Source organism: Schistocerca gregaria, chromosome 3 (assembly GCF_023897955.1).
Source record: "Schistocerca gregaria isolate iqSchGreg1 chromosome 3, iqSchGreg1.2, whole genome shotgun sequence".
NCBI classification, from domain to species: domain Eukaryota; kingdom Metazoa; phylum Arthropoda; class Insecta; order Orthoptera; family Acrididae; genus Schistocerca; species Schistocerca gregaria.
The window spans coordinates 171,086,494-171,561,748 of record NC_064922.1 but is presented as its reverse complement, the minus strand read 5'-3'; the positions used below and the strand labels follow the sequence as shown (position 1 = coordinate 171,561,748).

General features: G+C 37.8%; 2 protein-coding genes across 2 annotated transcripts in view; one reads left to right on the top strand and one right to left on the bottom strand.

Moving 5' to 3' along the window:
- LOC126355298 (dynein regulatory complex subunit 3-like) overlaps window positions 1-11,818 on the top strand; it is an 85,439-nt gene extending 73,621 nt beyond the window's left edge. The window contains exons 14-15 of the mRNA XM_050005589.1: window positions 4,082-4,236; window positions 10,742-11,818. Of these exons, the coding sequence (XP_049861546.1) occupies window positions 4,082-4,226 (145 nt within the window). The 3' untranslated portion in view covers window positions 4,227-4,236; window positions 10,742-11,818. The remainder of the gene's footprint in view (window positions 1-4,081; window positions 4,237-10,741) is intronic.
- A 12,340-nt stretch (window positions 11,819-24,158) lies between these two features.
- LOC126356178 (hemocytin) lies at window positions 24,159-462,354 on the bottom strand. The gene is made up of 78 exons (XM_050006942.1): window positions 462,216-462,354; window positions 445,449-445,645; window positions 436,715-436,769; window positions 431,827-431,954; window positions 424,666-424,828; window positions 415,487-415,614; window positions 406,147-406,242; window positions 403,900-404,091; window positions 402,957-403,170; window positions 392,891-393,024; window positions 380,229-380,371; window positions 372,931-373,096; window positions 370,366-370,499; window positions 361,356-361,521; window positions 348,027-348,267; window positions 344,558-344,753; window positions 338,392-338,587; window positions 333,406-333,494; window positions 324,113-324,332; window positions 323,822-323,992; window positions 322,857-323,115; window positions 312,740-312,890; window positions 307,048-307,229; window positions 302,907-303,084; window positions 295,467-295,597; window positions 290,990-291,110; window positions 285,902-286,045; window positions 283,326-283,444; window positions 279,404-279,534; window positions 274,801-274,929; window positions 273,168-273,327; window positions 266,853-267,069; window positions 265,487-265,673; window positions 258,892-259,089; window positions 251,350-251,547; window positions 242,325-242,541; window positions 237,743-237,882; window positions 231,419-231,529; window positions 226,808-226,927; window positions 221,545-221,663; window positions 217,614-217,870; window positions 208,838-208,929; window positions 208,164-208,357; window positions 206,595-206,790; window positions 206,205-206,377; window positions 203,879-204,025; window positions 197,567-197,714; window positions 189,902-190,079; window positions 175,195-175,300; window positions 168,629-168,833; window positions 158,092-158,235; window positions 150,498-150,646; window positions 144,211-144,397; window positions 138,539-138,666; window positions 133,872-133,997; window positions 129,462-129,676; window positions 124,252-124,457; window positions 122,232-122,414; window positions 116,185-116,309; window positions 108,866-108,985; window positions 107,756-107,957; window positions 104,485-104,693; window positions 95,721-95,904; window positions 94,869-94,987; window positions 93,295-93,409; window positions 84,754-84,870; window positions 80,849-80,950; window positions 78,456-78,764; window positions 76,672-76,775; window positions 65,362-65,568; window positions 64,897-65,016; window positions 59,102-59,257; window positions 54,491-54,634; window positions 52,490-52,612; window positions 45,993-46,151; window positions 42,938-43,031; window positions 32,974-33,123; window positions 24,159-24,845 (listed from the first exon to the last, which is right to left on the bottom strand). The coding sequence occupies exons 1-78, from the start codon at window positions 462,299-462,301 to the stop codon at window positions 24,337-24,339; spliced, it is 12,729 nt and encodes a 4,242-aa protein (XP_049862899.1). The 5' UTR covers window positions 462,302-462,354; the 3' UTR covers window positions 24,159-24,336.
- Window positions 462,355-475,255: the final 12,901 nt, after the last annotated feature.

Below are 475,255 nucleotides of genomic sequence, written 5' to 3'. Positions count from 1 at the left end.
TTAATTTAATTTTCTCTGCATTAATCAATTATGAATCATACAAACTGTACAGTTTAAGATATAATCTCAACTTCAACTTACTGTTCTTTGTTTTTTATTGCCTGCGGGGCTGCATTTAAACGCAGATCACCTCAGGCCCTCTTATAATCATAGAAGACATCATATAACTGCTTTTTTCCCTGAGTCATCAGTATTCTCACTCGTCTTATGTCCCCCAGCATGATTCATCTGCTTTGTGATCAGCACCCGTCTCATTACCTTTGCCTTCATCTGGTTTCCTCTCAAACCACATTCTATACTCATTAGGTTTTTCATTACCTCCAACAGATTCAGTAATTCGTCTTCACATTCACTTGGTGGAGCAATGTCATCATTAATATTCTTTCACTCTGAATTTTAATCCCACTTTTGAACCTTTCTTTTATTTCCATCATTGCTTCATTTCTGGTCTTCCAATCTTATTGTTCCCTCTTGGTTCTTGTACATATTATATATTTCCCATCTTTCCCTATAGCTTACTCCTATTTCTCTCAAAATTTAGAACACCTTGCCCCATTTTATATTACTGAATGCTTTTCTATGTCAACATATACTAGGAGTGTGTCTTAATTTTTCTTCAGCATTGCTTCCCATATCAAGGATGATACGAGAACTGCCTCTCTGGTACCTTTACCTTTCCTAAATTCTAACTGATCATCATCTAACTGTGGTGTTGAAAAAAAGTGTTGAATACTTTGAGAGGTGATAGTACTCATTGAAACAAGAAAAATAAGTCCAATAATTGTGGGTCCGAAACGCCTACTTTCCAAGATAAACACATGTTTATTGGAAAAGCTGCATGATGCTTGGTTGTGGACATTAACACAGTCATTGCATGGGTGCTTTGTCAAATGTGTTGGCAGGGTATTATGATGTCTTACTCTCAGTAATCTACCACCATTAGGTGGTCTGCAGTAAGTTGTTTGGTTCGAGTCATATTGTAGGCTACATTAATTTTCATCATGGTTGTGTGCCTAATTGTACAGTACTGTCAACTCTGGATACATATCATGGTGTTTACCTTCTTCCAAATGCAGATTCACTTAAGTGTTTACTGTTATTGCACTGGTGTAGTAGACTTACCATTTGTTAGCAATGGAAGCCTACTACTGAACAAGTGAAGTGGCGGATATGATATTCTGCTATGGTTTAGCAAATGTACATTACCTGCAAGTTCAGGCCCACTATGCTACCTAATATCCACAGTGCAGAGTACCCTCTTATAAGCTGTTTTTCAGACTTTTCCAGAATATGAGGGCACAGGTACCCTTGCACTTCAGAAGACTGATAGTGGAGACCCCACACAGTCTCATGCCTGACATGGAGGGACATGTGCTAAGTTCAGTGGAAGAAACCCCTGGGTCCAATGTGGAACGATTAGCAGCAGCAGAAGAGATGTCTGGCTTTCTTATCTGGGGGGGGGGGGGGGGGGTACTTCATGAACAATTGCTGTATCTATATCATCTACTGTGTGTTCGGACCCTAAGGCCATAGAGGATCATCATGGCAGAAGGTGATTCTGTCAATGGCAGTTGCAAAAGTGTTTCGCAGATCCGCTGGTCACATCCAAGATTTTATCTACCAGTGAGGCAGGTTCACAAGAGATAGTGTTGTGAATTTACATAGCCAGCATGTAGGGGCAGATGTAAATCCCCAAGCAGTTCAGGAAAGAGGAAATCAACACCAATTCTCAATCAACATATCAGCAAATATATTTGGCAATAGATTAATAGGGCCATACTGCTACCACAAAGGTTAACTGGGCCCATTATTTGGACTTCGTCATTATTGTATTACCTACCTTACTGGAGGGTGCGCCATTGCAGCAACAAATTCAACGGTGGTCCATGCATGATGGGGCACCTGCACACTTTTGTCACAATGTGCGAAAACATCTATTGCAGACATTTTGGGGCTGCTGGATTGGTTGATGGTGGGGGGATGGTCCCACACCTTGGCCAACTCATTCCCAAGACATCAATCCCCTAGACATTTGGTTATGGAAACACTTGAAGGAATTAGTCTATGCCACACCCACCAACCAACCAACAGTGAATGCATGCCACCAGGCACAACAACAAGTGTGTGTGTGTGTGTGTGTGTGTGTGTGTGTGTGTGTGTGTGTGTATGTGTGCGTGTGGATTCTGCTCTTGCAGCTATGAGAAAAAATTTGTGCATAACTTTATTTGTGTGTGTGTGTGTGTGTGTGTGTGTGTGTGTATGTGTGCGTGTGGATTCTGCTCTTGCAGCTATGAGAAAAAATTTGTGCATAACTTATTTGTTAAGGAGATCTTTCTGTCTTTATGTATGAGTGTGGTTTCTGCTCTTGCAGTTGTGGGTAACCATTTTTGTATATCTTTATTTTAATAAGAATACATTGTGGGCAACTTAAAAGTTCTTATCCATAACATCTGGCAGACAATTTATTTACCCATGATATCGTAAGAAGATCCATGGTTTAGCACGAAAGTCTGACTTCACTCAGTATTGTAGTCCGATTCACATATAGTGGCAGCTCATGCAGGTTGAGGGGTGGACAGGAACTACAGAGTTGCCAGTCCCAAGCAACAGCTGTGGTACATGAAAGCATGTGCTTTGCACTTGAAGAAAGCATGTACAGCATTCTGCAGATTATGTCTCAAGCTTGCTTATGTAGAGTTTGCTGCTTACCAACACCATCACTGATGACACCTTGCAACAAATAGAGTGAGCATACACCAAATAACTCTCTATGGTCTTGTTTAATGGTTTCATTGGCTAAGAAATTCACAACAGAGTGCTCAGAAAGCTACTGAAAGCTCACTGGCTGGCACAGAATGTGTGACTTAGGTGTGCAGAATGAGCTTAAACTTGATTGTCATCATTAAATAGAAGAGATTAGCCAATAGGATTACTTGAAATTCATTTTAAGACTGATTGTTTGGGAAAATAATGTATATGAATGAATTATAAGTGAGATTTGCTTGGTTATCATGTTCCCTTTTTGTTATCTTGTATTTATGTAATAAGTATGTTTGCTCACACTTACAGTTTCTTTTAAAATTGAAATACTGCCTTTTTTTCTCATGAACATGACTCTCAACCTTTTTTCCTTGTAGGCACTCATAGATATTTTAATAAATCAAATTTAATATCATAATGACTTTGATTCTTTTTATTTTTTGAGTCACATCAGTTCATTAAATCATAAATTGTATATCAAAATAGTGTAGAATTATATAATAAGCCTTAAATGCAACATTATAGAACTTTAGATTAAAAATTGCTGTAAAGTGATATTTTTGTATGCTACTTATCATAAAATTTCTCACAGTAGTGCCTACGTCACTGGTTCACCCCAGGGGTCTGTAGATCATAAATGCAGACCTCATTGGTTGCACATTTTGGTGAAAGATAGTCAGATCTCTGTATGTTTCAGCACTAATCATCATTGTTTTACTTGTAATATCCAGCAAACATGACATTTTGCATGTCAAAAATCTGTCTTTTGTGGGCCACCTAGAGCATTTTTTAAACTGGTGGAGGCATAGTTTAGTTGAGGCCTCTTGTCTTAGGGTTAAGTGTTACTGTGTTCATTTCCAGTACAGCTTTGTGTTTCAAATCTTGAGTTAATTGACAAATTAAAAAGTTCTCTTCAAAAGGATACATTTATTTGCAGTATATGTAAGAATATATGTATGTGCGGATGGATATGTGTGTGTGTGTGTGTGCGAGTGTACACCTGTCTTTTTTTTCCCCTAAGGGAAGTCTTTCTGCTCCCGGGATTGGAATGACTCCTTACCCTCTCCCTTAAAACCCACATCCTTTCATTTTTCCCTCTCCCTCCCTCTTTCCTGACGAAGCAACTGCCAGTTGCGAAAGCTCGTAATTCTGTGTGTGTGTTTGTGTGTTTTGTTCATGTGCCTGTCTGCCGGCGCTTTCCCGCTTGGTAAGTCTTGGAATCTTTGTTTTTAATGTATTTTTCCCATGTGGAAGTTTCTTTCTGTTTTATTTACATCAATATATGTATTTAGTTACAGAAGGGTTCCTACGGTTTTTTCAGGGAGGAAATAAGAAGAAATAGATCAAAAATTAATGAGTTCAACCATTTCTTTGAAATACAGAGACAAGAATTTGAAGAATTAGCTTATCAGGCATTTAAGCAAGAAGAAACTACAGAATCCCATGAAAGTCACTGTCAGGATTAGGAGTTCCTTTGTAAGTATGGTTTTCAGCAATGTTTTTACAGCGCTACAACATATATAATTTTTATTGTAATAGAAGAGTATAAACTTTCTGATTAACTATTGTTCATATAGGGCTACAAAAGGTTTTTAAAATGAAGTTTCACTCTCATTTTATTAACAAATAAAAAAATCATTTTTGTGTTTAACAGTTGTTTATTACTTTAAACAGTGTGCTTCACACAGGCTGTGATGCAGTACATTTCTTTTACAGCACAGATACATTTCAAAAAACAGTGTAGTCAACCACTTTACATGCAAGCTACATATGTAGAATATCTGTTACTGGGTGGCACTTTGTGTAACTGGTGATTATTGAGAATGCATGACATTAATAATACCCAGACCATGATACGCACAAACAGTGATTGCAAAAGAGTAATATGGTTCCTTTTAGTAACTCTCTGTGTCATTTCCAACAATATATATAAAATATATATCTTGCTTTCAGTTTTTGCTGCTATTAACACTTTGATCTCCAGTATTTTGTGTATAACATGTACCCTAATGCCTGGGCATTGCAACTTTTGGCTAGCAGTAACTCTACTGCTATCAGTCCAGCAGAGGACAAGTATGCAGCCTGTTAAAAGGCTGATTTTCACAGCTGTTTTGTTGTACACAGTTGCATCATACCCTTATATAAGTGAATAAAGATTATTATGGTGGCCTAAGAGATCAGCCAGTGAAAAGTGAAATACTGGTACATAAGAGATGAGTAAATTAAGGAATGCAACAGGGAATTAAGGCTGATCCCTTGGAGTATTAATGTATGTTTAGCACACATTTGAATTATAGTGTTGCTTTATTCACAGATTACTTTGCTGTGAATGATGGTCCTCCACATACTTTACACAGTGTTACAGATGGAATCTGAATTAGTTCTAGCAGATCAGTTGCAGACAAATGAACAGTATATTATATCACAAAGTTGCATTACATTCACAGTTCAAATTCTCAAATTGCAAACTGATACACAGAAGGCAAACTTCTGAATAGTAGTTTAGGCTACAGCAATGTTCCTACACATCCCCCAGACCTTTATAGACCACCTTACCTCCATGCCACCAACCAGCAAAAGACCATGATGTCTTCCTAGCATGCTCTGTCATGAGTTGTGTTACATGACACTACTCTAATCAAAATAATATCCATGTACCTAACCATCATTTATTTACAAACATTTTTTTAATAATATTCAAATACTTCAGCTAAATACATTACACAATTATGCACACTATTATTATGATCACATACTATCATATTTTCTTGTCACTGTTTTTATTTTAACAAATTGCACAAACTGGAACAGAATTCACTTGTCAAAACAACTGCTTAATTAAACTTCCTTATAGATTAGAACTGTGTGCTGGACCAAGACTCGAACTCAGGACCTTTGCGTTTCGCAGACAAGTGCTTTACTGAATGAGCCACTCAAGGATGACACAACTAGTCCTCACAGCTGATCAGTGTAGTTTCCCTGTTAACATTAAGGATCTGTTAATTGTTCTTGGTTCTCCTGAGAGGTGTGCAAAGAAGTTTGGTTATCTCCATTGAGCTTTTATGAAAAACTATATTTATGTTAATAAAAAACAATTTTGTTATTTATGTATCACTGATAAAAATAGAGTGAAATTGTGACAGCAATTATATACTGATCTATCTATTGCCTTTTCTCAAAAGTGTTTGAACTGCTCATGAGAAGAAAGCCAAGGGGAAGAATGATTATGATGTTCTTCAGTCCCACAATTCCCATAACTCTAATAGCTACTTGTCTCTGTCCTGCAACAATTTCTACCCACTTACCTACCAATCATCCAGTTATCTTTATGCTCTTCACTGTTTCACACTGGCCCTCTGTCATTAACTTGATTTATAGGTGATAGGAGAGTAAGCGCTATAGCTTCCCCACAATCCTAAATCTTTTATATCACCATGTGCAACATGAAACCCCTCATATTTGCACAAAGGCAATCTCTCTTTGTCCTGTATCTCATCCCTTTCCTTACTGTAACTCCTTGCCATAGGTCTTGCTTTCCATTCTCTCACACTGAATATTGTTGTTGTGGTCTTCAGTCCTGAGACTGGTTTGATGCAGCTCTCCATGATACTCTATACTGTGCAAGCTGCTTCATCTCCTAGTACGTACTGTGGCCTACATCCCTCTGAATCTGCTTAGTGTATTCACCTCTTGGTCTCCCTCTATGATTTTTACCCTCCACACTGCCCTCCAATACTAAACTGGTGCTCCCTTGATGCCTCAGAACATGTCCTACCAACCGATCCCTCCTTACAGTCAAGTTGTGCCACAAACTCATCTTCTCCCCAATTCTATTCAATACCTACTCATTATTTATGTGGTCTACCCATCTAATCTTCAGCATTCTTTTGTAGCACCACATATCAAAAGCATCTATTCTCTTCTTGGCCAAACTATTTATTGTCCATGTTTCACTTCCATACATGGCTACTCTCCATACAAATACTTTCAGAAACGACTTCCTGACACTTAAATCTATACTCTATGTTAACAAATTTCTCTTCTTCAGAAACACTTTCCTTGTCATTGCCAGTCTACGTTTTATATCCTCTCTACTTCGACCATCATCAGTTATTTTGTTCCTCAAATAGCAAAACTCCTTTACTACTTTAAGTGTCTCATTTACTAATCTAATTCCCTCAGCATCACCCGAGTTAACTCGACTACATTCCATTATCCTTGATTTGCTTTTGTTGATGTTCATCTTATATCCTCCTTTCAAGACACTGTCCATTCTGTTCAGCTGCTCTTCCAAGTCCTTTGCTGTCTCCGACAGAATTACAATGTCATCGGTGAACCTTAAAGTTTTTATTTCTTCTCCATGGATTTTAATACCTGCTCCAAATTTTTCTTTTGTTTCCTTTACTGCTTGCTCAATATACAGATTGAATAACATCGGGAAGAGGCTACAACCCTGTCTCACTCCCTTCCCAACCACTACTTCCCTTTCATGTCCCTCGACTCTTATAACTGCCATCTGGTTTCTGTACAAATTGTAAATAGCCTTTTGCTCCCTGTATTTTACCCCTGCCACCTTCGGAATTTGAAAGAGCAGTGAATATTATATTTACTTATTCCACTGCTGCCCTTCCAGACAAGACTTCCAAGTGCCGTATTGAAACGTAGGTAACGAAATGAAAGAAAATTGCTCCAAACTCTTGATAGGAGAGACAAAATGCTTGAAGTTAACTATGAATTATCAGAAGAGATCTGAGTTTCATTGTATCAACAACACTCAAAATAAGTCACAGCATGCAATCTGAATTGAAATGTGTCAGAGAGAAAGGATGAAGAGGATTATCAGCTGCTTTCTTTTAAAGGAACCATCTGGCATTTAGGAGAATCACAGGAAACCTAATCTAGACAGCCAGGCTGAGAATTGAACTTTTGCCCTCCCACATATAAGTCCAGTGTCTTACCCTGCTGCCTTCTCACTCTGCAAAGTATGCAGAAATACAGAGGGAAAAGTGAGGAAAGGATGAAGTAGGGAGGAAGAATTGGATTAGGAGTCATTACTTTCAGGTTCCAACATTTTACTTCCAATCATGGAGAAGTACTGTAAATTGACTATTTAGTCTGGTCTTAAATTATTCTGGATTTATGCTCCCCATTTTGCTTACTAGTACCCTTCACAATTGTCTTCACCTCCCATTCCAAATATGTTCTCTTTTTCTGTCTCTCTGTCAAAGCCTTTTCTAATTCAGTAAATTCCAGGTAGGGGGATGATGAGCTCTGATGCCATGTTCAATCACATGCCAGATGTGTTTGATCAGGTTCAGATCTGGTGAATTGGGGGACGAGCACATCCATTGGATCTGACCACTGTGTTCTTTCAACCACTCCATTACACTCGTGACATGGCACATTATCTTGAAAGATACCACTGCCGTTGGGAAATGTGATCATCATGAAGGGGCATACGTGGTCTGCAACCAGTGTACGATACTCCTTGTCCATCATTGTGCCTTCCACGAGCTCCACTGGACCCATGGATGCCCACGTGAATGTTCCCCAGAGTGCAATGGAGCCACTGCGAGCTTGTCACCATCCCACAATAGAGGTGTCAATGGATTCGTGCCCTCCCATCAGCATGCTGAAGAAGGTGTCAGGATTCATCAGACCATGCAACACTCTGCCACTGTGCAATGTCCAGTACCAATGGTCACATGCCCATTTCAGTCATAGTTGGTAATGTTGTAGTATTACTATTGGCAAATGCATGGGTCATGCGGAGGTCCATCGTTAGGAGTGTTCGATGGAGTTTGTGTTCAGGCACACTTGTACTCCAGCCAGCATTAAAGTCTGTTGTTAGTTCCACCACAGTTTACTGCCTACCTTGTTTCACCAGCTTGCTCAGCCTAAGACATCTAACATCTGTAGTGAGATGTGGCCAGCCAAACCCATGACAACTGGATGTGGTTTTACCATGGCTTCACCATGTGTTGAAGACACTCACCACAGCACCCCTCAAACACCCAACAAGTTCTACAGTTTGTGAAATGCTTGTGCCAAGCCTCCAGGTCATGACAATCTGCCCTTGGTCAAACTCAGATAGATCGTGCGCCTTCCCCATTTTATACACAGACAGCACAATCCCTGTTACTACATGCACTACTTGTGTGTCTGACTAGCAGCTTTTTTTCACCAGATGCTGCTGCTATTGCCTGAATGGGTTTATATCAATAGTAGGTCAGTGGCCATAATGTTTTCATTGATCAGTGTATATATCTGAGGTGTCATAGAGCTCATCCCATCCATCTCTTTTACATGTGCACCAGGTGCAACAGCAGCCAGATAATACTATGTGACAGACAAACTCCAGTTGGCTGCAATGCTCAATTACCTGACATGAAGGAGAGGGGATATCATGTTCTTTCAGAATACAATTAATACCTAAATAACATTGTATTAAAGATACACATTACTTGTGATTGTGCTAGCAGTAAGAATATGAATGAAAACATGAACAATTTTGTGACATTGCAACATATTAAAGTGTCTATGTCTATGTATGCATTTAAAACATGATGTTGTGGGTGGGCGGTGGGGAGGGGGGGGGGGGGGGGGAGAGGGGGGGGGGGGCAAGATCCAGACAGCATGAAATGTGAAGCAGTCATCTCAGTTAAAAGTGTTGGCTCCGGAGCATGCTGTGCCAATGAGCAATTGACTTGGCCTTTGGGTAGACTACAGTCCAGGTTTGACCACTGACATTGATGTGTGATGTGTACTTGGTCAATGGAATAGAACTACTGAGTGGGCACAAGCATCAAGTCATGAAGATAGCACTGGCAGAGAGTCAGAGTAGGAGATTTTGTAATTGTTTAGGAGACAGAATACTGTTGTATTAGAAATGGGAAGGATTTTAGGGAGAACATCTCTCGTTTTAGAGTATAAAAGATAGTCTAAACCCTGGAAGAGTACATGAGGGCATTAGATAATAAATAAGGTGCTCCTGTACAGCTGGTAAGAGCATGGGGTTTAATGATTAGGAGTATTAAAGGATATGATTTGAGAGATCTGCTTGTTGATCTAATATATTATTACTTGCATAACTAGAAAGTGGACTTCCTTTCTCAAATATTGCATTCACTGCTTTTTTGCCTCAGTTTGTAATCAGGCTTTTTGGTGTACCATCTTTTTAAGGAAAAATAGTGTTTTTGTGCATTTGGTCTTCACTGTACTGCATCTTTGAACTTCACAGCATTTTAAAACATAATTTCTAATGCTGAATGAAATGAACTAAAGATCACATCAAAGGTAGTGAATGCTCATGTCTCTTTTAATGTCTACTTGCATAGTCCCACTAACTATAAACACACATCGGACAAACAAAGATAAATGTTTGTATAACTTTTGTTTTGTGTAGTATATAACTCTTCTTCCAGTATTTGGCTGTAATAAATATAATCTACAATTTCAGTTGCCATGCTAAGTGCTACCAGTCAGTATTTTTTCCATTGCTGTTAATCTAAATACTAAGACTGGATAATTCTATATATTATGGCATACTACATTATTATTTGACCATCTTAGCCTGTTTACAGAGCACATTTCCTACTAGTGGTAGTCCAGGCACCATATGTCACTATTAGTGCTCCATCATGGAACAGTGTGTCTTGAAGACTTGTGTATTCTGATGGTGTGCACTGATGATTGCAATTGATTGAAACCATCCATTGGAATGTAATACTGAATTTTATCTGGGGCATAACATATCCAGTATTTACAAGCGATCCTTAGCATGGAGAAAAGGAATACAATTTTTCTTGGATAAGAATTATTTCATCGTCACTCCCCCTGTGTGTGTGTGTGTGGGGGGGGTAAAAAAAAAGTATACAGGAGCAGATGATGATTTCTATTCATACTTATTTAAGATTACAATAAGTCACTGCATACATTAAGTATTTATATAGCACACTTCATAAATTTAAATATTCTTCAGTTCTGAAGAGCCCATCGAGAAGAAGAACATTCGGGTGTGTAACAAGCCAAAGTATATAATAAAAAAGGTCCAGGTAATTGTAAAAACTTAACATGTACACTGTATTTTTTTTTTAAAAAAGATGACTATACTGCTTAATGCTGTTGATGATCATGCTAGCTAAATTTAGTCATGCAAATTAGAAAGAAAGCTACTCCTGTGAAATGGCTACTGCCTCCTCTGTTAGACTAAACAAATGTTTTCATCTTCTATTTGTAGATTATAGCCTACTGGTATTTTTCAAAGAAAATAGTTTCTGGTTACAGTACATTACTATTATACTTCTAATTTAGATTTACAATCCTTGAATCTAGATCTTTAGAGAAATTGTAGAAGTTCCCCGGTTTTGCTCTATGTTAGATAGGATCCTGTTAAATACCTTTCATGAGGGTATGTAACTTACATATATGAATATATTCAGTATATCATGGATTGTATGATGGACAAGTTTGTATCTTGCTAGATGATAATAATAGGCTATAAAATATCTTTTACATCAAGTGCATCATTTATGTAATTGTAAATGTAAGTGTGAATATACACAAAAGATGATATTACTGCATTTTTAATGCTTAAAGATGGATAATAAACAAATAACTAAATAACTTCACTCTGAATGCTAGACTGTGAGGCAAAATTTACATGGAAATTATTTTTGTGTCTTGTATTGTGATTGTTTGGATTACAGTTCAGATGAAACTGATTTTTATTGCCAGCTATAAAAACCATTAAGGAATGAATGTATTGGGAAGTGTGTATAAAAATTCCAAGATCCTTAAAAATTCTTCTACAATATATGTAGCTACTGCTGCTTTACTTTACACAATATTCTCACTGCTCATTTCTGTTGAACAAACATTTATTTACTTTAGGTGCACAGCTCCAAATGACTGCTCCATAAGATGATGGGGAGAGAAACTATGCATAATAAGCCAACACCCTTGTCTTTAAGTCAATGCTACACAAGATTCTTGTAAGGGCAAAATATGCTAAATTTAGCTTCTTGATAAGTTTTCCTATGTGTAACTTGACATCCAAAAGGTCCTCACAGTTGAGTTCTGTTCCTAGCAGATAATTTTTACTTGTTTTAAATTGTATAATATGTGTCTTTGCCAGATTAATACTTAAAGTGGATCATAATGGAATGATAATTACTTTTGTGTCATTATGAATATAATCAATAAAAAATGTCTATTTAAATACAGACAGGTAGTGGTATTTACTGGAATATTACACAAAAATACCACAGATGTAAGAAATCATCAAGAGGTTAAAGGTTCACACTCATATTTTTTTTTCTTTTTACACATTTGTCTGAGAGGTACCTATTGCAGCAGCTACTACAATAATTATTACTTTGGTTCTCTCTTCTTCAATATATAACATTTGCAGATCACTTACAGTAACGTGGCTGGAAAAATACTAACAATGTCCATAAAGTTTACAGGGCTCTAACTAATAAACGTGTACTGTTAGTAGGATGAAAATTGTAAGACAATAGGAGTGCTTCTTGCTGAACATTTTGATATATAATTTATCACATTATTTCCCATATTGACTTAACTAATTTTTTTTTGTGGAGATCAGTAAATTACAAGTTTTATTTGCCAGTCAATACTTGGAATCTATGCATTGACTAACTACTGCAATTAGATGTTTGAAACTTTACATACACATTAATAACATATCCATCTAAAACGTGGACTACTAACATGTTATTCCAGTCACAAGTTTTTATTCTAGAAATGTTTACAGCTGACAGTTAAAATAAAGGTTCCTTTTCTGTAATTAACCAGTATATATTTTTCTCCCTGTTGGTAGTATGTTAGTGTCTGTAGTTTACTTCACTGAAAATAGTATCCTGGATATCCCAAAAAATTTCAACCCTCCAGCTCAAATAGATAGTTTTTTGGATAATATAAATGTGTCAGAAAATTCAATTGTCAGGAAATTCAATTCAAAATTATATTTGAACTACAGAACCCCTTTGTTATTACTAATACAGTCTAGCTGTGTAATTGTCTTGGTTTACATGTTCCTCATCTTCCCTCTTTCTTTCCTTGTCTCTCCTTGTTATTCTTGCCTCTTTAGTTGTCTCAAGGACCCACTTCTCAATTTTGGCCACTCTCACGGAATCAACTGCCACCAATGATTGCCTCATACTGAATGCGGAATATATTCCTAGCAACTGCAGCTCTAGAACTTCACACCAGTACCAAAATGCTTTATTGGAGGAGTAATAACTTTTGAGGATGACAAAATAGCAAAAACTCAAACTACACAAAGCAAAACAACACTCGAAAATCAAAGATATCCTACGAGAGAAACCATAAGACCATAACAAAGTATATCTTCTAATGGGCTTGCCATCTCAAGAATCAGTTGCATTGTATATCTTTCTCGAATTGGCTCTAAAGACAACACATGATGTGTGACAGCAGCAGAAACATAGGTTTCACTGCACACCAATCGGTCTTTTAGTTGATTTTTAAATAACTTCTGATGTCAAATTCAACTGTTTTTAACTACAGTTTTCTTCAGGAAACATTTAGCATTGTTTTAATATGAAAAACAAAAAGTCAATTTTTTGAAGCACATCCACAAGCAAGTAACCTTAAGACAGAAGAAAACAATTATAAGCTATTTCTTTTGAGACGAAGGCAGTTGTACTATTAATGCAGTCTTATTTTCCAATATTAATTAACACATTTGTACCATATCATCAATGATATTTGTTATTGGAATCACAAACAACAATAATATCCTCTATTGTGATTCACTTAATGTCAAATGTAGTACTGTTGGGTGCAGATTAGTTTTTTGAATAATCTGTAACCTTCAGTTTCTTATCCTCCTTTCCCTGTTCCTTGACTGCTGCACATTCAGGTGACCTAGATTTCAGTATGTCTCTTTATGCATGCTCTGGTGGACTCTTCCTAGTTCATGTGCTTCTCTGGATCTATTCTTTCCCTTGTGCATTCCTTGAACTTAAACTTGTTGGTTATTTTCTGGCAAATTTTTTCTGGAATGTGTTACTAACAATACCGTCAGAAATAACCATTTTGTGTGTTGTATCAGCATCTGCTGCACATCGTTGCATTACAGTGTAGATCATCAAACTTATTACTGTTCTACTTTTCCCACTATATAACCATGCATAGATCAAGGCTTGTTTCTTGTGCTTGGAGGACTAAAAGTTACAATGGAGTCTAATAGTACCTGGCATCCCCAAAGATTCAGTATTAGATTTGCTACTCTTCTTGTTGTAAATTACTGACATGTCTTGAGTTCTATGCACTGTAAATGCCACATTTATTGTGATTCGTCAGGCTTTCCCAGCAGATATGTTCAATATATGGCTGTTGGGTGTGCTGTTGGATCATATTTTGTGTACCCGCAACATTTCCTTGGGGCAACGGCTCGACATTCTCAGATGATGGCTGCTGATTACTGCTGGAAAGTAGCTATTTCACTTCAAACATTTATCTCTGGAATTGAAAATGTGGAGTATCAATGGATACAATTCAAGAGGGTTGTATAATATGCATTACAAATGTATGTACTATGCTAGATTGTGGTGGATTGAAAATACCATGGTTCAGTACCTGTGTTAAAAAGAAGCTATAAAAGTAAAAAGAGACATAATGGGGTCCAAAGCTTGTTAACAAACAATATCTGAATGAATCAAGTATGGGCATTAGAAGAACACTATAAGAAACGTTTGATAAGTTTGATAGTAAAATTTTGACTATTGACCTGATAAAAAATCCAAAGGCATTATGATTTTACATAAAATCAATAAATGGTTGTACAGTCACTCAGTGATCACACTGGTGCCTAAATGGAGGATGACACAGAGAAGACCATAACACTGAATTCAGTCTTTTGGAATTGTTCATTGAGGATGTCTGAGCCATGTTCATCTTTTCAGTAACAAGTACAGAGATAATTATTAGAAGTATAAAAAATCTACTAAAATTACCCATCAATGGAAAGGCAACTCAACCTATAGAATAGCCACTTCTCTAGCAGCTTATTACATGCTGCACAAAGAACAAAGTATTTCAAATGATTGGAGAAAGGCTCAAGTCATTCCTGTTTCCAAGAATGGTCACCGGACAGATGCATATAGCTATTGGCATAGATAAGATATGTCAATCCGGTGTAGATTTTTGGACAAAATTGAAACTGAAAATATTCTCTGGAGGTATCAACTTTGATTACACAAACAGTGATCTTATGAAACTCAGATCACACTCTGTCCATGATTTACGAGGGGCAGTGGATACCAGTGCTCATATTGATGCCACGTTTCTTGGCTAATGGAAGTCACTTGTTATAGGTCCATACTGTTCCCTAGGAAGCTACTTATGAGCTTATGCAACATGAGATGCGATGTATAATTGGACAAAGAACAAAAACACATTGGTAGCTCTAAAGGATCATTTGGGGAGATCACAAATCCAGATAATTGTAATGAAATGCAAGAAAGCTTGTAGAGGATTGCTTGTTCAACTCATTCCAAAATATTGCTTGTCTTTGGGGATGCTTACCAGGTAATGTGAACAAAAGGAGATAGAAAAATATCCATAAGCAATAGCAACTGTCATCTCAAGTTTGCTTAGTAAGTATGAAAATGTCACAGAGGTGTTTCATCCACTCAAATGGAAGACTTAGAAAAAGATTCATTGTTAGTCATGGAGAGATCTAAGAAAAGTCAAACACTTCTTTTCACGTATGTCTTGGAAATTAAATATTTTCAGAAAATCAAAAGACATAGATCTAAAGGAAACAAAGTCTTACATGCCAGTATGTTTATCAAACACAGATTATTATGCAGTAGGCTGAAATAATAGAGAAAGTTACAAAAGACCACCAAAAAGGCTGTGAATCAGGCTTTAAAAGTGATTGGCACATCAAAGTAGAAGTACATAATGAAATGATAGACATAGCTGTAACTTTTGATAGGCTTAGAGACACTCTGACAGACACTGGTGAATTAACTCAAACAAGAAGGATGCATTGCATATGTTGAACACTGACAATAGCAATAAGGGAGAACAATGAGGCAGAATTACAAGAAAATTGTCAAGATGTTATGCATTGATTTGCAGCTGGTGTTTGAAGTTGAAGAACAAACTTAAAATAGCTACAAATGAAACCGTATGCATAGTGCTCAAAGAAAGACTGCCACGGACAAGAAATCAAACCATAAGACTAACAATTCAATCAAGAGATGTGTGGCATGCTACTTGGGATTGGATGTTTATGAGAAGGAAACGTTTCATATGCACATTGTTATTATAGGCCAAAAAGCTTTAAATTTGATGAACAAAACTGCAACAAATGGTCAAAATAAGTTCCACTTATCTCTAGACATTGGCAAACTGTATTGTAATGTTATGCTTGCCTCCATAGCATGTTATACAGAAAGTGCGATGGTGTACATGCAAGACTAGCTCAGTGTAAACTAGCTCTACACAGAGTGCATGGTGAAGTACAGCATGGTGGAATAGCTTCACTTGCTGAAATCCCCTCCTTAATTTGTTTTTTTTTTTTCCTATTCCATACGTAATGTGTTTGTGACATGACGATACAGCTCAATTATTGCCCATGCTGTATTTTACTAAACTTCATTATGCAGGGTATAATTTCAGATTGCTGATAGCAATAGGGTAAATTAAATTTATGACAATATTATGAAAAAGATAGGTTGCTACTCAGCATATAGCAGAAATGCTGAGTTGCAGACAGGCGCAATGACAAGACTACTAAACAGCGTGAAGATGTGTATGTCGTCTACTTCAAAAGAAGGCCTTCTGGCCAAAAGCTTACATGTTAAGTAGTCTTTTTGTTGTTGTTGTCTGTGACTTGACATCTCCGCTATATGGTGAGTAGCAATCAGTCCTCTTCATAATATTGTAATTATTCCATCCTGGAGTTTTCTTTGTAAATTAATGATTCACTAAAATAATGTGCTTATCAGAATTTGACCTGATCAATAATTATTTGTTTTAAGATAGACATATGTTGATTGAAAGCCCACATTCTCCACTTTCCAATGACCACATTACTTTTTTCTAGAACTTTATTTAAAAAGTTCTCCTTATTCAAAATTATCCTGTTCCAGAATGTCTGAATCATGAAAAGGTAATCCTTTCAAAATTCTAATATTTGTAGCATCATTTTTTTTATTCCAAAAACATATATCTTTTGTAGAATAATGTGTTAATTTGTGCAATATGCCAATTAGAAAATTTAACTTTCCAGAAAATTCTTTGTGTGCTTTGGAAATCTCAGTGGACATTAAAACTTACACACACTTCATAAAATAGTACCTATCATTTTACCATTTTTTGATTATACAGCTTATAGTTAAAGGCAGCAGAGGATCAAGTAGGTAAAAAGACGAGGGCTAGTAGAAATCTTTGGGTAACAGAAGAAATATTGAATTTAATTGATGAAAGGAGAAAATATAAAAATGCAGTAAATGAAGCAGGCAAAAAGGAATACAGACGTCTCAAAAATGAGATCGAAAGGAAGTGCAAAATGGCTAAGCAGGGATGGCTAGAGGACAAATGTAAGGGTGTAGAGGCTTATCTCACTAGGGGTAAGATAGATACTGCCTACAGGAAAATTAAAGAGACCTTTGGAGATAAGAGAACCACTTGTATGAACATCAAGAGCTCAGATGGAAATCCAGTTCTAAGCAAAGAAGGGAAAGCAGAAAGGTGGAAGGAGTATATAGAGGGTCTATACAAGGGCGATGTACTTGAGGACAATATTATGGAAATGGAAGAGGACGTATGTGAAGATGAAAGGGGAGATACGATACTGCGTGAAGAGTTTGACAGAGCACTGAAAGACCTGACTCGAAACAATGCCCCGGGAGTAGACAACATTCCATTGGAACTACTGACGGCCTTGGGAGAGCCAGTCCTGAAAAAACTCTACCATCTGGTGAGCAAGATGTATGAGACAGGTGAAATACCCTCAGACTTCAAGAAGAATATAATAATTCCAATCCCAAAGAAAGCAGGTGTTGACAGATGTGAAAATTACCGAACTATCAGTTTTATAAGCCATAGCTGCAAAATACTAATGCGAATTCTTTACAGACGAATGGAAAAACTAATAGAAGCCAACCCCGGGGAAGATCAGTTTGGATTCCGTAGAAATGTTGGAACAGGTGAGACAATACTGACCCTACGACTTATCTTAGAAGCTAGATTAAGGAAGGGCAAACCTACGTTCCTAGCATTTGTAGACTTAGAGAAAGCCTTTGACAATGTTGACTGGAATAATCTCTTTCAAATTCTGAAGGTGGCAGGGGTAAAATACAGGGAGCGAAAGGCTATTTACAATTTGTATAGAAACCAGATGGCAGTTATAAGAGTCGAGGGAGATGAAAGGGAAGCAGTGATTGGGAAGGGAGTAAAACAGGGTTGTAGCCTCTTCCTGATGTTATTCAATCTGTACATTGGCCAAGCAGTGAAGGAAACAAAATAAAAGTTCGGAGTAGGTATTAAAATCCACGGAGAAGAAATAAAAATATTGAGGTTCGCCAATGACATTGTAATTCTGTCAGAGACAGCAAAGGAATTGGAAGAGCAGTTGAACAGAATGGATAGTGTCTTGAAAGGAGGATGTAAGATGAACATCAACAAAAGCAAAACGAGGATAATGGAATGTAGTCGAATTAAGTCGGGTGATGTTGAGGGTATTAGATTAAGAAATGAGACACTTAAAGTAGTAAAGGAGTTTTGCTATTTGGGGAGCAAAATAACTGATGATGGTCGAAGTAGAGATGATATAAAATGTAGACTGGCAATGGCAAGGAAAGCGTTTCTGTAGAAGAGAAATTTGTTAACATCGAGTACAGATTTAAGTGTCAGGAAGACATTTCTGAAAGTATTTGTATGGAGTGTAGCCATGTGTGGAAGTGAAACATGGACGATAAATAGTTTGGACAAGAAGAGAATAGAAGCTTTCGAAATGTGGTGCTACTGAAGAATGCTGAAGATTAGATGGGTTGATCACATAACTAATGAGGAAGTATTGAATAGGATTGGGGAGAAGAGGAGTTTGTGGCACAACTTGACTGTAAGAAGGGATCGATCGGTAAGACATGTTCTGAGGCATCAAGGTATCACCAATTTAGTATTGGAGGGCAGCGTGGAGGGTAAAAATCATAGAGGGAGACCAAGAGATGACTACACTACGCAGATTCAGAAGGATGTAGGTTGCAGTGGGTACTGGGAGATGAAGAGGCTTGCACAGGATAGAGTAGCATGGAGAGCTGCATCAAACCAGTCTCAGGACTGAAGACCACAACAACAACAACAGTTAAACCAAGTTGCTTCATTGTTTAAAGTGTTTGTGGAATTTACTGTTTTTTCTCACCAAATAGCGGAGTGCTGAGTCACATATATGCGCAATAAAAAGACTGTCAGAAAGTGAGCTTTCGGGAAACAAGGTCTTTGTCAGAAATAGACTACACACGCACACACCGATAAAGGCCTTGTTGGCCAAAAGCTCATTCTCTGGCACTCTTTTTGTTGTGCCTATCTGTGACTAAGCATCTCCACTATTTGGTGAGTAGCAGCTATCCTTCTCATAATATTGTTACATTCCATCCTGTATTTTCCAGTGTTTGTTGTTATTTTTCTGTTGTTTATGTTAATATGTAAAATGTCATACTTTTGTATTTTAACATTTTGTAATTTATATACTACCTGTGTCTCTAAATAAGTGTTATGCACCAAGTCACAGTCAATCTGTGGCATGCTCTCAATCAGTATGAACTCTAGGTCATAAAGTTTGTTCTCTTAGTTAGTGAACAGCAGGTGGTCACTTGAAATTAATAGTTACTATATTAGTCAATCTGTGTTCAGTATTCATTATGTGAAGGTTCAAGACAGGCATCGCCCATCTTTCAGTAATTAAAGTTATATGTCAGGCAGCTGGGACAACTAATAGTTGAAGAGAGCAGTCACAATATTTCATTGAATTCAGTCACTATACAAGTTCATACAATGAAGTCTTTCATATCATAGTTATGGGTGATTCTTTTGGGCTTCATGGCCATGGTTGAAGAAACCTTTTGGTCCAGAAGTGTACGAGACACCTTTGGAGATGCTCCTGGTGATGCCGAGTCATACTGACTGACTTAACATCGAGACCCAGTGTCGCCAAGAGTACCTTCGAAGGTGTCCAGCACAGCCCTGGATGAAACATTAGGAACTGAAAAGTTTCTTCAACCACAGCCATACAACCCAGAAGACTCATCAGCAGATACGCAAGTTTGTTATTTGCAGTCAGTCAGTAACATAACTACCTCTATCATGCATTTGTTTAGCTTTGAAGGACCTCTTGTTAAATTTTGTTGAGCTACTAAGTTCCTACATGGATTGCCAAACTATATTATGATGTTTGTACAGTTTAATCTTTTAAAAAAATTTTAAAGTGCTTAGTAAACTTAAGAGGGAGTAAGGCTGTGAAGAAAAACTGTGAGATTTGTAAGGCACCAAATAGGTTGGTAACTTTACTAGAGGAATGTACTAGTGAGATTTACAGGTGCATACAGAACAACTTCTACAGGAGGTGTTCTCATGATATTAGGAATATGCCGCATAGACCTACCTAGTAATTATAAGGTAGTCCAATACTGATTATGTAAAGGTGACACAATTACCAAGGAACAGAGCAAACTCCTGGAAAGAAATCACTTTGTGCATAATGTGAGAACAGCAGGAAGACCGGGATGTAGGTACATCAGAAAGCCACATTATTTCCCAGTATAAGAGAAAGACTTCAAATGGAATACATTCTATCTTTGAGGGGTGTTATCCATTTCCTTACCCCATCTATTTCAATGGAATATAGTGTCGACTTAATGGTAACAGTGACAATGGAGAAACTGGAATGCTGGATTATATTGTATGGCACTGTCATAATTTCAGAGATGTTACTGAATATGAAAGAGCTGAATTAGGCTATGGAACTGCACAAATTATAGACAACAAGTCAAAGAGGTATTAGTTAAACAAAACAGATAAACAGATATTCAGGACAGATCTGGGATATATCTTCAAATAAAAGAGTGAGGAAAACACTCTAGTACCACAAATAATTTATTATATAAATAATTTTTATTTGTAAATTGTGTTATTTTATTAATTAATGCATTAGCTGGATATTCTGATTTTTTAAAATAGTTCTCAATTAAATTAAGAAGTATGGGTGGTTATAATAAAAAGTCATGGTATGTTTTAGTTTCTAGGTAGCAGACTCATATTGAAAATAGCAATAAATAAATAAATCTTGTAAGTGCATCTTTAAGGAGGAACAAACTCTTATCTATGCTTCCACACAATGATTTGCTAATAAAATTGTTGTAAGTAAAATGCCTGATTGGATAGAAAATTTTACATATAAACTGAATCTGTTTCTGATGGACTACTTCTACTATACATGCTGAAAAATTTTCATTTAAAAGAACATTATTTTTCATTGGATTTAAGTCACTGTGCTATTTAGTATCTATAAGGAGCCATAATGTAATCATATGTACAAGCAAATAATGTATATACAGCCTGTGCACTTACTCATTTTGCATCAGTTCAACAGAAATAATTCAAATGATCTATAGAGCATGAAATTTGAAATTAAAACCTTAAAATATCTTGCCCAAAATACACACACACACACACACACACACACACACACACACACACACAACATACTGTTGATAGATATAAGACAGAGTACCATCAGATATATGAAATGAACCCAGGACTGCATTGGAATATTGATGAAAATGGATCACTGAGATAATCAAAAGCCAATACATGGAACCAGCTGCTGTTAACTGCAATGCATAAAAACTAAATTTTTTGAGGTTAGTTTAGAAATCTCAGCTGGGCTCCTAACTGCACTAGTCACCTCTGGACAGCAATATTGATTCATTAATGCCTCATTAGAAAACTTTATCTAGGATCTCATCAGTTTTCTTCCTAAAACTGAATGCACTTAACTTCACCTCTAACATTTAATGTTGGTAGGAGTGAATTCATTGTAAGATTTTTTCCCTCAAAATTTTGAAAGTGTTGTTGACAACATCTTTGTTTACTTGCCCTGTAACATGATTAATTAAACAAAACTGTGCCATTAAAACAATCAACTCTCCACAATGTCTCTTGAATGATATTTACAAATAAATTTCTTGTCCAGCATGTAGAACATGATGGTGCAGGTTCCACTGTAAAAATTACCTGGAATCAAATAACACCACAAACTACACTTCTACTTTTGATCACCATGACTTGTTTCAGCAACCAAGCCCATTGTCTACTGGCTGTTGACATAATACATGACTATTAACCCAGATCAAAGGAGATAGGGACACTTTCCCTACTCCTCCACCTGAGTAATTCCTGTCTGGTGCTTCCATATCACGGAGATGCACATTCTACACTTCAATAGGCTGGAGTGTTGGGATGGCTGATTTCAGGCAGGACCAAATCTCATGGGTTACAGCACAGAACCTGTGTGCAAAGCTATGGGTGACGACCTCAATGGCAGTAGCGGCAGTGAAGGATACTTCAGTATAACAGAGCTGGGAGATGAGTTGATCCTTCTAGGGATTAAATAAGAAGGGGACCACTGGCTTGTGGTGGAGTGAGAGGTCCAATGGCTAAGTGAGATAACCACAACATACAAATCTTTGGAAGTCATAGGCCTAGTGAGGCAGCTTCTGACAAATTAAATAGCTCTCAAACCTAAAAGAGGCCTTGGGTGAAAATACTGTATTTCTATAGAAAAAAATGTTTCTAGCACTCCCTCTGGCAATGGTATTAATGATGGTTCAACACCTGACACTACATCACAACCAAAGAGGAGAATACATAAAACTTAATATGTGACCCAAATTAAAATTGCCTTACTTAATATTCTGACACTAACTGGAGATAGAGGGATGTGAAGACTTGACAAAAAAGAGAGAAATCAGCATACTTGGACTTGGTGCAACCAAAAGGAAGATACAAGGATCAAAAGAATTTAGTGTAAACTATGAGTCTAATTGGATTCTTCACATTATACTAAAATTAAATTCTTCTGTGTTTTATGAGTATTTTGGATTAATATATCTTCTCATTAATGTAAGGATGAATTGGCTCTGAAATTTCATTTACTTTTTAGAACACACAGTATGCTTGTGAGAAGTTGTATTAGATACATCTGTCCATTGGTATGCTCATCTCTTTCCTCTTTGACAGGTTAGATAGAGTGGCATGGACTCTACAACACACTGAAAGTGCATAAAATGCATATTTGAACCATCAGCTGTTTTTATTTTACACCCAAACATCTACTGGTTTTGGTCTTGGACCATTTTCACAGATGAAGGGTTAACATGGTTTAAGCCACCATATTGCATTAGTCATTACTTAAAATGTGTAGTGCATGCTATGAATGTAAATATATGACACAGGACTTTAAAAGCAAATATACAAATACTAAATGCACACAGAGCAGTACTCAACATTGAAAGTGTTGGAAAATCATTTTAATTCATGATTGCTCAACTACTACAACTCAGATATTTGTAGGCGCTGTGTCCAAGGCACGCACAACTCACTTGTTTCACTGCATATAAAGGTCTCATGCATGAGATTACCTACACTACTTGCATAAATGATGACCTTTTCGTGAGCACAATGCATTGCCTCATGTAGTTTTCGACATACTTATATCCTGTCATCAGCATATAATGTCAAGTACCAAAACTCATCAATCTATGAAAGCTTTTTCAGAGCTTTGGACTTCTAGTCCAGTTTGGAACTTAAGTTTCTTCCACTGATTTTACGTAATTTTTTACATCCATCCTCCAAAATCCCAGTCCCTGCCAGTCAGTACATGAGATCTATCTGGTATCGATTTAGCATTTGGTTGTTCCTTCATGTGTGCATTTCTCAGTTAAATCACCAACTGTCAACTAGGGCAGTTTTAGAATGGTTAAAATATCTCTGATTCATTTGTTACTCAGGTGGCATCCAGTGACTAGTCCACATTCAAAGTCACTGAGCTCTCCTGAGCTGCTGTTAACTGTTTAACTGCTGAGGACAGAATACTTCCCACCCCCTTTACACTTTCAAGTTAACCTCTTGTGACATATAGTGATCAATTTCACATTACATAGAATTCCCCAGATACTTTTGATCAGGTGTGTATTTGCTGAAAAGTGGAGACGTATCACTCTCTTTCTGCATTATTTTCACACACACACACACACACACACACACACACACACACACACACACACACAAACAATTGTATTGCTGCAAGATGTAAAATGAAGGAAAAAAGTAGTACAATATATTGTAAACTTCTGTATTATTTTTCGTAAATAGATACATTGACAGAATAACAACAGTGAAGGATGAAATTTATTTCAGTCTGGTGTCTCTGGAAATACATATGGTACTGCAATATGAAACTTCTGAAAAAGGAAAGTGTCAAGTATGTTCAGTCAATCAGAAGGCTTTATTTTTTTCTCATGCATCAGCTTCCTTTATAAGAAGTGGTTCATCAAATACATCTGGCAACTCCTTCCTTGTTTTAGTCTTTGTACCCTTAGTGGCATTCTTTGCTGCACGAGATTTTGCTCTGCCTTTTTTCAGATATTCATCAAATGCTCGTTCTTCATCAGCATCAAATTCTTTTACTTCGTTCTTGTTTTCTGTCACAGTTCCTGTGCCTTCTGAATTATTCAATGGACGTGCAATGACCTGTGGAACTGTAGGCAGTGGTTCATTTAGAGAGCCCTCCAATTGTCGTTCAGCATCAAATACATTATGAGGCCCTTTTTTCTGTGACTTGATATCTAGATGTCCATTTCCTGGTCTGTCTAAACCACTGCTGCCACAGGTTGAACAGATGCAGGTTACTGGTACACTAACATTTTTTACATATGTGTGTCCATCTTCACAAGTTAGTCTCACTGACAGCTTCTTGTAACCTGTTGCCTGACAGCATTTACAGATGCTCCTGTAGTCACTGTTATCTGTAAAATAGAACATCATGTAATACTGTTGTAATAGTACACACTGAATTTGAACAATGAGAAATCTTGAAAGATAAACATTTATAAAAATGTAAGTTGTGTGTCAAACAATGGAAACTCCTGGTACGAATATCAACAATGTATGAAAAGACAGGTTGCTACTTACCATAAAGAAGACACGTTTAAGTTGTAGACAGGCACAATTAAAAGACACTTACATAAAGATTTTGAGCACAGCCTATATCAGTAAAAGAGTGACACACACCATTCATACACACAAGCAAGCACACCCCATGCACATATGATTAATGACTCCAGCATCTCGGGCCAGAAGTTGTGTGTCCCCATTCCCAGTTTGTTTATTGACTCCATTTGTATTGCACAATACTTCATGAAAGCTGTATCAAGATTTTCATTGACTAAATACACTGCCGGGAAAAGAATTTGTACACCTGAAAAGATGACATCAATTTTGATCCGATGATGGCATATGCCACCTGGGGGATAGCAGATGTACTGATAATGGTTTCAACCGTGTCTGTCAACAGGTAGCATAGTGGCACAACTACCAGAGTGCCATCTGTTTCTATGCTTTAACAGGGAATGCTCACAGCCAGAAGGCCCAGTGTTGTGCAAACGTGTGAGGCAAGCAGGCAACCATGCCACAGAGATGCACTCATGCTTCCGACAGCGAACTGTGTGAGTGTGAAAGGGCTCAGATTGTGACCTGCTTTTCAGAGAATTACCACACAAGTTGGACATGCTGTGTCAGTTGTGCAACAATGCTGGTATCAGTGGTCACATGAACATCCTCTCACCTGTAGATGAGGCCCCAGATGTCCACACAACACAGACACCCACCAGGATCATTGTATTGTAAGGGCAGCAGAGGCAGATGGTACAGCTACCACAGCAAAGGTAAAAAGGGCCTATGAGTCCAGACATGTCAACGTGAAAGGCTGTGAGCAATTAGTAGCAGTGGCACTACGGGCAGGCACACTTCTATCCTGTCTTCTACTCACACCACAGCACTGATGTAAACGGCTCATCTGGTGCCCTCAGAGGATCACTTGGAAAATGGAATGGCACACCATGATCTTTAGTGATGAAAGCAGATTCTTCCTGCATGCAAGTGATGGTCCTTTGCTCTGTCTCATACAGTGCATTCATCCAAGACACACTGGCCTCATCCCATACTTTGTGGTCTGGAGTGCAATAAGCTATGACCTTTGTTCACTTTGGTGTTCCTGGAGGGGAGGGTAAGCAGCACTAGGTACGTGGAGAATATTGTTACACCCGTCCTTCTGATGTTCTTTCAGTAGGAAGGTGATGTGTTGTTCCAACAGGATAATGCTCATTAACACAGTGCCCATGGAACTCAACATGCTCTGCAAGACATGCAGCAGCTTCCTTGGACTGCTTGATCTCTGGACTTGTCTCCAAACAAGCACACGTGGGACACATTGGGACGAGAAACTACTCGTGCGACTCATCAGTCAACAACCCTTGCAGAACTACATGAACAAGGCAAGCAGGCATGGAATAACATATTCCAGAACCATATTTGCCATCTGTATGATCAACTGGATGCCAGAGTCAGCACCTGCACTGCTGGCCATGGAGGCTATACTATGCACTAACGTGGGTCTTTCAGCGTGGCTTGATACCTGGTACCTCAGAACCACTTGCGCTATTGATCTGTATATGTAATCATTTCATGCACTCCATATGCACTGTTGCACCAAGAAATCTTGAGCGACTTGGAAAGCTCTGAAAGGGTGTACTAATTTTTTTCTGGCAACACGTTAAAAACTTCCTATCTGTTCAACATCTCACAGACAGGAATAAAAAGGAATAATCCTGCTAGAAAAATATTTGCTTGAAGAGGGTAACTATTTGCTCACTTGTCTGTAATGTTAAATTCTGTGCTCCAGTGCTATAAAATTAAGGATGGAAAGAAAATATTGATTACCAATTTGACATATTAATGGACGTCCTAGAGCAACTTTATCAGAACATCCTGGTATGATGCACTGATGGAAATTCCAGTACAGAATTAAATATGTATATGATGACAAATTACTACTCACTAAATATGGGATGTGCTAAGCACCTGACAGGTAGAAAGTGAAAATGAGAAATTAGTTACTTTTCAAAAAGTCGTTTTGTGGAGCTAACACACATACTCCTAAATAATTTTGAGGTTCCTACGTGCCTCAAAAAGGCTATGATTTTCAGAATCCTTAGGTGGTTCCCCTAAAAAGGCCATATTTTAAAGTTTAAGGCCTCAAAAGTTGTATAAAAGCTTTTTTTCAAATTTCATTACTTTTCTCACAATATACTTTTGGAAATAATCATTTGCGTATGAGGGCAACAGCCAGGAAGAAAAGCAAAAGTTTACTGTCCATGTACAATTTGGCTACAGATGGAAGGCAGGTGGATACTGTGTGGGAAAATGGGATATACAGATGGTTGCCGTGAAAGGACCAGTGCTAGCCTAGCAACCAACAGATACCATACAGCAGCTACATACGATATATTGCACTGACAGTTCTAAGAAGGGTTCAGGCATGCATTATATAGGTGGTGAGTGTCAGATGCTGTATCAGACTTTTTTGTAGCAAAACATATGAAATTAAAATAAAGCTGTTGTAATTCAGCAATCCTGAACATCCACTATGTTAGATCACTGAGTTTGGCAAATGGCTACAATAAGGAACAGAGGACACATGACACAAAAGTCAACGAAACATGCCAACATTACGCGAGGAATAAGTGTCCTTCTTTCCATAATAAAACTGTTGAGGGCTTGTCTAATTCAATCATGAATTGCTGGAATGCATGACAGTGCATTCCTTCTGCCCATTTACAGTGGTTTTCTTTGTATTGCTACTGCTGCTAGATGTGGGATAGTAAGGAGGGAATATGTCTTTATTGATTTTCAATAGATTTTCTATGTGATGAGAAGAATAAATGTTGTTCTGAATCATGAATTGCCTTTCCATGCAGTCCTTTCATCAGTAGTAGTGCTTTTTTATGTCTTTAATGTAGATTTTGTTGAGTGCTACAGCCCACTGGGGAAAATTTAAAATTTCCACAGTAGGCAAATGTATTTCTAATCATCTCTGGGGTCAATAGTGAGGAGCGATGGGTAGCTACACAAGACTCAGCCCAGGCATCACTTGCATGGGAGGTTAAAGATGCCATAAGGATAAATGCCTATTCTTTATTGGCAGTAGTTGCCACGTAGTACACTAAAGGCACTAACTATTATATGACAGCTACAGCCAAGAAGGAATGGGTGTTAATGCCCATGGCATCTTCGTTCTCATCTATACATGTGATGTCAGGGGAGAATCTCACATACCCAGGGTTCCTCTATTTACCATCTTTGGTTGACAAAAGATGAATTCAAGAATTAGATATGCCCTCTGTTGAGTTGTTTGTTGAATGTTACCACCATTAAGTCCCCCTTAATGGGTGAAAGTGTTTTTAATCGTCTTTAGTTTAAAAAAGATGAATTCAAGAATTGGATTACACCACCTGATGATAAATTTAAAGTAAACTACACTGTGTGCAACAAAGGTTTTGCACTTGGAAAGATGGGACAACCATCCTTAAAAACTATATATGAGTACCATCATTTTTCCATACCTCTTTACTTTATTATGGTGAATAATGTTTTACAGCAGAATAGGTTTTTGACAAAATAATTAATACAGAACAACCACTCAAATCCAGAACTGTTCAGTGCTTGCCAGTTATGGACTTCAGATAATTACAGATTAGAAAGAGAATTCTGAAATATCACTTCAATTAGAGACTTGTTGCTCATGCCGGTCACCCTATTATAGAAAAAATCTGAGTATTTAAAGAGGTCATTTGTATTCTTTCTGGAAGATGCTGGTATTGTTTCCACAGTTTTCTGACAGAAAGAGCAGATAAAAATATATTTTTCGTTATTTGTCATTGTTCTTATTAATGCAAGAATGTAACCAATGTAGCAAACAATCGATGTGCACCACAGCAAGTGAAATATCTCAAACATTTACATTAAGAGATCTCATAAAAACTGTTTTAACTTTGGTATACAAGCAGTTTTTTCTCAAATCCTATAAACCAAAATGACTTTGTGGCTAGGTGTAAGGTTTATTTGCTCTAAAACTTTATAATGCTGGAGCTGCACCCACATCTATCATCATGAAGATGAATTCTTTTTTCCCAGAGTCTCATTTCTGGGGTGCCATTTGCACTTGAGGTCAGCTTATATTTGAGTAAATGCAGAAGGCTTCTTCCAGTCTGCTTTATAGATTACAATCTTATACTTTTCACGTCCCAGTTTTTAGTGCTTGTTTACGTAATAAATCCATCTTCCATTAGATCATACTTTAACCCTTTGCACTCTGTAAGGCAGACACAGGGCGGCTCTGCGCACTCTTATTTAAATCGCCGCCACCTGGGCGACAGTGCATCATAGAGATTTGCGCGGATCTCTTTGTGGAAACAATGTGGCTGCTGGCCAACAATTGGGGTATACATTGAAACAAAATGTGTGCTTTCATTCATATATTTATGTCAGCTATACAGTACAAAACTTTCCATTGTGTGGTATTTCTTGAAATGCTCTTCAGGGTGGAGAGCTGGGTTTCATGAGCATGTTTCGCAGTAATACACAGTTTCACACCTGCCAACTTTCTTTTTTCTGTCTGAGCACACTGCACAATCCTTATGCTTGTTCCCAGGAAGCTTGTTGATAATGTGCAACTTTCCATTCAAGCATTCCTCATCAGCAGAAGTTGAATGACGTCCTCGTTTCTGTCCTTGAGTTCTCTCTTCGGCAACTAATCCTCTTATAACACTTTTATGGAATGCTTTGTGAGACGGTATTGTCAAGTTGTTTTTCTCACAGTGGTTCTTGCATAGTAAATAGCTGTTTACAAGTCCTACCTCCAACAGGCAGAGGTTCACCACCACTTGAGACTTTTCATTAGAAAACCGTAACTGGAAATAAAATGGTCAGATCGATCAACTTCACCCATCTTTGAAGTATAATCAATAATCACATTTGGTTTTTTTATTTCTTCCCTTTCGTTTCTGTTTTTCCTTTCTATGAGTGACACTGAGTTATTGGCTTTTGTAGAAAGCATGAGAACTGTTTGTTTATCTTGCCATGCCAGAACCATCATTTTGTTGTTGTGGAGGCATTTTATTTCATGCTTCCTTAGATGCAGAGCTCCTTTCTTGACTGCAGCTGGAAGGTTTTTGCGATTGGCCTGAATTGTTTCTGTGAGATGCATGTTCTGTTTCAACAGCTCATCAGCTAATGCAACACTTGTATAAAAACGGTCAGTGTACAAATGATACCCTGATTGCCCTGTAGCATTTCTGACATTAGCTAGCAGCTGAAGAACTATTCTCTCAGAAAAATTCAAGTGTGGACAAATCAATGACTCAGTTGTTACAGTGCCAAAATAGGGTATCAAACTGCAGATATAACCATTTGATGAATCCGAAATTACATAAACTCTGAGTCCCCAATTTGTTGGTTTTTGAGGATTGTACATTTTGAATAATACATGACCCTTGAACGATACTGTAGATTCATCAGCAACTAAAAAATACTTATATGGTTGATAAATTTCGAGAAACGTGTCAGACAAGTAATTCATACGTTTGTCACTTTACTTAGATGTGACTGAACCTGACTGTTGACATGTGTAGCACTCGTCGGATTAGAAACATGAAGTGCCCAGAAAATTTGCATAAATCATCAGCGACTAAAACAGTCTTGAAAGAAGTTGGATGATTGTAACCATTCTCTTGAAAAAAAAAGTCCTGTAAGTTCTTACACTTTTGTAATGCCATATTCAGTAACACACCATGGAAGCATTTCATTTCTTCCATGGTAACATTTCTCCAGTCCCACCATGCAGAATGTTGTGGAAGTGGTCTCACTTTATGTAGTTTTGATGTAGCATACCTATTTGTTTCATCTGCTATTTGTTGAGACAGGTTATCTGTAAAAATTAATTGAAAGAATCCGACGGGCAATGATGGAACAGAACTACTTTTTGTTATAAAACCACAATTTGATTCATCAAAAGGAAAGTCTGTGAAGTCAGTGTCAGTGCCGCTCCACATTCACCACGAATCCTCTGCTGAATCACTAGAAACATGCACATTGTCACTGTTTTCTTCGTCATTGTCACTCAAATTTTTTTGAAATGAATCACTATCATAATCAAAATCATTTTCACTCTCGTTTTCACTTAGAGATTGCTCTAAAAGATCTAAAATCTCTTCCTCAGAAAGGACTGTATGTGAAGAACTAGCCATTTTGAGTGCGTGGACTTGAACTTAATAATTACAATCTATGACTTAACACAGCTGCTACTGTTCGGCACCGAGTTAACACTAGTTCTCCTAGATGGCAGCACACTGCAGCAATAATTCCTAGCAGACTCAAAATACATCTGTGAGCTTTGAAAAGTCATGTTGAATGAGGCTCGACATCGGAGCAAAAAACAAATTTCGCGATGTTGAGTGGCACTCGACATTGGAGTGGAAAGGGTTAAGTCTTTTCTTGTCATAGGCAACTTTTTTCATTATTTCTAATTCTGCATATCACAGGCCAACCCAGGATCTCCTTACTCTGTCTACCATCATTTTATCTCACTTTATGAAAAACCCATTTCCTTTTCAGTTTTGTAACAGCCACAACTGTGCTCAACTTCTCTCTTTTCAGTTATTTATTTCTTTGTCTTTGTGTCACTTCTTGTTGTACATAGCATGCACATTTCCACAGCTTGTTGGGCAACCCTCAGTTTTTGGATTGTTTGCACTTTTAACATTCATGTTTCACTTCTATAAATTAGTACTGGCAGATAGAATAGTTATAGACTTTCAATTGGAGCACACTGTGAATTTGCTTCTGAATACAGCATTCAATTTTCAAAACTAAATCCAAGGCATTTTTAAATACCAGTTTATGTCTTTAAGTTTACTCCTGCTTGTTATTACCACCTTCCCTAGTAGTAAAATTCATTTGTTATTTCTATAACCCAACATTAGCCTTTGTTATAGGCATATTGATCTTACATTTCATTGGTCTTGGTTTAATTAACCTTCAGGTCTACTGTTATACTTGATCTGTTAGTTCCCTCATCATGTACTGAAGTTCTTCTGGGTTCAAAGTAACTAAAAAATGTTATCTGCAAATCAAAGCTGGGGAAAGCTGCTGCCATAGTAATACAAAATGAACATGCAGAATTGTTTAGAGTATGTCTACAGTGGACAAAAGTTCCCCAAAAATAAAACAGTGCTGTAATTATATTTCACAAGAAAGGAGATGAACAAGACATAATAGAGCTATAGAGCTATCAGCCCCCTTCTTACAATGTACAAGATATTCCCTAAAATTATTATTAACTATGTAGGAAAAAAATCATTCAATTTTAATAAGGCACATGAACCTGTTTGAGTGCAATGAAGAATATATACAGAATCCACTATGCTGACTCAGAATAATGCCACATTTACAACTGAAAGAACAACTGTATTTTCAGTAAGCCTACAGAGAAGTTTCAGTTCCTTAAATGGGGATCATAAAGAAGGAATGTGTGCTCAAGAAATGTATGTGACTTATACCACACATTAATTTCCAATATGCATGAATTGTTAAATACATAATTTTTTTCCTCTTATAAATTTTCACTTCCAGTGTTAAACTGTGGCACCTATTGTGAGGTTCAACACAAAATACCTCATAATGTTAACAGTACCTAAAACTTATAGTACACACATTTATGAATATTTCATGGCAATCCATTAGATGTTACTGACTGCATAGCTTTTTTATGGCTATAACAACCACTGAGCTCGCTTCATAGACATTTGTCGTGTTGGTAATCATGGTATGTGTGTGTGTGTGTGTGTGTGTGTGTGTGTGAGTGTGCGCGCGCGTGTGTGTGCTTGTGAAAAACATGAACATAAAACAGACAAAATCTAAGACATGGTGTGTGTGTGCGTGTGCGTGTGTGTGTGTGTGTGTGTGTGTGTGTGTGTGTGTGTGTGTGCGTGCTTGTGAAAAACATGAACATAAAACAGACAAAATCTAAGTTATGTTCACCTCTGTCATAGATCTGATAGGATGGGCAGCTTCCTTTGCATTCAACAAACCCGTAGATCTCTTCAGTATTCACACAACGGCCATGTGCATTGGCTTCTTCAAATAATCCCACAGTCTTTTCTGGACTCCACTCACGTGATGAACATTTATCTGTCAACATACAGAGACAGTTAATATAACTTATCCAAGCAGACAGATGTACAGATATAATATAATGTGCTTACTTTCATAATTTCGAAAGTCACATTAAGGATTTCATTGAATATTTCAATTTTTATAACATTGCTAAACTTGAATAATATTACAATAAAACTGACTGTGTTTACAATATCTCTCAGAATGGGTTTACAAAAATATTTTTACTTCTTTTAGATGACAAGGCAGGAGGATGTATATTAAAATTTGAGAACAATCCCACTTTCTAAATTCTGTACCTTTTGAGCAATAACACACACACAGACTTTGAACAATAATGTACATATGGGAACTGTCATTTTCTGTCATTAATATGTAAGAAACTATTGCAGACACATGCAATGAGTATGCTATCACTTGCTTGCCAGGGCAAGGGAAGGAAAGTAAGTAACAATTTAATAGATCAAACAAATGTTGCAGTTGTTTCAAGAGACTCCAATAAAATAATGTTTCTTTATTTTTAGAACTATCTTCCTTTACATCAGTTTCTCCTTTCACTACATCCATTGTATTAATTCATTATGGTCATGCCACTGGATTCTCTGCATGCAGTTCTCCCCCCCCCCCCCCCCCCCCATCTCATCTCATTCAAGTAAATTTTAATTGTCTTCAGAGTTATCAACAGAACTACTGACTGATCTTTTTGGAAAAAAATACATATGTGTCCCTTTTCCATCAAGACACTATCTCATGATTTAGTGTATTAAACTATTTATTGACCAAGGCAATTATTTCCTTAAGTCCTCTCCCGAAGTAAGGCTTAATCTAACCTTTATTCTCCCTTGACGACACATGGCATAACTACATATCCCGATCCAGTTCTTTATCCTTACACAACTTATTTCTTCACATTATAATAATCATTCTCACTTCTTTTATGGAATCTATTTTCATTATTTATGCCAGTCATACTACCTAATAAGACTTATTTCACTGGAGAAGGAAGCACTTATGAGATACTTAATGAAGTAACTCAGGCGAATGAAACTAGATGTATGAGAGGTGAAATACCCCCAGACTTCAAGAAGAACATAATAATTGCAATTCCAAAGAAAGCAGATGCTGACAGGTGTGAAAATCATGAACTGTCAGTTTAATAAGTCACAGTTGCAAATTACTAACATGAATTACAGAAGAATGGAAAAACTGGTAGAAGCCAACCTCAGGGAAGGCCAGTTTATGTAGAGACAAGTAAGGTAATACTGACCCTATGACTTCTCAAGGAAAACAGGTTAAGGAAAGCCAAACCTATGTTCATAGCATTTGACAATATTGGCTGGAATCCTCTCTTTCAAACTCTAAAGGTGGCAGGGGTAAAATACAGGGAGCAGAAGGCTATTTACAGTTTGTACAGAAACCAGATGCAGTTAGAGGAGTTGAGGGGATTGAAAGGGAAACAATGGTTGAGAAGGGAGTTGGAGAGGGTTGTAGCTTATACCCGATGTTATTAAATTTGTATATAGAGCAAGCAGTAAAGGAAACAAAAGAAAAATTTGGAGTAGGAATTAAAGTCCAAGGAAAAGAAATAAAAACTGTGAGGTTTGCCAATGACATTGAAATTCTGTCACAGACAGAAAAGGACTTAGAAGAAGAGTTGAAGACAATGAACAGTGTCTTGAACAAAGAGATGAACATCAACAAAAGCAAAATTATGATACTGGAATGCAGTCAAATTAAATCAGGTGATGCTGAGGCAATTAGGTTAGGAAATGAGTTTGCTATTTGGATTGGTTGGTTGATTAGGGGGGAGGGGACAAAATAGTGAGGTCATTGGTCCCTTCAGATTAGGGAAGGAAGTCATCCATGCCTTTTCAAAGCAACCATCCTGGCATTTGCCTGAAGCGATTTAGGGAAATCTCAGAAAACCTAAACCAGAAAGGCAGGATGTGGGTTTCAACCGTCATTCTCATGAAAGCAAGTCCAGTGTGCTAACTACTGTGCAACCTCGCTCAGTTTGCTATTTGGGCAGCAAAATAACTGATGATGGTCAAAATAGAGAGGATGTAAAATGTAAACTGGCAATAGTAAGAAAAGTGTTTTTGAAGAAGAGAAATTTTTTAATATTGAGTACAGATTTAAGTGTCAGGAAGTGTGTTTTGAAAGTATTTGCATGGAGTGTAGCCATGTATGGAAATAAAACATGGACAATAAACAGTTAACTCAAGAAAAGAATAGAAGTTTTCGAAATGTGGTTTTACAGAAGAGTGCTGAAGATTAGATGGGTAGATCATGTAACTAGTGAGGGGGTCTGAACAGAACAGGGGAGAAAAGAAATTTGTGGCACAACCTGGCAAGAAGAAGAGACTGTTTGGTAAGACACTTTTTAAGACATCAAGGGATCACAAGTTTACTACTGGAGGGAAGTGTGGGGGGTAAAAATTGTAGAGGGAGACCAAGAGATGAATACAGTAAGCAGATTCAGAAAGATGTAGCTTCCAGTAGTTACTTGGAGATGAAGAGGCTTCTATGGGATGGAGTAGCATGGTGAGCTGCATCAAACCAGTCTATGGAGTGAAGACCACAACAACAATCTGTAAGATTAAGTGATGAGTGCAGATAATAACTACTGCCATAAGAATTCTTGGAAATGACTCGTAATAAATGGGAAAAATTTAAAGGCTTTTTCATATACGCACAGCAGCTGAGGATAGAAAATATGAACGATTTGCCCCGAATAGTAAGTTCATATATTCAGTTGTGAGTGAACATGTGTTACAAAAATGGTCTCTAGATTGAACTGCACTAACCACACAATTCATTTTAAATTCCATGGAAGTCAGTAATGACCAGAAAGTAAGAAATGAACCACACAAATCTCACATTGTCCAATAACAGCAGCATACATGTTGATAATCTGAAATAGTAACTACATGTAGCTGTATCAGAGATAACATCTTTCTCAGCCAGTAAGAAGACAATATGAATGTACACATCTGCTACTTTCTGGCCTTCATAACTTTCAAACTGTTGGGGCTATCAAACAGACAGAATCAACCTAAATCTATGGCCAATGATCTGTAATTTACATAATCAAAATATCCACGGGTGTACTGCCGGTCTATAGTGTCGAACGGGCACAATATTTCGGCGATCAAACATGTCGCCATCATCAGGTGAACTGACGGACTGAGCTCCTGTGAACGTGCCGGCACGGAGATCCGTACGCTATGGCTGCTCAGGGGGAACTGGGTTTGGTCACGGCGGCGGCCGATTTAAATACCCTCCACCTGCGGCGCGCTCCCTCCACCATCCGCGACCCGCGCCACGGTAGCGCGGTGGAACAGATTGCGACGGCGTCTGAGATGACGTCAGTGTGATGTCTCTGTCCGCCGTGGTCGTCACAACTATGCATTTGCTCGATTTACTCTTGATTAACCCAATCGTTGGTTCCCAAGCCTTGCTAAGATTATAGCCACAGTCACGGTTTATGAGGTCATCATTGGTGTGAATTTCAATGGCCTCTCTAACAACGCTGTCCCAGTATCTCGATGTCTGTACCAGAAACCTTGTGTGGTCATACTCCATAGCGTGATTTTCCGATAAACAATGTTCAACGACCGCCGACTTGCTCGGATACATCAGTCGGGTGTGCCTCTGGTGTTCATGGCATCGATCCTCGATGGTACGCATCGTCTGACCAATATACGACTTGCCACATTGACACGGAATCTGGTACACGCCGGCCTTCCTCAAACCGAGGTCATCTTTGGCGCTCCCCACCAGTGCACGAGTTTTATTCGGAGGACAAAACACAGTTCCGACCCGGTGTTTCTTCAGAATGCGGGCGATTTTCCCCGAGACTGCACCTGTGTATGGAATAAATGCAGTGTCTACCTCCTCCCTCGTGACTTCATCCATCTCAACAGGTTGTGCTGCAGTGGTTGGGTGAAGAGCACGTTGGATCTGCCACTCTGAGTACCCATTTTTCCGAAACACAGTTCTCAGATGTTCCAATTCCTGGGGTAGACTCTCTGTGTCAGAGATAGTGCGCGCCCTATGTACTAGAGTTTTAAGTACCCCATTCCTCTGTGAGGGGTGGTGGCAGCTGTCTGCATGCAAATACAGATCAGTGTGTGTTGCCTTTCGATACACCCCATGACCTAGGGTGCCGTCAGCCCTTCTCCTGACCAAGACGTCAAGGAAAGGTAATTTACCCTCCGTTTCAGTCTCCATAGTGAATTTGATGTTGGGGTGTATGGAGTTTAGATGTGTAAGGAAGTCAAGAAGTTTATCCATACCATGTGGCCAGATGACGAACGTGTCGTCCACGTAACGGAAAAAGCAAGTAGGTTTCCATTCGGATGACGACAGGGCTTCCTCTTCAAAGTTCTCCATGTACAAATTCGCTACCACCGGTGAGAGTGGGCTACTCATGGCGACTCCCTCCGTTTGTTCGTAGTATTCTCCATTAAAAAGAAAATACGTGGAAGTCAAGACATGCCTAAAAAGTTCAGTGGTATTCTTGTCAAACCTCTGACCAATCAACTCTAGCGACTCTCGCAGGGGTACCCTCGTAAAGAAGGAAATGACATCAAAACTCACCATGATATCTGACTCATCCAACCTGAAGCTATCAAGGCGTTTAACAAAATCCACGGAATAACGGATGTGATGAGGGCATTTACCCATATAAGGACTTAATATTCTCGTCAGGTATTTGGCCAACAAATATGTAGGTGCCCTGATGTTGCTGACAATGGGGCGTAATGGTACCCCCTCTTTGTGAACCTTCGGGAGTCCATATAGTCTGGGCGGTACCGGACCTTGGGGTAACAATTTCTTAGAGTCACCCTCCGGTAAAACTGTGTCCTTCAGAAGAACCCTCGTCTTGTTCTCCACCTTCTTTGTAGGGTCAACGCTGATCTTCTGGTAGGAATCGTCATTTAGCAGGCTCTGCATCTTATCAGTGTAGTCCTTATGGGAGACAACAACTGTAGCATTGCCTTTGTCAGCCGGTAAGACAACAATTTCAGAGCGTTCCCTCAGATCACGAATGGCCGCCCTCTCTTTACTGCTGATATTTGACTTCATCGGCTTGGATTTCGTCAACGCACGACAAGTTTCACGACGTATTTCCTCGGCTGATTCTGGCGGAAGTCGAGCTGCAACCTGTTCAACAGCACTAACAATTTCTGCGACCGGAGTGAACTTGGGGATGGGAGCGAAGTTGAGACCTTTCTGCAAAACCGAGACCGCATCATCACTCAACACCATGCCACTCAATTTGATGACAGTCTTGCACGGAACCTGCAGAGATGGTTTGTCAAGGAGACGTGAGAACTTAGCTGTTTGACGTCCCTAGCCTTCTTATGGGCGGAATCAGCTGACACCCAGGTGACACCATCAATCCAATCCCAGGAAAAAGAAGTGAACTTAGTAGCCAGTGGATATTTTGATTATCAAATACGACGGGAGAAACTCAAGAATGTAATTTACATATTTGTATCATGCTCAGCAAACAACTGAAAGCTTGACATGATTCCCCTGTCAACAATTGTTTGTGTCTGAAATCAAATAAGCTGCACCAAAGGCAGGAGCCTATGATCTGTCAGCTGCCAAATGTATTCTCTGTGGTGTTAATCATAAGGATAATCATGAAAATGCTGAATTTTGAAACCATATCACATGAATAAGCCACTTGTTGTTTGCCTAACATTCTATGTTACTGTGGTGAAGAGTCTAGTGAACTGTATTGCTTCTTTTCATTTACTTTTCAGATAACTGACCATTCTGATGTATCTACAAAACATGACAATGAGATCCAATGAAATTTCCATCGGCTAGGTAAAAGTGCAAACCCATTATTGGAATCAAATGATAAACAATTTAAACCGAGTTTTACATAAATACTGTGCAAAAATTAGAACTAAAACAGAAAGAGCATCTGCTGAAAAAAAGAAACAAGAGAAACAATTCACTGCTTGCTATTATTAAAATTAAGATATTATGGTAAAGAATACTAGCAAAAGATGATTTTCAGTAAATAATCTTGTCCTGTTTCAGAGAATTTGAAAGATCATACTTTCTGCTACATTTAATTCATCTTTACAACATGAGACCCACCCCATAATGCTAAATGCTGTGTATCTTCAATGTAGGCTTAATATATGACTTTGAAGTGCAATGAATGTTTCAGTAGCTGATTTAGTGGTTTGGCCAATAATTTTTTTTGGATATTACAGCACCAAACCTAATTCTTTTGACACAAGTTTACAGTTGCACAACATAGTGAATTTGTGTACTGGATTAATCATCTGAACTAAGTTCAAAATTGAGCTTCAGTGACGGAAGTTATGTCAACTGGCCATAAAGTATGCTTTGGTGCACTGATAATATAATGAAGGCTTATGTATGGACCACAGCATCTCAGCCCAGAAGTGTTACGTGATGACTTTAGTGCACTGTTCGATATAGTAAAGAATCACATGATACACTGTGAGATTTTTAAAGTACTTTTGTGAAATGTTGCGAAAGTCAGTTGGGGTCATCCATAAATTTACTCACACAGAGAATATATACTGTACATCTTCAGTAAAATAGTGTGAGTATATGTGCTGTACATACTCAGTAACATAGTGTGAGTAAATTAATCGATGGCCCAATGAGGCTTCCACTCAGGTAGACCAGTAATACATAATTATGCCTATTACTAAACCACACTTGCTCTCTCTCTCTCTCTCTCTCTCTCTCTCTCTCTCTCTCTCACACACACACACACACACACACACACACATTGTCATATAATGAGAAGGTGTGCTACTAGATAGGAGATACAGAGGAATGAGTTCCTCCTCGCCCCTCCAGAAGGGGACAAATTAAAGTTTCAAAAAATAAACCACCAAGACTGAATCAAACTTTGTACCATTGACTATGTACATGGCTTCTTATGTGAAACATATATTTTTCAAAAATATTCAGTAGGTCATAAAAAGATGTAGGAATTGTGATCGAATCATTAAGGAGGGAAGTATATATATGCATACTTCCCTCCTTAATGATTCGATCACAATTCCTACTTCTTTTTATGACCTACCATGTCTGCTTGTGTCTGTGTATGTGCGGATGGATATGTGTGTGTGTGCGAATGTACACCTGTCCTTTTTTTTCCCCCTAAGGGAAGTCTTTCCGCTCCCGGGATTGGAATGACTCCTTACCCTCTCCCTTAAAACCCACATCCTTTCGTCTTTCGCTCTCCTTCCTGAAGAAGCAACCATCGGTTGCGAAAGCTAGTAATTCTGTGTGTGTGTTTTGTTCATTGTGCCTGTCTGCGAAAGGCCTTTAAATATGTCTGCTTGTGTCTGTATATGTGTGGATGGATATGTGTGTATGAGCGAGTGTATACCTATCCTTTTTTCCCCCTAAGGTAAGTCTTTCCACTCCCAGGATTGGAATGACTCCTTACCCTCTCCCTTAAAACTCACATCCTTTCATCTTTCCCTCTCCTTCCCTCTTTCCTGACGAAGCAACCACCGGTTGCAAAAGCTCCTATGTGCGGATGGATGTGTGTGTGTGTTTGTGTGTGTGTGTGTGTGTGTGTGTGTGTGTGTGTGTGTGTGTGTGAGTGTACACCTGTCCTTTTTTTCCCCCTAAGGGAAGTCTTTCCGCTCCCGGGATTGGAATGACTCCTTACCCTCTCCCTTAAAACCCAAATCCTTTCGTCTTTCCCTCTCCTTCCTGAAGAAGCAACCATCGGTTGCGAAAGCTAGTAATTCTGTGTGTGTGTTTGCGTGTTTTGTTCATTGTGCCTGTCTGCGAAAGGCCTTTAAATATGTCTGCTTGTGTCTGTATATGTGTGGATGGATATGTGTGTATGTGCGAGTGTATACCTATCCTTTTTTCCCCCTAAGGTAAGTCTTTCCACTCCCAGGATTGGAATGACTCCTTACCCTCTCCCTTAAAACCCACATCCTTTCATCTTTCCTTCTCCTTCCCTCTTTCCTGACGAAGCAACCACCGGTTGCAAAAGCTCGTATGTGCGGATGGATATGTGTGTGTGTGTGTGTGTGTGTGTGTGTGCGAGTGTACACCTGTCCTTTTTTTCCCCCTAAGGGAAGTCTTTCCGCTCCCGGGATTGGAATGACTCCTTACCCTCTCCCTTAAAACCCACATCATTCGTCTTTCCCTCTCCTTCCTGAAGAAGCAACCATCGGTTGCGAAAGCTAGTAATTCTGTGTGTGTGTTTTGTTCATTGTGCCTGTCTGCCGGCGATATATATATATGTGTGTGTGTGTGTCTTTGTATGTCTGTGTGTGTTGTGAGAGGAGGCGTGGGACGGGGGGGGGAGGGGGGGGGGGGGGGGGGGGGGGGAGTTAAGAGAGTGGAAGCTAGACTTGGAAACAATAATCAGCTTCAAATGAATTTAGGGTACAGTAGGTACGCAAATGGACTACCTGCTGTAAATCCAGGCACCCAGAAGGGGAGGAGAAAAAGAAATGAAACTTCATGGTTTAAAGAGTATGTGATGCCATTACAGTCACAATGACGTTCATCAGTGGTAGAGCAGAACCACAATTCATCACGGACCTCAGTGTGACACCAATGCTCATGCTTTCTTGTCATGGCAACACATAACACACACACTCTTTGATGTTGTGGTGTTAACAGCAGATTATGCATGAGACATTAATTCTCCAGTTCGGCTGCTGCTAGTTTCCAACAGATGGTGTGGAATGACACAGAATGTTGCTCGGATTTCATTGCTTGTTCTCAAATGGCAGGTGTAGATGTGAAGATGTGCTTGGTGCACATTGCAGTGATCCTCCCTTGTGTTGGTTAGATGTGGTCGATAGGAGCCTTTACTAGTGTGTCTGACCTAACATTTCCATGCAGTTTAACAGTGGGTGACTATCACATTTGAATGCTCCTCATATCTGGATACTGGAGACACAGAATGATGCTGCCAGGTGCTCACAAAACTGTGTCACATGAATACATGGCACCTCCATGTCCTTCACAGGGATCACTGAACATCTGACCCTTTTTGTGCTCCTTACATACCCTAACAGGCCTGGTAGCAACGCTAATGCACTCTGGTCACAGAGAATTTCTGCTCTAATCATTTTCATGTCCTAATCATTTATGAGATTACACAGACATTGGTAAGTATTCTGGAACACTCAGTCTGAAGATAATAGCAAGCCTGGAGATGCTGTAGAATTTCCAACAGACTCAGTCTTAAATAGAGGTGTGGTCTCATACCTACAGCAAATAGTATGCATGTAATTTGGTAGACCTGTAATGCCAAGCACCACATGAAGAAAATCATTCATTTTGAGTAAGGGGAAAAGACCCGCACTGAACCAAATACTTATGCATTTTAATGACAGTGAACAGGAAAACCGTGAACAAGAGAGTATTTCACAGATAAAATTTTATATGACGAGTGAAATCTGTCTACAAAATTCCTGTAGCAAGCGCTCACAGGACCCAGTAAAGAACACACAGCAGGAGAAAACAGAATTAAACAGACAACAAATAACTGAGAACCTATACGAGCACTCATTCTGGTCTTGAGTGCTGCTGATACAAGCCAATCCAATCAGCAAGGGCAAGTTGGAGATCTTGTTCTCAGTTGTGGTATTTAAAAATATTAACACTGGTTTTTAAAAAACATTGAAATCTAAAATTTCCTATCTCTCATCTACCTGTGTGTGTGTGTGTGTGTGTGTGTGTGTGTGTGTGCGTGCGTTCCACAAATGGATGGACACTGGAACTTTATCATTGAATAGATAATAACCATATTTCAAAAGTATACAATAATATATCTTACAGTCACACTTCTTGCAGCAGCCATCATCAACAAGAAATTCTTCTGGGCAACTCAGATCTGTTGGGCAGTTTGGTCTCGTCACTTCAATCTGGAGCTGCAAAAAGATAGACAAATTAATTTTCAGTTACTGTACAAATGTCATATTCCTCATGATAATTATACACGTATATTTCAAATATCATATGAAGGGAGGTTACAGCTCTCCATTTAGAATAAGGTATTACACTCCAGGAGATGCAAAAACACAAATCTATGACCATAGAAGTGATTACACTTTATTTTGACAGTTTCTCAAACTGATTAATATATTGGTAATATCTTACAATCAGCAGTCATTGTGAAAGTAACTAAATTTGATCTCGTCTGTGTAGCACAAAACATGCTTTTTCTTGTGCAAGTATAAACAAATGTGTGCTTCATAACTATGACATAGGAGCTGAAGTGGTCTGCAAAAGCTACCTACAATAGATACTGCTATTCTCCTGAGCTTCAGTCTGAAGACTGGTTTGATACAGCTCTCCAGACTAGTCTCTTCCTTGCCAACCTCCTCATCTCTGGGTAACTACTGCAGCCTACTTCAGTCTGGACCTGTTTACTGTATTAAAGCATTCGTCTCACTCTACAATTTTTGTCCCTGTCATTTCCCTCCAGTACCAAACTGATAGTTCTTTGGTGCCTCAGGATACATCCTATCAGCTGATCCATTTCTTTAGTCAATCTGAAACCCTAATTCAGTTCAATACTTCCTCATTAGTTGTAATATATAACAATCAAATTTCCAGCATTCTCTGTAGCAGCTTATTTCAAAAGTTTCTGTCCTCTTTTTCCATATAAGGCTACACTCAAGACAAATATCTTCAGAAAAAGTCTTCCTGACATTTAAAATTGTTGAGATTCACATTTTACTATAATGTAATATCTTTAATGTCTATAGATGAACATTTTTTTAAAGTTTAAAGTCAACTGTTAGTAGTTCTGTAATTATGTGTTGCACCTGTATTGTCAGACCATGTCTCAACAGGTTATGGGTCACGGTTAAAAATATTGCACGAAAACAACTGCAAGCTGAAAAGCATGGAAATAAGTTCATCAACACAATGAATATGGTGCTTATTACTGCAGTACATAGAGTGTAACTAGAAATGCTGTCACACAATAAACACAACACATGGAGAATACAAGTTGAAGCACTGCTCATCAAAAAGACATTTAGGGTTATGTATGTGGTGAGGTACTGCAGTCTGCAGTGCCTGGTGAAGATTAAGTGCTCTCTGCTGCAGAATCTGCATACAAAGCGTGGCTAGTGGCAGGCAGTAAAGCAAATACACAGTTGATTTTATCTATCAATCCCACTGAGCTGAAGTAAGTAAGGAAATGCACATCAGATATGGCTTAAACTCAAATGAATCTGTTCATCCAAAGGACCTGCTTACAATGCAACCTAGTGATGATGTGACACAACATGTTACTCAATCTTTGATGCTGTGGGCATGTTACAAGCAATGGATATCAACATAAATGGTGACCAATTGTCAATTAAGCTTCTCTACAGTCTTCCATATAACTATGGGAACTTCAGATGTGCTACTGAAACCCATAAAAACCATGGAGGAACACAACACAAGGATCCAGAAAAACATGATGGTGCAAGTGGCATAATCACTGTTAAATCAAGTACATATTTTGTGAACAAGTCAAAATTGTGTACAAATCAAACAGTGCTGTGAGTGACAAAGACATGTTCAAATCAAAATCAAAACAAAACAAAACAAAAAAGAGAAAGATCAGAGTACAAATGCAACTTCCTTAGCAAGAAGGAACACAAAGTAGATGAGTGCTTTTTCAAGAAGAAACTAAGTGTGCAAGCTGCAAACAATGTCGATGAAGCTCATTGCTGTTTCTTTATGGGTAATGCTGTTCAGAAGTTTTATGTCTCCAACATTTGCTGGTGCATAGACTGTAGCTGCACATTACACATGTGAAACAGTCTAAAAGTGTTCACATGCATGTCAGAAATGCCCGAGATGCTGGAGTAGGTAGTTGTGTGTGTGTGAGGTGTGCTTTCTTGTGTGTGTGAATGATGTGTGTTTGTCTTTTGTGATGAAGGTTGTGGCTGAGAGATTTATGTGAGTGCCTTTTAATTGTGCCTGTGTGCATCGCAATGTATTTCCTTTTACGATAAGTAAAATTTATCTTTTCCTACATTGTAGAAATGCAAGAGAATTTTATGCTTGCAGACAATGATGTTAACACAAGTAACAGCTAAAGGTAACATACATATCCCAACTGCAGCCTGTGGCACCATCTCCATAACACTGAAAAACACTTCGTACATAGAAAATCTCAGAACCTACCTCATTTGAGTGACATAGGTTGTGGTCAACAACCACAGTGTGATACTTCAGAAAACACGTGCAGTTATACAAGATACTAACAGTAAAGTCAAATTAACTGCAAACAGTGTTGGCAACTCAGGTGTTGCTACTCAATATAAAGACGAGGCATTGAGGTGCAGAGAGGAACAATGAAAAGACTGTTACACATTGAGGTTTTGGTGAAAGCCTTCTTCAGAAAGGAAAACACACAGATATTCACACAAGCAAGCACACCTCACAAACACATGACCTCTGTACCTGGCCACTCTGGCCAGGATGTAACAGTGCTGTTTCAAATGGAAGCTGCATGCAAGAGTGGGACAAGGAATCATGTATGTGCAATTGTATCTTGCAATTGTATATAATTATCAGGTGAACCTATGTAATTTATCCCATGCTTATGCAACATTGGTATCTTAATAATCAGGTCATGTGGGAGACGACCCATTCCCGAGATTTATCTTCCATCTCCTGCACATGTTGAGGGATTGGTTTCCCTATGCACATGCAAATATACTACTATTTGACAGACTGAAATTTATTTCTCTTATTACAGCAGTGTAAAACAGTTATTTTTTTTCTTTTTTGCTAAAGACAAATGTAGGTACTATGTTATGTGATTTTGTTGGAAAACTTAAGAGTACACTGTGTAGTTTCAATACAGAATAACAGTTGCTAACCTGTTCACCTATCCTGACACAGCTGAAGGTTGTGCAGCCATCAGGTGACGTCCATTTCTGACCCTCAGGGAACTGATTTCCTTCACTCATGCAGTATTGTTGTTCACAGTGACCACAGCATTGTCCAGACTCAGGAGCAGGTTCCACGTATCGCCACCCCTGTCACAAGATAAGATGTCAATATTTATTTTTGAGAGTTGAATGGGACATGGAAATAGCACATGAATAAATGTAAAAGCACTGAACAAAGTCCTATATAAAACAAGCAATCGGCTTTCATGAGAAGTCCAAGATGTAAATATAAAGTATAACCTACTAATATGGAAACTTCATAATGTACATACACAACAAATGGTAATAATTTAACAAAAAAGGATGAGAATAACTGTGGCAAAAATATATGAGAATTGTTTGTATGAGTCAGTATCATGAGTGACAAGAGATGTGATAGAGCTATAGCACCCCACAAATATGGAGATCATTAGAATATGAATAGTTTTATGTTTGAGATAGAGGAATGAAGCAACTGTTGTCCTGTTTAAGCATACATACATTTGTCAGAAGTGGTTTAAGCCATTTTAAATAAGCATTGCGAGAAATGTAATTGACCCCACTCCAGCTAGATATAACCTAGAGCCTTAAAAATGTGACATTTTATTCCGAACTTCATGGAAGCTCTCCTGCAAGACTTGCAAGACTAGCAGCCCTGGAAGAAAGGATATTTCAGAGACATTCTTAGCCACAGCCAGGGGAACATCTCGAGAATGAAATTTTCAATCTGTAGTGGTGTCTGTGCAGATATAGAACTTCCTGGCAGATTAAAACTGTGTGCTGGACCAAGACTCGGGCTCAGGACCTTTGCCTTTCAAGGTCAAAAGCTCTACTGACTGAGCTACCCTAGCATGACTCTGACCCATCCTCATGGCTTTTCTTGTACCAGCACTTCATCTTATACCTTCCAAACTACACAGAAGCTCTTCTGCGAAACTAGCAAGACTAGTACTCCTGGAATAATAGTGATGTTTTATATGACATAAGTGAAAATAAAACTGGAGGAAAACAGATGTTTGGAAGTAATATGCTTCATAATACAAACCAACAGAGTACAAGCAACAAATAATTATTTATAGCTGCAAAACCAAAAAATACATAAAAAACAGTTTAACTCAAACATTCAAATGTCTCACAATTTACTCTGTAGCACTGGTAACCAGCAAACACAAAATGTTTTGGAAAGTAACAGTACTGGCAATTTCAATTTGAAAAGCTCATAAAACATGCATTGAATTTTTATTGGGAGAGACAGATGTTTGGGTGTTATACACTTCACAAAACAGTTCAAGAGCATAACAATAACTTATCTAAGAACTTTACTGCTGCAAATTCACAAATTGTGGAGAACAGCTTAAATAAAATTTTCAAGTATCCCATATATTTCAAAGCACTCTTCATAACAGTGCATTGTGCCCTCCTGAGGAATTCTCAATGTGCTTATACAAGGACATAACACTATGTAGGTGTTTTGGTGGCCATTTTTTCCTCTGCGAAACAATATGAGTGAAATTAATCCATAAGATATTTAATCAACAAAATTCCATTATAAAGTGGCATTCCTTATTCCCAATTATGATGAAATGGACATACATTGATTTAATGTTTTGTATGTGAGACAGTAATCAGTTTAGAATTTCTTCTATTTGACTTTCACAGGTCCACATTCTATTGACTGAAAAATGGCTTCTGCTTTGTCCTTATTTTGTTCATTTGCATGTTCACAAGAAACATTTGTAATGTGAACTGTAACTAGTCACACAAAGATGGCTGACAATACTAATAAACCATACTTGAATCTGGTACACTGTATGTGATCTCTCAGGTCATCTCAGGTTGACATATTACTGGTGTATTTTTTGGTTCAAAAGCTGAGTTATTGTTTCCATTCTTCTGCATGATATTTTGATAACTGGTCCATATTGTTGACCTGGTGTCACTATTTCTAACTGATTTTTACTCTCAGCATCCACTAGGTCCTTTGATGCTGACCTATCAATAGTGCTAAAAAGGAACAGGCACTCAGGTTGACAAACTGAATGGCTTTTTCAACTCAATCTAATCAATGAATTGTAGACTCCTGTGGAAATGTAGTACCCACTGTATTACATTCTTGTCAAGAAAAAATACAAAGTTTTCTTTCAAATTAGTGACACATCCAACTAACACACTGCCTGTGCATGAAACAAAATATGTGGCCTTCAGCGAAAAGAGTGGTTTGATGCAGCTCTCTATGTTAGTCTATCCTGAGCAGGCCTCTTCATCTCTGAATAAGTACAGTGACCTACATCCATTTGGATTTGGTTACTGCATTTATTCCTAGATTTTGTACCCCACACTTCCATTCATAACTGAGCACGCTATTCCTTGATGCCTTTGAATGTATCCTATCAACCAATCCATTCTTTTAGTCACATTGTGTCATAAATCTCTGCATTCCCCAATGTGATTCAGCAACTCTCATTGGTTATTCAGTCCATCCATCTAATCTTTAGCATCATGCTATAGCACGCTTTTCTTCAGTAGGAGCATATTTCAAAAACTTCTATTTGAGGTGCTTATCTGTACAAATCTATACTCCAGACAAATATGTCCAGAAAAAGACTATCTTACATTTAAATTTATATTAGATGTTAATAAATTTCTTTTTTTTTTCATTAGTGTTTTTCTTGCTATAGCTAGTCTAAATCTTGTATCCTCTTTACTTCAGCTGGCATCAGCTATTTTGCTGTCCAAATAGCAAAACTCATGTGCTACTGTAAGTCTCTAATTTCCTAGCCTAATCTCCTCAGCAACTACATTCAATTAACTTTGCTACACTTTTGCTGATGTTTACTTTACAATCTATATTACAGACACTTCAGCTGCTCTTCCAAGTGATTCACTTTCTCTGACAAAATTCCAACATTATTACCAAAACACAAAGTCTTTATTTCTGCTCCATGAACTTTTAATTCAATTTCCAAATTTCTCCTAGATATTCTTTACTGCTTGCTCAATGTATAGATTGGATAACATTGAGAATATTCTACAATCCTGTCTCACTCCCACCTTAACCAGCTTCCCTCTCATGTCTTTAATCTCTTGTAACTGCAATACAGTTTCTCGTATATACTTTGTAAACAATCCTTCCACTTCCTCTATTTTCCCCTGCTGGCCTCAAAATTTCAGACAGCATATTCCAGTCAAACAGTAAAATTTTTCTTTAAATCTATAAACATAGGTTTGCCTTTCTTCAATAGGGTCAGTATTGTCTTGCTTGTTCCTGCAATTCTCAAACCCCAAACTGATCACCCCCTAGGTCAGCTGCAATCAGTTTTCCCATCCTTCTGTAAATTGGATGGATAAAAAAATCTACTGACCAAACAGTGGCAGAAGAACACACATATAAATGTATTGACATCATCATGCTTTCAGAACCAGTGGCTTCTTCTTCACTCTTCTCCTACAAACAGATTGGCCCAAACTCTTAACATCCCCCAACCTTCACCATTGCCTCTCAGAGCAGTGATAACTCATGATCATAAGAACCAGTCACAACAGTACAGTGTTCTCAACCTCTCATCTAAGGCACTCTTCCCTCCTGAGTTATCTGTATTATTCAATGGTCTCACTGTCAGCCCTAATCCTGCATTCAATCAATGTTAACTGGAAATATCGCTTTTTTAACTCAATCCAAAAACCTTTCCAACAGCAAATCTGATGTCGAATCCTGCCTTGAACAGTTCTGACAATGATCCCAACTTGACTCCCCACCACTATATCAAAATCATCCCCTACAAGCCTTCCAAGAATCCATAACATCGAGTATTGCTTCACAACACTTCCTCAACTTCCTACAACATGACCCTAACCTGTCATCTGCAAAACATGAAGAAGGAACCACTGGCTCCAAAAGACTGCAAAGTTCAGTACCTCTAAATATAAGTTCTCCTGCCACCACTTGGTTAGTAGATTTTTTATCCATCCAGTTACATTACATTTTTGGAACCTGATTATTTTTGTTAATTTACTAAACTGATGGTTTGAGAGTACTCGCAACTGTCAGTACCTACCTTCTTTGGAACCGGTGTTATTAGATTCTTCTTGAAGTCTGAGTGTAATTTGCCAATCTCATATATCTTGTACATCAAATGGAATAGTTTTTTCATAGCTGCCTTCCCCAGGGATTTCAATAATTGTTAGGGAATTTGGTCTGATCCAAGGACCTTGTTTCCACATAGATCTTTCAGTGCCCTGTCAAATTGTTCTGACAGTATCATTCTCATTAACTTCCTGTTCTGTTTCTATAATATTGCCTCCATGCTCATTTCTGTTGTATAGTCTTTTTATAAACGTGTTCCACCTTTCAGCTTTCTCTTCTTTGCTTAGTACTGGCTTCCCATATGAACTCTTGATATTCATACATCTGCTTCTGTTTTCTCCAATGGTTTCTTTAATTTTCCTGTAGCCTACATCTACCATTCCCCTGTTTATATCTACTTTTAGAGCCTTGTCTTTGGGATCCAGCCATTTTGCATTTTATGTCAATCTAATTTTAGATGTCTGTATTCCCTGCAGTTGATGTATTTTTATATTTTCTCCTTTTGTGAATAAAGTTAAATACCTGCTGTGTTATCCATGGATTTCTACTAGGCTTTTTTTTTTTTTACCTACTTTATACTCTGTCGCATTCACTATTTTATCTCTGAAACTTGCCACTTGTCTTCTATTGTACAATATTACAGGCTCCCTCGAATCTCTCACAAATTCTAGTGCTGGCAACTTATGAAGGTACCATCTCATTAATTTCCTACCTGTTTGCAGTTTCTTCAATTTTAATGTATAGTTAATGAACACAACTGCTTCTGGAAATGTCCTACAGTTTAAAATCTGGTTCCAGAATCCGTCTTCCCATTATAAAATCAATTAAAAACCTTCCTGCATCTACAGGTCCCTTCAATGTATGTAAACTTCCTTCATGATTGTTAAACTAAGTGTTAGCAATGATTAGATAATGCTTTGTGCAAAATTCTACCAGGTGGTTTCCTCTTTCATTCCTTTCCCCCTGTTCATATTGTCCTACAATGCTCCCCTCTCTTCCTTTTCCTACTACTGAATTCTAGTTTTCTATCACTATAAAATTTGCATCTCCCTTAAGGATCTGAATAATTTCTTTTATCTCTTCATTTGTTTTTTCAATCTCTTCTTTATTCTTTTTTTCAATCTCTTCACCATCTGAGGAGTTATTGTAATGGGTGTTGGCATTGTGTTATCTTGGCTACAATAATGGATGTACAATGCTGTTCATAGTAGGTTATCCACAATTATTTCTTTAAATCTCAGTTTTTAAATGACTGTATTCCCTTTTGGCTGCCCCATCTGCTGAATTTTTATATTTCTTCTTTTCATCAATTAAGTTCAATGTCTCCTGTTATAGCCACAATGATTTCTACTAGGCCTCATTTTTTTACCCATTTCATCTCTCGGAGATACCAGTTCATCTGCTATTGTAGTGTGACCTCTCAGATTTTCACAGTATGATTGATTAATGATGTGCTCCCTGATGTTCAGCTGAGTTATTGTTTCTGTTTCATGCAAAATATTTTGACAACCGATCCATTCATCTTTTGGAGGCCTCGTTGTAGTTCAGGAAGTAAGTAAGTGCAAATAACAGCACCTGAAGAAGATGATTTAGTCAGCCATTGAAATATTATGCATAAAATGTAAACAACAATTCGGCTGAACGTCTGGAAGCATTATCTAGTATTCATTTCCTGTGGTTCAGTCAAACTTTGACAAATGCTCCCTCTGAAATTCTCAACAATAAGGCACCACAAGTTTGGTAGGTACTATTCTGAAGTCTTTATTGTCTTGGGTCAAAACTTTGCATATTTACAGGCCACAAACTTCTGAATATGGCAGGCCTGCAACAAGCAGTGGACAATGAGAAGTATAAGTAGTCTGTTCTAGGCATTGTAGGAACTCCTTGCCCTGTGTAGGTAGCCACTTGGGACAGCACCAAGTTGTGAATCTTCTTGTGTATTCCTGTTAAAGTGCTTTCCCTGTTCCTAATAAAAAAGGTAAAATTTTGTTGATGCAATTGGATGTTAAATTTTCTGCAGTGAGCAACTCTATCACAGCATGATTTTATTTTGCATCACTGAGTTGTTTTGTAAAACATTGCAATAGGGCCATCTAGGACAAAGCAAATCACCAGTAGTGTTTTACATGTAGGTTTAAAGGACAGCAACAATTTCAAATGACATATTTCAATAAAGTAAAAATAGTAGGCGTATGTTTTTGACTCACTTAACACGAGTGTGTGTGTCCAAATTAATCCAATTTTCCCTTTTACCTTTTTTCTTTTATTACATTTATTACTACATTGTTTTTTTTACCTTTGTTTATGCATTTTAAGCCATATAAGTGACTTTAGATAGTGAATAACAGTGAGTTATACATACCTCAGAGCAGTTCATACATTCCTGCAAATTGACTTTCCGGTAGACTTGGCCAGTCACTTCATTGAAAAAGCAAGTGACACTTTCACACTTGTTGCCAGAAGGAGAAGGGTAGGTTGTGTTAAACTGAAAGAAGATATGGGGGAAAATATAAAATACTGAAAATGTTCATATTCTTATATTACAATTATAAAACATTATCTTACTCTCTAATAATGAAAATGGAATATTGTACTGAGTCGATTAAGTGAACTGTGCACGATAACAAATTTCAGTGTGTAGAACATATTTATTTTTAAGTCAAGTTTGAATTGAGTGACTTGATGATCTACTGTTGCCTTACTTAACTATACAGAAATGTTTACTAGCTGAAATGTATGCAAAGATTCCTTTGATAAATATGGAACAAAGAGAGACAGATGAATGGAAGGACAAGACATTGAAAAATTGCAGTGCCTGATATGAATAATAAAGTGTGAATTTTGATTACTGACTCACTGAAGCACATTGAAAGTGATAATGTTTGAGCAAAGGGAATTTGAAATTATGCCTGTCACATTACAAGCATATACTGTGAATGATGTCTCTATTTTTCCAGAAATACCGTTCATTGCTTTCAACTAGGTACAGTGTATTAACAGATGAATCAAAGGAAGAACATTTTATGTCAAATTAAATAGACTAATCTAAGAAAAATATAGCTGCAGTGGCTACTGCAGTGATCCATCTGACTAACATGTGCCATCTATCTCTTCAGATGAAATCAAAAGAGGAAGACAGTTGCTGAAATGTTTGATATGTATGTTACCAGCACATTTTATACACTTATAATGTTCAGTTGTGGAGAAACATAACTGTAGATTACTGTGTGTTCCATCATAACTCACTATAAGAATCATCTCATAACACTATTTTAACATTAACCACTGTTATGGAATACACTACTGGCAGAATTTATCCTCTGCTATGATACATGTTGCAGCATACCACATGAAAAATGTTGAAAGACTCCTTAATTCAGAAAAAAATTGTGCCTGAGGGCAGAAATTATCATTATTCCACAGAGAATCCACAAATATTTGGTTCCTCTATGTCCATCTTTGACACAAAGATATGAATAAAGAAAAATAAGGAAAGTAGCCATTCACTTGCAGTTCACTGCTGTGAGGTGCTTTCTAGCTACTGCTCTTTTTCTTGTTCAAGAACAAAAAAGATTGTACCACACCCAACCAAGAAAACTAAGAAACACATTCACCACAGCCTTTCCTCAGTTTTGTTTATTTTTTTCCATCCTGGCTTTTATATTGTACATAAAGATTTAAATCACATTGTGTAAGAAACAATACTACCCGCCAGGTTTGCTAATGTGCTGCTTCCTCGATTTGGGTAGGCGCACTGGCCCTGGATCGAATCTGCCCGACGGATTAATGATGAGATCCGGTGTGCCGGCCAGCCTGGATGTGGTTTTTAGGCAGTTTTTCACATCCCTCTAGGTGAATACTGGGCTTGTCGTCATGTCCCGCCTCATTTATATGACTTGCAACTTTTGAAACACATTTGCACTATTTCATGGTTTACACTAGATGCAGACAGCTGGGGTACACTAATTCTGTCCCAGGGGACTAATTCTGTCCCAGAGTATATGGGGTGGCAGGAGGAAGGGCATCTGGCCACCCCTAAAAATTAACCATTCAAATATCCCTACTTAACACTGCCGATCTTGCATACAATGTGGCACAAAGGAAGTAGCACAAGAAGAAGTCTAAGAAACAATACTAAAGCACGAGGCAGACAGGCAAATGTCTTTGCAATTGTTAGAATGTTAGTGAACTGAAGGAAATATCAGTTTACTTGATTTTCAATCTGAGAACAAACAGATGTTTTTAAATCCCTTCTCGACTCCATCAGATGTATTCACAGCAATTACAGAGTTACAAGCTCATAAGAAAATATTTTGCCTACTTATTAAACATTTTCAATGATGGTTTTTTCAAGCACACTCACACTGTATACTTCACCCCCTTCTTGACAGCCAATAGGGATTCGCTGTTTACAACATTGTCCTTCAACATTCTGCACCTCATAAGCAATGTTTGTGTCAGTTGTGTTTTCTTCTGGACAGGCAGTCAGCACTGCGTCTATTTGGAACTGTGGAAGAGAAACAGGTATTAGTGGACTATTAGATTTGCTGGACAATTTGCTGTTGTAATACTGCCCAAATATTATTGCTGACAGCGATATTATGTTTCATGAATTTCATACAACAGAGGAATGAAGCATATGATATTGCAGTGCCAGTGTTAGGCACAGTAGTGAGTACAGCTGTTATGAAATAACATATTTGCATTTGTGAATGTGGGCTAGTATCAGATGAACAATGGAATTATAACAATGAAAATTTGTGCTGGACAGGGAATCAAACTCAGATCTGCCACTTATCATGAGTCTTACCTTTTGGCTATCCAAGCTTGATTTGCAGCCAGAACTAAACTTCCATTTGTCGAATTCGAAATAACATGCGCGTTTCCATGTCTGAAGGAACATTGCATCATTGTTCAGAATATCATGCATGCATGTATATCTGAAGGAACAATGCATCGTAATTCAGAATAACATTGGCACTGCAATGTCGTATTTATCTGCTGACACTGTGCAAGTGACTTTCAAGTAATATGTCTCCCCTCCATGGAATTACATATAATAGATGTATCAGTAAAGGTTGTAGACATATGGAAATTTGAGTCTGGACGTCAGTTGTGATTAGATAGCCAAATGGTAAAGTGACTGCTTGTGATAATTGAGAAGTTCGTCCTACATGTTTCCAGTAATATACCAACAAAAAAAGAAGAAAATAAGAATTACATAAGGCCCAAAAATTCCAGTTTTCTCTCTCTTTTTTTGGGGTATCCTCTAGACTGACAGACTTAAAAATAAATTGTTTATTACTGACATGATACACTCTACTGCTCGTAATGAAAGCAAAAAGAAAAGCACCAGCAAAAATAAAATCAATAATATATGAAAGTTTGTAAATATTAATTTTTCTGCTTATCATTATTCATTTGAATTATTGTGAACACGGCTGGGACAATGAATATGTCTATCATCATAATCACTTATAAAGGGTCAACTGTCCTTCAGTATGAATGGTCATGGCCTCAGGCAACCTGCTCACATAGCAGCAACGCATGCTGTTTACTCTGGCCAGTGTGGGCGTGTGGTTCTAGGTGCTTCAGTCTGGAACCGCATGACCATTACAGTCACAGGTTCGAACCCTGTTTCAGGCATGGATGAGTGTGATGTCCTTAGGTTAGTTAGGTTTAAGTAGTTCTAAGTTCTAGGAGACTGATGACCACAGATGTTAAGTCCCATTGTGCTCAGAGCCATGCTGTTTACCACAAAATGCTTCCCTCTACATCATTTCCTCTTTGGTTGTCCTCTACTATCTCCACACACCAACTCTCACTCTTCATCTTGCTGCCAGTACTATTGACTGCATCTGTGAAGCTGTTGCAGTTAGCATGTTCCTGTTCTTTTCTCCTGGTGCACATTCCCATTCTTCACCATCACCTCTTACCTGTTCTCTTCACCAACCAAGACTGCAATGACTCTCTCTCTCTCTCTCTCTCTCTCTCTCTCTCTCTCTCTCTCTCTCTCTCTCTCTCTCTTCCTCTCTTTCTGTGTGTGTGATATATATATATATATATTAAAAACAAAGATTCCAAGACTTACCAAGCGGGAAAGCGCCGGCAGACAGGCACAATGAACAAAACACACAAAGACACACACAGAATTGCTAGCTTTCACAACCGATGGTTGCTTCTTCAGGAAGGAGAGGGAAAGACGAAAGGATGTGGGTTTTAAGGGAGAGGGTAAGGAGTCATTCCAATCCTGGGAGCGGAAAGACTTCCCTTAGGGGGAAAAAAAGGACAGGTGTACACTCGCACACACACACACACACACACACACACACACACACACACACACACATATCCATCCGCACATACGAGCTTTTGCAACCGGTGGTTGCTTCGTCAGGAAAGAGGGAAGGAGAGGGAAAGATGAAAGGATGTGGGTTTTAAGGGAGAGGGTAAGGAGTCATTCCCATCCTGGGAGTGGAAAGACTTACCTTAGGGGGAAAAAAAGATAGGTATACACTCGCACGCACACACACACACACACACACACACACACACACACACACACACACACACACACGTGTGTGTGTGTGTGTGTGTGTGTGTGTGTGTGTGTGTGTGTGTGTGCGTGCGAGTGTACACCTGTCCTTTTTTTCCCCCTAAGGGAAGTCTTTCCGCTCCCGGGATTGGAATGACTCCTTACCCTCTCCCTTAAAACTCACATCCTTTCGTCTTTCCCTCTCCTTCCTGAAGAAGCAACCATCGGTTGCGAAAGCTAGTAATTCTGTGTGTGTGTTTTGTTCATTGTGCCTGTCTGCCGGCGCTTTCCCGCTTGGTAAGTCTTGGAATCTTTGTTTTTAATATATTGTTTTTAATATATTTTTCCCACGTGGAAGTTTCTTTCTATACACACAGTCTGTGTATGTATGGATGGAAATGCGTGTGTGTGTGTGTGTGTGTGTGTGTGTGTGTGTGTGTGTGTGTGTGTGTGTGTGTGTGTGTGTGTGTGTGTGCGCGCGAGTATATACCTATCCTTTTTTCCCCCTAAGGTAAGTCTTTCCGCTGCGGGGATTGGAATGACTCCTTACCCTCTCCCTTAAAACCCACATCCTTTCATCTTTCCTTTTCATTCCCTCTTGCACACACCCACATATCCATCCGCATATACACAGACACAAGCAGACAACTATATTCTTTGCTTGATGTCACCATGTCACTCATGGTGACGGGCTGCCAGTTCCTGTTCCTCCAAATGTATCACCATCAAGCAGTGACAGTAATGATGATGAATACAGACAGACAAGTGCAATCATCCACCAGTGACTCTAACCCTATATTTACACTGCCATCATCATCTGGAGAACCTCACAAAACTACACAATGTGAACTCAGTGATCCAATTAGGGATTTAGATTTTCCAAAGTGTAAAGACAAAGTCTTGGCCACGTGACTGCAGGCAGCTCTGGAATCTCCACTCCGAGACAGAATGCATGCCTGTGTTTTAGGAGCATCAGAGAAAAAACGTGTCTAATTTCAGTACTGAAGACAACATTACATTCTACAGTGTCGTTGAAGGTTTCTTGGAAGACCTGCACTTTACATACAAGCCAGACAAGTCGACCCTCTTTATACATGGCTCAAAAACAAGCCTGAAGGCAGTTCTGTTGTACAAAAGTAATGAAATACCATCCATCCCTGTTTGCACATGCTGGCTTAGCTAAAGAAAATCATACCATGTTGAAATCAATTAAACAGTGTTAATTACCATAAGCATGAATAGCTGGTATGCGGAGATTTCAGTCACTGCAAAGCTTTTACATTTGCAAGGGGGTTACAATTGCTGCTACCTATGTGAGTGGAGCAGTCACACAAGGAAAAAACACTACATTCAGAGGGAATGACCTCTACAAACAGCTCTGGTGCCTGGGTCAAAAAATGTTGCTGAAGAACCTCTAGTGAATCTGAACAAATTTGTTCTCCCACAGTCGCCCATTAAGCTAGGATTCATGACAACATTTGTTGATACACTGTGCAGCATTTCAGTATCTGTTTAAGAAGTTTCTACAAGTGAACACAGTGAAGCTCAAAAAGTGGTATTCATTGGTCCACAGATATGCCAGCTACTGGGGAACAAACACTTTGAGTCCATTCTAACCCCTGATCTGCTGCATCAGTGGCATTATTATTGTGACATGACAAAGTTGTTCTTGGGAAACAGGAGAGCTGAAAATAACATAGACCTTGTGGATGAACTCATTCATGCTTATGAAGTCACTGGCTGCAACATGGATGGTAACAAGCATTTGCTTTACTCCCACTTCGATGTGTTCCCAGAGGACTTTGGTACTTTCAGTAATAAGCACAGCAAATGGTGCCATCAGGACATTTCTCTCATGGAACAGCAATGCACAGGATGGTGGGTTATTGCTAAGTAGGCTGATTTCTGCTAGGTGCTAGAGAAAAATCCTCAAGAAATCATCCACAACAGGAAGGCACAGAAATGGCACAGTTATACTAGGTAAGTGCAACTAATGTATATGTCCTATTGATTACAGTATCAATATACGCGAAATACAAAGTCCCAGCTAACATGTAACCCAGAGCTAGGAGACAATTTTAATCATGATATCCATGTTCATTGGACCTATGAAGATCATCTTTGGTTTATGCAAAAAAATTCCCTGTTGACCAGTGTTACCTAGGTTTCTTTGTTCAATACACAGTTTAGCATATTTGATACGGATATGTTTTGCCTTTTTTGATACCCCTTGTTTATATTCTAACAGAATGTTCTATCACTGTATTCATTTTCACTTCTCACTCACTCTTTTTTTATTTGGATAAAAATCAATAACATGCATAGTGATATATCAGAGTCCAGATTATGACAACTAACCAATCCATATTTTGGTTTTAAAACTATAGACAGTTAGCCACATATTCGTAGTTTCTCACAGGATCAAGACCAGCTACACACCGTTCCATTGAGCTGGAGACAATAGTACTTTGTGCAGTGATCAGCAGATTCCCAGGTGGCAGCCTCTGGAAACAGCTGCCCATTGAACAGACAGCCACTCTGCTTGCATTCTCCACAGCAACGAGCTGGTGAAACAGGTGGTCGATACTCCCAGCCCTGGAAAGATAATGATAGTAATTATAGACAATAGTGATGACTGAGGTGCACACTGCCTTCATGGTAATCAGGCTCATGTGTTTGGGAGTAAAAAGTATTATGGATCATGGGGGACAGAGATTTCTACTATACAAGATATGATAAACTATTCTGACAATCTTGGGAAGCCACTATGCAGTACTGGTGTACCTACTTCTTTGTCTGGCAACTGTATATTAGTTTTCTTGAGAGTATTTGATCAGTGCTGACATACTTCTAAATAGTTCTAATGTTGTATTACTGATACATAAACAATATCAATAACTATCACCAAACAAATTGGCATCAAGTTCTTTTCCAACTTGGAAGTTAAAATGTCTGAGAATACTTGTAATATGATGTTGTACCCTTTAAAAAGCTGAATGTCTAGTAGGATGACTGGTTTGGCAGTTAACATGGATGGCATACAACTGAATATCATCAAAATCACCAATAAACAACAGTGAAATGCTAGGGTCTGGGTAGTGGATTCTATTACATAAGTGACAGTGCATCCCTACAGAATACCTTATGGCACATAAGTATAGACCAGGTTTTTGGAGCACTAGTGTACAAGGTTCATCTCAGCCTTGTCTTTGTGTCTGAGATGTCATAAAATTACCACCACTGCTGAAGAAATAGACACACATGGCTAGAAAGGCTAGACACTACTGGATAAACATTTACATCATCAATGAAAAAGTGTGCCTCTACAAACATGTTCTCTATTATAATACTACTTTCCTGTGTAATTCTGGTGGAAAAATTACAATAGAATCCAGGTTCTGAGTCAAGCAACATTTCCAAATGGTTTCTTTTATTTGAATTTTATAGAAAATTAATATTAAAATCTTAACAGACTATTATTTACTTTTTTGTCTTTTAAGTTGGCATAAAAATGACTCAAATTTTTCTAACAATATTTGAAACTTTTCCAACCACTTGTTTGAATAGATCTGAAAGCAGCAACAGCTCATAGTTGACAGCTTTGAGGAGCAGCCACCCCAAAAGATATATTTTTCAATCATCTGTCACATAATTTAAATTTACCTCAGCTCAGTACAGCCGACGGAACATTTATTCCGAAAGCTAGGAACGTAAATTTTTGGTTGTTTTTTGTGTATCTATCGGCTGTACTGAGCTGAGGTAAGTACTGGCCACCCCCTCTATCTCTTTGTTAGTATTTGTTTCACATCTTTATATGACATTTTCCCTTAATTATTTACATAATTTAAATTATCAGGAAGCATTTTGAGTATTTTCCACATGGATTTAAATAACAATATAATTTTTTTATTTGTTTGGACTGCTAATTTATGTAATGATATGACCAGTTTTGACTGCATTTTAGAACATTGCTAGCACAACTGAAATCAGTCATGTCATTACGTAAATTTGGAATCTTGACAAATTTGTATGACAGCACGCACTACCAATGTGTTCCAAAGTGCCGCACATAAAAATGGGATTTTTCTGGGGCTCATTCCTCATGTTCCATTGGTGATAGAAAGGTAGGGTTAAGTGTTGGGCTAGGGACCATCTGTATATCCAAGAGAAGGATCATATTATTGCAACTGTCTTACAGTACGGGGTCAATTTTCTAATATTACACACTTACTCAAGCTTAGGTAAGTGGAGCAAATCTGTTGGTTCTTTTTGCATGATATGTGGTCTATGGTGTGCCTTAAGGGGCTTATGGAGGCTTCATTTATTTAAAGAGCAGTTACTGAGAAAACCCGAAAATAGAATTTTTCACCATTTTTTTCACTGTGAGCAGCAGATACCTAAATAATTATCTACAGCAAATTGCTCAAATTTTAACGATATATTCTCTAGGTATTTATCAAGTAGTTCTTCATCTGTTATTGAGAAACACTCCAAAAGCATGGTTTTTGGATACCAAAACTGAGAAATGAATTCCAAGATGGCTATGCACAGAATATGGCAGAAATTTTTGTGATACATTTTTAAGATCCCAATCTCGAATAACCTGAGGTGTAAAATTAGATTTGCATTATTTTGATTTCACTCCAGCAACCTATCAAAATTTTACTGACTCATAAAGTTTTTTTCATGTAAGTGACATGCCCTGCCATAGAAAGGGAAAGAAGGGAACCAGTGGAAAAATGCTCCTGACAGAGCACAAAAAAGATGAATATGCTCCTGGTTAAAAGATTCTTGAGAGAAGAGGGGGTTCCAGCTGTCTTATTCTACCTTCATCAGCTCATTCAAAAATTTTCCCAAAAATTTTGGCATGCGAACATATTCACACTTTTTTATGCCTAGAGAAAAGAAGACAGTGTCATTGGGAAAGAGATGGAAAGTAATAAATATTGGAAGACAGTAGATAGTGGTAATGGTATAGAAAGAGCAAAGGAAACAGTGGCAGTGTGTGTGAGAGAGGGACACAGTGGCAGTGGAACATAGTTGGCACTGAAAGAACAGTGCTAGGAAAAGAGTGAAGGAGGCAGTGCGGCGGGAGAGGAATAAAGAGAAGGAGAAAGTGGAAGTGGGTGAGACCAGTGATAATGAGAGACAGAGTCTATGATAATGACAGTGTGGAAGAGAGAGCTAGCGAAGTAAACAAAGAAAGACAGTGGGAAGGAATGAATGAGATAGCAGCAGTAAGACAGAGCAAAAGGAAGAATGACAGTAAGAAGAGACAGTAGTAGTAGGACAGAACAGCAGAGACTGCAGATCTGAGAAGGAGATGGTGACAGTGAGAGAGATAGTGACAATGAGGTAGGCTGAATGAGTGAGTGAGAATGGGCAAGTGGGAATGGATGCATGTGAGATTTACACAATGGGTATGAGCAAGTGGAGTTAGGGGAGCTTGTGGGAGTGAGAAGTGAATTATATGTTAAAAAGAGCTGGAATATGTTTGCATGCCAAAATTTTTAAAGGTGCTGAGGAAGGTAGAATGAAGCATCTGGTACCCCACTCTAATAGTCAGTGTCTTTTAAACAGGAGCATCTTTGTCTTTTTTTGTGTACTGATTTTGCCAGTTGTTTAAATTTTGCATTGAAAATGAAGATCGCTATTCCACATACTTGAGCATATAAAGTCTTATAAGATTTAGTTAAGACATTCAACTCTTATATACCTGTTAATACTGAGTGATATTTTTCAAACAGGCAGTAGTTAGTGTTAAGGCTGTACCCTGCAGTCAGCTCTGTATAGCAGAGATTTTGCACTGTGACTTCTATGGAGTACAGCTCTTATTGGCTTCTAGAAGGCTCAGCTATCTGAGCGAGCTTAATGGAGCTTCACCAAGCCACACAATTTTCACACCTCCCTGCTTACAGTGAAGGGGGATCAACACTGTGGCTAAACCTTCACTCTCGAGTCTCTCTATCATACTCTGATCTGTCACAAATAAATGTTTCATATTGATTTTTGATAGTGTAACGTTTATTTCTTTGTATTGTAGGCATTGGGATTTCTAGGAATGCCAAGTCCGTAAATGTTTTAAAGGGTGCACTAGAATAGGTAAAAGTGTCACCACTTAGAATGACTTGAATGGTTGATTAGATGAAATGAGGAGTACTATTAATTTTGATTACTAACAAGTTCCTTGCTTGCTAATGGTGATTTGTTTGATAAAATGTGTTAGTTAAGACAATTTTTTTGAGACGTAAGTGAAAGGGACAACAACATTGGTACAAGTCTCCAGCACTCAAAAATTTGACCACACTGGTAACACATTCACAGCCTTGTGCAATATGGAAACTATTAACCACATCTGGTTAAAAGTAAATTAAAATAAAATAAATGTAAATGAAAAATTAGACTGTACAAAGATTACTTAAAGACACTATGAAAAAAAAAGAACATGCTATGGAATAGGAACCCCAGGACAAGAAATTTTTTATTTGCTCTGACATTTAGATGTTTTCTAATTATAAGTAGTGCCTCAGTGTGAAGCATTACACATACCATAAAACAGAAAACTACACTGAAGTTCCAATGGAACTATCATAGGCATGCACATTCAAATACAGAGATATGTAAACAGGCAGAATATGGCATTGCAGTTGTTAGATCTGTTACTGCTTCTACAGTGGCAGGTTATCATGGTTTAGGGGAGTTTGAATGAGGTGTTGTAGTCAGCATACGAGCGATAGGACTCAGCATCCCAGAGGTAGCAATGAAGTGGGGATTTTCCTGTACAACCATTTCACGAGTGTACTGTGATAACAGGGATCTGCTAAAACATCAAATCTCTGCCTTTGCTGTGGCCAGGAAAAGATCCTGCAAGAACAGAACCAATGAAGACTCAAGAGAATCATTCAATGTGACAGAAGTGCAAGCCTTCCACAAACTGCTGCAGATTTCAATGCTGGGCCTTCAACAAGTGTTAGTACGAACTGTTCAACGAAACATCATCGATGTGGGCTTTCAGAGCAGAAAATCCCACTCGTATACCCTTCATGACTGCTTGACACAAAGCTTTACACCTCGGTTGGGCCTGTCAACACTGACATTGGACTGTTGATGACTGGAAACATGTTACTTGGTCGGATGAGTCTCGTTTGAAATTGTATTGACCAGATGGACGGGTACGGGTATGGAGACAACCTCATGAATCCATGGACCCTGCATGGCAGCAGAGGACTGTTCAAGCTGGTGGAGGCTCTGTAATGGTGTGGGACATGTGCAGTTGTAGTCATATGGGACCCCTAATATGTATAGATATGACTCTGTCAGGTCACACATATATAAGCATCCTGTCTGATCATGTCCATTGTGCATTCTGACAAACTTGGGTAATTCCAGCAGGCCAATGCTACATGCCACACGTCCAGAATTGCTACACAGTGGCTTCAGGAGCACTCTTCTGAGTTTAAACTTTTCTGCTGGACACCAGACTGCCCAGACATGAACATTATTGGGCATATCTGGGATGCCTTGCAGTGTGCTGCTCAGAAGGGATCTCCACCCCCTCATACTCTTACGGATTTAGGAACAGCCCTGCAGGAATCATGGTGTCAGTTTCCTCCAGCACTACTTCAGACCTTTGTCAAGTCCATGCCATGTTGTGTTGTGGCACTTCTGTATGCTCATGGGGGCCCTATACATTATTAAAGTTGATCGCCTTTGTAACTAAATGGTTAACGTCACAACCTTCAGTTGGGAAGGACCTGGGTTCAGTTTCAGGTACCTCCACAGATTTTTTTCTGAGGTAGAGAGGTCTGGAATGGGGTCCTCTCAGCTGTGTGAAACCAAATGAGGAGCCGCTTGAATAAAGAAGCAGTGTCTCCACCGGTATTCGTCTACTGGCAACAACAGGTGGAGGGATTGGTGACATGCTGATCACATATCCCACAATCACACATCACTCCTAATACTACCTATGCAACAGCTGGGCAATTGGTACAGCCCTAAGGCCAAATCCATGAGTGATGTTTATGTTTATTATACTTGTTGTAACTACTGTGCCAAACTGAACACTCAGTGTGATGTTCAACTATGCCTATGGACTAACACTTGGTACTTTTTAAATAATGATGTAAGCATTTTAGATTCACTTGATCAACTATATTTTTGTTACATTTAACTTGCAGTTCTCAATTCTGATAGAAGAACATTGTATCTGTGTCCCTTCATCCAAATGTACTGACCTCCTGGCATTGTGTTTGACATTTCTCAACATGTGTCTTCTTTGCTATACCATCCTCTGTTTCCTCACATGATAAGATAACACAAGGATTTCCATCAGGTGAAGGCCACTGTTCTCCAACCTTTGAAAACAGAAAGAAATTGTGAAGTTTTAACAGAAAGCAATTCTATGACATATTATTTGAGATGCAAAGAGCACAGAGGTTTCAACTGATCTGCAGAAGTATCCTCTTTATAACTACAGAGCAGGAAAAAATGCACTTTACTGTGACAGATAATCCAAAGCTGGATTAAAGTCTCCATGAACAATGATTCTACAGTTATGTCTGCATAACATTCTTAAAACTGTTGCTAGCTGTTTTATGAAGCTAAACATGTCTCCTGCTAGTGGTTTTTAAACCATTAGTGCTATTAGCTTGGGCAACAAAACAAAAGATGGGAGGAGTGTATTTTTAAAGGCTACTCACTTGGTAGGTACGTCCTCCCTCTTGACATGCGATCTTTTCATAGAGAGGGCAGCATTCACCATACTTTTTCTTCTCTTCTATTACATAATCTTGATCAGTTACAGGTTCAAGACAAGGACTTATATTGCACTCTGGGTGATATGGGCCTGGTGTGCTTCCTATGCACTCACAATATTTGCAAGGGCCATCCTGCCATCGTTCACCAGGCTGAAAGCAGAAACACATCATGAAATATCCACTGAAACAGTAAAACCAAATAATAATTTAGAAGAAAAACTTTCATCTTTTTCAGAGATAGGCACATGATCAATTTATCCATCAAATATTGGAATTACTTGTGTTTACTTGTTAATACTGATGATTATGAAAAGTGGTGTATGCAAGACATATATGAAAGTAAAAGATGGCGGCTAGTGTAAAAGTCTATCATGCATCTTGGTAAAAAAAAGTGTCAATTTTTCTGGTAAAAAGAAAGTGTCTGTGCAATATAAATATGAAATATCGAAACTGAATGACCGTGTTACTAAATTACAACTTATGATCAGTGAAGTGAAAGTGGATATTAGTAAACTTACATTAGAAAAACTTTAGCTGATGTTGAAACAGGAAATGATGACTGAAAACTCAATTTATTGGGATAAGTTGATAAAAGATATATGCATATGTCGGAAATTTAAAAAAAAGTGTGAAAGCAGCATAAATTTAGTGCACAACAACGGCTGTGATGTGTTATCTACAATAAATTACAAAAACTACATAAGTAAACAAAGTGCTCTGGCATCGTCAAGAAGTAATGTGTTTAGTAACTCCTGTAAAATAAATAACAACAGCTACAAGAAAGTTTTAAGTACTGGAAAGCATGCAGAAACAGGACACAAGATTTTATTTACTGCACTAGTTAACTAAATCAGACACTTCCACCAAGATATTTTGTGACGTCTGTTGTCAAACCAAACGCACAGTTGAAATAAGTTGTTAATAACATTGAAGAATTGGTAATGGATTTCAGTAAATTTGAATGTGTTATTGTCCTGCCTGGTACAAATGATGTAGTTTCAGATATCAAGGATTACCAATGCACTGTGAACATGATACTCACAAAATCTATGAACACTAAAGTGATTCTGTGTACAGTGCCTTACAGATATGATAGGGTGGACTGGAATGACAAAATATACAAAATGGATACATTCTTGATGGAATTTGTTGCCCAGTAAAGTCATGCTGAGGTACTGGATGTAAATCTTTTTTTAAGGAGGACTGATTATAAAAAGCATGGGCTACATTTGGTGCTGAAAGGGAAGGAAAAATTATGCATGAACCTTCATTATTCAGCCATGATTCAGCCCACCACACCGTCACTGATCTCTGTTAACCGCTTGAAACAGGCAGATCGGTCACTCAATGAAACTGTCTGCTTACAATATGGGAAAATAACAGAAGACAAGACCAAAAAATTAACAGCAAATATGCATACCATGGAATGAACAAGTGACAAGGAAGGAACACAGAAGACGGTATCACCACAGTATATGAAAATAACAGAAGTAGAAACCAAAAAGTTAACAGTAAATATGCCTTCAGTGGAATGAACAAATGGCAGGGAACCAGCACAGAAGACATCACCATGTAAAAAGACTGAGAAGGAACCCGCACCAGGGCGGACAGAAGTTAAAAACAACAGGTCACGATGAAGCACCAGGCAGAAGTTAGCATCCAAACAACATATGAAGGATGTTTTATGGCCCAATCCACTGCAGAAGAAAACAACCAAGAAGACGTCCATGGCCCCTAGGAGGTGAAAATCAAATCAGAAACGAAAAGACTAGAGCCTACTCTTAAAAGAAGTAACCAAGCCAGAAACATACCTGTCATAGAACTGAATAAATCCTTAGCCATCCTATATCATAATGTACAAGGCTTAACCAGTAAGCTGTATGAGCTCGAGTTCCTTTTTAATGGTTCATTTAAGGAGATTTCTATCTTGTGTATAACTGAACATTGGCTACAAGAACTACAAAAATGTGCAGTTGGGATCTCAGACTTCCAGTTGGTCAGCAGCTTTTGCACAGAAACATACAGAGGGGGTGTAACATGTATATATGTAAGAACAGGTATTAAATCAAAGGAAATTAGGCTTAAAAGTGTCTACTGTATTGAAAAAGATTTTGAATATTGTTTATGTGAACTAAAAGACAGTAAAATTATAATTACATGTATATATAGATCCCCATCTGGCAATTTTGAATTATTCTCTGCAAATTTGGAAAATCTTCTGAACTATCTAAATAGTCAGTCAAAATACATAATTGTGCTTGGGGATTTCAATATTAATGCTATAGATAAAATATTCATTGACAAATCAAAATGTGGCTTTAATCTGAGGTATTGGATACAGGTTTCTCTGATCATCAAGCAGTTAAATTGACTTTAGAGAAATCTCATGAGAAAAGTGTCAACAGGAGATATATTGAGAAAAGATTAATTAATGATGACAGCATTAGGGTATTTAATCTAATGTTAAAAAAAGTAAACTGGGACCTGGAAAGCTATAGTTCTGTAGATGTAAAATTCAATAAGCTCTTGTCAAATTATAAATACTGCTTTGATAGTTAATTCCCTCTGAAGAGAATGAAAATAAACAAAAAAACAAATTCATGGATAACAAATCAAAGAGTCATCAGAAAGTCTAAGGATGCTATATAAGTGTGCAAAGCAAAATACGATCTTGACACCATATGCCAAGTGTTATAGGAAAAATCACAGGGAAGCTATAATTGCTGCAAAAAGGAAGTACAATGAATCATATATCAGAAAGGGTAACAATAAAATGAAATCTATGATAGAAAGTTATTAATAATCATACAGGCAAACATGAAAGTGGAAGTAATAAAATCACCATAAAACACAAAAATGAAGTTGCTGATGATCCACTTCTAATAGCTAATTATATTTAATGATCATTATATTAATGTAGCCGAAAACATGATCACCACTAAATATAATCCAAAGACAAAGGTAACAACTCCAATAAATGAACGGACAGTGTACCCATATCCTGTAACACCCAAAGAAGTACAAATGGCTATCAGCAAACTAAAGAGTAAAATTACCTGTGAATTTGATGGTCTCCCTGATAAAATTATTAAATATAGTACCAATAATGTTGTCTCTCAACTTGGGACATAATCAATGGCTCCTTTGAAACTGTTGTGTTTCCAAGTAAACTTAAGCAGTCAACAGTAATACCAGTTTATAAAAGTGGTGACAAGTTTGACATTAAAAATTTCAGACCTCTATCATTATTACCTGTATATTTGAAAATAATCAAAAGAATAATGTATGAGAGATTGCTAGACTTCCTAAACAAAAATAAAATTCTTGTAAATGCACAGCATGGTTTCAGGAAAGGCAAATTTACACAAACAGCCCTCTTTAGTGTCCTAAAACTTCAGAATGAGATTTTCATTGTGCGGAAGAGTGCGCTAATGTGAAACTTCCTGTCTGATTAAAACTGTATGCCAGACCCAGACTTGAACTCAGGACCTTTGCCTTTTGCGGGCAAGTGCTCTACCATCTGAACTACCCAAGCACAACTCATGACCTGTCCTCACAGTTTCAACTCTGCCAGTACCTTGTCTCCTACTTTCCAAACTTCATAGAAGCTCTTCTGCGAACCTTGCAGAACTAGCACTCCTGGAAGAAAGGATATTGCAGATACATGGCTTAGCCACAACCTATGAGATGTTTCCAGAATGAGACTTTCACTCTGCGGCAGAGTGTGTGCCGATATGAAACTCCCTGGCAGATTAAAAGTGTGTGTCAGACTCGAACTCAGGACCTTTACCTTTTGTGGGCAAGTGCTCTACCAACTGAGCTACCCAAGCACGAGTCATGACCCTTCCTTACAGCTTCAATTCTGCCAGTAACTCGTCTCCTACTTTCCAGACTTCACAGAAGCTCTTCTGCAAACTTTGCAGAACTAGCACTTCTGAAAGAAAGGATATTGCGGTGACATGGCTTAGCCACAGCCTAGGGGTGTTTCCAGAATGAGATATTCTCTCTGTGGCAGAATATGCACTGATATGAAACTTCCTGGCAGCTTAAAATTGTGTGCCAGACAGAGACTCGAACTCCAGACCTTTGCCTTTTGCGGGCAAGTGCTCTACCATCTGAGCTACCCAAGCACGACTCACAACCCGTCCTCACAGTTTCAACTCTGCCAGTACATTGTCTCCTACCTTCCAAACTCTTCTGTGAACCTAACAGAACTAGCACTCCGGGAAGAAAGGATATTGTGAGACATGGCTTAGCCACAGCCTAGGGGATGTTTCAGATGAGATTTTCACTCTGCAGCAGAGTGTGCACTGATATGAAACTTCCTGGCAGATTGAAACTGTGTGCTGGACTGAGACTCTAACTCGGGATCCTTGCCTTTCACGGGCACTTGGTAGAGCACTTTCCTGCAAAAGGCAAAGGTTCCGAGATCGAGTCTCGGTCTGGCACGCAGTTTTTTTTAACAGCTGATACCATATTATTTGCTGATGATACCAGCTTTATTATAAAAGGGAAGAATGATTATGAGATGCAGAAAAAAATCGACAAAACAGCAGAAGTGGCAGAAAAGTGGTTTAAAGGTAACTGTCTAGTTGTCAATGACAAGAGAAACCATATAAGGAACAAAAATAGGACCAAACTAAAATCCACATTATCAAATAGCCAAATTCAGCAAAAGAATCACATAAAATTTTTAGAATTATGGGTGAATGAGCATCTAAGATGGGAAAAACATGTAGAAACGCTTAACAAAAAAATTAAGCAAGTACTGCTACATATTAAGAGTTCTTAAAGATTGCTGCAATACTGAAACAGTGTTAAGTGCATATAATGCAGATATGCATAGTCTACTGAAGTGTGCTTTTGCAAAGCAGTCTTTTAAACTCCAAAAGAAAACTTTAAGATTAATAAGTGATGTTGCTTACAGAACACCACGTTGAGGTATCTTTAAGGAATTACAAATCATGACTTTACCATTTATACTTAAATTTGAAAGCATATGCTTCATTAAAAACCATCAAGTTTCACATTTGAATAGTGAGATCCACCATTATCAAACAGGGAACAGGGATGACTATCATAGGGATGTGCACAGAAAATCAATATATCAGGACAGTGCTGTTTACAAACCAAAAATTCTGTACAGTGCATTGCCAGATAGCATCAACAAATTCCAAACAGTAATACATTTAAAAAAGAACTAAAAAATCTACTAATAAACAACAGCTTCTACAGCATTAATGAATACCTGGAATTTCACTCAAATCTGTAGATCTACTTCATAACTCTCTAAACAAAAATTCATAATTATCAACCATACCTAGACAAAACCCAACTTCTTTCATCTATGTATGTATGTAAGCAGAATAATGTTTTTGTTGTATGGATGTGTTGATACCAATGATAAGATTTTGTTCATGATGTAAACATGTAATATTTAATACTGTTCTGTACTTTGACAAGCCCAGTATCATGAATTTGATAATATGGGCACTAAATAAATGAATTGACATATACCACAAAAATGACACAAAGTAAAATCATTAAATCAAAAAAAGAAAGGTGGTACACAGAAGCAATTGTGCGAGATAATGTGGAGTATATCAAACCACAGTTGAAAGGATTATGGGTACTATAATTTATTTTCATCAAAAAATATTTTTTGTCAAGTAAATTAGAGGGCACATTCACATGAATATTACTGTACTCTTATGTCAGAATACTAAACATTCCACACATCTTTGCTTTAGATGTAAAGGAGCTGAAAAAAGTATTGGTGTTTTTTGTGTGCAGCAAAAAGAAGAAACCCAAATATTTCTGCAACAAAGAATGTTCAGGCGCATATTTGAAGCACTGTTGCCAGAATAGGTCCATGTGTAAATACACAAACAGAGCCATAAACAAGGAAAATATTATGTCCTTAATGTCAAAAATTAAACCAAAATGTGAAATTACTTTTGGTGTTACCTAATTCATACTTCATGCAAGCAAGAGTGAGAAAACTGACACAAAGAGAGTGGAACTTTAATTTCCTCCATTCATTTACACATTTTGTTCCATAAATCCCCTCATGAAGGGAGGGATGTGGAACGAGTAAAGTTATCCAACACTATGAGGGTTGGGCAGCTAGGATGTTGTTCACCTGGCTGATACTGTGCTTTTTCATAGCTTTTCTGCAATTTGTGTAGCAGCTTCAACTGCATAGAGCTTGGATGTTGTTCACCTGGCTGATAATGTGCTTTTCCATAGCTTTTCTGCATTCTGTGTACCAGGTTCTACTGCATAGAGCTTAAGTCAGTTTATTGTTTGGTTTCTTTTTCTATCAAATACTGCAAAGAAACATGGCTTTACATCAATGACAATTTTTTTAAAATATTGAAATGAATGTGTGTTATTTTCACAACTACAACCAAAAATTTTTTATCTTTCCTAAATGAAGATAGAATTAGAAGATGTTAGTATTACAAATAAAACTGTTTGAAAATGGGGGATTACAAGATATTGGTACGGAAAATAAAACTGTTTGAAAATGCATTTTTTTAGGAAAGCTAATTTGTCATGTTTGCCTTAATATAAAAAAAAATTCACAGCACTTTAGAAAACAAGTTCCCACATCACTTGTGTCAGAATATTATCTGATATCTTTCCCTGATACTTTCACAGATCTTATTTGCTTCATTCAGCACGATTCTTAGATATCCTGTGACACCATTTTGACATTTCCCTAACGAGTATCAATTTAGGAAGATGTCTTTTACTGAGTCTGTTTACAGGTGAATTACTTTGAATGAATGTAACATTGCATCCTGGATTTTCCATTGTTTGGCTTACTTTGAGTGAAAATTGATGTGAGTCCTCGTTTGTTCACCAGTGGTTCTGTCCCAGCAGCCAGAGACAGTGGTTGTGCATGTAAGTTGCATCGGCGTATGTGCACGCACACTTGTGTGTGTGTGTGTGTGTGTGTGTGTGTGTGTGTGTGTGTGTGTGTGTGTGTGTGTTCTCTAATTCAGAAGAAGGCCCTGTAGCTGAAAGCTTATTTGTCTAACAGTCTTTTTGTTGTGCCTGTCTATGACCCACCATGTCCGCTTTATGATGAGTTGCAGTCTACCCTTTTCATAATATTGCCATTGTTTCATGCTGGATTTTCCATTGTCTGAACCTATATTACAGGCGACAGTGAGCCAACTTGCTGACAGTGAAGATCTTGGTTACACTATCAGTAACTTTGAGTATAGCCTGCATTTTTTGCTTTGTTCCAATGCTAACTTTGAGCAGGGATATGGTGCACTTTTTGCAGAGATATGCATGAAAATCTATGTTAAAGGTTGTGATGATACCAAAGTAAACTTAAAATGTGGAAAATGTTGTAACACAACATTGTTAATGATGGGAAAACATTGTATTGAGAGAACAAGGACTTCTGAAGGGACTTACAAAAATGAATTAAAGGAGGAGGAAAACATAAAATACGAGAATGTAAAATCAGGGTTTTACTATGCTTTGAAGGAAGCCACTAGTCCACCCTATTTACACTATTTAGATGCTGCCTTTATTTACACTGCTCCCTATTACAAATGCAACACAAAAAAGGATAGTAAATTTCAAAATTTTACTTATTTTTTGCATACAGTCTAGATAGAAGAATATTTGATTAAATAAATGTATAGAGATGACAAGGTTGTTGGGCACAGCAACATATAAGGTGTTAAGCAAAGCCGTAACAAAGGTCACAGCGCCATTAGACTGTGATGCTCCAGAGACCATCACACTGTCCATGTGGATACTTGTCTTCCTGCACATAAGCCCATTTCCTGTATCAAGCAATGCAACATGGCTGAATGATTCTGCAAATCTGAGTGAACAATATACTGTTTCTCAAGCACAAGTCATGCTGGGCTGCTGTAGTCATGCAACAAACTGAGGATGGCCATCTCGAATCAAGTGATTCTGTAATCATATGGCAGTCGTGGGGATCCCAAGAAATGTAACAGTAATATCATGGCGTGATAAACCTCAGGTTGATTGGCCAGGATACTGCTGCTGCCATTAAATTTCGACATGTGCTGGTACAATTTGTCCTTCTTATGCGAGACATAAAACAATCTTGTTACAAACAGACAACATTCAAATTTAATTTCTGAATGAGAAATCAACTGAGTACAGAATGTAGATGGTGTTATTCCTATTTACTGTGTGTAAGTGCACTGAAATGTTAGATATTTGCTTATCCAACTATGTAGTTCACCTCATGTCAATGTGACAAACAACTCTTATTAGTATTTGCAGTTTTGATGGCCATTAATGTAATACTTCAATCTAAGTATTTATGTAACTTTACATAGAGTATTGTCAGTAGTCTATATGCTGGTAATGTCAAGATCTCCTTAATACACATATCAGAGTTAATGACAATTTACATTTCTGACTCCAAATATTTTTATAAACTATACAAGTGGCTAATAAGCTATTCTTCTACTTGTTTTCAAATATCTGAGAATTTTCAATTTCTTGTCTGATGTCTACTAATAACTGGTTAAAGACATTTGCACCAGAATATAAATCTGCAATCTGAACCCCAGATAGGAACATATCGTCATTTAGGAGTAAAGGAGACCGCTCAATAGAAAGCAGAAGCATTGAGTCATCAACAGGAACAGACAAAAAGACAGAAAACATGCTATGTTTTGCAGTAAATCCTCTCTCACAGAAGAGTACAAACAAACAATCAAACACACACACACACACACACACACACACACACACACACACACACACACACACACAAATGTGCAAAAAAAAAAAAAAAAAAAAAAAAAAAACCACCCACCACTAACACACACACCTGTGCCCCTTCATAGTGCTGGCTGGGTGCACAGGCCTGTGTGTGTGTGTGTGTGTGTGTGTGTGTGTGTGTGTGTGTGTGTGTGTGTGTATCCTCAGCTCCAGAAAGGATTTACTCTGAAAGATAGCAAGTTTTTCATCCTTTTTGTGTGTGCCTGTCAACGACTCAACACTTCCACTTTTCAGTGAGTAATCTCCTTTACTTCTAAAGTATTTACATCTATCTGAACTTCCCCATTAAAAGAGTATACATAATCACAACTAAGTTTAAGAACCCCTAGGTTTTTCTGGAGGCTTCTGCAAAAAGTTTGGTTATTCTTACTGCATTCTTCTGTAAAATAAATACTTTTTTAGCTTAGCTGCTGTGCCTCAGAAGATTATACTATAGGACAGTAATGAATGGACGGAAGCAAATTATGCTCACAGTGCTGCAGGGCTATACAACGATGGAAATTTTTGAGTGGTAAGCAGGCAGGCCTGAGCCTTTTTGTTAATTTCCCCACATACAGTTGCATTTCAGTTTATTATCCATCTGAATGCCTTGTAACTTCATACGTGGAGACTGCCATTTTCCCACTGATCTGTACTTCTAGTAGATGTACTTAATTTGATTTAATGTATGATTTTAGACATGATTATTTCAAAATATTCTTGGGTATTCAGCCAGGCTGAATATGTGAGAATATTTCTTAAAAAATATCATTTATATTTGTTTTGAAATCTGTGATATGAGTCTTTCTATGATTGAGAATTGAGCAGTTTTCTGGGAATTGGTTGTAAGCTGGTATGGCTGTGTTGGGACATTTAATTACTACACTTGTGTCATCAGAAAATATCACAGTCTTGTAGAATGCTACAATGTTCTGGGCTAATCATTTTTATATGCCAAGAACATGAGTGGGCCGAACACTGATTGTCATGGGATGTTAATGTCATCCTATGTTTCCTGCTGTTAAGGTATGACTACTTCTATGTGAGGGAAATGTTTTAATGCCTTATCATTTGAATTTTTTCTGTACAATTTTATGACCTGCACAATCTAGGCCTTGGCAAGGTCACAGAAAATGCTAAAAGGGCAATTTTTTTCAGCTTTACCACAACTGGATTTGTGATGTCATATACTGCTTTCTTAGCAAAAAAAGCTTCACGGGCACATGGACACTGCACTGAGCTGTTGTTAACAGGATTTTGTCAGAAAGGTAATTAAATACTTTTTTACAAGCTACCTTCTCAAAAAAATTTGAGAGCAAAGGTTTGGTTCTACAATTAGATCACATTTGTTTACCTTCACCATTATACATGTGTGGTACTACCATATACTTCAGTGTTTCAGGAAATACACCTGGACTCATTGTCTGGTTAAAAAGGTAATTAAAGGAGGGCACTTTTTCTGTTTAAATACTGTCATAGCCAGTTGCCATTTTTCATTGTTTAATCACTTTTGTGATCTCATTTATTGTGGATGTGGCAAAACTGGTGGCATATGCAGTCCCTGTCTAAACATATTAAGTCCAGGGTGGAATAATAAGAATATGGAATCCATAGGTTGCTCCTCACCACATAGAGAAGGTACTGAGTTGCAGGAAGACAGTAACAGAATTTCTACCATTCTATTTGCTGTGCCTGCCCGCGACTCAACAACTATTCTGTGTGGTGAGAAGCAATCTATTCTGAAACTTCCTGGCAGATTAAAACTGTGTGCCTGATCAAGTTCGAGGCTTGGTCCAGCACAGAGTTTTAATCATCCAGGAAGTTTCATATCAACACACACTCCACTGCAGAGTGAAAATCTCACTCAGCAATCTACCATTTCCATATTTTTGCTATGCCAGTCCTAGTAAGGCTTAGGATTGACTTTTTGTCTCTGTATCTTCAGATACTGGTAACTGTTAAGGCAGAATTCAATGAATTTAGTGGCAAATGACTTGAATTTAACAACAGATACACTGCTGCTGACATTATCCTTACAAAGTTCTTCATTTTTCTCTTAACAACACTCAAAATTATCTTTCCTTTCTTCTTGGAAGTTCAATTTTTTTGTGCATAGTAAATGGTTTTACATTTCTCATGACATGTGGAATATTTAGCAATACTGTGTGTAGCACAACTTTAAGTTTTGATTGGAGCTAATCATCTGTATTAAATAAAGTTCTACTTTGCTGTATGAGGTGCTTTCCCAATACCAGATGCTAGCTACATTTTCTTTCAACTCCACAGTAACTGTCTTTAACTCATGGTAAATAAAACTGATTCATAGTGTCATAAGGATTAAATTTTTCATCTAAACCATACTTCATGATCAGGCCCAGAGGACTGCACAACACTGAATGACCACCACATCATCTTATGCCGTATGATGCCATTTGGGTGCACTATGAAGTTATTTTTCATTTTGATCAACTGAATACTTACCTTTTTGAAGAGTGTCTCCTTTTCTTGCTCATTTCTTGTCCTTTCTCCACCATTGACATCATTAGTTAGAGACAATGTGTATATACAACCATCTTTACGAGGCTCTGAAAATAGAATAACCAGATAGTACTCCGCAGTGTTTTAAACACATGGATACCAAGAAACACTGTTTAACTATTCAGAACTAATTTAACATGGTTAACTGTAGTATATGTGTTATTTTCTAAATTTTCACTTAATCAATCAATCAAGTTGTTGAAGCTTGTACCCCATTTAAGATGTTAAGTCCTGGGTGGAATGCAAGTAACAGAATGAGTCTGGGTGGAATGCAAGTAATAGAATGAGTGAAGATAACAATTGGCACATAGCGAAGCCTTGAACAAAGGACATGCACATAAGGAAGCTGGAAAATAACAGTTCAGCTGACAAATGGATGTATTTTTTCTTAGCATACACAAAGATTCAGATAGATAAGAATTGTGGCAGTGGTGAAAGAGGGCAGGTGAGAGGAGGACACATTAATTCTTTTTTTTTTCATAATATGCTGAAATTTTGGTGTATTGTTTATCAATGAGAGACAGTTTATTGTTGGTACTGTCTCCTTTTTTGAATTCTGAGAATATATCAACAGATTTGGCTGGCAAAAAATCTGAAGCCACTGAGTGAAGAATTGATAGTGAAATACAGACAGATAAAGCATTTATACAAAATTAGCTGTCAGGCCTGCACTTTATTTATCTCCGTAGATTATACATTTTGACAGTTGGCCCTCATCAGATGAAAACACAAGGGAAAAATCCATGTAGTGTATCATATCAAAAACAGTACTTACATGTAATGTGTATAAGTGAATAATATTAGAATAATTGAAAAACTGTCAAGTCTAAAACCTCTGAGTTTTTTAAATTAACAGCCTGTTCTAGCAAGCAGATTTTTCTCAAAGACTTCTGATTATTTATCATGATATGTTTTGCAAAGGAGTTTCCATTTAAATGTTTTCACTTTATGAAAAGTAGAAGGGCAAAAAGGAATGTTAATGCCAAGTTAAAAAAAAAGAAGAGAGAGAGAGAGAGAGAGAGAGAGAGAGAAACACAGTGTGTGTGTGTGTGTGTGTGTTTATGAACAAACATGCATGATGACTTACAGACACGCTGTCATCAGCTTGAATAATGGAAGTAGTCATAGTAAGACATTGGTTTGGAAGGGTAGAAGTGAGTATGGGGAAGCAAAATGTCAAAGGACTTCATGAAACAAATCTGATAAGCTGAAATTTTGGTTAAAAAGTGCCAAATGACATGAGTAAAAAGGTAAGGCAGGCATTGCTAAATAACAATGGTGATAACTTGCAAAATACAGTTTTCTCATTAGCAATGAAAGCAAGAAAATTTGTGCAAAGCTTTACATGAAATTTTTTTATAGTGCATTTTTCACTACAACTGTCTTTTTTTAACGTTATTCCACCAACAGTACTTGATATTTCTACAGGTTCGTTCACCACATTTGATGAAGCTGTAGATATAAAGTATGAATGTATGTTCACCAGAATTAATTTTACTTGCATTTATATCTTTAAAATTGTATCACACTATATTAACGGAAACCTCTTCCTCCTAAATCAGTGTAACTGCAACATTTTTGTTAACAAAGGGTAAGAAATGTCATGTTTATAATTTCCATTCTGGAACTAACATTACTGTTCATTGAGCACAGGGATCGAATTGCAAGTTCTGGTATAGCATAGTTTCAATCTGCATGGGACTATCTGAAACATAACATTTACTTACCACATGCATGACGTGGACAGCATTCACCCATCACAGGTGACAATTCCAGAAATTCATGGTGAAGTGGGCAACTTTGAGGGGCAGGACACAAACTTATGTTGCACACTATTTCTTTCTTTGGACAACAGCCAGTATTATTCCAAATAATCTCAAAGCCAGGTGCCAGTGGAACCTTTGGGCGTGTTCGACGCGTGGGTTGTGCAGCTGGAACGTATGGACCTGGTACTACCTCTAAGTCTACATCAAAAACTTCTTTAAGCTCATCTGTCTCCTCTTCCTCAGGATTTTGTGGTTCACATGGACGGCACACTGAAAAACAGACTCTGCATGTTAAACTTAATTTAACTCTTAGAAGAGCTGAAAACATAACAATGAGCATAGTAAACAATGTCAACATCACATGGGAGACATGATTTGTATGGGAAAACAGCAACCAGTATTAAATATAATTGATCAATGTATTTCTGCTACAGTAAACAGATTTTGCATAGAAGAACAACTTGATTTGCAGTTGCATTTTAGTCTCCCTTGCTTTTATTTTATAATGAAATTTTCAAAATAGACCTCATACATCACTGTCAGTTTACTTTAATCTGACGTTCATATGAGCACTTTTGTGATATTTCTTCGTTGCCTTAATGCTTACTAGATTTACAAATTTCTGATACATAAATGCTGCTAGTTTCTGTGTAATAGATGCTGTTTATTGTTGGGTACTTTGTGCAATACTATATTAATTCATACTTCTCTGACGTATTTCCATTGTTTGTAAATTATGATCCTTTTGTAAATTTATGGATTAGAGACAAAAAGCAGATCAGGGTATATATGTGAACTGTTTATAAGCCATATAACTCCCTCTCACACTTCTTGTTTTCACAGATAAGATTTGCCTCCTTTTTTTCTGAATCTTGTAGTGCCTATCTCTAGATCTTGTCAGCACCATATGCTAGGAAATATTAAATCTACTAGTTAAGAGCAGTATTTGCACTTTGACAGTTGGTGTCACTTGAAAGTTAAATGTTCCAGGGACAACAGCCTTGAAATTTATCAGATGGAACACTGGTTCACTATACAAATACATGGCTGGTCTCACCAATGCAGTGTCTCCACCAAGCCAATATAAAGGCACATTTCCAACATCATAAGTCTTAACTGGCTGATTCTTCTAAAATATGACAAAAGAATGTATCTGTCTCACAATGGTACCCTCCTCTAAAATGGACAAGCTAACTCCTCCACTAAGGAACCGACTTTTTTTAAAATCGTGTCTCACAATGAGACCTGCCTATTCATATTTTCTGACACATTCCAAAGTAACTTATAGTTACCTTACAAGTCTTCTCAGCGTTGTAGTAACAACCTGATACCTTCTCAAAAAATCTTCTTGCTATTTTATTTACACCATTTTAATTGCTTTCACTACTATATCTTTCTGTTCATTCACTTACTAGTCATTTCTCCCAAAAGAACCACTCCATGAAAGGAAGAGCTGTCATAGAAACCACTCATATATATCAAGTAAAATGCAACTGCAGTTCAGCCTTTCATGGTGGAACTATGAGGATCAACAAATGACGTATCTAGAATCTACTACGTTCTGGAACACCACGACCAGTCTGCTTTCCCCACGTGAGTAATTTGCACTACGTCGTCCTCTAGTTTGTCAGAACTTTATTTTTTCTACAGCATGCGTTTGTTTCCTGTCGGTCACACAGCTTCAATTTATATTGTTCATTTGTGTTGGTGACAATCTGCTCTCATGTCTTCCCCTCCTATACCAGTTTTATGCCATCATCTTTCCATTTATTTACATCTTCTTTTATTTTGCCTGAAGTTTGTACTTTTTTGTTCTTTTCCTTGCTTTCATTTCTCCTACAGTATTTGATTTTCCTACTCTCTCCCTCCTCCCTTTTACCCTTTGTTACCACCATGTTTGTCTCATCTACACTACTAATGCAACTCTGTCATTCCCTTGGATCTGTCTTGTCTAAGCACTAAAATTAAAAACCAAAGCTCCAACAGGTAAGGGTAATTGATAAGACTCCACTGACAATACAGGTTGTAACAGATGTTACACATCACATGGACAATTTCAAATACTCAGTTTTTTTCAAACTTCACATTCACACATACATAGTATGTAAAATATTGAAGATTCAGATTAACTGGACAGTGATTACTACAGTGTGTGCTGTCTGCTAAGAGAATTCTGCAAAATGTGTGAAACAGTCCTCTACAAATGGTTCATGATTTCCAAAGTAAATAAAACTCTACATGTGAATGCAAAGGCTTTTTGTGTTTATGGTGTTGTAGCTGAATAAATTTTGTTTGTAGACTTCAAGGTGGTGTAGCTAGAATACTCAAAAGTTTTTTCATACACTTATACTTACCACAAGAATAAGTCTTGCATCCATTTTCATCTGTTATAAAGCTTAATTCCTGATCTTCAGCACAAACTGGTTTTTTAGTTTCATTTATGCAAGGTATCTTTTCTGTAAAAGAAAAGAGTTACATAATTAAAACTAATACATATATTTATTTATAGGTGAGAGATCAGCTTGGATTGAACAGAAAAATGGCTTGAGGCAGGGAAGTGCACTTTCACCATTACTCTCCATTGTAGCGATGGATGATATAATGAGTACAGTAGCACAAGTAATTGGTGAAAGCAAGATGTAAGTTATGGTGTTTGCAGATGATCTGATGATTTGGCGGAATAAGGAGGAGGAAGTACAGGAGTAGTTGGATGTATGGGAATGAACAGTACAAGAATATGGGATGAAATTTAGTATAAGTAAGAGTGAGATGATTATCACAATAAGAAAGAAAGGAATAACAATTGGTGAGGAATGATTGAGGAGAGTGGAGAGTTTCAAGTACTTACACAACCTGATACAGGAAGATGGAAAAAATGGCAGAGAAATAAACGAGCAGGGGAGAAAAGCAGAAGCATTTTGGAAGAGTGTCAGAAGCCTGATATGGAGCAAGGATGTACCCCAAATCAGTAAAAAGATTATATACCGGTCACACTATGTCCCAATCATGACATATGCATCAGAAACTTGGAGTTATGAAAGGAAGAGAGAAAAGCAAAGTACAAGCTAGTGAGATGAAATTGTTGAGAAACAGCATTGGAGTGACAAAGATAGACAGGTTAAAAAATGAGAGGATCAGAGAGTTAATGAAGGTGGAACCATTACAGGAGGAGATAGAGAAATCAAGGCTGAGATGGTACGGACACGTTAAGAGAATGGAGGAGAAGAGGATACCCAGGAGGATACTGGAAGGAAAGAGACCAAGAGGAAATGGCGAGACAGATGGCTGAAAGGAGTAGAGGAATGCATCCAGAAGAAAGGAGAAGACTAAACCAAGGTGAAGACGGAGAGATGGTGGCAAGTCAGAAGAGGATGGAGAGTCCTATGTTCCATACAGACCCAGCCAGAGGCTGGAAACTGTCCAAGATGAGGATGATGACATATATTTACACATTTATTTCAATTAATAAGTATAAAATCTTGAATTAAATCTCAAGAAGTGGTTCATTCATGAAATGTTTCTGAAATAGAAGAGGCAGCAGTAACAGAGAAAGAATAAAATAAGTTAGGAATTTACCAGTAACATATAAAAGTGAGTGTGATCGAGCGTGCGCACCTGCGTTGACTGCTGTGAGCACTTTTTTTTTCAATACATAAGCACAAAAGCTTAAATTAAACCTCAAAAAGTTATAATTTCAAGAAAATATTCAAATATCAAATGTTTCTGAAACAGAAGAGACATCAGGAATAAATATGATGTAAACTCAGGCTCAGACACTGTGGAGAGAGAAAAAGAGAGAGAGAGAGAGAGAGAGAGAGAGAGAGAGAGAGAGAGAGAGAGAATAAGAAGAAAATATCATCTAATTCACATGCTGCAATTAAAAGCTGTCAGGAAACTGACATATGCAGAATAAATGGAATGAGTGTAAACAAATAATGTGTAAGATCAGTGTGAACACACGTTCGTCATTACTGGATGAGATGATCTTCTGTACCTCTTACAGAATTAAATACATCATCAATTGCAGAGGAAGGAGAGTTTAATATTCTGCTACCTTTGATCGGTCAAAGTTGGTATTTTGCAGTGAGATTCATTTCTGTTTCTGAAAAAATGTTATTCATATTTTTAACTGTAGATGAGCATTCAGTGCTGACACTTGTTGTTCAGAATATTGCTACTGGGGCCGTAGACAGATGCCAGTGGCATTCTATGTTAATTTAATGAAGATGGTAAGTACATCATACACATGTGACACTTCTCTTCCTGTCTTATCATATCCATAAATTTTGAGTAGAAATACATTTTCTTTAGCATGGGAACACACACTGTCATGCAGTAAGTCCAGCAGTAATGTGCTGTTGAGCCTTCAGCTGTCAACACTGTTAAGTATATGCAGAGTACCATGGGACTTCATCAGTAGTCCATGGCACAAGTTACAATATGTAGTACCCATGTTAAATAAAGTGTATGGTAAGTACAGGCAACAGTACAGCTGCATCTACACACTTACTCCACAAACCACTGTACTGTGCATGCCAGAGTGTACCACTTTCGACTACTAGTTGTTTCTGTTCCTGTTTCACTTGCATCTTTTCTTTTGTATATTTATCTTGAATTTCAATGCAACTAATGTCAGAGAATTGAGGCTTTCACACTGTAATATCTGCTTTGATGCCCTGAACAGTGTACATGTCTTGAAACTTTTGTTGCAAAAAAGAGCCATGTCCCATAATATATTTATTTATGTAATCTGATCTGATTAAGGCCAATAACCATTCTCTTATATCGGACTAATGTTTCACAAATACAGTACCTTTTTTACACCATAGTTACCTCAGAAATAACAACTTTAATATGACAGTGTGAGTAAGTAGTACTGACTATGAACTAATAAAGTTAATACTGGTAGTACTTGTACAGGCCATCCAGGAAGTAATGATGAATTTGAATTTTGTGCCATTTTGTCATATGACAGCTGGCAGCCATAGTTTTTTCATGTTTGTCATCTGTGATCCTTCCCATTAGTAGCCTAGTAGCTTTGTGTGGTGAGCATATTTGTTTAATGTTTATTTTCGTCATGCAGCAATGTATCCAAGTGATAAAAAGTTATTACAAAAACAGTGAAAGACCCATGGCAACCATTTGTGAATTGCGTGTGACACTCGGATGTAATGCTGCTTCAACTGAATGATCAGTTCAGAAGTTGATTCCGAAGTCTGAGACCACAGGTTCCGTTTCAAATGTTAAGAAAACAGGACGACTGCATTTTGTTTGAACACAAGAAAACATTGCTGTCATGCATAGCAATGTGACTGTAAGCCCCACAAAATCAGTTCACTGACAAGCTCAACAACTCAATTTGTCACCAAGTTCACCACATGAAATCCTTTCAAAAGATCTGAAAATGCAAGTGTACAAGATTCAGTTTACACAAGAAGTGAAGCCCGCAAACGATGGAAAGAGACATCATTTTGCTCAATGGGTCTTGGCTCAAAGAGCGGAGAACAAGAACTTCACAAAAAGAATAATTTTCTCAGATGAGGTGCTCTTCCACATCAGTGGGAGCATCAATAAGTAGAACTGCAGAATCTGGGGCAACAAAAATCCATGAGTAACTGTGGAATATGAGATGCATCCACAAGGCACAACTATGTGGTGTGGGTTCTGGCAGAAGGCCTGACCAGCCTGTACTTTTGAGCTATCATCACTGTCAATGGCTACCATTATCAGAACATGCTTTCTGATTGGTTTTTCCTTTTTATTGATGAAATGACCATTTTTGGTTTCAACAAGATGGTGCAACATGTTACACATCTCGTGAAAACAATTGCTCTGCAGAATGAAAAGTTTCCTCAAAAAATTCTCTCTCTGTGTGACTACCAGAAATGGCCTGCCAGGTCATGTGATCCTACAGTTTGTAATTTTTTTTTTTGTGGGGATTTGTGAAATCAAAGTGTACATGAACAAACCACAAACAATACACCAATTGAAGGGTTATTAATGGCATCCCACCAGATGTTTGTGAATGTGTCATTGAGAATTTCAATGAATGCATTGCTCGTTGCTGCACAGCCATGGGTGATCATATGGAAGGTATAATTTTTAATAAATAAATGGGAGAAGTTATTTAGTGTCTTTGTAAAAAAAATCAATAAATTTTGCATGTTCTGTAGCACTTTAATATTCATACCTACTTCCTGGACACCCTCTACTACTTCTGCTCCTGCCACTAATAGTAATAGTAACAACAATAACTCACCACAATCATATAATTGGCAGCACTCATCTCCACCAGGCACCTGGATGGACTTCGTCCCTACTGGGCATATTTTCTTCTCACCAATGCATTCCCTCTGTTTGCATTCCTTGGTGAAGCCTTTGTCAAGGAACAAAATATAATAATAATGTATAATTTTCTGCCATAAATTCATGAAACTAAGAGACTAACACAAACATGATTAAATATTAATCACATTTCATTAAGTCACCAGTGATAATATGCTAAACACAGATTAATTAGTATGGAGATGCACTGATGATAAATTTTTCACTTCCAGAAAGTTTTTTAAAAAGTAAGCAACATGAAACAGGTAATTTAAACAAACAGAGAAGTAAATGGAAACATGATCAGAATCATATTTCAAAAAAAGATAGTTAACACATTCAATGCTATATTCTATTATGTAAAGAGGTCAAACAGAAAATGATTAAATGTTGATATTTCTAATGCCCAAAGAGTATGGAAAGTACAAAATTGGCTGAGAAAAATCGTATAAGATAGAAATCGTATGCAGGTTTGATGAGTAAATTTATCGCTTGTAAGCACACCACATCCCTACTGGGGCCAAACTATTCTGTATACAGACTCATTTGTTGGGGACTGTGGTGCTGACAGTGTAGATTTTTCACTGAACTTTTTTCTTTTTGGTAGAGCAGCAGAATCACATGAAGCAGCAATAAATACGAAAGGTAAGAATAATGTGGGTAATGAGTACTGCAGGGAGAACATGATTAAATGAAAGGTAATTAATTAATAATATGGATGAAGAGATTATGAAAGGAAGTCATTAAAGCAGAAGCATTTCAGTAACCAAATCGCTAACCATATAGTTAAAACATCTAGATCATCCTGTGGCAAACAACATATTTTCAAAATAAAACAAAAACTTGCCTATCGAAATGGTCAATGTCCAAACGAATCCAATTTCTCTTCACCATTTACATGGACTGAATTAGGTGAGGCCTTTTTCTTTTTTCTTAAAAAAAAAAAAAAAAAGAAAATAAAAAGAAAAAAAACTAAACATGGTAAAGCACCTGGTATGGATAACGTATACCCAGAATTTCAGATAAACATACGTAATGGTGGGAAAAAAATGACTGTTCTGCTTCTTCTCCAACATCCTAGACATTGGATCACTGCCCAACGAGTTAAGAGAACAAAAATAGTGCCAATTTTCAAACCAGGTAAAACAGCTGATGACCCTCAAAGTTTCAGACCAATTTCCCTTTTGAGTTGCACTTATAAAACCTTGGAGAGGCTCATTTATAATAGAATTAGTGCTTTCATTCTGGAACATATCCCAGCTCAGCAAGCAGCTCAGAGAAGTTGATGTGGCCAGGTATTGGCTCTAACAACTTTCAAGGAGGCTGGTACCTAAGAAAAAATGAAGATATCTGTCACATTCGTAGACCATGGTATATGATGCATTCTCGAGAGATGGGATGATGTACAAACTACTAAAAAGAATCCAATGCCAAAAAACTGCAACTCTCATCAACACCATCATAAATAAATAATCGATATTTCCACATTTACTTGGGAGAAAATGTGAGCAAGGAGAGGAAATTAAGTAATGGTCTACCACAGGGCTCCCCCTATTATTCAAGCCATATGTTTCAAATCTCCCCAATAACAGGTCAACAAATTTCTGCTACGCAGACAATATCGCTCCTGCTTGTAGAACCAAACATCTTGTACAAGCAGAGACAGTTCTCACATAAAATCTAGCCATTATGAGCTCCTCTTTCAGAAAGTGGTGACCTAAACCCAGTACAAGTAAAACTGAAGTATGTACATTCCATCTGAACAACAAACAAGCTAACATGGAGCTCAGAAATACTCTTTGCCATAACAAGTGCCCAAAGTCACCCTTGACTGCACCCTTTCATATAAAAACCTTTTGAAAATACCACTGCCAAGATAAAAAATTGTAACAATATTATTTGAAAATTGTGTGGAATGACATGGGGAGCTTCAGCAGATACACTGTGCAGATCATCCATCATGCCAGTATTCCCAGCAGCCAAATATTGTGCCCCGCTGTGGCTAAACAGCTGTCATACCAACCTGATTCATGTCCAGTTGAACCACAGTATGTGGTTAATAACTGGGACAATCCAACCAACATCCACTTATTGACTTCCTCTGCTGAGCATTGTGTATCCACCCACAATCTGTAGAAGCAAGGCCTTGCTTAGGGAATACTGAAAGCTACAAGAGAACCTGGAATTACCCATACAGGAAGACATACCAAGTCTATGATGAAACAGACTCTATTCAAGAAACCCACCATTACAGCAAGCAGAACAGCTAGCTGGTAGTAATATCGAGGTGAGAGACCTATGGGATCATAACTGTCAACTTACTGAAAATCCTGAAGAGCATGAGTGGTTCCAAAAGTATAGCTGTGATACTGCTGGCACAGAACTCGACAGGAAGCTATGGGTCAAACTGAACACAGGGGATGGTTCTTTGTGACTGTGTGGCTCCAAAGCAGACAATGAAGCACATTACAGATGAATACCCCTTGTGTTCCCATCAGGGGAGCTGGAGCGACCTCATGAAAGCTAACAACACAACTCATATATAGATTAGGAATTTAGACATTGACATTTAGTTAGTTTTCTATGTAATTCTGTCTTTCTGTATTCTTGTTATATACATACACTAGTATTTTACACCTGTAGTTTTATACACTGCATGTCAACCATATGAATAAATAAATAATAAACATAAATTGGTATTTAGAGAAGAACTGAAAGGTATTGATGTTGCTCTAGACAACTTTTTGTGCATTTTTAGGAGTGTTGTGAATGAGATCATGACTAAATAATTAGGGTGTCAAAGATCTGCACTTGTAAGGGAAGTGATACAAAGGTGTAGTTTTAAGAGATTTCTAACATGTTTGCTTTAACTACTCCCAATATTTTATTAACAATATTATGAGAAGGAAAGTTGCTACTCACCATATAACAGAGATGCTGAGCTGCCTATCCTTCTCATAATATTGTAACATTCCATCCTGGATTTCCCAATATTTTATTCATAGCCTAATGGATGTCAATTTCTAGCAATGAAAAATTTTGGGTAGAATAACAGCAACATGAAAAGGGTATGTTTACTAGAACACGAAAGGGTAAATTTACTACTCACCACACTGAGTGGCAGGCAGGTACATTGAAAAGAGACTGCTAGATGTTATTCGCTAAGTCCTTACCCTGGTGTACACAAAATAAAACATACACACCTTCACAAATGTGCATCTCAAACACACTCACACCTGACTGTAAATGCTTCTGACTGTGAGATGGGCAAAGATTGCAGTTGGACCTTAGTGCCTGGTGAAGACAGTGCCTATGTGTGTGTAAGTTAAGCATGTCGGGTGAACGTGTTTGTGTTCTGTCTATGTCTGGAGCAGAACTTAGTAAAAAACCTGATAATTTCCAGCATCCTGCTCAGCTCTGGCGCAATGGTGGAACAGTGTAACATAATGTACACTATCAGAGGTGACAGTACGTCGCCATTTATTATGGCATGGGTTACACGTGTCATCCACTTTTCTGCCAATCTTTGACTGAATGGAAGCATGCTAGACAGCAATGGTGCATGGAACATCACTGTGGACATGAATGGAACCAGATACTGTTTTCGAACAAATTCAGGTTGCATTTTGGTTCACCACAGACAGGGGGAGCAGCATCACAGTGACTGCATTCACACAATACAGACAGAACAAACTCAAGATCTTATCATATGGGGTGCTACTGGGTTCAACCAAAAAATCACAGGTGGTTCATGCCCAGTGCACTGTGATCAGTGTGACCTATGTGAATGATATCCTACAAGCTGTAGACATACCCTTTCTGCACAGCACCCAGGCACAATTTTTAAGCAAGACAATGGACAATCACATGTGGCTACATGAACATGTGCCTTCTTGGCATCAGAGGATGTCAGCCTTTTACCCTGGCCCTCCTGATCATCAGAGCTCTCGCCAGTCGGAAATGTGTGCAATATGGTGAAACAAAAGGTGCAATGCTGTGACCCAGTGCCAACCACCATAAATGAACTTTGGAACCATGTGAATGCAGCACAGATGGCTGTACCGCAGGGTGACATTTGCTCCTTATACGTGTCAATGTCACCTTGTATGGAACAAGTTCTCAGAGCCCATGACAGACCCTGCAGCTACTCTGCAACAGTACACATGCTGAATCGAGGTCACTAAAATGCTAATAATTTCTACAGAACATACTAATGCACATATCCTGCGAATACAAATGTTCTATATCTAGTCGATCAAGGTGTTCTGTTTTTTGTGAACATGAATGTATTTTGACATGCTTTACGAAAGTGAACCACAAAATTAGAAATGTTCTACAGTACTGTAGAATATCTACAATTTGTGCTTTTAGTTTATAATTATGATGTTGCTCTGCCAAGAAACAATTGAAGATTCATACTTCCATTTTGGCCTTATGAAGGACAACATTATCTACTCTGAATTTATGACAGAATATGAACATTATAATATCCAGCTTCTGAAAATAAGCTTGATAATATTCACTCAAGCTGAAAATAAATGTAATCAGTGTCACTGTATGACTAATAAAGCTAGTACAATGCTCTTGCAAACTGTTTCAGTACATGATCAGATCATTGTGGGAGATATGAGTATCATGATATTTTCTGTAGCAATCAGGTGGGTTTTCAGAAAGAAAAACACACTGGAAATGTTCTCTTTCATGGGGTGAGCTGCAGACAACTCAGCTTCAACAGAAATGCATACCTTCCTGGACTTAAATAGAGGGTATAAAGCACCTTTCACAATGAAACAAACACAAATGAAGTCACAAACATTGTGCAGCAGATTTGTATTTGGCATAGGAAAGGAAGAATTTAGATGGTTCTATTTGTACGTAAATGTGAAATGCAGATGTAGTGTGCTAACACTGAACTGAGGTGCCAGTTTTCCTTAGCATTTGTCCATTACTTTGCATGGATGCCATTTGACATTTTTGCTGGCTCCTCATTACAACTGAGGAAGACATTTAAAAGCAGAATCCTATTTACCAAAGGCCAACATAAACTGAAGAAAGGCTAACATTTACAATCTGGTTATTAGCAATCAGAAACATTTACATTAATGATTGTTGCACATTTTTGTAATTTCTTATATCAGATAGTTGCTGATGTTTACAGTGACACATGCAAAGCACTCCAAAGGACCTTAGTACAGTACATATAAGAAAGATACATCAATAAAATATGATTAATGAAATGTGAAATATAAATACGACCTGTCACTAGATAAAATTTGCTACATAATTTGTTAGAGGGAAGATAGCATGAACTGTGTAAACTATTTTTATTTAGCATCAAAAGTTTGTAACATAACAGTGATTCATCAGCCATGTAATTACAGATACCATGAATGTAGACAACAACTTCTTTCTCATATTTTTAATCAGGAAAACAGGTACATATTCACACTTTTTTATTTTCAAGGAAATTTACTGTGCTTTTCTTTTTTAATAAAGAGAATTACAAAGCTTGTGCTTGTTCACTCTGTTCTCAATGAATTTATCATCTTGCCCACACCCCCCAGTTGGACTACCAATCACATTTCTTTTCCATTGGTGTTTGTGCTGTGAATTTATTGGATGGCAGAAGCATGTATGACATCTATATTTTCCTATCAGTAACATTACTTTGTCTTTGGACCACTTAATAGGTCAAGTAACTCAAACAACAACATAAAAAGTAGACAGCATAGTAAAAGAAAGCTTTCAGTACTGCTAGTGCCTAAGCAGAGAGAACACAAACTTCCTTTGATGGTTCATTGAGAAACTGACAACCAATGAAACATGAGCAAACAACTGCAAATGTTAACCATGCATGACTGAATGGTGTTCATGCATGTGTGCCTAGCTTTTACACCAGAGAGAATTCTCATTTCCTGTAGCAGTGTAAAGGAGGTTTAATAATGCTGTATAGCAAGTGCTGGCCATGGAAATGAAGAAACAAAATATACCTCATAAAAATCAAATCAAATCAATACTCTTCTGAAGGATACCATTTTTACTTCCTCTTTGCTTGGCTGCTACTTGTCACACACAAAGAAAGCACACTATGACTAAGAACTATGAGTACAGGTTTGTGGTAAGGTTCTGTTTTTGACACCTGTACCATTTAATATTTACACTCTTGGCTTTCATAATACATGGGGTTTTATCAAAAAATAAGAGGAAATTTTTTAGATTTTGTGAGCTTTATACATCTGATTAAAAAAAATTATCTTGCTGGTACATTTGTTCCTGAGGTGCATATGCATTTTCAGTTATTTTGAATGTTTGGTTTATTGTTGGAAGGTCAGAATATTTATACACGTTTTTGAGTGATCGGTGCATTTTTCCTTTTAAAATAGATGGAACAAAGAATCTGCACTAAATTTTGCTTGAAACGTGGAATAAAGTGCAGCACTGTATTCAAAACATTGGCAGCAGGAAGGGCATCTGGCCATCTCTTTCAATTAACCATGCCAAATTATATAGCAACTGAGCAAGTTATAATTGAATACTGTTTGTTAGTGAATGTCACTCTAATTTAGCTGTGGAACTGTAAATTTGCATGAATGAATAGTTGATGAAATAATGCTGACTTTCAGTCTGCAGATTAAAACAAGCTGACACTAAGACATATTATGAAACAGAACAAATTGAAAGATTTACAGTGAGGAGTGGGACAACTGATTGTAATTGTCAACTTCATTTATAATTAATGTAAAAACTTTAATTCAGCTACACTGTAGGCTCTCATGAGTAAATCAAGCAACTGAAATAATAACACTCTTTACAGTTGACAATATTAACTACACTGACCGGAAAGAGAAAGGAAGTGCAAGGTGTAGTGGTAAGCACAGATAGGCATTAATCAAATAATTTCTGTCTACATAATTATTTGAATAAGTACATCATTCAGATAAATTTATTCATAAATAAATTATTTGTAACATAGATAATGAATATTGTAGAATGCCACTTTATTTTGTTTATTTACTTCTTGTACAGTATTCTGTAACTACTGTACATTACCATTGGGCAGTGCAGTTTTTATATGATAAATAACTGTCAGTGGTTTGTACAGAAATGTACATCACTGACTTAAGTTCCAGAATACAAAGCTAAAGGTTTCAGGTTCAATCCCCCATTGGTTCTAGAATTTCTTTTATTATTTGTCATTTCTTTCACATTTAACAGCGAGGAAACTGCCAAGTCAAGTTGCAACGTGTTGAACACTAGGTCCCCTTCTAACTGGCTGTTAGGTTCACAGGTGGGAGGAGGCCAAGGTCACACCACCACTGCACTGCTCTGTTTGAATTACACTTCAGATTGAGCATAGGGAGGAAAAGAGAGGGTTGTTATAAAAACTATTTAACAGGTAATAAAAAGCACATTTGTTTAATGACAAAGAATTAGAGCAATAAATATCACTGGGATTCAAATTCATCCATTACTTGTAAAACGTGTTATTCACAGATGATGACTAAATGTTTTTATTCGTGTAAATGAATAATGGTTTGAATAAATAGTTTTACCTGTTATTCAGGAATAATGAATAATAATTTTTATCTGTATGTGTTTCTCATCATTTGAATAAATTTTCTCAACTCTGATGGTAACAGTTGTGCAATGCCCATATGGACACTGTAAATTTACAGCCTGTGTGCAAGTGGGTGCAAGCATGTGATATCAGCATGACCATGGACAATTGCTCACTCGGTTCTGTCAGGCTCACTCAATTGTCATTAGGCAAGGCAGCATCAGCCATCTTCAGCAAGTTCCGCCATCCTTTGCAAAGATATTCATGCTCTCTGTTCTACACTCCAGCTGCCTTCAGACCACTGTGATGGGCAATGCACTTGTAGGGCTCTAAGTTGGTGTGGAGTGAATTTTTGTGCAGTTTTTAATACTTTACAACAGATAGTATGCACATCATTGACTTATCCTATATCATGATGTGCTTTGCTGTACAAATTGTATGATCTACAGGACCAATAATAAATCAAATCAGATCAAAATCATTGATAACTGGAGTAACTGATATAGATCTGACACATACAGCTTCCTTAACATAATTAAAACATTATTAATGCACTGTTGGTTGAAGCACATGAGCCTTCAACTAGCCTATGATGGTGGTACCTCTACCAATCAACTGATGAAGACAGTTCAAAACAGATTTACCTATTATATTTGTTTCAAAGGTGATCTTTCAGACATAATAAGAAACAGTATCTTGTTTAGTGTGTACTTTTTTTGCAATGGTAAGAATAGAATTAGAATAAATTTAGTCTGCATTTGCAATAAATATGTGTAAAAATTATGTAAATAGTCAGTGTGAAGTCACAGAAGCATGTGAATGATACATCAAATCTATAAACTAGTGAGATATTCCATATTCCAAATTAGTAGTATTTTATCAGTGATACAAGAAATTAATAATATCAAAAGTATTTACCTTTGCAACTGCAAGTGGTGCATGCATCAGGCTTCCATGTATCTCCATCAAAGTGGCCTTCATCATCACATGGAGAACAACGAGCCTCATCAATGCAAGTTCCATTGTGCAAAACCTGTAAAATCATCCAGTGTTACATTATTACATTTTACCTGCTTTTCCTCAGGAATTAAAAATTATTTTTCTGAAATACTGTGTACATGAAATATTGTTTTGTACATGTGTTGGCATCTGATTATTAGTATTTTTCCATTTCTTTCTGCTCCATCTTAATAAGTGTATTTGGATTTTTTTTTTGGTGTATAACACTAACAGGACTTAGTTCCTCAACTTATGCCGAGAGACAGATGATAATAAAACAAAATTACTGGGCACCACATTTAACTATTTCTTCTAAACAGCAGCAGAAAGGCCAGAAACTAAAAACAATCCAGAAAATAAAAATGCACTACAGGCGCTGACAGACATTAGCTTTAAGACAAAATGAATTGGCAGCTTACAAAATTAATTAAGTCATAGAAAACAGTAATCCTCCTTGTCATGAGGGAATGGTCAACAAATACCGATGTTATATGTTGACTTGATAGTCACAATCTCTCCCTGAATTTGCAGTAAGCCAGAAAAAGAAATTCTATCCTTTTGAAATTTTCCATGGTCGAATTACAGACTTTGATCATATAGATAATAAGTAAAATATTGTGGTATTAATAGCGGCACATTAATATGACTGAAATTTCTACATAACACAAACCAAAGGGCCACAAGGACAAATGTCATGTGAATAGTATACATCAAATTTAGAGTGGAGTAAAACTATCTGGGCATTCCTTCAAATTGAAAACTTGATATGTGTCATGTGCATTATATTTACCTGCACACATGGCATGTTAAAGCAATCAAAGGGTTCTTCAAAAACTGCTGTAGCATCTGCTTATGACATGAGTGAGTCTCTGCTGAAGTACTGAACTGTACTGTACCAGGCAATACAAAGAAAAGTGAACTCACAATTGATTCAGAACACATAAAATAGCTTCTAATTTTGCAGACCCTTGCATTAAGCAATCTATAAGTGTTGATAATGACTTACAGGTTACAAATACAAAAATTTTTGGTCACTTATGATGATAATTCATTGATGTGAAATAGGTGACAAATCAAAATGGAATCAGCATACTCATAAGCAGATAAAGCACTGATCAGTTTTAGCAGTTCCCATATCAGCTTAGAAAGTCATCTTTAACCTAGTGCAGATTAATTTTATTGTGGTACAAACTGCACTCTTTGCAGGGTATAATGTATATCTCACCCCCTCTCCCCTCCTCTCAAGAGTGTTTCTTTACTTTTATTATGAAACAGTGTTGCCACTTCTCTCATAGTGTTTGTTTTAATCATCTGTCTCTAAAGTGTAATTGTAAGATTATTATATTTATACCTTCAAGATTTGTCATGTGATTTACAGTTTTTCTACATGTGGCAAACTGACAGAAAAACTGAATACGAGCATCATAGCATAACAAATATCAGGGATTGTGCAGAAGCAATAGTGAAAACAAAGCAAAAATGGAAAGACCTACCTGTCCTTCTGGACAAAAGCATCCTTCTTTGGTACCCAAGGGGCATTCAGTACCATTGTAAGTCTTGTAATTGTCACACGTCTTTACACAACCAGAACCACATGCATGGTAGACCATACCTACAGCCAAAATACTTCAGTTATACACAATTATGTGAATAAATGTTAAATAAATAAACTGTAATATTGTCTCATTATGCCTAATGCTTTCAAAGCAAATTCCCACATTTATTGAGAGTAAAATTAATATACATGGATGGAAAGTCTGTCATCACTGTTATTTACAGAATTCGTTTTCTTTTTTTTTTTGTGTCAAGCTAAGTGTAACATAATCACTGGACATGTTTAGGTATAGTGACAATGGTAATAATTAACTGCACCTGGCAAATAGCCTCCACAAGACTACACCTTGACAATAAAGTATTGAAGCAAAGGAGAAATTCAGTCATCAATAAAATGTAAGCCAATGGATTTGTTTCTTATAGAGAGCCTTCAAATTTCTTTGAGAAAACACACAATACGCATTCGCTTCTTAAATATGCAGTCTACTTCTATTGATACTAAATGGAAGCACAAATAAATGTATACTAAAAACATTCATATTTCCTATAGCTTCTTCACTCCTCAATCCAGTAGTACTGCTTATTACTAGGATAATTTGTCTACTATACTGAGAGTAAAAGTAGGAAGTGAGGAAATAAAGAAAATGAAGCATAACAAACCTTAAGAAGTAGGAGCCTAAGAGATTTTCAAAGAATGTGATTTTGTTTGCAGTAATGTCTAATCCATAAGTATATCAGAGCAGTACCATCTCAATCAAATGCACTCAGCTATATGTAATAGGAGAACATACCAGGTGGACACACAAAAGGACACCGTGATGGTGAACGCCAGTCCACACACAGCCCTTGCTGTGTACATTTCCGGACATATGCTTCCATATCTCTGCAAGCAGCATCCTCCTTCTCTAATGTGTGACAGATATCAAACTGGCAGGCAGTCACAAAATCAGTAGGGGCCCCGAGCAACTGACGGCACTAAGAGACAAAAAATTAATCTATATTTTGTGTATGTCTTTCACACAAATATCGGAAATGACTATGTTAATTGTACAGTCTACTTTTGTATTGCATTGTTACCAATTTCATTAATTATGTCACCAGAATAACTAGACACATCATCACATAATTAAAATTACATATGAATAATGGACAGAAATAATTAGATATGTCAAAAGTCTATTCCAACTTTCTAAATTCACTCCCACTTCTTATTCTATTTAAGCACTTGATATCTGGTTATATAACTTGTGGATTGCACCACTGTGAAACTGCCACAGGCTCTTGGTGGTTTCTTGGAAGAGAACATTACCAATTTCCTCTCCCTCCCTTCCGCAAACCAAGTTTGTTATTTATTTCTTATGATCTCATTGTCAACAAGCCACTAAAGCTGTAATATTCCTTCTTTCCTTCATTTTCTTCATATCTGAATGTGTATGTTAGAGATGTACTACTTGACTACCTCAGGCTGAACCTCCTGAATATTCTCCCTGCACAAGTCCAGCTGCTGTGAAGATTGCTATCATCATATCTGAAATTTCACTTAAGCAGTTCACTTTAGCCTAGAATGGCTGTCTCATAGACTCTTACTTCTAATCTGGGTAATAACACTGTATAACCCAAATAAAATAAACATAAAATGTTACATAACTAAACAATTAATTTAATGACTGTCAGATTACTGCCTACCAAAACATATTCCATGCTGATTGTGTGGCATCACGAAATCTGTCTACTGTCCCTCAGTTATAGTAAATAAATGGGTCTATTTAAAAGCCAAATCTCTCTGTCCTAGTATGCCCTCATTTAATAACAATGGATATCACTTCAATGTGAAAATCAAAGTCTATTACTTAAACTGAAATAACATGGAAATAGTCAACACACAATAAGACGGAAGTTCTTATACAAGTTTCATGTATAAAGGAAATATATCTATCATGGGTGGAGGGAATATATAATCTCAAATGAACACAACTATTATTAAAGGGAAGGTGAGGGTTCAAAGGCTGCCATATCTATGGGCAGGGAGTGGGGTGGGGTGGGGTGGGGAACTGCAGCTGAGATGACAGTGGCAGTGGTGTTGCTAGAAACATACTACTTTCTTCTAACTATTGCTGCCATAGGAAGCACAAAGACAAAATTAGATTAATTAGTGCACACACAGACACACTGAAGCTGCCATTCTTCCTGCAATCTATATGTGAATGGAACATGAAGAAACCCTAACATGTGGTAAAATGGAAAGTATTCACTGCCACATACACACTGCATATCACTGTGAATAATGATGATGAAGATGAGGAAAATGCACAAGAATTCAGACATTCCGATAAATAATTATGAAAAGAGTGACATTCAGGAAATAATGTCAGTTGAGATGTATAAAGCCTTGTGACAGGCTGGTCCAACATTTCCCTATGGGGAACTTGTGCACATGAATGTCTGTCAGTTTACCTGTGCACAAGTGCAGCAAGATAGGCTACTCTGTAGTAACTGCAATGTGTTCCTGCCTTGTTCTGTCATATGTGTGACTCATTTGCTCACCCCTGCCAATGGGTAGTGACTTCTGAAGTAAGAAGAAAAGAAAAATGCAAGTAAATGGTGGTATTTTAGTATAAATGTCTAAAGCTGTAGGAAAAGCAATACAATGTGAACTTGCAATTCAGTTTACTGGATGTTCCTGGAAGCAGATAAATCTCAAAAATTGGAATAATGCTGTAACTATCCTACTTTCTAAGTAAGGGAACTAAGGGGACATACATTACTAGAGAAACACCAGCCTCCAGTCCATAATGTACAAAATATTCACTAACATTATTTCTAATCACCATAAACAAAACACTGGATTTTCATCAGATGTAAAACTGAGAAAAGGGGAATGGTCCACAAAAGCCGGGAACAGAAATGATTGATGGAGGAATGTAGAAAATACATTTGGTCTCCAATATCAAAGAGACAGTCAAGGAGAAGAAGAAGGAATATGTTGGCTTTAGAGAAGAATGGATATGTTTGCTTTAGATGCAGATACATCACAACAGATGATTTGGAACTCACAAACAAAATTTTGCAACAGAGTATTGAGTATGAATCATCATTTTGCCTTGAAATAAAGATTTTGAGAATCTTTATACCAGTTTCAACGAAATCTCTATTATCAGCTTTTAGGAAACAAGCATATGGGATATCAAATGAAATTTGTGATTTCTTTATAGGGAGGGTGCAGTGCATTACCCTGGAAGGAGAATCACTGAAATATGTAAAACTATCACCATATGTTTTGACCCTTGTTGTTCATGTTGTATCTTAATAACCTGATAGACAGAGGCTACTGAGAAGATACCTCTGGTAATTTTTGAGTGAACTCCTGCAGTTGTCAAATACCTTTTTTGGTGTATTAATGCAGTTTTCTTAAGATACACAGTGTATTTTATCTAAATGGTAATCTCAAAGTGAACACAGGATCATATATCGCTACATGGAAAGATAGTGATTCACATCAGAAGAGGGAAAAGAGTATTAAAGAATGTAAATAAAATAAAGTGAGCAATCTGAGGTTTGTGCTGTGTTGCATTATTCTTCCTCCTGTATTTGTTTCTGCTTACACTGGTTGTTCACAGACCTTGATCCATATCATCTTTCATCTGTCTCTCCAATTTGTTTGTGGTCTTCCAATTGGTCTTCTTCCAGACTTCATCCGTCTTAGTAACCTTTCTTTCCCCAGTCTTTTAATGGGACCAAACGATTTCACACCACCACTCTTCATTGTTTCTTTTAGGGGATTGATCTGAAGCATGTTTTTTATTATTTCATTTCTTATCCTGTCCCTTCTCCTTTACCCAGCAACCTTCACAGAAAGCACATCTCTATCGCTTGTACTCTACTCAGATCTTTCTTTGTCCATAACCAGTACACTGATCCACAAGACAAAATTGGCAGATGTGATTTGTATATCATGATCTTTGATTTGGTAGGAATTTTCCAATTCCTAATTATATCTGCCTTTGCAGGTACTATCTGAAGTGACCATTTGACTTACCATCATGTAGTTGTGACCACAAAGATTTACACCAGATTTTGACACCTCAAGACAGTCATAGATTTTACCAAAAATTCTATTCTGTGAAAGATAAAATCAATCAATGCCATTCAGTTTTGAATTATATGAAGACTTTCCCGTGAAAGAGAAGGTAGCCAGAAATGGAAAGTATTCACAAAAAATTCAGTGAGAGTGGCTATCTTCTAAAGGAAATGCATGGTAGAGACAGAGAGAGTGAAGAGTATACACCCAAAAAGGGTAGTGTCATGCAATTTCTAAATTTATTTTGTAGTACAGAGTAAAATTTTTGTGCAGTAACAGGAGCTATAATGCAGATGAATTCAATGTGTGCAAGAAGTGAGTCATGAACAATTCTAGAGTTCCAGAATAGCTCAAGGTCAAACACTGGTATTTCAGAGACATTTTCAACAGGAATCTGTGTAATATAATAGAACACCCTACATCAAACATTTAATTTATGTATGCAACTTGAAAATATGTGTTATAAAGGGAAAAAAGCATGCTTGTAGTGCTGCAAGTCTAGAAATCTCAATTATGCAACAGAAAATGCAAGTTATTTAACATATTTTGTTAAAAAGTCATATTATCTTTTTAATTTTGTATAAAAAATCTCTGATTTCACATTTATGTTAAAAAAGCATATTATACAAACTATAATAGTTTTTTCCATGTATTTCAATTAAATTCAAGGGTTTGGTAAGCTGCAACAATATTTTTAATCACAACAAAGTACATACTAAAGCAGTTGGAGTGTTTCAAATAAGGTGAAACTAAGCATGTATATATAAATACACTGCCTGAAAAAAACTGAAGCACCCAGAAGGGGAAGAGGAAACGAAATGAAACTTCACAGGCTGAGAGGATATGTGATGTTATTTCAGTGATTACAACACTGAGTCAAATATACAAAGAACTTGACAGTAATAGCCCACTCATCAGTATCATATCATCCCTTCTAGCCTGGTCAAGCTCACATCCAATTGGGAAAGGAGTCACAAAGCCATTGTATCCTTTTCTAAGGCAAGTTGGCTCATAGCTGTCGAATAGTCATCGAAACCTAGATAGTGGCACTTAGATGGAGTTGACTCCCGAACTGGTCCCACACATGTTCTATCAGGGCAGATCTTGGAATCTTGCTAGCCATGGGAGTACTTCAAAATCAAGTAGACAGTTCATAGAGACTGTGATTATGTGGATAATCCTTGTCCTGCTGAAAATGGCACCACAATACTATTTGATGGGAGGTAACACATGAGGATGCAATGTGTCCATCACATACCATTGTTTTATCAGAGTACCCTCAATTGCTACGAAGTCATACCAGATGGCTCCCATGATGCTACTGTGCCAGTCCAAAATATGGAAGAAAGGAACTTTCCCACAGGTCATCACCAGACATTGACAATGGTAATTCACAGCAGTACAGAACCACAATTTGACACTGAACACAATGCAGCATCATTCATCAGCAGTCATACTTCCCAGTCGTGGCATCACCCTAAATGCAGCCATTCATGTTATGGTATTTACTGCAGTCTATGCATGGGACAATGGTTCAATAGTCTGGCAGTTGCTAGTCTCCAACAAATGTGGGATACCACAAAGTGTTGCAAGGAGTCCATTACTTATTCACAGATGGCAGTTGAAGATGTGAAGGGATTACAATGCACTCAGTGTGCAAAACTCTGTTCCTATCGTGCAGTGGTCAGATGTGGTCGACTGTAATGATGAGGAGTATGCCTGCCTTCAGGTTCCCCCAATGTCGGGTCACTCCCCCATCCGCGGGCTCCACAAATCTGGATGTTGCATAATTTGACCAACCAACAAAATGAAGACATGCACTGACACCCCTTTCAGACTATCAGTTGTTGTTAGCCCTGTCTCACATAATTACGTGGCATCTCCATGTCCTTCACAGTGATTACTAAGACCTGATGCTGTTTGCATCCCTTATATATTGTATGTGCCTTGGAACAATGCTGAACACAGACAGCACTCACGCACTCTTGTGGGAATTCCAACTAGCGCACAGAATTGCAACTCTAATTGTTTCCACACCTCCTGATGGTGTGTACAAGTATAAAGTTATATTAAAAACAAAGATTCCAAGACTTACCAAGCGGGAAAGCGCCGGAAGACAGGCACATGAACAAAACACACAAACACACACACAGAATTACTAGCTTTTGCAACCGATGGTTGCTTCTTCAGGAAGGAGAGGGAAAGACGAAAGGATGTGGGTTTTAAGGGAGAGGGTAAGGAGTCATTCCAATCCCGGGAGCGGAAAGACTTCCCTTAGGGGAAAGAAAGGACAGGTGTACACTCGCACACACACACATATCCATCCGCACATACACAGACACAAGCAGACATAAATATGTCTGCTTGTGTCTGTGTCTTCCCATGTGGAAGTTTCTTTCTATTTTATTTACAAGTATAAAGTTACTTTGACCATTGATCATGCCTTATGGGGCCGTCATTTTTTATGTAAATGATCATTCAAAATGATCTACACACTTTCAAGTAATTGTAAAACACATTTGTATTAAGGTTAGATATTATACAATAACATGTATGAATTCAAGATTTTTTTTTAATCTCCAACAATATGGCTGCCAGACCAACTGAGGAACCATTTTGCATCATGATGTTCTGCAAAAGCAAGTCCACAACTACAGTGAATCTGAAATTCAGGACCACTTATAACAAGGCTCCATCTGACAGACAAGTCCATTTATGAAAGCATACCTAAGTTCAAGGAAGCAGAATGTCATTGTACAGGCAGATATACTGGGGCAGCTTGTGACTGACATTGATGCAGACACTTTGGGATGCATGTGGGTCAAAATGAGAAATAGACTAGTGGTGTGTTGTTTGACTAACAGTTCACAAACTGAACATCTATGAACATCTCACAAAAAACTTCTTGATGTGCTGTTTCTATATCATTTTGAGTAACCTGTGTACATTGCGAGGAAAAAGTGAAGTGCCCAGAAGACATTGTCAGATGTCTATGCAATTTTGTACACAGGAAACTTAAGTTTTGGAAACCCTATTTATTTTATCAAAATTTTATTATTTAGGCCAGTACAGGGTGCTTAGATGAACAGGAAAAGAAATAAACAGAAGAGCATAAACGGCCTGGGGTGCTTTTGATAAAGTAAATAGTGTTTCTGAAACTAACCTTCTGATGTGTCTGGAATAGAAAGTTAATAATCAGGGTGTGGAACCAGCCTTGACTTATGGCTGTGAGACAAGGAGTTTCAATGCAAAAGCAATGTTGCAGGTTTTTGTGAATGTCTCAATCATCTGAATCAAGAGCCAAAACCAACCATATCAGATACAATTGCCATGATAGCTGAACAGAACTGCAACTAGTTCACAGCATCTAGATTAAGTTTTAATCTCATGAAGATTCACAATTTAAAACAAATAAAATTGAAACTATATGACACTCTACGTGTAAAATTTCTTGGTGTTCAGCTAAATGGCATGCAAAAATGGAACCAATTTACAGGTAAACTACTCAAGAAACCATATTGCATGTAGTATAATCTCTCATTCTGTTAACTTGGAAAAAAAAAGATGTTTTTTTGGTTTGTATACTTTCACTCTTTGTTTTCATTTGGAATGATATTCTGGACCAATGAAGTCAAAGTGAACAACAAGAATACTGCACAAAGTAGGTAACTGAATATCTTTCAGGGGCACCTTCAGATGTCTTATTATTATTATGCTAATTTCCCAATACTTTTACACCTATTTGAAATATATCACTAGCAATAAAAGTTAGTTGCTGAATAGCATTTTATATTCTGGTACAGATGGTTTCAACAAGTTAGGGATTATTTTTAATTCAGAAGCAACTTAGAAACATACCTTATTAATCACTTCTACAAATTAACTAATTGTATAGAATCAAGAATTGAAGAAATACATAATCTGCATGACAAGCAGAAATATTCACTAGGAAAAGCCACCTAATGTTACAGCACAACTGTTGGTGTATGATAAATGTCAAAGTTGTAATGTAGATGTTAAAACTGGTAACAGAAAATAAAAAAAACAGAAATTTAATATGACAGGTGGCACTAACTCTTCATCAGATATGAAGCAAAAAATTCTATAAATTCTAAAGAAAATTGAAATACTACACAACTTAAAACCTAAAACTGGTAAATTACAAGTTGGTTTCAATGGTTTCATTTTGCAATATTTTGTAGTCTCACTAAATAATATATGATTTCTCAAACTTTACTTCTTCTTTCCTCAAAAATGCATCTTAATTTTTAGAAACAACTCTCTTTCTTCTCATAGAATAGATTACTACAAGCAGTATTTTATCTTTTTAAATATAATGTGAAAATTCCTAATGTAGTGATGAACTACAAATTTCCCCTATACAAAAGTCAAAGAAATATACAACTAGCAGTAAAACTATCTTAGATCTGCATCTCCCTCTAGTGAATTTAACTTTGGCACTGGAAGACAGCAATACTCAGACCATGATAATCTGCCCGCCGAAATAAATTGTTCGAGAAGCATTACAGTTTCCACACAAATTAAAGTTGTTTCCCCTTAAGAATTTCTTCTATAGAGGAATTCTTAAATAGAAATAATTGGTGAGTTACAATCACCTAAATGGCTAGTGTATAGCCACATAAATATACAGGGTATGTCAAATGAAAGAGCAACTCAAAGAGTTTTACCAAGAACCTTATAAATGTTCAATGTGACCACAATTTGTCACACGGCACACATTAGGTCTATAGCCGAGTTCTTCTCAAACGTTGATAACTGTGTCTTCAGTGATTGCAGCAACAGCTGCTTCAATCTGGTTTCTTAATTCAAGGAGGTCTGCTGGTAGCGGAGGCACGTACACACAATCCTTGATGAAGCCCCAAAGGAAAAAATTGCATGGCATTAGGTCGGGTGAATGTGGAGGCCATGCAAAGCAACCCCTGTCATTGGGCCCCTGGCGGCCTATCCAGTGCTTGGGTACAGTGAAGTCCAACCAATTGCATACTTCACTATGCCAGTGCTCACATTGAACATTTATAAGGTTCTTGGTAAAACTGTTTGAGTTGTGCTTTCATTTGACATATCATTTATAACTGTAAATTTAATGTAATAAATATTACAAAGCATTAAAACCCCAATATTCATTTATAAACACGCTGTATATTATATCCTAACCACCTCAGTAATCATTTGTACAACTGACACAGTCCACTTCATAAATTTTATAGTGAATATGATCCATGGAACATGGAATTATCGGTATGAATTTTATGATTTAACTGCAATGCATGCTTAACTGAGGAAAGACAGAGACAAATACAACCATTTGCAAAAGGCTCTTATATTTACTTACAATTATAGATGACATATACAGATACGTGAATGTAACATACCGAATATTCCACAATCCTGCATTTCAGAAGTAAACCCAAAAATTCAAGTTCACAAAGCTGCTTTGTAACAAAAATTAATAATACCTGTCCGAAAACTTCAGCAGTAATAAGCTCCATACACGGGTCCTGGTCAGGTGGCAAGCTCTCACAAGGTGGCTTCTTTTCAATTGACTTGCATTCCATTTCATTCTTGACATCTTCTGTCAACCAGCTTTTACCAAATTCATCTATGTCTTCTGTCAATTCACCAGATTTTACTTTAAAGTCATCATGTGGATTTCTATTACAGTCCCCTTCACAATAAAACAAAATGATTTAATTAGTACAGCTGCTAAAGTGATAGAAGACTGGACAAAAGTTAATTTTGCTATAAAATTGATAAATGATGGAGTTATCAGTATTCTAAATGATAATTACAATCAAGTAAGCAATTTTGTGTACATACCATGCCGTCATGTAGAAAAGGCATTTTTTGAACCAGCAAACTTTTCAAGTTTAGAAGTTACAGAAATGAGAGTTACTAACTCAAACTAGTTTCAACACTGAATCCATGAAGACCTACACCAACAATCTCTCCCAAGCTTTCCTCTTCTGCAACTAGGCATGTATTTTCCTTATAGACAAATTTCTACGGTAGTAGTCTCCTATCATGCTTTGACTAAAACAGCATCCACTTCCAAAAAAATCAGTAGTTACCCAGTAACACTGGGCCAGAAATGTCTCAATACATTACTCCATCAAGACTATGTATCTCCCCTTGTCATACCATATGACACTCCCAAATTAAAATCCTTATCCCATGATTCTTACATGTGCAATCATCCCCATTGTGAAATCTGCCCCATACACCCACCAACTGCCCCTACTCCAGCCCTCCCTGTAGAAAATCCTCCAAAATAAAAGACAAAGTAAATTGGGAAACCACACATGTTATTTATCAACTGATACATGCCCAGTGCACAGAATTTTATATAAGAATGACCACCACTATAGGGGGACATCCAGTTACTAGTTCCTGAACATGGTCTCCCTCATAATGCAAGGGACCTGAGTGCCTGTTACACAACACAAGCTAAATGGATCTTCTCACATCCTGAAATCCTCCTTGACTTCATCCCTGTTAGCAGAATCTCCCCCCCCCCCCCCCCCCCACACACACATTTTTTTGCTATTATCATCTTTTTCATTTTTGTCTTGTCAATTGTTTTCTTTATTATCTTTTACTTTTTCATTCTCCTTTTCCTCCCTTCCCTATCCCTGATTGTTTTTCCCTGTCTCCTTCTGCTCCTCGTTGTCAACCAGACAATTCTCTTCTTCCCAATCCATCTTTACTTCTATGTCCTCATCCTCTCTGGTCCTTGACCTCCTACCTTCCCTGGTGCTGACTCTAGGGGGACCCTCTCATTTTGTGGTCAGAGTTGCATACTCTTCCTGTATGACCTTCCCCAGCCAGTTCCCCTTTCCTCCCTAAGGAAGGAACTAATAATTCCAATAACCAGTGCATTTTTGTGCACTTTTATGTGTGTCTACTGGCAGTAGTACATACTGGCAGCAATTGTCTGATAATTTTATAGAATTGAAATTTGCTTAATTCATCTAACTCATGCAAAGAAAAGATATTTATTAACAGATTTCTCCTAAACAGTGTGAGCTGCACTTGGAATGTTTATTTACCAAATTGGTGTTTTGGTGTGTAACCCATCATCAGTGGCATCTGATACAAAGGAACAAACAGCTATATGTGCATCAATATTTACAACACACGAATTGTATGTGTAATAGCAGAAATATAAACCTATTTACATTTCATATCTCTACAGCAGTGACACACGTGTCAGTTAATACAATAGGATATGAAATCCATATTCTTGCTGTGTATGTTCTTGCTGTCAAATCTTAGGCAGTGACAATTTTGATCACATCTGACATTAACTTTCGTAACATGGAACTAACAGGTCAAAGAGTCTGCATTATCTGTTTCTCCATATTTATATACATCTGTGACATGTATTCATATAAATGAAATATAATCTTTGGACAATTGGTATATGAAAATAGAACATCCAAAATGTATAAAATTACAAATTAATCCAATAAATCATGTCAAATTAGTCAATTTTACATGCAGTATAGGAAGACACCAAACTGCACTTAGCCATTTAAAATACTGTTGAAATTTATTACATACAGCTTATCTATTTGTTCATTATGTATGTTGTCCAGTTGTTTCATCATATTAGTGTGCATTTCAAGACAGATTATTAAATATTCTAGAAGAAATTGTAAACATAACTGTGCAGTGCCTCTCCAAAACATCAGTAGAAAGGGGCCTCTTCCAAGGCACTCCCATACTCAGCAACGATTGCCACAAACACAATGCAACACCAGTAATCAGCAGTTAAAACATCCCAGTTGTGGTATCTCTCAAAATACAGTCGTTTGTGTTATGTCAATAGCATCTTTTGTAATGGTTGGTAATTCCCTGGTCCAGATACTATTCGTCATCAAAAAGTGGTGTTAGATAACACAGAATCTTGCCGGGTGTCCCTTAGTTGGCATCAGATGGCAGTTGCAGATGTGAAAGGTTTACCGTGTGTGTGGTACACAGTACAGCAATCCCCCCTTGTGGTGGTCAGAGTATGCTTACCCTCAACTCTCATGCAGTTCAACATTGGGCCACTGTCATGTCTGAATGCCTCACAGATCTGGATACTGCACAAGTCAACCAATCTGCTGAATGGAGAACTCTCAGCGTGGTTCCTTTCAAACTCTGTAAGGTGCCGATAAGGTTAGCTCACACTACTATGCACATCTCACAGTCATCACATAACATCTGATGCTCTTCACATCCCTTGCAACTCAGATAATTTACATACATGCTGATGATGTGAATGTGTATGAAGTTACATTGACATCCAACCATTACAGACATGTCACTCAGACCCCATGATTAGAGGGAACCACCTGTAGTCTGACCGAGCTGCTCTTCCTTTTTAAACTTTCCCAGTCTATCCATCTCTCTTCCCAAAGGAAGGAATTATTATTTGCAAAAGATGGGATACTGTATGTACTTATGTAAGTGTCTATCAGCAGTACTGGTATTTCTCTTGAAGGTAAGGAATGAAAGCAATTCCATCTTTGTATTTGGCATTTTTAATGTATCAATGACCTCTTGCAGTTTTTATAATATTTGTTTATCCATTAAAGTACCTAAACAACACAACTTAAAATTAAATAACAAATGGAAGATGCCTCTTGCCGTGCACACATACTATGAATTAGTATTTGTATTCTGTTAATAAGATAACAGTTAAGTAGTAGGATAAATTAATATTGTTTATAGACTGATCCTTACCACAAAGTCCCTCTACTTTTCCTCCATATGTATGAGAAGGTAAGCGGACATTGAACCCAAAACTTCTATGGAAATAAGATACTTCCAACTGGATGGAAGGAATCAGAAGGGTCAGTTCAGTCTTATCCAGTTCTTCTAGAATAATCCAGTCAAGATGCACAGGGAAATTATTAATCAGTGAGCCATCAATTGTAGTTAAAATCTGTGAAAACACACAAAAATGGTATCTTACTGAAATAAACTCAACAATAGTTAACATTTTATCTACTAACATGAAACCACTTTGTTAAGTAACATGATATAGTAATGCAACTATTTTGTTCAGCTCAAATATTAAGAAAATAAAATAAATTTATCCAGTCAGTCTGGCCATGGAGAAGTGATTATTTGAAACCAAAGATTTCTTAAAATAGCTAATGCCAACTAGAGATTTTTGAAGAAAGGAAAAATGCATTTAAATACATTTCTTTTATGCAGTGTCAAGGTTAAGGAGAGAGGCCACCATAAGTCTGAAGGCACTGATAGGGAAGTGAACATGTTGCATACATATGTCTGGGTATATTCCAGTGGGAGAGAACATGTACTGAAACTACTGACATGTCAATTAAAAGTTGCATCTAATATGAGACTGAAAATAATTTTCAGATTTTGGCACACTCATTTTTTTCCTTTATGTACTCTGAATCATCATGTTGTCTGTTTATGTTTGGTGTTCACTCATTCATACATCATGTTCCACAAATCCCATGCACACACAAAAATGGGTTTATAAGACTGATGAACACACAAAATATACCATTTAATTTAAACAGTGTGTAAAAAGAAACTTTTCTGTGCCTTGAAAATTACCAAGAGAGAAATAGTTATTATGGAAAGGCTTAAATGATGGCAAAGGTAAATAAAAAAGCAAAACTATTTTGTTAACTGAAAATGGTATAAAAAAGCATCTAAATAATTTGTGAGGCAGATGATGAACAAATGAAAGAGAACTAAGACAGTATGCAACTTTTGGTTTAAAGTGCAATGAGAAAGTAGTATTTCTGGTAACAGTTGAGCTAAAATTACAATCTTTAGAAACATAAGATCTTTTGTTGCAATATGGTAAAATACCTCTTCTATGTTATCTTGATTTCTTCTGATATGTACAACATGCTCTTTATATAGCACTTTAACTTCTTCTGTACAGGTTGAGCCTTGTTCATGCATGCATTCCTTATTTGTGACTATGACCTGTAAGCAAAAAACACAAAATGTTTAAATAGTGCTTTCATAGTTCTTCTAGTTTTTTGAGCTGTGTTGATGAGATGGCAACAAGAAGGGAAGTTAAGATTTGACCATCTACATCATAGTTGATAATAACAGAGTACAAGTTCAGAATGGGAAATTATAGGGAAGGTAATCAGCTGTGCCCATTCAAGGGACTTTCCTGGCATTCGCCATACAGGATTTAGGGAGATCATGGAAAACATTAGTTGCAAAGGGTGGGTGGATGTTTGAACAGATATTCTTCCAAATGCATGCCCAATGTCTTACTTCTGCACCATTTCAGTGACAACAAAAGGAAAATTAGGTACAGCTCTGTGTGATATTCAGCTGTTGCTCATTTGATGCAGAGATGATGATAAAGAAATTTATATAAAAATTGTACTAATATTATATTTTGCTACAACCAATTTTAAAAAACTATGTAAAAATCAGTTGTGGTTGGTTCTTACACTACGAAGTCAAGTTGAAGTTGGTTTGTGAAATGACAGTTAGAAGCACACTTTTCTTCTATGAACTGCTATGACAGGATAGCATTTGTCTAATCAATGCAATAAAAAAAACCATGGATCACTTGTAAGTGACCCAGTACAATGAAGGATTAAGTATTAAGGATTAAGTGTGTGTGTGTGTGTGTGTGTGTGTGTGTGTGTGAGAGAGAGAGAGAGAGAGAGAGAGAGAGAGTTAAAGCTGACAAATTTGAAAGGATGTGAAGGTAAGTTTTTGAAACTCATGATTTTGTATTACAGTCTTATAACCTTCACGGCTTATACTATCGAAGCAGTAATTTGAATATTTGGATTCTTATTTCAAATGCACATGTCAGCGTACACTCAATGTATTCTTCGCAAATGTGGTGTACAGTTGGTCATACGCCACTAGCATTGCACACTGATGGGTACTGGAGTTGGAATCCATGGATCAAAGGGCAGTGCTTAATCTGGAGGTTACACAGAAGGGCTATGTTTCATCACGAAGCTGGAAGGAGCTACAATACAGGTGGGCAGTATAGAAGCTGGAAGCAGCTATAATACAGGTGGGCAGTGTACCTCACCTCTAACCACTTCTTTTTCCATTGATGTTGTGTCTTAATGATAATATCACTGTTTGCAGTTAAACTTAATACTGTATATGTATTATGCAAGTATGCTCAGCTGCTGTTGATGGTTACTTCATTTAATCTGAAAAACCATATTTGTGAAATCAAAATAGTGCTCCACCCTATGCACTGGAACATGCACGGGCAGCCAATCTGGTACCACTGGTGGTCCTCCTGAGGCGATCCGCTGTGTGAGAGGAGTTCTGTGATGAAACATAACAAGTTTTAATTGGTGCGAAGCATGTTCAATCAGGCTCATCTCAACTGATATTACACTCAGTTGATTTCTGCCTCTGAAGGAAGGAGTATATTTGTCAAGCACAATGTGCATAAAATTATCCATTTGAAAGATGACTCCACCACCAAAGTACTGGCCATGGGCTGGACAATAGGTTAGAGGATCTTGTTCCAATATTGCACAGCCCTAAAATTACCATCAATAGTGATAGGAGATGTCTGGCATCCAAACATATTACTGGCGAAAAACACGATTGACCCTTCTCCCTGATAAAACAATGGGTGCCTGGCTGTGTTCACTCTTGGACACCATCTGTCAGGACCTAAACAAATCTTGAATTCACTGGTGAGGCAGATCCTTTGTCAACAATCCAAATTTCATTCAAAGTGTTCCCTTGTCCATCTTTTTCATGCTCCACAGTGATGGAAGGTGAAGGAGTGTATCATGCTATTAATAATAGATGTATAAATTCCAATATTATGTTGTGTACCATCTTAGTCACAACATAGCTCTCCCAGCTTTTTGCTAGAATGAAGGAAGCAGTTCTGTTGCATACTTCTCAGGATACTTATGAGCCTTAATGTGTCCTGTACAGTGGTCACCAAATGGTGTTGCCGCCTGAGTGTGACCACTACAACACAGAGTTTTGGTGTTTTGTTTCTAATGATTCTGGTTGAACATTTGAATGATGTTGCTTTCATGTACAACAATTTGGCGGGAAACTTTCTGTGTTGACAACATGCATTGTCTAAGGTTCAAATAATACTTTCAGGTATGTTGATATGCTGAACAGTGTACAAAATCTGTATGTTGTGTGTATGGCTTGAGATGTAATGCACTCCACTGAGAAACATGAAACCTTTGTTCTGAGCAGTTTTGATAAAATGCTCCTTTACCCTGGTTTATAAACGGAATTAAAATAATGTTCCCAGAATGAAATTTTCACTATGCAGTGTAGGTAGAGTGTGCTGTTCTAAAACTCCCTGGGAGGCTAAAACTGTGTGCTGGACCAGGAACCTTGTCTTTCATGGACAATGCTCTTCTACATATGCATCTACTTCTGCCCTCTCCAACTGAGTTATTTAAGTACAACTTGTGACTCATCCTTACAGGTTTACTTCATAATTATCTCTCTCCTGCCTCCCAAACTTCAAAGAACATTTCACATATGCAAATGTATTCTTCATATTTCCATTCTCTGAGAAGTTACAGAACATTTTTATAGGGCATTAAGTTAACAACAATGATATTTACGGAACACGGAATTATATTTGGAATTAATTCTACCACAATCTTTCTCTACCTCTTCAAAAACTTGGTGTTTTGACAGGTGTTTCACAATGCATATATTAATTGATATCCATTGTCTTTAGCAGTATCTAATTTCAACAAATAATGATACTATGTACATTGTATGATGACCACAAATAGTCTCTAAAGATGTCAAGGGCCTTACCATTAGCACAAAAATAAATAAGATAACTGTAAATGTATGTATTCCACATTCCTCCAGAGCAAATCAAATGTCTTGTGGATAATTTGGTACCTTTCTCTTGGGCAGCAAAGCCTTCTATTCCCATGAATAGCATATTCATAGAAACAATTAAAATTAATATATTAGGTACAATATAATTAATATTAACACTGTAATACTGTTATATTAGTTTGTATCAAGTCTTGCTGACCAATTTACTACACACTGGAGAAACTGGAATCACACAAAAACCATATAAAACTGAAGCAGACACATTCTGTACAGAATGTGGTATTTAAATCCAGATCAATTTCAATTTGAATTTCCTACCATATCGTAGTTTGGTCGGAGGTTGCGACTGGCATTCTTGAAAGCCATAGGCATCTAGTAAACAGTCAGAACCTCAAAACGGCCAAGGTGTTATGGCCAAGTGTGGAGCACATCTGAAGAGCTGCAGTTACTGAAAATTTTTGCAGTGTGATTCTTCAAGTACCCGAGATCAACTGTTTATGATTTTGTGGGCAAGTATAATGCTTTGTAGAAGTCTGGGGTTCACAACCTATGTGTTGTGTCCAGTGAGGGGAAGTTTACCTGCAAGTTTAGACAAATATTGTGAAATTGTGGATGGTAACTGTGGCCTCAGGGAGACAATATGTCTTTGAACAGGATGGTGATCCAGCTCACATGAGCCATTTAGTCCAAAACTGGCTCTTGGATAATGCTGACACGTTCTGATCAAAGGAGTTCTATCACCTCAACTACTATGTTTGGAGCAAAGTTGAAAGAGTTATCAATAAGATGAGGCACCCTAATGATGCATCTCTCCGTACTGCTATCCAACATCATTTGTGAATATGACAGTGCAGTTTTCAAGAATGCATGCTATTGCTTCAGGACAAGACTGGAAGCGGTCATTGTGGCTGAAGGGGTCACATCAAGTAACGTTACTCTTGAAAGATATCACTGTTTATATGTAAAAGGATTTTCATTTTCATCATTATTTTGTTTTAATAAATTTGCTTTTAAAAAAGTTTCATTTGTCTAGATTTAAGTGCTTCACCCTGTATACTGCCGGTATTGTGGCTAATGCCCCTGAAGATATTAAAAAGCTTAAGGGGCTTGGTTTTCAGTTCCCTAAGGTGGGGTAACAACAATATTTTATAATCAAATAAAAGGCTTGCAAACTTCACTGAATCTTTCAATTTCATCAGGGTGCATTTTGTTGAAAAGCAAATTGATGAAATCCGCTTTAAGAATGTATGATGACAATGCATACTGATCAACATGGTGTTCTTAACCTTTTGTTTTATGGAACTTGCTGTTGGTAGGTTGGAAAAGTAGCATAATACAGTGACAACATCAATGAAAAAGGAGCATTGCACTTGCCTTCTCACAGTGGGTATAATGCTACTTACGACAACCAAAAACGTAATGACACTAAGAGCAATACAGTAATGGATACTATACTCCATTCCAAAGTGATCTGAGATGACTTCCTCAACAAGATAACTAACGAAAGTCTGAGAGATGAAGGACTGATGAATATGAGTAGAAGAGGTCAGAAGCCCAATTCATGGAACTGTCAAAGGATATTATTCTTCCAAGTAGTACAGTAGGCCTTCTGAAGACTGAAAAAAACTCCAGGGTCACTTGTCTATGAAGGCTTGCTAGGTAGCTAACTCCAGAAGGGTCATTTTATCAATGGTAGAATAATATCTGTTGAACCTAAGCTGAAAGAGACTTTGGAGCTTCTTAGGTTGGGCAACACAAGGCAAAAAGCAGTTCAGTGTCCACTAGAAATTCTATCTCGTGCATATAGTGACACAAATGATACAGTCACATCTTCCTCCCTGGCTTAAGGAGGGGTGCTGATATTACATCACACCAGAATGCAGAGGAGTACCCTGTCTTCCAAGTGTAGTTATTCAGTATGAGAAGTTTCTTTAGCTGTGACTGATAGATGCTGTATCATCATGTAAAAAATTTTATTTGGGCAAGGTGCCATGTCAAATGGCAAATCCAGCTTCCACATTGAGAATAGACAATTGTAAAGATCTCATTGTTTGGCAGTGGTGGCTCTTCACAGAAATATTATGTAACAGTATGTGATTTTTCTCTAGCCAGTTAGGACACTACCTCTGCACATTATGCCAGTAAATGGGCATCCAATAATGGGACACCTCAGTCCTCTTCAAAGAATCCTCCTACTGGTTTCACAGTGTAATAAGAACAATATGAAACAATTAATGGAGTTCAGGAACTTACACCATTATCTCTGTCTCCTCCCAACAATCCGAAAAATTTTTTCCCCAAAGGCTACAAGTTTCTCAGCAGTTGGTTAGCATTTTAATCACAAAGATGTGCACAAACCCTTGATAACAGACCAGCACATATTATTGTGCCAAAGTAAAAGTATTATTCATAGATGGCCTGCAGACTTCCAAATGGATGCAGCAGTGTTTGATGGATTACAGTTGTTGGGACGATCAACTCAATCATGTGTGCTGTCTCAATTTTCAAACCAAGTGGGATGGAGCAGTGGTTATAATATTCAAATAATGTTCAGAAGGACAGCAGTTCAAATCCCCATTTGATCATCTACATCTAGGTTTTCCATTGTTTCCCTGAATTTCTTCAGGCAATTGCCAAGATGTTTCTTTAAAAAGGATGGGAGACAATTGTAAAGTTTTGATTGTTTAGCAGTGGCGATCACTTCACAGAAATATTATGTCACTTGCCTCTCTTGCAAGTTATAGCAATACCATTTTTCATTATGCCATTTATTGGGCACCCAATCCAAACTTTTTTCCATCTCTAATCATTGACACAACAGCAAACTCTAATCTTCCTTCAAAGACAGGTTGCTGGCTGATTGTACACAACCCAATTAGCCTCACTGATAATGCAGTTACATAGCTTCCTTCAAGCAGTTCTCAGACTTTGAGATGTGTATAGAGCAGGAACACTATGGTTTGCAGACCTCACATTTCTTGCAACAAAGCAAGACAAAATATTTAAGAATATCTTGCACTTTAAGTAAAAAAAAAAATGTGTTACAAGACAAAATGACAATATGTACAACATATCAGTGTTAAACAGAGGAATACCTGGAAAATTTGCTTACAAACAGTATTTTCAGATTCAGAGGGGAAAAGAGACGAAATTGCAACTAATTATGTTGATTTAAATAAACAAAATGAAACAGTGTGGTAAAATAAATACACATTCTTTAGCAGTTGCAAAGGTAGATTTAAACTATATTGTGTAGTAATTATCATTGACAATAGTCTCATTCAGAGGCCAAAGGGAAACACTGTTTAATTTCAACCTAGTATGAGATTAGCTGATAGAAAGGAAAGATGTGGTTGTTTTTATTGCCATCTCGGTGAGAGTATAGTCAGGCTTGGTGTTGCTGTGGTAAAGTGCGGGCATGGAGACTGTAAGGTTGCGGGATCAAATCCCAGCTAGACACTGGAATTTTTCAGTCTGCCTTTATGCTAGCTTTCACCTACCAATGAAATAAAGATATACCAGGAACAATGTGTGATTTGGATTCCACATTACACTGTAAGTCCCCATTCCCCTGTAGGATTAAAGGGATACATTAAGGACATGCCAATCACTGAAGTGGCAACAAAACAAGGAATTTAAAATACATGGCTCAACATCCATCTTGAGGGACTCCCAATCAATCATGTGATATGAATATATTTATTTTTTGATGAAACTGATTCACAGAAAGAGGTACTGTATAAAGCTGAAATAAATTGTAAAATGCTAACATACCAACATATCAGATGTAACTTTCAAATCACCATCATGAGCATTATTTTAATTCTTGATCACTATAAAGAACATGCAATTTATATACAAGGACAGAGAGAAGTTGGGAATACCCAACTCTTTCATGAATACCATCTATGTGGTATCAGAATCTCTTCCCCAGTTTTAAACAAGAAACAGTAATAAACATATGGTAATTGATATAACTGAGGTAGCAGTATTTTTCAGACTGAGGCTTTATGTTAATTTTAATATTATGCATTTATTTTGAGTAACCAAAAGCAGTAAATAGTAGTTCTATGTCAGTTAATTATTAATGGGCTCATACCTGCTGTTAACTTTATTTTGTGTACACCTTGACTGAAGGTCCTTCTTTATGATAGGATACATGGACTCAATGGATGAATGAATGAAAGAATTCAAGAATGAATATAAAATTACATATTTCTTGGGCATTTTAAGTGCCTTTTGAAGATGTTAACTTTAACGTATATTTTTAGTGCTACATATAATTATGGCCTCATTTCTTCTAAGAGTCAAAATTATAGTATGAGCAAATGTTAATTTCTTACTTGGAAGTCATGATTTCCAGTTGGATTGACATCTTGGGCAGCAATGTAGCTGCAGTTACCACTGAATGTGTAGTTTTGCTGATCAAATGTTACATATTGTGGATCACCAAATCCCGTACAAACACCTATAATAAGACAGTTGCATAACTAACAGTAATAAGACTATCTGCAGAGTTAAAACTGTTTTAGACATAGAAGAGAGATATAACAATTATAATGGAATATGCAAACTGTAAAAAATAAGTAAATGTTTAAGATTTATTTCTGTTGTCCATTTATAAACACAGCATAATTTTTTTGCTAAAAAACCTTCAGATGAAACATCTCCATCTGTGCTCTGCAAACCACTGTGGATCATTTGGCTTTGTATCATGTATTTGGGTTTCTACCCATTCCACATTATGTATGGAGTAAGGGAAGACTGATGCCTTAAATGCTTCTGTGCATGTTTCAAGTAGTGTAATCCCATCTTCACAATCCACTTGGGAGCAATTTGAAGGAGACAGTACAGAGTGGGTGAGAAGTCCCTTACTCCCGTAAGCCCTGTTTAGTATAAATGTTATTATGCAGGTTGTTGGCTATGTTACTTCCTGTCAATTGTTTGAATCAGTTCTTAGAATTCATGTTTACATGCTTCCACAGTTGCAGTTGCTGTCATTTAATTTGTAACTGTGGCAGACATGAGCGGTTTCTAGTTAGACTATTGAGGTGCGCATAGTGCCAACACACAGTGCAGATAATGAAAAAGATCATGGGAGCATTCCAGGAAAGATTTATTAAGGCTCCACTGTGAAAGGCAACACTTCTGGATTGGGGATATGTGCTTTTACTTTTGGCAGTTTTAAAGAAAAACTGCCGAGTAGAAGGGTGCCACAGTCTCTGCTTCAATTGAACAATCTCCTATGACATTGACACATAAACATGCTTTGGAACTTGGTACACCAAGGATGACAATGTGATTTTGCATGAAAGAAACCCTTAAGGTCAGAACTTTTAGACTGACGTTTGTAAATGAGTTATTCGATACAGACTGGAATGAGTGTTTTTTAGCATGCTGTGCTTTGTTAACTCAATTTCTAAATGCAGTGAGATGTTCTGAGGTTATGTTTTCATATCAATGTGTCATTTATTGCAGCTTGTGTGTTGGAAATATTGTCATAAGAGCCAAAGAGAATCCTCGTTAGACAGTCAAGTTAGAAAGGAACCCGCCTCACATAATGATATGGGCAGCAAAGACACCTCAACATCTGGTTGGACTGTACTTTCTTGAAGGGACTGCCATTGCACAAATTATTTACACATATTGCAAACATAGTTAACACCTCAGCTGCAGGAGAGAGTCTCACAGAACACATGCTTGCAGCGAAATGGGGCATTTCATCACTACTAGGGCGATATGGAGACTTCTCACCCACCCTATAGTACTTTTGTAGATTCCTCATATAATATTTCATTTCAGAACCTCATTAGTTAGGATGGACACTGTTTGAAGGTAGTTGCCAACAGACATTACACATTTGTTACCATGCATGACACACAGCTGTTTAATTGTCTTGTATTGTTTTACCATTTTTGGTTTCACACCATTATATGGAATATGTATACATCAAAACAAAGCAAGAAAAAAGTAGAAATGCATGAAGTACATAAATGGTATAAAACAATACCCACAAAAGATCAAATATTAATCACACATCACATTATGTCATGTCGATATGGCAGTCCATATAATTACCACCCAATCTGAACTGCTGAACATCTACAAAAACAAACAGGTATTGTTGGTACACAAGAGGTGGTGCCTACATTTCATCACTTGATATCTTTTTATGCCAATTAACTCTTCAGGACTTCAGTGAATCGTTTTCAGGGTCTATGTCTGTCCATTACACCCAATATTAAACATTAAAATTTTTTATTTTTATCTTAGTCCCTTGTGTTACACTCTAGAGTTACTATTTATTTATTAAATATATGGCCTCATGATAGTTTTTGTCTGATTCCAGATGCCATTGTAGCAAACATAAACTAAAATGCTATCTTCGTTTCAGTATTCATGGATTTGCTCATTATGAGCTTCAGGTAGTTCCATAATGCACAGTTAGAAAGGATTAACAACTTTTTCATGTCTGAAGTTTATTATGAGATGTACTCTAACTAGAAGAAACACTTTTACCTATTCAATTACAGATTTTGTGGGTCTCATGTTTGTGGCAATTATGAACACTCTTGCCTACTATTGGAAGTTTCAATATTTTGAGGTTTAATTTATACTGTTTGAGTGTAGAGTATATTGAACACTAACAAAATGGAACTGCTTGAAATCAAAAACATACATTTTCAGTTTATATTTACAGAGTCTGAAACCAGAAAGATATTGTATCATTATTGGCACAAGTAATTCATTTTACAGATTGTAATTAATGGAATCTTTTGACAGCATTATTCTATGTAGAAAGTCCTAAACGAATACAGCACCCAGTAGTTTTGAAAGATGTGTTTCTGTTAAAGTACTAGGCTAATGTGTAGCTTTATAACTGTTTTTAATTTCCAGAGTGGTGCAGTCTTGCAACATTGTTAGCCCTATGGTATTGCTAATTTGTTGTTTGAAACATTCCATGAATATTAAAGGATTTTGTGGTAAGATTTGTTGATCAATTGGTTAATAGTTTCAACATGTTTTCTTTAGTTTGATAGAGGAGCACAGGTATTTTCAGAAGCTTGAAGCATTTGTGTTGTCTAATGAGAAAATGAGGTTGGAGAAGCACAGTGGGAAAGGAGATTTGGCCTTTTCAGAAACAACTATTCTCATGTGAGCAATGCGACATCTTCAGGAAGACCACAGTATTTGACAAAGACAATGTGTTTGACAAAGATCACATATTTGACAAAGTCAATCTGAATAATCCAATATGACCTATGACAGTACATCTGAAATTGAGATGGTGTGATTAATTGTGACCAGTTAACTATCTTGCAAAATTTGTTCAGCATCAGATAGCTCTTAAAAATCTATCATTGCTATCAAATATATTTATATTTGACAAAAAATAATGATGGCTTTATGCCAATATCAAAAAAGAAATCATTTAGGTTATAGCTTTTGAACAAAAAAATAGCAAAATATCATTTTCTTTATATTCAAAAATGACAGTTTTATGTTCACATGACAGATCTAACATAACTGTTAACAATGTGATTATTTTTCAAATAGCTCAGTTATTGTTCCTATTTCTGATTTAATTGAAAATTGTAATTCCAGCTTAAGTTATTGACATTGGATTTGTTAGTTATGAACTACAAAAATGACATAAGAAAAGACTGTTGACATGCAAGTTACAGAGTTACTTTGATATGTAAAATCTTTGATTTTGTTTACTAAGGTAGTTGGGGGTCAAAGTATTTCCAGACATGGAATAACAATGTTAAAAAATGAAGACAAATGCCTGAAATGTTTTATTACTGTCTTTAATGTATTACATTAAAATGTCCAATATCCTATAGCATCCATGTAAGAGAATCACACGCCTCAAGGGTGCTGTGCCAACAATAGAAAACTATTACAATGGACAGTGAGAAGAAAGATAAGATAAAATAACTATTTTCACCATTACTACTGCAAATAATGTGCTAACGCTTCTCCCCTCATATTTAGACTTACTGAAGCTGAAGAAAATTGATTCTGATGTAGCTAGCCGAAGTGACTGAGTGGTTGTAGGTGCTACAGTCTGGAACCGCTATGGTCGCAGGTTCGAATCCTGTCTCAGGCATGGATGTGTGTGATGTTCTTAGGTTTAAGTAGTTCTAAGTTCTAGGGGACTGATGTCCTCAGAAGTTAAGTCGCATAGTGCTCAAAGCCATTTTTGATTCTGATGTAAACACTGTAGATGCACAAATGTGAGGTTTCAAAAAAACATTTTTGTTTCTAATAATTATTCAACAGTGACACAGTGAGGTGTGTTAGAAGTTACAACCTGAACAGTTCAGAAAAGCTGGTGCTGGTGGGAAGAATCAGATGGCACAGGCTGTAAAGCAGTCATGGAAGTCAAGAACAGTGTGTCATATGGCAATTGGATGGTTGAGCTGTCTATCAGCCACAGTGTGCTGGTGGCCATTCATATGGACAGACAGCTAGCTTGTGAGTGGTCATGGTTTTGTAGAAGGGCAGCAGCGTTTGCAGCCAAGTTGGTAGACCAAATTACTGCTTTCACAGGTGGCCCTGTCTTTGATGGGACAGGAGATGCCTGTGACAGGAATGCAGTAGGTGGTAGTGAGAGGAGGTATGGAATGGCTGTACCTTTTATCTATGTCTTTATCATCTTCAATCTAGGTGATAAAGGCATTGAGAAAAGGTACTAAGCTTGTTGTCTAATTTAGTACTGTTCTACAATTTTCATATGTCACTAATAGGGAGTATATCTATACCTAATTCAGTTGATGCCAAGATAGTCACATGCACCAAATTTATTTTGAATTAATTTTGAATGGCTGTCAGCGTTCATTAATATCTGTTCTTCCACACATGTGAGGGAATATTATGTGTCTGGGTGTGCACGAGATGACAGTATCTTGGGTCTTGATTTGTCATAGTCTCATTCTCACTGGTGCAGGAATACAGAGTAAAGCTGTGAGCATTAAGTGATGATTGTACAAAAGTATGTAGGCAGTGTAACAATTTCAAATTCATTTCAGATGGCTCTCAATTGTCATTAATGTCTACTCATCGAGACATGCAAATAAAAATGTGCAAGTAATGACATTGAGATTTGCCTTGGGCAATCTCCTTAATTCTCACTTTGTATGTAATTAATGGTTCTCAATCATTTCTTAGTGGGGTTGTTGAAACCATTACTCATGAGCTCTTCAGAGAGTGAAAGATGCTCACTGGGGCAGGAAGTTAGGCAAGACAAGCTGCGTACCTCAGTTTTTTAAATTGCAGCATGGTCCATGACACTCAAAAACTGTCTGAATGATAAGATTCTGCTACATTGACTACCAGCTGGTTAAGTTTTTTTCTCATTAGTATGCAGTTTCAGTTGTGAAGTGATACTATAATCTATACAAATTAAAATATTTGTGGTGAATCTATTACATGACACAATGGTGCAAAGTAGGGACTTGGGTGGACTTAGTGATTAAAGTTATCCATTAAGTGTATCTGGAACAACAGTGATACAGCACACCATGTATGAGTGTACAAACACATTGTGCTAGTGCTTCCTTACGGTCCTAATGTGTTTTACAGTCCTAATTGGTATCTTACACTGCTGTTATTCTAGATACACTTGGTGTCATATCTTTCTTTCATCACACAGCCCAGCTAAGTGTTTCCTTTGTTGGGGGTTGTATTACACAAATACAATGTCTCTGGTGTCACAGCTGAAACTGCATAGTGATGGAAACAAAATAAAAAATATTTTTATCTATACAACTGCGGCCGAAGTGGCAGGACATTTCCAGTTATGTGTGAGAGTTTGAAATGAATAAAAAACTATTTAAAAAGTTTCAGACAACTAGGGCCACACTCTTCATTTGCCTGAAACTGCAGTCATACATGTATGAGTTGTGTTTGCATGCATGCATATATGTGTGTGTGTGTGTGTGTGTGTGTGTGTGTGTGTGTGTGTGTGTGTGTGTGTGTGTGTGTGTGTGTGTATGTGTGTTTGTGTGTGTCATCTAGTTTTGAAGATGGCCTTACTAGCCGAAAGTTTTATTTGTGACAGTCTTTTTGTTATGACTATTTGTGACTCAGCATCTCTGCTATATGGTGACAACTACTTTCCTTTTAATTTGATTTTCCATTGTTTTATTTAAAAAGTTTGATACTTGTATCTCGATACCAATATATTTCAATTAAGGTGTTGTTCCAGAGAATGCCTCAATTGTTATCTGCTTTGTGAAATTTTACTGATTAAACCAAAGAACAATTTATTTGCTAGAGGAGGATTTACTCAAATATACACAAACATTTAAAAATAAAGGATGTGCAAATTTTAAACTTTCAATAAGGGATGACACAAAAAATGAAAGGAGGCAGTATCACTTACAATCTCTACACTCTGTTGGCAGGACACATGTGTCTCCACGACGAACCATGCCATCTGGACAGAAGCAGCCAGAGAAACAAATCTCACTTGTGATGGGGCAAGGCTCTCGAAGTGTATGACATGTAGGTTCACATTCATGGCGATAACACTCCAGATGCTGCAATGGAGGTGTGCACGAGGCGGCTGTGAAGGAAAGATACCTATACATTAAAGCCAATTTCAGGTTCTTAACAAAACTAAAGTATAACACTTACCACTACATAAATTATTTCCACAGGTAGCAATAAAGTCCCTATTTCAGGATGAATGCTGATGATGATGTGTTATGAAGTTAAAGATCGGGAACAATGACGTGTTTTATTCGGGATGATGAATGCATGGTGTCTGTTCTTTCAGACATGTCCAAAAGAACAAAGACCACACATTCCCAAAATCTGATTGGCCTAGCTGGACAATGCATTCACCTTCTTTCATGGAGATGCCCAAATATGTCTGACCTCCTGTGAGAAACTCAGAGAGCGAATATGGAGGAAATGGACAGGGGCTGCAGACAGGTGGCGCTTGATCGGAATGTGGATCAGCTGTGAAGCATGCTGAGATAGTCTGTGCAGTTGTGGTAATGCTGTGTCACAGATGGTGCAGTGGTTAACACACTTGCCTAGTGAGCAGGAGATCCTGGGTTCGAAGCCCAGTCCGGTACATGTTTGCACTCGACGCCACTGATACCTGATGCAGCTGAGAGCAGTGATCCCACCCTTTCCTTTCCTTTCTTCCCCTCTCCATATAATCTGTTACATTAATCCGGCACCTTTCCAAAACAAGTTGCTATCAGTACATCCTCATTTTTTTTTATTTCAACCTTTTGGGATTGACCAGACAAATGTCATTCCACTTGCCTAGAAATGCCTGCTATTGGTGCACTCCATGTAACTTCTATGAACTGTATCGAAAAACTTGGTTCAAATATGTTTTATAATTAATGAGAAAGTTCTGTTCTACAGAAACTGACAAACAGATTGACAGAATTCGGACACTGCTTGCATTCTGTTGGTGGCTTCTCAATAAATGATACTATCTGAAGAAACAAAGTTGCAGAAATACATGAAGCTTTTGACTACATTGTTCCTACTTTCTTTCGAACCTTCAAATTGAGTGTTTGGATTTAGAGTCATTCCCTGGGCATCTGTCTTTCTTCCATTCTCCCTCAAATCCATAAAAGTAAACATCATCCACAGACAACGGCAGGCTGATTGGTACCATCTGACTGCCATGCCATCCTCTGACAATGGCATCATTGGATGCTTTATGGAGGGGCACTGGGTAAACACATAGCCACTGCTGCCACTGTCAATTGTTGTGACCTGGAGCCGCTACTACTCAGGCAAAAAGTTCTTCGACTGCCATAATGTGACTAAGTGCACCCTGTTCCAGTCCTCCTAAGAAGGATAAATCTCTGGCAGTACTGGGAATCAGACCCAGGCCTTCCAGATGGAAGTCAGCTGCACTGACACTCAGCTACAGAGGCTGACAGGTTGATTTCCTGCCTGGCAAAAGATTAATTTCTGTTGCACAAGTTCTTAGTGTCTCTAGAACTGTGACAGTGTTAAGAACTACAGCATTAATTACTGATACAAATTTTCCCAAGAATGACTAAGGGAGGGGCATAATAACAACAACAACAACAACAACAATAATAATAATAATAATAATAAATATTAATGTTACTATTTTACAGGGCTTTGAGGGACATAAAGATACTAATTGTCACTTTGTTTTACTCCAAAGTTGTTCTTTTTTTCCCCCACGTTATACCTGTGTTGCAAACTGAATCTAATCCCAGTCTCTGCTGCAGCAGGAGCTGCAGCATATTGTCATAAAACAGGACACCATGAAAAATGTTAGTGAATTATTCGATAGTGCTAACAAAACAAATATACCATTAACTAAATTCTTGTTTGATGCTTGACAGAACATAATAATAATAATAATAATAATAATAATAATAATATGATTTACTTACGACAATCATTTTGGATTCTCCAACCAGTGAGATCCAAGCTGCTGTTCTGCAAATGGCACTGGCTCACAAATGTCTCCAAAATTTTGCAGTGGCAGCCATTTGGGTCAGAAACTGAGGATTGTAAGCAGGTGCACATGCTTTCCAAGCAGTCAGACACAAAATGATTGAGTTTCTCTACAGATGCACACTGAGATAATGGAGGATCCCTTGAAAAAGAAAGAGAAAAAAAAGCTCTGCATAATGTTAATGATTCAAAAAGACCAAAATGGGGAAATATTTCTTCTGCACATGCAGGATAAATCATTTACTGATGACTTCCCATGTTGCTTTCATTGAAAAATTATCTTTTATTACACAACCAACACAAAAAATGAATGTAAATCACTGCAGAATAATGTGAACAATACATATACACTCTGAACATTTATTATTAGAACCAAGTGCAGCTGATTAACAAGTTTTCTCTTTTGACAGACACCATCAGGCTTGTTTTCCATACTTTCATTGAGACACTGAGTATTGGTATTTTCATTATTTATTAATTTTATTCATCCAATAAAGTACTTTTACATCATTTTTGAATACATTTTCTGAAAAATTTTTAAACGCATTTTTGGAAAACTGTTTTGAGCAGTTAGTTTGGCAGCCCATATGCAATGAAAAAAATCTTAAACCTTGTAGCTACAAATAGGCTGGACTTTATTGACAACGTCAGTGTAGAAACGGGGATTAGAAATCATGATGCAACTATGGTTACAAAAATTAATAAGTCAGTCAAGAAGGCTATGAGAGTGTTTCTGTTAGAAAGATCAGATAAGCAGTTGTTAGCACCTCACTTAGATACTGAACTGACATTGTTTAGTTCTAGTAATGTAGAGGAATTATGGGCAAAGTTTATGTACGCTGTAAATCATAGTATGGAGAGCTAAGTGCATAGTATGTGGATTAAGGATGGAAAAGACTCACCATTGTTTAACAACAAAATTCAGAAAATGCTGAGAAAGCAGAGGCTGTTGCACTCTCAGTTCAAAAGAGAATGCACAAATGATCACAATCAAAGGTTAGTGGAGATTCATGTGCCTGTGATAACATCTATGCATGAAGCATACAATAATTACTGCCATCGTACATTACAGAGAGCCCAAGAAAATTCTGGTCCTATGTAAAACTGCTAAATGGGTCTAAGGCTTCCATCCAGTCCCTTGTTGACCAGTCTGATAGCAAAACAAAAGCCTAAGTTTTAAATTATGCATTCAAGAAAATGTTCACACATGACAATCGTCCAAACATACCATCATTTTTACATCAGACAGTCTCAAATATGGATGGCATATCAATAAGCATCCGCAGTATAAAGGAACAACTGAAAGACCTGAAAGCATATAACTCACCAGGTTCAGATGGAATTCCAGTTTGTTTTACAAAGTATATTCTACGGCATTGGTCTTTTACCTAGCTTGCAGTTATTGCAAATCCCTCACCCATTGCAAAGTCCCAAGTGACTGGAAATAACCACACAAGACTCCTGTATGTAAGTAGGGAAAAAGAATGGAGCTGCAAAATTATTACAGACCAATATCCCTAACTTCAGTTTGGTGAAGAATCGTTGGACATTGTCTCAGTTTGAATATAATAAATTTACTTGAGACTGAGAAGCTTATGTTCCTGAACTGGCATGGTTTTAGAAAGTACCACTTGTGCAAAACTCAGTTTGCTCTTTTCTCAGGTGATATGCTACGAACTATGGATGAAGATTAACAGGATGATTCCAGATTGCAGAAAGCATTTGCTATGGTGCCCCATTGCAGGCAGTTCTGTTAATGAAGGCACAAGCATATGGAATAAATTCACAGATGTGAGTGGCTCAAATACTTCTTAAACAATAGAACGTAGTATGTTGTTCTCAACAGCGAGTGTTCCTCAGAGACGATGTTATCATCAAGAGTGACACAGGGAAATGCGATAGGACTGCTGTTGTTCTCTATATACATAAATAATTTGTAGGACAGGGTGGGCAGCAATTTGCAGTTGTTTGCTGATGATGCTGTGGTGTACAGTAAGGTGTCAAAGCTTAGGACTGCAGGAAAGTACAAGATACTTAGACAAAATTTCCAGTTGATGTGATGAATGACAGCTAGCTGTAAACATGGGAAAATGTAAGCTGATGTAGGTGAGTAGGAAAAACAAACCTGTAATGTTCGGATACAGCATTTGTAGTGTACTGCTTGACACAGTCAAGTCATTTAAATATCTGGCTATAAGATTGCAAAGCAATATGAAATGGAACAACCATATGATGACTGTGGTATGGAAGCAAATAGCCAACTTCAGTTTATTGGGAGAATTTTAGGAAAATGTAGTTCATCTATAAACTGTATATAGGAAACTGGTGGAACTTATTCTTGAGTACTGCTCAAGTGTTTGGGATCTGTAGCAGGTCAGATTAAAGGAAGACATCAAAGCAACTCAGAGGCAGGCTGATAGATTCATTACCAGTAGATCCTAAAAACTGGCTGCTAGATTCATTACCAATAGATCCTAAAAACTTGTGTTATGGAAATGCTTTGGGAACTCAAATGATTATCCCTGGAGGGAAGGTAACATTCTTTTCACGGAATACTTAGAGAACTGGCATTTTAAGCTGACTGCCAAAAAATTCTACTCCCACCAACAAACAACGCACGTAAGGACCACAAAGGTAAGATATAAGAAATTAGAGCACATAAACAGAGTAAATTTTTCATTATGTATCTTCACAACAGAAATAACACTTATCAATTTACCTGAATATGAAATTAAATAAAACAGACACAAATAGTTAAAAAAATTATAATCAGATCACTACTCTTAAGCGAAAGAACTTCTCATTGCACGTCTCATAGTTGAATGAGCCACAATTTTCTTGAAATTAGTTTTTATTACTGGCTACAAAAAATTACTACAGACTAAACAGTCTGGTATGTATAGTGAAAATGTTTAAAACATCTGCAGAAATGCTGGTATGATGTTATTGAGAAAAATCTACCAATTTTTCCATACTTATTTTATCACTAAATATTACAAAGCACAATCAATCTTCTTTTTAAAATTTTGTATTAGTGTTCTTTTGTATAGCAACTATGCTATACACTTCTGTCAATAAAGAAAATCCAATTTAATCTTTTGGTCAGTGTATTGAAGAAGTGACTGCAGTGTATTATAAAGAAAATTTACCTCAATAATATCATTCAATTTCTAAGCATCACAATGTCCACATGTAACTATAAAAATGATAAAACTTGATTCTTATGTTCATACTGGATGCAATGGAACCTGCATTGAGTGGAGGTACTTCTTTTTCCCACATAATATTGTAACTTAATAGTGTAAGCTCGGACAGTGTTCCTCACCATTTCTTGTAATGTGAAGTTTGAGTGGAGACTGGAGTTATAAGCAACTTTTTTATTATTACAAATTATTCTGCTACTGCAGGGCTTCCACTTAGATTAATAAAGGCATGTGGATTACTACCACAAAGACCACCACTGAGAGTTAAAAATTTTATTAAGGGTATATACATCTGGACTTTATTGATGACAACACTTTTATTTTTGAGTTAGTTTTTTCATCAATTTATATTTTGTTTTACATATTAAGAAGCACATTCATCCTTATAATTTCCTTTGCATTAATTTTTAACTGCACAATATAATAGCAACATTTTCACTCCTCATAAACTTAATTTTACTGTGGTACTAGAGCCATGAGTAATTTGATTTCCCATCCTTCCTGCATAAGCTCCTCTGTACATGTAGAAACTGTCTCCCCAACATGTCCTCCATTCTCATAATTCCTCTAACCTAGTAGCCGCTGTCTACCTTCCTCAACTCTCCCTCTCATTTGAGCTTACTCTCTATTCCTTCCCTTTCTCAACATGTATCTCTCCTTTCCCCCTTTTAATTTTTAACTTTTTTTCTCATTATAGTTCATGTTCCATTCACAATCACATTGTAATTCTTACCAAAACTATACTTCATCTTGCCAACCCTCTCTCTCATTGTAGATCATGTTCCATTCACCCCATGTTGTGACTGTTACTATACTTATCCTTCATTTTGCCACATCCTCTAGTAGCCACCTGTTATCCCTTGTCCTTGTGCCTTTTCCTGCTCTCTCCTTGTCATCAATGTATTCACATCTCCCAGCCTCGAAATATAATGTTGTGACTTATTATGTGTGCTTATTCAGCATCTATCATTTAACTAATTGTAAATGATTGCTTTTGCTAATTTGTTGTGTGCAGTTACCATGCTGGAACATCCATTTAGTAATATTTAAAACACAGGTCACTGATAGCGTAAATATTTTGCAAGAGTGGACAAACAAGACCTGAAACTGTTGTCCTCCCCCCTACCCCCCCAAACCCCATGAGAATCAGTGCGGACCTTTGTATTCACTCGTGCAATCATTCTTGTGAGGTAACAGGTGCATTCAGGAGTCTGAAATATAGCAAATTTTTTTCCAAAAATGTTTGAGTGTTGGTCTTCAAATCAGAAAATTATTAGCTTGACATCAGCACTGCCAATACTTGGTGATATTGGAGCCAGTAACAAGTAATTTGTTACACTGAACTGAGTCTGATATTCCCATTTGCACTCAGTTTCAGTCAGTGTAACTTAGCAGTTTTTATGACTATGAATTTGAACTGCAGCCTTGTGTATTAAATTCACAATTCAATGTCTGTAATCCTGTCAACCAGCATCTTCCTGTTAAATGAAGCCACTTTCAAAGTAACTATTCAGATCTTACATTTGCCAGTACCATAAACAAACATCACCATACCAAACTCTAAATGTGCTTTAATGTCAATGTTCTGCATGAGTTAACAGCTTAAAAAGTTAATACATTTACTGAATTGGAGTATTTGCACTCTAATTTTTGATAAGATATGCTCTTTCTAGTATGATTACAAACTTGAAAAATAATGGCATGTTATTTCAAATAATATTATAAATTCATAGTTTTTATTTGGGTCAATTTCTGAGCTGTGAAAGGAAATCTAACTTAACTTTTATTTCTATTCTAATAGCATAGTTCTCCATAGCTGATTTGTTGAAAAGAACTTGTATTTATGCAGCATAATTTTCAGTCACTGAAGTCTATTAACATGAATGGCATACAAAATCAATTAAAATAAAATTGAGAAATAACTAACTGTTGGCTGTTCATACTTGACTTTGTTGCACAGACGGAATGCCACATTCTGAATATCTGCAGGACATGCCAATTGCTTGCAAGCTTCGGGGTTGTCTCCCAACATCCAGCTATCACCAAAACTTTCAAAAGTCAGTGCCTGTGTACCACTGGGAGTACGTTTATCATCTCCTGGGATGCCATTAAAGAAACCACAAAGACCATCTACGGCACCCATTAATTTTCCTGTCACCTGGTTTAAAAATAAATGAAATCAGTATAAATATCTTAATGTTCTATTTTACAGTGACACAACAGTGAAATTTTAGTAATTATAACAGCACTCAGATAAATATTGAGAAAAAACTGGATCCTTCTGCATCTCACTGACATACAGTAGACACTAGTCCTACATCTAACACAAAAAAAGCATATCTCACATACACTGGATGAAAAGTTGAAAAGATTCACTAGTTTTTGGACACTGGGTTAGGGAAAATAAAACATGAGACTTTTAAGGGGCATGCCATCTGGATCAGAGGACACACCGAAAGGGGGAAAAAATCTTTTGTTATTTATTACAGAAGCTATTGGCACATTGAATAGGTGTTCCATATGCCACCACAAAAATCTTTGACTGTATGCCAAATAACACAAAACATCATCTTTCTACCAAAGCAAGACAGTATAAATAGTGTCATGTAAGCCATTTTTCTGTTTGATAATCTGCAAAGGCCTAGCATGTAGCCATTCATTCAGAACTGTCAACTTTGTTCCAAAAATATTCCCTGCCACTTTTTTGATTTGTTCCTATTATTATTTGCTTTTAATTTCATTTTAGCAAGTTCTTCTCTTATCAGATGATTTTCCATTATGGGGTGTGTTCACTACTGAGTTGATGTTGTAAGACATGACCTTAACAGGTGGTATTACAAACCATAGTGTAATATTTGGATGAAGGAGAAGTTGTAAAAGATGTAATGACATAGCAGTTGTTCTGAGGAGTCTCTATGATGCCTTGACAAATTGCTACCTATGAAAATTTCTTTTTGGAGTTGCATGGAAAAAATTCCAATTTATTAAATATTGGATCTAGCCTGTATGTAATGTCATTGCCTATGTAGACTGGTAGGGTACTTCATATTGAGATCATATGATGAAGCTGTTGCTTCCATTTCATAGTACCTCTTCTATCTGGAATCTATGCAAGTGATGACTGTACCAGTGACAAATGCCACCCCAATCCATATTTTGCTACTTTCCTCAGATACCCCTTGTATTTCATTGACCCATTTAAGATATTTGCTCTTACTGGTGGCTATTTTAGTTGTGGTATAAACAGTTGCACACATCACCACTGAGAAGTAGGCAAACCTGAAAATTGAATCAGGTTCTTGTTTCAAGAGTCTGTGGACTCACTGTACAAAACTGGCACGACCTCATCAATAAAACCAACTAATGCATTCAAATAACTTTCCAATACTGAAGTGTATCCACTTTTGATGATATATCAACTGCATTCCTCCACAAAACATAACAAAACACAAATTACTTGATCAGTAAGTAACAAAACATTATTAATCCAGTTTCTGTTCAAAGTATACACTGCATCATATTAAATTGCAACAACTGAAATCAGGATGTAGCTATAATGAAGTGGCATCACCAAACATTTGGACTATTCAATTGCTTACAGATGCAGAGATCTCACTCAGTTGCTTCTTAGGAAGAGTACAGGAATATTAGGATACTTATGAACTTACATAATTATACTATAAGAAGCCACAATAAATACGGGCTATATATACAGAGACAAATTTTTCAGCCTACAGCTTTTGTATCCACACAGAATATTCTACTGAAATATATAATCCAATTTGAGTAGCACAGTCATCAACAAAAATGCTTAATAACTGTAACAAAAAATACTACTCAAAATTGTTAAAAGCAATGAACCCACCACTATGGTTAATAAGTTAAAAAAAATGTGGGAGATGCCAAATGTGTATCCAGTGAGGTAAGGTATTCATTTGTTTCCTATGGAAATGTGAACACAATATGCAGCACAGTGTCACAGTTACCACAATGGCACAAGAAATAGCATTCCATTACTGCTTGTCAACACTCTTTGGGTCACAAGGATAACAAACACATAATATGACCACTTAAGAGATAGCACTTGTCACTTCAAGCTGAGAGTCTTCTTTGTGAATGATGCAGGTAACTTTGAGACTAGGTTTCTGGCTCTCAAAAGCCACAGTAGAGTCTGATCATGGTTTCACAGAGAGATGGTTTAAATGGCATATCGCTTAGATCAAATAATCCTCCAATATAATGCTAAGAGGTTACTTATAGCAAGTCACAAAAGACAACTATTATGAAAACAGGTTATTGCACCTCACCATAGCACAAGGAATATAAAACCTGACAATGGAAAGAATAAGAACAATAGGAAAAGGACAGACAGCTATGCACCATATGGACAAGGCTATAAGTTGCAAACAGTCACAACGAAAAATATTCCTAAACATTTAAGATATCAGGCAAAAGAGACCTACTTCTAAAGTAGAAAACACACACACACACACAAACAAACACAGTCAGGCAAGGGCCTGGGGGAGGGGGGGATAGCTGCTGTGGGAGCATGCAGGGATGTGGCAGGGACAGACAGGATGGGCTGCTAGGTGCTGAGTCTGGAGGCTGTGCTATGTGGGGTAGAGTGGGAGGGAAGGGAGAGGGGAGAAATGCAGAAGGGGAAAAACACTAGAAGGTGGTTGGTAGGATAGGAAGAGTGTCTAATGCTGGAGTGGGAGCAGGGAAGGGTTTAGATGGATAGAGGACAGGGACTAGGAAATGCTGAGGTCAGGAGGGTTACAGGAACAAAGGATATATTGTAGAGCCGATTCCCACCTGTGCAGACCAGAAAACCTGGTGTCACCAGGAAGAATCCAAGGTGGTGCAGGCTGTGAAATAGTCACTGAAGTGAAGCACAGCACATTGAGCAGCTGGCTGTTGGCCACAGTTTGGTGGTGGCCACTCATGAGCAGAAAGACAGCTTGTTAGTTGTCATGCCCACACAGAAAGTGACACAGTGTTTTCAGCATAGTTTGTAGAGCAATGGTTGTTTCCACAAGTAGTCCTGCATTTTTTGGGGTAGGAGATGCCTGTAAATAGGACAGGGGTAGGTGTAGTGGGAAGATGTATGGTGCAGCTCTTGCATTAGGCCTAGTGAGCCTTGAGGCAAGGATTCGGGAGAAAGGGTGGAGCAGGGAAGGACAAGGACATTGCGTAGGTTTGGTGGGTGGTGGAACACCATTGAAGGAGGGGTTACAAGGATAGTCAGAGGATATTTCTCATTTCAAGGCATGGAAATAGATAATCAAAACCCTGGTGGAGAATGTGACTAATTTTTTACAGTCCTTAGTCACAAGAGGAGTGCTCCTTTGTGGCCAGACAGTGGGCATGGTAGAGGTGGTATGCGACTGGAACTCTCTCTACAAAGTATCATTTCCTCCCAACCAACCTGGCCTCAACCTCTGCTAGTCTCTGTCATTCACCTTCCTATCCCCTGTCCTGCTCCCACTCTAGCACTTCTATCTCACCAACACACCTATTAGTCTGTTTCTTCTTGTCTACTTGTCTCATCCCCCGCCCGCAGGACAGCTTCCCATCTTGGTACTTATCACCTCATCCTGTCCCCAGCACATCCCTGCATGGTTCCACAGGGAGCATAGCATCTTTCCTCACCCCCAACCCGCTATCCCTCCCCTTTCATGATTCACATCTCCTCCTTACCCGCATCACCCACACCAGCAGATTGCTGTTCACGGCAGTTGCAGGGGCAGTCAGATCCCAATGACCAGAGGCACTGGCCATGTATGTGTGAGTTGTGCTTGTGAGAATATGTATATGTTTTCTAATTTGGAAAGAGTTTTTTGTCTGAGAGCCTATCTGAATACTTTCTCTATGTGGTGAATAGTAATCTACCCTATTCTTATTGTTGAATATAAAACCTGGTTTGAAGAGCTTCACTAGCTGTGTAAAAATATTCTGACTACCAAATTTACATTATATGAACCAAAGAAGGCCTTTATGAAATGTAATAAAGTTGTGCAAAGCTAATGAATAGGCATAGGTTGTCTGAAGAGGTATTGTATCTAAGTATTAATGTTACACTGAGTTCCTGCATTTTAGTGAGAAAGAAGTATTGGGTAATGCACCACATGTTGCTTGCCACATTATTGTACTGTCTTATTTTATCAATATTTTATTCTGATTTCTTGGTGTGGAACACTTGTTTTTCAACTGTTACTATAAAAAATTATCAACAAAAATGAGTAATTCTGCTCAAGTGCAGTAAGAGTACTTATTTTGTCACCTAATAATGGTGCTAAGCTTGTGCATTTGTTTTATTGGAGCAAACTTTTAAACAATAAGAAACTACATACCCCAATTTTCACTGATGCTTGCTCATCCCATGTAACCCAGAAACCATATCGGTTTGACTGGAAGTACAAACTGTCACCAACACGGTTTACCATAAATTCTTTGTTCTCAGAAGCAATGTTTGAAATCTGAAAAAAGAATATATTTTATAGCTTAAAAATCATGGTTAATTTTGTCTAACTCAAGATAAAACATTAAACGTAGGAAATATTCAGTTTAACAGCAGACAATATTCACAATACCACTGTAAGCTATTATAATAAGACTTATAATCACAAAATGTTGTTACAGTTTATGACATAATTTACACTCATACTACATTCAGTGAAGTAGCAGAATGTCCAGAATGTGGCAAACATGTGTTCTGAATGTAAAAATACATTTTCATACATTTTGCGCACACACACACACACACACACACACACACACACACACACACACACACACACACACACACACACAAACTTGTCTTCCTATGTAACATCACCATGTAGAGTACAGGAAGCCTTAAGCGATTAAGAGGAAAATTAAGACTCAGGCAAAATGTTGTTCATGTATGATCAGGATGTATGCTCTACACAGGTAGTAATCATCAGCAGGATACACATCAACAGGATGCATCAACACATGTGAGAAATTGACTTTATATTACCTGGGCATATGCATGGTGTTTGAACTTGCCTTATACAAATGCTGTCACATAGAAATGTGTATTATAATATATGTGCAACATTTACATGTCAAGTGGGCCACAAAAATCATGTCACTGTGTGTAGTGCTTCACATCACCATGCACTGTGTGTAGTGCTTCACATCACCATGCATATCACACGTGACATCTGTAAAGGGTAGCAGTACTAAACAGAACAGGTTTCCACCAATGGACACAATTCTACCACTGGTTGCTTCATATGCTACCACCATACTGATGGTCGTGTCATGTCTCTTCATGATGCCAGATTTTGAATAGATGACATTATAGTTGTATAACACATGTGTGGGTGCATCCATGATGATCTCAATGAGATGGCACTAATGATCTTGCCACTGAATGTTCTAAATCCATTAAACACACACACACATCTCAATAAGCAATGCAGGCTATCCTGGAGAGATTGGAATGAGACAGATCAGGATTTATTATGAAAGCCACATAAAACTCCAATATCAACTGAGACGTAGCAGAACCTCAAATGCTTTCAACAAACAAATTTGGAAATATGGAAAATTATATGTCATCTTACAGGAGTCCAAGTTCTGGTGTTGCGAGTAAGAAATGAAATTAGTTAAGGTGAAGCAGGTAGCAAGGTCATTGCTACTGCATTGCAGAAAAAGCTGTTTTACTGCATACTGCTTGTTATTGGTGTTATCCATACAAACTCTGTATCCATTCACACTCAACGACTGCTTAAAGATCACCATGTTGAAATGCAAAGCTGAGCATGAATACATGTCAGTTGATATACAATGAAAATCATCTGACAAATAGTTCACCATGTGATGGATTTGGTATCTGCAAAGAGGAAGCTGGCATTATATTGATAGAATGATGTATTGGGCAAATTCAGCAACAGGTGTGTTCACAAGGCTATGAAAAGTAGTTGCTGTTGTGGTCTTCAGCCCAAAGACCGGTCTGAACAGCACTCTATGCTACTCTATCCTATGCAAGCCCCATCATCTCTGAATAACTACTGCAACTGACATTTGTTTGAACCAGTTTACTGTATTCATTTCTTGGTCTCCCTTCACAATTTTTATACTACTCCCATCAACACTTACCTTTAATATTAAAATTTATGATACTGTGAGGTCTCAAAATAGACTTGCTAACACTTAAATTTATATTTGATGTTAACACATTTCTCTCCTTCAGAAAAACTATTCTTGGCATTGCTAGTCTACATTTAATATCCTATCTACTTCAACCATCATCACTTGTTTTAATGCCCAAATAGCAGAACTCATCTACTGCTTTTGGTGTCTCACTTCCTGGCCTGCTTTCCTCAGCATCACCTGATTTAATTAGACTACACTACATCATCTTTGTTTTACTTTTGATGGTGTTCATTTTCTAAACTGCTTTCAAGATTCTGTCCGCACTGTTGAACTCTCTACAAAGTCCTTGCTATCTCTGAAGACTTGCAATGTCATCAGCAAACCTCAAAGTTTTTATTTCTTCTCCCTGATCTTTAATTTCTTTTCCAAATTTTTCTTTGATTTCCTTCACTGCCTGCTCAATATACAGACTGAATAAATACAGGGACCTCGGGGATCTTGTTTCAACTTAGGTCTTTCACTACCCTGTCACTTTTTTCTCACAGGAAAAAGGAAAGTCGTAACTCACCTGAGGCGCAGATAGGCACCACAAAAAGACTATCACAAATAAAGCTTTCAGCCCATAAGGCCTTCATCAAAAATAGATCACACACACACACACACACACACACACACACATTTTCCTTTTCTTAATATTGTTACATTCCATCCTAGATTTTCCATTTTTTGATTTTCTCAAAGTACCATGTCTCCCATCTTATCTCCATTATCTTCTTCCTCGCTTTCTATAATATTGGCTCTAATTTTACTTCCCTTGTTTAGCCCCTCTACATATTCCTTCCACCTTTCAGCTTTCCCTTCTTTGCTTAATATTGGTTTTCTGTCTGATTTCTTGATATTCATACGGATGCTTCTGTTTTCTCCAAAGGCCTCTTTAATTTTCCTACAGGTGGTATCTACCTTTCCCCTTGTTATACATGTTTCTATAACCTTGCATTTGTCCTCTAGCTTTTCCTTCTTAACCATTTTGCATGTTCTGCCAATTTCATTTTCTTAAATGTCTGTACTCCCTTTTGCCAGCTTCATTTGCTGCAATTAAATTCAAAATCTCCTGTGACATCTAAGGATTTCTAAAAGGCTTTATCTTTTTACCTATTTGATCCTCTGATGCCTTCACTACACCATCTCTCAATGCTATCCATTCATCTTTTACTGTATTCCAAGTAAATTATGGTCAGAGTCAACATCTGGTCCTGGAAATGGCTTAGTTTAAAATCTGGTTCCAACGTCTCTGTTTCACCTTTGTATAATCAATCTGTAACTTCTGAGGTTTACCAGGTGTCTTTCACATAAACAAGCTTATTTCATGTTTCTTAAACCAATTGTTAGCAATGATAAAATTTTGGTCTATGTAAAATTGTACCAGCCAGCTTCGTTTTTCATTCCTTTCCCCTGGTCCATAATCTACTACTTCTTTTCCTTAGCCTCCCTTCCCCACTATCAAATTCTAGTCATCAGAATAAATATTTCTCTTCCTTAACAATTTGAAGAATTGCTTTTATTTCCTCATATTTTCTTTGAATTTCTTCATCATCTGCAAGGGTAGTTAGCATATGAGCTTTACTACTGTAATGGGTGTTTGCTTCATGCCTATCATAGCTATGATAACACACTCACCATGCTGTTCATAGTAGTTTACCCACATTCCTATTTTCTTATTTATTATTAAATCTACTCCTGTTTTAGCCCTATTTGATTTTGTATTTATAACCTTGTACTCATTTGACCAGAAGTCCTGTTCATCCTGGCACTATACTTCACTTATTACCACTATATTTAACTTCAACCTATCCATTGATCTCTTTTATATTTTCTATCCTACCTACCCAATTACAAGATCTAATATTTATGTTCCAACATGCAGAATGTCAGTTTTGTTTTTCATAATGAAAGCATGCTCCTGAGTAGTCTTTGTTCGGAAATCTGAAGGGAGCAATTTTACCCAAGAGGATGCCATCACCATTTAACCATATGGGAAAGCTGCATGCCCTTCAGCAAAATAATGGCTGTAATTTTCCCTTGTTTCCTGCCATTTCAGTACCAGGACAGCAAGGCCACGTTGGCTGAAGTTACAAGGCTACGACAGTCAATCATGCAGAGTGTTACCCCTGCAACTACTGAAAAGGCTGCTGCCACTCTTCAGGCACCACATGTTTGTTTGACCTCTCCACAGATACCTTCTATTGTGGTTGCACTTACAGTACAAATATCTGTATAACAAGCCTCCTCACCTTGGCAAGATCCATGACTGAAAATAAGTAAATTGCTTACGTTCCAAGACTGACGGTCTCACTATATTTAAAATGGGAAATCCAACAACAAAATTTAGGCAAAAATAATTGGTCTCACATATAATTTCTATTTTCTTGTGATGTCATATTCACTGCCAATATATTCTGTCCACAATGACCAATACATATTTATCATAACTAGGACATAGGTGAAAATAGTGATAAAAATAAATAGATAATAAGAAAAAGGCTTTATGCATCCTAATGTGACTGAAAATTGGACAGATGACCAGTTATTGATCAGCTACAACTGTAAATAAAAAGCAAAGAAGAGTACAGTAAGGGTAGAGAGAACACACAAAGAGAACATACAAATTATACATATATATCATTCTCAAATATGAAATCGTTAAATAAGGCAAAAGTAGCAGGCATTATGTAATTTCTGAGTTCTTCTCAGTGCAGTTGACTGGTATGTCCTGAGATTTGTAGCTGAGTTAACAATTTATTTTATGTAACATTCTGGAGGCTAAAGTTACAGGTTTCAGTTCTGAAATGTTGGGAGAAACACTAATGAAAACTACAATGAAATTACTTCTTACCTGGTCAGGAGCATAAGTATAATCACTGAATTCAACATTCAAATCAGACCGAAGATTGACATAATCTGCATCATGTTTTATGTGCAGGTATGGAGAGCATTGCATAATTGTTGTGCAGTTCCGATTAACTGAAATACAAAAATTTTATACTATTATGAGAGCCATCCTGTACATTTTTACTAATAGGAGAAGCAGTCATTATAACACTTACCACACACAAGGTATGTATTTACAAAGATATACCAGTACTCTGATAACTTACAAGATAATATAACAGCACAACGCTATTGTAATAACCATAACACAACTAATATCTAAAACCAAGATACACTACTGACTTTCGACAATAACATTTGTTTTAGAGTTCATTGTGAATTGATTTTTGGCTTTCTAGGCCATCCTCGGAGAACCTGAGACTAAACTACCTACTCCACATAACACCAACAAGAGTTTATAGTTGTGCAAGTTTGCACTTTTCTGAAGATATGTAAATTTTTATGACTATATATCTATACAAAAACGTGTGCAAAATGAAATACTCAAAGAATCTACAAACAAATGAAGTCTACAGTTGAAAAAGAGTACATGTTTTTGGAAAAACAATCTTTGCACATCTACAAAGTCATGCTCATGTATGGACTATTTCATTGGTCTTAAGTTATCTGAGAGTAGCCTAAAAGTCAGAAGCTGGTTCACAAAAAACTAAATTATTCTGGAATATCAATAAGTGTATTTTAATTTCCAACATGTCCATGTTCACCTAAGTACCAGTGATATATTCCATAAACACAACCCTAGCTGAACAGGCCTTGAAATGCTCAATGGTGCCGACTGATCAACGCGTCATCCTCAGCCAACAGGCATCACTGGATGCGACATAGAGGGGTATGTGGTCAGCACACCGCTCTCCTCACCACTCCCAGTCTTTGTCACCAGAGGTGCTACTTCTCAATCAAGTAGCTCCTCAGTTGGCCTCATATGGGCTGAGTACATCCCGCTCACCAACAGTGCTTGGCAGACCTGGACGGTCATGCACTCAAGTGCTAGTCCGGCAACACTTAACTTCAATGACCTGATGGGAACCGTGTTACGTTTCATACTAAACTGGACATTGAGAAGATTCACCATATAGAGGAAATGTTGAGTCGCATAGAGGCACAACAAAAAGATTGCTAACATTTAAGCTTTCAGCCAGAGGCCTTCTGCTTGATTAGAAAGCACACACATTAACACAAGCACAGCTCACACACACATGACCACAGTATCTCACTGTTGTTTTTCCATCCTGGATTTTTCACTGTTTAAAATTGGACAAATCTTTATGTTTTCTTTGAACAGTAAGATACAGAGACAAACTTCACTTAAAATTATAAACAATTTCTCAAGAGGATATTATTTTTAATATGTATTTCACACATAGAGGGCTTGTCATTTGATCACAAATACCTTATCAAGATTACTTGAAATAATATTCTACACATGTGTTGGACTGGGATTCAAACTCAGAAGTTCTCCTATCTCTGGCAATCCTGTTACTGATTGAGTACATGCATGCATGACTCATGAGCCACTTACAAAACCTCAGTCTACCAGTATTTCTTTCCTGCTTTCCAAACTTCATTCAACCTCTCACACGTACAGTGGCTGAAATCAGATAAAGACAGAATACCACAAGATTTTTCCTGGTTAAAAATACACTTTTCCTAAGGTGAAAAAATATTTTCCTTGGTGAAAGTACACTTTTTGCTAGATGAAAGTATATTTTTTCTGTATTAAGTGATGATATACTTTCCCTTCTGAGCTGTAGAACGTACAGCCCTTTGCTTGGTGAAGGTTTTATACACTGGCATAGAACTTACCAGCACTTTAGGATATGAAACACATAAAGAAAAAACTTGTTTCTGAATGACCTTTGATGTGCAGCAACTTTTACACTGCATATTTTCATGTTATGAAAGTATAAACACAAATTCCACCAAATACATCACGATAGCTTCCAAAGCACTGAAATTAAGATTGTGATGTGCTTTTGTCAGCCAATCATAGCTCATATCATATGATCTTGCCAGCCAATGACAGCAGGTATTCGGAGCATAGGGCACATGATGTAGCCAGCCAACTGCAACATCATTGTTAAGTTGCACAAAGACACAAATAAGAAAAGTTCATGATTTAAATCCATATACAAACAGAATAGCTACAAGATAAACTAAGCTTTTACATATATTTGCAATCATAAAGTTTTTCCTATGTTTTTCTGAGGGTGTGGCTAGGCAGATCATAAGAGCATAGTTTCAATTGCAGTAGTTGAATATTTCTGATGAGCGCAATTATAAATTTCACTGCTGTGCACCAAGCATTTTGTGGGTTACATAGCTGTTCCATCAAGCACTTATTTTTTCACAGAGAAGCCAATTAGATGTAAAATTACATGTCATTGGAGGATAATTACAATTTTTGCCATCGTTATTGCTTAATTTGTAATCTATGAAAGAACTAAAATAAATATGAAAAACTAACCTTGAAACTTGGTCTTTTTTTAGTTTATGTTACATTTTAAGATATATCAAACACCAATGTGCCAGTAAAAATTTAAGTAATGGCATAAATGGATGATCTTGTAGGCCTGAGATTTTTCTAAGTGGCTGGTCCTTAGTGTTAAACTTTGAATGAGAGTTTAACACTCTGCGATTTCTGAAATTTATGGCCCATTCTCACTTGTAAATTCATCTTGTGTAAAAGCAAATTTACTTTGAAAGTAATGCTTCTCAAACCAACACTCACAATATTTTCCCATGACCTGTTAGAAATGTAAATAGTTGTGACATCATGCTCATCAAAATGAGGCCCACGAGAAAGATGCATCGAAAATAGTTTGTTGTTGTGAAGTACTGCATAATCTTGGGCTCATCTGTTTACATTTGGGTGTTAAAGCAGGTTTCTGCAGTTGTTTCCTGAATGTGAGATGTTTGTCACGTGACATAATTGTCACAGATGTCTGGCAGTTACTGGCAACTGTAAATCAGCAACAAGTTGAGAAGACTAACAGTCTGTGGCTCCTGCTTTGCAAAAAAGTCTGGTATGATATTGGTTGATGAGGGCAGTGGTTCTTTGCAGTTGGTTCATACGGTTGGTTGACAGGAACATAAGTGAATGTCACATTGTTAATCTAATGGTGGACTAGGTTTGGGGGAGTTATGTCTGAGGAGGTGCTAGTTAGGCCTTCAGCATAATGGGCAAGGGACTGCTCAACACTGCAGATGGACAAACTAGATAGTAGAGAGTTTTTGGTGTGTCAGGAATGGCAGTTAGCAAATTAGTGGTAATGTTGATGGTTCGTGGGCTTGACATGAACAGAGGTTCATAGCAATCCATAAGAGAGGTGGAGGTCAGCATTAAGGAAGGACTGGGGAAGACTAAGTGAACTGGATTGGAGAGAATGTGGCTGAAGTTGTGAAGGAATGAGGATAGTGTCCTTTGACCCTGGCTCCAGACCATGAAGATATCACAATGAACCTGAACCAGCCAACGGGTTGTAGTTTTAGGTGGGTAGAGTTCCTCTAGATGGCCCATAAACAGGCTGCCACAGAAGGATGCCATGCAGGTTGCAATGGCCATTCTTTAGGTTTGTTTTGTATATTGCCCTAAAAGGAGAACTGGTTTTGTTTGCGAATGTAGTCCGTCATGTGTATAAGGAATGAGGTGGTGAGTGTGGAATCAGTAGGACATTGGGAGAGGTAGTGTCCAACAGAAGCAAGACCATTGGCATGGGGAATATTAGTGTAGAGAGTTGTGGCATCGATATTGAAAAGTAGGGATATAGGAAGTTATACAGTCATTAGTTGTAGGAAGTGAGTTGTGTCTTTGATAAGGGAAATTAGTCAAAAAGAACCAACATTCTTTTTAACCACCTACAATGGTGTGGCCACATGGTAAAGTTTATGGATTTTGGGAGTTGTGTAGAAGGTGGTTGTGTGGTTAGTAGTTGGGGGGAGGAGAAAGATGGACTGGGCAGACATCCTGGTATGAACCTGAGGATTTGAGTAGGAATTTGAGGTTATATTGAACTTTCATTTTGGAAGTGTTTGTGGATGGAAGAGTCGGTAAGTGGCAGATAGATTATAACAAGTACTAATGTAGTTCACTGTGAGAGTGGTGGAGCTATGTCTGCAGAGAGAGTGATTAAATTGGGATCTGTCTTCAGTTTGTGGATCACTGTTCCTTCCTCCATCAAGAGGTTATTGTTATTGGAGAGGGACCTAGGAGCAGCATGTTATCCAAGTTAGAGGGGAGTTTCCCACATCGAGCAGGTGAATACAGTGATGGTACCCAAGCCTGACCCAGTTACACAATACGAAAACATTTAGAAAATGTTCAGACGCTTTCACATGGATGCACTATATGCATGAGTTTGGTGTACACATATTCCCTCCTGGGAGGGGATTGGTGGTGGTAGTAGGGGGAATGGGCTGGTGACAGGAATGGCATCCAGCTCTGCTACCCCTTAAATTAACCCTGCAAAATCCAACAGTAGACATGCTGAACCTGCATAGATGTAAGTTAAAGACTCCAGAAAAAGAAGAGGCAATAAATTCCTGGAAGGTAACCAGGGGCTGATTAGGTGGGAGTGAAGAAGAGTTAGAACTGGATGGAAGTATCAACCAGAGGAAGCAAGATTTAGAGTTAGATTTTGGTTGGCTTTCGCAGAAGACTTGATGACAAAACAAGTGTTTATGTTGTAGGGATTATAGGAAGTCTTTGACAAATTCAGCATGACTGATCTTGCATGTATGGCTTAAAGTGATGCCACTGGATATGAATGAAATTTTGGGAGGGTTGACTTTTTTTGATTGATAGTTTGTAACAATGTCTTGGGTTGGTCTGGGTTCTTGATTCTGTGGAATATTGGGAGGGATTTTTAGGGGATGTGTTATGTGGTAGACGAAAATGGTTAACAAGGTGTCCTCTGCTTGCTGTGGGGGGTTGATGAGGGAGTTTACTGAAAAAGGGGATGGGCGGGGTTTAGGACATTAAAAGAAGAAAGGAAAAACACAATGTAAACTAAATAAACACAGGAAATAGAAAACAAATATGTTGACAGCTGTGAAGGAACCTATGGAAAACTCGTTGAGGGCTTGGGAAATGAAATTGCAAAAACAAATTATGCAGTGGGCTATAGTATGCTTGTGTGGCAGAGATTTATCTGATCACTGTGATAATTGAAAGCAAAGAAAAAATATTGCCTTGGAGATGATACTGGTCCATAAATGTCGTATGGAAAGATTGTAAACACTAAAGTCTACTATATGGCAAGATGAAAAGATAAGTAAATAACTACATCTCATGTAAAATGACAATGAAATTTAAAGAACTATGATGTTTATGGGTCCCAGAATACATTACACTGAAACACAGGCAGTTATGTCAACTTCTTCAACACATTTGGAATATTCTGTTGGTACTTGAATGCATACAGACATATTCATTTTTAATCAATTACACTCTTATTAATTTACAGACAAGAGCCTTTGAACGAAGTGTGAAGTTGCATTTATTGGATAACTCCATATACTTCAGGATATTCACATACAATAAGAATTTTATGTCAAAGTATTTGACCCTTGATGAGATCATCAATCAGGTCTCAAACTCACACATCAAGTATTACTTACTTGTTACTTCCCAGTTCTCTTCCTCATGTGAATTGTCTCTTGCTAACATATGCACACACCATCTGTACTGGAACCCAACACCATCAAATGTGCTGAAGGAGATACCAGTCAAGTTGCATACTGCATTTGGAGGTTCAGGCGGTTCACAAGTATAATTTGGGCATCCATTTGTGCTTAGCTTTTCCACCTAACAAGAACAAAGTTTTTATGGAAACCCTGAGCAAGGAAAAGCATAGACAGCAAAAAGAAAAATGTGTGAAAGATCTAGAAAGAAAAGACTAAGTATCTAAGAAGCTCATAAAAAAGGGATGTAGGATGATCATATGGTTGTTGGAGTTGTCGGACACAGCTTCCCATTCTTTTTAGCTCTACATAACTATTACAACCTACATCTATTTGAATTTTCTTACTTTTTCCAAGTTTTTTCTCCCTCTATAATTGTTACTCCCACAAATATCTCAATTACCAAATTAGCTATTCACCATTACTTTAGGAAGTTCCCTGTCAATCTAGCCCTTCTTTGATTCATTCTGTGCCATAAATATTTTTTTCCCTAGTTTGATTCAGTATCCCTTCATTAGTTACAGCCCTAATCTACCTGTCTAAATTTCAATATTTTTCTGTAACTCCACATTTCAAAATTTTGTGTATGATCTCCAACAAACACAAGACAAAATACTATTCTTTCTAAAGATGCCTATGTTCTTCCTCAGGGTTCAAGTTATCTCCATACCAAATTTAATCGAAATGTGTTCATTGGTCTAGTCATGAAAATGTAACAGACATAGTTACTTTCATATCTACAATACTAGTGTGGATATTAGCAGATTTATTTTTCTCTGCAAATGTATTCTTGCCATTGTCAAGTCTACATTTTATACTTCTTTACTTCTAATACCATTAGATATTTTGCTGTCAAAATAGCAAAACTCGCCACTGCTTTCGGCAACTCATTTCCTAATCTTATTTTCCCAGCACCATCTACCTTCATTCCACTACTCTCCATTCCTCTTATTTTAATTTTATATATGTTCAATCTTATGACCTCTTTTAAAAACAATGTCCATTTCATTCAGCTGATCTTCCAAGTACTTTGCTGACAGTATTATATTGTCATCAGTGAATTTTAATTCTTCCTGAGCTTTAATTTCTCTTTCAAACTTCTCCTTAGTTTCCTTTACTACTTCTTTTAAGGACAGATTGAATAACATTTTAAATAGGCTACAAACCTGTTACACTTCCTTTCAACAATTGTCTTCCTTTCAGGTCATTCAACTCTCAGAGAGCTGCAGTCTTGTTTCTGTACAAGTTGTAATAATCTTTTGATAACTGTATTTTATCACTCTTAACATCAGGACTTCTGTCAACATTTTAAACATTTTTGAAAAACTTAGAAAGTTTGATTGGAGATTTATGTTTCTTCAACCTATTTTGTAAGGTAAGTTGTAGGGTCAATATTGCCACTTGTGTCCACACATTTCTTCAGACCTAACCTGATCTTATAACAGGTTGGCTTCTATCAGACTTTCCATTTATCTCTACAAACACTGGTGGAAATTTACATCATGAACATCTTTAGTGAACACTATCAAACCAATATTCCAGTATTTTTATGGCTGTGGGATATGTGGATTGAAGTTTCATCCTTATGCCATCATATTTTCAGTACAGAAAAAGGCCAGTCCCACTTACAAAGAATGGAATGAGTAAATGGCGACATATCAATCAAATGATTCTGTAGCAGTCACAACTGTCAGCACCTTACTTCTTTTAGCATAGTGGTTATTAAATTCTGCTTGGAGCTTGAGAGTATTTTGACTCCCTAATATATCCTGCATACCACATGGAACAGTTTTTTATGTCTGATTTTCTCAAGGATCTTAATAACTCTGAGTAAATGTCAGCTACTCTCATGCTTTGTTTTCCCTTAGTACATAAAATTATTTTTTATGTATTCCAACATCTATCTCATTTACATCTACTTGGTCCTCCCTTCCATAAAACTACCTTCAAGTTTCTTTCCTTCTTATAGCTCTTCTATGTATTTGTTTGATCTTTCAGTCTTCTCTTCTTTGATTAGTAATGGTTTGCCATCTGAGATCCTAATGTTCATACAATTGCCCTTCTTTTCCCCACAAATTTACTTGATATTCCAGTATCTATCTTTCTTACAATGATGTATGCTTCTAGAGCTTTGAATTTCTGTCCTAGCAATTCCTGCTTTGCCATTTTATCTTTTCTATCAAACTAAGTTTTTAGATGCTGGAATATTTTTTATGTACTTCATCTGCTGGATGTTTATATTTTATCCTTCCACCTAATACATTTAATATCTCACATATTATTCAAGCACTTTTGCTAGGTATTGGCTTTTAGTATTGTCTCTTTGTCTAGTTTTTCCTCTGTTGCTTTCAGCATTTTATCATTCAAAGCTATCCATGTATATTCTATTGTACTTTTTCATTTTGCTTTAGTTAGCCATTGCCTAATGCTCCCTTTGAAATGCTCAACAAGCTCTGGTTGTATCAACTTATGCAACTCATATCTCATAAATTCCCAAAATTCAACATATAATGGAGATGCTGAGTCACAGATAGGCACAACAAAGTTCCATGAAGTGGTCCCTGCTTCTGCTATATTGAATTTAATGACACATCTTAACGGACCAACAAAACATGAAAAATACCCAGTACACTGCCTGTGGATGAGTAAACACTCCTGCATAACAGTAGCTGTGTGGTTTCAGTTGCCTGAGACTGCAGTCATGTGTGAGTTGCATTTGTGTGTGTGTGTGTGTGTGTGTGTGTGTGTGTGTGTGTGTGTGTGTGTGTGTTTGTTTGTGTGTGAGTGCTTGTGTGCATATGTGTGTCTATTGTTGACGAAGGCCTTAATGCCCAAAAGCTATAACTGTGAAAGTCTTCTGTGCCTATCTGTCACTCAGTGTCCCTGCTATATGGATGGTGATTAACAACTTTTCTTCCCATAATACTGTTACATTCCATCCTGGATTTTCTATTGTTTGAAATATCCAATATTTTTGCATTTCAAAATGTTTCACAGTTTAAAACCTGCCTTTGAAATCTTTGTATCTTGAATGAGATTTTCTCTCTGGAGGGGAGTGTGCGCTGATATGAAACTTCCTGGCAGATTAAAACTGTGTGCCCGATCGAGACTCAAACTCGGGATCTTTGCCTTTCGCAGGCAAGTGCTCTACCATCTGAGCTAAGCCATGTCTACGCAATATCCTTTCTTTCAGGAGTGCTAGTTCTGCAAGGTTCGCAGGAGAGCTTCTGTAAAGTTTGGAAGGTAGGAGACAAGATACTGGCAGAAGTAAAGCTGTGAGTACCGGGCGTGAGTCGTGCTTCGGTAGCTCAGATGGTAGAGCACTTGCCCGCGAAAGGCAAAGGTCCCAAGTTCGAGTCTCGGTTGGGCACACAGTTTTAATCTGCCAGGAAGTTTCTTTGTATCTTACCTTTATAATCGCAATCTACCTGAAACCTTCTAACACCTACTGGTCTGTTTACCATACAACCTTTCTTTCTTGATAATTAAAGTTGTAGTAATGTTAAAATGTTCAGTGTGTGAAATTGTGCCACACAGCCTCCCTTTCATTCTTCTCTTCTTTTTTCCGGAATAAAATTCCAGTCCCTCGCCACAATTAAATTTTCATCTTTATTAATGCACTAAATAACTTAATTTAACTTATAACATTTCACATACATTGAAACAAATGAAAACAAGTTAAATTCATTTGGCAACATATTAAAGGAACTCATCAACAGCATGCATACAAGTGGTGATGGAATGATTCAATCAGGCAGCCTGTGCAAGTATGAGCAAACAGGTCCCTGTTTGAATCCAAAACTACAGAAAAAATATAGTTATTATCACACTGCTAAAAATATTAACTTATCCATCTACAATGGTGCTAGCTGCCTAGATTTTACCCAACCAGGATGGGATTGGGGAGGGAAGGAATATTTCAAATTTAAACTTTACAATGTGTCTGCTGATGCAAATACTGTTGATGATGTTTCCCGCAATGTTCAATGTCGATGGAAAATAAAATGATTTTTAAATTGTGGTTTCATTTGTCTGTTTCCTGAAATGGTCCCTGCTTATGCTATATTGAATTTAATGACACATCGTAACGGAACAAACTATGAAAAATACACAGTACACTGGCTGTGGATGTGTAACACTCCTGTATGAGAGTAGCAGACACGTCATCTGTCATAGATCAGCACACAAGATGGAGTTGGGCAAAGAAGGCCTGGTAAACAAATATTTTTCATCATGGCCAGGTAAGGCTAGAGGTCACTGGAGTTGACTGCAGACACAACTTAGCCTCTCTCCCAAAATGTTGTACTATGGAATACAATGTGTACACCATCTAATTATCAGTGAATGTTTCCAGGGCTGTCACGTACTAGCCTTCTGTATAATTGTTGTTATTTAGTAACACATATTTTATTTATTTGGGCATTTGAAATGCAGGTGGCATAGAGGTATACTGAAAGGGTATACACTAATAGACATTCAGAATGAGAATGGAAGCACCCTTCCACAGACACATTTTGGGCTGTGACATGATTTGTACCCTGTGAAATGCCTGTGAAACAGGCTTGTGCAGAACTGAAACAATACCACTGTACTTGTACACAAGTTGCAGCTCCATAAACTAGGTGCCTATATTATACCATATAAATGCAATTAGGCATAATTGGGCATACTTTGTGGATAGTTGAAGAAAGGTGCCAGAAGCACAGGTGACACACTGAACTTAATCACCCCCAAAATCTACAGTTGCAGAACACTGCAGATTCTGTGAAATATGAAGTGCTAAGACAAACCTCATCATTTTGAGATTGCAACTTAAAGGAGACTGTGGAGATACAAGTTGCTGATGGCCTTGTCAATAGGGAAAGTGGCTTTACTTTTAGTAAAACATAGAACCTAGTGCTCAGCTAACTGAAGGCACAACATTGACGAAGAGTGACATCCACACCTGATGGTGGATACAGATGCTATCAGGGACTGGTGACTGTGGTCTCCCACTGATACTCCAGTTGACACTGTGCGCAGTCGGTCAGGGGGGATCAGGGTGGGGAATGATAAAAGAGTATACAGGAGCCATAACATATCAAATACACTCATCCACAGATGCCAGCAAGATTCACTGTCGAAATATAGTGTTTCATCAATGACTGCGCCCAGGTGGACACTAGGTGACAATACAAACACTAAAATTTATATTGAATGTTATTAAATTTCTGTCTTTTAGATATGCTTTTCTTGCTATTGCTGGTCTGTGTTATTTATGTTCTCTCTACTTCAGCCAACATCAGCTATTTTTCTACCCAAGTAGTAAAAGTCATCTACTGCTATTAGTGTTTATTTTGCAAATTTGATTTCCTAAGTTTGGCCTGAATCTTTGTTTTATTTTTGTTTATATTCATCTGATAACCTCTTTTCAAGACATTATCCATTCCATTTAACTGAATTTGTCATCAATAAACCACAATTTTTTTATTCCATCTTTGTGAACTTTAAATTCCTCTTAATTTTTCCTTAGTCTACTTTAATGCTTGCTCCTTGTACAGACTGAATAACATCATACATAAGCTACACGTAGATGTTAAAGAACGTCATGGATAGGCCACTACACTCTCACTACCTTCTCAAGTACTATTTCCCTTTCATGTCCCTCAACTCTTATTATTGCAGTCTGACTTCTGTACAAGTTTTAGATAAACTTTTACTTCCTGCTAACTTCAGAGTTTCAAAGTCTGCATCTCTGGTAATACTGTAAAATGGTATCTCTGAAACTACAAATGGTATGAACATAGTTTTGCCTTTCTTCAATCTATATTAAAAAATAAATTATGGGGGCAGTATAGGTCCAATACTTTGATTCACCCCTGGATGAAAGAGAAGCACTAAAATAGCTCTACATCATATATTTCTTTCTTATTATTTGATATGGTCAAAATGGTGATATGAGAGGTGTTGTCATGACCATGTCAAACAGTAAGATAAATGTGCCAAGCCAGTCATATGGAGACTATAGAAAAATGATTAAGATTGGAAGATGGCTTGTAGATAAACTGAAACTATAAAACAAATAAAAGTGTATTTGCAATCCTGTCTACCATCGGTTTTTCTGAATCCAGAACTTCTATATATTTGTTTATTTGTGATTTTTAATAATTATTCTAATTATATAAAGATATGGTGACAGAACAATCAACAAACTTCAGTAATATTACAGTGAAAGATGTATATACCTGTTGAAGTGGTGGTGGACATGTTGGGGGTTCTGGACAAGGCCCTGGAGATGGAGACGGAACTGCTGGTGGCACACAAACATAAGTGGGACAGCGCTGAACCACCACCTTTGGAAGTCGTTTATAATTTTTACTATTACTGTATTTTCCTGCAACAAAAATTGATTAGGATTAAAAGAATACATGTTATAGAAGTAAAGTGAATATTAGGAATATCAGTCTTTCGTGTTTTCTTGCTGACAAGGTCATTAGAAATGAAGCACAAGTCCTGATAGTACAAAGATAAGGGAGTAAATTTGTTCTCAGTATTCAGAATAATCAATCAAGGTAAACAACAGAAAACAAATATGGATCGCCAACATGGGATGTGTGTTCTCTTCTGATGGGAATGTAGCAACTTAACCACTTGAAACACCTGTAATGAAAATGGACAATGCCATAAACTGATTTTAGTACACAATCTAAGACATTATTTTAGTATGCAGCCTGAACACCTGTCACATGTACAATGTGCAAAATTCAAAATATCTTTGCTTGTTACTAGCAGGTCATTTATCTTAAACAGACATTTGTATCAATATATAATACTTCTGAGAACTGTTTCTATATTCAAATACTGACTACTCACAAAAATTTTGTATGATATGCCTATTGTTGTTATATGTAATTTTATTCCAAAGTTTCTCTATTTTTGATTACAAAATCTGGTACTGTTGTAAATGAAGTCATATATAAAACTAGTACAAATAGTTGGTACTTGTGTACAAAAATTCATATAGCATAACTACATTATTAATCTGAACTAGTTAATGTAGAACAGAAAATTTTGTTCAAAAACCATGTTAAGTAGAGTCATGCAATGACTCGTTGTCATTCTCTTTGAGGTCTTGCCATATGTAGTTTTGTTAATCAGTACTATGTGTAGAGAGTTTGTTCACAGAAGTATGTGTTTCCTGAAACCATCTATTTAAATTGATACAAGAAAACTTGAGAAACCTGGAAATCGTTTTTTCCACTCTGCTAGGAAGTTTAGCTATACTTGACAACAAAGAACAATGAAGAAGTCATGATGACAAAATATAAGTAAAAAGCAGAAAACTTAAGTTATCTTAAACTGAACATAAAAAAATTACTAGCTACCTTACATCATCTTTCCAAAGCATTAAATATTGATCAGCAATGTACATCTTGAAGTGGCAATGCAAAGGTTTCTGATTTAATTTGAGAATAATAATTTTCATTTACTGAAGGAGCAATCATCAGACACTGCAACACAACATCCAATGGAAATGAAGTGTTTCAGACTATATTTAAAATATTAAGATGTATATCTTGTTAGTTCCAGGACATTTAATAGCTCCACTTGAAGAAACATCAATTCCTCATGATATTTTAAGAACAAGTAAGTAAAAGACAAGTGTAAACATCCCCATCTTACATACATAAAAGTGAGCATAGGATAGCAATTGAGATGCATGTGTGAGTATTTTGGAGGAGGAAAAGGTGGTGCAGACTAGAGAATTTCAAGCCATAGTACACACAAACAGGTATATGAACCCCTTGTGGTCCAAGTTGTGTAACTTTATTTTTTCTTATTTTCTTAGTAGGGTCAGGCTGTTGTTCAGCAAGTGGCAATATTTTCCATCATATTTAGAATCATTCCAAAGAGAAGATATTTACAAGAAAACATGAATATTTGACTATCCCGTAATTTGTACAAGGAACATGTTGAATGTGAAGGAAAAGAGGCAGCTGCAGAGAACAATTATTGTAGAATTAATAAAAACAAGTTTAACTTGAATTTCTACACTCATCACAAAGACACTTTGTGTACAATGTGATACTTTTCCTAATAAACTCACCCGTTCAACAGATAAACAATAAAAGGTAAAGCTTCAACAATACCACAAAAAAGCATCTAGGAAAGGTTGGAAAGGTCAGGAGTCCAAGAAAATGAACACTGAAAAGTCATTTTCTGAAAGTTCTAAATTTCCTTCCTTTCCTAAGTTTCTCTAATTTCCTACATTTCTTTTTATTTAAAGAATTATCAGTCCTTTTCTAGACTGACATGTCGAACAGCTTATTACGAACATAATTATATGGTTCACAATTTGGGTCACAATGAGCTGTCATCATAACTAGGATTCATGTAGTGCTGAGGTAAGTTACTGTACTTATGCACATAATATCCAGTCTGATGTGTAAATGTAGTTTTAACTAACATAGTGAACTCCTGATGAGGTTCATTGCAAGAGGGGAATGGCCACTTCTATAATTTATATTAATGGAGTTTTTTTTTTAGATTTTTACCACATATTCTTAATATGATGTTTTCAGGGATCCATGAATGATTCACTACCAAGGTGACAGGATCATAAAGGACCTAGGAAAAACACACATTGAACAGATAACTTTACACAACACAGACAAATTCAGACTAAGGTGGGCAGCAATCTCCGGTTGTTCGCTGATGCTACATAGAAGGTGTCAAAGTTAAGTGTGATTAATGGCAGCTAGCTCTAAAATCTAAGAAAACTTACATTAATGTGGATGAGTAGGAAAAACAAACCCAAAATGTTCGGATACAGCATTCTTCTTGGCACAATCATGTCGTTTAAATATCTGGGTGTAACACTGAAAAACAATGTGAAATGGGATGGACATTTGATGAGGTAGTGAAGATGAAAGGTTGACTTTGGTTTATTGGGAGTATTCTAGGAATGTGTGGTTCATCTGTAAAGGGGACTGCATACAGGTTGCGAGTGTGACCTATTCTTGAGTACTGCTCAAGTGTTTGGGACCTGTTCCAGCTTGGGTTAAAGGAAGATATCAAAGCAATTCAGAGGTGAGCTGCTAGATTTCTTACTGGTAGTTTCAAACAACATGCAAGTGTTACTGATATGCTTCGGAAACTCAAAAGGGAATCACTGAAGGTTGAAAACTTTATTTTGAAGAATACTATCCAGAAAATTTAGAGAATTGTCAATTTCAGCTGACTGCCGAATTATTGGGGTTGGTTGGGTTGTTTGAGGGACGAGACCAGACAGCGAGGTCATTGGTCTCATCGGATTAGAGAAGGATGAGGAAGGAACCATCCCAGCATTTGCCGGGAGTGATTTAGGGAAATCACAGAAAACCTAAATCAGGATTGCTGGATGTGGGATTGAACCATCGTCCTGCTGAGGGTGAGACCAGTGTGTTAGCCACTGCGCCACCTCGCTCGGTGCCAAATTATTCTACTGCCTCCAACATACATTGTGCACAAGGACCATGAAGATAAGATACGAGAAACTGGGGCTCATATTTAGGCATCCCTCACTCTAATTGTATGTGTAACAGGGAACGAAATGACTCATAGTGGATTGCAGAGTTGCAGAGTATCTATGTAGGTATTGACATAGAAGTCAGGAAATTCAAAGGTTTACAGGATGATAAAACAAATAGAAAAACAAGTAGAGTCAAATGGTCAAATCTGAGAAGAAAAGTTCATTCTGAAAAATTGAAACCATTCTGGAGAAGGATGAATGAAAACACAAATAAATAGTCAACTCGCTGTGGTCCTTAGATGGCCATAAATGCAACTAAAGAGGTTAACAATAAATTAAAAGCATGTTTATACGCATGTGAATGTTTAATGATGAACTATAAGCATCACAGGATAGAGGTATTTGATAAATGGTTTCTTAGAAAAATAATGGCTGCAACACCACTAACAGAAGACGAAATTATCAGACACATAAAGAAATTAAAAAATGACAAAAGCTCTGGGGAGGATAGAATTGTAGCCAAATTTCTCAAAAGTCTAGGGCCTATTTCAAGGAGCTAATAAGAATTATTCAAATTATATGGGTCACCAAAGAAATCCCAGGTGATTGGATGTGTGGCTTAATATGCCCATACATAAAAAAAGGAGACAAACATGGTGTGAATAATTACAGAGGAATTTCTCTACTCTCTGTGTCATATAATATATTATCATCTTGTATTCTTGAAAGAGCACAACAACTGCTAAACCCAAAATCGCAGATTCCAAGCAGGTTTAAGGCCAAACAGATCATGCCCAGAGCAAATCTTAAACCTAAAATTAATCACAAGAATAAGGAAGACGTGAGGCAAGCCTACAGTGTGTCTTTGTCGACTTCAGAAAGACCTATGACTCAATCCACACAACCTCACTATTTAGGATTCTTGAAGAAAAAGGATTGGATAGGAAAATACTAATACTCCAAAACTATTTGAGATAAAAACTGGCGTTAACCAAGGTGATGGGTTATCACCTTTGTTGTTAAATGTAGTTCTATATAGAGTCATGTAAGAAGGGAAAAGAACCTTGAAGAAGAAAACTGCTGGATGCCAATTTCATTAGGGGGGGAACCTACAGTATGAATCCCCTACTTAACCTTTGTGGACGATCTCACTATAATGGCAGATTCTTGTGAGATGGCTACAAAACAGATATAAACTCTAAAAGAACGCACAAAAAAAAGTCAGCCTGTAGATGTCATTTGAAAAAGACAGTGTGTGCAACAACAAATTTAGAAATTTTCAAATTACAAACCAAATATGGAGAAACTAACGCAATGTCACACTTTAAATATGTAGAAGAAATTATCTTTGAAAAATATGAACAACAAGAAACTCTACAAAAAGCTCTTAAAGGTTTAGAATTAGTGCAAAATCTCTATAATAAAAAATGCTTTTCTGCAAATGTCAAAATTAGACATTACAATACAGTAATTAAACCATCAATGATATATTCCAGCGAAACCTTGGCATTAAACAGGTAAACTGATATAGAAAATCTAAAGAAAGAAAAATAATTAGGAAAATTTTGGGACCAATATGGACAGAGAACAGATACAGACTACAGAAAACATCCAAAATTGAAGAATATTGTAACATAGAGACAGACATGAGGAAAAGACACCTCAAATTCTATGGCCACATAATGATGCTTCCTGAACACAGCTAACAAGAAGAATAGTAAAACATATAGATTTCATCACTAATGGAGGAGAATGGATCCAAAATGTTAAAAAAGACTTGGAATTAGCCAAAATCATCAAAAAAGAAATAGACATAAGGAACAATTTTACAAAAAAAGTAGAAAAATTGGAGGTTAAACCGGACACAAAAGCCTAAAGAGGAGGAGAAGATGGAAGAGAAAGAGAGAGGAGGAGATGAACAAGGAGATGGCGAGGAGGAGACTGACAGTGACTGGGAGGGGGAGAAGGAGGTTAGGACGTGTATACAGTTCCCTTACATGTTAGAAATGTGTGCTTTCTATTTTCTTTCTTTTCTGTTTAACTAGACTCAGCCAAGGCAAAGTGCGGAAGTGTGGGCAGGAACAGCTAATAAATAAACAAAAGTTTAGAAGGTTTTCAAGGCAGAAGATATAAGAAATCAGGAACAACATGGACAGAAGAAAAGGAAAGACAATGAGGAGAGAGGATGAAGGAGTATGGAGAAAATAGTAAACAATAAAGAAAGAAGAAGAATTGAAGTCGTTACATGATCTTAGTCGGTCAATACAAAGATAAAAATATAATTAAAACAATGCCATGTCTTCTCCAACTAAGCATTAAATGCAGCAGAGTACAAATGGAGGCCCCATTTGGGGGAGATCGGCTGCTCCATTGCAAGTCCTATGAAATTAAAGTAAGAAGTATAAGTGAATTAAAATTAAATTACATTTTACTCAATTGCATTTTTTCATCCATTAATTTTTAAATATTTCAAGATGTTTTAAAAGTATTTTATTCCTTCAAATGTTTTAATTTCATTGGTCCACAACCTGACAGTTGTTATATTAGGACTCTTCTGCAATTGGATGCAGATTTGACAATTTTATGTTTTAAATGGTTTACTTTTAATTTCACTGGTTCACAGCCTGTTATTTGTTATGTTTGGCTTTTCTGCTATTTTATGCAGATTTTAGCAATCACATTTTAAATTTCTTACCTTATCAATTCACTTGTCCACAACCTGTCATTTGTTATGTTTGGAATTTTATGCTATTAGACGTAGATTTTGGCATTGGGTATGTATTTTGCCTTTTGGCTTGTGCTGTTATTTATGTTAGCATTCTATGTCATGTGTGTATAGCTTGGTTGCACTTATTCTGTTAAAAGTCATTCTGTTTCTTTTTTCTTATTTGCTTGTTAAGATGAACATCTTTCATATTACTCTCAGGTTTAACCTACATTTATTCTGAATTTTTTTGGCATTCGTACATCCTTGTACCTTAGTTCTTCTCCATGTCATGTCATGGTTAAACAGGTGCACTGTATCAGCATTAAATAAGTGTTGGATATGAATATAGGCTTTTTTCTTGCAGACTGTTATATCAGGTTGTATGCTGATTTGCACTTTCTGTAGTGCAAGGTCAAGCTTCAAATTGGGCTAGCAAATGACTTTCACCTAATGTCCTATGGTGTCTTTATTTTTATAGACTGCATGCATTCCCTGTAGTCTTTTTGGTACAAGAGGAATTTGCCCAGGCTGCAACTGAAAGCTGGTGTTTTTTGCATCCCTCAATTGGAATGTTATTTGGTGGTCCATATATTGGTTGGGGAGAGACACATGCAGGAATTACAGAGAAGTGGCACCAAAAATTGTCTTCCCAGAAACACACAGGCATAGATGTGTGCATGTTAAGAATGTTGTGACAATTCTGATTCATTACTTGAATGTTAGTTCCAGTAGTTTGCAGTCTGTGGGTTTGTATTTATCTTTTCTCCACAATGGTACATAACAATGCCAACATGGTTGCGACAGTTATTCTTTCTTCGAGCTGACTTCCTTTCCAAAGAGCTGAATTTTAAAATGCAAGTCCTCGTCACATCAGGAGAAGGAAATTAGTTCATAGCTCAGCAGTAGAATGAAAAACTTGTCACACCCACATATTAGAACTTATTTAACACAATACTGAGACAACTCGATTACGTACGTCTTTCTCACACCACCTCAGAAGACTGACAGACATGGAGATTGGCAAAAAAAGACATGTGAGGTACATACACTAATTGCTATTTTTGCTCTTCAATTTTCTGTCAGCATAGGTATAACCACACATCCCTATGATATTCTTGCCGTACAGAGACTGCACAAATATTTATTTGTATGTAAAGGCCATTTAAAGAATCTACACAATCACATATGATAGACATATGCCTACTAGTTGTCTGGGCATGAGCATGATGCCCTAATACTGCTAGGTAGGCTATTTTTTAATCATTTTGTCATGAATTTGTAATTAATTTATAATTAATCTTTAGTTTTTTTAAATTTCTTAATTGTTTAATGGAGTAGGTTAGAACTGTTGGTTTACTTCAGATTTCTGATACACTTGAGGATTGGGGAACCATTTATAATGACTTCTGTCAAGCAAGACGTTGATGAACAAAGTATTTTATAAGTGTGGTGTATTTGTAATATAAATTACAACCAATACTAAAGATTTTGGAGGAGGGAGCAGTCATGTTTTCTTAAGACACACTTTATTATTATAAACAAGAATTTCAGCTAGACATGATGAACAAGCAGGGAATGTCATTTTGATAAGAAAAATCATGGATAGCTTTGTAAAACTTACCTCGGTTGTAATTTTTAGATGTTCCTTTCTTGTACCAATTATGGGGTGAAGTTTTGCCTTTCTTGTACCAACCAAGGGGTGAGGTTTCTTCTTGAACAAGACTCCAACCATCAGGGCAGTGAGGGGGATCTGGACACGCTGGTTCTGTTTCAGTAACAGAGACATTAATAGGTTTGATAACTAACATGGACATAATTTACCACTAACCACACTGTAGCAAGAACTATTTTGAAAGGAAATAGTAATGCTTTTCTAGACACATCAAATCATTCACTTTCACATCTACATCTATACTCTGCATGCAACTGTGTGGTGCATGGCAGAGGGTACTTCCCCCTCTAGCAGTTATTGGGGTTTCTTCCAGTTCCATTCATGTACAGAGCACAGGAAGAATGATTGTTTGAAGGCCTCTGTGCATGCAGTAATTATTCTATTCTCATGATCCATACATGAGTGATATTCCTAGAGTCATCATTTAAAGCAGCTTGTTGAAATTTGGTTAACAAACTCTCTCAGGACAGTTTATGTCTATCTTCAAGAGTCTTCCAGTTCAATTCCTTCAGTATCTACGTGAAACTCTTGTCATGGATCAAAGAAACCTTTCACCATTTGTGCTGTCCTTGTCTGTATATGTCCAATGTCCCCTTTTAGTTCTATTTGAGCACTATTCCAGAACTGGTGGCATGAGTGGTTGTAAGCAATCTTCTTTGTAGACTGATCGCACTTCCCCAGTATTCTACCAACAAACCAAAGTCCACAAACTGCTTTACCCACAACTGAACCTATGTTGTCATGCCATTTTATATACCTATAAAATGGTCACACTCAGGTACTTGTATGAGTTGGCTGACTCCAACAGTGAGTCATTCATATTGTCATCATAGGATAACATGTTTTTACATTTTGTGAAGTGCACAATTTTACATTTCTGAACATTTAAAGCAAGTTGTCAATCCTTGGACCACTTTGAAATCTTATCAAAATCTGACAGAATATTTATGCAGCTTCTTTCAGACAGTATTTCATCAGAGATAACTGTATCATGTGAGGTTATTATTAATATTGTCTGCGAGGTCATTAATAAACATTAACAGCAAGAGCATTAGCACTCTTCCCTTGGGCACACTTGAAGTTATTTCTACATCCACTGATGACTCTCCCTCCAAGATAACATGTTGCATCCTCCCTACCAAAAAGTCCTCAATCCAGTCACAAATTTCACTTGACACCACCCTGTTAGATCGTACTTTTGACAGTAAGTGTAATTGTAGTACTGAGTCAAATGCTTTTCAGAAATCAAGACCTACTGAATCTACCTGACTGCCTTGATCCAAAGCTTTCAGTATGTCATGTGAGAAAAGTGCGGGTTGGGTGTCACACAATCAATGTTTTTGGAATTCTTGCTGGTTGGCTTTGAGGAGGTCATTTTGTTCAAGATACCTTATGATGTTTGAGCTCAAAATATGTTATAAGATTCTAAAACAAGTTGATGTCAAGAATGTTGGATGGTAATTTTGTGGATCACTTCTACTACCCATCTAGTAGATGGGTCTGATCTGTGCTCTTTTCCAAGAACTGCTGGGCATGAATTTTTGTTTGAGGGATCTACAAAAGATTGTAGTTACAAGAGGGAGTAACTCAGCTACAATTTCAGTATATTTTTTTTATTTTTATTATTTTACATATATAGTTCCATAGGACCAAATTGAGGAGCAAATCTCCGAGGTCATGGAATGTGTCAGTACATGAAATTGCAACATAAAAGTAATAACAGACAAAATAAAAAGTTTGTGGAGAAAAAAAATTCAAGGAACTCCTCAATGTAATAGAAGGAGTGACCCATGAGGAAAGCCTTCAGTTTCAATTTGAAAGTGTGTGGAATACTACTAAGATTTTTGAATTCATATGGAAGCTTATTGAAAATTGATGCAGCAGTATACTGCACACCTTTCTGCACAAGAGTCAAGGAGGTGAAATCCAAATGCAGATTGTACTCTGCCTAGTATTAACTGAGTGAAAGCTGCTAATTCTTGGAAATAACCTGATATTGTTACCGAGAAATGACAGTAAAGAATATATATATTGAGAGGACAATGTCAGAATACCAAGAATAGAGAACAAGGGCCAACAAGATAAGAGATTTGCAAACTTACACCAACTGATGCCCAAACTGCTCATTTCTGAGCAAAAAATACCATTTGAGAATGGGAGGGATTAGTAATTCATTACCATACGCCATAAGTGAATGAAAATAAGTAATATAGACTACTTTTTATGTCAAAGTACCACTTACTTCAGACACTGTTTGAACAGTAAAAATGGCAGCATTAAGTCTTTGAACAAGATCCTGAATGTGGGCTTTCGATGACAGTTTACTGTCAATCTGAACACCTAGAAATTTGAATTGTTCAGTTTCCATTTATATAAATCAAGAATAGGAGTGGCCTCAGCACTGATCCCTGGGGCACTCCACATTTGACTGTACCCCATTCAGACCCCACATCACAGCCATTCTCAGCACTGTCACTAATGACCTTTTGCTGCCTGTTGTTAAAGCAAGAGGTGAACCAATTGTGAGCTACTCCCTGTATTCCATAATGGCCCAACTTCTGGAGCAATATTTTGTGATCAACACAATCAAATGCCTTGTCAAATGCCAAATGTCTGTTTGCATACCACATATTCTTTGCCTTCCCAATAACATTTTTAAGCTCCTTACAATACTGTTTGTAATGCACTACTATAGCTTGATGGTGATACTTCTAACATTTTGATAAAATTCCCACTTTGTTCTACTTGATATCCTTATCCCACTAGTTAGCCACACGGACTGCCTTTTACTGCTAGTACACTGTTTAGAATGTTCTAATGGAAAGTAAATTTCAAAGAGCATGAGAAATGTGTTAAGGAAAGTATTATATTTGCCATGTATGTTACGGCACAATAAACATCCTGCCACTCTTGTTCCTTAAGGAGGTTTAAAAAACACTCTATTGCCATTGGATTAGCTTTTCTACATAGTTTGTAATTATATGTAATACTTGTTTAAGTACAAAAACCTTTTAGTGTTAAGAGTAGTGAAACATGGTCTGAAAGGCCATTGACCCTTTTAGAAAGAAAATGCCCATATAGTAATTAAAAAATATTGTCTATGGCTGTGGCACTGTTCCCCTGCACCCTGGTTTGAAAAAAAAAATACAGTCTGCATAAGATCATATGAGTTTAGGAGATCTTCCAACATCCATTTTATTGCACAATAACAAGAAAAATTAATATTGAAGTCATCATATATAAAGTGCACCAAGAACCCTTCATGGCTTGAGCAGAAATGCTCTGAAGTCAGAGTTATGGAACCTATAAACAACAACAAATAGAAGTTTAGTTTCACTAACTTCAACTGCCCCTGCACAACATTCAAACACCTGTTCATTGCAGTGCCATGATACATCTACGTACTCAAATGGAATATTGTTTTTTGCGTACATAGCCACTCACCCACTCTGCAAAAAACTCCTTGAAAAACAGCCAGCTAATCTGTATCCTCATAAAGGAAGTCTCTGAATTGTCAAATTATTTAAGTAGTGCTCTGATAAACCAGTCTGACTGGGGTTCCATGAGGCCCTACAGCTTTGTTCAGTTTTAATGATTTCAGCTGTTTCTGAACACTACTGACACTAATACTTATTTCATCCATCTTTTCAGTGGTATGTGGATTAAACTGGGGCAATTTTCCTGGGATTTCCTTTGTAAAGGAATATTTGAAAATGGGGTTAAGTATTTTGTTATGCTACCCTCAATTTCAGCTCCTCTCTCATTGACTCTGGACTGGACATTAACTTTGGTGCCTTTACAAATCATCAAAATTTCTTTGTGTTTTGTGAAACATCATTTGAAAATATTCTGCTATGGTAGCCATTGGAGGCATCATGCACTGCTCTCTTGATAGCCAAATGTGTTTCATTCAGCATCTCTCTAGCTGTAGCTCTATGCTTTTTTCCCACCTTTTATGCAGACATCTCTGTTTCTTTAGAAGTTTCTTTGTAGTGACTTTATAACATCGAGCTTCCCTGCAATTATGAACTGTTCTTCTGGGAGCATATCTTTCCAGTGCATGGTTAACTGTCCTTTTAAACTTGAGCCATAGTTTCTCTACATGCACCTGTCCTGTGCTGAAAGTTTTAAGTTCCTCACTGAGATATGACACTACTGATTTTTTATCTAATTTACTGAATGTATTGCTTTCTACTTGTTTTAATTGTCCTTTGTGCTTGGGTAACAACTGTTGCCACAACTGTGACATCATCACTGATATCAGTTTCAATCTGGACTTCCTCAAAGAGGTCAGGTCTATTTGCTGCCATTAAATTCAATATATTTCCAGCAATAGTGTGGTTCCTAACTATCTCTTCTAGATAGTTTTCAGAGAAGGCATTTAGTAATGTTTCACATAATCTCTTATTACACCCACCACTAACAAAACTGTAATTTTTCCAATAAATTGCTGGATGATTAAAGTCTGCACTGATGATTACTATATGATTGGGGAACTTACATACAAGTGATTTGGGGTTTTCTCTAAAGTTTTCTGTTATGTCAGGAGATGAGTCTGGTGGGCGCTAGAAGGATCCAATTATTATTTTATACTCCCCCCTGATAATGAGTCTTGCCAAACAGTCTCACATGCAGTTTCAATTTCTATTTCAGTGGATCTGAGTTTCTTGTCTATTGTGACAAATACACCACCTCTATCTCCCATTTGATTATCCTTTCAATATACACTAAAATTTTCCCCAAAAATCTCACTGCTATCAATTTCAGGCTTCAGCTAGCTTTCTGTACCTAGCTTCATTGCGTTTCAGGAGTGCTTCAAACTCTGGCACTTTGTTGTGAATGCTTTGGTACTTTACCATTAGAATTTTAATACTCTCACCTGTGGGAGGATTCTCTTTTGATGTTACCCTGACACTTCTGGGTTTCCTACATCTCTTGTTATCTGGATTGTGTGGAGAAATGCCTAACCTAAAAAATGCTTGTGTGTACCCCACACACAGTCAGCTACCTGAGCTGTAGCCTCTGTGTGTAGTGCACAACTGACCCATTTCGGGGGACACTACTGTTCTCAAACCTATGGTACAAGACCAGGAAGTCATGGCCTAGATTGTCATGGTACCTTGAAATCTCTAATTTAGTCCTTCCACTCAACTCAAAACCAAATAACCACAATCAGTTTTGGGGATGATGCTGCAAAAATTGTGAACTTCATTGAAATTCCATGTGCAGTGCTGGTGTTCTCAAACTTCTCTGCCATTTACTGGAATGACCCAAGTATGAACTCAGGGCCCAGATGACAGGCATCATTTGTCCCAACATCTTCCACAATGTGCAGTTTACTGCACCCTGTTCCCCCCCAAAAGTTGCTGGGATAGCCTCTTTAGCATGATGAATGAGGCCTCCAAACACCTGATTTTCTTTAATGTTCATGTTGCCATTTCCCTGAGTGGTACCATGATTCACCATACATTTAACTGCCGATGAGTAATTACTCCTACCCTTTAGCATTGCCTCCTCTTGACACCATACAAAACATGTTTCCCCAAAACATGTGAAGTGGGACCCACTGGCTCAGTTTCACTTTCAGTGAAAGACAGCACCTCAAAGTTGGCTAGGCCTTCCTGGTCCCCATCCTCCATGTACAGGACACCTTAAACTGTCATTGAGGAGATAGGATCCAGCAGGAAAGGATAGTACTTGACGTACCTCTGGTACTGGTATCACAGGTACATGACGTGCTTGGATAGCTCAGATGAGAGCACTTCCCCACAAAAAGCAAAGGTCCTGAGTTCGAGTCTCAGTCCAACACACAGTTTTAATCTGCGTGGAAGTTTTGTATCAGCACACAGTCCGCTGCAGAGTGGAAATTTCATTCTGGAGGTATGTGACACTCGTGAGCTCTTCCAGCACACCTAACTGCAGCAACTATCAATCATTTAACTGCAGTCAGGATTATTTCCAGCTACTTATGAATGTCAACCAACTCATCCCATGTTTTAGAAGAGCATTGATAATTTGGCCTGCATTTTGGCTGGTGCAATATATTACAGAACAGTGAGAAAATAACTTTAAATTAAGCCCGCTGGTTATCTTTTAATTTGATGGTCTAAGAAGTTGCTAATTCCTTGTAAGAATTGAAGCAAATACACAAAATGAGATTTCTATTAAGCCAACACAGAAGCCTGTCGTAAAAATTACGCGTTTTTCCTAAAAGTTTTAATGTTAATTATAGCTGTTAGCACACAGAGTTAATTTACAATAAATGCAGATAATATTCAGGGCTACTCCTCTTTATTAGAGAACTAGATGTAACACCATATGTCAGTTAGAATACATGCTACAGTAACTAAATTGCAAATGCTATTTACTACAAATTGCTCATAGACTATGCAAAGGATAATGGCAGCTTCTGAAAATTCCCAAGAACGCATGTTATTTGCACTGATCTGCAATAAAATTCAAGGGTGACACTTGTACCTGTAACTTATAAAAATATAGTTTTGTATGTGTCCAAAAATTATAAAAAATAACCTGTTTCTCACATAATTGTACAATGAAATTAGGGACCCACTGTTTTGAATGAGGATAGGCCTACTGTCCTCAAAAAATTTTAAAAGAGCACAATGAAGTTTAAGCCTATGACTGACAATAGCTGTTTGAGTTTATCACAGTACTTGTCAAATGTTCAAAATTTCACAATATATCACAATACACACAGGTACTGATACACTCAATGAAAGAATATGCAGAAGCAATGCGAACAGTAAAATATGTGAACTAGAACTTCAAATCGGCACACGAATCTTGCACACACAGTCTCACACAACTTGAACTATTGTTTGGATTATTAGTGTCAAAAGAAGATCAGTAACAATTTATGTTCTAAATTGTCTAATGGAAAATGAAAATACTATACAGTAATACCTGCAGCTTGTATCAGTTGTGATATTATATCAACTCAAACCCTTAATCACAACTAACCCTTTCATGCACAATGAGAGGTACACCCATCAGAAAATCTGCATTCACTGGAATACTGTGATTTGGCAAACCTGTTATAGATCTTAAGGTATGTAATATGAGTTCTGGAGCTCAATGATTTATTAATAGTCTTCTGAATGGTACTATGATTGCACTGATGGGTGGCAATACATGTACTTTAATGAATAGAACCTAAGCAGTTTTTGAATGCCATTCATGAGTTTCAGTTGACATAATAGATGACTTGTCTGAAGCAGAAGTGCCAGAACTCATGTCCCCCCCCCCCCCCCCCTGCCCCATCCTCATCCCAAGCCCCCAACCCCACCCTACCCCACCAATAGTGATTGTAGTAAAGCTACATCTGACAGAGTTCCTTCTGGGGAATTTCTTCAGTACCACTGAAGAATTTTTGTTTATTAACATGCAGCTTATAGAACATAAAAATATTACATATTTATCTCTGTTATTAAATTATTCTTTTCTGTAGCTGAATTCATCCGTTAATGGCCAGTGTGCAGCTTTATTTAAGTAAAACTGACTCATTCCACATCACTATATCATACAAGCAACACATGGGACAAATAACTAAATAATTGGACAACTCCTCACAAATGATGATCTATTGACAAGCTACTAACGAAACAAAGAGTTGGGCTGACATTGGTTAGTTTGGATGCGAAAAATAAACAAACAAATAAGTAAATGTACTCATATTGTTCATCATTATTTTTGGCTTTTGTAACCTTTGTTAGACATTTCCGTTGTAGATAGAAAAGCTGCATAAATGTGTCTTGCAAACATCTCATCACTCCTATGACCCAATCTTTATCTTTCCACATTAATAACACTGTGGTTTGGTAGCTAGCATCTTCATTACTAGCTTGACTGTACCATGTTCACTGTCCACCAACACCAAGATATTTAATATACATTTTGATCCATGTAATCAAAACCTTATTAATGTGAAAATAATGAATATAGCTAACATTCAACAAGTTTAAGAATGGGATGTCAGTGCAAGAATGCTGCTTGTCTGTTGTTACAATGGCCAGCCCTATAGCAGGACAGTAGAACGTGTGACATGTATGAGAATTGTTGGACTCAGACTAAAAGTTCAGTGCCTAAAAAACTTCCAATATTATTGGACAGCCTACAGAAGAGATGCACTGGATTGCACCTGAACATGAGAAAAAAATTTAGAGGAACTTGTAGTCAAATTCATCCACCAACTTCACAAGGGGTGAAAAATTATGGAAAGGAGCATGTGAAAAGTAAAGGACTCACACACAAGTGATGGAATGCAGCAATATGTTGCCAGGTCACATGATCTGCCCTTAGACCAAAAGAGTGCAGACCAATCACAGTTGGCAGCAGTTGACTGCTGATCACTCATAATTCCCAAGCAATCTGATGAAATGACATGTATGAACTGGATGTGTGTGGCAGTATGGCTGCCTGGTTTTCACTTGTTTGTCTAATTATTGAGTATAATTGTGTATTTTGTTTCATTTTGATATGCCCAGATGAAGTTAGAACATTACCTTAGAATTCATAGTTATTCTGTGAGCATGGACCACTCTGAAAAGTGAAGTTTAAGGAGGAGCTGCCATTTATATTAACACTTGGGCGACCAACCACAAACATAACTCATGATACAACACTTATGTTCAAAGAATGCACCCAAGTAAATCTTGGGCTGTGAGTTTCACAAAATTTGAACGATTCTGGATCAGAAGGGGAAATATCTGTGTGCAAACAGTCTGTAGGAGATTCATATTCAGATAAGCTGCAGACTACCACAATTTTTCATCATTAGTATTGTTGCTACAGATACTGCTGCTGTAATTACGATTTAGTTCTGTTTTATTTATCTTAATCTCAGCTTTTTTACAGATGAATCTCTTAATGAAGCAGCATCCAAGATCTGTTCAGAAAAATGACATAATTTATTTATAAAAGAAGCAAGAAAAAAACAAGCTAGTATTGACTTGATTGCGACATACCTTTTTGCATCCCAGAATGCTTCAGTCTTTTAATTCCAAGTATAAGTGAAATTGCTCAAGAAATCATCTCACATTATTTTAAGGATAATTATAATTTTTATCATCATTACTGGAAAAAAATTATGCTCTATCAAAGCATTAAAATAATTATGAGAAAGAAAACTTGAACCATGGCCCTTTTTAGCATGGTTTACCATTTCAGATTCATAAACACAAATGTACCGGTAACATATTACATAATGGGATAAATGGCTTGTTTTCTGGACTCAACATTTTACTAAATACCTGAACCTCAAAAAAGAGTAAAAATCTAAAAATATTGAACTATTGCAGATTTATTACTGAGTTGCATTTCGAATGTTGTGCATTAGAAGTAGAAGCTTGTGAAAAGTTCATAGTCACAATATACTGGCGTCATTTGGTAATTCTGTGTTTTTTATGAAGTCTTTAACTTTTAAACAGAATTAGGTAACATTAACTGGATAGTTCACTTAAAATGATCAGGCCATCCTTATTTTACAGCTGCACTGAACTCACTTGTCATTTTACATAATGTAACTCTCTCTATAAAATTTACAACAATGAATTGTGGAAACTGGCAGAGCTACTATTGATAAATTAGATTGAAAATAGATACACAACATAGAATATCAATGAAAATTGTAAAGAATTCTGTAACACAGCCCACAGTTCCCAACAAAAGCATACCATGAAGATTAATAAATTTTAATTACCATTTTTCAAAATGTATTTTTGCAAGCATTAGTCAACAAGCATTAGTCAACATACAGAGATCAACTACCACTACTAATAGACATATTAATTTATTTTCCATAGCAGACAACCACAACACAGTAATAATTGAAATATGAGTTGAAATTGCTTTGTAAACTACTTATGTGAGACGGATTTGAAATAAGCAAGTAACTGTATGTGATATTGACTGCAGTTAGTTGCTGGTATGCGTCCTTAAAAAGTGTGTTCATTATTTTCTTTTGAAAGTAGAAGAATGATCCACTAGGAGTTTGCGGCAATTGTGCAAAGAACAAATTTATAAATATATATCATAGGTACTTGATCACTGGAGAAAACAGATTGCCTGTCATTTCCAAGAAGCCAGTTCATCTATTCTTCACAATAACAGTGTGTCAAGGCATACTGTGTTAAGAAAGAGGGATTTTTGATGGAAAAGACTGCTATAACCTTTTGTCACACCCTACAGCCACAGTGCAGTCTTGTGTGACTTCACATCCAATCTCATTTCAAATGAAACCATTTGGAGTCCATCAAACCCCGTCTTGGGGCAGTTAAAAGGGGTCACTGAACAGTGAGTCTGGTGAAAATTTTAACATTATCATAGAAAGTGATAGAAATATTGAACATAATGTATATACTATTAAGAGTGCTACTGTAAAAACTAGTAAGTGTACCTGAACTTGATTTCATGTGTATCTATAAGATAGAAACCCCAATTTTTAACTAGAATGTCAGGTAACACTCACCTGTGCCAGGTAAGGGAGTAGTTACTGGTGGTTCTGTTTCTTCTTCAAATGTACATGCAACCTCATCATCTGGACAATCTTCCACACCGTCACACCAGACACTCTCATGGACACAAGCACCACTTGTTGGACACAATCGAGTTGCTGGTGGGCAAGGTTCACAACGACATTCACATATTCCCTTAATAAGAACACCTCTCAATCCCTGAAAAAGGAAAAGCAGTGTATGGATGAAAATTGAGGAATAACTGATCAGTTATATTTGCCCTGTACCTCAGAAATTTCTGTGCCGCTGCTTACTTATGTAACTATTAAACAGATAATCTGCAAGTGTAGTATTTAAGCTTGTGATATAAAATATCACATATGCCTGTGTTAAAAACTATTTGTCAGGTTCTTGAGACTGATTCTGCATTGTTTCAAATCCAATGTAAACTAAAACTTACTTACTAAATTACTGTTTCAATAGAGTGATGATTTGTCCAAATAATTTACAAAATGAATAGAAACGTGATTCCCAACTAGAAAATCAGAAATTAATCACATTCTTCTCATCAGTATCAAATGTACTACATTTTTAATAAAATCACTATACCTGGAAAAAAAGAGTTGTTTTTAGAAGGTCAGGTGAAAAAAGATGATGTAGTTTCTCCTACGGTAAGTTTCAATGTCTTCTGATATAAGTCTCATTTTCCTCTCTAGTCTATCAATTATTTTAAATTTTTTTCATTTAATTTTATTTTAAGAATATCTGGCAGTACTGGCTGCGTGCTCCAGGGAGGTTTAAATGTATAGCATGCATGATTACATTAGTGCAGTATTACATAGTGGTGATTCTACAAGATCATCATGACAATGCACATACAGAACTTCCATATACTTCGGCTGTAGGAAACTGACACAATAAAATGCAAGACTCTGACACCAACAGATGCAGCCACATAATATTTCGCTATGACAGCCACATACAATTAATTCACACAGACATAAACTTAACTTCACACCTACAAAAAGTGAGGTACAGTTAAAAACCAAGTTGTTTTGTTCTGAACTCACTGTTCAGAAATATCAGCAACTTCACACATTATGCAATGTTGAAGCCATGCTATGTCTATATCATTTGTTTTCCCTCCACAACTACATTTTTCTTTCTGATTCAAATATTTGTTTACAGCTTGAAATAAGCTGCCCTGTCTCTTAGCTTGTGTTGCTCACTACAAAATATGGGCCCAATTGTAGATACACTAGTATCACACATTTATATTGCCTCTAACTTACTAACCACTATATTTTTAACTGACCTTCCAGTTACAAGCCCACAGCATGATCCAATCCTCTTGGCCATTAATTATTTCTATATCTACATCTATAATCTGAATTCTATTGTGAAGTTCAGAGCAGCAAGTACTTCCCATGGCACCATATCCCTGAGTTTCTTCCTATTCCATTCAAGAATGGAGTACATGAAGAATGATGGTTTAAATGCCATGCACGTTATGTGATAAGTATGATCTTATATTCACAGTCCCTTTGCTTTCTCAGTTTTGGTAATTTCTAGTGTGTTTCAATACCACTGACAGTAACATCATCATCATTTATCTCATTAGTGAAGTGGAAAGTAAATAGAGACACTAGTCCTCGATTTACATTTGTAAAGAGATATTTACAAATAGAGTTAAGAATTTCTGCTTTTGCTTTGCTACCCTCAGTATCAGTGCCTCTGTCATCCACGAGTGTCTAGACACTGACTTTGGTGCCACAGACAACATTTACAGGTGACCAGAATTTCTTTGGGTTTTGTAAGAGGCCTTTCAATAGGATTCTGCTATGGTGATTGTGGAACACCTCAGGTTTGGTCCTTTAGACAGTCAGATGCATTTGATTTAGCATATTTTTATAGCCTTATGCTTTGTTTTACATTTGTTGTGGAGAAATCACGTTCTCTTAGAAGTTTCTTTACAGATATTGTATACCACAGAGGGTCCCTCCTGTTGTGATTTGTTTTAATAGCTACATATGTATCCAGGGCGTTGTCAACTATTCTTCCAAACTTAAGCCGCCATTCATCTAAATACTCCTGCACACAGTGACATGTTTCAACTTCCTCTTTGAGATATGATGCTACTTCTGCTTTGTCTAGTTCACTGCACATGTATGTTTTTCTATTTGTTTTCGCTGCCCTTTGTATTTTAGTAATCATTGTTGCTACAACTGCCTAATGGTCACTGATATTAGTTTCAAAATGAACATAAGTGACCATGTCTATTTATTGCCATTAGATTTAATGTACTTCAAGAATGTGGAGCTGTGCCGGCTGCAGATCAAGCCCGCCAGCAGATTAACAATGAGGGTAAGTGAGGATGCGGTTTTTAGATGGTTTCCTACATCTAGGTGAATTCTGGGCTGGTATCAAAACCACACCTCAGTTACATGTTTCACAAACATTTACTCTTGTTCACTTTCACATGAATAACACTTCAAACAGACAGCTGGGGTGCACATACTTCATCTGGGGGGTGGGGTTGGGGTGGGGAGAGGGTGTAGGGGGGAGCTGAAATAACAATATGGTGACAGGAAGGGCATTCAGCCACCCCTTAAATTAACCATGACAAAACTGTTCGAACTATGCCAACCCTGCACCAATGTGATACAAAAGCAGAAGAAAAAGAAGAAGGTCTAGCTAATTCATTTCCACCACGAGTTGGCTTCTGAACTATTGTAAGCAGAATTGAGGGGAGGCATGTAGTATTGTTTTGCAGGATGCCTCATCACGCCCACCACTTACAAAACTGTAGTTACCCGTATTGGCTGCTGGATGATAATAGTTCCTTTCTGCCCCATATTGAATCCTGTATTCTCAGTGACTACTGAATGCTATCTTCAACATGTTGAATGAGTCTTCCAGGCATACACATTGTTATCTAAGAATATACAGCCTACAGTTGCAGGTTTACTTTATCGCTTACCTAGGTTTCAACATTAGTAATAATGTCTTCTTCAGAACCTGCAAAAAGTTAATATTATAATGTGCTAATAAATTATATTAGATATGGTCATCCTACAGGATGCAATGGGTAGTACTTACATAAAATACTATTTAAATGTTTGCCTAAAACAAGCCAAAGTCAACCTTATAAAACTTGATGCATAACCATAAGGTTTTGTCACTTTTATTAAACAAGCTGTAGCAAATTCACTTTAAGCCCATTGTATGGGCCTCATCACATGACCAGAGACTGCGAACCACGAGGGCTTCATGTGTCTGACTCACGGAGGGCAGTGCGCATGTGCGACACGTATAGAATCAAACTCTTATTACGCACACGTCAGATAACATTTTTGCTATGAATTAATTTTATACTTTACTATTGTAAATTAATTACATTATCCAGCATGACTACATTTTACATTCTACTAGAGAGCCTTATAAACTGACCAACAAATCTCATATGAACATCTGTAGGAAAGGTTCTATTATTACAATAAAGTTAACCTGCAACTGTAGGCTGTATATTCTTATGTAAACAATATCAGTTGCTGCATAAAAATGTTAAAAAATGCAAATTATTGACAGTATTTTCAAACTGCTAAAAATTAAAAGACCCTCCCCTTTTGCACTTGCTTCTCCCTGTCAAGGGGCACAACAGGCTTCCCAACAGGTAATGTGTGCCTCACAGGCTCAGTTGTACTTTAAGTAGACGACATCACACATGAGTTTTTACTGATCCCTGCCTCCTCTGTGCAGAGCCCCTACAACTGCCAATGACACCACCTGCAGTAAAGTGGTCGAGTAGTAATAGGTACTGTACCTCTTGTAGAGGGCATGGCATGGTATCTGCAACAGAAGATAGTACTTGAGGTACCTTAGGTATTTCTGTTACATGTCTTTAAGTTGCCTTCCAAACACACACATTCACAACAGCTTCCAGCTGCTTGACAAGAGTCAGGGCTGTTTCCAGCTGCTTACAAACAACAAGTAACTCCTACTGTGCTACAGAGTGTGTTGTGCCTGATGCAATGTTTACCTGAACAGTAAACAAATTACTTTAAATAAAGTCTGCTGATTCTCTTTTAATTCTTGCATCTGTTATGCCACAAAGATTAACAATTTACATGAGGACTCAAGTGACTGTTACCCCCATAAAGAGATTTCTTGTTAGAAGAAGAGAAAAATGTTGGATAAAATTTTCGAATCCCTGAGGCTAGTTGGAACCTCGAGGCTGGATTTTTTTATATTTAAAAAAATTGATAATATATTCACTAAAAAACCTAAAAACAGCAGAAATTTATGACAATATTATGAGAAGGATAGTTGGTACTCACCATATAGTGGAGATGCTGAGTCGCAGATAGGCACAACAAAAAGATTTTCACACTTAAAAAGCTTTCGCCAATGGCCTTTGTCAACAATAGGCACACATAAACATGCACACACACACACACACAAACTCACACAAATGCAACTCACACACATGACTGCAGTCTCAGGCAACTGATACCACACTGCCTGACAAATGCAAACAATATGTATTATTGTCCGAGAGGGGAATCCAAATATATAACAATGTGTCAATTCTAATATGCACAGGACGTAGTCGACTTCATAAGATCTTTGTTTGCATTGCAAACATACACTTTCAGATATTTCCCACAACAAATGGTCAATAAGCAGAAAAAGATAGAAATTGCACTAATTATGTGATTCTGTGAATATTTGAATATTTACACTGCAGTTAAGGACAAAGATTCCAAATCAGATAGTGCTGCTGAATCTTGTAGAATGTGCAAATATAACTTTTAATCATCGAGTTATTATGAAACACATTATGTATGTCACTTGGACACTTCTGAAAATTCTCAAAAATGTACCTTTCTTTGCTTACATCAACACTGAAATTAGCCAGAATAATGGTCTACATAAGGACAGTATTGTCAAAATTTTGTAAAGCATGAATGTAGACTACATCTGATGATATAGTGGGAAATAAGTTTTCTGCAGTACTAATTGTTTGAAAATACATACTATACAATGACATGTGCAGAAGTTTTGATACATGCAGTGAAATATGATGGGGAAACAACATGAAAAGCACAGTTAAATCGTACAAAAATGTTCGGATCTAGATTTTTGAAGAGAATCTCTCTAATACCCATGAAATCAGTTGTACACAAATCAAATACTGAAATTCAGCTTACACAGGTACGTAAAGGTATGGATTCCCACATCTGGTTTTGTGCGAACTTCGCCACCAGCGTTTCAAAGATGAGCATTTAGTATCAGATTATTCCACTAAAAAAATCAAATATTGTGGAGCACAATGAAGTATGGGGGAAGCTATTATTGGTAAAAGTTACAATTAGCTAATCCAAGAGAACAAGACTACTCTTTCTAATGGATCGACCATCTAGAGAAAGCATTGTTACAATGCTAAGACTAGTACCTCGTGATTTGCTTTTAATTCATTCATATCACAATTTGATATACTCATTATATGAAGTTAAAAGAGGGCTGCAATTTTTATTTTCCTAGAACAGCTCAGTCCAATCTCAGTTATAAAAGTTGCAAGGCTTTTTTTTGGACCATCTATATGTTTCCTTACATTTGATCTGAGAGTCATCATGTCCTCCATGTTAAGCATCACCTACATTACAGCTACAATCATTACAAGAACTGCATGTCTCTTGAGGAAAATTTTCACTGTAAATATAACACAAATCTTTCAATACTTCTGCATCCTGAAATAACCTAGAAGAGCAAGTGTGCAAGTAGGTCACTCCACTCAGAGCATAACGACGCACCTGATGCTAGACAGTGCCACTCAAAAATATGAAAAATCACGTTTTACACATTACAGTTGCTCATAACATGTTTTAGCAATAGTAAATATTACTTAAATTTTGCCGTAAGATACAGTTGACAATCTCAAAACCCCTATCCACAACTTCCAGAAAAATACTGTCATCCTCTCAATGATTTCCAAATCCCTACCCCACTCCCATCCCATAACAATGTCACAGTCCCTCTATTGTTTTTCCGTTTTGCCATATTTCATTCATAGTAGCCTTTTCTAGCCTCTTCCTCTTAACCTGATCCTCCCCTTCCCCATGTATATTTTTTTATCTATACTTCACCTAGCAGTTCCCTACTTCGCAGCCTGACATGGTGACTGTCACCACCCCTCCAACACCCATATGCTCCCCACTTGCATTTCCTATTCACTCCCTTTCCTGCTGGTTCTTCCAAGACCCTTCCAGTTTCATGTTAGACACTCATGAAGACTGCTAATAACTTCAGTCAAGCTGCAGCACCAGGAGAAGTTAATGACCATGTTTATATGAGTTGAGCATGTGTGTTAGTTGTCTTTGAAGGACTTTGTGTTAAAGCTAAGTTATATTTTTATCCTACATGCTTGTCTGTTGTTCAGTGACTCTTCTATATGATGAGTAGTGTTCCATCCAGATACACATATATTATTCTTAATAATTATGTCATTCAACTGGAACTTGCCATCATCAAACAACAACAGCAAGAGAGAATAAGAATATTACAATGAAGGTCACTTTACCTCTGGACATCCACTACAAGTTTTTGTCTTGCACTCGGGAACACCATTCAACTTGCAAACACATGTTTCACATTTCTCGGTGTCATATATTTTACCAGTGGCGTAACTGCAATACAAAATTACTGGTAAACACATTAATCCTAATAAGACAAATCAAAGATATTCATTATTTAGACTACTATGAAATACATTAAAGTCATATAGCGACCAGTATATCTTTTCTCAAAATTTATAGTTACAATAAGTACACTTATGGCTTGTATGTGGCCCAGAAGGACAACTAGAATAGTACTACAAAAAATTAAGTCAAAGAATAACTTTCTTACACACTGAAAGTATACTGTATAGTGGAATCTGAGAAGGGAATGATATATGTGAGGATGGAGGGGGTGGGGAGACAGCATCATTTCAGTCAGTTCAACTGCAGTATTTTTGTTCTGTGTAAGTCTGGTGGTTAGAGACCAAAAGAGTGCTTAGGAATGTGTAGCTCCTTTGAGAAATATGCTATGTTGGTGCATACAGCAGAAATAAAACATAGCTTTCAATAAGATTATATTGACAAAACAAACTTCAATACTATCTTATGATCACATAAACATCTGAAGTCAGTTTCCACTGACCTCAAAAATGAACATATTGATCATTAAAACCGAAAAAAATTAAATTGTCTGGTCACTGAGTAATCTTCCAGCTTGGCAAGATGATGTCAATTTTAGACAAAATGTATGAATAATGTCATTTGAGCTGTTCATGGGATTTGCGGCCACCATAACTACTTAGAATGAATTTTCCTTTTTACCTACAGTGACTAGCTGTGGGGAAGGAAAATAAAGTAAGAATAATGGTTTGATGTGTACCTTCCCCCTAAGAGACAATGATGATAGTCAATAGCTTTCCTGTTTGATGTGTTACTACAGTCTAATAAGAAAATTGACTCGTTACAAAACAATGTTTTCACTTATCATGTTTTCAAATAAAAGGAAAGCATTTATGACACTAATAATGCAAATATTTTGACATTTGTTACTATTTTTTGGACAATTAACTTACAAAGCCAGCTAAGTAATGACACTATGAATCATATTTGCCTAATTATCAGGCTGTACATGATAAAGAAAGGGACTAATTGTGTAAAAAGAGAGCTCAGTATAATTTAAATTTTAATTTAAATACAGTAACAATTCAGGAAAGGCAATGCCAGGCAGATAATAAACGAATTTTATTCATAGAAAGATGGTTTTTATGGAGTATCTGTCTCAGCTGTAAATACATTGAAATATGCAAATAAATTTTTACTCTGCAGCACAGTGTGCACTGGAGTAAGTGATGCTGTGAGAGCAGGCTGTGTATTATACATGTATAGCTGTCAGTAGAGCATTTATCCACAGAAGGCAAAATCTCCTGGTTCATGTCTTGGCCCACTGCAGTTTTGTCTTGCCAAGAACTTTCAGTTCTTACGTTGTTTGGAGACTGTAAGTTGTGTTTTAAAACACTACAGAAGACAATAATTTAATTATTAATAGTTTTTAAATATTTTGGGTGATTTTGCAGTGACTTATTTTACTTGACAGGGGAGCTATGTAGGGAGACAAGTCTCTCATTGTATTTCTGACAAATGCTTCTGCTGCTCATTGATGCTCAGTTTAGTTTAAGACCTTGATTCTGCATGCACCACAATGTCAGATGAAGGTGGTCATTCACACTTGATACAGCAGTAGAAATGTAGTTCATGCTGTGCAGTAAATGTGGACATAATAATATATGTAACATCACACACGTCAGACAAAGGCACATGCTGTGGGAACAACAGTCATGTAAAGTTCCATAGCAGACAAACAAAAGGCCTCTCAGGAGCGAATTCTTTTGTAGCTGCTATTATCTGGCTTTGTCTCTATCAAAGAACTACGACCACCACTGTGGTTTACACTGACTAATTTAGGTTTGAAGTGCTTCAACTTATGAATGTGTTGTTCCCATCATTGCTAAGCTTAAAGGAACTTTACTTACTATCATACACAGAATAGATGTGCACAGTGAATCAGTAGTGATTGGAATTATATCAGTTTCAATCATGAACTATCACATATAAATTTCTATCTGGAACTATGGCTGTTATTAATGTCCGTTAACAACTATTACTATTTGGTGTCCTGGAGCAATGATGAAATTTAAATCTGTTGCTACAGAAGTTTATTGCGTTCAGTAGATGCTGCTGGTTCTAAAGTCAGGATTACAACAGGCTGGTGCTTAGATACACCTGAATGTCATCAACATATAAGTGGTAGCTATAAACATGTAGCACAGATGAAATATCATTTATATATAGTACAAAATGCAATCAGCTTGGGACAGAACCTTGGGTGACTACAGCGAGCGCATGTCCCCATGATGACTTCTCTAACAGAGACAACTCATCGATATGTTGTTTAGAAATACCTCTGAAATTGCAATATATTGAGGAACTAGGCACAGTGGTTATCACACTGGACTCACATTCGGAATAGCAGTTCATATACCCATCTGGCAATCCAGAGGTAGGTTTTTCTTGACTACCCCAAATAGCTTAAGGCAAATGCCGGGTTGGTTCCTTTAAAGTACATAACTGATTCTCTTACCATCCTTCCCTAATCCAAGCTTGTGCTCCATCTCTAATAATCTCACTGTTGACAGGATACGTTAAGCTATAATGTTCATTCATTTTCCTTTGCAGTGCAATACTGCAGTTTGAGGAATTTTGATGTTTCATTTTCACAGATAATATATTGAAATCAGCAGTGTAAGAAACCTTATTGAAACCAAGCACTGTTACAATGCTTGCTTCACCACACTCATTCATGGCATTTTTGATGTTGGCAGTCACTTTAATTAATGAAGTTGGTGTGCTATCATGTTTTTGGAAGCCTCATACATATTTATACAGGATAGTACAAGTTTCAGGGTATCCATCAGTTGTTCATTACCAATAAACTCTTCGGCTTTACCTACTGTGAGTGACATGTAGTTCAGCCTATACTTGCCCAGTGATTATGGGTGATTATTCATTAGTATCGGTTGCATTACAGTTTGCTCCTACTCAATAGGATATGCATCACTAACAACAGAGAGACAGAAGATGTCTGTGAGAACTGAAATTACAATATCAGCAGCACTTTTTATCATATTTATACTCATTCCATCATTACCAACTGCCTCAGAACAGATTTTCATGAGTACTACTGGGTGTGCAGAAACAACTTTTAAGAAAATTGTGCCTCTCAGGAAATTGCTATGTAGTGTGTGAAAATTTATTGTAACTTGAGAGCTGACTGCAGTTCAGAGAAAATCATTTAATTTCTCTATAGCACCCTGTAAAGCAGGATCACATTTTGCCTGTCCTAAATCAGAGATATATTGTTTTTCATGGAGCTACAGTATTTGACTCATTGTGTACAACATAGCATGGTGCTGTGCATATTTTACTTTGTTTGTTCCACAGCTTCCTGTATACTTAATAAAATTCAGATGTTGAATTTCATATGAACCTTCTATGTGCAGAATCTCATTTATTAATTTGGCACAATTCCATAGTCAGCTATGGACCAGTAGCTTTCTTTACTTTAACAGAATGTGGAAGGCCATGTTTTTCATATTTTCATAAAGTGTGGTATGTCTGCTACTGAATTCCTGGACTTTAGTACTTAAGGTCAGATTATAGCTTATATCCTGCCGCTGAATATCAAACCTAGATAGTTCTTTGGTAGGGCATCATGGTTAATATATTTTAAGTTCCTGTAGGGAAATAGGTTAGGTTTTTCTCTGGTTGTCTGTGTGGAGTACATTAAAAATATGGTTTCATGGGTAAACAGGCCTGGATGAGAAGTCCCACTGACACAAATCATTTTATGTGTCCTCTTTACTGCAGCTATATCAATTAGGGTGTAGGTATGTGATCCAGAGGTGTAACATGCACATCATTAGAGTCATCTTATACTCCAAGCAAAATGAGAGTTTTGCTGCACATCTGTATTTTTGTCTCCCATATTGATTACATATTTGAACTGTGACACTAGCAAGGACAAGGCTGATTGGAAGGGTGATACCACAGTGATTCTGGATGGTTTATACATTGCCCTGATTAAAATTTTATGACTACATACATTTATTTTGAGAAACCAGAAGTCTGCTCCTCTTTCACCATTTGCATCTGACATACTTACTATCTTCAGTTTTAAATCACAGCAAACATATTAAACTCCACCACTGCTGCAATGAGGTATGCAATCAACTTTTAGAAGTGTATAATCTGTAAGATGAAACAACTGAAACTCAGGATAGAATATCAACAATGTAAGGAAAATATAGATTGCTACTTACCATAAAGACAACACGTTAAGTTGCAGACAGGCACATTTAAAAGACACTTACACATTAGCTTTCCACAACAGCCTTCATCGGAAAGAGAAAAAGAAAGAGAAACACACACACATTCATTTACACAAGCAAAAACACCTCACTCACACATGATCGTCATCTCCAGCATCTCAAACCAGAATGCAACTGTCATGTGGAATGGAAGCAGCAACCTGGAGGGGGCGGGGAGGCCGAAGGGACAGAAGTGTAAGGGTGAGAGGATAGAAGAGTGCTGTATGACAGAGTGAGCAGGGACTGGACTGCCAACAGGTGCAGTGTTGGTAGCCTGTGGGGCAGGGAGTTTGAGAGGGAAAACAGAGTGAAAAAGGAAAGGAGTGGGTAAAGATAGGCATATGTGTGTGTAGAGGGTGACACACAAAGAGGGTGGGAGACAAGAATAAGGTAAGGGTGATATGACAAAGGGTGTGGGAACTGTTAGGTGGAGGTTGTGGTGATAGTATACTACCACAGGTTGAGGCTGGGATAATTTTGGGAGCAGTTCAGAAAAGCTGGTGGTGGACAATCCAGATTGCTTGAGTACTGAAGCAGCCATTGAAATAAAGCATGTTATGTTCAGCTGCATGTTGTGCCACAGGGTGATCTACTTTGCTCTCGGTCACAGTTTAGCGACACAGCCATGGCCACCCGCATAGTGCCCTCCAATGAAAACCTGTTTATGTGTTATCTAGAGGAGACCATTCTGGCCTCCCAAAATCTTACTCAGGTTCACTGATGACTCAGAGCAGAGACACCTATCTTCATTCCTTCACAACCTCAATACCTTCTCTCCCATCTGCTTCATCTGGTCCTCTTCAACTCAGTAAGCCACCTTCCTGGACACTGACCTCTCTGACAGTTCAATCCGCACCTCTGACCATATTAATCCCACCAACCACTAATAATACCTGCATTATAACGACTGTAATTCCTTCCACCCCAAAAAGTCGCCCCCCCCCCTTAAAACCAGGCCATCTTGGAGCAGTGTATCTGCAGGGACAAGAACACCCCTGCCTAGTATGCTGAAGGTCTCACCAACACCTTCACAGGCAGTAACTATACCCCAGACTTAGTCCACAAACAGATCTCCCATGCCATTTCCCTTCACATCTCCAATCCTCCCACCACCTCAAGAACCAACCATAAAGGAGTGTCAGTTCATCAGCCAGTACCAACCCAAACTGGAACAACTGAACCACATCTTCTGTCAGGGCTTTGATTATCTATTATTGTGCCACGAAATGAGGGACATCTTACCCAAGACCTTTCCTACCCCTTCTAAAATGGTATTTCATTACCTACCAATGCTCCACAAAATCCTAGTCCATCCCTATGCCACTTCCAATCCCAACCTCTTGCCGCAAGGATCATATCCCTGTGAAGACCCAGATGCAAGACCTGCCCAACCCACATTCTCAGCACTTCCTGCTCTGCTCTAGTCTTGTCACAGGCCCATCCTAGCAATCAAAGGTGAGGCCACCTGTGAAAGCAGCCATGCCACATAACAGCTCTGCTGCAATCACTGCACAGATTTTTATATTAGTATGGCTACCAACCAGCTGTCAACCAGGATGAAAGGCAACCTTTAAACTGTGGCTAAGAGCAGAGTAGACTACCCATGGAACTATATGCAGCTGAACATAACATACTTTATTTCAATGGCTGCTTCACTACCTGAGCCATCTGGATTCTCCCCTTCAGCAACAGCTTTTCTGAAGTGTGAAAATGGGAGATAGCCTTACCACACACTCTCTGCTCCTGGAATCATTACAGTCGACATCAACCTGTGGTATATTGTCCACACACCCTCCACCTATCAGTTTCCACCCATCTGTCCTGTCATATCTGCCATATTCTCATCTTCCACCATATTAGTGTACCGCCCCCTGCCAACACACTTGTCATCCTTCCAATGCTCCTTTTCTTTTTCGCTCCATTCCCCCTCCTCCTCCTCCTCCTCTGATCTACTAGAGATGATGGTTATGTGTGAGTGAGGTGTGCTTGTTGTATGAATGAATGTGTGTAAGTTTCTCTTTCTTGTTCTTTATCTGATGAAGGCTGCAGCCAAAAGCTAATGTGTAAGTGTCTTTTAACTGCACCTTAACACATCATCTTTATGGCAAATATCAGTCTACATTTTCCTTACATTGTTAGTCTGTAAGATGAATAGAGTCCAAGGGGAAGTTTAGTTTAGTTTGAACTATGTCTCTGACATTTTGTGATCTTTACAATGCCTTTGACTATGAGGATAAGAAAATTATGATTGGCAAACAAGAGTTTTATGAATTGTGTCTAGTTAAAGACTTGCATGTATGGATGGAATTTTACATTCATGGCAGAAAGTAGAGGTTTACACTGACAGACTGTCACAGGTATAGAAGCGCTGCCAGACTGTCACAGGTATAGAGCTGACCTCACAATGTGAGAATACAAGATGTAGGATCCTACAAGGATCGCTGCTTGGTTAACTCTTGTCCTTAAATTACATAAACAATCTTCCAATGACTTTAATTAAAAAACTGTAATGTCTGATTATGACACAAGCATACTAATCACAGGTGCAAACTCAGATTTACAAAACACAACTCAGGTGGTAGTTTAGTAAGCCCACAAGTGCTTCATAGCCACCAATTTAAGACAAAGACTCATGCTATACAATTTCAAACAAACAAAAACAGCCATCTAGCACCAGAATCGTACATGAATGCTGATGCACTAAATGAAACATCCTCTGTGAAATTCCCTGGTGTCCAGCTGGATAAACAAGTTAAAATAGAGCTAACATATAAATAAATGAACTAAGGATCTCAGTTCAGCATGTTTTTCTTCCCATTGTATTGACCCATAGAAAAGAGTATTGGTTTATTTTACACATGTTTTCTCATGGAATTATCATCTGGGGAAGTACACCTAAAGTAAGTAAAGTGATTGTTCAACAGAAACAGGCGGGAAGAATGTTATGTAAAGCAGATAACAATACATCCTAAAGTAGTCTTTTTAAGGATCTTGGACTTCACACACTCACTTTCCAATATATTTGCTCCTTAATGGTTTTTGTTGATAAGAATGAAAAACAGTTTGAGCTGAACTTTGATGTACACAATCACAAAAAAAGAGTCAAAAATAATTTTTGTGTGGCATTTGCCTCATTGTGTAGGTCTCAGAGGCAAGTTGTGTAACCCAGTGCAGGTACATTCAGCAACTTAACAACTTCCCATTTAACACAAAGCAAGATATTGTAAACCCCAACCAGTCCAAACAAAATTGAAAACATACTTCATTAGCCATTCTTTTCACAAATTATCTCAATTAATAGAATCAAAGATTGAAAAGTCCTGTTAGTTACGTAGCAAATTTCCTTGATTAAATTTAGTGGTTTTAAACATGGATATAACTAAGGAGTTGATGGATAGTTTATTGTTAATATAGTACTCAAATTAATTTTTATGATTTGCTTGTTGTTGTTGTTGTTGTTGTCACGATCTTCAGTTGAAAGGCTGGTTTGCTGCAGCTCTCCATGCTGCTCTATCCTGTACAAGCCTCTTCCATGCTACTCTATCCTGTGCAAGACTCTTCATCTCCTAGTAATTACTGCAACCTACATCCTTCTGAATCTACTTAGTGTATTCATCTCTTTGCCTCCCTGTATGATTTCCCCCCCCCCCCCTCCCCTCCCTCCACACACACACTCACTTCCCTCCAGTACTAAACTGGGGATCCCTTGATGCCTCATAATGTGTCCTACCAACCAATCCCTTCTTCTAGTCAAATTGTAACCCAAATTTCTCTTTTCCCCACCTCTCTTCAGTACCTCCTCATTAGTTACATGATCTACCCATCTAATCTTCAGCATTCTTATGCAGAGTTGATTTGCTTATCTTTTATGAATAGATGCCTTAACTAATTTCACTTCCCCAAAGGCCCCCCTTCTTTATGGAATTTGGTGAATGAATGTGTAATATGATGCCTGAATAAAGCGGAAACAGCAGGCACCAGGATTCATCTACTGCCAATAATTATCAGCTAGATTGGCAATATGCTGATCACATGTCCCACAATCATAGAGTGCTCCTTGTATTTATTTAGTCCTTGTAATCCTACATGTATAGAATATACAGAAGGATAGTCAGCCATAGTGCCAGTAGTGTCAGTGTCGCCCTAACCGCCGTCTGCTTCACGTCTTCTGTGCAGCGAGCTACCTTAATCTAAGTATTATCTGTATTTTTCTTACTTGTCACTTCTTCTTCTGCGTGTTTTTGCTTTTAGGAAGCTTTAATAGTAGAGTGCTATTAAGTGTTCCATAGATCTCGTGTTTGTTTTGAATACAGTCAGAGAGAGTCCCTTTAGTCAGCCATAGTGCCAGTAGTGTCAGTGTCGCCCTAACCGCCGTCTGCTTCACGTCTTCTGTGCAGCGAGCTACCTTAATCTAAGTATTATCTGTATTTTTCTTACTTGTCACTTCTTCTTCTGCGTGTTTTTGCTTTTAGGAAGCTTTAATAGTAGAGTGCTATTAAGTGTTCCATAGATCTCGTGTTTGTTTTGAATACAGTCAGAGAGTCCCTTTAGTCAGCCATAGTACTAGTAGTGCTAGTGTTTGTTTTCAATACCGTCCAGAGACAGGTAGTGCTATTTTCCTTGTTTCTACAAGAAGTGGTTAGCAATCACAGTTTAGTCAATAATCAACCGCCTTTAGTGAATTAGCAGTCTAGTTAAAAGCTGATTAACACTCTATAGTAAATTGATTTCTTAGGATGGCTAGGATGTGTGGCTGCTGTGTACGGACGCAGGAGGAGCTGGCCACTCTTCACGAACAGCTGAGCGTGTTGATGGCCGCGGTCAGCCGTCTTCAGGCTGCTGCCTCGGAGTGTAGCGGCAGTGGGGAGTCTGGTGCGTCGCATGGTGCACCCCAGGTGTTAGATGCTTCACCCACTGTCCCTGCTGTCGAGACATCTTCGCGGGTACCGGGCGCGGTTGGGCCACCCTCTCCCCAAGGGGAGTGGCGGGTTCAGCGGCGTTCGCGGCGCACGAGGCGGAGGGTCAATGTGGAGGCTGGCCGTGTGGCATCGCCCGCTCTGCCTGTGAGTGGACATGTGGCTGCTCCTTCAGCAAGGTCCGAGCAGGCACACGGGGGGAGGGGTTTATTAGTTATTGGGAGCTCCAACGTTAGGCGGGTGATGGAGCCCCTTAGGGAAATAGCGGAAAGGTCGGGGAAGAAGGCCAGTGTTCACTCTGTCTGCTTGCCGGGGGGTCTCATCCGAGATGTGGAGGAGGCCCTACCGGCGGCGATAGAGAGAACTGGGTGCACCCGACTGCAAATTGTTGCTCATGTCGGCACCAATGACTCTTGCCGTCTGGGTTCAGAGGTCATCCTCAGTTCGTACAGGCGGTTGGCGGAGTTGGTGAAGGTGGAAAGCCTCGCTCGCGGGGTGGAATCAGAGCTAACTATTTGTAGTATCGTTCCGAGAACCGATCGCGGTCCTCTGGTTTGGAGCCGAGTGGAAGGCTTAAACCAGAGGCTCAGACGATTCTGCGGAGAGCTGGGGTGCAAATTTCTCGACCTCCGCTATCGGGTGGAGAAATGTAGGGTCCCCCTGAATAGGTCAGGCGTGCACTACACGCCGGAAGCGGCTACGAGGGTAGCGGAGTACGTGTGGAGTGCACATGGGGTTTTTTTAGGTTAGAGAATTCCCTCCCTAGGCCCGACAAGACGCCTCCTGAGACGCGGCAAGGCAGGAGTAGGCAAAATGCAACAAGGAATAACAATATTAATGTGCTAATAGTAAACTGCAGGAGCGTCTATAGAAAGGTCCCAGAACTGCTCTCATTAATAAACGGTCACAACGCCCATATAGTACTAGGAACAGAAAGTTGGCTGAAACCAGACGTAAACAGTAATGAAATCCTAAACTCGGATTGGAATGTATACCGCAGAGATAGGCTGGACAGTGAAGGGGGAGGCGTGTTTATAGCGATAAGAAGTGCAATAGTATCGAAGGAAATTGACGGAGATTCGAATTGTGAAATGATTTGGGTGAAGGTCACGGTTAAAGCAGGCTCAGACATGGTAATTGGATGTCTCTATAGGCCCCCGGGCTCAGCAGCTGTTGTGGCTCAGCACCTGAAGAATAATTTGGAAAATATTTCGAGTAGATTTCCCCACCATGTTATAGTTCTGGGTGGAGATTTTAATTTGCCGGATATAGACTGGGAGACTCAAACGTTCATAACGGGTGGCAGGGACAAAGAATCCAGTGAAATATTTTTAAGTGCTTTATCTGAAAACTACCTTGAGCAGTTAAACAGAAAACCGACTCGTGGCGATAATATATTAGACCTTCTGGTGACAAACAGACCCGAACTATTTGAATCAGTTAATGCAGAACAGGGAATTAGCGACCATAAAGCGGTTACTGCGTCGATGATTTCAGCCGTAAATAGAAATATTAAAAAAGGTAGGAAGATTTTTCTGTTTAGCAAAAGTGACAAAAAGCAGATTACAGAGTACCTGACGGCTCAACACAAAAGTTTTGTCTCAAGTGCAGATAGTGTTGAGGATCAGTGGACAAAGTTCAAAACCATGGTACAATATGCGTTAGATGAGTATGTGCCAAGCAAGATCGTAAGAGATGGAAAAGAGCCACCGTGGTACAACAACCGAGTTAGAAAACTGCTGCGGAAGCAAAGGGAACTTCACAGCAAACATAAACATAGCCAAAGCCTTGCAGACAAACAAAAATTACGCGAAGCGAAATGTAGTGTGAGGAGGGCTATGCGAGAGGCTTTCAATGAATTCGAAAGTAAAGTTCTATGTACTGACTTGGCAGAAAATCCTAAGAAATTTTGGTCCTATGTCAAAGCGGTAGGTGGATCAAATCAAAATGTCCAGACACTCTGTGACCAAAATGGTACTGAAACAGAGGATGACAGACTAAAGGCCGAATTACTAAATGTCTTCTTCCAAAGCTGTTTCACAGAGGAAGACTGCACTGTGCTTCCTTCTCTAGATTGTCGCACAGTTGACAAAATGGTAGATATCGAAGTAGACGACAGAGGGATAGAGAAACAATTAAAATCGCTCAAAAGAGGAAAGGCCCCTGGTCCTGATGGGATACCAGTTCGATTTTACACAGAGTACGCGAAGGAACTTGCCCCCCTTCTTGCAGCGGTGTACCGTAGGTCTCTAGAAGAGCGAAGCGTTCCAAAGGATTGGAAAAGGGCACAGGTCATCCCCGTTCTCAAGAAGGGACGTCGAACAGATGTGCAGAACTATAGACCTATATCTCTAACGTCGATCAGTTGTAGAATTTTGGAACACGTATTATGTTCGAGTATAATGTCTTTTCTGGAGACTAGAAATCTACTCTGTAGGAATCAGCATGGGTTTCGAAAAAGACGATCGTGTGAAACCCAGCTCGCGCTATTCGTCCACGAGACTCAGAGGGCCTTAGACACGGGTTCACAGGTAGATGCCGTGTTTCTTGACTTCCGCAAGGCGTTTGACACAGTTCCCCACAGTCGTTTAATGAACAAAGTAAGAGCATACGGACTATCAGATCAATTGTGTGATTGGATTGAGGAGTTCCTAGATAACAGAACGCAGCACGTCATTCTCAATGGAGAGAAGTCTTCCGAAGTAAGAGTGATTTCAGGTGTGCCGCAGGGGAGTGTCATAGGACCGTTGCTATTCACAATATACATAAATGACCTGGTGGATGACATCGGAAGTTCACTGAGGCTTTTTGCAGATGATGCTGTGGTGTATCGAAAGGTTGCAACAATGGAAAATTGTACTGAAATGCAGGAGGATCTGCAGCGAATTGACGCATGGTGCACGGAATGGCAATTGAATCTCAATGTAGCGAAGTGTAATGTGATGCGAATACATAGAAAGATAGGTCCCTTATCATTTAGCTACAAAATAGCAGGTCAGCAACTGGAAGCAGTTAATTCCATAAATTATCTGGGAGTACGCATTAGGAGTGATTTAAAATGGAATGATCATATGAAGTTGATCGTCGGTAAAGCAGATGCCAGACTGAGATTCATTGGAAGAATCCTAAGGAAATGCAATCCGGAAACAAAGGAAGTAGGTTACAGTACGCTTGTTCGCCCAATGCTTGAATACTGCTCAGCGGTGTGGGATCCGCACCAGGTGGGGTTGATAGAAGAGATAGAGAAGATCCAACGGAGAGCAGCGCGCTTCGTTACAGGATCATTTAGTAATTGCGAAAGCGTTACGGAGATGATAGATAAACTCCAGTGGAAGACTCTGCAGGAGAGACGCTCAGTAGCTCGGTACGGGCTTTTGTTAAAGTTTCGAGAACATACCTTCACCGAAGAGTCAAGCAGTATATTGCTCCCTCCTACGTATATCTCGCGAAGAGACCATGAGGATAAAATCAGAGAGATTAGAGCCCACACAGAAGCATACCGACAATCCTTCTTTCCACGTACAATACGAGACTGGAATAGAAGGGAGAACCGATAGAGGTACTCAGGGTACCCTCCGCCACACACCGTCAGGTGGCTTGCGGTGTACGGATGTAGATGTAGATGTAGATGTAGATGTAGATAGTGGACATGGTTAAGTCTTTACAACATAAAGTATAGTTTGTACTGCATTCCTAGGGACTAGATACTTAAGTAATGTACAACAAACATTAGACACAACATACAAAGTAGAATATTCATAATGCATATTTATTTTTGTTGTTTGGTTTCTAGGTACTCTGTCAGACTGTAAATGAAATGGTCGATTAAATATATCTTTAGCTCAGTCTTAAAACTACTGAGTTTACTTGACTTAATATTGTTAGGCAGATTATTGTAAATTTTTATCCTAAATATACAGAGAGTATTTTTGCCACAATGATGTTCTCACCTGCTTCATATGAAGATCAGATTTTTGTTTTGTATTGTTTGCATGTATTTCTTCATTTTTTAATAAGACATCTGGGTGTCTATCAATATATTGTCTTATTAAAACTAACATTTCGTAGATAAAAACACAAGGAAGAGGAAGAATTGACATTTTTTAAAATATGTGTCTGCATGATTTGCTATTGTTTACCACTTTAATAATTCTTAATATTCTCTTTTGCATCCTGAAGAGTTTTATGTGTACCTCTTATTTTGTGTTGTTCTGGAGCCAGAGTCCCAGAACACTGTCCAGAGTCCTGTCAACACTGTCAAGAACTCTGTCCCTTAGTTCTATTTGTATATTTGGGTGGTACCTTCCTTATAGATTGTAGAAGTTCATGTATTTTCTTTATTTATAATTAGCTTGTTATAGCTGAACCACTGTTTTATGTTGTTCATTGTTTGGATAGCAGACTCTTTTAGTTTTTCTTCTGTTTTCCCACTAATAAGGAAGCTTGTATCATGTGCAAATTGGAGGGTAGTTTGGCAATACTTTTTGTATATAAGGTCACTGACACAGAGGAGAAACAGAATTGGTCCTAATACTGATCCTTGAGGGACACTGTATTTCATATTTCCATATTCTGAATAGTTGTAGCTGATTTTGTTATAGTCAGTACATTTCACTTCAACCACCTCTTTACATCCACATAGGTATGTCCTGAGCCACTCATTGGATATACGTCTAATTCCTAATTGGTCAAGATTCTGTAGTAGGGCATTAGCGTCAATGATGTCAAAAGCTTTGGATAAATCTAGACATATGCCTGACACAAACTCACTCTCATCTAGTTTAGCATTTTCAGAATCTAATTATTCAATATGTGGAAAGAAGGGAAGTAAAAACAAAAACTAAAAAAATCTGCAGAAGAATACAGATCTTTGGTTGGGAACTGATATGAAACTGAATTAATACTGGATAGAAGTACATCATTATCACATTGTGGGAGAAACTTAATAAAAGACTGTAATTATCTATTGTGCAAATAAACTAAAGATTTAAAAAAATTGACAGAGCCTTGCAAACAATTTACCACTTATAAGTTATTAAGACTGCAAACAAATCATATATAAATCCAACACTGTTCTCCTTTGTGTGACTTCATGGGTCAGTGTTAAACCAAGCTCATAAAATAAAGATCACCTGTAGAGAATTTATGTTTCATTGATGACAAAGTGCATGTGAAATAGTCAGTGAGTTAAAATTCACCTTAAAATGGGTTTGATATACAATGACACTTGAAAAATGAAATAGGAAATCTGTTTAACTGTTAATCAGCACCAGTATAATTATCTCCATAGACAGTATTTCATTTCAGTGAAGAAGTATTAGCTGATGTATGAAACACATTTTTCATTATTAAAAATCATTATAAGTCTGTTACACAGAACATTTACTTACGGAATGTGTCCAACAAAACAGGGACACTGTGACCTGTTGACACACATCTCACCATTCCACAGTGTGTTAGCACGATGGCAGTCACATGCTGAAGTGTCTTCCTGGAGCTCTACTGGTAATCCAGGACAAGAAGGACATGGTGGTGGTGGTGGAGGAGGTGGTGTTGGTGATGGAGTAGCTGTAATATTTGACACATGTTAAATATCTTTCAATTTACATGGCATGTTAGGAAAAAATAGCCACTTTGAGCAGATTTACTCAATTTTCAGTAAAATTCATAATATTTGTTCATAAAAAAGAAGGGTCTAAATATACAGTTTGATGGTCAATAGAAAAGAAGCTCCTATGAACATGGAAATGCATCATTGCATTGGTAGGTGGTGGTGATGAATGAAAGTTACTCTGAGCGCATGCCATATGTTCCTTGTGTGTAGTGGGCTGTGTGATTGATGCAGTGTACTCTACACAGCAGAATGGTCTGGTATTCATGTCAGGAATCATCTGAGATGGCGTTTGTGAATGGCCAAGCAGATGCAAACAATTGAGAGGCAGCACATCTATTCCAAAACAAGCACCCTCACAGACACCAGCCACATACCACAATGTTCATCTGTCTGAAAGGACCCATGATCACACAAATGACCAAAGTGCTTGAAGTGTTATATGATGTAGTTGGTGCCTGTGAGAGTACCTGTTTTGGTACAGTCATGTTGCCTCTTGACCAATTCCATCTGCTTGGCCCTAGACAAATACCACCTTAGCTTATTGCCAACATGAATACTGGACCATTCTGCTGCTTAAATATGCTGTGTCAATCACACAGCATGCAACACACAAGGAACACACGATACATGGTCAGAGGAACTTACATTTGCCAGAGGCATCCATCATAGCAATGGCGCATTTCCGGACACATATTCATAGGACCTTTTTCCTCTATTTGCAGCCAGGAATCTATCCCTGCAGTTTATCAGTTTTATTTACGTTTACCCAGTATAATATTAGAGTATTCAAAACAGCACATTATTTATGTGCATTATAATAGAAAAGAATATTTTATGTCAATATTTTAAAATCATATTTCACTATTAGGTAAAGTAGAAAATAATTTCCCAAATTCTAAGCAGAGTACATTGTGAATAGCTTATATCTGGCAGGTGAAATCTGTGTGCTAGGCTGAGTTATTGCTTTACACAGGATGTGAGTTTTCAAGTATGCCATCTGAGCACACAGCAGTCTGATTCCACTTTAGAAGCAAATGGGTGGAACTTGTGACTTGTTGAAACTTTGAGATCATCCATGAGCTGCCCTTGGATGGTATAAATAGCAATGTGTTGGTTACAAAAAGCAGGGATCCCTCCCCATTTCCATAAAGAATCAAACATGTTTTTAGAAAAACTAGTTTTTCATGCATCTCAAAGTTTATGATGCCACATCGTCTGAACTATGTGGCATACAATGATACATTCAGTGGTATACATGTGCACTGACTGAAAAATGAGTGGTGAACATTGTCACTAATAGTAAGTAGTAAAGAAGTAACTTCCTCAAAACATGTCCATAGTTGATGACTTTAATAACTGACTAATAGTGTTAAACCTTTAATGTACGATTATACCTCCTAATGAGCAGCTTATGACAGGAATTTAAATGTGGTGGATAATTAAATGAAATACTAAAAAACAAATTTTTGTTCCACTTGGAAGCCACTGGATAGACAACCCACAATAGAGACCAGTTGATTGTATCCATTTTATAACATAAATGTGTACATAAATGTATATTATGAACTATGTAACATATGTGCTTACATTGCAGAAACACATAGAATAGGCTATGTGCCAAAATCTCAGTTCTCTATTGAAAATAAAATACTACAGTGAACAGCAGAAAGATGATGTCTTCCAAAAAAAGTATTTCAACTGTAGATCCCAAGCATCAAGAATTCAAAATATTATACATTCTTCAATGTATTGAACAGACAGTACACACCACAGTGCTTCTACTTAAACCAAAAACAGGCCAATACATAGGAGTTTCTTGTATTTTCTAAACATGGATTACTTGAATGTTGTAGGCTAGAGGCAAAAATAGAAAAGAGTTCATCAGGCACTTCTGAATGTCTTGCCTGACCATTTTCATGATACTAATCCATGCAACCATCCTTGATTATTCTGCAACATTCCCTCACAGCACATTACTCTTAATCCTACCCCTATACATGACACCATCGACAACAAATCATTCTGTTTGCATAAAGTGAATGACAGAATGTAGTTTGCAACTGGTGGGAGATGCAACGTTAATTTTCAGTTGCATTGTTCCTCAGTTACTTGGTGATACACACTCACAACTACAACACAGATCTTACTGATGCAAAGTGACCTTCAAAGACTCCTTTTCCAATCGTGCAGGCACCATGGAGGTACAATCATGTGTCTATTTTTAACAGCCAATCATAGGTTAACTGATAAAGAGGAGTCGTATATTCGTATATGGACAGATCGCAAAAGTCAAATGCTAAACATACCCTATCACTTTTCTGGGAGCTTGGAATGCTACTATTGCTTTTTTCGATATGTCGCTTTCGTAATTATAAAGTGACCCTCAAAAAATGTAAAAGCTTCTTTAGCACCTGCTCACTTTTCATACTTCATTTGTGGCTCTTTAATAATACCAAATCTCTTTCCTTACATTCTAGAGATTTTATCTTTTTTCAATGCCTCTTACGTATTTCCCCACCTTCTAAGAGATATGCATGGATCTCTGCTTCTAAATCATGCAATTCTTTAATATTTAATAGCAGCCAATATACCCATTCAATCAAAGGTTCTCACTCTGTTTTTTACCTGTGGCCTTTAAAGATAAGAATTTGCTGGCAGAATGTTGTGATTTGTTCAATATGACTTTAGTGTCTGGTACTAACTCCACCAAATTGGCATGTCTATTTCAACATTAAGTATTATAAATTTAAAATGTGTACTAATTCTTTCATCATCCTTATGGAAGGTTTGGCTCGCAGATGATATCTTGATATTAACACATGATTCTCCCTTCTAAAAAAAAAAAAAAATATATATATATATATATATATATATATATATATATATATATATATATATATATATATATATATATATATATATATTAAAAACAAAGATTCCAAGACTTACCAAACGGGAAAACGCCGGCAGACAGGCAGAAGAACAAAACACACAAACACACACACAAAATTACTAGCTTTCGCAACCGATGGTTGCTTCTTCAGGAAGGAGAGGGAAAGACGAAAGGATGTGGGTTTTAAGGGAGAGGGTAAGGAGTCATTCCCATCCCGGGAGCGGAAAGACTTCCCTTAGGGGGAAAAAAAGGACAGATGTACACTCGCGCACACACACACACACACACACGCACACATATCCATCCGCACATACCCCTATGTATATGCGGATGGATATGTGTGCGTGTGTGTGTGTGCGCGCGAGTGTACACCTGTCCTCACACCTATGTATGTGCGGATGGATATGTGTGCATGTGTGTGTGTGCACGAGTGTACACCTGTCCTTTTTTTCCCCCTAAGGGAAGTCTTTCCGCTCCCGGGATTGGAATGACTCCTTACCCTCTCCCTTAAAACCCACATCCTTTCGTCTTTCCCTCTCCTTCCTGAAGAAGCAACCATCGGTTGCAAAAGCTATTAATTCTGTGTGTGTGTTTGTGTGTTTTGTTCTTGTGCCTGTCTGCCGGCGTTTTCCCACTTGGTAAGTCTTGGAATCTTTGTTTTTAATATATTTTTCCCATGTGGAAGTTTCTATATATATATATATAACCACAGGCACATAGACACAGGCAACAGAGCATGCACAATGTCGGCACTAGTACAGTGTATATCCACCTTTCGCAGCAGTGCAGGCTGCTATTCTCCCATGGAGACGATCGTAGAGATGCTGGATGTAGTCCTGTGGAATGGCTTCCCATGCCATTTCCACCTGGCGCCTCAGTTGGACCAGCGTTCGTGCTGGACGTGCAGACCGCGTGAGACGACGCTTCATCCAGTCCCAAACGTGCTCAATGGGGGACAGATCCGGAGATCTTCCTGGCCAGGGTAGTTGACTTACACCTTCTAGAGCACTTTGGGTGGCACGGGATACATGCGGACGTGCATTGTCCTGCTGGAACAGCAAGTTCCCTTGCTGGTCTAGGAATGGTAGAACGATGGGTTCGATGACGGTTTGGATGTACCGTGCACTATTCAGGTCCCCTCGACGATTACCAGAGGTGTACGGCCAGTGCAGGAGGTCGCTCCCCACACCATGATGCCGGGTGTTGGCCCTGTGTGCCTCGGTCGTATGCAGTCCTGATTGTGGCACTCACCTGCACGACCATGATTGGCACCAAGGCAGAAGCGACTCTCATCGCTGAAGACGACACGTCTCCATTCATCACTCCATTCACGCCTGTCGCGACACCACTGGAGGCGGGCTGCATGATGTTGGGGCATGAGCGGAAGATGACCTAACGGTGTGCAGGACCGTAGCCCAGCTTCATGGAGACGGTTGCGAATGGTCCTCGCCAATAGCCCAGGAGCAACAGTGTCCCTAATTTGCTGGGAAGTGGTGGTGCGGTCCCCTACGGCACTGCGTAGGATCCTACGGTCTTGGCGTGCATCCGTGCGTCGCTGCGGTCCGGTCCCAGGTCGACGGGCACGTGCACCTTCCCGTCGACCACCGGCAACAACATCGATGTACTGTGGAGACCTCACACCCCACGTGTTGAGCAATTCGGCAGTACGTCCACACGGCCTCCCACATGCCCACTATACGCCCTCACTCAAAGTCTGTCAACTGCACATACGGTTCACATCCACGCTGTCGCGGCATGCTACCAGTGTTAAAGACTGCGATGGAGCTCCGTATGCCACGGCAAACTGGCTGACACTGACGGCGGCGGTGCACAAATGCTGCGCAGCTAGCGCCATTCGACGGCCAACACCGCGGTTCCTGGTGTGTCCGCTGTGCCGTGCGTGTGATCATTGCTTGTACAGCCCTCTCGCAGTGTCCGGAGCAAGTATGGTGGTTCTGACACACCGGTGACAATGTGTTCTTTTTTCTATTTCCAGGAGTATATATATAAACTTTTGTGCCAGAAACTTTGAACCATTTTGTGATAAGAGACATTTAGATTGTCCTACATTTTTAAGATAACAATCCTAAATGACTTGTATTATTATTTTACAAATGGTATTCATCAAATGATACAGTCTGATTAATTTTGCCCGTACTACAAGAGTAAGTAAACAGGCCATACGTCCTAGACCTCTAGACAGTGGATATTACATGACTACTACCACTAAATCGTACAAACCTCTCAGAGTAATAACAGGATACAGTGTAATGACTGGATGTTTGTGTTGTCCTCATCATTTCATCATCATTCATGAAAGTGGCGAGATTGGGCTGAGAAAATGTTGGGAATTTGTACGGGCAGTGATAACTGCGCAGCTGAGTGACTCAACATCTATGGTCATCAGTCCCCTAGAACTTAGAACTACTTGAACCTAACTAACCTAAGGACATCACACAACACCCAGTCATCACGGACCCACAAACTGAATACCATCATCATCATCATCATCATCATCATCATCTTAGTGGTGTCTTAGTCAGGGAGAAGAAATGCATATGATGGGAAGATAAAGAGGAAGGGCAGGCCAGTCAGATGTCCCTCCATAAACTATCTATAACATTGCCCTGCGCACTAAGGCTTTAAGAACATCTATGATCTGTGAAGGGTGATGGCAGGTATTGGCATTTAGATGTAGATTTGTATGTGTAAGTTTACAATATATGGGATGTCCTAAAGTGCCATCAAATTTACGGCAAATGACAACATCCATAAAGGGGTGACAGCCATCTTTTTCTATTTCCATAGTAAATTTGACAATAGCATGGATAGAATTTAAATGCTCAAGAAATCAATGCAATTCATCCATCCCATGCGGGCATACTACAAATCTGTTGTCCAGTACCTCCAGAAGACCATTGATTTAAAACTTGCTCAGACCATTGTCTTATCCTCAAAGTCTTCCATGAATACATTAGCTACCAGAGGAGAGAGGGAGCTCTGTCAACCTGCTCATAAAATTCACCATTAAAGTGAAAATGTGATGACAAAAGCACAGGTTCACATAAGGCTGTGATGTTCTTATCAAAATGTTGGCCAATAAGAGATAAAGAGTCCTTTAAAGAGGATTTATTACATTGATTTCTTGAGCATTTGAATTCTATCAGTGCTAGCATCAAATTTATGATGGAAATGGGAAAAGATGGCTGTCTCCCATTTTTGGATGTTGCCGTTCACCATAAATTTGATGGCACATTAGGACATCTGATATATCGTAAACAACACATAAATTTATTGCTTCATCAGGCAGGTGTGTATCAGATTCCTTGCGAAAGTTGTGAGAAGTCATACATAGGTCAAACAACACACACTGTTCATGAGAGATGTGTGGAACATCGAAGATACACACCCTTATCACAGCCTCACAGCCAGACAAGTCAGCTGTGGCCAAACATTGTATTATTACAGTGCATTCCATGAACTACAGTGATGTGAAGATTCTAACATCCACCTCTTCCTTTTGGGATTGTCTTCTAGGAAGCTATAGAGATTAGATCAGCTAATAATTTAGTAAATAGAGATAATAGTTTTAATTTGGTCAAAGCATGGAATCTGGCTCTTGGGACAATTAAACTGCAGAGAAGTCATCATGGTGCCATCACCACCGGACATACATCGATAACCTAATTGAATGTCTGTACACCTCCACCACAGGTGAGTGTGTAAGCATATTTCTTTGCTCCTGACCACTGTCTATATCTCGTAGGCATGCACTGCCACAGTGGTGCATATAAGGCCATGCTTGGCACCTCGTCGTCAGTCTTGCAACTTACCCTGAAGATGGCCGGATGGTACGTGGCTGATATATCAGTGCAAGAAATTTTATTTGTGTAGCTGTATGCCTGAAATTTAATGGATTATACATTATGCTGTGAAAAGTTGAAAATGCCCTGGTTGGTGATGTTTCCTTGTGCATTCAACACACAATTCTGAAATCCGGCAAGGAATTTCAGCAAAGATTTCATTCAAGTTACTGAAACAGGTGAGTCTTTGTTGCTCTTGGGTCTCCACTAAACATGATCCCCCAAGAGATTTGTATAGAACAATATCATTGAAGTTGTCGTGTTGTTTCAAAATTCATTAGTTTTCTCCTGATTTACAACTGATTGACTTCCAAGCATCAAGCACCTGTAATCATTATCTTTCTCATTCACCACAACGAACAAATGTTAAAAATCTTATAGAGTCTATATCATTTCTAAACTGGATTACTGTACCCTTGATTTAAGCCATTGGTAAACACATCCTGTTCCATTACAAAAACAGTAACATATGCATTAAATTTTATTGATGAATCTGTTTATAACAGAAAAAGACTGGCATATTTGTGAGAAATAGACCAGATAGGACTCAGTGTTAAATTACTATTTCTCACCTTATTTTGTGTAGTCTGTAATTAGTTTTAAATTGACTGAACAATTATAACAAGCATTCACTTGTTGCACACAGTGTAAAATATAATTTATGGTTAAAAAACTGAATACTCACGGTATGGATTGAAGCAACCCAGAACTTCTGTCCTCAGTGCAATGATATGGTGGTATTCCTGAGGCGCTATACGTAGAAACCGTGTCCTTATGGGATGAACAAACATGTTCTTGTGTGGAGTGTCAGAATCAAAGTTTGCTGGGAAAATCTTTAAGAAAACAGAGAAAAGTGAATATTTTATGAAAAAGTGATAACATATGATATTAAAATACATTATTACATCTTCCATGTTTCCACTATTTGTTGTACTGTGTAATTACAATGTGAAATAGTAATACAAGAATTTACCTCTCTCTCTCTCTCTCTCTCTCTCTCTCTCTCTCTAAGACAATCAATGAAAATCTTTTAGTACAAATCTATTATATCGAAAGCTACACTAAGATATCCAAATGTACATTTAACAGTGGTGTTATGAAATACAAGTTGTTGTGAAGCTATCAATAATTCTAGGCAGGCACAGAACAACTAAGAAGCTCTCAAAATTAAGCTGGAATCTTTTATCATCAACCATGCTGTGAGAAAACAAATCAAATTTTTGGTATGATGAAATGGTTTCTATTTTAACTAACATTAATCAAAATAATTACTTTTCTCATACCAATATTTGTTATCTTCAAAAACAATGAAAATAAATTAACTGTGGCAGATGTTTTAATTCGGCATCTAGATCTGAAGCACACTTTTGAGAAAAATGGCTACTCAAAGAAAGAAGTAAGCAGAATTCTGCACCCAAACAACAGAAAGCCTAAGGAGAAGCCTGCAAAATGATGGAAGAATACAGTCTCTCTCCCTTTTATAAAGAAAGTAATGGATCAGATTGGAAAGATTTTAAGTAAACATGATATTAGACCTGTTTTTGGACCAACGAAGAAAATTTGTCATGTTCTCTGGTCTGTAAAAGATAAACGCGCTCCTCTATCACCCAGTGGCGTATATAAAATTCCATGTACATGTGGTAAAGTTTATATTGGAACAACAAAGAGAAGCGTAAATACACAGTTAAAAGAACACCGAAGTTTTTGCCGATTAGGAAAAACTGACAAATCGGCTGTAGCAAAACATGCTTTTCAGTCAGGAAATCATCAAGTGAAATTTTCTGAAACAAAAATTTTATCTACAATGATGAACTATTACCCACGGCTTTGTAGAGAAGCAATTGAAATATATAAATGTAGGGATAATTTTAATCGGAAAGAAGAGACCATGAAACTTAGTGATATGTGGACAGTAGCACTACAGAATTGCTAGACAGTTTTATCTGTGATCAGATTACTATTGATAGTTAAGTTTTATCTCTGACAAAGATTATCTCTGAATATCATGTGTAACTCTGGCCACACCCACTTTCCCGATATATAAGTCGCTCTCAGATATCCGACCCGTCAGTTGGCAAGACTCACCAGAGGAGAAACACCCCTCTGAAAATGACCAGCGCAGCTCTGGACAAAATGTTAGGAGCTGAAGAGTTTCATGGACCATGACCTTACATCCCGGAAGGTTTTTCAAGTCTTTTACCTAACAGTTCTATGGTTGCAGTTAAAGGCTGTTTATTCTGCACTGTGTGTAGATCCATAGTGTTTGTTTTATGTGTGTTTATTATTAAGTTGTTCATTGCAAACCATTCTGATACATGTGAAGTGCTCTTTTTTATTTCATTTTGGAGCTCTTCTGGGGTCTTCCATTTGATAAGTATATTTGTATCATCGGCATATTTAATGTACTTATAGTTATGGCTGGATGGTTCGAGGTCATTTACAAACAGCAAGAACAAGATTGGTCCCAGTACGGAGCCCTGCAGCACACTGTATTTAACACACTGTTTTTCTGATTGATAGGAAGTTAAATTTTTCCTTCTTTAAGGAAGACTTCAAGTATTTGGTGTCCATTTTGTAGGTATGACTTTACCCACTCATAGGCTGGGCCTCTGTCACCAACATTTTCTAGCTTTCTAAGCAATAGATGTCAAACGCTTTTGAAAGATCTAGGAATATTGCTGCTATGTGTTTTTTTTATCTAATGCATTTAAAGCTTAATGTAATAAATCAATAATAGCTGTCTCAGTGGATTTACATTTTAGGAAACCATGCTGTGTAGTTGAGAAAAGTTTATTTTTACAATGAAATCTATGAGTCTTTTATAAAAGATTTTTTCAATTATTTTAGAAAAAAGAGACAGTAGAGGGACTGGCCTAATTTGTTATATCTGTTTTTTCACCCTTTTTGTACAAAACTTTAGCTATTTTTAACCTTTCTGGGAAGATTCCCTGAGAAAGTGAACTATTGCATAAGTCTACCATAAGCCTAACTACTAATGGCGCACATTCTTTAATGATATGATCTGGTATGTTGTCAGTACCAGGGGAAAATTTTGATTATAGCTCCCCTATTGTTTGTAGCATTTCCTGTTCATCTGTTGGGTATAGGAAGAGAGACTTGTTACTAGGGATAGTTATAATCTGATTTGCAGTGACAGCATATTGAAAGTTTTGCTTCACCAGAATCTCAGCTGCCTCAGAGAAATATGAGTTAAAATTATTTGTTATCTGCTGGGGATCAGATATTACAGAAGTGTTTTCATTCAGTTTGATATTATGGTATTCTCTCCGTTTTATTCCTGTTTCATCCCTTACAATGTCCCATATGGCTTTCATTTTATTGTGTGCATTTGCTATGAAGGAACTATTTGCCATTCTTTTTGCTTCTTTTATGACTTTAGTTAAAATCTTTTTGTAATTCTTAAAATAGGAATCAAATTCTGGGGATGTGGTGTGCTGTCTAGATATTCCATGAAGTAATCTCTTTTTCTTCATAGATAATTGTATCCCTGTTGTGACCCATTTTATTTTCAGATCCTTTTTTGTAACTGTCTTTTTATGGAGTGGAAAGCAAAGTTCACAATAATAGCTATAACTATTTAGGAATTTGTTGAACTTATCATTTGTACTTTTACGTTCATAGATGTCTTCCCAAGTTTCTTTACTCAGATAGTTAAGGAAATGTTGTATATTCTGGTAATTATACTTCCTAGATGTAGTAGTTAGACATTCAGTTGAAATAAATAGTTTTCCTAATGTTATACTAATTTCTTGGGCTGTATGGTCCCCAAAGCATGTATTGTCTGCAGATAATGAAAAAATTGATGAAATGTATGATGAGATAAAAGAAATTATTCAGGTAGTGAAGGGAGACGAAAATTTAATAGTCATGGGTGACTGGCATTCAAGCGTAGGAAAAGGGAGAGAAGGAAACATAGTGGGTGAATATGGATTGGGAGTAAGAAATGAAAGAGGAAGCCGCCGGATAGAATTTTGCACAGAGCATAACTTAATCATAGCTAGCACTTGGTTCAAGAATCATAAAAGAAGGTTGTATACATGGAAGAATCCTGGAGATACTAGAAGGTATCAGATAGATTATATAATGGTAAGACAGAGATTTAGGAACCAGGTTTTAAATTGTAACACATTTCCAGGGGCAGATGTGGACTCTGACCACAATCTATTGATTATGAACTGTAGATTAAAACCGAAGAAACTGCAAAAAGGTGAGAATACAAGGAGATAGGATCTGGATAAACTGACTGAACCAGAGGTTGTATGGAGTTTCAGGTAGAGCATAAGGGAACAATTGACAGGAATGGGGGAAAGAAATACAGCAGAAGAAGAATGGGTAGCTGAGAGGGATGAGATAGAGAAAGCAGGACAGGATCAAGTAGGTAAAACGATGAGGGGTAGTAGAAATCCTTGGGTAACAGAAGAGATCATAAATGTAACTGATGAAAGGAGAAAATACAAAAATGCATTAATTGAGCAGGCAAAAAGGAATACAAACATCTCAAAAATGAGATTGACAGGAAGTTTAAAATGGCTAAGCAGGGATGGCTAGACAACAAATGTAAGGATGTAGAGGCTTATCTCACTGGGGGCAAGATAGATACTGCCTACAGGAAAATTAAAGAGACCTTTGGAGTAAAGAGAGCCACTTGTATGAATATCAAGAGCTCAGATGGAAACCCAGTTCTAAGCAAAGAAGGGAAAGCAGAAAGGTGGAAGGAGTATATAAAGGGTCTATACAAGGGCGATGTACTTGAAGACAATATTATGGAAATGGAAGAGGATGTAGATGAAGATGAAATGGGAGATAAGATACTGCGTGAAGAGTTTGACAGAGCACTGAAAGACCTGAGTCGAAACAAGGCCCCAGGAGTAGATAACATTTCATTAGAACTACTGACGGCCTTGGGAGAGCCAGTCATGACAAAACTCTACCATCTGGTGAGTAAGATGTATGAGACAGGCGAAATACCCTAAGACTTCAAGAAGAATATAATAATTCCAATCCCAAAGAAAGCAGGTGTTGACACATGTGAAAATTACCAAACAATCAGTTTAATAAGCCACAGCTGCAAAATACTAACACGAATTCTTTACAGACGAATGAAAAACTAGTAGAAGCCGACCTCGGGGAAGATCAGTTTGGATTCCGTAGAAACACTGGAACACGTGAGGCAATACTGACCTAACGACTTATCTTAGAAGAAAGATTAAGGAAAGGCAAACCTACGTTTCTAGCATTTGTAGGCTTAGAGAAAGCTTTTGACAATGTTGACTGGAATACTCTCTTTCAAATTCTAAAGGTGGCAGGGGTAAAATACAGGGAGCGAAAGTCTATTTACAATTTGTACAGAAACCAGATGGCAGTTATAAGAATCGAGGGACATGAAAAGGAAGCAGTGGTTGGGAAGGGAGTAAGGGTTGTAGCCTATCCCCTATGTTAGTTAATCTGTATATTGAGCAAGCAGGAAAGGAAACAAAAGAAAAATTCGGAGTAGGTATTAAAATCCATGGGGAAGAAATAAAAACTTTGAGGTTCGCCGATGACATTGTAATTCTGTCAGAGACAGCAAAGGACTTGGAAGAGCAGTTGAACGGAATGGATAGTGTCTTGAAAGGAGGATATAAGATGAACATCAACAAAAGCAAAACGAGGATAATGGAATGTAGTTGAATTAAGTCGGGTGATGCTGAGGGAATTGGAGTAGGAAATGAGAAACTTAAAGTAGTAAAGGAGTTTTGCTATTTGGGGAGCAAAATAACTGATGATGATCAAAGTAGAGAGGATATAAAATGTAGACTGGCAATGACAAGGAAAGCGTTTCTGAAGAAGAGAAATTTGTTAACATCGAGTATAGATTTAAGTGACAGGAAGTCGTTTCTGAAAGTATTTATATGGAGTGTAGCCATGTATGGAAGTGAAACATGGACGATAAATAGTTTGGACAAGAAGAGAATAGAAGCTTTCAGAATGTGGTGCTACAGAAAAATGCTGAAGATTAGATGGGTAGATCACATAACTAATGAGGAGATATTAAATAGAATTGGGGAGAAGAGGAGTTTGTGGCACAACTTAACAAGAAGAAGGGACCGGTTGGTAGAACTTGTTATGAGGCATCAAGGGATCACAAATTTAGTATTGGAGGGCAGCGTGGAGGGTAAAAATCGTAGAGGGAGACCAAGAGATGAATACACTAAGCAGATTCAGAAGGATGTAGGTTGCAGTAAGTACTGGGAGATGAAGAAGCTTACACAGGAAAGAGTAGGATGGAGAGCTGGATCAACAGCAACATGTGTCACTAGGCCAGTTGTAGACATTCCTTGAGCTAATTTAACTTACTTAGCTACACCACAGTTTTTCTTCTGAAGATAGTAATGTCCAAGACCAGTGACTGTGCATTGTACAATTTTTGTGATCAATATGGGCTTTTACAAATAAAATTCTAGCTTGCATACAGGAAGTTACCTTTTTTTTGGGAGACATCCATAGTTGAGTTCTGTATTCTGAAGCCAAAACCCTCTAGCAAAATGGCAGAAGATAAAAGACTAATTTTGTAAAATACACTTCGTTTCAGATGATTCCATGATTGATATAATTAACCTTTTTTTCTTTTACTTATCCACCTTACAATAACCTGCAGGTCAAATCTTGAGGCATAAAGAGCCTCCCGACACTTGCTTTGTTTACTGTTATTGAGGATATTAAGGATAGCAGATCAGTGTGTGTGTGTGTGTGTGTGTGTGTGTGTGTGTGTGTGTGTGTGTGTGTGTGCTTGTATATAAAATAAATAAGTTGTGAATTTTGTAATTATTGTGTTATATAATAGAGATGCATACTTTCATTCTGAATAAAAGGTAGCTTTGAATATTCAGTAAACTGAGTTAAAAGAAGAGAGTGATTGCTTAAAGTCTTTATGTACAAAATTTAGCATTTATTACAGAAACAAATAAGAAATATTGTATGCTTATACATTACTTACTTTCTCCATTCGTTTCTCATCCTGAACAGGGTTCCAAGTTAAACCATCTAGACTGTACAAAACCTTAAATGATTCAGTCCAGCTATCACTGCTGGGAGCCCCTTGAGTGATTATACCAGTCACAATGCTTGGTGTAACAAAATCAATCTGCAAGAAATCAGACAATGTTATTCACATAAATATATGCAGTCGGGAATCAGTAATGATCATTTCAGTCTTATTTCATTTCCTTATTTTGCTTGGCATGAAGAGCAATACTAAATCAGAAATGTGTTTTGTATTTGTTTACAGTACCACTTATACATAAAACATGATACTCCACTACAGAAAATCAGCTGAATCAGTTCTTCCATATGTCGAAAGGGTGTTTCAAATGTTCCAAGGGAAAAAGAACAATACAGAATTATACATATCTACATTAAGGAAATGCTACAAAATTTCAGGGCAGGAAAAAGTAATACAAGCACAGAAAATTTTATTGCTTATCTAGGTGAATCAAGCATTAGTCAATGTGCAAATCACTGACAATAAATCAAGAACTCATACTCAGTCAACAAATACAGAATCTGGAGATAAGATTAAAAGTATCTAAATTATTGAAAGTAACACAGAAGAATAGAATGGTACAGAAAAAATTACACAGAAAATAAGGAAAAGAAGACTTATGCTCTACTGGCACATTCCATGAATGAGTTCTAGTAGACTGACAAGAGAAACTTTTCAGTATTTTGACAAATTATATGATAAAACCAACTGGTTTGGATGACCTAGAAGAAACTGGCATAAACAAACAAGAATTTGAAGACAGAACAAAATGTATTAAAGAATTAAGAGATGGGAAGGTCTCTAATGCAAAAAGTGAAGAGAAGAAAATAGAGAAGAGAGAAAAGAAAAAGATGACGAGATAGAACAATACTGGAGAAGGTGCAAAGCTAGCTCAGTGGCTTAAAATGGTTCTTAGCTTGCCTGCAATGAAAGAAGAAAATGTGAGAAAAGCATACATAAGGAATGTATGGAGCTGATAACAATAAGCTCACTGTGTTTGTTATTAGGAGATCATACACACTTAATGTGTAAAAATTCTGTTGTGAATCCCTATGAACAAAATTGTTCATTAAGAATTATATTGTTCTTCTCCATTGGCTTTCTTTACTGACAATGTTGACATTAAATTTTTGGCAACACAGTGAGACCATTTTAAAAATAAAATTAGATATTGGAAATATAGGACCAAAGCTGTACTGTACCATATTTTTGCATACTGGAATATGGAATCAAGGAATGTGTATAGAAAACAGATAAATCAGACAAGAAAGCGTCATGTGGAATAAGATGACACAACACACAGTCAGTGTTGATAAATCATTGGGACAATGAAAAGACACATTATTTTCAGATATTCATAGACAATGGCTCATTACAGAACACAGAAAGAATCTGCTGATACATCTACCCATGCAACTTTGATTTTATGAAGGAAAAGAATACATAACAATTATATGGTGGTGATAAAAATTCCAATATGAGTGCATTGCAACAGTGTATATCCAACATAGCATTGCTCCAATGTGGGTATATGAGCACTGAAATGTAGTCGAGGGATTAGTATGGTATATGTGTCTTTCTGACATGTGTGGAATAAATACAGAAATGTGAACCATGCCATCATTATAACCAAATACATCCAAACAAGATCAATGTGCTTTACTCTTTTCTTGGCCGTCAAAGGACAAACACCAGTACACATCCATTGGTGAATGAAGAATGTGGATTGGTACCATGTCTTTGGCAGATGCTCGATCACCCACCCTATAGTCCTGATCTCTGCCAATGTGATTATCATGCCTTTGGTCCCTTAAAAAAGGCTGCAAAAGGTTCCTGTTGGAAGAGAATGTAAAGCAGGCAGTTATGAAATTCCTCAAATTTACCAAATTCATATCTTCAACCTTTTGTGTCAGTGAGGTAATTGCCTCGTTGGTCAAGGTGATTTTTCTTCATTGGCATAATACCAATTCTGGACGGTAATACCTCCAAACTGAAACTTTTTGATCACCCTTTATATAAGATAATGGGCCAAAAGTTGCATATGTGGAAAAGAGAGAGAGAGGGAGAGAGGGAGGGAGGGAGGGAGGGAGGGAGGGAGGGAGGGAGGAGAGAGAGAGAGAGAGAGAGAGAGAGAGAGAGAGAGAGAGAGAGAGAGAGAGAGAGAGAGAGAACAAGTGGTATGAGGGCTAAAATACATGGTCACAAAGTAAGTAATCATGACATGTTTGAAGAGATTGTGTTGATGACAACGTTTATTTCAAAGAGCCCAACAATATTTCACCTGAAGCCACTGGCTGGTATCACTTATGCCTGGCACCCAAGCCCCATTTTTATTGAGACGAGCCTGAGATGGTCCAAAAGTATGAAGATCACCATTCAGAACTGAAGAAGCTGTGAGCTGTTCATCATACATCATACCATTTTCAAGGCCCATGACTTCCACACATTCTGGAGCTGTAATTAAAAGAAAATGACATAAGGAAAAAAAGGTTAAGTCCAACAACTGTGTTACCAAGATGTCAGTTCCAAATGAATTCAGTCTCAAGGAAAGGAAACATGTAGAGGACATAAGGAAAAAAAGGTTAAGTCCAACAACTGTGTTACCAAGATGTCAGTTCCAAATGAATTCAGTCTCAAGGAAAGGAAACATGTAGTATTACATAATACAAACCTGCTGGTGTAGTCGGAAGTGGAAAGATCGCTTTTGTTGTGATGGTGGTCAGAGACTCTGAGCAAGTAAAAACTTCTATCTTCATTGCTATTCCTTCATGCCAAGTTTTAGGATTCACTCGAATATAGCGTGCTTCAACTGGTACAGCAAAAATCTGCTGCACAGTTCGTGTATCATCAATGGGCCCCCTGAAAATCTACAGCAGAATATGAGGTAACTTAAAATATCATATATGTATCAATATTTAATCCTGTCATAAAAATATTTTGCGCTATTACAACTAAAGTTTTTATTATGGAGACAAGATATGGATTCTAATCATTAACTAAATGTTGAAGTCAATATCAATTCAAACACTTTTCGTCAGGCACAAAAATCCTTAGCAAAGAAACACAACCTACAGTACAAAGTAATTAGCAGGCTGTTTGTGTGAGGTTCTGGCTGAATGTCAGGTGTTCATGAGATTGAACAAAGAAAAATATCATGAGTTTGAACATAGAAAAATATTGATAGTAAAATAGTATCTCCATTTTACCATCACTATATGGTCAAACAAAATCACTACCTTGACCCACACTTTTGGGGCTGTTGATCTGGTTCACATACATTTCACCTACATTCCTCATTTGTTTAACTCACACTTTTTAATTCTTGACTAATTTTTTTTAATTATGTGGTTCACTACAATTAACAGAATTTACTTGGGTTTTGTAAGGTTTTCTTTTCTTTTTCTCCTTTCCCACTAGTTTTTGAGGTACCGGTACCAATAAAATGTCAACAGCATGGAAGAGTCAAAATAGTACAGGTAACGATTCACCAAATAATTGCACTGAGGAGTTAATTCCTTGAGGACAATAAAAAGGATTGCAGAAGGTTCATACTTTAGAGCTGCCACTCATAAAAATATGGAGTCCAGCAGTTGGTCAGCTAGAAGGCCACAGACTGTAATTTTATGAGCATGTTTTCCTAGGATTCCCCTTCATTCCTATAATTATTCTTACAGTTCCTGCTCATCTGAGCTTCTTTGTGGAGACCGACAGTCACCTATACTGATGCGAGAGGCTAGGAGAAAAGGAGCACAGCAAAATAAGTCAGGGGTCAATTTGTGTGAAAAATAGATTTTCTACACTGTTTACAATCAAACTCTGAAGAGGATGAAGAAGTTAATTTTCCACACAATTTTAATTTTGACGATAAACTCCTTTCTAATATATAGCAAAGTAACAGGAAAATGTCAAACAATTTTTCTATTTAAGGCAGCCACTTGTGATATCTTGGTGAGTGAAGAGATCTGGTACTACAACCATGTACATCAGAACATTACTGACTATGGACCACGAACTATTTCCTGAAAACAATATTGTGACAGACACAGTGAGTAAAAAAGGACAGTGTTTAATGTGCTCTCAGACAGACTAGATGTTGACTTGAAAAGTGTGGCAGTGAAGTATGTGTACTCACAAATCCATTATAACAATCTGAAATGCTGCACAGACATTGATTTACGATTGCGCACAAACATGTTGTACAGGTGTGCAGCTGACACTTTTTACCCTACTGCACTCTTACTTGGACAGCTCCAGTGTCGTCAGTCCGGTAGTGATACCGCTGGCCATCAGTGCTGGTCAGTACATGGTAGCTGGTAACATATTGGTCTGTCCCTGGCACTCCAGACATCTCTATACCATACAATGGCTGTGATGACCCAAGATCTATTTGGAGATACTGATCTCCATCAACGATGCTCGATTTCCATCCAGCACCTGTAAACCATGTACATAAAATTAAGGATTACTGAAATTGAAAAAGCATCAACAATATTAATTTTAACCCACTAAAATTTTTTATTCAGTCAGTCGAGGAATGCTAAAATTTAAAATCTAAACATCAATACAGTTAATTTGCAGTTTATCATAACAACATTATTGCACTAACTCTTTTTAAGAATTCCTTTCCTGTATATGCATCAAGATAATATTCAAAATAATAGTTTTATGTTTTAATAAATCCTTATATCTCTATTATTTACATATTAACTGCAAGTAGTTAATATCAAAAACACCAGATACAAGTAATTTAAAGAGAAAGATAATGTGTTCCCTGAATTACAAAATTAAAGGTTGGGAAATATACAGAAGCACTTATGCATATGTTAGGGAGTGAATATCTAATGTTCAGAAGTACAGTAACAGCATATAACTTCAATTATAGGGAGACATTCCCATTGTTTTGATGCCACTCACCTGGTGTCTCCAGAACAGCTGCTTCTGTAACATCCTTTTCATCAGAGGTAGTCAGTTTTATTTGTGGGAGTGAATTCAGCAGTCTCTGGAACCTACAAGTAATTAGAAATAGTAAGTTATTTCTCCTGCAAAAATTTCTGATAACAGATACAAACCATGTTTCTGGTTCACTGTGTCATATGTTTGTTTTTACCCTACATTCTTTACGTGCCTAGTAAACATCTTACGAGACTTGTATGATCATTTTAAATTCTTAAGCTGTTTGGGACATCCTGCAAAACATCTTTTTTGTTAGGTAAAATGTAGCCAATGTCATTTTAGTTTCATTAGGTCCTCACCAAGTTGATTTTCTATTTGTTTTCTTCTGGACAAATGTTTTAAGGATTAATATGTGATATTTCCCAGAAAATTCTTCTAATGTAAAGCATTTATCTTTCTTGGTATTATAACTGCAGTTTTTCACTGAAGAATCATTTTAAGGGTCTTTTTCCTAAATCGGAATGGAGCATTATGGTGCTCAGACTACAATGATTTAGCGTTCTTTTTTCCACTTCTTTGAACCCTAATACATTCCATTTGAGATTATTTAATTTCTTGGTCAACTACACTAATATATCTTTCTTAGAAGTAGTTGGGTTTGTAAGATTGATATTATAATCAATTTAAGCATTGTAAGATTCATGTTGTAATCAATTCAAGCAATCTTGATATAGCAGGTTGCAGGCACAGAAGTAGTTGGGCATGGTGCATGGGCTGAAGCCATTATATCAAATTCATCTCAATCCATTACACCCAAGTCATGTCTTAGTTCTTCTAAATTTTAGAGCCTGGAACAAACATTGGCATGTCACCTGATGAGCAAATGCCATCAGAGACCAAGCTAATTCTGTCATTTAGTAGCAGTTATCTACACATCTGGTACAGAGAATAGCTGACTTTCACTCAGCATACTATCTGCAATTTGGATTGGTGACTGTGCCACTCATTTTTGTTCCTCATAAAGCAGTCCATCGAGATTGTTACCATGTGCAATATAACAGCTTAGAGCCTTCTTGGTACCCCTAATTCTAACTATAGCGTAATGAAAGGTCACCCTTCAGTTCTTTGTAATGCACCTTTTTTCAGATAGTAAGTAATGCTAATACAGGAAATAGTTGTTTTGGTTCAAGTACCATCAGTGTGAATTACACTAAACAACTGTTTCGCATTGCTGCTTCAATGCATGATACTATTCAGTGCTACTATCTACCACATGCGGAGTGAATAATCACCAGAGAGTTAAGCTTTCTACAGGGAAACATGTGGCTTGCCTTGCATCAAGAGCTGCTTCTGTATGATATATATATATATATACCTGATGTCTATGCAAGCTGTTCCAAGAACTCAGTTTTTCACTACTCAAAAAACTATATACTAGGGTAAACATGCAAATAATATCTCTAGAATTATACCATAACTAGTGGATATTGTATCCACACATTGTGAAAGATTACTTGCTCTGTGAGATGATGGCACCAATCAGCACTGAGGATACTAGCAGGATGATGGAGCACACCATCCCACTTCCTCACTGACAGATGCAGGCATATAACAAGAATAAGCTCCAAGAGATCTTTACACATGAAATAGTCCTAATTTTGCTACACAAAATTATTACCCATCAATGAGGATTATGAATCTCCCATCCCATATGGACTCCAACCCCTTGAAACAACTGCTGTGAATGTGGGAGTTGTGCTTGTGAGAATGTGTGTGTGTTTTCTGCTTCACAAAAAGTACTTCATCTGAAAGCTTCAATATTTTAACAGTCTTTTTCATTCTTCCTCTCTGCAGGTCAATGTGTCCTCTATGATGTGAGTAGCAAGCTACCATTTCTGTACGGTTATCAATTCCATCTTTATTAGATACAGGAAAATAAGATGGTCCTCTTTGCAGAATATGTCTTACTGCAGCCAGCAGTAAATGGTATATCACAAAAATTGATCTACTATTGCAGTTTCATAGTGGTTAAATATGGGATCCTCAGTGAGTTTCAACTAAAAAAATGTCTTGTAATACAGTAAAGTAAGTCCCAAACTACTATCTGTATGACTCTTCTGTAATACCATATCCCAGTTATTTGATCCACCATTCAGTCTGCTGTTCATCATGCTGTCATATTTCTGCAATCCAATGCATTAAATATCTAGTTCTTACAGGTCCTACAGCCCTAACTTGCTGTGGCAGCTGTCGATGTACATAATTAGCTGCCAAGTGTGACTTTCATAAGTTCATACACAACTCCAGTTCACAAGTACCTGGATCAGGCAGAAGTACCTACAACGTCTTGATTCATCACTGACAATATTTACATCAGTTTAGGCTTCATCTCTCATGGGCAATTAAGGATATACTTAAATACACACATAATTACAGACATTCAGTTATTTTGAATTTTAACATATGTTCACAATCTGTATGTCAAAAAAGTGTGTGACAGTATAAAATGCATTTTCAGCAAACCAGCTATATGGGTTTCTTTGAAATTATTTTCAATGCATCGGCCACACCAAGGGTGGTAGTTTAATTAAAATTTTTAGAGAGTTGAGGCGAAGGTGATGGCGTGATGAACCATCCCTGTTTCTTCTTCTCTTACTGTCAAATCTATTCATCAAGAACCAGCAACATTAATGGGCATGGGTCCCTTTGAAGTAAAATATTCCTGAGGTAAACTTGGTTCCCATTCGGATCTCTGCACGGAACCTACTTTGAAGAGATTTAGGCCGAAAGGAACTTTCAGGTTGGGAACATGGAATGTTAAAAGTTTGAACAGGCCAGACCAATTAGATAGTTATGACGTAGACATTACAGCTATCCAAGAAACTCAGTGGCAGGGGGAGGGTAGCATAAAGAGGGGTAACTATACATTTTTCTATGGAGTTGCGGAAGCTCACAGTTTCAGAACAGGTTTCGCAGTACAGAGAAAAGTGCTTCACGCAATCAGAGATATAAGGTTCATTAGCAACCTACTATCAGTTATAGTGTTGTCCAGCAGCTGGAATAGACTAGTAGTAATTAATGTACATGCACCATCTGACACTGAAGAGGTTGTTAAAGACGGCTTTTATGAAGAACGAGATTAACTGTGGGATGAGTTTTCCTCGTACAATACAAAATTAATCATAGGTGATTTTAATGTGAAGATAGGGATGGAGGAATCATTCCGGCCTACAATTTTGAAAGAAAGTTTGCATAACATTTCGAATGATAATGGCACAAGGGTGGTTAATTTTGCTGTTTCAAAAGACATGATTGTTGAGAGCACATATTTCAAAAGGAAGGACATTCATAAAGCATCTTGGGGCTCTCCAGATGGGCACACCTGAAACCAAATTGATCAAGTTCTTGTAGATTGGAGACAGCACACTAGTATAGAAAATGTTAGGACTTTCAGGGGAGCAGACTGTGATTCTGATCATTTTCTTGTAGTTGTCAAAGTTCACCAATGGCTATCTACAGTAACATCAAAGTGTCACAATGCAGAACTTGTTTGGTTCAACACTGACAAGCTAAATGATGAAAACTTTAGAAGAAGGTACATGCTAATAATTTCAAATAGGTTTGATGCTCTCAAGACACATGAAGATCAATACAAGGATGTAAATAAACAGTGGATCACTGTGAGGAATAATATCAAAGAGGCAGTGAAGGTCACAATAGGTACAATTAAGAAGAACAGGAGAAAACCGTGGTTTTATGAGGAATGTTGGAAATAGGTAGATGAAAGGAGAAAATCGCAATTAGATTGGGGTAGAATGGGAGACAGAAAACGAGAGGAGTTCTTGAACATGAGAAGGGAAGTTGGTTGTAGGCTATGGGCAAAGAAGAGGGATTATTTGAACAATAAAATTTAAAAAAATGGAAACAAACAGTAAAACAAGAAACATTAGGGAACTTTACCTAAACATAAATGGGTATAGGAAGGGGTTCAAGGCTAGGACAAATGCACTTCAAGGGGATGCCGGGGGGATACTGACAGACCCCAGCGCTATATTAAGTAAATGGAGAGCGTATTTTGAGCATCTATTAAATGTACACCAGGAAGCAGGAAATGAGCAGGCATATGGAATACATACAGCAGAACCCCAGATACCTGAGCCAACATTAAAGGAAGGAAGAGATGCAATCAACAAATTGAAAAACCAGAAAGCACCAGGATCAGATTGCATAGCTGCAGAATTAGTTAAAATGGGGGACAGAAATTGGTGGAAGTAGTTCACAAAGTGATAATTAAAGTATGGAACTCAGATATGATACCTGAAGGGTGGCAGAAGTCAATTCTGATCCCAGTTTTTAAGAAGGGCGACAAAATGGATTGTAGTAATTATAGAGGGATATCGCTATTACCAGTATGTTCCAAAGTTTTCTCCAATAGTCTATTAAACAGGCTTACTCCATATGCAGATGAAATTGTGGGGGATTACCAAGCTGGCTGTCAGAGGAATAGATCAACTATAGACCAAATATTCACCCTGCATCAAATTTTAGAAAAGAAATAGGAATACAATAAACCAGTTCATAATCTGAAACTTCCTTGCAAATTAAAACTGTGTGCCCGATCGAGACTCAAACTCAGGACCTTTGCCTTTCGCGGGCAAGTGCTCTACCATCTGAGCTACCGAAGCATGACTCATGCCCGGTACTCACAAGGATGGTTGCTCTACCTACGTAGATCAACAACTTCAACCCATTACATGCAGTCTCCCATCCTTCATCAAAGACACCAACCACATTCTCGAACGCCTGGAATCCTTAGCCAGTCTGTTACCCCCAGAAACCATCCTTGTAACCATTGATGCCACTACCCTATACACGAATATCCCGCACGTCCAGGGCCTCGCTGCAATGGAGCACTTCCTTTCACGCCGATCACCTGCCACCCTACCTAAAACCTCTTTCCTCGTCACCTTAGCCAGCTTCATCCTGACCCACAACTTCCTCACTTTTGAAGGCCAGACATACCAACAATTAAAGGGAACAGCCTTGGGTACCAGGATGGCCCCCTCATACAACAACCTATTTATGGGTCGGTTAGAGAAAGCCTTCTTGGTTACCCAAGCCTGCCAACCCAAAGTTTGGTACAGATTTATTGATGTCATCTTCATGATCTGGTCTCACAGTGAAGAAGAACTCCAGAATTTCCTCTCCAACCTCAACTCCTTTGGTTCCATCAGATTCACCTGGTCCTACTCCAAATTCCATGCCACTTTCCTTGACATTAACCTCCATCTGTCCAATGGCCAGCTTCACACATATGTCCACATCAAACCCACCAACAAGCAACAGTACCTCCATTATGACAGCTGCCACCCATTCCATATCAAACGGTCCCTTCCCTACAGCCTAGGCCTTCATGGCAAACTAATCTGCTCCAGTCCTGAATCCCTGAACCATTACACCAACAACCTGAAAACAGCTTTCGCATCCCGCACCTACCCTGCCGACCTGGTACAGAAGGAAATAACCAGAGCCACTTCCTCATCCCCTCAAACCCAGAACCTCTCACAGAAGAACCCCAAAAGCGCCCCACTTGTGACAGGGTACTTCCTGAGACTGGATCAGACTCTGAATACGGCTCTCCAGCGCGGATACGACTTCCTCAAATCCTGCCCCGAAATGAGATCCATCCTTCATGAAATCCTCCCCACTCCACCTTCGTAACCTCTTGGTTCATCCCTTTGAAATCCCCAAACCACCTTCCCTACCCTCTGGCTCCTACCCTTGTAACTGTCCCTGGTGTAAAACCTGTCCCATGCACCCTCCCACCACCACCTACTCCAGTCCTGTAACGCGGAAGGTGTACACGATCAAAGGCAGAAACAAGTGTGAAAGAACCCAAATGATTTACCAACTGACCTGCCTACACTGTGACGGTTTCTATGTGGGAATGACCAGCAACAAACTGTCCATTTGCATGAATGGACACAGGCAGACAGTGTTTGTTGGTAATGAGGATCACCCTGTAGCTAAACATGCCTTGGTGCACGGCTAGCACATCTTGACACAGTGTTACACCGTCTGGGTTATCTGGATACTTCCCACTAACACCAACCTATTTGAACTCCGGAGATGGGAACTTGCCCTTCAATATATCCTCTCTTCCCGTTATCCACCAGGCCTCAATCTCCCCTAATTTCAAGTTTCCGCCACTCATACCTCACCTGTCATTCAACATCATCTTTGCTTCTGCACTTCCGCCTCGACTGACATCTCTGCCCAAACTATTTGCCTGTAAATATGTCTGCTTGTGTCTGTATATGTGTGTGTGTGTGTGCGCGCGTGAGTGTATACCTATCCTTTTTTTCCCCTAAGGTAAGTCTTTCCACTCCTGGGATTGGAATGACTCCTTACCCTCTCCCTTAAAACCCGCATCTTTCCCTCTCCTTCCCTCTTTCCTGAAGAAGCAACCATTGGTTGCGAAAGCTAGAAATTCTGTGTGTGTGTTTGTGTGTTTTTTTTTATTGTGCCTGTCTACCAGCGCTTTCCCACTTGGTAAGTCTTGAAATCTTTGTTTTTAATATATTTTTCCCATGTGGAAGCTTCTTTATATATAAAAAGATGATGTGACTTACCAAACGAAAGCGCTGGCAAGTCAATAGTCACACAAACATACACACAAAATTCAAGCTTTCGCAACCAACGGTTGCTTCGTCAGGAAAGAGGGAAGGAGAGGGGAAAGACGAAAGGATGTGGGTTTTAAGAGAGAGAGTAAGGAGTCATTCCAATCCTGGGAGCAGAAAGACTTATCTTAGGGGGAGAAAAGGACAGGTATACACCCGCGCACACACACACATATCCATACGCACATACACAGACACAAGCAGACATATTTAAAGGCAAATATATATATGCACCTGAATAACTACATCATCCTGGCTGACTGCATTGTGCCAGCACTGTGTCTCAAACGAGGTGAGGGTCTGTGTCAGGCAGAGACAGTGAGGAGAAAGAAGATAGGGAGTGGTAGGGCTAGTTTGGGAAGGGTGTATGACAGCATGGGCATGGGACAAGAATGAAGCACTGGGGTGGGCTCATTCTGGCTGCAGGAAGAGTATTCTGTGCAGAGTGCCCAATTATGTGGAGGAGTGGTTTGTGAGGCATAGACAAACAAAGGAAGAGACTTGGAGAGAGGGGTGACGAGGGGAAGGGGGGGGGGGGGAGCAGGTTGAGTGAAGTTAGAGTCACCAGACAGACATGCAGATGAGTGCGGGGAAGGTTAGTGGATACTGTAGTCAGGAGAAAAATGAGATCGCAGGATGTGTTGCACGAACAATGCCCATCTATGTAATTCCGAGATTCTGTGGTGCCTTAGTAAGGCCTTCAGCATTATGTGCAATGGATTGTCTAACAACCATAGTACAACAAATGTCAAAAATTAATTATGATTGTAGTGTTGTTCAAGCTGCTAAATATTGCATTTTTGGGCAACAACAAAGTTATATTATGTGGCAGGTGTCATTATAGCACAGTTAATAAAGTCATTTCATGAAATAATGGATAAACTAGGCACTCATCCTTTTGTGTTTCCCACACTGGTCTCGTTGTGAACTCATGGCTCAATCGTCAAAAATCTAGGTAGTAATGATTCCAAGCTTGTATGCAAAGAGGCCTAGGTGTTATTCTGCTATATTCAAAAGTTTTATATATGCGCTTCACAAACCAACTTTTGCAAGTTAGGACAATGGTGATGTAAAAAAGTAATCAGCATTCCGAATTTAAGTTACATTTCTTTCTTATTACTTTTGTTGCAACATCACTTCACAATATAAAATGTACTTGAAAATATCTTCCTCACTGATGAAGTTCACATTTCATAAATTGAGTACAATTTGCGTATTTTCAACATGATGAGCAAGACTTTACTCTCTAATAACTGCTTACGAGCCCATAAATCAGAGTTACAAGTACGTCAAAGATCATAGTGACAAAATAAAGAATACACATAAGAATAATATCATTGCAATATAAACACATCGATGTATCAAAGTATCTCTACATTAATGAAATCAAATCTGAATGTTGTTACAGAAATATGTTAACTATTTTACAGAAACACTGTAGAATATTGCTGGTATCGAGAGGATGAGGCGAGGTGCCATAATGGTTACGTAATTTAATTATCATTACAATTGCTCATCACTGCAGATAATTTTCTGCAGGTGGCCACGTTACACGAGAAAGACTTTCTAGTGTGGAAGGGGTGGCAGATATCAAAATGCAAGTACTGTTAATGATTAGCTAGCTTGATATGGACAAAAGTTCAGATGGAGCTATTGGAGATATAGAGGTCAACATTCTCTACAGTGGCACATTGGGCTGAAGAGGACCAAGTGAAGTGGAGAGGTACTGAGGCCGTGGAACAATGAAGATAGAGTGTGTTGGCCCTAGCCAAATTGGTGATATTGCTATGGAACACCTATGAGCAAGACCAGTCTGATACCCTAACCAGCACACTCCCCACAGTCTCTCCCTTCCTATTCTATCTTTCTCCCATCTCTCCCCCCAAATCTCATCACTGCCCACACTGCACAACTCCCCGCAAACAGCCAGAACATGCTTTCCAGTGTCACATTTAATCTTACAATTTGGTAATTACTTACCCTCCTTAAATCACTTATATTTCACCAAGGACTTGCTATTACCAAGACTACAAGACTATGATGTATTTGTGGTCATATGTAGAAAAACTCATGGCTACAGTCAGTCATAAATATTTATATTATTACTGAGCACTAACCTGTTTGAAATACACACTGGAGGTGACTCTGTCAGTGGTGGTGTTGTGAAAGCTGCAGTAGTGCTTGTCTTATCTGTCACTAAGGAAACAGTTGTGTAATTTTTGTGCTGGTTTTCTGATTGCAGGGTAACTGTAGTTCTTTCTTTAGTTGCAATAATAATAGATGGTGTTGTCCCACAGTCCACAGTGAAACACTTGTACTCATTGTTCAAACATTGGCATTTTGTGCAGTTTGACTCATCAACTGTTTCTCCAGGCTACAAAAAAGAAAAGAAATTGCAATAAATGGTTATTTATTTATTTTATTTATCCATCCATTGACAATAAATATTGTGTGGATGTTGTCAAGGGTACATGTAAGCCATTTCAAAGAAATGGGACACAAACAATATATACATTAAAAAGTACAAAGCAAATTAATACAATGAAGTTAATAATAACACAATGAAATTAATATAGCCTATATACATCCCTGCTTGTTATTTTAAATGCATAGTCTGTTTTTCATAAGGCTTTAGATTTGTCCTCCCTAAATGGCAAGTCCTTACATACACAACACTGCTTAAGTATGTATTGACATCACACAACAGCTGTCCTTTAAGTATGTAAATGTAATGAATGATTAGGTACAGATACAGTATGTTCCATTTTGAGTTTATAAATATCATGAGGAAAAATTTATTGACCTACATAGTCAAAAATGACAAATGGAAAACCCTGGTGTCTATGAACAAGTTAATTTGTAGAGGATGACTTTCATTTCGTGCTTTTTAATGTGTCTTGCAAAATGTAGTATGTGCACATTGAGCACAGTGCAGTTGACCCATATTAACTTCAGGGTAGAAAATGGTACACCTGTAGTAGTGTTCCTATTCTTCCTATAGTGACCTTTATCTTAAATATGGTATAATTATCTCTTGCATAATGTTAACTGATGGCATATAAGCAAAGATAAAATCTACGCCTGTGCTAACACATCTAATTTTTATTTAGTACCATTTCTCATTTGATTATTCACTAAGTTCCATATATTTTCTAAATTACCTTAATGATCCTGCAATTTTCATAACAATAAGGTATTCAAATGTCTCATGGTAAAATATCTGACAGATAATAATAAGGAAACTCAATATTCAGATTTTTTTACCACTTAAGTAGCAAAATTTCATAAGACCAAACAATGGAAAATCCAGGGTGGAATGCAACAATATTATGAGAAGGAAAGTTGCTACTCACCATATAGCTGAGATGTTGAGTCGCATATAGGCACAACAAGAAGACTTTCACAATTATAGTTTACAGCCAATGGCCTTCGTCAACAGTAGGCACACATACATGGATCCATACACACTCATACAAAGGGAACTCAAACACACGATTGCAGTCTCAGGCAACTGAAACCACTTTGTGAACAGCAGCAGCAGTGCAAGATGGGGGGGGGGGCTACTGGGTGAGGGTAAGGAGAAGGCTGGGATGGGGAGGGGGAGTGATAGTATAGTAGGGTTGCGGACAGTGAAGTGCTGCAAGTTTGATGGAGAGTAGGAGAGCGGTGGGGACCGGAAGGGGCGGGTGGGGGAGAGTAGCACAGAAAAGGAGAGAAATAAATAAAAAGAACCCCTTTCTTAGTCACTGTCCTCACCCATCCAGCCCCTTCCCTGCTCCCATTCCAGCACTACACAGCTGTCATTCCACCACCACATCCAATCTTTTTATTTATTTCTCTCCTTTTCCACTAGTCCCCCCCTATCCCCCTCTCCCCTGCCCACCATCTACCCTGCAGCATTTCACCGTCTGCCACCCCCACCGTACTATCGCTCCCACTCCCCACACCATTCTCCTCCTTACCCCCATCCAGTCACCACTCCCATCATGCACTGGCGCTGAGGCTGCAGTCGTGTGTGTCAGTTTTGTGTGTGTGTGTATGTGTGTGTGTGTGTGTGTGTGTGTGTGTGTGTGTGTGTGTGTGTGTGTGTGTGCGCGTGAGCGCACACGCTCATATATGTGTCTATTGTTGACGAAGGCCATTGGCCGAAAGCTTAAAGTGTGAAAGTCTTTTTGCTGGCCCTAAAGTGTGAAAGTCTTTTTGTTGTGCCTATCTGCGATTCAGCATCTCCACCACATGGTGAGTAACAACTTTCCTTCTCATAATAAAATTACATAAGAATGTTGTCTAACAGAGAACCGCGGGAAGTATAAGATCTGAAGCTGTCACGTCAAGCTGGTTATTCTTTCCCATAACGTTAAATCACAAACTACAGGAAGGAGACTGAAGAGGGAAATGGTTGAGAAAAAAAGAAATAAGAATGGGGAGAGTTGACCAATATGTGCAAATTTGAGGTTAAAAATGTTGCACAGTAGATGAAAAGTGATAAAATGGAGCAACAACAACAGCACTACCAATTCTCAATAAAGTTTTGGAATTTCTGCAGATTATCATTTTCTTCTGAGCACTATATTTTAATTAGGCTCCTACCAATCATTTTTCAATGAATTTATACAGACACAAGCACAGTTTACTACCAATATGCAAGCATTTAGCAAAAGAACAAAAGTAATCACACTCCTTGGGGTTGTAGCTGATGGTGGAAATGGAAAACTCAGCTGTCCAAAAGGTTGCAACTCATTGTGGTCTTCAATGTTTTCTCTAGTTTATGCTGAGAGCGAACAGTGGAAATTACATGCTTCCATTCACTGCCTGACTGGCCACTATCACAGTTTTTTGCAATGCTTACCTCAATGGATTCTTTAATAGTGGGGTGCCAAATCAACATTGCTGTATTTTTTTCTCATACCTGCTGGAAACACCGTGTTAAGCAGTGGTACACTTCACAGTTAGGAAAAGGCAAGTGCAGCATTGGTGTTAATTGTAATGCTCTTCCACAGTACATGTACCCCGATCAATATGAGCCACATCACACTGCAAAGTAGTATTCTACAACCCAACCTTCAGCAACACCAAATCATCCTTTACTAATCCCTGGGTGTCTGCAATTTTAGCTGGTGAGAGAAGAGTCACTTAAACTATCAATTTATGTTTGCCTGAACAAAATGTAGTCCACATATGGAACCAAATTCGTAGATTTTGTCATTATGCTATCAACTACTTCCACTAGCGGTGTTTGACTGCTAGTGCCTTGTCAATGTGTTAAATGGAATATCCACTTTATCTTAATACTGTTTTTGGGTGGGCAAGTGTCCTGGTCAAAACTACATGCACCAGAAAATGTATGTGCAGTAAGCACAAGTGTTTTGCTGGAAATGACAACTCAAAGACTGTAAATACAAATAACAGTGTGTGGATTATGATTAACTGATTTTCCCAGAGAGCCATCATTGATCCATCTGACCAGAATGTCCAGGAATGGCAAAAAGCCTTTCTTTGCTGTTTCCATGGTGAACTGGATACTCCTATGAATTAAGTTAAGATGCTACAGGAACTGAATAATGTCTTTTCTACATAGGGCTTCACTGTGGAAATGTTGTCAGCACACCTCCAACAAATGCTCAATTTAAAGACTGTTCACTTACAAAAGGATTTTCTGTAGCCTGTACATCATCCTGTTCAAAAGATAAAATAAGTAGAGAAAAGAGCATACTGGAACAAAATAGTGGTGTCCACTGAACACTTCCCCTATGATGTGAGTAGTAAAGAAATCCACTATTGAAAATAAATAACTGGGTCTTTAGTATTAATAAAACACCAAAATATTACACAATCCTTTAAACTAAAAATTTTAAGTTTTTTGATGAAGTCTTTTTCATGATTATACTTGAGACCTTATAAGAATTGAAATAGTTTCATTCATAGTAAAAACATAGTACAACTGTATATCTTATCACTCCAAACCAGAAGTGTTCATATTCTATGCATGAAGTTTCTGGATTAGAATATTTTATAAAACAAAGCAATGACATTTGATTGCATTCTTACCCTTATATAAATCCCTTGGTCAGACAAACAAGTGCAGTCTTCTTTCTTGACACAGGTTTCCCTATCTCTCATTAGGTAGCCAGGTGGACAACCATTCTTGATCTTTTCAGGCACACATCCTGTTAATAATTTTTGCTTATTAAATACAGAAGAAGAATTTATAAACATCAAGACAATCATTTTTTATTAACTTTGAGGAAGTGCATGACTATCATTGAGGAACTGAGTTACTCAGGCACACTTTAAGAAAACAAACTTGTTCCACTATTATCTAGATTTTCAACAAAATGAATAGAAGTACACATAAAATAAATAAAAAATTGGCAGTTCCAAATCTTTTAAAGAAACTAAGTCTTTATCATTTCTATTGCCTTAAATGCATACACTAGTTGGAAGCACCAAGAAGGACATAAAAAGCAGACTAACATGCTCAAAGAGTGCATTACTCCCTAAAATAAGTCTGCTAGTATAAAAACATCGGCCATAATCTGAGAACGAAATTTATGAGAATTTACATTTGGAGTGCAGAATTGTATTATAGTGAATCATGGTCTGTAGGAAAAGTGGAAAAGAAGAGAATGAAAGTGTTTGATACATGGTGGTGCAGAAGGATGTTGAAAATCAGGTTGACTGGTAAGATGGAATGAGGTTTTCCACAGAACTGGTAAAGAAAGGAAAGTATGGGAAACCATTACAAGAAGAAGGGACATTATGATAACACAAGTGCTGACACATCAGGGAATAACTTTCATGGTAATGTGGGGACATGTATAGGGTGAAGCCTGTAGGGTTAGGCAGAGATTGGAATACATCCAACAAATAACTGAGGACATTGGGTGTAAATTCTACTCTGATATGAAGAGTGTGGCACAACAGAGGAATTCATGGCAGGCTGCATCAAACCAGCCAACAGACTTATGATACATGCATGTCTGAGTGTTGCAGCAGCTACTGAGTGGCACTGTTCCACGGTAGCAGCAGCCTAACAGCACAGCATTGGTCAGCAACTGAGACAGGGAAATTTGGACAGAGTAGAAATGGGCAACAAATGTTTACCAAATTTTTGTTGCCTGTGAGTTACTGACTGATTGAGAGCAAGTCATGCAACCACAGTGATAATACAGCAAGGTACAGTTTTCACTTTCACACCATTCTGTGAAATAGTTCTGTATGTGTCTGACTTCTTCCATCAGAAAGTACACATATCCATGCACACAGCCCACAGACACCCAAACTCAGACAACCATGTGGTGCTGGTGCAGGTTTGGGTATCTGGTTGTGTGCATGAATCTGCATACTTTATGCCAGAAGACAGAAAGCTCAAGAGGTTGTTAATACTGTGTTCTGTTATGTGTGTCTAAGTGCTGTGCATCAGTCTGTTAAAGGGGAGTGGATGCTTTTCTCTTATTTTACATACTTAATCTAAGTATGTGAATGATATATTTCACCCTAAATTGTTAGTTGTGGCATATCACACTACTGAGCATGTAATAGGTTTATACAGTACCCAAGATGTGAAGCCCTTCCAACAACAATTTCTAGTAATATAGATTAGCTTTTTTGTAAAAGAAGATTCTGTTGAATATGTCAACTGATTAATAGGAAATGCTGCAGACTCTAAAAACAGAATTGAAGGCAAACTGATATTAATGTCCATTATGGAAGTTTGAGTTGTGCTGATGAGAGCCCTATGAATTTGCTCCTGACTATCTGAGAGGTGTGAAATGATAGTTTTCTTGTGGAGTGGGAAAAAGGATGACAGTGATGGGAGTCATGAGATTATTTGAAGGAGGAAAAGGATCTGAGGAATTTTTAGCTAGTAAGGAGTTTGTTTGGAATGCTTATATTTTAGATGAGCATATGAAGTACCCAAACTGGTTATCCAAAGTGGAAACATGACACTCATTGGCACAGGAAAGGAAAGTTTGTTGCACAGAACAAGTCATGGGGACTTTAATAGAGACTAGAGAAGATTTCACAACAGATCTCATTTTAATGGGGCACAAGGTGTTGTGTATTAGTTGCTGCAGAACAAACATGGCTGGTAGGTGAAGACAACTCTCACACCTAAACTGATCCATAAGCCTGTAAAAAAGTGGTTCATAAATATTTTGGTACATCAGTGAAGGGTTCATAAGAAATATGACTAATCATTTAACAGATTCATGTTAGGGTTAGTGTGAGTATTGGAAAATTTTGTGTCACTAGTGAAGTTAATGCTAGGTTGTAAGGTTTCATTTATTATGTTTATTGGACAAAATTGTGAGAATGGATAGATGGTAACTTTAGTTAGATTTTTGCTCATTCAGTTGTGGTCCAAGGCGGGGCACAGATAATGCACATTTATCACCACTTAATAACTTAATACAGTTTTACTTGCAGAAAAAAATGTTTTACAATAAATAATAATATTTTATTGCATTTTTGAAATGTATGTACATAAATTAAATTCAGGAAATAATGTCATTAAGATCACATCTTTCCTGTTGAATGGAAATTTGGAGCCTGTCCTCAATGCTCTGTAATGCTTTCTCCAACATTTCTTATGACACAGATTCAATTTCTTTCAATTCTGTAGGGCTTGTTTATGTACACACTGTATTTCAGACAACCCTACAAAAAAAGTGTGTCACAAATCGACAGATCAGGAGTGTGTGCAGGCAAACAAACGTTGCTGATTTTTGTAACGACATGTGCAAGAAACATTTGTTGAACCATTTAATGGACATTGAATAGGATTGGGGAGAAGAGAAGTTTGTGGCACAACTTGACTAGAAGAAGGGATCGGTTGGTAGGACATATTTTGAGGCATCAAGGGATCACAAATTTAGCGTTGGAGGGCAGCGTGGAGGGTAAAAATCGTAGAGGGAGACCGAGAGATGAGTACACTAAGCAGATTCAGAAGGATGTAGGTTGCAGTAGGTACTGGGAGATGAAGCAGCTTGCACAGGATAGAGTAGCATGGAGAGCTGCATCAAACCAGTCTCAGGACTGAAGACAACAACAACAACATCACCTATGAGCTGTCCCATCCTGTTGGAACATTTCTCTCAGGAGTGCTAGTTCTGCAAGGTTCGCAGGAGAGCTTCTGTTAAGTTTGGAAGGTAGGAGACAAGGTACTGGCAGAAATAAAGCTGTGAGGACAGGGTGTGAGTTGTGCTTGGGTAGCTCAGCTGGTACAGCATTTGCCCGCAAAAGGCAAAGGTCCAGAGTTTGAGTCTTGGTCCGGCACACAGTTTTAATCTGCCAGGAAGTTTCATATCAGCGCACACTCTGTTGCAGAGTGAAAATCTCATTTTGGAAACATCCCCCAGGCTGTGGCTAAGCCATGTCTCCGCAGTATCCTTTCTTTCAGGAGTGCTAGTTCTCCTAGGTTCGCAGGAGAGCTTCTGTTAAGTTTGGAAGGTAGGAGATGAGGTACTGGCAGAAGTAAAGCTGTGAGGATGGGGGAGGAGTTGTGCTTGGGTAGCTCAGCTGGTAGAGCATTTGCCTGTGAAAGGCAAAGGTCCCGAGTTCGAGTCTCGGTCTGGCACCCAGTTTTAATCTGCCAGGAAGTTTCATTTCTCTCATGTTCATCTGATGCCATACCAGTTCTGGATGCATGAAGTTGTTTAACATTTTGACATAATGCATTGATGTCACAATAACTGCAGTTCCTACCTCTTCAAATCTTGGAGGCACTACACAGCACTTGTAATTTGAGCTGTTAAAGGTCTTTAGTGTAGTTCACATGGTTTCTCCGATGCTCAGCATTGCCAATTCTGTACATTAGTATAGTCATCCAGATGGAAACACACTTCATCACTCATCATATTAAGACATCTGTATCATGCATAAGAATGATGTTCATTATGCCACAAAATTATTTGTACTATACATCCACTTCACTTAGCTGCTGGATAATCAGTATTTTGTATGGGTGAAATCTGAGATCATCATTAAGATGCAAAGAAGTGAATTATATGATATACCCAGAGTTGCAATCTTTCACCTAGTGGATCATTTCAGACAAGCAAGAACTGCCCTTCTCACCTTGTCTACATTTTCGAGGGTTCGGACTGAACTTGGGTATACCAGGTGGATTTTTCTTCAACACAGATCCAGTACTTCTTTGATCTAGAATTGCAACTCAACATTTGACATCAAAATTTCAATGGAAAAGAGGTTGATTGGCCATATTTTCTGTCAAGCAGTTTCTAGAAACTGCTTGACAGAAAATATGTGATGCTGTACACTCCATTGCTCCATAGCGATTGAAACCACAGTCTAATCTGCCTGTCAGACACTGCGCAAATTCAGTACCCGCACAACCCACTGAGTACCAGCAGTTTAAAAAATATGTTTCCTCTGCAACACTGTACATGAGCGAGATAAATAACTTTTTGTTATCCACAATGTGCAGTTTTCACCTACGAGGCCATCTATGAATTAGCAAACAGCAGATTATGCATGTAACAGCTCATTTACTATACTAAACAATGGAAAATCCAGGCTGGAATAATGACAATATTATGAATAGGCTAGATTGCTATTCACCATACATTGCAGATGTTGAGTTGCACATAGGCACAATAAAAAGACTGTCATGGCACACTAGTTATGTGTATAAGTCACATTTGCATGTGTGTGTGTGTGTGTGTGTGTGTGTGTGTGTGTGTGTGTGTGTGTGTGTGTGTGTGTGCCCAGTTCAGAAGAAAGTCTTTTTACCAAGAAGTTACTAGTTTGACAGTCTTTTATGTTGTGCCTGCCACTCAACATCTCCACTATATGGTGAGTAGCAATCCATCCTCATCCCTTATATAGGTAACATGCTAGGATTGATGAGAAAATTGAAAAATTTGATATCACTCACACAAATCTACAGTAATCTAGTGATCCCCAGGCAGCCAAAGTTTTTTTACGGGTGGTGCACAGTTCACAACTTAGCATACATAGCCCCTGTGTCCCTGTAAATTTCTGCACAGTGTTTAATGGAGTAAGATCAAATGAGAGTTTTGACTACTAACATCCATGCAACAGATATGGACATTATATTCAACTATCTCCTCGGTGGTACTTCAAAAGACTGTGCTATGTACTGGCAATGGGTTTTAACTCTCCTTAAACAAGGATCATACTTAAAGAATAGGGTTTCTTAATACAGCAGTGTCTACAATGTTGAACAGTGTATCAAATACTAACTACAATAATTTTTGAGTTATTTGTCAAAAAATGATGCTTGTCTAACTCATTATTCAGAATTAATTAAAATAAACAGACTCACCTGGTTCACATCGTCGATTCTCTGTACATGATCCAACTAGTTCTGACACTTTTGAAAATCCATGACACATATTATCACAGGAAACAGCACATTCCACAAACACCCCTCCTGGTCCACATACTGCAAACAAGATTAAACAAATGTAACACAATTTAAGAATTTAGACAGGAACTTAAGATGGTTATCATTCATTTCACATCATCACAGTAAAAGCTAATAACATAATGACCCTATTCCATTTTACTAGATTTAAAAAACTATAGCACAAAAAATTACAAACATAAGACATTTATTTATTCAGTGGTACTAGGTGTTAAATAGATCCTAACTTGATGAAAAACCTCAGGAAAGTGGAACAAGTTAAGACTTCCATTAACATAGAGAGAAACCAAGTCAGTAGATAAAACTGACAACAATAATTAATGGCAGACTGATTTCTTATGTGGAAATAATAACAAAAAATATTTACTAGCTCTGTTTCAACTATGAGATGTTTGCTACTTTGAAAATGTGGTTAACAGAGGACCAAAATAGAATATTTTGTTTTGCATGGTTATGTGACTGAAGACACTATATATGCGGAAAATAGAAGTCACTCCAACATTAGTTGTGGCCTTTGTTGGATTTTCAAATGCAAAGCAAGAACATATTGTTCTGATCTGGATGCAAAATTCAGCTGTGTAAGAAACAATGAACAGCATCTTACAATCACTAGTGCAAAAGTGGATATATAAATATATCTTTCAAATAAATTTCAACTCTGGATGAGACAAATATTGAAAACAGAAGCAGATGTCTCCCTCTGTGCTGATTTAAATATAGAGAAGACAATTCAAGAACATTTTTTGTAATCTTTTAATATCATTGAGTGCAAAAAATACTGCTTTGTACACAGTAATTCTTGTTTATACAACATACTTGTGAATGTTTCAAGTATTTTTTATGAGATCAGTCTTTCATCAGGTGGATGCCTGAGAAACCATGATCCACCATTTCTCTCAGTCTGAATTAAAACAACAGTCTCATTTCCAGTTACCTGTCAATAATGAATGAAGCATTAACACAGGCAAGAGGTTAGAAATGGATTATATTAATTTCTTTGGACAAATATGTTGAGAATTTTGATAATTTTTTACAAACGGTTATACTTTTGTGTGAGTGCTTTTCTCCATTATGGAAAATTGCTCTAAAAGTAAAATAAAAAAATTAGAAACTAAAAATGTATTCCTCTGTTATGGTGCACTTTAGGGAAAAGAAGATCGCATTGTACAGAATTTAAACATGTTCTTATATGTGAGGGGCAGAGTCAAATGATGAGATATGCCTATCTGAAATACTACAAAGACAGACTTCATCTAGCTCCTTATAAATGCAATGTCACACTGCATGACATAAAGCAAGGATATACTCATACCCTCAGTGCCTGACTGACAGATAAATAAATTAAGGGCGAAATAACCCAGTAGATAGAACTGCAACAAATTTTCTTTGTGCTGAGTTGCCTGGGAAGCATGGTTTCCCAAGGGATGTCATCAAGCCTATATACGTTGTAACAACTGTTATTGTCCTCAGACTCAAATGTATGAATTGTTATTGGCTATCTAAATACATAATAATAATCAGTAGCTACTGTGCCTTTCAGCAGGTCCAGGCATGGTGCTTCACAATCCCTAAGTCTTGTACATTTAACCTCAGTTCCAAATAGTTATCGCTTTCCTCCTGTACAATAACTGATAGTTTCTTCTTCCTCTTCCTTTCTTTCACTTTGCCATCCCTTCAGTTCCTGCTAGAGTAAGCACTGCCATCTGAAAACATGACCAAGCCAATTTTTCTTTCTTTATGTTACCACCTATGTTCCAAACATCCTTATCCCTCAGCCTGTTTTCCTCCTCAAACCTCTAGGTTCCTCCACATCAACATTACAGTGCCTCCAGCAAACTTTTCTTGTCTTTTCTTAGTATCCAGGCCTCTGACTTGTATGAAGCTAAGCTTCATACATAGCATTTGGCCAATCTTTGCCTTAGAGTTTTTTTCAGTGATCTGCACGTCAGTTTCCTTTCTTTTTGAACACTTGCTTGGCTATCACTATTCCTGATCATAGATCTGTGTTACACTTTAGGTCCATTGTCATAATATTTCCCAAGTATTTGAAATTTGCAACCAGCTGTAGTTGTTTCTCGTTTATTGTGATTTCCCCCTCCTCTCCTTTTCCTCTAAGTGTCAAGTTTTTGGTGTTTTTCTTATTAATTTTCATTCCAAATTCTTCAAATTTGCTGTTTACGTCTTCCACCATTTCATTAGGCACCCTCTCGGATTCCATCAACACCACTATGTTATCATAAATATTACAACTGCCTTCTACATACACTTTTCTTGTTATATCTCTGTAATCTACTAAGATCTATTCCAGATCAACAATGGATAGCGCAGGTGAAAGGAAAGCTAGAAAACATTTTGAAATGAATGTGCACAACAAGAGATCATGCGGCAGGCCCAGAAAGTGCTGGACAGATACAGTGAAATCAAATGTGGTGGAGAGAGAAGATTCTATTTGAAAGATGTACAGGAACAGATCTGCGAAGTCAAGAGGAAATGGTGAGCACTTGTACACCACATCTGGGAAACTGGAGCTGGGAATGATAATGACTACAACTTTAGTTATTTCCTTAAGGTTTATAACATCAATCAACTTATTATTTTTAGGATAAGCATGAGTCTATCCCACTTCACCCTATCAGAAGCTTTTTTCCAAATCAATAAAAACAGCAGGAAATTTTCTATTCTTTTCAATGTACTTCTCACCTAGCACCTGTAGTAGGCCTGTAGCATTTCTCATGCCTACCCCTATTCTGAAGCCACACAAGCATAGGATTGTAGCAAGTGGAGCTATTTAATGCTGCTACTTTTGAACTTAAAATCTCTTGCAGTACTCTTTTCAGACCTGTTTTCCAATTAATACAAGTTTAAATGAGCATTTATGCTCATAAAATGGAACACTGATAATCATCTGGGTGCTCCATGACACTTACTTCATCCAACATTCTATTCAAAAATCCACAATTCATGTTGAATTATTCCTTCTCAAGATCTTCATCCACAACAAAAATGAACATACTGTATACCTAGCACTTTCAAAATACACAGCAGGGCAACAAATCTCATCATAGACAATATCTTTCACTGACCGTCAATTTGGTCATCAAATGAACCTCATACCAATAAGCCTGACAATCCTGTTACACTCAACTCAAATGACTCATTACTCACATACAATTTTGCAAGCCAGAAAGATCAACCAGAGTCCCTGTTAAGTTTCTCCTAAGGATGTCAATTTTTCTTCCATTGGCCACAAGAATATGAATTTATTGCCCTTCAGATGTCTTTGATTCTTCAGTTTCTGATAATATTGATTCTGTGAATCCTCCAAGTCTTGAAAATGTTTATCTGTTTCATATTTAATTAGAAATGATAATTATTCAACACTTTCAGATTTAAATGTAAGATTTTAGTTTTAAAGAATTTTTCTTTCTGATTTCTTCAAGGTTTGGTAACTGCCAATTTAATATAAACTCTAATCTAGTTTTTTCCACTTCATGTCGTTTGTTATCTGCAGCAGCATGAAAAATAACACTGTGAACCAAAAATATGGAGGTTATTGATATTAGTTTTCCTATCAGCAAAAAGCTGTACTACTATCAGCTGCATTTATTACATGATGGATATACAGAATGGAATCACAGAATCATCAAAAGATACTGTAACATGTATTTACCTATAGACAGCCAGTTTTGATCAAGCAGATCACAGTTACCATTACACCAGATTAAAGAAAGGCATGTGATGTCAAGAACATAATCATTGTCAGTTGTAGCATCTGTCACTTATACATGCATCAAGTTTCTCATACATTTTCATGCATCACCATGTGCACAAATTGACATCATATGATATAATTTGGTGAGATAGTATGCTGAACAAGGTAATGGACTGTCAATATCTGCAATTAGTGACAAATAGAAAAATGTTCATTTGTGGATTGTTATCAATATATACACAATAATTGGGAAATTATGTTTCATGTAGTGATTGTTGCCTTCATGTATTTATTTATTTTGTGTGTGTGTGTGTGTGGGTGGGGGGGGGGGGGGGGGGCTGAAAATCAGTTTTCAATAGTATTTTATTTGCATTTCCTAGTGTAGAAGTATCTCATCAACATTAAATCAAACTGACATTATTTGTGTGTGCAAATCAAAGAACACTGTACAACAGGGACCAATCAAATGGAGCAGTACAGCTGTTAAGGCACTACATTATATTCGGGGGATAGGATTCAAACTGTCTGGCCATCCTGATTTGAGTTTTCCACAGTTCTTCTAGATCACTTCATGCAAATGTTGAGTTGTTTCTTTCATCAAGGCCACGGCGAACCATCAGTCCTATCCATATAGAGCAAACTTAAGTATTCTGGGTATATCTATATTTTGAGTTACTGATTTTTATCGTATTACCATGACTTTAACTGTACCATTGTGAGGCGATCCTTGGATAAAATAAACAAATAAATGATGCCAAGTAGTTTACAGTACATAGAACAATTGAAGTATGACTTACAGTTTGGTGTAGTAGGCTTTGTAGGTTCCACTGAAGAAGGTGTATCTTGAGGGACAGTTGTCGTTTCTGGTAATAATACCGATGTCCTTTGTGGTAGAACTGTAGGTATTCCTGCACAATAAATTAGTTGCTAGTGAGAAACAAAAAGAGAGTAGCAGCAAGAGATGAATTTCTAGCATCATAAATTAGATCAATTATAGCAACAATCCCTGTCTCTTGAATCACGGACCTGGAAACCACTGAGCCACATGAATGTGCTTTATAGTTACTGAAACAATGTATAGAATGTTTGTAAGGAATGCTGCAGTTCCTATATATCCACATACCCATGTACAAACTCAAGGCTTCAAAATTGCAATAGCATCTCTGTCTTGAGTATTAAAGTATTCCCTGCAGTATGGCTCTGATATTGACAGGGCACTAAACTGCAACCACACTAACTATTTATTCTCTCTTCATTGTCAATGAAGTTTGGCTGCATCTGCTGCTTGCAGTTCACTACATAAACAACTGTACATAATTTCATGAAATAAATATGAGCTGTGATGGTGATGGGATAAGCTACTACAAATCACTGTAGCCAAGACAAACTATTCGTAACAAAAGAAGAGTTTATTCAAACAAGTTTTGTAAACAGTGTTCACTGTCCATACTGTGAGCCTGAACTGGCTACTAACTTGGCATTATCAACAAAGTTCTGCATCATGTGGGCTTATAACAAAAAAACAAAAACAGTTAAAATCAGTTTACAGATCTGTAATTGCAGAATAAATAGAAGTCTCTTCCATTTGTTGCACCCCAAAAGGAAATTAACTTCCAACTGTGGCTAACACACATAATTACTCGTCATAACTGATTCATAAGCCACATACAAATACAAGTCCCAACTGTTTGTCAAGCCACAACTAAATACAAATCTTGACTGTGGCCAACTTGTCAACAAGCAAATAATGCAAACACTTGACCATATCCACAAATGGAAATATTCTTGGAACTGCACTAAAAAATTGACAAATGCTGAGATCAAACTGAATAAAATCAGCATGCAAACTGTGATTTGGGCACATAAGCAAATGAGTTTAAGATCGAACAGAAATGGGTATCCAATACACTGCACCATTCTGGTGTCTACTTTGACCTCACTCCAGCCTCATGCTGGCTCTCATATACTCTCTTGCTGGACTTTCCATAACATCTGTCACTAGGCTTGCAATTTGCACAAGTACAAAATTTCAATTTCAGTATCCTTCACAGTAGCTGAACTCTAATGACATAGGAAGAGGCATACTTTCACAGTGGTGAATTTGACATGTAATAGTAAGTTGAGTGTGGATAGTTCACAGTTAATAAAAACACAAACTGCACAGTTTTACTGCACTATTAATATTTTCTATAATTTATTATTAGCAGTGGCATATTGTAGTGATCAAGAATTTCCACATAAATTCTAGAACCACTCACCCTTCTACCATCTCAAACACACGATATTTTAAAAATAAGTGTGAGACAACGTACATACTGCACGACACATTTGTGTGTGTAGGCTGGAAAGGAGCCACAACAAGCACAAGGTAGATGCAATGCTCGAACGGCATCGACAAGTGTTTGCCACTCACGCCATGGAAGCCGTATTGGAAGGACAAGAAGTAATTGTGTAGTATTCTTTGCTGTTTTAGTGACTGTGATTATTGTTAAAGAAAAATGAACAATTGATTATAGACTTTTAAGTACTTCACATATTGTACTGGCTAGAGGCAAGACGGGTTCATAAATTATGTGGTTGTTAAACCAACTTTATTGCTGATGTATTTTATCGAGTCTAACACAAGATGAATCAGTTGTTTTGCATACTTTCGAATATTGATAAAAACTTCTTTCAACCGTAAAGATAACTATATCATTATGAATGAAACCCACAAAACACTGGTGTAATATTCTACAACATTTATTATTTGTTAGACGAACTGGTTTTTAGCTGTTACATCATCATCAGGTGCAGGGATAAATATATGATGCAGTGAAACTTTATTGAACTAAAGATTTTAAACTAATGCAAGTACAGAGTATGTCCAATTCCAGAGACAAAAATGTTAATGTTGGAATTAGGTATAAAACAAGAGGGATTTTTCCAGTGTAAATTTGATGTATGATTATTTATCTAATATAAAATAAGTGACACATTAACCAATGAACCATAGACAAATTACAACAGTTGTACACAGAAGAAAATAACTGAATACTTTGATGACATATTTCAAGGGTGTGGCTGAACAAAATAATCTTGTCAGTAACAGGTTTTAAATTACTAACCTGATAAGATATAATAGTGATATCAAGCAGGTGAGTGAAGCAACTGTGATTATACAAAGAAATTTTTTTGACACAACAAGAGAAATTATAGTAACTGAAATAAAGGAAATGAGGCATGTGAGTAAGAGGGGTAATTTACAACATGATCTGGATGACATTATGAGTAATATCCATAGTGAAAAATGGCAAGTAAGGGAACTGTGTCTGGCCATCCACAACTAAGCTTAGGTTGATGGACATGTGTTTATTAATTTCCATTATTTCAAAGTAGTTCATCTTGTTTTCTTTATGGACGTGATATAAGATCCCAGTGTTTGTGTGTGTTTCATTCATAATGTATAAAATAGTATACCAAGAACCAATGGAACAGTCAATCAATGCAATAACTATATCAGATTTTTCAGTTTAATATAGCAGCATATTTAGTTATAAAAAGAACGATAGTACATTTATTACAATAATTACCTGTTCTGAGAGCACTCCTCAAGTACCTTAATGGGACACACTACATTTGTTTAAAGCAAAATCAGGAAACACATCACTGCATCTGTAGCTAACTGATAATGATATGTACACAGATGGACTTAGTTTCCTGTGTTAGTATTCTTATTTTTATAACTATACACTCTCTCAGACACAAATAACCACACAGCAACCAAAACACAGCCGCAACAGTTGTGGTAATGTAGACATTTAATGAGATGTATCAGAACTTCCTTAGCTACCCAGATACAAATCATCATGACCTGCCCTCACAGCTCTACTTTTGTCAGTAACTCTCTCCCACTTTTGTTTGAACATTGCCTATGAAGGGCGAAGCACTGGGTCCAAGCCCTGCTCCATCAAACACTTTTAATTTGCCAGGAAATTTCGAAACAGCACACACTGTGCTGCAGTGTGAAAGATTCATTCAAGACTTTATGAGAGATTGCTCAGGCTGAGAGAAGTGTACAAGCTTTGTTTGAGGCAGTAGTGGTGTGGCAAAGGACAAGAAATGAATATAACCCTTATGCAAACCACATTATAACCATAATTAAGTTTCCTTCAAAGGCCAAAAGTGGAACACACTTTGTTGAATTGTCATGAGTTTACATGTCACTATCGTATGATAACTCGCTATGCGTCACCTGCAGGAATCTTTTCCATCTGTTCCTTTATGCAACAGCAATTTTAGAGAATGAGATACAAAGTTTAGAAAATTTGTAAGTGTATAGAAATCTAGCTCCAATGTTTAGCTAAGGAATGAGTTACAGAAGCAACACATATTCTTATGCTGTTTTGCCCCAAGATCTTGGATACATAACATCTGTTACAGGGATGGTGGACACCAAAGCCATAAAAGTCATCAAGAAAGCTATCAGGTGGTTTGGTTAAGCTGACAGACAATCACTAACAACCTATTCAATAGACAAATTGATAATAATTAGTTTGAATCTGACAATACACAAAACAGCTGTGGTTAGTGCTCAAAGGCATCATAAACCATAGTATAGATAAATTTGTCCTGGGTACAATATTAAAAGACAGCAGAGATCCACCTTGACCATTTGGAAAATGTTGCAAAATAGAGACTACTACACGTACATTACAAACATGATGTAGAAAAACAGAGAAGAAACATAATGGTAACTTATGAATTTATAAGAAAGGCTATGTGTGAATGCAACAATAGTTACCACTGACAGATCCTTGAGAAAATTCTATCAGAAAATCCTAAAAAAAATTCACAGCCCGAGTAAAATCAGTGAATGGATCTAACTAAACCTTCCATTCAGTCTTAGAAGGACCAGCTTTATGTTGAAAATTAAGACAGCAGACAGTAAGACAGACTACTGCTTTTGAAAATGGACTCACATTTGAAGTTACTACCACAACTATGTTTAACCATGACATACATTAATAAGAGTTATCGAAATAAGTACACATGATACTGAAAAATGATTCAAACAACTTATTAAGAAAAAAAAAACAGATCCCTGTTACATTTTATATTGAATATGTTGTGAGTTGAATTAGTTTCTTTCCTTATTCATTTTGATAAATAATTAATCTTTCCATGTGAACAGGATAAGAATGCACATCACTCTGATGCACAAAAAGAATAAAAGAATGTATGCACAAAATCCAGAGCAATATTAGCAATGTTCACCACCTATTGTAGGATGCTATAACATATCTTAAGCCCTAAATAATGGAGAGCCCAGGTTGGATTATCATCAACATAAAGAAAAACAGGCACATTAAAAAACTGTTACACATTTAGCTTTTGGCCAAAGCTTTCTTCACAAAAGGAAACACACAGAGACATTCATTTACACAAGCAAGAGCATCTCATGCGAACATGACTGCCATCTCTAGCAGCTTGGACTGGAATACTTGTATTTCCTTTTCTGAAGTAGTTTTCAGCTGAAAGTGTAATAGTCTTTTGCTTATGCCTGTCTCCAACTTAACATATCATCTTTATGATGAATAGCAATCTCCTTTTCCTTATATTGTTACAACTGAAACAGCTATTCTGGAAGACACAAAACGCCAAAAAACTAGAGTTCATGTCAGGAAGTTCAGTGATGAAGATGTAGATCACTTTTGCTCTCTCTTTAGAGAAGAGCAAGCTGGACTGATGTTTATAGTTCGAATAATACATATGACAACAATATTATGAAAAAGATAAAGATTGCTACTCACCATATATAGATGTAGAATAACAGGCATGCACAATAAAAAGATTGCTACACATTTGAATTTTCAGATAGAAGGCCTTCTTCTACGTAAAATGCACACACACACACACACACACACACACACACACACACACACACACACACACACACACACAAGCACTGTTCTGACACATGACCACTGTTCTGACCACTGAGGCCTGATTGCAAGCAACAGTGCCTGATGGGAGAAGCAATCCATGGGTGTTCGGGGTAAGGAGGAGGCTGGAGAAGGGAGAGGGAGGGACATCTTGGCAGGGGTAGGGGAGGGTAAAATGCTGCTTTTGGAAGCTTGCAGGGAAATGGAGGAGACAGGGAGGGCAGCTAGGTGCAGTCAGGAGGATTGGGGGGGGGGGGGGGGGGGTGGAAAAGGGGAGAACCAGATAAAGGGGAAAAAAGGCTAGTGGGCTAGTGAGTCCATTGGTGGACTAGATGCTGTGTAGAGTTGGAGTGGGAGCAGGGACAGGAACTACGGAAGGCTGAGGCCAGAGTGTTATGGGAAATAGGATATATTGCTTGGAGGGTTCCCACCTGTGCAATGTGGATAAGCTGATGTTGTTAGAAGAATCCATACAGTGCAGGCTGTAAAGTAGTCACTGAAGTGAAGCATGCTGCGTTGAGAAGTATGTGCAGCAACTGGGTGGCCCAGCTATCTCTTGGCCACAGTTTGTCAGTGGCCATTAATGTGGACAGACATGCCCAGAAACAAAGCAGTACAGAAGTTGTAGCTTTGTTTGTAGACCATATGACTACTTTCACAGGTAGCCCTGCATCTGATGAGATAGCTGATGCTTGTGACTGGAATGAAGTATGTAGTGGTGGGAGAATGTGTGGGACAGATCTTGCATCTAGGTCTACTGCAAGGACATGAGCCATGAGGCAGTGGTTGGAAGCAGGAGTGGAATAGGGATGGATGGCTCATATCCCTGTAACAAACAGATCAGAAGCAGACAAGTCTGGCAAATGAGGCAGGCTCATGCATTTGATTTTTGTACTTTCTTATGTCCTTCTGTTGTGGCTTCATGAATATGAGATTTATGGCACTTAGCTCCAACTTGCTGGTAAAAACAGTACTGCTCTGTGTAATCCTTTATTTAGGGATAGAACGTCTCAAAAATTTGGAGATAAACTTTTGTATTGCCTCAGTCATCAGAGGGTGGGGGTTGGGGGTGGGGGAAGGAGTGCATAGGGTTCTATTCTAAGCCCACCCCACATAACACATGCATCACAGTATGGAATAGATATTTGATAAATAAATATGCATTTAACAAGGCACTCTCACAAAAGAACTACTTACCACAATCACAAAAGAAACGAACAGCATAGTCTTCACAGAGCCTCCCGTCAGCTTGTAGACGATTGTCACACTGGAGTCCAATCTTTGGTTCACATGTTGCTGTTGTAGATGACTCAGATACATCGACCAATCGGTCCCCACTACAGACACAACAATCACAATGAGTTAGAAACAAAAAAAGTCTTTAAAATATGTAGCACATTTAAAATAGCATACTTATCAGCAAAACACACAACTGTTTGCTGTAGTTTTCATTAGTCTGAAATCATCAGTTCATTTGTTGCCACTTGGTTAGTATGTAACTATTTAGCACAGTACTACCAACAAAAATAACAAACAAATTATAGAAAATATCTAATGTCATGTGCAGAATAAAATAATACAAACTAAATAAAATAGAGAAAACAGGCATTGATTAGTCAATGAAACAACCAAGAGCCTTACAGAATATTCTTTCAACACTGAAAACACAAACTGTTGTGTTTACATAAAATCTTTTGGTTATGTGCTTCCAGTTTGTCATTGTTACTGAAGAGAAGACAAAGTCAAAAGGTTTAAAATAATATGGGCATTCTGCAGTTCTGTAAGAGGTTTATGGGGTCTTTCAAGTGCGATCAGTTTCCAGAAAGATTTAAATACTCTTTAGTCAAACCATTTTATAAAAAAAAGGAAAAAGCAATGCAAATAATTATACACCAATCTCAATTCTGAGAATGTTGTATAAAGCAAGAAGCAACATTTTAAATTATACAAATGTATCAGGCTTGCAATTTACCTTTGAAAGGAGTATTAACAGAAAATGCAAATTATTCCTTTGTGTGTATGGCATGTTTGATGGCAGCACATATCTTCTTCAGTTCAATAAAATCATTCAACTGCCCAAAGTTTGCTATATTTTTGCTTAATTTGGAGCATTACTAATTATTGGAAATACTCTTCAAAGCAACATTTTCACACATAGCAAATCAGAACCAGAATGATGATCTTCAGTGGAAACAAATGGGATACCAGTTTGAATCTGACTGATGTACACTAGCAAGTAGGTAAAAGAAGTGGGGGGTTGGGGAGGAATGAAGGAGGGGGCAGGGCGATAGAGCAGATAATGTTCAGTAACTGGACTGTAAAAAAGCATACACATTTAGTGACCTACAAATCTCACAAAGTGAATTCTCGTTATTACTGGAACAAATCTGTATTGGAAGTACCACCATCAATATCTTGTGCAGAAACCAAGGGCTGTTATCTTCATTATAAGAATAATCACCACCTTCATTGACAATGAAATGAGAAAGCTTGTTTACTTTGTCTGTTTTCACTCTATTATATCCCATGGCCTCACATTTTGCTGCAACTCTACATATTAACAAAAAATGATCTTTTGTCCATAGAATAAACTTAGTGGTGAAAAATTTGCACACTTATATACATGCTTCGTTGTGGTATTTAAAGTTAATAATATGAATTCACTGATCTGCATATCATTTTTAATGAGCCAATATTATTAATCAAAAATCTCACAGAGTGGGGGAGTATGTGTACAAGAATGGCACAGTTATAATTCTTTGACCCTTTAACAAAGTCCTTCACACAAGAACCACTCAAAATATGAGGTTAATCAATCAAAGCTGTATGATAGGAGAAAAACAAACAAATGTATTGCAAAGAGATGTGGAAGATGTAATTGTGTCTCAAATCAAAATCAGGAAGTTGGAAGGGTATGTAACCAGGTGAATGGATAGTAGATGGACCTACGAAGTTCTCTCCTGAACTTCAAGCAATTAGAAAAGATCTAATGGAAAGTGAATACAAAACATTACATAGTATGGAACAGGAACATGGATGTACATGTCTGAAGAACATGTTACATGTGCAGAAGTGTGGAGGAGGCCTTAATACAGCATTGGATGTTAAATGACTGGTGATAAATTCTTCCTTCATTTAAGTTACAAAACAATAGCACTGCAATTGAGGGGGGGGGGGGGGGTCTTAGAAAACTGTCTGGAGGTTTGGATGCTTAGAGATTTATACAATTGTTGAAAAATTCACAAGAACAATTAGCCACTTCCCCCATCTGACAGAGATTAATAGAAAATGAAGATACTTCAATAATTTACTTATACAATGGTACAGTAAGTACAGTACTGAAAAAACCATAGTACTAATCATATATGTATTAATATTTCTGTTGTCACATCCAATGTGAACTCATCCAATGGATGTAGTAGCTCTGCATAATTTTAAGACAGTTGTTGAACGTTTATTCATTCTAAATGTCACTCCGGTATGTCAAATTTATTAACTACAGGTAACATGTGTAATACTAGTTATTTTATACAAAATGTAATATATTACCTATGTAATATTCAGTATAGTTAGTTAACCAGTCAGTATTGCACTTAGTAAATAACCATGCCTAGAAACAGATAGTAATAAAAAAAAGGAAGAAAAGAAGGAAAAAACTACTCTAAAATAAGATAAGTTTACTCAGTTCACTGAATACATGGCATGCTAAGCAGTTTTAATTTTTAGTCACTCGGATGCCTAACTCAAAAACACTTAATGTATACACTCAACTGACTTTAGCAGTACACTGAGAATCTGAAAGCAAAGTGTAGCTTTAACTGGTGACATATTTTAATGACGTAGTTAAAGAAGCATATCAGTTGGTAACTTTGTGACCACTGTGCTGTTTTTGACACAAACAAAAGGTGTATATACTTCACTTACAAATTCAGAAAATGAGAGCAGTAAAAGTAGAATAGAATGTAAGTGCATATAAATGAGTAATATTTTATAATATACAACTTGCAAAGTGCAGTAGATAAACAAAATTGTTATTTCGCACAGTGCAGCTGCAGCATCCACAGTGCAGTCAATGTTTCTCAGGAAGTGCTAATTGAAGATTTAAATATGTTTTACACCCAAAATGCATATTGATATAAATTTTAAAAAAGGGTGATTGTCATATTTCTTAAAATAGTATTATCCACAGTCACAGAGATCAGCAAACAGTAAAATGGATAAATTAAGTTTAAGAATATTAAATGATAAGTTGATATCACATAACAGTTCTTTTAGTAAATAATTCCATTAGATGCTTAGTCAAAGTTATGATTTCTTATTTTGTTATGTTTTACACGTCAACATATTGACAGTAACTATTTTCATTTCACGTTTCTCCAATGTGTTTTGTATTATTAAAAAAATATAGGATATAAATAAATGAAGTATGAAAGTATGGCTCAAAATACTATGACATTCTGTTCAAGACATTGTTAATTTTTGGAGTGTGTGTGAATGTGTTTACAAGGTGAACATTAATAAAACTGATAAACTGCAGGAATAGATTCCTGACATGAAACAGAGGTTAAACGGTCCTAAGAACATGTATCCAGAAATGCATTGTTTCCTTGGTATGTGTTGTTGATTAATGAAGGTTCCTCCAACCACATTCCATGTGTTCCTTGTGTATTACAGGCCATGCGATTGATGCAGTAAAATGGTCAGGTATCCACATTGGGAACAAGTCAAGATGGTGTTTGAGTACAGCCAAGGAGATGGAAATGGGCAAGAGGCAACATGGCTATGCCAAAACAAGTACCCTCACAGACATCAATCAAATCACACAGCATTTCAAGCCATTTTTGGGCATCTGAGTGATGATGGGTCCAAACTGAAGGAAGGCAGCAGACTGTGCATACACCAGATTTGGAGGATCGGGATATATGATTATGTATATCCTGCATGACAAAGCATACATTTCATTCCACAGAGGCCACTCAGAACATTTGTTGTAGTATGGATCTGATGCAGCTCTGTACTGTGTTCCACAACTATTTGTTGCCATTGCAGAGTTGTGAAAACAACTTATAAGATGTACATCAACAACAGCAAAACTGGGGTAACAGAAGATATCTGAATTAAATAAAGTTAGGGAATTAAATTAGGAAACAAGATTATAAAAGTAGTAGATGAATTTTGTTATCTGAATAGCAAAACAAGTGATAATAGCAGAAGTAGGGAGGACATAAAAGTAGACTGGCAGCAACAAGAAACGTATTTCCGAAAAAGAGAAATCTTTAAAATTAAATGTAAATTTAAATTTTAGGAACTCTTTTGTGGGAGTATTTGCCTGGAGCATAGACTTCTACAGAAGTGAAACATATATGATAAACTGTTCAGCTGAGATGAGAAAAGAAGCTTTTAAAAAGTTGTGCTAGAAGAGAATACTGAAGATTAAATGGGTAGTTTCAAAAACTTATGAGGAGGCATTCAACAGACTTGGGAAAATAAGAAATTTATTGCACAGCATGACTAAAAGATTGGTTGAAAGAACACATCCAGAGGATTCAAGGAATTGTAAATTTGATGTGGAGGATACAGTAGGGCTAAAAATTGTAGAGGGAGAACAAGGCTTGACTATAACAATCAGATTCAGATTCAGATCAATCTGCAGACTGATTATAAGTTCATATGTTTCAAGTTCAGTAATTTTAATAAACTTCCATAACAATACACTAGATTTATTAGTAAATCTTGCATATATTAATGCGTTACAAGATAATCTATTAATTTCAAATACCTGCGATATTTGCATTGTATGTCTGTCAGATGGAGGATATCACACGTAAGTGAACCAGAGGTCTGAAGATCTGAGACTAGTTCAAAGTCTCCATCCTCAGTGTGTGTCTTATTGTACCACTGTGTCCATCCTTGGTCACACACTATTCGTACTGTGGTTGCCTCTGTAGTCTGGTGCACAGCAACTGTTGTAGTCACCACCGTTGGCATTGTTGGAACTGCAAAACAAAGTACATAAAAAAGAAAACAATTAAGCAAGGTCTCACAATCTTTACATGTAGATTAGTCATTATGTCTTGAACATCTGTAATTCAAAAATGTGTGATAAACATGACAGAAAATACAGTTATCACATGGAGCACTAGTACAGGAGGCAAGTAAGGAACAGGTAAAGTCATACACAAAGAAATATCCTATCAATAATTTAAAGCAGTTTAGATAAACCAGTATGGACAGTGCAAGTTTGATGTAGTTGCCTTCCTAAGCAAATGTAAAAAAAAGTGTGACAATTGCATGATACTGCAAAGACAAACTTGAATATTTTTCATAGTAAATTTTTAAATAATAACATTCAATGAGGGTATGTGACTGTTGAAGAAAATTCATTATTACTTTGCTGAATATGGTCATTCTATGCTGGTTATAATCGTTGGTGCAAATATTTTTTATGATAGGAGGTTACTCATATCAGTTCAAGTGTGTAAATGTAACCAAATAATTTTTTGGAACGTGATGAAAAAAAGAAGGTTAAACTGCAGATGTTTCATTACATTTCGTGAAGTCAGTCTATGCATTATAACAAAGACTGCTGGGTATGACTGAACATACAGTGTTCTAAACTCTTGGATTGTAAAAAGCAGGCAACAGAAAAATTCCTGGACATGGTGGAAAACTATGGCTATTGAGGCTTATCTAATGCACAGAGTAGTCATTTCCAACAACCATAGATAGTGAGTTAGTATAAAAACTACAGTCAACACAACTAGATTATAATTTGTAGCATTCAAAGCAGTCTTTGAAAGCTATTTATTAGTTTACCACTGCTTCCCCAACAAAATATTATAGTTTAAAGGACGAATGACTTCAGGGGGAAAATCTCTAAGAAAAAATCTGTGGTACTGCCGGGTGCAATTCTGGTGGTTCTGAAAAACTACCCTTATTTATCATTGGGCAGAGTTTTCAAAATGTAAGGACATTATCAGTTGAATGTACAGTGAACAAATTACTGTTGGCGGTGGTCACTATGTTTGCTGACTGGACTGTCACCTTGAATTAAGAATAACATAATACTGTATACTGTACAGTGTGAATCTACAATGGTAATTAGAGATTGTAAGAAGCACTGTGTATTTGCTCAGAAGATACTTTTAACCACCAAGATTGGATTTAATACTATTTATTGGTGATAACATGTGTCAACAGTAAAACTGTTATCTTCTGATGGAACAGGACATACAAAAAGTTTTTTGATTATAATATTAATTGTTGAAATTGGTCATTAGAAATAAATAGTACTGAATGCAAATTTGGCTATGAAAAGTCTACCAAAACAGTAAATTTCACCAAGAAATCAAATTACTGAACTGTTATAAAATTTGATGAGATTGAAAACAGTTTTATCTTCATGCATTGTTTAGCACAAAACCCTTTTAACATGAAAAAATATTTTGCTCTCCCCCCTCCCCCCCTTTCATGTTAAATTACAATTAAAATAGTAATATCACATCACACCTAGCAGAAAAATATGGAGTACTGGTACTCAATTCAGAAAACTTTCATATAAACCTTTTGTGAGTAACATATTAAAATCAGATAAGCTACTATATAAGCATCGTAGTACTGACAAAAATGCAGTCACCACTCATCAGTGCCTCAGAGGAGTACTCAGCTGAAAGCTTGTGAATTCTCAGCCACTTGACAAAGCTGGAAGTTCAAGAGAATTTTTTCGGTATATATTGTCATGAAACTGTGCATTCGTAGATATTAAAATCAGTTTTTAGACAAAAATAAGTAATTAAAAGCATCCAAAACATCAGCAAACCATATCACCAACCTCGTAGACAAGCACCACCACAATTCATGTCTGAAGATATACTCAGGTGAAACATACAAGAATTTCAGTATATAATTATGCAGACAAATGGATGTTCTTTGTAACTGACATACCAGAAAATCTACAAATAATGCATCCGACCAACAAAAATTGAAAGCTGAAACTGTTAACAGAAAAAGTAATGTATTCACAGAAGTGCATATTTTCTAATGACATGTGACATTCTGAATACTCAGACTGAGTTATCCAATAAGATTTCCCCTCAGTATTTCATAACTTACTAATACTATTCACTCCCTTAACTAGAATTTTTTTTCTATTCTCCTTTTAAAATATGAAACTATAATAACAGTACAAAAATTCTGACACTAAATGCAATATATGTCATATTAATATCTGATTAATGGCAATATGATAATTTTCTATTTGTGCTATCCAAAAGGTTATTTCTCTGATGGTTTATATAATCAAGATTTGGTGATTAAGAGAAGCTGTCTTTATCACATCACAAAACACATGTGGGGATACCTTGTTGTGTGATCCCCCACCCCCCGACATTGGAACGATATTTGGTTTGACTGCGCCATGACACTGTGTTCTGTGCTTTCATGTAGAACATATGCGCTTTCCTTATTGTATACCATTTAGATAAGTAAAGAACATTTCCACAACGTATCGTGTCTTGCATATTCTGCACCATACCTGCACCATATGGATCTACACTGGTGACATGCAATGACCATTAATTACAGCAAATACAAACCAAACTGGATACCACATATCAACAAAGTAGCCATTGTGTAACCACTGTGCATCACAATTCATGAATTACAAAAAAGCATGCAGTGTTGCAATGTACAGTGCTCCACAACTGACTCTCCAAAGAAGTGTATTCATAAAAGTAACAATGAAACTTGCCAGTGAAGTGCATCAGCAACTGTTGATAATGCCAAACAATTTTGTCCTCCGAACAACATATTGTGTGACTTCACCACCACCCCTGTTTTGCAAGTGGCTTATTCTGAACCATTACCACTTGACTGATCATACTCACCATCGCTTGCTGTGAGCGATGTCTCTTCTACACTGTGCAAATCAATTTTCAACCCAGTGCTGACTGGCCCCGCGCGCAGATGCACAATCTGCCTGCACTATCAACTGCACCACATATGGAAATGACACATTTGCTTATGTTACCTTTGCCAGTACTTCCATAGCAACTGGCACAACTACCTACAGAGGTCACCTCCAACTGATTTAGTTTTCGTCCTAAGCTACCGCCATTTCATTCTGGTCAGCCCTCTGTATGGTTCTCACTGCTCATGATGTCACCAGTGATGCAACAGAATTTGTCAATCTCCTCAGCCACTTGGGTGAACATGCAGATGTGATAAGTAAAATCATCCTTGTACCACTGTGGACATTGTGGATAGCTAATCTCCCATCTCAAATACAGGCTGCCATGATCACTAATGCAAGGGAGCCACTAGACTAGAGAATTAAATTAGCAAATAAAATTCTTGTCATTAATCAGCACCAGCTATGTGTCAATTTACTTGATAACAATACCGCTTCGTACAGAAGCAACACCAGGCTTAGTGTAGACTGCTCTCCATGGCAGCTGAAGCAGGCCGACCGCACCTGACCACTACTCAGGCAAGTATGTCAACAAAAGAAACAACTGGCACTTGAGATCCCCAGGCCTCCACCCTAAGCCTCGGCTGGTATCATACACAGTTCAGTGACACTGCATGTAAGATCACCATGGACAGCAATACTATTTGGTTGATTATGGCTCTGACATGGCTGTGACACCTCCAATCTCGACCATCACAGCCTAAGAGAAAAGAGCCACACAGCTCTGAGCAGTGAACGATTCAGCAATCACCGTCTATGGCCCCAAACCTCACACATTAGACCTGGGACTCGGATGACAGTAACTTGGAATTTTCGAATCACAGATGTTGGTGAACCAGTATTGGTGTCAAATTTTCTCCACAATTCCCAGCTCTTACTGGATATCTTCAATGGCACACTGATTCAACACAACAGTGGTCATTCAGTCACCAGTATCATCATCTATGGGCTCCCAGAAACACAACACATCTCTCAAATGACAAGCAACAGTGCAACCTGATGGATGATAATCATCACCATCATCTACTCGGCTGCACCAACAAACTGATAAAAGCTCAACATAAACAGTTTCTTTGCTTCAGAACCCACCTGGAATCTCTATGCCTCTGTCAAGAGAATGAAATAATAAGATGGGAAATACAAAAAAATGCATGAAGAGCTCACAATGCCATGACGTCATGTACAAAACCTTTGACTGACATCCCATCGAGGACAACCTTCTCATCCAAGTGAAATACATTTTTGACATGACTAAAACAGTAAGTGTGGCCACCTACACAGCTTTCACATACCAACAGTGTTAGTAACTTTGAGTCTTCCTCAAGTGCTTCCCACTCTTAATCCTCACTCCCAGCCATCCATGGACTCTTCACAAGTGCTATTCATGCAGTGGGCCATCACACCTTCACAGACAGAATGATACACAGGTCCCCACCACACCTGGTCCCATGTCCCCTCCACAGTCCAACATAGACCACACCGGCTCCCACCAGACAAACATCACATGGCCAAGGTGGCAGTAATTGAACTTTTAGCACCAAAGAACAAAGAAGGAAGGTGCCTTGTGCTTATGTGGCGCCTACAGAACTCTTAATGCACTTTTCATAATTGATAGCTATGCAATATCAAACATAGAGGACCTTACTCATTACCTTGGGGGTGCTTCTGTCTTCAGCATCCTAGATTGCAAACAAGCTTATCACCAAATACTGATGAATGCAGAATATTTTTAAAAGACATCAATTGTTAATCACTTTTGGCCTGTTTGAGTACCTTTTTATGCCATGTGCCTAAAAAAAAAAAAAAAAAAAAAAAAGGGGGCCCAAACATGGAACAGTTTTTGGACAGGTACTACTTAAGATTCTCTTTTGCTATGCTTATCTTGCCCAGATTTCACATTTTTTCTCAGGAGGATAACACATGAGATTCCAAGCCCAGACAAGTTTTCAATGTACTTACTGCAAATGGCATCATTATCAATGACAACAAAGGCCAACTTGGCAACTTGAGGTTATCTTTCTCAGTCATGTTGTCAATGCTGCACTCATCTGCCCTACAGATAATGAATGGAACTGGTCCGCCAATTACCACCTACACAAGACTACTAGGAATTACACTGATTTCTGAGGATGATCAATTTCTACTAGTGCCACCTTCCACATGAAGTCACCATTCAGGCTCCAATAAAAAAGCCCTAAAAGGAAAGAACACTAACAGTAAACTGAAGCTGAATCAGAGCAAATTCAAAGACTGTCTCACCCAGGCAACAACCCTGGCCCACCATCATGCACAGTTAACAGTTACAAAGCATGTGAGCAGTTTTGTGACTGGCATGGTTCTCCAACAGTAAGTACTAGGCTTAAACAACCATTCAGATTTTTTCATGAAAACTGACTCTTTGCCAAAGAAAATAATTGACTTATGACTTTGAACTCTCCATGGTCTATGAGGCAATTTGTCAGTTCAAGGAAGACATGGAAGGCAAACCACTTGTCATCTATATAGATCACTGGCCTCTAGCAGACAAATCTGTAACTCATCAAAAGACTTGTGCCCCTGACACTTCCACCACTTGGATTATGTCGCACAATTCACAACTGACATATGCCACCTGAAGGGCAGAAGCAACATCATCATTAATCAAAATATCCACGGGTGTACTGCCAGTCTATAGAGTCCAACGGGCACAATATTTCGGTGATCAAACATGTCACCATCATCAGGTGAACTGACGGACTGAGCTCCTGTGAACGTGCCGGCACCGAGATCCGTACGCTATGGCTGCTCAGGGGGAACTGGGTTCGGTCGCGGCGGTGGCCGATTTAAATACCCTCCGCCCGCGGCGTGCTTCCTCCACCGTCCGCACCCCGCGCCACGGTAGCATGGTGGAACAGATTGCGACGGCGTCTGAGATGACGTCGGTGTGATGGCTCTGTCCGCCGTGTGACGACCACGGCACGTTCACAGGAGCTCAGTCCGTCAGTTCACCTGATGATGGCGACATGTTTGATCGCCGAAATATTGTGCCCGTTGGACACTATAGACCGGCAGTACACCCGTGGATATTTTGATTATCAAATACACCGGGAGAAACTCAAGAATTACAACATCATCATTGATTATCTTTCACAGATCAATGCCATCTCTGCAGAGATTGATTACAATGCATTTGCAGAATCACAACAGAGGTATAAACAGCTCCTTACCTTCTCAGTGACATGACTGTGAATACAAAGACTGAAAAATTTTGTATGACTGATCATCAAGAAAGGTTGCAAGGAGTGGACCACCCAAATGCATACCACGCTGGAAGAGTAAATTGAGCCACCACACACAACCATCACTCTGACAGTGATGCATGCACTTTAATTTGGTGAGGTTATCAATACATAATCTCCATCACTGACCACATAATGCCACACCTCTCTGAGACATGTCAGTATAATCAAAAGCTAGTGACTTCAACAACACCCTGATGCATGTACCTAGTGTCCATAACCACTGATCAAGACCAACAACTTGAATCCACACTGTTCAGTGAACAATGTAACCTCTGTGGCACCCACTATTATTGAACTACCACTACATCCATAAAGCAATGGCTTTATACAACTATGGCATCGCATATTGAAAGCTGCTCTTACGTGCCATGGTATACACTAGACACAAGCTGTAGAATGGGTGCTCTTAGGCATACACACTGCCTGCAAGAAGGAACACTGTGCCTCCCACACAGAAGTCCTGTATCGTGAAACACTTGACCTTCCTTCTGAATTTGAGCTTCTGGTGCCACATATGAAAACCAACAAACTCCCTGCCCATGTTACCAGGGTAAAAGAACATCTTACACTTCTTAAAATACTGTCTCCACAACCTCACAGCACTCTTAAGCTTTACATTCATAAGGCACCTGTAGACTACATCTACATCATGTTCCATGATGCTACAATCTGGCCTTCCTTGTGGCCTCCTTATATGGGTCCAAGGCTCTAAAACATGGTACACATGCATTCAACATATTCTTGAACCAAAGACCCAGCACAGTATATGTAAGCCATGTGAAATCTGTGTAAACACTCCAGGACAATCTGTCCACCAATGACATGTCAACTTCTGCCAAACACCACGATGATACAACTGAGCGCAATGTGGCAACTCAAGGTACAGCTTGACACTAAAGACCTCTGACACTAAAGACCTGAGTATCAAACTGATTGACAACTTCCTGGTTGTTGAGGTTCAGCATTCTGAATGTGACACTGGGAATGGTTTCATCAGCCGCCACTTCATGCTTTCTTACAAACTGCTCAATGACGTCAACATAGTAGCCTGCACATTGCATCTATCTTCCAATGGTTTTCTCACCAACATCATTCCTAGAACACCATACCCTTCTACCAGTGCAATGAAGTAACATGAAGACTATCTACCATGAGCCAACCCTAGCCCAATGCCTCCGCCAACCAATATCTCACAACAATCTCATTATGGCCACACTTGTTGCCCTCCCGCAGACCTGTAAGATTACTATCTTAATGCTGTGCAACAAGAGACATGCCACTTTTCCCCCAGCACACTCCACATTGTGTACCCCCACTGACAATCGATCTTGCTTCACAATGAATGATCTTCCAAGCTTTCATGTAGAACAGATGTGCTTTCCTCATTGTATAGCATTTGCGGAAAATAGAGAATATTTTCGTACTGTATCATGTTGTATATATTCCACATGACATCTACACTATATGGATCTACAAACATACTTAAAGTCAAGCAATGAATATAAAATCATATGCAATTTCAGTTTTACATTTACACACATATTTCAATAAAATTTATAGTCTGACAATATTCACTCCAATAACATAACTAATTTCAGAATAAATTTTAAAGACTGTAATGTAAAGCAGTTTTATATTAACACCTTACCAGGAAAAGCAACCACAATACCTTCAAACAGCTATGCGGCTTTTGGAAACACCTTATCATTCTTGACTTTTTAATTGTTATAATTTTTATGATAATTTGAATAATTTTTGAATGTTGAGTGTTGTTATTGTTATTTACAAATTCTTATACTACTCTGTGTATAGACAAATATGGTCTGTGTATAAAACTGGAAGAAGGAGCAACTGGAGGCAGAATGAAACTAATGAGCACTTTGACTGCAGAGTAGTTGTTAGTATGCAGCTTGGTTGAGACAGTGACTAAAGTAACTTATTTTTCTGGAAAGCTGCAGTATTCAAAATAAAATCAATAAACTCATACTGGCAACAGATGCATAACCTTATTAACTTTAATATAGATGGGTGAAAGCTTCAAATGAATCTTGGCATAAATAAAGTTGAAGAAAATGTCTGTTGCTGTTTATCTTCAAATAATTTAATCTACAGCTATGAATACCAATCTCCATTACCATGGATGAAATAAAATAACAGCAGGAAATGTAAAAGGTCTGACAATAAATGTTCCATCCTTAATATCTTACTTGATGAAGATAGGAGCATTCTAAATTATCTGTGAAAAATAAGCTATTCTGCAAGAATGTTGTATTAAATATGCTTGTAACTGAAATATGAAAGAAAGAAATTCTCAAAATATACCAAATTCAGGCTATGCTGACTGGAAATTTTACCCTGTGAATGCTCGTCTAACTTAATAACAAAATCATTAACTCCTACCAGTAATAACAAAAAATTATATGAAATGAAACAAATGTGGAATTTACCAATGTTTCTAGTAGGAAATGCAGGAACATTTTGGTTAAAATTTACTTTCATTAAAATTGCTTCTTCAGACATGAAAACAAACTGAAATGTTGTACAGGCATACTCACAGGAACACTCAGGTCGGACAGCGCTTACGTCTGCTGGCCATGCGCACACCATGTTTACAGGGTGGAACCATGTTCCTGGACCACAGTCCCTCTCCAGTAGCTCCCACTGACCAGCAGCATTTCTTTGGCATTGCAAATACTTAGAACAGTCACTCGGATGACTAAGAAGTGGCCTTTCCACACCACAGAAATCTTCAACTGTTGGAAAATAAGAAAAAAATCACAACCCCCTATTTACTACATTCTTCACTCTGTTATCCAGATATGGAGATAAACACATAGAGGACAGTTTCAGCTTAATTTACTTACATACTAACTTATAAACTTGAGACAAACTTTTAATTTGATCAGTGTCAAATTTTTTGTTTTGTTTGGAACATCATTTAAGTTAAAAAACACACACACACACACACACACACATACACACACACACACACACACACACACACACACACACACACACACACACACTCTGCCTGAAGATCTGAACAGTGTGACAGAACAAGTGAAGAAACATGACATCAGAGGGCATCAGTTTTAAAGATTACATCTGTGTACCACATCAACAACAGCTATCAATGTCATGCCATGTTTTCATGTAACAAAAGACTTTGCTCAACATCTGATTAAATGGTGGTAGTTGAATAATTCTTAAAAAAGTGTTGTGATAGTGCCACAACATTTAACAGTGCCGCCACGACAGTACGCACAAACGGCGATAGAGGCGCTCCGCAAATTGGCTGAGCGTGGGAGCGCCACTTAGCTACGAACGGCGCCGGCCGCATGTCACGGCACAGCAGTCGAATACGAGAGACTGAGTTGTAATCATGTGATCAGCTATTGTTCTAAGAGAGAGTGTGAATAATAACACAATTATTGTGATTAAAGGTTATAACACTTTTTGGCGACGAGGATGGGATATTTTCACTGCGTTGTGGATTTGCGTGTTCGTGACGGAGGAAGACATGGAACAGCTTATGCAAGCGCTCATTGAACAACAAACACAGCTGATGGCTACTATTCAGGCTCAACGAACACAGCTGACGGCAGGGCGATTCAGGCGTTGTCGAAGTCGCTTACTCATCATCTGTCTTCCTCTTCTCCGCCTCCATTCCCTCCTTACGACGAGGCCGCTGAAGACTGGGAGGATTATGAGAAGTGTTTGCGGCAACACTTCTTGGCTTTCGGCGTTGTCGACGCTCCTATGTGTAAGTCGTTATTTCTATCTTGGATTTCCCCTCGAGTCTATCAGCTGCTATCTCAGTTAGTCCCTCTGCGGGAACCCGCCTCCCTGTCTTTCCAAGAAATGTGTGACTTATTGTCTGCCTATTATCGAAAAAACACCCACGTCGTTGCCGCCCACATGGCATTCTACCGGTGTCGTAAACAGCCCCATCAATCTTACCGGGCTTGGGCGGCGGAACTACACGGTCTGAGTAGGAAATGTCAGTTTGTCACAGACACACATCATGAGTCTTATGCTGACTCAATGGTTAGGGATGCTATTCTACGGCTTGCTCCTGATAAAGAAGTTCGGCAACGGGCCCTCCAACTGCCAAACCCGTCGTTGTCAGAAGTTCTAAGCATCGCTCAATCCTTTGAAGTGTCTCACGCTGCTGGTGCGCAAATCGACGCGTGGTGTGATGTAGGCGCTGTACAGTCAACTCTCGACACAGGCAATTTGCCTGTTTCACAGGAGAACGACGATGTGGCGGCAGTTCACTCGTGTCAACAACGTTGCGTTGGTCCGCAACGCTCGCAGCGAAACCAGCAACCACAGAAGCTGGTTCGTTCCGCACTTCCTTCTTGCCCCCGTTGTTTCTTACAGCACGACAGGGCAGCATGTCCAAAACGTTGGGCCACATGTAATTCATGTAGGAAAAAAGGCCACATTGCTTCTGTGTGTCAGTCCCATAAAGTTCCTGTCGATGAGGACGAGGCGTCGGACATGGATGTTCACTGTGTGCTTTCTCAAACAAATAAGTTGTTTGTTACCGTTCGTGTTCTGAATAAAGACATCCGCATGCAAGTGGACACTGGCTCTGCAGTAACTCTCATTAATTCTCTCACGTATTTGGTGTTGGGCTCCCCTCCTTTGCCTCCAGTTACGCGAAATCTGAGGACATATAATCAACAGAAAATTCCTATCATGGGCCAGTTTGATGCTTCCACTGCCTACAAGTCTGTTGTTCGGCCCCTCACGTTTTATGTGGTGGATCATGGGGGCACTGAAAACCTGTTCGGTTATGATGCTTTCCAGTTGTTTGGGTTCTCCATTGATGATGATGTGCACCTCATATCTGAGGATATTCCTTATCAACAGCTGGATGGATTGTGTTCTGAATTTTCGTCTGTATTCTCTGCTGGTCTGGGTTGTGCCAAGGATTCTGAAGCCCACATTACTCTTAAACCTACGGCTTTTTCCGGGCACGCCCAATTCTGGTGGTGTTGCGTGCACCTGTCAAGGCTGAGCTAGACAGGTTAACAGCTTCAGGGATTCTCCTTCCGGTTACCTCCAGTGAATGGGCATTGCTGATCGTGGTGGTTTCTAAACCAAACGGGAGTCTGCGATTGTGTGGTGACATTAAAGCCACCGTCAACGCTCAGAGCCTCATTGACACTTATCCTCTTCCCCGTCCTGAGGAGTTGTTTCCCAAGCTCGCTGGGGGCCAGTTCTTTTCCAAACTTGACTTATCGGAGGCGTACCATCTGTTGCCGTTGGACGTTCCTTCCAAGGAATTTCTCGTTATCAACACTCCTTGTGGGTTGTATCAGTACCAGCGATTACCATTTGGCGTTGCTAGTGCACCGGCCATTTTTTAGCGGTTTTTGGAACAGCTCACGGCTTCCGTTCCCAGCTGCATAAACTATCTGGATGACATTGTTGTCACGGGAACCTCCACTGAGGAGCACCTTCGTAATTTACGTTCACTGTTTCGGGTTTTGCATTCGGCTGGGTTGAGGTGCAATCTGGACAAGTCACAGTTCTTCCAAACCTCCATTGAGTATCTTGGTTTCTTGTCCCGTGAGGGTATACGTCCTCTACGTCAGCACGTTGCGGCCGTCTACCGTCAAAGAACTTCAGGCGTTTCTAGGCAAGATTGCTTATTATCACAAATTTATTCCATCCGCAGCGGCGGTAGCTTATCCTCTGCATCAGCTGTTACGCAAAAAACGTCCCCTTCTGTTGGTCCGACAGGTGTGAGCAGGCTTTTGTCCACCTGAAGGCTCATTTGCAGTCGGCGCCTTGTCTTGCCACATTCCGTCTGGGTCAGCACTTGGTTCTGGCGACTGACGCGTCACAGCATGGCCTAGGGGCTGTTCTCACCCATCGGTATGAGGATGGGTCGGAACGACCCATCGCCTATGCTTCCAAGACCCTCAACGAGGCGCAACAGCGTTACTCTCAAATCGAAAAGGAGGCACTCGCTATCATTTATGCTCTAAAAAAGTTCAGCGTTTTTTTGTATGGTTCTATGTTTCACCTCATCACCGACCACAAACCGCTGGTCTCTCTGTTCAGCCCCTCGGCGTCACTTCCGGATAAGGCAGCTCACCGCCTGCAACGTTGGGCCTTATACTTGTCTAGTTTCCATTATGAGATTCACTATCGCCCCACGGCCCAGCACGCCAAAGCTGATGCATTGTCGCGATTGCCAATGGGCCCCGACCCTGTTTTCGATCGTGATGAACTACTCTGTTTCCACATTGATGAGGAAGAACGTCGTGCGGTCGAGGGCTTTCCACTTACAGGTTCACAGGTCACGTCGGCTACTGCGCGGGACCCGGTCCTGCGTCGGGTGATTGGTTTTGTTCAACAAGGTTGGCCGGACAGGACCAAGGGCCGGGCATCGGATCCCCTTCGCAACTACCATGCCTTGCGCCTTCGTCTGTCTGGTCGTGATGGTGTTGTTCTTATGGCCACGGATGGCACATCTCCACAGGTCGTGGTGCCAGCCTCTCTTCGCAAAGATGTTCTCAAACTGTTCCACGAAGACCATTGGGGTATTTCTCGGACTAAGTCCCTGGCCCGCAGGCACGTTTATTGGCCCGGTATTGATTCGGACATTGCCCATATGGTTGCTGCGTGTGGCCAGTGTGCTCAACAACTGGCGGCACCACGTAAAATGCCCTCTCCATGGCCTGATCCAGCTCAGCCATGGGAACGGGTGCACGCCGACTTTGCTGGCCCCTTCCTTGGTACTTATTGGCTACTGTTGATTGACGCCTTCTCAAAGTTTCCGTTTGTTGTTAATTGTCCGTCACCCACCACTGCGGCGACGACGACGCTGGCTTTGTCCAAAATCTTTGCGCTAGAAGGTCTTCCATCCATGATCGTCACGGACAATGGCCCTCAGTTCTCTTCGCAGGCCTTCCGTGATTTTTGTACTGGACAAGGGATTCATCATGTTACCGCACCTCCCTTCCATCCACAATTGAATGGGGAGGTCGAGCGCCTTGTTCGCACTTTCAAATGCCAGATGAAAAAATTCCTTAGTGATTTTTCCACAGATGACGCCCTGCTGCAATTTCTGAGTTCTTATCGCTTCATTCCTCTGGGTGATCGCAGCCCTGCTGAACCCTTGCATGGCCGCCAACCGCGCAATCTACTGCACCTGCTTCACCCTGTCAGGCCTTGTACTGTGTCCCCTAGTGCAGGAAAATACTCGGTGGGCGCCGACGTGTGGGCACGAGGGTATGGATCTCGCCCTAAATGGATTCCAGAGGTGGTCAAGGCTCTTCGCGGCCGCCGGCTTTGTGAAATCCGTACGGGCGACGGCACGGTTGTTCGCCATTACGACCAGATGCGCCCACGAGTGGTGGCCACGCCTGTGCCACCGCCCCATCCTTCGCCTCCACCAGCTCGAGACGCCAGTCCTGTCGCTGCTGCCGATCTACCGTCCGTGTTGATGCAGCCGCCGTCGCTGCCGCCTCCGAGTATGCCGGAACCGGCCCCAGTTGCGACGCCGCCTTCTCCGGGACCCATCTCGCTGGAGCACACTCCCAGGTCAATGACACCTATGGATGCTGCTCCGGAGTTTTCACCCATCATCTCATCCAGGAGGCACGTTCCACGCACGAGCTTCCGTCCTGGACATTTTCGACCATACTCTCGTGTCTCTGCGCGGGATCTCCTCAGGGCCTCACAAGAGGCCATGGATGTCTCCGCGCTGTCCATGTCTCCAAGGAAGTGAGTTTTTTTTTCAAGGGGGGAAAAGTGTTGTGATAGTGCCACGACATTTAACAGTGCCGCCACGACAGTACGCACAAACGGCGATAGAGGCGCTCCGCAAATCGGCAGAGCGCGGGAGCGCCACCTAGCTATGAACGGCGCCGGCCGCATGTCACGACACAGCAGTTGAGTACAAGAGACTGAGTTGTAATCATGTGATCAGCTATTGTTCTAAGAGAGAGTGTGAATATCCATGCAATTATTGTGATTAAAGGTTATAACAAAAAGGGTCTATTTTGAAGACAGATGCTAATTTTCCATTTTTTCAGTTGCTTCTAATTATCTACTACTACTTCATCTTTATGCAACTATACTTGATGAATGTTATACATGCATACCACTACTCAAGATACTGAGCATCAAGGGATTCCCCATCAGCAGAATTAAAAGGAGTATGATTAGTTTCAGCTAAATGTGAGGCAATACAAGCTACAAGGAAGGAAGGGGTCTAATGTCCCATCAACATCAAGGTCATTAGACACACAGCACAAGCTTTGATTGTTTCAAGGATCGAGAAAGAAGTAAGATTTGCTTTTGTGAAGAAACAATCCTGGAACTTGCTTGTAGGAATTTCGGGTAATCACAGAAAACCTCAATCTGGATGGCCAGAGGTGCATTTAAACTGCCATTCTTCCGAATATGAGTCCAGTGTGTTAACCACTGCATCACCTTGTGTGGTAGCATCAACAGAGGCACAGCAGATTTAACAGCAACCATTAATGCAGAAGCTACCTCAACATAGCTCTTAATCAGCTTTTCACACAGTATAATGTCAACATGTAGATAAATTTTGTGGCAAAATGCAAAGGAAAAAAGAAAGATTAGGTAAGATGCCTTGTTCAAGATCAGGTCATTAGTGACAGAGCATGAGCTCTTATTGAAAAATGATTGATAAGGAGTTTTGCTGTGAGTTTTTCAAAAGAATCACACCAGCTTTTGCCCTGAGAGATTTTTTGGAACCATTAAAAACCTGGATCTGAATGGATGCATGGGAATTTAACCATAATCCCTCGAATGTTAGTCCAGCATTTTACCATTGTATAATATCATTTGGCTGCAAAAGAGAGACTAAACTCTAAACCAGTGTGACAATACTAAGCACATATGTGTTACAAAACTGTAAAGTGACAATGTTTATGTTGAATGCGGTTTGCAATTTTACAAGAGAACCAATCATTATCCATCAGATTCTTAAGAAGGGATTCCCTCAGTCTAGGCAATGCATGTTTATGGGTATTATATATCTAGGTAGATGCACAGGCTCCTATGTCTTAGAATACAAAACTGGGTGCATATATACAAAGAAGATACACCCAAAGCATATGCACATCTTAATGACAGTGCAAAGCATTAATGACTGATCATGTGGAATTCCTTCTGAGTAATATAAAGGTATTGCGTGCATGAGATGCTGAGCCTGATCTCCTGACCCTTTGATGGCTCGTTGTTACTGACCGAAATCTTTGCACATTTAGAGGATCCTCGTAAGAAGATTAAGTAATGGGAAGAGTAGGATAGAATAACAACAATACAAAAAGGGTAGATTTCTACTCACCACATAGAGGAGATACTGAGCTGCAGACAAGCACTATGAAAAAGATTGCCATCAGATAAAGTTCTGCTTCCAAAATAGGAAATACACACACAGTCATGCAAGCACAACTCACACACCCTTGGCCACTGTCTCCAGATACTGCTGGGGCCTGGTTGCAGTCAGGTCCCAGTCCCCAGAGACAGTGTGTGTGTGTGTGTGTGTGTGTGTGTGTGTGTGAGTGAGTGAGTGAGAGAGAGAGAGAGAGAGAGAGAGAGAGAGAGAGAGAGAGAGTTGTGCTTGTGTGAATGTGTGCATGTTTTATATTTTGGAAGAAGGACTTTGTCTAAATGCTTAATATTTTAGCAGTCATATTCATTGGGCCTGTCTGCAAATCAATGCCTCCTCTATGTGGTTTGTAAGAAACTGGAACTCAAACAATTCATCATTAACAGCACATTGCACAATTACTACTTCATGTTGTTACTGGGAATATGTTTACATAATTTGTTTATGTTATGTTATGTGTTTAACACTTTTGGTAAGCTTCCATTACAACAGACAGGCAAGTTAATTATTTTTGTGATGTTTCCTAAGATTTTAGAAAGCAGTGTAAAGAAATTATGAAACACTGTTGCGCAGTACACTCATTAACAGATTCTTTACCTTTTCAACAACAAATCTGTTTAATGATACAGGAGCACAACAGTGCTGCAGCAAAACCACAAGCATACAGGTGTGTTACTAAGATTAACGATAAATTCTGTCTGTAACTTACAGCGACATTCAGGACGAACAGTGGCAACTTGTTCTGGTGAGGTGCATTGATGCTGGACTGGATGGAACCACAAACCATCTTCACACTGCATCTCAACAATTCGGCGACCAGTTTCAGGTAGTTGTTCACACTTAAGATATGTATCACATCGGGCTGCAGTTGGAGCAAGAGGCTGATCCAAGCTGCAGAGTGTGGTTTCTAAAAACAAAGTGATTTTCATATAAGAATAATATATCATGGAGGACATCCCACTGTAATAAGTTATTCTCCATATTCAGTCTGTTAGAAGTTCATTTACAGTTGATGGAGAAGCAAGAGTAAACTTACTTGCCACACACAAAAATCTTCAATCAGGTTTGAATTCCTTGCTGTGGCACATAAATGGGAGGAAGGAGGAATATTAACACTGTGCTAACAACACGGTTATTAGAGATGGAGCACAAACTCAGCTAGGGCACAGATTAGATGTAAATGGTATTAGGAACCATCCTGGTGTTTACTCTAACCAATTTAGAGATACTGTAGAAAACTTAAATCTGGATGCCTGGTAGGGGGTTTAAGCATGTTTCTCCCTAATGCGAGTAAGCACCTTAACTACAGCACCACTTTGCTCAGTGGGAAAGCAGACAGAAATTATTTCATCAAACATCAAAAATTTAAACTAAATTTGTATTCAAATACTGTTATATAGGTCTCAGATAAGTTTTCTCTGAAGAATACTGCTCAGCTCTGTAAGAAAAAAAGGAAAACAAGAGACAGATTGATGTTACCTGACATTGCTTTGCCCTAAGCAGCACAGTGCATATGCACACTTCATAGGATTTTTGGACAGAAAAATTATGTATCTGTAGATGCTCATTTAAAAGAGAGGGGGAAAAACAGCATATAAAATTGTTTCTATAAAAACAACTAACTTTTCATTTAAAACAATAAGTGAAATAATAGTGCTGGGGAAATGTCATGGATTTGGTAAAGGTAGATCTGTAAGGGTTACATACATATTCACAAGCCACAAATTATTGGAAGGAGGAAGGAAGTTCAATCATGAAACTTTCCTTACCTCTAAAGTACTCACTGTCACATTCAGTATAGGTAACAGTGAAAATCGTACAGTGTGGTTACCTGTCTTATGTTGTATACTTAATTTTGTCTATGGAGCAATATAATTTTAATTGTCTTCCTGAACTTCATGGCTGTAATTTATATATTTTTGGTGAAAGGTGAGAACAAAGGTACATTGAGCAAATGTTGATGACATGTGGGGACAAAGGTACATTAAGCAATCACCCTTCAGACTTTTCAAAATGTTTTGTGTTCCTTCACAGGTTTCTGATGTTTTCACATAAATTTTCAAGGGCTGTACCTCTATAAAATCAGTTCATAACGCTATCTAACAATACTTTATTGAAGCTGCTTCATCCATTCCATTGACATCACCACAAAATTTATTATCACTAGCTGATTACACATGAATGAATTTTTACACAGCTGACCAGCTTGATCTGTGATGAGTGTATTTACACTGTGGTCATGAATAAACAGAGAGCAGCTGATGATAAATCATTTATCTTGTACACTTCCATTTCCCTCTTCTTCTGTCCATTTCACTATGGCTCAATGCCACCTTCTTTAAAGAGTTTTATTCCTTGAAATTTACCACATTTGATTTTGTGGGTTTACATCTCTCAGTTGCAAGTAATGAAGTTACACTACTTTAGATTAGTTTTGACACTGTGTTTGAACCACTTTTTATGGCATCCAACATGACAATTATCCTTCATTGGTTCTCAGCAGTATGCATTGCCTAGGACATGATTAGACAAATAGACCACAGCTGATTTTGAGCTTACATAGCCTTACGTGGAGTGTAGCCATGTATGGAAGTGAAACATGGACGATAAATAGTTTGGACAAGAAGAGAATAGGAGCTTTCGAAATGTGGTGCTACAGAAGAATGCTGAAGATTAAATGGGTAGATCACCTAACTAATGAGGAAGTATTGGATAGGATTGAGGAGAAGAGAAGTTTGTGGCACAACTTGACCAGAAGAAGGGATCGGTTGGTAGGACATGTTCTGAGGCATCAAGGGATCATCAATTTAGTATTGGAGGGCAGTGTGGAGGGTAAAAATCGTAGAGGGACACCAAGAGATGAATACACTAAGCAGACTCAGGAGGATGTAGGTTGCAGTACGTACTGGGAGATGAAGAAGCTTGCACAGGATCAAGTATCATGGAGAGCTGCATCAAACCAGTCTCAGGACCGAAGACCACAACAACAGAGCCTTTATATTTTTTTATTTATTTATTTACATTTTTCTGTATAGAGCCATCACAATTATGGTTTTTGCAGACATCAGAAATAATAGTATGAAAATAACAACACTTATATAGACATTATATACTGAAACTGTTGCATCTTATATCTACTTCATACATTTATTGCATTAAAGCTGTTATGCTACTGGTTAATATTACAATCAGTGACTTATAATTCAATGAATGAATATAAAAAAAATTCTATCAGAAAAGATTTTAATTTTGTGTTAAAATCAGGTCCTGTTTTCTTTAAATAGCGGAATTTTCCCTTGGTATTGTGGCCATGTACATCACTACACTTACCAACTTCCACTGGTTGATTCATAAAAAATATAACAAATTTAAATATGTACAAAAATATACTGTTAGGTATCTGTGCTGCACAAACACTTCACAGCATGGATCTCTATAGGCTATTCCATGTGTATATCTTATCGATCTTTCCTGTAACAGCAGTATTCGTTTTAAGTGAATGTCAGCTGTGCAGTCCTATAAGAAATGGCTAAATTGTTCCATATAGTACTATTTTCAGGGTTTAGTTAGGAAATATCTTTATGAGCTGGATAAGGAGATATAAGGCACAATTGACTTTTCCACATAGAAAATTGTTGTTGTTTGACTTTTTCACACACAAAATTATTGTTGTTTGTCCACCACAAATTTTCATCAACATACATCCCCAGAAATTCACAGCTCCCAGTTTATGATGCTGAACTGTGGTAAGAACTGCCCATTTTAAACACCAGTGATTGAGATTTTGTGACATACACATTGAGTTCTTGATCACTAAAGTATTTCATTACTTCTGTTGCACCAGTAGTAGCAAAAGAGTGTAGGTCCTTACATTCTCTACCACAGAAAAAGACTGAGGTTTCATCTGCATAGCTTATTATATGAAACTCAATGGTTTGTTCAGTATCATTAATATATATTTAAGAAAGAGAAAGGGACCAAATTGAGCCCCTCAGTACAGCTTGTACTAATGTTTCAATAATGGATTGAAAGTTTATAATTTTATTATCTAGTGTATATGTATATCAGTTTAATGCATTGTTTATAATTCAATGGGTATGTGGCTAGAAGATACACAGATAAGCCCCTGATGTGACATAACTTCAGTGTTTTTAGAAGAAACCTATGTTTTACTATGTTTTAAGCTTTTGCAGGTCCAAGCAATACTGCCAGTCTGCATCCTTTGCTCCATTAGATAGAAAACTTAATGGAAGAGCTGTTAACTGTTGTGGTTGTGCTTAGCTCTTTTTTGAAGCCACACTGAGACTCTACAAGAAATCTGTGTTTCATGAAAAAGGCACTTAGCTGTGGCAGGATATTTGCAAATATATACATTGGTTTCACAACACTCATTTTTAGAACATGTTTTCTCTACTGGTGCAGTTAATGAGGTAGGTAAGAGGTTTCTAGATTCTTTTTATGCACGCCTTAGTAACTGCACTGGATATGCCATACTATCCAGATGATTTTCTTTTCTTTTGGTGAGTATTGCTTTGTACACATCCTGCTCATTAACCTCTGTAAATTCAACCCTGGTACACTGACTGAGTTGAACTGGGCAACTATAATATGAATTGGTAATTATTAAAAATATTGCATATAGTATTCATATTTTTCACAATGTTACGTCATGTCTTACACTGAATGGTTCTGTGTTCGTCTTCTTGAGACCTTTATTTGTTAGCTAACTCCCAAGATGTCTTAAATTATTTTGTTGGACTGTTCTACTGCTTTGCTGTTAATCTGCTTCCTTAGGTTAGCAATTTCAGATTTCAAAGTTTTCTTTGCCTGATGGTATTTTTCCTTAAAAATCTGCTGAATTGAAATCATGTATATTCCACCTGAGCTTAGTCAGATTTGGTGGGAGTTATAGCCCAAGATTACTTCCATTTTGGCAACATTAAATGTTTTTTTGGATTTCTATGAATGGGTAGAAATAATCACAATGGCTTAACAGTGTTGAGTAGAGCACATACAATTTGTCGTCAGACCCTTTTACCTGGTACTCAGATTCCCATTTCTCATTGACTAGTTTGCATTTAAGTGTGTTAATGTGCGATTTATTCAGAGTTAATTTCTGAAGGATTTTTGGTACAACTGAATTTATGTACTCTATCACCTGATCAAAGTGGCCAGAATAATGAAAATCCAAGTACTGTAATTTACCTTGTCTATAACATTTTTGTTGATTACAGCATAATCATATCTAGTGGAGCATGTGTCCATTACTCTTGTGTCAGAGATTACTACATTTAAAAGATAGTACAAGCTGGCCTTGGCAGCAAGAGACTGTGATCATGTGTGTGTGTGTGTGTGTGTGTGTGTGTGTGTGTGTGTGTGTGTGTGTGTGCTTGTGTGTGTGCTGGGTACTGTCTAATTCAGAAGATTACTTGTAAGCAGCCTTTTTGTTGTGCCTGTCTGACTCAACATCTACACTGTATGGTGAGTAGCAATCTATCCATTTTCATACTATTGTCATTATTCCATTCTGAATTTTTCATTGTTTGAATTTGTATCTACGTTAAAGTCACCAATATATTAAGGTCATTAGGACCAGTCGCAACAACTATGCTACTAAGTCTATTAACAAACAATATTAAATCAGAATTTGGTGGGTGATATACCCCAATCACTTTATGCTTCACTGACTAAAAGTAGTTACTGTGAAAAATAACAACTTTCATTTTGACTGATCCTTCTTCAGTGCGGTGTTCAGAAAAAAATTTTTTTTTAACTACTATATCCTTAATAACATTAATTGGCACAATATCACCTATATGGTATTCCCTACAATAATTATTTGCTTGTAAGTAACCTTCTAACCTATAATATATTATTTTGCCAGATTTTACTTCATGTTCCGTTATTACTAATATATGTGGTGAGAGTTCCTCTCCAAATATTTGCAATACATGTAATTTGTTTCTGAAATATTGAACATTTACATGCATCAACTTTAGAGGTGTTATACCTTCTTGAAGAATTACCACCCTGTATGAATTACATTTATTCCAGTTAAATTTCTTACAATAATATACGGCAATACTGCGTTTTTAGGGCTGTCATTTTTTATTTCACAGCCCAGCTCTTCTTCAAGTGAAAGGGACTCAGGCACATCTGAAGTACATCTCTGAAAACTAGTCTGACAGTCATTTACCAAAAAAAAGAGGTTTTGGAGTGTACTCCAAAACAATTGGACCCTCCTTCATACTTGCCCACGAAAGGCAAAGGTCCCGAGTTCGAGTCTCGATTGGGCACACAGTTTTAATCTGCCAGGAAGTTTCATATCAGCGCACACTCAGTTGCAGAGTGAAAATCTCATTCTGGAAACATCCCCCAGGCTGTGGCTAAGCCATGTCTCCGCAATATCCTTTTTTTCAGGAGTGCTAGTTCTGCAAGGTTCGCAGGAGAGCTTCTGTAAAGTTTGGAAGGTAGGAGACGGATACTGGCAGAAGTAAAGCTGTGAGTACCGGGTGTGAGTTGTGCTTCGGTAGCTCAGATGGTAGAGCACTTGCCCGCGAAAGGCAAAGGTCCTGAGTTTGAGTCTCGGTCGGGCACACAGTTTTAATCTGCCAGGAAGTTTCAATGTTCGTACTGTCACATTCATTCATAGCCGTCACTCAAGCTTAACTTGAACTTATACTTGTAGAGGACAAATGGTGCTCATGAGTTTTTAACTTAGGAAACCTGGACTTGCCAATCTGTGCCCCATCTACCTAAAAAAATTCCCACCAATGGGAAAGGGGGGGGGGGGGGCTGGGAGGGATATATTTTCAACATCATGTATACAGGAGTAAAATATGGGTATTAAAAGGAAGAGATGTAGCCCAGATAAAAAGCAACAGGTAAAATCAGAATCCTATGTGCAGTAACAAGGTACTTTCAAGAAATGTCTGTAGACATGATGTCATGAGGAAATTATCAGGTATATTATTTAATAACATAAAAAATTAATGCTTACCAAAACAAATTAATGAGCTATATAACAAGAAAGGAGGAAAATTGTATGTTAAAATAATTGTGTATTTTACACCGTCAAGGAGACTGGGGGTTTAGTGCAATAGAAAATGAGACACTGAGTCCAGAGCAGACAAGAGGGTCTAATACAAATCCTGCCCCCACTCCCACCTCCCACTATCATCTCTCCTACTCCTACAATCAATGATCAAGTGAGACAGAGAATTCTGGTATTCTACAATAATGGCCTGAAAATGGGACAATTTTACAGACTACAAGTAATGTTATTACTTTAAAACAGTACTTACCCCCACAGCTGCAATACAGTCTTATCTCATAATCCCTACAACCATCTTTGCAAACTAGGCCTTCTTCTAAGTTACATTTCACTTTCTCTCCAGTATCACTATGGTCAAGTTCACTGCCCACTGCACGGCATTCAATCTCAGTCACATTAGTTCTGCTGCAGATACCTTTCTGGCCATATACATTATCCTGGAAAAATTGGAAAATTAGCCTAATATTAGCCAAAGTATGAGACACATACAAGGAGTGTTCAAAAGAAAAGGTAAAAGACAACAGTGTGGTTGTAACTAAAGTCTTTATTCAAAAGTAATCATCAGGGACCTGAACATAACTATCCCACTGTTTCATAAGTTGAAGGATTCCCTGTTCCCAGAATTACTATGGCTGTGACAGGAGCCAGTCCTCCACTGCAGTCTTCAGTCTGACATCCAAGTTATAGCACTTCTTCCCTTTGAGATGTTTTTTTAGCAGACCAAACACAAGGAAGTTGCTAGGCAACATGTCCAGACTGTAGGGCAGATGCTCAAGCTGCTCCCATTCAAGCTTGGCAGTTACATTTTGTGTGACCTGGGTGGACATGCATTATCACAGAGCAGAAACACTCCCTCTGTGAGCAGCCCAGGCCATTTGCTCCTGATGGATTTGTGTATGCTACATAATGTCTTACAGGACACATCATTCTTAGTGGTTCTTGTGTATTTGAGGAATTCTACTACTTTCAGACCTTTAATGTTGAAAGAGACAGTGAGCATCACCTTGACTGCCAAGGGCACAGATTGGAAGGTAACAAAACATGTCTCCATTGTCTAGACACTTCAATACGTTATCTCAAAGCGGCATTTGCATATCTCAACCAGTCAGGTTGTTACCATGTTTAGTACCTTTTCGTATGAACACTCCTTATAATTAATGATAAAGAAGATTTTTACTTTACGTATATTATTTACAGTAAATTACTGTAGATTTATGATTATTGCAGACATGACTATACAATTATTTAAGTATAATAGAGGGAAACATTCCACGTGGGAAAAATATGACTAAAAACAAAGTTGATGTGACTTACCAAACAAAAGTGCTGGCAGGTTGATAGATACACAAACAAACACAAACATACACACAAAATTCAATCTTTCACAACCAACAGTTGCTTCCATAGAGTTGATTTTTTTAACTATCACTTCTGACTGAAAAAACCATCTATTTAATTTAATTAGTTGTATCAAAATGACTGGAAAGGATTTAACTGACTAAGGCCAACAGTTCTATCTACACTCTCTCTTCTAAGATAAATTACATCTTTTTCAGTACAATATACTTTAAATACAGCATATGATTTTAAAGCAGATACAGAAATATTACACTCACAGAGATGGTGTCAGGGATAGGCTCTTTATCATATGATTTGTCATCTGAAGGTGTAAAAGAGTTCAACCAGCTGCTCCAACCTGACTTGCATTCTGGAGCAGGTGCAGTTTTTGGCAGCCCAGTGGTTGGTGCAATGGTTGAAAAGGTTTGGTGTATTGGCTGCTCAGTGGTGTAACATGGCTCCCCTATGCATTTCTTCTGGTGATGTGAACAGAAGCTGCAAAAAACAACAGTTAGTCCAGAACATGAGTAAAATTCCGGCTCTAAAACAGCATAATATTTATTTTTCATTTTCTCAGAACTCAACTTTTTCTTTCTTTGTGTGGAATTACCCATCCCATTGTTCCATTTTATGAAGGTGCACTAAAAAGTAATGCCTTTGACTTTGTTATGTGAAATGCTTAAAGCTTTTTAAATAAAACAAATACTAACATTCAAAATCTTTATTCTTCATGTTTAAACATTTGCAGGCCTCTGCCACTAGAGGGCTCCAAATTCTAGTATGTAACATGGTTGTATGTAACATAACTATGTTGGTGTATTAAAAACTATCTGCTGTATTCAAGTTTCAAATTTGAAGAGGTCATTCGAAAAAGATGCACCCTCTACTTCAGCATGACAATGCTAGACCACACAGAAGTGCTGGAACATCTGCAACAATCCAACACCTTGAGTTCACAGTCAGTGATCATCCTCCATACAGTCCTGACTTGGTCCCATTTAATTTTTTACTGTTTCTGAAACTTAAATAACACCTTTAAGGACTTCACTTTGACACCAATGACACAGCGCAACCAGAGGGGAGGTTGTGGCTCCATCAACAAAGTAAAACATTCTACAGTCAGTGTTTGTTACCAGGGTGATTATGTTGAGAGATAAATATGTAGACATGAAGGACAGATATCTACAATGTTAATAACATTTCTTTTAGATAAAAAGCTTTACAAGTTTTCTCATAAAAAAACTGTAGCCATTACTTTTCAACTGTGCCCTTGTATCTTTTAAGTCTTCTGTACTTTCCCCATGTCTTCCTTGACTTCCATAATATATCTAATGTTGCTCTTACTGTTACATAATATCTCTATTATTATCCTGATGATACAGTTTTCTGGTGTCATGGTTAGCCCTTCTTCATGGTCATGCTCATTACTGGTAACATTTTCATGTTTCAATAGAATGTAATCTAAACTGTAAATTTTCCAGGTAATTTTTATTTTGCATGTTTTGACCATTCTTCTTTTTATTAGAGTATTCTTTCTATTTCTGCTGCGTTACTTGTTTTGAAAGTGGTTTCCCTTGCACATATTAATTCGCATTGTGTGACGATTTTGTAGTGTTTTAGTTCTATGGCTACTAAGAGGACTTTTATGATGTACATAATTTTACTGATAAATTGTGCTTTCATCAGTTCATTTATTCAAAAGCATAATATTTTAGAAAAGCACAAAGTATATAAACAAGTAGTAATAAGCCAAAATATAACCAACAAAAGATTAGTTTAAATATGTATGTATGTATGTATACAATTACCTGTCCTGTGTCCAAAATTAATGAAAAGCGATATTTGCACTCTGTGTATGCTTAATATTGTTGCAAAAACTATTAGAAAAGGGAGCTAACCAGTTCAAAGCACAGCAGTAATTTAAGTGTCTTGAAAGCTGGATATCCAGGAAAAGCACCAACAACCCCTGTTTTATCTCTTAGGAAGACATTTTTCCAAGCTCATACAATCTACAGGTTGGAAACAAGACCCATGAAAGCTTTCCACATTATGCAATCATGTGACATGCAAATGGAAAGAAAATACATCCAAAGATCCAGTATTACTGGTTTGTTTGCAACAAGCCCCTCTTCGAGTCCAGACTTGAAAAGTTATTTTTAGACAAAAGACAAGTACAGTGCTCATTGAACAGATGCGTAACAAGTAGTAATGTATTGTGAAAAGCGTTCAGTATTTACAGATACAGTGAAGTGATTCCTTTGAAAAATATAAAAAATACCATTGTAATCAAGGAAATAGTAAGCTACCATTAGTAGATAAACAACAGCTATTTAATGCACCTGTGGAGACAGGAACTGTCTTGGAAGTGGACTTGTTTCTTTCTAATTTGTCACATGAAGTTTATCTGGCATAAACACAAATAGCATTCAGCAGTACAGTGATAGATAATTGTTAACCCTTAGCTCTTCATGTCATCTTTTTGTCACACACTGTCCCAGATGCAGTCTGAGGGACCACTATATTTAAATGGCCAAAATAATGGATTCAGCAATTTCAGTGTAACAGTTCATATTTTACATAAAAGATTGTGCTCTTAACACACAAAAAATATATTCCAATAAATTTTAAAGTTAATTTAATTTTTATGAAAAAAAACACATTTAAACAGAAAACTGTACAACATGAACAGAATATTAAATGATAAATATCTTAAAAACAAAGATTCCAAGACTTACCAAGCGGGAAAGCGCTGGTAGATAGGCACAATGAATAAAACTCACAAACACACACACAGAATTTGAGCTTTCGCAACCGGCGACTGCTTCGTCAGGAAAGAGGGAAGGAAAAGGAAAGATGAAAGGATGTGGGTTTTAAGGGAGAGGGGCAAGGAGCCATTCCAATCCCGGGAGTGGAAAGACTCACCTTAGGGGGAAAAAAGGACAGGTATACACTCGCGCGCGCACACACACACACACACACACACACACACACACACACACACACACACATATCCATCCATACATACACAGACACAAGCAGACATATTTCAACAAAAAGAGAAAGTAAGATGATAGAGAATATTTCAAAATGCAACAGAGACAATAACAAATGTAATTGTTGGGTTCAAATTAATGATGATGTAAATAAAATAGAAAGAAACTTCCACATGGGAAAAATATCTTAAAAACAAAGATTCCAAGACTTACCAAGCGGGAAAGCGCCGGTAGATAGTCACAATGAATAAAACACACAAACACACACACAGAATTTGAGCTTTCGCAACCGGCGGCTGCTTCGTCAGGAAAGAGGGAAGGAAAAGGAAAGATGAAAGGATGTGTGTTTTAAGGGAGAGGGGCAAGGAGCCATTTCAATCCCGGGAGCGGAAAGACTCACCTTAGGGGGAAAAAAGGACAGGTATACACTCGCGCCCACACACACACACACACACACACACACACACACACATACACACACACACACACACACACACACACGCATATCCATACATATATACATACACAGACACAAGCAGACATATGATAATGTTACTACTGTGCAAATCAAATACCCTGCACTCAAAATTTTACTTTTTGCTTTATTTTTAATGGTTACTATTCATGTAATAATAAAAACATAAAAAATCCCATAAAATACTCAAAAAATGAAAATTAATCTAATACTTCTTAGGTGTTTACTTTCTTTCTCAGAGGTTTTCTTTGCACTTGCTGGAAATTTTTGTACAGATTTCAAGTCAGATTGGTTTCTTGCAACAACAGTACAATAAGACACCTTTTTCTTCTTTTTAGGGTCACAGGAGGAGCATGTTTTGCATTTTTCCAAATGTTCTGCAATAAATTGTACTCTCAGTTCTGCTACACCCAACAAGTATGGTGAAGGATGCATGAAGTTGAGGGGTATGTGATACTTGTTGTCTCACTCTTTATCTGTGGTGTCACCAATGAGCTTCTTCAACAATTAATGTGGTTCACCTGAGTATTGTCTTCGTAGGAATTGTGAAGGACAAACAATTCACCCCACTGATGTCTGACTTGCAGAAAAATAATACCACTGGCCATTGCTGGAAGAGACTTTGACAACCAACGATATTTATTTCAACCTAATGTATTTTTAGCAGATACTTTAGCTAAAAATTCAGTCTCAACACTTCTGACTTCATCACTTTAATTACTTGTTTCATTCTCGGATTTCACAGTTGGTAAAATAAATACTGTCTTCACTTTCACACTGTTTCTGTTCAATTTTGTTGTCACTATATGATCCAACATTGTTTCCTAAACTGTCCTCAAACCATTTTAAAACAGTATCCTCAAAGTCAGGGTCTGTAGCATGTAGATCTGGCTACTGAATCCAGAATGTAAAGTCACATGTGCAGTCGCAGAGACTGCTAGCATGAAAGAAGCAGTAGTAGTATAGGTCCACATATTATTCAAGCAGCCACTAACAAAGGAAACCATGAGAGCTTCGAGAAAGAAAACTACACAATACACAATGCTGTAGTCTTCTACCGCACCACTATGCATTACCAACCGAGTAACCGTCTGTGAGACCACAGCTGGGACATTAAGGGTTAATAAGGTAAACAGATTAAGTTCCTATAATTTAATTCCTTATGAAAACTATGTAACACTATAAAAGATACTCCATCAGTCTGTTTTAAACACACAGCTACCTTGATGTTCCCATTAGTCAGTGACATGAAAGAGGTCACAGCCATTGTCAAACTGCTGAGGTCATCTTCTATGTCAGAATCCATAAATGCACCCCTTGAGCAATCTTTCTGGAATGGTTATGTGACTGAATGGGCTGCAGCCTACAGCCAATACTTGGCTTACATCGATGCTACTGTTATCTTCTCACTGTACCTCTATTTGAGATCACTGCTACAGAATTCTTGTAAATGGTTTGCTCTATGGTTGTGTATTTGTCAAGCTGGTATTGGAATTGTTGCAACATACTGGTCTTGTTTGGAACATTACTGCATCAGATTGCTCTTTAACCTATGCTGAACTTACTGCTTAAAACATATCACTGTAAGAGGCTGTATCTGTTCATCTGGAGCTTCTAATGCATAGCTTTAAAAAAATTGAATAAAAATGAGCAGCCAATCATACACATATTCTCTAAATGTGTAGTGTCATCAGCTATATTAAAACTCATATTTTGCCAATGAATGTGATACTTAATTAAGTTTTTCTGTAAGTCAACTGTACGAAAATGTATGCCTCAGTTAACTCAGGTTACCCTTTTGCATAATTGTCAGCAGATGATTACACTGACTTCTGTGACAAAAAAATTCTACACATTATTACACTTACTTCTCAGTAAGCTACATGAAACAGAACTAAAGGATATGGCCACTTTGGACATAAATGGATTAATGGTACACTACCCTTCCACATGTTAGGGATAGGCATTGATGAGATATTTAATGCTAATCTTTTTCCCTAACCATAGACATTGTGGTGCTGCTGCTGCTAATGATTTCAACAGTTTTGCTATGTCCCTTGGTGTCCCAGATGAACTTAACATGTAGTAATTTTCCGTCTGGTGTCAGATTCCGAATAACTGAAACATTTAAGACATGTGCCAACTTCTCCATATAGCTCCTTTTTCAGTAAAACATGATAATTTTTTTTTCAGCATAATTAGGGAAGCACTAGTAGGCTGCCAACAAAACATGTTGCTCGCAATTTAGCTCTGCAACCCACTCTGGAGGAAGCCAGGCTTGATCAGTGTTACATTGCACCTCATACAGCAGTGACAGACAGTGCTCCCAAACAACAGAACATGTAAATTTAACCAAAGAGCTAATGTTTGTACACAAATGAATCAGACTGAAATAGCAAAAGATTGGCAAAAACATTCTTCTTGAAATATTGGGAAAATCCTTTTTATCAATATGAATTGAAACATAAGGAATTTTTTTTTTTTGTATATCATCACTCATTAGTTGCAGAAGGTGCATAGATGATAGGCATACTCTTTAGTTTCTCTTGCTAATGTAATATACTGCCAATGAAGGTTATAGGCAATAAATTAAATACATCTAGTGCAGTAATATACTCTTACCCAAACATCCTACAGCACAAAGCTCACTACTTTGAAGTGAATCACTTCACATCTATTCTGGTGATCATTTTGCCAAATCAGATTCATTTAAGAAGTACATAAAGTTATGCTTGCTACCAGTACTTGATCTGTGATGGTACACAACAGTATGTTGTATCAGTACCTCTGACAAGAAAAGTTCAGAACCGCAGATTCTGAGATGTCGTATGATACAGGTTTTGCTATGGTTGAATCAATGGAAAGCAGGTGTTGTGTTCACAATTTTAAAAAGTTCAGAAAAGCTTTAAAATAATGTTTTTAGAAGTCCAAATTTCAAAATCACTCTTCCTGGAAGGTTACAGTAGCAGACCCAACCTCTTTTTTTTTCACAAATCAAGCATGTTTGCCATACCCTGTACATGTTAAGGATGGGCCTGACATTCAGCACGCTGCACTATAATGTGCCCATTCAAATAAAATAACACCACAATGTATCAACAATTATAAGCAGAATATGTGATTACCATCGATGACAGGCATCTTCTTCCATCAAATCTCCCTCATAGTAGGTAGCCTGTGCTGTCTGAATACAGACTGGAGGCTTGCATTTGTTAACAGTAACACACTCTAAGGCTGTAACGTTTGAGTATACTTCATTATCTGGACATTTCTTGGCTTCACAACCTGGATGAACACATTGTGGGGTTATTAAAATAAACTTTTAGTAAAATAAAGATAAACAGTCAGCAGCAAATACTGAAGGGATGAAGCTACCAGAAACTCATGTTTGGAGCTAATTATTTAATCTATCTAAAGAGGGGAAAAGGTGAAATAAGTGAGATTTTACAAAGGATCAAATGCTAATTCTCCTAGGATCAAGGAAGGGAAAGCAGAATACAATGGGATGGGAAATATAAATAATCACATTTTTCTTTAATGACGTGGTAACCAGAACTGTTATTGTACTTTGTGAACAAATTATTCTGCAACATACAGGAACAATAGCTCACTAAAGTATGATTAATGAATTTACTGAATTCTGAGAAATTAACTGAATACATCTACCTTGTTTAACATACTTTCTGTTCTTTACAGCAACAAGTCAATAAAACTGAAAACTGAATTTTTGAGCATATGATATGTACCCATACCAAAAATGCACTGAAAGTGTGTGTCTTTTGGTATTAACATGTGATTAATAGTGTAAAAATATTTTAGAATCTCATCAAGACAGCCAGAATGAAAGCTATAATATTCCTTAGACACACAAGACAGTTAAAACAGATAAAGTGATTCACACAGGTGACAAATAGAGGGTGAGCTAATATGAAAGCTTGTAGCTGAAGAACAAAAAAGTATAACATGCTAAAAAAAAAATCCCTGTGTATGAAAGAAACACAATGTCATAAGAATGTGTGCTTCTATCATTGTAGGTGGATAGACAACTCGCTGTCTTCCTGTAGTTTCTTTAGTCGCTGTCTTTAAGAGAACACACTCAAAGCTTGAAATTCAGTATTGTATATCATACAATTCTCTCTACTGCATATTAGCCACTTTGGATCAATAAAACATTTAATACTCTTGCATGAGTTGTTTATTCACAATTATAATTAATAAAAAAAGTAGGCAGGAAGTTAATTGTATAAAAATGTCAATTCATTTGTCAAAACTATAAAAACATGAGACAGATGGTCCATCATTACTTAAACTCAAGGAACAAAATTCTCCATACACATTTAAACAAACACTAAAAAGAGCAAGATATAATCTTAGCTTTCAGACCTATTTGTTCTTTCCTCAGGTAGGAAATAAGGGTAGGTTGGAGATGGTTATAAAAGGAATGTAGCAACATCAAACATTAATATATTTAACTGAAATAAAGAATATTTCACCAGCAATATACGTACATGAGACAATGGGCAACACGTTACAGATGTATCTCTCACACTAACTGAAGTAATAGTTTATTTTGAGAGAAAATAATAAAGCTTTTCTATTTTTCATATAGTGAGTATGTCAGATATTGAAAGGTGCACACTTATATTTCATCTATAGAACAAATCAGGCCTGTATGTCATTAAAAAAAATGTACACCTTCATAAGTTTTAGAAAGTATTTCAGCAAACTTTGATCTCAATCCGCACATTTGCTACTCACCTTCAACACAATGATCCTTACTGCACATTCTTGTAATTGTCTCATATTTGAGAATGTTGTCACATGTCTTCTTGGGGCAGGTAGTTACACAAGGTCTGTATTCAGAACAGCGTTCATCGCACTGCAAGGCTGTAAAGTTATCTGCCATTATACAAACTGTCTACAGTTTTAAGATTAAACAAATAAAAAGGTGAGAGATAGTAAACAGATACAATATATGAAATGTTGCACCATTCATTATGTTATCTTCATACAAACTGAATTTCTGTAGTAACTGAATTGATCATGTTGTTAACTGACCATAAAAAGCTTAGCAGAATATGATATGCCTTTATTTGTTTATTTATTTGTCCATGAGACCTTTTTGGTACATAAATATATATAAGATGTTGGACATCATTTAACACGATAATGTTTCTATCATTTTAACACCATTAATTGCTTACGGTTATACTATTTATTATTGGTACATTACTTGTATTTGCTCAGTGGTTCCAATATTACTATGATTGCAGTGGATAAGACTGGTACAATATTATTCATAATGGCACATTATTATTTATCAAAATACTCTTTCGTACTGTAAAAGCAATGATCAATTAGATATGCCTTCACTGCAGCTTTGAACCTCGATATGTTGTTTATTGATTGTATGTTACTTAGTAGTTTCCTGAATAACTTTTTTCAAAGGTGCAGAACTCCATTTTGGCAGAGCTTAATTTTTGTGTGGTGCATATGGAGATCCATTTTTTGCCTTGTTGTGAGTGTGTGCATATTCATTTTTGAGGAGACTGCGGGAGTTTCAGTTGCTTACTGCTGTATGAATACTATGGTTTCATATACATGAAGCATGGAAGTGGGAGGATTTGCAGTTTTCTGAAGAGTGGCTCACAATATTTTCTGTGTTTGGCACCTTATATGATTCTTATGACTCTTCTTTGAATTCTAAATAGCTTAATGGCAATTAGAGGAGCTCCCCAGGAAATGACTCCACATTTCAGGATTGATTGGGCATTGCACAGCACACACTTTTTCAGCAGTCTTTGTTACAGCAGCTTTCAAGGATACTCATCACATTGTAAGATGTGTTCAATTTTTTGCTGATACAGTCAATATGAGTTTCCCCTAGTAACTTTGTCAGGTCAACTCTATGTACAGCTTTCTTTGAAAACTGGATATTTATAGTTTGCGGAACCTTTCCTTTACATTACCAAAGTTGATTGCTAAAAGTTTACATTCATTAATGATTAATATAAGGTATGTGAACCATTCTGCTATGCTACCCATTGTCTTTCTTATGTTTTCTTGTAGTAGGTTTTCTGATTTAGCAATAATGAGAAAGCTTGTGCTGTCAGCAAACTGGTAAGCATTTTGACACTACATTTGCTTGTAGGTCATTTACATATAGGAGGAACAGTGCTGGACCTAGTACTGGCCCTTGGGGATATTCCATATTTCATGTCTTGGTAATCTGAGCAATGGTTTGTAATTTCTTGCAGTCAACTTGTTGTATTTCCACTGTTTGTTTCCATCTGCAGAGGTATGACCTGATCCAGTCATCAGGTATGCTTCTGATGTCTAGTTGATGTGATTTCTGTAGGAGTGCTTCATGATCTGTAATATCAAATGCTTTTGACAAGTCAAGGCATACATCAGTGATCTATTTGCCACTGTCCACTTTCTGGTAAATTTCATTTAGGAATTCATAGATAGCACTGTCAGTTGAGCGGTTCTTTCTAAACCTGTGTTGTGCTGTGGATAGAATTTGATATTTTCCCATAAAGGCTGTAAGTCTTTTGTGGTAGACCTTCTCTAGAATTTTTGAGAATCCAGATAACAGGGCAATTTCCCTGTAATTGCCAACTTCTTCCGTGTTTCCTTTTTTGTAGACTTCCTTCAATTTTGTAATTTCTAGACAAGAAGAGAAAGTCCCTGATGCCGGTGAACTATGCATAAATATGATAGTGGTTTTACAATGAGTTGACTACACTTTTTGATTATGTTATCAGGTATACCACTTACTCCAGAGGACTGTTTTTAAGGTTTTTATGATGGTCAGGATTCCTTCTTCATTTGTTGGGTACATGACTTGCAATTGAGGCACCAAGACTGTTTAGTGTCCTGTGGGCCCTCATCATAAGATCTTTCAGGTGTACCAACCAAGTTAAGTTTTTGATTTAAAATGAAGTTAAAATTCTCATCATAGTTTTGAAACCACATATACAGTTCTCCAAATACTACTGTGGTTACTATAAAGCTGACAGTAACATTTAAACTGATAAAAATTGTCACTCATGACAAAAAATTAAAACTGTCTTTCTTTGTTCATAGACCAGTCTCAAAATATTCAAGTATAGCTGAAGTTTGATAGCTGCCAGATTATGGTATCTACAACAAAAACAAATTTATTTCTGGGGAACAAAATTCTTGGACTAATTCTTTCTGCAAAAAATTCAATGAACATTCAAACAGAACTGAACTGGTGGAATTGGCATTTGCTACCTATTCACCTTCTTTTTTATGATGCTGAAATAACACATCAATTAATTTAAAGGCTTTATGCCTAAAAAACTGGCCCTCTTGTAGCTACATCTTTTCATAAGTTGAGTAACCATCTTTCTCTCAATAGCTATCATTGATTTGCATTTGCCAGATCTCTTTCTCATGAAATTCCATGCTGTGATATTTTACTGAATTTAGGAAATCTTGTGATACAGTGAATACCTGATTCTCCAAAGAATTTAACTCCCATGTGTAAGACAGCTTGTAATGCCTGATTAGTTTACAAATGAGTTAATGTATTATGTATTTATGGCAAACACGTAAGCAGGAAAAAGCTCAGGAAAGGTTTTAAATAATGTTTAAAGTTAGTTGCAAGTCATTAAATGAACTCATTAAGTAACACTGGGTGACTATAGTATGGATAATGCACACTCAATTTTAAGCAATAGCAAGTTTCTCACACATCTCAATGTTAATGTCATCATATTTCCTAAACTATGTGACACTGTACAATGACATAATTTTGCAGTTACGTTCAGTGGTGTATGTGGATACTTTCTGAAAACTGTGTTGCAAATAGAATTGGTAGTACAGAAGTAACAAAGTAAAATATCATGTCTGAGGCTGAAGTTTTACTGCAACAGTGAAAATGTAGTTAAGTGATAATTTTTTTCCTTTTTTGTGGGGGGTGTCAATGAGGAACATTTTCATAAAGGCTTGAAATTATGTGTAAAGTTTCTTGGGAATGGGTAATTAATGTCATTCTCAAATACTGGGTGTGTCAAGTCTGGGCATTTGCACACCATCGGTTATGCTGCCTCAAGACGAACACACAGTTTCTAACTGTAATATTTGCTTTGTTGTGTGAAAATTTTAACATAATATTACACCTATATTGAAAATCAAATTTTTGTCGCCCCTGGAGGCCACTAGACAAGCAGCCTGAAATTGATACTGGGCTCCATGACATACACTTAGTAATTTAGATTCCTTCCTCCTGTCTGCAAGCAATGTAACTTTTAGGTGAGGTATTCAATGAGGCCATTTTATGTGGCTTTACATTCCCAAAATGAGTCAGTTATTTATAAAGGTCTTCGAGATCCTTCAGGGAAAGAGTGTTACAGGCTTTCAGATAAAAGTGAGCAGTGAGCTCCAGTTTTTCAATATGCATTCTGAAAATTATACAACGACCTGCAGTTTGGTGCAGTCACAGTTATTAATGGTAACCTATGGCCTAATATACATTGTGTATGCTGTATCACTCAAAAATACATGCTGATTCATGGTCTAAACTGTTGATGTCTTTGGTAACAGTGGGCACTTAACTAAGGTGATTATATATGTATTGATGACTGGTCATAAAATTCTCATGGATAAAGTGGTGTGCATGTACATAGTTCAAGTCTGTAGTGTTTTTGTATCACTGTCAAATCGGATTATAGCAAATAGTGGATGTTCTCAATGGCATCAGGTAAATTCAGTCAACATTAGCACCAAAGTGATGTTAGTGTGGTTTTGTTCTTACCATGCCACCATGATTATTGACAAAATGCCAGAGGGAGTTGCAGCTGGTCAGAGGTGACATTGTGAAAACATTAACTAGTCATTGACATTATGTCACTGCTTGCAGCATGCATCGTTAATCTGAAGATGAAAATACTGTTGAGATAGAATACAATATTACTGAAAATACGACAGGAACATTACATCATGCTTGCAGCATGTTCCTTTTGTCCGAGAATGATTACTGGTTGGTCAAAAGCAGTTATCAATTTAAAAATAACAGAACGTAATCAGTCACTTTATTTACATTGACAGTGTGTAATTTTTTTCCATTGTGGAAATTTTTACAACAGACTACTGGAAAAGATGGATAAAATCTTCTCAGGTACTGTAAAACATCTATTAGTGTCAGGTAATGGTACTAAAAATGTGAGTCTAACCTTGAATTTGAAGCAGCTACTGCACTGAGAAATACAATTAATGCAACACACAATAAGTGCAAGAGAGAGAGAGAGAGAGAGAGAGAGAGAGAGAGAGAGAGAGAGAGAGAGAGAGAGACACTGACTGACAGACAAACAGACGGAGCACATTAACTTACGACACAACTGCTGCGTCCTCCATTTTACAGGCACACCGTGAATGTTGCATTCATGAGCATAAGCTGCCAGAGCTGTACACAAACAGTCACAATCTCCTCCCTGATCACAAGCACAAGAGTCAAAGATACACCTAGAAAAAATTTTTGGATTATAAGTCACAATTCAAAATTTAATCACAGTTTAGAAATAGAAGAAACTTCTTCACCTAGCTGTTATTTCCTTCTATGTATTTCTTACTTAATTGCTTCCACTTTCATTATGTCTGTTACCATGTCTCCACTTTATTTATTTCTTTTTTTATGTATGCACACCTAGCTTCTACTTTATATCTCATCACTTTTTTTACTTATGTATTCTCACTTCCCTATGTGATTCACCTGTCAGCTTCAGGACATGCCCTAGTTACACCTGTACATTATACTAATAATATTTTCTTAATATGAGAAAGAAGGTAGTACAAAATACATAATAAAATAAGGTCATAACATAACTAAATACTTAATTTACATATGTGTGCTTACTATCTAGCTATCTATACTAGGAATAAAATAATAATTCTCAGTTGCTTTGTTTTGCAAATTGTTTCATACATTTTGTTAATCATAGTAATTAAGTGCATTAAAACAATAAACAATGGGAGCTACAAAATATACTAATATCAGATACAGGGGAAAAAATTAATCTTTGTTTAAAGTTACACAATTAGTATTTGGTGTGATTACATCCCCTCCTCATAAAATGGCAGCAATTCCATTCCAACTGGTGCATATGTATCAGACAGTCTTTTTGGTTGATGACATATGGCACTAATGGCTACAGGAAATAGAAAATTATCAGTCATACTATATAGGAGTGAAATATGGGGATAGAAGACAAGCTGTGGATGTGCATTTCTCAGGAGATCAACCAGCTATACACATTCAGACAGCATAAGTAGTACAGCAATCAGTTGAGAATTGAAAATTAAATGTATTACTGAACATATTAAGGGGGGACATAAAGAAACAGAGAGACCATGTAAAAATAAAAGATACCAGATGAATAGACCAGAAAAACAAATAATCAAATGCCATAAAGGAAAACAAAATTGAAGGTCTGTTAAGACTACAATCAGTTTCGCTTTAGAACAGGCTTGGGCACCAGGGAGGCAGGTCTCATGTTGTGGCTGATAATGGAAGCAAGACTGAAAAAAAATCAAGGCATGTTCATGTGATTTGTTGATCTGAAAAAAAGCATTAAACAATGTAAAATTATGCAAGACGTTCAAAATTCTGAGAAAAATAGGGGCAAGCCAAAGGGAAAGACAGATAATATACAATATGTATGAGGACCAAGAAAGAATGATAAGAATGGAAGATGAAGAATGAAGTACTTGGATTAAAAAGGTTGTTGGCCAGAGAAGCAGTCTTTTGCCCCTACTGTTGAATCTATGCATTGAAGAAGCAATCATGGAATTAAAAGAAAGATTGGAGAGTGGGATTAAAATTCAAGGTGAAAGGATATCAATGATGGGATTTGCTGACAACATTGCTATCGTCAGTGAGAGTGAAGAAGAATTACAGGATATGTTGAATGGAGTGAACAGTCTAATGAGTACAGAATACGAACAGAGAGTAAATGAAAGAAAGACAAAAGTAATGAGAAATAGCAGAAATGAGAACAATGATAAACTAAACATCAGAATTGGGGAGCATGAAGTAGATGGTGTTAAGGAATTCTGCTACCTAGGCAGCAAAATAAATCATGATGAACAGAGCAAGGAGGATATAAAAAAAAAAGCAGACTAGCTCTGTCAATGGGGGCATTCCTGAATAAGAGAAGTCTACTAGCATCAAACATAGGTCTTAACTTGAGGAAGAAATTTCTGAGGAAGTACCTTTTGCAGTATAGCTAATCAAACACCGAAGAAAAAAAAAAAATTGTTTCCTGAGAATTTTAGATGTGAGGGGGAAGATGATGTCAAATAGTTCCTGATAAATTAATGGTGAGCTGCAAAAGCAGCAGTTTAACCACAGTTTTTAAACATCATCAGTAATTTATTTCTAATAATATTCATATAATTAACACACTTTGAGATATGAAGTATCTTAAAATTTGTGATTTATAAAAGTCAATAAAATTCAATTTCAATGCTAGGTTAAAAACAAAGAATTATCTGAGATTTTATGAAATTCCTGAAATTTTCCAGATTTTTCCAGATAAAATGAAATTCCCTGAGAATTCCAAGTTTTCCAGACAAATTGTCACCCTGGTTTGGAGCACAGCATTGTATGGTAATGAAACATGGACTGTTGGAAAAACAGTCAAAAGGGAATTGAAGCATTCAAGTTGTGTTGCTACAGGAAAACGTTGAAAATTAGGCGGACTGATAAGTTAAAAAATGACGAGGTTCTCCACATAATCAGCAAAAAAAAGGAGACTATGGGAAAGTAATGACAAGAAAAAAGGGCAGAAGGAAAAGACATCTGTTAAGACATAATGGAATTTCAGTGGCACTAGAGGGAGCAGTAGAGGATAAAATCTGTAGAGGAAGATAGAGACTGGAATGCATCCAGCAAATAATGGAGATGTAGGTTGCAACTGCTACTCTGAGATGTAAAGGTTCTCATGGGAGAGAAATTTGTGGAAGAAAAACGTAACATCTGAGAGAAGGTGAAGAAGTTATTTGTCATATCCCCTTTCTTAAGAGGTGGATCTTTCTATTAAATGTAACAGTGTTTACACACTTATTACTGTTTAGAACACAATACACTCTTTTGTAAAATTGTTCCTTTCATTACAAAACTTAAGCTCAGAAGTCATGAACTAAAGAGTGTTAAACATGTAAGATTAGAATAGAAAAAGGGCCAAATTGCTCTCAGGACAAAAACAAAATGCTACAAGAATCATAAATAATTGTAGTATCTATCTGATGAAGAAGTTCTTAAACCTACTATTATTTATTCAAGACACATGTGTGGTGTCACCGTCAGACACCACACTTACTAGGTGGTAGCCTTTAAATTGGCCGCGGTCCAGTATTATACGTCGGACCCGTGTGTCGCCACTATCAGTGATTGCAGACTGAGCACTGCCACACGGCAGGTCTAGGGAGACTTCCTAGCACTCACCCCAGTTGTACAGCTAACTTTGCTAGTGATGGTTCACTGACTTCTATGCTCTCATTTGCCGAGACGATAGTTAGCATAGCCTTCAGCTACGTTATTTGCTATGACCTAGCAAGGCGCCAGTATTTGTACTATTGATATTGTGAATCATGTACCATAAAGAGCGACGTTCTCCATTAATGGATTGAAGTTAAGTGTACCACCAGCTATGTCTGTTTTTCTCAATTCTAATTCCATTGTCATGTTCCAGACCTCCCGCCAGCCTGCGTGAGCTAAAACGCGTGCATTTTGGCCTCCTCAGTAACCCTGTGTTGGCTCTCCTGCCAACCACAACAACATGAACAGTGAGAATACTGTGAAAATGCACATACTGCAAGAGCATTTTCCAAATAGAAATATTGCAAAATCATCCACTCGGAACACAAAAAGCCAAAACTGAAGCTGCTAGAAGCCCTTGAAATCAACAAACATTTGGCAAAAGCACTATCCAAAGAGCATATTAACTCCTCTTTGCTGAGCTTCTCTCATTTCTTTACACTTCTCACATGTTCTGTCCCATCTCACTAGTCTCATTTCTTTTTGTATATATTTTCTTATAATTTACAATGCATACAAAATTGCTTGATATTTTGTTGTCTTCCACAGTTCTCTAGAGTTATGTGTAATCCTTTAAACTTACATGAACTTGCACTATCCCTTATGATATTCAATACAGCTTACTGCAGTCATACAATTCATAAAATAAAAACTATATAATAATATCTACTTTGCATGCACTTACAGAAAGAGCAATGAGCAAATAATTCTAACTCACCTGTGTAGATAGGGTTCAAAAGGCACTTCAGAATGGCAGCTGCGGAAAACTTCAGACTTTAGTACACTACACTTCTGAACTGCCCATATTTCTCGTTCTGGGTGTTTTTTGCATGCATCCTACATGAAAAACACATTTGACTAGTCTCAAAAAGAAACTTTATGTGGCAACAAATTACCATAAAAGTAAAGATTTGGGTTTTTAATCAACTATTAAGATTGGAATAACGACAGTGCTCTGAGAAGGAGAAACTGCTACTCACTTATAATGGACATGTTGAGTTGCAGACAGTCACAACAAAAAGACTGCTATACATGTGAGCTTTTGGCCAAAAGACTGTCTTATAATGTAGAAAACACATGCACAAACATTCACTCAAGCACAACTGAAACACCTCAAACATACATGACCACAGTCTCTGGCCACTGAGGCCACACCTCCAGCCTCAGCGCCCAGAGACAGTGGTTGTGCCTGTGAGTTGTGCTTGTGTGTGTGTGTGTGTGTGTGTGTGTGTGTGTGTGTGTGTGTGCGTGCGTGCGTGCGTGCGTGCGTGCGTGTGTGTGTGTTTTAAAGGTTTTTTGTCGAAAAGCTCACATGTATAGCAGTCTTTTTAATCACATTACCCATTTAAAAAACTGTTCACAACATGGTCACTCAAGAGTATATTTTTAATGTTTTTATGTAGATAAATTATACAGAAATACCAACCTTCTAATCACAGTCTTCACTGATGTCATTGTTAACTTCTCTACTACCATCTGTTTAATCTCTGTCAGTATTTTCATAACTCCCCTCCCAAAGTATGTTGTTCTCATAACCATCCAGGGTTTGGACATATAGCATTTCAACTTTTTGATGAAAGAATCTGGTGACATTGTGTGCCATGAAGAGAAAATGAACTAATGCATAAGGCTGACTCACAGATTTTTAATCTTGCCAGATAGAATGAGTGCATCATCCCCTTATAAAAGCCATTTGGTGCAGTGTTTCCAGAGATGGCCTTTATAAGGCTAGTTTACAACATTAAGTATCTGCAGTTTGGAGATACTTGCTTATTGAAGACTAAGTCAGTCTTCAATGTAGCAATTTCATTCTTTACTTCAGATGTGAGATGTCCTGTAAAAATCTCCACCACTAAAATAGCAGCATACTAGGTCTGTCTTTATAATCTGATGAGTTTTTCAGTAAATTATTTTGGTAGTCACTGTGCTAGTGAAGTACTTCATCATACAGAGAGGCCACTTTTACTTATAAACTTGTAATACCAACTGATACTGCCACAAAATTGTATCTGAGGAATGTTCACAATCTTTGGAATCTCCAAGGCCTTGAAATGGATTATTTGTTAAGAGTAAGTATCCCATCTTCTTTTACCTTTAATGAAGGACTGAAACATAGCCTCAAATTCAAGCTACTTTTCAGCTTTTGCATCTCTGTACGATTTTTTTTGAGGAAACATGTTTCCAGCTTATTCTTCAATGCAGCACACTAGAGCCTTACAAACCATAGTTTCTGCCATCTGCTCTATTAGATGTAGTCTTCACACAATGAATAACTCCAAATTTGAAATTTGCATCATAACTTCAAACTGGCGGAAACAAAAGTTTCACTTTTTAGTTAAACGAAAACTGTACCCACCCTATCACGTAAAATAACACAGCTGTGAGCATGATAACAGTCACTACCTACATTAAATGTCAACCACTGAAGACAGTTAAATGTGTTACCTCATATACAGTGATTAATTTCCAAACATTAGCTATGCTGTTGACCCATTTCGAACTGAGGAAAGAAGACTACAGTTGAAATTTATTTGGTGTGGAAAGAGTTTGTTATTTCTACGGTTGCACAGATAAGCTATAAATAATTTTTGTGGCTCAATTTTGGCGAAAATGGCTTGTATTTTGGCTAATACAGTAACACTCACAGCTGGAATCACCAGTAGAGTTATTTCTTAATACTCAGAAACTTTTCTATATATTTTTTCTACTGTAATAGCTATAATTCATTCCAATTTATGTTGACTGAATCAGTCTCTCTCCATCTCTCCCAAACACACACACACACACACACACACACACACACACACACACACACACACACACACACAAAACTGGACACAATTTTTGTTTTCATATCTCTCTGAGTCCAATTTAAGACTGTCAAATACAATACTACATGTAGTATCATAATAGTGATTGTAGTGCATCAAGGACAAAAAAATCAACTATACAGAACAGTAGTACAGCTTTTTAATGAATTTATGATCCTTATGGATTGGTGGCACATTGTGCAGGTGCCACTGGGTTCAAGCTGCAGGCAGAGCTGCTATTTTTCTGTCACTTATCATTCTGTTCACCTCTGGAAATGATTTGTTAGTGTGAAAAGAATCCAAGTTGCACATGGTCTGGCACCTATGTTCCACTATGGGTCACCTATAACTGGCTGGGTAAATCAGTTCAGTCAGAAGAAGGCAATGCCTATTAAATCAGTGCAGCACTCAAACCAACATGTGGGCTGAGGACAGCTTCCCATTTTTTAATGTGCAAGAGTAAGAGACTTTTTACACAACTCACCACAATTGCAAATGATTCAGGACAGTATGGCTGAAGTTTCCAAGAATCCCCAAATAGTACTGGTGACACTTCACTTATACCTCCAGAAGGTGTCTGGAAATCATCGGCTTCATTGTTGTTGAAGTTTCCACAGAGGCCTTTCACCTGCATAGTGACAAACATGTTAGTTTTAAGCACTTGACAAATTAAATATAATAAGTAGTATAAATATGTTAAATGTAAAAAAGTACACAAAACTGGTTCTGTGCAGAATGAAATACACCCAAATTTACCAGAAGTGAAATTAAACCATTTTCCAGTGCATAACTAATTTCATCATGAAGAATGAGGGGCGTGGGTGGTGAGGTATATATTTCATGCTAATATTGTGTAGCTAAAAACTGTTTAACAACATCCTGAAAAATGAAAACTTCCCAAACACTTGCAGAAGCAGTGTTAACTCCTTTCTCCAAAAATAAAGGAGACATATTTGACTCTAGAAACTTCAAGAACATAACAACTCACATTTAATACCTTTAAAATCTGGGAATAAGTGTTTTAGGACTGCTTACCTCAACTTATCTCATTAACAGAAAATCTTTGAACTTACAGCAGGCTGTTCATACAATAAGACTAGTGATGGTAAAATCTTGAGTAAACAAGCAAAATATTCAGTTCATCTTTACAGCTCTAGAAAAGTATTTTCACCACGTATCAAGAACAATAATACAGCAAGCTATACATGCACATCATGTCTCAGAGTACTACGCAGAATTTGTCAGTGACACATACAACAATGCCAAAACCTGTGCCAAAAGTTCACCAAGTGAATCAAAAAGCTTTGATGTAAATGTAGGTGTCTCTTAGTGTTTAATGTTGTAAAAATTATGTGACCACAAAGCTACAGAATCCATCACCATGGAATATTTTGTAGGTTGGTGATGTAGTCACTATATCTAATAACATTCAGAAAATTCAACAGAACAAAGTGTTTATGCATAAGTAGAACATGGATTGAGTGCATGACGCACAACTTGAACCCCATATCACTTAAACTACAGATATCAATCTTGATAATGTCACACTTCTACAACTTTAAGCATTTGGGTCTTGTAATATCAGAGGACAGGTCAACTGAAGCAGAACATTACTAACAAAAATAACATCTGGTTGAAACCAGTGATGTTTGCTTTCAGGCACTTTGTGAGATACAAAAATGCCCACAAAAACCATAGAAAAATTTATAAAACAGCTGTAAGACCAGTACCATTATGAGTTTGGCAGTGAATCTAGGCATCAAAAAAGACTCAAGTACAGAAGTGCCATACAACAGAAATGCCCTCGTAATGACGGGCAGGAGGAGTAATACTGAAAGACAAAGTGTGCATCAAAGTAGTACAAGGCAGTTTTAAGGTTGCCATCATAAATGGAAAACTCAAAATTCTGGGTGAAATGGCAGTCACATAACAGAAAACTTGGTGACTATATAGTGAGAAAGTCCTTTTCCATGACTACAAACAAGAGAGGGAGAGGAAGGCGTCAATCCAGTTGGTTGACAGACATCCAAAATTATATGAAGAAGCTAAGCCTTAGTGAATATGACACCTGCCATTTGGGTTGTTTGCACCAAATCTCCAAAAAAGGAAAGAGCAAATATCTCCTGATAATAGCTGGAACTGAATGTGGACTGGACAAGGTTCAGTGTGTAGGTCAACCAGATCAGGCAGTTTGATGATTGTTATAGCCTGTCCCTATCTAAGATATGCACTGTGGTTAAAAGCAGGAAAGAAAATATTGGACACAATGATTGATGTAAAAGGCCATTTTCGATAAAAGATAATTTTCAATAAAAAAAAAAAAAAAAAAAAAAAAAAAAAATCTTTCACTGCCAGGCCAAGCAAATATCCACCTTACCATTGTTATAGTACAGTTGCTGAGGTACAGTTATCAGAGTAATTAACATATTTGATGAAACTGGAGCACTGACATGTTACAAAGTGCTAATGACTGTCACTAAAACAGAACTTTCTCACAGAAACATAAACATTTACAGTCAAATTTGAAATAAATCAATCAAAAATATTTAATAAGGAAGTAAAGCAGGTCTGGAGAAAAACTTTCTGGAATTAGAACTTGCACTAAAATCTTCACTCTTTTACTTGAGCCCAGGCATAAGAAAGTGAGTCAGTCTTGCATAAATACTATGTGAAATCCATTATTGGGACTACTACAAATTCCAGCGGAATTGCAAGTGTGAAAAAATTGTTGCTTGACATTACTCAGGACGTGTGGAATATTTGTGTATAAGGAAGTGGCATCAATAGTTATAAGGATGGTTTCCAGGGGTAACAGATTGGGTAAGGATTCCAGGCGTTCGAGAAAGTGGTTGGTGTCTTTGATGAAGGATGGGAGACTGCATGTAATGGGTTGAAGGTGTTGATCTACATAGGCAGAGATATGTTCTGTGGGGGCTTGGTAACCAGCTACAATGGGGCAGCCGGGATGATTGGGTTTGTGAATTTTAGGAAGTAGGTAGAAGGTAGGGGTATGGGGTGTTGGTGGGGTCAGGAGGTTGATGGAGTCAGGTGTAAGGTTTTGTAGGGGGACTGAGGTTCTGAGGATTCCTTGAAGCTCTGCCTGGACATCAGGAGTGGGATTACCTTGGAAAACTTTGTATGTAGAGTTGTCTGAAAGCTGACGCAGTCCCTCAGCCACATACTCCCGATGATCAAGTACCACAGTCGTGGAACCCTTGTCCGCCGGAAGAATGATGATAGATCGGTCAGCCTTCAGATCACGGATAGCCTGGGCTTCAGCAGTGGTGATGTTGGGAGTAGGATTAAGGTCTTTTAAGCAGGATTGAGAGGCAAGGCTGGAAGTGAGGAATTCCTGGAAGGTTTGGAGAGGGTGATTTTGAGGAAGAGGAGGTGGGTCCCTCTGTGACGGAGGATGGAACTGTTCCAGGCAGGGTTCAATTTGGATAGTGTCTTGGGGAGTTGGATCATTAGGAGTAGGATTAGGATCATTTTTCTTCGTGGCAAAGTGATATTTCCAGCACAGAGGATGAGTTGAGGACAGTAAATCTTTGACAAGGGCTGTTTGGTTGAATCTGAGAGTAGGGCTGAAGGTGAGGCCTTTGGATAGGACAGAGGTTTCGGATTGGGAGAGAGGTTTGGAGGAAAGGTTATCTACCGAATTAGGGTATTGTGGTTCCAGATTGTATTGATTAGAATTTTGAGGTTTTGGGGGGAATGGAGCTGGAGGTGGGAGATTGAGTAGATGGGAGAGACTGGGTCTGTGTGCAATGAGGGGAGGTTGAGGTTTGCTGGAAAGGTTGTTAAGGGTGAGTGAGTTGCCTTTCTGGAGGTGAGGAACCAGGAGATTGGATAGTTTTTTGAGGTGGAGGGTGGCATGCTGTTCTAATTTGCGGTTGACCTGTAGGAGGATGCTCTGAACAGCGGGTTTGGATATGGGAGAGGAAAGATTGAGGGTGGAATGTTCCCTCTGTTATATTCATATCTTATATTCATATCATAACATTATAGTAGCTGTGACCCAACACACTGAGAACAAAAATCTTGCTTAAGCCACCACCCCATGGAACGAGACAGCTAATGTTGATGTGTACACAGATGGGATATCCAATGTTGCAAGACACAGCACCATCGGCACATGGCATGAGGTGGTTAATGTGATTTTGTGCTCTCAGCACTCTCCAGCAGCAGCTTTATTTGTCAGCTTTATTTGGCTTGCAAACCACATAATTTATTCACAAACATGGACGCAATTCAATTTCCTATGTAGGCACTATTAACATGCACATTGCCTTTCTGGACCACATGCTACCAATGTTGTTCTGTCTGTAGTATACATAAATAGAAAGTACAATATCCACGCAAACATAATAAAACTAAAGTGAAAGATACATGTTCACTCAGTAATGACATCAGCTTGTAAAAGTTTGCCAAACTGAGCAAACTCACTCCTGACAGATAGCACACTTATATTTACATAACATCAAATATTACAGAAATTATTTCTATAAATTTCACAGCAACCTCACACAACTGTTTAGAAAACATGAAACTGAAAAAAAAATAGTATACAGCGGGTACAAGCCCCCTACTGATCTACCCTTGGTTACAAAATGTGGTGCCTCAATCACCTATGCTATGCCAAAACTCACCAACTAGTAACCTCACATTTTATGTAAGTCTTCTACTGGCTTCAATGACTGAAATGTTACAGAAATTTAATTATAACAAATCCTAACGAGAATGACATATTTTCATGAATCTTCAATGGGACATTACCTTACTCTCACAGCACGCAAGTTACAATGCAAAAATAACTAAAAATGAAAATTCTTTAAGCCCATTATGAATTTCCCAAGACCTTATTACAACAAATCATAGCAATAACAATTCATTCTTGAGTCAAACAATGTGCTGGTTGTCAGAAACAGCATATATTCAAATGGTGTAATGAATAACATAAAACCCACCAAATATGGGCTTCTACTGAACATGGCATCTTGCTTTCTGCTTATGATGTAAGGAGCATTCTTGGCTCCTACTGATTCAACATTACATGGCACATTGGTGAAATACTGCAGAAATTATTTTATGTTTCATGTGATGAAATGGCTCCTCAATGAGAAATAGCAGGAAATGACATCACAAAACCCATAGAGTACAATATCAACATTAGTTAACTCATCCCATGTGCCATTGTCCTAACACTATGTTACATTATTAGTAACTTTGCATCATCTGTGTTTTATGCTTCGTTCCAAGACTGAGCTGGAATAAGATCCACTTTTTGCAGAAATCTATATGAAAATCAATGCTAAAGGTCATGATAACATCAAAGAAAACTTAAAATGCAGGGAATGTTGTAATAATGAATCTTTAATGATGGGAAAGCACACTATTGAGGGAATAGGAGGTGTGTTGGAACCAACAAAAATGCACACAAAAAGTGGTAAAACATAAAATTTGGGAACTTAAAAATTGGGTTTTACTGTATTTCAGTTGGTTTCAATACTTGTGCACTGAAGCTCAATGATTGTATATACAATTTATTAATGACTGTAAAGATTTTACTAACCAGTCCTTTCCATCTTGGGCCCAGTTTAACATAAACTCTTGTACCACGATCCCACTGAAGCACAATATCCAAGTCTGGCACCTCAGAAAAGACAAAAAGTCCAGCTTCACGGACCTGTATCCTAAAATTGCAAATACAGCATAATTAGTCATTTTATGAATAAAATTAATAAAAATAAATGATGGAAGTTATTTATATGAAGTCCACAGTCCATTTTACAGAGACTCCAACAGTTCAGAAATGTAGAAAAGACGGATATTCATGTGCTAAGAGCTGATACACTCATTTAATACAGTTGGATATGATACTCAGCTACCAAACAAATGACTGACAATGTATACAAGAATTTTTTTTGGTTGGTGTCAAAGGACATTAGGATGCAAAATGAGAGAATTTTTTTAAACTACTGCTAGTATGTCATACTAGCTGATTTCCTTTGTTCTGATGCACAATAGTTAATAGAGGAAACAGCACAAATGAATTCATGAACTTAATTGACGTGTTAGCTGGCACTGACAAATACAGTCTGCAACAACCTACCATCAGAATCCCCCTACCCCTCCCTCTCCCTGACTGAGGCATGACTTTCTACCTAAAAGCAAGATTACAACCTGGAGACGAATGACACAATGTTAACTCTTTTAGTCTTACAGATCTCCTTCACCACTACACCAGTTGCCTCTTATTCTAATGTTCTCCAGAACCCAGAATAAAACAACATTTTTTGCCTGGTGTTGAAACAGAAGGACGTCCTGCACATTCTGAAGTACTTATAATACATACAGCCTCAATAGTAACCTCAGCCATTTTGCAGATGATGCATTCATCAATAGTGAAATACCGGGTGTTCAGAAAGTACTCGTAACTATGCAGTGTCGTGTTGTGCTAAAAAGTAATGACTGATGTGATTATCAATTATTAATACAACATTTTCCATTGTTTAACATATTTGAACCATATGTGACCAGGTACTTGTATTTGTTCATGGGTCCAGTTAGACTGAAGTTCAACGTCTTTTGTGACATCATTGTGATCCAGGTCATCATGCAGATGATAGAAGAAAGAGTGTTTCTTGTAGAGCATGTGTTCAGCAATAGAGACAAGTTTTTCTTAGCAGTAGAAGCTGCACTTGCAGCAAAGTTCCCAGGAGTGAAGATGCCTAACCAAAATGCTGTACAGAACCTCATCACCAAGTTTCGAAAGACTGGAAACGTTCGTAGTGTTCCAAAATCAGGCAGCCCATCTGCATCCACATCCAAAGAGAAGGTGGTGGAGGTGCAAGACATGATGCTGCAAAGTTCAAAAATATCAGTTAGATCACTAGCTCAGCAGGCCCACATGTCTGTGGGTTCTACTCACAAGGTTCTCTGGACACCACTGTCTATGTATCCGTACAAAATGTCGGTTGTGCATGAACTGAGAGACACCAATCACCCGGGACATGTGAACTTTTGCAAGTGGCTTCTGTCCTTCCTGCAGGACAATGGTAAGCGGATTCTTGACACAACATTTTTCATGGATGAGGCATGGTTTCACTTCTCCAATTACATGAATAGCTAGAATAGTCACGTGTGGACAATGGAGAATCCGCATGAATCCAAGGTGTCCCCACTGCATGATCAAAAGGTTGGTGTTTGGTGGGCCATGGCTTGTAAATGCATCATTGTGCAGATATGATTTCAGAACACCATAAATGCATTCTGGAACCCTTCCTAGGTGAAAAACTGTGAACGCCTGGTTCCAACAGGATGGGATGACTGCCCATACTGCACAGATGGTGAAGAACTTGTTAAGAATACTTTCAGTGACCACATTACCTCTTGAGGACTCCGGCCTCTTAGTTCACCTAACTTGGTTCCACCGGATTACTTTCTACGGTGAACACTGAAGGGAAAGGCCCATGAAGGCAATCGACACACCATATAAGAACTCTAAGCTGCACTGACATGTTACATTTGGAACATCACTCCCGATGTTCTGCATAGTGTCTTCAAGAACATGTGGAAACATGTTCAATTGTGACTTCAAGTTCAAGGAGATCACTTTCAGCATCTCTCATAACTTCCATTACTTTTACAGAAACCAGATGGCAGTTATAACAGTCGAGGGGCATGAAAGGGAAGCAGTGGTTGGGAAGGGAGTGTGACAGGGGATGTAGCTTCTCCCCGATGTTATTCAATCTGTATATTGAGCAAGCAGTAAAGGAAACAAAAGAAAAATTCGGGGTAGGTATTAAAATCCATGGAGAAGAAATAAAAACTTTGAGGTTTGCCAATGACATTGTAATTCTGTCAGAGACAGCAAGGGACTTGGAAGAGCAGTTGAATGAAATGGACAGTGTCTTGAGTGGAGTATATAAGATTAACATCAAAAAAATCAAAATGAGGATAATGGAATGTAGTTGAATTAAGTTGGGTGATGCTGAGGGAATTAGATTAGGAAATGGGACACTTAAAGTAGTAAAGGAGTTTTGCTATTTGGGGAGCAAAATAACTGATGATGGTCGAAGTAGAGAGGATATAAAATGTAGACTGACAATGGCAAGGAAAGCGTTTCTCAAGAAGAGAAATTTGTTAACATCGAGTATAGATTTAAGTGTCAGGAAGTCTTTTCTGAAAGTATTTGTATGGAGTGTAGCCATGTATGGAAGTGAAACATGGATGATAAATAGTTTAGACAAGAAGAGAATAGAAGCTTTCGAAATGTGGTGCTACAGAAGAATGCTGAAGATTAGATGGGTAGATCATACAACTAATGAGGAAGTATTGAATAGGATTGGGGAGAAGAGACGTTTGTGGCACAACTTGACCAGAAGAAGGGATCAGTTGGTAGGACATGTTCTGAGGCATCAAGGGATCACCAATTTAGTATTGGAGGGCAGCGTGGAGGGTAAAAATCGTAGAGGGAGACCAAGAGATGAATACACTAAGCAGATTCAAAAGGATGTAGGTTGCAGTACGTACTGGGAGATGAAGAAGCTTGCACAGGATAGAGTAGCATGGACAGCTGCATCAAACCAGTCTTGGGACTGAAGACCACAACAACAACAACAACAACAACTTTAATACAGCAAGTTATGAGCTGCATAGTTACTTATTGAACACCCTGTACTACATGAAATGAGCTGCACAAATTTTCAGTCATATCCAGATAAGGTTTCAAAATAGTGCAGTTGGCAACTGACATAAATGTTCAGAAATATCAAAATGTACACATCATGGAACGGAAAAATTGAGTACTCAATGACTAGACTATAAGTAAGCCACAATTGAAATCGACCAACTCACACAAACATGTGGATGTAACAATTTGTGGGATTATGAAATGGAATGATCACATGAGCTCAGTCATAGATGAAGTGGATGGTAAACTTTGAATTTTTGGTAGGATACTGGAAAATTGAAAATCAGCCTACAAAGGTGTTTGCATATGAAACACTCATGTAAACAATCCCAGAATATTGCCCAAATGTGTGGGACCAAATAGGACAAAACTGTACATATGCACACAAGGGCAACATGAATGGTTACAAGTTTGGATGACCAAAGGTAGAGTGTCATGGAAATTCCAAAATTCATGAAAAGGCAGACACTTGGAGATAGACACAATCTAACTGACAAAAGGTCTACTTACAAAATTTCAAGAAATACTATTATGTGAGAAATCTAATAATACACCGCAGCTTTCTATGTATCACTCCCTTAACAATTGTGAAGACAAGATAGGCTTATTACAGTGAACACAGAGTATCTAAGCAGTCATTCATCTCACAATCCATACAGAAATGGAATAGCAAGAAACTTTAAAACATGGTACAGCAGAAAGTGCCCTTCACCATTCACTTTACACTTGCTTGCAGAGTTTGTTCATTGATGCAGACTTTCTCTGATTGGAAAATAGGTTGATGAGCCTGAAGACAGGTACTCAGAGTAGATGAGAAATTTGTTCTCTTGATAATGTGTCATCTGTTACAGTACACCTTCAAGTTCATACACAACTTAAGGTGGTTCATTTCAAAGGTATGTGGTTGTGAGATCCTGAAGACATGATAAGAGAAAACAAATGGGCAGCACAGGAAGACACATAGTTTTGATAAATCTGTACACTCTTTATTACAATTGTGGTGCTTATCTAAGGCATTACAAAACCAATTATCTAAAAATCATGCTTCCTTTTTTACAAATTGCTCAAATTTAAGCAATGCTAGGTCTCTTAAGATGCTAACAAATTTGTTGCATTGATAGTAAACTGTTAATTTTTGTGACTGAGCATATGTAGATCAATTTAAACAAATAAAGGCAATTAAAAATAACTGTTACCCACCTATAGGTTATTATGAATTATTCATAACTTGTTTTCTAGGTATCACTCTCTATAGCAATAACCATAACAGACAAATTTCTCTGTACAAATATGTCTTGCATGCTGTAGATCATTTCTTTTTTTTATGAAAATTTCAAGTAGAATAAAAATTTACCTATTAAGAGAAGTTACATCAGGTACTGGGCTGTCCCTGATGAATGTTATAGTCTCTTTTTTATTTGCAAAATCAATAGCCATGCTCACAGACTTGGAACATGTGGCACCCAGAGAACTGCATGGCACATTCTGGACAATGCAAGGAAAACAAAAGAAACAACAGTATTATTAGTAGCAATAATGCTTACTTTTGCTCTCAAATAAAATATGATTAATCTTCAAATAGTCAGACGATAAGGAATTCTTGTTTACGCAGTAAGTGAAGTAAAACCGCACAGATGTCTATATATTAGAAGTTTTTTTGCAATAATATTTCAACCAGCTCAGTGTAGGATGAGGAAACAATTCTGACAATTTTTTCTTATCTGTTTGTATAACAACAGGTAACATGCACTACGTAAACAATGCTTGGTAAGCAGTCTAAAGCATTTGAGGCACTTTCTTAACAGTAAAGAAGCAGATCATTAGTGAGACTTAGTTGTTTTATAATTATTTTTATTTTATTTTATTATTATTTTTAATTTTTAAACTATCATGTTGCTTTGCTACTTTCATACAAATGGTTTACAACAATAGAATGAACATTTCACCGGTACATTAGACTATATTGCTCAACTCAGTACTGTTAAGAAAAGACTGGAAGCTAAAATGTAGAAGGCAAGACTGGATTTAGGAATGGAAAAGGAACCAGAGAAGCTGTAGTGGTACCAAAAAAATCTTAGAAAGAAAAAATAAAATGAACAGGAAAATGTCTGCCAAATGCATTCAGTCATTAAATTAGGCTTTTGACAGGGTCAAATAGAAGCTACTATTTGGAAGACTGAATGAAACTAAAGAAAAACAGCACCAAAGGGATCAAAGTTAAAAATACATCATATTCAGTCTGTAGATGCCATAATAGTCTTAGCACATTCTGAAATGGACATACACTATTTGCTAAAATTCTTTTTCAGGTGTCTTTGATAACCACCAACTGAAAAGACACACAAAGAAGACCATATTAATAGTGATAGATAAATGAAACAGACAGGTAAGTGCAAAGATTAGCAGATGAAATGAAATGCTAATGCAAATAAAAATTTTTTTGGCTTATAAAGTATAATAACAGGTGACAATAGAAATTTAAAAGATATTCAAAGAAGAATTGCAATGGCTAAACAAGCATTCAAAAATAAGAGCAATTTATTAACAGACATACACCTTAGTATAGAAACAAGTAAAACATTAATCCAGAAATTTATTTGGAGCATTTTAAGCTGTAGTTGTGAAGGGTGGAATCAGGGGGAACAAAAAAAAGGAAAAATTAGAACCAGTAGGGATGTAGACAAGCCACACCCTGGAAATAAAGAAAATCCAATGAATAAAAACTAAAAGAAATTAAAGGAAAACTACATTGATTAAAATGATACAGAGAAAAGAAATTAAATTAACTGGACAATTAGCTCAACACAAAATCTCATAAAAGACACCTTGGAAGGAAAAATCCAGACATACTACTTCTTTTTTGTTATGAGCATGTAAGAATTCTGAATCATTTATGCTACAGTATCATTTTTACCTTGAAACACCACTGCTATTAATTTCTTCAAAAACATTTTCGTATTAAATGATTAGGTTATGTGATTTACTGGCTCTTGAAGAACACCACCTGATCATCCAATGAGAAACTGATATTCCAAATTAGTGTTGTAAATTCAGTGTCACATATAAAAGGCTTTCTTAGTTCTAGCCCCCATAACTTGATGACTTTTTGTAAATAATAGCAATAATATCATTACCTTAAATCATTTTACATTAATGTTGGCCAAGTTTCTTGGGAAGACTATGCACAGTTCATTCCCTTATTCCTCTCCAAGAGAATTTATGTTCTGTTTATAAAAACTTTGATGTTAATATGACATTAAACTCTTTCCTTCCTTTCACCCTTCTAACCAAATATGTCTTACCTTCCAAAATAATGGTTGTTCTGTCAGTAGATATGAATGTAGAGAGTGAAATTCCTATTTTAAATTTGGCACTGTTTTTCAAGATATGCCTAATTTTCTTCAATGGACAACGTTTCACCAAACTGTAACTAGGTATAGCTGTACACAACTTATTTATTGCAATCTTCTTTCAAAACCCCTGCACTTTGAAATGTGTACTTGTTGTGGTTTTCAGTCAAATGACTGGTATGATGAAGCTCTCCGCATTAGTCAAACCTGTGAAAGCCTCTCCATCTCTGCATAATGCATAACTACTGCAACTGACATACATTTCATTCAGTTTACTGTAGTCAAGCCTTGACTTCCTCTTCATTTACAATTCCCTCGACCTTCCCCTCGCCCTGCCCCCACACACATTTCCTTCCATTATCTAACTGATGACTCCTTGATGCCTCAGGATGTGCCCTCTCAACTGAACCCTTCGTTTAGTCTCGTAGTGCCATAGATTTCTTTACTCCCCAGTTTCATTTAGTACCTGTTTATTAGTCATTTAATTTATTCATTTAATCTTCAAATTTTTCTGTAGCATCACATTTGTAGCAGTGTCTATTCTCTTCCTGTCAACACCCTGAATCCTCCATATTTCATTTTCGTACAAGTCTACATTCTAGACAATTATTTTCAGAAAAGTCTTCGTAACTTTTAACTTTACTTTCGATGTAAACAAATTTCTGTTCTGCAAGAAGATTTATACAACATTAAGATCAACTCTTGATCATTGTTGCGAGCGTCATGTGAAAAGGGCAATGAAAGTGATTCTATACACTTGCTTATTTTAAGGAGAGAGATTGACAGATCATGTCATGCGAAAAAAATTGGAAAGTGAAGAACAATCTAAAAAAACAGGTTATATAACTGTTTATGGTAAAATAAATGTGATGAATGAACCAATTAAACAAATGCTTCTGTCTTGTATGTACATGTTCACAGAAACAGACACTCAAGATCTCTATTATAACTGAGTTGAAAATTTGATGAAATTAACAATATTATTGTGTACGACCAGAAATCAAGGAGTAAATGTAACAACACTGATAATGAAAAGTCTGGAGTGTAATATAATGAACTGAAGGAGTTTATGTTCTGAAGGAAGACATTCTCCAAAAGCATAATATTTTCAGTCTTACTTATGGTCCTCTAAGCCATTCAACACCTCAATTATGCAGTGACTGGTTACCTTTATTCCTTTCATTAAATGAAACAATTATATACATGTGACAAAGAGCATTCCTCTTATTTTTATTAATTGTGAGAGTAGAATGTTCATGTTTTGTGGTAGGTATCAGTGCAAGAAAACTGCAGAAGCCTTCACATCTTATTTAAAACAACAATAATAAAGTCAATTTCAAATGTTGGTACCAACCCAACTGTATTTTGAGATGAATTTCCCTTAGTAGTAATTGTTTTATCTTCAGATTCAGTGGGGAATTGTTTATCAAGTTGCATACTATTGGCAAATTTCTGAATTTGAAGTTACAGACAAACTGAAACTATCAAACAACAGTCTGTGATGATACATACTGCTGTTACCTATTAATGTTAGCGCCTTTAGTGCATAGAGAGAATCACATATTTACATTTTTGGTCATAACACATAGGAGGTGACAAATATATTAATATGAAATATCACTGTATTTTTATTATATTCACTGAAGTTCCTTCCATGACGAAAACATCTCAGGAATTCACTGTACACTGTAACAGCTTTAACCCTTAACTACTATCACACAATTTGCTATCAAATGCACAGTTCGGCTTTAGAAGTCATTTAACAACTGAAAATGCTATATTCTCTTTTCTCTGTGAGGTACTGGATGGGTCAAACAAAAGGTTTTGAATGCTTGGCATATTTTTTGATTTAACTAAGGCATTTGATTGTGTTAATCACAAAATATTGCCTCAGAAGTTGGACCATTACGGAATTCAGGGAGTAGCTCACAATTGGTTGACCTCTTACTTTAGCAACAGTTACACTGTTGATAATGGCTGCGATTTGGGATCTGAGTGGGGTACTGTCAAGTGTGGGGGTTGCCCCACGGATCAGTGTTGGGGCCACTCCTGTTCCTTATTTATATAAATTATATGACCTCTAGTATTACGAGTAACTCTAAAATATTTCTGTTTGCTGATGTAGTAAAGGATGTGTGCAACATTGGCTTGGTTTCAGGTAGTGCAGTACATGACCTAAGTTCATGGCTTGTAGGAAATAAACTGACACTAAATCACAGTAAGACTCAGTTTTTACAGTTTCTAATATGCAATTCAACAAAACCTGACATTTTAATTCCACAGTTCAAATTTCTAGGTTTTCAGATAGATAGTAAGCCCACACTCAGGATCTTGTTCATAGACTTAATACTGCCATTTTTCTATTCAAACACTATCAGTATACTTTAATGTTGTAATTTTATGTACTGACAAGTTCCATGACCTTGGAGATTTGTTCCTTAGTTGGGTCCTATGGAACTTGACGTGTAAATGAAATAAATAAAACCATCTCTCAGACCGTTACGAATTTTTGTGACAAGATGTTTCTCACACTCCTGAAAAGCCAAATTGACTCTTCCATGTATCTCCCTATTGGCTGACAAGCTACACGTGCCAGCATTCTTGCAGCGTTGCTGCTCTTTGTTGCGTTTTTATTAGCCTTGAGAGGTCTCACAGACATACCATAGTATTTGCATGCCACATTTTTGTTGCATGCTACTGTTTCTCCAAAGTGGGGAAAACTGGACCTTCTATGCAACATGTGTTATATGAGACAGATGTGGATGTTCAAGATTGACCCATCGATCTTCAGATGAAGACTTTGATGACAGTGATCATGACCCTGATTTTGAGATATTTAGTGATCATGACACTAAATCAGAGCAGGAAACTAAGAGTGATGAAGATGTGACAGCTGATGATGATGGAGCATACTTCTTTGGTAAGAATAGATGCTTTTCATGGAGAAAAAAACAGCCACCACCTTACGTAAGAACAAGGCAATCCAACATTGTCTTGCAGCTTCTTGGACTGCGACAGATGGTGAAAAGTCTTGGAGAAAATCCTGCTGTTTTGGAGGTACGGAAACTGTTCTTTACACCAGACATTCTACACGAAATCATTCAATGGACAAAACTGAAAATATCTAAACTTAGACCACAGTATGCTAATGATCACTTATCCTATCTACAAGATGTTGATGTCACTGAATTGAAGGCTCTAATTGGTATATTAGTGTATTCAGCAATTTTCAAGTAATTTACAGCTTGTTTGCAACTGATGGAACAGGCACAGATGTTTTCAGATGCACTGTTAGAAAAAAATGATTTCTGTTTTTATTGTCTGCATTACGATTTGACAATCGAGATGATAGGGTGGAAAGAAAGAAAATAGACAAATCAGCAGCAATTTCACAAATCTTTCTGCATTTCATTGAAGCCAGTCAACTTTGCTACTCTGTAGGTGCAACAGTGTGTGTTGATGAAATGCTTGTTCCTTTTCATGGAAAGTGTGGGTTTAGAATTTACATGCCAAACAAACCGGCAAAGTACGGCCTGAAAGTTCAGTGTTTGACTAAAGCACACACAAATTACTTTTGCAATGCATACATTTATTCTGGAAAAGGCAGCGAGAGTTACACACTTCCCAGACATGAGAAAGGTTGCAGTGTTCCCACACAGGCTGTTCTTGCTGAAACCCATTGAAAACACAAGTAGAAATGTTACAGGTGACAACTGGTACTCATCAGTAGAACTGGTCAATGAACTTTCAAAAAAATGTCTCACATACATTGGTACACTGAAAAAGAACAAAAAGGAGATCCCACAGAACTTCTTACCTAATAAGAAACATGGTGTGAAGACATCTGTTTACAGTTTTACAGAAGACATGACTCTGGTTTCCTTTGTGCCCAAGAAGCCCAAAGCTGCAACACTGATCTCTTTTATGCACCATTCAGTAAACAATGATCCTGAATCAGGAAAACCTGATATCATCTTCTTTTATAACACAACAAAAGGTGGTGTGGACTGTCTTGACCAAACATGTGCAGTTTAATCCTCAAGTCGTCAGACACTGATGTACGTTGCTTGTGGTATTGTTATGTGGTACATCAAACTTATCTAAAGGCAGAAGTAATGATGAGATTGAGCTTCATGAAGACTCTAGCAAGAGACGTAATTTCATATGAAGATGCTTCACACGAGAGTTGAGTGACACCATCAGAAGAATACTTCACTTGCAAGATGAGCCTCAGACACTGAAAGAAGAATTCAAGAATTGATAAATGTGTGCCTTTTGCCCTTCTTGTCTGAAGAGGAAAACAACATATCTGTTTCAACAGTGTGGTATTCCGATTTGTCTCGAGTGTTCCAGGAAGGTCAGCATGAAGTGTTTGCAGGTGGAAATTGACTGAAATATGATTCAGTGTTACATGAGAACACTTATTTAGTTTTTACTTGTAATTTTATAAGTAAAATGTGACAAAGTTTCTCCAGTCATAGACTTATGGACTTAAATATTTGCTCTACACTGCATAGATGAGTCGTAAACTTAAAGGTGACTTCACACACAGTTTATCGTAAGTCAAGTGGGATTTTTCCACCTAGTTAATTTGCCAATTTGTAATATAATCCCAATGATGATATGTGTGTGAATAGAGAGCTAACTGTTTGTTATTATTTTCGTAACTCATAAGATAAAAGAAACACCAAATTACACTTTGTTTTAATTGTCAAAGTGTTTAAAATATTGCATTGTTTAAAAAAGTCAAATTTTTACAAAGCCCACCTCTAAGAAGTGTAATGAACAACAGGAAGTCAAGAAACTATATATATTCAGCAAATTTCTGGTTTGATTATAAAATATAAAAATGCAGTCTGTGAGACTCCTCCATAGTAATTGTGTTCCTGTGAATGACTGTAGTAGTTAAGGGTTAGCTGCAGATGTACACAATTTTAAATCATGATGTTGGTTCTATTTTCACTCTAAAATGACCTCAAATAGGAATGTAAAGACCCAAGGACGTAAAATGGTCACCTATTCTGAAACTATGTCCTGATTATCATGGTAAACCAATAATTAAAGAGTAAAAAGTAACATAAACACTTATTCTCAATGACAAGTTACCTTGTATTCAAACAGTCACAGGCTTCCTTACCATCATTATAATTATAATAACGTCTCAAATAGAGTTGTTTCAGGATCTTGAGGATTTGATAAAATACATGAACAAAAATGAAAATCTCTCGTTTTTCAACAATGGAACACAATAGTAAGGTAGTGAAATTTAGCAGTAGGTTTTTTCACTCATACTCCTGTGTTGTTAGGCAAGAGTAGGTGCCAGAGATAGTAGTAGGCCAAAGAGGGTACCAATGAAGAAACTGATTTACATAGGTAATAATCTACATAAGCTTATGAATAGTTTGATTAGACAGACATAAATATGGTTTGTGGATAGCACCCACCTGTGTGGAGATCATGAAAGAATCATCATTAAGGGTCCCTTTGGCTAACACATAATCACAGTTACCCTGGAAGTCATACATACGGCCATCAAATGTCTTGTAATGGGAGTCACCCCATGCAGTACACAGTCCATCACAAATGTGTTCTGTACAGTTCCACTTGCCAGAGACACAAACACTGTAAACAGAAGAGCATATTCCAATTACATCATCTTGCTGATATCAGTGCTATCACCAATAAATGACTCAGTCTGTTTAATACATACTTCAGTACACATCTGACTGGTGGTGGCGCACATCTGGCAGGGGATAAGGAGCAGGGGGACTAAATGGCATAGAACACATCTGCTTATGGTGACCAAAATTGAGTACAAATGAAGTAAAAAAAAGAAACACAGTACTCTCAAGAATGTGAACCTTAAGCTCTGGAAACTACTATATGAATATCAAGTTCTTTGTCCATAAAGACTTTCAATGGAAACTACAACAAACACTGGCAAAGGCAACAAAGGAAACTGAGACAGATAAAAGAATAACAGTCATGTCAATTAGGCTCCTATGTTATTTCAACCAGAAATTATGAGTGGAATGCAAAGTAAATAAACAATGGGAGAGATACAGTACAAGAGAGAAAAATGGAAAGAGAGTGTAATGACAACCAACTCTCATATAGTGATACAGTGCATACACTCACTACATTGTTGTGGCAGTATGGCCTGACAGGCAAGAATGGACATCTTAGGTGGAAGAGAGAAGAGGAAGGAAGAAGTGAGGAATGGCTTTAAATTTCAATTTACATCTTTGGATAGTTATTACATATACAATCTTATCCTTTCCAGGTCTGGAAGGTAGGGGAGAGGTACTGGCAGATGTGAAGCTGTGAGGGTGGATTGTGAGTTGTGTATGTTTAGCTAATAGAGCAACTGCCAGCAAAAGGCAGGTCCCTGTCTTGCACACAGCCTTAACCTGCCAGTATATTTCAAAATACTATTCATTTTGCCAAAACAACAATAACAAATTGAATTAGACACTTTGGCCATATTCTTCTACAGCTTGCAAAGGAAATAATACAGTGACAAATGTGGACAATGTTGACGACCAAACATATTTTGTATATATTTAGCATTTGGTATGACGGGTTTGAATGTGAATGCAGTCAGTGTTTGCCATTTACTGTCATCTTTATCTGAGCCTACATTTTTTGTGAAGTTCTTTTTTTTCTCTCGGGTATCAAGTATTTTGATATGAACTTTCCTGTTTCGTTAGAGCAGTATGGGTGGATTTATGTTTACTAGACTGTGGTGTTGGTTCTGTTGTTGTTAATCTATTTTATTTACATTCAGTCCTATTTTTATCAACTGATATTATCCTCTCTTGAATGTCATTATTTATTTCTCTTCACCACTGTTATACTTTATGTAGCCAAATCATGAAATTTCATGTATACTTTGAAGAATCTCTCTCATGCCTATAGCACAGCATTCTATATTAAAATGTTCCTACCCCAGGATACACATAAGTATAAACATCAACATTTTTTGGAGTGCAAGCAAACCACTTATCTATAGATAACACAAAAGCATGCATGAATACTGAATAATCACTATTACTTTGTGTGTCATCATCTTTCTTCTTGACACACACACACACACACACACACACACACACACACACACACACCTCAATTAAAAATTAATGCATATGTCAGGTCAGGTTTATCTGTATTCTCCATCAGTATGGCCACCAGGAAATTCCCTGGGAGAGTTAATGATGCAGACAGTTTGCAGCAACAAACTGCACTGACCTAACAGAGATTAAGCTTTGCATCGTAGCTGGAGGGAACTGTTGTTAGTAAGAACAGTAAAGGCCTCATGTAATTTGTCCGAAGGGTCTCCATTCCCAGCACCTAACTGGTTCTCATATTCTCCTTTTGACCACTCGGCTTTTACTAAGACATTTCTGACTGTTTCATCTCCTCTGATTTAACTAACTTTTACTGAGTATCTTATATTGCATCTATCTTCTACTTGTTTCTTCTGTTAGCCACTTCTTTAAGCATTGAACAGGTTTACAATATACTATTTTAATGTACTCTGTGGCATCTGTTTGCTTAAATTTTTATCCAGCCTTGAACACTGTCTTCAATGTTGACCTAAACTCTGAACAACATAGTTTTTGCAACTCATAATTTCCAAGAACATTTGAATTTCAGCAAAATTCGTCACAGAAAATTGTATTACGTGGAATCTGAAGGACATAACAGCATATGCAGTAGAGCCTCATTTATACATTGTTGACGGGGGATTACAAAATAAATGTACAAGTCAGATTAACATTAAAATGAAATTTCTTAATACATCTGAATTAACTTTAAATGGCTGAAAACACAAGATACATATACTATCCAGTAGTAGGTATAGTAGCTCAAATAGCCTTATGCCTAAATTGTGGACAATTAAAGTTACTTTGCACTAAAGAACGAATTAATAAATTGTGGTTTGTTTTTTGAAAGCAACACTATATTCATTTATAGACAAAGCATTCATATGCAGTTACTGTGCACACAGCTTGTTATCACTAATTTTTCTTGATCTTATGTAGTGTTCTGCTACATCCAATGCAGTAAGTGCTTCTGACCAGTTTAGGATCTCCCTACCCTTGTCTAGATGTGTGACAACACACTGAGCTGGCATTTTGCTGTACTTTGCTCTTGTGGCAGCAGTGATGCCCAATCCAGAGTTTGAAGATGGCTCATAAAATTTGCTGGAAAAGATGCCAGTTCTATGTTGCTGTAGTGTTGGAGGGCGAAGTGAACAATGATCCAGAAGCAAAAGTATTTTCCTCTTTCATAAAGCATGTGGATTTTAAGTTTATGAGATGACTTTTGAAGAGGTTTGCAGTCATTCATGCCTCTTGTTTGACTCATAGTTGGTGGGATACAATTTTACTCTCTTGAAACATTAATGTTTTACCGATCTCCCAATCACTAGTGGCTGGAATTTATCAGAGCCACCTGTGTTTGTGGTAAAGAGTATCATAGCTCTTCGCTTGCTTCTATTTTCCCCAAAGCAGGGGTTGTCCTTAAATGCCAATCCTTTGTCCAACATTAAGTAAAAAAATGTTCATGTTTAGTCTGTGTTGTACTTTGGAGTCTTGGAAGATCATGCTCGTTCGAACATGCTACAGCAACACTGTCAAAACTGTTAGCTTCCTTATAAAATTTGTGGCCATTAATGACACATTTTACTTTGAAGCAGTGTAACCACTCAGATGAAGCACAAACATTTACAACATTTAACTTTTTTGCAGATACTAAAACATTTACTTTACATATTGTGCCTCAAATATGCACATTAGCTGCATGCTACTACTGAAACAAAGTTTGTAGAGATTTTTTTAATCACGAATGCTTTCCAGTATGATCCCACATACATTTATCACCATTTGGTTTTTGACACTAGACCTTATCTATGTTTTGTTGATCAATATGGTAGTTTAGGTAAAAAGTGGGATTTTGAGATGCTTTGTGAAGTTCACTTTACATTCACTAGGACTTGTCTGAACTTCTTCAATTTTGTTTATTTTCTGTTTATGGAAAGACACCTCCTTTTGTTTTGTGATGTACTTAGCATTTTTGCATGAGCAAAAATTGGAAACTACACTTAAAAAATTAATTGAGTTCACCCCCACTCCTGTTTTCCTAGCTTCACTCAGCATACTCTGCAGCATACACTGATGTTAACTGCAATTGTATACCACTGGTACATATGGCAATTGTCTGACCACAGGCTGCATTCTCCCTCCTTACCTCCGAAGCTGACTACTACAATGTCATAAACAACAGTGTCGCCATTTGTATTGTAGCTACAGCCCATGATAATGACTGCATGTCTGCATGCACACAGCAAACAGCCACTGGCCACACTATATACAAATCTTTTTGTGACAATTTCTTGGTCTTTAAAATATATGTGTGACAAAAATTACTTTGGGGCACTAAAAATACTGTGGCAGAGTAAAAATTTGAAAATGTGTAAATGTAAAATGTGAAAGTGTGGTAAGTTTTTATACAAAATTGAAAAAGTGCACAATATGCAGTGTACAAGTGCAAAAATATAAAGGTGAGGAATATATTAATTACCATTCATTACAATCATTCTGAATTGTGCCTCCATCAGCATAGCTTTGACCTCCATGATGACAAGCGCACTGTGATGGAGGGATGCAATTTCCAGTCTCAGTATCACGAACCAAGCCTTTCTTGCAAGTGCAGCCAGCAATACATCTCCCTCCTTTACGAGCTTTTGTTGGATTATGCATGTTCTGAAAAGATAAACACATATTCCAGCATACTGCTTAAAGATACTCATTTCCATATATAAAACAAATAAGCACAAGCTATTAACCAAATGTTTCATCCGTCCTACCTGCTTAACAAAATGCTATTATTTTATTTATAAGTTACATCCATTTTCTTGCACCATTGGCTGCTCCTTCACGGTGCACAATCTAGATACTTAGAAAGTTAAAAACTTCAGTACAATAAGAAAATTTCTTCACATCTCTCACATGAATTTCATGTACTAACTTCTCTCATTAACAATGTTGTATCAGTTGAAAAACTGATCATTATCAAGTGTATATGCAATTATGTAGTGGTTTTCAGGGAACTGGAAATCAACATTAAGAAGTACAGCATGAGATTCAAATATCTACAGGATGAATTCACTTGTGTGTCTTCATCATAGTCCCAGATGGTGGGAATATTGAAACAAATTTTGATTTCTCATTACTTCTGGATACTGAAGGGACTGCTAAAGGAAAATGTGGGTTTAGCTACAACATGGTCAACAACCATAACACATTTTTTGGTAGAAATATGTTTCCTGCATTGAGTGTTTTTCATTTACATTTTATTTTTATTTTGTCTGCACATTAGAAAATGGCTACTGTTTGCACTGTAGCAAATATTGGGGGTACAGCTCTCAAGCCCATGAAATTATATGACTTCATTACCAAGGTAAACATGTAAGAGCAAAGTGGCAGTTTAATATTAGTTTAATTAGACAATCATAAATAAACTTATGCAATATGAGCTACATGACTGTTTTAATTAAACCATAATGAAATAAACTTTCATTATCACTCTGTTGACATGGTCAGGTGTTATCCCACAATAACAACCCACTCAAAGCATTAAGTGGCGTAGCTGCATCAGGTCCCAGCCAATCACTTGTTTGATTACTCATTATCATGTAGACAATTGCCTCATTATGGGACTCTGCCGCTAACTCATAACGTGGGTCATTCTGTTGCATGGATCGTAAATTTTTTCTGACTTAGTGCACTGTTTATTTTTTGGGTGTATGACAAAGCAATTTATAACTGAGTTAGCTGAAACAATAATGAAGGAATAGATATGAGCTCACAATTGTGAAACAACAATGGAATGGTGCAAAACAATTTTATTTTTGTTTGGCGCACTTTATGCATAGTTGTACGCGCCCAAGGGTTAATGGGTTAAATATTTTGTTTAAAAATGGATATCCAGATGAAACAGCACAGCAGACAAAATAAAAATATAATGGAAATGAATAATAGACAACGCAGTTGCTATACGCAGCGGTCATGTGTGTGTAGGTGTGGTTGTGTGAATGTATGTGTGTTCTCTATTGTAGAAGAACGCCTTGTGGCTGAAAGCTTAAATGTATAGCAGTCTGTATTGTGCCTGTCTGTAGCCTAATGTCTCCCCTATGTGGTGAGTGGCAATGTGTCCTTTCCATGACACTGTTGCCAATGCAGGAAGCTTATTTCCTTCATAAAAGCATGAGTAATGTGTCCTTCTGCCCCACCGATCATGCACTGTTCGGTTATCAAAAACTCCATCGTTAAATACAGTGAAAATTACTGAAGTAACCTTGATTCCCACTTGTATAGTAGACAGTACCCTATTGTCACTACAGTACAATGAGAAATTATATGTCTATCCAGTATAGTATTTAACAAATTGTCAACATTGTATAATGACATACCCTAGATTTTACCTGTATTCTACTACATATTACATTATCAACGTGTGATAGCATTATTTAATTTCTTTGTGGTACACTGTGACGTCTTGGTGAATTCTGAATTTCCACTTTATTTCTGTGGTAGTAGTTAAGTATTCTGTTTAGAACAGAAAAATTGAGTATTATGTACATGGTAAAATCCACTGCTAAATGTTGGGAAGCTTTCTGTTCAACTTAAAGCTGCTACATAAATATTGTATGTCCTCTATCAAACAAAAATACTGTGAGGAAGAGTGTGGGATGAGGCTTAAAAGGAATTGATCACACCAAACATTAAAGGAGTATGCTAGGAGCTGAAACATTCTTGCATGTATGGTACTGCTGTGCTTGTGTTGTTCAGAAGAACAACACAATGTTCCTTCTCACAGTTGCGAATATGGACAACCATCAGCTGTAAAATGGAATGACGACAATGAAAACTTGTTCTGGACCAGGAGTCAAATCTGGATTTCCCACTTATCGTGAGTGGTTGCCCTACCATTACACTCTCCTCTGAGCAGGACTCACGGCCAGACCCAAACTTCTGTATGTTATCACCCGTTTGTCTACTACCTGCACTAAGCCTATACAGGGAAGACATTTCAATTGAAATTCACTTGCCTGGTGTTGCTGGATAAATACAATATTACAGTGCCTGTGTTGTTGAGAAGTACAATGCCATGTTCCTTTGGACATGCTTGGATGTTCGAAGAAATAGGCACTGCAACGATTGCAGTCATAATAAAATACATGAAGTGTATTCGCATTTACGGACATGGACAACCAGCAGTTATATAATGGAATGACAACACTGAAAATTTGTCCCAACCTGCTACAGATTAGATTAGATTAGATTAATACTTGTTCCATAGATCATGAATATGACACTAATGTGGAACATGTCAGGTTAATGAAAGATGTCTGTACAAGATATTACATTACACAAAATATTGCATGACACTAATGTTTAATTTTTTTTTTTCCTTCCCTCTCTTCATTTTCATTTAGATTATTCCACTGTATAATTCATTTAGATTATTCCACTATACAATTGACTGTTATTCTAATTTGTAAATGTGAACAAATTCCATGCATTTCTTGCATGTGGTACTAAAAAATTAAAAGCCAAACCAATATGAAGTCTACAGGAGTAGAAAGAGAGACTACCACAGACTGTTAAGAGGAGTGAAATTCATGCAGTTCAACAAAGCACACGAAAGCTTGCATAATATACCAAAGACTGTCTCCTTGTTGTAAAATCAGATTTAGATACCCTCTTAAACTACACAAGAACATCTCAAGAAAAGCAATTTATAAGGCTAAACAAATGAACAAAAACAGGTACGTAAGTGAATCCACCATGGCCTTGTGAGGCAGTGTCAAGGGAACGCTACAAATCAGTAACTACTAGATACAGCTGGAATATATATATTACAATAACAGTATAGTAGCAGACACAACAAAAATGTATGATACATTTAATCTACACCTCATCAGGATTGCTAACAGCTTATCATTAGCACGCATATTCTCTACTAAAATATTCGAAACGAATAGTGCAACAACAGTAAACTAATTTTTTCTAGTACCATGAATATAGGAAAAAGACAGATTGCCACCAACTCCAATATCTCAGGCCGGAATGCAACTGTCACATGGGATGCAAGCAGCAATCTAGATGGGATGGGGGAAGAGATAGTAGTGTACAGGTGGGGAGAGAGACGAATGCTGTCTGGTGGAGTGTACAGGGTCTAGAATTCCAGTATGTGCAGTGTCAGGCAGATACATTGGCAGAGAATACCAAATAAAATGCCAAATAAACAGGGTGGGAGATCAGAACGGGGTGGCGATGATAGGTCAGAGGTGGTGGAAACTACTGAGTAGAGGTTGTGCGGACAGTATGTCACCATAGGTTGAGGCTGAATTATTACGGGAGTGGACAATGTGTTGTAAAAATAACTCCCATCTGCGCAGTTCAGAGAAGCTGGTGGTGGAGGGTAGGGTCCAGATGGTGTGGGTAGTGAAGGAGCCACTGAAATCAAGTGGGCTATGTTCAGATGCATGTTGTGTCAAAGGGTGATCCACTTTGCTCTTGGCCACAGTTTAGGACTGGCCGTTCATCCTGGTGGACAGCTTGTTGGTAGTCATACCTATATAAAAACCTATGCAATGATTGTAGCACAACTGGTAAATGACATGGCTGCTTTTACAGGTGGCCTGGCCCCTGACAGGGTAGGATAAACCAGTGACAGGACTGGAATAGGAAGTGCTGGGTGGGTACATTGGGCAGGTTTTGCACATGGGCCTTCTGCAGGGATATGATCCTTTTGGCAAGGGTTGGGATTGGGAGTGGCCTAGGGATGGAATAGGATGTTGTGGAGGTTGGGTCGGCAATGGAAAATCACTTTAGCATTGGCGGGAAGTATTTCAGGTAGGTTGTTCCCAATTTTAGGACATGATTATACATAATCAAAGCCCTGGCTAAGGTGATAGTTCAGTTGTTCCAGTCCAGAGTGGTACTGAGTGAAAGGGTTGACAGCTGTCAAAATGCAGATACTGTTGGTGGTTGGTGAGTTTCATGTGGACAAAGGTGCAGATGGAGACATTAGAGAGAAGGACGTCAACATCTAGAAAGGTGGCACGTTGGGTTGAGGAGGAACACTTAAAGCAGATGGGAGAAGAGATTTTGAGGTTGTGGAGGAACGAAGATAGGGTGTCTTGGCCCTGAGTCCAGATCATGAAGACATCATCAATGAACCTAAACCAGATTAGGGGTTTGGTGTTTTGGGAGGCTAGGAAGGTCTCCTCTAGATGGACCATAAAAAGTTTGGCATAGGAGGGTACATGCTGGTGCCCAAGGCTGTGCTGCAGATTTACCTTCATCCAAACATGAAGTTTTGAAAATCATAACACCAATGAAACAGTCTAATGCTTTTGGAACAGATCAGTCACCCAGATTTGTAATTAAAAAACAATATGTTGGATGTTACCATATGAAATAAAAATGGCTCTTTTAGAAAAACTGTCACAAACTTACTCTTCCACCATAGTTTTTAGTTTGTGAACAACTACATGGAGGCCAGAATGAGATTTCCACTCTGCAACAGAGTGTGCACTCATATGAAATGTCATGGCAGATTAAAACTGTGTGCCAGAACGAGACTCGAACTCAGGACCTTTGCCTTTTAGGCAAGTGCTCCACCAACTGAGCTATCCAAGCACAACTCACGAGCCATCCTCACAGCTTCAGTTCTGCTGGTACCTCATCTCCTAGCTTCCAAACTTCACAGAAGCTCTTCTGTGGTTTGCAGAAGAGCTTCTGTGAAGTTTAGATGGTAGGAGACGAGATACTGGCAGAACTGAAGCTGTGAGGATGGCTTATGAGTTGTGCTTGGATAGCTCAGTTGGTGGAGCACTTGCCTAAAAGGAAAAGGTCCTGAGTTCGAGTCTCGTTCTGGCACACAGTTTTAATCTGCCATGACATTCTGTGTGTGTGTTTGTGTGTTTTGTTCATGTGCCTGTCTGCCGGCGCTTTCCCGCTTGGTAAGTCTTGGAATCTTTGTTTTTAATATATTTTTCCCATGTGGAAGTTTCTTTCTATTTTATTTACATTATAATTTATTTTTATTTTTATGTGACCAAAGTACTTGAACAACAAGCATTAAGGCAAACCTACATGATATTCAGTTCTCAAGTCTTGTCATAAAAGCAGGTCAGAAAATCATATTACAGAAATTAATTCCAAGTATTGTTTCAAAATATCCTTGTAATTTTAATACATACCTTACAAGTACGGACTTCTGTGGGAGAACACATAGTAAATTCCTCACCAAGGTCAGCTCGGCATTTCTTTAGACTTGCAGTTAGATTACCATGTTGTTTTTGTTCTTCTGGTGTTGCAGGTCGACATGACCATTTTGCAGCAGAACACTCACTGGTGAAAACACATTCATTATTAAGCGGTTCTGTGCATTAAACTGACAATTATTATAAAAATAAACAAAGCTCATTATTTAGTTGGTGCTACATCATTCAATACATAACATTAACAGAAAATTGAGAGAGTTGGAGTTTAATATCTTATTGATGACATGGTTATTATGGATGGATCACTTGGTTGGTTAGACATGAATGGAGAAAAAATGGCTGTAGCTTATTCAAAGAAACTAGCTTAGAATTCAGATGAAGTAATTTAGGACACTAACAAAATAGTACTTCACACTTCATTAGCCTTTATGATATCATAACAATCCTACAAGAAACTGCAAGTTTTCATAACTTGCCAAACTGAAAAAGTGATTAACAGCTATAAGCAACAAGAATTTAAGAGACTCTGTTCAGGAAATGAGGAGTAGGCACTTGGTCTCACACAGCAAAACTGATGTACAGAGGGAGCAGAGGTATTTCATGGATGTTTGTGGATGAACAGTGTTGTTTTACAGGACTAAGATGGTGGGTTGTATGGCTTGGTGGAATTTGAATGAACAGTTGGACTATCTTTGTGAAAGGAAGATTGCAGCTGGAAATGGGAATCTGATGGTCAGGAAAATGGGCAGGAGAGATTCCCTGAGCTAGGCAGCAAGAGTTCCATGCCACTTCTATTTGCTGGATCATGCTTTGCCTCCATAAACATTATTAGATTAAATCATGGATTTTTCATCGATTTATAGATTCTCATCACTGGTACATCACTGCAGCACACGTATACAATAAAATAAATCCCATATTAAAGTCACACAAGCCAAATAAAGAACACATCATGAGGATAAGAAAGTCATGTTAAGACTGATATGTTTAAGTCATACATTTATCCAAAGACCAAATGTGGGTTGTGTGGCCAAATTAGTACGTAAATATTTTTTCATACAGATATAGGAAAATATTGTCAATCTCAAGAAATAAAAACACAGTTTGATAAAGAATATACAGTGCAACAAAAATTATTGGTCATTTTTCAGTACAAACCCTAAAAATAAACATTGAAAGCCACTATGTACAAAACCCATGAGATTTAAATTAATAAGAATATAATAAATCAAAATAATATACAATGTGTGGCAAAGAGAATAAGAGCAGAATGTTTTTTGCATAATTACATAAAATTAACATTTTACATAAATGATGACACTACAGTTTTTTCCTGTAAGATTTAATAACTATTTATTGCATCTGACCTAAGCAAAAACTCACATGTTATAACATGTTTGGCATGAGATATTTGAAAACAGCATCCTTGAACATGATAATATAACTACGGACTGAATAATAAAATCTGTTTTCTCTGCTCAAATGTACACATGTGGCCATGTTCTTTCATGCCAGTGCTGCACAAACTGTAAGATCTTCTGCATGGAAAACTGTATAGCCTGGAACCTTGTCTTGTTATGGAAATACAATGAGTACATTGATCAGTTAAAACAGTATGACCACCTGCTTAATAACTCGTTGACCCATCCTTGGAACAAATAAACAAACAAAACACAGCAGTTAATCTGTGTAGCATGGATTTGGAAAGTCCTCCGGAAGCATGTGCACCAGATGCCTGCATCCAGGTCACACAATTCTCATACAGTATGGGCCAGTGGTTTATGGGTACAAAGTTGATTCCTGGTAGCACACAAGGTATGTTCCAGCTGGTTCAGAAAGGCAAATTTTGTGCCCAAAACATTGATGTAAGCTCATGGTCATTCTACTCAAACCATTCCAGCACAATTATAGCCTTGTTGCTCCCACCAGGCTGAATCCATGGTGCAGTGGATGTTTTAGCTTATCAACAAATGACTATTAACCTGGTGCAATATAGGACACAATTAATCTGACCAGAGAGATATACTTCCACTGATTCACAGTCCAGTTTTGATGCCCCATGTTCAACAACACAAGCCAAACTGTGTGCTCTGAAATACGTATGCTTGTAATAGCATTGTATTTTGTCATCATATCTGGCCACAGATCACTGTCTACCCTGCTTTAAAGAGCTGTCAAGTCTATGATCTGAACATTCTGTGATGAACTACAAACATCCAACACCTTGTTGCGTACTCTAGGTTCACCATCCTTCAACCACTTTCTGCATATGATTAAGGCAGTGGCATGGAACAGCCAAGTAGTATTACAATTTCTTAGACACTCATTCACAGGTAACAATCTGGCCTCTTTCAAAGTAGCTAATGTCATGGAATTTCCCCATTTGCAACCCTTACCAATGCTGGAATGATTCCCCATTCATCTGTACTGTACTTACATACTTTCGGTATCACGTTAAGAGCCTGCAATGGCATCTGGTGGTATTCAATCTCAATGTGGGCAGTGATATAATGCTTTAGCTCATCAGTGTATATTTTCTTCATAATCAAAAGCATGTGGTTCAAACCTGTATCCATTAGTTCCAATCCTTCATCACAAGACAACAGGAAATGTTTTTGAGAAAATGGAAGTGAAGAAGATATTTTCTGATCGAAGCACTGTAATTTAGCATGAGAGATCAAACTATTTGCAAGATGTTCTACTGAAAGCTAGCACACCACTATGCATGAATTCTTTACTTAAAAAACAGTCACAACAAACAACAGTAATTGGTAGGGACCAGAACAATTTGTATTTTGCGATAAATGTGAAATATATGCAAATTCTGCTTTAAAATGTGAAAACACAAAATTACTTAATAAATGCTGTTTCATAGTGAACTGTTTCCATATCAGCTATTTATCAGAGATAGTTTCAAATAGCTTTATTTTCTGCATACACAGCATCAAAAATATAGGCAGTTACTGGCATTGTACATCATCTGGGGAAGCCCAATTTGGAAAGATAATGTGCACAACCTACTTGCAAAATAAAATGTACGAACACAACAATGTATCAATGCACTCAATGATCTGGTGCCATGTCAGTTGTGGACAGTTGAATGGACTGTTTAAGATACACGTAGTACTTTGCCGTGGAATCTAGCATTTTATAAGAAAGACACCATGCGTATGTTTGTTTGTTAACTAAAGCTCTAAAGATAGTATAATGTGGAAAATTTTAACGTGCCAAATTATGTGGTGGATGTTTTGAACTGTAGTTGCATTTTGTACCACAAGAGCTCAGGCCTGCACTACATTCATTAACAATACTATGCTGACTTCAACAATAATTACGCAGTAGCCATCCCCAAATGTTTAGTGTAGTGTGTTTCTTTTCTTACTTTGAAATAAGTGAAGCAACTAATCCTGGTCCATCACAGATTTTGAATACGGCTCACACCACCAGAAAAGATTGGAAATCCCTGTGACAATGTGTCAGTTCTGCTGTAGGCTGCTGCCCAGCAAATTGGTTTGTTTCCCCGCACTGCTTCTTCCCCTGTAATGGTCTAAGTTATTGGCTATTTACGCTAGTGGCCATCTGCAACAATAGTCTGCAGCACCTGCCTTCTGCGCTATAGTGATTGGAAAACAAAATCTGAGATGCTTTTTTAATGGCGTAATAATTCTTCCCTAATGTTAAAATCGAGTGGCTCTATGCTTGGTTCTACTACTGTGCTAAGTGCCTTGTATGTTCTATCTGTAGCATTGTCAAGCATGGCTTGCAGATCTATGAATGCCAATGAATGTCAAAATTAGTAGTCTGCAGATTTTTTGATCTTCAAATTTAGTGGGAAAAGAGAAATAATGTCCAGAAACACCTTATGCTGGAGACACATTAAACTTAACTGGCAGGAAAATGCTGCAGTTTTTCAACAGAACAATCTCTTTTGATAGTTTAAATACAGCCAAACGAAGAAAATCAAGGCCAATCTCAGAAGAAAAAGATGTTAAAGTTTTTGAAAAAGCAAACATTCTGGTCAAGAAGTTCCCAATCGGCACTTTTTCTTTAAGTCAATTTCAAAGAACTAATAATTTGTTTGCCTTCACTCATGTAGTGTGATAGCCATTTAAATTTGTGAATCTAATCATTTACAGAGAAAGTAGTTGTGAATTTTGCCAAAAACAGATGCTACATTTTCCAGTCCATAGTAACTGGATAGATTAAAAACAAAAAAATCTACTGACCAAGTGGTGGTAGGAAAATACACGTATAAAAAAGGTATTACAGTTTGCTAACTTTCAGAGTCAGTGGCTCCTCCTCCTGGCAGAAGGGTTGAAGGTGAAGGAAAAGAGAGAAGAAAAATGACTGCTGAGGTTTAGGAAAAGGGGTAGAGTTTGGGAAAGTCATCCATGACCCTGGTTCAGGGAAGACCTACCAGACAGGATGAGAAGGAAAAACTGATTGTAGGACTACAGTGGGTGAGATTTGAAAAGGTGGGAGATATGGTAATATGCATGAACTAGATTACTGTTAAAACATTGTGCACTTAGTAATAAGAGCAAACAGTTAAGTGCATTGTATGTAATAAAGGTGATAGGGAGTGGCAAAAACAGACAGGTTAGTAAACAAAAGATGTAGAAAACTAAAAGGGTGTGAAGAAAGGAATAGTTACTATGAAGAAATACTGAGACCAAAGAAATTAATGCAAATTAAGGCCAGATGAGTTGGAAGACCCAAAGAACATGTTGTAGTGCCAGTTTCAACCTGTGGAGTTCTGAGAAACTGATGCGTAGAGTAAGAATTTGGATGGCACATGTGGTGAACCATGCACCAAGATCATGACTGTCATGTTGTAGAGCATGCTCCCTAACACAATATTGTGTGTTGCCCGTATATAACCTCTACCACCACCCACTCATCGGTGGCAGTGTTAACACAACAGTTGCTCTATGACATGTGTCATTCCACAGGTGGCTCTCCCTTTGATAGTATATGTTTTGTCAGTTACAGGGCTGGTATAAATGCTGGTAGAAATGTGCATAGGGCAGGTCTTGCAGCAGGGATAATCACAGGGGTAGGAGTCATAGAGTAGGGAGATGGGTGCAGAAGGAGCTGAAAGGCATTACATATCATTCAAGGACTTACTTAATCAAAATTATGGAACATGTATTATGCTAACAAGAAATACAAGCTCATTTCGTGCTAGAATAAATTTCATAAGGAATATCTGATGGGACATGCATTATGATGCTAAAGCATTCTCACAAACTCCTGAGATATTTAGAGGACATGGGGTAGTAATCATTTCAGTAGGAACCTATGTCTGCAGATGTGTGATTTCCATATTACAGGGAAGAAACTTGAGATCAACATTCCCATTTATGTTGGATGAAACTTCAAAGTAATTTTGTGTGAGTCTGATAGTATATTTGAGAAATAACTAACTAATGCAGTTCCAGTGCATATTGTTCAAGTGTGCAGCACTTGTACAAAATAGGACCAACATCTACAAAGGAGGGCAGCACAAATGGTCACAGGTTTTTTAACACATGGAAAGGCATCACAGGGATGCTGAAATATCTGGACTGGCAGATAATGCAGATGCTTGATGATAAACACAATCAATCCCACAAAAGCCTACTTACAAAGTTTCAAGAATCTGCTTTAAGTGAATCTATAAATATTGTACATCCCCCTACTTGTCACTCCAATAGGGACCACAAAGACAAGATTAAACTAATTATAGAGCCATTTAAGCAATCAGTCTTCCCATGCGCAATACACAAATGAAAGGGGAATAAGCATTAATAACTGGTTCCACTGGGCGTAACCTCTGCCATCCACTTCACTGTGGTCTGCAGGGTACAGATGCAGATTTAGTGTCAAAGTATAATCTAAAGTATCGCATTAATGCGTTACGTATACACTACATCTTCTCTTCAACTGATTTTCCATATCATGTTGTATTGCTACATGAAAAGGTTACCATAGAGCAATGTTATCACTTAAGTTAGTTGATAGCAGATTTATTACCAAGGTTACAACAAAATAACTACCAGTCTTTCATACAAGAAACATGGGGGAGTGGAACACACTGATTTACACATTTGTCATGGTTGTGTATGCATAGGTTCCCATTCAAACTATTAACTGCCCAGTGGCCTCTACACATTATAAGACTTTCTAAAGGTAGTGTAGGAACACCTAGTAGACACTTTCATGATGTTAGCAGCTCCCAAAATAAATGTCTTTAAGATTATTGTAATCCATGTCAAAAGACAAGAATTCCAAACAGTTTATATAAAACAAAAAGGGGTTCTGTATTTAACTATAAACATCTCCTGCAAACTATCAGCAGAAATGCAACAATAGAATTTGTCTAGAACCACAGTTTGAAAAATAACTAAAAATATTCCACATTACTTCACAAGAGTTTCTACTGTGCATAATATAAGGTCCATTTGCGTGAATATGTTATGACAGAGAGAGAAGTGGAAAATTGTAAACAGTACATGTGATGATTCTTCTTCCTTTTTTTAAGGAAGAAAAACCATCTGCATGGAGACAAGTTTTTAGTTTTAAATATCCATTTGGGATGCCCAGTTAGAAATTGGATGAGAAGGAGAATTTTGTTTAACAACATCAAACAACAGATGTCAAAATGCATATTATCACTAGCAAGGAGTCCACGATTCACATCATAATTCAAAATGAATATAATATTTATAAACATCTGTAATTACGTAATGCTTAGTTCTACATCGGTGTGAATTAAAGACAATGTAAAAGCATGTTCTGTATTTTAACATGCTTTGAAGTGTTCTATATGACTCCCATTGGTCACAAGAACAACATCTAAGCAATAATTCATTTCATAACATAAATTCTGAAGCATATTTGGAATAACAGAAGTGAATGCATTAGAAATGTGTATCTTAAGGCACTGGCGGCAAACACACAAGGTCTTTCATGTAATCCCATAAAAGAAAATCCATGGGTGTCAGGTCTGGAGATATAGAGGGCCAAAAGCTGAACACTACATCATGTCCAGTATGACCAATCCAATGTTTATATGGAACTATAATACAAATAGCAAACCTGTGCTGCTGAATATGACTAACTACACTTTTGTGGAATATGTTGGAGTATGGTATTAGTGTTCAGCAAAGGAAAACGTATTGGGAGGGCCATTCCACAACAACAGCATCATTGGACACATTCTTTGGCAGTATCTGTCAGTTCATCCAGTAAATGCAGAAGACTTTATATTCAGCACAGCCACAGCCTGGATATATAATTTTGAAGATAAAATCACTTCAGCTGCAAGCAATTTATTTATAAGGTTGAGCAGTTTTGCAGCATTTTAGATGCATCAGGTGCAAATAAAACAAGTTATATTACAATCAAAAAAGAAAATGGGATGACACAGTGTTCTTAGTTAGCAATTTGCTGGTATGATAGCTTTAATGTCAATTACAAAATAGCATAAAACAATGTAGAATACTACCATGGTATCAGAAGTACCAGTACATGGTGAGCTAACAGGACCCCATATACCAAAAAAGTGTTCAAGAATCAGCCATATATAATCATCTATGGTATTATGTAAAATTAAGCAGTGTCAGTCCATTTACCACTACAAGTGTATGCACTGGATGTGTGCCAACAGACATCAAATGAAGACTTCTGTCTTGACACAATGCCTGTTAGCACAGATCCGGTGCATGTGCTCGCTGTGGTAAATGAGGGATTGCTGTTGCTTAATTTTACATAATGCCATAGATGACCATATTCAGCTGCTCTTTAACACTTTTTCAATATATGGGGTCCTGTTAACTCACCAGGTACTGGTATCACATGAGCATATGACAGGAGCAATCTATATTCTATATGTCCACTACATAGTGAAAAATTACTGACAGTGAATGCTGGGTCATCCCATTTTCTTTTTTGATCAGAACATGACTTGATTTAACTGCACCTAATGATGCAGCTAAAATTCTGCTAAACCAGTCACACTCATAAATAAAGTACTTACAGCTGAAGTGGTTTTACCTTAAAAACAATTCAGTAAATGGATATGTTCATCACCACCAAGATCAACTGTGGTTGTCCAAAGTGGCAGCAAACTGCCAGTTTCACAGCACCTGTATGCTACAAAGTTGAAAAAAAGGCACTGATGAGTAGTCAAGGTTTAGCACAAAAACTCCCCATGGATCACAATTAGCAGAAAAAAGAAACTGTAGATCACAACACTATTTGTGATAGAAGTCCAGTTCTACCCATAGTTTTTGCAATAATGGATGGAGGAATCCCATTTTTAAATGTACATTCCCTTCATATATGAACGAACATTAGCCAGGAAAGGCACTTTAAAATAATCTTAAAAGGTACATTTAAGTTGGGAAGTATCTTCCTGCTAAGTGTACCTATGCGTTTAAGGAATGATAAAGATTCAATGTAGGGCAATGTTTCGGGATGATCATGTGATCTGATAATGCCTCACCTTACCTGGAGAGTGCAGTGAACCACATTTGCCAGCAGCAGAGATTTCTGGTGTTCAACACTTGATCTGCCATAAGTATTCTGCATGACCTGTCATGTCAACTCACTGCACCACCTCAGTTTGCACCTGCTGACCAGTCACCAGAATGAACAATTCGAGCTAATGTGGGTTGCAGCCCAGCAGCACATCACACACATTCATTAGGTATGACTCTGCTGCATTAACTGCAGTGAGTTTGCCACAAAGTGTCACATTCATGAGGCATAACTGAAGATGGAATAGACATGCTTGTGGAGTTTATGAAAGTGGTAGATGTCTGACTACCAAATGTTATTACCAGTGTAAAACAGAACTTAATATACAGTTTCAATGTCCTGTCATATCATCCACAAGGTATTTTGTGTCCTTGTGCACAGTGAGAGAAATCCCAAATATCCTCACTTCATTGCTTTCCTAGTGACTCTAGACCCCTTGAAATTTTTCCAAATTACAGAGAAAAGTAACATTTTTAGTTACAACTTCCTCATAGCGTAAGTGCGTAGGCTTACACAGGTGGAGTCAGTAGACATAAAATTTCTCCAGTCTTAGAGCTATGCCACATCAAATAATTGTCACTGAATGGATAAAACTGACATTTTCGCCACAGTTGTGGTTGCCTTCCTCTGTGTCTACTGTGTTTTTTTTTTTACTTTCTTTTGATCTGGTATCACAGTTGTTAAGAATTTTTTTGAATGATTCAACCATTCAAGAAATAATGGAGGAATCAGTCTTCTCCATTAGTAGGGCTAGATGAAGGTCATGGCAATTGTGGCAGAAATATTGATTTTACACAGTTAGTAACAGTTATTTACAGCTTCAAACCCAAAATCTTTTTATGTAACCTTTTTCATAACCCCACCTAATCATTAAGCTTCTAAATGTTTTGCAACTTCCAAAGGAACACATCCACTGAATATGAAAATAAATCACTGATCTGCAAAATGATGTTCCAGTCTAAGTTCCATCTATTTGCCAAAACAGCTGAGGAAATCAGAGACCCTGTTCTGGCATTGAAACAGTTTTTTTTCAGTTGAAAGCTGATTGGCTGATTTTACAAATTAGAATAGAGTATGTACATATTTACAAGTGCAAAGATTTCCTTTCTCTTGTGAACAAGAATAACAGTTGTAAAGCTCACTGGCTGGTGCTGATACATACCCATCCTTTCCCAGCTGGCTCACTAAGTAAGTGTCAAGTCACAAATTGGAAGATCTGAGGTTAAATCTGTAGTCACACCTACATCATTCCCCCCACCCACACCCCCACCCCCACCCCTCCCCACCCCTCCGAATGTAGTAATGATTTATTAATGTGAAAACTGTGAACTTGTACTATGGTTTAGAGTGCACATTAAATCATAGATTCCCATATAAGTGGCTGGGTAAGTCATTTCAAAGGTAACAAAGCCAAAGATATACCACCTCCAATTGGATCATACCTAATAACACATTATAGTGTTGAAACCAACTCTCAGGTTGTGGATAGTTTTGCCTACAATTACAGTCGTGAAATTGTTAAACATCAGGGTTAATGTTAAGAAACACAACATTTAGCATTGGAACTTACCAGAATTCATAGCCACCTTGATCATTGATTCTGACTTCAGAACTACCAGCAAGAACCTCAGTGGAGCCACTGAGGCATGGACACTGTGCAATAGGAATGCAGGTACCACCCGGACCCAAGGCCTCTCCTTCAGGACAGTTGCAGCCCTCAACACAGTCTCGTGGGCCACAGTCAGCAAGTGACTGTGCCAAGTCAAAGCAGGATCGAACACAAGGATTACCACAAAATTTATACTGTTGGCCAAGGGGACATCGTACACCTGCAGGTAGAAGTTGTCTATTGAGTTGCTACAAGGTCAGCTTATTTAGTAATTACAATGAGAAGAAGGAAATAAAAAATATGTAAACATAAAATATAACTCAAATCATGTGACAATATATGGTTTGTGCACTGGCATTATTCTGGAAAGAAATTCTTTGCAAACTCCACATGATGTTAACTTATTTATGCACATCTCATATTGCATGCATCCCATCAAAGACAACACCCGGGCAAGTGGAATAAATGAGCATACACATAACTAACACAAGTAATTATGCTAAACTGTTTCTGTAGATGCCATCAACTGTAGGACACATTGAAGTGGGACCCATGGCAGTCCAATGCAATGTTGGCTTCTGGTCAGTGGAAGGTGATACAATGCTTTTCATTTCACCAGTCCACTCCACACCAGACAACAGCAAACAGACAACACTTACATGTCCACAACTATTACAGTTCTCCAACACCGAGCCAACACTGTTGACAAATCTGTTCTGATGTTTATGTCATGCCGACAACATGATGTATGTCCCATGTTGTGGCCACATTGTGTAGTCCAGTACCACGCATACTGTACTTTCTCCTGTTCATTAGTTCCACACACACACATCATTATCATGGCAGTGTACCTCGTATGTGCTGCAATGTCACAGTACGACAAACCTATTTCCCATAGACTAATTAATTAATGGACATTAGCTTACCACACTCTCTGACAGAATGTCTCCAATCAATAGGTACATGGTTGCGGCTACATTCTTTGGCATATGCTGCAAGTATGGGGCACAGGCATTGGTTCACATCAAGCTGACATGAACAGACATCATACAGGCAGTCTTCATAGAATGGCTGGGGATCCACTGTGTAATGACAGTCTGAAAAACAACAATCAGCTTTACAACTCTAGTTAACAGTGTGAAACAAGAGAAAAATTAAGTGGCACCGGTTCCAGATATTACTATTTATAACAAAATCATAAATTAAAGAAGCATTACCAGCAAAAACTGTTCCATGCAACTTGCTGCAAAGGCGAATGGCTGCTTCTTTGTTCTGAATATTATTGTCACAGGGATGAGATGATGTTTTCTCAGGTTCATCTGCACACTCTCCTTGTGTCTTCCATTTATTGGCAAATGCTGCAATTGTCTGTTCTGTGTCTCCCTCAGGTGTCAGGAAGTCATCTTTCTGGTTTGAGTTGAAGGTACCACACAAACCCTATTGAAAATAATAAAAGATACATAATCAGCCTTCAATAACGAAGTTTAATTTGGTAAAAAAATCTTTCAAAACAAATCTGCAATCCAGTAATTGTAGGAAAGAACACCTACTTACAAACTCATGGTATAAACAAAAATTTGAAATTGTTTACAGTAGTTTGTCTTACAAATTTCCAACATCTTATAATGTCACAGATTTCTTTCATATCCTGAACTGAATGATTATCAGAATACCCACCAGAACACATAGAGATCAAGCTAATATTGTCAGCAGTAACAGAGTGGCAAATGCCACAGCCACAGCAGGTGCTAAGAGAGTCACAGGGAGCACTGTTAGCAAGAGCACCCTCCAGGAAGTGGATAACATAGGTGAACCTCATGAGATGCAGTTGCTCTCAAGCACTTCTACATTTGCACTTTGTGTTGGCTACTGAATCCTGTCTGTGCATATGTACACTGGACTAGCTTACATTGATGGACCTTCTGCTTGCTTATTTCTTTCTGAACAGTGTAAGCACAGGATGCAAAGACAATTCTTGGTTCTCCATTACAGACTCACACGCAGATGTTCCTTGTGGACTTGTTTCAGTCAAGCTTAGGATGACTTTGCTTGTCAGAGCCAAGATTATTTTACTGATTTATTGATTGTGTTTAAATGAGTGCATTTTGTATTGTTCAATAGGCAATTAAAAAAAGAGTTTCAGTTTTTATTTCTATGGGAGATCAATGTGGGTAGAACCTAAATTTGTAACATCAATCAGAGGACTTGATTGTACTTATTAATTTTTATCATTAGTTACATATCATAAACTATCCTAGTTACTTCTCTAAGTCCCAAAAAAAAAAAAAAAGAGTCACAAGTAACAATATCAGAGAAGGAAAGTTGCTACTCACCATATAGCAGAGATGCTGAGTCATGATAGGCATAACAAAAAGATTCACACAATTATAGCCAATTATAGCTTTTGGCCATTAAAGCCTTTGTCAGCAGTAGACACTCATACACACACAGGCACACACACACTCATGTAAACGCAACTTGCACACACGTCTGCAGTCTCAGACAACTGAGCTGTGATTTCATTCATCTGAGACTGCAGACGAGTGCGAGTGTGCAAGTTGCATTTGCATAAGTGTGTGTGTGTGTGTGTGTGTGTGTGTGTGTGTGTGTGTGTGTGTGTGTGTGTGTGTGTGTGTGTGTGTATGTTTCTATTGCTGACAAAGGCCTTGATGGCCAAAAGCTATCACTGTGTGAATCTTTTGGTTGTGCCTATCGCGACTAAGCATCCCCACTGTATGCAGCAACTTCCTTTCTCTAATATTGTTGCATTCCATCCTAGATTTTCCATTGTTTGAAGAATCACAAGTGTTATTCAGGTCACATAAAATCAAATAAAACACCATAAAGCAAAATTTTGGAGGCTTAAAAAAAAAAAATAAATAAAAAATAAACTTATCTGTGTGAAGTGCTAGGAACAAACAAGCTCAATGGAGATGGTGTTTCCACTGCAAGATACTTTGACCAACGTTAAATGAATGAAAGCTAAGAAAAATGAGTGTGGTGTGGAAACTATCCCAAAAACGTACATGAGATGTCAAAAGACCCTGAAGTATAAGCCCTTGTTGCAGAACAGAAGGAGGTGGAAACTTGTTAGGACATGGGGCTCATGAAAAATTCAGAGATTTTGAAAATACAAAGATACCACTCATGTTGTGTGATCTGAGTAAAGCAGTTGACTAAATTCCCTGTTATGTCTTACAAACAAAACTGGAATTTAAGAGTGAACACACATTAGACATACTCAGTAATACCATACTCAGTCCTCTACAGAATCAAATTTTCACTCCTAAAACAGCTTCAAACATCTCATTACTCTAGAAATAAGTTAAAACTGAAGTGTTACAGCATGTCTGGGTGACCTGCTCTCAGTTTGAAGAAAAGCTAGGGTGTCATGCACCTCAGTGTTTATGTCATTGTATCTCCTGAACTGCATGTCACACAGTTATATAATTTTTCACAAACTTTCAGTAGTATATGTGGGTAAGGTCTGAAAAATTTGGTGTGGATAGAATTAGTAGCAAATGCATAATAATTTGTAGAAGGTTTACTACACAAGAGCAAAAATGTAGCAAGCAATAAACTGTTTCTTTTCATTACTGTGTGTGTGTGTGTGTGTGTGTGTGTGTGTGTGTGTGTGTGTGTGTGTGTGTGTGTGTGTGTGTAGGTGGGTGGGGGGAGTGTCAGCAAGGAAAACATTCAAGAAAGTTTGAAATCCTGTATTAAGTTTGTTTGTAGTAGTTAAGTGCCTCAATCTCAAATACGGGATGAATATAGTCGTGATAATTTGCACACTGTCAGTTACACTACCCCAAGAAATATATGCAGCTTTTAACATTAATAATTGACTTATTTGTTAAAACTCAAATATTAGATTATGGCATTTAATTAGTGGATAACAAGAACATTTTAAATTTTTAGATTCAGATAACAATTATATGAGATACTGAAAGTCAAATCCTTGTTCCCCCTGAAACCATTAGATAGGCACCCTGGAACTGGGCCTCAGTGTTTTTAGCAGTTTAGTAATGCAAATGTCTTCCTATTTGAATAATAAAAGACAATTTGTCCTTGTCAGAAACAGCCACTCTCCCTCAGAAGAAATTATTACTCATGCTTAACTGCAATCTCCTCAGGCTCTTCTTTTTCACTGTGGCTATCAATGATCAGCCCTGTTGTGTAATTAGAGTCAATCATTAATTGTTGCTGACAGTGAAACCTTGCTTACTTCACACTACAATGCCTTAGCTCTTTATAAGATAATGCATTGAATTGTTTTTCGGCTAGTCAACTCCTTTGCAATTGATACGAAATTCAACGCATTGTGTAATGTTTCTCTATAAGAATAATGCAATTGGATGTCTCAATTTTCTAGGAGCTTATATACATTCAGAACTCAATTAAGAAGAATCTACAAAAAGGTCTCATGGGTCTCCTATCTCATGTGGAAAGCTGAGTAACAATTATTTCTGTATGTCATGTTCAGGTTCTTCCAGTCATGTACTTAATGTGGCAGAAAAAAAAACAACAAAAAAGTGAGGGAGAAGGAGAGAGATTGTTCTTACAATACTATTGAACATTCATTCCCTTTTTTCAATTATAGGAGTACCATACAATTGTGATATTTATGTCTCTGTCCTCTGTTTAAAACTAGAGCAAATTCTGATACTGCAAGACAGAGGCTATCAGAAACTGTAAATTTAAAGAGAGTGAGAAGCCTTAGAATGTTTTGTCAATGCCACTGAACAAATGGAAAACAAATCTGTCTGAATCGGACAACTCATTTTACCATACATAGTTTTCAAAACTGTAGCTGTATTTATTGAATTGTGTATGCTACTGTTATATATACTATATGTAAGTTTCTAGAAATGATCACTAGATGGTGCTACTGAGATCTGATATGACTATAGTTTTTCAACTTGTCATTCATCATTGTTCAAACAATGGTAGTTCTGAAAATGGTTGGGTGGTTCGTTAACAGTGACTGTTTCAAGAAAAAGTGTGATGAAAAAATGGAAATTTTAGATGAAGGTTTTCACTGAATGATTTTTTACAATTTTTGTAAAGGCATTACTCAAAAACCTATTGCATTGTTTAACTCCTGGTAATCAATCACCTTCAGATAATACTGTTTACAGTTCATCTACAGTAGTCCAATGTAGACAACTGAAATCAATTGTTGTTCCAAAAAACTTGCACAAAATGATATAAGACACATCCCATGTAACTTGACATGAGATAAAGGCATCCTAGGCATGTCAACAGTCCCAAATTCAATTTTGCAAGGACAGTTATCCATGAAAGATATCTTCACCCACACTACACAGTTTGACAGAAGCTCAAAAACAGGCTAGTGTCAATTGGTGTATGTAGATGCTCAAAAATTAAACTAAAGAAATGAAATATCCATACACAATATTGCCATTGGAGATGAAACTTGGACATATAAATATAAGCCAAAAACTGAGCAGCTGGTGTTTCAAAATGGAACCAAAACTAACAAAACTGACTTGTTTGTGAAGCACTTCCACAAAAATGACTGTATATTTCTTTGGTTGCATTGAGAACGTGTCAGACATTGTTTCAGAGAATTAAGAACAGTTATTGCTAAATACTATACAACAATTTATTTATAACAAGTCATTGATGAAATTAGGAAAAACAAACAAAAATGTTGCATTGTTCTACATTGTGTCAAACAAAATGTTAAGAAACTGATTATCTGACAGGGAAAATACATTGAATTAATGTCTCACTGCCTGTATTCATGTGATTTATCACCTGACAATTTCTTTTTTGGTCCCTTATGTCAGACAGAAATGGGTAGACTATTGCTTTGGCAAGCTTAATACATTTTACACCAAGCCACAGAAGTTAGTAGAGTTCTGACATAATTATTCAGCATCAAATCCACATTAACATAACATGAGACTAGCACCATTGCAGAGCGAATACTTTGGTAACAGCGTAACATTTCTTACTCTTCCCACTGTGTCCAGCCACATTCAGAGTGATACACTTTCCTCAACTTCATTGAGCAGATGAAAATGACTATCCAATTTGGAATAGATACTTTATGTTTTCAGTAGAACAAGTTTCATGTTGCTAACAAACACTTGGCTAACCACTCCTCTAGATTGTATGTTGTGAATGCTTACTACTTGCTGGTGTTCATTCACACGAACGCTGTTAGTATTAGGTCAATGTCCACAATCAATGACAACTATGCTGCACATCTCTACAATACAGTTGCGACTTTGACTGAGCAGGCTTGCAGTTCAGTGAAAGGCTGCTCCACCTAATATGGTATGTGAAGTGCACTCACATTCACACCAGAAAGCATGTTGCATGCTACATAATTCAAAACCATGTGAACAGAGGTCAAATTTTTAGTGGTGTTAAGAAAACTTCAGAGGAAGTAATTTTTCACTGACTTTAATATTGTATTCTGATATTAGTTTGTGGTGCTCTAACCACTGGCAAAGAGAACTGTGGTGCAGTGAGAGGGGTATTGATCAACTAATTTCATTTCATGATAAGCAAACCATTAATCAAAGAGCTACAGCCATCATAATATGTGTGTACTGAATGTGAATGAACATTATCTGTGATACATTGTGCCACTGATTAAAGACAATCAGGGATGCACAAGCATACAGTGTAAGTATTTGTTTGTCTATTTTATGCAAGAGTTTTCAGAACATAACAACATTATTTCTGAAGTTTCATTGGTTTTATTCCCAGCAGTATTGAACTGCCTAACTGCATTAACACAAAGGTTTCAGTATGACAGGACAGTGCTGTTCTGCCATTCCAACTGGGGAACTATTACCTCGAGGTTAGTCATTTGACAGCAGTTTCCACCAAGTTTGTTACAAATTAATTAGAGCTTGGATATTGACATGAGAAGTACAAAAACAGGTTAAAGACATTACAATTCCTTATAATGTTGTTATAATATTACAAAATGAAACAATCAGTAATGAAATAATGTTATTATTATAATATTACTTCTCACTGCACAAATGTGTTCTTGGCTAGTCATAAAGTTTGTTTCACGAGTACACTTCATTCCTGTAGTGATAGCCTACTAGCATTTTTTTAGTGTTATTATTTCATAAACTTTAATAATGCCAGAAAGGAGGCACTTGTCTGATTCAGAGATAGAATGGTATCTTTTAAAAAGTAATGAGAACTTTGGTGACAACTTAAAGATTTGGGAAGACCAGGGTGGTGAGCAAAATGAAAGTGCTATTCATTCAAAATCATCTGACAACAGTAAAAGATTGGAAGAGAAGCCACATTATGCTATTGTGTTTATTAGTTCAGCTCACCACCACTTTTTATTCAGTGGTAAGGATGGTATAAATGTGCCAATACTACTGTTGCCAGTTGTTAATTTTATAAATTGTGTCAACCAGGCTGTTTTTAGATTACTTTCAGACACTGCTCAGGAGGCTGGAAGAGAAGTATGCCATATGTTCACAGGAGAACAGTCGTACAAGAGAAATTTTACAGCAGCAGAGAGGTCTACTTTGTATTCACTCAGTTTGGATCCTGATACTGTTACCTCATCGGTGATTAAGATAAATTCTACAGTTATGCTGGATAAGTATAATTATATCCTGTGTGTACAGTTGAGTTGTTGTTTCCATTTTTTGCACACTATTTTGATAACTGGCCCCTGACATATCACAAACGCAGTTCTTGCTAAGTAATCCAGTGAAACATAGACTGAGCTGCGGTCAGGTTGTGGCATCTCTTCCAATGTTTGACTCTTGCCAGATGTTGAATTGTCCCTCCTATATTACACTGCCTTCCAAGGGCCCATAAGGAAGGAATTTCTCTTAGGTATGCTGTCAGTAACATAGGTTCTCTGACATACTGTATGGCAAACTATCTTGCTATTCTATTGATCCCATTAGTAGATCAGTATGTACACCACATTAGCAATTCAGCACATTTCATATAGCAATCAGAGTGACTATACAGGATTGACTCTGATATTTTACTAGGTTTCTCTTCATTAAATTAATTGAAGTTTGGTTTGGCATTCAATAACTAAAGAAATGCAACATGTTTTGATTTCCATTTATTTTTATTCAATGACCAGTTCATGTGGGTTCTTTAAATGACCTACACATATAAATAAATACTCACACCATCCCCATGCTGCAAAGACATTTTAGGGAGGTTTGATCATCTCAGTAAGCTAACAGAAAATTCAAGGTTAAAATAGCAATTATTTTATGTACCTCATTTATTTTCACCGATCTGTGTCTGTTGGTCTTTTTGAGCTGGTGTGAGAAATACATATGCAGTTGCGTTCCCTTAGTATGATTAAGTGAAAGTTATAGTATGCAGAAGTTGCAAGTTTTCATTCTACTATTGAGCTACATCCTAACTTCCCTCTTCTGATGTGACAAGGTCTTGTATTTTTAAATGGACATTTTTGGAGATGAAACACTGCCACAGCTGCCAAAATGTTCTTACATACACATATCTACACCTGCAGATGTTTCTGTGCAGATAATATTTGGTGCAGTTAACAATAATTGCTACAGCTCTCAACAATCCACATTATCTCTCCCCAGCCCTGATAGGTTCTAAGAGCAGACAGATGAATTTGCGATGGGGATCTCTTTGTGATATTGTTTCCAATCCTTCAATGGAGGATTTCAAAGCTCATGCCCTGGAATTGGAAGCACTGAAACCTGCCCCCCGCCCCCCCCCCCCCCCTTTTTTTTAATATGTAGACGGTACTTTAGTTACATGGAATTATGCCAGTGGAAATTTGCATACTTCAATCCAGTTCATCTGAAAACTTGCTTTATTATGGAGATGGAAAAGGATGGTTGCCTTCCCTTTCTTAATTTGTTAGTCAGGAGGAACAATGACAGGATGATTGTACAATGGCATGAGTTGTTTATAGGAAGCCAGTTCAATCTGATTTGTATCTTCAGTCTGATGGTTGTCACCACACGGTTCAGCATCAGAGGGTACATTGTGCCTTTGTTCATAGAGCCCATTATTACCTCAGACTCTCAAAGTTCATCAGATGAGTTAGCCCATATTGAAGCTACCTTTCACCAATTGACCAATTGTGGATCAAACGAGTGACAGGAATAGTGATTTGGCATCTAATTCTACAACTTCCTTGCCTTATGCAGGTTTTATTCCCAATAGGAATGGTTGCATTTTGAAGAAACAAAGTTTTTTGCCAATAATCTAAGATTAGGTCCCATTTTCAGGACTGTAAACCATGATCCAGGTTTGCACAAGGCAGAGGTCTAACATATCCCATGAAGAAGCTGATCTCGTGCCCCACTGCAGACTGTTAACAAAGATACAAGCATATGGAGTAGATACCCAGATATGCCTCAGAGACTTCTTAAGTAACAGAACCCAGTACATTGTACTCAATGGTGAGTGATCATCAGAGACAAAGGTATCATCAGAAATGCCCAAGGGAAGTGTGTTAGGATGCTGTTATTTTCTATATACATCAATGATATGATGGACAAGGTGAGTAATAATCTGTGGCTGTTTGCTGATGATGCTGTGGTGTGCAGGAAGGTGTCAATTATTGAGTAACTTTAGGAGGATACAAGGTGACTTAGACAAAATTTCTAGTTGGATGATTTTGCTTAAATTCTACTTGAGATCCTGTGGTTTCCATGGTCAAACAACAAAGGGTATGGGTGATAGTGACACTAGAGGTTTAGGGTGTGTATTGTCTTTCTGCATTTGCTGACTTTTGTTTCCTTGTTGACGTAATTCCATCCAGCAAGGAGTTAAGTTGCCATGCACAGCGATCTTTTGTTTCACTTGTGCCATCAAAATATCAAGGTGTTCATCAGTCAATATATTAGAGGTTGTTCCTTAGACATTGCCTAGCTGCATACCCCATAAGTTATCTGAACATTCAATATGCTACATGCTGGGAGAAGCTCAAGTATTACAACAATAGATTAATGGCCATGTGCACAGATGCATTTAAGTGTTCATTCTTCCCGTGCTCCACATGCAAATAGAACAGGAAGCAACCACAATATATGGTACAATGTGAAGTACCCTTGCAAGACCTTTGCCTGTTGTTTGCAGAGTACGGAGGCAATTGTAGATGTGGATGTAGATGTAGACGTATGCATTAGAAGGGGCCTTTTTGAAACAGGTGTCTTACTAGTGTGTACAAGACAACGTTCCTTTGTGTGCAGCAGCTATTTGCAACTATTTCATACATAAAAAGATATGTAATTTTGTAGAAAAGAAGTATCAGTAATGTTTTTTCTAATTTTTTACTGCATATCAATTAACAACCACTGAATCAATGAACAAATCAAAAATTATTACACCAGTGAAATCATTGCTAATTATGTGTCCAGTGCACACTTCACAATCAGAAGCAACTTTGTTCTTATGTATATGCTATTACAAAGATCCCATACCAGAAAATTATATTTATAGAAAGTATTTCAGATAGCAGTTCCTAATGGGCAACAATGCTTACCTTTGTTTTTCCACGAAGACTGGGGGGTGCATCTACGTAGACTCGTGTAGCTCCATCCCAAAAGACTTTCAAGCCATTTGGAAGCTTCACTATGATATTAAGAACACATTTATTACACAATCTTTCATGATTAAACTAAAGCACAAATAAATTAACTAGTACACAATAAACAGAACTAATTACCTACAGATAGAATCACAAGATGTGAACAAGGCAGCTGTTCTCTAATCTCCCTCCCCACACCCTCACATTGAGGTATGTTGTAGCACGCACTTTACTAACACAAAAACAATGGCTTTTAGTGTGTGTGTGTGTGTGTGTGTGTGTGTGTGTGTGTGTGTGTGTGTGATTAAGTTCAGTGAGTGCGAATACAAAAGTGAGTGAAAAAGAAAAGAAATAAATGAATGAAGAACAAGAAAAAAGATTATACAGTAAACTGGAAAATTTAATAGTGAAAATGAAAGAATTTGTAAAATACTGGGTGGCGGGGGGGGGGGGGGGGGGGGGGGCTGCAAGAAAAAAGGACAGCATGAGGTAAGAGATGAACAAAAAAAAAAGTGAAAGCAGCCATGAAAGAAATATGATGAGTGGAATAGCATGTAATATGGTACAAGAAGACAGTCAGACTATTCTTGGCAATACAAAAACACGCAATGCAAAAAAATAATTACTCAATAAAAGTCAGCAAGCTGACATTGGAAAGAAGTGTCAAATGGGAAGAATAACACAGTCAGTGTCATTTTCATTGAACTTACATCACAAAATGATACAGAGGAGCACATGCTGCTATATGGAATGAGAAAGACTTATCATATAAAACTTCAAAACACAAAATTAACTTAAAAGAATAGCTTATCTCATGCTAGCATGTTTGCACCATGTTCTTTACTATTTACACTAATACCCATAATAATAAAAAATAAAAAATAATAAAAATATAATGCTTCAATTTTTCAAATGATACAGCAGTCTTTCCATAAGCCTAAAGCTTCAAAAGGATAAGGAAAGAATTACAAAAGACCCCCCCCCCCCCACCCTCCCAACAAAAACAGCCTACTATATAAAATGTAGTGAAGAGAAAATTCAAAAAATCGCCAAGAAGATGCAACCCATTAGTTAAATGTGACTCTGTGAGACAAATAACTACATCACTGCTAAGCATCCAAATAATTAAAACTGGCCGTGGACTACCCTTTTATGCAAAAATGAAGCAAACTCCATGAAAATGTAATAATGTATCAAGTTACAACACATGTTAACTATCAAGTTTTTTATATGCTGCACATCAAGTAGGAGCTGCAAGAACCACATCCAGATGCAATCTTAGGCCTTCCTATTGACAAAGGATGCACCTGTCGACTTAATTCACTGAACATACTGAATGTGAGCAGCAGAATGAAATTAACAAGATATCTGTTATTAATTGTCACAAAAAAGAACAGTGAGGTAGAGTTGTTTGCTTATGATGGGATCTGTAGGTTTCTGTTTTGACTGTATGTCAGCTAGAGTATGTCAGAAGGGATTATAAGTTCTAACTGATACAGATAATGCTGAATCAGGTACTAGATATATAACATAACAATGAAGTTGTTAAATGATTCGCCTAATTTTGTCTAGAAAATTCAGTAAAAATACTGAATACTAAACGTAATTTGGTCTTTTCAAGCCAACTGTTAATAAGCAAAGAAAAGTAGTTTCCTCAGTTCCATTTGGGCAACAACAAAAATCATTTGTATATTGAAGAGAGCAGATAACATTTCTAAGGAAGGTCATTAATGTCATACAAGAAAGCTTTTCATATTTATTCATAAAATTTTAAAATGTCTGCTTTATAATTAGTGACCATCCTACAAGAATCAAATTTCATTTGTATCACAATTTGTATAACCTGTGTTTTGTTACGGTTTATTGGGAATCTTTCTATTTACTAGTTACAAACAGAACCACTGATGAACTTTTCCCTTAATTCCATAATGATCCAACTTATGGAAAAGTACAGAATGGTCCACACAATCAAATACTTTATACAAATCAGAGAAGATACCTATTGTCCTCAAATTATCATTTGGAGGTAAATGAATCCACGGAAATAAACATGGAATGTCTCATGCATTCACCATACATCAGTTATACCTACTCGCTGACATAGCCTCACACTTCATTTATAGATGAATTACTTCCAACATTGAAAGAACTAAGAATGAAAGTATTCCCTGCATGTGGTGCTGCCTGTGGTGAGAAATGTGTGGTTCAGAAAAAGCTTTCTGTATATTGCTGTAGTTATAGAAAGTAAGTGATTAGAGTGAAACTATCAAATGGAGCAGTAAAACTGGTAGTTCAAATGACATTCCAACTAGAAATCTTTTGGCAGTCTTCCTTTTTTGCTACACCATACACAGAACAGAATCAGAGAGGTACTTTGCAAGAGAAACAAACAAACCAGGGCATCTTACAACATACTGTGTGACAGTGGTGTCACATATTACCTTCTAATGATCCATGCTAATTTCTGCACTATCCAAGAAAGAATACATTTTAACAGCCAATTTTATAGTCATTGAGGCTAAAATTTGAAATAAATAACTAACCACTTAATGTAGTCAAGGCCTGAGTGTTTGTAAATTATATTCTTTACTGTCTTGCAAACCTTAGTAGGCATTCCATCACAGTTAATCAGTCATTAGAATTCACCAGACCTTGGCTGCCATTAGCAAGACATACACTAATTCTCACATAAGAATTATTAACAATCAGCTGAAAACTGCTCCCACAGGAGCACAAAAAAGGTGAATGTGCTCCGCATTGAAAGACTCTGACAGGAAAGTGGAGAATCAGCAGTCTCAATCCTTATTCCTTCTATCCCACAACAAATTTTGGCATGAAAACATATTTGCGCTCTTTTAACGTAGAACATTCTAAATCCTCTTTGAGACCTAAACCTATGTATGGTCCCCCTCTTCTTTCTTTTTCATTTACCACTGTCTCTCACTATCTTCTCTCTGTCTTTGGCTCCCATTGTCTTTCATTCCTTTCACTGTCATTCTCTCTCCCACTATCACTGTCTCCTCTCTCTTTTACTCCCACTGGCACCATCTCCTTTCTCTTTCACTGTCAGTCACTGTCTCTCATTCAACACAAAAATATGGCAAATATGTTTGCAGGCCAAAAGTTTTGGTGAGGAAGGAGGAATGAAGATTGAGGAAACTACATATTGACTTCTCAGTTGGAGTCTTTTAAGGAGGAGCATATTCACTTTTTTTTGTGATCTGACAGGAGCATGTTTCAGTTGGTTCCCTTCTTTTCCCTGTTACTGCTGGGTGTGCTGCTTATATAAAATGAATTTTGTAGGCCAATAAAGTTTTTGATAATTTGTTTATATACTTTGACACAACAAATAAATACGCATAATATAAGGTTAATACAAAATTGTCTTCCATCCAATACAATTTCACTTTAGACTACCTTATATAAAAATGCACAACATTTTTAGGCTAAACCTACAGTATTCAAAGAATCAGTGTTTAATTTGCAAATAAAAAGAATTTTGTATGACAAAATAATTTTTTGTAAAGCGCTTAACCTGCCAGGTGGCACCACTGAACAATTTCCAGGTCACAACAGCCTGTATATGTAAGAAGTGCCCATTACACAGAGACAGAACATCAAAGTCTTATTGGTGAAAAATAGTAATTAAAAACACAGTTTGAGGAATGCAGAACCCTTGTGATTACTCCAAAACCCTTGTCATGTGTTCACTACGTCACTTAGAATTATGTTTATGCCTTAGACCAGATATTGTGTGCATAAGAACAGTACCTCTGAAGATTTGGATCTTGATAATGGATAATGATATCAAAAGAAATTTTTTCCTGGGAACACCATCTTAAGAACATACAGTAAAAATTTCAATGATTTTTCATGAATAGAAATTGTAGTAGTGGACATCCACACAATTCGATACCCAAAAATCATTGTTTTTCAGGGTTTTCTCAGGACTGTCCCTGAACAAATCGTGCTTTTATAAGCCATCTTAGGCCCAACCTAGCCCACACCTAATGCAAAAGAACCCACTGGTTTACTCAGTTTGCCTGGGCTGGGGGAAATGTGTACTGTTGAAATTTTGGCCCTGTCCTTCCTTCCGATAGGTATACTAAAGTGCCTTAGGTCACGGGCTATCCAAAACACTTGATCCATTATTTTTGTGATCAACAGCACCCAAAATATGACTGACTGAAAAATCTCATCTTGGTACACGGCTTTTTGGAACATTGGTACTATGCACCATCAATCATGGATCAATTCCTTCTATTCTGTTGCCATTCTTTCCCTCTCAAATCACATCTCCAGTTACAATCTTCCTCTCCAATCATTTAATGTAACATTTAAGGCCTGATATAACATCTCTTTGAGCTCTCAGATTGATGTATTTAGGATTTAACCTGGTTTTTTGATAACTAAACATTCCCATCATATCACGCCTGACAGGGTTGGAAATCATTCCATTCAGTTTCTTGGAGGTGATTAATTATTTTTCAATCAAATATGTTTGTGCTTATCATGAGATGACATCTTTGGTGAAACATGCACATTAATTCATCATGAATGGAGGCTGAAGGAGAATGAACAAAGGCATGTATCACTTGAATCCCATGCTTGATGTAACTAAGGTATGTCTATGTAGTTGTAATAGAAGTATTTGAACATATTAGTAATTAGTGTATCAAAATATATATCTTATTGATAAAAGTTGTGAATATGGAAATCAACTACAAAATAAAGTACACCATATCATGGATTTATTAATTTTCTAGTGTTTTTGAATGTGTCTCCTCCCTTCAAGTGTCAAAATTTTGTCTGTGGTTTATGTTTAGAGTAGACTTAGATAGTTCATATATTTTGTTTTAGGAGTCACAGTTAATATGTAATTTACATTGTGTTTGTGACATATTGTCCTATATGACAGTATTAAAGTATTAAGTTTCTTACCGACGACAAACATTGATGAAGCTTCATGAATGTATACACCAGACACATTGACAGGAAGCTCATCTGGCACACGGCCATCCACTAGCACCTCTCGGTTCTGTAGTAGCTTCACTTCAATAACGTCATCAATTCGGACTGTCACTGCTTTGTTGCAAGATGGCATTTCCCCTACCACAGATGCTGGGAAATTCATGGCCTGCATAATTAAATACATGATATTCAATAACTTGATTGGAATTTAGTAACACAAGACTCTTCACAAAAGATCTTCTATTAAAACCATTAGAATATTTTAGAATCACCGTATCATACAGAATAAAAATAGACAACAATCTCTTTTTGTCACTGAAAGACACCCAGTACTATTATTCACAGTATTAACAGATAGTGCACTTTTCTTGTTATTCTTTCTTCAGTTATATTTGTAGGGGGAAATATACAGTTATTTACAGGGTGCATATATGGACAGGAAAAAAATCCATATTTTTCCAGAATTTCCTGGTTAAAAATACACTTTTTCGTGGGTGAAAGTACACTTCTTCCGTGCTGAAAATACACTCTAAAGCCCTGGTGGAAGTACTTTTTTCCAAATCAAGAGAGAAATATACATTCTATCCAAGCTGTAAAACTTATCAATCCTTTGATTGGTGAAGGTTTTACACATTGATATACAAGTTCCCGGCACCTTAGGAAACAAATCATAGCAAAAAAACATTGTGTTTTGGAAAAATCTTTATGTTTGGCAACACTTAATTTTTGCTGTTTTTTTGAGGGTGTAGTGAAACAGGAGTCTACATGCACAGCTTGAATTGCAGCAGCTGAATATTTCTGACAAGCACAATTATAAATTTAACTACTGTGCACCAAACATTTCGTGGGTTATGTGGCTGACTATGTGTTCCATTGAACACTTCGTCTTTTCCCTAGAAAAGCCAATCATGGTCTCTTTTTTTTTTTTTTAAGGATAATTATATTTTTTTGCCATCATAATTGCATAATTTGTAATCTATGAAAGAATTAAAATAAATCTGAAAAGCTAACCTGCAAACTTGGCCTTTTTTAGTGTGTGTAACCCTTTAAGATATATCAGACACACATGTGCCAGTAAAATTTTTGATAATGGCTCAAATGGTTGGTCTTCTGGGCTCAAAATTTTTCAAAGTGGCTTGTCCACTGTGATAAGTTTTGAATGAGAGTCTATTGCTCCATGGTTTACAAAATTCACTGCACATTCTCACATGCAACACAATATATAGTGCATAAAACAAAACATATTTTGACAGTAATGCTGCTCAGACCACCATTTGCAATATGTTACTGTGACCTGTTAGAAGTGTAAACAGTTATGATGTCACGCACATTGAAACAAGGCCCAAGAAAAAGACACAGTGAAAACAGTCTGTTCTTACAAAGTACTGCACAGTCTTTGACACATTTTGGTGTTGCAGACACCTGTGTATGCACTGAATTGTAAATAGCGCATTTTCTTTGCAACTAAAGTTTTATTTTGGTGTTATTCTTTTGTTTATGTTTTATTGCTGCAGTATTATTCTGGAGTAGTAGAGTAAAGTAAAATTCATTGTTAGAGTACCAGTTATTACATCTACATCCACATCTATACTCTGCAAAACCACTGTGAGGCGCGTGGCGGAGGATACATCCCATTGTACCAGTTGTCAGGGCTTCTTCCTTTTCCATTCATGTATGGAGTATGGGAAGAATGACTGTTTGAAGGCCTGTGTGCATGCAGTAATTATTCTAATCTTATCCTCATGATCCCTATGTGAGCAATTAACAGTCAATATTACAAAAATTTAATTGAAAAGTAAAACAACAAAAAATACCCAGAATTCCAAAAAATTCCCAGATTTTTCCAGAATGAAAAAATTCCCAGAATTTTTCCGGTTGTCCTGGGACATATATACCCTGTATCTAGAACTTATACTGTTGAGTACAGATGTGGTACACAGTTGGACCCCAAGGAATACGACCAGAAATGAATTTTCTGAAAAGGGCACTAAAAATTGTTGTGCTCATGATTCTATTTTATCTGTTTTAAGACAAATCTATTTTGGAACTATACACTCCCACCTGAAATATGGTATCGAGATTTGGGGTGGGGCACCAATGGTATATATGTAGCCCAGAAAGAGCAATTAGCATAATAGCTAATATTAGTAAGCATCAGTCCTGTAGAGAATATTTCATTAAGTATAACATACTAACAGTGTATTCATTGTTCTCAGAATTATACTGTTTGTAAAGGAAAATATGGAGGATAATGTAATCAATAGTGAAATCCTCAATTATAATATAAGAAAATGAGAGCATTGCCACATAAAATTTAATAACAAAAGAGCAACAGATCATAGTCCATTTTCTGTTGAGAGACATTGTTATAAAAGATTGCCAAATAATATAAAATTGTTAAAAGGAAACAAATTTAAGACAAAATCAAAGCAACTGTTACTTGATAAATGTTTGTGCTCTATTAAGGATTTTTAATGTTGTTGTGTATAATTTACCTTTACTTCTAAACCTTTTTTAATGTTCTTGTGTTTGTAAACTAACTATGTCCATGACTGTTAAGTTATTATGGACAAATAAACCATTTATTTATTATTTAGTTCAAGTGTCTTCATTGACAAACTGCTCCCACAACAATTTTCATAACTTTGATAGGATACCGTCTACCATAAAAAAAATCTTCTTAAGTGCAATAATTTCTTTCATAAACTGCTGCACCTACACTCAGCACTTCTCAGTGGCACATATTCCTAGAAACCCTATGCATCAAGCATGTGAAACTGGACCTATAAAATACATTAAATGTTACCAACCAGTCACAGAGCATTATATGTGCAATGTGAAATATTTGAATATATAATACCCATGTGACTAAATTCCTTAGCAATGCAAAATAAGAATAATGATTCTCATTGTTTTCACAAAATACAAATCCTTATGTATAATTCTATGTTTTGTCAACATGAGACATCCAGCTATAAATATACTTCATGATCTTAAATAGACTGTGATAAATCCAGTCACAGCATTATCCCAGAGTAATTGTATGCCTATGAAGCAAATCTGAGTTAAACTGAAAACCAAAGACAGAACTTTCAAATAAATAATCAGTTCACAGGTTTTCTCTGTTGCATCTATGCAAATGTTTGCATGCATTCATCTTTGCAAATGTTTCACACATTCATCTTGTTCCTATAGTGAGCTAAGAGCTATACCGAGTATCTCAATCTTGGATACTTGCAATAAACAATTAAAGCAGCAGATTGTTTAATTATTATCATTATTATTTCTTATTATTTCTTTTTCTCCTATAATGGATGCCTTCCCTCAATGGGCATTAAGTGAGTCCAAATTGTTAGCTGTCATGGGGGAAGTCGCATATTTACTAACAGCGCTCTCTCTTCTGGTAAGCATCTTAAATGGGATAATTTTCACCTGCAATGTATGTCACACACAGTCTAACTGTAAATCAATCAATTGAAGCCTTTACTGGTGTCTCCAAAACTATTCTCATCAAAGTAAATATGAAGTTACCAGAGACCCCAAATCTGTCTCTGCACAAATGCTTAGTGAGACAGAAAAAAATTTAAATGATAAATTATCTACATTTTCGAGTCAGTCATTTTTTGGTGAAGAAACTGTATAGGAACTTTGATTTGGACTTACCTGTATCAATCAACCCCTTAAGTCACAACTGTTAATTGTAGCACTATCTTTACAAATGTTCATTACTTGTATTGATTAAACAGATACTGAACCTGATGATTCAAAAATGAAACCTAAAATTCTATTTCAGAATGTTTTCACTGACAAAAGGTATCCTTCAGTTTCTTGCTTTATCACATAGAAATAAAGCTAGGTGTAAGAAAGATACACTGAAGTGACAAAAATCATTGGATACTTCCTAATATCATGTCTGACCTCCTTTTGCCTGGCATAGAGAAGCAACTCAACAGCACAAGAACTCAACAAGCTGTTGAAAGCCCGTTCCAGAAATATTGAGCCGCAGTGCCTCTGTAGCCATCCATAACTGTAGAAGCATTGAGGTGCAAAATGTTGTGCACAAACTGACCTCTCAATTACATACCATAAATGTTCAATGGGATTTGCAGCAGGTAGTCTGGGTGGCCAGATCATTCACCTGAACTATCCAGAATGTTCTTCAAACCAGTTCTGAACAACTGTGGCCCAATGACATGACACTGTTGTCTGGGAACATGAAGTACATGAAAGGCTGCAAGTGGTTGCCAAGTAGCCAATGTAACCATTTCCAGTCAATGATTAGTTCCAATGGACCAGAAAGGTTCATCCATTCCTTGTAAACACAGTACACACTATTAAGGCGCTACCACTAGCGTGCCCAGTGCTCTGTTGACAGTTTGGTTCCATCACTTCATGAGGTCTTTCTCCACAATTGAACTGTACCATCAGCTCTTGTCAACTGAAATCAGGACTTATCTGACCAGGTAACAATTTTGCAATCATCTAAGGTCCAACCAATGTGGTCACGAGCCCAGGAGAGGTGCTGCAAGTGATTTGCTGTTAGAAAAGGCATTTGCGTTGGTCATCTGCTTGCCACAGCCCATTAATGCCAAATTTTGCTGCACTGTATTAACAGATACATCCCTTGTATGTCCCACATTGATTTCTGTGATTATTTCATGCAGTTTTGTTTTTCTGTTAGCACTGACAACTCTATATAGACACTATTGATCTCAGTCCTAGGTGAAGGTCGTCAGACATTACGTTGTCAGTGGTGAGAGGTAGTGCTCGAAATTTGGTGTTTTCGGCACATGCCTGATACGGTGGATCTCAGAATATTCAATTCCCTACGTTTTCTGAAATGGAATGTCCCATGTGTTTAGCTGCAACTACCACATCTGTTAATTCCATTTGTGCAACCATAATAACGTCTGAAACCTTTTCACATGAATCACCCGAGTAGCTCCGGCAATGCAGTGCCCTTTTATACCTTGTGTACACAATACCACCACCATCGGTGTATGGACATAGTGCTGCCCCATGACTTTTATCACCTCAGTTTGTGTATCTATAGAATTGACAAACAACTAAAGTCTAAGGGAAAAAGGCAAGATGTGAGGCCATGGTAGATTCCTTATTAAATATTACACTGACTGTGTACTAGACCTGCACCATTTCACATTACTGTTTCATAAGATACATATGACTAATCAATTTGATAGACATCTATAGGATATCTGTTTAGGTATGAGATTATATGAAGAATTTTTTCCAGATAGAACTACCGTAGTTTATTTTAGCAATTACAGTGTGCAGTACTTATTCACAGAGAATATAAAAAATGAAGAAAAATGCATGAAGCAAGAAATACAACAAAAGATGGATCATGAGGTAGAAAAATAAAACACTGAAGCAGATCAGGCATTAAAGTGGCTGGCCACGGTGGTCTCGCAGTTCTAGGCGCTCAGTCCAGAACCGCGTGACTGCGGCGATCGCAGGTTCGAATCCTGCCTCGGGCATGGATGTGTGTGATGTCCTTAGGTTAGTTAGGTTTAAGTAGTTCTAAGTTCTAGGTGACTGATGACCTTAGAAGTTAAGTCCCATAGTGCTCAGAGCCATTTGAACCATTATAGTGAAAAACGCAGTTACAGGGCAGAAAAACGACAAAGAAGGATGTCTCCCGTTTAGCCATTTCCTTGTGTAGAAAGGACACAGATGAGATTTCTGAAAGAAGCAGTTAGTTACACATTACTTGATAATAAGGTAAATAGGGATATCCTAATGAAGTTAAACATATTTAATCCCAATGAAGGAACAGTGGAATAAAAGAAATATGGCAAAAGCATATAACAAAGACACAAAAAAATGCAACACCAAACTCATTGTTGAATTATAATGAAAAACAAAAGAGACTGGTAGACCAAAGAAAGGATGGAAAGAAAAAAACTTGAGAGTGGAACAAAAATGACAGAGTTTAATTATTGTTGATTATAATAATGACGATTAATTAAAAAAAGACTGTGAGCATTGTCTGTGTTTTCATGCCATATGAAAGGAAAATTTTTACAGTTAAGTAGTAGTGACATAGACTTTAACAGATATAAGGTATGATATGTTTCATTATGTATATACAGCATTAAATGTAATTGATGCTAACCTCAGAAATGGATCCTGCACATGCAACATTCTCTGTCTCAATACTAAAATCAGCTCCCTTTACAAGGTGGTATGAACATTTTCCCATAAAGTCATAACGACGACCATCAAATGTCACATAATGTGGGTCACCTACAGATGCACACCGAGCAGAGCAATGTGTCTGTGTGCACACCCACTGACCAGCTACACAGGTGCTGAAACATGAAGAGGTCAATTATTCAAAATGTTTTTGTACTTATTTAAATAAAATAACAAACAACTAAAACAGTCAAAGCACTAAGTACTGGAAACATCACCATTAACTGGAACTATAAATAAGTTTACGTTCATTTTTGACTCACACCTCAAGTTATTTAGAAAATAATTTAACACTTTAAAACACGTACCCATATCCACAGAGATGTTGTGGATATGATCATAAATATTTTCAGAGATAGCAAAGGTAAAACTGCATGCTGGCTGAGAAACCTTAAGAGACAGACTCAACCACCCTAAATGGAGATGTCTCCTTACCTCTTGCCTTGAAGTATGAATGATGAGACAAGTGAAACTATTTTGTATACATGACTGCGATGAGGTGTAGCAAATAGTATTGAATTTGGATTGTTTACAACAGTGAGAGAAGTGAGAGGGTGAAACGTAGTGCCAGTAGATAACCTACTGTCCCTAAACAGCACTAAGAGAGTTGCTGAACTGCCTGTATTGTAGAATATACAAGGGAGAAAATGAAACAGGGCAATTTCTATAAGAAAATAAATGAATCACTATAAAGGAACTATGCAAATTGGTCACAAACTGATATTCATACACGTATTACCAGCAAATGTAAAATTGTAAACTTTGACAGCCAATGGATGAATATGTGACACTGCAGAGCAATTTCATCATGCAGCTGAGAAGGCCATCTGAATAGGAAAGATGCCACTATTCAACAATGTTGGCAGGAACGAGTGAATTATGGGCAAACATAGCATCAAGAAGGAACTGGCCAACCTGAATAAAATGGCAGAACATGAGGACCACACAACTGTTGGAGAGGCTCTCAGAGCCCCAGATGCTCATTATCATCAATCCGACATACAACTGGAGCTACTATTAATAGGTGCCTCACCGAAGCGGAGCTGAGCTCATGTACCCCTCACACACACTTCTATTGAACTGCGTACACTAACAAGTTTGTTTTCAATTGTGTCAGGCACATTTGGCCTCAGATGTAACTCACTGGGGGTAGAAGTATCATCAGTGATGAGCCTTGCTTCAAACTGAGTCTTGATGATGAACCAAGAAGCGTCTGGATATGCCCCGGACACTGGTGGGATACCAACATGACTGTTGTCCACCATATGGCCTGACAACAAGGAGTGATGATCTGGGGTACCATTTCATTTCATACCAGGAGCCATTTGCCTGCCCTCCAAAGCATCATAACAATACAACAGTACATGATCAATATTCTACGGCCCATTTTGTTGCCCTGCAGGGCAAGCCATCCCAGGCTTACATTTAAGCAAGATAGTGCCTCCCTGTGCATGGTGAGTGTTTCTACTGCTTGTGTTCACACTTGCTAAGCCACATGTCAGCGAGCAAGGTTGCCGGATCTCATCCCAATTGAGAACATTTAGAACTTTTTGTGCAGCACCCTCCAACCAGTTTGATATTTTGACAATTTAACATGCCAATTAGGCAAAATTTGGTGTGATATCCCTATGGAGGGCTTCCAACAACTCTGTCAACCAATGCAAGGCCGAGTAACTGCTTGTATAATGGACAGAAGTGGACCAACATGTTACTGACTTGCTCAATTTATGAAGCTGTTTCTCTTGAGTAAATCATCAAATTTTTCTGAAATGTAATTATTTGTTTGTCTGCACATGTACATCACATCTACTGGTTTCCAACCCATTCAGATAACTCCTTCATGGTGCTACTTTTTTTTTGTTTTAGAGTCATTATGTCAAGACTGAAATATGACAGAAAATTCAAAAAACCAAACAGTGAACTAAATGACGCAAGCTATTTTTAAAAAAGAGAGAGGGACAAAGGAGAAAGAAAAAACAGGGTAACAGAAGAGCATGCAGTGCCAGCTAGCTGCTGTTTCATTCTCTGCCATATGGTGTCATTTGAATGCAGCATGGAAGGGCACAAGAGTCAGCACTCCACTCTCCTGGGTTTGTCAGTTTTTCCAACCTTGGAGCTGCTACTTCTCGTTCATGTGGCTCCTCAGTTGCTGTCATGAGACAGGGTGCACCCTATTCCAGTTCTACCACCAAGGACAGATCCCTGCTAGCACTGGGAACTGAAGTCAGGTGCTCTAAAGGGCAATCAGACATGCTGGCCACTCAGCGATAGAAGCTGACATAATTGTTCTCTGCACCAAGAATATTTTGTTGTTCTAAAGATAATTGCATTTATTAATATGATACTGGAAAATCTGTAGTGGAATGAAGACAATTGGTTGAGTAAAGGCAACCACTTACTATATAGTGGATACTTTGAGCATTGAATAACTATATGCAAGGGCAAGGTGGTAATTTCTTGGTCTGAAGACCTGACCATCAGATAAGAAACATGTTACTTTTAACACTGTCATTTTAAGCTTATGCACTTGTACAACATTTTCCCAGTGAATAGATTCTGTCCTTAGAAGTATAATTCAAAATGGTATGCAAAATATCGATCTACACTTACCACTACCACTTGATAGGAATCATAAATTCCTTAGCAGGTGAAAGTCAGAGGCTGTTAACCCCTTAACATAAAACCCTGAATTATCTTGTTTTATTATTTTGACAGAAACTTAAAATCCCAGGTATACTCGGAAACTTAAAAAGTGACCTTTGAAAAAATAAAATACTAGAATGAGACTTTCACTCTGCAGCGGAGTGTGCACTGATATGAAACTTCCTGGCAGATTAAAACTGTGTGCCGGGCCAAGACTCAAACTTGGGACCTTTGCCTTTCGTGGTCAAGGTAGGAGATGAGGTACTGGCAGAAGTAAAGCTGTGAGGATGGGGTGTGAGTCGTGCTTGGGTAGCTCAGATGGTAGAGCACTTGCCCGCGAAAGGCAAAGGTCCCGAGTTCCTGCTGCCTGTCTGCAAGGCATACTGACTGTCCAACAGAGTACACAGAATGATATTTGCAAACCCTTTTATGCTCTGGTATCTTAGTTGGTAGAGCACTTGCCCGCGAAAGGCAAAGGACCCGAGTTCAAGTCTCGGTCCGGCACACAGATTTAATCTGTCAGTAAGTTTCATATCAGCACACACTCCATTGCAGAGTGAAAATCTCATTCTGGAAATATCTACATGTTTCCAAAGAAAACTGTCTTCACTACATGTACAGGAATGGCAAGGTTGAAATGGCTTTCTGTTAGCAGTTGATAAGTACTGTAAACCTGGGTCTTTTGTGTTGATAATTTTAACTCCTGTAAAGCTAGCTGAAAATGGAATGCCCTACGGCTGACTTACCATGTGTTACAATCACGGGGCACTGTTTCTCCTGGCTTGTAAGAACGGCCCCTAAGCTGGCAGGGGCACTGCTCAGGTGGGATGCATGATCCCTGGTGAAGCAGTGTGCCTGGGGGGCAGTAGCAGCCTTCCTCACACACTTCTTGTGTTGTCAGTGATCTGTTAGCAGCCACAGAGCCACATGTCACCTGGTATGACAAGCCACAAGGCAGGTACACCATGCCATTGCTGCATCTCATTGCTGAAAAAGTCATCCCAGAACGTTAGTTAAATTAGGTGGTATTTGTATTCTTCCTACACTGACAAAATAAATGTAAGTACATCAGTAGAAAAATCTGGAGTGTGCTCTTCTCTAAATTATTTTTGTTCTGATGGATTGATTGAAAATTCATACTGTAAATAGCTGTTGAAATATAGGTGTTACAACTATTACAATATAAAACTGGATGAAACGTGAAAGAGTTCACTGTAGCTGTATTTATTTAAGTTGATCAGAGGCCCACACAAGTGGTTTGACAACTTGGTGTATATAAATGCTATGTCATATGATACAGGGAGCAGTTACAAAACGCAGCAGAGTAACAGTTGGTGAGGCTAGGCACAGTTCTCAGTCCTCCCCAATTGATAAAAACCATCACTAATGATGAATGTCATGGCTGTGTTAAAATCACAAACTGTCATCACTTTACCAATTAAAATATGTTCCTGTCAGTATATGACAAGCAACAGGCAATGCTTGGCACAGCCCGAGACAAACATATTTTCATTGGTAAAGCGATGACAGTTCATGATTTTAACATAGACATGACATTCTGCATTGATGACAGTTTTAATCAATTGAGGAGGACTGAGAACTTTGCCAAATGTTACTCTGCAGCATTCTGCAACTACTCTCTATATCATATGACATAGCATTTATATACACAAGAAGATGCAACTTAAAAGTTGTCAAACTGGTTGTGTGGGTCCCTAATCAACTTGAATAAATACAGCTGCAGTGGACTATTGCACATTTCATTCAATTTTATATTTCAATAGTTTTAACATCTATGTTTAAACAACTATTTACAGGATGAATTTTCAATCAGTGCTGGATAACTGTTTTAACTGTGGCTGCCTCAGTTTTAAAATTATCTTTATTTTCATTTTGATGCACAGGAAGTGAGAGCAGTTGATTTTTCTTCAAGTTTTGTAAGCAAATATGAGTTAAGAATGTGATTTTATGAGATGAGAAGAAATTAATAAGACAACAAAGAAAGGTGGTGACATTCTGATCTCTAAGTAATGAGAATTTGCCATGAGACAATTGATTCATTAGCATTTTTACTTGTTATGAGAAATAAAGAACATAGTAATTACAATAGCAACCATAATCAGAACTGCCTTCATTGTGAATTAAACGATCTGTCTGGCTTTCATCTGCAATCTAGGGAGTGTCATAATCAAATAGGAAACCAAACACAACATTTAAATGAGAATAACAGTGTATGTGGAGGATCCTTCACAAAGCCACACTTTAGAGATGATGCAATGTGGGATGCAATGTAGCATACTTCTAACCAAATGGTCTTAATAATATGTCTGAGGGACAATTGTATGTGTGATCCAGGAGTAGTGTTTCGTCATAGGTCTTGGGTTTGAAGTCAATGACTGCTTAAATTTTGAATAAAAATTATCAGCAACAGTGGTAAAAAACTTCTGGTATAAGGTGTCACCCTAGTTATACCAATGGCAAAGAGGGCATATGAGTGGACAGAGTTTCAGGGCAACCTCTTTCCCTTGAGGTGGGTTAACTTCCTAAAATGTGGAAGAGCAATTATCAACAGTAGGACGATGTAGAAAGCAACAGAAAGACCTGCATTAAAGATACACAATGTGTATCCAGAGAACATGCAACCCATAATTGAAAAAGTGTCATGAGATTCCTCCACTAGCAAAATATTCTGCATTACTACCCCATTTATATTTTCAGGAGTGGACTGCCATGTGGGAGGCAACTATGAGAAAGAGATTAGATAATCAGTGAAAGGGTAACACATTGCAAGTCACAATGTGGAATGTCAGAAGTTTGAACATGGTAAGGAAACTAGAAATTCTGAAAAGGGAAATGCAAAGGCTCTGTCTGGATATGATGATGGTCAGTGAAGTGAAATGGAAAGAAGATAATTATTTCTGGTAAGACAGGATAATATCTAAGGCAGCAGATTTGTTGTCTATAGGAAATTAGGTCAGATAGTTAGTTACTGTAAACAGTTTAGAAATAGGGTTCTTCTCATCAGAATCGACAGCAAACCAATGTTAGCAACAGTAGTTCACATATACAGGTCAATGCCACAGTCTGAAGATAAAGAGATAAAGTACATGAGGAGGACACTGAATGGATAATTAAGAATACAATGGAAATTATAATCTAAAAATCATGGAGTATTAGAACATGGTTGTAGGGGACAGAATAGAAGAAAGAGTTATTGGAGTATAAGAGCTTGGTAGTAGGCATGGGAGAGGAGAAAGACTAATTGAGTTCTGCATTAAATTTCAGCTAGTAATAGTGAAAAAATTGTTCAGAAATTACAAGAGAAGATGGTGTACATAGAAAAGGGCTGGAGATTTGGGAAGATTTCAGATAAGTTACATCATGGACAGACAGAGATTCTGGAAACAGATATTGGATTGTAAGGCACATCCAGAAGCAGATATAGACTCAGATCACAATTTAATAATGATGAGTAGGCTTAAATTTAAGAGACTCGTGTGGATAAATCACTGAGGAAAAAAGTGGGATACTGAAATACTGAGGAACAATGAAATGTGTTTGAAATTCTCTGCAGCTACAGGTACTGTGACAATGTATACCACAATAAGCAATTCAGTTGAAGAAGAAAGGATGTCTCTGAAATGGGCAACCACAAAAGTGCACAATGAGAAGATTGATACACATTAAGCTTTAGAACAAAGCCTTCATCAGAAAATAAAATCACAACACACGCATTCACACAAGCAAGCACACTTCACACACATATGACTGCCATCACTGGCTGCTCAGAACTGACTGAAACTGAAACTTGTCAAACAGGAGCATAAATTAATTGTGGAACGAGGAAAGGGAAGGGATAGTAGGATACATGTGGGGGACAAGGAAACAATGCCAGGTGACGAAGTGTGTTGACACTAGAGGCAGCAGACAAGGCATCTGGCACATTTTCGGGAGGCTGTGGGATATGGAACAAAGGAGAAAAATGGAGCAGAAAGTAGAGGATCAGAGGAGGGGAAAACATCAGTGGGTGCATCGTCAGAGAGCAGTGCACAATGATGGTGAGGGGATGTCAGTTGGGAGCAGGTGATAGGATAGAGGACATGGAATGTTGATATTCCAATCTAGACTTTACATTGTTTAATTACAGAAGCTGGGCAGACAAACATAGGAACAAGGAAGGGAACAGCGAAAATCTTGGGTAACAGGAGAAATACTTCAATTGTTTGATGAAAAAATAAAATACAAAACATTCAGGGAATTTTAGAAATATATAAATATAAGTCACTTATTGGATCAGAGCGTGAAATGTCAGATCCCTTAATTGGGCAAGTAGGTTAGAAAATTTAGAATGGGAAGTGGATAGGTTAAAGTTAGAGATAGTGGGAATTAGTGAAGTTCGGTGGCAGGAGGAACAAGACTTCTTGGTCAGGTGACTACAGGGTTATAAACTCAAAATCAAATAGGGGTAATGCAGGAGTAGGTTTAATAATGACTAGGAAAATAGGAAAGGGGGTAAGCTACTACAATTAGCATAGTGAATGCATTATTGTGGCCAAGATAGATACGAAGCGCACACCAACCACAGTAGTACAACTTTATATGCCAACTAGCTCTGCAGATGACGAAGAAATTGAAGTGTATGATGAAATAAAAGAAATTATTCAGCTAGTGAAGGGAGACGAAAATTTAATAGTCATGGGTGACTGGAATTCAGCAGTAGGAAAAGGGAGAGAAGTAAGTGTAGTAGGTGAATATGGATTGGGGGTAAGGAATGAAAGAGGAAGCCGCATGATAGAATTTTGCACAGAGCACAACTTAATCATAGCTAACACTTGGTTCAAGAATCATAAAGAAGGTTGTATACATGGAGATACTGACAGGTTTCAGATGGATTATATAATAGTAAGACAGAGATTAAGGCACCAGGTTTTAAGTTGTAAGACATTTCCGGGGGCAGATGTGGACTCTGACCACAATCTATTGGTTATGGCCAGTAGATTAAAACTGAAGAAACTGCAAAAAGGTGGGAATTTAAAGAGATGGGGCCTGGATAAACTGACTAAACAAGAGGTTGTTCAGAGTTTCAGGGAAAGCATAAGGGAAAAATTGACAAGAATGGGGGAAAGAAATACAGTAGAAGAAGAATGGGTAGCTTTGAGAGATGAAGTAGTCAAGGCAGCAGAGGATCAAGTAGGTAAAAAGACGAAGGCTAGTAGAAATCCTTGGGTAACAGAAGAAATATTGAATTTAATTGATGAAAGAAGAAAATATAAAAATGCAGTAAATGAAGCAGGCAAAAAGGAATACAAACGTTTCAAAAATGAAATCCACAGGAAGTGCAAAATGGCTAAGCAGGGATGGCTAGAGGACAAATGTAAGGATGTAGAGAATTATCTCACTAGGGGTAAGATAGATACCACCTACAGGAAAATTAAAGAGTCCTTCGGGGAAAAGAGAACCACTTGTATGAATATCAAAAGCTCAGATGGAAAGCCTGTTCTAAGCAAAGAAGTGAAATCAGAAAGGTGGAAGGAGTATATAAATAGTATATACAAGGGCGAAGTACTTGAGGACAATATTATGGAAATGGAAGAGGATGTAGATGAAGATGAAATGGGAGATATGATACTGCATGAAGAGTTTGACAGAGCACTGAAAGACCTAAGTCAAAACAAGGTCCTGGGAATAGACAAAATTCCACGAGAACTACTCACAGCCTTGGGAGGGTCACTCCTGACAAGACTCTACCACCTGGTCAGCAAGATGTATGAGACAGGCGAAATACCCTCAGACTTCAAGAAGAATATAATAATTACAATCCCAAAGAAAGCAGGTGTTGACAGATGTGAAAATTACTGAACTATCAGTTTAATAAGTCACGGCTTCAAAATACTAAAGCGAATTCTTTACAGGCAAATGGAAAAACTAGTAGAAGCTGACCTCGGGGAAGATCAGTTTGGATTCTGTAGAAATGTTGAAACACGTGAGGCAATACTGACCTTACAACTTATCTTAGAAGAAAGATCAAGGAAAGGCAAACCTACATTTCTAGCATTTGTAGACTTAGAGAAAGCTTTTGACAATGTTGACTGGAATACTCTCTTTCAAATTCTAAAGGTGACAGGGGTAAAATACAGGGAGCGTAGGGCTATTTACAATTTGTACAGAAACCAGATGGCAGTTATATGAGGCGAAGGGCATGAAAGGGAAGCAGTGGTTGGGATGGGAGTGAGACAGAGTTGTAGCCTCTCCCCGATATTATTCAATCTGTATATTGAGCAAGCAGTGAAAGAAACAAAAGAAAAATTCGGACTAGGTATTAAAATCCATGGAGAAGAAATAAAAACTTTGAGGTTCGCCGATGACATTGTAATTCTGTCATAGACAGCAGAGGACTTGGAAGAGCAGTTGAATGGAATGGACAGTGTCTTGAAGGGAGGATATAAGATAAACATCAACAAAAGCAAAACGAGGATAATGGAATGTAGTCAAATTAAATCGGGTGATGCTGAGGGTATTAGATTAGGAAATGAGACACTTAAAGTAGTAAAGGAGTTTTGCTGTTTGGGGAGCAAAATAACTGATGGTGGTCAAATTAGAGAGGATATAAAATGTAGATTGGCAATGGGAAGGAAAGCGTTTCTGAAGAAGAGAAATTTGTTAACATTGAGTATTGATTTAAGCATTAGGAAGTCGTTTCTGAAAGTATTTGTATGGAGTGTAGCCTTGTATGGAAGTGAAACATGGACGATAAATAGTTTAGACAAGAAGAGAATAGAAGCTTTTAAAATGTGGTGCTACAGAAGATTGCTTAAGATTAGATAGGTAGATCACATATCTAATGAGGAAGTATTGAATAGGATTGGAGAGAAGAGAAGTTTGTGGCACAACTTGACTAGAAGAAGGGATCGGTTGGTAGGACATGTTCTGAGGCATCAAGGGATCACCAATTTAGTATTGGAGGGCAGCATGGAGGGTAAAAATTGTAGAGGTAGACCAAGAGATGAATACACTAAGCAGATTCAGAAGGATGTAGGTTGCAGTAGTACTGGGAGATGAAGAAGCTTGCACAGGATAGAGTAGCATGGAGAGCTGCATCAAACCAGTCTCAGGACTGAAGACCACAACAACAAAAAGTCACTTATGAATGAAATAAATATTAAGTGTGAGGAAACTGAGGTGAAATGGCTGCAGCAAAGATGTGAAGAAATAAAAAAAAGAAATGGTCATCAGAAGGACTGATTCAGAATACAGAAAAATTAACACAATCTTCACTGAAACTAACAGCAAGGGCATCAACATTAAGAGTGCAACAGGAATTTCACTGTTACACACAGAGAAGAGAACAGAGTGGACAGGTGGAAAGATTATACTGGAGGCCACTAAAGGGGGCAGACTTATCTGATAATGTAATTGAGCAAAAAATGGAAGTTGGTATGGAAGACACAGGGCAAGTGCAGCCAAAATTTTGACTCATGGGCCAGGCTCAGGCCAGAGTGCCCAGAGTTTCGCACTCAAGCTGCCACGTAATCGTGACATAGTTTAGTTACATAATCATAAAAAGGTCTTTCACACAAATATGTTGATCAAAATACTATAGAATTTTTGCAAAATCATTATGGAGAGTCTACACGAGGAAAGCAATGTAGATGTCCAAGATAGTTGTAATGTAAAAATATTTTGTCATAAAAACTGGAATTACCTTCCAGGTCAGTCAGTTACATTTGCACATGCACAGGGGCACTGTCAATTGAGATGGCAAATGTTCTCAAAAACAGCTTGAAAACTGATGCCAGATTGACAGTGTCCTAAAACCTTTACACAACAATTCTTGTAATTGTTTCAAGGCCACAATGAATTTTTAAAACCAAGTGTTTTCTTTAATGCCAGTGAGCTTAAGGAACTGGGCTGTCTTTCTCGGAATCTGTCGCTTGTACATCTACATCTACATCTACATCTACATCTACATCTACATCTACATCTACATGGACACACTGCAAACACACTTAAGTGCCTGGCAGAGGGTTCATTGAAACACTTCACAATACTTCTCTATTATTCCACTCATGAACGGCGCAAAAAAATAAAAAAGAAAAAGAAAAAGAAAAAGGGGAAAAAAAGAAGAGAGAGAGAAACACCTTTATCTTTCCATACGAGCTCTGATCTCTCTTATTTTATTATGATGATTGTTTCTCTCTATGCAGGTTGGTGTCAACAAAAGATTTTCACTTTCAGAGGACAGAGTTGGTGATTTAGTGACTGAAATTTTGTGAGGAGATTATGCCATAATGAAAAATGCCTTTGTTTTAATGGCGTCCATACCAAATCCTGTATCATGTCTATGGTGATTGAAATTTTGTGAGAAGATTCTGCTGCAATGAAAAATTCCTTTGTTTTAATGGTGTCCATACCAAATACTGTATCATGTCCATGATGCTCTCTCCCCTATTTTGCGATAATACAAAAGATGCTGCTCTTTGTTCTCAATGTACTCCATTAATTTTATCTGCAAAGGTTCCCAGATCATGCAGCGGTACTCCAAGAGAGTGTAGGCAGTCTCTTTAGTAGACCTGTTACATTTTCTAAGTGTTCTGCCAGTAAAACACAGTCTTTAGTATGCCTTCCCAACTACATTTTTTATGTGAATAGATGATTTATTGTGTAACCGAAGTTCAACAGATTCCTTTTATAATTTGTGTGGATGGGATGACTTCATATTTTTCATTATTTAGAATCAACTGCCAGTTTCCACATCATTCAGAAATCTTTTCTAAATCGTTTTGAAATTTGTTTTGATCTTCCCTTAGACATCTGCTCAGATAATCTCTTAAATCATATATATATATATATATATATATATATATATATATATATATATATATATATATATATATATATATATATAAAAACAGAAAGAAACTTCCACATGGGAAAAATATATTAAAAACAAAGATTCCAAGACTTACCAAGCGGGAAAGCGCCGGCAGACAGGCACATGAACAAAACACACAAACACACACACAGAATTACGAGCTTTCGCAACTGGCAGTTGCTTCGTCAGGAAGGAAGGAAGGAGAGGGAAAAATGAAAGGATGTGAGTTTTAAGGGAGAGGGTAAGGAGTCATTCCAATCCCGGGAGCGGAAAGACTTCCCTTAGGGGAAAAAAAGGACAGGTGTACACTCGCACACACACACACACACACACACATATCCATCTGCACATACACAGACACAATATATATATATATATATATATATAGAAATACAGAATTGACCTGCACGTAACAGTTTGTGTATGTAAAGAGCTAGTTATGTTTCACAAGAAGGATGTTTTCTAAATCAGTGTTGACTGTGTATCAATAGACTGTTCTCTTCAAGGTAATTCATAATGTTCAAACACAATATAAGTGTGCCTACTCAGTATGATTTTATCATCATGAACAACAAAACTGACAGTCTGTGAGTCAGAGCATGGAATGTTAGATCCCTTGACTTGGTAGGTATGCTACAGAATTTAGAAAGGGATTACACATAGATTTATGTTAGAAATAGTAGGAAAAACAGGGCTTCTGGTTACAGTCATAAATACAAAATTAAATAGACATAATGCAGAAATGGGATTTAATAACAAATAGGGAAACAGGAACATAGATAGTCTGCTATGAACAGCATGGTGAACACATTATCATAGCCAACACCCACCACGATAGGACAAGTTAACATGCGAACTAGCTCCAGAGATGATAAAGAGATTGAAAGAATGTAAGATGAGATAAAAGAAATTGTTCAGTTAATTAAGGGAGACAAAAATTTAATTGTGATGAGAGTGTGGGATTCAAAAGGAAGAATACTGTTACACATGGATGGGGAGGGATGGGGGGTGGAGGAATGAAAGATGACGATGCCTGGTAGAATTTTGAACAGAGCAAAATTTAATCAGTGTTACTTGTAATAACTGGTTTAAAAATAATAAAAGAAGGTTTTATATGTGAAAGAGACCTGGAGACACAAGAAGGGCTCAAATAGATTACATAATGGTAAGCTTTTGAAATCAGATTTTGAACCGAAAAATATTTCTAGGGGCAGATGTGGATTCTGATCATGGCAGATGTGAACTCTGATCATAATTTACTGGTTATGTACTGCAGATTAAAACAGGATAAATTGCAGAAAGGGAATGAATTAAGGAGATGGAACCTGAATAAGTTGGAAATAATAGAGATTATTGAGTTTCAAAAGGATCAGGCAACAATTGACTGAAACAGGGGTAAACAAAGCAATAGAAGACAAATGAGTAGCATTGGGAGATGAAACAGTGAAGGCAGCACAGGAGTAAATAGGTAAAATGATAAAGCCCAGTCAAAATCCTTGGGAAAAGCATAAATGATAATCACAAATAAGAGACTCCCTTTTCACATTATCTTAGTGCAAATATCATTTTATTTGTTTTAGAGTACTTATTGACTGGTTAAATTGCATATAGGGCTGAAACTTCCTGGCAGATTAAAACTGTGTTCCAGACTGAGACTCGAACTCAGGACATTTATCTTTCAAGTGCTAGTGCTCTACCATCTGAGCTACCCAAGCATGACTCACACACTGTCCTCACAGCTTTATTCTGCCAGTACCTTGTCTCCTACCTTCCAAACTTTACAGAAGCTCTCCTGCAAATCCTAATCTGCCAGGAAGTTTCATATCAGCACACAGTCCGCTGCAGAGTGTAAATCTTATTCTGGAAACATCCCCCAGGCTGTGTCTAAGCCATGTCACTGCAATATCCTTTCTTTCAGGAGTGCTAGTTCTGCATGGTTCGCAGGAGAGCTTCTGTAAAGTTTGGAAGGTAGGAGATGAGGTACTGGCAGAAGTAAAGCTGTGAGGACAGGGTGTGAGTCGTGCTTGGGTAGCTCAGATGATAGAGCACTTGCCCTTGAAAGGTAAAGTTCCCGAGTTCGTGTCTCGGTCCGGCACACAGTTTTAACCTGCCAGGAAGTTTCATATCAGCGCACACTCCACTGCAGAGTGAAAAACTCATTCTGCATATAGCGCTGTTATAGATAATAATCATGACCACTGTGTTTGTCCATTATCTCTGTCTGTTGTAGAAGTTGACTTTTCTTAATGAATATATTTTCTGAAATGACAAAAGTATTTGTCGTTATTGCCTTGAATTGTAATTTACCTATTGCTACTATGGTCTAATGAGCTTACTGTCATTGAATTTTGTTCAAAATTATGAGCATGGAAATGTATACATAAGGACATATCATAAATTCATGATTATTATTTCAACATTTTGTTGATTTTTAAGATGTTTTTTCTTCATTCCCACAACTACCCTTATCCAAACAACTACACTTATTCCAAATACTGTCATTATTTACAACCATAAAGTTGTGAAAGTTTTGCTCTGGTCCTCTGCATTTACCCCATGATATTGCAAAGCTCGGCAAAGAATTTTGTTCAAAAATATGTGGATGGAAATGTGTGTACAAAGATGTATGATAAATTCATGATTATTATTTCATGTCATTTAGTACATTTTTAAGGATGTTTTCTCTTCATTCCCACAACTACCCTAATCCCAATGACTACAATTATTGCAAACATTGTCAGTATTTAAAACTACAAAAATGTGAAAGCTCCATACAGGTCCCCTGGTTGAATCTGATTGACAAATGGATAAAACATAAAAATGTAGCAAATGGACCATGTGGGTAATTCAGGGATGTAGAAACATGCATAACTAAGGGAAAGGTATGTGCTGCATACAGGGAAATTAAACAGGCCTTTGGAGAACAGAGAAGCAGCTGCATGAATATCACAAGCTCAAATGGCAGGCCAATACTATGCAAAGCAGGGAAAGCTGAAAGGTGGAAGCAATATATAGAAAGGGGAAACAAACTAAAATGGAATGTTATAGAAAGGCAAGATAGATGAAGATGACACAGGGGAAATGTTACTGCAAGAGAGCACTGAGAGGGTTCTGTCGAAACAAGATTCCGGGAGTAGACAACATTCCTTCAGAAATACTGAGATCTTTGGAGAGCCAGCATGACAAAACTATTCCACATGGTGAGCAAGATATGTGAGACATGCAAAATAGCCTTGGGTTGTAATAATGTTATAATTCCAATTCCTGATAAGGAAAGTGTGAATATTACAAAATATCAGTTTAATAAGCTACGGTTGACAAAAATTATTTACAGAAGAATGAAGAAACTGGTAGACGCAAGGTTGGGCAAAGATCAGTTTGGGCTCTGAAGAAATCTATGAAAATGCAAGATAATATTAACACTAAAATTTATCTCAGATGAAGAGTTAGAGAAATGCAAACCTGTGTTTATAGCAGTTGTAGATTTAGAGAAAGGTTTTTTACACAAACTGTAAAGAAACAAAACTGCAGCTATAAGAGACAAAGGATATGAAATGGAAGCAGGTGTTGAGAAGGAAACAAAAACTTAAAGGTTAACCAGTGACATTGTAGTTCTGTCAGAGACAGCAAAGGACCTGTAAGGGCAGTTGAATGGAAGGGATTGAGCACTGAAAACAGGATACTAGGTGAACATTTACAAACACACAAAAAAGGAATAATGAAATGTAGTCAAATTAATTCAGGTAATGCTGAAGGAATTAGACTAGGAAATGAAACACTAAAAGTAATAGATGAGTTTTGATATTTGAGCAGAAAAATAACAAACGTTAGCCAAAGTAGAGAGGCTATAAAATACAGATTGGCTATAGCACAAAAAGCATTTCTGAATAAGACAATATTGAGAAAAGGATAGATTGTTACTCATGATATAGTGGAGATGCTGAGTCACACACAGGCACAACAAAAAGACTGCTAAACAAGTAAGTTAACTTGCACATACATGTGTGTATGAGTGCATTTGTGTAAACACTTGTGTGTGTGTGTGTGTGTGTGTGTGTGTGTGTGTGTGTGTGTGTGTGTGTGTTTTCTAATTCAGAGGCAGCCCTTCTGGCCAAAAGCTTACTTCTTTATAAGTGGTTTTGTTGTACCTGTCTGCGACTCAGTGTGATATAGCAATTTATCCTTTTCATAAGACTGTCATTATTCCGTCCTGAAAAAGAGGAATTTGTTAACATCAAATATAAATTTTAGTGTCATGAAGTCTTTATTACAGATATTTGTCTTCAATACAGTCCTGTATGGAAGTGAAAGATGGGCGATAGGCACTTCAGACAAGAAGAAAATAGAAGATTTGAAGAATGCTGGAGATTAGTTGGGTAGCTCTTGTACCTAATGACGAGGTACCAAATAAAAATAGGGAAAAAATAAATTTATGGCATGTGACTAAAAGAAGTTATCAACTGATAGGACACATCCTAAGGTACCAAGGAGTCATCAGTGTGGTAATGGAAGGAGGGTGGGACGTAAAAACTGTAGACGAAGACCAAGAGATGAATACAGTAAGCAGGTTCAAATGGATGTATGTTGCAGCAGTTATAAAGAAATGATGAGGCTTGCACAGGATGCAGTTTCATAGAGAGCTGCATCAAACCAGTCTTTGGACTGAAGATCATAACAACGACTATCACAACAACAAATCGAATCCACATACAGTAATTTATAGTGTTGACAACTGAAGCAATTCAATTACAATAACTTCTGCAGAACTACAATTAGTCTAAAGATAACTATAAAATCAACTTTAACAGTACATTGGTGCATGCAAACTACATTTATATAACATGATCATGTAAGGTCAGCATGTATAAAACTACAACATTATTTTAGTTAAAACTTCTGTGCTGAGAGGCTGTGATTGATAAACAAAACCATTTAATAAAGTTTCATTTTCAGCTGCAGGAGACATTCTTGGAGGTAAAACAGCAGTTACCTCTTTAGATGTCTCCCATAGTAAGAGATGAAATTTTGTAGAATAGTTTTATATATCAAACATTCTCTCGCAGCCTGTAAGTTTTAACTGAAATAAGCATTGACCATGAAAGCCTACACTATATGGTTATGAATTTATTCTTAAAATAAGTTATATTGTCTGAAATGCCAGAATAAAAGTTATTTAACAATTGCTGACAGGTTCTTTACTTACGACACATTTCGTGATCTCTCCAGTTCTGCACAGAGTTGATGCCACGGCGAATACACTCTCTGACAAAGATTGCTAGTGATTCACAAGCACATTTCCATGGCTCTTCAGATTTACAAGAGCAATAATCCCATCGGCATGCTTCGTAATATTGCTGAGCATCCAAAACCTACACAAAAGTGGAAACAACTAAAGCCTTTTGTTACAGCTTGCTCAGTACACAATATCATAAATTTGCATTTTCATTCACAATCTTTTAGGGATGAAAATGTGTTGAGGTCAGTGGACATTCTCAGCTAAAGTGCTTTCAACATTGTTATTACTCCACACATATCTAAGAAAAATTAAACTGACTGGAACTACTGACAGCTGAGAATGAACAATTTGAGTTTTCCGTTTTCTGAATTTACACCTGTATCATACACACAGATGTACAGACACTTGCAGTTTAGTAGCATAAAGTTAAATACAGATAGGAGGACTAAATTGAGATGATAAAAAACTTCATATATCCAATGAAGTGAGTACCAAAATGAAACTCTGTGAGAGAATAAAGACATGCATTACACAGAGATTTATACGTTTCTGTCTTTATCATTCAAATCATCCTGATTATGTTTCATGGACTGAGCAAAAACTTGATTTTTCTACAAACTCTCTCTCACTTCCCAAACTCCACAGCAGCTCTCCTGTAAACATTCCTGGTTTAGAAATGTAAAGGGTATAATTAAATGGCATAGCTATAGCATCTAGGCTGTTTCCAGAAAGAACTGTCCAGGCTTTTTGATTATCTTCATTCTGCTTTATATCCTCTCTCTGATGGGCACTAGCCTGGCACAGAATGCAATATAATCTCAGTGTTATTATAAATATGAAACTACAAGGGAAAAAAGAAGATATAATTCAATGGGTGTAGCCAAATAAACAAGAGCCAGGTAAAAATTTAGCTGCAAAGAGAGAAAATGGTTTTAAAATGTTATTAATCTTCACCTATAAAAATGTTTCAGTAGTTAATATGTGTTTTTAACAACTGCTGTCTAGTAATAGCAAACAAGGCTTTAACATCACTTATACAAAAAAATTCTATAAAATGAGAAGAACAAACTAATCCTACATCACTTATCTTCATAAATATGATGGAAGTGTACAATAGTAAACTAGTAAACAAAACGGAACTGAAAAAATGTAATGCTGAGGTATGCTTTTATTAATTTTCTACTAAAAAAGGATTTCATATAACATTATCAGGAACCAAGAAATAAGCTCTAAGATAAGTACTTTTATTCAAGAATTGTTTTAAAGATTACCATTATTTACAATCTGTTTTTATACTACAGACTATAGAATATCATATCTTTTCCAAATAATTCCAAGTGAGCTTCAGCTGACTCTGATTTCACATATAAATGATACACTTTATCACACATCTTTAGAGGTTAAGACAATTTTAAAGACTTTTTAGTAGAATCTGTAGTGATAGTTGTTCCTTAAACCATAACTGACCATTATAATCTCTGTACATTGTCATATAAGTAGTATGTGGCTTATATAGTAGAATACAGATTGCTATTTTCAGCACTCCCCCATATAACAGATTTCTTAACTTTAACCTTTTCCTGTATTCCTAGTTTTGATAGATTTTATAAATAATCAATATACAAGATTTATACTTATTGAAGTTACAAAGTCTGTTTGTCATTGGACTTATGTGAAAGAGGGCCAGTTTCAACACTCTGACAGAAAATTCTGGCTTATAACAAGCACTTTCCTGCAAAAGGCAGAGGTCCCAAGTCTGAGTCTCTCTCCCACACAGTTTTAATCTGCCATGTAGTTTCAAAACCAGGACACACTGCGTTGCAGAGTGAAAATCTCATTCTGGAAACATCCCCCAGGCTGCGGCCAAGCCATGTCTCCCCAATATCCTTTCTTCCAGCAGTGCTAGTCCTGCAGGTTTTGCAGAACTTCTGTGAAGTTGGGAAGGTAGGAAACGAGGTATTGGCAGAAGTAAAATTGTGAAGATGGGTCGTGAGTTGTGCTTGGGTAGCTCAGTTGGTAGAGCACTTGCCCGCGAAAGGCAAAGGTCCCGAGTTTGAGTCTCGGTCCGGCACACAGTTTTAATCTGCCAGGAAGTTTCATCAACACTCTATATTTGAACCTCATAACAACACATGTTTTCTTTTTCATTAAATAAATGTTAATTTCAATCTACAAAAGCCTTTTTGTATAAAAATATTCTGAACCTGCATACTTTCAATGCAACAGATGCAAGCATAGACAGTCTGCACTTTAAGCATTTCCACATCTGTAACATCCTCCAGTTCTCATCCCAAGTAATTAGTACACATTTCAACCAATCAAACAAGCACTAGATGGAAGTTAGTATGGTTTTTGTAAATACAATTGCTAAATATTTAAAAAATGATTGCAATGACAACATAAACAGCTGTTTATACAGCCACACCACCTTCAATTACCAAACTGACAATTTCTTGATGCCTCAGGATGTGTCCTGTCTAATAATCCCTTCTTTTAGTCAAGTTGTGCCAAAATTTTCTTTTATCCACAATGTGATTCGGTACTTCCTCATTAGTTGTGTGATCTGCCTATCTAATCTTTAATATCATATTTCAAAAGATTTTCATTGCCTTCTCGTCATCCATATTTCTCTTCTTTATGAGGCTTAACACCACAGAAATACTTCCAGAAAAGACTTCCTAACATTCAGTTTTATATTTGATGTTAACAATTTTTTTATGTTTCAAAAGTACTTTGCTTGTTACTGTGTCTGCATTTTAGATCCTCTCTGCTTCAGCCACTGTCACATACTGTGCTGTCCAGATAACAAAACTAATTTAGTACTATAAGAAACTATCATCCTGGATTGCAGTAATGAAACCAACCTTTAACTAAGTTTCAGCCCAAATAATTGAGCCTTCTTCAGAAGATATATGTGAATCTATTATTTGTCTAAGAGGGCATGGTCTAAAAATAAAACTAACACAGCCTGAGTAGGTGTAGTCACATTTTAAAAATGCAGCACATACACCTTGGAATTGGAATTATTAGATTCTCTTTGAAGTCCTCGGTTATTTCATGTGTCACATATATCCTGCATACCAAGTGGAATAGTTTTGTCATGCTTGCCTCTCGTAACAATCTCACTAATCGTGCAGCAACGTCATCTACTCCAGGGGACAACTCATGTCTTTCAGAGCTCTGTCAAATTCTTCTCACAGAGTCATACGTCCCATCTCATCTTCATCTACACCCTATTCCCTTTCTATAACACTGTTTTCAAATTTGTTTCCCTTGTAGAATTTCTATAAATTCACACTTTTCAGTCTTCCCTTTGTTTAATACTGGCTTGCCAGCTGAGCTCTTAATATTCATATTGGTTCTTTGCTTTTCTCCAAAGGTCTCTCTAATTTTAACATATGTAGCTTCTATCTTCCCCACAGATGTGCATGCTTCTACAGCCTTGCATTTTTCCTCTAACAATACCTGCTTTGGTATTTTGAACTTTCTGCCACTCTGGTTTTTTAGATGTCCATATTCCCTCTTTCCCACTTTTACCAGCTGCAGTTTTATATTTTCTTCTTTCGCCAGTTGGGTACAATATCTCTTGTGTCATCCAAGGGTTTCTACTCGGCTTTGTCTTTTTGTCTATTTGATCCTCTACTGGCTTCATTGATGCAATTCTCAAAGTTACGCACTTATCTTCTGTTGCATTCTTTTCCCCTGTTTAAATCTGTAATTAACCTATGCTTCTTTTGAAAATCACAGTAACCTCTTGTTCTTATAATTACACATCTGCTGTTTTTGTAATTTCCTACACTTCTACAATTCCTTGCAATTTAATTTGCAGTTCATAACCAATAAATGATGGTCAGATTGCATGTCTGCCACAGAAAGTGTTGTGCTGTTCAAAATCCCAATTTCAAAATCTCTGTCCTACTATTTACACAAGCCATTGGAAATCTGGTGTTTTCACACGTATTTCATGTATACCACTTTTTAACGCTATTCTTAATCAAGTGGTAAATTGTGCTCTGTACAACATTCTACCAGAGGGCTTCCCCTTCCACTCCTTTACCCTACTCCATATTCTTCTACTATTTCCCCTCCTCTTACTACTTATTCTTCACTGTCATTTTTATTTTTTTTACTTTGTTCATAATATCATTTCACTTATCCTAATTTTTTCTTCTCTTTACGTTCATGCATGAGGGGTGTTCAGAAAATAAATGTATTGTGACCACAACGGGACACTTTTTTTTTCGGATTGGCAACACTGACTGGCAGAAGGGGATTCCATGACCAGAGAAATCATCACAGGAAAAAGTAGGACATATATTCACATTGTAGTATGCAGTTGCATGAAAGATGCCAGTAAGAAATCGCAAGTGTGAGTCACGTGGTGTGATCCACTTCTTGCTCACGGAAGGAATAACAGCTATTGAAATTTTTTCATGAATCAAAATGATTTATGGTGAAGGTGTTATGAACAGAAAGAGTGTGCTTGAGTGGCATACAGAATTTAGTGGAGGCAGAACAAATGTTCATGATGAACAGAGGAGTGAAAGACCTTTCATTTTGACTGATGGGTTGGTTCAAAAAAATCTAGGAATCTGTTTGTGAAGACCATCAGCTGACACCGGGTGAAATTTCTGTGATTCTCCAGAACTCTCTTATACAAGATACTCAGTGAAATGCTGGGATAACTTAAAGTGAGTACAAGATTGGTCCCCAAGCAGCTGACACAGCAGAACAAGAAAAATCAAGTCAATAGCACCCATGAACTTCTTGAGCAACTTGAATTGTAAGGTGAGGATTTTCTTAGCTCTACTCTGACTAGAGATGAAACATGGATGGCTCACCAATTACCCATCTGTGAAAACATCTGAAACCACAATTCCAAACAAAAAGACATGGCCTTGCTGTTTTGGGACCAAAAAAGGCATCAGTTTGGTCAAATTACTTCCTTACAAAGCACAATATTATTGTGAGACCCTAAAAATGTCAAAAGGAGCATTTGAAACAAATGGAGGAGAATGCTGATGAGAGGAGTGTGCTTGCAGCACACCTGTCCCCATGGAGCCTTAGCCTACAAGGCACACTTGGACTCATTTGGTTGGGATGTTTTGAACAACACCCCTAGTCACTTCTCTGAAGACACATATGAATCAAATCAAATTTCAAGTGATGAACACATGCAGAAAGAGGTTCTGAAGTTGGGAAAGGAACTGATGGGAGAGTTCTCTGAGGAGAACACAAAGAGGCTTATCCTACAGCTCACAACATGCATTTCAGAGTTGTTGCCACTCATCATTACATCTTGGCATATGTACATTCCAACCTCCTGTAGTTTATATCATGTCATTCAGCTAATATTTTTTGTCTGAAAAAGATGGTTTTGAACATGTGATGTGAGTGTGGGCTTTCTGATGAAAAAATGCTACACCTCTTACAGCAGTCTGATGTTGAATCAAAAATTGACTTCACTGCTGAAGGTGAGGATTCTGTATCAGAGAAAAGTGGAGATGATGATGAAGGTTTTGTGAATGAGTAGGGATTAATGGAGGTGGATTCACATGCTGATCTACATCAATCCTTACCTCATCTATCACAACTGGCCTGGCTGAATGCCTCAAAAAAGATGGTCATTATGGCTGGAACTGAGCGGGAGACTGTCAATTTTTCATCTTCAATAAGAAGGTCAGCTGTGAACATTCTTGTAGACAGAGGAGGTATTACTACTTACACTTGTCAACAAGTAGATGACTCTGTCATCAGTGCTTTCTGTCTTATTTTTGACGAAGCAATTCTATGTTGCTTGAAAAAATGCACAGAATCATTGCTCACAAAGTATTAAAAACAGGGATTGGAATATGTAACTTGAGAAACTAGAAAAATTGATAGCCATCATCAATGCTCAGGGCAGTATTTGTACAAAAGTCATGGCTTTGGATGATCTTTGAGGGCATTCTTGGGGATTACTTTCATCAAGGATGTTATGCCAAGTGACAGATTTCAGAACTAGTCATCACATTCCATTATTGATTGTTACAATTTACAGTTCTTACTGCTCTGACAACTTAATGATAAAAATACTTTGTCATCTTGGCTCCCTGGGCTGACTTGGAAGAAATTGTACGAGTTAGGGTTAACGCTGTAGCTCAGCTGGAAAGTAAACAGTACTGTTGAACAGTAGCAGCTTTAGCATTGTTATTGAAGCTCATGTTTCATTTATTGTACTGCAAATGGCTGAAAGCAAGGGAAACTACAGCCATAGATGGCATCCTCTAGAGGGAAATATTCTAGGGATAAAATAGCCCCCATTTGGATCTCCTGGTAGGGGACTACTCAGGAGGATGTCATCATCAGCAGAAATAAAATTGGGAGTTGAAACATGGATTGTTAGATTTCTTAACTGAGCAGTAAGGTTAGAATATTTAAAAAGGTTAAATATAGTGGGAATTAGTGAAAGTCAGTGGCAGTAGGAACAGCACTTTTGGTCAGACGAATACAGGGATATAAACACAAAATCAAGTAGGTATAATGCAGGAGCAGGTTTAATTATGAAGAAGAAAGTAGGAATGTGGGTAGACAACACTGAACAGCATAGTGAATACATTGTCATAGCCAAGAATGACACTACACTCACAACAACCACTATAATACAAGTTTATATGCCGATTAGCCCTGCAGACGATGAAGAGACTGAAGAAATGTATGAGGAGATAAAAGAAATTATTCAAATAGTTAAGGGGGCAAATATTTAATTATGATGGTGGACTGGAATACAATAGTAGCAAGAGAAGGCAAAACAGTAGGTGAATGTGGACCGCGGGAAAGAATAGAAAGAGAAAGCTGCCTGATAGAATTTTGCACAGAGCATAATTTAATAATCACTAACATTTGCTTTGAGAAACATGAAAGAAAGTTGTATAAGTGGAAGAGACCTGGAGCCACTTGAAGGTTTCAGATTGATTATGTAATGGTAAGACAGAGATATTAAATTTTAAGACATTTCTGTGGCAGGCTGGTTATGAACTGTATTTTAAAAGTGTAGACATTGCAAAATGGTAGGAAATTAAGGAATGGAACCTGGATAAGTTGAAAGAATGAGATGTTGCTGAGAGATTCAGAGGGAGCAGTAGAAAACAATTTGTTAAAAAAGGGGAAAGGAATTCACTAGAAGATGAATGGGTAGTTTTGAGAGATGAACTAGTGAAGGCAGCAAAGGAGCAAATGTGCAAAAAGACAAGTTGTAGTAGAAATCCTTGGGTATCAGAGGAGGTATTGAATTTAACTGATGAACAGAGAAAATATAAAAATGTAGCAAATGAAGCAGGTGAAAGAAAATAAAAATGTCATAAAAATGAGATTGACAGGAAGTGCAAAATGGCTATGCAGGAATGGTCAGAGGACAAATGTGAGGATTTAGATGTATGTTTCACTAGGAGAAATGTAGATACCATTTACAGGAAAATTAAAGGGGCCTTTGGAGAAAAGAGAAGCAATTGTATGAATATGAAGAGCTTCGATGGAAACCAGTACTAAGCAAAGATTGGAAATGTGGAAGGAGTATATAGTGGTATAGTAGATCTTTCTGAGGGATATGAACTTCAAGGCAATATTATACAAAGGGAAGAGAATTTAGATGATGAGATGGGAAATATGTTGGTGCAAGAAGAATATGACAGAGCACTGAAAGACCTGAGTCAAAAAAAGGTGCCTGGAGTAGACAGGTTGTTGAGAAGGGAGTGAAACAAGGTTGTAGTCTATCCCTGATCTTAATCAGTCTGTATGTTGAGCAAGCAGTAAAGGAACCAAAGAAAAATTTGGAGTATGAATTAAAGTTCAGGAATAAGAAAGAAAAATTTTGTGGTTCACAGATGACATTGTAATTCTGTCACAGCAAAAGACATGGGAAGAGCAGGTGATGGAATGGACAGTGTCTTGAAAGGCGGACATGCGATGGACATCAACAAAAGCAAAACAAGAATAAAGGAATTTAGTTCACTTAAATCAGGTGATACTGAGGAAATCAGATTAGAAAATGAGACACTAAAAGTAGTAGAGGAGTTTTGCTATTTGAGCACCAAAATAACATGATGGCCAAAGTAGAGAAGATATAAAATGTAGACTGGCGATGGCACGAAAAGTGTTTCTGAAGAAGAGAAATTCCTGAATATGGATTTAAGTGTTAGGAACTCTTCTGGAGTATAGCAATTTATGGAAGTGAAGCATGGATGATAGACAGTTTAGGCAAGAAGAGAATAGAGGCTTTCTAAATGTGGTGTTGCAGAAGAATGCAGAAAACTATATGAGTAGGTCAAATAATAATGAGGTACTGAATAGAATTAGGGAAACAAGAAATTTGTGAAGCAGATTCACAAGGATGAAGGTAGCAGTAGTTGTTCAGCTATGTACAGGCTTACAGGCTTGCACAGGATAGAGTAGCACAGAAAGTTGCATGAAACCAGTCTGTGGGCTGAAGACCACAACAACAACAACTAACACACAGCCACTGTCTCCAGGTGCTAAGATCATGTGTGTGTCAGACATTTTTGTGTGAGTGAGTTTTCTGCTGTTGAAGATGGACTTTGTCTGAAAGCTCAAATATTTCTAGCATTCTTTTTCATTGTGCCTATCAGCGACTAGCACCTCCTTTTGTGGTGAGGAACAACACAACATAAAAATATTGAAATCTGCAACAATAATGTAATTTTTGAATGATAAGATGACCATGTATTTTTTGAGTGACAAATTTGGGAAGAAAAGCTCATCTTATAGTTAGAGAATTATGGTATTATTTTCAATTATTGTAAAAAATATGTAGTGCTCTGCTCTAAATCTCTCAGTTATTTTGTTTTGATTATTGCACATAAGTGATCCTTGGAAAATTAAAACATTAATGTCTCAGCCACATTTATCTTATGAGAAAGTACCATATTTGGTACGCTTTTAAGCTTTAGAACTGAGCAGAGTTTTGCTAGCCAATACTCACTGCTCGACATGCTTCAAAGCGGACATCTGTAAGCAACCGGCTACAGAAGGAACTAGCTTCATCCACAACACTGTTCTTGTTTACAACATTGTCTGTACAGGGATGTACTACAGAAGGCTGTTGAATGCAGGACCCTGAAAACACAAGTTAAATAAAACAAAAATACTTAAAACACTGCAGATCACAAAGATGATTTATTTAAAGTTGTATCTTGGCACAAATTTAGAGATGATCAATAATCACGAACTACAACAAAGCATACTGGAAACTAGAAACACAATTTTCTAACAGATCTGAATGTTTAGTTTGCAAATCTAGTGTCTGAATACAATACTGACAAAAAAGTACATATAGCAGACAATAGTGTAAAAAGCTGGACACTAAGAACAATATGTTGTTAATACTAAAGCATCCTGCAGAGACCTATTTAGACACATTGGTATTTCCAAGAACTGATTCGCACTGAATGTGCTCACAAATGTCCTTTATAGGTAGCAATATTTCTCTTAACAAATTTGTGAAAAGTTAAAACTGACACCACCCCATGTCTAGAACCTGTAAGCACTGCATTTCATGAGCTGTGCACTACCAGTTACACTATGCACTCGGGCCTCATGTATCAACCCAAGATTTTTACTTATCACTTGTTTTCCTCCTTGACTTCTAAGCACACATCTTTGAGTTACCACAAAAATTCTGACTTGAGCATACATTGTACCAAAAGCAAACAGTGCAAACCATTTTTAACACAAGAACAAATACCATCCACACAAATCCTTCAGAAGATTAACTTTACTAAAGAATATAGTTACCTGCAGGAGTGCACAACAAACCACCACAACCTATTACTGTAAATGTGTAATTTAATGGATCATTAAAGAATGTAGTGCAGACCAATCTCTTCTAAAGCAATAGCAAGTACCGCACCATCATAGTGAATTTTCAAAACTAAAGTTTTTGGATACAACCCATTTCAGTACTCTTATATTATTTCAGAATTTTAAGAATTCTACTTAGGGCATTTAAAAGGTGTCCCACAGGGAGTTCATCTTCTGAAATGGCCACCATTCCTATTCTAATAAGTTGACAGCACTGAATGTTGCACAATTTTCTTCTGTTTTCTTTGTGGTTAGTAATGGAGCAATTCATCAATAAACAGTATGTTGTCAAAGTAAAAATATATCACAAATGTGGTGACTGTTGCACAAAGACCGTTCACAAACTCCTTGGAATGTTTGGTCAACATAATGCACTGAACAAGTCAACTGTGATGAGACTGATTACTAGATTTCTCAGCTGTGGACTTTAAACATGCAGCGCATACTTGTGTTAGTTGTTCTGCACAAATTACTGTCATCATAAGTGATAATTTTGCTATAAGTCTGACGAAATCTATTGTCAACATTCACAGCAATTTGATATTCCCAGTACTACCATGCAATGAATCATGAAAGAATATTCGTGCCTGTGGTCTATAAAGTCAAACTGACACAAACCAAATGAACACAAAAAGCACTGAGCCTTTACTTGCTGGGTACTAACAAGACACATAGTGGACAGCAATGTCATCAAGAAAATAATATTCACTGATAACATACATTTCTTGCTAAATCACTTCAGGAACAAGTAAAATTAAAGGATTTGGGACACAGAAAATCACTGAGCAATTATGAAGCAGCCACAATCTCAACAGTGAGTGACTATGTAGTGGGGCCTTTTGGCTGAAGGTATAAATGAACCATTCTTTTTCGAAGATGACACCAGAAACACATAAGAGTAGACAGAAAACACAGTGAATTGAATTGTGTGAATTCTGAAGAGGTTTTGTTCCAGCAAGATCATGCAATCTGTTACACTTTGATTGCAACAATGAACTTTCTACAACATAGGTTTCCTGGTCAGAAAATTTCTCACATGGGTGATGTGAACTGACCATTCAGATCTGGTGATATGACTCCATATGATTTCTTTCTGTGAAGGTAATTGAAACTGTGTGTATACACCAACAAACCATGATCACCTCCGGCTTGTAATTTCAAAAATAGAAGTGCAGATATGCCAAAAAGTTATGGAAAATTTCACTGAAAGAACAAGAGTGCACATGCAAATTATGTAGGGCATTGAGTAAAGTCATATTTCATACATAATCATAGGAAGCATACACTGCAATAAAACTTAAACCATCTAATTTCATCAATAAATTTGTAGGTTATTACACACTCAAAATTGTGTTCTTTATACAATACCTTTTATATATGATGTACATCTCCCAGAGAGTCCTCTCCATCTGGGGCATATGTAGAATGTTATATAAGCACAAAATTGCTTACAAAGCTAACTAATGCACATGATCATGACAATGACTGTTATAAATTATTATAAATCAAAACTGTTATCAAATGTTATCCTTCAATGGAATAATTGGCAATAGAAAAGAGCTAGAGCTAGAAAACATTAAGAAGTATTCAATATGCAGTACTGAGTCTTTCAGTAGAACATCTATTTCAATGTAAAATTGAGATGACACAAATAGACTGAAAGAAATTGGCTTAAGAAATATAGTACCGTCTTCAATAACTTTAGTTTGCCAACTACTAGCAAATGTCACAACATCAGTGGTAGGACTGCCATCTTTCAGACTTAGATCATTTCCAGCAAATCCATCTAAGCGACCGCAGAGACCAGCTGTCTTGTTCCACATCACTTCTGGCACATGTACAGCAATGAAATCCTAAACAGAAATAAACACAAAACTATAAAATTCAAAAGTGACTGGTATACTTATTCATTTGCATTATATGACAGATCAGAATTTATTTTATTCTGACCAATGTGAAAAGCTCAGTTTATTTAATGTCTATCAGAACTGCTACACAAAGAGGATGTGGTGCATTGTATTGGTAATTTACTGTTTACATACAGGAGATTATGTTTACCAACCCGTTCACATATAAGTCTTTAGAGATGGAGCAGAATCTCACCTTAGGGAAGGGCGAGGAAGGACATTGGCCATGCCCTTTTAAAGAAACCATCCCAGGGAAATCACGGAAAACTTAAATTAGGATGGCCAGATGCAGAATTGAGCCGTCGACCTACTGAATGCAACCCATTGTCCTGACCACTACACCACCTCACTCAGTACACATATTCGCATTCCACTAGGCCTAATTTCAACAACGACATATTTCTGTCAATGTCAGTTCAAGTTTAGTTGTAATTATTTTCTTCTGATATGAAGGACAAAACTAAGGTAATTGCATTTTTTTTAAACATAAGTAAGTGACTTGGTCATCTTATATACAAAAGAATTAAAGTTATACAGCAGCCTCAGCAAAACAAGTGACCCCATGGTAAGTTGCTTGTTGTTTTACAGAATCATCAGAAATTAACTCTTGTAAACACACAGACTTTTTCAGGAGTATATGGCATTGATTTCAAGATACTTCTGAAAATTTTATATCTTAACAATTTGAGATATGCCTTTATCCACACTTATTCAATGTTTAGTGCTTCATTCACAAAACTGATATTTATTTTTGTCTTTCTGAAGGAAAATTACATGATGAAAACCATTATTGAGTTACAGTTCTTGCCAACAGTTGCCTTCCTAATAACAATTTTGTGAGAAATACTTCTTTCTTTCTGGTCATGTCACTCACCATGAGATAATGCACACTGCTCCTCTCTTCCAATCACTCCTTCCCCCACTCCCATCAAACATCAAGAATTTTTTCATGCCACTTTGCACATCACTCCTCTGCTAGTAATACAGCAGAATAAAAATAATGCTTATCTAGCCATAAGTTATTATATTAATATACATTCTGCTGATGTTTCTTAGGCCAAAAAAGGGAGAATTATAAAATAAAAACACAAACTAATCTTAATAAATTACAGTGTAGGGAAGTAGCGTGGGATGCAGAAACTAAATGAAATGAGACATTACGAAATGTCAAAACAGACAAAAGAATGTCAAATGATAAGTTCGTTTTTGGACATAAGGATAAGATTAAGCCTAAGGCAGTATCATCTGTTATTAAATCCAAATTAGGTACAGCAGTTAACCACCAGGAAATTTCAAAAATTAAACAAATAACAATATTTTGAAACTTATTCAAATATCTCAATGCTTTAATAATAAGTTTCTCATAACTGTAGCGAAACCTAATGTTGACAATGTAAGAAAAAGAAAAGTACACATCATTTATTCACACATGCAAGCACACCTCATGCACACATCACATGTGTGCATGGTGTGTGCTTGATTCATTCAATGAATGGTGTGTACTGCTACTTCCTTATCTGATGAAGGCTGTGGCCGATAGCTAAAGTGTAAGTGTCTTATAACGGCTTTTAATTGTGTGTACCTGTCTTCAATTTCACGTGTCATCCCTATGGTAAGTAGTAATCTTTTCCTTATATTGTTGACAATCTAATGTAGAGTTTTCATTGTTTGAAAATCTAATGGCAATGTGATAACTTATCAAAACAGTGTACATTTTTTGACCTTGGCCAGAATAATGACCTCTATGTGGTATTTACTAAAGTCTGAACCAAAGATGTAAAATAATGCTATTTCCTCCTTCAAAAACAACAATGCTGCAGTGTAGGATCAAATATGTCATTTGAGCAAGTCAACTTCCATCATGTCCTTCTGTACTTAAGGATGCAGAGAAAAAACCACAGCACAAAACAGGGCCAAGAGAGAATATGGGAAATTATGATATTATATCTATCCTCCCAGTGTTATCTAAAGTATCTGAAAAAATAGATGTAGCCCAGACAATAAATTTTATGACAAAATATGTTATTCTAAAAAACCAACATGGATTCCAAAAAGTGATAAGCACCATGAATACAATAAATGTGTTATGTGTTCACTGAAAAAAAAATCAGCTCAACACTGGATAAAAGCAATAAAGTGGGTAACTTCTGTAACCTTTTGAAGACATTCAATTCACTGAATTACTCCATGCTGCTTCATAAACTAGACAGGTATGGCATAAGACAAAATGCTATACAGTAGCTCAGGTCCTATTTGACAAACAGAAAGCAAAAGGTAATCATAATATCTAATACCATAAACTATGTATGTCAGTGGGATACAAATTCACAAGGATTCCCTCAGGGCCCAATGATAGGACCAATCTTCCTTCTCTTTTACGTAAATGATTTACCTCTTAATATCAGTACCCAACCAGTCATGTTCACCAGTGATAAATCAGCACTTACTGAAAAAGAAAAGGTGAGGGAAATTGCGAATGCTGAAATAATCACACTGAACAACCTATATACATGTTGTTGTTGTTGTTGTTGTCTTCAGTCCTGAGACTGGCTTGATGCAGCTCTCCATGCTACTCTATCCTGTGCAAGCTGCTTCATCTCCCAGTACCTACTGCAACCTACATCCTTCTGAATCTGCTTAGTGTACTCATCTCTCGGTCTCCCTCTACGATTTTTACCCTCCACGCTGCCCTCCAATGCTAAATTTGTGATCCCTTGATGCCTCAAAACATGTCCTACCAACCGATCCCTTCTTCTAGTCAAGTTGTGCCACAAACTTCTCTTCTCCCCAATCCTATTCAATACCTCCTCATTAGTTACGTGATCTATCCACCTTATCTTCAGTATTCTTCTGTAGCACCACATTTCGAAAGCTTCTATTCTCTTCTTGTCCAAACTAGTTATCGTCCATGTTTCACTTCCATACATGGCTACACTCCAAACAAATACTTTCAGAAACGACTTCCTGATACATAAATCTATATTCGATGTTAACAAATGTCTCTTCTTCAGAAACGCTTTCCTTGCCATTGCCAGTCTACATTTTATATCCTCTCTACTTCGACCATCATCAGTTATTTTACTTCCTAAATAGCAAAACTCCTTTACTACTTTAAGTGTCTCACTTCCTAATCTAATTCCCTCAGCATCACCCGATTTAATTTGACTACATTCCATTACCCTCGTTTTGCTTTTGTTAATGTTCATCTTATATCCTCCTTTCAAGACACTGTCCATTCCGTTCAACTGCTCTTCCAAGTCCTTTGCTGTCTCTGACAAAATTACAATGTCATCAGCGAACCTCAAAGTTTTTACTTCGTCTCCATGAATTTTAATACCTACTCCAAATTTTTCTTTTGTTTCCTTTACTGCTTGCTCAATATACAGATTGAATAACATCGGGGAGAGGCTACAACCCTGTCTCACTCCTTTCCCAACCACTGCTTCCCTTTCATGCCCCTCAACTCTTATTACTGCCATCTGGTTTCTGTACAAATTATAAATAGCCTTTCGCTCCCTGTATTTTACCCCTGCCACCTTTAGAATTTGAAAAAGAGTATTCCAGTCAACATTGTCAAAAGCTTTCTCTAAGTCTACAAATGCTAGAAACGTAGGTTTGCCTTTTCTTAATCTTTCTTCTAAGATAAGTCGTAAGGTCAGTATTGCCTCACGTGTTCCAACATTTCGACGGAATCCAAACTGATCCTCCCCGAGGTCTGCATCTACCAGTTTTTCCATTCGTCTGTAAAGAATTCGCGTTAGTATTTTGCAGCCGTGGCTTATTAAACTGATAGTTCGGTAATTTTCACATCTGTCAGCACCTGCTTTCTTTGGGATTGGAATTATTATATTCTTCTTGAAGTCTGAGGGTATTTCGCCTGTCTCATACATCTTGCTCACCAGCTGGTAGAGTTTTGTCATGACTGGCTCTCCCAAGGCCGTCAGTAGTTCTAATGGAATGTTGTCTACTCCGGGGGCCTTGTTTCGACTCAGGTCTTTCAGTGCTCTGTCAAACTCTTCACGCAGTATCGTATCTCCCATTTAGTCTTCATCTACATCCTCTTCTATTTCCATAATATTGTCCTCAAGTACATCGCCCTTGTATAAACCTTCTATATACTCCTTCCACCTTTCTGCCTTCCCTTCTTTGCTTAGAACTGGGCTGCCATCTGAGCTCTTGATATTCATACACGTGGTTCTCTTCTCTCCAAAGTTCTCTTTAATTTTCCTGTAGGCAGTATCTATCTTACCCCTAGTGAGATAAGCTTCTACATCCTTACATTTGTCCTCTAGCCATCCCTGTTTAGCCATTTTGCACTTCCTGTCGATCTCATTTTTGAGACGTTTGTATTCCTTTTTGCCTGCTTCATTTACTGCATTTTTATATTTTCTCCTTTCATCAATTAAATTCAATATTTCTTCTGTTACCCAAGGATTTCTAGCAGCCCTCGTCTTTGTACCTACTTTATCCTCTGCTGCCTTCACTACTACATCCCTCAGAGCTACCCATTCTTCTTCTACTGTATTTCTTTCCCCTATTCCTGTCAATTGTTCCCTTATGCTCTCTCTGAAACTCTGTACAACCTCTGGTTCTTTCAGTTTATCCAGGTCCCATCTCCTTAATTTCCCACATTTTTGCAGTTTCTTCAGTTTTAATCTACAGGTCATAACCAATAGATTGTGGTCAGAGTCCACATCTGCCCCTGGAAATGTCTTACAACTTAAAACCTGGTTCCTAAATCTCTGTCTTACCATTATATAATCTATCTGATACCTTTTAGTATCTCCAGGGTTCTTCCACGTATACAACCTTCTTTCATGATTCTTAAACCAAGTGTTAGCTATGATTAAGTTGTGCTCTGTGCAAAATTCTACTAAGCGGCTTCCTCTTTTATTTCTTAGCCCCAATCCATATTCACCTACTATGTTTCCTTCTCTCCCTTTTCCTACACTCGAATTCCAGTCACCCATTACTATTAAATTTTCGTCTCCCTTCACTATCTGAATAATTTCTTTTATTTCATCGTACATTTCTTCAATTTCTTCATCATCTGCAGAGCTAGTTGGCATATAAACTTGTACTACTGTAGTAGGTGTGGGCTTCGTATCTATCTTGGCCACAATAATGCGTTCACTATGCTGTTTGTAGTAGCTTACCCGCATTCCTATTTTCCTATTCATTATTAAACCTACTCCTGCATTACCCCTATTTGATTTTGTGTTTATAACCCTGTAGTCACCTGACCAGAAGTCTTGTTCCTCCTGCCACCGAACTTCACTAATTCCCACTATATCTAACTTTAACCTATCCATTTCCCTTTTTAAATTGTCTAACCTACCTGCCCGATTAAGGGATCTGACATTCCACGCTCCGATCCGTAGAACGCCAGTTTTCTTTCTCCTGATAACGACATCCTCCTGAGTAGTCCCCGCCCGGAGATCCAAATGGGGGACTATTTTACCTCCGGAATATTTTACCCAAGAGGATGCCATCATCATTTAATCATAAAGTAAAGCTGCATGTCCTCGGGAAAAATTACGGCTGTAGTTTCCCCTTGCTTTCAGCCGTTCGCAGTACCAGCACAGCAAGGCCGTTTTGGTTAATGTTGCAAGGCCAGATCAGTCAATCATCCAGACTGTTGCCCCTGCAACTACTGAAAAGGCTGCTGCCCCTCTTCAGGAACCACACGTTTGTCTGGCCTCTCAACAGATACCCCTCCGTTGTGGTTGCACCTACGGTACGGCCATCTGTATCGCTGAGGCACGCAAGCCTCCCCACCAACGGCAAGGTCCATGGTTCATGGGGGAGAACCTATATACATGATTTCAACAAAATGGTCTTTAACTTGGTATTTCAAAGACCCTGTTTACTCAGCTTAAAACTAAACAATCAAAAATCAGTAACATTAGTATTGTACATAAAAATAAAGTTATGCAAGAAGCCCAGTCCATCATATTCTTGGGACTAAACTTGGACAAAAATCTAAACTGGCAAGCACATATAGATTATTTAGCTACAAGATTAAACATCCTTACTTTTGTAATGGATATGCTACCTGGTGTAAGGGTATAAACAGCAGAAAAATGATGTACCATAGTTACTTTGAATCCATAATTAGTTATTGTTTAATTTCTGGGGGGAATACAAGCCACTGTTGTGGGAAATGCATAAACAAGTTGCAAATAAATAATGGATGATTAGACATGTTCAAACATAAAACAATGTGCAAATGTGAATAAAATGTTCAGAAAATTAAAAAGATGAAATACAAGGATGAAAACTAAAAACTAAGAAACAAATTGCCAGAGAAAGAGGAAACAGTGCCAAAGACAGAGTAGAGAAGGAATATAGACAGAGAGAGAGAGATTTTAAAATTTTGGTAGAAGCAGTTGACCACACTCTAATTTTTTTGATGGAAACATGATATGAATGAAGGAAACTGAAAACTTACTTAATGATAGTTTCAGATGTAGCACATGTCTGTTCTAGTCAGTCTAACATTAGTTTCAGTTATTCTGTTTAACTTCAGGAAATCATAAATGAAAAGTGTAGTAGCTCAGAACATTACTGAAAGCCCACATCCTTACTCAAAAATTTATACAGCATTTAACACCACCAGCCAAAATAAGAGCATCTCTGCTGTTTACAACAGGAATGAATGACCCAACAGATAATTTCAGAACCACGTTATAACTATTTATTAACAGGAAGTTATTTTTTATTTGTTTTGGAATCCAAAATATCTGCAAAGGCCAACAGCTGATGCATCAGATGAAAGGACAGCAAGAAGGGAATCTAGAATTTGCACAAAAATAAATCATACCAAAATGTTTACAAACTTCTGTGTCATAAACAAAGTGATGACAGCACTCACCTCTTTTAACTTCCCATTCTTATACATGTAAGATGCCAACAAAATATTTTGACAGCCCAGAAAATCTTACACATACAAAACAGAATATACAAATACAGAACCTAGAGGATGCAACATTAAAATAAAATTTTAGAGCACAACTACAAAATCACTGTAGAATGTTAGTTTCTGAGAGAATGCATACGTTGTTTATGTGTCACTTACCTTTCCATCCCATTTGACAGATACCCTAAGAGTAGTCAAAACCAATTCAATATTATATCCTAGAAGTTCTACAGTGACACCTGGCAGCTGTGCAGGGATTACCATTTTGCGTCTACCACTCTCCAACACAGGAGTTCCCTCAGCTGGAAAAATTAAAAATAAGATCAAAAGATGCATCTCACACATAGTTTACATCCAAATCACTCCTAGTGAAACAGTTTATCTTCCCCCTCATCAGCATACAGCATTTACACACATTTTGATCTGCCTGCCTACTGTTTACTATGTTACAACCACAACTTCATCATTCTTGGTTTGGTTGTGGAATGGAAGTCAGCAACAACCATCCAAATAACCAGGGCAACAAATCCATAAACACTAAGGGCAAAAAAAGTGGGGTTGTGCCTAGGTAAACAATCATGAGTAACTCTCAGGGAGCAGTTATTTGACAATCTAACTCAGCAAGTTTGCCACTGAGAACACACAGCAAGCACTTTACTGTAAATGTCCCTGAAGCCAATTTCAAAATTCTGCTTATTTGATCAGTTATTAGGAACAGCAAATATGATACCATATGTAAACAGCTGGCAGGCTTTTTAATGGCATTGGTGCTGCACTGGCAGCCTATTAACGATGTGATATAAGAATGCGGCCCAAAGTTAATTCACTTTATCAAAATTTGTTTTTTTGCAGAACTCAACAAATATTTTGTCAAGTGATTCATACAGAACTCTGTTTTCCAGTATCCATGAATACAGTAGAATAATAATGTAATCTAAATCTGTTCCTTAGCTGATTCTTTCAGAGAACTGGAAAGGTAAAAACAAAACATGATGACACATATAACATTTTGCATCAAAAGAAACACTGATGGGAGAAAAGTATAAAATTACAAGCCAGAATTTTTGGCAGTCATCTATTAGAAAGAAGTGGTAATGTTAATTTGCTGTTTTTCTTCTTTTTTAAGTGTGTTATAAACAGACTTTTCAGCAAAAGTACAGAGACAAGAACCAGATTTTAATTATTATAAAGCTTGAGTGTGTGAAGCTGGCTCACAAGATTAATGTGAGTTTTTAATTATATACATGGAGATGACCAAAGTCGTGCCATAACGATATGAAAATCCCAAAGGAGTGAAAGAGTACTGCATAGGCACAGCTGCCATTTGTACTCAGGTGACTCACATGAAAAGTTTTCTGACATGATTATGGAAGCACAAAGGGAATTAACAGACTCTGAATGTTCATGGTAGTTGGAGCTAGATGCATAGGACATTCCAATACAGAAATTATTAGGGAATTCATTCTGAGATAAACAGTCTCGAGAGTGTGCCAAGAACAGAAAATTTCAGACACTACCCATCACCATGGCAATGCAGGGGCTGACAGCCTACATTTAATGACAGACAGCAGTGGCATTTGCATAGAGTTGTTAGTGCTAACAGACAAGCAACACTGCAGCAAACAACTTGCTGAAATCAATGTGGAATGTACGACGAACATATCCATTAGGACAATGTGGCTACATTGGCCACTAATGGGCTATGGCAGCAGACAACTGAGCAAATCACTTCGCAAACAGCACAACATCGCCTGCAGTATGTCTTCTGAGCTTGTGACCGTATCAGTTGGATGTTAGACAACTTGAAAAGTATGGCCTGGTGAGATGAGTCTCAGTTTTAGTTGGTATGAGCTGATGGCTGCGTTTGAGTGTGGTGTTGACCCTCAAAGCTTTTGTATCCTGGTAGGTGGCGCATGGGTAAAGAACAGGAACAGGAAAAGGTACTAATCTTTTGGTACTGCAGATACAGTTAAGGCACCTTTACTAGCAGATAACATATGCAAACATATTACATAGCTTTCAAGGTGGTGTGAAGTTGAAACAAAGTGACCTGGCTGTCTGCACCTGATGAAAATGGGATGAAGCAGTCGTGGAGCTTGTAGACCATGACAGCACTGGCTAGAGGGCACTGTCATCTGTCTCTCTCATAGTGCCAACTTGAGAAACTATTCTGTGGCATCGTTGCTATCAATACCACAGAAGCCATGGATGGACCCAAGATGTCAACAATGCACTGTGCAAGGTGGTGGTGGCTCCATAACGGTGTGGACCATGTTTAAATGGAATGGACTGGATCCTCTAGTCACACTGAACTGATAATTGACTGGAAATGCTTACGTTCAGCTACCTGGAGGCCATTTCCAGCCACTTGTGGACTTCATGTTCCTCAGCAACAATGCAATGTTACCAGGCCACAAGAGTTTTTGACTAGTTTAAAGAACATTCTGGACAATTCGAGCAAATGATTTGGCCATCCATATCACGTGACATGAATCCTGTCAAACATTTATGGAACATAACTGAGAGGTGAGTTTGGGTACAAAATCCTGCACTGGCAATACTTTTGCAATCATGGATGGCTGTAGAGGCAGCAAGGCTTAAAATGTATGCAGGGGGCTTACAACAGCTTGTTGAGTTAATGCCAGGTATAGTTGCTGCACTACACCAGGCAAAAGGAAATTCAGCATGATGTTAGGAAGTATCCCATGACCTCTGTTATCTTATCTTATTAAGCTTCCTGTAAGCAACACAAAAGCACCAACTGCCATCCTTCTTACTGACAAGGACCACTGGTGACAACCATGGGCTCTGCAAAGGCTGAATGATGCCATTCTTCATCATTTTCTCTACCTCGTCGCGAATTATTCGACGTTCTGTTGCTGACACATGGTATGTTCTCTGGCTTATTGGTTGATGGTATCCAGTGCTAATCCTGTACTTCACCATCAGTTTGTCTAATTTGCTCTTCACCTGTGGATTGAAGCATTCAGAGAACTCTTGAAGAATGGCAAGTAGCTTCTTCTGTTGTTTCTTAGTGAGATTTGGTGGTAGTCAAGTTAGAAGATCTTGTCTCATAGTGGTAGCACTAATTTCGCCCACAGACTTGGCATGGTAGGTTTCTAAAATGCTCAGCTGTTCTCCAATTAACAGCTCAGCATTTGCTACGCATATGCATCTTGGAAGGATCTGTTGTTCTCAGCAACAGTTAACTATCCACAATTCACCAATTCCTTTCTTCAACAAGATGACAGAGGCTGGGATGACCAAGTTATTCTTCAGTGGTATGCTTCTTTTACATTCCACTACAAGATCCATGGATTGATGCATGGTATGATACGTGACAGTTACCTTTCTAGCACTGACTGCAGGAATGATCACATCATCAAGCACACATAGTCTCCACACACTCGGATGCGCGTCTTCCTGTCCACAGTATCTCATCTCATCTAGTATTATCTTCGAGTGACCACAGTCTATAATTGCCTGAGACCTACGTCGTCCTACAACCACATCTTCTTGTTCATCTTTGTCATCCCAGAGTTGGCGTCAGCTAAGATCGGTCTGCTGTCTTCTGGCACAGGCATCATCAAGTATCAGCCAACTTTCTCGACAATACTGCACCACATGTCCTGGTTATCAGCAGTGGAAAAACATCCTGGGTCCTCCAGACGTCAGTCTTCCTTGGTGTCCAAACAGGTTCCTCATGCGGCATTGTAGGAATGTAACTTCACCTGGGTCTTGACTTTTTCACCATTTTAAAGGATGAGAGATTGGGTTCAACGTCTGTTTCACTTCCTCCCGTATGACCTCTTGAAGTTTTCTGCTCGCCATACAATCCAAGTGCCTTCTGAACTTCCTCTCTCACTATCTGATGAAGAACACTTGTGATATCAGTGGCTTCCTCCATCACAGACATCAATACAATGTTTGGAAGCCGTTCAAACTTTTTGCATGTAATTCTTTTTTGATGCATTGTCTCGATATACTAGCACCATTTTATGAAGTCATCTGCTATCACAACTTCCTTCAGTTGTAGGGCTCGATACGCATCCTCAGCAGCACCCTTCATGAGATGTGCAATCTTGTCTTCCTCCTTCATTCTAGGTTCCACTATTTTACACAGCTCCAAGATGTCTTGAATGTAGGATGCTGTAGTTTCTCCTGGACACTGTGCCCTGCACTTTAATTTACACTCCTGGAAATGGAAAAAAGAACACATTGACACCGGTGTGTCAGACCCACCATACTTGCTCCGGACACTGCGAGAGTGCTGTACAAGCAATGATCACACGCACGGCACAGCGGACACACCAGGAACCACGGTGTTGACCGTTGAATGGCGCTAGCTGCGCAGCATTTGTGCACTGCCGCCGTCAGTGTCAGCCAGTTTGCCATGGCATACGGAGCTCCATCGCAGTCTTTAACACTGGTAGCATGCCGCGACAGCGTGGACGTGAACCGTATCTGCAGTTGACGGACTTTGAGCGAGGGCGTATAGTGGGCATGCGGGAGGCCGGGTGGACATACCGCCGAATTGCTCAACACGTGGGGCGTGAGGTCTCCACAGTACATCGATGTTGTCGCCAGTGGTCAGCGGAAGGTGCACGTGCCCGTCGGCCTGGGACCGGACCGCAGCGACGCACGGATGCACGCCAAGACCGTAGGATCCTACGCAGTGCCGTAGGGGACCGCACCGCCACTTCCCAGCAAATTAGGGACACTGTTGCTCCTGGGGTATCGGCAAGGACCACTCACAATCGTCTCCATGAAGCTGGGCTACGGTCCCGCACACCGTTAGGCCGTCTTCCGCTCACGCCCCAACATCGTGCAGCCCGCCTCCAGTGGTGTCGCGACAGGCGTAAATGGAGGGACAAATGGAGACGTGTCGTCTTCAGCGATGAGAGTCGCTTCTGCCTTGGTCCCAATGATGGTCGTATGTGTGTTTGGCGCCGTGCAGGTGAGCGCCACAATCAGGACTGCATATGACCAAGGCACACAGGGCCAACACCCGGCATCAGGGTGTGGGGAGCGATCTCCTACACTGGCCGTACACCTCTGGTAATCGTCGAGGGGACACTGAATAGTGCACAGTATATCCAAACCGTCATCGAACCCATCGTTCTACCATTCCTAGACCGGCAAGGGAACTTGCTGTTCCAACAGGACAATGCACGTCCGCATCTTTCCCGTGCCACCCAACGTGCTCTAGAAGGTGTAAGTCAACTACCCTGGCCAGCAAGATCTCCGGATCTGTCCCCCATTGAGCATGTTTGGGACTGGATGAAGCGTCGTCTCACGCGGTCTGCACGTCCAGCACGAATGCTGGTCCAGCTGAGGCGCCAGGTGGAAATGGCATGGCAAGCCGTTCCACAGGACTACATCCAGCATATCTACAATCATCTCCATGGGAGAATAGCAGCCTGCACTGCTGCAAAAGGTGGATATACAATGTACTAGTGCCGACATTGTGCATGGTCTGTTGCCTGTGTCTATGTGCCTGTGGTTCTGTCAGTGTGATCATGTGATGTATCTGACCCCAGGAATGTGTCAATAAAGTTTCCCCTTCCTGGGACAATTAATTCACGGTGTTCTTATTTCAATTTCCAGGAGTGTATCTTCAGCCTCGCACTTCTGTCATTGTGTGTCACTGAAATACTTGCGCAGTTTCACCTGTAATACTTCCCAGCTTGTGAACTTCTCCTCGTTGTTCTCATACCATTGCTTGGCAGTGCCCTCCAAGCAGAAAAATACGTTAGCCAAACACACGGTGTCATTTGTTAAATTTGGCTATATGCTCATATACCTTCAGCCACTTGTTTGGATCTCGGCCATCATGACCAGAAAACCCGGAAGGGTGTCTCATGTGGTGGCACACCGTTGCTGTCATCATCACTTCTTCTTCTTCTTCTGTCTCTGATAGAATCCGATCTGTTGAATATGGCTTGAACTCGGGTTTCTCGCCATGTGAACGGTGGCTCCATCGTGGCCCGACGGAGCCACTGTGTTGTCGATAATGTGCGCCATCACAGGTTCCAATACTCAGCATCTCTACCAGAATAATGTCACATAGAAGACAGTGTAATGATGAACACTAACTTCAATTAATGAAGGTTTACTCAGCACTTGCACACACAAGAGTGCAGAGCAAATTGCCTCTGGCCGGAACATACAGTATATTTACAGCTACAGAACATTCCAGTAAAATGATGCTTGACATTTGTGGATACTTCTGGAATGTACTCAAACCAAATATAGAAATTAAAATTGTACTGTCTAGATGAGTTTTGAACTCACAGCCCTCCATGAAACAGTTTAGTATCATAACCACTACATCACGATGCTACTCACTTCCTCCTCCAACAGTATGAAAGACAATGTTAATGTGGAGTAATAAATGTCATTTTTCTGGTACTGTAATCAAGAAAATTATTGCTGTTTTGAAACTGCAGTGGATGATAGACAACAAAATTCATGAGGAAATAAATACACTGTGAAGCAGTAGTCAGAATGCCTAAATCCTTAAACAGATGTCCAAAGATCATCAGGGGTGAGCAGCCCATATTATTCTTATAGCAATTTTTTTTTAGCAATAAAGACTTTCTTTAAACTGTTTAAGTATTCCAAAATGTGTTTTTTTTTTCAAATTTAATTTCTCATCAATACAGAACAAGAAATTTTGGAGTTCTCACCATAATTATTATCTCCTTCCCATGTGTTACACTTCTCACTGGTGCAGTAAATCTGGATGCACAGAAACTGAATATGTTGTGTCTTCTTTAAATTGAGGGTGAGACCATTTTTCAGAAAAACACTCAATAGTACTTTTAATAACATTATTTACCATCCTTCTGTTGCTGTATGTGTGTTTGGAGTGATTACAATACTAGTGTCGTCTACATAAAACACTAATTCTGCTTGTTGTAGATTTGACAGAAGATCATTTAGATCTGTGAGAAACAATAGCAAACCTAATATTGAGCCTTGTGGCACTCTAATAGCAGTTTCTACACAATCAAAAGATTCTTCCCCACTTACATTGGCTGAATTATTAAGTACAGCTTTCTGTATTCCTTTGGTTAGATACGACATTTTCCATTGATTGAGTATACTACGAGTTTCATAAAAATCTTAGCTTACCCAGAATAATTTGTGACACACTCAGTCAAATGCCTTAGATAACTCACAGAAAATACCAACAAGTGGTATTTTGCTATTTCATGCTTATAAAATTTGATGAGTGGATTTGTAAATGACATTCTTAGTAGAGAAACTCTTGTGGAATAGAAACTGATTTACTATGTATATTGTTGCTGCTCAGGAGTGACACTATTCCAAAACACATTGTCTTCTAAAAAATTTAAAAAATGATGACAGTAGCGAAACATTCCAGTAGTAGTTGTTGACATCTCTCCTATAGATGACTTTAACAAATTTCAGTCACTCTGTAAAAATGTCTTGAGTGATGCATTATGTATTTCAGGAAAGACGGAACAAGTCTTTAGAGCTCTGTTGGAAACACCAACTAATCCACATGAGCTTTTATTTTTGAAATAACATACAATGTTCTAATTTCAGAAGTAAAAGTTGGGGAGACAGTCATACAACTGAATTTTATATGCATTGCTTTTTCAGCATACTGATTTGATTTTTCTCTTGAACCATTTGTCCTTATATTTTCTATTACAATATTAAGAAATCATTATTAAACATATCTACTACATGTGACTGATCATTTATAGTCCTTCCCTACAAATTAATAGTGATGTTATCATGTTCTGTAGCCTGTTGCCCTGTCTCTTCTTTTACTATATTCCCTACAGACTTAAGTCTGTTGTCAGAGTTACTGATTTCTGACATGATGTGCACATTCCTTGATTTTTAATCTCTTGGTAGTTTTGACTTCTTTTTGTAATTTGCAACCATTGCAAGGACCTTTACTTGTTATTACCAACAGGTACATTTTTCTTTTCCTTCCACAAGGTACTTCAGTCCAGTAGTGATTCAAGGTTTTTACATGGCTGTATAAGGTCCTTTCTGATAAGCTTATGCAGAAAGCTGTTTTCGAATAACAATACGAATTTATCATGGAATAGATTAATTTCATGTCATCATTTGGTTCATTACAAATTTCATCTCAGGTTATCTCTTGTAACCTATTCTTAATAACAATTAACCTGGAGTCATTAATTAATATCACTGATTTTCACTTAGAATATCTATATCATAAAACACCAACTTATTTATTCTAGCCAATGGTCCATGGTGATCAGTGAGAGCATTTGTTACTGGGTATTTTCTTGCTTTGAACTTTATCAAAGGAAATATTAACAATTTGGGTACTACAATCTTTATCCACCTGTGATGGAAAATTACTTACTGGGGTCAAATTGTAGGATTCTAAATAAGGTTTCCAGTCCACTTTTCCTGTCAGAACCCTTCAGGAAATTTATACTGATACCACCACAGACTATAAAGTGCTTGCTGTTTTCTGTAGCATATTCCTGTTAAACAGCTTAAAATTTCCCAATGGGCATCTATATACACTTACAATTAATAGTTAACTATTTTTCAATATTAATTCACTGGCACACTCTATAAAATCTACTTGCTTCAATGTTCTTGAAATTGATTCTATCTCCTCATTTTCCCATATCAGTTCTACATGACTAAGACACAAGTGTGCAATCTCCAATCCTGTGGGTTACGTGATGCTCAGACAGGTCAGTTGCAAAGTCTAACAGAAAGAAGAAGGTTCTGCTAATAGATATTCTGCACAGTAGAGGTGTGGGCCAGCAGCTGCAGGAAGTGTTGGGGAGTGAGTACCAGGTCATCAGCATTGTGAATCCTAGTGCAAAGTTGTCTCAGGTGACTGACAGCATACGGGAGTTAAGTAGGAATTTTATGGAGGAGGATCAGGTAGTGATAGTGGGTGGAGCAGGGAATAGTCTTTCTAGGGATGGTGAATATGATGTAGGTGTTAACGTGGTAAAGATAGCTACTGAAACTGGTGGCACTAATGTTAATTTCGTGCAACTGTTTCAGCATCAACATCAGCCTCATCTGGATGCAACTCTTAGGTGCATTAACATGGGGGCGGAGAAAACATTGATGGCAGAGGGCATGTGTCACATTGCCAGTGGTGCCAGTTGAGTCTATCAATAGATTTGGTTTCACTAGGCATGGCCTGCATCTCAATAGGTATGGGGAGAGGCTGGCAAAGCTTATAGGAGACAGTGTAGTGGGTGGTGGTGTGATCACTCATGGAAAAGTTCCTGCAGTAGTTGGTGTTAGAGCTGCACTTTTTTTTTTTTTTTTAAGTCAGTTGATAGGCATACCCACTTAAAGGAAGTCTCTCTAACAAAGTGCTCACCTTCCGAGGACATCATGTTTCCAAGAGAGAAGGAATTAGCATATTTCATCAAAATATAGGAGGTATTAGAGATAAAGTTAGTGATCTGCTTGTAGATGTTGACTCTGAAATTATTGGTATATCGGAGCACCACTTAAATAATTTGACTATTCAGAAGCTTTCTTTACCATATTACTGATTAACTGGCTGTTTTTCAAGGAGATTCTTGCGGGGTGGGCCAGTGGCCATGTACATAAAGAAAGTATTCCACTTGAGTCCATAGACATATCACGGCATTGCACTGAACAGATATTTGCATGTTGTGCAGGGGCAGTTGAATTTAGTGAAGCTAAACTTCTAATTGTTGTTGTTTATAGCTCCCCTAACTCTGACAACAGACCATTTCTGCTCAAGCTAGAGAGGGTTCTTGACTCATTTTGTAGGAAGTACCAGATATTAGTTATATGAGGTGACTTCAATATTAATTTTGTACATGATGGTGCAAGAAAAAGGATGTTAGTAGATCTCCTAAACTCATACAATCTGGTGCAGACTGTGACTTTTTCAGCTAGGGCGCAGGGGAACGGTAGGACGCCATAGACAATATTTGTATTCATTCTTCATTACTAGATGGGCACTCTGTTAGTAAAAGGGTGAATGGCCTTTCAGAAGATGATGCACAAATTTTGACACTAAAAGGCATTTGTGCTCAAACGAATGTCACATACAATTACAAACTACGTAGGAAAGTCAATCCAACAGCAATAGAGAGTTTTTTAAACCTCGTCAAGGAACAAGAGTAGCAGGATGTTTATAGTGTCAATAACATAGATGACAGTTATAATCATTTCCTTAACACATTTCTCATGTTCTTTGAGAGAACATTCTAAACGGAGTACTAGCAGTAAAAGCCAACCTGTGTGGCAGACTAGTGGGATAAGGATATCATGCACAACAAAATGAGAATTATATCAAAATGTTAGAAAGTAGTCACAATCAAGCTACTATAGCCCATTACAAACAGTACGGTAAGGTGCTTAAAAATTAGGAAGGCAAAGAGTATGAGGTATGCAAATAGAATAGCTAATTCACAGGATAAAATTAAAACCATATGGTCAGTTGTGAAGGGACTGTCTGGTCAGCAGTGCAAGGTCAATGACATAAAGTCAGTTAGTAGTAAAAATATTTCTGTTACTAATAAATCAGATATATGCACAGTATTTAACAATCATTTTCTGAGCAATGCTGGTGAATTAAATAAATATTTAGTTTCTACAGGGAAACATAACTCTCTTAGCAAATGTCCTTCTGAGATTGATGTCTGAAATACTCCTGTGTGATACATACAAGGAGGAGATTGAGTCAATAATTAACTCTCTTAGCAAATGTCCTTCTGAGATTGATGTCTGAAATACTCCTGTGTGATACATACAAGGAGGAGATTGAGTCAATAATTAAATCACTGAAGACTAAAGACTCTCATGGACGTGATGGATTGCCCAGCAGAATATTAAAGTATTGTGCTGCACGTTGGCTCTGTATTTAGCCATATTTGTAATTTTTCCTTTAGGAATGGCCCATTTCCTGAATGTTTAAAGTACTCAGTAGCAAAGCCGCTTTATAAAAGGGAGAAAAGGATAATGTAGACAATTTTAGACCTATTTCTATGCAATCAGTGTTTGCTAAAGTTATGGAAAAGGCTGTATACGTAAGGATAATTGATCATTTGGTATCAAACGATTTTCTATCAAATGTTTAGTTCAGCTTTAGAAGTCATTTAACAACTTAAAATGGTATATTCTCTTTCCTCTGTGAGGTACTGGATGAGTTAAACAAAAGGTTTTTGAACACTAGGTTTTTTTATTTAGCTAAGGGGTTTGATTGTGTTAATCACAAAATATTGCTCCAGAAGTTGGACCATTACAGAATATGGGGAGTATCTCACAATTGGTTCATGTCTTACTTTAGCAACAGACAGAAAAAGGTCATTCATTATTCACAGTGTTGATAATGGCTGTTTTGTGGGGTCTGAGTGGGTATGGTCAAATAGGGGATGCCCCATGGATCAGTGTTGGGGCCACTCCTGTTCCTTATGATATGTCCTCTAGTATTAAGGGTTTCTGTTTGCTGATGACACTAGCATGGTAGTAAAGGATGTTGTGTGAAACATTGGCTCGGTTTCAAATAGGCCGGTAAGTTCATCGCTTGTAGAAAATAAACAAATGCTAAATCACAGTAAGACTCAATTTTTACAGTTTCTAACACACAATTCAACACAACCCAACTTTTTAATTTCATAGAATGGGCACATGATTAGTGGAACTGAACAATTCAAATTTTTATGTGTTCAGATAGATAGTACACTGTCATGGAATGCCCAAATTCATAATCTTGTTCATAGACTTAATGCTGCCATTTTTACTATTCAAGTGGTATCTGAAGTAAGTGATCATCCAACACAAAAATTAGTCTACTTTGCTTATGTTCATTTGCTTATGTCATATAGTAATATATTTTGGGCTAACTCTTCCCATTCTGAAAGGATATTTTTGGCTCAGAAATGGGTGGTTCAGGCAATAAGGGGTGTAAGTTTACGAACCTCTTGGCGACCCCTATTCACTTGTCTGGGTATTTTGACATTTGCCTCTCAGTTCCTTACTGTCATTTATTGTTAAAAAATTTAGCTTATTCCCAAAAATAAACAGCTTTAACTCAGTTAATACTCAGCAGAAATCAAATCTGCATTTGGATCGGTCTTCCTTAAATCTTGTGCAGAAAGGTGTGCAGTATACTGCTGCATCCATTTTCAATAAGCTACCACAAGAATTCAAACGTCTTTGCAGTAAACCATATGCTTTCAAATCGAAACTGAAGAGTTTCCTCATGGGTCACTCCTTCTATTCTGGTGAGGAGTTCCTTGAAAAATAAAGCTGATTCTTGTTATATTGTTGATTGTGTTTACTTAAACTTATGGCTTGACTTTTTTTGGGTTCATAAACATTTTTTTATCTGTTATTACTTTTACATTGTAAATTCATGTACTGACACATTTCATGACCTTGGAAATTTGCTCCCCAATTTGATCCTATGGAACTTGATGTGTAAACATATAAATAAATAAATAAAAATCTCTCTTTTCAGAGCTTGCTACATCTTCTAAGCAGAAAAGATCATCTACCAAAAAAAATATTTTTAATAATTGTATCCTTAAGTGTCAAGAAGGTAAATTCAGTTCAAAGATAAAACTAGTAACATACCCAAATAAGAAATAAAACATGTATATTGTAAATTTGTAATAACATATCCTAATAAAATACAATGCGTGATGAAAACTTAAACACTGATCACTAAGAAAATTTAGTTTTGTATCTAACGGTAGTGGGATAAATGTTTACACCTTTTTCCTCTTATTTCTTTTCTGTCACATGTCAGCAGTGACTTAACAGTTTTAACATGCTTGTAAATCACTCACCATTTAAATACAGCACATATTCTTTCTCTTGAGCAAATACTCTGATGTGGCGTCCATTTTGCCTGTCTATTAAGACACTAAAAGTACTGTCTACTTTGTCTTGTGCCAAAGTATACACACAGTCTCCTTGGAAGCTGTGGAAATAACAAAGTGTAATTACAGTTACATATTTTATTAAGAGATTGAACATTGAAAAGTTATGTGTTTTGTTGAAGAATTAGACTACATATTAATCTGGGAAAACAAACACTTCCACTAGTTCAGTACAACAACTTTGTTAGATTGTTTTAATTGGTCTGCTTCCTCACATTATCCGCCTAATGCCAAAGAGAGGGTATGAAAATCACTTTTTATTAGTCATTACATTGCACACAGTAACTTATCAATCTGAATAACTAAGCTCACGGTTTTGTGAATAAAAGTATGCCATACAGAAATGAAATTTCACAAGTGCATTAGTTGCTCTGTCAATCACAGGATTTGTATAATGATTTGCAGCTAATTGCAACATATATTAACTGGCTGAACAACGTATCAGTGTGGGCCTGCTAAACAAAGGCCGTATTTCCAGTGTTTTGAGAATATGATTTCAAAAATTAGGCATTTATCTGAAATCATTAAGAACCATATGAAAAGAATTTAGCTTATTTTACACAATAATAAAGCAAAATAAAGTTGTTATTGCCATATTCACTGTAAACATTTTCACTGTTACAGTAGTTGATACTAGTGTAACAGTATTGAACCAATAAATATTATACTTCACAAATACTTTACAAAAACACAAATGAAATAGGTCAGAAAAATAAAAATAAAAGTTATTAAGAAAAGAGTATTAAAAGACAATCAATGGACCATTAACCCAAAGAGTAACATTAATAGCCATCTCAAATAAAAATTCCTTATTCATAAAGTATCTTCAGATAAACAAGGTGTGTCTGGAGAGTTTGGTGAATGGTCTCAGAATGTAAAGGAAACTGACCTTCCAAGTAGTCACCATTAGCTACAACACTTGACATCAGTTGTAAGGCTGTTTGAAACTGTGGGAAAAAACCTGTGGTATGGCTCAAAGCACCATGGTCACGTGTTGTTGGATATCTGCAACAACTAGGGACTCAACTTTCTCACTCAGTGCAAGATGACTGTTCTTCAGTACCCTCTTTGTTCTCCAGATTTGGTGTCAACAGACTTCTGTTTGCTTACCCACCTTAAATTAGCTCTGAAAGCCTTATGCTTTGCCGACACTGCTGTGTGAGGGTTGTTCCTTTGTAACTCCATTTTAACTTGTTACCCAGCAGGACCTCAAGGAATTTTACACACTGTGCTTCATTTAGCCTACGACCATTAATATCTACTGTCCGCCCCTGGTAGCTGAGTGGTCAGCGTGACAGACTGTCAATCCTAAGGGCCCGCGTTTGATTCCCGGCTGGGTCAGAGATTTTCTCCGCTCAGGGACTGGGTGTTGTGTTGTCCTAATCATCATCAGTAGATCCCCATAGATGCGCAAGTAGCCGAAGTGGTGTCAAATCGAAAGACTTGCACAAGGCAAGCGGTCTACCCGACGGGAGGCCCTCGTCACACGCCATTATTATTATTATTATTATTATTATTATTATTATTATTTTAATATCTACTTCTGGAACTCATCTGTGCAAGAGACTGCCACATAAAATTTTGTGATCCACATAATCAAAGGTTTTGGCAAAGTCACAGAATATTTCAATAGGATAATTTTTTGTGTAGCTCAGCTGGCTCTTCATGTGTGAAGTTTTGTATTGCTTTCTCTGATAATTCTGCTTACAGTTTTCTGCTCATATGTACAAAACATATATTAAAATGCAAATACAAGGGTACACAGCATTTTAGATTTAGCAAAATGGATAGCAGTCTGTGTTTGTCATGGTATGAAATTAGGTCTTAAACATTTGACTTTCTAATGTGTGTTCCATTAAAGAAAATCAGAGACCAAGCCCCATGGTACATATTCTTTACAGATGATATTATTATGTAAGGTATCACAAAGGATGTCACAGAACATGAGTTGGATGTGTGAAGACTAGCACTGGAAGACAAAGGGCTTAAAATTGGGAAAATTAAAATTGATGATCAATGCCTGGGAAGAGAAGAAATGAAACAGCCTAAATGAATGAGGTGAGTTTAAAGAGAGTTTCAGCACCTTTGATCAATGATGGTAAGTAATGGAAGCCTTGATCCTATTACAGACTACAGGGAGAAAACTGGGTGGAGAAAATGGAAAATAATGCTGGTACTGACTGTGACTGAAACATAAACATCAGAGCCAAAATAAGAGCCTAGAAGACAGCAATGAGGTCACATTGCTATAGAATGCATGTATGGGGATAGTTACTAAAATGAAGTGCAAGAGACTAGATGTACCCTAGATGAAAATGCTGAGATTGGCATGCACAGTCACTGGAATGGAAAGCATTTCAAGTGATGAAATCTGAAGAAGTTTAAGCTGTTGAGGTATTCAAGAAAGTCAAGAACATAAGACTCCAATGGTGTTTGACATGTCATGAGAAGATATCAAACTCACAACACAAGCTGGGCAAAGGAGACAGCAGGAGGTTCCAAGAACAGATAAAGGCCAATGGAGAAATGGTTTCTTTTTCATCTCAAAAATTTAATATTATCTATAAAATACAAATTGCAGAGCTAAGAAATTTGAGAAGATGTGACATCCAGTTCTTATCAATACAAACACCTAAAAATTTAGAATATTATGATTCATTTCTTAGTTTACCCTCATGCATTATTTCTAATGAAGTAGTAAGGGTTTGTACAGTACTGAACTGAACATACCGTGTCTCATCTAAATTAGTGATAGTCCATTTGCAGAGTGTCAGTTACCAATTTTCAAGAAAGTATGATTTACATTTTCAAGTGTTTAAATAACCCCATTAGACTTGATTATAGTGCTTACATCATCAGCAAAGAGCTATTTCTGCTTCTTGAAGATATGATGGGAGATCATTTACAATCATTTACATACACTCTAAGGAAAAAAAGAAATTGAGTGAGTGAGTGAGTGAGAGAGAGAGAGAGAGAGAGAGAGAGAGAGAGAGAGAAGAGAGAGAGAGAAGAGAGAGGGAATGAAAATTTATCAAAAATTTATATTTACACAGATATCAACAGAAAATGCAAAACTATAAACTTTGGTGGGTGATCAATGAATATGTGACACTGCTGCACAATTTCACTGAGCAGCTGACAAGGGTAGCAAACAGGGGACACATCAATGCCAGGGCATAAAGTATTTGCAAATTTCATTCTGTATACTCAGTAGGACAGTAACTATACCTCACAGACAGGCACATGAACAATATACCCAGACGTCAGCATTTGAGAGAGAATGTGTAGTTGGGCTTGAAGAAGTCAGTTGGAGCAATCGGTGAATTGCTCAACATTTGAATAAGTACAGTGGTGTTATTTGATGATGTTGGTAGGAATGGGTGAACCACGGCTGAACACAGCATCAAGAAACAAAGAGTCAACCTAGAGAAAAGAGAGGATCGAGCAATCATAAGAAAGGCATTCAGTGCCCCGGACTCATCATATCAATGATCCAACATGCAACTGGTGTTTCAGTGATTACAAGGAGCATTAATAGGAGTCTCGCTGAAATGGGGTGTTCCCCATAGCACTCATTGTGCCAAAAATCATTGTTCTCTGTACACCAAAGGGCTCATCTGCAGTGGTGTCAAGCACATATAGCTTGGAATATCACTGACTGGGATAGGATTGTCTTCAGTGATGAGTCCCACTTTGAACTGAGCCCTGATGCCCAGAGAAAACGTGTCTGGAAATGCCCCAGACAGCAGTGGTGTACCAATCTGACTGTTGTCCACCAGGAGTGATGGTCTGGAGTGTCACTTGATTTCATAGCAAGACCCATTTAGTTGTAATCTGCAGGACCCTTATAGCACTATGGTGCGTTGCTGATGTTCTATACTCCATTTTGTTGCCTTCATGGGAAGCCATCCTAGGCTTGCATTTCAGTGAGATGATGCCCACTCACAAACAGCAAGAGTTTCTACTGTCTTCTTGCTTGCCAAACCTTACCTTGGGCAGTAAGGTTGCTGGATCTCTCCCCAACTGAGAATATTTGGAGCATTGTGGGCAGGGAACTCCAACCAGCTCAGGATTTTGACGATCAAAGGTAGCAATTGGACAGAATTTGGCACATTATACCTCAGGTGGACAACCAACAACTCTGTCAATCAATGCCAAGTTCCATAACTGTTTGCATAAGGGCCAGAGGCGGACCAATGTGTTATTGACTTGCTCAGTTTGTAAAGCTCTTTCTCTTGAATAAATCATTCAATTTTTTCTGAATTTGTTTGTTTGGCTATATATGTACATCACACCTACCAATTTCCATCCCATTCAAATAATTCCATCATGATGCATACTATTCTTCCTCTTTTTCTTTTTAAGGGTATAATAACAACAAGACTGGGTCCAGTATTGATATATTGATTCCTGTTGTACACCTGTAGTGATAATTACCCTTTCTGAAGATACTGTTTCATTGTGAATCTACATCTACATCTACATCTACATCTACATCTACATCTACATCTACATCTACATCTACATCTACATCCATACTCCGCAAGCCACCTGACGGTGTGTGACGGAGGGTACCCTGAGTACCTCTATTGGTTCTCCCTTCTATTCCAGTCTCGTATTGTTCGTGGAAAGAAGGATTGTCGGTATGCTTCTGTGTGGGCTCTAATCTCCCTGATTTTATCCTCATGGTCTCTTCACGAGATATACGTAGGAGGGAGTGATATACTGCTTGACTCTTCGGTGAAGGTTTGTTCTCGGAACTTTAACAAAAGCCCATAATGAGCTACTGAGCGTCTCATCTGCAGAGACTTCCACTGGAGTTTATCTACCATCTCCATAATGCTTTCGCAATTACTGAATGATCCTGTGACGAAGTGCGCTGCTCTCCATTGGATCTTCTCTATCTCTTCTATCAAACCTATCTGGTATGGATCCCACACTGCTGAGCAGTATTCAAGCAGTGGGCGAACAAGCGTACTGTAACCCACTTCCTTTGCTTTTGGATTGCATTTGCTTAGGATTCTTCCAATGAATCACAGTCTGGCATCTGCTTTACCGACGATCAACTTTATATGATCATTCCATTTTAAATCACTCCTAATGCGTACTCCCAGATAATTTGTGGAATTAACTGCTTCCAGTTGCTGACTTGCTATTTTTTAGCTAAATGATAAGGGATCTATCTTTCTATGTATTTGCAGCACATTACACTTGCCTACATTGAGAATCAATTGCCATTCCCTGCACCATGCGTCAATTCGCTGCAGATCCTCCTGCATTTCAGTACAATTTTCCATTGTTACAACCTCTCTATACACCACAGCTTCATCTGCAAAAAGCCTCAGTGAACTTCCGATGTCATCCACCAGGTCATTTATGTATATTGTGAATAGCAACGGTCCTATGACACTCCCCTGCAGCAAAACCTGAAATCACTCTTAATTCGGAAGACTTCTCTCCATTGAGAATGACATGCTACGTTCTGCTATCTAGGAACTCTTCAATCCAATCACACAGTTAGTCTGATAATCTATATGCTCTTACTTTTTTCATTAAACAACTGTGGGGAACTGTATCGAATGCCTTGTGGAAGTCAAGAAACATGGCATCTACCTATGAACCCATGTCTATGAACCTCTGAGTCTCGTGGACGAATAGCGTGAGCTGGGTTTCACACGACAGTCTTTTTTGAAACCCATGCTGATTCCTGCAGAGTAGATTTCTAGTCTCCAGAAAAGTCATTATACTCGAACATAATACGTGTTCCAAAATTCTACAACTGATCGACGTTAGAGATATAGGTCTATAGTTCTGCACATCTGTTGGATGTCCCTTCTTGAAAACGGGGATGACCTGTGCCCTTTTCTAATCCTTAGGAACGCTACGCTCTTCTAGAGACTTACGGTAAACCGCTGCAAGAAGGGGGGCAAGTTTCTTCGTGTACTGTGTGTAAAATCGAACTGGTATCCCATCAGGTCCAATGGCCTTTCCTCTTTTGAGTGATTTTAATTTTTTCTCTATCCCTCTGTCGTCTATTTCGATATCTACCATTTTGTCATCTGTGTGACAATCTGGAGAAGGAATTACAGTGCAGACTTCCTCTGTGAAACAGCTTTGGAAAAAGACATTTAGTATTTTGGCCTTTAGTCTGTCATCCTCTGTTTCAGTACCATTTTGGTCACAGAGTGTCTGGACATTTTGTTTTGATCCACCTACCACTTTGACATAAGACCAAACTTTCTTAGGATTTTCTGCCAAGTCAGTACATAGAACTTTACTTTCAAATTCATTGGACGCCTCTCACACAGTCCTCCTCACACTACATTTCGCTTTGCGTAATTTTTGTTTGTCTGCAAGGCTTTGGCTATGTTTATGCTCGCTGTGAAGTTCCCTTTGCTTCTGCAGCAGTTTTCTAACTTGGTTGTTGTACCACGGCAGCTCTCTTCCATCTCTTACGATCTTGCTTGGCACATACTCATCTAACGCATATTGTACGATGGTTTTGAACTTTGTCCACTGATCCTCAACACTATCTGTACTTGAGACAAAACTTTTGTGTTGAGCCATCAGGTACTCTGTAATCTGCTTTTTGTCACTTTTGCTAAACAGAAAAATCTTTCTATCCTTTTTAATATTTCTATTTACAGCTGAAATCATCAATGCAGTAACAGCTTTATGATTGCTGATTCCCTGTTCTGCATTAACTGTTTCAAATAGTTCGGGTCTGTTTGTCACCAGAAGGTCTAATATGTAATCGCCACGAGTCGGTTCTCTGTTCAACTGCTCAAGGTAGTTTTCAGATAAAGCACATTCCCTGAGTTTTATAATGCAACAAGGCAACAAGCTGCACCCTTTTTGTTACAGAGGATGAAAACTAGATATCAGCAAGATCTCTAATATCACAGCATTTTAGCTTTTATAGGAGAATACTGTGAACTTCACAATAAAATGCTTTTGACAAATCACAAAAGAGACCAGATAGCAATATTTTATTGTTAAAATTTTGTATAACACAATTTGTGAACTGAAAAATCACATTTTCTGTGTAGATATCATTTTGAAATTCACATTGAGACTGACTATCTTATTTTGAGAGACAGGTGTTATGGTTCTTGTGCACTGACCATTTTATTTTGAGAGAAAAAAATCATTCAAAATATATGCACTGCAAATGACAAAGAACCATGTAGACCATTATTTAGAAAACTTAAAATAGTAACTCTGCCACCCTTATACATATATGAGATTATTATATTTTTGTATGCCAGACACGAATTATTTGAGGGAAACCATTTTGTCCATTCACATGATACTAGAAACAAATGAAATATTATGCTCCCCACCCACCACCTCAGATTGTATGCCCAAGGACCTCAATACATGGGAATGAAAATTTGTAATAAATTAAAAGGGAACAAGATGATGCAGATGAATTTAGGTTCACTTAAAAGAAAGCTATATGAGGTACTGACACTGAAGTGTTGATTACTCAGTGGAAGAATTTGTGTGGGACAAACTGGAAATTTGTGCTGGATGCAATGCATTTCACATTTCAAGAAATATCCTTATAGTGTTGTTATTTATGATAGTGCTATTATTTATTAATGTAAAAATCATTGTAACTGTTTTATAAATTTTTGACATGTCTCCTGTATGCAAACCAAACGGATTGCAAATGTATGCCATGAGATGAATAAAACACAATTCACAAAAGACTTGTCTTATGGTTCTTGTGCACATAATTTTTCCCAGAACATTCCAGGTAAGTGGTGAGATTGTTCAGTAATTATTAATCTGTCACACCATCTTTCTTGTAAAGGTGTCTGACACTACCATATGTCAGTTTGTCTGGAAATAGTCCCTGTGTTAGTGATGTGTTGCATATGTGATTTGCAATATATATATTAAAAACAAAGATTCGAAGACTTACCAAGCGGGAAAGCGCCAGTAGGCAGGCACAATAAAATAACACATAAACACACACAAAATTTCTAGCTTTCGCATCCAACGGTTGCTTCTTCAGGAAAGAGGGAAAGAGAGGAAAAGACGAAAGGATGTGGGTTTTAAGGGAGAGGGTAAGGAGCCATTCCAGTCCCGGGAGCAGAAAGACTTACCTTAGGGGGAAAAAAGGATAGGTATATACTCGCACACACACACACACACACACACACACACACACACACACACATATCCATCCATCCATATATATTTTTCCCATGTGGAAGTCTCTTTATATATATATTAAAAACAAAGATTCCAAGACTTACCAAGCGGGAAAGCGCCGGCAGACAGGCACATGAACAAAACACACAAACACACACACAGAATTACTAGCTTTCGCAACCGATGGTTGCTTCTTCAGGAGGGAGAGGGAAAGACGAAAGGATGTGGGTTTTAAGGGAGAGGGTAAGGAGTCATTCCAATCCCGGGAGCGGAAAGACTTCCCTTAGGGGGGAAAAAGGACAGGTGTACACACACACACACACACACACACACACACATATCCATCCGCACATACACAGACACAAGCAGACATATTTAAAGGCAAAGAGTCGGTTAAAGTGAAAGTAAATAGAAATTTAAAAAGAGAGATAAAGGTGTGAAAAAAGTCGAAAAAGTGTTGGTTTGAGATGAGCTATGTTGATCCTGTGTTGAACTTAGGTTGGTGAACAACAATGGGTGCACAGGTTAGGTAGTTATGTTGTCTCCAGATCACATTAAAGGGTGGGGAAATTCAAGAAAATTTCCGATAAAATAAAATTCGAAAAAAATTTTCGAATAAAAATCTCGAAAAATATGTGTATAAATGTATTCAAAGGACTGGTTGTGTACTGGCAGGTTATGAGAATGAGGCTAACAATTGTTTGATGAAGAAATAATAACGTGTAAACCTGTGGGAAGCTGCTAAAAAATGATCGGTTATGTTGGAAAAACAGGAATGGAAATAAAACGAAAGTTGTTGGAAATAACTGAGATGGTTGTTTAATGGGTGAAAGGAACTGAAGCTGTGAAATAGTATTCACGAATTTACACGAAATGTTTGTAAACTTGGAACAGCGGATTTTATAGCAGCGGTTATGTGGAAAGCGTTAAAAATTTTTAGGTTATGGTTTGGAAGTAAATTACGTATTATTGAATATAATTAGGCAGGATAAAATGTATGGTAGATTACGGAAAAAGGGAAGATGAATACAAAGTGAAACTACCTGTACAAACGAAAAGAGAAAGTAAGATGATAGAGAAGATTTCGAAATGCAACAGAGACAATAACAAACGTAATTGTTGGGTTCAAATTAATGATGATGTAAATAAAATAGAAAGAAACTTCCACATGGGAAAAATATATTAAAAACAAAGATTCCAAGACTTACCAAGCGGGAAAGCGCCGGCAGACAGGCACAATGAACAAAACACACAATCACACACCCTATATATAATACGATTTTAGTACTTTATCTGAGATATTGTCAACTAAATGAGAGTTCAAGATTTTGGGGGTTAATTACACTCTTAATTTCTTCAGCTGAGCAAGGAGTAATTGTAACCTGACCGTGTGTACTGTATGTATGGGTCAATTCTTCTTATATATATTCTTTTCTTTATACTTTGAATTGTCCATACTAGGAGGACCAAATTGAGGAACAATGGATGCAGGATGACAAACAGGAATAAGTTAAATGGAACATACTGACCATTCATAAAAGAGGTTGCTAAAGGTTGTATATCATCTCACTTTCTGACTTTGAGGTTTGTTTTATTTTAGAAGTATGAATTCAGACAATATTCTTTTGCCTGAAATTTTATTATTACTTAGTAATAAACACTGTTTAACATTCAATATTAAGTAGTTTTATGCTAACAAATATCATTAATAGCTCACAGTCTAGATTCAAGCAAAATAAATACGGTTTGGGAAAAATCAGACCATTGGCTATCTTAAGAAGAATATAATTATAATAATATAACAACAGACCTTATAATTTTTCCATCAAATGTCTTAAAATGGCTTCCTGACCAAGTGAAACAGTCTCCTGGTAGTGGGTTATGGAAAATTACGGCTGGTGTCCTGCTGTTGAAATCAAGGGGACTCCATTCATGTGGTATTGTACCCAAAAAAGTGGTCTTGTTACTAAAAATCTGGGAATGGGACTCCAGGAATTCAGATGGAAGCATTTCCACTAGAGAATCTGTAAGTTATATAAATTATTAAATTTACAACAATACACAAATGAGTGCCAATTAAATGCAAGAGTCAGACAAGAATGGAACATTCATCAAAAGAAACAATGTAACGAATATATAACGAAATGCAATAGATTTGTACTCATCACATGTTGGATGGCTGACAGGTACACTGAAAGAAGATAGCTTGATATTACTAGCTCTTGGACAAAGTCCTTGTCAGTTGCAAACAAAACACATACACATTTACACACGCATTACTCACATATATGGCCTCTGTTGTCTACAGGCACCTCTGAAGTTAAGTCCCATAGTGCTCAGAGCTATTTTTTGTCTACAGGCACTATGGCTTGACAACAGAACACCAAAAATAAAAGAAATACAAGGCCATGTTACAATGCATTTCTTTCATTTTTGATCTTCTTTTACTTTTGGTGTTCTGTAGTTTGGCCTTAGCACGCAAAGACGACAATGGTCATGTGTGTGAGTTATGCGTGTTTAAACATATGTGTGTTTTGTCTGCAACTGATGAAGGACATGGTCTGATAGCTGATGATATCAAGCAGTCTTCAATCTTCCTTCAATGTGCCTGTCAGCCACTCAATGACTCCTTTATATGGAGAGTAGCAATCCACCCTGTTTCATATTGTAGTATTCCATCCTGAATTTTACACTGTTTGACACTGTAACTGAGTTAGATTTACAGCTTGAATTGAGAGTACTGTGATATTTACCGTACTGGCACTGTGGTATATTGGGTGGGCTAAAGGCTCCAGTTGCATAGTCACAGATGTATTCTTCAGCAGGTGGTTCACTGAATCGTCCTCCTGGAGGACAGGATATTGAACATGCAAATCGGTTACCAGATTGATGACACGTATACTGCCCATTGAATTTCAGATTTTGAGGAGTACAGGCATCAGCCACTAAAAAGGAAAACAGAGAGGTAGGTATTATATGTCTGCTATTTGCTAAAATCCATAATCATTACACGCTATCAGTGACATATACTGAGCAGTTAGTAGTAATTCTTACATCTCTATAGGTCCTAGTATTTGTATTTATTTCATTTATTTCCTTCCATTCATAATACTGTCATTCTAAAAAGCAATACTCCCTCGATTTAAGCATTTGAAATAAACATTATTACTACTATTATTATTATTACTTTATTATTTTTGGGACAAACTATTTTCCAAACAGCTACTTTTGTCTCATATGCTACAGCACACATTGCTTCTTAACATATTGTTCTATTATGATATACTTATGACCTGGTTTAATGTAGCCAAAAATGTTTTAGTGGTTGTTGTAAGTCAAAACTAGTTGTCACTTGACAGATTCCTGATGCCAGGGGTCATATACAGTGTATAAAATAAATGTTACATCTTTAATATGAACATTACTAATCCTCTACAATGGACCCAAGACTAAGCCTGAGGTGTCATGACCAAGATTATAAAATTCATTATGTGAAGTGCATGATTCAGAAGTTACCATTGGACATAAATAATGTCATACTACCTACTGGAGAAACAACACTCTAGTAACTACAATTTGCAAATGGTTTTTATTCTATCACAATTGTTCAAGGCAATATACAGAATACCAATTTCAGTGGGGTATGGCCACTGATGTGTCATTATTACACTATTTGTCATAAAGTGTTCATTCTATCAGGGGCAAAACATCAACACATATAGAAACTTATTGATAACATACACCAATATTGATAGTTTGCTCCATTTTGTTTAATCATCTTGTGACAATTAGTATAAAATTCACTTGTAAAATAATGGTACAATTGGCCAAAACTGGTAATGTGTATATTACTGTGAGTATTAATTATCGAATATAATATTTGTAAATTTTGGATATTTTGTGTGCACTGCTTGAGCCAAATCATGAACTTAAGCAGTAGTTAATGACTCAAGAATAATATTTAATATTAACACAGATACACACATACCATTTTTATAGTTCCAGCACATGGCAATATGGTATACAGTTCTTAGTCTCTCCAATTCATTTGCCCCATTTCAAACAACAAAGCAAAATAGGATAACAATGAATAGTAGAGCTTCCTTCTTATATATGCAAAATCTAATGTTGCTCAAACATACATTCAAAAAAAGTTACATGTACCCAGCCACACAGTAAGCTATACAGTTATGTTACTGCAACGAGAGAGGGAGAATATCAAATCATATCTCTCCTTAATCATAAAATAATTTGAATTCCCAACTCAATGAAAGAGCACCAAATATGAAAACATTATGATTAAATTAATATATAATTTAAGGAATAGCAGTTTTTCTTTGTACACATAATTATGTACCAGTGGCAATGCATCATTATAAATGAATTTCTTGCTTCCTAAACAAAAAGAAGCTTTGTACCATCACACTGGCTGTCAGTTGGTGTTGTACCTTGACATGAATTAGACATGAAGTGCAGAAGGAGGCAGGAGTTAAGCTGCCCAGAGTTCTATGTTCAAAGACATAGTATACGAAGATACAGGCTCCGGGCTGTCAAACAATGGCCACATGATACCCAATGAGATTCTGCTGGAGACATCGCACCAGCTAACCATACTTACACATAACACTGACTCTGTCATGTGGGGAAATAAAATGGTTAATATTCCACCCCCACCCTCACCCACCCTATGTATCCAATTATTGATTTGTGTTTATGCCTGCTCATTTTACATTTTGATATCCCACAGATGGCCATTTGCATTTTAATTCCTCAGCTCATAACCTTTTTTGACATCCAGCATGGAGTAGTTTCAGCTTATTAATTTTGAATTCATAACCACTACAGTTTGCAACTGAGTCTTCAAATTTAGAATTGATACATCACATCCTAAACAAAGACCTCTGACAGTTATTCCCACTGAACAATGTTTTGAGCAACATTAAAATTTATTTCTCTTAATGAATACCTGTCCACAAAACAGCTAGCAACAGATTACTTACAGTATTGACATTGTGGTCCCCTGTAATCTTGGGGGCAAAGACAGACATTGAAAGTGAGGCAGCTACCACCATTCTGGCATGGAGGATCACAGATCGCTGCAAAGAAACAATATGTTTTTAAATCAAAAATCACATTATATTTAACAAACTTATAACTCTAAGTAAAAAGCCATACTCATGGAATACTTTTATTCTAAAAAGGAAACGGAGCTAGGACTTACTTTCTCATCACCATCAAGATCATTAGAAACAGAGACAGTCTCAGATCAGGGAATCTAAGAGGGACAAAATTGGCTGTGCCCAGTCAAAGAAACCCCCTGCCATAATCTTTGGGAATTTAGGGGAAACCACTGAAAACCTGCATCTGAATGGCTGGACAGGGATTTGAACCACTGTCCTCATAAATATGAGTCCAGTGTCTGAGAAATATAGCATATTCAGTGCATTATTTTCTCTAGGTAGTACTGAATACAGTTTGATGTATGAATGGCTGGACAGGGATTTGAACCACTGTCCTAATAAGTATGAGCCCAGTGTCTGAGCAATATAGCATATTCAGTGCATTCTTTTCTCAAGGTAATACTGAATACAGTTTGATGTTGTACACACAATTGAATATCATATGAAAGGGAACCAAAAAATAACTATAAACACCTTCCAGATGTCCAATGACTGAAAGTAATGAAATGGCAAATTACATCTGTAAAAAGACCATGGTTTAAGAGGAAAAGTAATGCATTGAGCATACTCTGGTACGAGGCCCCCTCGAAGATCAATGCCTGCCAGACGAAAAGGATCTAGAAGGCTGTTAGAGTGCACTGTATCATTGCAGCACTACGAGTGCACCATCTGTCACATCACATAAATACGCTGGTCAATAGCGTTCCTCACAGACATTATAAGTATGGCTGCCCAGCAACCGGTCAGTCAGTTCTGTACTCACATCTGATATTGTCAGTTACTATAGTCCGATCCACAAACAATGGTGGTCCACACATGTCAAGGCATGCATGGGGATTGCATTGCTGCCGATTCAAGTGACAGTTGCGGTACGTGCATGTGTGTGTTTCGCACTTGAAAAAGCGTATAGCCTACAAATTATGTCCCTTGCTCTCTTACGCACAATTTTTAACTTACCACCACCATCAGCAATGACAACTTGCAACAACTGGAATAGAACTTCTCTAAACAACTCACTTCGATTACGTTTAATGCTCACATTAACTACAGCATTCACAGCAGAGTGGTTAGAACACTACTGAACGGTGATAGGCTGTTGGAGACTCTTTCTTCTTGGCACGTTAACATAATTGTGGTAAAGGTTTTTTTTACTTTTGAACCTTACACCATTGTTACACATGTTACTTTATGCTTGTGCTAGTCTGTGTCTTGTCTGCCAACAGTCAGCGATCTTCAGCTGGACTACTGCTTGGTATTGTGTTCTCTTCCATAGGTGGCACTTCCGCCTTGTGACTTCACCCAGTTGTCTCCTGGGATTTGACGCCATGTGCTGATATTTGGCTAGTCACAGATATAGCACATACGATGACTGAATGTTATAAAATGTTGAATACAATTTAATGTTGAACACACAATCAAACAACACAATCTTTTAATAATAGATGTGTATATTATAAAGTGATATGTTGAATATCATATGAGATGACACTCATAAGTAACTAGTATTCCTTTCCAGATGGCTAAGTTTTTTTAGTTCTAGTTTTACATACTGCTTGTGGCAATTAAATAAGAAATTACAATGAAATGAACACCCTTAGCTGCTTACAGCAGTTGACATATGTCAATGGGGACAGATGAAAATGTGTGCCCCAACCGGGACTCAAACCTGAGATCTCCTGCTTACATGGCAGACGCTCTATCCATCTGAGCCACCATGGACACAGAGGATGGCGCGACTGCAGGGATTTATCTCTGGCACACCTCCCGTGAAACCCACATTCTCAATGTATTGTCCCGCACTACATTCGTAGTGCATCTGCCCATTATACTCATTACTCGCAGCGTGTTGCCGATTACCGTAAGTGTTCAGGCACCGTTTGTGCATTCGCACGGAAGAAGAAGATGGTCAAGTGGCTGGTGAGCCTTAAATATATACCAGGTGATCAAAAAGTCAGTATAAATTTGAAAACTGAATAAATCACAGAATAATGTAGATAGAGAGGTACAAATTGACACACATGCTTGGAATGATATGGGGTTTTATTACAAACAAAAAAAAATTACAAAAGTTCAAAACATTTCCAACAGATGGCGCTTCATCTGATCAGAATAGCAATAATTAGCATAACAAAGTAAGACAAAGCAAAGATGATGTTCTTACAGGAAATGCTCAAAATGTCCACCATCATTCCTCAACAATAGCTGTAGTCGAGGAATAATGTTGTGAACAGCATTGTAAAGCATGTCCAGAGTTATGGTGAGGCATTGGCATCGGATGTAGTCTTTCAGCATCTCTAGAGATGTCCATCAATCATTATACACTTGTGACTTCAGGTAATCCCAAAGCCAATAATCGCACGGACGTCTGGGGATCTGGGAGGCCAAGCATGACAAAAGTGGCAGCTGAGCCAATGATCATCACCAAACAACACGCACAAGAGATCTTTCATGCGTCCAGCAATACTTAATTTTTTTGTTTCTAATAAAACCCCATGTCATTCAAAGCATGTGTGTCAATTTTTACCTCTCTATCTACATTATCCATAGTTTATTAAGTTTTCAAATTTATACTGACTTTTTTATCACCCGGTATATACTAAGATGGTATCTGTTCTTTCAGACATATAGTATATATATAAATAAGAAATATTGACTCATATATTTATAAATATTTTTCTTGTTTTAAAAGTGGTCAGATAGCCATTGATAATTAACTGTCCCTCGACCTCTTAGAGTCATAGTCCATATCAATTCAGGCAGGCTATGAAAAAAATCTTACCTTCACAATCTCAGATGTTATTGGACTTAGCATACATTAAAATGAAGCACTAAGTAGGGAACATGTATTTTTTTCTTTTCTCCAAATAAATTTCTGCTCCAAGATACAGCCCTCAAAAGATGACACTATGCATATCATTTTGAAGATGAAAAATTTCGGAAAAAAATTTAAAATGCTGTATATCTGGAACAGTTCTAGATATTCTGTTGGTTTTTTTTTATTTGAAAGACAATTGCTTTATGATTACAAAGAAATCCTCCACTTGGGACTATTTGTCAAAGTGCTTTTACTACAGTGTTCTCAATTTTTTTTTAAATTAATGTATTTTTTTCTCAAAAACGCCAGTCCATAAAATTATGGTTTTTTTCTGTAGAGTAGTACCATATTGTTCTACATCCCATGAAAAGGAGAGCTTCCACTTTTATGTTGAAATGGTTTTATAAACAATTGAAATTTTTGCCATATATAAAACCCGTTTTATTACCATATTATAAAATAACAGGCTCATAAAAATCAAAACCCAGCATTAATTAACATAATTTTAGTTTTGAAAGATGACTAAGAGACTCATTTTTCAAGCATTTTAAATGGTTCGAAAATGTATGTGAAAGGTCCAAAGACTTAAGGGTTTCAGTTTATACAACTTCTGTGTGCTCTGTTTTATTCTGAAATTAGCCAGTCAATGAATTAATATGTGTTCCACGGCAGCAGTATCTTCTTTTGACATAGAGTGATACCTTCCTGTTGGACCAGTAGAAACTGGACCACTTACAGTCTTCAAAACATTGTGAATAGGAAGTGAACACTGATGGCGCTGATGCTGTCCTTCAGCTGGAAACCTACATCCAGCAGCTGGTCCATGTGGTAGCATAAAGTTCACTACAGATCATTTAACTCATAACTGGTGTCTATAATCTCTGCAATTCACCAGTCACAGTCATACACACATGCCATGAACATCCCCCTTCTTAGATTGTGAATATGAATATTATCCTGCTCTTTCTGAGGTGTAGGCCGAACAAATGAAATTTCTTCTTTCTTGCTCTTAAAAATGCATGCAATATGAGTTCGCCCATCACTTCAGGTCCAAAGATGTGTCTTCTGCCTTTCTTTCACACGAGTATTTTGTTTGGACCATTCTTCTTTTTTCTGCTCATGGAATTCTTAGATTTCCTCTTTGGACAAAAGAATAAGGGCTGTGGATGTGTAAGATTTCATGACTCTTGTAATATCCTCAGCATTGTGAATTGCAACAGTATTTGGTCTGGCAAGGATATGTTTTGCAGCATGGTGCTTCAACAGGCCTCCTACACCATTGCAAGGCTCCTTCCTATGACCAGTAGCACTGTATACCCAGTCAGTTGGCACAAGTGACTTACTCAACTCAGACAGCTGGTAACAATTTTTAAATTGACTAGGTGCATCATCAGAAATAATGATCTTTTCTGCCTCTGTTTGCAGTTAAAGAATTTTGTGCATTTCTAGCAAAGCATGTGCTGAGTCATGTCCTGTGTCTTCGCTTATAACTGCAACACTTGTGGCCTTGTTTTGAAAATATATCACTACTGTAAAAATTGAAACCTGTCCATTACTCCAATGATACCCTTTGTACTTCTTGTGGGAGAATTACAGACCAGTTCTCAGCAAAATCACAGTGAAGCACTGTACACACCCTTTCACTTCTGCAATGTGTTGTTGTTGCAATTTCTTCAGCTGCTTTCACTGACCATTTAGCAAGTTCATCAATAAAACCATCAAAGGCAACAGTTTTCTTAATTAGTTTATTTTCCTCCCTTGTCGCATGTGTAATTTCTGCTGAGTTATCTGCTATACCTCCCAGGACAAGTGTCTGAAAGACAGTCCTCCATTTCCAGGGCAGCCACCACATTCTTGAAACAAAGTCTCTCACTTTACGTCACAGACTAGTAATGACTTCACATGCCCAACCAGGGTGTCACATGTCATGTGCTCCAGTGGAGCACAGGAAGAATGATTGCTTAAATGCCTCTGTGTATTCACTTAGTCTAATATTTCTTCGTCGTCTGTATGGGAGTGACATGTAGGCACTTGTAGTTACATCTAGATTCCTCCCTTAATGATGATTGTTGAAATTTTTTAGGTGAGATTTGAGATTTCGTGGGACAGTTGTTGTCTGTCTTCACAGATCTGCTAGTCCTGGTTTTTCAGCATCTCTATGATGCTCCCCCATGGATCAAACAAATCTTTGACCATAATAAGTGTTGACCTTCTTTGTAAATGTTTAATATCCTCTGATGCTCATATTTGGTGTGGAACTGGCTGAAATATCCTTTAGTACATTTTAAAGTATTTTGTTTGAAGACTTAAAGGTGGCATTATAGGACCAAAATTTGTCTCATGTGCACTTTACAATGTATAAGGGTGCCATTCATGTTAATGTGTACCAAGATTTAAAAGAAGAGTCACAACTGACTTTTATCAGAAATGATGCAGATGAAAAGATGTGGTGTTATGGGTATGACCCAAAATCTAAGCAAAACACTGCTTCAGCCAATGGCCAGCAGTAGTGTCATAAAATTGTTAACAGTAAGACTGATACTCCAGTCGCTTATCCAATCACAAATACTGTCACATTTCGTTATTTCTGTAATTCAGTATACAGTATTATGAAGCTACTACATTTGTATTTTACTGCACTGCAGTTTTAATATACTTAATTTTTATTTTCATAAGGATGATTCTAATGAGTTGTTTATTTACTTTATGTGAAGCATATGAGGACACTTTAATCATCCAACTGTCAACTGGGAAAATTATAGTTTTGTAAGTGATGGATTAAATGTGTTCTCCAAAAATTACCTAGAACAGACAGCATGTAGGTCTACTCATAATGGAAATACAATGATCAGCCAGAAGATTATGACCACCTACCTGATAGTCAAACAATGGAAAATCCAGGATGGAATGTAACAATATTATGAAAAGGATAGTTACTACACACCATACAGTGGAGATGCTGAGTCACTGAAAGACACAACAAAAAGACTGTCACAAAATTAAGCTTTCAGCCAACAAGGCCTTCGTCAAAAATAGATGACACACACACAAATGCAACTCACACACACGTGACCACACTCTCTGGCAGCTGAAGCCAGACTATGAGCAGCAGCAGCAGCACATGATGGAAGAGGCAACTGGGTGAAGGTAATGAGAAGGCTGTGGTGGGGCAGGGGAGGGATAGCAGGGTAGGGGTGTCATACAGTGAAGTGCTACTGAGGAGTGTGCAAGGATGAGGTGGAGAGATGGTAGGGCAGCTAGGTGCAGTCAGGAGGTTAAACAGAGGGTGGGGGAAGGAGTGAGGGAGAGGGTGGCAGAAAAAGAGAGAAGCAAAAGACTGGGTATGTTGGAGGAATAGGGGTCTATGTAGTGATGGAATGGGAACAGGAAAAGGGCTAGATGGGTGAGGACAATGACTAACGAAGGTTGAAGCCAGGAGAGTTACAGGGGCGTAGTTGGTATGTCCACCTTTGGCACAGATAACAGCAATGATGCATTGTGGCATGGAAGCAATATCTTGGTAGGTTGCTGGAGGGAGTTAACATCACAGCTGCACACATAAGTCACCTAACTCTTGTGAATTCTGGGGAGGGATGTGATGAACCCTGACACCATGTTTACTCACACCCCAGATGTGTTCAATCGAGTTCAGATATGGTAAGCTGGGAGCCAGGACATCAACTGGAACTTGCAGCTATTTTCCTCAAACCACTCCAATAAACTCCTGGCCTTGTAAATTGGTAAATTATCTTGTTGAAAAATGACACTGCCATAGGAAAATATGATTGTCATGAAGGGGTATATGTGGCCTGCAACCAGTGCATGATACTCCTTGGCCATCATGGTGCCTTGCACAAGCTCCACCAGACCCATAGATGCCCACATGAATGTTCCCTCATGGACTAATGAAGCCATCATTAGGTTGTCTCCATCCCGCAGTGCAGGTGTCAAGAAGCTGTTCGGTAGAACATGACATATTCGTGCCCTCCCATCAGCTTGATGAAGAAGGTATCAGGATTCATCAGACCATGGCTCTGCCACTGTGCCAATATCCAGTGCCAGTGACCATTTCAGTCATAGCTGCAAATGTCATTGTGTTAACACTGGCACATGCACTGATTGTCAGCTGCTGAGACCCATTGTTAAGAGTGTTTGGTGTACTGTGTGTTCAGTCACACTTGTATTCTGCCCAGAATTAAAGTCTGATGTTAGTTCCAACACAGTTCACCACCTGTCCTGTTTTACCAGTAGCCCTGGCCTATGACATATGACATCTGTAATGAGGGGTGGCCACCAGCTCCACAATGTCTGGACATGGTTTCCCCATGTGTTAAAGACAGTCACCACAGCACTCCACTAAGACCCGACAAGTCATGCAGTTTCCGAAATGATCGTATTGAGCCTCCAGGCCATCACAATATGCCCTTGGGCAAACTCAAATAGATCACATGCCTTCCCCATTCTACACACAGACAGCACACTCACTGATTCTATGTGCACCATGGATGCATTTGACTAGCAGTCATTCACCATCAGGTGACCTTGTTATTGCCTGAATGGATTTATACGAATAGTACATCGGTGGAGATAATGTTCTGGCTGATCAGTGCATATTGGATATAATGGCAACAAATAGGCCGCCTGAGTTCTTTGAGAACATGCACACTGAAACTGGTATCAGTGATTATGAGACATATGGAAATATTGACATAATGTCCTTGTGGAAACTCTGCACTCACTGGTCTTAAAACATATTTTTTACTATCTGTCTTGACTGCATTAATTTTTTTTTTAAATGAGCAGTTTCAGTTCATTGTGAACCATCCTCAGATCTGACAGCTTCAGTACAAGAGTAAACTGTCAAATAATCAACAACATTTACATGACATGTCACAGGGGAAAAATTAAATATCTGCTGATAAGCAGACAGGTTACTCTTGTAATCAAAGCAGTCACATCTGATGATGATTTGTGTTGTAATGAAAGAGGTGACTATTTAAAAAAATTAATGCAATTAAGACAGACAAGACCACAAAGCAATTGCAGAAATGATGACTACCAACTACAAAGGACAACTAAAGCATGTACAAGGATTTATATGTTCAGCAAACTAGATAAAGAGGGAGTAGTGTTGTATATCAGTACGGAACATTAAACATTTAGCTCTGCAGTGGGCCTTGTGCAAGAACTGTCTCTCAAGACAAAAAGAATAACTGACAACATACATGATAGATATGTACCTATTAGAACAGTTTATCACAAGAAGGACACTCCATGGAATGCAGTCACAGCAAAGAAACTTCTAAGGAAACTGAGACTATTGCATGTAGGGGCAAAATAAACTGCAGGGCTATAGAAAAAGACATGCTGAATGAAATGTGTTTTGCTGTCAAGACAGCAATTTGTGAGAAATTATGATCATACATTAAGGCTGTTAGTGGTACCAGACAGTCATGGACAAAACAGAAATTGAATTTGAGGGTAGTGAAGCAAAAGCAGGAATTCTTAACACACATTCAAATATCCAGCAGTATTGCCAGAGCTTAATTCTTGCACCACTGCAAAGATGAGTTATAGGGATGTTAGTGTCAATGGTGTTGAGAAACAGCTGAAATCACTAAAAATCAACAGAGCTCTAAGGCCTTATTGAATTCCTATCAGATTCTGTTCTGTATTTTCAGCTGAGTTAGCTATTTTTAACTATATTTGACTGCAGAGCCCTTGAACAAAAGACAGTGCCCAGTGGTTGAAAGAAAGCACAGGTCACTCCCATGTAGAATAAGGATGTCAGAAGTGATCCACAAAGCTACCATCCAATATCCTTGACATTCACTGCTGTTTTCCAATGATGATGGGGTGTGGGGAACCCATATTAAGGAGGTACAAGGACAAATACACATCTTAAATGACAAAATCAAAATATATGGAATGAATTGCAGTATGGAGAAAAGCAATACTATTGTGGTAACCAGAAGAGACAGAGAAGGCAAGGGAAACATTAACATTAAATACCTAGGAAGTGTGATAATGGAAAATACAAGAATGGCTTTAAAAGTTAGCAGAAGGGTACAACAGGGCAATCCATTTTACCAGAGTGTGAGGACTTAGTCTGGGGTAGAGTGCTGCCATAATTGCTAAGAAGTATGTTAGAAAAATGAGGAGTAACAGAGTGAGAAACAAGGATGTTAGGAAAAAAACTGGAGTAGGAAATAGCTTAAAATGGTTTTGACATGTAAAGAGAATGGAGCAATACCAAAATGAATGATGGAAAAAAATTGATTTTCATTTTATATATGCTGTCAACAAATGTATAAAAAAAAAAAAAATCCAGTGTGCTTAACTTACGTTCACAGTCAGGCACCTGCACCCAATCTGGTTTTGCAGGCACCCAGTCTCCTTCTTTGCAGACAAGGTTTGCTACTGATGAGCCATCAGGAAATTGGTGATGATCCAGACAGGTTATTGTGCAGGTTCTGGTAAGAAAATTACGAACATCATCATAGGATATCATATAATTAACGTATAGTCTTACCAAAAGGCAAATATAGGAAAGGGTTCTCAAAATACAGTTCTCAAAAAACAATAGTAAGTGCTTAATTACTAAGTGAAACAGAGACAAAGCAATGTGTGGTGCTGGAAACATTGGATGGCATATGATCACTTACATGCAGATGTTTAACAGTATATTTTTTTTATATTCCTGTCTTTTCTCTCCATCTTAGGCAACTAGTACTGCAGTACTTTGTGTGTCAAAAAATGAAAACTGGAAACAAGAATATCAACAACATTCTGGCCCAAGATACTGTAGGTGTGGATCATGCGTGCATGAGGTGTACTTTCTTGTGAGTATGAATGATGTGTGTTTCTCTTTTGCTCATGAAGTCTGTGGCCGAAAGCTCTATGTAAGTGTCTAATTGTGCCTGTCTGCATCTTAACGTGTCTTCTTTATGGTAAGTAGCAAATCTATCTTTTGCTACGTTGTTAATCATTTATGTTCAATAGGAACTACAGTCAAGGTCAGCAATAACAAAAATAGCTGAGGATGCTGAGAGTAGAATTACACATCTATGTGACTTTCTGAAACACAGCAAAACACATAAAACAATTCTACAGCACCATTGTTCAAGGAACAAAAATAGCTGGCACAATTTGACTGAATATTTCTGGACATTCACAACTTTCAATACTGTCATTATGATTTATCATTATGGGTCTTCTAAGAAGGATTCAGCATTCATTAGCTGCAGATGAAATGTTTTTTGTTTGTTTTTTGTGTAAATTTTCCTCAACTGAAAATTTGTGTCTTATTATTTACCCAAATGCACACTTCTTGTGCATTGGGCTAACATATAACAGAACAATACGCTGAAAAACAGTCCACTAATATATTAAAAGGAATCAATTAAAGCTTTTATTATTTTATCAACTAAAGTAGCTTGTTCTTCTAATTCTCGGGATCCCAGATTGACAAACAAATACAATGTATGTAGTTGACACAGTCAAATGCTTTTCTATGTCCTATGGCAGTTATTATCTGCCAGTTAATAATGTTGTAGTTACAGACATTAATTTAATTTTCATGAAGCCAAACTGATGTGAAAATATTAAATTTTGATTTCACACAGATATTGTTAGCTTATTGTAGGTGGCCTTCTCAGTTATGTCAGAAAATACATGTTTAAATGGAAACTCATTGGCAGTTTTTCAGTCTAGGTTTCCAGCTTCTAAGAAAGTATGGGGTACCTAAACCACTTTTAAGCATGTTATGAGAAGTGTGCCACTTAATTATACAATTTACTCTGTCTAACTGCGCCTTGACTTCATGGCAACTCCTTGCATGCTTATATACGAATGACTCCTTTTGAACTAAAAAAATATTTTGCTTTGAAGGAAAGTCTGTTACACTTGCTTATGAAACAAGACATAAATCAGACTACTTGTTACCTTGCCTCAGACTTAGCTCGTTTGAAAATATGCCATTTTACATGTCTTTGGTACTTAGCAATAAAATACAGTCCAAGTTTAAAGACTGAAAGCTAGAAAGCACAGAAGTAAATATTGAAAAATACTAAAAAGCAAATGTTATTACAGCATGGAAGATTTTATAGCCAAGGAAAACAAGAAGCAGATATTATTATTAATAATAATATTACTACATTTTAATCTCTGTGTATGTGTGTGTTCTTCTTTAAAGTAGGTATGTGTTCTTTTTGTATACACCCATGAGTAAACTACAAAAACAACTCTGAAAAATACTTGAAAATGCCGTAGCAGTGTGGAAAAATTTAAGAAAAGTATGCAACACATATTTAGCTTTCTATGTGTTAATGTGCATGCACATGAATGTTTTCTTTTAACATACATGGTTGTTGTTTTTATATAAATCATCTAGGCATACCACTGTATTCATTGAGGAATCCCCAATGTTTCAATCAAATGACTGTATATTACATGTCACATGACAAGAAAGATTCTATTCTGTTCCCTGTGTTATAGCTCTTAGTTGTTAGTCAGGGCCACACATATGCTCTAGATAACTGTTAAAACTCAGCACATGATCTGTCTCTCAATCTATAAAGCAATTTCTAGCATGTACTCTAGTGTTACTTGAATTCCTTAACATTCTGGCAATATGTTTACTTCTTGTCTCTACTTGTTCATATTTGTAATAATCTTGATAACTCTGAAATGCTGCTTTCAGTGACAGATTATTTTAATCTTTAAATGGTGCATACTAGAATAGTCACATTTATTATTGTTATTTTCACTTTACTATTTACACTGTAACTCCTTTGTATTTTATGAATGTTCTTTACTGGGAAGGTCACTTCCAGGCATGAGAAATAGCAATATTTTACATGGAGGTGACAAAAGTCATTGGATACCTTCTAATATCAAGTCAGACCTGGTTCTGCCTGGCATAGTGCAGTATCTTGATGTGGCATAAATTCAACAAGTTGTTGGAAGTCACCTGTAGAAATGTTGAGAGTAGAAACAATTTCTTTCAGTGAGCAGAAGAAGAATGTGGACTTGTGGACTGGAAATTATGATCACTACATTCTACATCACTTTCTGGCTGACCATAAAAAAATAATTTTCAGGCTCTTGTAAAAGACAGTGATGAACAAACAAATTCAACATTATTATCCACCCACCACCCCAAAGGCTTCACGGGGTTCTGTGCCACATTTCAACCCTACCATCAGATCTTACCATTTGAAATTGCGATTCATCCAATCGGGCCACTGTTTTCCAGTCATCTAGGGACCAACCTGTTATAACCTTTAATCACCAATATTACGTGGATATTCAAACACTCTCACTTAGGAACAATAGCTGGTTGCATGATATCAACTCAGTAACTCGTATTCGACTGCCGGGTCGTGACATGCGGCCGGCGTCGAACGTAGCTAGGTGGCGCTCCCGCGCTCAGCCGAGTTGTGGAGCGCCTCTATCGCCGTTTGCGCGTACTGTTGTGGCGGCACTGTTAAATGTCGTGGCACTGTCACAACACTTTTCCCCCCTTGAAAAAAAAAACTCACTTCCTTGGAGACATGACCTCTTGTGAGGCCCCGAGAGGATCCCGCGGAGATACACGAGAGTATGGTCGAAAATGTCCAGAACAGAAGCTCGTGCATGAAACGTGCCTCCTGGATGAGATGATGGGTGAAAACTCCGGAGCAGCATCGATAAGTGTCGTGGACCTGGGGGTGTGCTCCAGCGAGATGGGTCCCGGAGAAGGCGTCGTTGTAACTGGGGCCGATTCTGGCGTACTCAGAAGCGGTAGCGATGTCGGCTGCATCAACACGTATGGTAGATCGGCAGCAGCAACAGGACTGGCTTCTCGGGCTGGTGGAGGCGAAGGAAGGGGCGGTGGCACCATTGTGGCCATCACTCGTGGGCGCATCTGCTCGTCCGTACGTATTTAACAAAGCTGGCGGCCGCAAAGAGCCTTGACCACCCATGGAATCCATTTAGTATGACATCCATACCCTCGTGCCCACACGTCGGCTCCCACTGACTATTTTCCCGCACTAGGGTACACAGCACAAGGCCTGACAGGGTGAAGCAGGTGCAGTAGAGTGCGCGGTTGACGGCCGTGCAAGAGTTCAGCAGGGCTGCGATCACACAGAGGTGTGAAGTGATAAGAACTTAGAAATTACAGCAGAGTGTCATCTGTGGAAAAATCACTAAGGAATTTTTTCATTTGGCTTTTGAAAGTGCGGACAGGCACTCGACCTCCCCATTCGATTGCGGATGGAAGGGCAGTGCTGTAACATGATGAATCCCTTGTCCAGTACAAAAATCACGGAAGGCCTGTGAAGAGAACTGAGGGCCACTGTCCGTGACGATCATGGATGGAAGATCTTCTAGTGCAAAGATTTTGGACAAAGCCAGCGTCGTTGCCGCAGTGGTAGGTGACGGACATCGAACAACAAATGGAAACTTTGAGAAGGTGTCAATCAACAGGAGCCAATAAGTACCGAGGAAGGGGCAGGCAAAGTCAGCGTGCACCTAATCCCATGGCTGCGCCGGATCAGGCCATGAAGAGGGCAGTGTACGAGGTGCACCCAGTTGTTGAGCACACTGACCACACGCAGCAACCATGTGGGCGATGTCTGAATCAATACCGAGCCAATAAACGTGCCTGCGGGCCAGGGACTTAGTCCGAGAAATACCACAATGGCCTTCATGCAACAGTTTGAGAACATCTTTGCGAAGAGAGGCTGGCACCATGACCCGTGGGGATGCACCATCCGTGGCCAGAAGGACAACACCATCACAAACAGACAGACAAAGGCGCAAGGCATGGTAGTTGTGAATGGGATCCAATGCCCGGCCCTTGGTCCTGTCCAGCCAACCTCGTTCAACAAAACTGATTCGCTGACACAGGACCGGGTCCCGCACAGTAGCCAATGCAACCTGCGAACCTGTAAGTGGAAAACCCTCACCCGCATGACGTTCTTCCTCATCAATGTGGAAACAGAGTAGTTCATCACGATCGTAAATCGAGTCGGGGCCCATCGGCAAACGCGACAATGCGTCAGAGTAATCTTGGCAGCGCGCCTGGTTGGTGCACAGCGGACGCGAGCACCTAGAACAACTAGTGCTCGCGTCCGGGATAATGCTCCGCCAGCAGGCAGAAATATTCTAAGTCCGAATCAAGGTCACGCGTGTTCGGACATGTATATAAGCGAACGAGCGCCGCGCAGCGGCTGCTGCTGCTGCACAGGCAACTGCATTGAATGCTGCCAAGATGCCGTACAGAAGATATCGCCGCCGTTCTAAACAAATGGTCTACAAGACCATCGAGAACATTGAATTTGCTACAACAGCTGGGGACAAGAAGAATCGTATTCCAGTTAAGTCTGTCGCTGCACAAGCCCTGCTGGATGGTCCTGCTGTTTTCGTCAGTTGCAGACTTAATTTTAGTTTAGATATAAATGATTCATTTGGTCATGCACCGTGGGGCGATAGTGAATCTCATAGTGAAAACGAGACAAGTATAAGGCCCAACGTTGCAGGTGGTGAGCTGCCTTATCCAGAAGCGACGCCAATGGGCTGAACAGAGAGACCAGTGGCTTGTGGTCGGTGATGAGGTGAAACTTAAAACCACACAAAAAAATGCTGAACTTTTTTAGAGCATAAATGATAGTGAGCGCTTCCTTTTTTATTTGAGAGTAATGCTGTTGCGCATCGTTGAGGGTCTTGGAAGCATAGGTGATGGGTCGTTCCGACCCATCCTCATACCAATGGGTGAGAACAGCCCTAGGCCATACTGTGAGGCGTCAGTCGCCAGAACCAAGTGCTGACCCAGACGGAATGTGGCAAGACAAGGCGCCGACTGTAAATGAGCCTTCAGGTGGACAAAAGCCTGCTCACACTCGTTGGACCAACAGAAAGGAATGTTTTTGCATAACAGCTGATGAAGAGGATGAGCTACCGCTGCCGTGGATGGGATGAATTTGTGAAAATAAGCAATCTTGCCTAGAAATGCCTGAAGTTCTTTGACCGTAGATGGCCAGGCTAGAGAGTTAATGGCCGCAATGTGCTGACGTAGAGGACGTATACCCTCACGGGACAAGTGGAAACCAAGATACACAATGGAGGGTTGGAAGAACTGTGACTTCTCCAGATTGCACCTCAACCCAGCTGAATGCAAAACCCGAAACAGTGAACGCTAATTGTGAAGGTGCTCCTCAGTGGAGGCCCCCGTGACAACAATGTCATCCAGATAGTTTATGCAGCTGAGAACGGAAGCTGTGAGCTGTTCCAAAAACCGCTGAAAAATGGCTGGCACACTAGCGACGCCAAATGGTAACTGCTGGTACTGATACAACCCACAAGGAGTGTTGATGATGAGAGATTCCTTGGAAGAAGAAGCCAACGGCAACTGGTGGTACGTTTCTGATAAGTCAAGTTAGGAAAAGAACTGGCCCCCAGTGAGCTTGGTAAACAACTCCTCAGGACAAGGAAGAGGATAAGTGTCAATGAAGCTCTGAGCGTTGACAGTGGCTTTAAAATCACCACACAATCGCAGACTCCCATTTGGTTTAGAAACCACCACGATTGGTGATGCCCATTCGCTGGAGGTAACAGGAAGGAGAATCCCTGAAGCTGTTAACCTGTCTATCTCAGCCTTGACAGGTGCACGCAACGCTACCGGAATAGGACGTGCCCGGAAAAACTTAGGGCGAGCTGTAGGTTTAAGAGTAATGTGGGCTTCAAAATCCTTGGCATGATCCAGACCAGCAGAGAACACGGATGAAAATGCATAACACAATCCATCCAGCTGTTGATAAGGAATATCCTCAGATATGAGGCGCACATCATCATCAATGGAGAACCCAAACAACTGGAAAAATCATAACCGAACAGGTTTTCAGTGCCCGCATGATCCACCACATAAAACGTGAGGGGCCTAACAACAGACTTGTAGGCAGTGGAAGCATCAAACTGGCCAATGATAGGAATTTTCTGTTTATTATAAGTTCTCAGATTTCGCGTAACTGGAGACAAAGGAGGGGAGCCCAACTAAATATGCATGCAAGAATTAATGAGAGTCACTGCAGAGCCAGTGTCCACTTGCATGCGGATGTCTTTATCCAGAACACGAACAGTAACAAATAACTTATTTGTTTGAGAAAGCACACAGTTAACATCCATGTCCAATGTCTCATCCTTGTCGACGAGAACTTTAGGGGACTGACACACAGAAGCAATGTGGCCTTTTTTCCTACATGAATTACACATGGCCCAATGTTTTGGACACGCGGCCCTGTCATGCTGTATGAAACAACGTGGACAAGAAGGAAGTGCGGAACGAATCTGCTTCTGTGGTTGCTGTTTTCGCTGCGAGTGTTGCGGCCCAACGTGACATTGTTTACACGAGTGAACTGCCACCACATCTTCGTTCTCCTGTGAAACAGGCAAATTGTTGGTGTTGAAAGTGAACTGTACAGCGCCTACATCACACCATGCGTCTATTTGCGCACCAGTAGTGTGAGTCACTTCAAAGGATTGAGTGATGCTTAGATCTTCCGCCAACGATGGGTTTGGCAGTTGTAGGGCATGTTGCCGAACTTCTTTATCAGGAGCAAGCCATAGAATAGCATCCCTAACCATTGAATCAGCATAAGACTCATGATGAGTGTCCGTGACAAACTGACATTTCCTACTCAGACCGTGTAGTTCCGCCGCCCAAGCCCGGTAAGATTGATGGGGCTGTTTATGACACCGGTAGAACGCCACGTAGGCAGCAATGACATGGGTGTTTTTGTGGTAATAGTTAGACAATAAGTCACACATTTCTTGGAAGGACAGAGAGGCAGGTTCCCTTAGAGGGGCTAACTGAAATAGCAGCTGATAGATCTGTGGGGAAATCCAAGATAGAAATAACGACTTACACATAGAAGTGTCAACAACGCTAAAAGCCAAGAAGTGTTGCTGCAAACACTTCTCATAATCCTCCCAGTCTTCAGTGGCCTCGTCGTAAGGAGGGAATTGAGGCGGAGAAAAGGAAGACAGACAGACAACGCCTGAATTGCAGCCATCAGCTGTGTTTGTTGAGCCATCAGCTGCGTTTGTTGTGCCTGAATAGCAGCTATCAGCTGTGTTTATTGTTCAATGAGCGCTTGCATAAGCTGTTCCATGTCTGTCCCATCACGAACACACAAATCCACAATGCTGTGAAAATATCTGACCTCATTGCCAAAAAGTGTTATAACCTTTAATCACCAATATTGCGTGGATATTCAAACACTCTCACTTGGGAACAATAGCTGGTTGCATGATATCAACTCAGTATCTTGTATTCAACTACCAGGCCGTGACATGCGGCCGGCGCCATTCGTAGATAGGTGGCACTCCCACGCTCAGCCGAGTTGCGGAGCGCCTCTATCGCCGTTTATTGTGGCGGCACTGTTAAATGTCGTGGCACTGTCACAACACAACCAATATGGACAGGAGACCAAGAAAGGCACTGCAGGTGATACTGTGCTGTTAGCAAAGGCACTCACATTGGTTGTCTGATGTCATAAAGCCATTAACACTAAATTTCACCACACTGTCCTAACAGATATGTTTGTTGTGCATCCAACATTGATTTCTGTGGTTATTTCACACAGTCCTTCTTGTCTGTTAGCATTGACAACTCGGTGCAACCGGCGCTGTTCTCGGCCATTAAGTAAACATCCATTGGCCACTGTGTTGTCCTTGTAGAGAAGTAATGCACAAAATGTGGTATTCTTGGCATACTCTTGACACTGTAGGATCTCATAATATTGAATTCCTTAATGATTTCCAAAATGGAATGACCCATGCATCCAGCTTCAGCTATCATTCAACGTTCAAAGTCTGTTAATTTCCATTGTGCAATGGTAATCACATCGGAAATCTTGTCACGTGACTCACCTGAGTAGAAATGAGAACTCTGCCAATGCACTGACCTTTTATACCTGGTACACATGATATTAGCATCAACTGTACATGTGAATATTGCTAACCCATGAATTTTGTCACCTAAGTGTATGTAATATACATTTGATCAAATGCAATTATTGTAGTCCAAAAATACAGGGATTAACAATGAGGCACTTGAAGAAGAAAATGAGTGAAAGCTTAAAATTATGCCAAAAATTGAGCCAATTTGGTAAGAATGCTCAGAAAGTTTACAACGTCATTTTAGAGTTTGCACTCTTCTTATGTAGAGGGATTTCTTTTTGTTACTATTGCAACAACAATAAAAAAAGGGTTTTTAAATAGAAGCAATACAGAATTATGAGTTAAACTCAAAATTACAGTTAACATCAGAAAAATAAAATACACAACGGCTCCAGTTATAAAAATTATAGACGTTCTAAACTATAAATTAAGCAAAGGACTTACACTGAATAAAACTCACAACAATAACTCAGAAAGAGCCACTGGCAAACTAATAATACCTGTTGCAAACAGAGGAAATTTTTCTAAACAGATATGAGTGTAAACTGACAAGGCCAGCAAATATAAATAGTGGAACTCACTTTCCACCAATGCAGACCCTTCGTGAATTGGCAGCTCTAGGTGGTTGGTTGAGGCATGGCTTTTTCTCAAACTGACACCTTGGGCCTGTGTACCCCTCAGAGCAGTTGCACTTGCCAGGTGATACACATATGCCATTGTGTTGACAGGCTGGTAGGCAGATGGCTGTAATTATGGTACAATGGAACTGTCAGTTACAAAGACTTTACTAGTCACAACAGTTACTCCCTAGATTTGATTTAATAAAAAAACAATCCACAGTACAAGGAAATATTTAATTATTCATTACATTGTAAGCTTGTATTAAAAACATAAATTCAACCAATGTATAGTTCATATAGCTTTCACACTGTTATCAAGTTGACATATTACACACTATATCAACCATTAAGAAAGATAATGGCACAGGGATACAAAATTATTGACAAACATTGCAGAGCTATGTATGTTTTTGAGAAATGGGAACTAACAAGTAACAACATTAGACAGCAACATACACTTAAATCTATAACATTATGTTGCAATGGGTGTAAAACTAAAGAAAATAATATTTTAAAGAATTATTGGGCAATAGGGGCTCAAGATGTATAGTGATGTCAACCGCATTTGTTTAGTTATAGTTTGATTACATTGGTTTCGAAATATCAGTTTAATAAGTCACAGCTGCAAAATACTAATGTGAATTCTTTACAGATGAATGGAAAAACTGGTAGATGCGGACCTCGGGGAGGATCAGTTTGGATTCCGTAGAAATGTTGGAACACATGAGGCAATACTGACCTTACGACTTATCTTAGAAGAATGATTAAGAAAAGGGAAACCTACATTTCTAGCATTTGTAGACTTGGAGAAAGCTTTTGACAATGTTGACTGGAATACTCTCTTTCAAATTCTGAAGGTGGCAGGGGTAAAGTACAGGGAACGAAAGGCTATTTACAATTTGTACAGAAACCAGATGGCAGTCATAAGAGTTGAGGGGCATGAAAGGGAAGCAGTGGTTGGGAAACGAGTGAGACAGGGTTGTAGCCTCTCCCTGATGTTATTCAATCTGTATATTGAGCAAGCAGTAAAGGAAACAAAAGAAAAATTCGGAGTAGGTATTAAAATTCATGGAGAAGATGTAAAAACTTTGAGGTTTGCCGATGACATTGTAATTCTGTCAGAGACAGCAAAGGACCTGGAAGAGCAGTTGAATGGAATGGACAGTGTCTTGAAAGGAGGATATAAGATGAACATCAACAAAAGCAAAACGAGGATAATGGAATGTAGTAGAATTAAATCGGGTGATGCTGAGGGAATTAGGTTAGGAAATGAGACACTTAAAGTAGTACAGGAGTTTTGCTATTTAGGAAGTAAAATAACTGATGATGATCAAAGTAGAGAGGATATAAAATGTAGACTGGCAATGGGAAGGAAAGCGTTTCTGAAGAAGAGAAATTTGTTAACATCGAGTATAGATTTATGTATCAGGAAGTCGTTTCTGAAAGTATTTGTATGGAGTGTAGCCATGTATGGAAGTGAAACAAGGACGATAAATAGTTTTGACAAGAAGAGAATAGAAGCTTTCGAAATGTGGTGTTACAGAAGAATGCTGAAGATTAGATGGGTAGATCATATAACTAATGATGAAGTATTGAATAGGATTGGGGAGAAGAGGAGTTTGTGGCACAACTTGACCAGAAGAAGGGATCGGTTGGTAGGACATGTTCTGAGGCATCAAGGGATCACCAATTTCGTATTGGAGGGCAGCGTGGAGGGTAAAAATCGTAGAGGGAGACCAAGAGATGAATACACTAAGCAGATTCAGAAGGATGTAGGTTGCAGTAGGTACTGGGAGATGAAGAAGCTTGCACAGGACATAGTAGCATGGAGAGCTGCATCAAACCAGTCTCAGGACCGGGGCCCCGAAATGAGATCCATCCTTCATGAAATCCTCCCCACTCCACCAAGAGTGTCTTTCCACCGCCCACCTAACCTTCATAACCTCTTGGTTCATCCCTATGAAATCCCCAAACCACATTCCCTACCCCCTGGATCCTACCCTTGTAACCACCCCAGTGTAAAACCTGTCCTATGCACCCTCCCACCACCACCTACTCCAGTCCTGTAACCCGGAAGGTGTACACGATCAAAGGAAAGGCCACGTGTGAAAGCACCCACTTGATTTACCAACTGACCTGGCTACACTATGACGCTTTCTATGTGGGAATGACCAGCAACAAACTGTCCATTCGCATGAATGGACACAGGCAGACAGTGTTTGTTGGTAATGAGGATCACCCTGTGGCTAAACATGCCTTGGTGCACGGCCAGCACATCTTGGCACAGTGTTACACCATCCGGGTTATCTGGATACTTCCCACCAACACCAACCTACCGAACTCCGGAGATGGGAACTCGCCCTTCAGTATATCCTCTCTTCTCGATATCCGCCCGGCCTCAACCTCTGCTAATTTCAAGTTGCCGCAGCTCATACCTCACTTGTCTTTCAACAACTTCTTTGCCTCTGTACTTCCGCCTCGACTGACATCTCTGCCCAAACTCTCTGCCTTTACAAATGTCTGCTTGTGTCTGTGTATGTGCGGATGGATATGTGTGTGTGTGTGCGAGTGTACATCTGTCCTTTTTTCACCCTAAGGGAAGTCTTTCCACTCCCAGGATTGAAATGACTCCTTACCCTCTCCCTTAAAACCCACATCCTTTCGTCTTTCCCTCTCCTTCCCTCTTTCCTGAAGAAGCAACCGTCGGTTGCGAAAGCTAGAAATTCTGTGTGTGTGTTTGTGTGTTTTATTTATTGTGCCTATCTACCGGCGATTTCCCGCTTGGTAAGTCTTGGAATCTTTGTTTTGTTTTTAATTTTATATATATATATATATATATATTCGCAACTGGCAGTTGCTTCGTCAGGAAGGAAGGAAGGAGAGGGAAAAATGAAAGGGTGTGGGTTTTAAGGGAGAGGGTAAGGAGTCATTCCAATCCCGGGAGCGGAAAGACTTCCCTTAGGGGAAAAAAAAGGACAGGTGTACACTCGCACACACACACACATATCCATCCGCACATACACAGACACAAGCAGACATATTTAAAGCTTTAAATATGTCTGCTTGTGTCTGTGTATGTGCGGATGGATATGTGTGTGTGTGTGTGCGAGTGTACACCTGTCCTTTTTTTTTTTTTTCCCCTAAGGGAAGTCTTTCCGCTCCCGGGATTGGAATGACTCCTTACCCTCTCCCTTAAAACCCACACCCTTTCATTTTTCCCTCTCCTTCCTTCCTTCCTGACGAAGCAACTGCCAGTTGCGAAAGCTCGTAATTTTGTGTGTGTGTTTGTGTGTTTTGTTCATGTGCCTGTCTGCCGGCGCTTTCCCGCTTGGTAAGTCTTGGAATCTTTATTTTTAATATATTTTTCCCATGTGGAAGTTTCTTTCTGTTACAGAAAGGGAAGTCTTTCCGCTCCCGGGATTGGAATGACTCCTTACCCTCTCCCTTAAAACCCACACCCTTTCATTTTTCCCTCTCCTTCCTTCCTTCCTGACGAAGCAACTGCCAGTTGCGAAAGCTCGTAATTTTGTGTGTGTGTTTGTGTGTTTTGTTCATGTGCCTGTCTGCCGGCGCTTTCCCGCTTGGTAAGTCTTGGAATCTTTATTTTTAATATATTTTTCCCATGTGGAAGTTTCTTTCTGTTACAGAAAGAAACTTCCACATGGGAAAAATATATTAAAAACAAAGATTCCAAGACTTACCAAGCGGGAAAGCGCCGGCAGACAGGCACATGAACAAAACACACAAACACACACACAGAATTACGAGCTTTCGCAACTGGCAGTTGCTTCGTCAGGAAAGAGGGAAGGAGAGGGAAAAATGAAAGGATGTGGGTTTTAAGGGAGAGGGTAAGGAGTCATTCCAATCCCGGGAGCGGAAAGACTTCCCTTAGGGGAAAAAAAGGACAGGTGTACACTCGCACACACACACACACACATATCCATCCGCAGGGTGTGTTGTTTTTAATATATATATATATATATATATATATATTATTTTGAAATGGATCAAAATTATCTGCTAGGAGCCTATGTAGACTGGCTGCATTTTCCAGTAGCCTGGCAATAGACTGAAGTCTGGTACCAGCCTAACATACAAATGAAACAGTACAAAAAGGTTATGTTGTGAATAGTGGAAGCCATTCTTGTTCCTAGCATTACATTTCTAAATTTTTACATTGTGGCTGATCTTTAATAACAAATTCCATAAGTAAACTTATGTATTGTGAGACTGTCCTTAGTATGTTCACTGTTACTGCTAAAAATTGGAAAGAGGAGGTAACAGGAAGTGGAGGAAGAGTAAGGGAGGGCGAAATACAAAGGAAGGAAGAGAAGGAAGGAGTACAGAAGAGAGGGCAGAGGGCAATGATAAAGAAAAGGGTGGGAAGATGGAAGATGAGTGGGGCAAAGAGAGAGAGAGAGAGAGAGAGAGAGAGAGAGAGAGAGAGAGAGAGAGAGAGAGAGAGAGAGGGAGGGAGGGAGGGAGGGAGGGAGGGAGGGAGAGAGAGAGAGAGAATAGAGAGCGGCAGTGGTGATGGAGAGAGACAAAGAGAGTAAGAGAGTAGTCAGAAAGGAGAGAGAGAGGAAAAGAAAAATAGACTCCAGCTTCCTATTTCAGTGGATTATTAATAAGAATGTAGGAGCTCCCACAGATACTATTTCTACATCGCAAGCTATCAGTAACAATGCTTCTGACTTAGGAACTAGTTTCGAATTATGAACAACAGCCCTCAATAATGCTCTCTTACATAGCAGCTCATTCTCTCTGTGGATCTGACACTGCCATATCACACATCTCCTCTCAGCTGTGACATAATGAAGTCTGTTAAGTTTTGTAGTTAGAGATAGCATTATAAATTTATTATTTTTTTCATATTTTTTGCAGTTAATAAGGTGCTCACAAATTATATCTCTGCTGATGAGCCATTTGCAAGTGTGACCACAAAAGATGAAAATTGATCTCTCTTGCTGTGGCAGTCTGGTAGAGCAGAAGCAAATCAAGAAATGCACTCTTATTTTGTAATTGATTGAAGCAATAAATGAATATTAATCGTATTTGCATTGCCTACATTGGCAAGAATCCAACTATTATTCAGTTTTGTGCATATTAAAGCACAGTAGCAACATACAAAACTACTAATTAAAATCATCAATATTGTGCATAAATATAGCCTCCCAGGAGTGCAGATTAAGTTTTGTATTTGTATGATGAGTTCCTATTATTTACTGCTGCTATGTAAGAATTCTCTGTAAAATCATGTGCCTTGAAAGTAAAACATACTGGCTGTTTCTTAGGGCAGTGCATTACATGTTATGTCACAATTTTTAAGTAAGTAGATAATGTAAGTATAATAATGAATTTTGTAGTTTTGATTTTGATTTTAAGGTCCACTGATTTACTGCAACCTCCTACTGCATTTAAAAGTTATTGGAAATTATATGTATATTGCTAGTGATCAGGATCCCATAATCAGCATAGTTGATTTTGTTGATCCAATTTCCATTTACCATAACTTATACTTATGTGTCTTCAAGAGAAACTTGAAAAATTGCTTCTTAGTCCTTGCTTGCTTTGTATTTGGTTGTACAAATCATTATCTGATTTTACCTTCACTGTTTGGTTTAATACAAAAGGTGTCCTTTCGATCAATGTCAAGTTTTCAGCTTAGTTTTAGTTTCTGATATTGTATATACTTAAAAGCTTTTTCATAATCTATATAGAACAGATGAATATTACTTATGGAACAGTTATTAATAAGCACTATGACTTTTATTCGTTTGTACTTTGTCTTGTCTAAAGTGAAAGTGTGACGTTACTTGTAGCTCTTTTATGTTTCTTACATCTACTTCAGTATTTAATTTTCAGAAATATTATTACTGTACCCACATCTATAATAGACACACTTAAAAATGAGACACACTCAAAACTAGTAGAGCTTAATAAAGTACAATTTTAAAATACAGCCAGGTGGAACGACGTATTTCCTAAAACAGATCATAACCATTGTCTGGGTTAGCAATTCATTTTGAATATAATATTAAATATTTTATGAAGGGTTGCAATGTATCTTTCATCTATAAATTTCATTATCACTGACCGGGTTTTGTCTGCAACAGCAGCTTTGTCGTGTTTCAAGTTTAATATGGCATTTTATATCTCCTCTTTAACGATTGATAGGCCAGGTAAACAACAATCATGTTCAGTTCATCCAAAAAAACATTTCATTACATTTTCCCCAAGAACAACATTACATTGAAAATTTCCTGGAACATTAAAACAGTGTGCCAGATATGGACTCGAACCTGGCACCTTGCTACCAATTACACTTAGTCTTCTCTTCCAAAAATTCCAACAGTGTACCTAAGTCTTTCATGTAAGCTAAAAATAATCATTCTGCTTTTTAAGTTTTTCTGTTTGCACACACATTTTACCAATTCACTTTCTTTTATTCTTATCTCTGATACTGTTAGTTTTTAATGCTTTCATGTACGTTGTTATGTCTGATATAATTTTGTTCTTATGACCATTCATAAACAAGAACTCCTCCATCATCTGCTTCTGCTTTTTTATTTCCTGTTTTTTATAAGAATAATTAGGAAACTGTTCAAAAAAAGTGGGTTAGTATCCTACTGCACATGTTTCCTCCAAAAAACTGTAAAGACTGGAAAGAGAAAAATTTATCCATAATTGTAACTATATCCATGGAACCACATTTTAAGTGGCATGGCATGACTTTACAGGGTGAGAAACAAACACAGTATGCAAGAAAAATATTTGTTGGAAGGAAACTTGAAATACATGTCGGAAGCAATTGAAACATTTACTTAGCCCACAGACGTCTTCACTTTCTAAGCAGGTTATGCGTGCACACCATACTTAGAATTTATTTTTGTGTATTTCAGTATAATGCGTGTAGTGAGATATGAGTAGTTCTTGCTTGTTATAATGGCATTCATAGAGAACATTGTTATGAGTTTATGTCATCTGCACTACTCACAGCACTTCTTCAAATTATTACCTTATCAAATGAAACTGTAACATATACAATGAACAATAAAATGGAGTACTGTCACAAATTCAAAAAGTACAGACAGGAACTGAAATATTGGCATATGTACTTACGCTCACAGTTGGGCACAGTTTCCCATTCGGTATTCTCTACTTGCCACTTTCCATCCACACAAGTAAGGAACAACTGTGTCTGCCCACTGGGAAACTGGTATTCTCTGTAGCAGTTTGCCCTGCATCCACTAAATAAAAAAACAGATTTTGTTCATCACAAGTACAATACTCCAGAATATTGAGAATATGTACAAAACCTATTCATGTAAACACTAAATTGATAAAAAGATCACAAATATTTTTTTGTTTTTTATTTAAAATGGAAAATCCAGGATGGAATGTAACAATATTATGAAAAGGAAAGTTGCTACTCACCATATAGTGGAGATGCTGAGTCGCAGATGGGCACAACCACAAACAAGCTTTCAGCCAACAAGGCCTTTGTCCAAAATAGATGACAGGTGCGCGCGCACACACACACACACACACACACACACACAGACAATTTGGCACTGGTTTTATCTGAAATGATGATGCCACTGTCATATATGCCTGCATGAGATGAAGAGCTGTATTGCATTCAGTCTATGGCTCACTTTAGTGCCGTCATGAGTGTGTGTGAATTCTGTGTGTGTGTGTGTGTGTGTGTGTGTGTGTGTGTTTGTGTGGGTGGGTGGGTGGGTGTGTGGGTGGGTGGGTGTGTGTGTCATCAATTTTTGACAAATGCCTTGTCAGTCTAAAGCTTATTCGTGAGAGTCTTTTTGTTGTGCCTATCTGCAACTCAGCATCTCCACTATATGATGAGTAGCAACTTTCCTTTTCATAATATTGTATGTATCATTGTATCTCATAACACTACTAATTCCATAATTTGGAAGACAACACATTTGTGACAATTTTATTTTTCAGCAGTGCTCTCTCTCTCTCTCTCTCTCTCTCTCTCTCTCTCTCTCTATCTCTCTCTCTCTCTCTCTCTCTCTCTCTCTCTCTCTCTCTCTCTCTCTCTCTCACACACACACACACACACACACACACACACACACACACACACACACTTACAGATGGAAGCCCTTTAAAAAATACCTCCAAAGCAAAGGAGCAGAATAAGCAGGAGCAACAGGTGGAGCAGATAGAAAGATTCCTGCTTTCCTAGTCTGATACGAGGGCGTTTGAAAAGTTCGAGAGATGGTACCACCAGCGTGTATCAAGGTCATGTTTAGTTAGTAGCATCTTTGGAAAGAATGCACACAAATGTTCAGCTGTATTGGTCCATTTCTTTGTGTTTGGGATTTGTGTGAATCAAGAAAGTCGAATGATTGTCAAAAAATGGACGAAAAGGAATTTCGTGTGGTAATTAAACATTACTTTATGAAAGGCAAAATGCCTCTGGAGACTAAAGAGGACCTTGATAAACGTTACAGTGACTCTGCACCTTCTATTAGAACAGTTTATAAGTGGTTTCAAAATTTTCGGAGTGGCCATATGGGCACAAGTGATGCTGTATGTTCTGGATGCCTTGTGGGGGTTATGACTCCAGAAATCATTGATAAAATCCATGATATGGTGATGGATGACATAAGATTTAAGGTGCGTGATATTGCTAGTGCTGTGGGCATCTTGAATGGATGGGTAAATAATATTTTGCATAAACATATGGACATGAGAAAGCTATCCGCAAGAAGGGTTCTGCAATTGCACATGCTTGACCAAAAATGGAATCATATGACATGCTGCAAGCATGGTTTGCAGCTGTTCAGGAAGAATTCGCAGGACTTTAAGAATCATTTCATCAAAGTGGATTAAACATGGATACATTACTATATTCCTGAGACCAAAGCACAATCTAAACAATGGGTTATCAAGGGAGAATCTGCACCAAAAAAGGCGAAGACTATTCCTTCGGCCAGAAAGGTTATGGCAACTGTCTTTTGGGATTATATTCAAATGAGGAGGAGATTGCAGCAACTAATAGCTATTTTGCAGATTTGGATAATTCCTATTATTTGGAAGGGATCAACAAATTAGAACAGCATTTGGCAAAGTATATAAGTGTAAAAGAAGACTATGTCAAAAAATAAAAGGTTTACCCCAAACACATAAGTAGTTTTTATTTTTGCACGGACTTTTCAAACACTCCTCGTACAACCCAATCCTTTCATTACTGTCAGGCTGCAAAATGTTTATGTACCTCACCATCAAAAACAAGTATCACAACAACTGCATTGCTGCTGTCTAGATAGACTCTAATATGGAAACATCCCAATGAGTTTAGGTTGTTGAATGAAATTGCCACACAGAAGTATGATATAATAAAGCACAAAATATTTGTGATGTTCTGTCTAAAATCTGAAGCTTTTGCACTTTGCACTTCCTATCAGTTTTTTATGTATAAGAGGCAATCAAGAAGTTTCATTTTGACGGTTGAGCAGTCCAGAACAAGTATGCCAGTCAGGCAAATTCGCCATGAACACTGAGGTAATTATAGCACTAACACACCTGGTTGGAGATACCCATTTGGTAAAACACTTAGTCCGGCTGTGTGAAGAAGTAATTGCCTGTCTGATAGGAATCATCAACCTTTCAAGACAGACTATAGGATGGGTGCTCAAATGTCTCCCACTTGAGTTGACATAACCTCTGCATTACAACATTTGCAGTATGGGGACATGCGTTATCATGAAGCAGCAGCACCCCTTGCCACATGTAACTTGGCGTAGCATTCCACAATGGTGGTTTTCAAGAAACATTCTGCCCCATAAACATTCTTCATTCTCCAAGGGATGTCTGCTGGTGTTTGTCCTTCAACGGCCAAGAAAAGACTAACAGCACATTTGTCCTGTTTTGAAACGTTTGGTAATAACATCACTATAGTTCATGTTTCTGCATTTACTGCACAAACATCAGAAATACATGAATGCCACAATAATCCTTTGTCTACATATCATATTGTGTGTATCAGAGTCACAGTATGTTGCATGTATGCTGCACTGATGTCCTCAAAATGAAACATTCTGAGTGCCCTATATACACACATCAGAAAAAGTTTTGCATCACCCCGGTTCCCAGAACTCCCAAAGATAGAAGTTGACTGTGGATATTGTATCACACACACAGAACCTTTGATCATTCAGAGATGTCACTAAACCCACCCAAAGATGTAAATAACCATGCATGAGCAGGGCCTATTAGACGGAGGGGGTTCGACAACTGATCAGTTCCAGCCATTCCAACAAGAAGGAGGTACATGACTTGTGTTGTCTGTGGTTCAACTACGCCTACATGGTCAATACTGTGGTTCAATCATGTCTGCATTGTTACTTTGTGCTAAGAAGGGCTCTCAACAAGGGAAGTTCCTAGGCGTTTTGGAATGAAGCAAAGGGATGTTGTTCGGACATGGAGGAGATCCTAAGAGACAGCAATTGTCGATGATATGCCTCGTTCAGGCCACTCAAGGGCTACTACTGCAGAGGATGATCGCTTCCTAAGAATTATGGCTTGGAGGAACCATGACAGCAAAGCCACCATGTTGAATAATGTTTTTTGTGCAGCCACAGTATGTCACATTACAACTCAAACTGTGCTCAAATGATGTGCAACTTCACTCCCGACATCCATGGCAAGATCCATCTTTGCAAACCATGACACCATGCAGTGCGGTACAGGTGGACCCAACAACATACTGAATGGAGGATTGGCATCATGTTCTCTTCATCGATGAGTGTTGCAATATCCTTCTTCCAGACAATTGTCATAGACATGTTTGGAGGCAACCTGGTCAGGCTGAATGCCTTATACACACTGTCCAGTGAGTGTAGCAAGGTGGAGTTTCCATGCTGTTTTCGGTGGCATTATGTGGGGCCGATGTACGCCACTGGTGGTAATGGAAGGCACCATAACAGCTGTGCGATATATGAATTCCATCCTCCGATTAATAGTGCAACCATATCGGCAGCATGTTGGTGAGGCATTAATCTTCGTGGACAACAATTCCCACACCCACTGTGCACATCCTGTGAATGCCTTCGTTCAGTATAATGACATCGCTCGACTAGAGTGCCAGCATGTTCTCCAGACATGAACTCTATTGAACATGCCTGGGATGGATTGAAAATGGCTGTTTATGGATGATGTGGATAGTACGCTATGAATACAGGCATGCATCAATGCAACAGGACGTGCTATTGGGTATTAGAGGTACCAGTGTATAGAACAATCTGGACCACCGCCTCTGAGGTCCTGCTGTGTGATGGTATAACATGCAATGTGTGATTTTCATGAGCAATAAAAGAGGCAAAAATGATGTTTATGTTGATCTCTATTCCAATTTTCTGTACAGGTTCTGGAACTCTCGGCACCGAGGAGATGCAAAACTTTTTTGATGTGGATATATCATTTATTCTCCAGTGCCATTTGATTAGCATGATGCATTTTCTCTTTAAAAAAATTATTATCTGGTTGTCACAATTAATAAAGGCTGCTTTCAGTAAAAGTGTGTCTGTCTTTCCTAGAAACTTCTTGCCTCTACTGATATGCCCCCAATTTACAATCATTTGTAAACGTCATAAAACATTTACTTCTTTTAAAGTTCCCTTATCATCCAAAGAAACAATTTTTTGTTCAAAATGTGCCTTACATAATAATTTTCTTCTTAGTGATTTCACTGGTACTATTTTATTGACCTAGTCTATCTTCACAAGTGTGTGAACACTTTTAGAATGGTGTGTTGGCATTCTTCTTTTAATGCAAGATACATAGAAACTGTGTATATTTGTTACAGTACAGCTGCCTACATAAATTGCATGCAACACAGTTACAGACCATGATATCAATCCGTCCATTCATTCATTTTTTATTTTTCTTCTAAATTCCCAATTCTTTTGTACCAACCTCTAAAGCCAAAAGCAGTTAGGATAATGGATCAGAGAAACAGCAGAAAGTTTTCATTTACCTGCCAATTCTGCAGCTTAAGCGGGCATTTATGATTTTTGGTGCTCCTACACAGTCTGAAAAACAAAAAGAGATAATATATGTCAAAAATGGTCATAAATATGACACTTTACAGAATATCTTGATAGCAGCTGAAGACAATAAAATTTCTTTTTCAAAGGCACTTTTACAATACTGATCATAAAAAGAAGCTATTGTATTGTAATCAGCTGTACTGTTCTCTATGAACACACACACACACACACACACAGTACAACACATTTGACACAGAAGTGAAGCACATTATTATCAAAATCAGAAAAAAGTAAAGATGACAGAAACACAATAACAAAACTTTAACAATCTTTAAAAATTTCAGATAATTTATGTAGGAAATAGGACACACACATTAAATCTCTACAGGTGAAGGACATGGGAAGGCATTCTAAACCACAGATCAGTTGAGAGAGGCAGGTAAAGATTCAGACATGACAATTGTCTTTAACAGTTGGGCTTACATGCCCAAGTTGCAAGCACTTGATAGATCAAAGATGAGAGCTGCAGGGATGGGGGTGGGGGGATGGGAGGAGGGGGCTGGGGGGGGGGGGGGGGGGAGGGGTGAGGGGGGAGAGTTCTGTGGTCCAGCTGAATACTGAAAGTTTTAAAATGAAACATGAACTAGAAGGTGGAAATAACAGCCTTTATGAAAAAGAAAGAAAATGCATGTTAAATGACAAACATTAGCCACACAAAAGAAATACGAATAAGAGAGTAATTAAAAGTGGCAAAGGAAGAAGGCTCAGGACACAATCTCTGAAGAAAAATGGAGGGGAAATGTGATTTTTGTTAAGACCACTGTGAAGGAATAATAAAGTATGTAATGAAGGATCTACAACCATCCCTAAAGTTTTCAAGCTCAAAACAGAGGAATCACATGCTGTACTATGAAAAAAGGTAATGTTTTGCAATGCAAGTATCAGATGTGTCAGAATCATAAGGGTACAAAAAATGGTCATTTCACTTGATAAGGTAACTGCAATAGATTCACTTCCTTTAAGTGCGAAAAGTGTAGTACAACATGTGCAAATGTGAAATAGTAATGTAAATGTTTGACAGCCTTTTTCTACCAAAACTTCCACAGATGACATTTGCAACACAAGCAAGCTTGGCTAATCCAAGGTAACATAAAAAAAGGTATAGCAACAATTTGACTGGTATTTTCAGGTGGCTGCATTGAGTTCCTGATAAGCAGACTGACCATCCTTTGTGGTATTCCAAAATTTACAAATAGGTCTCATTTAATGAGATGGCATATGACACTGGGCGCATAGTAACATCATCACATTGTAACATCACACTCAGAAGCTACTTTTATTTTAGGAAAGAAGTAGGCTGTGTACCGCCTCAAGTTTCATCCACTCCCTTTCTCAAAAATAAACAAATGACCCCACACCCTTCACATATTCATCACATCCATCTATACTGGAAAACCACATTTAAGACATAACTTTCAGACACTGTAAAGAGAAGGTAGAGAGAAACACAATTAGAGAAAACCTTTCCAGTCACAGAATTGAGCCACCACTTATCAGTGAAGCTCTGATTGCTCCATTTTTTGCACTTTGCATGGGAGGGTTAGGGAAGGAAGCATGAGTTTAAGAGGGTAGCTGCATAGTGTGAGGCAGGTCTTTTGAAAGATGACTCAGCACCTCCCCACTTTGGTAAGTGAAATAAAGAAAACAAAACCACTCACCTACAACTGTCTAATGCATGATGCACACAAAAGACAAAATATTCACACTAGCTTTCAAGCTCTCACTCATTCTCTAGCAAAAGTACGCACTTTCACAAACTACATACAAACACACAAGTGTGTGCGCGCCCACACACACACACACACACACACACGCACACACACAAAGACATGTACATCTGCAGCTACAGCAAGACTGACTATTGGTTATGTGTTAATGAGAGCAGTTGCAGGGTAGATGGAGGTGGGGAGGGTTAGGGAAGGAAGCACGAGTTGAGGAGGGGGAAGCTGGATAGAGTGAGGCAGGTCTGTCAAAGCATAACTCAGCACCTGCAAAAGATGAAAGGAGTTCAGATTGTAGAGAATATAAGAGATTTAGAGGGAGTAAAGAAGGAAAGGTGGACATAAAGAGGGGGGGGAGAGTGAAATGGAGGGGGTGGACAAGGGGAAGAGAGAGTGGAGGATGGGGGAGGAGGGAGGAAGGGGGAGAGGGAGAGAGAGAGAATGTCAACATAGGGATGGGCAGGGGGATTCAGTGGTAGGAGAAGGCACAGTGTACAATCTCGACAGGGAAGGAGTGGTGTGGACAGAAGACGGAAGGAAAAAGGCCAGGTGAGGCAGGGAAACAGGTTAGTGGAGGCTTAGACCAGAAGGACTGTGAGAGAGCAGGATATGCTGGAAAGAGGATTCCCATCTGTGTATTCAGATGCTGGGCACTTACCAGAGTAAAAATATCAGTTTCTAATTGTTAAAAATTTGTCTGTTTTTGTGTAACTACTTCGTGCATAAACAAAACTATTTTGATAACATGTTTAAATCAATATAATCATGATACATTTACTAACAAAGAGATAGAGGGGCTGGCCAGTACTTACCTCAGCTCAGTACAGCCGATAGAAACACAAAAAACAACCGAAAATTTAAGTTCCTAGCTTTCGGAATAAATGTTCCTTCATCAGGGAGGAGAGAGGGGAAAGAAAGGGAAGAAGAGAAAGTGGATTTAGTTACTCACAACCCAGGTTATGAAGCAACATGATACATGTAATACAATTGTAAAATACAAGCCACAAAAATTGTAACTACTGTTTCTCCTAATTTTATTGTCCACACAGAACAAGTGATTCCCATAAGAGCCCAAAAAGTGAGCAAGGGGGTTACTTGCCCCCCCCCCCCTCCCCTGGAACTTGGAGTAGATCATTTTATTCAAAAAATGGAAAATACTGGATGGAACAACACCGATATGGAAAAGATGGATTATTACTCTCCACATGGAGGAGGCACAATCACAGATAGACACAGTGAAAAATACTGCTAAAATATTTGAGCTTTTGGACAAAGTTCTTCTCTCAGAGCAGAAAATACACACATATTCCCACAAGCACAACCAGCATGCACACAGGGCCAGTGTCTAAGGCTCAACTGAAACTGTGCCTGACATGCCCAGCAATCTACTGGCGTGTGGTGGACATAAGGAGGAGGTAGGGGTTGGAGAGGAAAAGAGATAGCATGGTAGGGTTGTGGGAGGAAGCTGGTGCTGCCTGCAGGATAACCAACAGTGATAACCAACAGTCCTCTTGGATATAAAAAGTTTTTGTGTCACCTATAAAATGTAACTCTTAGGGTATGATATGTCTCAAAACTGACATATAACAATTGGCAATTTTACAGCTTTTTATCCCCTCTGTCAACAGAAAAATATCTGTGGATGCCCATGGCAGTTACTACCTACATCTATATCTACACCGACCACCAACATACATACTCTGAAAGTCACTGTACAGTGTGTGGTGAAGCATACGCTGTATCACTACTAGTTATTTCCTTTCCTGTTCCACTCACAAATAGAGCAAGGAAAAGAGACTGTCCATATGCCATCAAATAAATCCTAATTTCTCCTATCTTTTTGTGTTTCTTACACAAAATACATGTCGACAGCAGCATAATCATTGTGCAGTCTGCTTCAAGTGCCGGTTCTCTAAATTTTCTCAATAACGTTCCTTGAGAAGAATGTCACCTCCATCTAGGTATTACCATTTGGGTTCCTGATGCACTTCAGTAATACCTGAGTGTTGACTGAACCTATCAATAACAAATCTGAATTGCTTCAGTGTCATCCTTTAATTTGATCTGCTGCAGATTCCAAGCACACGAGCAGTACTTGAGAGTGGGCCACACTAGTGCTTGGTATGTGGTCTCCTCTACAGATGAACCGGACTTCCCTAAAATTCTCCCTATACACTGAAGTCAACTATTCGCCTTTCCCAGCTCAATCATCACCTGCTCATTCCATTACATATCACTTTGTAATGTTATGTCCAGATGTTTAAACAACAAGACTGTGTCAATAGTGAGAATACTAATGCTGTATCTGAATATTATGGTTTTGCTTTTCCTATTCATTCACATTAACTTACATTTCTCTACATTTAGAGCTAACTATGATTCACCACATCAACTAGAAATTTTGTCTAAGCCATTTTATATTTTCCTACAGTCACTCAGCTTTGACACCTTCCCATGCACCATGGCATCATCAGTAAACAACCACAAATTGCTCCCCAGCCATATATATATATATATATATATATATATATATATATATATATATATATATATATATACTTACCAAGTGGGAAAGCGCCGGTAGATAGGCACAATATTCCCGCTTGGTAAGTCTTGGAATCTTTGTTTTTAATAGAAAGAAACTTCCACATGGGAAAAATATATTAAAAACAAAGATTCCAAGACTTACCAAGCGGGAAAGCGCCGACAGACAGGCACATGAACAAAACACACAAACACACACACAGAATTACTAGCTTTCGCAACCGATGGTTGCTTCTTCAGGAAGGAGAGGGAAAGACGAAAGGATGTGGGTTTTAAGGGAGAGGGTAAGGAGTCATTCCAATCCCGGGAGCGGAAAGACTTCCCTTAGGGGAAAAAAAGGACAGGTGTACACTCGCACACACACACATGTCCATCTGCCATCTGACATCTGACAGATGGATATGTGTGTGTGTGCGAGTGTACACCTGTCCTTTTTTTCCCCTAAGGGAAGTCTTTCCGCTCCCGGGATTGGAATGACTCCTTACCCTCTCCCTTAAAACCCACATCCTTTCGTTTTTCCCTCTCCTTCCTGAAGAAGCAACCATCGGTTGCGAAAGCTAGTAATTCTGTGTGTGTGTTTGTGTGTTTTGTTCATGTGCCTGTCTGCCGGCGCTTTCCCGCTTGGTAAGTCTTGGAATCTTTGTTTTTAAAATATATATATATATATATATATATATATATATATATATATATATATATATATATATATATATATATGATTGTGTATGTATGGATGTGTATGGATGGATGGATGGATATGTGTGTGTGTGTGTGTGTGTGTGTGTGTGTGTGTGTGTGTGTGTGTGTGCGCGCTAGTATATACCTATCCTTTTTTCCCCCTAAGGTAAGTCTTTCCGCTCCCGGGATTGGAATGACTCCTTACCCTCTCCCTTAAAACTCACATCCTTTCATCTTTCCTTTTCCTTCCCTCTTTCCTGACGAAGCAGCCACTGGTTGCGAAATCTCGAACTTTTGTGTGTGTGTGTTTGTGTGTTATTTTATTGTGCCTGTCTACCAGCGCTTTCCCGCTTGGTAAGTCTTGGAATCATTGTTTTTAATATATTTTTCCCATGTGGAAGTTTCTTTCTATATATATTAAAAGTCTGCTGTGGGGCACTGTGCCAAATGCTTTTTGGAAATCTAGAATTATGGAATATGCCTGTTGTCCTTCATCCACAGTTGGCAGTATATCACATGACAAAAGAGCAAGCTGAGTTTCACATGACCGATGCTTTCTAAAGCTGTGCTGATGTGTGAGCATAAGTTTTTAAGTCTCTAGGAAATTTTATGTATTCTAACTCAGAATGTGTTCAAGAATTATGCAGAAAACTGATGTTAAGTCTATTGGTCCATATGGGGCATATATCATGGAGTAGTAAAACTGAAATGGGATTCCATCTGGACCTGGTAATTTAAATGTTTCCAACTCTTTCAGTTGTTTCTCTATGCTAAGGATGCTTATTACTATGTTGTCTATAGAGGACTGTCTGCAATGGTCAAATTGACAGTATGTTTGTACAATTGTCCTGCATGAACAATTTCTTAAACACAAAATTTAAAACTTCAGCTTTCCTTTTGCTATCTTCTATTGCCACACCAAACTGGTCAATGCTTAGTGATTTTACATAGGATCAGAATTTTCTCGGGTTCCCAGCCAGATCTTTTGCTAAGGTACAACAGTGGTAGTTATATGCTTCAAGCATAGATCTCTTCACAGAGACACAAATCTCTAATAACCTATGAACTACTGAACTAAGAGTGCAACAGACTTTGCTTTCTCACCATTTTCCAAGCTTTGTTGTTCAACCAGGATGGGTCTTTTCCATAGACACATAGTTGTCCAGAGCATGATTTACAGTCTGTTTAAACTTTGTCCATAATTCCTCATGTCCATCATATAATTCCTCTATGTTCATCATACTGCAACTAATTTATATTAGGTCATTGTCTAAGTGAGACGCTAACAACTTTTTATCCACTCTTCCTAGCCTTTTTGACAGGTTTATTAACTTTCATAGCCAAAGTCCCTGTGATGACATCATGATCACTAACCCCTATCACTATACTGATGTAACTGATAAGGTCCAGCCTGTTTGTAGCTGCAGTGTCAAAGATATTTCCATTGCATGTAGGCTGCAGAACCAGCTGCTCAAAGGCAGTTTTGGAAAACATGTTCAAAAGTACTTCACAAGAACTGTCTGTCCATACACCCTGCAATGAATTCATAGAGTGTCCAGTCGCTACTCGATAAGTTAAAGTTGCCTCCAAGTAGTATTGCATGACCTGGGTATTTACATGTTACTGACTGTAGATTTTCTTTGAATAACTCTAGAAATGTCACAGCAGAATCAGTGGCCTGTGCAAACATCCAACAATTTACTTGGTTTCACCAACACCTGTTATATTTGACCAGATAACTTTACTGTCACACTCAGTTTCTATCTCAAGTGAGATAATACTTTCATCAACTGCAATGAGTACTCCCCTCCTAGGGCATTTAATCTGTCTTTCTGATATACATTTTGTGACTCACTAAATACCTCAGAGCTTTCCACTTCGAGTTTCAGCCAGCTCCTAGTCTCAAGAATAATTTCAGGATGAGAACTTTCCTGGAAGGCAGTAAATGTGGGAACTTTCTTACAAATACTTTGAGAATTTACTAATATAATTTTGACAGTTGCAATGTCTTTACTCTGAATGTGATCTGACTTTGCTATCTGCATATTGAATGGTAAGTGTTCATCAGAGTATCTCAAAGTACTGCCAAGCCTAAAACAACTCTTTATGAAGGCTCTTGGATACATGGCTAATATGAGTGTCTGAATCAACAGAAAATGAAATACGTGACCATAACTGAATAATTTTTGTCATCACCAATTTCAGCTAGCAGACAACACATAATCTAGGATATCAACAAACAAGATTATTTTAAACTCAACTCCACACAACATTTCCCTGGTCATTAATTCTAAAAGTCACTTTTAGCTTTTCAGACATAAGAACCCTTTATACAATGTTATGGATCAATAGTTCTCAAATTAAATTTTTGAAATATGCCATGCCATTGCTATTGATTTACTGTGACTGGCTACCTTTTATCCTTCCAATGACTTGGAATGCCATAGATTTCTGTGAACTGCTTAGATACTGAATCACCTTCATTCATGTTAAAGTTAATATCGTCACACAATATTGAGCACTCTTTTATTTTCATAAATCCTTATATTAAACATCTCATTGAATCATTTCTAAGTGGTTTCATTGATAAGCACAAATTCCCACTACCATTCCCACAGAATAATCAATTAAGGGCATTGCTGTAATGATCAGTTTTGTGTGTCCATTGCTTCATAGTTCACATATGAAGTTTGTGCTTGATTTGGCCATTAGAGACCACCTGGCCTGCTAATACAACAGCAGTTGCTGCCTCCTTTTGAACTAAGGTCTACATAGGCCACAGAGTGCAAGACTCCACTGGCCACTTGTGAACTGCTAATTGTATTGTATCTTGTCTTCCTTGTGTGTGCACTGTTGGAGTAATAAATTACAGTGTTCTTGGGTTAGAAGTGGCATACTAGTTAATACTTACATCTCCATCTTATGTTAAATGTTTTCAGCACAGTCTCTTTTTAGCATTAACTGCTGAAATACAGGCTTTTCGTCCCTCAAAGCTGGTATCCTTACCCTTAATATCTTGGCTATCAAGAGCTTTACTGTTGAGTTACTAGTCAGAAAGGAATAGGTCAAAGACAATTTGCACCAACTGCGACCCCACAATGTACACGGTGTACAACTACAACTCACTTTACTATGATTTATACAGATGTTCTCTTGCATCCACAAAGTTTCTTATATCAGCTAAACAGCATTCTCCACCACAGACATCTTGTAGATGTGTAATAAAATCTTATTTGTGAGCCTATGATTCCTATTTTTTAACATCTAAGTTATGTGCATCCATGAAAAAACTTTATAGTAGTATTTAAAGGGTATGATGAATGAATGAATGAATGAGACTTTACAGATAATGACAAAGACAGATATTCAGTTTCTCATCTGGCTAAGAGTAGCAGGCTACATGAATTGTTAACAAAGGAAAGTGTCATTGTTAATATCGTTAACAGAAAACAAAACCTGCTCACTCAGAACAACAGTAAGAGAACAAAAAATAGATATGAGAACAGAGATCAACCAGACATGTAACCGTCTTCGACAAACAAAGTATTTCTGATTTTGAGTTACCAAAGAGGTAATAATAATGACAGAAAAAAACTGTCTCAAAATTTAACTATGATACTGACCAAAAAATTCTGTCTTTTGAATAGTCTCAGTATTGAAACACAAACAGTCTGTGCTATGAGAAACAATAAAGGGGTAATGTAACACTGCAGCTTACCTCCACTAACAAATTTTCCACCTGTTTTAACTGCAGTTTCGGCAGGTACATCACCTCGAGTAGCAGTTTTTCTTCCTGAACCAAAAGAAAAAGAACTTCCTCCATCTGAACGGAAGGAGGAATAGTGACGAAATGAGGCATCTGTCCCACGATTGAACTGCCGTTTTTGTATCCTATGTGGTTTCACAGCTTCAGGCCTGAAACAAAACAGGATGAACACATTTTTTTAAAAAACTTACATTTGGATTTATACAATGTAAACTGATACAGGGCAAGCATAATGGAGAGATTATGGAATTGAGAAAGGATATAAAAGAGCTTATATATACTGTATACCATCTACTAATTTCCTATTTACTTTCTCAGCTTTGCTCTTGCATATGGCAGGGCCTGAAAATTATAGATACCACCAATCTGGCTTTAAAGCACTGGATGGATGTCCTTTCTTCCACCACAGACACCAGTAGGAGTGAAACATTGTGTATACCATCTGTTTGTAAATCACATAATCTTTGCCCTGTGTGTACTTATGCTTCAAAGCTTCAAATAAAATGTTTTTCCACTGGACTTTTACAGATGACATCCACAAACCATAAAAAATCTGTGGACAACAGTGAATGCTCAAGAATTGATTAACAACATTAAAAACAAAATGAATAGGCAGGCCAAGACAAATTTAAAAGCAAGGCGTGTGTTTCTCCCCAATATTCTGTACAAAAGCTGTGTATACGAACAAAAATTTAGTAAATATATCACGCTCTATGCATCATCACCACATAAATTGTGGTTTGTCCTCTCAAATTCAAACTTGATAATATCACGTTAAAAGTGGCATACAGATAACCATACACAAGAAGCAGTGATACTGATGGGACATTCCTTCAGAGAAGGAATTGACATCCAATAATACAGTCCCATATCTGGAGGCATGTTAGAAGCACTTAAAATGCCTCTCTGGCTGCAAGGAGCTACACCAGGGCTGGCTATAATTTTAGCCAAGTTTAGCTAGTTATCCCTCACTACTGACCTCTTGTCCTCCCGCTGATGCACAATCCAGAGCAAGAATTCTGTTGGCATAGATGATATCTCTTCAAGATTACTGAAGGAGTGCTATAAGTCGATAAGCAAAATACTGTGCCACATATTCAATGAATCCATCCAGCACGGGATTGTTCCTGAGAGACTAAAGTTTGTTATTGTGTAACCTCTCTTTACAAAAGGCGATAAAGCCAACATTACCAACTATTGGCCTATCCCCCTTTTAACAACCTTTTCTAAAATTTTTGAGAAATTGGTTCAGAAAAGACTTATTGAACACCTCAAGCTTTATAAGGTATTAAACAGTAGCCAGTTTGGATTTCAACAGGGTGTATCAACAGAACAAGCTATTTTTTCCTTCACCCATCAAATATTGGAGTCTTTTAATAATAAATTATCTCCTGTTGGTATCTTCTGTGACCTTTCTAAGGCCTTTGATAGTGTTAATCATGAAATCCTCTTAGAAAAGGCTGAATATTATCGTATAAGTGGCTCAGTTGGCTCATGGATTAAATCCTACCTAGCTGGAAGAAAGCAGAATGTCATGTTGAATGACTCTGAGGGGTACTCTGTGTCATCTAGCTGGGGCTCTATTGGCTGTAGTGTTCCTCATGGCTCTGTACGTGGCCCCCTTCTCTTCCTCATCTTTATTAATGACCTTCCCTTGCATACTAGCTTTAAAACTCACTTTACTCTTTTTGCTTATGACACCTCTGTCCTCATCAACAAAACTCCCAACCTCAATCTTGAGGAATCAGCCAATATTGTCTTTAGTGAAGTATGTAATTGGTTTGTAAATAATGAGTTATCACTAAATGTTAATAAGACCCAGTTTGTACATTTCTAAGTAAGGAAAAAAGTTGAGGATCAATTAAGTATTAAATTGAATGGTAGTGAGTTACTACAAGTTGAGTCAACCAAGTTTCTGGGTGTACACATTGACAACAGTCTAAAATGGTCTGATCATATTTTGCACCTCCCCAAAAAACTCAGCTCAGCAGCATTCGCTGTTTGTATTATTTCCACTGTATGTGACTGAGACACCACATAAATTGCTTATTTTAGTTATTTCCATGCACTATTGCTGTATGGCATAGTTTTCTGGGGTAATCAGCTACTTTCCAAAAAAATATTCATTGCCCAAAAGAGAGTTATTAGGATAATGAGCGGAGTCCAGCATAGACATTCTCAGAGGAACCTTTTCAGAAAATTAGGGATACGGACAACTGCATGACAATACATCTACTCCCTGTTATGTTGAATTGGTAAAAATGGACAATCGTACAAAAACAATTATTCATACCATACCCACAATACACAAGAAACTGCAAAAAGGTGGGAATTTAAGGAGATGGGACCTGGATAAACTAAAAGAACCAGAGCTTGTACAGAGTTTCAGGGAGAGCAAAGGGAGCAATTGACAGGAATGGGAGAAAGAAGTACAGTCGAAGAAGAATGAGTAGCTTTGAGGGATGAAGTAGTGAAGGCAGCAGAGGATCAAGTAGGTAAAAAGATGAGGGCTAGTAGAAATCCCTGGGTAACAGAAGAAATATTGAATTTAATTTATGAAAGGAGAAAATATAAAAATGCAGTAAATGAAGCAGGCAAAAAGGAATACAGACGTCTCAAAAATGAGATCGACTGGAAGTGCAGAATGGCTAAACAGGCATGGCTAGAGGACAAATGTAAGGATGTAGAGGCTTATCTCACTAGGGGTAAGATAGATACTGCCTACAGGAAAATAAAAGAGACCTTTGGAGATAAGAGAACCACTTGTACGAACATCAAGAGCTCAGATGGAAACCCAGTTCCAAGCAAAGAAGGGAAAGCAGAAAGGTGGAAGGAGTATATAGAGGTCCTATACAAGGGTGATGTACTTGAGGACAATATTATGGAAATGGAAGAGGATGTAGATGAAGATGAATTGGGAGATACGATACTGCGTGAAGAGTTTGACAGAGCACTGAAAGGCCTGAGTCGAAACAAGGCCCTCAGAGTAGACAACATTCATTGGAACTACTGACAGCCTTGGGAGAGCCAGTCCTGAAAAAACTTTACCATCTGGTGAGCAAGACATATGAGACAGGCGAAATACCCTCAGACTTTAAGAAGAATATAATAAATCCAATCCCAAAGAAAGCAGGTGTTGACAGATGTGAAAATTACTGAACTATAAGTTTAATAAGTCACAGCTGCAAAATACTAACGCGAATTATTTACAGACGAATGGAAAAACTAGTAGAAGCCGACCTCTGGGAAGATCAGTTTGGATTCCGTAGAAATGTTGGAACACGTGAGGCAATACTGACCCTATGACTTAGCAGCTAGATTAAGGAAAGGCAAACCTACGTTTCTAGCATTTGTAGACTTAGAGATAGCTTTTGACAATGTTGACTGGAATACTCTCTTTCAAATTCTGAAGGCGGCAGGGGTAAAATACAGGGAGCGAAAGGCTATTTACAATTTGTATAGAAACCAGATGGCAGTTGTTAGAGTCGAGGGACATGAAAGGGAGGCAGTGGTTGGGAAAGGAGTGAGACAGGGTTGTAGTCTCTCCCCAATGTTATTCAATCTGTATATTGAGCAAGCAGTGAAGGAAACAAAAGAAAAATTTGGAGTAGGTATTAAAATCCATGGAGAAGAAATAAAAACTTCGAGGTTTGCTGATGACATCGTAATTCTGTCAGACACAGCAAAGGACTTGGAAGAGCAGTTGAATGGAATGGACAGTGTCTTGAAAGGAGGATATAAGATGAACATCAACAAAAGCAAAACGAGGATAATAGAATGTAGTCAAATTAAATCGGGTGATGCTGAGGGAATTAGATTAGGAAATGAGACACTTAAAGTAGTACAGGAGTTTTGCTATTTAGGAAGTAAAATAATTGATGATGGTCGAAGTAGAGAGGATATAAAATGGAGACTGGCAATGGGAAGGAAAGCGTTTCTGAAGAAGAGAAATTTGTTAACATCGAGTATAGATTTATGTATCAGGAAGTCGTTTCTGAAAGTATTTGTATGGAGTGTAGCCATGTATGGAAGTGAAACATGGACGATAAATAGTTTTGACAAGAAGAGAATAGAAGCTTTCGAAATGTGGTGTTACAGAAGAATGCTGAAGATTAGATGGGTAGATCATATAACTAATGATGAAGTATTGAATAGGATTGGGGAGAAGAGGAGTTTGTGGCACAACTTGACCAGAAGAAGGGATCGGTTGGTAGGACATGTTCTGAGGCATCAAGGGATCACCAATTTAGTATTGGAGGGCAGAGTGGAGGGTAAAAATCGTAGAGGGAGACCAAGAGATGACTACACTAAGCAGATTCAGAAGGATGTAGGTTGCAGTAGGTATTGGAAGATGAAGAAGCTTGCACAGGATAGAGTAGCATGGAGAGCTGCTTCAAACCAGCCTCAGGACTGAAGACCACAACAACAACAACCCACAATACCAGGAGGAAGATGGACCTCCATTATGAATCAAAAAACCTTACTATTGTACAAAAAGGAGACCATTACATGAGCTTCAAGGTGTTCAATGCTCTCCCACCATCACTGAACTTACTTATCCATGAGCTTCCCAAATTTAAACAACAGCTCAAACAGTATTTATTAGATAATTCCTTCTATTCGGTAGAAGAGTATTTCAGTAGAGTTAACTGTAATTGATTTTTTCATTTACTAATTCGATGTGCTATTGTGTTTTATGATGCTCACAATCACCGTTAACATTACTGTGTCTTTCATTTAGGTATTAAGATGTACTATTTTTTAATGTAATTTTTTCTATAGCTATTAATGTGTATTTTGTCTTACACCAGATATCCTCTTGCAAGAGGTACTTTTATGTATTCCTTTTGTATTATTTGTAATAATTCTGACACATCCTACATCCATGCGAATGCCTCGCAGTATTGGATTTATGGGATATAAATAAATAAATCCTCTGTCTCGACAAGAACACCACACAAAGATTAACGGCATAATGTGTAACCATACATATTTTGTATGCCCCATAGGCTGCTGTATCATCCTTAAATAGTGACCCCTTGATCCCACAGCCAATGGTACGCAGCAGAGTATCACCCTGTTTTTGTGTGTTTTAAATGAAGGAGAGTTTTGTGGAAGAACTGCAGTCATTTGTTTATTAGTGACATGCATTGAATGGCTTGCAGTGCACTCAGGGAGTTGTAGCAGATAAGGTGTTTCATAGTCTGACTATGTCTCATCTGTGTCATTCTTGAAGTTTTCCCAGCATTCCTGAAGATGGCTGGACAGTTGCCAGCTAAAATATTGTGACAAGAAGTCAACAAGATCCAGCTGCAATCCAGAAACCTCATCGAATATGTCTCATCTGTTCAAGGTAACTCAAGAGTATGTATATTTTAGAGTCACAGACAGTGAATTGATTCAGTAAACTCATTTTGAGAACCAAATGAAACTATATGGTTCCACAGACCTTTCCAAATCTTAGACATTTATGATATGTGGTATATATGCAGACTGCAATAATGAACGAAAATTTGAACCAAGACTCAGATTCAAACCTGGGTCTGCTGCTCACAAGGCAGATGTGCTAACCACTATGCCATGCCTCCTTCTTCAGTTCAAATTCTCATTCATACATTCACACCTCAGCCCAATGGTATTCCCCCTAAATTCGAACAGCATTGTAGAGGCTCTCCAGCTATATCGGAACAGCACCACAGCATCAGACAAAATGAGGGAGTCTGCCTGAAACCCAGGCATAGATGTTTTAATTAAATGAATCATTTGATACTTTAATCAATCATTTGGTTAAAGCACCTACTCCTGGGTTTCAGGCAGAATTCCCCATTTTGTTCAATGCTGATGTGCTATTCCAATACAGCTGCAGAGTCCCTACAATACTGTTTAAGTTTACAGGGAATACCCTTGGACTGAGGTGTGAACAGGAATTTGGATTGAGGAGGGAGGCACGCTGGGTACTCCCTGCAGTTTTGCAAAGCCACTGTGCCACTTGGTATAGAGGTTGGCACATCTGCTTTGTGGACAGGAGACCTGGGTTTGAATCCTGGCCTTGATACAAATTTTCATTCGTCACTTCAGTCTGCATAGGTACATCATGATGTTGAGCAGTCCAATCTACATCTACATCTACATTTATACGCCGCAAGCCACCCAACAGTGTGTGGCAGAGGGGACTTTATGTGCCACTGTCATTACCTCCCTTTCCGGTTCCAGTAACGTATGGTTCGCGGGAAGGAGGCTGCCAGAAAGCCTCCGTGCACACTCAAATCTCTCTAATTTTACATTCATGATCTCCTCAGGAGGTATAAGTAGGGGGAAGCAATATATTCGATATCTCATCCAGAAACACACCCGCTCGAAACCACGACAGCAAGCTACACCGTGATGCAGAGCGTCTCTCTTGCAGAGTCTGCCACTTGAGTTTGCTAAACATCTCTGTAATGCTATCACGCTTACCAAATAACCCTGTGACGAGATGTGTCACTCTTCTTTGGATCTTCTCTATCTCCTCTGTCAACCCGACCTGGTACAGATCTCACACTGATGAGCAATACTCAAGTGTAGGTCGAACAAGTGTTTTGTAAGCCACCTCCCTTTTGATGGACTACATTTTCTAAGGACTCTCCCAATGAATCTCAACCTGGTACCCGCCTTACCAACAATTAATTTTATATGATCATTCCACTTTGAATCATTCTGCACGCATATTCCCAGATATTTTACAGAAGTAACTGCTACCAGTGTTTGTTCTGCTATCATATAATCATACAATAAAGGATCCTTCTTTCTATGTATTCGCAATATGTTACATTTGTCTATGTTAAGGGTCAGTTGCCACTTCCTGTGCCAAGTGCCTATCCGCTGCAGATCTTCCTGCATTTTGCTACAATTTTCTAATGCTCCAACTTCTCTGTATACTACAGCATCATCCGCAAAAAGCCGCATGGAACTTCCACACTATCTACTAGGTCATTTATATATATTGTGAAAAGCAATCGTCCCATAACACTCCCCTGTGGCACACCTGAGGTTACTTTAATGTCTGTAGACGTCTCTCCATTGAGAACAAAAATGCTGTGTTCTGTTTGCTAATAACTGTTCAATCCAGCCACACAGCTGGTCTGATATTCCATAGGCTCTTACTTTGTTTATCAGGCGACAGTGCGGAATTGTATCAAATGCCTTCTGGAAGTCAAGGAAAATGGCATCTACAACTGCACTGCTGTTATAAGATCCAATAAAATAATTCTGAAAATAAATCTTGGAGCCTTGTGTTCCATGTAATCGAGTAAATTTCTAAGAGTAAATCTGTGTCTCATAATTAACCAAGATGACAGCCAGTTACAACCTGTGGGTAAGGACTGACATTTTTATGATGCCAAGTGTCATTAAACTGCCCTGATTGTCTTTATAGTGGATAGGTGATTGAAAAAAGTCAAGCTACAGTGCAAAAGCTGTGAATGGTGCTGGTACAATATACATCTGCAGTCACTTTCAATGCCCTCATGCTGGATACTGTCATGATGTTTAGGTATATGTCTCTCACTCATATGTATACAGGGCATTTATAGTTTCACAATTGCATGAAATATTTATATAAGTGGAGCAACTGTGCCAATGTGCTCCCAAGACCTACAGTTGAAGCATTTCTAATCTTTGGCCTTTAAACCCTTTAGGTGATGCAGCCATGCAAGCTTCTCATCAAACATGAAACCCAATACTCTCACATTTTACTTGAAATTTGGAGCAGTGTCTCACATCTGATATTTAAAGTAAAGGTGGATCAAAAAGCCTGTGTGGCAGGGAACATAAACTGAACAGAAGTTATCAGGGATATTGAATGTATGAGGGCATGCTGAAAAGTAATGCCTCCAAATTTTTTAATTTGAAAACTCTTGAAGTTCTCCAAATAAAACAGATGTTATTAACTTTCTACACCTTTATTCTTCATGGCTGCATATTTATTTTTCAGCGCAGTCATCCTGGCAATGAACACATTTCTCCCAACAAGAGATCAGTTTGTTGATATCCTCACTGTAGAATGTTTGATTTTGTCGACAGAGAAACAACCTCACCTCTGCTTGCACCATTTTATCACTGTCACAGTGAAGTCCTCAAAGGTTTTCTTTGAGTTTTGGGAACAGTTGAAAATCAGATGGAGCCAAGTCGGGACTTTAAGGAGAATGATCAATGACAGTGAGTCCAAGGCATCGGACTGTTGCAGATGTCACAGCACTCGAGTGTAGCCTGGCATTGTCATGCTGAAGGAGACAGTGTTCCACATGTGAACAAACTCCTCGAATTTGAAACTTGATCACAGCATGCTGTTTTTCATGCAATGACATAGTTACTTACACATTTCCATGTTACATATTACAGTTCGGAGCCCTGTTGTGGGAGCTCACAGATGAACTAAATAAACAAAAAATTTTAATAACAGGGATCCAAGAAATGAGAAACACCACAGAGGACCCATTCGAATCACAAGGATACAGAATTTATAATGGGAAACCAGGACTGCGGGCAATGAAACAATGTCCCCAGTTTGGAACAGCGTTTTTAGTAAACATAAAAATAATAGATTCAGTATCGGATTTCCAAGCAGTATCACCAAGAATTGCAACTCTAAACTTTAAAAATATGAATAAAAACTATACAATAATAAATGCTCATGCTCCAACAAATGAAAAAAATTGTCTAACAAAAACAAAGGAAGAGGTAGATAAATTTTGGGACCTTCTAGAACAAACTGTGAACAGAGTAAATAAAAAGAATGTAAAAATCTTATTGGGCGATTTCAATGCTCAGTTGGGAAAAGAAAGGAAATATAAAGATATAATTGGAAAATGGAGTCCACATAAATTTATGAACAAAAACGGTCAAAGACTTGTAGAACTCAGCAGAGAACACAACCTTATATCTAAATAAACATACTTTAAGAGGAAGCCAAGTAAACTTAAAACATGGAAACATCCAGACTGGAGGAAGGGCAAGTGGCAGCTAGACCATGTCTGTATGGACAAAAATTTTCATAAGGAGATCCACAATGTTAAAGTACTGAGAGGAGTAGACACAGGCTCAGACCATTATATGGTTAAAATTAAAATCAAATTCACTCTGTTAAATAAGAGGACCGGAAAAACTAATAAAATAAGGAGGAGGTTTGACCCACATCAGCTAATTAAAAATAATAAGTACCAACAAATAACACAAACCATCAAATTAACAGATGATGTAGACCAACTAGTGCCTAATCTTAAAAAAGAAGCAGAGAATCTAGCTCCCTTGAACCCACGAAGGAAACATGCATGGTGGACATCAGAATGTGACTAATTCCATGAAGATAGACACCAAGCATAGTTAAAGTTTCACACATAAAACTGAAGAAAATGCCATCAACCTAAAAAATGAAAGGAAAAAATTCACTCAAAATATTAGAAGAATCAAGAGAGGATTTCAGAAAGATATTATAAACTCTATAGAAGGTAATTATCATAAAACTATAAAACCTTTGGGAAACAACTACAACAATATGAGGCCCCTACACTAATACTGAAAGATGAAGATGTAAAAATGACACACAGTAACAAGGAAAATGCAGAAATCATGGCAACAGCATTTAACAAACTTCTGAATTGTGAGGAACCCAAAGAACCCTTACAAATCAACATAAATACCCCAATAGAAACCAAACCTAACAAACTAGACCCTCCAACTTTCCAACAAGTAGAAAAAAATCTTAAAGAACAAAAAAATTATAAGGCAAGTGGAGAAGATCAGGTTTTTGTTGAAATGTGGAAATATGCAAGTGACACAGTCAAGACCTCCAAACACATGGCTCTAACAAAAGTTTGGGTAACAGAACGATTTCCCGAACATTGGACCACAGCTATCATCCACACACTATACAAAAAGGGAGATAAGAGCAACCCAGACAACTACAGAGGAATCTCTCTCCTAGATTGCACATACAAAATTCTATCCAAGATCCTATATGAAAGAATCAAGGAGCAATTAGAACAGGAGTTAGGGGAATATCAGGGAGGTCTCAGACCATGGAGAAGCTGTGCACAGCAGATAATTAGTTTAAAATTGATTATGGCATACTACAAGAAATGGAACAAACCTGTGGCAATAACATTTGTAGATTTTAAGAAGGCATATGACTGTCTCCACAGACCTTCAGTATTAAAAATTTTAAGAAATCTAGGACTCCATCCAAAACAAATTAAAATAATACAACTCACTCTAACCAACATCAAATCAAAAGTGAAGTTTAGGGGAGAAATTTCAGAACCATTCCTCATAAAAGCACGCTTAAGACAATGTGACTGTCTATCACCATTACTGTTCAACTGTGCGGTGGAATACATAATGAGAGACTGGTACAAGGACAATCCAAATAGGATAAGAATTGGAAGTGCAAAAGATGATATTAGCTTAAACTGCTTGGGATTCGCTGATGGTCTTGCTCTCCTAGCTAACACTGTTTAAGAAGCCAGGCAACAAGTGAAATCACTAAAAGAAATAGCAGAGAAAGTAGGCCTTAGAATATCATTTGAAAAAATGGAGATTATGCTAACTGATCCACCACTTGCAAACAAAATTACAACAGGAGAACAGGAAATCAAAATTGTTGATAAATTTAAATATTTAGGCGAAATAATAACATATGATCTAAATGTGAAGCCATCATGTCAGAATAGAATAAAAAAACTAAACTACGCAAATAACATTACCAAAACTACATACAACAAAAAAGCCTATCTATAGATGCAAAATTAAAACACTATAAAACAGTTACACAACCAGAAATAACGTATGCAGCTGAAACTATCTTCAAAACAACTAATACACCAGAAATTGACAAAATACTAAAAATAGAAAGAAGAATAATTAGGACATGTATAAATAAACAGTATAAAATAAATGGACATTGGAGAACAGCATCAAATGAAACAGTATATAAGAAAATAGCACCAGTCATGAGCACAATCAGGAAGAAATGCATCTCAATCTTTGGACATCTGATGAGAACTCCAGAAAACAGAATTAGTAAAAAAATAATACAAAAATTGTGGAATAGCAAGAGCAACATTAAATGAATCACAGAAATTAAGGAAGATATAAAAGAACTTCAAATTACAGTAGATGACCTAAAAAACTAGACAGAGAAAACCAGAATACTGCAAGACCCGCAAACCAGACTACAAATGAAAATCAATAAAAGGAGTACAGGAAGAGTTGTCTCAGGATGAAGAAAGAAAGAAAATATCTGAAAGAATGAAGAAATATTGGGCAGACAGAAGAGCAAAACGCCTTTCATATAAGAATAGACTCTAATAATTATATTACCTAAATATCATATTAAGTTATTGTTGAACCAAATTGTATCCCTGTGTAACAACTTGTTTAGAACTTTGTATTTTTGACTAGAGTGGTCCAATGAAGGCCATAAAATAAATAATAAAAACATAGTGTTTCAAAGCATAAAAAATGAAAGATTTTGTCAACATAGGAATCATACTTTAAATTGCTCCATCATTCAACAAAACAATGTCCCAAGCTTCAATTCCATTGAATTCTAATGTCCTTTTGACCTTGTGCATGAGACAGAGAACCTCCCTAGTTTTGGATTTAGGCAGTCAAGAGTGTAACTTTCACAGAGCAGCAAAGTCTGCAGTTAGGCAGCTTTCATTATAAACAGCTAGGAATCTGTTACTGTCTCAAAAGCTAGAAATCACAGTACATTCCTCTATATGAGAAACATCTTGTGCAAAGTCCAGTAGAGATCAAATAATAGTTAATATAAATCAGAACTGATACAAATCAGAAATACTTAATGCAGGAGTATAAGACCATTATGCCTAGACCATAAGTTTCCACCTGGAAAACAATAACTCATAGAACAACAAACCAACAATGTGCAAAAGTAGCTTTTACTGTGATAAGGAAGTTGAATAATTTAAGAATTATTTAAATGAAGAGTCATGGGGGGAAATTTATAGTCCATGAACTAAATCCAGTAAATTTAACACATTCATAAATGCAGTTAAACAATATTTTGCTATACCTCTACTTCTTAAAAATATGAAGTTAAAAATAATGTATAGAAACAGCTGGATCACTCCTGATACAAGAAAATCATGTGCTTAGGAAAGATTCCTTTAAAGAATTTCCAAAATAGGCAGTACAACACCTCAGTTTGATCGATATTTTAAAAAGTATATAGAATTATTCAGGAAAATAATAAAAGTGTCAAAATGTAGGACAATGACAGATGCATAAGAATGCATCTAATAAAACAAAAGTTGTTTGGCAATGAAATAACAAAAAGAATATTGATAACATACAGTTAAATGAAAATTCCCAAATACCCAGCAACCCAATACATGTAACTAAAATGTGTAAACTTTTTTGTAAATCTAAATGAAAAAACCTTGTTGAGTAAAACATCACTCATAAAAATTACACACATCTGAGGGAGGAGGTATACAGAACCACATTTCTCTTTCCAATGGGTGTATAGAAAGTACAGCAATAAATTAAGCTACCAAAGCCAAATTACTCCACAAGAATAGATAATAGACCATATATGATTATAAAAATATGCTGAGATAATCAGTGAACCATCAACTTAATCTTACAAATTTATTTACTTATTTATTTATTTGTGCTTCCCTACTTGTATCTTTCCAGATTAAGCATAAAAATTATAAAAAAGAAGCTATGAAGTGGTGACAAATTACAGACCAATTTCTTTACTGTTGATCTTTTCAAAAATAGTTGATTTTTTATGAAACATCTTCAGATTTTTTTACATAAACACAACATATTAATAGGTACCCAGCATGGATTTAGAAGGAATCACTTGGCTGAATCAGCTGTGTCTTCTTTTCTGAATGAAACATTGCAGGAAACATACAGGCAGAGTCATGTTTCGAGCATATTTCTATACTCATCAAAGGCTTCTGACCTCATCAGGCACAATAACCTTTTCAGGAAAATAAAGAATTTAAGTATTACGGGAGCAGTATATAACTGGATTAAACTCAGTCTCCATCAATGAAAACAGTTCATTGAGGTAACACATGAAGAAAATGATAGAATTAAAACCAACCAATGAAATCTATCAGCGATAAAACATGGTGTGCCCCAAGGACCCTTATTGGATCTAATCTTGTTTTTATTGTGTGTAAACAATTTAAATATAAACAATGGTAATGATAAAATATACAAATATGCAGATGACATGAGCATCTTAATAAAGGGAAATGTGAAAGAAATATTAGTAGAAAACATTAAAGCCATCATGGAGAACATAATAGATTACTTTGAGGCAAACAACTTATTTATGAACTTGGAAAAAATACATTTATCACACAGAATAGGACACCAGCTAACCCTCTTATTGAAATAAATGGCCAATCAATCACAAAAAGAGCGAGTACAAAATGTCTAGGCTTATGGATACAACAGAACATGAAATGGGATTCACATATAGATTAAATGAACAGAAAATTAAGCAAGACTTGCTTCATTATAAGAAGACTAAGCACCTCATAATAATCTCACGAGTATATATTTTGTTTGTGTTCACTCAATATTGAAATATGGGATAGTATTTTGAGAAAACTATATAAAAAGCTAGAAATCTTAAGTGCAGAAAAAGATAATTAGATTAATGTTAGGAGCATATCAAAGGACATCATGCAGAGAATTATTTAGAGAAAATAAAATTCTCTCTCTCCCCTGCATCATGAAATAAGTTGAACAGCATTGATCCTTGTACCTCTCATAGTGGATCGATGCACAGATATTATACACGACCAACAAATTTGTACATATTCAGCAGACAGAGTGAGCATTATTCCAAAAAGGGCCTACTACATCCTATCATCAAAGTGTATAGTGCCTTACCAAGGCACATAAAAAACATAAAAAACAATAAATTCTTATCATCAGTAAAAGATTACTCAGTTAAGAACAGCTTGTATTCTTTGAGCCAGTAGCTAATAAAACAAGATTGCACCATCTTTTGATGCTATATTTGTAACTTAAATAATATGATATTATTTCTAGTGCTGTACGAAATGTTTGTAGCACTTAAGCACTGCTCCAATCTCTACTGTAATACTGTACAACACTACATGTACAGAAACATTAAATAAAGAAAATGAATGCATGCAGATTGCTCAGAAGGCTTCCTAATGTGTTAAATAAATGCAATTACTATATATCAATTGATTGAAGATGTACAGTGCTAATGTTATCCAGAAATTCCAGCATTGTAGGTAAGTGATTTTTGCCAACAGTACCACCCATCATGGTCATCTTTCAGCTGCATTTTCAACACTAATTCCTCATGTCTACATCTACATCCATATTCTGCAAAGCACCATGAGTTGCATTGCAGAGAGTACGTCCCATTGAGCCAGTTATTTGAGTTTCTTCTCTTCCATTCAGGTACAGAGCACAGGAAAAATGATTGTTTGAATGCCTTTGTGTGTGCAGTAATTATTCTTATCTTATCCTCACAATCCCTATGTAAGCAATATATAAGGGGGTTGTAGTATATCCCTAGATTAATCATTTAAGGCAGGTTCTTGAAATTTTGTTAATAGACATTCTCAGGACAGGTTATATCTGTCTTCCAGAATCTGACAGTTCAGTTCTTTCAGTATCTCTGTAACACTCTCCCACAGATTAAACAAACTGGTGACCATTCATGCTGCCCTTTTTTGTATACATTCAATGTCAATATATATTGGCATGCGTCTCACACACTTGACCAATACCACAGAACTGGTCACACAAGTGATTTGTAAGCAATCTCTTTTGAAGACACTGCTATATCTGTGCCAGTAAGCTCATAGGATAAGATGCAGTTATACACCTTCAAATTGTGCCACTTCCTTCACAGCAAATCTTTTGTTGCCCCCAAAGACAGTCAGTCCATGTGCTACTCTATTACTTCACCTTTGTGTTATACAAAGAAAATAAAAGAGGTTGAACTATCCCTGTGAACACTCTAGGCACTAATCTACACTCACACATAGACAATTGGTGTTGTACATCAACCTCTCTCATCTGCAGACATCTAGAGTTACTGTTAATATTAATACGCCAGTTGATAATTTATGGATTAGTGAACACTAACTGCCATTCAGTAAATACCATTCTCTATAAGATAGTAATATGATTGACAAAAACGAGGAAGGAAAGTCAAAGAAGTAATATAGGATGAGGTCAGCTACAGAAGATATAAGACGAATGAAAGGACAGTTCTGGACCTGTGAACCTGTAAAGAAAATAGTTCATAATTCTGAGGCAGATGTGTAGTACAGTCACAACTGCAACTGACATTATTACCAGGTGTCATGTTTTATTGTTGCAGGTAAAAACAGGATTGAAAAGTACTTATTGCAAAGGGAATGTAGTGTTGATCTATTTCCTTTTCATTTGTTGAAGTAGCATGGTATAAAATAAAATAAAAGTTCTGAATATGCCAGGGTTGAAGCTGTTAATATTCACAGATAAGATAGAAGGAAACTAAATAAACATAAAATTTTAATTCTAACTGAACTTGATTTAGATTCAGTCAAAAATAAAGTAACTGAACTTGATTTAGATTCAGTCAAAAATAAAGCAGTTGTAATGGACAAAAGATATAAACGCATCATACTAGGGATCAGACTGAGAAAAATAGAACACAAATGAGTAGATTTCATGGCGTAAATCATGTTAACTAAAATAAGCAAATCAGGTTTGGAACAGCATAAATTACAACAATAAACTTCAAAAATTATTCTGAAGCAAGGAAGTACACCATAAGTGATAATGACAAATGCCAGCCATTGATGTGGAACATAGAAAATTTCTTAAATTACACACATGCTACAAAGTATAAGAATGTAAAACATGCACCTGTATTTAAAATTTGATATTTCCGAATAAAGGTAAAAATTAAGGAGATATCCAAATTACAAATTATGCACTTTTACAACAAACTTTGGTAGAAGCTGATAAAGAATAAATTATGGAGGGCATACAGGAAAGAATTGCCCAAACAAATAAAATTTAAAAAGTAATTTACAGTCATGTTATTTTAAATTAAATTATAATGTTTAATGTTCTTTGCATGGAAAGTGATGAGTGAATGAATTAAGATGAGGAGATAGTCGATAACAATGAACACTGTCTCAGAGTTTCCCTCAAAAATGAAAAGTATCTCAACTGCTATAAGAGAATCTGTTGTGAAACCTCTGTTTCGCAAATTATGCACACTATTGTTTTTAGGCACATACATATGGATGTGGCTGTGTATGAATCAAGCTGATGGTCTAAATGAAGTGTACATAGCAATAATAATTTTCTTTAACTAGATAGTGAAAGATTAAACCAAGAAGGATGAGGAAAGTCTATAATACAAAAGAAATTGAACTTAAAGTTAAATAAAAATAAAAATGTATAGCATAGTATAAGCAATCCATATATCAAAAAATAAATCCAAGACACAGCAATACATTTTCTTAACTCAGATTCTGTACAGAAAACATATGACATTCTCACAACAGCTTTTCATAATGCATCTATTCTCTAAATGGACAACATCTCTAGAGCAACAGCTTTTGAAGTTAATTAAAACACATATTTTCCATTATAACATTCAGGAGATAATCAGCAGTTAGCAACATTAGAACAGCAAAAAGTACTTACACATATGTGCAGTGCACAACATGTGCCACAACCAATAGCAAACACAACTCCAGCGCCTGCACTGCAGAGCGACAGTGCCCTGCCATTGCACACGACACAGTGCTCTGGGAGCAGTCGTGATGCAGAATGACGGGCCTGGAGACTGGCTTGTTGGCTGTGGCAGGCTGGCTTACAGGAAGGTGCTATCACTCAGCTTATCAGCCCCAAGTGGTCTGCTGCCAGACCACCTGGGGCTCCGGATGTGGTGAGATGTTGTGCTCAAATCTGCACTTGCATATCTCACTCCATTGCCTGCTGGATACTTCTGTGTGGCCCTTAAATGCCTCACCTCTAAATGCATTGAACATAATTCAATAATTCTTCTGATGCTTATTGCTATTTACCATCATATTACTGGTAACAGAACATTGAATACTGAAGTTACAATTTATTTCACCACTGGGACTGATGTTAATGTGTGTTACAAGTGGAGAGTTAACTTTCCATAAAAGGGAGATATCAATAGTCTACCCTAATATGGAACAAGTGATTCAACTGCCTCATTCATTCTTTCATTTGTCATGTTCTCCAGACCCTATAATCAAGCAGAATGAGTGAGGATGTACGTAACAAAAGACAACCAGGGGAATAAACTAAATCTATACACTATCTTAACAATAAAATATTGCCATATTAGTATATACTTGTGCTTACTAAGCTAAATTTACCACAGTAAATTCAGAAGGAAAGTTGATACACTGATACATGAAGTAGCTATTGTTAATCATTTACTGCTAGCTTAATATTTACATGAATATATTGATATTTTTCAAAGAATATTGATTATCTGTATATATTACAGTAAAAAACTTGAATATGGATGTCACTGACACTTCTTATGTAGCTATTAGGAATCAGTTACTCTTGAATCTAGGTAATTAGATAAATTTGTACTGCAGCGAGGCTCAGACAACAGCACCTACACCTCACTGGGGACCATTACATCTCTCTTGTGGCCACTCTAAATGGCAGTCAGATGTCATCTTGTGTGCCTATTGGCTGGCCATACACAGATATAACAAAGCCTACAGTGCTGACTGGATACAACTTTAATCTCTACCTACCAGTTTGTTGGGTAGGTTGCCATCATATGGACTATTTGCATAGCATCTTGACTGTCATCTCTTGGATACTTCCAGGTTTGTGATAGTGGTGCAAATTTCAAAACAAAAATAACATAGGCAGGCTTGCTAAAAGCAAAATCAGAAACTATATTTGAGTTTCTTCATGTCAATCTGGTTATTTTCAAAAGAGTACATGTTGAAGTGCGTACTGTACTTGGTTTGGCACAAGCCTTTTACAGTGGCATTTAGAATTTAACACTTATGTTAGAATTATATGGAGATAAGCTATTCTATTTTTTTTTTTTTTTTGAAAACTCCAAGACAGCACTAACAACAGCAAGAAAAACACTATCAACAGTAACAGAAGCAATGTTGAGGGCAAATGTAGCTCTTACACATCTCCATCTATATGACTGCACTGCAGTTCATAGTTAAATGCCTGGCAGAGTCACCTTCAAACTATTTCTCTACCATTTCACACCCAAACAGCTTATGGGAAAAAAGAACACTTAAATCTTTCCATGGAAGATCTGGTTTCTCTTATTTTATTGCAATGACCTTTTCTCACTATGTAAGTGGTAACCAACAAAATATTTTTGCAGTTGGAGGAAAAAGTGAATGGTTAAAATTTCCTGAAAAGATCCTGCTGCAATGAAAAACGTTATTGCCACCCAAACTCACTTACCACACCCATGACTCTCTCCTATTTTGCAATAATACAAAACAAGCTGCATTCTTTGAACTTTTTTGATGTCCTCTTGTTAGTGTAAATCTCAGCAATGTCACATCCAGGCCCATCAGTCTTTTCTTGAGAAGATACCATAATTTGTTTTTCAACCCTACAGGTTAACATGCAGATGCAGATACTCTATCCTGGCTGTCCATGGGCATAGATCTGACTTTTAATTCGCAAAAGGCTGCACAGATGACTCAAATTATGGAGCAGTTACCTACTGAAGCAGTTTGTGTTGCTTGGCCTGAGAGGCAGGGCACTCCCACTGCTTCCACCTAGTATATTCTGCATTTTGTTCAACAAATTTGATCCAAACAGCGAGGTCTAACTGAAAACCCCATACTTATTGCTCACTTTTACAGTGGCTGGTGATAATTAAAGAGATACTTATTCTGAGTAGCAACCAGAGCATTGTATGGCCATTGCTTCACCCCTAGAGGTCTGTGTATTTACATTACTGCAACATGTCTACCAGTGAAAAGTATGCTTGTTATTATATACTAGCTTACTATGTCATTTAATATGGACTCTCTGCAATGGTTCTTGATCATCATTTCTTGAATATGTGCAGGCTTTTGGTAGTGTGCAGTTGATAACCATAAGGGCTCAGACTTGTGTTTGAATTTGCTTACGGTTTTCCTGCCATTCTCGAAGATTTCGTATTCGTATGTGTACTCTCCCTTGTGTTGAAAAATGGCATTTGGCCATTTATTACAGTATGGTTTTAATTTTCTTCTGACTGTAACAAAAAGGCAATGCTCCACATTCTGGTCCAGATGCACCAATTGGGAATGATCAGTTGCTGTATCTTCTTCTGCCAGTGGTGTCATTTGGATGCAATATGGTGGGACACGGGGTCAGTACACTGCTCTCTCAGCTGTTCTCAACTTTCTAGGCCTTGGAGTGCTACTCCTCACTGAAGAAGTTCCCCATCTGTCATCGCATGGCTGAGTGCATCAAATTCCAATCCTCCTCCCAAGGAAAAATCCCTGGTAGTACCATAAATTAAGCCTGGGGCCCCAGCATAACAGCCAGACATGTTGACTACTGAGGTACACAGGCAGACCTGAATGTGTGAGGTTTCCCAATATGTAACTTTATGTCTGAGGGGGAGCTTACTCAAGACCTCTGTACCAGAAACTAAAATGCAACACTGAATCCTATACAAGCAGGCTAAGTTTGCATGAATGGTAGTTTTTTTATTATAATGGTTATTTCAGGAGAGACACAAAAACCAAAAATGATAAAAAAAGAGGCAGCAATTTCCTTGTAGATGAATCATGTGAGCTACATTATGACCTCTAAAACATTAAAAAAATCTTACTATGACTCACTCAAAATACCTGCTTCTGTATCATTTAAATGTGCCATCTATTATTTATTGATATTATTCTTATCCATTACTTTTTAAAAGAATTTTTGTGTCTTCAATTGTATTGTAGTACATTAGTAACTAATTTTTGTCGTTAGAAACAAATAGCTTTCGTGAGTAAATCCAGTGGGGAGCATGTGTAAAAACTGCAAGATCTCTGAAGATACATGTGAAAGATTTGTCATGGTTGTGACATACATGTACAGACAAACAAATGAGTATGATTTCAGAAAAAATTGGAGGATTTGTTCAAGAGAAAGGCCTTCACAAATTGAGCAAGTGAGTAATGCACTGGTTCACCTCTAGCTCTTATGCAAGCAGGTATTCAGCTTGGCATTGCTTGATAGAGTTGTTGGATATCCTTCTAAGGGATATCATGCCAAATTATGTCCAATTCGGCATTAGACTGTCAAAATCTTGAGCTGGTTGTATGGCCCTGCCCAGAATGCTCCAAACATTTTCAGTTGGGGAGAGATCTGGTGACCTTGCTGGCCAAGGTATGGTTTGACAAGCATGAAGACAAGCAATAGAAACTCTTGCCATGTGTGGGAGGGCATTGTATTGCTGAAATATAAGCCCAGGATGGCTTGCCATGAAGGGCAAAAAAATTGGGAGTGGAATATCATCGACACACCACTGCGCTGTAAGGGTAGTGAGGATGACAGCCAAAAATGTCATTGCTACAAAGGGAAATGGCATTCCAGACCATCACTCCTTGTTGTTGGGCCATATTGCAGCAACAGTCAACTTCATATACCACAGCTGTCTGGGGCGTCTCCAGACATGTCTTTGCTGGTCATCAGTTCGAAGTGGGACTCTTCACTGAAGACATTCTGCTTCAGTCAATGTCATTCCAGGCTGAAGACATGTCTGCAGACATCCTGAACAGTGGTGGGATATCAACCTGACTGTCACCTGCCATATGACCCAACGACCATGGCTGATGGTCTGGAGTGGCATTTATGTTCATAGCAGCACCCATTTGGTTGTAAACCATGGCACACTTGCACACTGCACCACCTCGCTCCATGTGCAGGCAAAGCGTCTATAGAATATGTGCAAAGTGGACTGATCTGGGTCTCATATTTTACCAGCAAGACATTTTAAAATGTTTACTGCCTTCAGACATTTGCATTTCAGGTCACAAAGCTGTGGCAGCCACGTTCTTCTCTGAAAAAAGCTGGGGCCCAAGAATCTCCATGAAGTCTTACAATCCAATATGGTTCTCCTAAGTCAGAGCTCTGGGTAGTGAAAGGTTTGACACAAACAATTAAAATGCATGCAAACAGTTTTTTCTGTGGAAGATTTAAAACCAATGGTATCAGCCCAATCATCTAGCCTATTAAAGGTCAGCTGTAGTTGACATGTAGTAGACAGGGGGTAGAGCAAAATACCACATTGTCTTACACAAATAAGGAATAATTGACTGGATTCCTTATTGTGGAAGAGATACTATTAATGCTACAATATGAAGGGTAACATTCAGAACACTACCCTGTGGAACACCATGCCACTGAGGGAGTGGATCAGAGTATGTAGCAGAAACTTGATACTGGAAATCTCATTCACTGAGGAAGGACTGCAGCAAGATGGGGAGATACCCATGAAATCCCCATTAATATAGTTGACATATCCAGATCAAAAATAATACCAATAAACAGCTGTTTGCATAGGAATGACTCTCGTATCACACCCTCCAGCTGGAAGAGATTGTCAGGCTTCGACTGGTATTTCTGAAACCCAGATTAGTAATGGCTGACCAATCCCTTCATTTTGAAAGTCCACACTACTCATTGATTTATCATCCACTCAAGGGCCTTTCCTATATATCTAGTGAGCACAACCCTCCTGCAGCTATCTGAGTATAGCCCAGCCTCCACTGACTTCAGAAGTCGTATCAGAATCACCACCCACCACAGATCTGGATAAAGGCCTTCAGTCCATATTTGACTGAAGAGGCAAAAGAGGAGAAAGGGCAGTTATATGGTTCCCAGTTGCCAGACAAAAAAAGCTAGTCTCTATTTCTCCCTCTTGTTCCTCCTGTTAATGGAATTGATGATTTATGTAATAGATGGACATGAAATATTGTTTTGCCAACATCCATGCTATTTTCTCTGGATGCTGTTTGGATGACATCATCATTTAATTTGCACATATTGGGTCTGAACCTTTATTTCCTTCCAAACTGGCTCCCGTTCCTTCATTGTTGGTATGGAACAGTTAATGAATGTTAACAATTCTTTCCACACATCTAATTTCTCTCCTTGATGAATCACCCAGCATTACCCCCTGCTTGCCCAAAGATTGCGAGATTGTCTCCACTTGGTCTATATAATGCAACACATCTGTCCCTAACTGCTAACCAACTTTCCTTGTTCCACCAAGAGATGACCTTTCTTCTAGTGTAGCTGGAAGATGTAGAAATGGAGGGATCAGCTGCATGGTGCAACACATTCATGATGTGTACATCCAGTCCCGAGTTCTGATACAGTGTTGGAATACTGCTGTTGACTGTAAAGTGGCCAGTTTGTCCTGCCGAACATCTTCTTGTTCAGACATCATAGTCACAGCTAGGTGAAGTCAGATGAGAAAGTGGTTACTGGAGTATAAATTGTTGGACACTTCCCACATAATGATATCTGCAAGTGCAGCGATGCATAGGGAGAAATATATATCAGAGAATGGCCCAGTGGCCATGAAGAAATGCATCATTTCCCCCGTGTTGAGTATGCAGATGTCCTCTGACATTAGTACACTGGACTCGCATTTGGGAGGACGACGGTTCAATCCCGCATCCGGCCATCCTGATTAGGGTTTCCTGTGATTTCCCTAAATAGTTCCAGGCAAATGTCACAATGGTTTCTTTGAAAGGGCGTGGCTGACTTCCTGCCCCATCCTTCCCTAACCCGATGAGACCGATGACCTCATTGCCTGGTCTCCTCCTCCAAAAACAACCCAACAACCACCCCTCTGACACTAGCAGCCTCTCAATTACCCAACTCCAAGGATAGATGGTAGAAGTGCCCTAGAGCTCATGCTGTGCATTGAGATAACCAAGTAACAAGAAGGGGTGGGGAGCTGTCACATGAGATCAGTAAGTAAAGTGTCATCAGGATGTTGCCGCAGTGGGATGCACACACAGCATTCTGTGAGGTGAGATCGCACATACAAGGGTAAGTCAGTTATTAACTGCAATTTAGTTATATTTTTGTTTTTTTAGGTAGTACTGTCGTTTTACATTGATGATGCATTCTTTGTTTATTTGTTGTTGTATCTTTGCAATTTTAAAGCTGCTAGGTTAGTTTCATATCCCTGCCATATGCTGTTAATCATGGCTGCTCCACTGTCTATTTGCACCAAAGAAGAGCAACGTTCAGTGATCTGTTGTTTGTGGCTGGAAGGCATATTAGGGGCTGAAATTCATCAAAGAGTTTTGGTACAGTACAGGAACAGTGTCTTGTCACAACAGAGTGTCTATGAATGGATTGAAAAATTCCGAAATGGTCACACAAGCGTTATGCACAATAAAGAAGCCGGATAACCATTCACCTCACAAATTAAGAAACCATTGAGCGTTCATGTGAAATGATTCTCTTAGAGAGATGATTAACTGTTGATGAAGTGGCACATCGTCTGAAAATTGGTCATGGTTCTGCCTATAAAATCATCCACAACAGACTTGGGTTTCAAAAAGTTTGTGCAAGATGGGTCCCAAAACAACTCACAAGGCTGCATAAGCAAATGCACTTGGACATCTGCAAAAACATTTGGATCATTATGGTAATGAAGGAGACAACTTCTTTGACAAGATCATTACTGGTGATGAAACATGTACCCATCATTACGAGACGGAAAGTAAATGGCAGAGTACGGAATGGAAACATCCAAATTAACAAGAAAAAGTTCAAACCCTACTGTCCTCAGGAAAACTGATGCTTACAGTTTTTTGGGATGAACAAGGTCCAGTACTGGAACATTATGGGGAAAGGGACACAATAATAAACAGTGTACATTACAGTCAGATGCTTACTGCCAGGCTATAGCCTGCAATTTGAAACAAACACTGAGGATTGCTGTCAAAAGATGTTGTGTTGTTGCACGATGATGCCTGCCTGCATACTGCTGCCCACACTGCTGAAACGCTCCAGAAACTCAAATTTGAAGTACTGCCTCCATATAGTCCCGACCTTGTCCCTTCTGACTATCACTTGTTTGGTCCACTCAAACAGGCATTAAGGGCCCTTTGATTTGCCTTGGATGAAGCAGTGAAAGAAGGATTGCATTCCTGGCTCGCAGCTCAACCAAGAATCTTCTTTTATGGTGGCAGTGGGGGTTAGTGTTTAACGTCCCATCGACAACGAGGTCATTAGAGATGGAGCTCATGCTCGGGTTAGGGAAGGATTGGGAAGGAAATCGGCCGTGCCCTTTCAAAGGAACCATCCCGGCATTTGCCTGAAGCGATTTAGGGAAATCATGGAAAACCTAAATCAGGATGGCTGGAGACGAGATTGAACCGTCGTCCTCCCGAATGCGAGTCCCGTGTGCTAACCACTGCGCCACCTCGCTCGGTCTTCTTTTATGAGGGCATTAGGAAGCTTGTATAATGATGGACCAAGTACGTTGAAATGCAAGGAGACTATGTCTAAAAATGATGTTCTTGTAAGTTTCCTATTTGATTACAATAAAATTTTATAACTACAGTGCAGATAATAATTGTCTTTCCCTCATACAATATGTGATCAAAGAGTAATGGGAATTTTTGTTTTTGTTAAAGAATATTTGTCTATTCATCAACATTAACTTTGTTCCCATGAAAGTAAATTTCCTCAGCTTGAATACACTTGTGCCAGTGCTTTTTCCAATCTTGGAAGCACTTCTCGAACTCACTTTTTGTATGGTGTTCAGCTGCTTCTGTGATTCTGTTTTTATCTCATCAGTGGTGGCAAAATGACTTCCTTTCATGGTTCTCTTCAGCCTTGGGAATAAAATGAAGTGACAGGGGACCATGTCCAGTGATATGGTCACTGAGGCAACATAACAGTGTTGTGTTTTGCCAAAAGATCATGAACAAGCATTGAGGTGTGAGCAGAAGTATTATCATGATGAAATTTCCACAAGTGGTTTTTCCACAATTCTGGTAATTTTCTTCAGATTGCTTCATGAAAACGCTGCCCAACTTCCAGGTAGTATTCCTTCTTGACAGTATGACCATAAAGCAGGAATTCATGCTGCACTGTTCCCTTGTAATTGAAGAAAACAGTAAGAAGAACCTTCACATACGATCTAACTTATCAAATTTTTTTTGCCTTGGCTCTTCAGGCAGTTTCCATTTGGATGATTGGGCCTTGATTTCAGTGTCATACCCAGATACCCATGTTTCATCATCTGCTCTATAGAAGTTATGTATCATTATTGACATTATTCAGAAATTTCTGAGTGATGTCTACATGACCTCATTTTTTATTGAAATTCAACAATTTTGGAATAAACTTTAATGCTATACATTTTGTGCCCAAAATATTTTTAAAAAATTGCTAGGCATGAGCCAAAGGATATGCCACATCACCAGCTCTCTGATGGTGATTTTACAAAACCATTTTCTTTACTTCTGCCACATTGTCACCAGTAATTGATATGCTAGGGCATCCAGGGTGGTCATCTTCATTGTCTTCTTAACACTCTTTGAAATGTTTATAGCACTCATAAACTCCTGTATTATTCACACTAGATACGCCAAAAGCCACAGTTAACATTTCAAATGCTGTGCTTGATTTTATTCCATTTTTCAAGCAAAATTTAATGCATATCCTTTAGTCCCTTTTTTCGAAAGTAACAATTCACCAAGCACTAATAAAAACACATATAACCTTTTCAACTGTCAAAAATAAATTAAATCTTCAAAAAAGCTCAAAATGCAGGCATACTTCAGGTAATGAGTACCAGCAAGATGAAAAATTTGAAAAAACTGACGTATAAAGCCCTAAAAATTAATAAAATCGTGTTTCTTTTTGATCATACCTCATATACTGCAGTACAACCGTTTGTAACTCAGTGGTGAGAGTTATGAGCAAGTAGTTCTGTGGTTTGTTGATGAATGCAGCTTCACCACCCTTTAATCAGTGACTATTTAGGTCATACTTCCTGCAAAGATTAAATCCTGGCCACAAAGGGTTACCTGTGGCCTTGAAGTTTGTCTCCTGAATGCAGATGTATAATGGTTGCTCTTGTACAAGCAGTTTTAATTCCTCCAAATGTGTGCAATAACTGTTCATATTACTTTGGAGGATAAGAGCCATTTTCTGCATTTGGTTTAAGCTTCACCATGTTCTATAGCCTAGGAGAGGAGTTCAAAAAGTAGGGAGTGGGGGTAGAGGGGCTATGTCTAAGTCTATCGGACAGTCTTCCTCATCAGAAGAAGGCTTGATGTCATGCTTTTTTAGGTTTGGTCTTCTCACCAACTGCTGTGTTGTCCAAACAAGACCTAGCCATGGTAAAAGCAGCACTGGCACAAAGATGCAAGCTGCCAGTGCCATAGAGACTCGCCATTTGCAGAAGTTCCACCAACACCATGGTCACCGCTGAGGATGAAGATATTGACTTCTCCTCAGCCAATAGCTACCCGAGTACAATCCGCCAATGACAAGATGACAACAAACAGAAGCCTACTTTGATGATACAAGATCAGTTCTTGCCCACTTGATTGTAGATCATCGTCCAGGGCTGACTTAGACAGGGAACGTTATTTAGTGAACTCTTAGAAGTGAACAGTCATCGTAAATTGCATTTGCCGTGTAGTGTGTAGTTTACTTACAATTATTTTCAATTAGCCATTGTGGGCTTTTTTGTGTTATATTACAAGCAGTGTTGCAGACTTCATTATTTAACAAGGCACAAAGATAAGTAAGCCTTTTTAACTCATTTGTGTGACTTTGTTACTAATTTGTTGGAGTGTTGTAGAATCCTGTTACCTGAGCCAACAACAGTGGCAATTAGGCCTCTACAGCAGTAGTGACTAGGCCTTAACAAAACTGGTGATGCGGATTTACAAAACCAATGTTTTTCCCTTTCCGAGAGGACTAAACTTCTTTCCTGGAGTGGAAGTCACCTCCTTTTCCTTGTAACTCATCACTGGTGGCTCTACAAGCTAATAACTGCAGGAGTGCCTTGGCAGGTGCAGCTGCAAGCACATGTGGGTGTGCCATCTTCTGCACTGTGAATTTGTATCAATGCATCAGATTTTTTTACTGGTTGCTGCAAGTGATGGTAGACGCACTAGCATATGCACTATCTGTTTGCCCTGAGACATCAGATGTGGTGGTTGGTTGCTTGGTAGAAAACAAGGTTGCAAAACTGGAAGTTGCATAGCCATGAAAACCTTTTCTGGCTCCACGTATGGTAACTGTCTGGTCAACCTGAAGTTCCTGACTCTTCTGTTCCTGCACATGAAGAGCACATTCCTTTGACCAGACTGGGTGTGCACCGGAGCAGTTAACACAGCAAGGGGACAGAGTGTGCAGCCAGCCTGGATCGTGAGCATCTGAACCACATTTTCCACAGGTTGACTTTCCTTTGCTCTCTGGAATTATGTGCCCAAATATCTGATATTGAAAGCAACACATAGGATTGGGGACTTACAGACAGTTTCTAAGATGTAAGAAATCTGCCTTTACATAGTCAGGTAATGTATGGGACTTAAAGATGAGTATCAAGAATGTCATTTTTACCATCCTTGCAACCCAGACAGTGAAGCCAAGATCCCCATTCTCTGTGACACTCTACAGCCGTGCTACAAGGTGGTTGCTGAAGCATGCCCAGAGCTTACAGTTACAAACCTAGGTTTGTCAAGCCAGTATGCAGCAAATGAATGCCGAGATCCCTGAGATGCTCGCCATTTAGCATGGCCCGAGAGCATGTAAGGCTTTATATATGCCATGGATAGAGTGAACAGTACCACCCTAGAGTAGAGAAGTGGTACACATCAATTATAAATATGATTACTCAGATTTAAGCTCTCTTTTCATTTGTGATGTTCTTTCTCCAGAGTCCATATCCTCCTGGTAGATGGGAGTGAGGTGGTTTAATCAGTACAATCAGTGAATCCTGAACAATTATGTTGCATTGGAGGATGGAAGAAATTCTTGCGATGATGTGCTTCTTCATTTTGTCTTTCCATTTAGATGACATTTCTACAACAGCAAGAATAGCAAGGTGGTTGTCAAGATCCTCAATCATTATATCTAGAATGACTTTGGTCTTACATGTTTCAAGTTCCACTGTTGAATCATATCCAGCACAGGTCATCAGTATGTTGACTTTCAGATTTTTGGGTTTACATTCATCTGCATTAGTATTACCCTTCTACTGAGTAGATTCAATTTCCATTGCAGAGTTGTCCTGGTATTCTGTCTTACAGTTACAAACTCTGTTTCCTTATTTATTAGTTATAGATTTCTTTCTTAACTAAATTAACTCATTTTTCATTCCAGTTTTAGTCTCATGTGTCACATTACATGTCCACCAGCAGACAAAGAAGTTGATTCCTATATTAGTAATTTATACTTCCAATAAAGCATTGATATTTGAAGTTTGATTGTAGAAGCTAATGATGTACTAAATGTATGTAGTAGTTGTACTCTCTGAAATTCATTACAGCTTGAGAATATGGTGCATGTCTTTTTACCTCAATTTTGGGACATTTCTTGTCTTTGACAAATCTTGAGGCATTTCACTACATATTGCATGGTAACTGAGCAGCTGAGGTATGCTTTGTGGCAATGACTACACTGTCACACCTCCCATGTGTTGTCTCGAGCTTTACTTGTCAAGATAGTGTAAAACTACAACTGATGCTTATGATAATGGAAAGTAGGATTGTTAGAAAGAAAGTACACTTATGAAACTTAATACACTGATATTTGCCTAGTCAAGAATGGAATGAATAATTATGGGAGCTAATATGATGAAACTGATGTGGAACAGTAAGTAAAGTTTTGAATATCAGAGATTCCACAGATGAGGACCCACTTTACAATTTCTACAGCTATAATTAATTTTCAAACATGGGACCCCAACTACCTTTACATTTTGTTCTGTTAGACCAGCAGTGATCTTCCAGCAAATCCACTGGATCATTCTAATTCATAAGTATTATGCAACACTGTAAAATCTAGGGGCATCTATTGGTATCCAAAATAGCTATTCTGAAGATCAATGTGGCCTGCCATACAATGCAAAAGCAAAGTCGTGAATAACAAAAGATGAGTCAGTTTCCAGAGCTGCTTTCAGTGACATCTCAAGGCATGTATATTTAGTAGGGCTTGTTAGAAAATTTTTATGGGTACAAATTCTGTGCAACAATCCAGTGCTGGAATGTTTCTAATCATTGTTTTCTCTCTCTCTCTCTCTCTCTCTCTCTCTCTCTCTCTCTTCTATCTCTCTCTCTCTGTTTCCCACCATTGCTGCCATAGTAGTTACAGTTTAATCTTCCTTCATGCATTGTAGTTTCACACTTTCCTTCAGGAGGCAAAACATTTGGCACTGGCAACAGACACACATAAAAGTAAAAACACGTGGCACTATCCTAGCATACATAATTATTAGTTCCTTCCTAAGGAAGGGTTTAGGGATAGGTTGAGGAAGGGTAAAAATGAAGGCAGGCTACTCCAGAAAATTAGTTATCCATTTATTCATTTGTTCCACACAGCCCGTCAAGAAGGAGAACCTTCAGGGATGTGGATCAAGTCAAGCTATACCTTAACAAAAGACAAGGAAAGCATAGAAACTTAATTTGTATTTTATATTATCGACAATCTATTACTATACTGTTTAATGC

Excerpts from the sequence above, each read along its gene's own strand:
- LOC126356178 (XM_050006942.1), bottom strand. The coding sequence starts at position 462,301 with ATGGCAGGGCACTGTCGCTCTGCAGTGCAGGCGCTGGAGTTGTGTTTG. Across the intron at positions 108,986-116,184 it reads CTGGAAATCATGACTTCCAA|GTCATAGTCACAAATAAGGA; the intron begins GTAAGAAATTAA and ends TTTTGCTTACAG. Across the intron at positions 93,410-94,868 it reads GCTTTTGTCCAGAAGGACAG|GTTTTGCACAATGGAACTTG; the intron begins GTAGGTCTTTCC and ends ATGATTTTACAG.